The sequence below is a fragment of the Taudactylus pleione genome, unplaced genomic scaffold, assembly GCF_031769625.1.
Source record: "Taudactylus pleione unplaced genomic scaffold, aTauple2 ptg001109l, whole genome shotgun sequence".
NCBI lineage: Eukaryota > Metazoa > Chordata > Amphibia > Anura > Myobatrachidae > Taudactylus > Taudactylus pleione.
In genome coordinates, this window is record NW_028285510.1 from 50,528 (window position 1) to 590,207 (window position 539,680).

The following is a 539,680-nucleotide window of genomic DNA, read 5'->3' on the forward strand; positions in this document are numbered from 1 at the left end:
GCTGATAGCGACATCTCTGTAGATTTATGCTGATAGTGACATCTCTGTAACTTTATGCTGATAGTGACATCTCTGTAGCTTTATGCTGATAGTGACATCTCTGTAGCTTTTTGCTGATTGTGACATCTCTGTATCTTTATGCTGATTGTGACATCTCTGTAGCTTTATGCTGATAGTGACATCTCTGTAGATTTATGCTGATAGTGACATCTCTGTAGCTTTATGCTGATAGCGACATCTCTGTATCATTATATTGATAGTGACATCTCTGTAGATTTATGCTGATAGTGACATCTCTGTAGCTTTAAGCTGATAGTGACATCTCTGTAGCTTTATGCTGATAGTGACATCTCTGTAGCTTTATGCTGATAGTGACAACTCTGTAGCTTTATGATGATAGTGACATCTCTGTAGCTTTATTCTGATAACGACATCTCTGTAGCTTTATGCTGATAGCGACATCTCTGTAGCTTTATGCTGATATTGACATCTCTGTAGCTTTATTCTGATAACGACATCTCTGTAGCTTTATGCTGATAGCGACATCTCTGTAGCTTTATGCTGATAGTGACATCTCTGTAGCTTTATGCAGATAGAGACATCTCTGTAACTTTATGATGATATTGACATCTCTGTAGCTTTATGCAGATAGTGACATCTCTGTAGCTGTATGCTGATAGTGACATCTCTGTAGCTTTATGCTGATAGTGACATCTCTGTAGATTTATGCTGATAGTGACATCTCTGTAGCTTTATGATGATATTGACATCTCTGTAGCTTTATGCAGATAGTGACATCTCTGTAGATTTATGCAGATAGTGACATCTCTGTAGCTTTATGCTGATAGTGACATCTCTGTATCTTTATGCTGATAGTGACATCTCTGTAGCTTAATGCTGATAGTGACACCTCTGCAGCTTTATGCTGATAGTGACATCTCTGTAGCTTTATGATGATAGCGACATCTCTGTAGCTTTATGCTGATAGCGACATCTCTGTAGCTTTATGCTGATAGCGACATCTCTGTAGCTTTATGCTGATAGTGACATCTCTGTAGATTTATGCTGATAGTGACATCTCTGTAGATTTATGCTGATAGCGGCATCTCTGTAACTTTATGCTGATAGCGACATCTCTGTAGCTTTATGCTGATATCGACATCTCTGTAGCTTTATGCTGATAGCGACATCTCTGTAGCTTTATGCTGATAGTGACATCTCTGTAGCTTTATGCTGATAGTGACATCTCTGTAGCTTTATGCTGATAGTGACATCTCTGTAGCTTTATGATGATAGCGACATCTCTGTGGCTTTATGATGATAGCGACATCTCTGTATCTTTATGCTGATAGTGACATCTCTGTAGCTTTATGCTGATAGTGACAACTCTGTAGATTTATGCTGATAGTGACATCTCTGTAGCTTTATGCTGATAGCGACATCTCTGTAGCTTTATGCTGATAGCGACATCTCTGTAGCTTTATGCTGATAGCGACATCTCTGTAGCTTTATGCTGATAGCGGCATCTCTGTAGCTTTATGCTGATAGTGACATCTCTGTAGCTTTATGCTGATAGTGACATCTCTGTAGCTTTATGCTGATAGTGACATCTCTGTAGCGTTATGCTGATAGTGACATCTCTGTAGCTTTATGCTGATAGTGACATCTCTGTAGCTTTATGATGATAGTGACATCTATGTTGCTTTATTCTGATAACGACATCTCTGTAGCTTTATGCTGATAGCGACATCTCTGTAGCTTTATGCTGATAGTGACATCTCTGTAGCTTTATTCTGATAACGACATCTCTGTAGCTTTATGCTGATAGCGACATCTCTGTAGCTTTATGCTGATAGTGACATCTCTGTAGCTTTATGCTGATAGCGACATCTCTGTAGATTTATGCTGATAGTGACATCTCTGTAGCTTTATGATGATATTGACATCTCTGTAGCTTTATACAGATAGTGACATCTCTGTAGATTTATGCAGATAGAGACATCTCTGTAGCTTTATGCTGATAGTGACATCTCTGTAGATTTATGCTGATAGTGACATCTCTGTAGCTTTATGCTGATAGTGGCATCTCTGTAGCTTTATGCTGATAGTGACATCTCTGTAGCTTTATGCTGATAGCGACATCTCTGTAGATTTATGCTGATAGTGACATCTCTGTAACTTTATGCTGATAGTGACATCTCTGTAGCTTTATGCTGATAGTGACATCTCTGTAGCTTTATGCTGATTGTGACATCTCTGTATCTTTATGCTGATTGTGACATCTCTGTAGCTTTATGCTGATAGTGACATCTCTGTAGATTTATGCTGATAGCGACATCTCTGTAGCTTTATGCTGATAGCGACATCTCTGTATCATTATGCTGATAGTGACATCTCTGTAGATTTATGCTGATAGTGACATCTCTGTAGCTTTAAACTGATAGTGACATCTCTGTAGCTTTATGCTGATAGTGACATCTCTGTAGCTTTATGCTGATAGTGACAACTCTGTAGCTTTATGATGATAGTGACATCTCTGTAGCTTTATTCTCATAACGACATCTCTGTAGCTTTATGCTGATAGCGACATCTCTGTAGCTTTATGCTGATAGTGACATCTCTGTAGATTTATGCTGATAGTGACATCTCTGTAACTTTATGCTGATAGTGACATCTCTGTAGCTTTATGCTGATAGTGACATCTCTGTATCTTTATGCTGATTGTGACATCTCTGTAGCTTTATGCTGATAGTGACATCTCTGTAGATTTATGCTGATAGTGACATCTCTGTAGCTTTATGCTGATAGCGACATCTCTGTATCATTATGCTGATAGTGACATCTCTGTAGATTTATGCTGATAGTGACATCTCTGTAGCTTTAAGCTGATAGTGACATCTCTGTAGCTTTATGCTGATAGTGACATCTCTGTAGCTTTATGCTGATAGTGACAACTCTGTAGCTTTATGATGATAGTGACATCTCTGTAGCTTTATTCTGATAACGACATCTCTGTAGCTTTATGCTGATAGCGACATCTCTGTAGCTTTATGCTGATAGTGACATCTCTGTAGCTTTATTCTGATAACGACATCTCTGTAGCTTTATGCTGATAGCGACATCTCTGTAGCTTTATGCTGATAGTGACATCTCTGTAGCTTTATGCAGATAGAGACATCTCTGTAGCGTTATGCTGATAGTGACATCTCTGTAGCTTTATGCTGATAGTGACATCTCTGTAGCTTTATGATGATAGTGACATCTATGTTGCTTTATTCTGATAACGACATCTCTGTAGCTTTATGCTGATAGCGACATCTCTGTAGCTTTATGCTGATAGTGACATCTCTGTAGCTTTATTCTGATAACGACATCTCTGTAGCTTTATGCTGATAGCGACATCTCTGTAGCTTTATGCTGATAGTGACATCTCTGTAGCTTTATGCTGATAGCGACATCTCTGTAGATTTATGCTGATAGTGACATCTCTGTAGCTTTATGATGATATTGACATCTCTGTAGCTTTATACAGATAGTGACATCTCTGTAGATTTATGCAGATAGAGACATCTCTGTAGCTTTATGCTGATAGTGACATCTATGTAGATTTATGCTGATAGTGACATCTCTGTAGCTTTATGCTGATAGTGGCATCTCTGTAGCTTTATGCTGATAGTGACATCTCTGTAGCTTTATGCTGATAGCGACATCTCTGTAGATTTATGCTGATAGTGACATCTCTGTAACTTTATGCTGATAGTGACATCTCTGTAGCTTTATGCTGATAGTGACATCTCTGTAGCTTTATGCTGATTGTGACATCTCTGTATCTTTATGCTGATTGTGACATCTCTGTAGCTTTATGCTGATAGTGACATCTCTGTAGATTTATGCTGATAGCGACATCTCTGTAGCTTTATGCTGATAGCGACATCTCTGTATCATTATGCTGATAGTGACATCTCTGTAGATTTATGCTGATAGTGACATCTCTGTAGCTTTAAACTGATAGTGACATCTCTGTAGCTTTATGCTGATAGTGACATCTCTGTAGCTTTATGCTGATAGTGACAACTCTGTAGCTTTATGATGATAGTGACATCTCTGTAGCTTTATTCTCATAACGACATCTCTGTAGCTTTATGCTGATAGCGACATCTCTGTAGCTTTATGCTGATAGTGACATCTCTGTAGATTTATGCTGATAGTGACATCTCTGTAACTTTATGCTGATAGTGACATCTCTGTAGCTTTATGCTGATAGTGACATCTCTGTATCTTTATGCTGATTGTGACATCTCTGTAGCTTTATGCTGATAGTGACATCTCTGTAGATTTATGCTGATAGTGACATCTCTGTAGCTTTATGCTGATAGCGACATCTCTGTATCATTATGCTGATAGTGACATCTCTGTAAATTTATGCTGATAGTGACATCTCTGTAGCTTTAAGCTGATAGTGACATCTCTGTAGCTTTATGCTGATAGTGACATCTCTGTAGCTTTATGCTGATAGTGACAACTCTGTAGCTTTATGATGATAGTGACATCTCTGTAGCTTTATTCTGATAACGACATCTCTGTAGCTTTATGCTGATAGCGACATCTCTGTAGCTTTATGCTGATAGTGACATCTCTGTAGCTTTATTCTGATAACGACATCTCTGTAGCTTTATGCTGATAGCGACATCTCTGTAGCTTTATGCTGATAGTGACATCTCTGTAGCTTTATGCAGATAGAGACATCTCTGTAACTTTATGATGATATTGACATCTCTGTAGCTTTATGCAGATAGTGACATCTCTGTAGCTGTATGCTGATAGTGACATCTCTGTAGCTTTATGCTGATAGTGACATCTCTCTAGATTTATGCTGATAGTGACATCTCTGTATCTTTATGCTGATAGTGACATCTCTGTAGCTTTATGCTGATAGTGACATCTCTGTAGCTTTATGATGATAGTAACATCTCTATAGATTTAGGCTGATAGTGACATCTCTGTGGCTTTATGCTGATAGTGACATCTCTGTGGATTTATTCTGATAGTGACATCTCTGTAGCTTTATGCTGATAGTGGCATCTCTGTAGCTTTATGCTGATAGTGACATCTCTGTAGCTTTATGCTGATAGTGACATCTCTGTAGCTTTATGCTGATAGTGACAACTCTGTAGCTTTATGATGATAGTGACATCTCTGTAGCTTTATTCTGATAACGACATCTCTGTAGCTTTATGCTGATAGCGACATCTCTGTAGCTTTATGCTGATAGTGACATCTCTGTAGCTTTATTCTGATAACGACATCTCTGTAGCTTTATGCTGATAGCGACATCTCTGTAGCTTTATGCTGATAGTGACATCTCTGTAGCTTTATGCAGATAGAGACATCTCTGTAACTTTATGATGATATTGACATCTCTGTAGCTTTATGCAGATAGTGACATCTCTGTAGCTGTATGCTGATAGTGACATCTCTGTAGCTTTATGCTGATAGTGACATCTCTCTAGATTTATGCTGATAGTGACATCTCTGTATCTTTATGCTGATAGTGACATCTCTGTAGCTTTATGCTGATAGTGACATCTCTGTAGCTTTATGATGATAGTAACATCTCTATAGATTTATGCTGATAGTGACATCTCTGTGGCTTTATGCTGATAGTGACATCTCTGTGGATTTATTCTGATAGTGACATCTCTGTAGCTTTATGCTGATAGTGGCATCTCTGTAGCTTTATACTGATAGTGACATCTCTGTAGCTTTATGCTGATAGTGACATCTCTGTAGCGTTATGCTGATAGTGACATCTCTGTAGCTTTATGCTGATAGCAACATCTCTGTAGCTTTATGCTGATAGTGACATCTGTGTAGCTTTATGCTGATAGTGACATCTCTGTAGATTTATGCTGATAACGGCATCTCTGTATCTTTATGCTGAAAGTGACATCTCTGTAGCTTTATGCTGATAGTGGCATCTCTGTAGCTTTATGCTGATAGTGACATCTCTGTAGCTTTATGCTGATAGCGACATCTCTGTATCTTTATGCTGATAGCGACATCTCTGTAGATTAATGCTGATAGTGACATCTCTGTAACTTTATGCTGATAGTGACATCTCTGTAGCTTTCTGCTGATAGTGACATCTCTGTAGCTTTATGCTGATTGTGACATCTCTGTATCTTTATGCTGATTGTGACATCTCTGTAGCTTTATGCTGATAGTGACATCTCAGGAGATTTTTGCTGATAGTGACATCTCTGTAGCTTTATGATGATAGTGACATCTCTCTAGCTTTATGGTGATAGTGACATCTCTGTATCTTATGCTGATAGTGACATCTCTGTAGATTTATGCTGATAGTGACATCTCTGTAGCTTTAAGCTGATAGTGACATCTCTGTAGCTTTATGCTGATAGTGACATCTCTGTAGATTTATGCTGATAGTGACATCTCTGTAGCTTTATGCTGATAGTGACTTCTCTGTAGATTTATGCTGATAGTGACATCTCTGTGGCTTTATGCTGATAGTGACATCTCTGTAGCTTTATGCTGATAGTGACATCTCTGTAGCTTTATGCTGATAGCGACATCTCTGTGGATTTATGATGATAGCGACATCTCTGTAGCTTTATGCTGATAGTGACATCTCTGTGGATTTATGATGATAGTGACATCTCTGTGGATTTATTCTGATAGTGACATCTCTGTCGCTTTATGCTGATAGTGGCATCTCTGTAGCTTTATGCTGATAGTGACATCTCTGTAGATTTATGCTGATAACGGCATCTCTGTATCTTTATGCTGAAAGTGACATCTCTGTAGCTTTATGCTGATAGTGGCATCTCTGTAGCTTTATGCTGATAGTGACATCTCTGTAGCTTTATGCTGATAGCGACATCTCTGTATCTTTATGCTGATAGCGACATCTCTGTAGATTAATGCTGATAGTGACATCTCTGTAGATTTATGCTGATAACGGCATCTCTGTATCTTTATGCTGATTGTGACATCTCTGTATCTTTATGCTGATTGTGACATCTCTGTAGCTTTATGCTGATAGTGACATCTCAGTAGATTTATGCTGATAGTGGCCCTCATTCAGAGCCGTACGCTCTGAGCAGAGCGCACGCTCTGAATGAGGGCCGGGCTCCATTTTCATGGAGCGTCCTCCTGGATGCTCGTATAGCTGTGGGTCACCACCCACAGGCTATACGAGCGTGCTTTGTGATGGCCGCGATGGTCGAGACCATCGCGACCATCGAAATTGTGGGCCGGAGCCTGCGGTTGAGGTTTTCAACCGCAAGCTCCGGAGTGATTTTGGCTCTATCAGAGCCAAAATCACTCTCACTGACATTACTAGTGATGTCAGTGGGCCGGCTTCTGACGGGAGGCGTTCCCGTGGGAACGCCCCCATCAGGGAGGCACGCCCCCGGCACGCCCACCAAAGGGGGCGTACTGTCAATCAACATTGACAGCACGCCCCCTTTGATCAGACACAACGAGCGAAGGACTTTCCTTCGCTCGTCGTGTCTGGCGCATGCGCACGACGGAGCTCCCTCCGTCGTGCGCATGCTCAGTGCATAACATCGACCCACTTGCGAGCTGACAGCCGCTCGTGAGTGGGTCTGAATCAGGCCCAGTGACATCTCTGTAGCTTTATGATGATAGTGACATCTCTGTAGCTTTATGCTGATAGTGATATCTCTGTATCTTATGCTGATAGTGACATCTCTGTAGATTTATGCTGATAGTGACATCTCAGTAGCTTTAAGCTGATAGTGACATCTCTGTAGCTTTATGCTGATAGTGACATCTTTGTAGATTTATGCTGATAGTGACATCTCAGTAGCTTTAAGCTGATAGTGACATCTCTGTAGCTTTATGCTGATAGTGACATCTCTGTAGCGTTATGCTGATAGTGACATTTCTGTAGCTTTATGATGATATTGACATCTCTGTAGCTTTATGCTGATAGTGACATCTCTGTAGATTTATGCTGATAGTGACATCTCTGTAGCTTTATGCTGATAGTGACTTCTCTGTAGATTTATGCTGATAGTGACATCTCTGTGGCTTTATGCTGATAGTGACATCTCTGTAGCTTTATGCTGATAGTGACATCTCTGTAGCTTTATGCTGATAGCGACATCTCTGTGGATTTATGATGATAGCGACTTCTCTGTAGCTTTATGCTGATAGTGACATCTCTGTGGATTTATGATGATAGTGACATCTCTGTGGATTTATTCTGATAGTGACATCTCTGTCGCTTTATGCTGATAGTGGCATCTCTGTAGCTTTATGCTGATAGTGACATCTCTGTGGATTTATGATGATAGTGACATCTCTGTGGATTTATTCTGATAGCGGCATCTCTGTAGCTTTATGCTGATTGCGACATCTCTGTAGCTTTATGCTGATAGCGACATCTCTGTAGATTTATGCTGATAGTGACATCTCTGAAACTTTATGCTGATAGTGACATCTCTGAAGCTTTATGCTGATGGTGACATCTCTGTAGCTTTATGCTGATAGTGACATCTCTGTAACTTTATGCTGATAGTGGCATCTCTGTAGCTTTATGATGATAGTGGCATCTCTGTAGCTTTATGCTGATAGTGACATCTCTGTAGCTTTATGCTGATAGTGACATCTCTGTAGCTTTATGATGATAGTGACATCTCTGTAGCTTTATACTGATAGTGACATCTCTGTAGCTTTATGCTGATAGTGACATCTCTGTAGCTTCATGATGATAGTGACATCTCTGTAGCTTTATGGTGATAGTGACATCTCTGTAGGTTTATGATGATAGCGACATCTCTGTAGGTTTATGATGATACCGACATCTCTGTAGCTTTATGCTGATAGCGGCATCTCTGTAGGTTTTTGATGATAGTGACATCTCTGCGGCTTTATGCTGATAGTAACATCTCTGTAGCTTTATGCTGATAGTGACATCTCTGTAGCTTTATGCTGATTGTGACATCTCTGAATCTTTGTGCTGATTGTGACATCTCTGTAGCTTTATGCTGATAGTGACATCTCTGTAAATTTATACTGATAGTGACATCTCTGTAGCTTTATGCTGATAGCGACATCTCTGTATCTTTATGCTTATAGTGACATCTCTGTAGATTTATGCTGATAGTGACATCTCTGTAGCTTTAAGCTGATAGTGACATCTCTGTAGCTTTATGCTGATAGTGACATCTCTGTAGCTTTATGCTGATAGTGACATCTCTGTAACTTTATGATGATATTGACATCTCTGTAGCTTTATGCAGATAGTGACATTTCTGTAGCTTTATGCTGATAGTAACATCTCTGTAGCTTTATTCTGATAACGACATCTCTGTAGCTTTCTGCTGATTGCGACATCTCTGTAGCTTTATGCTGATAGTGACATCTCTGTAGCTTTATGCAGATAGAGACATCTCTGTAACTTTATGATGATATTGACATCTCTGTAGCTTTATGCAGATAGTGACATCTCTGTAGCTTTATGCTGATAGTGACATCTCTGTAGATTTATGCTGATAACGGCATCTCTGTATCTTTATGCTGAAAGTGACATCTCTGTAGCGTTATGCTGATAGTGACATCTCTGTAGCTTTAAGCTGATAGCGACATCTCTGTAGCTTTATGCTGATAGTGACACCTCTGTAGCTTTATGCTGATAGTGACATCTCTGTAGATTTATGCTGATAACGGCATCTCTGTATCTTTATGCTGAAAGTGACATCTCTGTAGCTTTAAGCTGATAGTGGCATCTCTGTAGCTTTATGCTGATAGTGACATCTCTGTAGCTTTATGCTGATAGCGACATCTCTGTATCTTTATGCTGATAGCGACATCTCTGTAGATTTATGCTGATAGTGACATCTCTGTAACTTTATGCTGATAGCGACATATCTGTAGCTTTATGCTGATAGTGACATCTCTGTAGCTTTATGCTGATTGTGACATCTCTGTATCTTTATACTGATTGTGACATCTCTGTAGCTTTATGCTGATAGTGACATCTCTGTAGATTTATGCTGATAGTGACATCTCTGTAGCTTTATGATGATAGTGACATCTCTGTAGCTTTATGCTGATAGTGACATCTCTGTAGCTTATGCTGATAGTGACATCTCTGTAGATTTATGCTGATAGTGACATCTCTGTAGCTTTAAACTGATAGTGACATCTCTGTAGCTTTATGCTGATAGTGACATCTCTGTAGCTTTATGCTGATAGCGACATCTCTGTAGCTTTATGATGATAGCGGCATCTCTGTAGCTTTATGCTGATAGCGACATCTCTGTGGATTTATGATGATAGCGACATCTCTGTAGCTTTATGCTGATAGCGGCATCTCTGTAGCTTTATGCTGATAGCGACATCTCTGTAGCTTTATGCTGATAGCGACATCTCTGTAGCTTTTTGCTGATAGCGGCATCTCTGTAGCTTTATGCTGATAGTGACATCTCTGTAGCTTTATGCTGATAGTGACATATCTGTAGTGTAATGCTGATAGTGACATCTCTTTAGCTTTATGCTGATAGTGACATCTCTGTAACTTTATGATGATAGTGACATCTCTTTAGCTTTATGCTGAGAGTGACATCTCTGTAGATTTATGCTGATAGTGACATCTCTGTAGCTTTATGCTGATAGTGACTTCTCTGTAGATTTATGCTGATAGTGACATCTCTGTAGCTTTATGCTGATAGTGACATCTCTGTAGCTTTATGCTGATAGTGACATCTCTGTAGCTTTATGCTGATAGTGACATCTCTGTAGCTTTATGCTGATAGTGACATATCTGTAGCTTTATGCTGATAGTGACATCTCTGTAGCTTTATGCTGATAGTGACATCTCTGTAACTTTATGATGATATTGACATCTCTGTAGCTTTATGCTGATAGTGACATCTCTGTAGATTTATGCTGATAGTGACATCTCTGTAGCTTTATGCTGATAGTGACTTCTTTGTAGATTTATGCTGATAGTGACATCTCTGTAGCTTTATGCTGATAGTGACATCTCTGTATCTTTATGCTGATAGTGACATCTCTGTATCTTTATGCTGATAGTGACATCTCTGTAGCTTTATGCTGATAGTGACATCTCTGTAGCGTTATGCTGATAGTGACATCTCTGTAGCTTTATGCTGATAGCGACATCTCTTTAGCTTTATGCTGATAGTGACATCTGTGTAGCTTTATGCTGATAGTGACATCTCTGTAGATTTATGCTGATAACGGCATCTCTGTATCTTTATGCTGAAAGTGACATCTCTGTATCTTTATGCTGATAGTGGCATCTCTGTAGCTTTATGCTGATAGTGACATCTCTGTAGCTTTATGCTGATAGCGACATCTCTGTATCTTTATGCTGATAGCGACATCTCTGTAGATTAATGCTGATAGTGACATCTCTGTAACTTTATGCTGATTGTGACATCTCTGTTGCTTTATGCTGATAGTGACATCTCTGTAGCTTTATGCTGATTGTGACATCTCTGTAGCTTTATGCTGATTGTGACATCTCTGTATCTTTATGCTGATTGTGACATCTCTGTAGCTTTATGCTGATAGTGACATCTCTGTAGATTTATGCTGATAGTGACATCTCTGTAGCTTTATGATGATAGTGACATCTCTGTAGCTTTATGCTGATAGTGACATCTCTGTATCTTATGCTGATAGTGACATCTCTGTAGATTTATGCTGATAGTGACATCTCTGTAGCTTTAAGCTGATAGTGACATCTCTGTAGCTTTATGCTGATAGTGACATCTCTGTAGCTTTATGCTGATAGTGACATCTCTGTAGCTTTATGATGATAGCGGCATCTCTGTAGCTTTATGCTGATAGCGACATCTCTGTGGATTTATGATGATAGCGACATCTCTTTAGCTTTATGCTGATAGCGGCATCTCTGTAGCTTTATGCTGATAGCGACATCTCTGTAGCTTTATGCTGATAGCGACATCTCTGTAGCTTTATGCTGATAGCGGCATCTCTGTAGCTTTATGCTGATAGTGACATCTCTGTAGCTTTATGCTGATAGTGACATCTCTGTAGCGTTATGCTGATAGTGACATTTCTGTAGCTTTATGCTGATAGTGACATCTCTGTAGCTTTATGATGATATTGACATCTCTGTAGCTTTATGCTGATGGTGACATCTCTGTAGATTTATGCTGATAGTGACATGTCTGTAGCTTTATGCTGATAGTGACATCTCTGTAGCTTTATGCTGATAGTGACATCTCTTTAGCTTTATGCTGATAGCGACATCTCTGTGGATTTATGATGATAGTGACATCTCTGTAGCTTTATGCTGATAGTGACATCTCTGTGGATTTATGATGATAGTGACATCTCTGTGGATTTATTCTGATAGTGACATCTCTGTCGCTTTATGCTGATAGTGGCATCTCTGTAGCTTTATGCTGATAGTGACATCTCTGTGGATTTATGAAGATAGTGACATCTCTGTGGATTTATTCTGATAGTGGCATCTCTGTAGCTTTATGCTGATAGTGACATCTCTGTAGCTTTATGCTGATAGTGACATCTCTGTAGCTTTATGATGATAGTGACATCTCTGTAGCTTTATGCTGATAGTGACATCTCTGTAGCTTTAAGCTGATAGTGACATCTCTGTAGCTTTATGCTGATAGTGACATCTCTGTAGCTTTATGCTGATAGTGACATCTCTGTAGCTTTATGATGATAGCGGCATCTCTGTAGCTTTATGCTGATAGCGACATCTCTGTGGATTTATGATGATAGCGACATCTCTTTAGCTTTATGCTGATAGCGGCATCTCTGTAGCTTTATGCTGATAGCGACATCTCTGTAGCTTTATGCTGATAGCGACATCTCTGTAGCTTTATGCTGATAGCGGCATCTCTGTAGCTTTATGCTGATAGTGACATCTCTGTAGCTTTATGCTGATAGTGACATCTCTGTAGCGTTATGCTGATAGTGACATTTCTGTAGCTTTATGCTGATAGTGACATCTCTGTAGCTTTATGATGATATTGACATCTCTGTAGCTTTATGCTGATGGTGACATCTCTGTAGATTTATGCTGATAGTGACATGTCTGTAGCTTTATGCTGATAGTGACATCTCTGTAGCTTTATGCTGATAGTGACATCTCTTTAGCTTTATGCTGATAGCGACATCTCTGTGGATTTATGATGATAGTGACATCTCTGTAGCTTTATGCTGATAGTGACATCTCTGTGGATTTATGATGATAGTGACATCTCTGTGGATTTATTCTGATAGTGACATCTCTGTCGCTTTATGCTGATAGTGGCATCTCTGTAGCTTTATGCTGATAGTGACATCTCTGTGGATTTATGAAGATAGTGACATCTCTGTGGATTTATTCTGATAGTGGCATCTCTGTAGCTTTATGCTGATAGTGACATCTCTGTAGCTTTATGCTGATAGTGACATCTCTGTAGCTTTATGATGATAGTGACATCTCTGTAGCTTTATGCTGATAGTGACATCTCTGTAGCTTTATGCTGATCGTGACATCTCTGTAGCTTTATGATGATAGTGACATCTCTGTAGCTTTATGCTGATAGCGACATCTCTGTAGGTTTATGATGATAGCGACATCTCTGTAGCTTTATGCTGATAGCGGCATCTCTGTAGGTTTTTGATGATAGTGACATCTCTGTAGCTGTATGCTGATAGTGACATCTCTGTAGCTTTATGCTGATAGTGACATCTCTGTATCTTTATGCTGATATTGATAACTCTGTAGATTTATGATGATAGTGACATCTCTGTAGCTTTATTCTGATAACGACATCTCTGTAGCTTTATGCTGATAGCGACATCTCTGTAGCTTTATGCTGATAGTGACATCTCTGTAGCTTTATTCTGATAACAACATCTCTGTAGCTTTCTGCTGATTGCGACATCTCTGTAGCTTTATGCTGATAGTGACATCTCTGTAGCTTTATGCAGATAGAGACATCTCTGTAACTTTATGATGATATTGACATCTCTGTAGCTTTATGCAGATAGTGACATCTCTGTAGCTTTATGCTGATAGTGACATCTCTGTAGCGTTATGCTGATAGTGACATCTCTGTAGCTTTATGCTGATAGCGACATCTCTGTAGCTTTATGCTGATAGTGACACCTGTGTAGCTTTATGCTGATAGTGACATCTCTGTAGATTTATGCTGATAACGGCATCTCTGTATCTTTATGCTGAAAGTGACATCTCTGTAGCTTTATGGTGATAGTGGCATCTCTGTAGCTTTATGCTGATAGCGACATCTCTTTAGCTTTATGCTGATAGCGACATCTCTGTATCTTTATGCTAATAGCGACATCTCTGTAGATTTATGCTGATAGTGACATCTCTGTAACTTTATGCTGATAGTGATATCTCTGTAGCTTTATGCTGATTGTTACATCTCTGTATCTTTATGCTGATTGTGACATCTCTGTAGCTTTATGCTGATAGTGACATCTCTGTAGATTTATGCTGATAGTGACATCTCTGTAGCTTTATGATGATAGTGACATCTCTGTAGCTTTATGCTGATAGTGACATCTCTGTGGATTTATGATGATAGTGACATCTCTGTGGATTTATTCTGATAGTGACATCTCTGTCGCTTTATGCTGATAGTGGCATCTCTGTAGCTTTATGCTGATAGTGACATCTCTGTGGATTTATGATGATAGTGACATCTCTGTGGATTTATTCTGATAGTGACATCTCTGTAGCTTTATGCTGATAGCGGCATCTCTGTAGCTTTATGCTGATAGCGACATCTCTGTAGCTTTATGCTGATAGCGACATCTCTGTAGATTTATGCTGATAGTGACATCTCTGAAACTTTATGCTGATAGTGACATCTCTGTAGCTTTATGCTGGTAGTGACATCTCTGTAACTTTATGCTGATAGTGACATCTCTGTAGCTTTATGCTGATAGTGACATCTCTGTAGCTTTATGATGATAGTGACATCTATGTAGCTTTATGATGATAGTGACATCTCTGTAGCTTTATGATGATAGTGGCATCTCTGTAGCTTTATGCTGATAGCGACATCTCTGTAACTTTATGCTGATAGCGACATCTCTGTAGCTTTATGCTGATAGCGACATCTCTGTAGCTTTATGCTGATAGTGACATCTCTGTGGATTTATGATGATAGTGACATCTCTGTGGATTTATTCTGATAGCGACATCTCTGTAGCTTTATGCTGAAAGCGGCATCTCTGTAGCTTTATGCTGATAGCGACATCTCTGTAGCTTTATGCTGATAGCGACATCTCTGTAGATTTATGCTGATAGTGACATCTCTGTAACTTTATGCTGATAGTGACATCTCTGTAGGTTTATGCTGATAGTGACATCTCTGTAGCTTTATGCTGATAGTGACATCTCTGTAGCTTTATGCTGATAGTGACATCTCTGTAGCTTTATGCTGATAGTGACATCTCTGTAGCTTTTTGCTGATAGTGACATCTCTGTAGCTTTATGCTGATAGTGACATCTCTGTAGCTTTATGATGATAGTGACATCTCTGTAGCTTTATGATGATAGTGGCATCTCTGTAGCTTTATGCTGATAGTGGCATCTCTGTAGCTTTATGCTGATAGTGACATCTCTGTAGCTTTTTGATGATAGTGACATCTCTGTAGCTTTATGCTGATAGTGACATCTCTGTAGCTTTATGCTGATAGTGACATCTCTGTAGCGTTATGATGATAGTGACATCTCTGTAGCTTTATGATGATAGTGACATCTCTGTAGCTTTATGCTGATAGTGACATCTCTGTAGCTTTATGCTGATAGTGACATCTCTGTAGCTTTATGATGATAGTGACAACTCTGTAGCTTTATGCTGATAGTGACATCTCTGTAGCTTTATGCTGATAGTGACATCTCTGTAGCTTTATGCTGATAGCGACATCTCTGTAGCTTTATGGTGATAGTGACATCTCTGTAGCTTTATGCTGATAGCGACATCTCTGTAGTTTTATGCTGATAGTGACATCTCTTTAGCTTTATGCTGATAGTGACATCTCTGTAGCTTTTTGCTGCTAGCGGCATCTCTGCGGATTTATGCTGATAGCGGCATCTCTGTAGCTTTATGCTGATAGTGACATCTCTGTAGCTTTATGCTGATAGTGACATCTCTGTAGATTTATGCTGATAGTGACATCTCTGTAGCTTTATGATGATAGTGACATCTCTGTAGCTTTATGCTGATAGTGACATCTTTGCGGATTTATGTTGATAGTGGCATTATGCTACTTTATGCCCTTTTGGTCACATTCTGAGGGAACCTAAATGTGGAGACCTCGTAGTTCCTGGTTATACAGAATCAAATGCTATTAGCAAACAATTAAACAATATGGACACAAACCCTCCTTGATAAAGTGCGATTACCGCACAAAACGCATTAGAGGCTATCAGTGGAGACCACAAAGATCAACCTCATACCAAGCGGCGCTGTCCGCACCTTGCACCATCTGCCCGCGGTCCCTGCAAGTGACGCCATCACCATCGGCCAGCCAAGGCCAGTCATACTGGGAAACAATGCTGATAGGAATCATCAGCTCGGAGCACACCGCTGCTGGGACCACACAAACGGGACGAAGGACCTCATTCAGAGCCGGACGCTATTTGCGCTCGCTCGTTCAGAAAAAAGGGGTGGCTATTCAAATGACTTGTTCGCTCTTTGCGGTCTGTTCACGCCTCTAGGTCTGAATGAGCGAACCAAACATGCAGTCGTTTTTTGGAAAACTACACCCCCTGGCCGCTCGCATCCTACGTCATGTCCGCTATTTATTAGATTATTCGAGTACATCGACCAGCGTATGAACTGCTCGCTATTCTTGTGGTTGGTTTTTCTTACCGCAATCTTGCGAGCAGTTCTGACTATAAAATAACCCAGTGACGTGGTCAATGATGCTGCAGTATTAATTATGCACACCCATAAAACGCCCGTTTTGACCTTTAAGCACGCCTGCGTTTGGATCTCCACTCCCCGTTTTCAAGCACCTTCCCCTGTTACCACCCACATACGCTTCCTCCTGTCACTCAAAATAGCAGGCATTCGCTATTTAGCGAACAAACGATTTTCGGCCACACTGGCTGGTTCGCGCATGCGTATTACGATCCGTACGCATGCGCAGTTGTGCCAGCATAGCTCAGAAATGAACGAGCGGCCGCTTACGAGCGGCTCTGAATCAGGCCCTAAGCTGCTTCTTCCACCCACGGATAGAGGTAGGGAATGTTAGCATGTGATCTCCTGAGGTTATTGAAATATACCATACAAGGTCTCCACAAGTTTTTCTCAAAAGAGCTATAAACCACTATATGATTGCTTGTATGTCTTTTTCTATTTTCTTTTGTTTTAACACTTTCTCTGCCATTAGTCTCATTTATTCTTATTTATTTACTTTTATATTTATTTCTAATTTTTTTTTTAATTCATTTTTATTTGTTATTATTTTTATTTTTATTTCTATTTTTTTATTTTATTTATTCACATATTTATTTTATTTTTCAACCAAATATTTTTATTCACATATTCATTTATTAGTACCGCTCTCATTATTAATTTTAAAACAATTAAACAAGAATGGGTTTCAGGAAAAAAATGTCATGGTCACAATTCTACTTCTAGAGTCAGAGTTATATACTTCTTTATATTATCTTTGGGTGCAGCCGAGATGCTACTGTAAAATATGCTACTGCCGTTGGGGCCATCTTGTGTGAATAGACACCTCCTACCAACTTATGTGATCCCCTGCTGTGCCTGAGGATGCAGCATGGGATCTGTCATCTGGGGCTACTCAGGATGGCCGGTGGTTTCTCGCAGCTGAAGGCAGTGACTCTGCATGGAAGGACACAGCCACTGCCTACAGCATGCTCAGATAATGGGGGCAACACAACCACATTACCTGGGACTCTGTCTGTCACCCCATAGATCGGTGCATGTGTAGATCTTCAAACATCGGAGTTGTTCACACTCTGAATCAGACCCACAGATGTATTTATTTATATACCTTTGTGTATCCAGGCATAGTGCTATAATACTTGTGCTGTATATAGGCAGAATAACGCCACATGCATAGAGCTCAAGCTTCTGTCAATGTCTCACTTTGTACAGTATATGTTCTTTATATAGCTACTCTAGCTATAATATGTTACAGTATATCAGCTTTATATAGCTTCCTTAGCTATAATATGTTACAGTATATTAGCTTTATATAGCTTCCTTAGCTATAATATGTTACAGTATATAAGATTTATATAGCTTCCTTAGCTATAATATGTTACAGTATATCAGCTTTATATAGCTTCCTTAGCTATAATATGTTACAGTATATCAGCTTTATATAGCTTCCTTAGCTATAATATGTTACAGTATATCAGCTTTATATAGCTTCCTTAGCTATAATATGTTACAGTATATTAGCTTTATATAGCTTCTCTAGCTATAATATGTTACAGTATATCAGCTTTATATAGCTTCTATAGCTATAATATGTTACAGTATATCAGCTTTATATAGCTTCTCTTGCTATAATATGTTACAGTATATCAGCTATATATAGCTTCTCTAGCTATAATATGTTACAGTATATCAGCTTTATATAGCTTCTCTAGCTATAATATGTTACAGTATATGTTATTTATATAGCTTCTCTAGCTATGTTATGTTACATTATATCAGCTTTATATAGCTTCTCTAGCTATAATATGTTACAGTATATCAGCTTTATATAGCTTCTCTAGCTATAATATGTTACAGTATATCAGCTTTATATAGCTTCTCTAGCTATAATATGTTACAGTATATGTTATTTATATAGCTTCTCTAGCTATGTTATGTTACATTATATCAGCTTTATATAGCTTCTCTAGCTATAATATGTTACAGTATATTAGCTTTATATAGCTTCTCTAGCTATAATATGTTACAGTATATCAGCTTTATATAGCTTCTCTAGCTATAATATGTTACAGTATATCAGCTTTATATAGCTTCTCTTGCTATAATATGTTACAGTATATCAGCTTTATATAGCTTCTCTAGCTATAATATGTTACAGTATATCAGCTTTATATAGCTTCTCTAGCTATAATATGTTACATTATATCAGCTTTATATAGCTTCTCTAGCTATAATATGTTACAGTATATCAGCTTTATATGGCTTCTGTAGCTATAATATGTTACAGTATATCAGCTTTATATAGCTTCTCAAGCTATAATATGTCACAGTATATCAGCTTTATATAGCTTCTCAAGCTATAATATGTCACAGTATATCAGCTTTATATAGCTTCTCAAGCTATAATATGTTACAGTATATCAGCTTTATATAGCTTCTCTAGCTATAATATGTTACAGTATATCAGCTTTATATAGCTTCTCTAGCTATAATATGTCACAGTATATCAGCTTTATATAGCTTCTCAAGCTATAATATGTTACAGTATATCAGCTTTATATAGCTTCTCTAGCTATAATATGTTACAGTATATCAGCTTTATATAGCTTCTCTAGCTATAATATGTTACATTATATCAGCTTTATATAGCTTCCTTAGCTATAATATGTTACAGTATATCAGCTTTATATAGCTTCTCTAGCTATAATATGTTAAAGTATATCAGCTTTATATAGCTTCTCTAGCTATAATATGTTACATTATATCAGCTTTATATAGCTTCCTTAGCTATAATATGTTACAGTATATCAGCTTTATATAGCTTCTCTAGCTATAATATGTTACATTATATCAGCTTTTTATAGCTTCTCTAGCTATAATATGTTACAGTATATCAGCTTTATATAGCTTCCTTAGCTATAATATGTCACAGTATATCAGCTTTATATAGCTTCTCTAGCTATGTTATGTTACATTATATCAGCTTTTTATAGCTTCTCTAGCTATAATATGTTACAGTATATTAGCTTTATATAGCTTCTCTAGCTATAATATGTTACAGTATATCAGCTTTATATAGCTTCTCTAGCTATAATATGTTACAGTATATCAGCTTTATATAGCTTCTCTAGCTATAATATGTTACAGTATATCAGCTTTATATAGCTTCTCTAGCTTTAATATGTTACAGTATATCAGCTTTATATAGCTTCCTTAGCTATAATATGTTACAGTATATCAGCTTTATATAGCTTCCTTAGCTATAATATGTTACAGTATATCAGCTTTATATAGCTACTCTAGCTTTAATATGTTACAGTATATCAGCTTTATATAGCTTCCTTAGCTATAATATGTTACAGTATATCAGCTTTATATAGCTTCTCTAGCTATAATATGTTACAGTATTTCAGCTTTATATAGCTTCTCTAGCTATAATATGTTACAGTATATCAGCTTTATATAGCTTCCTTAGCTATAATATGTTACAGTATATCAGCTTTATATAGCTTCCTTAGCTATAATATGTTACAGTATATCAGCTTTATATAGCTTCCTTAGCTATAATATGTTACAGTATATCAGCTTTATATAGCTTCTCTAGCTATAATATGTTACAGTATATCAGCTTTATATAGCTTCTCTAGCTATAATATGTCACAGTATATCAGCTTTATATAGCTTCTCTAGCTATAATATGTTACAGTATATCAGCTTTATATAGCTTCTCTAGCTATAATATGTTACAGTATATCAGCTTTATATAGCTTCCTTAGCTATAATATGTTACAGGATATCAGCTTTATATTGCTTCTCTAGCTATAATATGTTACAGTATATCAGCTTTATATAGCTTCTCTAGCTATAATATGTTACACTATATCAGCTTTATATAACTTCCTTAGCTATAATATGTTACAGTATATCAGCTTTATATAGCTTCCTTAGCTATAATATGTTACAGTATATCAGCTTTATATAGCTTCTCTAGCTATAATATGTTACAGTATATCAGCTTTATATAGCTTCCTTAGCTATAATATGTTACAGTATATCAGCTTTATATAGCTGCTCTAGCTACAATATGTTACAGTATATCAGCTTTATAAACCTTCTCTAGCTATAATATGTTACAGTATATCAGCTTTATATAGCTTCTCTAGCTATAATATGTCACAGTATATCAGCTTTATATAGCTTCTCTTGCTATAATATGTTACAGTATATCAGCTTTATATAGCTTCTCTAGCTATAATATGTTACAGTATATCAGCTTTATATAGCTTCTCTAGCTATAATATGTTACAGTATATCAGCTTTATATAGCTTCTCTAGCTATAATAATATATTACAGTATATCAGCTTTATATAGCTTCTCTAGCTATAATAATATATTACAGTATATCAGCTTTATATAGCTTCTCTAGCTATAATATGTTACAGTATATCAGCTTTATATAGCTTCTCTAGCTATAATATGTTAATGTATATCAGCTTTATATAGCTTCTCTAGCCATAATAATATATTACAGTATATCAGCTTTATATAGCTTCTCTAGCTATAATAATATATTACAGTATATCAGCTTTATATAGCTTCTTTAGCTATAATATGTTACAGTATATCAGCTTTATATAGCTTCTCTAGCTATAATATGTTACAGTATATGTTATTTATATAGCTTCTCTAGCTATAATATGTTACAGTATATCAGCTTTATATAGCTTCTCTAGCTATAATATGTTACAGTATATCAGCTTTATATACCTTCTCTAGCTATAATATGTTACAGTATATCAGCTTTATACAGCTTCTCTAGCTATAATATGTTACAGTATATCAGCTTTATATAGCTTCTCTAGCTATAATATGTTACAGTATATCAGCTTTATACAGCTTCTCTAGCTATAATATGTTACAGTATATCAGCTTTATATACCTTCTCTAGCTATAATATGTTACAGTATATCAGCTTTATACAGCTTCTCTAGCTATAATATGTTACAGTATATCAGCTTTATATAGCTTCTCTAGCTATAATATGTCACAGTATATCAGCTTTATATAGCTTCTCTAGCTATAATATGTTACAGGATATCAGCTTTATATAGCTTCTCTAGCTATAATATGTTACAGTATATCAGCTTTATATAGCTTCTCTAGCTATAATATGTTACAGTATATCAGCTTTATATAGCTTCTCTAGCTATAATATGTTACAGTATATCAGCTTTATATTGCTTCTCTAGCTATAATATGTTACAGTATATCAGCTTTATACAGCTTCTCTAGCTATAATATGTTACAGTATATCAGCTTTATATAGCTTCCTTAGCTATAATATGTTACAGTATATCAGCTTTATATAGCTTCTCTAGCTATAATATGTTACAGTTTATCAGCTTTATATAGCTTCCTTAGCTATAATATGTTACAGTATATCAGCTTTATATATAGCTTCTCTAGCTATAATATGTCACAGTATATCAGCTTTATATAGCTTCTCTAGCTATAATATGATACAGTATATCAGCTTTATATGGCTTCTCTAGCTATAATATGTTACAGTATATCAGCTTTATATAGCTTCCTTAGCTATAATATGTTACAGTATATCAGCTTTATATAGCTTCCTTAGCTATAATATGTTACAGTATATCAGCTTTATATAGCTTCTCTAGCTATAATAATATATTACAGTATATGTTATTTATATAGCTTCTCTAGCTATAATATGCTACAGTATATCAGCTTTATATAGCTTCTCTTGCTATAATATGTTACAGTATATCAGCTTTATATAGCTTCTCTTGCTATAATATGTTACAGTATATCAGCTTTATATAGCTTCCTTAGCTATAATATGTTACAGTATATCAGCTTTATATAGCTTCCTTAGCTATAATATGTAACAGTATATCAGCTTTATATAGCTTCTCTAGCTATAATATGTTACAGTATATCAGCTTTATATAACTTCCTTAGCTATAATATGTTACATTATATCAGCTTTTTATAGCTTCTCTAGCTATAATATGTTACAGTATATCAGCTTTATATAGCTTCCTTAGCTATAATATGTTACAGTAGATCAGCTTTATATAGCTTCTCTAGCTATAATATGTTACAGTATATCAGCTTTATATAGCTTCTCTTGCTATAATATGTTACAGTATATCAGCTTTATATAACTTCCTTAGCTATAATATGTTACAGTATATCAGCTTTATATAACTTCTCTAGCTATAATATGTTACAGTATATCAGCTTTATATAGCTTCTCTAGCTATAATATGTTACAGTATATCAGCTTTATATAGCTTCTCTAGCTATAATATGTTACAGTATATCAGCTTTATATAGCTTCTCTAGCTATTATATGTTACAGTATATCAGCTTTATATAGCTTCTCTAGCTATAATATGTTACAGTAGATCAGCTATATAGAGCTTCTCTAGCTATAATATGTCACAGTATATCAGCTTTATATAGCTTCTCAAGCTGTAATATGTTACAGTATATCAGCTTTATATAGCTTCCTTAGCTATAATATGTAACAGTATATCAGATTTATATAGCTTCTCTAGCTATAATATGTTACAGTATATTAGCTTTATATAGCTTCCTTAGCTATAATATGTTACAGTATATAAGATTTATATAGCTTCTCTTGCTATAATATGTTACAGTATATCAGCTTTATATAGCTTCTCTAGCTATAATATGTTACAGTATATCAGCTTTATATAGCTTCTCTTGCTATAATATGTTACAGTATATCAGCTTTATATAGCTTCTCTAGCTATAATATGTTACAGTATATCAGCTTAATATAGCTTCTCTAGCTATAATATGTTACAGGATATCAGCTTTATATAGCTTCTCTAGCTATAATATGTTACAGTATATCAGCTTTATATAGCTTCTGTAGCTATAATATGTTACAGTATATCAGCTTTATATAGCTTCTCTAGCTATAATATGTTACAGTATATCAGCTTTATAAAGCTTCTCTAGCTATAATATGTTACAGTATATCAGCTTTATATAGCTTCTCTAGCTATAATATGTTACAGTATATCAGCTTTATATAGCTTCTGTAGCTATAATATGTTACAGTATATCAGCTTTATATAGCTTCTCTAGCTATAATATGTTACAGTATATCAGCTTTATATAGCTTCTGTAGCTATAATATGTTACAGTATATCAGCTTTATATAGCTTCCTTAGCTATAATATGTTACAGTATATCAGCTTTATATAGCTTCTGTAGCTATAATATGTTACAGTATATCAGCTTTATATAGCTTCCTTAGCTATAATATGTAACAGTATATCAGCTTTATATAGCTTCTCTAGCTATAATATGTTACATTATATCAGCTTTATATAGCTTCTCTTGCTATAATATGTTACATTATATCAGCTTTTTATAGCTTCTCTAGCTATAATATGTTACAGTATATCAGCTTTATATAGCTTCCTTAGCTATAATATGTTACAGTAGATCAGCTTTATATAGCTTCTCTAGCTATAATATGTTACAGTATATCAGCTTTATATAGCTTCTCTTGCTATAATATGTTACAGTATATCAGCTTTATATAACTTCCTTAGCTATAATATGTTACAGTATATCAGCTTTATATAACTTCTCTAGCTATAATATGTTACAGTATATCAGCTTTATATAGCTTCTCTAGCTATAATATGTTACAGTATATCAGCTTTATATAGCTTCTCTAGCTATAATATGTTACAGTATATCAGCTTTATATAGCTTCTCTAGCTATTATATGTTACAGTATATCAGCTTTATATAGCTTCTCTAGCTATAATATGTTACAGTAGATCAGCTATATAGAGCTTCTCTAGCTATAATATGTCACAGTATATCAGCTTTATATAGCTTCTCAAGCTGTAATATGTTACAGTATATCAGCTTTATATAGCTTCCTTAGCTATAATATGTAACAGTATATCAGATTTATATAGCTTCTCTAGCTATAATATGTTACAGTATATTAGCTTTATATAGCTTCCTTAGCTATAATATGTTACAGTATATAAGATTTATATAGCTTCTCTTGCTATAATATGTTACAGTATATCAGCTTTATATAGCTTCTCTAGCTATAATATGTTACAGTATATCAGCTTTATATAGCTTCTCTTGCTATAATATGTTACAGTATATCAGCTTTATATAGCTTCTCTAGCTATAATATGTTACAGTATATCAGCTTAATATAGCTTCTCTAGCTATAATATGTTACAGGATATCAGCTTTATATAGCTTCTCTAGCTATAATATGTTACAGTATATCAGCTTTATATAGCTTCTGTAGCTATAATATGTTACAGTATATCAGCTTTATATAGCTTCTCTAGCTATAATATGTTACAGTATATCAGCTTTATAAAGCTTCTCTAGCTATAATATGTTACAGTATATCAGCTTTATATAGCTTCTCTAGCTATAATATGTTACAGTATATCAGCTTTATATAGCTTCTGTAGCTATAATATGTTACAGTATATCAGCTTTATATAGCTTCTCTAGCTATAATATGTTACAGTATATCAGCTTTATATAGCTTCTGTAGCTATAATATGTTACAGTATATCAGCTTTATATAGCTTCCTTAGCTATAATATGTTACAGTATATCAGCTTTATATAGCTTCTGTAGCTATAATATGTTACAGTATATCAGCTTTATATAGCTTCCTTAGCTATAATATGTTACAGTATATCAGCTTTATATAGCTTCTCTAGCTCTAATATGTTACAGTATATCAGCTTTATATAGCTTCTCTAGCTATAATATGTTACAGTATATCAGCTTTATATAGCTTCTCAAGCTGTAATATGTTACAGTATATCAGCTTTATATAGCTTCCTTAGCTATAATATGTAACAGTATATCAGATTTATATAGCTTCTCTAGCTATAATATGTTACAGTATATTAGCTTTATATAGCTTCTCTAGCTATAATATGTTACAGTATATCAGCTTTATATAGCTTCCTTAGCTATAATATGTTACAGTAGATCAGCTTTATATAGCTTCTCTAGCTATAATATGTTACAGTATATCAGCTTTATATAGCTTCTCTAGCTATAATATGTTACAGTATATCAGCTTTATATAGCTTCTCTAGATTTAATATGTTACAGTATATCAGCTTTATATAGCTTCTCTAGCTATAATATGTTACAGTGTATCAGCTTTATATAGCTTCTCTAGCTATAATATGTTACACTATATCAGCTTTATATAGCTTCCTTAGCTATAATATGTTACAGTATATCAGCTTTATATAGCTTCTCTAGATATAATATGTTACAGTATATCAGCTTTATATAGCTTCTCTAGCTATAATATGTTACAGTATATCAGCTTTATATAGCTTCTCTAGCTATAATATGTTACAGTATATCAGCTTTATATAGCTTCTCTAGCTATAATAATATATTACAGTATATGTTATTTATATAGCTTCTCTAGCTATAATATGTTACAGTATATCAGCGTTATATAGCTTCTCTAGCTATAATATGTTACAGTATATCAGCTTTATATAGCTTCTCTAGCTATAATATGTTACAGTATATCAGCTTTATATAGCTTCTCTAGCTATAATATGTTACAGTATATCAGCTTTATATAGCTTCTCTAGCTATAATATGTTACAGTATATGTTCTTTATATAGGTTCTCTAGCTATAATATGTTACAGTATATCAGCTTTATATACCTTCTCTAGCTATAATATGTTACAGTATATCAGCTTTATATAGCTTCTCTAGCTATAATATGTTACAGTATATCAGCTTTATATAGCTTCTCTAGCTATAATATGTTACAGTATATCAGCTTTATAAAGCTTCTCTAGCTATAATATGTCACAGTATATCAGCTTTATATAGCTTCTCTTGCTATAATATGTTACAGTATATCAGCTTTATATAGCTTCTCTAGCTATAATATGTTACAGTATATCAGCTTTATATAGCTTCCTTAGCTATAATATGTTACAGTATATCAGCTTTATATAACTTCCTTAGCTATAATATGTTACAGTATATCAGCTTTATATAGCTTCTCTAGCTATAATATGTTACAGTATATCAGCTTTATATAGCTTCTCTAGCTATAATATGTTACAGTATATCAGCTTTATATAGCTTCTCTAGCTATAATATGTTACAGTATATCAGCTTTATAAAGCTTCTCTAGCTATAATATGTCACAGTATATCAGCTTTATATAGCTTCTCTTGCTATAATATGTTACAGTATATCAGCTTTATATAGCTTCCTTAGCTATAATATGTTACAGTATATGTTCTTTATATAGGTTCTCTAGCTATAATATGTTACAGTATATCAGCTTTATATACCTTCTCTAGCTATAATATGTTACAGTATATCAGCTTTATATAGCTTCTCTAGCTATAATATGTTACAGTATATCAGCTTTATATAGCTTCTCTAGCTATAATATGTTACAGTATATCAGCTTTATAAAGCTTCTCTAGCTATAATATGTCACAGTATATCAGCTTTATATAGCTTCTCTTGCTATAATATGTTACAGTATATCAGCTTTATATGGCTTCTCTAGCTATAATATGTTACAGTATATCAGCTTTATATAGCTTCTCTAGCTATAATATGTTACAGTATATCAGCTTTATATAGCTTCTCTAGCTATAATATGTTACAGTATATCAGCTTTATATAGCTTCTCTTGCTATAATATGTTACAGTATATCAGCTTTATATAGCTTCTCTTGCTATAATATGTTACAGTATATCAGCTTTATATAGCTTCCTTAGCTATAATATGTAACAGTATATCAGCTTTATATAACTTCCTTAGCTATAATATGTTACAGTATATCAGCTTTATATAGCTTCCTTAGCTATAATATGTTACAGTATATCAGATTTATATAGCTTCCTTAGCTATAATATGTTACATTATATCAGCTTTTTATAGCTTCTCTAGCTATAATATGTTACAGTATATCAGCTTTATATAGCTTCTCTTGCTATAATATGTTACAGTATATCAGCTTTATATAGCTTCTATAGCTATAATATGTTACAGTATATCAGCTTTATATAGCTTCTCTTGCTATAATATGTTACAGTATATCAGCTTTATATAGCTTCTATAGCTATAATATGTTACAGTATATCAGCTTTATATAGCTTCTCTTGCTATAATATGTTACAGTATATCAGCTTTATATAACTTCCTTAGCTATAATATGTTACAGTATATCAGCTTTATATAACTTCCTTAGCTATAATATGTTACTGTATATCAGCTTTTTATAGCTTCTCTAGCTATAATATGTTACAGTATATCAGCTTTATATAGCTTCTCTAGCTATAATATGTTACAGTAGATCAGCTTTATATAACTTCCTTAGCTATAATATGTTACAGTATATCAGCTTTATATAACTTCCTTAGCTATAATATGTTACTGTATATCAGCTTTTTATAGCTTCTCTAGCTATAATATGTTACAGTATATCAGCTTTATATAGCTTCTCTAGCTATAATATGTTACAGTATATCAGCTTTATATAGCTTCTCTAGCTATAATATGTTACAGTAGATCAGCTTTATATAGCTTCTCTAGCTATAATATGTTACAGTATATCAGCTTTATATAGCTTCTCTAGCTATAATATGTTACAGTATATCAGCTTTATATAGCTTCTCTAGCTATAATATGTTACAGTATATCAGCTTTATATAGCTTCTCTAGCTATAATATGTCACAGTATATCAGCTTTATATAGCTTCTCAAGCTGTAATATGTTACAGTATATCAGCTTTATATAGCTTCCTTAGCTATAATATGTAACAGTATATCAGATTTATATAGCTTCCTTAGCTATAATATGTTACAGTATATAAGATTTATATAGCTTCTCTAGCTATAATATGTTACAGTATATCAGCTTTATATAGCTTCCTTAGCTATAATATGTTACAGTAGATCAGCTTTATATAGCTTCTCTAGCTATAATATGTTACAGTATATGTTATTTATATAGCTTCTCTAGCTATAATAAGTTACAGTATATCAGATTTATATAGCTTCTCTAGCTATAATATGTTACAGTATATCAGCTTTATATAGCTTCCTTAGCTATAATATGTTACAGTAGATCAGCTTTATATAGCTTCTCTAGCTATAATATGTTACAGTATATCAGCTTTATATAGCTTCTCTAGCTATAATAATATGTTACAGTATATAAGATTTATATAGCTTCTCTAGCTATAATATGTTACAGTATATCAGCTTTATATAGCTTCCTTAGCTATAATATGTTACAGTAGATCAGCTTTATATAGCTTCTCTAGCTATAATATGTTACAGTATATGTTATTTATATAGCTTCTCTAGCTATAATAAGTTACAGTATATCAGATTTATATAGCTTCTCTAGCTATAATATGTTACAGTATATCAGCTTTATATAGCTTCCTTAGCTATAATATGTTACAGTAGATCAGCTTTATATAGCTTCCTTAGCTATAATATGTTACAGTATATCAGCTTTATATAGCTTCCTTAGCTATAATATGTTACAGTATATCAGCTTTATATAGCTTCATTAGCTGTAATATGTTACAGTATATCAGCTTTATATAGCTTCTCTAGCTATAATACGTTACAGTATATCAGCTCTATATAGCTTCTCTTGCTATAATATGTTACAGTATATCAGCTTTATATAGCTTCTCTAGCTATAATATGTTACAGTATATCAGCTTTATATAGCTTCCTTAGCTATAATATGTTACAGTATATCAGCTTTATATAGCTTCTCTAGCTATAATATGTTACAGTATATCAGCTTTATATAGCTTCTCTAGCTATAATATATTACAGTATATCAGCTTTATATAGCTTCTCTAGCTATAATATGTTACAGTATATCAGCTTTATATAGCTTCTCTAGCTATAATATGTTACAGTATATCAGCTTTATATAGCTTCTCTAGCTATAATATGATACAGTATATCAGCTTTATATAACTTCTCTAGCTGTAATATGTTACAGTATATCAGCTTTATATAGCTTCTCTAGCTGTAATATGTTACAGTATATCAGCTTTATATAGCTTCTCTAGCTATAATATGTTACAGTATATCAGCTTTATATAGCTTCTCTAGCTATAATATGTTACAGTATATCAGCTTTATATAGCTTCTCTAGCTATAATATGTTACAGTATATCAGCTTTATATAGCTTCTGTAGCTATAATATGTTACAGTATATCAGCTTTATATAGCTTCTCTACCTATAATATGTTACAGTATATCAGCTTTATATAGCTTCTCTAGCTATAATATGTTACAGTATATCAGCTTTATATAGCTTCTCTACCTATAATATGTTACAGTATATCAGCTTTATATAGCTTCTCTAGCTATAATATGTTACAGTATATCAGCTTTATATAGCTTCCTTAGCTATAATATGTCACAGTATATCAGCTTTATATACCTTCTCTAGCTATAATATGTTACAGTATCTCAGCTTTATATAACTTCCTTAGCTATAATATGTTACAGTATATCAGCTTTATATACCTTCTCTAGCTATAATATGTTATAGTATATCAGCTTTATATAGCTTCTCTAGCTATAATATGTTACAGTATATCAGCTTTATATAGCTTCTCTAGCTATAATATGTTACAGTATATCAGCTTTATATAGCTTCTCTAGCTATAATATGTTACAGTATCTCAGCTTTATATAACTTCCTTAGCTATAATATGTTACAGTATATCAGCTTTATATACCTTCTCTAGCTATAATATGTTATAGTATATCAGCTTTATATTGCTTCTCTAGCTATAATATGTCACAGTATATCAGCTTTATATTGCTTCTCTAGCTATAATATGTTACAGTATATCAGCTTTATATACCTTCTCTAGCTATAATATGTTATAGTATATCAGCTTTATATAGCTTCTCTAGCTATAATATGTCACAGTATATCAGCTTTATATTGCTTCTCTAGCTATAATATGTTACAGTATATCAGCTTTATATAGCTTCTCTTGCTATAATATGTTACAGTATATCAGCTTTATATAGCTTCTCTTGCTATAATATGTTACAGTATATCAGCTTTATATAGCTTCTCTTGCTATAATATGTTACAGTATATCAGCTTTATATAACTTCCTTAGCTATAATATGTTACAGTATATCAGCTTTATATAGCTTCCTTAGCTATAATATGTTACAGTATATCAGCTTTATATAGCTTCTCTAGCTATGTTATGTTACATTATATCAGCTTTTTATAGCTTCTCTAGCTATAATATGTTACAGTATATCAGCTTTATATTGCTTCTCTAGCTATAATATGTTACAGTATATCAGCTTTATATAGCTTCTCTAGCTATGTTATGTTACATTATATCAGCTTTATATAGCTTCCTTAGCTATAATATGTTACAGTAGATCAGCTTTATATAGCTTCTCTAGCTATAATATGTTACATTATATCAGCTTTATATAGCTTCTCTAGCTATAATATGTTACAGTAGATCAGCTTTATATAGCTTCTCTAGCTATAATATGTTACATTATATCAGCTTTATATAGCTTCTCTAGCTATAATATGTTACAGTAGATCAGCTTTATATAGCTTCCTTAGCTATAATATGTTACAGTATATCAGCTTTATATAGCTTCTCTAGCTATAATATGTTACAGTATATCAGCTTTATATAGCTTCTCTAGCTATGTTATGTCACAGTATATCAGCTTTATATAGCTTCTCTAGCTATAATATGTTACAGTATATCAGCTTTATAAAGCTTCTCTAGCTATAATATGTCACAGTATATCAACTTTATATAGCTTCTCTTGCTATAATATGTTACAGTATATCAGCTTTATATAGCTTCTCTAGCTATAATATGTTACAGTATATCAGCTTTATATAGCTTCTCTAGCTATAATATGTTACAGTATATCAGCTTTATATAGCTTCTCTAGCTGTAATATGTTACAGTATATCAGCTTTATATAGCTTCTCTAGCTATAATATGTTACAGTATATCAGCTTTATATAGCTTCTCTAGCTGTAATATGTTACAGTATATCAGCTTTATATAGCTTCTCTACCTATAATATGTTACAGTATATCAGCTTTATATAGCTTCTCTAGCTATAAGATGTTACAGTATATCAGCTTTATATAGCTTCTCTACCTATAATATGTTACAGTATATCTGCTTTATATAGCTTCTCTACCTATAATATGTTACAGTATATCTGCTTTATATAGCTTCTCTAGCTATATGTTACAGTATATCAGCTTTATATAGCTTCTCTAGCTATAATATGTTACAGTATATCAGCTTTATATAGCTTCTCTAGCTATAATATGTTACAGTATATCAGCTTTATATAGCTTCTCTAGCTATAATATGTTACAGTATATCAGCTTTATATAGCTTCTCTTGCTATAATATGTTACAGTATATCAGCTTTATATAGCTTCTCTTGCTATAATATGTTACAGTATATCAGCTTTATATAGCTTCTCTAGCTATAATATGTTACAGTATATCAGCTTTATATAGCTTCTCTAGCTATAATATGTTACAGTATATCAGCTTTATATAACTTCCTTAGCTATAATATGTTACAGTATATCAGCTTTATATAGCTTCTCTTGCTATAATATGTTACAGTATATCAGCTTTATATAGCTTCTCTTGCTATAATATGTTACAGTATATCAGCTTTATATAACTTCCTTAGCTATAATATGTTACAGTATATCAGCTTTATATAACTTCCTTAGATATAATATGTTACAGTATATCAGCTTTATATAGCTTCCTTAGCTATAATATGTTACAGTATATCAGCTTTATATTGCTTCTCTAGCTATAATATGTTACAGTATATCAGCTTTTTAAAGCTTCTCTAGCTATAATATGTTACAGTATATCAGCTTTATATAGCTTCTCTAGCTATAATATGTTACAGTATATCAGCTTTATATAGCTTCTCTAGCTATAATATGTTACAGTAGATCAGCTATATAGAGCTTCTCTAGCTATAATATGTTACAGTAGATCAGCTTTATATAGCTTCCTTAGCTATAATATGTTACAGTATATCAGCTTTATATAGCTTCTCTAGCTATAATATGTCACAGTATATCAGCTTTATATAGCTTCTCAAGCTGTAATATGTTACAGTATATCAGCTTTATATAGCTTCCTTAGCTATAATATGTAACAGTATATCAGATTTATATAGCTTCTCTAGCTATAATATGTTACAGTATATTAGCTTTATATAGCTTCCTTAGCTATAATATGTTACAGTATATAAGATTTATATAGCTTCTCTAGCTATAATATGTTACAGTATATCAGCTTTATATAGCTTCCTTAGCTATAATATGTTACAGTATATCAGCTTTATATAGCTTCTCTAGCTCTAATATGTTACAGTATATCAGCTTTATATAGCTTCTCTAGCTATAATATGTTACAGTATATCAGCTTTATATGGCTTCTCTAGCTATAATATGTTACAGTATATCAGCTTTATATAGCTTCTCTAGCTATAATATGTTACAGTATATCAGCTTTATATAGCTTCTCTAGCTATAATATGTTACACTATATCAGCTTTATATAGCTTCCTTAGCTATAATATGTTACAGTATATCAGCTTTATATAGCTTCCTTAGCTATAATATGTTACAGTATATCAGCTTTATATAGCTTCTCTAGCTATAATATGTTACAGTATATCAGCTTTATATAGCTTCTCTAGCTATAATATGTTACAGTATATCAGCTTTATATAGCTTCTCTAGCTATAATAATATATTACAGTATATGTTATTTATATAGCTTCTCTAGCTATAATATGTTACAGTATATCAGCGTTATATAGCTTCTCTAGCTATAATATGTTACAGTATATCAGCTTTATATAGCTTCTCTAGCTATAATATGTTACTGTATATCAGCTTTATATAGCTTCTCTAGCTATAATATGTTACAGTATATCAGCTTTATATAGCTTCCTTAGCTATAATATGTAACAGTATATCAGATTTATATAGCTTCTCTAGCTATAATATGTTACAGTATATTAGCTTTATATAGCTTCCTTAGCTATAATATGTTACAGTATATAAGATTTATATAGCTTCTCTAGCTATAATATGTTACAGTATATCAGCTTTATATAACTTCCTTAGCTATAATATGTTACAGTATATCAGCTTTATATAGCTTCTCTAGCTATAATATGTTACAGTATATCAGCTTTATATAGCTTCTCTAGCTATAATATGTTACACTATATCAGCTTTATATAGCTTCCTTAGCTATAATATGTTACAGTATATCAGCTTTATATAGCTTCCTTAGCTATAATATGTTACAGTATATCAGCTTTATATAGCTTCTCTAGCTATAATATGTTACAGTATATCGGCTTTATATAGCTTCTCTAGCTATAATATGTTACAGTATATCAGCTTTATATAGCTTCTCTAGCTATAATAATATATTACAGTATATGTTATTTATATAGCTTCTCTAGCTATAATATGTTACAGTATATCAGCTTTATATAGCTTCTCTAGCTATAATATGTTACTGTATATCAGCTTTATATACCTTCTCTAGCTATAATATGTTACAGTATATCAGCTTTATATAGCTTCTCTAGCTACAATATGTTACAGTATATGTTATTTATATAGCTTCTCTAGCTATAATATGTTACAGTATATCAGCGTTATATAGCTTCTCTAGCTATAATATGTTACAGTATATCAGCTTTATATAGCTTCTCTAGCTATAATATGTTACTGTATATCAGCTTTATATACCTTCTCTAGCTATAATATGTTACAGTATATCAGCTTTATATACCTTCTCTAGCTATAATATGTTACAGTATATCAGCTTTATATGGCTTCTCTAGCTACAATATGTTACAGTATATGTTATTTATATAGCTTCTCTAGCTATAATATGTTACAGTATATCAGCGTTATATAGCTTCTCTAGCTATAATATGTTACAGTATATCAGCTTTATATAGCTTCTCTAGCTACAATATGTTACAGTATATGTTATTTATATAGCTTCTCTAGCTATAATATGTTACAGTATATCAGCTTTATATAGCTTCTCTAGCTATAATATGTTACAGTATATCAGCTTTATATAGCTTCTCTAGCTACAATATGTTACAGTATATGTTATTTATATAGCTTCTCTAGCTATAATATGTTACAGTATATCAGCTTTATATTGCTTCTCTAGCTATAATATGTTACAGTATATCAGCTTTATATAGCTTCTCTAGCTATAATATGTTACAGTATATCAGCTTTATATAGCTTCTCTAGCTATAATATGTTACAGTATATCAGCTTTATATAGCTTCTCTAGCTATAATATGTTACAGTATATCAGCTTTATATAGCTTCTCTAGCTATAATATGTCACAGTATATCAGCTTTATATAGCTTCTCTAGCTATAATATGTTACAGTATATCAGCTTTATAAAGCTTCTCTAGCTATAATATGTCACAGTATATCAACTTTATATAGCTTCTCTTGCTATAATATGTTACAGTATATCAGCTTTATATAGCTTCTCTAGCTATAATATGTTACAGTATATCAGCTTTATATAGCTTCTCTAGCTATAATATGTTACAGTATATCAGCTTTATATAGCTTCTCTAGCTATAATATGTTACAGTATATCAGCTTTATATAGCTTCTCTAGCTATAATATGTTACAGTATATCAGCGTTATATAGCTTCTCTAGCTATAATATGTTACAGTATATCAGCTTTATATAGCTTCTCTAGCTATAATATGTTACAGTATATCAGCTTTATATAGCTTCTCTAGCTATAATATGTTACAGTATATCAGCTTTATATAGCTTCTCTAGCTATAATATGTTACAGTATATCAGCTTTATATAGCTTCCTTAGCTATAATATGTTACAGTATATCAGCTTTATATAGCTTCTCTAGCTATAATATGTTACAGTATATCAGCTTTATATAGCTTCTCTAGCTATAATATGTTACAGTATATCAGCTTTATATAGCTTCTCTAGCTATAATATGTTACAGTATATCAGCTTTATATAGCTTCTCTAGCTATAATATGTTACAGTATATCAGCTTTATATAGCTTCTCTAGCTATAATATGCTACAGTATATCAGCTTTATATAGCTTCTCTAGCTATAATATGTTTCAGTATATCAGCTTTATATACCTTCTCTAGCTATAATATGTTACAGTATATCAGCTTTATATAGCTTCTCTAGCTATAATATGTTACAGTATATCAGCTTTATATAGCTTCTCTAGCTATAATATGTTACAGTATATCAGCTTTATATAGCTTCTCTAGCTATAATATGTTACAGTATATCAGCTTTATATAGCTTCTCTAGCTATAATATGTTACAGTATATCAGCTTTATATAGCTTCTCTAGCTATAATATGTTACAGTATATGTTATTTATATAGCTTCTCTAGCTATGATATGTTTCAGTATATCAGCTTTATATAGCTTCTCTAGCTATAATATGTTACAGTATATCAGCTTTATATAGCTTCTCTAGCTATAATATGTTACAGTATATCAGCTTTATATAGCTTCTCTAGCTATAATATGTTACAGTATATGTTATTTATATAGCTTCTCTAGCTATGATATGTTTCAGTATATCAGCTTTATATAGCTTCTCTAGCTATAATATGTTACAGTATATCAGCTTTATATAGCTTCCTTAGCTATAATATGTTACAGTATATCAGCTTTATATAGCTTCCTTAGCTATAATATGTTACAGTATATCAGCTTTATATAGCTTCCTTAGCTATAATATGTTACAGTATATCAGCTTTATATAGCTTCTCTAGCTATAATATGTTACAGTATATCAGCTTTATATAGCTTCTCTTGCTATAATATGTTACAGTATATCAGCTTTATATAGCTTCCTTAGCTATAATATGTTACAGTATATCAGCTTTATATAGCTTCTCTAGCTATAATATGTTACAGTATATCAGCTTTATATAGCTTCTCTAGCTATAATATGTTACAGTATATCAGCTTTATATAGCTTCCTTAGCTATAATATGTTACAGTATATCAGCTTTATATAGCTTCTCTTGCTATAATATGTTACAGTATATCAGCTTTATATAGCTTCTCTAGCTATAATATGTTACAGTATATCAGCTTTATATAGCTTCTCTTGCTATAATATGTTACAGTATATCAGCTTTATATAGCTTCTCTTGCTATAATATGTTACAGTATATCAGCTTTATATAGCTTCTCTTGCTATAATATGTTACAGTATATCAGCTTTATATTGCTTCTCTTGCTATAATATGTTACAGTATATCAGCTTTATATAGCTTCTCTTGCTATAATATGTTACAGTATATCAGCTTTATATAGCTTCTCTTGCTATAATATGTTACAGTATATCAGCTTTATATAGCTTCTCTTGCTATAATATGTTACAGTATATCAGCTTTATATAGCTTCCTTAGCTATAATATGTTACAGTATATCAGCTTTATATAGCTTCTCTTGCTATAATATGTTACAGTATATCAGCTTTATATAGCTTCCTTAGCTATAATATGTTACAGTAGATCAGCTTTATATAGCTTCTCTTGCTATAATATGTTACAGTATATCAGCTTTATATAGCTTCTCTTGCTATAATATGTTACAGTATATCAGCTTTATATAGCTTCTCTAGCTATGTTATGTTACATTATATCAGCTTTTTATAGCTTCTCTAGCTATAATATGTTACAGTATATCAGCTTTATATAACTTCCATAGCTATAATATGTTACAGTATATCAGCTTTATATAGCTTCTCTAGCTATGTTATGTTACATTATATCAGCTTTTTATAGCTTCTCTAGCTATAATATGTTACAGTATATCAGCTTTATATAACTTCCTTAGCTATAATATGTTACAGTATATCAGCTTTATATAGCTTCCTTAGCTATAATATGTTACAGTATATCAGCTTTATATAGCTTCTCTAGCTATAATATGTTACAGTATATCAGCTTTATATAACTTCCTTAGCTATAATATGTTACAGTATATCAGCTTTATATAGCTTCTCTAGCTATAATATGTTACAGTATATCAGCTTTATATAGCTTCTCTAGCTATAATATGTTACAGTATATCAGCTTTATATAGCTTCTCTAGCTATAATATGTTACAGTATATCAGCTTTATATAGCTTCCTTAGCTATAATATGTTACAGTATATCAGCTATATATAGCTTCTCTAGCTATAATATGTTACAGTATATCAGCTATATATAGCTTCTCTAGCTATAATATGTTACAGTATATCAGCTTTATATAGCTTCCTTAGCTATAATATGTTACAGTATATCAGCTTTATATAGCTTCCTTAGCTATAATATGTTACAGTATATCAGCTTTATATAGCTTCTCTAGCTATAATATGTTACAGTAGATCAGCTTTGTATAGCTTCCTTAGCTATAATATGTTACAGTATATCAGCTTTATATAGCTTCTCTAGCTATAATATGTTACAGTATATCAGCTTTATATAGCTTCTCTAGCTATAATATGTTACAGTATATCAGCTTTATATAGCTTCTCTAGCTATAATATGTTACAGTATATCAGCTTTATATAGCTTCTCTAGCTATAATATGTTACAGTGTATCAGCTTTATATAGCTTCTCTAGCTATAATATGTTACAGTATATCAGCTTTATATAGCTTCCTTAGCTATAATATGTTACAGTATATCAGCTTTATATAGCTTCTCTAGCTATAATATGTTACAGTATATCAGCTTTATATAGCTTCTCTAGCTATAATATGTTACAGTATATCAGCTTTATATAGCTTCTCTAGCTATAATATGTTACAGTATATCAGCTTTATATAGCTTCCTTAGCTATAATATGTTACAGTATATCAGCTTTATATAGCTTCTCTAGCTATAATATGTTACAGTGTATCAGCTTTATATAGCTTCCTTAGCTATAATACGTTACAGTATATCAGCTTTATATAGCTTCTCTAGCTATAATATGTTACAGTATATCAGCTTTATATAGCTTCTCTAGCTATAATATGTTACAGTATATCAGCTTTATATAGCTTCTCTAGCTATAATATGTTACAGTATATTAGCTTTATATAGCTTCTCTAGCTATAATATGTTACAGTATATCAGCTTTATATAGCTTCCTTAGCTATAATATGTTACAGTATATCAGCTTTATATAGCTTCTCTAGCTATAATATGTTACAGTATATTAGCTTTATATAGCTTCTCTAGCTATAATATGTTACAGTATATCAGCTTTATATAGCTTCCTTAGCTATAATATGTTACAGTATATCAGCTTTATATAGCTGCTCTAGCTATAATATGTTACAGTATAACAGCTTTATATAGCTTCTCTAGCTATAATATGTTACAGTATATCAGCTTTATATAGCTTCTCTAGCTGTAATATGTTACAGTATATCAGCTTTATATAGCTTCTCTAGCTATAATATGTTACAGTATATCAGCTTTATATAGCTTCTCTAGCTATAATATGTTACAGTATATCAGCTTTATATGGCTTCTCTTGCTATAATATGTTACAGTATATCAGCTTTATATAGCTTCCTTAGCTATAATATGTTACAGTATATCAGCTTTATATAGCTTCCTTAGCTATAATATGTTACAGTATATCAGCTTTATATAGCTTCCTTAGCTATAATATGTTACAGTATATCAGCTTTATATAGCTGCTCTAGCTATAATATGTTACAGTATAACAGCTTTATATAGCTTCTCTAGCTATAATATGTTACAGTATATCAGCTTTATATAGCTTCTCTAGCTATAATATGTTACAGTATATCAGCTTTATATAGCTTCTCTAGCTATAATATGTTACAGTATATCAGCTTTGCCGCTATTCATCACAGTGTTCTGTCCTTGGGTCTTTTTGTAATGACAATAATTGTATTTTATTTGTGTATGTAATGACAACTGTTTAGTAAAACATTGTTTCTAAAGCTGCAACTATTTAACTTGTTCTGTTGCTAGCTCTGTATTTATTTGTATTACACCAAATATATGACTATTATCAATCATTTTTCTAATAGGCAACACAGTTGTCTAGTTAATGTATGGGAAACCGATGGAAGTCAGTGCACAATATCAGTGCACAATAGTTGTAAATGCAGAGTAGTCTCAGGCACTGAACAAAAGGTTTATACATTCCCCATAGCTCACAGAGAAAGGTCAGCAGCATTCGCCTGCACACATCAGCAGTACCTGCTATATAAAAGGGCTGTCACACTGACCCCCATACAGCTCACAGCGTCTGTACCGGACCTCCAGTCAAGATGGTTAAAGTAAGTTACATTTCATGGGACGTTCATGTGCAGTCTGTGTAGGGAGCGGCCGTTTTGCATTGTTTTATGAGTTACATTTTTATTGGTCAACATAACTATTCTGCTCTAATATTGCAGAATTAAATTATAGGGGTAAAAAAAAATTTCATTATTCAATATTGTAGACGTTTTTTTCTGTTACTTTTAAACCTTACACCAACACTTTTGGAAACAAATATGCCAGCAGCGAATGTAAATGGAACTAGAGAAAATAAGAGAGAAAAGAAGCCTACGTTCTGTTTTAGATAATATTGTAGGACAGTCACTAAGTAGTAACAGAGAGAATGGATTGCACGTTTGGCTACTTATTATAAATGATATTACAATATACTCAAACTTAGCATTGATAAAAACTCAATGACATTTCCACAGATCGTCTTCTACGAGGACAAGAACTTCCAGGGCCGCTCCTATGAGTGTAACTCCGACTCCTCTGATTTGTCCGCATACTTCAATCGCTGTAACTCCATCCAAGTGGAGAACGGGAACTGGATCCTGTATGAGCAACCCAACTACAAGGGGCACCAGTACTTCCTCAGGAAAGGAGAGTACCCCGACTTCCAGCAGTGGTTGGGGTACAATGACTCCATCAGATCCTGCCGCCTGACTCCACAGGTAAACAATATGAAATGTACTATGTCTGAATCATTTCCTTTCATAATTTGGTCCCAAATGTCCATTTCATTTGAAGGCTTTATTTGCAGGGTAATATATTAGGATCATTTTGGCAAAGGTTAACCAATGTTGTGCCATAAACAAAAATTTTAATTCTTATCTAAGTTAAACAACTAATTTTCTTTTCCAAAATTTGACTTCTATATTTTCATGGGCTTTTTGTTATGTTTTGTGTTTACATAGCACCGTGGTCCCTTCAGGTTAAGGGTTTATGAGAGAGAAGACTTTAAAGGTCAGATGATGGAGTTCACAGAAGATTGTCCCCATGTCTATGAGCAGTTCCGCTACAATGACATCCAGTCCTGCCATGTACATGACGGCTACTGGATGTTCTATGAGGAGCCCAATTACCGGGGACGTCAGTTCTACCTGAGACCTGGAGAGTATCGGAGATACACTGACTGGGGAGCCACTAGCCCCAGAATTGGCTCCTTCCGGCGAGTTCAGCATTTGTTTTAAAACATGAAAATCTTATATTAAGTTATTTGAAAATTCAAATAAAATTTATACGAATAACAGTATGTATTATGTATCATTATTATTATTATTATTATTATTATTGTTATTATAAGATGTAGTATTATATATGATTAAATATTTAACTGGGTTTCAAATATTCAATGTTTACACACTACTACCTAAAAAATTATTTTAGTTACATTAAAGCTAGAATCTATGTAGAATAATGTGTTAGATGGGTGCACTCACCAGTCATGAATGAAGCAATAAATTATTCAGCAAGTTCTATCAGGCAGGATATAAGCATTATCGTTTTGGTCTTAATATGTCAAGGTCCAAAGAAGATTAATACAATGCTATTTTGGAGCACGTAAAGGTTTCAATGATTTAGGTCCAGGAAGTATCTAAAGAAAAACCACAGGGGGAGAACTAGCACACTCACTATCCACATCATTTGCCCAATTACAAGTGAATAGGGGGATACTCTGAGACAACTCTCAACTGTTACCAAGTGGCATGAAGTAGGTTCTTGTGCCTTTGGGTCTGAGCTCCTATTGGTAATGTGTCTCTATAGGATTCCGAAACAGCAAAGAAATGTTCCCTATGTGACTCTCTGTTCCAAATAGAAACCATTCAAAAAAAGAAAAAAGGCATCAGCAATCTTTTACCCTCTCTGGTGTTCGTTGACTGGCATTAAACACTTCCAAGATAGCCCACTTACGGTTCCAAGGAACATAATTGATCATATTGCCAAATTAAATTCCAAAAAGGAGTTAAAGCGTATTGGTGTCAGGGTGTCAGGGGCTGCATTGGAAGACTCAGTTCCTCTGACCCCGGTGGCCTAACTACAACGGACATAATGAGCAACAATAGAGTTGCTCAGTAGTCCGATGGTTTGGATGATGTCCGATCGATGGTGCACCTTTGTGTGCAACCCATGGGTGTCCCAATAATCAGCCCATCATCGTCCACCTCTCAATCATCCCCTCTGTGTCCAAATTTGTTCTATGACTCCCATCGCATAGCAAATACCCATCGGGACGCGTGTGCAGTGCGGCTCCAACACATGCACAGACTGAAAACATTGGCTTATTGCATCTGACATCGACACTACGTCCACCCCTTGAATCAGGCCCTAAGTCAAAAGCAAATGTTTTACCAAAGTACACTATATGGAAAATTAGAAGATAACTGGGTTTTATATATTCAATAAAGTATTTGCCCACTACAACCTTCAACCTCATATTAGTTACACTTAAGCTACAATGTATGTAGAAAAATATAATATAGTTTTTACTCAACAGAAGACTTTCGGAAATTGTTCTACTACGGATAGATTTTCTTTACAGGAACCTCTGACCTCACCACCCAAATAGCTGTAGGAGATTGGAGACTTTCATTTTCAAAAGGTATCCAAAGTATTTATCCAGAAATCATTGTTACATTAAATTTACTCACAAATTTGTAAAAGAAAAAAGCATTTTAGAAAAACTCAACATATAACATTCACATCAACTATTTTTGATATTATCTGGAAGGAATGGGATTGAAATGCCGGCGGCCGGTTCAAATCCCGACAGCGTCTGCCCGAGGGGAGGAAATCCTGACAGCAGAGGTAAGTAACCTAACCCTCCTCTCTCCCCCCCTTAACCCACTCTTAGGGGTGCCTAACATTAACCTCCCCACTAGTGCCTAAACCTAACCTCCCCCAGGGGTGCCGAAACCTAACCTCCCCTCCCCGCACCCTAAACCTAACCCTCTTGGGGGGTGCCTAACCCTAACCGCCCCCTGGTGGCGCCTAACCCTAACCCACCCTTCCCCTAGCTTAACCCTCACTCTTCCCCTAGCCTAACCCGGCATTCTGCCGACGGGATTGTGAACAGCAGCCTTGCGGCCACCGGTCACATAACTACATACCACCTGGAATGTCCTTATATATTAGGCAAAGTATATTGGACTGTAGTGGTTGCAAACCAAACAACACAGCCTGATTCTGTTGTGGACGGTATTGCACAGCCACAGGGAGGTGCAGGGAGGTGCAGGGAAGCGCAGGGAAGCGCAGGGAAGAGGCTGTGCAATACCAACCAACTAAAATGCAAATGCAGCAGGAGGAGGTGTCTGTAGGAAATAGGCGCCTCCTGTATGTATCTGAGAACCGAGTACAGCGTCTGTAGACACTGCATCGAATCACCATCGCGATGGTCACTGCCCTCGGCCAGTCTGCGTAAGCTGAAGTTTGCTCAGCCTGGCCGTCCGTACCCCTCAGCTGGGTCCAGGAAGTTTACATCGGCCGATGCAAAACCTGTGCTCGGCACACCTACAAAATGGAGGCGTCCTGGTCGCCCAGCCCGAAAGCAGCAGCATGTCAATCCTGCTGCGGTTAAGGGGGAACTGTGAGCAATCAGGCAGGACCCATTCTGCACATGCCAGAGCAGGGCCTGCGCCTACCCAGGAGCATCGGTTTTGGACGTGGACCATCGGGTTTTAACACAGGATTGAAGAATTATTTTTTTTTTTAAATATCATTAGAAATTATATTTTAATAACATAACAAAATGACACAAGAGCGCCCCAAAAAGGGGTCTTCTTTCTTCTCATGTCCTGTTATTTTAATTCTACCTACTTTAAAAAGTTAATTACAGTTGCTGGACAGTAAGAGGGTAGGGTGATGCCAGAGGAGCCCCTAATCTTTCTATTGGGCCTAGTTCTGAGTCAGATGAAAAGGCATCCTTGTCCGCGCCTTTTGCCGGTTGCACATCTGTGACTTAATGAAAATACTGCTTTATCTGGTTTACATGCATGTGTCAGAATGTACAAGTACCGAAACACCCACTTTGAGCACTTTCAGGCGCTACAATCATGCTTGGTTCATCTTTAGACACCATTGGTCGCACCATTAATGCTCCATGCTGCAGTAGGTGCAGATTCTCCATCTGAGCATAGCCTAAAATGTCAGCGAATAAGCTTCTGTATACACAACCTCTTCAGTGACACGCCTTCCCATAACAGGTCCATAAGAGAGACCATCTATGTGCGTCCGCATTGCCACCTACTAGTCACCTCCCTGCCATCACCTAGGAATGCCCAATACGTACATTCTCTATACACTTCTGCGATCATGTGTCCCAATAGTTGCGCAGACAAATAATATGTATATGCTGTGCATCATATACACCTGTGCAGTGGGGAAAAAATAGGTCAACTGTGTCCGAATTCGGCAGTGCGTCCCAGTTAGAATCAGGTCCTATTATGTCTGCTCCTAGCCTATTGAAATGTTATAGAAATTAGGGAGAAGCAATATCACCTACTGGTGCAGATGCTACCAGCAATAACACCTCTATCGCTGTTTTTGAGGGTGTAAAACTTGGGCAGTCACAGTTGTGGAGGACTCTACTGAAATTTTGGCACTTTTTCGGGAAACAGGACGGGACTGACTCTGGAGCTGTCTTTCCATGTTTACAGCCTGAAAATATATTGCTGGTCGCTATAAAACGGCCACAGGGAGTCGCAATCAGACAGACAGGATCATAACTGCATAACTGGAATCAGAAGTAGCAGAAAACTGAATAGATTCTGCTTTCGATGACAGCCCTATATAATAGCCTTCCTGCAAATGTGGAGTTTTCGGTTATGAACATTTCTCTTCTGACACCCAGAACTTAAAGCACCTCCTTTCACATGTTGGTGCTGATCACCCTATTATGGTCACTGGTACATTAGGCAACAGAGTGGCCCAAACTAGAGGTCACTGGTTTCTTCTAATATATGATGTAACTCACCAGCCCAAAACAACTTGCCAGATAGCCAGAACCCTGTAAGAGAATTATGATATATAAATTAGTCAAATCTGCGAGTGCCCTATATAAGAATACTTGTGCTCTCTTCTGTATCTTGTTACAGAACCAATATCATGTCAGACATATCTCAGAATCAGTAGCATTTACGTAAAGCGTTTGGCAAGAGTAACTACAGCCAACACTAAATAAGGCGCACAGATGTGTATTGTATGCCTCTGTTATTTATATAATCTTCTGTCTGTACCTGAAATGTCCTTACCTTAGTGTTGTGTATTTGTGTATTGCGACTCCCACATTGTAAATAAATATTATATATTTCCTGAGACTTTACTGTGTTGTGTATATCTCGGACTTCATTAAATAATTATTTTTGTGAACTGTGCCCTCACACTTCCTTACATGAATATTTACAGGCTCCTCTTTTTTATGTTTTCTTTACAATATGTACAATATAATATAAAAATATAATAGAAAAAGATTTTTAGTCAAACGTTACATTTTATTTAAAGCTAAAAAATATTTTTTTTTTATTACAAAAACACAAACAAATAACTTCAACAACAAAAAAACCAGCAAGATAAACTTGATTAAAACTACAACAACAACAAAAAATATTTTTGGAGCTCACTGAAATCTGATGTACTCCTGCCCAGAGCCTACTGTATTGGATTACGTAGAAGTATCTAAGAATTGCCCAAATATCATGTACTTGACTTTCAGATGGTCAGATTATCACCTTTCCTGCATCTGTGTAGGAGAAGGGGCGGTCTTTTTGTATTACATTTTATAGCAACAATAGAGGTAATTGATTATACTGTATAATGACAGTTAGGAGCTGATTGGTTGTTACTTTATTTCTCTCCACTTTATGACTCTCCAATACTTAATACATCTGCCCCAAAGTACAGAGTCAAATCTAGACTTTTTGGTGCCCTGTGCCACAGAGAACATTGGTGCCCACCCCCCTATTTTTTAAGTAGGGACATAAGATAGTGCACCTAAGAGAGGGCTATGGCCTCATAGGGAAGGGCCAGGGAAGAGATAGGAGAGGCCAGGAGATGCTGGGGATAAATAGGGACATAAGATAGTGCACCTGAGAGAGGGCCATGGCCTCATGGGGAAGGGCCAGGGAAGAGATAGGGGGCCAGGAGATGCTGGGGATAAATAGGGACGTAATATAGTGCACCTTAGAGAGGGCCATGGCCTCATGGGGAAGGGCCAGGGAAGTGATAGGGGAGGCCAGGAGATGCTGGGGAAAAATAGGGACATAATATAGTGCACCTGAGAGAGGGCCATGGCCTCATGGGGAAGGGCCAGGGAAGAGATAGGGGAGGCCAGGAGATGCTGGGGATAAATAGGGACATTGTATAGCGCACCTGAGAGAGGGCCATGGCCTCATGGGGAAGGGCCAGGGAAGAGATAGGGGAGGCCAGGAGATGCTGGGGATAAATAGGGACATAATATAGTGCACCTGAGAGAGGGCCATGGCCTCATGGGGAAGGGCCAGGGAAGAGGTAGGGGAGGCCAGGAGATGCTGGGGATAAATAGGGACATAATATAGTGCACCTGAGAGAGGGCCATGGCCTCATGGGGAAGGGCCAGGGAAGAGGTAGGGGAGGCCAGGAGATGCTGGGGATAAATAGGGACATAATATAGTGCACCTGAGAGAGGGCCATGGCCTCATGGGGAAGGGCCAGGGAAGAGATAGGGGAGGCCAGGAGATGCTGGGGATAAATAGGGACATAATATAGTGCACCTGAGAGAGGGCCATGGCCTCATGGGGAAGGGCCAGGGAAGAGATAGGGGAGGCCAGGAGATGCTGGGGATAAATAGGGACATAATATAGTGCACCTGAGAGAGGGCCATGGCCTCATGGGGAAGGGCCAGGGAAGAGATAGGGGAGGCCAGGAGATGCTGGGGATAAATAGGGACATAATATAGTGCACCTGAGAGAGGGCCATGGCCTCATGGGGAAGGGCCAGGGAAGAGATAGGGGAGGCCAGGAGATGCTGGGGATAAATAGGGACATAATATAGTGCACCTGAGAGAGGGCCATGGCCTCATGGGGAAGGGCCAGGGAAGAGATAGGGGAGGCCAGGAGATGCTGGGGATAAATAGGGACATAATATAGTGCACCTGAGAGAGGGCCATGGCCTCATGGGGAAGGGCCAGGGAAGAGATAGGGGAGGCCAGGAGATGCTGGGGATAAATAGGGACATAATATAGTGCACCTGAGAGAGGGCCATGGCCTCATGGGGAAGGGCCAGGGAAGAGATAGGGGAGGCCAGGAGATTCTGGGGATAAATAGGGACATAATATAGTGCACCTGAGAGAGGGCCATGGCCTCATGGGGAAGGGCCAGGGAAGAGAGAGGGGAGGCCAGGAGATGCTGGGGATAAATAGGGACATAATATAGTGCACCTGAGAGAGGGCCATGGCCTCATGGGGAAGGGCCAGGGAAGAGATAGGGGAGGCCAGGAGATGCTGGGGATAAATAGGGACATAATATAGTGCACCTGAGAGAGGGCCATGGCCTCATGGGGAAGGGCCAGGGAAGAGATAGGGGAGGCCAGGAGATGCTGGGGATAAATAGGGACATAATATAGTGCACCTGAGAGAGGGCCATGGCCTCATGGGGAAGGGCCAGGGAAGAGATAGGGGAGGCCAGGAGATGCTGGGGATAAATAGGGACATAATATAGTGCACCTGAGAGAGGGCCATGGCCTCATGGGGAAGGGCCAGGGAAGAGATAGGGGAGGCCAGGAGATTCTGGGGATAAATAGGGACATAATATAGTGCACCTGAGAGAGGGCCATGGCCTCATGGGGAAGGGCCAGGGAAGAGATAGGAGAGGCCAGGAGATGCTGGGGATAAATAGGGACATAATATAGTGCACCTGAGAGAGGGCCATGGCCTCATGGGGAAGGGCCAGGGAAGAGATAGGGGAGGCCAGGAGATGCTGGGGATAAATAGGGACATAATATAGTGCACCTCAGAGAGGGCCATGGCCTCATGGGGAAGGGCCAGGGAAGAGATAGGGGAGGCCAGGAGATGCTGGGGATAAATAGGGACATAATATAGTGCACCTCAGAGAGGGCCATGGCCTCATGGGGAAGGGCCAGGGAAGAGATAGGGGAGGCCAGGAGATGCTGGGGATAAATAGGGACATAATATAGTGCACCTGAGAGAGGGCCATGGCCTCATGGGGAAGGGCCAGGGAAGAGATAGGGGAGGCCAGGAGATGCTGGGGATAAATAGGGACATAATATAGTGCACCTGAGAGAGGGCCATGGCCTCATGGGGAAGGGCCAGGGAAGAGATAGGGGAGGCCAGGAGATGCTGGGGATAAATAGGGACATAATATAGTGCACCTGAGAGAGGGCCATGGCCTCATGGGGAAGGGCCGGGGAAGAGATAGGGGAGGCCAGGAGATGCTGGGGATAAATAGGGACATAATATAGTGCACCTGAGAGAGGGCCATGGCCTCATGGGGAAGGGCCGGGGAAGAGATAGGGGAGGCCAGGAGATTCTGGAGATAAATAGGGACATAATATAGTGCACCTGAGAGAGGGCCATGGCCTCATGGGGAAGGGCCGGGGAAGAGATAGGGGAGGCCAGGAGATGCTGGGGATAAATAGGGACATAATATAGTGCACCTGAGAGAGGGCCATGGCCTCATGGGGAAGGGCCGGGGAAGAGATAGGGGAGGCCAGGAGATGCTGGGGATAAATAGGGACATAATATAGTGCACCTGAGAGAGGGCCATGGCCTCATGGGGAAGGGCCGGGGAAGAGATAGGGGAGGCCAGGAGATGCTGGGGATAAATAGGGACATAATATAGTGCACCTGAGAGAGGGCCATGGCCTCATGGGGAAGGGCCGGGGAAGAGATAGGGGAGGCCAGGAGATGCTGGGGATAAATAGGGACATAATATCGTGCACCTGAGAGAGGGCCATGGCCTCATGGGGAAGGGCCGGGGAAGAGATAGGGGAGGCCAGGAGATGCTGGGGATAAATAGGGACATAATATAGTGCACCTGAGAGAGGGCCATGGCCTCATGGGGAAGGGCCAGGGAAGAGATAGGGGAGGCCAGGAGATTCTGGGGATAAATAGGGACATAATATAGTGCACCTGAGAGAGGGCCATGGCCTCATGGGGAAGGGCCAGGGAAGAGATAGGGGAGGCCAGGAGATTCTGGGGATAAATAGGGACATAATATAGTGCACCTGAGAGAGGGCCATGGCCTCATGGGGAAGGGCCAGGGAAGAGATAGGGGAGGCCAGGAGATTCTGGGGATAAATAGGGACATAATATAGTGCACCTGAGAGAGGGCCATGGCCTCATGGGGAAGGGCCAGGGAAGAGATAGGGGAGGCCAGGAGATTCTGGGGATAAATAGGGACATAATATAGTGCACCTGAGAGAGGGCCATGGCCTCATGGGGAAGGGCCAGGGAAGAGATAGGGGAGGCCAGGAGATTCTGGGGATAAATAGGGACATAATATAGTGCACCTGAGAGAGGGCCATGGCCTCATGGGGAAGGGCCAGGGAAGAGATAGGGGAGGCCAGGAGATTCTGGGGATAAATAGGGACATAATATAGTGCACCTGAGAGAGGGCCATGGCCTCATGGGGAAGGGCCAGGGAAGAGATAGGGGAGGCCAGGAGATGCTGGGGATAAATAGGGACATAATATAGTGCACCTGAGAGAGGGCCATGGCCTCATGGGGAAGGGCCAGGGAAGAGATAGGGGAGGCCAGGAGATTCTGGGGATAAATAGGGACATAATATAGTGCACCTGAGAGAGGGCCATGGCCTCATGGGGAAGGGCCAGGGAAGAGATAGGGGAGGCCAGGAGATTCTGGGGATAAATAGGGACATAATATAGTGCACCTGAGAGAGGGCCATGGCCTCATGGGGAAGGGCCAGGGAAGAGATAGGGGAGGCCAGGAGATTCTGGGGATAAATAGGGACATAATATAGTGCACCGGAGAGAGGGCCATGGCCTCATGGGGAAGGGCCAGGGAAGAGATAGGGGAGGCCAGGAGATGCTGGGGATAAATAGGGACATAATATAGTGCACCTGAGGGAGGTCCATGGCCTCATGGGGAAGGGCCAGGGAAGAGATAGGGGAGGCCAGGAGATGCTGGGGATAAATAGGGACATAATATAGTGCACCTGAGAGAGGGCCATGGCCTCATGGGGAAGGGCAAGGGAAGAGATAGGGGAGGCCAGGAGATGCTGGGGATAAATAGGGACATAATATAGTGCACCTGAGAGAGGGCCATGGCCTCATGGGGAAGGGCCAGGGAAGAGATAGGGGAGGCCAGGAGATGCTGGGGATAAATAGGGACATAATATAGTGCACCTGAGAGAGGGCCATGGCCTCATGGGGAAGGGCCAGGGAAGAGATAGGGGAGGCCAGGAGATGCTGGGGATAAATAGGGACATAATATAGTGCACCTGAGAGAGGGCCATGGCCTCATGGGGAAGGGCCAGGGAAGAGATAGGGGAGGCCAGGAGATGCTGGGGATAAATAGGGACATAATATAGTGCACCTGAGAGAGGGCCATGGCCTCATGGGGAAGGGCCAGGGAAGAGATAGGGGAGGCCAGGAGATTCTGGGGATAAATAGGGACATAATATAGTGCACCTGAGAGAGAGCCATGGCCTCATGGGGAAGGGCCAGGGAAGAGATAGGGGAGGCCAGGAGATTCTGGGGATAAATCGGGACATAATATAGTGCACCGGAGAGAGGGCCATGGCCTCATGGGGAAGGGCCAGGGAAGAGATAGGGGAGGCCAGGAGATGCTGGGGATAAATAGGGACATAATATAGTGCACCTGAGAGAGGGCCATGGCCTCATAGGGAAGGGCCAGGGAAGAGATAGGGGAGGCCAGGAGATTCTGGGGATAAATAGGGACATAATATAGTGCACCGGAGAGAGGGCCATGGCCTCATTGGGAAGGGCCAGGGAAGAGATAGGGGAGGCCAGGAGATGCTGGGGATAAATAGGGACATAATATAGTGCACCGGAGAGAGGGCCATGGCCTCATGGGGAAGGGCCAGGGAAGAGATAGGGGAGGCCAGGAGATTCTGGGGATCAATAGGGACATAATATAGTGCACCTGAGAGAGGTCCATGGCCTCATGGGGAAGGGCCAGGGAAGAGATAGGGGAGGCCAGGAGATGCTGGGGATAAATAGGGACATAATATAGTGCACCTGAGAGAGGGCCATGGCCTCATGGGGAAGGGCAAGGGAAGAGATAGGGGAGGCCAGGAGATGCTGGGCATAAATAGGGACATAATATAGTGCACCTGAGAGAGGGCCATGGCCTCATGGGGAAGGGCCAGGGAAGAGATAGGGGAGGCCAGGAGATGCTGGGGATAAATAGGGACATAATATAGTGCACCTGAGAGAGGGCCATGTCCTCATGGGGAAGGGCCAGGGAAGAGATAGGGGAGGCCAGGAGATGCTGGGTATAAATAGGGACATAATATAGTGCACCTGACAGAGGGCCATGGCCTCATGGGGAAGGGCCAGGGAAGAGATAGGGGAGGCCAGGAGATGCTGGGGATAAATAGGGACATAATATAGTGCACCTGACAGAGGGCCATGGCCTCATGGGGAAGGGGCAGGGAAGAGATAGGGGAGGCCAGGAGATGCTGGGGATAAATAGGGACATAATATAGTACACCTGACAGAGGGCCATGGCCTCATGGGGAAGGGCCAGGGAAGAGATAGGGGAGGCCAGGAGATTCTGGGGATAAATAGGGACATAATATAGTGCACCTGAGAGAGGTCCATGGCCTCATGGGGAAGGGCCAGGGAAGAGATAGGGGAGGCCAGGAGATGCTGGGGATAAATAGGGACATAATATAGTGCACCTGAGAGAGGGCCATGGCCTCATGGGGAAGGGCCAGGGAAGAGATAGGGGAGGCCAGGAGATGCTGGGGATAAATAGGGACATAATATAGTGCACCTGAGAGAGGGCCATGGCCTCATTGGGAAGGGCCAGGGAAGAGATAGGGGAGGCCAGGAGATGCTGGGGATAAATAGGGACATAATATAGTGCACCTGAGAGAGGGCCATGGCCTAATGGGGAAGGGCCAGGGAAGAGATAGGGGAGGCCAGGAGATGCTGGGGATAAATAGGGACATAATATAGTGCACCTGAGAGAGGGCCATGGCCTCATGGGGAAGGGCCAGGGAAGAGATAGGGGAGGCCAGGAGATGCTGGGGATAAATAGGGACATAATATAGTGCACCTGAGAGAGGGCCATGGCCTCATGGGGAAGGGCCAGGGAAGAGATAGGGGAGGCCAGGAGATGCTGGGGATAAATAGGGAGATAATATAGTGCACCTGAGAGAGGGCCATGGCCTCATGGGGAAGGGCCAGGGAAAAGATAGGGGAGGCCATGAAATGCTGGGGATAAATAGGGACATAATATAGTGCACCTGAGAGAGGGCCATGGCCTCATGGGGAAGGGCCAGGGAAGAGATAGGGGAGGCCAGGAGATGCTGGGGATAAATAGGGACATAATATAGTGCACCTGAGAGAGGGCCATGGCCTCATGGGGAAGGGCCAGGGAAGAGATAGGGGAGGCCAGGAGATTCTGGGGATAAATAGGGACATAATATAGTGCACCTGAGAGAGGGCCATGGCCTCATGGGGAAGGGCCAGGGAAGAGATAGGGGAGGCCAGGAGATGCTGGGGATAAAAGAAGATGAAGCTACAAGTGAGAATGGTAATAAACAGGAAAATTGACAGGCCCAACTAGCGCCCCCTGTCTTGCAGTGCCCTATGCCATGGCACTGGTCGCTCTACCCTAGTTACGGCCCTGCCACTATATCTGTGCAGTTCTGCCACTGTTCATAAAGCATTATTATTTATTTTGAGACTATTCGTTTTCTCTTTTATTCACATACATTTACATTGTCTCTCAGAGTTGCTCAAGTTTAGCTGAACAGGTTTATTTGCTGCAAATGCAACAGACAAAGCACAAAGGCCTATACTGCACAAGGGCCTATACTGCACAAGGGCCTATACTGCACAAGGGCCTATACTGCACAAGGGCCTATACTGCACAAGGGCCTATACTGCACAAGGGCCTATACCACACAAGGGCCTATACTGCACAAGGGCCTATACCACACAAGGGCCTATACCGCACAAGGGCCTATACTGCACAAGGGCCTATACTGCACAAGGGCCTATACCGCACAAGGGCCTATACCACACAAGGGCCTATACCGCACAAGGGCCTATACCGCACAAGGGCCTATACTGCACAAGGGCCTATACTGCACAAGGGCCTATACTGCACAAGGGCCTATACCACACAAAGGCCTATACTGCACAAGGGCCTATACTGCACAAGGGCCTATACTGCACAAGGGCCTATAATGCACAAGGGCCTATACTGCACAAAGGCCTATACTGCACAAGGGCCTATACTGCACAAGGGCCTATATCACACAAGGGCCTATATCACACAAGGGCCTATACTGCACAAAGGCCTATACCACACAAAGGCCTATACTGCACAAGGGCCTATACTGCACAAGGGCCTATAATGCACAAGGGCCTATACCACACAAAGGCCTATATCGCACAAGGGCCTATACTGCACAAGGGCCTATATCACACAAGGGCCTATACCGCACAAGGGCCTATATCGCACAAGGGCCTATAATGCACAAGGGCCTATACTGTACAAGGGCCTATACCACACAAGGGCCTATACCACACAAGGGCCTATACCGCACAAGGGCCTACACCGCACAAGGGCCTATATCGCACAAGGGCCTATAATGCACAAGGGCCTATACTGTACAAGGGCCTATAACGCACAACAGTCTAAGGATTTCTGCTATCACACCTGCCGATAACACGTTCTGCAATCCATGAAAGGTGATGTTCTCAGTAAGCGTACCAATGCAACAGCGGCAAGAGCGAGTAATGACTAGTCACGTACACAGACAATAGGCCTATACATTTTCTATAGTTGACAGAAAAAAATGGCTCAGCTTTCCTTGCGTTGTAACACAAACATCAGCAATAACCCATATATAAAGAACCTTCCACTATGGCTCTGAAACAGATCCCACACTTGCCCGTCAGATCTCCAGCCAGGATGGTTAAGGTAAGCCACATTTATCTCACGGTCACAAAATGGGATGGACTATTAAATCATTATTAAAATATGTTCTTCTATAATTTTTAAAAACTAGGATATTTACTTCAGAAACATGTTTATATACAGTAGCTATTTTAGAAATATATTTTGTCTCCTCACCATTTATAAATAAGTGGGGAGGTAACATGCAGGATCATTTAAAAAAAATGTTTTATGGAAAATTAAAAAAAGTACTTTACGGCATAGATAACAAACGCAAATTACATTATATATTCATTTCAAAACACAATGGACCTTCCACAGATCATCTTCTACGAGGATAAAAATCTCCAAGGTCGCGTCTTTGAGCGTAGCTCTGATTGCTTTGATTTGTCCGCATACTTCAATCGCTGTAACTCCATCCGAGTGGATAAAGGGAACTGGATCCTGTATGAGCAACCCAACTACAGGGGGCACCAGTACTACCTGAGGAAAGGAGAGTACCCCGACTTCCAGCAGTGGTTGGGGTACAATGACTCCATCAGATCCTGCCGCCTGAGTACATTTGGATTTATTATATACTCGTTGCCATTGCAAATTTCTGATAAGTATTTATGTAATGTGAACTCTCTGAAATGTGCTATATAGTTACATTTAAATGTCATTTGATGCATAAATTTAGGTTTGCAATGTGTCCTTCATCTGCTAAATTTTTGTATTCATTTACCCTCCAGCAAATGGTTTTGCTGTAACTGTATCATTAATTTAGCTAAGTTCATCTATTTTGCTTGAATATAGCACAGCGGATCATTCAGACTGAGGGTCTATGAGAAAGAAGACTATAAAGGTCAGATGATGGAGTTTACTGAAGATTGTCCCCATGTCTATGAGCAGTTCCGATCCTGTCACGTGCACGATGGGTACTGGGTGTTCTATGAGGAGCCCAACTACCGGGGGCGCCAGTATTATCTGAGACCAGGAAATTACCAGAGATTCAGCGACTGGGGTGCTGCTAATCACAGAATTGGTTCCTTCAGGCGAATCCAGTATCTGTATTAAACAAAATAAAATGTACATATGAAGCTGTTTCTAACATTAAATAAACTTATTCATCATTATTTAATTTTTTGTCTTATTATTATTATTAACTTTTATTTATATGGCGCCACAAGTGTTCCGCAGCGCCTTACATGGTACATAAACTAATAAGTGAACAAGAAACAAGTAACTTACAGTACATTACAGTGAAGGACAAGGACATTATATACATACAGTAGCTGCAATAGTGATTAAAACACTCACAATAAGCAGCAGGGAGTTGGCAGTCACGTGTTAGGTGCCCTTGTGGGGAGTAAGGAGTAAAAGAAAGTGTAATGAGAAGCACATGAGGGAAGAGGGTCCTGCTCGTGAGAGCTTACATTCTAAGGGGGAGGGGCAGACAGACAGGCGTGACACAGAAGGGGAGGGGCAGACAGACAGGCGTGACACAGAAGGGGAGGGGCAGACAGACAGGCGTGACACAGAAGGGGAGGGGCAGACAGACAGGGGTGACACAGAAGGGGAGGGGCAGACAGACAGGCATGACACAGAAGGGGAGGGGCAGACAGACAGGCATGACACAGAAGGGGAGGGGCAGACAGACAGGGGTGACACAGAAGGGGAGGGGCAGACAGACAGGCGTGACACAGAAGGGGAGGGGCAGACAGACAGGCGTGACACAGAAGGGGAGGGGCAGACAGACAGGCATGACACAGAAGGGGAGGGGCAGACAGACAGGGGTGACACAGAAGGGGAGGGGCAGACAGACAGGCATGACACAGAAGGGGAGGGGCAGACAGACAGGCATGACACAGAAGGGGAGGGGCAGACAGGTGTGACACAGAAGGGGAGGGGCAGACAGACAGGCGTGACACAGAAGGGGAGGGGCAGACAGACAGGCGTGAGACAGAAGGGGAGGGGCAGACAGACAGGCGTGACACAGAAGGGGAGGGGCAGACAGACAGGTGTGACACAGAAGGGGAGGGGCAGACAGACAGGTGTGACACAGAAGGGGAGGGGCAGACAGACAGGCGTGACACAGAAGGGGAAGATAGGGAGGAAAGAGCATGAGGTGGGTTAGGATGAGAGCTGGAAGGCTATGATGAAGTAGTAGTGGGTCTTGTGAGCCCTTTTGAAGATTTGTAGGGAGGTGGAGACTCTGATAGGGAGAGGGAGAGAGTTCCAAAGGTAGGGAGCAGTACGGCTTATTATTATTGTGCATTATTATAACGAAAGTTGCCATGAAAATGACATTAACTACCTAAAAAGATAGAGAGTAACAAATAAAGAAACATTATGACAGATGGGCTGAGTATAAAGTTTATTTTCTGTTGCAGTTCCCAATTACTGACTGTTTAATCTGTGACACCATCATGTAATACAAATATACTTAATGTGTGTGGGTAAGTACCTATTAAGGGCCTTAATCAGAGTAACTTATTTTGCCGATATGAGCGCACTTGGCCGATGTTCTGTGCATGTCTCCTGATTGTTATCGCACCGAGACACGGTACTGAAAGCCATTTTAAGATTATCATGAAAAAGAACATTACTTCTATATACTGTACATGGCAGTGTCACAAGGACATCAAAAATTATCTCTGTCCAAATGTTACCCCAATGGTGACCCTGTGATCAAAAGCACAATATTGATGGAAGTGGTTGATGGAGAATGACATGACTTGTGCAGAGTACCTGGTATAGGGCCAGTCAGACAACAACTGATGATAACATTCCTGTCAGCAAAATACAAGTTCAGATATAGTGGATAAAACAACACAAACACTGGAGCATCAAAACCATTTCCTGGTCTGATGAACCCCAGTTTCTGCTACATAATACAGGGAATACAAATACGATGGTTCTAAACCCGACAGCAGCATCCCGGCAGAGGAGGAAATCCCGATCGCCAAAGGTAAGATTTACTAACCTAATTCTCCCCCCTAACCCTAATTCTCCCCCCCAAATGCCTAACCCTAATCCCCCCTCTAAGTGCCTAAACCTAACCCCCCCTTCCCCGCCACCTAAACCTGTCCCACGGGGGAGTGCCTAACCCTAACCTGCTCCCGGGGGTGCCTAACCCTAACCCCACCTTCCCCTAGCCTAAACCTAACCTCCCTGGGGGGTGTCCCCCCCCCGCGTGGCTGTCCACCCCTGGCGCCCGGCTTACCTTCAATCGGCAAGCCGGGTGTCCCGGCGTAGGTAAAATGACAGGCGTTGGGAGTTTGATGCCTGTCATTTAGCCGTTGCCGAGATTAGACAGTCGGAAAGCCGGCGGTCGGGATTCCGTCCATCAGCTTCCCGACTACTTTCGTAAATACAAATAGCAGGATGGGAATATATGAAACCATTTAAGCAGACTCTTAACAGTGGTAAAGTGTTATTCATTTATTAAAGAGACCTTTATTACAGTGGTATTTATAGACAAATACAGTGATTGGATTTTCACTTACATATCAGGGTATAAATATCCCTAAAACATAATTTTTATGCTTTGCTTTACAAATTAAAGTAGTAAATAAATGTTCAGCCTCTGCTCTCAGATTTGGCAATGTATTAAATAATACTATTAAATTATCCTAAAACTTTATTCACTTTAAAATGCTTTCTGCATAAAACTAGAGCACGCACACAAATAAGCCTCACCATATAACACAAAACAATCACCGGACATACTGTACTGTAGTCAACATAAATTCAAGGCAGAATTACTTTAAGTAACCAAATTTCTTAACTACCGAATACCACTGTGAAATATTTAAATATAACTTGAAACATAGTAGTATCTACATACTGTAAGTTAAGGCTGACACTATATCCCTCTTCGCTGCTCAAACATTTTTGGCAATGTTTTGTGCTGGTCACATTACAATATCAATATCAGTATTTGATTACGCAGAACCCACACAAATGACTCTTTTTCTCAGAATGATTTCATTTCCATAAAATAGCATTCATTTGCTTATTTCTCCTCGCACAACAAAGACAATCTACTGAAAGTGGCCAGAAAACAGTTGTTTAAAGAAATTGCCAGAAAAGGGACTAAAAGCCAATGTGTGTATTTTGGCCCTGATTCAGAGCCGTTTGCTAGAGGCAGTACGCTCGTTGCGTTCCGATGTTGAGTAACCGCGCATGCGTCGGTGTTACACTGCGCATGTGCGTACGGCAGATTGCGAGTTTTTTTTGGTCTCGTTCATCAAATAGCGTACAGGAAGTGACATGTCAAATGTGATTGACAGAACAGGCCGTTTTTGGGCGTTGACGGGGGTGGAGATGGAAAAACGCAGGCGTGGCGAGGCGTTTTTGGGGCGTACATACATTAACAAATGCGAACGTCAAATGTGTTCGTACCAACTCATACGTCACTGGATGATCCTCTTTCCCTTCAAAATGCTCGCACAGCTTAGGGGCTGGATAACTCGACCACAGTGGCGATGGCCTTCTCCTCCGTCCCGGCACTCCACGATGTTGCATCGATTAATCACGGCTTGTCAGAAACTCAATTAGTGTTGGATTGAAAACCGGCTTGGTATGTGTTTGGAAAGCAGTTTTTTTGGATAGCACAAAACCGAACGCAGGTGGAAATCATAGCTACTAATGTCAGGATTACACAATCAATTAGCGTACATTTGTGGGGGTGTATTTTGGCCGCAATGTGTTCGTTTTTGGACTATTGTAACAATAATGTCATCATGTTTAGGTTTGGTCCCTCATTTTGTGTTTGCAAGGTGTTTTTTACTCCTTAGGTAAAGTTTTAAACGTTCCTTAACAAGCACTCTTTTTACAATGTGTAATTTGTGTTTTTGAACGTTGTTGGCTTTTGGGCCAGGATTAAAAGTAACCCATTTTGTCAAGAATTTCAGAATACAAAGTCGTAAATTTCTGGTAAATTTATATGTAACCACCCATAAATAAAAACACATATTGAACTACAACATTTTGGGCACTGTTCCACAATATTTATTAATTGTGCAAACAATAAATTTTGAATAAACGTAAATGTAAAAATTAAAAACAATTCACAAGAAAGGAGAGGGAAGTTTTGGCCAGAAAGGAATATGAGGCAAGCACAGAAGGAGTGTGGGAAAAGTAGCCAATGGTGTCAGCGTTTTTTCGCCCGTTTGGCTGGGGGAGGGAGGGCGCCAGACCGGGTCCGGGATGTCATCGGGCTGGCCTGTCCAGAGGCAGATGTTGTGGCCTCTGGACTAGGCACAGGGCTAGGCACATTTGGAGGATTGGCTGATGTTGTGCCAGAGGTGGAGGATCCTTATGTTCCGGCAGGAAGGGAGGTCGGCTCCACCATGTGCTGGCGAACGAGCTGCTCCAGGGCAGTGGCGATGCGGATGTTGGCCCTGGTATTTTCCGACAGGGCCTGACCAATGGTCACGTTGGCCGCAGCATTTTGCTCCAGGGCCTCAGCCACCCGTACCAGACTGGCGTCCATCCTCTGCAGAATCTCCGTATAGAAATCCGATTTTAAATTGAGTTCTGTGAGGAGGGACACTGCCTGCGAGGGGGATTGCCCTGGACTGGCTTCTGCAGGATCCTCAGCCGGATGTACTGGTTCCTCCCCTGCAGAGCCAGCAGAAATTCTGCGGCCAAGGCTCCCCTCTGGAGCAGACTCATCCGCCTGTGTCTCTGTTGGAAAAATGAGAAAAGACTCACATTAGAATCGACATATTGGCACAATAACATTTCACAGTTGGTGACATCACAACATTTACCTGGGACAACATGAGGAGCCGCAAAGTCTGGCATGTCCGTATCCATGTTGGACACGCCAAACACCTCCACAGGCTGCACACACCCCTGTGCCAGCTCTTCTAAATCTGTAAACTCCAATGACACAGGGGTGGGACCTCCACCTGTCCCCCTTGCATGCCTAGCCTTGTGTGCCATTTTTTGTTTCAGGCGATATTTGAAGTCTTGCCATCTGTGGGTTAAATTGGAACCATTACTTTTTATTTGATTTGGTTGTTGGTTTTAGGGTGGTCAAGTGTTTACTTACCGCCGTTTGACATCCCGGGCTAGACGGACATAATCCCCCACCCTATTGACATCCACGGCTACCTCTTCCCACATTCTCCACTTCTGGCTTGCACTCATATTCCTGTCTGCCTGTGGCAGGATGTCCACACACTTCTGTATCAAAACCTCCATCTCCTTTCTTGTGAATTGTGGCTGCCTTTTCTTTTTGGCAGCTTTGCCCGGATTACTAGGCCCAGCAGCCTCTTCCATGTCATCCTCCTCACCTATTTGGGGTAATTTGAAGAAATCTCAACTTGCCAACTTGCAGAATAATATGTTTATAATTAATCATTGAGTCAAAATGCATGAAATAGTTACCGCGGGACTGTTGTCCATTGTTTTCCTGGTCTGTATCCATGTGTGTTGTTCCAACTCCAAATACACCAGAATTGTGTTTTTGTCTCGTGACGAATTTATACATGCATCCTTATTTTGCGGCCGCATCATTGATTGTGCGTTCCTCTGATCCTTCCTTAATTTGGGCGGGAAACTAAACACTATTTATGGGTTGTGGCGTTTCGACTCGAGGTGGCGTTTATTGAATGTTGGAGGTTACGTTGGTTGGAGTTGATTGTTGGCTGGTTTAGGAGATAGCGTTTATTGAGTTTTTTTCTTGGGGTAGCGGTTTTTCTTGGTTTTCCGTTCCTTTTTTTTCACTTTTGTTTTTTTGGCTCGTTTCCAGTTTTGGTAAGTTTGGTGAATTATAACTTCGGGGAAATTTGTCTCTCATTGTGGTGTTAATTTTTCTAATATGTTTTTTCTGTCATTTCATCTCTCTTAGGTTTTTTTTTGGCTCTGCCCCAAAGACATTTTGGTCTGGTTTCTTAGCTATTAGCTCTTGGTAAGTTCATGTGTTAAATTGTTTAGGGGTTGTTCTTGTTTGTCTGTACGCAACTTTGGTTGGCCTTCCACATGTTACGTTGTTTTTGGCCAAATCGCAATCTGTGATTTTTGTTACTTTTTTTGTCGGCGCTATTGTGCCCTGTATTTGCGAACTAATTAGCGCATTTTTACTACTTACTATAGTGCCCTGTATTTGCGAAATAATTAGCGCATTTTTACTACTTACTATTGTGCCCTGTATTTGCGAAATAATTAGCGCATTTTTACTACTTACTATTGTGCCCTGTATTTGATGTATATTTTTGATGTTATTATTTGCAGTTACAACATATCATGACAATACCCCGGCATGTAAGCATCAATGGATGGTATTTGAAAGCAAAGTTACATATATTTTTTTATTGTTTGTTGTAAAAAGGCTGACCTTCCAATGTTGTCATTTCAAGTTGATTTGGGTCGGATTGTTCTGGCCCTGCTCCCGGAAGCCGACCAACCTCAATCTCGTCCCAGGCGTAGGCATCGTAGGCGTGGAAGGCCCCAGATATTTCGAACACGTGTCACCCTTTTTGGAATGCCAGATGATGAGGTTTTAAGATGATACCGTCTTCCTCCAAAAATCATCATAGACACTCTCTCATTAATAGAGAGTGATCTTGAGCGGCAAATTGACAGTCCTACAGCAATTCCACCACTTACGCAATTAATGGCGGTGTTACATTTCTGTGCCTCAGGATCGTTCCAAACAACGGTGGGAATAGTGGCGGGCATCTCACAATCCTCCTTTTCCCGGATCCTGAGGGCAGTGATGGAGGCACTTTTCAAGCACCTCCATCATTTTATTCAAATGCCTTTGGATATGGGTGCCCTTAGTGTGGCCAAGGCCAATTTTTACCAAATAGCTGGCTTCCCACACATGATAGGGGTTGTGGATGGTACTCACATACCACTTCAGCCTCCAGCACGGCTGGAGGCAATATTTAGAAACCGTAAACACTATCACTCCCTGAATGTAATGGTGGTATGTGATGCCTCCCTCCAGATCCTGTCCCTGAATGCAAAATTACCAGGAAGTGCACATGACTCCTTCGTCATCCGGCAATCAGGGATATGGCACAAATTAACCAACCTACAAGCTGGTGATGGGTGGCTTCTGGGTAAGTGGAGACCTTTAGTACTTTACAATGTTAAGCTACATACAGAGTGAGCCTGATGTTGTCTTTTCGTTTTCACAGGACACAGTGGCTACCCTTGCACGCCCTGGCTGCTCACTCCTTATTTGGCTCCCACACCAGGGCCACAAAGTGAATATAATTCTGCACTTACTGCCACCAGGCAAGTGGTGGAGCACTGTATCGGCCTTTTAAAAGGCCGATTCAGATGCCTCCACCGCTCTGGTGGCGAACTCATGTATTTGCCGGATATGGTTTCGAAAATTGTGGTCCTGTGTGGGATATTTCACAACATCGCCATAAGGAGTGGTGTCCCAATGCAGCCAGAGGATGCCTTACCTGAGGATGGCCCCCCCGAGGTTGGTCGGAGGTCAGTATGTGGGGGGGCCATACGCGATGATGTGGTGGCCAGATTTTTTAGGTAATTATTTGCAAAAAACCAGTGTTGATACCTAATGTGTTTGGGTTTGTTTGAGAGCATCTAATTTTTTGCTAATTTGTTTCTCCCTCTTCTGTTTTTTGACATAATGTTTGGCACTCCAACGTTGACTACTTCCTGCTAACCTTACCAAACCTGTATGTGGATATTTTGTGGCTATATTCTTGAACACTTATTGCCATGCCATATATGTGGAATCATGTAGGCATGGTCCTTCGTCAACCAGTTCTTGATTGTATTTTTTTAATGTTTGTTTTTTGGTATGTGTTGTATTTGAGATTATCACTGTGTGTTTTGTTTGTGAGTGAACACTTTGAATTTTCTGTTAGGTTGTTAATAAATTTTTTTAGAATGAAATGTTGCCCCTTTTTTTGTAACGTTACCACCAAGTGTAACCAGGTTCACACACGTAACATTTGACTAAGGGGTAATCCAGTACTGATGCCATTAGAGCCAAAATGATTCCTTTTTTCAGGGTCCAAACCAACACCAAAAGGAAGCCTGTACAATCCTTTGGCGTGGTTATATTGCCCTAAGCTGCTTGCACACCAACTAGGAACCTGGAAAATGTTGAAATATCTAATTGTGACTACACCAAAAAAGGGAAATCAGATTTGTACTGTTAGGTGTTTCTTGTGGCTGTTTGACCCAAAAATACAACACACACTCTTATTGGCCAAAATGTGAAATCCTTGCATGAACACTCTACTTATGTCAGGGTAAACAATATGTGGTTGGGACAAAACGAATGAGCCAGAACGTAACTTCAAACAAAACAATTTATTTACAGAATGTTGAAAAAAAAAAAAAATACTCCCTAAGGAGGACCGACATACGGTCAAGGACCACCAGCACCCCGATGATTTGGCTGTGCATCTGGGCCACACATCCGGCTAAATTTGCCCGAAGCCTCTGTTCCTCTGTGGGTGAGAAAAAATTGGGGATTAATACAACAATAGTGAAACCACATAAAAAAACAATTGTTAAAAAAAAAAAAAAAACTTTATTACAAAACTGCATTAAAAATCATCACACTAAAATGGTGTAGGGCAAAAATACAAGGCCTATGTCCAAATTCAGACAGGTGTGCTATGTGTATGTTGAAAAAAGCAGTAACAGGTTACGGCAATCGACCAAAACCACTTATTTTTGGGTTAAACACACAAAAAGCCAAAAAATATAAAAAAAAACCAAACAGTTTGTGTCGATAACAACCAGCAACAAAAAACATACCGGAAGACCCAACGCCAGCTACAGAAGGCCCTCCATCGTCCTCCTCGGAGGTGGGTCCATTCCCCAAAGATCGGGGCGGTGTAATGACCGACTCCGGGGAGGGGGTCATTCGAAGAGAGGTGGTTGGAGGAGAGGGGGAATTGGGACGGAGGGGAAGGAGTCCAGAAAAATCTGGCTGAGGGTGTAGGAAGGCTGGGGAGGAGGGGGGAATAGGGGAAGGAGTGGAGTTGGAGTGTTGGCTGGGGGTGGGGGAGAGTGGCCGTGCTCGCCGTCTGGCGGGACGCTGATGGCGTAGTCTTCGCTGGGCCCCTAAAAGATGGAAAACAAATTGTGGTTAGTTCCAACACAAATCCGCAAAAAAAAACTATTTCAAATGCACCCCCAAAACCAAACCAAAAAAAAAAAGACTAGAATGAATAAATATGAAAGACAGGGAAAACATGGCCATGCAGATATGAGGAGAATGAATAAATATGAAAGACAGGGAAAACATGGCCATGCAGATATGAGGAGAATGAATAAATATGAAAGACAGGGAAAACATGGCCATGCAGATATGAGGAGAATGAATAAATATGAAAGACACGGAAAACATGGCCATGCAGTTAGGGCCACAAAGACAAACATGAAAACCACAATCCATTAAACTTACTCGCAGCGATCTGCATGCGAAAGCATGCCAGCAAGCGGGGCGTCCGCCGTTGCAGGTCCGACCACCTGCGCTCCAGCTGCCCGATATGGCGGCGTGAGCCGAAGGAGCGCAGGCGGGCCCGAACCTCCGCGTATGCTGGTGATGGGTGGAGGCTGGCTGGTTATCCGCCGATCCATCACCTCCGTAAGCACCAGCAGCTCGCGCCTGGTGAATGCAGAGGCTCTCATGATGGCAATGGAGTTTTTCTAAAAAATCATTTTTGATAAAGTGCTCAAAAATTTTATGATTGGCTAATGTATTTAGGATATTAACAGGAGCAATTCTATTGGTTAGTGTATGAGTCATGTGTTCGACAGGGCCAGAAATATGAGGAGACTTATGATAGGCTTAATGCAGTGACATGCGTAAGCAAATTAACATAAAAAATAAACTCCATGAAATATGCAGGGCTAAAAACAAATAGACCAATTATTTAATAGGGGTTAACATGTATTTTGACAAATAAAAGCGAATTTTTAAGCCGTACGTATTCTGCGGGCAAACACAAACACGGACATAAATAAAGTTTATTGCATTGTGTAAAAAAAAACAAAAAAACAAATTAAGCTAATTGATATATTGATTGGCATGTTACGATTGAGGGAGGTAGGCAGAATAAACGAGCAGTTAATCGAAATGTCTCAGGCCAACTTCCGGGTAGTACTAGTGCATGCGTTCCCTTCAAACCACTACGGGGATGTACGCTCGCTATTTGGCACGCTCGTTAGTTAGAGGAGGGGTCGCCTGAGTTTGGGGAGGATGTTTTGATGCGAACGAAAATACGAGCGTGTGCCAGAATTTAAATATTTCTTTACGTTCGCCCAACGTACGAACGGCCACTTGCGTCCGGGTCTGAATCAGGCCCTTTATTTCTAATCATCATACTTTGTGGTTCTTGCTTTGAAAGTAGACTCCCATACATCAACGACTGATTGTCACAATTTCCCGATCCCCAGAAGCATGGCAAATCTTGATTGTATCAAAATGTTTTATAATGTTGAATTATACACCCATCAACCATAACGTTAAAACCACCTACCTAATATTATGTAAGTGACACCAAAATAAATTTGTTCTGTCGAGGGCAGGCATTGACTCCACAAAACCTCTGAAGGTGTCCTGCGGTATCTGGCACCAAGAAGTTAGCAGCAGATCCTTTAAGTCCTGTAAGTTGTGAGGTGGGGCCTTCATAGCTTGGACTTTTCCAGCACATCCCACAGATGCTCGATCGGATTGAGATATGGAAAATTTGGAGGCCACAACACATTGAACTCTTTGTCATGTTCCTAAAACCATTTTTGCAGTGTGGCAGGGCGCATTATCCTGCTGAAAGAGGCCACTGCCATCATTGGTGCCCGTGCCATATGGGAGAGCTCTTGGTGTGCAACAATGGTTAGTTAGGTGGTACGTGTCAAAGTAGCATCCATATGAATGGGGTGACATAAGGTTTCCCAGCAAAACATTGCCCCGAGCATCACACTACCTCCGTCGGATTGCCATCTTTCCATAATGCATCCTGGTGTCATCTCTACCCAAGATAAATGATACACATGCAGCGGCTACCCACATGACATAAAAGAAAACGTGACTAAGCAGACCAGGCCACCTTCCATTGCTCCAAGGTCCAGTTCAGATGCTTACTTTCCCATTTTAGGCATTATTGGCTGTGGACAGAGGTTAGCATGGGCACTCTCACCAGTCTGCTGCTACGCAGCCCCATACGCAGCAAGCTGCAGTTCACTGTGTGTTCTGACACCTTTCTATCATAGTCATCATAACTTATTTTTAGCAATTTGTGCTCTTCTGTGGGATAGTACCAGATGGGCTAGACTTTGCTTCCCACATGCATCAGTGAGCCTTGGGTGCCCTTGACCCTGGTTCACCGGTTGTCCTTTCTTGAACCACTTTTGATAGGTACTAACCACGGCATACTGGGAACATCCCACATTACCTGCTGTTTTGGAGATGCTCTGACCCAGTAGACTAGCCATCACAATTTGGTCCTTGTCAAAGTTGCTCAGATCACACTCTGCCATTTTTTCTGCTTCCAACACGCCAACTTCAAGAACTGAGTGTTCACTTGCTGCCTAATATATCTCACCCCTGGCAGGTGCCATTGTAATGAGATAATCAATTTTATTCATTTCAGCTGTCAGTGAATTTAATGTTATATCTGATGGGCGTATGTATCGTTATTGTTTTCATTATATGGTAGTTTCCCATTAACTTATTTATCCCATTTCATTACTTTGTGATGGCTGAAGACGTTTTATTTTTACAGTCTAAAGGAAGGTGTACAAAAGTGGTTTACAGACATGACAGTTATTACAGGTTGAGTCTCCCATATCCAAAATGCTTGGGACCAGAAATATTTTAGATATGGGATTTTTCCATATTTAGGAATATTTCCATATCATAATGAGATTCCTAGGGGATGGGACCCAAATATACACACATAATGCATTTATGTGTCATACACATAGCCTGCAGGTCATTTTATACAATATTTTTAATAATTTTGTTTATCAAACAAAGTTTGTGTACATATATGAAATTTATTTATGTTTCATATACACCTTATACAGCCTGAAGGTAATTTTATACAATAATTTTAATAATTTTGTGCCTTAAAAAAAGTTTGTGTACATTGAACCACCAGAAAGCAAAGCTGTCACTATCTCAGTCATGCTCCAAAAATTCGGAATTTTGGAAAATTTGGATATGGGAGACTCAACCTGTATACTAATTTACAGAATTTTTAATGCAAAAAATAAATCTTGCTTTCAAGAATTTTAGTTAATGTCCTGTGTGCACACATTACCAAAGAGAAAATAATCCTTTAAGCCAAACAGAATAGTAACTCAGGCAGAAAACTGAACAGGTAAGCAGTCTGCTGACACTTCTGCATGGCACTAGCTGGCAGTCACATGTTCGCATCTGATTCACATGAAGAACAAAAGTCTTTTTCTGTGCACTCTGAACATTTACTATCTCTGAATAAAAAGTGTGAAATATCATATTCAGTAAGAGTATATTAATATCCTAGGCTGTGCAATACAGGTTGGGTCTCCCATATCCAAAATGCTTGGGACCAGGGGTATTTTGGATATCAGAATACTCCGTATTTTGGAACATTTGCATACCATAAAGAAATATCTTGGGAATGAGACCACATTTTAAACACAGAATGAATTTATGTTCTATATACACCTTATACACACAGTCTGAAGGTAATTTTATACAATATTTTCAATAATTTTGTGGCTCAAACAAAGTTTGTCTACATACATGAAATTCATTTATGTTTCATATACACCTTATACACCTTATACACAAAGCCTTAGACAAAGTTTGTGTACATTGAACCATCAAAAAGCAAAGGTTTCACTATCTCAGCCATGCTAAAAAAAAGCGGTATTTTGGAATATCCTGTATTCTGGAATATTTGGATATGGGAGACTCAAACTGTATAAAATATAAAAATAACATTGTCAATTACAAAACCAAGAACCTTTCCTTACTGGATAAAAATAAGATCAGTGGTTGATTTAAGAAAAAAACACTACCAGAGTATTTGAATGCAATCAGCTGACTCACACTAAACTCCAGCTACTGAAATATGGACAAGGTTAGTGTGAATTGCCAATATACTTAAATCAGGAGTGTGTAATGCATTATGTGCCAATTGTCACATACAAACACATTGCAATGGGAAACTTTAAATGTCCTGTAATTATAAACTAGAAAATACAAAAATTACTTTGTCACCACTCCAGTCTGCAATTTATGGTAATAAAAATATAGCAAACAGAAGTAGCTAAAGTGTAAGTTTGATGGACAGTTTGATTTAAAAAAATAAAATAAAAGTTTAGTTTTATTTTAAATATATAATGTTATACTGTAGTCTCCTAATATTTAATTGTTTTATACTTTTGGCAAGGCTTGCCATAGAGGGAAACTAGAAACATTTTATTTAGTTTATTTATTAATTTAAAAAAAAAATTATTTATTTATTTATTTCATTTTTATTTTTTTTCCACTCTGCACATTTATTTATTCCCAAGTTAAAATAATGGATGAAATAAATTTTAATGGAGGAGAATGGGATGTATACTTAAATAGAACCTATGACCCGATGCCTAATTGCTGTTTTTTATTTACTTACTATAAAATGTCCTGTGCAAAAAAAATGGGGAGAGAGTACATTACATACTATAGTAAAAATCAAGTTGATAGAAAGCCAGGTTGTTCTATCAGCTTGCATAGTGCTCTCTTCCTGCTATGGTATAGGGATGGCCATTGACCATCGTTGGTTTTGAAACAGTGAATGGACTACTATCGATGTCCAATAGTTTTACTGTCGATGATAGAGGTTCAATGCCTTTTCGCCATTGATGAGGATGTGATTTTGTTTCTCTTAACTGCTGTTGCTGGGCCAGTTCTGCCTTGGAACATTCATCTTGTATCTTGGAGAAGCAAGGGTAACCAATTCTCAGTATTCAGTATATTTTATTACAGGGCAGTGTATCAAAGCTGGCAGTTATAGCTTAGAATCAACAAGATTCAAGCTAAACTATTGTTGATGATCAGTAGCTTTGACAAATTATTATCAGAGCATGTACAGACACAGGTAGTGTACTGGGCATGTGATCTTATTAGCACAGTGTCCAGGGAATACACACACACACACACATATATATATATATATATATATATATATATATATACATTTATAAAATAAAAGTGTATTTCAGTCTGCTTAATGGAGTGAGCCCGGTACTCCGAGCTGTACCTGCACTTTCATATTCATTGCTATATATTTCTGTTGTGTGGTGCGATTTTTTAGCATTCTCTGTACTGCCATACCTTCACTCACAAACCAGTCTCACCTCAGCCATATAAAACAAGAGGTGAGAGTGTCAGCTCAAGTTTTGCTGATGTGACTGACTGTGAATACCTGGCAGAGAAATTGCGATTAAGTTTGAGACTGACTCTGTATAAGGCCCTTTATGCCCACCCATAGCCCCTCTAGATTGCAAGCTTTCAGGAGCAGGGCATCTCCCCCTCTGTATTCTCTAAAAAAACGATGTAATCTTAGCGATGGAATTACCATTTTATACTTATGTTACCTTTTTGGTGCATTTTATACTTATGTAGCCTTTTATGGAGCCTTTTTGGTGCCTTTTATACTTATGTAGCTTTTTATGGAGCCTTTTTGGTGCCAACTAAATAAAATGTAGTAATAAATGATAAAGTTTATGGCATTGTATGTCTGCATTAGTGACTTTATCTGAAATGCTTTGCTGGCAGAAAACACAAGTCTGCTAATTCACTTTTGGAAGTGACCCCGCACCGGACTGAGGTATATCATATTTTTAAACCAACTAATTCTTAAATAAACAAAGGATAATCTATCTCAATATGGTGGGTGGCGATGCTCCCTAGGAAATGTAAGTAACTACATGTAACAAAACAAATTTATCCAAAGAAAGCTAAATTTTTGAAATTCCTGTTGTGGAGCACTCTTTTCTTGAATATTGGATTTAATTTAAATTGTAAAGATACACAAGTCAGTATTTGTTAAACTACATTTGTTTTAAAGAAAGACAGAAAGATGAAATATGTGCAAATGATCATCAATAGTGAAGCTTCCTTTGCTAAATTATCACTACTTCAAGTCTCAGGCCAAGAGCCAACAAACACAGCGGGCCTGATTCAACAAGAATCGCAGTCACTTAAACGCACACAATTGGCCTATTGTCATGTTCTGCGCAAGCGTATGCATCACAGTGTGTGTGTGCGCGAGCTGGCCACTGTGACCGGGACTGTGATCGCAGAGGTTACCCAGACCCATTGTAGAGTGATTGACATGAAGTGCCGTTTGTGGGTGGTGACGGGGGGGTGGTCGGGGGAACGCAGGCGTCCCAATGCTGGGACGGCATTGCAGGGGCATGCATAAATTATCCACTGCAATACCATCCGCAGCCTGAGGCCTCCTAGCATCAGCTAAAGTAAGCAATTCCTGAGTGAGGTCTGACCTACCTTACCTGTGCGCATGGGTCCGATGTTGCACGATGTTACCTATTGTTTCGCTATGTTACCAAAGTATACGGATGTGAGTAAGGGGAAGTGGGCGTCCTTATGTTAGGCTGCGATCTCAATGCGAATGCAAACATTTACATATCACCGCTGATATTAGCAACTGCGTTGTGCACCTCTAAGCAGAATAGCGATCCTTGTAGAATCGGCTCAGTGTTCCATGGCAAGGGGGGTTGCTATATGTGAGAGCCTTGACAAGATCGATTCTGATAATTACCAAAGTCCATGAGTGTTGCGACAAGTCCCAGATATTACTCCATTTTGCGCAATCATGCCTGCAGGCTTCTATTTCCTTACACTCATGCTCAACTTAAATTATAACTTAATGCAAGATTTCTAGTAGCTCCCTAATTTAATTTATTTCTGAAATAATTACACTGATTTCTTGCTGTCTCTGGAACCAGTTATAAGATTTCAAAATTATAAAAAAAAAACAACAAGGTGCCAATACCGTGTAACATTGAAAAACAAACACTGGTTATATCTGTGATTTGTACAGTGTTTTATTTACTATGATGAACCTTTGCGCAGAGGCTTTTACATAGTAAGGGTATTTAACGCCAGGGTCATTGGTAGCACATTCTCTTTTTAAAAGTGAACAAATTGTTATTAGTTAAATAAAAGCATTGATAAAAATGTAACCCTCGAAACAACTGCTTCTAGCAAACATACATTAACAAAGGGCAACACACAAAGAGAGACCAGCGATGAATGAAGCCATACTGCTGGTTTACCTTACTAAACAGAAATTGTGCTTTCTTTGAAGCTCTGCTGAACCCTGCAATGGAGAATGTATATAAAAGCACTATACCAATGCACTTTACCGACACTTAGCACTAATAGCATCTCTCCGTGTACCATGGGAAAGGTAAGAGATACAAGTTTTTGGAAGTTTTTTTAATTTTATTTTTAATGCATTCTCTAGATAAGCTGCCAATTTATTTCTGCACATTCATTGTAGTATCTACATTTCTAACCTATTTGCAGCCAAAATTATTGTGTTCAAAATTATGGAAAACATTTTTATATTGTGTATATTATACTGTATCTAAAGCTTCTTTGGTTCTGGGTCAAATTTTTCACAACTGTACCGAATAAACACCTGTTTGATTTAAATGAGCAGAATATAGTAACAACAAATAGCGTATTTCCCTATACATTCAGAACAAAGTTTTAACATGAACATGAAACAAATATATATATTTTTTAATTATGTTATTACTTACTACTGAGCATAAATTTAAAGAATACAGATCACAAATCTATACAGTGTTAGAGGAGGTGGAAGCTACAGAGTAAATATATACAGTATGCATATAATCAAACAAAATGCATGGATATTTTTTTGAGGTGCGCTAGATTCTAAGCTAATATGTTTTAAACACATTGCCACCCATCACACTCTGCATGACAAAGTAGTCCTCTTTTTAGCTAATGGCAAAAGGTACATTTTGTGCTTTCTTGCTTCTATCCACATGTGCTTAAGATTTAAGCCCTCTCCAAGGACAGTGTCAAGTGGAGAGTCTGATTGGGCAGTACAACTATCAACTGTATCATGTATCCTAAAGCGGGTTCAGGGAGGGTAGAATTCAACCATGGATATGTTTTAAATAATAAATTCATAAAGGATTGTCCCTTGTAAAAATCTAATTCTCGAACACACTGTTGATAACAGGACACACACGTTACAAAAACATATAAGGTGGACATATAGGATATTAACAAGTTGCAACATGATACCTGTTTGACAAAACTAATTTCTGAAAGAACGTATATATTAATTTGGCTCAAAGCTCACTGTGTATCACAAGCTTCTGGTCTTTCATTAATAATGTGTTTCCCTATAATTGCTTTTCTGATGTATACATATAAAGCACATTTATTACATTGTAATTAAATATTTTAAAAACAGTAAAAAAAACAACAGTCTTATATTGTTTAGCCAAGCAATGCTTTGTAATGTCAGGGAAAAATTGTGTATTTTATATTTCAACATGGCAGCGATTATTACTACTGTAAATGATTATCTTCTATTAAAAATGTATGGAAAATTTAAGGGAAATACACTTTATTTATACATTATATAATATATGTTTAATTTAAATATATTTAATTGTCAAACATAATTATATCCAAGGTTAAGGTAAAAGAGACGGCTTTTCATCTTTTGTTGAGTTTTTTAAATACACTACATTTTCTTTATGAAGTAGCATTAAGTCTAAATATTTCTAATCAGAAATGGCATTTAAAAAATGTGAATTAAACTAAATATGAACATGTGTGATATACAGTAAAGCCATTATTTCAAATCATATAAAAAATAAACTGTATCACCTAGGTACATAATTACCTATCCTTATAGAGTACAGGATGGAAGCATCCTCTGAAGTAGATTGTTTTTCAGCAAGCGTAGCAATCTGATATAATGAAGGTGCCAAATATTGCAGAATCTTAATCACAACACTATGATGTTCAAAAATATACAGTAGTGGTACCAGATATGTTAACATTAATGCGTATTTCATTATCCTTTGTTCCATCCACAACAAAAAATTATTTCTCTGGTATGGTGATCTCAACAATACAGAGAGATAGAACAAAAAAATTACTACATACTATAGCTAACTAAAACTTTGAAGTAGAACTTTAAATTGAACTTTAATTATGCATGTGCATGGGCACCTGTGTTTTGTTTTTGATTTTGGCAAAACCATCCTCAAGTGTTTTGGTTCAGTTTTGGTTTTGTATTCCTTTAAAATTTATAAAAACAATTAAAATGATTTAATTTGGACCTGTTTACATGTAATTCCAAAATGCAAGATTTGGTTGTTTGATCCAAGTTTTGAACTTACGGGAAGATCCAAGCCAGGACTCTACACAGAACCCTGAAAGTAATCTGAGCTAAGACTTGGGTTTACTCCGAACTCTAAAGTTCTGGTGTGTTTGGTATATAGCAAAAGTGAGCCGCTCAACTCTGGCTGCCAGCCTGGTCCAGATCATAGCCTAGATTGCTTTATATAAACAACCTATCAAACCTAAACAAAGACTTCTTTTTAGCCTAAATCCCAATTTTTACAACATCATTGTGCATGAGCAATATAACTATATATCAATTTACAAAGTTGGATCCCATGTGCATAAGCAGCTTCCATGTTTACATTAGAGATGAGCCCTTTGGTTTTGCTGAAAACTGAACATACTCAAAGTTTGGGGTTTCCGAATAGAACAAAGTCAGATCTCAGATGTGAAAAACAGATATTGTGTGTTCTTGATTGCATGTAAGTTCCTCACTCATGAGTTCAGGTACCAAAATTGATCAAAATTGACTGGAAATTAATGTTATTGATGGTATTAATGCTATAGGAACAAAGTTACATGATTTTAGCTGTTTTTAACAATTTTTTAAAGAAATTGTAAACCAAAACCAAGTCAAAACACTTGAGGGTGTTTTTTCCAAAATCAAAACCATAACATTGGAGTGTGGTTTCGCCACAATCTAAACTTGTGGGTCCGCGCACATCTCTAATTTACAGTGGGCAAACATCAAATAATATGACCGTCTAAAAGCCCTGGACAAAATAGTGAAAATAATTATAAACATTCTGGAATTATACATTTGTATCCCTCCCATACAATTACCTATATTATTGATAAAAGCCTATTATAGTATTAATGATTAATAAAGCCATAGAGAAAACTAAAACAACTAATAGAAATAAATTTATGGAGTATAAAAATGGGATAATTAGACAAACTAATCATATATTATTTATTAACAGTAATTTGTATAGCACACACATATTCCACATATTCCTAATAATTGGGAACAACTGAATACATATCTCTATGGGGACACAATTAGTGAATTTATTTATTATTTATTAATGGCAACTTAGTAATAAATATTAAAAACAAGCTAATAATTCTATTAAGAGTACAATAAGATATTTAATAAATAGTCAATATTATTTTTAATTAATGATAGAAAATCAAATTGCATAGCACACTTGTGGCACAACAAGTGCCAGCATGCACATGCCTCCATCATTTAGTAATTAATCTGTCCCCAATTATCAACAAATTATTATTTCCCAGTTATTATTTATATAATAATAATATTTTTAATTAAAAATAATAATATTGTCCCCCTAATAATTATAATATATTATATTGTATTCTTAATACAGTAGGAACATTATTATTTTGTGTAATTTATTATGAATTTGCCTCAATAACAAATTCATTATTATTACTATTACTACTATTTGACCTATTTTGCACATGCCATCTAAACTTTTATATTATTTGTGGGCTTCCAGGTATAAATATGAGATGGGATCTGACTGTGTATATGGATATATAGTTATGGAACATGCACACTGATATTGTGCTGTAAAGATTTCAGCACCATATGTTTGGTGTCCAGCATGTCTTATATAGGAAGATGCTAGAGGTGAAAGTAGTTGCATAGTTTTCTTGGCTTCATTTTTGTTACTGTTCTTTAGCCTATCTAGAATATAGGGGTGAATAAAGGAGGAGCAAAGTGTGTACTATGCTATATATAGTTCAGAGTTGACTCAGTTCTTTCCATAAATTTCTTGAAAGTCAGGTTCTGATCTGAAACTGAGGCAAAGGTCATCTTTCATGGACATTTTGGATCTCCCAAGGCAGAAAGTTTATGTTGCCTCATGTTTAGATCTGCCAAACTGAGTCAAATCTGAACCGCTCATCTCTAATATATACTGTACTTATACACACAGATACACACAAATTATGAGAATCGGGATATATTTCACTAAATACTAATAATAAATTTTTTTAAATCACTCTACTACAGATTATCTTCTATGAGGACAAGAACTTCCAGGGCCGCTCCTACGAGTGCAGCTCTGACTGCTCCGACCTATCTTCTTACTTTAGCCGTTGCAACTCCATCCGGGTGGAAAATGGAAACTGGATCCTCTATGAGCAGCCCAACTACAAGGGGTATCAATATTACCTGAGAAGAGGAGAATATCCTGATTTCCAGCAATGGTTGGGCTTCAATGACTCAATCAGATCTTGCCACCTGACAACTCAAGTATGTGACATGATATTATCATAATTTTTGTTATTATAATGTGCTATCTATATAGCATCAGCCGTACAATCAGCAGTTACACATAAACTTTGAACATAACTACCCGATATTGCTCAGTCACTGTTCTAGCACAGATTATATCACTCATATGTATAACTTTTAAAGTACATTCTATCAGGCTTTTCAGTCCTCTAGAAATAGCATTTGATGAAGTGGCTTTAGCTATCCATCACACTCCATGTAGACTTATGTCAACCATGGCCATAGGTGTGTGCAGAGATGGCACAAAAGGGTGCCGCTTTGTCACTTTCTCCTCCGTCATGTCATGGACTACCCCCCCCCCCACTCCCACTGGAATATAGACTATTCACCTGGGCAAGGTGAGTCCAGATGAATAGTGTATGTCCCAGAGGGTGGGGACACAGTTTTGTCCATGACCAAGCAAAAGGGAAAGTGCTGAAGAGGTACCCCCCATGCAGGCTTCTGCACCCACTTTTGACCATGGTATTTTAAATTAATAAGATGTACTCCAAGTGACATCCTCACATATAACACTATCTATCACTCCTATTGAAAGGTTCTGGACACTGCTCATCATCTCTGCTCAATCTTTTAATCCCAAGCAAATATTTAATACATTTAAATCACCTCTTACCCCTACCACACCCAACCCACAAGCTACTATCAGTCCACAGTATCTTGCTTATATCAAGGACAAGATTGATAAGATCCAAAATGAAATGGTATGAACTTCCTCATCCAGCAACCTGCTCAATTCCTTCCCTGAACCCTCTGGCACCTTCTTTTAATTTGCTCCCACAAATTAAGATGAAGTTTCAACACTCTTCTTATCTTCCTACTCTACTAAGATTCCTTTTGTTCCTATACCATCACAAATAAGCAGAGCTCTATCTCCTGTTCTCATCCCAACCTTAACAGAAGTCTGTAAACTCTCTCTCTATACCAGTATCTTTCCATCATTATTCAAGCATGCAGTGATTACTCCTACTCTGGAAAAACATAGGCCCTCATTCAGAGCCGTACGCTCTGAGCAGAGCGCACGCTCTGAATGAGGGCCGTCCTCCATAACTATGGAGCGTCCTCCTGGACGCTCGTATAGCTGTGGGTCACCACCCACAGCCTATACGAGCGTGCAGTTTGATGGCCGCGATGGTCGTGACCATCACGACCATCGAAACTGCGAGCCGGAGCCTGCGGTTGAGGTTTTCAACCGCAAGGCCCGGAGTGATTTTGGCTCTATCAGAGCCAAAATTACTCCCACTGACATCACTAGTGATGTCAGTGGGCCGGCTTCAGACGGTAGGCGTTCCCTTAGGAACGCCCCCGTCAGGGAGGCACGCCCCCGGCACGCCCACCAAAGGGGGCGTGCTGTCAATCAACATCGACAGCACGCCCCCTTTGATCAGATACAACGAGCGACGGAAAGTCCTTTGCTCGTTGCGTCTGGCGCATGCGCACAACGGAGCTCCCTCCTTCGTGCGCATGCTCAGTGCAGAACATCGACCCACTTGCGAGCAGACAGCCGCTCGCGAGTGGATCTGAATCAGGCCCATAATTCCTACCCTATCACTCTCTCTCAAATTAACATCCCATTTCTCATTTCTCATGCCCCTCCAAGCTACTTGAGAGACTTGCCTAAACCCACCTCACACACTTTCTTCACTCACATAACTAATTTAACCCACTTCAGTCAGGCAACACTCCACAGAGACAGCACTGACTAAGGTAGTGCATGATTTGATAACTGCTAAATCTAATAGCCATTACTCATTCTTATTCTTCTGGATCTCTCAGCTGAATTTGACATTGCTACAAACACTACGCTCCCGGGGTCTTCAGAACACAACCATCTCCTGGTTCTCATCCTAATTATCTAATCACTATTTTAGTGTTTATTTCTCTGAATCCACCTTCTCTGCACTTCTTCTATCAGTTGGAGCATTGCAAGGCTCAGTCTTAATCTATATTACATTTTACAAAACAGGAGGAAAAGGTCCAAAGACCAGATCCAAGACTCTATGTTAGAGCACTCTTATAGCTATAAGAGTGCTCTAACATAGAGTCTTGGATCTGGTCTTTGGACCTTTTCCCCTGTTTTGTATTCTGTATCCCCTTACTCTCAGTAACACCACCACAACTTCTATATATTTACAAACATGTGTTGATGGGAACACTGTGGAGATAGCTTCCTCTTTCTTTCAAGCTTTGAGTGATAAATACTAATAATATCATTGAATTCAGACCTGATCTTATGGTGATACTATTACCTGTGCAGTGAGTCTCTTCTCCTTTCCCCTTCCTGTTACTTTATCAGTCTATACTACATTTCTAAGAAAATTTATCAGCTCTTTGGAATTTAAAAATCATCTGTATGCGGATGATACTCAAATCTACCTATCCTCTCCAGGTTTGCCAACTTCTATGTTGGTCTGTGTTACTGAATGTCTTTCTGCCATTTCATCTTGGATGTCACCTCGTCACCTAAAACTTAATCTTTCCAAAACAGAATTATTCATATTTCCACTGGCCAATAGAAGTTACAAACCTGATATCTCTATCACTGTTGATAACTCGACAATCAACCCCACCACACAATCTCGCTCCTTAGGTGTCATCCTTGACTCTGAACTGTCCTTTGTTCCCCACATTCAATCTGTTTCCAAATCCTGTTACATAGTTCTAAAAAAACATATCGAGAATATGCCCATATCTTACATAAGTTACTGCAAAAACTCTAATTCTTACTCTCCTTATCTCCCACGTTGACTATTGCAGTAGTCTCCTTACTGGTCTTCCCCAAAATAGACTTTCACTGCTATAATTCATTTTGAATGCAGCAGCGAGGCTGATCTTCCTCGCTAAATGTTCATCATTTGCGGCTCCGCACTATCAGTTCCTTCATTGGTTACCCGTATTCTACAGATTTCAATATAAAATACTTTTACTTACACTTAAGGCTATTAACCAAACCACATTAGCATATATCTTTTCACTTATCTCAAAATAACTCAGAGCTTGACTACTCCAATCAGCACAAGATATGTGTCTCTCATCCACACTCACCCACACTCATTACCTGCTCTAATTTTTAATTACAGGACTTTTTTGGGCTGCACACACTCTGTGGAATGCCCTCCCATGCACAATAAGACTTTCCTCTAGGATCCAAACCCTCAAATGTGCACTGAAAACTCACCTGTATTCACTAGACCAGAGGTTCCCAAATGTGGTCCTCAAGGCTCCCCAACAGTTAAAGTTTTAGAGATATCCTTGGTTGAGCACAGGTGACTTAGGGCCTGATTCAGACCCACTCGCAAGCGGCTGTCCGCTCGCAAGTGGGTCGATGCTGTGCTCTGCGCATGCGCACGACGGCGGGAGCTCGTGTGTGCGCATGCGCCAGACGCGACGAGCAAAGGACTTTCCTTCGCTCGTTGTGTCTGATCAAAGGGGGCGTGCTGTCGATGTTGATTGACAGCACGCCCCCTTTGGTGGGCATGCCGGGGGCGTGCCTCCCTGACGGGGGCGTTCCCACGGGAACGCCTCCCATCAGAAGCCGGCCCACTGACATCACTAGTGATGTCAGTGGGAGTGATTTTGGCTCTGATAGAGCCAAAATCACTCCGGGGCTTGCGGTTGAAAACCTCAACCGCAGGCTCCGGCTCGCAGTTTTGATGGTCGCGATGGTAAAGACCATCGCGGCCATCAAACTGCACGCTCGTATAGGCTGTGGGTGGTGACCCACAGCTATAAGAGCGTGCAGGAGGACGCTCCATTTTTATGGAGGGCAGCCCTCATTCAGAGCTTGCGCTCTGCTCAGAGCGTACGGCTCTGAATGAGGGCCTTAATTAGTAGCTCAGTCAATTTGATTTAACCACCTGTGCTTAACTATGGATATCTCTAAAACCTTAACTGTTGGGGAGCCTTGAGGACTGTGTTCGGGAACCTCTGCACTAGACAGCACAGTACCTGCATCCATCAAACAGCACAGTACTTGTATACACCAGACAACACAGTACCTGTATGTACCAGACAGCACAGCAACCTGTATCCACCATACAGCACAGCAACCTGTATCCAACAGATAGCACAGCAACCTTTATTCACCAGGCAGCACAGTACCTGCTTCCATTAGACTGCACAGTACCTGTATCCACCAGAAAACACAGCAACCAGACAGCATAGGAATTAGAACAATACTTGAATCTATGAGCATGTATTAAGTGTTTCCTCACCTCTTAGTTTGCTAGCTGATTTTTGGCCAGGCATTTTTATATCTTTTTCATGTCATTATATGTATCTCAATTGCATCATTATCCCTCAAAGTTCAGAGCTGCTTTATTTGTTGGTGCTTTAGAAATAAAATATAATAATATAACAATATAATTTTGTACAATATAACATATATAAAGGTAGCATTTAGCCAGCTATGTTGTGTTAACTGACGTATTTTCTATCACAGCACCGTGGTCCTTTCATCATTAAGGTTTATGAAAAAGAAGATTTCAAAGGTCAAATGATGGAGTTCACTGAAGACTGCCAGTGTGTCTCTGAGAAGTTCCGTTACCATGACATCCACTCCTGCAACGTGCTTGATGGCCACTGGATGTTCTATGAAGAACCCAACTACAAGGGACGTCAGTACTACCTGAAGCCTGGAGAGTACCGGAGATACACTAACTGGGGGGCCAATAACTCCAGGGTTGGATCCTTTAGACGTGTTCAGCAGCTCTATTAATTAATGTAGATGCTCTGTTACCAAATTCCACATTAAAATATCTTCTGTAAGAAATTATTGTTTCATGCATTTTGTTTTTTTTGTTTTTGCATTGTATAAGATCTGGAAGTTAATCATAATCCAAAATCCAAACTGATTAATTAGTGCAGAAATCGCCAATCAGACACATGCACCTTAATAATAAAGAAAGTAGCCAACCTAACAATGTGCATTTTATTACATTATTGTACCTCTATTACTCATTAATGTGCTTATATAGAGCTGGGGTTCTTAACTACTTTCATCCATTACCCAGGTAATGTTACTTCTGAGAGCTGTAGTTGCATCATGTGGTTCTGGTGTTGACTTGATAACGTATTACCTCTTAATTAAATCTATCACTTTAAAAAAAAAAAAATGATAGAAAAATGGTTTCAGCATGTACAGTAGTGACTTGCACCAGATGATGGTAATAAGATGTATGTAATCCTGTTTCTACAAATGCATAAATAATAGAGAAACTGTGCCAACAACACCAAAGAAGGAATAATGAACAGTATTTAGTTAATGATTATTATATTGATCCATCCTAAACTTCCATGTGCAGCAGTGTAACTCCCAAATCGCATAGTGATCCAGGCTTTAATCCATGACCTATATACTAAGACCCACTGATTCAGAAGAACACAGAGAAATATACACTGTGGAATGTTTCAAAATCTGTAATATTTAAAGTAAAAGTCCAGTACAGCTTTATTCCAACATGTGTATGTATGTATGTACAGTATTCCAGCATGTGTATGTATTGCAGCATGTGTATGTATGTACAGTATTCCAGCATGTGTATGTATTGCAGCATGTGTATGTATGTATGTACACTATTCCAGCATGTGTATGTATTGCAGCATGTGTATGTATGTATGTACAGTATTCCAGCATGTGTATGTATTGCAGCATGTGTATGTATGTACAGTATTCCAGCATGTGTATGTATTGCAGCATGTGTATGTATGTATGTATGTACAGTATTCCAGCATGTGTATGTATTGCAGTATGTGTATGTATGTACAGTGGGCCTGATTCAGAGCCGGACGCTCTGACCAGAGCGCTCGCTCTGAATCAGGGCCCTCCTACCTAAAAATGGAGCGACCTCTTGGACGCTCGCATAGCTGTGGGTGACCACCCACAGCTTATGCGAGCGTCCATGATGATGGTCGCTATGGTCAAGACCATCGCGACCATCGGGCTTGCGACGAGACCCTGCTGTAGAGTCTCGTTGCCGCAAGCCCTGGAGTGATTTTGGCTCTATCAGAGCTAAAATCACTCCCACTGACATCACTAGTGATGTCAGTGGGGCCGGACCCAGACAGTAGGCGTTCCCATGGGAACGCCTCCGTCTGGGCACCCACGCCCCCGGCACGCCCACCAAAGGGGGCGTGCTGTCAATCACCATCGACAGCACGCCCCCGTTGGTGCGAGACCCATAATGACGGCTACCCCGTCGTTATTCGGGACTCGCACATGCGCACGACGGAGGTGCCTCCGTCGTGCGCATGCACATTTGGGAAACATCGACCCGCTTGCGAGCGCTCATCGCTCACGAGCGGGTCTGAATGAGACCCACTATTCCAGCATGTGTATGTATTGCAGCATGTGTATGTATGTATGTATGTACAGTATTCCAGCATGTGTATGTATGTACAGTATTCCAGCATGTGTATGTATTGCTGCATGTGTATGTAGGTATGTACAGTATTCCAGCATGTGTATGTATTGCAGTATGTGTATGTATGTATGTATGTATGTATGTATGTACAGTATTCCAGCATGTTTATGTATTGCAGCATGTGTATGTATGTATGTACAGTATTCCAGCATGTGTATGTATTGCAGTATGTGTATGTATGTATGTATGTACAGTATTCCAGCATGTGTATGTATTGCAGCATGTGTATGTATGTATGTACAGTATTGCAGCATGTGTATGTATTGCAGCATGTGTATGTATGTATGTACACTATTCCAGCTTGTGTATGTATTGCAGTATGTGTATGTATGTATGTACAGTATTCCAGCATGTGTCTGTATTGCAGCATGTGTATGTATGTATGTACAGTATTCCAGCATGTGTATGTATATTTCAACAATCACCATCGACAGCACGCTCCCGTTGGTGCGAGACCCATAACGACGGCTACCCCGTCGTTATTCGAGTCTCGCGCATGCGCACGATGGAGGCGCCTTCGTTGTGCGCATGCGCATTTGGGAAACATCGACCCGCTTACGAGCGCTCATCGCTCACGAGCGGGTCTGAATGAGACCCACTATTCCAGCATGTGTATGTATTGCAGCATGTGTATGTATTGCAGCATGTGTATGTATGTATGTACAGTATTCCAGCATGTGTATGTATGTATGAACAGTATTCCAGCATGTGTATGTATTGCAGCATGTGTATGTATTGCAGTATGTGTATGTATGTACAGTATTCCGGAATGTGTATGTATTGCAGCATGTGTATGTATCTATGTACAGTATTCCAGCATGTGTATGTATTGCAGCATGTGTATGTAGGTATGTACAGTATTCCAGCATGTGTATGTATTGCAGTATGTGTATGTTAGGGGTGAGCGGGTTCGGATTTCTGAAATCCGAACCCCCCCGAGCCCCCCCGATCCGAGTCCGATCCGAATCAGGCTCGACTTTTCCCGCCTGACTCGGATCTGAAATCGAGGCAAAACGTCATCATCCCGCCTTCCGAGTCTCGCGGGTTTTGGATCCTATATAAGGTACCCACGTCGGCGCCATTTTCTCACTCGGCTGTGGACAGTGAAGAGGGAGGGTGGGAGTTAGGGCTGTGTAGTGTAGTGTAGTGTAGTGCTGCTGTTGTCCACTACTTCAAAGTCCATAGGGGCTGGCTGTGTTGTGCTGTGCTGCTGTTGTTAATAGGGGCTGTGTCCACTACTTCAAAGTCCATAGGGGCTGGCTGGACTGTGTTGTGCAGTCAGTTCTCCATAGGGGCTGTGTCCACTCCAAAGTCCTGTGCAGTGTCCCAGTCCTAAAGAGGTGCTGTAGTGTTGTCCAGGGGGTGCTCTGTCCAACAGGGGTGCTCCCCCCAAGTGCTAAAAAAATAATATATTTTCTGTGTTTGTGAATTGTGTGCGCAGTAGCCGCACGTGCATCAACAAAGTAGTGCCAAGCGTGCGCCTGTGTCATAAGTAAAGGGCCGGCTGGCTTGACCGTTAAAGGGTGCTGTAACCCCCAAAAGTACACTCCAGTCCAAACCAAAAAAAAATTATTTTCTGTGTTTGTGAATTGTGTGCGCAGTAGCCGCACGTGCATCAACAAAGTAGTGCCAAGCGTGCGCCTGTGTCATAAGTAAAGGGCCGGCTGGCTTGACCGTTAAGGGTGCTGTAACCCCCGAAAGTACACTCCAGTCCAAACCAAAAAAAAAATTATTTTCTGTGTTTGTGAATTGTGTGCGCAGTAGCCGCACGTGCATCAACAAAGTAGTGCCAAGCGTGCGCCTGTGTCATAAGTAAAGGGCCGGCTGGCTTGACCGTTAAGGGTGCTGTAACCCCCGAAAGTACACTCCAGTCCAAACCAAAAAAAAAATTATTTTCTGTGTTTGTGAATTGTGTGCGCAGTAGCCGCACGTGCATCAACAAAGTAGTGCCAAGCGTGCGCCTGTGTCATAAGTAAAGGGCCGGCTGGCTTGACCGTTAAGGGTGCTGTAACCCCCGAAAGTACACTCCAGTCCAAACCAAAAAAAAATTATTTTCTGTGTTTGTGAATTGTGTGCGCAGTAGCCGCACGTGCATCAACAAAGTAGTGCCAAGCGTGCGCCTGTGTCATAAGTAAAGGGCCGGCTGGCTTGACCGTTAAAGGGTGCTGTAACCCCCAAAGTACACTCCAGTCCAAACCAAAAAAAAAAATTATTTTCTGTGTTTGTGAATTGTGTGCGCAGTAGCCGCACGTGCATCAACAAAGTAGTGCCAAGCGTGCGCCTGTGTCATAAGTAAAGGGCCGGCTGGCTTGACCGTTAAAGGGTTCTGTAACCCCCAAAGTACACTCCAAACCAAAAAAATATATATTTTCTGTGTTTGTGACTTGTGTGCACTGTGGCTGCACGTGCATCAACAAAGGAGCAGCGCCAAGCGTGCGCCTGTGTCCCATAAGTAAAGAGCCGGCTGGCTCATTTCTTAAAGGGTGGTGTAACCCACAAAGTGCACTACTCTCCAGCAAAAATAAAAAAATATTTTCTGTGTTTGTGTGCGCTTTAGCCGCACGTATATATATCAATATAACATAAATGGAGGACCAAACTTTCTCTGATAAAAATAAAATAGGGAAAGATCAAGAACCACTTCCTCCTAGTGCTGTTGCTGCTGCTGGGAGTTGTTCATCATCCCAGAGAGGAAGTAGGGAACATCACTACTTTTACTAAACAATTGACCCTCCAACAGTCCCTAGCGATGAGGATGAAGTACGACGACAGCAGTCATCCTGAAGCAAAACGTATAACTGAGGCCTTGACTGCTATGTTGGTGTTAGACGTGCGTCCGGTATCCGACATTAGTGCAGTGGGATTTAGACAATTGATGGAGGTAGTGTGTCCTCGGTTCCAAATCCCGTCTAGATTCCACCTGCATCCTCAAAGCAGCAGCGACAAGCGTGCGTCTGTCTGTTAAAGGGTGGTGACACCCTCAAAGTGTGCTACACAAACAATTAAAATATTGTTCTTTTTTTTCTGTCTTTGTGAAATGTGTGGGCTGTAGCCGCACCTGCATCCTTAAAGCAGCAGCGACAAGCGTGCGTCTGTCTGTTAAAGGGTGGTGACACCCTCAAAGTGTGCTACACAAACAATTAAAATATTGTTCTTTTTTTTTCTGTCTTTGTGAATTGTGTGGGCTGTAGCCGCACTTGCATCCTCAAAGCAGCAGCGACAAGCGTGCGTCTGTCTGTTAAAGGGTGTTGTAACTCTCAAAGTGCTCCAAAAAATCAAAAAAAATTTTTTAATGTGTTTGTGACTTGTGTGCGATGTAGCCACACTTGCATCCTCAAAGCAGCAGCGACAAGCGTGCGTCTGTCTGTTAAAGGGTGGTGACACCCTCAAAGTGTGCTACACAAACAATAAAAATATTCTTTTTTCTGTCTTTGTGAATTGTGTGGGCTGTAGCCGCACCTGCATCCTTAAAGCAGCAGCGACAAGCGTGCGTCTGTCTGTTAAAGGGTGGTGACACCCTCACAGTGTGCTACACAAACAATTAAAATATTGTTCTTTTTTTTTCGGTCTTTGTGAAATGTGTGGGCTGTAGCCGCACCTGCATCCTTAAAGCAGCAGCGACAAGCGTGCGTCTGTCTGTTAAAGGGTGGTGACACCCTCAAAGTGTGCTACACAAACAATTAAAATATTGTTCTTTTTTTTTCTGTCTTTGTGAATTGTGTGGGCTGTAGCCGCACTTGCATCCTCAAAGCAGCAGCGACAAGCGTGCGTCTGTCTGTTAAAGGGTGTTGTAACTCTCAAAGTGCTCCAAAAATCAAAAAAATTTTTTTAATGTGTTTGTGACTTGTATGCGATGTAGCCACACTTGCATCCTCAAAGCAGCAGCGACAAGCGTGCGTCTGTCTGTTAAAGGGTGGTGACACCCTCAAAGTGTGCTCCACAAACAATAAAAATATTCTTTTTTTTTTTCTGTCTTTGTGAATTGTGTGGGCTGTAGCCGCACTTGAATCCTCAAAGCAGCAGCGACAAGCGTGCGTCTGTCTGTTAAAGGATTACATCGGTGACAGCATCCAAGTAGGCATGTCAGACAGTCCGTACCTGTACTGGCAGGAAAAAGAAGCAATTTGGAGGTCCCTGTACAAACTGGCTCTATTTTACCTGAGTTGCCCCCCCTCCAGTGTGTACTCCGAAAGAGTGTTTAGTGCAGCCGGGAACCTTGTTAGCTAAAGGCGTAGGAGGTTGCTTCCACAAAATGTAGAGAAGATGATGTTCATAAAATGAATGATCAACTCTTCCAGGGAGACCAGCCTCCAGAACGTACAGAGGGACCTGTGGTTCCAGCAGGGACGAATTAATACTCTGTGAGGATGAGGATGTACATAACACTGAAGAGGGTGAGGAATCTGTGGATGAGGAGGATGAGGACGACTTCTTGCCTCCGTAGAGCCAGTTTGTGCAGGGACAGATTAATTGCCAGCTTGTTTTGTGGGGGCCCAAACGAACCAATCATTTCAGCCACAGTTGTGTGGCAGACCCTGGCGCTGAAATGATTGGTTTGTTAAAGTGTGCATGTCCTGTTTATACAACATAAGGGTGGGTGGGAGGGCCCAAGGACAATTCCATCTTGCACCTCTTTTTTTTCTTTGCATTATGTACAGTTTGGGGCCTAGTTTTTCAATGCCATCCTTTCTGCCACTGCAGTTTCACGCCTAGATGGGTCACGTGTTTGTGCCGCCCACTCGTGTCGCTTAGCATAGTCATCCAGCTACCTCGGTGCAACCTTTTGGACATAAAAACACTATTGTGAGGTGTGAGGTATTCAGAATAGACTGGAAATGAGTGGAAATTAAGGTTATTGAGGTTAATAATAGCATAGGAGCAGAAAAACCTACAAATTCTGTGATTTTAGCTGTTTTTATGCTTTTTTTCAAAAAAATACAGATCCAAAACACAAAACCCAGAACCCAAAACACGGAAGGGTGGTTTTGGCAAAACCAATCCAGATCCAAAACACGAAGAAAGATCCAGATCCAAAACCAAAACACAAAACACGAAAAGTGGCCGGTGCACACCCCTAGTGTATGTATGTATGTACAGTATTCCAGCATGTGAATGTATTGCAGCATGTGTATGTATGTATGTACAGTATTCCAGCATGTGTATGTACATTTCAACAATCACCATCGACAGCACGCCCCCGTTTGGTGCGAGACCCATAACGACAGCTACCATGTCGTTATTCGGGTCTCGCGCATGTGCATGACGGAGGCGCCTTCGTCGTGCGCATGCGCATTTGGGAAACATCGACCCGCTTGCGAGCGCTCATCGCTCACGAGCGGGTCTGAATGAGACCCACTATTCCAGCATGTGTATGTATTGCAGCATGTGTATGTGTGTATGTACACTATTCCAGCTTGTGTATGTATTGCAGTATGTGTATGTATGTATGTACAGTATTCCAGCATGTGTATGTATTGCAGCATGTGTATGTATGTATGTACAGTATTCCAGCATGTGTATGTATTGCAGCATGTGTATGTATGAATGTACAGTATTCCAGTATGTGTATGTATTGCAGCATGTGTATGTATGTATGTACAGTATTCCAGCATGTGTATGTATTGCAGCATTTGTATGTATGTATGTACAGTATTCCAGCATGTGTATGTATTGCAGCATATGTATGTAAGTATGTACAGTATTCCAGCATGTGTATGTATTGCAGCATGTGTATGTATGTATGTACAGTATTCCAGCATGTGTATGTATTGCAGCATGTGTATGTATGTATGTACAGTATTCCAGCATGTGTATGTATTGCAGCATGTGTATGTATGTATGTACAGTATTCCAGCATGTGTATGTATTGCAGCATGTGTATGTATGTATGTACAGTATTCCAGCATGTGTATGTATTGCAGCATGTGTATGTATGTATGTACAGTATTCCAGCATGTGTATGTATTGCAGCATGTGTATGTATATTTCAACAATCACCATCGACAGTACGCCCCCGTTGGTGCAAGACCCATAACGACGGCTACCCCGTCGTTATTCGGGTCTCGCGCATGTGCAAGACGGAGGCGCCTTCGTCGTGCGCATGCGCATTTGGGAAACATCGACCCGCTTGCGAGTGCTCATCGCTCACGAGCAGGTCTGAATGAGATCCACTATTCCAGCATGTGTATGTATTGCAGCATGTGTATGTATGTATGTACAGTATTCCAGCATGTGTATGTATGTATGTACAGTATTCCAGCATGTGTATGTATTGCAGCATGTGTATGTATTGCAGTATGTGTATGTATGTATGTATGTATGTATGTAGTGTATGTATGTATGTACAGTATTCCAGCATGTGTATGTATTGCAGCATGTGTATGTATGTATGTACAGTATTCCAGCATGTGTATGTATTGCAGCATGTGTATGTATGTATGTACAGTATTCCAGCATGTGTATGTATTGCAGCATGTGTATGTATGTATGTACAGTATTCCAGCATGTGTATGTATATTTCAACATGTGTATGGGAATCGGTACGTAATGCCGCCAGATGTTTTGCCGGCAGACTAAATACCGACGCTGGAAGCATGAACTGTTAGGTTCCTGACTGGGGCTTTTAAGTGCCCTAACCCTACCCTCTCCCCCCCTAACTCTAATCCTCCCTTAGTGGTGCCTAACCCTAACCTCCCCCTGGTGGTGCCTAACCCTAACCTCCCCCCGGTGATTCCTAACCCTAATTCCTCCTTCCTGCACCCTAAACCTAACCCTCCTGGGGTGTGCCTATCCCTAACCTCCGTCCAGTGGCACCTATCCCTAACCCCCTTCCCCTAGCCTAGCCCTAACCCTCCCCGGGGGGTGCCTAACTCTGAGTCCCCCCCTGGAGGTGCCTAAAACTAACCCTTCCCCCCATGGCTAACAGATAACAGTCCCCGCTTACCTTCGTTCAGGATGCCGGGCGGCGGGGATTTTGGTGTCTGGCTGAAGATAGGTATCAGTATCTAGACTATTATCTTTAGTACAGAGGGCTTAATTTATCCTGGTTGCGAACGCTGAGCGCTCGCAACCGGGTCGATGTTTGCCCACTGGGCATGCGCTCGATGGAGCCGGCTCCGTCGTGCGCATGCACGAAACCTGGTACGCTCCGGGTGCTCCGTCGCTCCGGGTCTCGCACCAAGGGGGGCGAGCTGTTGATGGTGATTGACAGTTCGCCCCATTTGGTAGGCGGGCAGGGGGGGAACGCCTGCCATTTGGGGGCGGCCCCCACTGACATCACCAGTGATGTCAGTGGGAGAGCTTCCGGCTCTATTAAAGCCAGAAGCTCTCTGGGGCTTGCGGCCATGAGACCCTACCACAAGGGTCTCGTTGCAAGCCCGATGGTCGCGATGGTCTTGACCATCGCGACCATCAACCTGGCCGCTTGCAATAGCTGTGGGTGGTCACCCACAGCAATGCGAGCGGCCAGGGGCCGAACAAAAAAAAACAAAACGCCCTGATTCAGAGCGAGCACTCGTTCAGAGCATCTGTCTTGACATACCCAATGGTGCGTTTTTAGGCTTCACCATCAGTCATACCGTTGAAATTTGCACCAGCCATATGGCATGTGCAGCTTCTCCATCTCAGTACGGCCTCCTATGTGAGTGGCTTAACATCTCAGTACCCAACCACTATCAGTGACATGCCCACGACACTCCCATAACACGCCCCTAAGGTGGACCATCTCCGTGCCTGCATTAAGCCACCTCCCTGTCTCCGCCCAGGAACGCCCAACATATTTTCAATACATTTCTGAGACCATGCATCTCCCATGGGCCTCAATCTCAACTCCCACTCTGTGCGCAGAGGGTCTGGCACAGTCACAGTGCGACATAGATGCATGCACAGTAGATAAACATCTCTGTATAAGCAATGGGGACCAATGTATTAATGATGGATATAATTGAATTGGGGAGAGGGTGGTCCAAAATGTCTTGCACAGGGTGTTAGTAGACCTAGGGCTGGCCCTGAGGGCCAGATTAAGTTTTGTGGGGGTCCTAAGGTAACTAGTTTGTGGGGGGCCGCTGTATTTTATCGGTTGTGGGGGGCTGCTACCGATAAAATTGTCAACCAGCCCGGCTGCCGTGCTGTAAATCTGGCCCTGGTTAAGGTTCATATACGGTGTGATTATAGGTGAACCGTACACTATTCATGTTCAGTCTCTGCTAAACTTTTGGCTCATTCCACAACTAGCAGTCACGTGAGGCATCGGACATTAGTCATCAGCAATGCCAGGAATTTGAGGACAAAAGCCCCGTGCCGTGCTGTACAAAGAGAGGACTATCAGGATAAAGGGCTTCAGTCAACTGGACAATACTTTTTCCAGAAGCAGAGAAAAATCTTTTGTCTTCCATTTGCTGATGAAGCGATGGAGGACAGTATATAACGACCACTACCTCTCCTATTGTACATCGCTGAGCCTGTCATATCAGCCACAATGGGAAAGGTAAGTACGAATGCAATCTACAGGCAGTTATGATTTACAGACTTGTGGGAACATTTATAGGAAATAAACAATTTTCATTGAATGGTGATGCTTCACGCTAATGTTTTCAATAATAAGTGTAAATCTTCAGAAAGCAGAACCGTAAGACACAAAATGTGCAGTCTGATAAGAGAAAGCCTCTCCAACTCCCTGTACAAGCTCACACTCGCCTTACGCTGTAGGTCACCTTATCACGTTACAGTTATCCCAGGGCTCGCTCACATCAGGATTCAGTATCCAGTATGGTCATTTTCTGTAATAGCTCTGACAGTTATACGCTCTGCTAAACAAAGATTATTTTATGTCTGATATATGTTCAATTCTTATTTTGATGTACAGTAGGTCAGTATTCAGTGATCTGTCAAAAGTCAGGACGTTTACAGTGACATTTGATCAGGTATATTTAAGGTATAATGTGAAACATTAGATTTAGACCTTATACTTGAAAATAGAGAAGAATCTAATTGTATTTGTAGATAAAAAACATAGAAACCTACCTCTTGCTGGTGGACTGTTGATGCAGTCTATATTCTGGATCTATCTAGTACTGTATATATATATATATATATATATATATATATATACACCTTCACCCAGGTGCCCTGCACAGTACAGTAACTCCATCCCACGGTGGCACTCGGTATAATGGACACTTCACAGAACACCGGTGTAACCGACGTTCCCATGCTTTACTGCATTTTCCTCATCGTACAAATATAAATTTTATCTTGGTTTTTGTCTTCCTTGTTGTTGAGTTTTTTGCCAGTAAGAATGAATTTATACCCCTCTTAAATTCAATTGTGATATACTTTATTGTTAATTTGTAACTATTTATTTTATCAATGGAGAAAAGTTTCCAGACCAGTAACCTTTTTCACTGTATATTATTGTGCATTTTGTGCCTTAAAAGAACAACAAATATAAAATACAGCTTGCCTCATATACAAACGAGATACTAATAAAATAATGGGTTGGGCACGAGATGCCAGCGCTCCTGGCGGTCAGAATCCTGATGCCGGCAACCAGACAGGGTTAGGAAACTGACACCTGTAGGTAAGAATCTTAACCCTACCCATAAACCTAATCCACCATGTCTGCTGCCTAAACCTAACCCACTCCCCGCAGCTTAAACCTAGCCTTACCGCAGCAGCTTAAAGCTAACCCTCCCCCAGCAGCTTAAATATAACTCTCCCCCTGCAGCTTAAACCTAACCGTCCCCCCCACTGCCTAAACCTAACCCTCCCCCCACTGCCTAAACGTAACCCTATCTCCCCACTGCCTAAACCTAACCCTCCCCCCTACTGCCTAAACCTAACCCTCCCCCCTACTGCCTAAACCTAACCCTCCCCCCACTGCCTAAACCTAGCCCTATCTCCCCACTGCCTAAACCTAACCCTGCCCCCCACTGCCTAAACCTAACCCTCCCCCCACTGCCTAAACCTAACCCTCCCCCCCACTGCCTAAACATAACCCTCCCCCCACTGCCTAAACCTAACCCTCCCCCCACTGCCTAAACCTAACCCTATCTCCCCACTGCCTAAACCTAACCCTCCCCCCCACTGCCTAAACCTAACCCTCCCCCCACTGCCTAAACCTAACCCTACCTCCCCACAGCCTAAACCTAACCCTCCCCCCCTCTGCCTAAACCTAAACCTATCTCCCCACTGCCTAAACCTAACCCTGCCCCCAATGCCTAAACCTAATCCTATCTCCCACTGCCTAAACCTAACCCTCCCCCCACTGCCTAAACCTAACCCTATCTCCCACTGCCTAAACCTAACCCTATCTCCCACTGCCTAAACCTAACCCTCCCCCCCACTGCCTAAACCTAACCCTATCTCCCCATTGCCTAAACATAACCCTCCCCCCCACTACCTAAACATAACCCTCCCCCCCACTGCCTAAACCTAACCCTCCCCCCCACTACCTAAACCTAACCCTCCCCCCACTGCCTAAACCTAACCCTACCCCCCCACTGCCTAAACCTAACCCTCCCCCCACTGCCTAAATCTAACCCTCCCCCCACTGCCTAAACCTAACCCTACCTCCCCACTGCCTAAACCTAACCCTCCCCCCACTGCCTAAATCTAACCCTCCCCCCACTGCCTAAACCTAACCCTCCCGCCCACTGCCTAAACCTAACCCTCCCCCCACTGCCTAAACCTAACCCTATCTCCCCACTGCCTAAATCTAACCCTCCCCCCACTGCCTAAACCTAACCCTCCCCCCACTGCCTAAACCTAACCCTATCTCCCCACTGCCTAAATCTAACCCTCCCCCCACTGCCTAAACCTAACCCTTCCCCCTCTGCCTAAACCTAACCCTATCTCCCCACTGCCTAAACCTAACCCTGCCCCCCACTGCCTAAACCTAAACCTCCCCCCACTGCCTAAACCTAACCCTGCCCCCCACTGCCTAAACCTAAACCTCCCCCCCCGTGCAACCTAAACGCTAACCCTTCCCCTAGTGTCTAACCCTAACCCCAATGTTAACCATCGGGATGCTGCCATTGCAGGGATACTGACTGGTGTTGGGTTTCCGGTGCCAGTATTCTGAGCATCAGCATCCCAACAGCCGGCATATGAACTACATCCCAAAATAGTAACTAGGTAAAGACAATTTTACTGTTGCAGAATGAAGTGACTACATATGTTAATAATTGTTCAGAACAGCTAAACTACCTGCAGCCGCTGCTCCACAACTGTATTGTAATAAATTATGATAAGAGCAATAGCAAATATATAAATTGCACCTACTGTATGTCCTCTATCTCAAAAAACAATATAGTCATTTTGAATTTCAGTAACTGTCTCCATATATATACAGTACATATATAAATATATATCTATATAGCTATCTATATATATATATATATATATATATATATATACATTAAATATAATTATATATAAATTAGAAGCTGAATAAAGTTATTTTGCTACTTATCTACAGATCACATTCTACGAGGACAAGAATTTCAAGGGCCGCTCCTATGAGTGCAGCAGTGACAACAACGACCTGCACTCTCATTTCACCCGCTGCAACTCCATCAAAGTTGACAATGGCACTTGGATGATTTACGAGCAAACCAACAACAAAGGCCATCAGTATTTTCTTAAAAAAGGAGAATACCCAGACTACCAGCACTGGATGGGATTCAATGACACAATCAGTTCCTGCCACATGATTCCTCAGGTCCGTACCAAAAATATTTCCCACAAAAACTGTGTACCAAAAAGGAATACAGTTAATCAAAACTAACTTATTAGAATTGAATAGTACTTGATATTATTGTTATTATCCATCTATTTCATATTATTGACACTACTTTTAATGTTTGTTTTAAGATAAATAATTAGCTCACTAATACATAGATCTCCGTAAGTAATATTGACATTTGTAACAAGTTTTTACACCCTACAGTATACTGGATCTTTTGTGATCAGACTGTATGAAAAAGAAGACTTCAGGGGACAAATGGTAGAGTTCACGGAAGACTGCCCACACGTCTACAAAGATTTCAACTACCAGGACATCCACTCCTGCAATGTGATGGAAGGTCACTGGATCTTCTATGAGGAACCTAGCTACAGAGGGCGCCAATACTACCTGAGACCTGGAGAGTATCGGAGGTTCAGTGATTGGGGCGCATCAAATCCAAGAGTTGGCTCCATTAGAAGAGTTAAAGATTTTTATTAAACATTTGAACAATCTGTATTTTATTCCAAAAACCTGATAAAATACAGACAGATATGAACTTTCTCCAAATGGTTTTCATTTCTAGAAAAAAATTACTTACATAATATTTTGTGCACTATTACTAGTTTGAGAGGTAGGAATTTTGTCTTCTGTTCAATAAACACTTCCACATTACATACTTTACATATGGTACGCACTTCAGTATGTCATGTGCAAGCAAATCTACAAAACCTTGGCACTTAGCACTAATAAAGTTATCTACATATGAATTGTACCCTAGAATAGTCCACAAATCCCAGTTTCCAATATATAGGGAAATGAACTATGGTAGAGTTGTGTATTACATAGCAGATAATGCTCCAGCAATTGTGCTGATGTCAGTGGAGGGAATTAGGTTTTAGTGAGCAATTCACGTACGGTTAAATATAGATTTATAAATACATGTAATATGATATACAAGCACAGATGTGAAGATAATTGTGTCCTTCAAGTTGCATTTTATCTGTTATCATAAGACCAGCAAGATCAATAAGGGGGTGTATATGTCCTTGTACCATATGTATCATTATTATTGCTGCAGATGGCTATTCTTCTACATCTTGTTCATGACCTCACTTATGTACTAACAATAGGCCTGCACGTGCAATTGTAATTTCACAGAACTGTAATTAGGGACTGTCTGCTTATTTATTTGGACAGCACATTGCAAATGTGGTATAACACAGGGTGATCTGCAAACCTGGTTAGATACAGGGGTGATCAGCACAATGATAAGCGGATATATGAGCCCAAACTGTAGAAATGATTATTTTACATACAGTAGCTTTTCAATCGCACACAACTGCTTCTTCCAATAACTTCAACTAAATCCCTTACATTACATAGGCACAAACAAGCTACAAAGATGTAAGTATGTGCTGGTCTGCAAAACAAAACCAGGGGTCAGTGCCTAAAAAAAGAATACAAAAAAGTACAAACATTACAACAAAGGTATGGAACAGCCTTTTGACAATATAACAGTAGTAAGATGCATGAGGACACATACATTGATGCACAGTGGGTATGACACAATCAATGACGACAATAAAGCCATCATCTTTACGATGGACAATAAAAGCAAAAACACCTGACTCACTAATAAATAGGAGGGACATGTTATAATTTGGGACAAGGAGTTTTATGGAAGTGACAAAATTTTCCCAATAATCCTACCGGACACTAGTTGGATTACAGAAAGAAGTTCATCTGGAGGGAACAGTTTCCATGGATTTGGTGACCTGCTGTATAATTTAAGTCCTTGTGTAACAGGGCAATTGTGTGGTCTACAGCAGGGGTGGAGGTTTTTTCTGCCGGGGGCATTTTGATATATATAATATTATTCACGGGGCCGGGCAGGCAGACGATGTGTCACACGGGGGCAAGGCCAAAATCTCCCGTGATTACAGCAATTCCCAGAGCATCCTGAGGATGCTCCAGGGAGCTGTAAGGGCAGCGGTGTGACCATCTGAAGTGTCATAAGGATGCTCCAGGCGGCACTGCTGCATAGATTCTGGCTGCAGGGTGCCATTCTAGGCGCAGTTAGACAGATGAGGCTAACAGAAAACAGCTCAGAGGGCCAGACTAAATTATTCCAGAAGCCTTATATGGCCCCCGGGCCTGAGGTTCCCCATCCCTGGTCTACAGGGATGCTGAGGCCCATACTTTCAGGTAAGATCAAGTATACATTATGTTAGTGAACTTGGGGCCTGATTCAGAGCCGGACGCTCTGACAGAGCGCTCGCTCTGAATCAGGGCCGGCCCTCTGGTTTTTTTGAGCGGCCTCCTGGCCGCTCGCATAGCTGTGGGTGACCACCCACAGCTATAGCGAGCGGCCATGATGATGGTCGCGATGGTCAAGACCATCGCGACCATGGGCTTGCGACGAGACCCTTGTGGTAGGGTCTCGTTGCAGCAAGCCCAGGAGTGCTTTCGGCTCAAACAGAGCTGAAAGCACTCCCACATCACTTGTGATGTCAGCGAGGCCGGCCCCAGACGGTAGGCGTTCCCATGGGAACGCCTCCATCTGGCCAGCCACACCCCGGCCCGCCCACCAAAGGGGGCATGCTGTCACTCAACATCGACAGCACGCCCCCTTTGGTATGAGACCCGAAACAACGGCTTGTGAGTTCAGCCATATTTGGACTGAAATGAATAGAAGTGCCCATGAAGCAGCATGTTTAGCAGAAGCACTGCACGGATCAGTGTGATCTGAGCAGGCTTCTGTGTGTTACAGTGTAAAGAAAGGGTTAAAATAAATGTGTCTGATAAATAAAAAAAAAAACAGCGTGAACCCCCAAAGTATAACCAGCCCTGGATCTCTGAGACTCTACTAGGACAGGTAAATCTTGGGGAACTCTGATGTGGGGTTCCCCCTATTTTTCTATAACCAGCACCAGGTTGAACCAATGTAATAAAAGTGTTTAAACATTCAGTGAGTGTACTGTAATTTTTTTTTTAAATGTATTCATAGTGGGGGTACAGGAGCCAGCCGTCTGCTGTCACTTGTGGTTCTACAAATGCCATAAGGCTGGCTGGCTGGGAATTGTAGTCCCACTGTGAAGAACAATATTATTACTATATTTAGCCCATTACCACTGCACCCACCACCACATGGGGTGCAGGGGAGAGCCCTGGGCTTTCGGCCCAGCACTGGTTAATCCTAAAAAGGGGGGACCTAGGTGTCTCCCTGCTATAGTGTAAGTCCACTGGATGGTACAGCCCAGTGCTGGTTATAGGAAAATAGGGTGAGTCCCACATGAGTTTTTCCGGTCCCAGAATGGGTTCAGAAGTACAGGACTGGTCATGTTTGGGAAAAAGACTCCACAACATTTTTTACACTTTAGCCCCTTATTTACTGTAAAGCGCACAGAAGCACTGCACAGATCACACTGATCTGGGCAGCGCTTCTGCTGAACATGTTGCTAAGGAGGGGGTCTGTTTAAAATTTCTATTTTGTCCTGAGTTTGCTCCATTTACCATCGTGATAGCAAACATGATTCTTGGTAAATCCCTGTGTGCCTTTCTGTCTATGTAAAGTACTTGCATGTTAGTTTGATGCTGTATTCACTTCTATGTGTGTGTTTGGCCATGTTTTGCAGATAGAATGGTGTTTTTAGTCCCGTATTTGCATTTAGTAAATCTCTGTGTCTGAAAATTTAGGGGAAACTCTCACGGGAATGCAGTCTCGGGCATAAATTTATCTCAAGTGGGTTAACCCGCGACTAATTGCCGGCAGGAATCCCCGCATCGTAGGGAAAGGCTATTCAATTAGATATCATTTTTCCTGTGCCGAGCAATCGTGATTCAGGAGCGGAAACCCACTGATTCCGCGTAAACTGGAGAATCAATGAGTTGTTTCCCCGTACGTGAACCCAATTTTTGAAGCTTTAATAGAGGTGAAGTGTACCCTATTTTTCTTTCAATTTTGCCACTTATACTCACTGTAGATGCAACAAAACACCTCTTAAAATGTACTAGAGATACTCGGCTGCGACTTTGCCCGCACAGGAAATAGTTTTAAAAATGTAATGAACAAAGGCCCTCATTCAGAGCCGTACGCTCTGAGCAGAGCGCACGCTCTGAATGAGGGCCGCCCTCCATGAAAATGGAGCATCCTCCTGGACGCTCGTATAGCTGTGGGTCACCACCCACAGCCTATACGAGCGTGCATTGTGATGGCCGCGATGGTCGTGACCATCGCGACCATCGAAACTGCGAGCCGGAGCCTGCGGTTGAGGTTTTCAACCGCAAGCTCCGGAGGGATTTTGGCTCTATCAGAGCCAAAATCACTCCCACTGACATCACTAGTGATGTCAGTGGGCCGGCTTCTGATGGGAGGCGTTCCCGTGGGAACGCACCCATCAGGGAGGCACGCCCCCGGCACGCCCACCAAAGGGGGCGTGCTGTCAATCCACATCGACAGCACGCCCCCTTTGATCAGACACAACGAGCGAAGGACTTTCCTTCGCTCGTCGCGTCTGGCGCATTCGCACGACGGAGCTCCCTCCGTCGTGCGCATGCTCAGTGCATAACATCGACCCACTTGCGAGCGGACAGCCGCTCGCGAGTGGGTCTGAATCAGGCACAAAGTCACAAATGAAGCACAACAGAACTTGGCTTGAGAATAAGCAGCGGCATTGTAGCATACAGAGTCAGACGCAGTCGCACACAGTTGTACAAATGTTGCACCACAGATTGAGCAGTGTAATCTAGCAATGTAGTTTTGTCTCCCCAGTTGTGTCATTAATTCGAATAGGATGCACATTTGTAGTGAGAAAGACGTTTTGCGAGGTCGAGTTTCCCAGTGCACAAAGAGGGGCTATTTACTGCGACTTGATCATCAGGTCACATCTGTATATATGGATGCTAAATGTAATTTGCTAATCAGTACAGTGTTTACTTGCACTATTAATTACGCAATGGGAAGTGCGCTCTAAAATTGACAATGTACTATTACCACTCATTCACCAAATGGAAAGGCTGTGTAGTGCAAAATGTGTCTGTCATTTTTTGTCAAAAACTATTCTCACTTGAGAGCATTAAACTGTACGATCCCAGATGTTCATTCATTTTTTACCTTGGAAAAATGACCACAAATCTTTTTTTTCTGATTAATTAAATCAAATCAAATTAAATCACTGGGGCACAGTCAGGCCCTAAAATGAGCCTAAAGACAGACAAGTATTTTGCAGTGGGGAAGTCACATTAAGCAGTAGGATTCATAGACCCTTACTGTATAGGCTAGCCTTGTTCTGAGTATTAAACAATGGTAGCATCAGTACTGCACTTATACGTAATGATGATGTGTGCGCGCTGCACCTATATACGTACATTTGTTTTGAGCATTCATTCATTAAAGTTTAGCATGAAGTCTATCAGTCCTTCTTCTTATTGGTCCCAGAAAATGATGGCATCTTGGTCTTCACACCTACAGGAATGACGTATCTCGCAGTTTGATAGTTTCATGGTCACTTTTAGCACGTCCATGCAGTTCAGAGAAATGTTTGCCCCTGACACTATGGATTCCTAGTTGGGAGAGATTTTACAGTACATCCCTGGACTCATGCAGTAGTTATATTTATAATGGGTGCAAGTGGGCATTGCACCCAGGAGCCTGGGACCAGAGGGGCCCTGCACAGCACACCCTGCACCCAAAGTATACTTGCCTCACTCAGGAAAGTGGATCCACTTGCTCCAGAAAGAGAGTATATTCTCCTCTGTGGCGCCATATTCCCTGTGACATCTTAGGGAAGATGGCGCTGCGCAAAAGAGAAAGCAAAGACTTTGGCACTGTCCCGAAGATGTTACTGGTATGATGGCGCCGCGAAGGAGAATGGTCCTGTGCTACGAAGCAAGGTAATGCCGACCGTACACGGTGCAATTTTCTGACAATTTCCCTTGAAATTCTACCCTTGAAATTCTCCATGCGATGTGGTCAAATGGTGTACGATTGATCGTACGATACGATGCATACATGTGTATCGGGATCGTAAACATACAGAAACAACACACGATGTGCACGATTGATCATTACGATTGATCAAAATCGTCTACAACATGCAAAAAATCGCACCATGTATGGGCCGCTTAAGATGCAGGGCAGGGAGGGGGTGCTGGTGAAAGGCGAAGACTGATGCACATGGACCCCTTTGGGCATTATTACACCCCTGGCTAGACTCCATGTAGTGCAGAGGTAATGCCTTGTGATGACATTGATCAACAGGTAAACATTTAAGTGAAGCAAGTCACAGAAAAAACTCTTTCACCATGCTGCTGTACAGGAGCTTGCCAGGGTGGTGAAACAGCAAGAGAGCATCTGAAACTAAGCCAATCAGAGATAGCAACATGCCCTGTTGCTTAGAAGCAGCCTAGTGAGGGGAGGGAGTCTGGGACTGAGCAGGGTCACTTCTAAGGCAGACAGAGAGTGAGAGAAAGCCTCCAATGAACCCATAAAGATGCCCTGATGCAGACACAGTAGTCAGGAAGGAGCACCACAATCAAATTGTAAAAACACTACCATCGGAACAAAAAATCGATGGTTATTAATCATCGGATTCTGTTGTCCATACCTATGCTAAACATGCAGGCAGACTCCGGCCACCACTCCTCTACCGTAAAGTGCTCATCCACATGCCCTCGGTGAACAATAGGCACATCCCATGTAAGTCAGTGTTGTTCGTGGACAGGGGCACAATGGCGAGAAAGCTTAAAGGAAGCCCAGGAAAAACAGGGTATAATGTGCAAAGAAGACATTACTCATCGACATGTTCAGCAGCTGGGGTCTGAGGCTGCAGAAAAATCCACAGGAGCCCCAGCCCTGTGGACATGATGCTGATAATGCCTTTGATAACAGCAATACAAATCTCTCATCCATGATCCTCCAGCGCTTCCCAACACATCCCAGTGGCCGGGCCGTAGTCAGCTGCAGGGCTGCAGCAGTAGGTTGTGGTAACGCTGGTGAGATGCAAGGGGCAGGAGTGAAAAGCAGTGGCTTCTGGTGTGATGTAGGAGACTGTGGTAAGAAGCAGGGGCCTGTGGTGAAATATAGGAGGCTGTTGTGAGATGCAGAGGTCAGGAGTAAGAAGCAGGAGGCTTCTGTGAGATGCAGGGGGCAGGAGTAAGAAGCAGGAGGCTGCTGTGAGATGCAGGGGGCAGGAGTAAGAAGCAGGAGGCTGTTGTGAGATGCAGGGGGCAGGAGTAAGAAGCAGGAGGCTGTTGTGAGATGCAGGGGGCAGGAGTAAGAAGCAGGAGGCTGTTGTGAGATGCAGGGGGCAGGAGTAAGAAGCAGGAGGCTGCTGTGAGATGCAGGGGGCGGGAGTAAGAAGCAGGAGGCTGCTGTGAGATGCAGGGGGTAGGAGTAAGAAGCAGGAGGCTGTTGTGAGGTGCAGGGGGCAGGAGTAAGAAGCAGGAGGCTGTTGTGAGATGCAGGGGGCAGGAGTAAGAAGCAGGAGGCTGTTGTGAGATGCAGGGGGCAGGAGTAAGAAGCAGGGGGCTGTGGATCCATGACTTAGGTTGTTATGAGATGCAAGGGGCTGCGGCAAGATGAAATTGCTCCTGTGTGATCCCGGGGAGGGTTGCTAGTGTATCTAGATAGATAGATAGATAGATAGATAGATAGATAGATAGATAGATAGATAGATAGATAGAGAGATAGATAGAAAGCACTAATCCACGGCACTCACCATTCCTAGATTTGGGGTGCAACATGGTATGTGACCACATTGTTTAAATAGAAATCACAGGGGCTCTGCACTCACCATAATAACTAATAATAATAATAACATAATAAACAGTGGGGTTTTCCTAGGTGCTTTGCAACAGGTGTGCTTGGTAACTGCAAAGTTGCTGTGAGCTTTAAACCTTGATAGCATACCATGAGTTTAACACTAATGTGATGGCTATGTCCATGTTATAATTCTGAGCAATAGAGTAGGGACTTGCAGTAAAGTGGGGTCCCGTGACATATTAAATAACATAATAAACAGTGGGGTTTTAATTGCATTGATCAATTCATGAACTAAAACCCCACTGTTTATTATGTTATTATTAGTTATTATGGTGAGTGCAGAGCCCCTGTGATTTATATATATATATATATATATATATATATATATATATATATATATATATATATACATATATATATAGCATAATGAAGTTTCTTTAATTTTAAAATATAAAAATATAGGCATCCCTTTCATTAAGATAAAACTTTACTTGTCTCTCTTACTACATTAAAATGCAATAACACATTGATAGCACATATCATATTATATATACTGTTCTGATTTTACACATACTCTAGTCTTATTGTATGTAGTTGTGATCAGCATTACATGACCCCACTAGCCTCTCTATATGCAGAGCCGGACAATGGCACTAAATACACAAGACTCACAGCATTGACACACCAATGACACACCAATGATGCACCAATGACACACCAATGGACATACCAATGACACAACAATGGACATACCAATGACACACCAATGGAAAAACCAATGGACATACCAATGGACATACCAATGACACACCAATGACGCACCAATGATGCACCAATGACACACCAATGGAAAAACCAATGGACATACCAATGGACATACCAATGACGCACCAATGACACAACAATTACACACCAATGGACATACCAATGGACATACCAATGACGCACCAATAACGCACCAATGACACACCAATGGACATACCAATGGACATACCAATGACACATCAATGGACATACTACAGCATATCACAAAATGTGACACAATAAAGTTGGGGCATGGCTGGAGACTTGTATTGGGATCTCAACCTCTCCCCCCTGGACTGAGGTGAATGTAGGGTCCAGGGGGGGGGAATTTATCAAAGCCTTGGAGAGAGATATAGAGGAGAAAGATAAAGCACTAACCGATCAGCTCCTGTCATTTTTCAAACACTGTAAAATAAGAGTTAGAAGCTCATTGGTTAGTGCTTCATCTCTCTCCACTTTATTTTTCTCCATGCTTTGATAAATATGCCCTAATGAGTTGGACCCTGGGAGTGATAAAATACTGTATTAACTAAAATTCACTCTACTGACCAAATGTAATTGCCCGGAGGTTGGGGGTTTGCCAAGGTTTTGGTGATTTTACTGAGGTTTTGGGAGTTTGCTGTTGAATAAGTACTAGGTACATGAATACACGCACCAGCATAATGAATTATAACTTTGCGAGAAGAATTATACTGTATGAGATAAAGGCATGAAGATGGGGCATTGCAGTTTTGTTTTTGTGAAAGGCTCTCTAATTGTATACTTATGAATGCATTATGCCCCTTCCTATTGTACTTTTACAGAAAATCTTTTAAACACAAATTTGGGTCAAAGTAATAAAACATCTAAATAAATCACAAAGTAACAAATAAAACAGATGTTTAACAGTCCTAATGTTTGTCACTCTAATAAGGGCATGCATGAAATTATACTGAGCAATATATTAGAAATCAGAGAGGTGGTCTCAACTGTTTCCATTATGTGAATTGTCAAATGAATCTGCACACTCTCCTCCCCATGCTCTGCTGATTGGCCAGAGTGTGTCTTGGAGCAGGGGAAGAGCAGGAAAACACATTCCCCTCCCCTCACTCTGCTGATTGGCCAGAGCACATCATGAAGCAAGAGAGAGATCAAGACAGGAGAGATACTCTGCTCCCCAAGCTCTGCTGATTGGCCAGAGTGTGTCTTGGAGCAGGGGGGAGAGCGGAAAGGCACACTCTCTTCACTTTGCTCTGCTGATTGGTCATTGGGCCTGATTCAAAGCCACTCGCTCTGAATCAGGGCCAGGCTTTTTTTTTTTGGATCGGCCTCTTGGCCACTTGCATAGCTGTGGGTGACCACCCACAGCTATTGCGAGTGGCCATGATGATGGTCGCGATGGTCAAGACAATCATGACCATCGGGCTTGCGACGAGACCCTTGTGGTAGGGTCTCGTGGCCACAAGTCCCAGAGAGATTCCGGCTCTAACAGAGCCGGAATCTCTCCACTGACATCACTCGTGATGTCAGTGGGGCCGCCCCCAAACAGCAGGCATTCTCATGAGAACGCCTCCGTTTGGGCAGCCACCCCCCCGGCCTGCCCAACAAAGGGGGCGAGCTGTCACTCAACATCGACAGCTTGCCCCCTTTGGTGCGAGACCCAGAGCGACGGATTGCCCATGACTAGCCGGGTCTCGCGCATGCGCACCATGGAGCCGGCTCCGTCGTGCGCATGCACTGTGGGCCACCATCGACCCGGTTGCGAGCACTCAGTGCTTGCGACCGGGTCTGAACCAGGCCCATAGTGCATTATGATAGTTCTTACATTCCCAATGTACATTACAGTTTTGCTCTAGTTTCTTTGTGTCTGTTTATGGGTTCATGGAGAATGACATATTAACAGCTGCACATAAGAAACATTCAGTGACAAGAAAGAGCCTTAATACATACACACCTCAGGGTTTCATGAAGCTGCTGAAGGTATCATTAAAGCATCACTGATGACATTGTATTCCTTGTGCATACAATACAATATTAAACCTTTTTGGGTTTCCCATTTTCCACATGGTCTACTGTGAGATACCAAAATGTCTTATACAAATTATTATAAGTATATTATGTATGGCATCAAATGTGTGCATTGCCTATAGGACAGAGTCCAGCACTGGTATTCTTGGGTACTAAAAAGTGGCTCCAACAAACAATCCATGATGCTATCGCTGTCTTGAAAATACAATGCATCCAGAAAGTATTCACAGCGCGTCACTTTTTCCACATTTTGTTATGTTACAGCCTTATTCCAAAATGGAATAAATTCATTTTTCTCCTCAAAATTCTGCACACAATACCCCATAGTGACAATGTGTAAAAAGTTATTTAAAAAATTTTTGCAAATTTAAAAAAAAAAGAAATCACATGTACATAAGTAGTCAAAGCCGTTGCTCAATACTTTGTTGATGCGGCAATTTCAGCCTCAAGTCTTTTTGAATATGATACCACAAGCTTGGCACACATATCTTTGGGCAGTTTCGCCTCTTTGCAGCACCTCTCAAGCTCCATTAGGTTGGATGGGAAGCGTCGGTGCACAGCCATTTTCAGATCTCTCCAGAGATGTTCAATCGATTTTCAAGTCTGGGCTCTGGCTGGGCCACTCAAGGACATTCACTGAGTTGTCCTGAAGCCACTCCTTTGATATCTTGGCTGTGTGCTTAGGGTCGTTGTCCTGCTGAAAGATTAACCGTCACCCCAGTCTGAGGTCAAGAGCGCTCTGGAGCAGGTTTTCATCCAGGATGTCTCTGTACATTGCTGTATTCATCTTTCCCTCTATCCTGACTAGTATCCCAGTACCTGCCGCTGAAAAACATACCCACAGAATTATGCTGCCACCACCATGCTTCACTGTAGGGATAGTATTGGCCTGGTGATGACGGTGCCTGGTTTCCTCCAAACATAATGCCTGGCATTGATGCCAAAGAGTTCAATCTTTGTCTCTCATGGTCTGAGAGTCCTTCAGGTGCATTTTGGCAAACTTCAGGCGGGCTGCCATGTGCTTTTTACTAAGGAGTGGCTTCCGTCTGGCCACTCTACCATACAGGTCTGATTGGTGGATTGCTGCAGAGATGGTTGTCCTTCTGAAAGGTTCTCCTCTCTACACAGAGGAATGCTGTAGCTCTGACAGAGTGACCATCAGGTTCTTGGTCACCTCCCTTAGGGCCCTTCTCCCCCAGATCGCTCATTTTATACGGACAGCCAACTCTAGGAAGAGTCCTGGTGGTTCCGAACTTCTTTCATTTATGGATGATGGAGGCCACTATGCTCATTGGGACCTTCAAAGCAGCAGGTATTTTTCTGTACCCTTCCCCAGATTTGTGAATCGAGACATTCCTGTCTCGGAGGTCTACAGACAATTCCTTGGACTTCATGCTTGGTTTGTGCTCTGACATGCACTGTCAAGTGTGGGATCTTATATAGACAGGAGTATGCCTTTCAAAATCATGTCCAATCAACTGAATTTACCACATGTGGAGTCCAATTAAGCTGTAGGAACATCTCAAGGATGATCAGTGGAAACAGGATGCACCTGAGCTAAATTTTGAGTTTCATGGCAAAGGCTGTGAAATTTTCAAAAATCTCAAAAAAACTTTTTACATGTTGACATTATGGGGTACTGTGTGTAGAATTTTGAGGACAAATATGAATTTATTCCATTTTGAAATAAGGCTGTAACATAACAAAATGTGGAAAAAGTGACGCGCTGTGAATACTTTCCGGATGCACTGTATATTGACTGGAAATGTGTCAAATCACCTGCATACAGGTAGAAGATTCACCATACGACACAGGTTGATGTGTACTTCGGATTTTCTTATCTGTATATTAATACAGTATATCCTCTTTCATTACTATATATTGGAGAGATTATTAGGCTATTTCATAATTAGAAGAACCAAATACTGCTCATCTATTTGAGTGGCACATAATTAGTATCTCTGGTAAACTGATAGCGAGATACTTTGTTGTCATCTTTAAAGTGTACAGTGTGCTACATGTCCACATACATTGGGTGGACATGTAGTCACTCTTATATCCAGTTGTTTGTGCTGCAGTTTACTTAATAAAATTTCAGAAAATGCAATCTTTACATGCAATCATTTTACATTTTAAATCTTTGCCTTCCTATAACTGTAATTCAGTCCGTCTTAAATCAAAATAAATCATTTTAATAAGGGTAATACACTGAATTAAATTTTATTTTACTTTCTCCTCACTTTCCTTCAGTATTTTGGAGGGGAAATCTGCATTGTCTTGTGCACCTAACAGTGCTGATTATGTATTTACTGACACTAGCAATTAAACGTGGGCCCATGATCATTAAAAGCTGAAAGAGAGGTGTAAACAGACTGAACATTCTCGGCCTCAATGTAGGGTGAACAGAGAAATACTATAGATTGTTTGTACTAAGCGAGATTTCTATTGTGTTAGCAATGCAGATCCAGCAATGGTCATGGTATATAAGGATTGCTGTGCGTGTCATTCCACAGTACCAGGCTTTAACAGAGAGATCCAGGAGACATGGGCAAGGTAAAAAATGTTTATTTCAATGTATATTATGCCGTATACTACAATACATATTACATTTCCTGTTATGTACTGTATGCTGATATTTTTATGCTGTCTATAATCATATTACACAGAAGGGTAATATATAAAGGTTTCTGGAAATAAACCATTGATACAAAATGTCAATAAATCAAATAAAATAAAGTTAATATTTCTGTTAAAACAATTAAATGCATCATTATGTGGCACAGTACAGATGCATCTGTACCAAAACATGACTAAGTGTTAATGGACCAAAGCTTCAATTAGTGTTATTAACATATAACATGATTGTGGTGATCTAATAATTGTTATAACAATGTACAGAGAACAAAGAAAAAAAAGGTTTGCAAATAAAAAACAATTGTTAAAAGTCAATAATTCTATTTCATTTGGAATGTATATATATATGTGTGTGTGTGTTACAGCCCATCAATGTTTGATATGTCCACATTTCCTTATTTTGGTTTAATTTCTAATGTAGTTATTATTTTATTGCTGAATATATTAGTATCTGGTTATTTCAGATCATCTTCTACGAGGACAGGAACTTCCAGGGCCGCTCCTATGAGTGCAGCTCTGACTGTTCCGACCTGCACTCATACTTCAACCGCTGCAACTCCATCCGCGTGGAGAATGGGAACTGGATGCTGTATGAACGCCCCAACTACAGTGGGCACCAGTACTTCCTGAGGAGGGGAGAGTACCCTGACTTCCAGCAGTGGCTGGGATTCAATGACTCCATCCGATCTTGCCGCATCATTCCCCAGGTAGTACTTTTGTTTATCTAACCTGAATATAAAAAGTATATTAATGAAAGATCCCACTGTCATATATATATATATATATATATATATATATATAAATATATATATGTATATACAAACATAAACAGCACAGATGGTGTAATGGTTAGCATTACTGCCTCACAGCACTATGGTCATGGGTTCGATTCCCACCATGGTCCTACCTATGTGGAGTTTGTATATTCTACCTGTGCTTTGGTGGGTTTCCTCCAGGTGCTCCGGTTTCCTTCCACACTCCAAAAATATACTGGTAGGTTAATTGGCTCCCAACACAAATTAACCAGAGTGTGTATGTGTGTGTAAGAATGGTGGTAGGGAATATAGAGTGCAAGCTCCACTGGGGCAGGGACTGATGTGACCCCTAGTGTGTATGTGTGTGTACATGTGATAGGGAATATAGAGTGTAAGCTACACTGGGGCAGGGACTGATGTGACTCCTAGTGTGTATGTGTGTACATGTGATAGGGAATATAGGGTGCAAGCTCCACTGGGGCAGGGACTGATGTGACCACTAGTGTGTATGTGTGTACATGTGATAGGGAATATAGAGTGTAAGCTCCACTGGGGCAGGGACTGATGTGAATGGCCAAATATTCTCTGTAAAGTGCTGCAGCATATGTGTGTGCTATATAAATAACTGGTAATAAATAAACTGTATATATATAAAATACAGGCAAGGTCTGGCACTCCCTCTATAGGTATACTTGGGTGCCCGTAAGAAAATAGGAACAGTCTTACTTGAGAGCAGCACTCCTGGCACAAAAAAGACTCCAAACGGCATGTACTAAGTGAATGTTTCAAAGCTTTAATCCAGCTTTTTCATCAGGACACTAAACAACATAAAAACAGTCTTACCTTATATCTACATTCACCAAGTAGCATGCACGGGGCACCCGGGTCAGGACCACTCCCCCGTTGGGTTGCACCGTGTAATGATGTCATCAGCACGGCGGTCACATGTTCCGCACAACCTGATGACGCAACTGTGCTCCCCATCACCAAGGGAACAAATAAACAACAGAAAAGAACAGGGAAAACACCATGCTAAAAGTAACAAAGAGCGCACAATGTCACATTAAATCTATCACATAGTAGACAAACTGCATCCTCAGATATTATTGCCCTTCTAGATCTAATATAACATACACGGTATATAAAATTACTATAAAGATGATCATAGACAATGTGCAAAAACATAAGCGACACTATTGTTATGATACCAACTGACAGCCAATAGAACGCCCTCAAAGAGTTGTACAAATTCAACCATATATTGAGCGTCAAAAGCTGATTTCTAGGCCCAAATCAACTAGTAAATAACTATAAATAATAATATCATGAAATACCACTTATCCAATCAATGGCAACAGATATGAGTCTACTAGATATTGAAATACTAATAAATTCCCTATAAAAAATTTTTTTACATAAAGTAATTGAGACCATGCTGCTCATTGAGTCCCTTGGGAGCAAGGGTCCCCAAATGGTGGATCCAACACGTCGCACATTGCTTCAATCTAAGAGACTGGTTACTGCCCCTGATAGCAACTGGAACAAACAACAAAGTCAATCATCCTATAGCGTAACGATGCTAGTGGATGGGGGATCAAGGCAAAATGTCTTGCAACCGGTTGTTCACTAGTCCCGGTGCTCAAGGCTGCCCGGATGGCTGACCAATGTAATGCCATCCTTTCTTTAAACGATCTTTCGTTTTTCCTATATACGAAAGACTGCAAGGTCATAAAATATGGTACACTACAAACGTATGTCTAATATTGTACAATTTCCCTGAGTGAGGGTGTTAAAAATTATTGCCTGCTATTAAGTAATGGCATGTCATGCAAGTGCATCTAATGCAGCCCAATTTTTTATTAGTACATAATGGCTTATCGGGGGGGTAATGTCTGTTTAACTAGGATATTGCTTAAATTGCGGCCCCATGAATAACAGGGCATAATCCTAGTATTAGATAGATTAAGCTCACTGTCAGATTGTATCATATGCCATAAATCTTTAGCAGCCCTATTAATTTTGGAACTGGCAGTATTAAACTGGTTGGTCCATGGAAGGACAGGAGATAACATCTCTCAATGAATTTCAGGATCATTATTGTTGTTCAGCTAAAATAGGATCCGAAGTGATGCGTTTAATTCTAAGTAATGGTAAAGGGTGACAACTCTTATTATGCAATAAATTGTTGCTATCGGTACTTTTAGGAAATAGACTCGTTGAAATCTTCCCATGATTGATTGAGATCAATACATCTAGATAGTTAATCTGAGTATTACTAATATTAAATGTGTGTTTGACTGGACTGTCGCTAGAATTATGCTAATTAATCACTCTGATTAAGTCATCCTTTGGTCCTCTCCAAAACACAAGGAAGTCATCGATATAGCGAGTATAAAATGCTATTCTATTCGTTATAACTGGGTTGGAGAAAAATATCTCATGTTCAATCATAAATATAAAGATGTTGGTATATGATGGGGCCACATTAGACCCCATTACACAGCCAACCATCTGCAGGTAGAGTCTACCATCGTTAAGAAAGAAAAACTTGTAAGGATCAAATACAATAAATCCAACACTAGTAGTAACTCAGGTCCTGTATACTCAGGATGTTGTGTTAAATACTTCCTAGTAGCTGCCATTCCAATCTCATGTGGAATAATAGTATAGAGGCTGCACACATCTATGCTACATAGCCAAATTTCAGCATTAAATATAGGTAAATCATATAATTTTCTCAGCAAAGAAGATGTATCCAACAAATAATGCGGATGTGATCTAATACATGGCTGCATTAGAGAGTCCAAATAAACAGAGGTCAGTTGAAACAACGCCCCCCCTTGCGGTGATAATACGGTGACCGGTCGGGTCCACCATAGATTTATGGATCTTAGGGATAGAATAAAAGATAGGTACCAAAGGGTACTGCGGTAATAATGCATCATAATGTTTGGTGGAAATAGTTTTATTATTTATGGCATCTCCTAAGATTTTCTTTAAATCTTCTTTATAGGCAATAGTCGGATCTGAGGGCAATAATGGTGGTCGTATCACTTAGTTGTTTAGTGATCCAAATTTTGTAGTTGGCCATGTCCTGAATTACAAGGGCACCCTCTTTGTCCGCTGAGCGGAATACCAATTCAGGATTTTGAGACAATATATGTAATGCCAGTGATTCCTCTTGACTCACATAAGGTCTAATACTGGGGAGTTTAGAGACTTCATCCTGAATATCAATATTAAGTAACCTCATATAGGTCTTGATCGTATGGTTAAATGACTGGGGTTCAAATGTTGAGCGTGGGAGTAAATTGGACAATTGTAATGGAATCTCTGGTACCCCAAGGGTAGGAGTATTTTTGGCAAAGAATTCCTTTCATTTTAATTGTCTCTGAAGTGAGTAATGCTCTATCTGCCATTGTAGAGGGTTAAATGAAACAGAAGGCACAAACTAAAGACCCTTATTTAATTCACTTGACTCAACATCTGTAAGTGGATATGTAGATAGATTCACCACAAGATTCTGTGTGGTAGGGGTGGTTTTTTGTCAAGACCTCTGCCTTTGGGTCTGGCTCCCCCCATCAGGTGTAGGATCTTTTTCTACTTGGCCTTGAGCTCTTGTAAACATCCCTAAAGGGAGTGCCAGGGTACGTTTACCAGACCTGCCATGGGTATTGTCATTATCACTGGCTGATGATTGAAACTCATTGGATGATTCTGTATCAAGATGAAATTTACAATTCCTACGAAAAAGAGCTTCTTCCCCTTCTAAACGTCTGTTAGTAATATTGAATTGATACACCGTATTGGTCTCATAATCAGCGTCAACCTTCATCCTCTTCTCTTTCTTGAATTTGATTAACTCAGTCTTATACTGGTGTAATTGACTCTCAAATTTATCAAGCCATTTTGTATTTGAGTCATTTTCTAAGGTGGACTTATGCAAAAGATCAAAGGTAGTGATTTTCTCTTTAGCAATATTAATTTCTTTAGATGATTGCTCAATGATTAACAGTGTGAGGTCAAATGAGCATTTATTTAGAATAGACACCCAATGTCTACAAAAGTTAGGGTAATTTCTCCCAATTGTGGGGTTATTTTTGACTCTTAAACCCCTTGGAATCTTTTTAGCTCGATAATACTCGCTTAAAGTTAGACCTTGATAAAAAAAAGTAAATTTCTCTTTTTTTCAATTTCAAAAGATCACGATATAACACATCATGTGGGAGGGTGTCCAGTTGTTCAGACAGGTCTGCTTTAAATAAAAATAAAATAGCCTCTGCCTCAGACTCAGAATAACTAAAACCCTCTCCAATTGCATATATAGTTTAGAAAAACCACTTGCTAAATCCTCAACCTCATTGTCAGCCATCATAGAGTGCAGAAATGTTAATGTGCAAAATATAGATTTAAGGTGCAGAATCTAAAGTGCTAGCAGCATCACAGAAAAATAGCAGCTCATATTAAGAGTAGCAGTTTGTATTGAAAAATAGCAATGGTGTGGTTTACTCCTGATGTGTATCACAAAATTTCCACAACAAAAAAGTGCAATATGCTAATAAATACAACATTAGCATGATCCAGAAAACATGGCCATGCAAAGAGCAGCAGAAGTCCAAGTAGATGAAAGTAAATTGTACATTGTACTGATGAAAAAGCTGGATTTAAGCTTTGAAATGTTGACTCCGTTCATGCTGTTTGGAGTCTTTGTCTGTGCCAGGAGTTTTGCTCTCAAGTAAGACTATATATATATATGCATTCAGCAGACATGATAAATAATAATTAAGAGTCCTTTAATCCTATTTTATGGGGCCAACCCCTGTCTTTAGGAACACATGAATAGTACAATAAAGAATGTGCTTGCAATATATATATATCTATGTGTATATACTGTATATTGATAGATGATAGATAGATAAATTACTTTTAATAAGTAAAGGTAGACCTTACAATCAGTAAACTGTTTCTAATTAATATTATTAATAAGTGTCATTGAGCTTAGATTCCCAATTGAACCAAGTTTTATCAATTGCATTATCCAGTAGGTATAGAGATGCAATACTTACTGTATTTAGAATTGAATAAACTTCAATGACATTTCTCCCTAATGTACAATTGGATGTTCACATCAGCAGAGAAGATGACAGGAAGTGGGGGGTAAGTACAATGGGACAGGAGGGGGCTTGGATGGGAGAAGCAGAGCAGCTGCAGGGGCAGAGAGGCTGAGGTAACCTGGCAGGTCCCACGATCCTTTATTTATTGCTACATTATATAATGAATAATCTTTTTTGAATGAAGAAATAAAATACCCATATATTTACTAATAACATATTTGACATTTTCTTACAGCATCGTGGAACTTTTAAGCTCAGGATCTATGAGAGGGAAGAATTCAGAGGCCAGATGATGGAGTTTTCTGAAGACTGTCCACAAGTTCATGAAGAATTTAATTACCATGATATCAACTCTAGCAATGTTCTTGAAGGACACTGGATCTTCTATGAGCAACCCAACTACAGGGGACGTCAGTACTACCTGAGGCCCGGAGAGTACAGGAGATACACTGAGTGGGGAGCAGTCACCCCTAGAGTTGGATCTTTCAGAAGAGTTCAAGAATTATTTTGAAAATACTGTATTTAGTATAAATTGCATGTTAATCAATAAACAAAATCATAATAAAGTATAATAGAAAATACAAAAATGTTTTGGTAATATGTATTTAGTGCAAATAATACATGGGACTTAAAGAATGTGAAAACAATAAAAAGCTGTGTAAAGAAGAATAAACGTTATAAATATGGTACCACATGCTTTTGAACCTCTAGACAGCTTACAATTATTGTAGTTAAGTAATACCTAAAATTATATAAATCAATAATGGCTTAAAATCCTCATACTGTAAGTTAAAATAATATCAAAAACAAATTCACATAGTAAGCCACTACAGTTTAATAGTGAAATGGACAGGGATAATTCTCTTCATAGTATAACAGGCAAACTATTTTGATCACAATGGGGCATGGTCACATCTCTATGCCCCCTTATAGTATCAGAGCCCAAGTTTGACAAATTACTACGAGTGAATCCACTATTTCTGTGTCAAAGGAGGTTGAGAAAATGTTGTCAAGACTTCCAAAGAACTTGAGGACAGTAAGATCACATGGTGTTTGATTAATATCTATTGCTAGCTTGATATAGGTGAAATTTAAACCACAGGAATGTATAAAAAGTAAGCCCTAGTGCCTACTCAAGCCAGAAGTGGAAAAATGTATTTTCTATATGATACAAGAATATACTACTCAGAACAATAGCCACACCAACTCTCCAATTTACCTAAAAGTGACGGTAGAGAGTAGAGACTAGTGCAATATATAAGGCCTATTAACAAGGTTGTGTAGAACATAAATCTGGTGATTCTAAATTCAGCCACAATATTTATGCAGATTCAACCACAGTTTATGCTTTTCACTGTGGTTGATTTATGCTATGCATTTTTCTCAACACCAATACATTCTACAATAGTAATATTGCTTATATTACAGCTAAAAAATTAATATAAGTGATTATGTCTAGGTTTGGGATACCTTATGTGATTTCATCAGATAAAGGAACATCTTGTACTTTGATGGTATGTGCTAAAAAAAAAGGTGCAATCTTATGCTGTGTACACACTGCCTGACATATCGGCCATTCAATAGAATGGCCAATATATCATGGGCACATTGTTGGGTATGTACCAGTGATATGTCTGTGAAAGACATGGTTCACAGAAATATTGCTTTGGCTGTGCAGCACAGCCGATGGCCTGCCTAGTTGTGACGTCGGGCACAGCACATCGGATGGACGATTGGTAAGTGTGTTTGCACTTACCAATTATCAGATAGGACGGCAGATCGGCCACATGGTCAATCCAGCAACCTAGTGTGTACCCAGCTTTAGGAATCCAACACTAGCTACATTCACCATATCACCTAAAGTCTAATGGAAAAGTAAAGAGATACAATAGTATTATTATGAACAAACTTTTAAGGAGCTATAAAGATAGAAATATTTAGTGGTCATGAGCTCTTCCCCTATTGTTGCATGCACTAAGAACAACACTTAGATGATAATTTCCCCTTATGAGATTTTGTTTGGGAAAGTACCTAGTGTTATTTTGTCTCCATCTTTTGACCAATGCTAAGAAAAATATTTGACTGTTAACTATCCTATTTCCTTCAGTAATTGAGTAAAACATATTTAACAAGCTGTGACAGACACATATTATGCTGAAATCAAGCCTGTCCTTCTCTCCAGCCAGAAGACATGATGATGATAAGTAGAGATGACTCCCATGTTTTGATTTTGGTTTTGGATTCATCTTCACGTTTTGGTTTTGCAAAACCACCCCACATGTTTTGATTTTGGATCTGTAGATTTAAAAAAAAGTAACTAAAAACAGCTAAAATTATTTAATTTTGACCTATGTACATGCAATCAAAGTTTTGGACCAGAACCCCTAAATTCGGTTGCTGTCAGTTCTCTGGGAACTGATCCTGCATATTTCTAATGATAATGAATATTCTGTTATCAGAAAAGATAGTAAAGACTAATCCAGCGCTAGTTGACAGGAGATATATAAATGCAAGGTATGTAACAGATCCTAATAGCAAAACATAATCAGCAACTGTAACTAATAACATTTCTGGGTGTTTTATGTAGCTAAAAGTGTATAGAACAGAGAAAAACAGAATAATACTAGCGCTTGCATATATCTGCTATTATGAAGACATGTAATCCCAGTCAACCTTAAAAAGTAAAACTAAACATTTAATAACACCAGCATATATAAATAAACACATAAAAACAAGTAAACAATGTACTTGCAAATTGCTGCAATCAATCTTGCTATATATACTGTATACATATATATATATAATGTAATAATATAAATCCTGTACTTTTATGTACAGTCTAAAAAATAAAAAACACTCAACTGAAAACAGTAAATCTTACTGTCCCATTTCCCACCCCATGTTTTCTTTATATGTATCCATTATATTTTTGTGGATAGGGATTTCTGCTATTATTGTAATAGACTATTGATTTTTGAGATGTTGTAGTTTTTATTATTATTCTCTGTTATTTATATGGTGCCATAAAGTATCCACAGTGTCAAATTAACAATCAACCCCTAGGTATCTCTTGGGAACCTGTTTCCTTCCCCTGGTTTTCTAATGGAAGTTTGTTCTCTCTACCCTGGGTTCTGTCATGCAATTGCATAACATATGAAATAGTAATTACATAGGCTTTTTGAATGCTTCTATTCTCAGTAGGCATGTCTCGTCCTCCTCCTTCCACCATCACATGACTACAGTATGTAGGTGGTCGTGCCTGACCTGCTATGACTCAGTGATCAGGTTACATTTCCCATGGAAGCTGTACAAACCAAAGTTTTCATTTAAGAGACAAATTTTTCACAGTGGTAGATAGTGGCCATCTAAATTGGCCACACCGATCAATGTAATTCATAATTTTGTTACAAAATGTGCTGTCAAATATAAGGAAAACATACTGTAAGTAGAAAACAGAGATTTCATTCTGTGAAGCAAGATTTCTAATTATAATTGCTGTGAGAGAACAAGTTCACTGAAACTTTATCTGTATTACAAATGACAGCTGTAAACAAGCCGGAAAGGCGAAACTATATCGTCGGATGGAAGGTACACATTCTAAGTCCCCGCTGTGCGCACAGCAGGTACTATATATACCAGGCCACTTTATCAACAGAGGTATTAATATTTCCACCTCTCCTTATACAACCGCACTGACGCTGGTTTCAGATGTTGCAGGAGCAGTGTGTGAATGTATATACTATGTCAGGATAACTGAAAAGCCAGTCTTATGCTCTCTCCCGGGTCTATTAATATACATTGAATAGAGTTCCGAGGACTATTCTTGCTGGCATAGTACAGTGTATTTTATCCTTGCATGTAGAGTATAACTCTTAGGTCATCACAAGTGTGTGGAGATTTCAACTTTAATATTTTTTGCAGGACTGTGATATACCTTTAGCTTTTACAGTGTGGTGCTAGATATTTCTTAAGTTTATACCTGGATAAAATGTGAATAGGGGATATACTCCTGCAATTTGTGGAGGTTATATACTATAGCACTTTTCTATGTCCTGTGGAGAACATTACACTGCTATATGTCATTATATCTGTCCTTATGCAATTAGATAAAATTTGAACTGTTGATCACCCATGTATGTGAAGTTAGGGGTTTCCATTTACTCTGAGAACCGTCAGTGACTGATATAACTATATACTATTATACAATTCTCTTTGTTACCTCTGAAAACCCCCTTTTGTTTAGGTTTTTGCTGCAATCAGTATATTATATAATTTAGATTATGATATATGCTCAGAAAACCTATGATACCTGGTATATGAATGTGTACACATTTTATCAGTAAAGTACTATAAATATTTACTCATTATTAGTTATATATGGTTTACAATTGACCTTCAGGGCTCTAATAAAGATTGTTGTTTGAGGACACAAGAATGTTTATTTATCATGTTTTTTACTCTCACAGTTAACACAGATCTTTAGACATGTGGTAGACCTATCTCTTTATTTCGCACTCTCATCGGAACTGGTCTGCAGGAGCCAGACACAGTTTTTCCGACAGCAGAAGCACTCAAAGTGAACTAAGAAAGTCCTCCAATGTACTCTCATCATATCTCATCTGCACAATCATTGGAAGCAAGAGATTTGGAAGCAGATGCATGACTTCATTAGTTCTCTCTTTTCCTAATATCTGCTACTCACTACATTTTTCCTACTACCATAACTGCCACTGAGGTTGTGGAACACTCATTTGTCATCAGATGCTTTTTAACAGATGATAAAAAGTAGAATCTAATTCCTCTGGATGAGCAGTTCTTTTAAACCAGGATTTTCTTTCTATCGAGTCCTGTACGAGAGAGATACGATTGATCCTCAATATACATACTGTATGTATCAAGAATATAGATACCAATGATCAATAGTTTCTTATATATATATGAAACCTGTAGGATCTTATATTATATAATAAATGTATATTACTTTACTGTGGAAAAACTAACTATGCAACATATTTTTTGCCCTTTGACAAATTTTTATGACCACACAGATGACATCTCCAGGGTTGAATGAGCATATAATTAGAAAATGAACAATGAGAATAATGCCCTGGGTTATTGTTGTGATTAATGAGTGATTATGTACAAAAAGATCCTCTTGTGACATATTCTATGTGCTTTAAACTTTGAAAATATAAGTTTACTTTTATGATGTAATATAATAATAAAAATAGTTTTTAACTGATGTAATTAAGTTTGTGCCCCCAGAAAAAAGTTTTGTTTTCTCTCTTGTACAACACTATAATCAAACTCTAGGGGAGCACTGCCAGCTTTATTTGTTGATGGCATTTAGCATATTGAATATATATGATGACTTATCCATAATTATTTATGTTATACAATCTGATACTCTAGCTATAATTGTATTTAATTGCCTGTGCGAAGACACTCTCCCTACACCGACTACATTACAAAGCACAATACAGCTTTTTCCTACCCTTCAAAAAAATATTCCAATCAAAGTAATTGGAACCACAAACTCATTCTTACTCTTTTCATCCCTACTCTTTTAGTGAAATTCATGTGCAGCTTTCAGCTGCCATTTTGTGTGAAATCACATTGAAATTAGTAAATAAGCAGCAATTGATATTTAAAGAAAAATCTACTTTTAATTTAATAAAGGTGTTTAAGTGGATCTACTGTATAGTGACTTTTTTGCTGTTTCCACTCTACCTTAACTCACAAATGACTGCACATCCCCATTAACAGGAGTGTTTCCAAGACTGGCAAGAGGGCATACACCTAAAACGGGATGCAGTTATGAGGCCGGCGGTCGTGATGCCGCTGGTCTCAATACCAACAGGGGAATCCCAGCAAGGGACTTAAGATAGGTGTCGAAATACCAATGCCTTTCTTAATGCCGGTGCCAGAATGCCAAAGGACACCAGCCTGAATGAGGTAAGTCCAGGGCGCCTTTAGCGTTAGCTACGGGGGGAGAGGGTTAGGTTTAGGGAGTGTAGGGGGGTTAGGGTTAGGCACCCCTATGGGGTAGGGTTAGGTTTAGGCACTAATAGGGAGGGTTAGGTTTAGGCATGAAGAGGGGAGACTTAGATTTAGCCACTAATGGAGAAGGTTAGGGTGCGTGGTAGGGAGGGATAGGGTTAGGCTACAAAAAGGTATGCCGCTATCGGTATTCTGACAGGAGGCAACCCGACAGCCCAAATTACATACCGATTCCTCTAAAACTACATGCTCAGTGGATAATTAGGCTTATTTTCATTAAAAAAAAAACAGTTTGAGCTCATTTCTGTGTCCATTCAGAGATAGACATCCATCCTCATTTTATAATTTATTTGTTTTTGAGACAGGGAAATTAGTATGTAAATTATGTTTGGGATATTCTTTCACAGTTGCATAAATCATTTTTCAGGGTGGGAGACAGTTCACAGCCAGAGACTTGTTAATCTTCCTTTGTCCCTTCTCACCATCTCTTTATTATACCCTCATTTATATTCTATGGCAGAGGTTCTCAAACTTGGTCCTCAAGGCACCCTAGAAGTCCAGGTTTTAAGGATGTCCATGCTTGACCACAGGTGATTTACTGTTATTGGTACCTCAGTCAATTTGAGTTACCCACCTGTGCTCAACCATGGATACCTCTAAAACTGAACTGTTGGGGTGCCTTGAGGACCACGTTTGGGAACCTCTGTTCTATGGTATTCATTATCTACATATTTTATTCTAATTATTTTTCAATTGATGTTAATATTCCTTTGATTACTGATTGCTCACCTTAATAAGTTACTACACTGTATCTGAGTGAATAAATATATTATATAAATGTAATTAAATGTCAAAGAAATTCCTTCTGAATGCTTTCATGAGTACAGTATAAGTGATCCTAGACAAGCAATTATGTCTATCTGGCAAACTACACGTACAGTTTTAAGATGAGCAAATTTTGCCATTGCATGCTGAACAGGAAAAAAGGGTCAGCCTTAGAGAGTACAATGATAAAGAACTCAGAATGGTCACAATATTATGGAAAACCCTTCTTCCTCCAGATCCCTTGCAAGGACATCAGTGTTTGGTGCTTCCAATAGGATAAGAACAATCACTGCTGCCAATGACATTCTGCTAATCTGTGAGCAGTTGGTTGATAAATTGGTAGTACAGGTTGAGTCTCCCATATCCAAATATTCCAAACTACGGAATTTTTTTGGCATGACTCAGATAATGAAACCTTTGATTTTTGATGGTACACACAAACTTTGTCTAAGGCACAAATTATTAAAAATATTGTATAAAATTATCTTGAGGCTGTGTGTATAAGGTGTATATGAAACATAAATTTATTTTATTTCTGTACACAAACTTTGTCAGAGCCACAAAATTATTGAAAATATTGTATAAAATTACCTGCAGGCTGTGTGTATAAGGTGTATATAACACATAAATGCATTCAGTGTGTATATTTGGGTCCTGTTTCCAAGATATTTCATTATGGTATGCAATTATTCCAAAATACAGAATATTCCGATAACCAAAATACCCCTGGTCCCAAGTATTTTGGATATTGGAGACTCAACCTGTATAATAGAATAAATAAATATTGAATGCAATGGTGTTCAGCTCTTTGTCAAATGTACCTTAAAATATCTGTTAATATAAACTACCTTCAAATGAGTTACTGCAAAGCCACGAAACGCACAGTAATTCAACATACTCCGTCCAAGGTGTGATAAATATAAAAGTCTGATTCAATTTGCTAAATTTAAATAATGTACAAATTAACTAGCATTAAAAGTTTCGTTATATAAAATAGTTTATAAATACATTGTATAGGCAAACATTTTATGAACACTGAACACACTGGAGACAATGTTGTGATTGTGGTTGTGTACTTTTATTTGTATCACAACCACAATTTCTTTCATGAAGCCTACACAGCCATCCACCTCAGATTGTGAAATGCCTACAAAGTTGCCTCTGGGGCTGATGAGGATCCATATTGTAAAAAAAATATATATTTTCAGAGTTCAAAACCCTCTATATAGCATTGGTTCTACTGGTAAATGAAGAAATACAATGGTAACTGAGGTTGAACAATTGTGGGAACAAATGATTACGGTCTCCAGTTCAGTGAACCAAAGCCATAATAAAATGCCCGTCCAGTGTAAATGTTCACACAAATGGGGTTTTTTCCCTTAACCTCCCTAAGCTATGCTAACTAATTACCTCCCCTCTATACAGCCCACACATAATGTTATATATGTTCTCTTTCTACACTCACACATACCGGCTTTGACCCCCACCATCAATGCTGTGTGACCAGCTCATACAACCCACCAAGAGCCTCTGCAATCTGGCTGGCCCGATATGCAATATGTAGCACTTACCCTGATGTATCACACTCCTATTCCCTATAGAGTATAAGCCTTCGAGCAGGACCCTCTTACCTCTATGCCTGTTATTATGAAGATTTGTTTTACTGTATTACTGTTTTGCTCCCAATTGTAAAGCACAATGGAATATGTTGGTTTTATATAAGTAAATTAAATAAGTTATTATTAATAATGTATGTTCTATTGAAAACTATTGTGAAGCTCCAAGCTCCTTGGTTGTAGTTTGCTATAACCATACTGTTTTATTGATTATTGGTTCCCATTAGGCACGAGCCATAATATTGTCTAGTTTCAGGTTGTATAATGGCTGTTTATGTGAATAGTATGTCAGACTTCTGAAGACTAGTTCAATGAAAACACATATATGTCAATATTACAAAATGCTATCCATGGTCATCCAATGAGTTTACAGTGTATTTGATGTTTTATTTCATTTTTTGGAAAATTTAGATTTTAGTCCAATAAATATCTTTCATCAGCTATTAGTCTTTATTGTATATTTCACTAACAAGCAGTATGAATGTGTTGGGAATTTCCCACACTACATATATCACTTTTCTGTGACTTGCTTCCCAACCCCCATGTATTTATGGGCAGGATAGAAAATGTGTAACTGGTGAATCCATAGGTTCCTTGTATTGTCACTTTTTGTATTCTGTAATTTGTATGCCATGTTTATATTTAACCCATTATTATCCAGTCCTTTGTAATGTGCCTAAGATTACTGCCTCACCTGGTACACTTGTGGGTAGGTTAAACAATCTGTGGATCGGATGTCGTTTGTATATTGTATATTGTATTTTGTACTCTGTATCTCCAAAAAGTGTAATCATATGTCCGTATATTGCTTATCCCACCCATTGTAACCTATGTAGCATTCCCAAGATGGCTGCCTGGTCTGGAACTTTGTGAGTGGGATGAAATATCCACTGAACTCATGAATTTCTGGGAATATTTCATATTTTGTAGTCACCCATTTTAACCATTGCAACGTGCCTAAGTGCTGCCTCCTTTGTAATGTTTGCTGCAAATGTAAAGTACTTTGATTCCATTTAGAAAAATGTGTAATATAAATATTATTATTATTATTATTATTATTATTATTATCCAAAAACCTACAACATACAAGCCACAGTAGCCTTGACTTATGTGAGCTAAGAAGATTACACTTATGTCAAGTAGGTTGTTTTTGTTTTTTCCAAAAATAAAAAAGAGCCGCCTTAATGTCAGGACATTTTATTATGAGTCAGAATTGCTCATATAATGGCATGCAGGTCTTTAGTAAAGATCTTGAACTCTTTTGAAGGAACCAACTCTTGGAGCAGTAGCACCCCAATCAGTGTATCTCCTGTACTCTCCGGGTCTCAGGTAGTACTGACGTCCTTTAAAATTGGACGATTCGTAGAAGATCCAGTGTCCCTCAAGTACGTTGCATGAATTAATGTCACGGTAATTAAACTCTTCATACACCTGGCGGCAGTCCTCAGTATACTCCACCGTGTGTCCCCTAAAGTCTTCTCTCTCATAGATTCTAATTCGAAAAGTGCCACAGTGCTAAAATAAAATGAAAATCACAATATTATTATTAGTAATGTTTTTTTAGGGGGAGGGGCGACTTACAGTTCCACCATCAATTTATTATGTTTGAGAACCCTATATAGTATTTTAAATATCTGTCTCTATTATCAATATTGATAAAATATAGGACATTAAAAGGGAAATAAGTTAAAAAGATCATATGTTATTGAATTAGGATAACAAAAATAAAATGAAAGTTGCATTTAAAAAATTACACATTTTTCTTTTTCCATTTTTTAATAAAATCAGGAAATCATGGTATAGAGGTTAAGGTTTCCATTCTGAATAGGTGTCTACAGCCAATGGAGTTTTAATTAATCTATGTACACTGCATGTACCGTAAGTGTAGTGTCTTCATTGGCACATTTGGGCTGGGGTGTAACTAGGCACAATAGAAAAAGTTTGTATGAGCCCCTATGTACCACCCAATGGTGAAACATGTATATAACATATGTAAATTTAAAAAGGAAGATGGGCCCCCCTCAGCTCTGGGTATATATATATATATATATATATATATATATATATAGATTAGATACTGTAACACACTGTAAGTTGAATAGAAAGTAAATTACCATACTTTTAGCTAATATAAAATTAGATTGGTTCATGGGTGAGCAAGGGTTACAGTTCACATTAGCATGTAAAGCTATGGGACAGAACCCAAAATATGTACCAGCAGCGTACCATTCAGAGTACTATGCTGCTGGGTTCCAGTAAGCTTTACTTTACCAAGCTAAGTGCTCTGCTGACTTCTAAATAATAAGTAGGCAACAATAAAGTGATTAGAACCAAGTACATAATTAATTCCACAGCACATATCCTAACCCCCTGCTCCATGCTCCTTCCTCACTATCTACCCCATCTGTGTCACCCCTGTCTGTCTGCCCTTCCCCTTTAGAATGTAAGCTCTCACGAGCAGGGCCCTCATCCTCACGTGCTTCTCCTCCCCCTACTTATAGTATAATTTACTCCTAACTCCCCACAATAGCACCTAACACCTGGTTGCTCATGTCCTGCTGCTTGTGTTTTGCAGCTGAGTTTATAACCTTGTCCTTGTCCTGCATTGTTTTGTATTACTATTAACTGTTTTTCTTGTGTGCTCATTTATGTACTGTGTAAGGCGCTGCGGAACCTTTGTGGCGCCATATAAATAAAGGATAATAATAATAATAATAATTGTAAATTAAATAACTTGTCCTTTCATCGCTGAGTTTTTAATTCCCTCTGCTATAGATGACATATATTTTCATTAATGTAAAAAAGTAGCTACACACCTGAGGAATAATTCGGCAAGAGCTGATGGAGTCATTGAATCCATTCCAGTGCTGGAAATCAGGATAGTCTCCTCTCTTTAGGAAATATTGATGTCCCTGATTGTTTGCATGCTCATACACCATCCAGTTTCCAGTTTCCACCTTGATGGAGTTGCAGCGACTGAAATGGGATTGAAGATCTTTGCTGTCAGAATTACACTCATAGGAGCGGCCCTGGAAATTCTTGTCCTCGTAGAAGATAATCTAAAGATAAAAAAAAGACAGAATCCATATAGCAAAAAAAAATATAACATCTAAAATAACATGATGAAATGTATGAATTCAGCACACTGACAGAACACTGAGAGCACACTGACAGCACACTGAATGGACACTCATAGAACACTGACAGCACACTGAACGGACACTCATAGAACACTGACAGCACACTGAACGGACACTCATAGAACACTGACAGCACACGGACCGGACACTCATAGAACACTGACAGCACACTGAAAGGACACTCATAGAACACTGACAGCACACGGACCGGACACTCATAGAACACTGACAGCACATGGACCGGACACTCATAGAACACTGACAGGACACTCATAGAACACTGTCATCACACTGACCGGACACTCATAGAACACCGACAGCACACTAATAGCACACTGCAAGCACACTGACAGAACAATGACAGCACACTGAGAGCACACTGACAGAACAATGACAGCACACTGAGAGCACACTGACAGAACACTGACAGCACACTGAGAGCACACTGAGAGAACAATAACAGCACACAGAGCACACTGACAACACTGACAGAACACTGAGAGCACATTGTCAGAACAATGACAGCACACTGAGAGCACACTGACAGAAGAATGACAGCACACTAACTGGACACTCATAGAACACTGACCAGACACTCATAGAACACTGACAGCACACTGACCAGACACTCATAGAACAATGACAGCACACTGACCGGACACTCATAGAACACTGACAGAACACGGACAGCACACTGAGAGCACACTGACTGGACACTCATAGAACACTGACAGCACACTGATCGGACACTCTTAGAACAATGACAGAACACTGACAGCACACTGACTGGACACTCATAGAACACTGACAGAACACTCATAGAACACTAACAGCACACTGAGAGCACACAGACAGGACACTGACAGAATACTCATAGAACAATGACAGAACACGGACAGCACACTGACTGGACACTCATAGAACACTGACAGCACACTGATCGGACACTCTTAGAACAGTGACAGAACACTGACAGCACACTGACTGGACACTCATAGAACACTGACAGAACACTCATAGAACACTGACAGCACACTGAGAGCACACAGACAGGACACTGACAAAATACTCATAGAACACTGACAGCACACTGACAGAACATTCATAGAACACTGACAAATTACTGGTTTTATCACCTGCATAGATGTTAATTAACAGTTTAAAACTGTGACCATTTTAACAAACTGCACTTTTAAAAGATATGGTGAATGTTAGTTAAAAAACATAACGTTTTATTTACTATCCATATCTAAACTAAGTTAATCAATTTAATTAATATATAATATGTATTCCATCATTAAATTATTAGTTTATCACCTTATCCATTATAATATAACATGTATGTCCCACTTCACTATACAGTTTATCCTTCCAGTGTTAATGTAAGAAACTAATTATGTAGGGGTATGTTTACTTAGTGGTGGTTGGCAAATTTGTCCATGGAATATTAAAAGGACAAGTGATGGCTTAGAAACCCACTGTTTAGTAAATACTGTATACCCCAAAATAGGCTGAAGATTACAAAATGACTCAGAAAGAAAACTGTGCATTTATCAACCACGGATAGGGGCTGATTTTGGGAGCAAAGCAAAAAAAAAGCGAGTAACTTTGTACATGGTAAAACCATATCTAATAGCAATGTAAATATAAAGCTGTCCAGTATGTGTGGGCTACATGCAAAAGCAGCCAGTATTTACCCTGCATGCCAAAATAATAAATGTTACTTGTCTTTTTTTTTCTTTCCTCCCAACTCAGAATCAGACCAGTAATGAGAAAGCAGCTATATAAATTTATAATTAATAAATAAATATTTTCTTATTTCATATCATATATTTAATGCAATATCACTAAATAAAATTAGTTAGTTGCTGCATTGCAGATTGTTCCATAATGTACCTTTCCCATTTTGGCTCTACTGTGGTTCCTGGATCTCTGGATTAGAACTGCAAAAACTCGTATTTATATTCACGGCTTTAAGCTGGTCTGCAACTGTTTAACAAAGGACATCTGACCTTTATTCTCAAAAAGGGTGTGCATTGCCCTTTCTCTTTATAGACTGTAGTGCTGGGGATTGTTATTCATTCTATAGTACTATGCTGCTTTGTTTGCTACAGTCTGTAGCCTTTATCTTTTGTTTAGCCATTTTTAGTTAGAAAAACTGCTTTGATCTGAAAAACAAAAATATTTAGCTACATAAAAATGGTGAAATAAACAACCAAAAAGCTTCAGAAGTTTATCATTAGTAAGTGAGAAAATTATTAGAATTAAAATTAAATTTAATTTTGTAAAGCAATTAAAAATCTTTCTTATGCTTTAACATTTCACATTTTTACAAAAGAAATGAGAGCTTATGTTTTCAAAACAGCACTTCAGTATTATTAAATCTAGATGTGTTTTGAATGTTTTGTTCAGAGGAAAAAAAACATAAAACAATTTAAATAAATCCTAACCCTTTGTTGACAATATTCACTCATTACAACTGGTTTCTTAAATGACGAGTAATTCATGTTGGTAGCTAGTAACTAATGGATAGTAAATCCCAAAGTTATAATTTAAATAAGGTGTGGGGTGAAGATGGGATGATAGTAAGCTGATGGCATCAGAGTGGATTCCCAGAAAGAGAACTAACATATTGCAGAATTGCAGAAGAAACAGACTTGTGTTATAACAAAAAGGCACAAGCAGAACATAGAAGTTGGCAAAAAGACAGATAGTCAGTCAGAAGACAATCATATAAAAGAGCAGCTCTTCAGAACTTCTGCAGGCCCACTCATTCAATCATACAGGGGGTGGAACAGTCCTAGCTCAAGAATCAGAACAAAGACAATGATGTCACTCAGATGTGAAGAGCCTCAATTTAAAATGAGAAAGTTTCATTATTAAGTGGTGGGTCCGCACAGAACATAACTACCACTTATACCAGCCAATCAGAAGAAAGGAACAGAAACCCCACAGCCCAGCAGTAAATCTAAAAGAGTTACAAAAAAGGAAAACAAAACATTATCTATAGAGGATCTTTATGCAGGAAGACATATATATATATATATATATATATATATATATATATATAAGAAGGAAGACTGTAACATGGCAAATCTCTCCCCTTATTGTACACATTCACTATTAATTCCCAATATCTGCCTCCACTAAGGTTGTTTCAGGAGCTACTCACTACAAGTAGGAGCCTTTAGTTCTCCCTATGAAAATAGAATTCAAGTCAGTCACAGTAATCATTAACCAAATAACCTGTAAAAACATGTAGTACAGACATGTAGTGGTATTAGACAAAATTCAAAAGCAATGAATTTGATAAGAAACACAGAGACCAAGCTTATTAAATGAAGTTGAATTTGAGAAGATCCTCATAATGCTTAAAGTACATATAAAACAGTTACAAAAGTGACATACAAGATATTCTAATGCGATAGTTTCTTAGAAAACAAAAGGGATCAATAACAAAATGTAAAATTTTGTGGGAGTTGTAAGGATTCTGGAACAATTCCTCAATATTAGATTACCAAAGAATTTAACACTTCTATTCATTTTTCATGATCTTATCCCTATTTTTGTCAGATTGTCCCCCTTTTTGTGACTTATCAGCAGATGGATTAGATTTTATGACCATATATTTCAGACTCAGGAATATTTCAAACATATTATATCTCTGTCCACAAAGACATCAAAGAAAGATAATATTAGGTTCAAATAACACAGCATCTCATTGGGAACAAATAAACAGGAGACATAAACACATTATAAAACTGTCTTCAGAAGTTATATTACACTATTTATTAATCTTTTCTAAAGTGAAACTAACCTGGCTGGAACAGTCTTTTGAATATGATTACAGGCTGTGATGTTCCACATATTCTCACAAAAACCCCAGGTACTTCACTGTTACTCTAGATAAGTATTAGCATAATTATTAGCATATATCTGTTGACCACTTTTTCACCAAACCATAGGTACTTCAGTGTTACTCTAGATAATTATTAGCATGCTTCTTTTGGCCACTTTCTCACCAATCTCTACTGTAAGTATTTCACTGTTACTATGGGTAAATTATGCATTTTATCTTCTGGACTCCTTTGCATACAGAATCAAATGTTTTAAAACTTAATTAATAGACCTCTTTCATTAATATGTAATGTTGCCATTTTCCTAACAGTTACCTTGATAGATATCCACCTGAAGGGTAAAATTAAGGTATGGATTTACACTATACATTTTTGGGTATAATATTTATATACTTAAATAAAGTAAATTAAAATATTTGAAATGAAACATGTATAATACTTTTATTGATTTTATGCTATTGAGGACATTGCTTTGTTTATTTGTTTATTAATACATTTTACATAAGATGTTTATGATGTATTTATTAGTACCTCATTTAACAATTGGGCTCTTTCAGAGGTGGCTGTAAATGAGCTCAGAACAAAGGGAAAAACGGCACATAAACAGTAATCTCAAAATGTGCACAGCTCAAAGAGTAACATTTGCACCAGAGGTATGTTAGGCATAGCATGTGTATACATAATAGGGTAGAATACCATAGAGATATCAGCAGTAGATACAAAAGTCACTTTACCCTATTTGTACACAAACTGATAATGTGATGAAGTGTTATATACACAAGAGAGAATACTTTTATTAATAAATGTAAGTTTCACAAACTATATTAAACAGAATTACAAGTAATAAATACAAATTTAATACAAGCTAAATTAAATACACCCTACTTTCAAAATGCAGTTGAAGTCTTCCCTATAGTAGTCCAAATGGAAATGTCAATTAAGTAATACAAATAGGCGACCATGACTAGCAGCAACGCTAATTAATTAAGTGCAATCAGCCGTAGGAGTTAATTTGCAATCAAAAGCAGCTAGATAGTGAATAAAATAAGAAAACATCACTGCATTCAAAAATCTACTCCAACGAATAGCAGAACATTCCGTAGCAATGTTTAAAAAATATAACAATTTTCAATATTATCATACAAATACAAAAAGATATGCGCAAATTGAAACGTCAAATATAAATAATAAATGCATACAGTACATGCAATTTGGGAATTCATATAAATAAAATCAGAAACCCTCAAATCGAAACTATGTGATATACATGCAACGCTGCTCTTATAGCATGGAATCGTTTTTCTTGATGAAATCAAATGGTTCTGAAAAAGTTGAACTTATCATGTAAAACTTTTTGAAACTACTGTACTTAATTTAATTTCCTTGTTTTCCTTCACCCTGGTGTCAGGCATTATGTATAGCATGCTTGCTGGGAATTCACACTGATTACATGTTTTTCTGATGTACATACAATAATAAGACTTTGTTGCCAAACTTTCAGTTACTGCTTATTGTTAAAACATATTGTTACTATAATATTACTGCAACTGTTTACATTGTGTCACACATTAGAAGCCTTTGTCTGCTGTGCTGTTGATATATTGTTCCAGTATCAGTCTTTATTACCAGAAATGCTTGTTTGTTACTGTATCATGTGCTTGCTGACATCCCTTGCTCTGTCTGTACTAAGCTGAATGTAGTCAGATGCTGCTATTGTCCCCAAATCATTTCTGGAACAGTTTAGAGATCTGACATTTACTAGGTCAGTGAAAATACCACAGTTATAGTTAAGCTTCAGTGCAGCTTAATATACTCTTATAATATCCTGTGCATAGATATCATTTTTTGACCATAATGGTTAATAAATTGGAAATAATAACCATCATAAAAATTAACCCAATAGATGCATCATTTTTGACCTATCAGCCAATCCTTCCCCCTTGTCTTTCCCCAGTCTTCATCGATTGGACCTCATTTAAACTGTGCACTAGATGGGCAGAACCAGAGTCAGACTTGGAGCGTGAAGGGCCCACTGGGGTAATTCAGTGGTAGGGCCCCATTCATAAGGGGTGTGGTCAGCCACCAGAGAGGGTGTGGCCAGCCACCACAGACAGTAGGGCCCACCAGGGATTTCCCCTGCCCTGTGGCCAGTCTGACCTGCTGCAAAAATATAAAGATCACTTCAAAAGTTTGACCCACCTATCACTTTAGAGCCACCTGTTTCCTTAGATAAAGCTTTTAGGAGCAGCCTCATTTATAGCAGGAAATGGCCATTGCAGGGAAGAGGCATTAGCCCTGTCCTTATTACGTGTGACACTCTGTGTGTTTGAAGATTTGTACGTTGGCTAAAGTGCACCTAGAAATCCAATATCATAGGGCTGCTGCAAAGATGAAGTTGTTATACAGACAAGAAATGTCTGTGTACCTCTAGGGAAAATGGAGCCTCTCTCTCTTTATCTCCAAATTGGAATCATGCTTTTGCACCTCTCCACAAAATTGGGTGCAATTAATCCGTCATTTTCATGGATCCCATCGCTTCTATCAGCAGTGAAAAACACGCGTTCCCCAGCAAATGCCACCGTGCTGCACTACAGACTAAAGCTTTGTTGCTGAAAATGTGGTATATGGCACCAAAATAACCACCATTTAGCCCTCAATTAAGTAATGGCCAAAGGAAAGTATCATCTTTATGATGTTTAAAGTTGTCTGTCAATATGGGGGTGAAGATGTGGGACTGCATCTTTAGAGTCTTACTGTCTCCGAGTGATGTTGTTGTAGGTTATGTTTTAACTAAACTATCTCCTAATCGTAATCACAAAGAGTCTAATTTAAATCTACATGTCCAACTCTCAAGTGTAGAAAATTCCTACGCGTGAATACCAAAGTGATTCTGTATCTACAGTTCAGCATTTCTTAGAGTAGCAGCCCCTTCCACCTAAAGATAAGTAATATTAAAATATGAGTAATTTAAGGTGGATGCCCTCAGGATGCCCTCAGGAGATGTGCGCTACGTAGACTTTAATTCATCTCCTGTTACGCTTCTTAATAGGTTTATTTTTTGCAGATAGCAGATGCATGGCATAAAGATACATGGTGATGATTATGATGGAGACACTAGTAGCATTATCTAGTCACTTTTGATTAGCTGTTTGCATATTGACCTCTACTGTTGGTAGCACATCAATCACTAATACCATGCCTATATTATATCTAATTAAGATTATTTTTTTTATTATCATTTCCATTTAGGCTACTGTATGAAAGAAGGTTCCCAGTGGATTTATAAAAAGAGATATGAGATGTTTGTATTTAATCACATTTTATACAGGAAATATAACTGCCACTTGTCAATAACACTGTCACAAGTCACTAATCTCTCTTGTAGAGGATGCAGTCACAGTCATGACACAGTAATAATGTCAACATTGTTGAAATGTTGACATAGAATATGTCTTCATCTGCAGAATGTATCCATGTTCACAATATCCACACCTGAAATGTCAACATGTGAAATGCTGCAAAATGCTGACACTTCGGGGATGGAGGGAGGATTAGGGTTAGACTGTGGGGTGATGGTTAAGGTTAGGTTGTAGGGGAGGGGTCTTAGGGTTAGGCTGTAAGGTGATGGCTAGGGATAGACTGTGGGGGGAGGATTAGGGTTAGGCTGTAAGGTGATGGCTAGGGATAGACTGTGGGGGGAGCATTAGGGTGTAAGGTGATGGTTAGGGTTATGCTGTGGGGGGAGGATTAGGGTTAGGCTGTAAGGTGATGGCTAGGAGTAGACTGTGGGGGAGGATTAGGGTGTAAGGTGATGGTTAGGGTTATGCTGTGGGGGGAGGATTAGGGTTAGGCTGTAAGGTGATGGTTAGGGGTACACTGTGGGGGGAGGATTAGGGTTAGGCTGTAAGGTGATGGTTAGGGGTAGACTGTGGGGGGAGGATTAGGGTTAGGCTGTAAGGTGATGGTTAGGGATAGACTGTGGGGGGAGGATTAGGGTTAGGCTGAAGGTGATGGTTAGGGGTAGACTGTGGGGGGAGGATTAGGGTTAGGCTGTAAGGTGATGGTTAGGGATACACTGTGGGGGGAGGATTAGGGTTAGGCTGTAAGGTGATGGTTAGGGATACACTGTGGGGGGAGGATTAGGGTTAGGCTATAAGGTGATGGTTAGGGGTAGACTGTGGGGGGAGGATTAGGGTTAGGCTGTAAGGTGATGGTTAGGGGTAGACTGTGGGGGGAGGATTAGGGTTAGGCTGTAAGGTGATGGTTAGGGGTAGACTGTGGGGGGAGGATTAGGGTTAGGCTATAAGGTGATGTTTAGGGTTAGGTTTTGGGGGGAGGATTAGGGTTAGGCTATCGGGTGATGGTTAGGGTTAGGCTGTGGGGGGGGATGAGGGTTAGGCTGTAAGGTGATGGTTCTGGGTAGACTGTGGGGGGAGGATTAGGGTTAGGCTGTAAGGTGATGGCTAGGGATAGACTGTGGGGGGAGGATTAGGGTGTAAGGTGATGGTTAGGGTTATGCTGTGGGGGGAGAATTAGGGTTAGGCTGTAAGGTGATGGCTAGGGGTAGACTGTGGGGGGAGGATTAGGGTGTAAGGTGATGGTTAGGGTTATGCTGTGGGGGGAGGATTAGGGTTAGGTTGTAAAGTGATGTTTAGGGTTAGGTTTTGGGAGGCAGGATTAGGGTAAGGCTGTAAAGGTGATGGTTAGGGATACACTGTGGGGGAGGATTAGGGTTAGGCTGTAAGGTGATGTTTAGGGTTAGGTTTTGGGGGGCAGGATTAGGGTAAGGCTGTAAGGTGATGGTTAGGGGTACACTGTGGGGGGAGGATTAGGGTTAGGTTATCGGGTGATGGTTAGGGTTAGGCTGTGGGGGGAGGATTAGGGTTAGGCTATCGGGTGATGGTTAGGGTTAGGCTGTGGGGGGAGGATGAGGGTTAGGCTGTAAGGTGATGGTTAGGGGTAGACTGTGGGGGGAGGATTAGGGTTAGGCTGTAAGGTGATGGCTAGGGGTAGACTGTGGGGGGAGGATTAGGGTGTAAGGTGATGGTTAGGGTTATGCTGTGGGGGGAGGATTAGGGTTAGGCTGTAAGGTGATGGCTAGGGGTAGACTGTGGGGGGAGGATTAGGGTGTAAGGTGATGGTTAGGGTTATGCTGTGGGGGGAGGATTAGGGTTAGGTTGTAAAGTGATGTTTAGGGTTAGGTGTTGGGAGGCAGGATTAGGGTAAGGCTGTAAGGTGATGGTTAGGGATACACTGTGGGGGAGGATTAGGGTTAGGCTGTAAGGTGATGTTTAGGGTTAGGTTTTGGGGGGCAGGATTAGGGTAAGGCTGTAAGGTGATGGTTAGGGGTACACTGTGGGGGGAGGATTAGGGTTAGGCTATCGGGTGATGGTTAGGGTTAGGCTGTGGGGGGAGGATGAGGGTTAGGCTGTAAGGTGATGGTTAGGGTTAGGCTGTGGCGGGAGGATTAGGGTTAGGCTGTAAGGTGATGGTTAGGCTGTGGGGAAAGGATTAAGGTTAAGGGTAGACTGTGGTAGGAGGATTAGGGTTTTGCTGTGGGGTGAGGATTAGGGTTAGGCTGTAAGGGATGGTTAGGGTTAGGCTGTTGGGGGAGGATTAGGGTTAGGCTGTAAGGTGATGGTTAGGGGTAGACTGTGGGGGGAGGATTAGGGTTAGGCTGTGGGGGGAGGTTTAGGGTTAGGCTTTAAAGTGATGGTTAGGGTTAGGCTGTGGGGGGATGATTAGGGTTAGGTTGTAAGATGATGGTTATGCATAGACTGTGGGGGAAGGATTAGGGTTAGGCTGTAAGGTGATGGTTAAAGGAAAACTGTTGGAGGAAGATTAGGGTTAGGCTGTAAGGTGATGGTTAGGGGTAGACTGTGGGGGGAGGATTAGGGTTAGGCTATAAGGTTATGGTTAGGGGTAGACTGTGGGGGGAGGATTAGGGTTAGGCTGTAAGGTGATGGTTAGGGGTAGACTGTGGGGGGAGGATTAGGGTTAGGCTGTGGGGGGAGGATTAGGGTTAGGCTGTAAGGTGATGGTTAGGGGTAGACTGTGGGGGGAGGATTAGGGTTAGGCTGTAAGGTGATGGTTAGGGGTAGACTGTGGGGGGAGGATTAGGGTTAGGCTGTAAGGTGATGGTTAGGGGTAGACTGTGGGGGGAGGATTAGGGTTAGGCTGTGGGGGGAGGATTAGGGTTAGGCTGTAAAGTGATGGTTAGGGGTAGACTGTGGGGGGAGGATTAGGGTTACGCTGTGGGGTGAGGATTAGGGTTAGGCTGTAAGGTGATGGTTAGGGGAAGACTGTGGGGGGAGGATTAGGGTTAGGCTGTAAGGTGATGGTTAGGGGTAGACTGTGGGGGGAGGATTAGGGTTAGGCTGTAAGGTGATGGTTAGGGGTAGACTGTGGGGGGAGGATTAGGGTTAGGCTGTAAGGTGATAGTTAGGGTTAGGCTGTGGTGGGAGGATTAGGGTTAGGCTGTAAGGTGATGGTTAGGGGTAGACTGTGGGGGGAGGATTACGGTTAGGTGATAGTTAGGGTTAGGTTGTGGTGGGAGGATTAGGGTTAGGGTGTAAAGTGATGGTTAGAGTTAGGCTGTGGTGGGAGGATTAAGGTTAGGGTATAAAGTGATGGTTAGGGACGGGTTAGGCTGTGGGGGAGGATTAGGGTCAGACTGTAAAGTGATGGTTAGGTTTAGGCTGTGGGGTGATAGTTATAGTTAGGCTATGGGTGGAGGGTGGGGATTAGGGATAGGGGTTAACGTTCTTATGCTGGCCATACACTTGCACTATTTTGGGCCGATTGCTGGATTTTCGATGAGTCTTTTGATGAATCATGCAGATATCGTGTATTTTTGGATTTGGATATGATCCGATGCATGCTCCCGCAGCTCCTAAAATGGATCGTATGATCAGATGTGCAGCCCATCATATCGTGTGCAGATCGTACCGTTTATTTTGTGCATGCGATGCGTCCATTCAAGTCATTTCAATGACTTTTCCCTGATGAGCGCGTGAGGCACACGATCGATCGTACGACAGATCGTGTGCAATGAAAAACAACATATCGTGCCGCCGGGACTGCCATGGAGCTCCGAAGAATCGTATGTGAATCTTATCTGAAGCTGGTCATGCAGGTGTATGGCCAGCATTAGTGTCAGAACATCTGGAGCAGATAACACCACCAGAGCTGAATGAAGAAATGATGGGACCCACTGTTTTGTTGGTATTCTGGCCATGTCAGCAATTCATCAATGTCGACATGCTAAAGATGCTGACATGCTGCATGACAACATTAGGATCATGTCAACATTGTCTTGTCAACATTATGTATATCGACAAAACATACCAAAGCCATCTTGTGTACAGTACAGTATATGACACTTCATTACATTATATTGTGTATGTATTATATTGGGTTTGCATTTATTACTAACATTTTCAAGCCACATCTCCGCACTTTAGTTTTACTGTACAAAAGTATATGCACTTGTAGAATAATGCAATGTTCTCAGTTGGACTTATCTTGCAAAACATTCAACTTAAATAATAAAAGTAAGACTGTAATTTTGTGGCCATCTGTTTGCGCATAATGTACATTTGCACCACAAGAACACATACAACTCTAAGATCTTCTAGATCTTTCATGCCACTTTAAAGAATATGTCTGTGAGGATACGCTGCAATAAGAGCTATGGATGATAGATGGCAATGCACCGGCAACACTGCAACATATCCAATTAGCCAAAGGGATTACCCCGCAGCTAGTTGTCGGTACTGTTCAATTCAATTAGTGGCCGATATCCCACGCATTAATTAACAGAGAGTGCACTGAGCTCCTGAGTCAGTGGAAAAATACACCTCTGTTAATTAATGCATGTGGAAACCAATTGGCTGCAATCAGTCGCTTATCATGTGTTACAAGAGGTTTTACCGCGTGGGGAAAAGGCTAAATAATTTAATCGCTCCAGGCGTGAAACCCAGTGCTTTTCCCCGCACGGTAAACCCTGTGCCTAATTGAATATGCCCCTAAGACTTTTAAATACCACTTACTGCACTTACCATCAGGTCATGATAATCAAAGCTAAGATCTCCTGAATCTGTATGCAGCCTTTATAAAGCCCTCCCTCCTACCAAGCTTTACTCATGCCTGGCCAGACATGTCTCTGATACAGTATCTCTCAAAGCCATGTGCTTCTCTACTGGTAGCAACCAACACAATGACTATCCGCCATAGCTGCCAGAGCCCTCTTGGTTGGAAATAACCCTCTGATGAAATTGCTGTGTTGGAGAAGCGAAGAAACTCATAAGGGTCTCCTGACTACTCAAACTGGTTCCCAGCTTTAATATCAGGAGCCCCTAAACAGCGTGCTGATAAAGGTGTTTCATAGACATCCTCAACGTCATTATCAAGCAGAATCTGAGTCCATCTGTGGGAAACTGCACAGATCTGCTTTAGTGCATACGATCAAATTACTGAACCTCAGTATAAGCCCGTTGGCATTAAGATACTCATACTGTACCTCCATGAACACCTGGGAATAGACTATTGCAGTTTTGCACATTCCTGCGGGCAGTAAGCCATACTACTTATGCTGGAGTGTCTTCAAACAGCAGAGCCATAACTAGACTTTTTGGTGCCCTGTGCCAGAAAGAGCATTGGCACCACCCTCATTTTTCAAAGGGACATAATGCAGCCAAAAAAGGGCCATGGCTTCATGGGGAAGGGCCAGGGAAGAGATAGGAGAGGCCCGGAGATGCTGGGGATAAATAGGGACATAATATAGTGCACCTGAGAGAGGGCCATGACCTCATGGGGAAGGGCCAGGGAAGAGATAGGGGAGGCCAGGAAATGCTGGGGATAAATAGGGACATAATATAGTGCACCTGAGAGAGGGCCATGGCCTCATGGGGAAGGGCCAGGGAAGAGATAGGGGAGGCCAGGAGATGCTGGGGATAAATAGGGACATAATATAGTGCCCCTGAGAGAGGGCCATGGCCTCATGGGGAAGGGTCAGGGAAGAGATAGGGGAGGCCAGGAGATGCTGGGGATAAATAGGGACATAATATAGTGCACCTGAGAGAGGGCCATGGCCTCATGGGGAAGGGCCAGGGAAGAGATAGGAGAGGCCAGGAGATGCTGGGGATAAATAGGGACATAATATAGTGCACCTGAGAGAGGGCCATGGCCTCATGGGGAAGGGCCAGGGAAGAGATAGGAGAGGCCAGGAGATGCTGGGGATAAATAGGGACATAATATAGGGCACCTGAGAGAGGGCCATGGCCTCATGGGGAAGGGCCAGGGAAGAGATAGGAGAGGCCAGGAGATGCTGGGGATGAAATAAGAGGAAGCTACAAGTGAGAATTATAATAAACATTTGACAGGCCCAAACAGCACCAACTGCCCTGCGATGCTCTGTGCCATGGCACCGGCAGCACTATCCTAGCTACGGCCCTGACAAACAGACTAATGCTTGATGGTATAAGTTTACGGACAGGTAGCCATTTTTGTCTGTTTGTTTTTCCGGTTACATCAGCAGCTCTCAGGTATAGAGCAAGCACCATAGTGCAGTTCTCAGTAATTTGTTTATGGATGCTAAATTCAAGGTCAGCACTTCCACTCATACACCTGGGTGGCTATTTACAATCGCCATGTCATCTGTTAGTAGGTTCCGACAGACTCTTTAAGAATTGGTCTATAAAGACATAGGGGCATATTCATCATCGAAGGCCGTATGGCCTCCGATGATGAAGTATTGAGCTCGCTGCCAGGGATACTTAAGTATCCAACTCGCAGCGGGGGAAACGTGACACCGGAGCAATTCAACATTGCTCCGGTGAGGGGACAGCTGCTCCGAAAAGCAGTTGTTCCCGTGATTAGTATCGCAGCTACTTCTGTAACTGCGTTACGTACCTGCTCCCCATCGACTCTGGTCACGCATGCGCAAAGCTGCCGGGGAGGGAGTGAGGAGGCAGCGGAAAGATCCACTTGGATCCCTCTTCGCATCCCCAGAACTCCTTCCCATAGGAAGGAGCAGGGATCTCTGTCTGAAGATGGCGCTTGTTCTCGGGAGCAAAACTTTGAAAACTATCAGTTTTCGGAGTTAGCTGAATACCGGGGGGGTCCTATCAGACCCCTAATTATAAATGGCCTGGTAACTTAAATATATGTAAACTAGCGTTTTTGCATGGTTACCGGGCCATTTATCGTTTGATGAATAGGCCCCCCAGTGATAAAATCACTTATTCTATGTCAGGGATTGGGAAACAATATACCATGGTTACTTACACTTATTTCTATTCATATTGATGCAAAACTGGGACACATACTGCAGAGGTGATTCCCTTATTTTATTCTTAGATTCTAACATTGCTATATCGTCATCTGTTACCAGTTTGAAGCTACAGTAACTGTGTGTATTTTATTTCATCATTTTATTGTGTTTTATTTTTATAGGTTATATTTAATATACATATTTCATGTCTAGCGCTCTTTAGGCCTGATTCAGCAAGGATCGAAACTGCGATTGCGCACGCAATTGGCCGATTGTCGTATTCTGCGCATGCGTCGCAGTGCATGAACATTCCTCTGCGTTCAGGACTGCGATTGCAGTGACTACGTGATTGACAGGAAGTGCCATTTGGAAGTGGTGACAGGGATGTGGTCGGTGAAATCCAGGCGTGCCAGTGCATTTGAACGCCGTTGCAGGGGCGTACATAAATTATCCACTGCAATGCCATACGCAGTTTGTGTACTCACTGCGTGCGATGAGGTTAGCAATTTCTGTGTAAGGTCAGAGCTTGTGTGCCTGAGGCTCCAATGTTACTGGATATTACATGGTTTTGCAGTCTTGCTAAGTATTACGGATGTAGTGAGACTGCGTGCAAAATCACAGCTGCCACCGCAGTTGTGATCCATACTGAATCAGGCCCTTTGTCTGGATGGTTATTTTGCATCACATATATAGGAATTATTACAATAACTAGAACTTACCAAGATAAGCGATTCCAGACTGCTTTATATTATGGTTGGAAATAGACCTGTTTCTTGCTCAAAAATTGATACACATCAAAGTCTATTTTATACATAGCTATACCTTCCTACCGAATCTCATTAAAAGTGAGAAAACAATCAATTTCTCTTTTAAAAATATGTTAAAGAGACACAGTATTAATTTGACCCTAAATCAATGTATCCGCCTTGATGGAACTCTCAATCTTTCTTCTTTTGAAGATACTGTATGTTAGTTATTGAAGGACATTTTTTGGAAATTTAGGTACTCTCTTTTATAAACTTAGCATATGATCTTTTGTGTAACACAAATGCAGGTGACATATTTCTGTAAATTGAGTGTAGCACCTTGTCCCGGGATGTAGTCGGCATCCTGGCATGCCCGATGCCGACGGTTTGAATACCGGCGCAGAAATCCCGACAGGTCAGGATCCCGGCACTCACCGGCATCCCGAAGGTAAGTATTGGGGTGTTGGTGGGAGGTTAGGGTGTGGGGTTATGGTTAGGCACTAGGGGGAGGGTTAGGCACTGGAGAGGGAGGGTTAGGATTAGGATGCCGGGATTTCTAGTCACTTAGGTACATTAATCATTTATTATTACTTCCTTTTTTCTTACAGATCTGTCCTGATAAGCTGTTCTGAACTGAAGTGGTCTCTGCACCATGTTATCCAGCATGCCTTTATTATTATCGTCTTCCTGGATCAGTCAATCAAAAGCTAAATATACTTTATACAGAAACACTAATGTACCTCATTTTAATGAGGTGGAGAAATTGGAGATGGAACATTTTCGGGGGTCTTTCATTTTACTATATGTGGAGGAACGCTTATGTCCCCGTAGTGGAGATTACCAAGATTAGATCTTTTGCTGGACCTTTAATAGGATCAGTTTTGCTCCTCCATGCAGAAATTTGGCTTAGAAGTACCATTTACACATGCACCCCAAGTGTGATAAAGAGCTTTTCATACAAATATTGTCTGATTCTTAGGGGTAAATTTACTAAGAATCGAGATAGGTCGAGATGACCATCTCGGGTGATTTATTGATTTCTTTCTCTGTTTGCAAATTTACTAAAGGCAAAGGGCCTGATTCAGAGCCGCTCGTAAGCGGCCGCTCGTTCGCACTGAGCGATGTTCACACAACTGCGCATGCGTACGGATTGTATTACGCATGCGTGAACCAGTCAGTGTGGCCGAAACTCGTTTGTTCGCAAAATAGCGAATGTCTGCTATTTTGAGTGACAGGAGGAGGCGTATGTGGGTGGTAACAGGGGAGGGTGCTTGAAAACGGGGAGTGGAATTCTGAACGCAGGCGTGCTTAAAGGTCAAAACGGGCGTTTTGTGTGTGTGCATAATTAATACAGCAGCGTCAGCGACCATGTCACTTATTTTTTTTTTAGTCAGAACTACTCGCAAAATAGCGGTTGAAAAAACCAACCACAAGAATAGCGAGCAGTTCATACGCTGGTCGATGTACTCGATTAATCTAATAAATAGCGGACATAACGTATGATGCGAGCGGCCAGGGGGCGTATTTTGTCAACATTTCGACCGCAAGTTTTGCTCGCTCGTTCAGACTTAGAGGCGTGAACAGACCGCAAAGTGCGAATGGTTCATTTGAATAGCCACCCCTTTTTTTTAAACGAACGACCGCAAATAGCGAGCGGCTCTGAATCAGGCCCAAAGTCAGGTGAGTTAGGGAGAGATTTCTCTCATCTTACTCGTAAAACTCGGGTGAGATAGCAATCTCAAATCAAATCACCATCGGGCCAAATCGGAAGTACTTTTCACCTAAAACATACATCTCTCAAACTTACCAAGAATCGGGATGACAAGCTGGGGTGAGATAGGAGCCAACTCTCTGTCAAAATCACTTTTCAATCTCTCAACCCTCTGATCTGCGAGATGGTCAGAGACATACACAAATCATTGTGATTTGTGTATGTTTATTTATGTAAATGGTTAAGATAGGGTTAATTGAAAAAAAAAATTACGTGAGGTCCCCCTCCAAAAGACTAACCAGCCCCGGACTTGCCAGCCAGTCCTGGCACTTAAAATTACAGGGAAAAAATGTGTAGTTTTCCACTGTAATTTAAGAACCAGCACCAGACAGCAGGGACAGAGCTGGTTTTAAATATAAGGAGAAAAAATATGGCTGGAGGTTACCCTTATATTTAAAACCAGCTCCGGACCCTTTCTAGCGGGGGACTGATGCTACAGCCAGGGGTGCCCTTTTACCAGGCCCCCCCAGCCGTAGCATCAGCCCTGACCGCTAGTCAGCCCAGGCCAGGGATCCCTGGGGAGTTGGGGACCCCTCCAATAAAGGGGTCCCCCTCTCCAGGGCACCCCTAGCCTGGGCTGATAGCCCAGGGCTATCCCCGTCACCCTTTGGCAGTGGGTGGCGGTTGATAGTGTAAGTGTAGTGTATAAAAATATTAGAAAGGGTCCAAAGCTGGTTTTAAATATAGGGGTAAACTCACACCATTTTTTATCTCCTTATATTTAAAACCAGCTCTGTCCCTGCTGCCTGGGGCTGTTTATTAAATTACAGTGGAACCCTACACATTTTTTTCCCTATAATTTTAAGAACCAGGCTGGCTGGCAAGTCCGGGGCTGGTTAGTCTTTTCGGGGGGTACCTCACGTCATTTTTTTTTAAATTAACCCATTTTTTACAGGTACAATACAAGCAGCTTACACATTCTCACTGATATGTGCAGGCTGCTTGCTAGGGAGAGTTGTGCAGAAAGAAATCACTGCAATCTCGGGTGATATAACTCACTCGAGCTTGCTTACAAATCACCTAAGAATCTCAACCTACATCACCATCGGTAAACTCGTTTTGCCTCCAATCGCCTGTTGGTAAATTTGGGGAAAAAAAGGGAAAAAACTCACCTGAGTTCAGGCGATTTATACCGAGGTGAATCACTTTGCAAATCGGGACAATCCCGATTCTTAGTAAATTTACCTCTTAGTCATACGTAAATTTGATTTTTCTGCAACTGGTGAATGTTTTTCAAATGAGTCTGTAGCTAAAAAGTTGCACAGCGCAAGAGTCCCATAATGAGTAAGTAGGGATTGAGAAACACGGCAACAGTAATGTATTGGAAATGTGCTGGGTGTTCCTGGTCGGTGACTAGTAGGTGGCTATGCAGATGCACAGAGGTGGTGTGATCGATGGAAGCGTCTAAATCACAGGTTCTCAAACTCGGTCCTCAGGACGCCAAACAGTGAATGTTCTCCAGGTCTCCTCACAGAATCACAAGTTAAATAATTAACTGCACTTTTCAAAAATGTGTCAGTGAGTAATGAATACACCTGTGCACTTGCCAGGAGACCTGAAAAATGTGAACTGTGTGGGGTCCTGAGGACCGAGTTTGATAACCACTGCTCTAAATGCACCCCATGCAGGAATGCCACATATAGAGATGCACAAAGTGGATGTCGCAGTCCTTGCAGTGTCAGATGCACGCTTGTACACCCGGGGAAGGGCGGATACTAGCATTAGCATAAAGTTGCAGCCCCGAGTACGGCAACAAAACAGTCTCAGCAGCGTGTGGCTCTGAATCAGCCCCATAATTTACACCATTATTAAGAAAAGTCCCTACATCAAGACACTCTATATTATCAATAAAGAAGCTAAACCGAGCTGTAATTAAGCTTTTTTGCTTATTTGATCTGACTTGATAAAAAAATCAGACTGAAAAGAGAAAGGAAAAGTTCCCTTGTTCCCTGGACAGTTCACACCACAAGAAATAATTTATAACCAAGTTAAAAAGCAGATCTCAATGTTGTATATTTAACGTTTGATATAGATTTTTTATATATTTATGTATTGTGTATTGTATATACAGTATATTGTTTATGCTGTGCTTTGGTTATTTGTATTTTACTCTCATACAATATGTGGTAGTGGATGAACTGTGAAAATATATATATTATAAGAGGATGTGCTATCTTATTGCGCAGTTTGTGGGCTGCTAATGTAGGTCTGTTTCCCACCAGTGTTATAAGTTTCACGATGGGAACAGTCCACATTCAAGCTCCACCTAACTTAGGCAAAGACCGATGGCTTTTTGTTCATGTATTTATTAGATACGGCATGTACTGTAACAATACTAGAATAATTACAAATCTTGTATACTGAATCATGTTCCAGGACCATATTTATTAAACTGGCCAGTAGGGAAACCAACCTGGCATCTGGGATCTTAGGATCCCGGACATTTTTGAGCCCCAAAAATATCCAGTATTATAATCATTAAATCACAGGTATTACAGGATTCAAAAATACACTGTAGATCAGGATGGATGTAGTGGAATAATTCTTACCTTCTTGGCTCTGGTCACACTCTCCGGAGTCCCATGAAGCAGTTGCACTCAGTCGCGGATAGGCTGTGAGCGCACTGCAGCGCTGATGCGCTGTGTCTCTGTCCCGGCCGGCTCCACTGAGCATGCGCGGGATCTCGCAAGTATCGCAAGATCCCCGCGTGCAGCCTGGAGCCGGCAGCAGCCGCAGCAGGGAAAGTGCTGTCCCTGCTGTGGGGATAGGCTAGCGCCAGGCTGTAGCTGTCGATAACGACATCTACAGCCGGCCGAACGGTCATGCGGTATGACCGTTCGTACATGGCCCTGCCGCTCGGCGCTGCTATCTACATAGCGCCCCTGTCATTTACGCCCAGACCCCCGATCATACATCGGGGAGAAGCAGTATCAGCGTACATAACGTGCGCCGATACCGCTTCTGGGCTTCGTACATCTACCCCAATGATCCTTATGGCTACATGCATTTTCTGATAAGCATCAGTGTGATTCAATCAACAAGTAGATCTTACTAACTGCTTTGGGGCTCATTTACATTTGGATGTAAGTCAGGTTTATGACACGCCTCTCAGATGTAGCAGTATACGCCTATCACATGTATGACATGCCTCTCAGATGTAGCAGTACACGCCTATCACATGTATGACATGCCTCTCAGATGTAGCAGTACACGCCTATCACATGTATGACACGCCTCTCGGATGTAGCAGTACACGCCTATCACATGTATGACACGCCACTCAGATGTACCAGTACACGCCCACTTTACCGCCGCGCTCATGGGTGCTGCTTTCATAATCTCCCTGAAATGCTCTTTCAAAAGTAGACAAGTATGAAGTGTATATAAATTATCATTGTATACATTTTTTCTGTACCAGTTGAATAGGGGATGCTCGCTGACCATGTATTATTAGTACCCCGGGCAGAATCCTTTTCACACATCCAATAGTGGAGAGAATACACATGCATCAGCTACTGCCAACATCTCTGGGGAAATGGAGCCAAAATGTAACGTCAAAGTGACTAAACATCTAGTGAAAGTGACAGTCCAGCGAGAGACACATCACAGAGAAAGACAGCCGAGGGAATCATCTTACTAAACAGAATCCGGCCGCCTTTTGTTCATGTTTTCTGCAGATGCAGCACAGGAGCTGGCACATATAAAGCCAGGCATCTGAGGAAGCTGCGACTGCGAGAATGGGGAAGGTAAACGCAGTAGTTATTATAATATAATATGCTCATTTTCAGATGCCTTTTGTGTGCTACATTGGACCATTAAAATGAAACGTAGAGTTGTAGCAGTTTCCACTGACCCTGATTACACCTATTTATTAATAATGCAATCAGCCGACTTGTCTGTGTTTCCAGTGCCAGTAATGGGTAATGTGCATCTGATTGTAATAAATTTAAATGCCATATACTACTTGATAAAAAATAAATGCAAATTGAATTACAGCACACGGGAAGTCATCATATTTCGTGGTGTTACGTTACTTTTCTTTTCAATTTTAGATCATTTTCTACGAGGACAGGAACTTTCAGGGTCGTTCCTACGAGTGCAGCAGCGACAACCCTGACCTGCAGCCTCACTTCAACGCCTGTAACTCTATCCGGGTGGAGAATGGCTGCTGGATGTTGTACGAGCGCCCCAACTACATGGGACACCAGTACTTCCTAAAGAGGGGAGAGTACCCCGATTACCAGCAGTGGCAGGGACTCAACGACTCCATCCGATCCTGCCGCTTCATCTCAGAAGTGAGTGGTATACTGATCAGTAACACCATGGGCTATCGGTGACACAGATGATAATACCAAATCTATAATCGTTTATTGAATCAATTCTTTTCAGCAAGGAACATTGCAAGAACATGAGATTTCAGATGCATTGGGCAATGTTTATGCAGATCCTGGACAGACTGGCAGATCGCCCTCATCTTTACTATTCTATAAAACTATATAACATTTAAATACAATGACTGATCTCAAGCACATTTTGCTGTTATTTCATGACTTCCAGAGATGTAGTTCTTATGACGATCGCTGCAAAAGTATTTAATAACTAATTACGAATTTCCAAAGGCATAGTTTTCTGTTATAGGAGTCACTTTACAATCTTCTCCTGGATCTGTTAGAGCCGGCTATTAGATGGGACGCTTTTATAGTTTGCTGCCAGGAGAATTCAGTTTATAAACAATAATAAATAAAATAGCATCTATACATTGTTTTCCTTTTTAAGTTTGCACATTGTAAAACGTAGAGTAGAACTGTATTTCCCTTAGTTCACATTTCTGCTAATGCCACTACAAATCCCTTCCCTGGTGTCCACTCACAGGGGTATATGTACTAAAGTGAGAGTTTTTAGAAGTTGATACAGTATGTTGCCCATAGCAACCAATCAGATTCTAGCTATTATCTTCTACAAGATAGTTAAATGTTAAGTTGAATCTCATTGGTCGCTATGGGCAACATCCCCACTTCTAAAAACTTCTCAGTCCATGTATGGTCTTCTATGTGAGTGGTTCAGGGTCTTTACAGTAGCAACTGCATTCCCTGACACTACCTGCGATCCTCCCATAAGACGCAACATCTCCGTGTGACTTTTTAGCCACCCCTGTAACCTCCCACTCGCTGTTCAGGAAACGCCCCTCATATTTGTGATACCGAGTGTCCAAATCTAAACTGCAACTTTGTACATACAAAATGTGTCTCTTTAGGAGAAGAAATCAATAAAATCTGCTTTAGAAGGTTGAGTTTAGCATCTTTGTAAAATTATGCCTTATCGCAGGGACATGATCACCTATAGAGAAATAAGGGGCGAGATAATGTAGTTGTCCCTGATGTACACTGTATACTAAATAGATTTAAAAAAATAAACCGAATTCTTTTTGTGTTTGTCTTCACAGCAGCTGGGATCTGGAGTCCATAAAATCAGGGTCTACGAACGGGACAGCTGCAAAGGGGAAATGATGGAGTTCTCGGAAGATTGCCCAAACGTGTACGATCGCTTCTGCTCCCATGAAATCCACTCTTGTAATGTGCTTGAGGGTCACTGGATTTTCTACGAGCTCCCCAACTACAGGGGCAAGCAGTATCTCCTGAGACCCGGCGAATATAAGAGGTTCACCGACTGGGGCTCCCTAAGCGCAAAGGTCGGCTCTTTCCGCCGTGTCATGGGGCCTTATTAAACGTCCCAAGTGTTTTCCAAAATTAATAAATGGAGGAGACGCGACTTTATTCTTGGTTATTTATTGTCTTGTGCCCAATAGTACTGCATACAGTATCAGACTAAGATCATATAATAGATCTGAGAAGTTAGTACAAGAAGATATTAGTATTAGAGTCACATTATTGCGTGCTAGACACCGATTTCCCATCTCTAATATTTCTAGTACAATATAAAGGATACTGCACTCACTGCTAGAAATGATCTGGATATTAGAAGTCACGCAACTCCATGACCATGTAAAAGCCCAAAGGCCAAGTAATTTTCTGCAGACCAGAAATTTGAGGGTGTCTTCTAATATTGATTATATTTTACAACAGGGACCATTATTCCTTATAATACACAATGGCCCTCATTCAGAGCCGTACGCTCTGAGCAGAGCGCACGCTCTGAATGAGGGCCGGCCTCCATGAAAATGGAGCGTCCTCCTGGACGCTCGCATAGCTGTGGGTCACCACCCACAGGCTATACGAGCGTGCATTTTGATGGCCGCGATGGTCGTGACCATCGCGACCATCGAAACTGCGAGCCGGAGCCTGCGGTTGAGGTTTTCAACCGCAAGCTCCGGAGTGATTTTGGCTCTATCAGAGCCAAAATCACTCCCACTGACATCACTAGTGATGTCAGTGGGCCGGCTTCTGACGGGAGGCGTTCCCGTGGGAACGCCCCCGTCAGGGAGGCACGCCCCCGGCACGCCTACCAAAGGGGGCGTGCTGTCAATCAACATCGACAGCACGCCCCCTTTGATCAGACACAACGAGCGAAGGACTTTCCTTCGCTCGTCGCATCTGGCGCATGCACACGACGGAGCTCCCTCCGTCGTGCGCATGCTCAGCCCAGAACATCGACCCACTTGCGAGCGGACAGCCGCTCGCGAGTGGGTCTGAATCAGGCCCAATGTTTCCTAATGAACGTGAGCACTCACCAGTCAGAAGGCATGGCATCACAAGAACTCACTATCTATACAAACCTTATTTTAACATCACTTGTGTGTTACAGTATACAGTACACTGTTTTTGCACAGCTAGATGATCACTAGTTGTCAGAACAGTTCCCTTTCATGTTTTAAACTCTCACTCAAGGAGAGATTTAGCAAATCTTGGAGAGTGATAAAGTACAAACCAATCAGCATCTAACTGTCCTGTCACAGGCTGTGCTAGAAAAATGACAGTTAGGAACTGATCGGTTGGTACTTTATCTCGCTCCACTTATCACTCTCTAAGCTTTGATAAATGATCCCCATTAACTCTGCTAAAGGGGGTTTGAGCTAAATAAATAGGCCCCATAAGATATCAAATGTTTACTCCCCATTCACTAGGAAAGAAATAATACAATCAGAATATTGGACCTCATTCAGAGTCGGTCGCGAGCGCTGATGCGCTCGTAACCGACTCGAAAGTTTGGCCTGCGCACGCGCAGCGGCCGCACTGTGCACGCGCAAGCCCCGGAGCAACAGAGAAACTCTGTCGCTCCGGAGCTCGTTACCAAAGGGGCGGCTGTCGATGTTGATCGACAGCTGCCCCCGTTTGGTAGGCGGGCCGGGGGGGTGGTTTCCAAAATGGAGGCATTCCTTTACGAACGCCTACCATTTTGTGGGTGGCCGCACTGACATCATCAGTGATGTCAGTGGGGAGCTTCCTGCTCCATCAGAGCAGAAAGCTCCCTGGGGCTTACGAGTGCCCAGACCCAACCTTAGGGTCTGGTCGTAAGCCCCGATGGTCGCAATGGTGATCACCATCGCGACCATCAACCTGGTCGGTCGTTAAGCTGTGGGTGGTAACCCACAGCTTAGCTTGCGACATGGAGGCGGCCGTTCAGGATGCAAGCGGCCGTCCTGATTCAGTGCGACCGCTTGCAACTAACAACCGCCTCTGAATGAGGTCCATTGTGCTTACTAGATTCAGTTATGCGGAGTTGGACACCGTTGTGCCTAAATTAGTCCAAATGTCAAATTTGACCTTTAAGCACGCCTGCGTTCTGATCTCCACTCCCCCTTTTCAAGCACCTTCCCCTGTTACCACCCACATATGCCTCATTCTGTCACTCAAATTAGCAGGCACTCGCTATATAGCGAACAAACGATTTTTGGCCGCACTGACTGGTTCGCGCATGCGTACTAAAAACCGTACGCATCCGCAGATGTGCAAATATCGCTCGGAACGAGCGTACTGCCGCTTACGAGCGGCTCTGAATGAGGGCCTTTGTTTTGACAAGACACACAAAAGGCCCACGTAACATTGTCCATGAGTAAAACAGTCGCCACTTAGGTCAACTCCAGCCACGTTAAGTGTCTGTTCCTTTGCTTTACTTATTTTCATGTCAAAGCAGACTCATACCGGGCTGAGCGGGAACATCACGCTGGAGAGGTAGAACTTCATGGTGGAGGAGTGGTGGCTGGAGTCCGCATGTAGGTTCATCGTAGGGTTGGACATCGGAATCCGATGGTTACTAACCATTGATATTTTTTGTTTCCATGGTAGTGTTTTTATTATTTGATGGAGGCGGTCCGATGTTTGCCGCCACCAAATGGAAATCATTTGATGGTGTTCCAATCGTTGTTTTTGTTTTTTTCAATTCTTGATAGCTATGCCTTCTCTGGCTCCTTCGTGGCTCCTGTGTCTGCATCAGGGCATCTTCATGGGTTCATTGGAGGCTGTCTCTTACTCAGACATGACCCTGCTGAGTTTCTGATTCCCTCTCCTCTCTAGGTTGCTATCTCTGAATGACTCTCACTGTCTCTTGCTGTGCACCCTGGCCAGTCCTATACAGCAGCTTGATGCAAGATTTTATCGACTTTGTTTCACTAAAATCATGACTGCTTGGCTTCCTTTTATCACAGATGAATGGTTCATACACCTAAACCTTCCTCGACCAATGCTGTATAGAAAAGTGAAAACCTAATCAAAATCTGTCTAGTAGTTCAAGAGATTAGCCTGAATAAACAGACAGACCCTTAAACTGAGGATTCTATAGGGTGAAGAACAGAGCCTTGTGGGACCCCAACAGGTAGTGGGTGCGGAGGCATGGATAGTTTAATAGCTTGGAAATAAAAAAGGAAAGAACTGTTCCTTGAAGTCCAATGGAGAAATGGTTGTGCAGGAGAAGAGGGTGATTAACGGTGGCATTTTTGAGATGAGAATTTTTTTTAAAGAGGATGGAAATGTCCCAATGGATAGAGATAGGTGCATGATGTGAGCTACAGTGGGGCACAGAGGGGTAGGAGTGGAAAAATATCAAGCGGGCAAGATTGAGATGATGAGATGAAGGCAGAGGTTTTCTCCTCAGCCACTGAAGAGTAGCAAATGAGGGTGCATTGATGAGTGTAAGAGAAGATTTGTGTGTGGGATTGGACATGAGGGAAAAATAGGTGACAGAACTGTGAGAAAGAAGAGGGAAGACGCATCTGTGGTCAGAGAAGCAAGCTAGACATAATAAAGAGGCATTGAGGATTAGAAGATTGGGTGGATGTTGGTAAAGTAAGTTTGAGAGATAAGAGATTTACAGTAAGATGAAATAATAGATTTGCGGTGGAGGAAGTCAGTTTGGGAGGAGATTTCCTACAGTGGTGCTCAGCAACTTGGGAATCACTTTCGCAGGTGCTTTTAGGAAGAGCAGGTGACTGCGTTATCCTTTGGGCATAACAGTCTGTCTGTGGTTACTTATTATCACTAGAAGTTCTGTTTCCCCAAAGCTGTGCATCATCCTGGATGCTTGTGGTCATTCACATGCTCTCCGCTCATCTCACACTGTGTGCTTATTGGCGCTAGCTATTTATTTATTTTTTTTAATCATTTTATTGAAGCACGACATATTGACACAGTTGTAATGTACAAATCATATCAAATATCAGACATGAATATAAGATTGAAAATACAAACAAATGAAATGCCATCAATATAATATATTATATATAGGGTTGTATCCATACTAGACAGAAGCAACACTGAAAACAAAAAAATAGTTTAAATAATTATACCCGAGGTAATAACCAGAGCCACAGTATCAATATTGCAGTGTCAACACGTCTATGCTCCATCCAGTTTTCTTACTTTTCCTAACCAAATAAATGGGGCCATCTCTGGGTTGGATACCAGAGAGAGCCAAACATAATATTAACAAACAATAAAGTAGATAATTGAACGTATGCTCTTCAGTCAGTAGGTACTTAAGTGCCAGACAAAACCAATTTATGTAAATGAAGTACAATAGAGATAATTTGTAGAGCAGAGAGCAATACATTGAGATCAAAGGATCGTTGGAGGAACCGTGTTAAGATTGATTACTAGTAGGCAGATCAATAGAATAAAGTATTTACACAGTATTCATGTCACAAAGCCAATGGTGCTCAGAAATAATGATGAAATGTAGAATGGGAGGCTTGGGGTAACCGGAGGGCTAAGCATCAAAAGGTATGCAGGAACAAGACCAACGTGGGAAGGCAATGAGAAGTAGCTAGTTTTAAAGCGAATCATGGAAAAGTTGGTGTTATCCCAATTATCAAAGAACTTCACCGTTACAAGCAAGGGAATATCTGCAACTCCCTAACCATCAGGACCCAGGCAAAAACCATTGTCAAAATGGGGAAATTGACTGTCAGCCTCTACATCTAGGGCAGAAGATAACTTCACACCAGGAGATCCCATGGGCTCTATGAGGTTAAAGGTAGCCTTGTTTTGCTGAGAATGGGGAATATCAACCTCGGCAGTCAGGGAAGAAGGGATTTTAGCCAGTTGAACACAAACTTCCTGGGGGAGAGTGGCCGGAACTCCCAAACTGCCCGAACTATCAGCAATTATGGTTACAAAATTTGCTGAAGATTCCATTTTGGAGAGAGAGGCATTTAGTTTAAAATCTAGTTTCTCCAAACAATTATCAATGTGGGATAAAAGGACATGAGCAATGGCTTCTGCCAACTCAATGACAGACAAAGAGTGAATCGAAAACATTATTACATACAGTATGGTTTAGTTAAAGTACCTTTGGTGATATTTTCACATAAGAAAATTCTGAACAATATGTCTGGAAATGGTGCACAGTTCCAGAAACCTTCAATACAAGCTGTATAGTAATATTAGTGGACCACCAATGGAGGATAGCATTATGCTGCAGTGGACTTTAACAGTGCAATCTCTTAGTAAAACATACAAACTTAGCATACAATCTAAATAGTGAATTACCCTAAATGAGAGAAGACTAAAACACAACTCTGATAACTCCAGATACAGAATATATTGGCATTATCTCCTTTATCCTGAAGTGTCTCTGTTTCTGACAATCTTATTCGTACCCACTACTATAAGTACACAGTCTGTGAGTGAAAGAGTGAGCACCTTGTTGAAGAAGAAAAAGACAGAAATATGGGAATAATAGTTAAGGAAATAGCAGGACAAAGGCTGGGGGACAAAGGCTGGCGGACAAAGGAGAAACACAAGGGTTAAAGCCAAAAATAGGGTACATAGAAAAAAATATATATATATTAATGACACACAAGGGAGAAACGCAGGGGTTTTGGTATCCAATGAGGGGACCTGGATCGCCGGGCAGTGTCTGAAGAATAGGCACCAGTTCCAACTGCAGTCTCAACCCCCTGCCTAGCCGTTTGAGGGTGGCAGAAAAGGTTTAGTTAAGTATGTGATACTTTCCAACAGTGGATAACACGGCCCGGTGCAGACACGAGGAGGTTGAGAAGACACAGCAGGGAGACTGATGTGATCCGGATAGAAGTCTCCTAGTCGGTGGGTAGCGTGTGGAGAGCTGCAGAGCCAGAGGTTCATGTGCTATTTACAGCAGCAGCAGTAGTGGAGGCGCCAGGCAGCACAACTTGCAGTAGAGGTGCCCAGAAGGGTGGCCCCGTCGGTGGCCGGGCACGCAGTGAGATCTAGGTAATGAACCGGAAAAGTGCAGCTTCCACCTCCACTTCCCGGACACCGCGCCAACTCCCGCCAGAAATCTCCAGTCCGCGGCTGGCAGGTAAGTTTCGGTGAAGGGGATAGGCGTGCAGTTACTAGAACTCCCACAGGGTATGGCACAGTATCAGAGGGAGTTGAGCAGATCTCCAGATCACCGCCACCGATGACCCGACGAGAGGCTCTGGACACACAGCCCACACCCAGGGCACATGCACCGCTAAGCAAAGGGAGCGTTTACAGGTAGCGGCGCCTCCGTATGTAATCCTCTACAGGCTAGGACTTCCAGCAGCGTGTGGGGTAGATGATACGCGAACACAGGCCAGTTTTCCACTGCCACATTAATTATTCTATGCGGGTGTAGCTCGTCAAGAAGGCTAGCAGTCCCGGCGATGTAACTCCGGGGAAGGCAGGAATGGCTGTCACAGCAGGAGAGTCTTCTCCCAACTTTTCGCGCCCAAGATGGTGGAGGGCGGTCATATACGCCTGAACTTTTCAGGCTTGACTCCGGTGGATAGATGTCAGCTCCAGACCCAATACCTGAAACAAGCCACTCTCCAGTATAGTGGCACTGCAATAAGCGACTTTGGAAATGTGAAGTCGGGTGAAGAAGCCCAGATTTGGGTCAGTTGTAGTATGTAAGGCTGGAGCCCAAGTAAAATGTGGCCACTCTGGGTGGCCCGCCCACCGGAAGTCGGCGCTAGCTATTTATAAAGAAGCTTTCAGTGAGAGATCCTTGTGGCTGTACAGTTTTTCTCTAGTGTTGCCATGCTCATCTGATGCTCACCATGTCATTTGTCATTCCTCTTATCTTGAGCACTGCTTGTGACTTCTGACTCTGCTATTGAGAAAGCCACTTGAACCAACCTGCATTTGTGAGTCTTAGAACATGGGCCAAGCTCTAATTGTGACTTTGATTCTACTCTACTTTTATAGCTCCGGTCTTTTTACAGACTCCATTATTTTGGTTATATTAGAGTGCTGCATCGTAGATGCGGGACTATTGTTAGTAATATGTCCTTTGCTTGCCACATGGTAAGCTATTCCATTATCATGTACAGGATCATATGTTATTACAGTGTAAAATGTCAGATGTGTTGTTTGCATTAGAAAGGGTCATCCTAAATACAATCAAATGACTTAAGATTAGATTACCAGGCCAAAGCAAGCAGTTCTGTTATTGGAATCTAGCTCTTGGTTATCTATCCACAGGTTTTCTAAAGCTGGGTACACACTGGCCGATATATTGGCCTATCAATATATCTGGTGCCCGAAGGCCAGTGTGTACCAGCGATATGTCTGTGAACGACGTCTGCAGACCACCCGTACACATGCAGCGGCAGCTGCGGGGAGGGGGGCAGACATGTCCCCGACCGGCCCCTCGGGCAGAAGGACCCGCGGCTGCCTGGAAGATGGTGGCCATTCAGTGTGTATGAACGACCATCTTGTACAGATATATCTGCAGATCACTCGACCTGCAGATATATCTGTTCAGTGTGTACCTAGCATAACGGTGAGGGATTACATTTGTGTGATATCAGCTACAGCTCTATTCAAACCAAATAAGAGTAATGGGACCCATACATCTGCAATGTATTTCCCAAATTCCCCATTCTGCCGATGCCGAGGTTGGGGAATCGGGGAAATCCATCATGTTGGAAATCCTTGATTCACCGATCCTGACCAAAAAATGATTGGGACCAGCGAGTCAGGGATTTTTATCATGCTGTTTGATCATTGATGGCCGCCAATTAACAAATCAGTTCAGTGATCGGCAGAATAGGAAATCGGGGCTCTAGATGGATGGTCTGCATTAGAATTTATGTATTTAAACATATTGCATCGCTTTGTATCCAAGTCTAGCAACATGATATAATCCCCCTAACCGGGGCTGTGGGTAATATTCTGGGCCACGTGAGATGCTGTAAACAGGAATAAGGCTGACCCCAGCCGGCAGCACGGGCTATTCTGAGAGTATAAGAAGGGGTAATACACAGCAGTACATTTTCTTCATGGTACAAAGAAATCCAGGTTCCATTGGTTTATAGTGTGAGCCAATTCCCCAGGCTGGGAGACATTGCACTACAGCTGCTATTCATAATGGGTCACATCCAGTACGCTGGCTGTCCCAGCTGCCCAGCCAAGATATTTAACCACAGCCCAAGATGTCCACTCTGGAGGAATTAGCAGTAACAATTGAGGCACTGCTTTGGGGACTAGGTAGGTAAGAGACACCTTCCTGGCTTATAATTAGGAGAATTATTACATTGTGTGTATTATTACAATAGAAAAGGGCATATTGCCGTTATACCGATTTGTTTGCCTGAGTATTTCTGTATCCCATCTCCTCAATTTCAGATTTCTGCATAGATATAGCTATTTACAGGGGCACATATGGGGGTAGTTGTATATGTACTACAAATAAATTGTTTAAAAGAACAAAGAGCGCAATAAATACTAGAATTAATTTAGATTTTCAATTATATGCATTCTATAAATTTTGTATAAAAACACATAATACATACAAAGAGAAAAAAAAACAACATAAAAGATACTAAGGACCTTATTCAGAGGCAGCCGTACGGTCTACGACCGCACGGCTGCCTCGATGTTTGGCCAGTGCGCATGCGCACGAGGGAGCCGGCTCCCTCGTGCGCATGCGTGAGACCCGCTACGACTGACAGCGCCGGTCATAGCGGGTCTCTTTCGAAAAGGGGGCGAGCTGTCGATGTTGATTGACAGCTCGCCCCGTTTGGAAGGCGGGCCGGGGGGGTGGCAGCCCAAACGGAGGCGTTCCCATGGGAACGTCTACCATTTTGGGGAGGCCCCACTGACATCACTAGTGATGTCAGTGGAGAGCTTCCGGCTCTGACAGAGCCAGAAGCTCTCCGGGGCTTACGACAAGTGAGACCCTACCCTAGGGTCTCGTCGTAAGCCCCGATGGTCGTGATGGTCACTGACGCGTTTCTCCACTGTTGGGGTTTAGCGGTTTCTTCAGAAACACAAGATGTATATACACAAGTGTCTCCTTGCTGATATTTATAGGGCTCTCAGCCAATGGCGAGTTCTCAGTCATCAACACACCTGTGTTGAGAGTTTATTATCTTCCTTGGTTACAACTCTATACTTTGATGTTAGATACATATATATATGAATAAAATAACTACCATTCATTATGTATTAACATATATAAAAACACTCGATACATATTATTCAACATCTCTTTATATTAAAGATAAAAATAAACTTACTACAAGGCTGGAATACCTAGTCTACCAATTACCCGCCTCCGCCCCACTCCCATTCACTAATTAGAAGCCTAAAATAAGTATTCCATCTTTGACCTCCCTCCATTATATACTAAAGAAACAGGGCTGCAAAATGAATATCATTTGTCCTGTTACAAATCAAGTTTTTGGAAACTCCCCTCTAATGTACTTGCCCCATAACACCTCGTCACATGGTTATTATTACTATTTATTATCATCATTTATTTATATGGCGCCACAAGTGTTCCACAGCACCTTAGAAAGTATATAGGCAAATAGGTTCACTTACAGTGACTTACAGTACAATACAATACAGGACATGGAGAATATACATTGCTACATTCGCGACCATAACACCCAGATAAGCAACAGAGCAAAACAACCAAGTGTTAGGTGCCCTAGTGGGGAGTAAGGAGAAGCACAAGAGGGTAGAGGGCCCTAAGATGAGTGCTGGAAGGCTTTGATGAAATAGTGGGTCTTGAGAGCCCATTTAAAGGATTGTAAAGAGGTGGAGAGTCTGATGGGAAGAGGGAGAATGGCCCTGATTCAGAGCCAGATGCTCGGACAGAGCGCTCGTTCTGAATCAGGGCCGGGCTATTTTTTTTTGGGACCGGCCTCCTGGCAGCTCGCATAGCTGTGGGTGACCACCCACAGCTATTGTGAGTGGCCATGATGATGGTCGCGATGGTCAAGACCATCACGACCATCGGGCTTGCGACAAGACCCTTGTGGTAGGGTCTCATGGCCGCAAGCCCCAGAGAGCTTTCAGCTCAAATTGAGGTGGAAGCTCTCCACTGACATCACTTGTGATGTCAGTGGGGCCGCCCCCAAACGGTAGGCATTCTCATGGGAACACCTCCGTTTGGCCGGCCACACCCCCGGCCCGCCTACCAAAGGGGGTGAGCTGTCACTCACCATCGACAGCTTGCCCCCTTTGTTGCGAGACCTGGACTGACGGAGCAACCATCGCTATCCGGGGCTTGCGCATGTGCATGACAGAGCCGGCTCCATCGTGCACATGCCCAGTGGGCCACCATCAACCCAGTTGCGAGCGCTCAGCGCTTGCGACCAGGTCTGAATCAGGCCCAGAGTTCCAAAGGTGGGGAGCAGCGTGGGCAAAATCTTGGAGGCAGGAGTGGTAGGAAGTAATCAATTGGCATGAGAGGCGGCGTGCATTGTTGAAAGAAGAGGGCAGACAGGAGAGTGAAGGGAGATGAGATCTGAGGTGTAAATGGGAGAGGAATGGGTGAGGGCTTTGTAAGTGAGTGAGAGAACCTTAAATTGGGTTCTGAAAGGGAAGGGGAGCAAGTGGAGAGCTTGTAGGAGAGGGGAGGCAGATGCAGAGCATTTTGAGAGGAAGATGAGCCAAGCAGCTGCTTTGATGACAGACTGGAGAGGAGTTGGGGAGGCTAGATAGGAGGAGGTTACAGTAGTCCAATCTGGAGATGACCAATGAGTGTATGAGGGTTTTAGTGGCATCCTGGGTGAGAAAGGGTCTAATCTTGGAAATATTTTTAAGATGAAAATGACAGGACTGCAAAAGATTCTGGATATGTGGTTTGAAGGAGAGGGAGGAGTCCAGGATAACTCCAGAACAGCGCACTTTGGGGTTAGAGGAGATAGTTGTGCCATCAATTGATAAAGAAATGGTGGGAAATGTGGTTATATTGGGGGGTGGGAAAATAATCAGCTCAGTCTTAGACATTTTAAGTTTAAGAAATCGCTGGGACATCCAGGAAGAGATGGCAGAGAGACAGTTGGAGATACGAGTGAGTAGAGAGGGGGAGAGGTCAGGGGAGGAAAGGTAGATCTGAGTATCATCAGCATAGAGATAATATTGGAGGTCAAAAGAGCTGATGAGTTCACCTAGTGAGGATGTATAAAGTATGAAAAGGAGAGGTCCAAGAACAGAACCTTGGGGAACACCTACTGTAAGAGGCTGTGGGGGAGAAGAGGAGTCATGAGATGAGACAGAGAAGGATCGGTCAGAGAGGTAGGAGGATAGCCAGAAGAGGGCAGTGTCACGTAGACCAAGGGAGTGAAGGATTTGCAGTAGGAGAGGGTGGTCCACAGTGTTGAAAGCAGCAGAGAGGTCAAGGGGAATGAGTAAAGAGTAGTGGCCCTTGAATTTAGCAGCAAGGAGGTCATTGCTGACTTTTGTGAGGGCAGTTTCAGTGGAGTGGAGAGAATGGAAGCCAGACTGAAGAGGGTCAAGGAGGGAGTGGGAGGAAAGAAAGGTGGTAAGGTGGTTGTAAACAACATGCTCAAGGAGCTTGGAGGCAAAAGGGAGGAGAGAGATGGGACTGTAGTTGGAGAGAGTGTTAGAAATCAAGGGTAGGTTTTTTAAGAATGGGGGAGACAAGGGCATGTTTGAATGCAGCCAGAACATTGCCCAATTATAGGGAGAGATTATGGGAGTAGGCAGAAGGAGAGAGGTAGCGGATGAGACATGAAGGGATAGGGTCAAGGGGGGAGATGGAAGGGGGGGGAGGACCGGATGAGGGACATGACTTCCTCTTCAGATACAGGGGAGAAAAATGTTAGAGTCAGTAAAATGGATGGGGAGGGGTGATCCGGGAAAGGAGGAGGTGGAGAGCTGGGGGACTGGTGGGATATGATGTCCTGACGTATGGAGTCAATTTTAGTTGTAAAGTAGGTAGCAAAGTCAAGGGCAGAGAGCTAGTAGGGGATGCAAGGAGGGGGTGGGCAGAGGAGGGAGTTGAAGGTGGTGAAGAGATGCTGGGGATTTGAGGACTGAGAGGAGATTTGGTTCTTGAAATATAACTGTTTAGAGAGGGAAAGGGCATCACTGTAGGATGAGAGCATACATTTGAAATGGAGAAAATCTGCCTTAGATCGTTATCTTCTCCACTGTCACTTGGCAGTTTGTGAACACTTTTGCAGATATCTGGTGCATTTGGAATGCCAGCGTTGAGGTGTGAATCTGCTAGGGTGAATAGTGATCGCCGGAGCAAGAGAGTCCAGAGCAGAAGTAAGGAAGGTATTGTATAGGGAAGTGGCTTGTTCAGGGCAGGAAAGAGAGAGGATAGGGGAGAGAAGTTAGTCAAGCTGGGAAGAAACAGAAATGGTGTCAATAGCCTCAATGTTACGCTTAGTGATGGTGGCCTTAGGAGGTAGAGGAAGGGAAGGAGAGAGGGATAGGTTAAAAGAGAGAAGGTGATGTTCAGAGAGGGGAAATGGGGAATTAGAGTAATCAGAAATATCACAACGGTGAGTGAAGAACAGGTCAAGTGAATGCCCACTCACGTGGGAAGGTGAGGAGGTCCATTGAGAGAGACCAAATGAAGATGTGAGGGTAAGGAGTTTGGAGGCAGAGGCTTCTGTGAGGATATCAATAGGAATATTGAAGTCACCTAGGATAATAGAGGGAAGGTCAGAGGAGAGAAAGTGAGGGAGCCAGGAAGCAAAGTTGTCAATGAATTTGGAAGGAGGGCCAGCGGGACGGTAAATGACAGCTACTCTAAGGTGTACTGGTTGAAAGAGGCGTATGGCATGAACCTCAAATGTAGAGAATGTAAGGTATGGTTTAGAGGGTAGGAGTTGGTAGGAGTAACCAGGGGATAGAAGGACCCCTACACCACTACCATGGTGACCCCCAGGCCGAGGGGTGTGGGAGAAGATGAGGCCCCCAGAAGAGAGAGCAGCAGGGGAAGTGGTGTCAGAGGGTGAAATCCAGGTTTCAGTAATGGCTGGAGATGCAAGTTTCTTGAGATGAAAAGGTCATAGATGGGAACGAGTTTATTACATACTGATCTGGCATTCCAGAGGGCACAAGAGAAAGGGACTGTGTTTGTGGGAGAGATGTGAATGAGACTATCAGGATTACTGTAACGGGAAGGTGAGTTTAATTTGGGTGACTGAGATGAATGTAGTGGAGAGATTGTGCGGGGACCAGCGCTGGGAAGGGAACCTGTAGATGGTTGGCAGGGAGGGAGTTTAATATGATGGGGGTGGGGTGACATGGAGCAGAGGTTTGGAGGAGGGATTACCAGTGGGGTAGTAAGACATAGGAGGGGTAGAAGAGAATGAAAGTGGAGTAATGGGAGAGGAGAGGTAGGACGGCAGACAGAGGAGGGGAGATAAAGGAAGTAGGAGGTGGAGGAGACAATGGGGAAATGATAAAGTGGAAAAAGGGGGCAGAGCAGAGGATTAGGTAGACACTAAGTGGAGGGGGAACTAGAAGAACACATGGTCATGGTGTGGATGAGATGAATAGGGGAGGAAAACTAGATGTAGGAATAAAGGGCCTGATTCAGAGCCGCTCGTAAGCGGCCGCTCGTTCGCTCCGAGTGATGTTCGCACATCTGCGCATGTGTATGGGTCGTAATGCGCATGCGCCAACCAGTCATTGCGGTCGGAAATCGTGCGCTCGTAAAACAGCGAGGGCCTGCTAATTTGAGTGACAGAATGAGGCGTTTGTGGGTGGTAACAGGGGAAGGTGCTTGAAAACGGGGTAGTGGAGATCCGAACGCAGGCGTGCCAAATGGTCAAAACGGGCGTTTAATGGGTGTGCATAATTAACAAAGCAGCGTCATCGACCACGTCACTTGGTTGTCTTTTAGCCTGAACTGCTCGCAGTGATTGCGGGAAGTAAAACCTACCACAAGCACTGCGAGCAGTTCAGACACCTTTCGATGTACTCGATTAATCTAATAAATAGCGGAGATGACGTATGATGCGAACGGCCAAGGGGCGTCTTTACAAAATAGCGAGTGCATGTTTTGGACGCTCGCTCAGACATAGAGGCGTCAACAGACCGCAAAGAGCGGGCGCTCAATTGAAATATCTGGCCCCTTTTTCTGAACGAGCGTCCGCAAATAGCGTCCGGCTCTGAATGAGGTCCAAAGTATGAATGTGAGAGAAAGTACAGGAGATTAGCAGAGAATCAAGTAAAAGTACAGTGGAGGAAAAGGTACCTGCACAATTACCAAACTATTATTAATGAGCAGAGAAAAAGAGGAGATTTAATGGAGAAGAAAATGGAATATTAAAGTAAACTGAATAATACAAATTTTACACCTAAATTCCGGGTCTGACCCGGAGTTGGAACAGGCTTCCAATCCGGATCAGACCCGGAATTTAGCCGGCGCCGAACCAGGACATTCCCGAGTCGGCGCCGTTAACACCGGAGTCGGGTCTGCATAGACCCGTCTTTTCTAGCATTGAAGTGGACGCTTGGAGATGACGTCATCTCCAAGCACCACTGAAGCTGGACCAATCGGCCGGCATGTGGCGCGCTCCAGGTCATCGTGACCCGGAGCGCGCCGTTCACACTGCAGGGTTTCACGGGTTACTCCCGTGTTAAACCCTGCAAGTTACCTGGGTTGGATTGTCGGGTCACTCGACCCGGCAATCCAACCCTCTCCCCTTTTACACCAAGGAGCTACCAGGGTTATCCCTGCAATAACCCTGGTTTTAAGTAACTCCGGTGTAAAAGGGGTATTAGAAGACAGATGACAGGCTAGGAAAAGAAAAAAGGTAGGAAGATACTAAGAAATAAACTGAAATTGGCATGTGCTATGAGGTGTTTGTGAAATGAGAGTCAGTACAAATATTAGCAAGTAAAGTGTAAGTTCTTATAGTGAGCAAATAGTGGCCCTGATTCAGTGGCTCGCTCTGAATCAGGGCGTTTTTTTTTTTTTAATAGTGCGGTTTTTTGGCCGCTCGCATAGCTGTGGGTTACCACCAACAGCTTATGCGAGCGTCCATGATGATGGTCGCGATGGTCAAGACCATCGTGACCATCGGGCTTGCGACGAGACCCTTGTGGCAGTGTCTCGTTGCAGCAAGCCCTGGAGTGCTTTTGGCTCTATCTATCAGAGCCAAAAGCACTCCCATTGACATCACTTGTGATGTCAGTGGGGCCGGCCCCAGACGGTAGGCGTTCCCATGGGAACGCTTCAGTCTGGGCAGCAACGCTCCCGGCACGCCCACCAAAGGGGGCGTGCTGTCACTCACCATCGAAAGCACGCCCCCTTTGGTGCGAGACCCATAGCGACAGCTTGGCCGTCGTTATTCGGGTCTCGCACATGCGCACGACGGAGCCGCCTCCGTCGTGCGCATGCGCACTTGGCCAACATCGACCCGCTTGCGAGCGCTCAGCGCTCACGAGCGGGTCTGAATTAGGCCCAGAGTCCAGTGATGAATGTCCAGGTTGTGCAGTTGCTTGTAGTGTAGATATTGTGAACTTACATTTCTTGATTATATTTTGTCCATATGTTCTTGTGTTTGAATGGTTTGAAGTTAGAGTGATGTCCTTCTGTTTAATGCCGGTATAATGCCGGCTTTGGTAAGAAATGTGAAGTGCACTTATAATAATTATGCCCTAGACAGCCCGAAGGCCTGCAGCGTTTCAATGAAACTTAAATAGTGATTGCTGCCATGTGTATGCAATGATTCCAATCAACCCCCAATACCCTCCCACTAATATGGCTAGCAATACATTTCCTAACACAAAAAAACAAGGAATACCACAAAGCTAATAATAACTAGGTCTAGTTATCTATTCACTGTGCAAATAGTTCGAAATTAGATGTTACCTGCCAAATAATTGGTTGTTTCATTATTTTATAAGGAAATGTTATTGTGTAACAAAGCTGGATGTGATTAATGCTATATACAATGGAAGCTGTTCCATTGATAGTGAGACCCAGCAACTTCTGTGCTGACTGATACTGTGCACCAGGAGCTCCATCATCACAACAATGAATGTAATCCCGGTGCTCACATAACAGAACGACAGTGATAAAGTACAAAGAACTTTCAATCACAATCAAAATAAAATAGGAAAAACAAAAAGCAGCTGATTAACTGGAGCAAATTAAAACGTCATCTCTTTTAGTTAGCTATACTACTGCATTAGGGCCTGATTCAGCTGGGATCGCAGTTGCTTATGCGCACGCAATCAAGCCGTTTGTTGTGTTCTGCGCATGCATCGCAGGGCACGTGTGCGAACCAGCCATTACGATCAAGACTGCCATCGCAGTAACTACTCAGACCCAGTGCACAGTGATTGACAGAAGGTGCCGTTTGTGGGTGGTGACGCGGGTGTGGTCAGCCGAACAGAGGCGTGCCAGTGTGTTTCAACGCTATTATGGGCATCCATAAATTATCCACTGCAATGGCCTGCGCAGCCTGAGACCTCATAGTGTGCGCTGAAGTAAGCAACTCCTGAGTGAGATCTGACCTGCCTTAGCTGTGTGTATATACTCTATTGTACCGATATGTTCTTGCTAACCATTACGGATGTAGGTAACGTGGGCGTCCTTATTTAGTGGTGCAGCAGCTTTGTAATTGCTATGGATTAGCATACTATCGCAGTTGAAATGCGTGTGTACGCTATATTGCAATCCATAGTGAATTCAGGGCCTAATTCAGACCCGCTTGCGAGCGCTGAGCGCTCGCAAGCGGGTCGATGTTGCCCAAGTGCGCATGCGCACAATGGAGGCTGCTCCGTCGTGCGCATGCGCGAGACCCGGATAGCGATGGGGAAGCCGTCGCTCCAGGTCTTGCACCAAAGGGGGCGTGGCTGGTCAGACGGAGGCGTTCCCATGGGAACGCCTACCTTCTGGGTCCGGCCCCACTGACATCACTAGTGATGTCAGTGGGAGTGTTTTTGGCTCTGATAGAGCCAAAAGCACTCCGGGCTTGCGGCAGACGAGACCCTACCACAAGGGTCTTGTCGCAAGCCCGATGGTCGCGATGGTCAAGCGTCCATCTTTTTGGATGCTCGCATAGCTATGCGAGCGGCCAGGAGGCCACTCCAATTTCAGCTAGGACGGCCCTGATTCAGAGCGAGCACTCTTGTCAGAGCGTCCGGCTCTGAATCAGGCCCTCAGGCCCTTAGTGATTAGTAGAAAGAGATATATAAGAGACGATAAGTATTCTGTTACAGCTGAGGAGCTCATTCCAGTACAAATACAATGGGAATGGTAAGAGCACAAAGTGTCTTTGCAAGTCTCATACACTAGTGTCATAGGGGTAATACAGTCTAGGGCCGGAATAAGAACCACATGGGCCTGGGGCTGAAAATCATCAAGGTCCTATATACTGAGAAGGGGAGGAGCTGTTACCAATTTTGTGTGGGTGTGACCAGTGTCATGTGGGTGTGACCAGTGCTGTGTGGTTGTGACCAGTGCTGTGTGGGTGTGACCAGTGTCGTGTGGGTGTGACCAGTGCTGTGTGGGTGTGACCAGCGCCGTGTGGGTGTGACCAGTGCCGTGTGGGTGTGACCAGTGCTGTGTGGGTGTGACCAGTGTCATGTGGATGTGACCAGTGATGTGTGGATGTGACCAGTGATGTGTGAGTGTGACCAGTGCCGTGTGGGTGTGACCAGTGATGTGTGGGTGTGACCAGCGCCGTGTGGATGTGACCAGTGATGTGTGGGTGTGACTAGTGCTGTGTGGTTGTGACCAGTGCTGTGTGGATGTGACCAGTGATGTGTGGGTGTGACCAGTGCTGTGTGGATGTGACCAGTGATGTGTGGGTGTGACCAGTGCCATGTGGGCAAGTAAAGCCCCTACACTATCAGCCCCAATGTCTCCCCAAATATGCAACAGTATAAAATAAAATGTAATACCTGTGATTCACGGTAGACCGTTTAGCCAGCTGGGCAGCTGTGCACCATACTGCCATGATGATAGGCAGGGTAGTCATCATATTTTGTGGGGTCCAGCACAAACTAAACATGTAGGGCCACCGAAGCATAGGCACACAATGAGGGGCAGGCAGAGGTACACATGGGGGTGCAGGCAGAAACACACATGGGTAGGGGCAGAGACACACATGGGTAGGGGTAGAGACACACATGGGTAGGGGTAGAGACACACATGGGTAGGGGTAGAGGCAAACATGGAAGTATGGGCAAAGGTATATATGAGGGACAGGCAGAGGCAGATATTGGGGTGATGAAACACGAGGAGGGGGGATAGAAAGAGAAGGGTAAGTATATCAAACTGTAGCCAGAGCAACAACCAGCAGCAGAGAGGGGGAAGTGTTGGGGGGGCTGTCCATACTCACCAGGGCCCGGCAGCAGTGACTTCTGCATGGCAGGCAGCCTAGCAGCAAATCAGATTGGCTGCCTTTCATTACATTGTGGCTGAGTCTGCTCTGCGGTCTATGTATGGTAACCATGGGAGCTCTTCACAGCCTGATTCTGCATGGATCGCTATTGCAATCGCAGCTCCTTAATCGCGCACAGTGCCACTGAGAAAATATGCTAATGTCTACCACCGCTCAGCCAGCATAGAGATGCCCACTACTGCTATCTCACATCTGTAATACCTCACAGTCCTGTGTATACATCAGTAACATCAGCCACAGCTCAGCCAGCATAGAGACGCCCACTACTGCTATCTCACATCTGTAATACCTCACAGTCCTGTGTATATATCTGTAACATCAGCCACAGCTCAGCCAGCATAGAGACACACACTACTGCTATCTCACATCTGTAATACCTCACAGTCCTGTGTATACATCTGTAACATCAGTCACAGCTCAGCCAGCATAGAGACACCCACTACTGCATTCTCACATCTTTAATACCTCACAGTCCTGTGTATACATCTGTAACATCAGTCACAGCTCAGCCAGCATAGAGTTGCCCACTACTGCTTTCTCACATCTGTAATACCTCACAGTCCTGTGTATACATCTGTAACATCAGCCACAGCTCAGCCAGCATAGAGACACCTACTACTGCTTTCTCACATCTGTAGTACCTCACAGTCCTGTGTATACATCTGTAACATCAGCCACGGCACAGCCAGCATAGAGACACCCACTACTCCTATCTCACAACTGTAATACCTCATAGTCCTGTATATACATCTGTAACATCAGTCACAGCTCAGCCAGCATAGAGACGCCCACTACTCCTATCTCACATCTGTAATACCTCATAGTCCTGTATATACATCTGTAACATCAGCCACAGCACAGCCAGCATAGAGATGCCCACTACTCCTAGCTCACATCTGTAATACTTCATAGTCCTGTATATACATCTGTAACATTGGCCACAGCTCAGCCAGCATAGAGACGCCCACTACTGCTTTCTCACATCTGAAATACCTCACAGTCCGGTGTATACATCTGTAACATCAGCGACAGCACAGCCAGCATAGAGATGCCTACTACTGCTTTCTCACATCTGTAATGCCTCACAGTCCTGTGTATACATCAGTAACATCAGCCACAGCTCAGCCAGCATAGAGACACCCACTACTGCTATCTCACATCTGTAATACCTCACAGTCCTGTGTATACATCTGTAACATCAGCCACAGCTCAGCCAGCATAGAGACGCCCACTACTGCTATCTCACATCTGTAATACCTCACAGTCCTGTGTATACATCTGTAACATCAGCCACAGCTCAGCCAGCATAGAGACGCCCACTACTGCTATCTCACATCTGTAATACCTCACAGTCCTGTGTATACATCTGTAACATCAGCCACAGCTCAGCCAGCATAGAGACGCCCACTACTGCTATCTCACATCTGTAATACCTCACAGTCCTGTGTATACATCTGTAACATCAGCCACAGCTCAGCCAGCATAGAGACACCCACTACTGCTATCTCACATCTGTAATACCTCAGTCCTGTGTATACATCAGTAACATCAGCCACAGCTCAGCCAGCATAGAGACGCCCACTACTGCTATCTCACATCTGTAATACCTCACAGTCCTGTATATACATCTGTAACATCAGCCACAGCTCAGCCAGCATAGACGCCCACTACTGCTATCTCACATCTGTAATACCTCACAGTCCTGTGTATACATCTGTAACATCAGCCACAGCACAGCCAGCATAGAGACACCCACTACTGCCTTCTCACATCTGTAATACCTCACAGTCCTGTGTATACATCTGTAACATCAGCCACAGCTCAGCCAGCATAGAGACGCCCACTACTGCTTTCTCACATCTGTAATACCTCACAGTCCTGTGTATACATCTGTAACATCAGCCACGGCACAGCCAGCATAGAGACACCCACTACTCCTATCTCACAACTGTAATACCTCATAGTCCTGTATATACATCTGTAACATCAGTCACAGCTCAGCCAGCATAGAGACGCCCACTACTCCTATCTCACATCTGTAATACCTCATAGTCCTGTATATACATCTGTAACATCAGCCACAGCACAGCCAGCATAGAGATGCCCACTACTCCTAGCTCACATCTGTAATACTTCATAGTCCTGTATATACATCTGTAACATTGGCCACAGCTCAGCCAGCATAGAGACGCCCACTACTGCTTTCTCACATCTGAAATACCTCACAGTCCGGTGTATACATCTGTAACATCAGCGACAGCACAGCCAGCATAGAGATGCCTACTACTGCTTTCTCACATCTGTAATGCCTCACAGTCCTGTGTATACATCAGTAACATCAGCCACAGCTCAGCCAGCATAGAGACACCCACTACTGCTATCTCACATCTGTAATACCTCACAGTCCTGTGTATACATCTGTAACATCAGCCACAGCTCAGCCAGCATAGAGACGCCCACTACTGCTATCTCACATCTGTAATACCTCACAGTCCTGTGTATACATCTGTAACATCAGCCACAGCTCAGCCAGCATAGAGACGCCCACTACTGCTATCTCACATCTGTAATACCTCACAGTCCTGTGTATACATCTGTAACATCAGCCACAGCTCAGCCAGCATAGAGACGCCCACTACTGCTATCTCACATCTGTAATACCTCACAGTCCTGTGTATACATCTGTAACATCAGCCACAGCTCAGCCAGCATAGAGACACCAACTACTGCTATCTCACATCTGTAATACCTCAGTCCTGTGTATACATCAGTAACATCAGCCACAGCTCAGCCAGCATAGAGACGCCCACTACTGCTATCTCACATCTGTAATACCTCACAGTCCTGTATATACATCTGTAACATCAGCCACAGCTCAGCCAGCATAGACGCCCACTACTGCTATCTCACATCTGTAATACCTCACAGTCCTGTGTATACATCTGTAACATCAGCCACAGCACAGCCAGCATAGAGACACCCACTACTGCCTTCTCACATCTGTAATACCTCACAGTCCTGTGTATACATCTGTAACATCAGCCACAGCTCAGCCAGCATAGAGACGCCCACTACTGCTTTCTCACATCTGTAATACCTCACAGTCCTGTGTATACATCTGTAACATCAGCCACGGCACAGCCAGCATAGAGACACCCACTACTCCTATCTCACAACTGTAATACCTCATAGTCCTGTATATACATCTGTAACATCAGTCACAGCTCAGCCAGCATAGAGACTCCCACTACTCCTATCTCACATCTGTAATACCTCATAGTCCTGTATATACATCTGTAACATCAGCCACAGCACAGCCAGCATAGAGATGCCCACTACTCCTAGCTCACATCTGTAATAATTCATAGTCCTGTATATACATCTGTAACATTGGCCACAGCTCAGCCAGCATAGAGACGCCCACTACTGCTTTCTCACATCTGAAATACCTCACAGTCCGGTGTATACATCTGTAACATCAGCGACAGCACAGCCAGCATAGAGATGCCTACTACTGCTTTCTCACATCTGTAATGCCTCACAGTCCTGTGTATACATCAGTAACATCAGCCACAGCTCAGCCAGCATAGAGACACCCACTACTGCTATCTCACATCTGTAATACCTCACAGTCCTGTGTATACATCTGTAACATCAGCCACAGCTCAGCCAGCATAGAGACGCCCACTACTGCTATCTCACATCTGTAATACCTCACAGTCCTGTGTATACATCTGTAACATCAGCCACAGCTCAGCCAGCATAGAGACGCCCACTACTGCTATCTCACATCTGTAATACCTCACAGTCCTGTGTATACATCTGTAACATCAGCCACAGCTCAGCCAGCATAGAGACGCCCACTACTGCTATCTCACATCTGTAATACCTCACAGTCCTGTGTATACATCTGTAACATCAGCCACAGCTCAGCCAGCATAGAGACACCCACTACTGCTATCTCACATCTGTAATACCTCAGTCCTGTGTATACATCAGTAACATCAGCCACAGCTCAGCCAGCATAGAGACGCCCACTACTGCTATCTCACATCTGTAATACCTCACAGTCCTGTATATACATCTGTAACATCAGCCACAGCTCAGCCAGCATAGACGCCCACTACTGCTATCTCACATCTGTAATACCTCACAGTCCTGTGTATACATCTGTAACATCAGCCACAGCACAGCCAGCATAGAGACACCCACTACTGCCTTCTCACATCTGTAATACCTCACAGTCCTGTGTATACATCTGTAACATCAGCCACAGCTCAGCCAGCATAGAGACGCCCACTACTGCTTTCTCACATCTGTAATACCTCACAGTCCTGTGTATACATCTGTAACATCAGCCACGGCACAGCCAGCATAGAGACACCCACTACTCCTATCTCACAACTGTAATACCTCATAGTCCTGTATATACATCTGTAACATCAGTCACAGCTCAGCCAGCATAGAGACGCCCACTACTCCTATCTCACATCTGTAATACCTCATAGTCCTGTATATACATCTGTAACATCAGCCACAGCACAGCCAGCATAGAGATGCCCACTACTCCTAGCTCACATCTGTAATACTTCATAGTCCTGTATATACATCTGTAACATTGGCCACAGCTCAGCCAGCATAGAGACGCCCACTACTGCTTTCTCACATCTGAAATACCTCACAGTCCGGTGTATACATCTGTAACATCAGCGACAGCACAGCCAGCATAGAGATGCCTACTACTGCTTTCTCACATCTGTAATGCCTCACAGTTCTGTGTATACATCAGTAACATCAGCCACAGCTCAGCCAGCATAGAGACACCCACTACTGCTATCTCACATCTGTAATACCTCACAGTCCTGTGTATACATCTGTAACATCAGCCACAGCTCAGCCAGCATAGAGACACCCACTACTGCTATCTCACATCTGTAATACCTCAGTCCTGTGTATACATCAGTAACATCAGCCACAGCTCAGCCAGCATAGAGACGCCCACTACTGCTATCTCACATCTGTAATACCTCACAGTCCTGTATATACATCTGTAACATCAGCCACAGCTCAGCCAGCATAGACGCCCACTACTGCTATCTCACATCTGTAATAACTCACAGTCCTGTGTATACATCTGTAACATCAGCCACAGCACAGCCAGCATAGAGACACCCACTACTGCCTTCTCACATCTGTAATACCTCACAGTCCTGTGTATACATCTGTAACATCAGCCACAGCTCAGCCAGCATAGAGACGCCCACTACTGCTTTCTCACATCTGTAATACCTCACAGTCCTGTGTATACATCTGTAACATCAGCCACGGCACAGCCAGCATAGAGACACCCACTACTCCTATCTCACAACTGTAATACCTCATAGTCCTGTATATACATCTGTAACATCAGTCACAGCTCAGCCAGCATAGAGACGCCCACTACTCCTATCTCACATCTGTAATACCTCATAGTCCTGTATATACATCTGTAACATCAGCCACAGCACAGCCAGCATAGAGATGCCCACTACTCCTAGCTCACATCTGTAATACTTCATAGTCCTGTATATACATCTGTAACATCGGCCACAGCTCAGCCAGCATAGAGACGCCCACTACTGCTTTCTCACATCTGAAATACCTCACAGTCCGGTGTATACATCTGTAACATCAGCGACAGCACAGCCAGCATAGAGATGCCTACTACTGCTTTCTCACATCTGTAATGCCTCACAGTCCTGTGTATACATCAGTAACATCAGCCACAGCTCAGCCAGCATAGAGACACCCACTACTGCTATCTCACATCTGTAATACCTCACAGTCCTGTGTATACATCTGTAACATCAGCCACAGCTCAGCCAGCATAGAGACGCCCACTACTGCTATCTCACATCTGTAATACCTCACAGTCCTGTGTATACATCTGTAACATCAGCCACAGCTCAGCCAGCATAGAGACGCCCACTACTGCTATCTCACATCTGTAATACCTCACAGTCCTGTGTATACATCTGTAACATCAGCCACAGCTCAGCCAGCATAGAGACGCCCACTACTGCTATCTCACATCTGTAATACCTCACAGTCCTGTGTATACATCTGTAACATCAGCCACAGCTCAGCCAGCATAGAGACACCCACTACTGCTATCTCACATCTGTAATACCTCAGTCCTGTGTATACATCAGTAACATCAGCCACAGCTCAGCCAGCATAGAGACGCCCACTACTGCTATCTCACATCTGTAATACCTCACAGTCATGTATATACATCTGTAACATCAGCCACAGCTCAGCCAGCATAGACGCCCACTACTGCTATCTCACATCTGTAATACCTCACAGTCCTGTGTATACATCTGTAACATCAGCCACAGCACAGCCAGCATAGAGACACCCACTACTGCCTTCTCACATCTGTAATACCTCACAGTCCTGTGTATACATCTGTAACATCAGCCACAGCTCAGCCAGCATAGAGACGCCCACTACTGCTTTCTCACATCTGTAATACCTCACAGTCCTGTGTATACATCTGTAACATCAGCCACGGCACAGCCAGCATAGAGACACCCACTACTCCTATCTCACAACTGTAATACCTCATAGTCCTGTATATACATCTGTAACATCAGTCACAGCTCAGCCAGCATAGAGACGCCCACTACTCCTATCTCACATCTGTAATACCTCATAGTCCTGTATATACATCTGTAACATCAGCCACAGCACAGCCAGCATAGAGATGCCCACTACTCCTAGCTCACATCTGTTATACTTCATAGTCCTGTATATACATCTGTAACATCGGCCACAGCTCAGCCAACATAGAGACGCCCACTACTGCTTTCTCACATCTGAAATACCTCACAGTCCGGTGTATACATCTGTAACATCAGCGACAGCACAGCCAGCATAGAGATGCCTACTACTGCTTTCTCACATCTGTAATGCCTCACAGTCCTGTGTATACATCAGTAACATCAGCCACAGCTCAGCCAGCATAGAGACACCCACTACTGCTATCTCACATCTGTAATACCTCACAGTCCTGTGTATACATCTGTAACATCAGCCACAGCTCAGCCAGCATAGAGACGCCCACTACTGCTATCTCACATCTGTAATACCTCACAGTCCTGTGTATACATCTGTAACATCAGCCACAGCTCAGCCAGCATAGAGACGCCCACTACTGCTTTCTCACATCTGTAATACCTCACAGTCCTGTGTATACATCTGTAACATCAGCCACGGCACAGCCAGCATAGAGACGCCCACTACTCCTATCTCACAGCTGTAATACCTCATAGTCCTGTATATACATCTGTAACATCAGTCACAGCTCAGCCAGCATAGAGACACCCACTACTGCTCTCTCACATCTGTAATACCTCACAGTCCTGTGTATACATCTGTAACATCAGCCACAGCTCAGCCAGCATAGAGACGCCCACTACTGCTATCTCACATCTGTAATACCTCACAGTCCTGTATATACATCAGTAACATCAGCCACAGCACAGCCAGCATAGAGACGCCCACTACTGCTATCTCACATCTGTAATACCTCACAGTCCTGTGTATACATCTCTAATATCAGTCACAGCTCAGCCAGCATAGAGACACCCACTACTGCTTTCTCACATCTGTAATACCTCACAGTCCTGTGTATACATCTGTAACATCAGCCACAGCACAGCCAGCATAGAGACGCCCACTACAGCTATCTCACATCTGTAATACCCCACAGTCCTGTGTATACATCTGTAACATCAGCCACAGCTCAGCCAGCTTAGAGACACCCACTACTGCTATCTCACATCTGTAATACCTCACAGTCCTGTGTATACATCTGTAACATCAGCCACAGCTCAGCCAGCATAAAGACGCCTACTACTGCTTTCTCACATCTGTAATGCCTCACAGTCCTGTGTATACATCAGTAACATCAGCCACAGCTCAGCCAGCATAGAGACACCCACTACTGCTATCTCACATCTGTAATACCTCACAGTCCTGTGTATACATCTGTAACATCAGTCACAGCTCAGCCAGCATAGAGACATCCACTACTGCTATCTCACATCTATAATACCTCACAGTCCTGTGTATACATCGGTAACATCAGCCACAGCACAGCCAGCATAAAGGCGCCCACTACTGCTATCTCACAACTGTAATACCCCACAGTCCTGTGTATACATCTGTAACATCAGCCACAGCTCAGCCAGCATAGAGACACCCACTAATGCTATCTCACATCTGTAATACCTCACAGTCTTGTGTATACATCTGTAACATCAGCCACAGCTCAGCCAGCATAGAGACGCCTACTACTGCTTTCTCACATCTGTAATGCCTCACAGTCCTGTGTATACATCAGTAACATCAGCCACAGCTCAGCCAGCATAGAGACACCCACTACTGCTATCTCACATCTGTAATACCTCACAGTCCTGTGTATACATCTGTAACATCAGCCACAGCTCAGCCAGCATAGACATGCCCACTACAACCATCTCACATCTGTAATACCTCACAGTCCTGTGTATACATCTGTAACATCAGCCACAGCTCAGCCAGCATAGAGACACCCATTACTGCTATCTCACATCTGTAATACCTCACAGTCCTGTATATACATCAGTAACATCAGCCACAGCACAGCCAGCATAGAGACACCCACTACTGCTATCTCACATCTGTAATACCTCACAGTCCTGTGTATACATCTGAAACATCAGTCACAGCTCAGCCAGCATAGAGACACCCACTACTGCTATCTCACATCTGTAAAACATCACAGTCCTGTGTATACATCTGTAACATCAGCCACAGCACTGCCAGCATAGAGACGCCCACTACTGCTATTTCACATCTGTAATACGCCACAGTCCGGTGTATACATCTGTAACATCAGCCACAGCTCAGCCAGCATAGAGACACCCACTACTGCTTTCTCACATCTTTAATACCTCACAGTCCTGTGTATACATCTGTAACATCAGTCACAGCTCAGCCAGCATAGAGTTGCCCACTACTGCTTTCTCACATCTGTAATACCTCACAGTCCTGTGTATACATCTGTAACATCAGCCACAGCTCAGCCAGCATAGAGATGCCCACTACTGCTATCTCACATCTGTAATACCTCACAGTCCTGTGTATACATCTGTAATATCAGCCACAGCACAGCCAGCTTAGAGACGCCCACTACTGCTTTCTCACATCTGTAATACCTCACAGTCCTGTGTACACATCTGTAACATCAGTCACAGCTGAGCCAGCATAGAGACACCCACTAGTGCTATCTCACATCTGTAATACCTCCCAGTCCTGTGTATACATCTGTAACATCAGTCACAGCTCAGCCAGCATAGAGACGCCCACTACGGCTTTCTCACATCTGTAATATCTCACAGTCCTGTATATACATCTGTAACATCATCCACAGCTGAGCCAGCATAGAGACACCCACTACTGCTTTCTCACATCTTTAATACCTCACAGTCCTGTGTATACATTTGTAACATCAGTCACAGCGCAGCCAGCATAGAGATGCCCACTACTGCTTTCTCACATCTGTAATACCTCACAGTCCTGTGTATACATCTGTAACATCAGCCACAGCACAGCCAGCATAGAGACGCCCACTACTGCTATCTCACATCTGTAATACCTCACAGTCCTGTGTATACATCTCTAACATCAGTCACAGCTCAGCCAGCATAGAGACACCCACTACTGCTATCTCGCATCTGTAATACCTCACAGTCCTGTGTATACATCTGTAACATCAGCCACAGCTCAGCCAGCATAGAGACGCCTACTACTGCTTTCTCACATCTGTAATGCCTCACAGTCCTGTGTATACATCAGTAACATCAGCCACAGCTCAGCCAGCATAGAGACACCCACTACTGCTATCTCACATCTGTAATACCTCACAGTCCTGTGTATACATCTGTAACATCAGCCACAGCTCAGCCAGCATAGAGATGCCCACTACAACCATCTCACATCTGTAATACCTCACAGTCCTGTGTATACATCTGTAACATCAGCCACAGCTCAGCCAGCATAAAGATGCCCACTACTGCTTTCTCACATCTGTAATACCTCACAGTCCTGTGTATACATCTGTAACATCAGCCACAGCTCAGCCAGCATAGAGACACCCATTACTGCTATCTCACATCTGTAATACCTCACAGTCCTGTGTATACATCTGTAACATCAGCCACAGCTCAGCCAGCATAGAGATGCCCACTACTGCTATCTCACATCTGTAATACCTCACAGTCCTGTATATACATCAGTAACATCAGCCACAGCACAGCCAGCATAGAGACGCCCACTACTGCTATCTCACATCTGTAATACCTCACAGTCCTGTGTATACATCTGTAACATCAGTCACAGCTCAGCCAGCATAGAGACACCCACTACTGCTATCTCACATCTGTAAAACATCACAGTCCTGTGTATACATCTGTAACATCAGCCACAGCACAGCCAGCATAGAGACGCCCACTACTGCTATCTCACATCTGTAATACCCCACAGTCCTGTGTATACATCTGTAACATCAGCCACAGCTCAGCCAGCATAGAGACACCCACTACTGCATTCTCACATCTTTAATACCTCACAGTCCTGTGTATACATCTGTAACATCAGTCACAGCTCAGCCAGCATAGAGTTGCCCACTACTGCTTTCTCACATCTGTAATACCTCACAGTCCTGTGTATACATCTGTAACATCAGCCACAGCTCAGCCAGCATAGAGACACCTACTACTGCTTTCTCACATCTGTAGTACCTCACAGTCCTGTGTATACATCTGTAACATCAGCCACAGCTCAGCCAGCTTAGAGACGCCCACTACTGCTTTCTCACATCTGTAATACCTCACAGTCCTGTGTATATGTCTGTAACATCAGCTACAGCTCTGCCAGCATAGAGACACCCACTACTGCTTTCTCACATCCATAATACCTCACAGTCCTGTGTATACATCAGTAACATCAGCCACAGCTCAGCCAGCATAGAGACGCCCACTACTGCTATCTCACATCTGTAATACCTCACGTCCTTTGTATACTTCTGTAACATCAGCCACACCTCAAGCAGCATAGAGACACCCACTACTGCTATCTCACATCTGTAATACCTCACAGTCCTGTGTATACATCAGTAACATCAGCCACAGCTCAGCCAGCATAGAGACACCCACTACTGCTATCTCACATCTGTAATACCTCACAGTCCTGTGTACACATCTGTAACATCAGTCACAGCTGAGCCAGCATAGAGACACCCACTAGTGCTATCTCACATCTGTAATACCTCACAGTCCTGTGTATACATCTGTAACATCAGCCACAGCACAGCCAGCATAGAGACGCCCACTACTGCTATCTCATATCTGTAATACCTCACAGTGCAGTGTATACATCTGTAACATCAGCCACAGCTCAGCCAGCATAGAGACACCCACTACTGCTATCTCACATCTGTAATACCTCACAGTCCTGTGTATACATCTGTAACATCAGCCACAGCACAGCCAGCATAGAGACGCCCACTACTGCTATCTCACATCTGTAATACCCCACAGTCCTGTGTATACATCTGTAACATCAGCCACAGCTCAGCCAGCATAGAGACACCCACTACTGCTTTCTCACATCTGTAATACCTCACAGTCCTGTGTATACATCTGTAACATCAGCCACAGCTCAGCCAGCATAGAGACGCCCACTACTGCTATCTCACATCTGTAATACCTCACAGTCCAGTATATACATCTGTAACATCAGCCACAGATCAGCCAGCAGAGAGACACCCACTACTGCTATCTCACATCTGTAATACCTCACAGTCCTGTGTATACATCTGTAACATCAGCCACAGCTCAGCCAGCTTAGAGACGCCCACTACTGCTTTCTCACATCTGTAATACCTCACAGTCCTGTGTATATGTCTGTAACATCAGCTACAGCTCAGCCAGCATAGAGACACCCACTACTGCTTTCTCACATCCATAATACCTCACAGTCCTGTGTATACATCAGTAACATCAGCCACAGCTCAGCCAGCATAGAGACGCCCACTACTGCTATCTCACATCTGTAATACCTCACGTCCTTTGTATACTTCTGTAACATCAGCCACAGCTCAGGCAGCATAGAGACACCCACTACTGCTATCTCACATCTGTAATACCTCACAGTCCTGTGTACACATCTGTAACATCAGTCACAGCTGAGCTAGCATAGAGACACCCACTAGTGCTATCTCACATCTGTAATACCTCCCAGTCCTGTGTATACATCTGTAACATCAGTCACAGCTCAGCCAGCATAGAGACACCCACTACTGCTATCTCACACCTGTAATACCTCACAGTCCTGTGTATACATCTGTAACATCAGCCACTGCTCAGCCAGCATAGAGACACCCACTACTGCTATCTCACATCTGTAATACCTCACAGTCCTGTGTATACATCTGTAACATCAGCCACAGCTCAGCCAGCATAGAGACACCCACTACTGCTATCTCACATCTGTAATACCCCACAGTCCTGTGTATACATCTGTAGCATCAGCCACAGCTCAGCCAGCATAGAGACACCCACTACTGCTATCTCACATCTGTAATACCTCACAGTCCTGTGTATACATCAGTAACATCAGCCACAGCACAGCCAGCATAGAGACACCCACTACTGCTTTCTCACATCTGTAATACCTCACAGTCCTGTGTATACATCTGTAACATCAGCCACAGCACAGCCAGCATAGAGACGCCCACTACTGCTATCTCATATCTGTAATACCTCACAGTGCTGTGTATACATCTGTAACATCAGCCACAGCAATGCCAGCATAGAGACACACACTACTGATATCTCACATCCATAATACCTCACAGTCCTGTGTATACATCTGTAACATCAGCCACAGCACAGCCAGCATAGAGACTCCCTCTACTGCTATCTCACATCTGTAATACCTCACAGTCCGGTGTATACATCAGTAGCATCAGCCACAGCACAGCCAGCATAGAGACTCCCACTACTCCTAGCTCACATCTGTAATACCTCACAGTCCTGTGTATACATCAGTAACATCAGCCACAGCGCAGCCAGCATAGAGACTCCCACTACTGCTATCTCACATCTGTAATACCTCACAGTCTTGTGTATACATCTGTAACATCAGCCACAGCTCAGCCAGCATAGAGACGCCCACTACTGCTATCTCACATCTGTAATACCTCACAGTCATGTGTATACATCAGTAACATCAGTCAAAGCGCAGCCAGCATAGAGACTCCCACTACTGCTATCTCACATCTGTAATACCTCACAGTCTTGTATATACATCTGTAACATCAGCGACAGCTCAGCCAGAATAGAGACACCAACTACTGCTATCTCACATCTGTAATACCTCACAGTCCTGTGTATACATCTGTAACATCAGCCACTACTCAGCCAGCATAGAGACACCCACTACTGCTATCTCACATCTGTAATACCTCACAGTCCTGTGTATACATCTGTAACATCAGCCACAGCCCAGCCAGCATAGAGACGCCCACTAGTGCTATCTCACATCTGTAATACCTCACAGTCCTGTATATACATCAGTAACATCAGCCACAGCACAGCCAGCATAGAGACGCCCACTACTGCTATCTCACATCTGTAATACCTCACAGTCCTGTGTATACATCTGTAACATCAGTCACAGCTCAGCCAGCATAGAGACACGCACTACTGCTATCTCACATCCATAATACCTCACAGTCCTGCGTATACATCAGTATCATCAGCCACAGCACAGCCAGCATAGAGACACCCACTACTGCTATCTCACATCTTTAATACCTCACAGTCCTGTGTATACATCTGTAACATCAGTCACAGCTCAGCCAGCATAGAGACACCCACTACTGCTTTCTCACATCTGTAGTACCTCACAGTCCTGTGTATACATCTGTAATATCAGCCACAGCACAGCCATCATAGACACCCACTACTGCTATCTCACATCTGTAATACCTCACAGTCCTGTGTATACATCAGTAACATCAGCCACAGCACAGCCAGCATAGAGACACCCACTACTGCTATCTCACATCTGTAATACCTCACAGTCCTGTGTATACATCAGTAACATCAGCCACAGCACAGCCAGCATAGAGACACCCACTACTGCTATCTCACATCTGTAATACCTCACAGTCCTGTGTATACATCTGTAACCCGTCGCGCACAATTGCAGCAGCACTGACCTGTCTCAGAAATTACAAGTCTCATCTCTTGCAGCGAGTTCTCACGCTGCGTAAGATGTCACAGTGGCTAATTTATCCACGCCCATGTAACAAAGTTTAAACGGACAGGCAAACCTGCGCTTCTCCGACCACTCCCCCATAACCACCCCCAAACGCTCACGGCCTGTCACTCACTCTGCGATGGCTTTCTACGTGCGTGCATGATTGCTGTGCAATCACAATGCAATCCTGCGCATGCGCACTGTGGTGCATACCCATGCACAGTACGCAGCAATCAGCCATTTGCGTACGCGGTTGCAATTGCGATCCGTGCTGAATCAGGTCCTAAGAGTCTTCCTGCTCAGCCCCGAAGTACAGTTGTCAGAGCAGACTTAGAGCTCCACTGTAATAATGACAGGCAGTAATATGATTTGCTGCGTTGATACCGGTCATGCAGAAGTCACTGCTGGTGGGCCCTAGTGAGTATGGACGCCGTCGGAATATTCCCCGACCACTGGTTGAAAAAAAACAAAAAAATACCAAAGGTTCCCAAGAACTGTTCCGGACCCATTACACACGCACTCCCTGCACCCCCTGATGATGGGCCTATTTTTATGTTGAGGCCTGGAGATGTAGTCCCACCCCATTGTTCATCTGGCCCTGATACAGTGGATTTCCAGAAGTCTAAGATACCCATAAATCAGTCTAGCATCTTAATTCTGTATGACTTCCATAGCTATAATAAATAGAAATATGTACAGTATACACCTTCACTGGAGGCGCATATAACTATGTATTGTGTGTTCATGGACCAGTGACTACAATGTGGTGACGTTGGTTGCAGGGCTACACCTTGACACACTTCTGGCAATGCTACTTGTGGATGCGTTAATGTGCATTTTCCTCCTGATTGTCTTCTTTGAGAAGAATATTAGACATAAACTACAAAATTAGATTTGTCATTGCAATCTAGCATGTTATAGGCATCGGCAACCCAGGGCACTAGGGCCACAAGTTGACACTCAAGGATTTGATCTTTTGAGTGGTACTTGTGGTGTCTGTCCCTCTCCTATGACGTGCTCTATGCTGCCTCTCTCCTCCTCCATCTCCTTCCCAGACTGAGGAGGCTTTTTCGGCATGTTAGACCCTCTCGGAAAACCTGTGGCCCTCATACCCACCAAAGCCTGGGCCTCTGGTCAGCTAGCCCTGCCACAGTTAGTGCTGCTCACAGCTGGCATACTAAAGCCTCTCCAGACAAGAGAATCCTGCATACCCAGTCCTCTAGTGAGTTATCCCTGCCACAATTAGTCTGCTATGCAATTAGTCTGCTATGCAGTCGTTATGTCTCATATTTATTTATCAACATTCACAATGTCGACACCAGGAGGTCGACATGGAAAATACCAACATTTATTAGAGTTAGAGTTACTGTTAGGGTTAGTGTTAGCGTTGTGTAGGGATAGTGATAGCAATGTTAGTGTCAGTGTTACTGTTAGTGTAAGGGTTACCACTAGGGTTAGGGTTAGCGATAGTGTCAGGATTAAGTTAGGTATAGCCTTAGGTCAGGGTTAAAATTAATCTTAGGGTTACCACTAGGGCTAGCATTACCATTAAGGTTAGCGTTACTATTAGGGTTAGGGTTACCATTAGGCTTAAGGTTAGCATTACCATCAGAGTTAGAGTTAGCTTTAGACATACCATTAGGGTTAGTGTTAGGGTTAGCATTAGGGTTACCATTAGGGTTGCCATTAGGGTTAGTGTTAGGGTTAGCATTAGGGTTACAGTTAGGATTACCATTATGGTTAGTGTTAATGTTAGGATTAAGGTTAGGATTAGGGTTAATGTTAGGATTCTGAATCGGGTCAATGTTAGGATTAGGGCTAGGAGTTTTTAGGGCTAAGGTTAGTGTTAATGTTAGAATTAGGGTTAGAGCTAGATCTTGTGTTAATGTTAGAGTTAATTTTACGTTTAGGGTTAGGATTAGTGTTAGTGTTATAGTTAGGATTAGGGTTAGTGTTATTGTTAGGATTAGGGTTAGGATTAGTGTTAGGATTAGGGTTAATGTTAATGTTAGGGTTAGTGTTAGGATTAGGGTTAATGTTAGGGTTATTGTTAGGATTAGGGTTAGTGTTATTGTTAGGATTAGTGTTAATGTTAGGGTTACCATTAGTTTAGGGTTAGGGTTAGAGATAATGTTCGCATTAGTTTAGGGTTAGTTTTAGAGTTAATGTTAGCATTAGTTTAGGGTTAGGGTTAGAGTTATTGTTAGGATTAGGGTTAGTGTTATTGTTAGGATTAGGGTTTGTGTTATTGTTAAGATTAGGGTTAGTGTTAATGTTAGGATTAGGGTTAGTATTATTGTTAAGGTTAGTGTTATTGTTAGGATTAGGGTTAGTGTTAATGTTAGGGTTATTGTTAGGATTAGTGTTAGGATTAGGGTTAGTGTTAGGGTTAGGATTAGGGTTAGTGTTAATGTTAGGGTTAGGGTTAGTGTTAGGATTAGTGTTAGTGTTATTGTTAGGATTATTGTTAGGATTAGGGTTAGTGTTAATGTTAGGGTTACCATTAGTTTAGGGTTAGGGTTAGAGTTAATGTTAGCATTAGTTTAGGGTTAGTGTTAGAGTTAATGTTAGCATTGGTTTAGGGTTAGGGTTAGAGTTATTGTTAGGATTAGGGTTAGTGTTATTGTTAAGATTAGAGTTAGTGTTAATGTTAGGATTAGGGTTAGTATTATTGTTAGGGTTAGTGTTATTGTTAGGATTAGGGTTAGTGTTAATGTTAGGATTAGCATTTATGGTAGAGTTAGGGTTACCATTAGTTTAGGGTTAGGGTTAGAGTTAATGTTAGCATTAGTTTAGGTTTAGGGTTAGAGTTAATGTTAGCATTAGTTTAGGGTTAGGGTTAGAGTTAATGTTAGCATTAGGTTAGGGTTGGGGTCAGAGTTAGGTTAGGGTTAGCATTAATTGTAGGGTTAGCATTAGGTTAGGGTTAGCAACGATGACCCAATTCAGTGTCATCAAGTCAGAGAAGGAGGAATTCTTGAGACTTGTCTGCTCTGCCCAGAGTCTGGGCGAGACATTCGAGAGTAGGTAAAAAGAGGGCAATTTCCACCTTGGTAACACCAGGCTGCACTGCAGGTGGGGCAGATGTAACATGTGCAGAGAGATAGAGATATGGGAGGGTGGTGTCTTAGTTTAGGTTTTTTCTTGTAGCTGGACCCTTAACGTCATTGTACTTTTGTTCTAGGTCAACAGATTATGTCATTCCCAATGGAGTGTTTTGCATATCTGACAATCAGGGGACCCTAAGAAAGAGATCTCACTTGGGTTGCACACATCTGCTCAAGAGCAAACTTTATCATGCACTATATGTATTTTTTTAACTATAACATGAGGTCCAACAATCATGGTAGGCTTAGGGTATCAATGTCCCTCACAACAATTATGGAGGTTTCTTGGTACCGATGTCGCTACCCAACAATCATGGCGGGCTCACGGTACTAATGTTCGTCACCAACAGGCTCAAGGTTCCATTGTTCCTTACCAACAATCCAAACAAGCCATTGGTACTGTGGCAGGCTCATGGTACCAATGTCTCTCATCTACAGTCTCACAGTACCAATGTCCCTTACCAGCAATCAATGCGGCCTCATGGTACCAGCGTACACTCCAAGGACCTCATTCAGACTCGCTCGCAAGCACTGAGCGCTCGCAAGTGGGACGATGTTTAGGCCCTGCACATGTGCAGCGGCCGCACTGCGCGTTCGCAAGCCCCGGAGCAAGAGAGAAATTATCTCATTCTGGAGCTCACTACAAAAGGGGTGGCTGTCGATGTTGATCGACAGCTTGCCCCGTTTTGTAGGCGTGGCGGGGGGTGGTTTTGTGGGAGGCCGCACTGACATCAGCAGTGATGTCAGTGGGGAGCTTCCTGCTCAATCAGAGCAGGAAGCTCCCTGGGGCTTGCGGTTGCCGAGACCCAACCCTAGGGTCTCGTCGCAAGCCCTGATGGTCGCGATGGTCTTGACCATCGAGACCATCAACCTGGTCGGTCGCTAAAGCTGTGGGTGGTAGCCCACAGCTTAGCTAGCAACCAGGAGGCCGCACTTCAAAAGACAAGCGGCCGCCCACATTCAGAGCGACCGCTCGCATTTTGAGAGCGCCTCTGAATGAGGGCCTAAGTCCTGTCCAGCTCCAGTGTCTATTACAGTGTTTACTCTTATGCTCCTTCCTGCTATTCTGCCCAGCTGCATACACGCCCACACGCATCTTTTGGGGGGTGTCAGGCTGATTCCCTCATATCTCCCAGTACTTTTCGCCTGTTTAAGTTTCGCCGGGACGCGTTTTTGTGTCCTTTGGGATCGAATACGGGGATAAGCGGGGACACGCGCGATACTTTTTCGCATGCAAAACCAGCGAGATTGACGCAAAGTCCGGCATGCGAAAAGTATGGGACTTTTCGCTTCTAATTGAATACGGCCCTTTGTGTGCTCCTGACAATACGCTGGTTTCTCAGGTATCGATTAATCAACATTATGTTGAACAATAGTTGTTGTACAGATGACACTGCAGGAATGCAGAGGAAAATAAAACAGGCTGCCTGAGTGTGTGGTTTTGTTGTGTTACAATCCCATGACGGGAACAGTTGCTGACTCCGATGTACATTCTAGTTTAATTAAGTCATTGTCATGCAAAGTCCATTGTTAGCAATGACTATAAATTGGGAGCTCTGCTTCTCTCCACACCACTTCCCTAACACCCAAGATGGAAAAGGTAATATGATTAATCACATCGTGTGTCTGTATAGTAGTCAGGTATTAGCTCTGTAGTCTGCTGTCTATAAAAGGAAGTAAATATATTTGTTTTGTCATTTTGTTAATTGTGTTTGTTTCTACACCAAATTACAGACACAGAAATGTGTAAATCTCCCCTGTCTGAGTTTAGTGATAGAGGTGTTTACACTTCACTCCTTTCCTGTTTTAGAAAAATTAATATACATTTGAAAATACTAATACTGAACATACCCCTGCAAATATTAGATAGAGTAAAACAGTATACAGCAGTGGTTCCCAAACTGTGTGCCGTGGCACCCTGGTGTGCCTCAGGGCCAGTGGCGGAACTAAGTCAGGGCCGCAGGGGCTCGTGCCCTGGGTGCCGTGGGACCGGGGGGATGCCGCCGGCTACGGTACAGGCCCGTCCTAGTTAGCCAGTGTAGTGCTGACTGCAGTGAGAGCGATAGCACTGCACATTTGCTCACACATCACACGTGCACGGCAGCGATAAGTGTGTTTTAGCAGCCAAGGACAGTCAGACATACTCTCATTAGCTGCTGCTGCGCCCACTGCAAGAGCCGGGCTGGAGCTCACTCATGAGCTCTGTCTTCTGGCTCCTGCAGTGGGTGATGGGAGAGAGATGTCATGACGTCTCTCCCATAATGCAGAGCGCACCAGCCCGGGGAGGACTGAGGTGCAGACGGCAGTGGTAGCATGAGCCGGAGCTGGAGTAGGGATTCAGGTAAGTGTTTTGTTTTTTTTAAATTACTTGTGTGTCTTACTCTACTGGGGACTACTACTGGGGGCACTGCATCGGGGGGGACCTCTACTGTGGGCACTACTGGGGGAGCACCTCTACTAGGAACTACTACTGTGGAGGGGCACTACTGGGGGGACCTCTACTGGGGGCACTACTGGGGGGGACTACTACTGGGGGCACTGCATATGGGGGGACTACTACTGGGGCACTATATAAAGGGCACTGCATAGGGGGGAACCACTACTGGCGGCACTGCATAGGGGGGGACTACTACTGGGGGCACTATATAAAGGACACTGCATAGCGGGGACCACTACTGGGGACACTGCATAGGGGGGCACTACTACTGGGGGCACTATATAAGGGGCACTGCATAGGGGGGACCACAACTGGGGGTACTTTATAAGGGGCACTACTGGGTACAAACAGAAGCACAAACCTGTCCACAGCCCCATAACTGATCCTCAGAATGACAGATAAGCACAATTTACTTAATTTGATATTTTCAAAATTTCTTAATAAGAAATGTTTGGCCCAGGGGTGCCGTGAAAAATATGCTGATACTCTAGGGCGCCGTGATTGAAGAAAGTTTGGGAACCCCTGCCCCTGGTATAGTGTATCAGTTTTGTTCCTTCCAGTATGATTGTTGGTTCCTTCGAGCAAATTTTAGTCACAGCACCAATTATTTAAAAGTCAACTCAATATTGCATGTATCTAATCCCATATTGACTGGTACTGTACTTATATCTGCAAATGTGTTGTTGTTTTTTTAAATACTATTTTAACTTGAGTTTGGGCTTCAATAACGTCCTCTGCAACAAATTCATCATTTGTGGAATATTTCCCAGATCGTTTTCTACGAGGACCGGAACTTCCAGGGCCGATCACATGAGTGCAGCAGCGACAGCTCAGAGCTGAATTCTTACTTCAGCCGCTGCAACTCCATCCGCGTGGAGAATGGGAACTGGATGATCTACGAGCGCCCCAATTACACCGGGCAGCAGTACTTTGTAAAGAGGGGCGAGTACCCTGACTGTCAGCACTGGTCCGGCCTGAGTGACTCCATCAGGTCCTGCCGTGTAATCCCCCAGGTAAGACGACTTCCCTAGGGGATATTTCTGCCTATAAACAACATAATTGCCAATGTGATACAAAGCACAATTCAATCATAGCATTATTTGTGTTTAATGAATAGCATAAGGCTATAGATTGTGTTTTACTTACTGATAGTTCTCTTAGTGCTGTTTGATCCACAGTTGTCTGCCATCAACTATAATATGTTTTATGTTTTTTACTATGCCCGTTCCCTACCTATACCAAAAATAAAAACATTGTCATAGATGATTTAGCAGTATAAAATATACCTACAGATAATAAGAACAACCCAATAATTGATATTTACCTCTGATAATCAGCTTTCTGTGTCAATGTCATTTTTAATAACAACACAAAAAACAAATAGGAAAATTGTGCAAACTCCAACACGCGTTTCACATCTGGGTTCACGTTGGTGTACAGGAGGATAATTACTGGAACACGGCTGAGCATTAGATGTATCTGCAGCACAAAGTGTTTCAGCATTCCCCAGGGTGTCCTTGTGCAGGAACTGTTTAAATAGAAAAGAGCTTCACCGAAAAGTAGCAAATTTGAGCATTGACATAAACCCTTAGCGGATGGTGATGATGGTCTCAGGCTTCTGTCATACATAAAATATACCCTTAGTTACCTTAGTACGGAATCAATATGTAATGCTGGCTGTTGGGATGGCTCCTGTCAGAATACCGACCACGGCATCCCGATGGTTGATATGTATACTTACCCTCCCTCCACCCCCCCCAACCCTAACCTTCCCTTCTTGTAGCCTAACCCTAACCCTCCCTGTTAGTGCCTAAACCTAACCCTCCCTCATTTGTTGCTAACCCCCCCAGTGGTGCCTAACCCTACCCTCCCCCTGGGGGTGCCTAACCCTACCCTCCCCCCAAAAAAACCTAACCCTAAACCCGCTATGCTCCCTAAACTTAACCTTCCCCCCACGGCTGACGCTAAGGGCGCCCCAGACTTACCTCATTCGGGCTTGCAGATTTCCCTGTAAGTATTGAGACCGGCGGCATCGTTATAGATAGCAAAGTATTAATTATGGTGGCAGATAAAGTACAGGCAGAACCTGAGCTGACAATAAGGAAGTGGGATATCGATGCAACGTTCACAGTCATTGCGGTTTGCACCCCCAATGCAACTATCACACATGTTGAGGGAAAAGGAGTTAGAAGGGAAAGGCTAACCAGTGGCCCAATGGAACCAATGCAAATATTACATGTATTGGGTGTAAAAGAGGGGTTACTGATGGTTAGGCAACAGCCCACCAGTCATAAGTGCCTATCATCTCCCCATATAATGCCTAGTTTATCCCACCGGGAATGGTGATGTCACTGACCCCCAGCAGGTGATATAAGCCATAACTGGTAGTTATGCACCAGTCAGCTACTGGTCAACCACATTTCCTGACGGGAGAACTTGTACAAACCAAATAACAAGACAAAATCATTAGATAAGAAGTCAGGAAAATCATCAACAAAAAAGTCTCTGTCAGGACTAGATATTACAATTCCCAACCACCCCCATACTACTTACCCACTGGCACAGGCAACCTCCCATACTACTTACCCACTGTCACAAGCAACCTTCCATACTACTTACCCACTGGCACAAGCAACCTTCCATACTACTTACCCACTGGCACAAGCAACCTTCCATACTACTTACCCACTGGCACAAGCAACCTTCCATACTACTTACCCACTGGCACAAGCAACCTCCATACTACTTACCCACTGGCACGAGCAAGCGCCCATAACCTATTAATCAATGTACACCCCCCTGTAATGCCACCCAGGCTTATGAGCAGGTGAAATAAGGCTCCTAACAAGCTGGCGCCCAGGATTGTGGGGTGAAATGTAATAGATCACATAACCAACCTAATATTTCCCATTTCTCAGCGTTTAGCTATGTGTTATGTAGTAACATGTAGTTATACGATGGCAACACTTTGTTTTCCGGCTGGACCAGCAGACTCAGACTGGGCAGCAACCTGCAAACACTCAGTCACCTGTCTGGCGATCACCAGACAATAACTACTAAGGGCAGGGACATATCCATAATGGCCGCAGGGTGTGCGATGCACATGGGCCCAGACCGCACACCCTGCACCCATTTCTTCAATCCTTACCTCTCCGAAGTCCTGTGTCGGCAGCCCCAGCACTGCGCAAATCACTGGTAAAATGGCTCGGTGGCCATTTTGTGCTACGTTTTGCACATGCGCAGTTGGGAAGCGACCGCCAAGCCATTTCCCTTAAGACATGCACATGTGCAATAGACTCCGGCAACTGCGGAAGTGTCCTAGCGCTCACTAATGCGCTGCAGTGCGGTGTCCGATAGAGAGGAGGTGGCCCTGATGTAGGGGTGGAACATGGTCCCCATCCTCTCTTACTATGACTAAGGAGCCACAGCATTGTATATGAGGACTCTCCTCTACCAGTGATTGAGTTTATTGAGGCCAGAATGGGAGTGATATTCCCCTATCCCCCCCTATCCCTCCCCAATACCCCCCTATCCCCCTTATCCCCGACTATCCCCCCTATCCCCCCCTATCTCTCCCTATCCCCCCTACCCCTCCTATCCCCCCTATCCCCCCTATCTCCCTTATTCCCCCTATCTCTCCTATGCCCCCTATCCCCGCTATCCCCCCATCCCCTTATGCCCCCTATCCCCCCTATCTCCCCTATGCCCCCTATCTCCCCTATGCCCCCCTATCCCTGCTGTCCCCCTATGCCCCCTATCCCCCCTATCTCCCCCTATCTCCCCCATGCCCCCTATCTCCCCTATGCCCCCTATCCCCCCTCTCCCCTAACTCCCCTATGCCCTGAACCCCCCATCTCCCCTATCTCCCCTATGCCCCCTATCACCCGTATCCTCCCTATGCCCCCTATCCTCCGTATCTCCCCTACCCCCCTATGCCCCCTATCTCCCATATCCCTGCAATTCTTAATGTTTTCTGGTGATAAAACAAGGTCAGGGGCTGTACCATTTTTTTAAAACTGTGGAAGCCAGGATGATAGAGATAGAACACACATACACACATACTGTACATACACATACATACATACATACATACACACACATACATACATACATACATACATACACATACATACATACACACACATACATACATACATACATACACACACACATACATACATACACATACATACACACACTTATACACACACATACATACATACATACACACATACATACATACATACATACATACACATACATACACACACATAAATACACACATACATACATATACACACACATATACACATACATATACACACACACAAACATACACACATACATACACACACACATATACACATGTACACATACATACATACACTTACATACACACACATATACACATACACACACACAAACATACACACATACACACACACATACATACACACACATCCATACACACATACATACATACATACATACATACATACATACACACACATACATACACACACATACATACACACACACACATACATATACACACACATATACACATACATACATATACACATACACACATATACACACACAAACATACACACATACACATAGATACATACACATACATACATACATACATACACATACATACACACACTTACATACACACACACATACACACACAAACATACACACACACATACATACACACACATACATACACACACATATGTACACATACACACACTTACATATACACATGCACACACACACACACATATATACATACATACACACACATATAAACACACATACACACAACCAATTACAATTTCTCGCTCTGGTAATGAGAATCATTTGCAGTGTTGGTGATGTTAGAATAAAGTCTGATATCTGTGTAATTTGTGTCTCTGTACTAGCACCACGGCTCCTTCAGAATTAGGATCTACGAGAGGGAGGACTTCAGAGGCCAGATGATGGAGTTCACTGAAGACTGCCCATATGTGAACGAAGAGTTTAATTATCACGACATCCACTCCTGCAACATCCTTGATGGACACTGGATCTTCTTCGAGCAACCCAACTACAGGGGGCGCCAGTATTACCTGAGACCCGGGGAATACAGAAGATTTACAGACTGGGGGGCCATGAACGCCAGGGTCGGCTCCTTTAGGCGCATCACTGATTTGTACTAAAATGTTGAAAGTTCTTCCTGTGCTTAAATTAATTACAATATACCTAATACATTAATTTTATCCCTGGTGTGAAATTGTGCGTTCTTACTATACATGCACAAACATGAGAACATATCGTGCTAACTTTAAATTACTTTCTAATTTTCAAAACAAAACACTTACTCCTATGGAGATACTCGGGTGCTAAACAAGGTCACGACAGGTCAACTGGACAAACCTCTACTCAAGGGGATCCCAGATAAGGATCTGCAATAGAATTATGGTCACAGTTGCTGGGTATTAACATAATATCCACACAGTCTAGATCAGGGGGTGGGGAACCTTTTTTCTGCCGAGGGCCATTTTGATATATAGAATATTATTCGTGGGCCTGGTGCAGGCCACGCCCCCTCTGTTTGATGTCACACAGGGGTGGGGCCACAATCGGCGGTGATTACAGAATGCTCCGGGGAGCTGTAAGGGTAGCGTTGTGACCCAGGCGGCACTGCTGCATAGATTCTGGCTCCAGGGTGTCATCCCAGGCTCCCTGCTAGCCAGATGAGGCTAGCAGAAAAAAGCTCAGAGGGCCAGACCAAATGATTACTGAGGTTCCCCATCCCTGGTCTAGATCCATTGGCAAATGCAGGGGGGGTTCCATCTGCCTGAAAAACCCCCTCCCCAGCCCACACCATGACCACAGTAGAAATAATAATATAATAGATTGTTGCTAGTGCTGCATGTTCTTCTCAGTATCACAAATGAAATACTTAGCACCACATGTGGATCTTTTAACATGTATCATCCAGTAATAAATAACCTGTGCACCAACTAGAAGACCTGGAAAACATGTACTGTTAGAGATGCACTGCTATAGAGTCCAATATGTACATATACAGCATGTCCAGGGCAGTGCTAGGTTCTTCTGCTGCTCCTCCAGGCTCCCAGACTTGCTCCCATGCTCTGGAATGGTGTCCACATCTAAAATAAATACGTTCAGCTCAGGCAGGATGGTCCTTATGGCTGCATCTAATGGCTTACTGTGATCACTGGTCCTGTACATGCTGGAATTATTACACACAATACACTTTGTATGACGCTTAGTAAAGCTGGTTAAGTACTAATTCTGCCCTCTTCATGAACTGGCCACACTCACTCTAAAATTAAGCATTTGGAAACCCCCCTCTGAAAATCCTGTGTTTGCCACTGAGATGTATTCAACAAACAACAGTTCACTCAGTTAAGTTGGGTTTAACCAAAACGTTATAAACAGCTATCACACATAAAAGGGAACATGTTAAATAAATTCTTTGCCTTTCTTCATTGCAATGTAAAAGCATCTGAGCAAAGCTCAGCACAAGAATATACAGTATTCTGAATTTTCTGTATTCTGCATCTACAGTAAAAATCATTATAAATGAACTGGTGACTATTAGGGCTAAAGTTAATGTGGGTTATTATAAATCCCGATGGTTTTGCAGCAGTTTTGTGGCAGTGTTGTATTCCGATAATTAACTCAGGCCAAAACTTGATGTAGTTACCATCCCGCGGAAGTATTAGGAGCAGGGTTAGATTTAGGGTCAAAAACTAGGCGGAGAGTTAGGGTTAGGCTGCGAAGGGAGGGAGGGTTAGGTTGGGGGAATGGTGGGTTAGAGTCAGGGGGAGGGTTAGGGTTAGGCTGCGGTAATGGTGGGTTAGGGTCAGGGTAGGGTTAGGATTAGGCTACGGTAATGGTGGGTTAGGGTTAGGGGAGAGTTAGGGTTAGTTTGCGGGAATGGTGGGTTAGGGCAGGGGAAGGGTTAGGGTTAGGCTGCGGGAATGGTGGGTTAGGGGAAGGGTTAGGGTTAGGCTGCGGGAATGGTGGGTTAGGGGAGAGTTAGGGTTAGTTTGCGGGAATGGTGGGTTAGGGGGAGGGTTAGGGTTAGGCTGCGGGAATGGTGGGTTAGGGGGAGAGTTAGGGTTAGGTTACTTACCTCCAGGCTTTGGGATTCTGACTGTCGTGATGCCGCTGTCTGTATTCTGACCGCCGGCATCCTGGCCCTGGGATCCCGTACCCAACCCAGCCAAAACAGTTCCATAACTATAAAGAAAGCACACAACCGAATACAATCGAATTTCAAAGCACCATTGATGTTTTAGAACATGGAATGAACAGAGTATAATAAAAACTTCGGATTTATCAAACAGTGTTTTTGAAAACCAACATAAAAAAACTGCCAGCAAACCCGCCCAAAAAAATTACTAGGCAAAAATTATATAAAGCACCAGTAAATGAATATGAATAGAATAGCCTTTAATCCACAGTGTTTTCAATAAAATAAAAGCCATCTAGCCACAATAACATCCATATCGTGTGCACTTACACCTACTCCATACTACGTGTAGGAGATCCATCTCAGTTTGGCAATCTCTTTCATACTCATGACACAGAATAGCAAGTATCCCTGACTACAAGCCCATAGCACACCGTCAGAATGATGCACATGCGTGCGTTCGCATTGTTGGCGCACAACTGTCACTCAGAAATGCCCATTCAGCTGCTGAGATGCTTACGCCTCTGAAGCGCTTGTAAGTTCACAAAGACATGGATGCAATTTGCTGAATACGGCTACATTAGGACTTGCATTGGATTCAGGAAGAGGCCCTAAATCATCACAATCCTGCACCCTCTGTACAGCTGTTTTGAAATTATCCAAAATATCGAAGCAGTATTATCCTTTAAGGTACTCACATCCTGAGCATTCTTTTCAATAGAAAACAATCAATATATTTCTACTCTTTTGTGCAGAGTCCTTTGTTCATCTCTCTATCAATTACAACAAAGTACAGAGACTTCTCTAATGGTGGATTCCAGTGGGGATGATATTAACCCTGATGAGGGTGAGGATGAGGATGATAATAACATCTTCCAACTGTGACTATAATTAACAACACTGTAAACTGCATTAAGCCCACTGATAGCTAGGTTTGTGAGGGCCCAAACAAGCCAAGCACTTCAGCCACAAAAGTGTCAGTCCCTGTTGCTGAAGTGTTTGATTTGTTAAACTGTGCAACTGTCCTTTTTGATATCATAAGGGTGGGTAAAGGGCCAAAAGATAATTCCATCGTACACAACTTATAGGCCCCTGCAGCTTCTCCACAGATACAGAATAGTATCATCAAATCATATAATTAATTAGAATTTACCTAAGTTGTTACTCTGCCTTGAATACTGAGGGCCTGATTCAGCCAGGATAACAACTGCGATTACGCATGTAATAGGCCAATTGATGCGTTCTGCGCATGCGTATGCATCGCAGTGCGCGTGCATGAACCAGCCACTGCGATCGGGAATGCGATCGCAGTGACTACGCAGACCAATTGCAGAGTGATTGACAGGAAGTATCATTTGTGGGAGGTGACAGGGTGTCGGCAAAACGCAGGTGTGCCAGTACGTTTGAACGTCGTTGCAGGGGCGTGCATAAATTATTCACTGCAATGCCATACGCAGCTTGGGCTTTCACTGCGTGCGCTGAGGTTAGCAATTCCTGAGTACAGTCAGAGCTTGTGCAAGTGTGCATGAGGCTGCGATGGTACTCAATGTTACCGATGGTTTCGCAGTCTTGCTAAACATTACGGATGTGTATAAGGTAAGGTGGGCAAACTTATGTTGTGCTGCGATGGCATAGTGATCACAAAGATATATCGGTCATCTGAAAAGATATATCGGTCTTCTGCTGGTGTGTATGGGCGATCCGCCAATAGCCCATACACTTGCTGTGGCACCCCGCAGTGATTGACAATTCAATTTGGCGGGCAATTTAAATCGCCCACCCATTTGAGCTGTTAAGCCCTGCACAAAGGCAGACGAATTGGTAAGTGTGTATAAACTTGCCATTCATCAGATAAGATGATGGGCTGGCCAAACGGATTTAGTTATGGTAGAGGTGTCAATAATTTTGGGAAATTCTTTTAAGTCTGACCAGATGTCATAATGGTGTTTCACTCTGGTGCACTGAGTTGACTCCCCATTGCCAGCGGGTCTCCTCATAACCAGTGGGTCTTTTCTGACAGCAGCATTTGCAGGAAAAACTGAAGCATTTTGTCATGTTATGTGTCACTTGAGCTGACAACTTGCTTGCAAGGAGCTCTTTGCATCTCTTGATCTGTGTCAGTTGGAAGAAAAGACATTATGTATGGCTTAAACCAAGGATCAAGTAAGGTTACCAAAGTGTAGTGATCCAATTGCAAGATGTTGCAAACCCTTTGGTTCTGGTGAAAGGAATAAAGAACTTGATGTACAAGTCCTACATACTTAGCAGAATCTTTTCACTTCATCTCCTCTTTCAGTTTCTCTAGCTGCTTTTCCAGTAGTTTAAATAACAGACTCACCTGACTGAGACTGGCAGTGTCTGAACTCGCTTCATTAGTGAGTAGATACTATTTTAAATGGTTTCAGTATCTTGCATAAAATGGAGAGTATTCTTCACTGCACTAGAGTAAGGTACATTCCCCCTTCTCTCCCTTTTTCATGACTTGTGTAGGTTTGGATAACATTTTTGCTATTCCTCCAGTTGCTAAAGCATATAAAGGATGGAATTCCACCTGGTTACTACCTCTTGCTCCAGTTGGTGGAATGGCAAATTGAACTGTAATCTTTTACATGCGGTTGCTAAATGCTGTAAATGCCCAGCTATTTTACTGGCCACTGACAGCATCTCCTGCATGTACCTGTCATTTTTACCATCGCTTACACTGGAAGGAAAACATACTATGTAATTTCTTTTGCAGTCATTTTGTTTTTTACACGAACACTTTAAAAAAAATTCAGGCACTAGGAAGAGTCTCCTTTGTGAGAATTGTTTTGGGAAGCAGATTATGGGAGCGACACCACCACACACAGAACAGTAATATACGCTGCATCACTCATCAAAACACACAAAATAATTTTTACATTCAATTAGAAAAGACTGCAGGAAAAAAACTCAAAACAAAAAGGTCTTTTTGGGGTGCAGCAGCGTCCAACATAGTAGAGTATTTTTGGACAAATAAACAATATAATATACTGTAGTGATAGATTTCCTAGAGAAAAAATATGTGAAAGTTCAGTTTATAAACAAAAATAAACCCAATCAATAGCACAACATACAGACAGTAGTCTGTTTGTTTGCACTGCAGTGTTAGTGTGCAGTCAGCGTGTTAGTGTGCACTCAGTGTGTTAGTGTGCACTGCAGTGTGTTAATGTGCAGTCAGTGTGTTAGTGTGCACTCAGTGTGTTAGTGTGCAGTCAGTGTTAATGTGCAGTCAGTGTGTTAGTGTGCACTCAGTGTGTTAGTGTGCAGTCAGTGTGTTAGTGTGCAGTTAGTGTGTTAGTGTGCACTCAGTGTGTTAGTGTGCAGTCAGTGTGTGTGAGACAAACAAAACAAACACATTGACAATGAGTATGCCTCAGTCACCTTATCCCTTTCCACTAGGTACCTACTCCAGCTCATACTTGCCGACAATCAGCTCTTGCCGACAATCCCTTCTGGGAGGGAGCTGATTGTCGGCTAACAGCAGGGGGCTTGTCCGGATTGTTAGGACACATTGGGGGCGTAGCGTGGGGCGGGGCCACGCGATCATGTAATTGTGGCCCCGTCCCCTCTTCACAATGCCATTATTTTTGGCATTATGAAGCAGGGGGCGGGGCCACGATGATGCAATTCAGCGTGAATCGCGTCACCGCCCCCCCACTGTGGGGATTTCTAGTTTATTCTGGGGGGAGGTCGGGAGGGTTGGTGGATGCTGGGAGGCTTGTCTACAATTCCGGGGGGCTGGGAGCAGCACCCGATATTTGGGAGGCTCCCTGCTCCAGCTGCTACTTAAAAATTATTTACCCCCCTACCTACTCCTCCTAGTCCTAATGGCGCCCTGATGGCGAGCTAATGACGTTTTTGTATTACAGTGCTCCAGATCACAGGCCCACACCTACTCCTATGTGAAATGGCGCCTGATGACGGGGGAGTGACTTTTATATACATTCCAAAACACGCAAGATCTAACACCAGGAAGATGACGCTTTGCCTCGTTTTGGGATCTGACCTTTTACCTGAGCTGCTTCTCTTAATCACTCAGATCCCCTAAGTTCCAGGGAAAACAAACCTCTTATCTCTAATAAAAACATCCTCATTTACTGCACCTTAACGATCTTTCAATTATATGTTGTGCATTACATTCAGTTGCTTACTCCTTACATTTACAATATTTACTGGAAAACAGACATGTCCCTATTTTATTTATAATAATTTGAAGCTGTAAATGTGCCGTCTCTCAATATTCCTCTTGTCACTAGTTTTACCAGCGATCACGTGCACCAAAGAATCCGCTGACCGGCTGCCATTCCGCTGTCCGGATTAATCAGCTTCACTCATGGAAAAGGCAAATTCAGCAAATAACAAAGTGATTAAATAAACGATGCGAAAGTGACTGAAGATTCATTCATCTGTTGCTCCAAATAAATAATAAAAAAAAGGTTCACAGTATAAATTGACAATGTGCTGCGCCGACCGCGGATTTACTGAACAGAGTATTTAAAGGACATAAAATAAATCCCCTACTGGCAACAGCAGAGTCCATCGTTGTGTGTTGGCTTCAGGATGGGAAAGGTAACAACAGACTGTTACTTTACATAGTACTTGCATGTAGCATTATTATTAGTAGTAGTAGTATTAGTATTATTAAATGTAAGTTGTATAAACTGTATAACCTTCTAGCATACAAGAAGCTTTATTTATACAATTCGGCATAGGACACGGCGTACTCATCCGTGACATTTGCCCAATTACAATACAAGTTTCTGTGTTTTATATTAATGACAGAGGTGACGGGGTTAGAGGTCGTGCGATTTACTTTGCAGATGTAAGACCTGGTAGCACTTTTGCAGTAAGTTTACTGTATTTCTCACATAACAGTTCTCAGTGGGACAAGTTATAAATAGTCGTTGAGTATTAATCTACTTATACAGTTCACACTGTGTTGGCTCCATCTTAAAACTTGCTAAGAGCAAAACAGGGACTGGACAATATAACACATGAAGACCGTCCTGTTGGCAGAAGTTAGTAGGAGTCTCATTGATGTGGCTCAGAGAGTGACTTAGCTAATGTGCTAAGTGTAGGCACACAGTGGACTATATGAAAGTCCCGGGATTGTGAAATGCGTCAGAATTTGTAGCTGTGAAGATACTACGGAAAATCCACAAAAGTTACTTAAGAATTTTTTTTTACTCATTCAGACTGGATGTTGTTAGTTTTATAGAAGTTTATAGCTATGAATTTATTCCTCTACAGCTCAGATTATTGGTAGTTACTGACAGAGCTGCTGTATGTTCATCACACCTGATATATTAATAATGTGCTCATTGAGAATTAGGACGACGCAGAGGTTTGGGTTTAATTTGAAGCTGCCTTAAACATTTCCACACCTGCACAGGGAATCCAGACTTTACATGTTAATTCCTTCAAGTTTCATACTGGTGGAAATGTTTAGTATATTCAAAATATACTAAACCTTTGAAAATGATCCAGTAAGTTCAACACACCAACATTTGCAGCTGGGATTCCACACGCTCAGCCCACAGCCCCCTCCTGAGATGAAGCACCAGGCAGACACAGCACATTGATTACAGTGAGCTGTGGGTAAATAATAACTCCATAATTCCTTTGTTTTTATGAATCAAACACTTAATCCTTCAAATGTTATTTTCCCTTAGTCTTTGAACACATTAAGGGGCAAATGAGTAAAACTATTCTGGCTTTAGGACTTTACTTAGTTTATATAATATGTTTGTAACTCTGCAAGAAGACCACATCATTAGCTCCCTTACACTGCGGAGCTTTCTCATCAGTAGAACCCCCAGTAGTGGCCCTTTAATGCCTCCTGATTCATTACTTGGGGGTCTATTTACTAAGCCTTAGATGGAGATAAATTCGACGAAGATAAGGTACCAGCCAACCAGCTCCTAAATGTCATTTTTCAAACACAGCCTATGACATGGCAGTTAGGAGCTGATTGGCTTGTACTTTATCTCCGTTCACTCTGTCTTCATCCAAGGCTTAGTATATAGTTAGGGCCTCACTTATCATTGAGCTTTATCACTCAAAACGAGTGATAAAACTCGCTGTGTATGATAATGGTGCTCTAGCCAATCAGCTCCCAACTGTCATCTGTTAGAAAAATTACAGTTGGGAGCTGATTGGCTGGAGCACCATTTATCATACACAGTGAGTTTTATCACTCGTTTTGAGTGATATAACTTGTTGATAAATGGGGGCCATAGTTTGGTAACCTGACTGGACAATCTAAGACTGAGTGAATGGCTGTCACTTTGCCTCTATGGGCCGTTTTCAAATAGATGTGAAAAGCCCTAGATCCGCGATTGTGATTTTTTGCGTGTCGGAAACCTATCTCCGTATTCAATTCCAAATACTTTTCGTGTACGTGGAAAGTGTATGCAATGTAATACGCAAAAAAAGATTTGCCTCTGAATATCAGGAGAAAAGAAGTGCATTTTTTTTTTATTTTGAGGTACAAAGGTGGGGAAACCACTCAGAACCCTTGGGACAGGCCCCCAAAGGACAACTGCATAAAAAAAATCCCTAAAAAAAAAGTGAGGAACACCCCAAAAAAGTAATTTCTTTTTTGGGGGCAAAAAAGTACAAAGTGCAAGCATAAAACGTACTATAAATTAAACAATCTCAGAATAAATGTAGCATGAGAAGAAACAAAACAAGCCTTTCTGACATGTTCATTCTTTAAGAACACGAACACAGAACTTTATCGAATAAAAATATTTATAGCAAATTGACATATAAACATAGGGCCTGATTCTGATTCGACACAACCGTGGTCATCCTTATGTTTTTTGCCACAGATGCAGCTGCAAATTTATGCTAATGCCACTACAAAGCCTCCCCCTGGTATACGAATGTGCAAGGACTGAGATGCCCACTGCCAGCATCAGTAGATGCTAAAATTCAACTTGGTGTGTCTTTTGACAAAACATTATTCCCACCATTGAAACTAGTACCAGCCTTATGATAGAAGCCTCTGACGTGAGTGATTGAGCATTTCTGTATGCAACTGCTTTTCCCGACACACCTGTTACATGCTTATAAGTTGCTAGTGCTACCTCTCCGTGCGTCTTTTTAACCATTCCCCTTTACGACCAAGGAACACCCCATACACTGCCTATACAGTTCTGCTACCATGCATCCAAATCTGTACTGCGTCTCTGTAAGATCACCATCAGAACGCAAACTAGGGGTGACTCAGAGGCATGCGCAGATGAAAAACATCGCTCCACTGAGTGCGACATTGCCGCGACCTCCGAACCAGAATCAGGCCCACAATGTGTAAATGCAAAACAAATTTCAAATGAACGGAAACAAAACACAGAAACTGCAGAACTACACTCACGTAATCTCTATTGCGATCTCCGGTTTTATTTGGGGCCCAGAAAAATTCTACAATATTTTGAAAAAAAATGTAAATCTTTTTTTTAAACTTATCCAGAGCCCATGCTGTTATAATAACATGTTATAAAACCAACATAGTGCCTCTATTAATTGCTCTCAATAATAGGCTGTTACTCCCTTTTAGTTAATAATGCCACTAAACCTGGAATCATTGTTTTGCACATATACATATGAAACATTATTTAGTTATACTGGCTCCTCTGAAAAATTCCTTGGGGAATGTTCATATCAATAACATGTTATTTTTTTACTTACTCTGAGGTTGCAAATATGTACAGGAGTCGGGATGCAGTCAGGAAGCCGACAGTTGAAATGCCGACTGCCAGCTTCCCAACTGTCTAATCCCAGCAGGGGTCTAATGACAGGCATCGAGATTCCGATACCTATCATTTTACCTATGCCGGGAGCCCGACGCCTGGCATACCAATTGAAGGTAAGGCGGATGCTGGGAGGGACTTAGGGTTAGGCACCCCCCTGGGAGGTTAGGGTTAGGCTAGGGGAAGGGGGGTTAGGGTTAAGCACCCCCGGGGGGAGGTTAGGGTCAGGCACCCCCCCTGGAAGGATTGGGTTTAGGCAGCGGGGAAGGGGGGAGGTTAGGCTTAGGCACTTAGTGGGGGGTTAGAGTTAGGCACTAGGGAGGGAGGTTAGGGTTAGGCACCCCTAAAGGAGGGTTAGGATTTAGGGGGGTTAGGTTAATTAGTACTTACCCTTAGTGCAGTCGGGATCTTCACTGGTGCCGGGCTTGCAGCGACGGGATTTGACATAGGTCCGGCGGTATTTCATACCGATCCCCAGGAGTCTTAACTAATGTTTATTATTGGAAGCATATTTTGATCAGTTATGATACATTTAGCACTGGTTTTGATGAAGTTTTGGTTATTGCATGTTAGTGTTGCTCAATCCTACAATGATCATACTTGGATTATCCTGAATGCAGTATATGCAGAATATGCTCTTTTTGTTGCAGATCATCTTCTTTGAGGACAAAAACTTCCAGGGTCGTTCCTATGAGTGCAGCTCCGACTCCTCTGATCTTCACGCCAATGTCGGTCAGTGCAACTCCATCCGGGTGGAGAATGGCTGCTGGATGATCTACGAGTGCCCTAATTTTATGGGATATCAGTATTATTTGAAGAAGGGGGACTATGCTGATTACCAGCGGTGGATGGGTTTCAACGACTGCATCAGATCGTGCCGCATGATTTTGCCAGTAAGTGCCCAGAATCCAGGTCCTTTCTGCATCACTCTGCTTATGTACAAAGGGCCTGATTCACCACGGAACACAACTGCGATTACGCACGCAGTCTGACTGCGATAATATGCTAATCCTTTGTGATCGCTATGCCATCGCAGCACCATATGAGGATGCCACCTTACCTTACACACATCCGTATTTAGCAAGACTGCGAAACCATCAGTAACATCGAGTACAATCAACCCGTACTCATCGTACGCCTAACTTCATCGCAAGCACTTGAGCTGCGTAGGGCATCGCAGTGGATAATTTATGCACGCCCCTGTAACGGCTTTCAAATGCACTGGCACGCCTGCGTTTCGCTGACCACCCTGCCCCCTCACCACCCACAAATGGCACTTCCTGTCAATCACTCTGCGATGGGTTTGTGTAGTCTCTGCGATCGCAGTCCCGATCGCAGTGGCTAGTTCGCGCACGCACACAGCGATGCACAACACTACACATGCAACAATCGGCCGATTGCATGTGTAATTGCGATTGCAATCTGTAGTGAATTAGGTCCATAGACTTCTATAAATACAGATCACCAAACAAGCAGTAATGTTTCAAATGACCCTGTAACAACAGATGGTGTCAAAAAACTGCAACAGTATCATATCATCCAATAGGGCATTTACGTGAGGCAGACAGAGGGCATCTATCACCTGCCAGCATAGAATACTGATGTGGGCACCTATTAAGTCAGGGAGCAGCAGGCTTCTGCATCTGCATAAAGAAATGTAATAGAGGTAACACAACCCTCCTTTATCACAGAAACACATTTTAGGCAAAATTATCGCTTGGAAATTCCCTGCGCAAGATGAACGGCCTGCAGGAACAGTTACTGTAACTACTGTACACTATGTAGACAAAAGTGATTGGACAGTGACAGTAAATAGATCAGTGAGATGTTAGTGACGTCAGTACTGTGTAGGTCACCACGTGCAGTGATTACTGGAGACACCCCTCTTGGCAAACTGGCCACAAGTCCCTGGACAGCAGCAGGCGGTATGTGTTACCATTCCGCCTTATGTACAGTGGGCCTGATTCAGACCCGCTCGCGAGCGGATAGCACTCGCAAGCGGGTCGATGGTGGGGTACAGGCCGCTCGCAAAAGCTGTGGGTGTTAGCGAGCGGCTAGGAGGCCGCATCCAAAAAAAAAATGTCTTGATTCAAAGCGAGCGCTCTTCAAGAGCATCCGGCTCTGAATCAGGCCCAGTGACCAACTGTGAATGCTGAAGAAGGTCGAGTTGACCTAGAATGCACCCATCGCTCCAGTTCATCCCAGAGGTTCTCATTGGGGGTAAGATCTGGACTCTGAGCTGACCAGTCCTTCCGGGTAACTGAATATTCTGTATACCAGTCCAGCGTCACCCTAGAAACAGGACAGGTGGCATTGTCGTCCTGATAAAAACATTCATTATTTCCGTAGAACCTGCCACCATGTAGGGAGCACAGAGTTATCGAGAACAATCTCTATACTCCTCAGAGTTAATGTGACCATGCGTTACAGCTCGTGGACCCATGCCGAACTAGCTGAAACGCTGGGGAGTCCAATCATGTTTGTCTACATAGTGTATCAATTGGTGATTTACTTAACCACGGTTTTCTAATTGTTTTTAATGATGGGCACTAGATACAATTGATGCATTATCTAATGAAATGGAGAAATGTGTGATTTCACATGCAGCTAAATTGTTACTCCTACATGTCTCACCTTACAATCCTCCCTCTTACTATGACATTAAACACACAGGAGAGTTGGACGTGCGCTGATTTGCAGAACACATGATATGTACTTTTGTTATACAGTATGTGAAATGGTTTTACATATGCTCAGAAAACAAGAGCTAGCAAATATGGGTGCACCTATCATTATTTGGTGACGAGGTAGAACTGTGGTGGGAAGAGGCCCAGGGAGGGCGAATACGGCCCACGCAGACCTGCAAGTATTTGCAAATGTGCCTGTTTGGAGGCGACTCCTCTGTACCTGCTATAAGGAGGCGCAGTATGCGCCAGTGATGAGAAGATGTCAGCAAATAGCCACCAGTGCTACCTATGCAGAAACATACGTATCCTGGGTGTACGCTACCGGCCTGATACAGAGCTGCTCACAATTCAAACGCAATGATGATGATCACGTAGTGGAGCGATTATTGGTTACTGAAAATCTCTATGACGCATTACACAAAATGCACGCTCAACAATTCTACTGCGAATAGGGCAGACGGTATCAGAAATGGGGCATTTTAAGAGAGGAGGGGTCCTATGTGCAGCCACTGTGCGGAGCCCCCCCTCCTCTGCGGCAGGCATTAGACTCTTGCTCATGCACCATAGAAAGAGATCGTCATAGCGCTGGACAAGCTATGCGTAGAGGGACGATGATTGCAAGAGCGCATGGATTGACCACTCTTTCCGTGAAATGAGAGAGTAACAGGGTGGCGACCATCCGGACGCACGGAACTGTTCTGTCTAGTGGGGGTGTAATGGGAGTGTTGCAACTTCCGTGCTAATATGGTAGCGTACAGATGGTAATAGGACAAATGCATGTGACGGATCTTTTCCATGCAGAATGGGGTGGGTGATGAGTATATTGTGTGGTTATCAGCTCTGGAATGAACTGACAGCTCTTTAGAATGTTGCACGCATTAAATCACCATTTTCCCGTTACAGCACCGAGGCTCCCAACAGATCAAGGTCTATGAGAAAGAGGACTTCAAGGGGCAAACGATGGAATTCTCTGACAATTGTTCCAATGTCCACGAACAGTTCCGGTATAATGACATCCACTCCTGCCATGTCATTCAGGGGAACTGGATCTTCTACGAGGAGCCCAACTACAAAGGAAGGCAATATCTCTTGAAGCCAGGAGAGTACAGAAGGTTCAGTGATTGGGGCGCAGTGAATGGCAGGGTTGGGTCATTCCGGCCCATCTTGGAAAGCTACTAATGCCATGAAGGAACGCTTTAATAAATGTATCAGTTCATACACAATCTTGACGCATTATTTTAATTCATTAGGTTTTTTTCAAGTAACTTAAAATTCTAAGATAAAGAGGCGAATACAAATTAAATCAAGACCAAGTCCAATAATCTGTTAATCAAGGTCATACATTTCAAATGTAACTAAGAATCCCCTATTAAGCAGTGTTTTATTATCCTGTTTGCTGTATTTTGGCAGTGGCACCATAACATCCAATGAGCCTCTTGTTCTTTAACACTATTTTTATAGAATCCAGCTTCTTGAATCTGGTTTGTCGGGATTAGTTACTTTGGGTTTCTCAGAACTTTTTTAGCCTGTTCTTTTAAACATAATTATTTGGCTGCCAATGACCTGCAGCGCCTTACAAGGTACATTGGGCCTCATTCAGAGGCGGTCGGAGGATGCAAGCGGTCGCTCAGAAACTGGGCGGCCACTTGCATCCTGACCACCCGCCTCTGTTGCGTTCGCTCTAACGACCGCTCCGGTGATGGTCATCAGGGCTTATGACGAGACCCTAGGGTAGGGTCTCCCTTGTTGTAAGCCCCGGAGAGCTTTCGGCTCTGTCTGAGCCGGAAGCTCTCCACTGACATCACTAGTGATGTCAGTGGGGCCTCCCCCAAACGGTAGGCGTTCCGTTTGGGCTGCCACCCCCCCCCGGCCCGCCTTCCAAACGGGGCGAGCTGTCAATCAACATCGACAGCTCGCCCCCTTTGGATCGAGACCCGCTACGACCGGCACTGTCGGTCGTAGCGGGTCTCACGCATGCACACGACGGCGCCGGCGCCGTCATGCGCATGCTCTGTGGGGGGCCATCGACCCGGTCCGAGCGCATCGGCGCTAACGACCGGGTCTGAATGACCCCCATAGAGCCTGATTCAGACCCGCTCGCAAGCGCTATGTGCTCACAAGAGGATCGATGGCTGGGCAGTGCGCACACGCCACGTGCGCACTGCACGTGCGCAAGCCCCGGAGCAAGAGAGAAATTCTCTCGCTCCAGGGCTCGCTACAAATGGGGCTGATGTTGATCAACAGCTCGCCTCATTTTTTAGGCGGGGAGGGGGGGGTGGAAGGCCAAATGGAGGCGTTCCCGATGGAACGCCTGCCATTTGGGGGTGGCCCTACTGACATCACGAGTGATGTCAGTAGTAAGCTTCTTGCTCTATTAGAGCTGGAAGCTCACTGGGGCTTGCGGCAGATGAGACCCTACCACAAGGGTCTCGTTGCAAGCCCCGATGGTCGCTGTGGGTGGTGGGTGGGTGGATAAAGCTGTGGGTGGTCATCCACAGCTTAGCGAGCGGCCAGGAGGCTGGACACAAAAAAACACGCCCTTCAGACCTGCGAGCTTCCTCCGGCATCGAGCGGGTCTGCATCAGGGCCATAGAGCCTGATTCAGCAAGGATCGCAGACGCAAATTCAAGCGCACCTGGCTGATGTTTGTGTTCTGTATATATATCACAGTGCTTGTGTGCGAACCGGCCGCTGTGATCGGGAAGCGTTCGCAATGAGCACGCGGTCCCCTCATAAAGTGATTGAGAGGAAGTGGCCGTTAGTGGTTGGTGAAGGGGGGGGTGGTCAGAGAAATGCTGGCCTGCCTGTGCGTTTGGACGCCGTTACAGGGGCGTGCATAATTAATCCCCGGCGACGGCTTACGCAGCCTGAGTACTAGATACCGACAGGAAGTTTAGCAATTTCTGAGTGAGGTCTGGTCAACGACATTTGTGCGTATGGTTCCGATGGTTCTCGATGTTGCCGATGTTTTCGCTGTCTTGCAAGGTATTGTGGCTGTAAGTAATGGTAAGGGGGCGGCATTATGTAGTGCTGGGCATCTGCATTTTGTGCTGTGGCGGCATTGCAATTGCATTCATTAGCATATTTTCCCAGCGGCCTGGTGCGTGCGTAGGCAGACTTGCGTTCCTTGCTGAATCAGGCCCATAGACAGAAACAGTATGAACAAATCAAGAAAAAAGTCACTTACAGTACAGAACATTGCAGGACGTGGATATGACTTATAAACATGGCTGAGAGGAAGCAATGTCCAAGATTTTGGTTACAATATCTGTTGTTGGAAATTTTCACAGCTGTTCCTAAATGACCTCTAAATTATTCATTTTCTCCTGTGACCAAATGGTATAATTTCTGACTCAGGCGCATACATTGAATCACCTGTGCATGATTGGGAAAATCCCTGAAACATAATCAGACAGGAATTAATGAAGGGTTACTGTAGCATGCATTCTGAATTTTTAACACTAGATGGTGATATTACACTGCCATTTATATAGTGCAGCACTGGACTGTACACATCTCCTGTGTGGTCCACATGTATTTATTTATTTATTAAAGATAACTCAGATTATTATTATTATTATTATCCTTTATTTATATGGCGCCACAAGTGTTCCGCAGCACCTTATATAGTACATAAAACTAGTAAGTGAACAAGAAACAAGTAACTTACAGTACATTACAGTGCAGGACAAGGACACGATTTATATACATTGCTGCAATAGCGATTAAAGCACTCACAACAAGCAGCAGGGAGTTGGCAGTCAGGTGTTAGGTGCCCTTATGGGGAGTAAGGAGTAGAAGAAAATGTAAAGAGGAGCACATGAGGGAAGAGGGCCCTGCTCGAGAGAACTTACATTCTAAAGAAGTTTCATGTTTCCTTCTGCTCATTTTAAATGAATACAAAGAGCAAAGCATAAAACAAAACAAAAAATCTACTTTGCGGCAATGCACAGGGCCGGTGCACAAACATTTATTATTTTTTTACGTGCAGGGTAAATACTGGCAGCTTTTGCATGTAGCCCACAAATGCTGGACAGTTTTATTTTTACACTGCAATTTAGAACAACGCGTCGACCTAGCGATGGTCCAATGCGATGTAGTGATATATTGTATCAGCGTACACACTACACGTTGCGCTGTACAATGACACTATGGGCCTGATTCAGAGCCGGACGCAATTAGCGCTCGCTAGTCCAGAAAATAGGGGTGGCTATTCAAATCAACCATTCGCTCTTTGCGGTCTGTTCACGCCTCTAGGTCTGAACGAGCGAACCAAACTTGCGGTCGTTTTTTTAAAAAATACGCCCCCGTGGCCGCTCGCATCCTACGTCATGTCCGCTATTTATTAGATTAATCGAGTACATATGAGCTGCTCGCTATTCTTGTGGTTGGTTTTTGCTACCACAATTTTGCGAGCAGTTCTGGCTATAAAATAACCCAGTGACGTGGTCAGTGACGCTGCTGTATTAATTATGCACACCCATAAAACGCCCGTTTTGACCTTTAAGCACGCCTGCGTTCTGATCTCCACTCCCGGTTTTCAAGCACCTTCCCCCGTTACCACCCACATGCGCCTCCTCCTGTCACTCAAATTATCAGGCATTCGCTATTTTGCGAGCACATGAATTTCGACCGCACTGACTGCGTATAACGATCCGTACGCATGCGCAGTTGGGCAAACATCGCTCAGAGCGAACGAGCGGCCGCTTTCGAGCAGCTCTGAATCAGGCCCTATATCTTTACAGGGGTATTGTTACTGCACAGCATCGGATGCAGCATCGTCTCATCGGACGTGCCGCTGAACAGGTTTGGAAGAGACGACCAGACAATTTATCAGTGATGAATCGGTGGCACATACTATACGATGATCGTGTATTGTTATTGTGTACCCAGCTTTAATCTCTCTGCACATCTTACATCTGAACCACCTGTAGTGCCGCCTGGTTCTACCAAGGTACAAAGGCTCTGATTCAGATGTGAACACAAAGCCGATATTTACACAATTGAGCGATTATTGTTTTACTAAGCATGTGGCAACGAGCCCAGGTACCTTAGCGATGCTGCTCGCAGGGAGGATTTGACAGTCAGGGACCATTTGGGGGCAATTACGGGAAGCGGCAGCAAAGACACAGGGGTGCCGCGGTGTCTCAGCATACTACTGCGATCCCGTACGCAGAAAACATGGCGCCAGCATCTCAGTTCAGGCGCCCATTCTGCGTGACCATATATTTACTCAGATAGCTGGTAATTTATTTATCTGTGGCCGCGTACTGGTCAGCCGTTGCTTGGATTTGCGATGGCCGCGGTGAGTGTTTCCATACATATCCCGGCGGCTAAAGCATTAGCGCATTTACACACAGCAGCTGCGTATGGGAACGGAACTGAGATTGCTTTAGAGCCCATATGTGAATCAGGCCCAAAGTTACCTGCGATTTTTTACTTTATTCCCGACTCATAATCCGCCCATAATACGCAATTACAGGGATCAATGCCGCTTCCAGTTATTGTAATCATTGGAAAAAAAATACCATCTTATATTAGAATAAAACCGCATTATGATATTTTTTATTTTCCACTCAATGTAAAGAATAAATGTAATTTCAGGTATTTCACATTGGTGAGTTTTACACATAAAATGCTTCAGTATATTGTTCAGGGTATAAACAAAGACGATTCAGTTGGACAGTGATTATTTCATGTACATTGGGGAGACTACAGACATTACGTATTTCACGTACATTGGGGAGACTACAGACATTACGTATTTCACGTACATTGGGGAGACTACAGACATTACGTATTTCATGTACATTGAGGAGACTACAGACATTACGTATTTTATGTACATTGGGGAGACTACAGACATTACGTATTTCATGTACATTGGGGAGACTACAGACATTACGTATTTCACGTACATTGGGGAGACTACAGACATTATGTATTTTATGTACATTGGGGAGACTACAGACATTACGTATTTCACGTACATTGGGGAGACTACAGACATTACGTATTTCACGTACATTGGGGAGACTACAGACATTACGTATTTCATGTACATTGGGGAGACTACAGACATTACGTATTTCATGTACATTGGGGAGACTACAGACATTACGTATTTCATGTACATTGGGGAGACTACAGACCTTACGTATTTCATGTACATTGGGGAGACTACAGACCTTACGTATTTCATGTACATTGGGGAGACTACAGACATTACGTATTTCATGTACATTGGGGAGACTTCTATTAAATAAAGCAGAGATTACGTATTTCATGTGCTGTACAGTAATTGTATCACATAAACTAATAGCACAAATAATATAATGTCACATAGTGTAAATAATCTTGGGAAATTACTTTAGGGCCTATTTATTATTAAATACAGCTGTTTTCGGGGGTATCCACAAATATTAATCATCCCCGGCTGTACAATGGAGGGATCGCAGTAGGGATCTCTGATATCTGACATGGTTCCTCCATTTGCATTCACAGATGCATCCCCATGGGAGCTTGGCCCTGAAAGGAAATGGCCATCTCCAGATGGTGTTACCCTATAGTAGCCTATGGGCTACAATTTTGCAAATCTTTACAGAGGATCCCTCTCCTGACGGCCCCCGGTGATGCATGCGCTGTCTGGGCATACGCAGTGTGTGCTGGGCACCCGTACCAGGAAGCAGTGTCATAGTTTTATGCTATCACACTGCTTCCATCTCTTCGCTGGGATGGGCTCTTATCGGACTCTGGGCCTGATTCAGAGCTGAACGCTCTGACCAGAGCGCTCGCTCTGAATCAGGGCCCTCCTACCTTTTTTTGGAGCGTCCTCATGGATGCTCGCATAGCTGTGGGTTACCACCCACAGCTATAGCGAGCATCCATGATGATGGTCGCGATGGTCTTGACCATCGCGACCATCGGGCTTGCGACGGAGACCCTGCGGTAGGGTCTCGCTGCCGCAAGCCCTGCAGTGATTTTGGCTCTATCAGAGCCCAAATCACTCCCACTGACATCACTAGTGATGTCAGTGGGGCCGGCGTCAGACGGTAGGCGTTCTCCGTCTGGCAGGCACGCCCCTGGCACGCCCACCAAAGGGGGCGTGCTGTCAATCAACATCGACAGCACGCCCCCTTTGGTGCGAGACCCGGAGCGATGGAGAGCCCGTCGCTCGCCGGGTCTCGCGCATGCGCACGACGGAGCTCTCTCCACCGTGCGCATGCGCAGTGGGGGAACATCGACCCGCTTGCGAGCGTACTGCCGCTCACGAGCGGGTCTGAATGACCCCCTCTGTCTCCTGGCAAGAGCTCTCGTCTCCTTCATGTGCCCCTCCCCCCAATGGTTGCCAATTCGAGGGCGAAGGGACAGACCTAGTGGAGAAGCGTGGAACTTGATAAGTATGAGAGCAGGATGGGGCTGTACAGGGGCCTGGTGCTTGGCGGATGAAGGATGGAGTGGAGTATGAGGGTGACAGACTGGATGGAGAAAAATGGAGGTGGTGGAGGATGGTAGGAAGCAGGGGGGATGGCAGAGGTCAGGGCGAGCACCAGTCGCATTCAGAGGGGGGGGGTAGTGCAGATTGAGGAACTCAGCATATGGGCCACTTGGGCTGGGTCCCTTTACTAGTGTTTCACTAAACATATCTGTAGGGTAACCTAAGCTGTGCCTCCCCTCCCCCTTCCATCTAGATGCAGAACCTGAGCGACATGCCTGCAACTTTCCCATCATATACAGCATCTGTCTGCGTCTGTCTGCGTCTGTCTGCGTCTATTTGGCCGCCCCGCTGTTACCTCCTAGTCGTCACCCAGTAATGCCCCATACACTGTACAGTGCACACGTCCAAAGCGGTGCTGCACCTCTTACGAATACCATTGGGACACATGCGCAGTGCCACTCAGTAAATGAAGTAGGAGTAGTTCCAGGGGCGTATTAAGAGAGGAGGAGGCCCGTGTTCACTCCCCGTCCGGTGCCCCCTCCTTTCTCCCAGGCTGCCGTCAGCCTGTGCAGTTCACCAGGAAAATAGTGCGGCAGCCATTTTTCCGGTTATCTCCTACTGCACATGTGCAAAACATCGGAAAAATGGCCACGGCGGCCATTTTCCTGGCGTTTTCAGCAGCGCTACTCTGTGGGACAAAAAAAAGTATGGGTGCAGGGTAACTAGACTTTTTGGTGCCCTGTGCCAGAAAGAGCATTGGCGCCCCCCCCATTTTTCAAATAGGGGCATAAGACAAAGAAAAAGTTCCCAGAAAAAGTTCCATGGCCTCATGGGGAAGGGCCGGGGAAGAGATAGAGGAGGCCAGGAGATGCTGGGGATAAAAGGAGAGGAAGTTACAAGTGAGAATGATAATAAACAGAAATTTCACATACCCGAACAGCGCCCCCTGCCCTGCGGTGCCCTGTGCTACCCTAGTTATGGCCCAGCGGTACGGGCACACCCTGCACCCATTATAAATATGCCCCTGAGTAGTTCCAAATGCAACAAAACAGTTAAAAAATTCTGTTTCCTCTGATATAACATATCTGGAACCAGGGCCATACCTAGGGGTGTGTGACCGGTGCGGACGCACAGAGCACAGTGCTCTGTGGGTGCAGGGCCGGATCTAAGGGTGTTCGACCAGTGTGGATGAACAGGGGCACCACCCAAAGAGGGTGCACCCCTCCCCAACATCCCGATTTCAGCGGGACAGTACTGTCCCACTGTTCCGTGGCCCGTGGGTGGTCAAATTGGGAGGTTAGGGACCCCTACCGCCACAGCAGAGGGCTGGGGGAAGCCCAGCTAGTGAGGCTCCCTCCAGCCTGACGTTATTTGGAGGCGTGCCATGCGGGCATGCCCCCAAATAACGTCATGCAGGGGGCGTGGACTATGGTAATTAGGTCATGCCCCCATTTGCGATGTTGGGGCGCACTGTAGAGAGCCGGCACAGGGTGCATGGAAGCCTGGACCCAGCCCTGTGTGGGCGGCACCATCACCACCCCACGGCCCCGGCTTCTGGTTGCAGTGTTACTGGTTTGGCACCCTGCAGCTAGCATCGCTTCGGCAGTGCTGCCAGTACCGTCCAATGGACTTTACAGGCAGGGACCCTGCCCTAATTACAGCTGCCCGGAGCGTCTTGAAGATGTCCCAGGCACTGCTGCAGCTTCAGGTGTTGGTGGGGGGTGGGGGGTGGTCGGGCGAATGCAGGCGTGCCAGTACATTTCAATGGCGTTGCAGGGGCATGCATAAATTATCCACTGCGATGAATGCCCTATGCAGCCTGAGGCCTGATAGCGTATGTGGGTGTTTTCTGAGTAAGGTCAGGGCTTGTGTAAGTGTGCGTGAGGCTTCGATGGTACTCCATGTTACCGATGTTTTCGCAGTCTTGCTAAACATTACATGTGTAAGGTAAAGTAGGCATCCTTATGTTGTGCTGAGATTGCATTGCGATCGCAATGGATTAGCTTACTATCGCAGTTGAACTGTGTGCATACGCAATATTGCATTCCGTAGTGAAACAGGCCCTCTGTCTGGAACTGTGAAGAATCAGAAAATCCAGGCAATCCCTGAAATAGTAGCAATCTCCCTGACTCCCTGAAATAGTAGCAATCTTCCTGACTCCCTGAAATAGAAGCAGTCTCCCTGACTCCCTGACATAGTAGCAATCTCCCTGACTCCCTGACATAGTAGAAATCTCCCTGACTCCCTGACATAGTAGCAATCTCCCTGACTCCCTGACATAGAGGCAATCTCCCTGACTCCCTGACATAGTAGCAATCTCCCTGACTCCCTGACATAGTAGCAATCTCCCTGACTCCCTGAAATAGTAGCAATCTCCCTGACTCCCTGAAATAGAAGCAGTTTCCCTGACTCCCTGAAATAGAGGCAATCTCCCTGACTCCCTGACATAGTAGCAATCTCCCTGACATAGTAGCAATCTCCTGACTCCCTGAAATAGAAGCAATCTCCCTGACTCCCTGAAATAGTAGCAATCTCCATGACTCCCTGAAATAGTAGCAATCTTCCTGACTCCCTGAAATAGCAGCAATCTTCCTGACTCCCTGACATAGTAGCAATGTCCCTGACTCCCTGAAATAGTAGCAATCTCCCTAACTCCCTGAAATAGTAGCAATCTCCCTGACTCCCTGAAATAGTAGCAATCTCCCTGACTCCTTGAAATAGAAGCAATCTCCCTGACTTCCTGACATAGAAGCAATCTCCCTGACTCCCTGACATAGTAGCAATCTCCCTGACTCCCTGAAATAGAAGCAGTCTCCCTGACTCCCTGACATAGTAGCAATCTCCATGACTCCCTGAAATAGAAGCAGTCTCCCTGACTCCCTGAAATAGTAGCAATCTCCCTGACTCGCTGAAATAGTAGCAATCTCCCTGACTCCCTGACATCGAAGCAATCTCCCTGACTCCCTGAAATAGAAGCAATCTCCCTGAAGAGTCTAGATATATACATTCAAATGGGATCATTAGTATCATTTCCCTGATTGGGTATAAGGCACAATGGGCCTTATTCAGACCCGGTCGCAAGCGCTGAACGCTCGCAACCCGGGTCGATGTTTGCCACTGGGCATGCGCACATCGGAGCCGGCTCCGACGTGCGCATGCGCGAGACCCGGCTAGCGACGGGCGCTCCGTTGCTACGGGTCTCGCACCAAAAGGGGCGGGCAGGGGGGGGTGGTCGGCCAAATGGAGGCATTCCCGACGGAACGCTTGCCGTTTGGGGGCGGCCCCACTGACATCAGCAGTGATGTCAGTGGGGAGCTTCCTGCTCGATCAGAGCAGGAAGCTCCCTGGGGCTTGCGGTTGCCGAGACCCAACCTTAGGGTCTCGTCACAAGCCCCGATGGTCGCGATGGTCTTGACCATCGCGACCATCACCCTGGTCAGTCGCTAAGCTGTGGTTGGTAACCCACAGCTTAGCTAGTGACCAGGAGGCCGCACTAAAATAAAAGAAGCGGCCACCCTCATTCAGAGAGAGTGATCGCTTCTTGCGACCGTCTCTGAATGAGGGCCAATGATCCCTATGGCTACATGCATTTTCTGAAAAGTATCGTGTCCCGATGGACTACCAATGATGGTCGCAGTGAGGATTTGGACACAGAATGGTTTTCAGACCATGAGTATTTGTGGGAGGTAACAGAGGGTGGCGAAGCAAACACAGGCATGTTGCAACCATTTTGGGGGGTGCCAGAGACTGTGGGGGTCATTCAGACCCGGTCGTTAGCGCCGATACGCTTTTACCGGGTCGATGGCCCCCCACAGAGCATGCGCACGACGGCGCCAGCAGCGTCGTGCACATGCGTGAGACCCACTACGACCGACAGCGCCGGTCGTAGCGGGTCTCGATCCAAAGGGAGCGAGCTGTCGATGTTGATTGACAGCTCGCCCCGTTCGGAAGGCCGGGGGGGTGGCAGCCCAAACGGAGGCGTTCCCATGGGAACGCTTACCGTTTGGGGGCGGCCCCACTGACATCACTAGTGATGTCAGTGGAGAGCTTCCGGCTCAGACAGAGCCAGAAGCTCTCCGGGGCTTACGACAAGGGAGACCCTACCCTAGGGTCTCGTCGTAAGCCCCGATGGTCGCGATGGTCTCTGACCATCGCGACCATCACCGAAGCGGTCATTAGAGCTGTGGGTGTTAACCAACAGCCTAACGACCGCAACAGAGGCGGGTGGTCAGGATGCAAGTGGCCGCCCAGTTTCTGAGCGACCGCTTGCATTCTCCGACCGCCTCTGAATGAGGCCCTGTGTCTCATCATCGCGTCTGTGCATGCAGTTACAATGGTGTCGGCAGCCGACTCCTGACGGAAATTCTGAGCAACCATAGGGTTGCTGAGGGGAATCATGGAATGACCGATAGTGCGTCTTTGTAGGCAAGTAACGGACCGGAGACGCCACCGATGGACATCTCTGTACAAATCCCGCCGGCTGTGACATTTGCATATTTTCGCAGATCCCTGCACCCATTATAGAGACACCTCTGGATGGAGGTTAGTCCACACATTGAATAGCTTAACCAGTGATTGGTTTATTAACTAACAACAGAGTGTGAGACAACACAGGGTTAATGCAGCGTAACTCCGGTACATGCAGTATGAGGCAGATCCCGCCAGAAACGGGTTAACAGATAATGGCTGCTTTTGTTTAGAAAGGCGGCCTCCTGGCCGCTCGCTAAGCTGTGGGTTACCACCCACAGCTTTAGCGAGTGACCAGGTGATGGTGGCAATGGTCGAGACCATCTCGACCATCGGGGGTTGCGACGAGACCCTTGCGGTAGGATCTCGTCTACCGCAAGCCACAGGTAGCTTCCTGCTCCAACAGAGCAGGAAGCACCCTACTGACATTACTGGTGATGTCAGTAGGGCCGCCTACAAACGGCAGGCGTTCCTTCCGGAACGCCTCCGTTTTTCCGGCCACCCCCCCACCCCGCCTACAAAACGGGGCGAGCTGTCGATCAATATTGACAGCCGCCCCTTTTGTAGCGAGCCCCGGAGCGAGTGAATTTGTCACTCGCTCCGGGGCTTGCGCACGCGCACTGCGAGCACTGTGCGTGTGCAGGCCCTCACCATCGACCTGCTTGCGAGCATGTAGTGCTTGTGAGCGGGTCTGAATGAGGGCCAATATGCGCTGTGTCTGGACTTTGCACAACGATAATAGATGCAGTTTTCAGTTTTAGGAGTTTGTTGAATACCAAAGGGTTCTACCAAACCCCTCAAGATGAATGGCCAGATAACTTACATATGTGGAAACTAGCATTTCCGCATGGTTACCGGGCCATTTATTGTTTAATGAATAGGCCCCTCACTCTTGAAGTCAGCAGGACAGCAGGCAGGGGTGAGGCAGAGGCAGGCAGGGGTGAGGCAGAGGCAGGTCCATTACACAAGCCGGGGTCTGGTACATGAGAATTCCAGTAGACAGGCATGGGTGTGGCAGAGGCAGGTCCATTACACAAGCCGAGGTCTGGTATACGGGAATTCCAGCAGACAGGCAGGGGTGTGGCAGAGGCAGGTCCGTTACACAAGCCGGGGTCTGGTACACGAGAATTCCAGTAGGCAGGCAGGGGTGTGGCAGAGGCAGGTCCATTACACAAGCCGAGGTCTGGTATACGGGAATTCCAGCAGACAGGCAGGGGTGTGGCAGAGGCAGGTCCATTACACAAGCCGAGGTCTGGTACACGGGAATTCCAGCAGACAGGCAGGGGTGTGGCAGAGGCAGGTCCATTACACAAGCCGGGGTCTGGTACACGAGAATTCCAGTAGGCAGGCAGGGGTGAGGCAGAGGCAGGTCCATTACACAAGACGGGGTCTGGTACACGGGAATTCCAGTAGGCAGGCAGGGGTGTGGCAGAGGCAGGTCCATTACACAAGCCGGGGTCTGGTACACGGGAATTCCAGCAGACAGGCAGGGGTGTGGCAGAGGCAGGTCCATTACACAAGCCGGGGTCTGGTACATGGGAATTCCAGTAGGCAGGCAGGGGTGTGACAGAGGCAGGTCCATTACACAAGACGGGGTCTGGTACACGGGAATTCCAGCAGGCAGTCAGGGGTGTGGCAGAGGCAGGTCCATTACACAAGCCGGGGTCTGGTACATGGGAATTCCAGCAGACAGTCAGGGGTGTGGCAGAGGCAGGTCCATTACACAAGACGGGGTCTGGTACACGGGAATTCCAGCAGGCAGTCAGGGGTGTGGCAGAGGCAGGACCATTACACAAGCCGGGGTCTGGTACATGGGAATTCCAGTAGGCAGGCAGGGGTGTGGCAGAGGCAGGTCCATTACACAAGCCGGGGTCTGGTACACGAGAATTCCAGTAGGCAGGCAGGGGTGAGGCAGAGGCACGTCCATTACACAAGCCGGGGTCTGGTACATGGGAATTCCAGTAGGCAGTCAGGGGTGTGGCAGAGGCAGGTCCATTACACAAGACGGGGTCTGGTACACGGGAATTCCAGCAGGCAGTCAGGGGTGTGGTAGAGGCAGGTCCATTACACAAGACGGGGTCTGGTACACGGGAATTCCAGCAGACAGGCAGGGGTGAGGCAGAGGCAGGTCCATTACACAAGCCGAGGTCTGGTACACGGGAATTCCAGTAGGCAGGCAGGGGTGTGGCAGAGGCAGGTCCATTACACAAGCCGAGGTCTGGTACATGGGAATTCCAGTAGGCAGTCAGGGGTGTGCCAGAGGCAGGTCCATAACACAAGCCGGGGTTTGATACAAGGGGTTTAGACAGAGACCAGTCCTGAAACATTAGTCAGGTTGGTATACGTGAGTGGGTCAAGCAAGCGGGTGGTCAGGGATGAAAGCCAAAGGTAAAGCCGGTAAGAGCGAGTTGCAGCACTATTCTCAGACCAGCCGTTCTCTGGATCTGGTGGTCTTGCGGTATGCAGTCGGGAAGCCGGCGGACTTAATCCCGACAGGCGGCTTCCCGACTGCTTTATCCTGGCGAGGGATAAATGACAAGCATCTAAATCTAGACTCTTGTCATTTTACAGATGCCGGGAGACTGGCGCCCGTTATCCCGATCGAAGTGATGCTGGGCGCCGAGCGCAGACAGCTGCGGGGGGTAGGGTTAGGTTTAGGGCTCCCAAGGGGGACTTAGGGTTAGGCACTCCCTCGGGAGGTTAGGGTTAGGCTAGGGGAAGGGAGGGTTAGGGTTAGACACCCCTGGGGGGACTTAGGTTTAGGCGGCGGTGAAGGGGGGGTTAGGTTTAGGCGGCGGTGAAGGGGGGGTTAGGTTTAGGCACTTAGAGGGGGGATAGGGTTAGGCACTGGGGGGAAGTTTGCACCCCTAAGGAGGGTTGGGGGGGTTAGGTTAGTGAATACTTACTTTCGGGACGATCGGGATTTTCACCCATCTCGGGCAGCCGCTGTCAGGATTCCATACCGATTCTGTGCTTGCAGATCGCTCCTTCCACCAGACATCCTCGGGCTGATGCACTTTGTATTTACTCTCGGCTGCCAGGATCATCCATTTTTTACCAAGACCCTGGACCACCCTCCTAGTACCTTTGTGTATTTCGGCACTTGGATGTTTCAGTGCCTTTTCCAGTGCTTTGGAGACAAAATCTCTTGGTGACAGTAAATCATACGGAATAAATTCCTTTATGACATTAATGAGCCTCACAAGGTCCTTCGTCTCCAAGAAGATGGTTCGTTTGTTTTACAGAGTACAATAATAGTTTGTTTAGCAGTTGTTTGTTTTGCTAGATTGCTGTACAGGGACTCATTATTCTGGAGATCCCCCAGCACCTGCCCTCCAGCTTGCAGGTGTTACACCCCAGCTGGAGTAAGCAGGCGTGGATACAGGCAATGACAGATGGGCGTTGGTGCTAGGCATCTCGGTCATTATTGCCATAAGCTGCTCCTTTATTACGGAGCCGATACTGCTGCCTGGGTAGTGCCTTGTACCGTGTTATCAACTCCATCAGCAGGTGTAGAGTGCTCAGCTGGACTTCTTTGCTGGGATGGTTAATGTATCCCAATATATGGAGCAGTATATCGTCATTTCAATGGCAGCTTATCTTGTGGTCTACTGTATCTGCCCTGCGGCTATCAATGCCGGCAACAGTGCCACAGGCTCCTTCTTCATTGGGCTGAGAAGAGCCTTGATGATGGTATTAAAGCATTTCCTGGCCTCTTTTGGTGATGATCTAATGACATTGATGACGCACTGTACGGATATTAGGCGGACGACATCATTGCAGTCATTCAGCGCAGCCAATATGTCAGTAATAATGAGTAGAGATGAGCGGGTCCGGTTCTCAGAGAATCTGACCCATGATCCGAGTCCGGCTCGGGTTTTCCTGCCAAACGCAGATCCCAAAATGAGGCAAAACATCATCATCCCAATGTCGGATTCTTGTGGGTTTTGGATACTATCAAGGTACCCGGTCATTGGCGCCATTTCACTCCGGCTGTGAAGAGTGAAGTGAGCAGACGTGCTGTGTCTATCCAGGGCTGCTGTGTCTATCCAGGGGTGCTGTGTCTGTCCAGGGGTGCTGTGTCTGTCCAGGGTGCTGTGTCTGTCCAAGGGTGCTGTGTCTGTCATGGGGAGCTGTGTCTGTCCAGGGGTGCTGTGTCTATCCAGGGGAGCTGTGTCTGTCCAGAGGCGCTGTGTCTGTCCAGGGTCAGTGGCTACTGTGTCCATATAGGGCAAGGGCTGCTGTGTCCATCCAGGGATACATAGTGTATTGTGTGTCATAATACCAGCATATACAGGACCAGTGATCACAGTAACCCATTATATGTGTCATACATAGTGTATTGTGTGTCATAATTCCAGCATATACAGGACCAGTGATCACAGTAAGCCATTATATGTGTCATACATAGTGTATTGTGTGTTATAATTCCAGCATATACAGGACCAGTGATCACAGTAACCCATTATATGTGTCATACATAGTGTATTGTGTGTCATAATTCCAGCATATACAGGATCAGCGATCACAGTAACCCATTATATGTGTCATACATAGTGTATTGTGTGTTATAATTCCAGCATATACAGGACCAGCGATCACAGTAACCCATTATATGTGTCATACATAGTGTATTGTGTGTCATAATTCCAGCATATACAGGACCAGTGATCACAGTAACCCATTATATGTGTCATACATAGTGTATTGTGTGTTATAATTCCAGCATACACAGGACCAGTGATCACAGTAACCCATTATATGTGTCATACATAGTGTATTGTGTGTCATAATTCCAGCATATAGAGGACCAGTGATCACAGTAACCCATTATATGTGTAATACATAGTGTATTGTGTGTCATAATTCCAGCATATACCAGACCAGTGATCACAGTAACCCATTATATATGTCATATATAATGTATTGTGTGTCATAATTCCAGCATATACAGGGCCAGTGATCACAGTAACCCATTATATACCTCATACATAGTGTATTGTGTGTCATAATTCCAGCATATACAGGACCAGTGATCACAGTAACCCATTATATGTGTCATATATAATGTATTGTGTGACATAATTCCAGCATATACAGGACCAGTGATCACAGTAACCCATTATATGTGTCATACATAGTGTATTGTGTGTCATAATTCCAGCATATACAGGACCAGCAATCACAGTAACCCATTATATGTGTCATATATAGTGTATTGTGTGTCATAATTCCAGCATATACAGGACCAGTGATCACAGTAACCCATTATATGTGTCATATATAATGTATTGTGTGTCATAATTCCAGCATATACAGGACCAGTGATCACAGTAACCCATTATATGTGTCATACATAGTGTATTGTGTGTCATAATTCCAGCATATACAGGACCAGCGATCACAGTAACCATTATATGTGTCATACATAGTGTATTGTGTGTCATAATTCCAGCATATACAGGACCAGTGATCACAGTAACCCATTATATGTGTCATATATAGTGTATTGTGTGTCATAATTCCAGCATATACAGGACCAGTGATCACAGTAACCCATTACATGTGTCATACATAGTGTATTGTGTGTCATAATTCCAGCATATACAGGACCAGCGATCACAGTAACCCATTATATGTGTCATACATAGTGTATTGTGTGTCATAATTCCAGCATATACAGGACCAGTGATCACAGTAACCCATTATATGTGTCATACATAGTGTATTGTGTGTCATAATTCCAGCATATACAGGGCCAGTGATCACAGTAACCCATTATATACCTCATACATAGTGTATTGTGTGTCATAATTCCAGCATATACCGGACCAGTGATCACAGTAACCCATTATATGTGTCATATATAATGTATTGTGTGTCATAATTCCAGCATATACAGGACCAGTGATCACAGTAACCCATTATATGTGTCATACATAGTGTATTGTGTGTCATAATTCCAGCATATACAGGACCAGCAATCACAGTAACCCATTATATGTGTCATATATAGTGTATTGTGTGTCATAACTCCAGCATATACAGTACCAGCGATCACAGTAACCCATTATATGTGTCATACATAGTGTATTGTGTGTCATAATTCCAGCATATACAGGACCAGTGATCACAGTAACCCATTATATGTGTCATACATAGTGTATTGTGTGTCATAATTCCAGCATATACAGGACCAGCGATCACAGTAACCCATTATATGTGTCATACATAGTGTATTGTGTGTAATAATTCCAGCTTATACAGGACCAGTGATCACAGTAACCCATTATATGTGTCATACATAGTGTATTGTGTGTCTTATATCCAGCATATACAGGACCAGCGATCACAGTAACCCATTATATGTGTCATACATAGTGTATTGTGTGTCATAATTCCAGCATATACAGGACCAGTGATCACAGTAACCCATTATATGTGTCATACATAGTGTATTGTGTGTCATAATTCCAGCATATACAGGACCAGTGATCACAGTAACCCATTATATTTGTCATATATAGTGTATTGTGTGTCATAATTCCAGCATATACAGGACCAGTGATCACAGTAACCCATTACATGTGTCATACATAGTGTATTGTGTGTCATAATTCCAGCATATACAGGACCAGTGATCACAGTAACCCATTATATGTGTCATACATAGTGTATTGTGTGTCATAATTCCAGCATATACAGGACCAGAGATCACAGTAACCCATTATATGTGTCATACATAGGATATTGTGTGTCATAATTCCAGCATATACAGGACCAGTGATCACAGTAACCCATTATATGTGTCATACATAGTGTATTGTGTGTCATAATTCCAGCATATACAGGGCCAGTGATCACAGTAACCCATTATAGGTGTCATACATAGTGTATTGTGTGTCATAATTCCAGCATATACAGGACCAGTGATCACAGTAACCCATTATATGTGTCATACATAGTGTATTGTGTGTCATAATTCCAGCATATACAGGACCAGCGATCACAGTAACCCATTATATGTGTCATACATAGTGTATTGTGTGTCATATATCCAGCATATACAGGACCAGTGATCACAGTAACCCATTATATGTGTCATACATAGTGTATTGTGTGTCATAATTCCAGCATATACAGGACCAGTGATCACAGTAACCATTATATGTGTCATACATAGTGTATTGTGTGTCATAATTCCAGCATATACAGGACCAGTGATCACAGTAACCCATTATATGTGTCATACATAGTGTATTGTGTGTCATAATTCCAGCATATACAGGACCAGCGATCACAGTAACCCATTATATGTGTCATACATAGTGTATTGTGTGTCATATATCCAGCATATACAGGACCAGTGATCACAGTAACCCATTATATGTGTCATACATAGTGTAATTTGTGTCATAACTCCAGCATACACAGGACCAGCGATCACAGTAACCCATTATATGTGTCATACATAGTGTATTGTGTGTCATAATTCCAGCATATACAGGACCAGCGATCACAGTAACCCATTATATGTGTCATACATAGTGTATTGTGTGTCATAATTCCAGCATATACAGGACCAGTGATCACAGTAACCCATTATATGTGTCATACATAGTGTATTGTGTGTCACAATTCCAGCATATACAGGACCAGTGATCACAGTAACCCATTATATATGTCATACATAGTGTACTGTGTGTCATAATTCCAACATATACAGGACCAGTGATCACAGTAAGCCATTATATACCTCATACATAGTGTACTGTGTGTCATAATTCCAACATATACAGGACCAGTGATCACAGTAACCCATTATATGTGTCATACATAGTGTATTGTGTGTCATAATTTCAGCATATACAGGACCAGCGATCACAGTAAGCCATTATATACCTCATACATAGTGTATTGTGTGTCATAATTCCAGCATATACAGGACCAGCAATCACAGTAAGCCATTATATGTGTCATACATAGTGTATTGTGTGTCATAATTCCAGCATATACAGGACCAGTGATCACAGTAACCCATTATATATGTCATACATAGTGTACTGTGTGTCATAATTCCAACATATACAGGACCAGTGATCACAGTAACCCATTATATGTGTCATACATAGTGTACTGTGTGTCATAATTCCAGCATATACAGGGCCAGTAATCACAGTAACCATTATATGTGTCATACATAGTGTATTGTGTGTCATAATACCAGCATATACAGGACCAGTGATCACAGTAACCCATTATATGTGTCATACATAGTGTATTGTGTTATAATTCCAGCATATACAGGACCAGTGATCACAGTAACCCATTATATGTGTCATACATAGTGTATTGTGTGTCATAATTCCAGCATATACAGGACCAGTGATCACAGTAACCCATTATATGTGTCATACATAGTGTATTGTGTGTCACAATTCCAGCATATACAGGACCAGTGATCACAGTAACCCATTATATATGTCATACATAGTGTACTGTGTGTCATAATTCCAACATATACAGGACCAGTGATCACAGTAAGCCATTATATACCTCATACATAGTGTACTGTGTGTCATAATTCCAACATATACAGGACCAGTGATCACAGTAACCCATTATATGTGTCATACATAGTGTATTGTGTGTCATAATTTCAGCATATACAGGACCAGCGATCACAGTAAGCCATTATATACCTCATACATAGTGTATTGTGTGTCATAATTCCAGCATATACAGGACCAGCGATCACAGTAACCCATTATATGTGTCATACATAGTGTATTGTGTGTGATAATTCCAGCATATACAGGACCAGTGATCACAGTAACCCATTATATGTGTCATACATAGTGTATTGTGTGTCATAATTCCAGCATATACAGGACCAGTGATCACAGTAACCCATTATATGTGTCATACATAGTGTACTGTGTGTCATAATTCCAGCATATACAGGGCCAGTAATCACAGTAACCATTATATGTGTCATACATAGTGTATTGTGTGTCATAATACCAGCATATACAGGACCAGTGATCACAGTAACCCATTATATGTGTCATACATAGTGTATTGTGTTATAATTCCAGCATATACAGGACCAGTGATCACAGTAACCCATTATATGTGTCATACATAGTGTATTGTGTGTCATAATTCCAGCATATACAGGACCAGCGATCACAGTAAGCCATTAGATGCGGCAGTAGGGCCATCCTGCCTGAGCTGAATGTTTTTAGTTTAGATGTGTCACCATTCCAGAGCATGGGAGCAAGACCGGGAGTCTGGGGGAGCAGCAGAAGAACCTAGCACTGCCCTGGACATATATGTATATATTGGGATCTATAGCAGTGCATCCCTAACAGTACATGTTTTCCAAATCCCCTAATTGGTGCACAGGTGTATTTATTACTGGCTGATACATGTTAAAAGATCCACAGGTTGTGCTATTTATTTCATTTATAATACTGATGCAGCGCTAGTACAATTCCTTTATATTACTATTTCTATTGTGGTCATGGTGTGGGCTGGGGAGGGGGGTTTCCAGGCAGATGGAAACCCCTCCTGCGTTTGCCTATGCACCTGGGCATACTGTAAGACCAGAAAAGCCGCGTCTTGGGTATGGAATTATTTTAACCCAAATCCTGACAACAGTTGTGAAGGCATCTGTACCATTTGTGAAGGCAAAGTTAGCAGAGGAAAGGACGGTAACCATCTAGGCACCTCCTCCCTGTTACGTCATTTGCAGCGAGTTCATGCAATTTTTTTAACAAAATTATAATAATGTGTAAATGAATAACAAGCCGTCCAGTATCAGCTACCTGCAGTTTGGACCATAACATGCAATCTCCACCACCAACACCCTCATCATCAACCCCCTCCTTAATAATTGAAGGTGGTCTTTCCAAAAAAGTTTTGTGGGGGCCCAAACCAACCAAGAAGTTCAGCCACGAAAGTGTCTGTCCTATTGACTAAGGTGCTTGGTTTGTTATACTGTGCCTGTCCTTTCTAATATCCCACAGAGGAGTGGGTGGGAGAACACAAATCCATCTTGCACCTCTTTCCTTTACATTTGGCACAATTTGGGGCATTGCCGACTGACATTATTATAGTTTATTAAACTGCCATCCAGTCTGCCACTGCACAGGCACAGGAGAATGACACCTGGAATTAGTACACAGAAGCTGTACTAAGTACATATGCTGGTTATCCAGATGCAGGCACAGGCACAGGAGAATGACACCTGGAATCAGTACACAGAAGCTGTACTAAGTACATATGCTGGTTATCCAGACACAGGCACAGGAGAATGACACCTGGAATTAGTACACAGATGCTGTACTAAGTACATATGCTGGTTATCCAGATGCAGGCACAGGCACAGGAGAATGACACCTGGAATCAGTACACTGAAGCTGTACTAAGTACATATGCTGGTTATCCAGACACAGGCACAGGAGAATGACACTTGGAATTAGTACACAGAAGCTGTACTAAGTACATATGCTGGTTATCCAGACACAGGCACAGGAGAATGACACTTGGAATTAGTACACAGAAGCTGTACTAAGTACATATGCTGGTTATCCAGATGCAGGCACAGGAGAATGACACCTGGAATCAGTACACAGATGCTGTACTAAGTACACATGCTGGTGATCCAGACGCAGGCACAGGAGAATGACACCTGGAATCAGTACACAGATGCTGTACTAAGTACACATGCTGGTGATCCAGACGCAGACACAGGCACAGGAGAATGACACTTGGAATTAGTACACAGATGCTGTACTGAGTACACACGCTGGTGATTCCGACGCAGGCACAGGGAATTTATAACTAGAGTTTCAGCAGATACACAGGTGCTGAATTAGTTACCCTGCAGTTTCACCACAGAGACAGGTGCTGACATATACACAGGAGAACTAGACACTGATTAGTGCTGGAGTTTCATCACAGAGACAAGTACTGAAGAAATCACTGGAGGAGTCTGATCCTGAGAAGCACTGGAAGGAGTCACTGGAAATAAATAGTATAAAGCTAGGAAAGAATCCAGACACTAGGATATAACACTGGTAGGAATGAACGTGGAAGCTGGAAAGCTGCAACAGCTAGAATTCACTGGGAGTAGCAAAGTTGAACAGCAGCTTCCTGTTCCTGGAGTCAGACTAAATACCCTTAAGTAGTTGGTCATTGGATCAGAAGATCAGCTGACTGACCGCAGGACTATCATTGGGAGAGACTAGTCAGGTGATACGGACCAACATGGTTACGCCCATGCCCGCCACCACGGGAACCAGGATGCATGCACAGAAGCCCTAGCAGACCCCAGGGAGAATACTTAGCCCACCACTCACTTCCACCCCCAGCGACTGAACACCTAAGCTCAAGGACGCCGGTGCAGCGGTGAGTATTAGCTGATCCCAGGCTGCATCCTGACACATGGAACCAGTGACAATACTGGTAGTGCAGTCTATCCATTCACTAGGAACCAGTGACGATACTGGGAGTCCAGTCTATCCATTCACTAGGAACCAGTGACATCACTGAGAATGCAACCTATCCATTAGTTGGGAACCAGTGGCATCACTAGGAGTGCAGTCTATCCATTCACTAGGAACCAGTGACATCACTGAGAATGCAGCCTATCCGTTACCTAGGAACCAGTGACATCACTGAGAATGCAGCCTATCTGTTATCTAGGAACCAGTGACATTACTGAGAATGCAGTCTATCCATTCACTAGGAACCAGTGACATCACTGAGAATGCAGCCTATCCGTTACCTAGGAACCAGTGACATCACTGAGAATGCAGCCTATCCATTTGGTAGGAACCAGTGACATCACTAAGAAGGAAACCTATCCATTTGCTAGGAACCCTTGACATCACCAAGAATGCAGCCTATCCAGTCACTAGGAACCTGTGACATAACTAAGAATGCAGCCTATCCATTCCCTAGGAACCAGTGACATCACTAACAATGCAGCCTATCCAGTCACTAAGAACCAGTGACATCACTGAGAATTCAGCCTATCCAGTTTCTAGGGACCAGTGATATTACTGAGAGTGCAGCCTATCCAATCACTAGGAGCCAGTGACATCACTGAGAATGCAGCCTATCCAATCACTAGGAGCCAGTGACATTACTGAGAATGCAGCCTATCCAGTCACTAGAAGCCAGTGACATCACTGAGAATGCAGCCTATCCAGTCACTAAGAACCAGTGACATCACTGAAAATTCAGCCTATCCAGTTTCTAGGGACCAGTGATATTACAGAGAGTGCAGCCTATCCAATCACTAGGAGCCAGTGACATCACTGAGAACGCTGCCTATCCAATCACTAGGAGCCAGTGACATCACTGAGAATGCAGCCTATCCAATCACTAGGAGCCAGTGACATCACTGAGAATGCAGCCTATCCAATCACTAGGAACTAGTGACATCCCTGGGATTGTAGCCTGTCCATAGACTATAACCAGTGATATAACTGGGAATGAAGTCTGGCCTATATTATGTCATTCTATATTTTAAAGGTTATTTAAAGTACTGTAAGAATCATATTTTTTGGTGTAAATGAAAGTGTTATAGGCGATGTTACTCTGGGGCCCATTTATCAAAATGTATTTGAGGTGAAATCCCCCAAAACACCCATTTTCGGAGGTTACCTCAAATACTAAGTATCCCCCGGATGTATGAAGGAGGGACCACAGCTGGTATCTCTACCTCCTGTGACCCCTCCATTGCCGCTGGCAGCCCCTCCCCCATAGGTTTCTATGGGGGATGCGATGCTGCCAAATTTACCAATATCCAGAATGCGATGAATTCCAGATATTGGCTCCCACAGCTAACGCCATCTGAAGGTGGCGTTAGCCGCTGTGGGCTACAATGCGCACTATTAGCCGACGGAGGGATCCGCCGGAACCCTCCCCGGCTATGGCGGATGTGCATGTGCAGTCCATGGGACTGAGCATGTGCCCCACACACTGTACCAGCCAGGCCGCTCGCCTGGAGACATCGCAGGGATGGGATCCTTTCGGAGCCTGTGTCCCTGCATGTCCCGGATCATAAATCCGGCCGAAGAGATCGCTTTTTGCAATGCGTACAGGGGCGTTACTGGCATGCCCTGATCGCGTTGCAAAAGCGATCAATGATAAATGGGCCCCTCTGTGCCCAAAAATCAGATCCATGATAATAGTTTTTGACAACTGTGAAAAAAATATATATTTTCCAGGGGTGCAAATGCAAAAATGCTTTGCATGGAAGGAAAACCCTGCACGTTTTTGCACGCTGCGCACACAAACACACACACACACACAAACAAACACACACAACACACACACACACACAAACACACACACACCGGCCAGCTCTGTTTTTGCACCGCAGTTTACAGTTGAGTTAGGCCGACCTTAAGACTCTATCAGGTTGTGTATTGTACACATCTCCCCTCCGTCCCCCCCACCAAGCTGCACAACAGTAGAAACTGGACAAACAGTTCCACGGGCAGAGATAAAAGGAGATGGTCTCTGTAAATAGAGGCTGTGATTTACCAAGGCTTTGTCATGCTGATATGTAAAAATGGTAGTGTAGCAGGCACACTTCTGAAAGGGAAGGCTCATTAAATCAAACACTAATTTAGTAATCAGTAGAATAAAGGTACTCTTGAAAGCTGAAAGATGTGGAGATATACTGTAACAAAGAGTGACACAAGATTGCACACGTCCAGGTGTCTAAATGTATCTCTACCTCTCAGTTCAGCTTTTAGTTTCCTTTCTTCTTTGATAATTATGCCGGCAATCCTACCAAATGCGCCTGCAGGAATAATATACACGGCATGAAAAAAAGGAAAAAAAATATTTTTTATTAGTACACAGTTCTAAACCAGGCAAATAAAAAATCGAAATATACTTTTTGGCGAATTGCTCTTAAAAGCACATTTAAAGATAATGTGCAGCGTTCCCCTGTAAAAGCATTAGTGAAGGCAAATAAATAGCAATCATGGGGAATTGATCTTCGTGAAAAAAAAAGAATAATAAAATATATATATATTTATATTTTGTATCTGGAGAGGAAGTCATGGCCTTCCCCCGGTCCCCCCCCCCACTTCCATCTCCCCCTTCACCCTATCCCTTCCCACCTCCTCAGCTACCTCTCTCCCTTTGCCTGTTCCCATCTTGCCCACCTCCTCAATCTCTCCCTCTCATCTGGTAATGGGCCTGATTCAGAGCTGAACGCTCTGACCAGAGCGCTAGCTCTGAATCAGGGCCCTTCTACCTTTTTTTGGAGCGTCCTCATGGACGCTCGCATAGCTATAGGTTACCACCCACAGCTATAGCGAGCGTCCATGATGATGGTCGCGATGGTCTTGACCATCGCGACCATCGGGCTTGCGACAGAGACCCTGCAGTAGGGTCTCCCTGCCTCAAGCCCTGGACTGATTTTGGCTCTATCAGAGCCAAAATCACTCCCACTGACATCACTAGTGATGTCAGTGGGGCCGGCTTCAGACGGTAGGCGTTCCCATGGGAACGCCTCCGTCAGGCAGGCATGCTGTCAATCAACATCAACAGCATGCCCCCTTTGGTGCGAGACCCGGAGCGACAGCTTGGCTGATGCAGTCCGGGTCTCGCGCATGAGCACGACGGAGCTCCCTCCTTCGTACGCATGCACAGTGGGGCAACATCGACACGTTTGCGAGCGTCCTTTGCTCGCGAACGGGTCTGAATGACCCCCACTGTCCCTTCTGCATTCAAGTATGCCCTTGTCTCCCCCATTCTTAAAAAACTACCTACCCTTGATCCTAACACTCTCTCCAACTACCGACCCATCTCTCTCCTCTCTTTTGCCTCCAAACTACCAAACTACTCAGGAAGCACGGCCCGGGTAAATAGTATCCTTCCTCCCCCCCATCTTGGTGCCCCTGCATGTGTTATATACATTTTTCACCATTGTGTGGTACATAGGGGCGCTTACAAACTTTTGCTATGGGGCCTTCAAATATCTAGTTACCCCCCCCCCCCCTAGCTACCAAGCTCCCCCGACAAGCCTGGGCCTGGGTAATTAGTAACTGCCCCTCCCATTTTTGCGCCCCTGGTCATGAGTAGTACCATATGAACCTCAGGTTTGAAAACACTAATCTATTTGGGGAGATGTATCAACTATCAAGCAGGGAAAAGCATGGGAGAAGTTTCTCATAGCAACCAATCACCTATCATTTTATAGAAAGTACTTGATAAATTATACCTCAAAGCTGTTTGGTTGCTATGAACAACTTCTCCACTGGTTCACTTCTCCACGCTTTTCACCTCGCCATACATCTCCTCCATTTGATCTTTAATGACTGTCCATCCTGGCGTTCCCAGTTTGCAAAGTAATATGATATAGCTTCCTCTCTCCTTGGGCTCTATTTATTAACATTATTTTTACTAAAATAAAGTGAAAAAGGGTGTTTTCACACCCTTTTCACATTATTTTAGTTTCACCTGTAGTTATTAAAGGGCAATTGGAGTAGAATTAGTAAAATTCTACTCCAACCCCCATTATCACTTATCTTTAGTAAAGCAGATCGCATTTCCCATAATTGTAATGGGAAATGTGATCCGACCATAGTTACTAAAAATAAATTGTAAAAAAATACCGGGGGAAGCCCTGTGATAATAACGCCACCTGGAGGTGGCGTTATCCAGGGTCTCCCCCGGTTACCGGGCTCCCACTCTGCTCTAACGGGGAGAGCAGAGGCGGGAGCCGGTACCAGTAATCAGCTATGTGGCCTAAGCAGACCGCAAGCTGATTGCTGTAAAAAAAAGAAAAAAAATTAAACATTTTTTTTTTTACTTACCTGAATCCAGGGACCGGTGATCGGGCCTCCGGTGATGGCTCCTCTCCGGTCAGCTGGTCTCCCATAGTGCACTGGGGCCCGGTCATCAGGTGATCGGGCCCCAGTGCAGTATGGGAGATCACCTGATCGGGAAGCCCGGAGAAGATCACCGGAGGCCAGGAGGATGCAGGTAAGTGTAATGAAGGGAGGGGGGGTCGCTGGGGGTCCGCGATCGTGGGGGGCGGGGCTTAGCGCTGGGGGGCAAGGCTTAGCGTCGGTGGGGGGTAGTAGCGGTGGTCGGTCGGCGCATGCGCGGGCTCTTAGTCGCTGTATTCTTTCCAAAAATACCGCGACTAGAGTGCGGATGGGATCCGCAGGGACAGAGCTTTATCGCAAGCTCTGTCCCTGCAAGGGATTTATAGTAAATCCCTGTGATATTGCCTGAATTCGCAATGCGAATTCACTCAGTAATATCACACTACAATCCGCATTCAATATGCGGATTGTAGTAAATAGAGCCCCTTGTATAGGAAAGGCATGGCTACGTTTACCATTTCCAGCAGTCTCAGAACCTTTCTACAGGATGGCATCTGCGGATATACTTCATCAACAATAGCTGCCACATTTGTAGAAGTAGTACGTTATATATAATTGGAAGCCAAGATAATGCAGACCAAGCACTAGCTGATCTGATTGGTTAGAAGATGCTAAGGGGTCTATTTACTAAGCAGTGTTAGGAGACAGAGTGAAAATTGATAATAAAGTGATAAGGTGCCAGCCAATCAGCTCCCAACTGTCATTTTTCAAACACAGCCTGTGAGATGACAGTTGGGAGCTGATTGGCTGGCACCTTATCACTTTCTTATCACTTTTCACTCTGTCTCCTAACACTGCTTAGTAAATAGACCCGTAAATATTGATACAATGTACAAACTTAATCGATACAGTTTATGAATTACGTATGTATCATGGTACTCAATTGCAGCCTTTTCTAACCAATTGATGCACAAAAGTTTTCTCATTGGTCCAAATGAAATATATTCTTTAAAAAAAAGTTCACCGTATACATTTGTTTCATGTGTTCTATGTATTTTTTTTTTTTTTTGCTTTTTGTGGAATTTGCTGTTAAAAAGAAAAAAATAAATAAAATTTATTTTTCAACTGGATTCAGGAGACTCTCAGTATATGAGACACTGAAGTTCATAGAAACTTAAAAAAAAACTTTTCAAAAAGATTTTTCTCCAGTTGCACAGTCCTGGACATTTCATGGATCTAATTAATACAAAATGATTTAAAATTATAGTAATTCAAATCACATCCTCTACTCCACAGGTTCTCAAATTCGGTCCTCAGGACCCCAAACAGTGCATGTTTTCCAGGTCTCCTCACAGAATCACAAAGCTCCACCTGTGGATCTCTTAATATGTGTCAGTGAGTAATGAAAACATCTGTACACCAACTAGGTGACCTGGACATTGTGAATTTTGCGGGATCCTGAGGACCGAGTTTGAGAACCACTGGTCTACTCTTGTTATACCCAGGTGTATTATGAGATGGTGACAGTGTACCTGAACTCTATTTTACCTGGTGAACTGAATTCTCGTACCTGGTCCAGGTTCTTTCCACGTTTCAGAGATGTAAGAAAGATCAGGCCAAACAAAGGGTCATTCAGGGCCTGATTCAGACCCACTCGCGAGCGGCTGTCCGCTCGCAAGTGGGTCGATGTTGTGCACTGCGCATGCGCACGACGGCGGGAGCTCCATCGTGCGCATGCACCAGACGCGACGAGCGAAGGACTTTCCTTCGCTCGTTGTGTCTGATCAAAGGGGTCATGCTGTCGATGTTGATTGACAGCACGCCCCCTTTGGTGGGCGTGCCGGGGGCGTACCTCCCTGATGGGGGCGTTCCCAAGGGAACGCCTACCGTCAGAAGCCAGCCCACTGACATCACTAGTGATGTCAGTGGGAGTGATTTTGGCTCTGATAGAGCCAAAATCACTCCGGGCCTTGCGGTTGAAAACCTCAACGCAGGCTCCGGCTCGCAGTTTCGATGGTCGTGATGGTCACGACCATCGCGGCCATCAAACTGCACGCTCGTATAAGCTGTGGGTGGTGACCCACAGCTATACAAGCGTCCAGGAGGACGCTCCATAATTATGGAGGGCAGCCCTCAGTCAGAGCGTGTGCTCTGCTCAGAGCGTACGGCTCTGAATGAGGGCCTCAGTCTCCTCCGCAGAGGGGCGATTTATTAGAGATAACTTCAGTTTTGTGAATTTGAGAACTGGCCACCAAACACCAGCTGCTTATAATATTCTGATAAAAATAATCTGGTTTATATAAAAAAAACACTCAGTAATATAATATGAAAATACAGTAATACATTAACTTCAAATACGGTAAACATCGGATACGTATTCGCTTCTCTGTCAATACTGTAAACATACAATAATTCAGTACTTTGTATACTCTACAACAAACAGTTATGAACATGAACAATACTACAGTGTCATATATAATTAAGTGCAAAATAACGTTTCCCTATAAACCCTACGGTCTCAAAAGATTGTCAATAAACTTCCGCATACTTGCCTACCCTCCCGATTTGGTCGGGAGCCTCCCGAAAATCGGGTGCCGCTCCCGACCTCCCGGGAAGGCAGTCAATCCTCTTGGCCCTGGCGATGTGCCCGCACCCCCCGCGCTTTTAAGTACAAACACGGGCAGCAGGGGGGCCGGTGATGCGATTCGCGCTGAATCGCGTCATCGTGGCTCCGCCCCCGGCTGCACAATGCCATTAATCACGGCATTGTGAAGAGGGGGCGGAGCCACGAAGACGCGATTATGATGTCACGTCCCCATGCTCCGCCTCCAATGTTGTGTCATGTGCCGGGCCCCGCCCCCTTTGGCCGCATCACGCCCCCAGCCCTGTAAGGCCGACAGCTCCACCCCGGAAGGAGAGAGCTAAATGTCGGCAAGCATGAACTACCGTGCTTCTCATTAGTGCGCCCAGGAATAGAGGGCCTGATTCAGAGCTGGACGCTATTTGCGGTCGTTCGTTCTGAAAAAAGGGGTGGCTATTCAAATGAACCGTTCGCTCTTTGTGGTCTGTTCACGCCTCTATGTCTGAATGAGCGAACAAAACTTGCGATCGGTTTTTTGGAAACTACGCCCCCTGGCCGCTCGCATCCTATGTCATGTCCGCTATTTATTAGATTAATCGAGTACATCGGCCAGGGTATGAACTGCTCGCTATTCTTGTGGTTGGTTTTTCCTACCGCAATCTTGCGAGCAGTTCTGACTATAAAATAACCCAGTGACGTGGTCAATGACGCTGCTGTATTAATTATGCACACCCATAAAACGCCGGTTTTGACCTTTAAGCACGCCTGCGTTCTGATCTCAACTCCCCGTTTTCAAGCACCTTCCCCCGTTACCACCCACATACGCCTCCTCCTGTCACTCAAATTACCAGGCACTCGCTATTTAGCGAACAAACGATTTTCGGCTGCACTGACTGGTTTGCGCATGCGTATTACGATCCGTACGCATGCGCAGTTGGGCAAACATCGCTCGGAACGAACGAGCGGCCGCTTACAAGCGGCTCTGAATCAGGCCCAGTGTCCCTAATCTTCACTGATCAGCATGTTGGAGCTCATTATTAAGAATACCCAGGTATTAAATTGTACTTGAAATGGTTATAGTCTTTGCAGAAAATCCACTTCCTATAAGATCAGCCCCTATACTTGTGCAATGTGCACTACTTCACCTGACATGTATTACAATGCAAAGGGGACCTGTCCAGATGCCCGCACCTGACTATCAGCATGTAGCACGTGACCTGCACAGCCTCTCCTCTCTTTGGTGCTGTAGTAAGTTCAGTGAAACTAAGCACTCCTCCTCACAGCCATTGTTACCCCAATCAGCTGCTGATCCCCATTCTCTGTGCCCTCAGTCATGGCACAGTGCCCCACACACACACACTCCTGCCAGCTGCTTCTCTACATCGACACACACAACACGGCTCCTGTCACGCTCCACATGGCTGCTTCTAGGGATGGCTAACGGCCATCGTTGATTCACAATCATCGATGGTTTTTGGCCGATGTCGAATTTTGTTCCCATTGATGGTGGAGAACCAGATGTTTTCCCTCCAACGATGGAAGAACATAACAAAATAGTTTTTTTTGTTTGATTTTTTCAAGCTGCCGGGATATGGAGCAGAGCTACGCCCCCCCAACACGTGCAAAACCACGCAATCCGGTTCTGATTGGCCCACAGGCCATAGAACAGGGATGACCATTGGTTGGTGAAGCCATCGATGGTCATCCATTGCATAGTTGGTTACCATCAATGGCCACTTTCTATTTTGCCATCGATGGTAACCATCAATGGTAACTATTCTGTATTAATAGGCTGGATCGAAAATCCAATTCAACAAGATAATTAAGTGTAGAATTTAAAATATATTCATATCAATGTTAAAAGCAAGAAGAAACAAACATATTCCTTAGTGCAAACATACTGCATAGAAATATTAGAAACTAGTTGTTGCTCGCGGCTTCGCGCACGAGGATATCGCTTCTGCCAAAATGTATTTTTATTTGAGGTGTTCTAGTTGTATAACCCTGCATAGGGGTCCTGTCGCCTGATTGGCCACGTGACCAGCAGCGCTATACAGACTGGTGGTAGCAGAGCATTCACCCCTCACACCAATGTCACTGTGTGCCCTGTGCACAGACTGCTATGTAACCTATCCTATTCACCCACCACTCACACCAATGTCACTGTGTGCCCTGTGCACAGACTGCTATGTAACCTCTCCTATTCACCCACCACTCACACCTATATCACTGTGTGCCCTGTGCACAGACTGCTATGTAACCTCTCCTATTCACCCACCACTCACACCAATGTCACTGTGTGCCCTGTGCACAGACTGCTATGTAACCTCTCCTATTCACCCACCACTCACACCTATGTCACTGTGTGCCCTGTGCACAGACTGCTATGTAACCTCTCCTATTCACCCACCACTCACACCAATGTCACTGTGTGCCCTGTGCACAGACTGCTATGTAACCTATCCTATTCACCCACCACTCACACCAATGTCACTGTGTGCCCTGTGCACAGACTGCTATGTAACCTCTCCTATTCACCCACCACTCACACCAATGTCACTGTGTGCCCTGTGCACAGACTGCTATGTAACCTCTCCTATTCACCCACCTCTCACACCAATGTCACTGTGTGCCCTGTGCACAGGCTGCTATGTAACCTCTCCTATTCCCCCACCTCTCACACCAATGTCACTGTGTGCCCTGTGCACAGACTGCTATGTAACTTCTCCTATTCCCCCACCTCTCACACCAATGTCACTGTGTGCCCTGTGCACAGACTGCTATGTAACTTCTCCTATTCACCCACCACTCACACCAATGTCACTGTGTGCCCTGTGCACAGACTGATATGTAACCTCTCCTATTCACCCACCACTCACACCAATGTCACTGTGTGCCCTGTGCACAGACTGCTATGTAACCTCTCCTATTCACCCACCACTCACACCAATGTCACTGTGTGCCCTGTGCACAGACTGCTATGTAACCTCTCCTATTCCCCCACCTCTCACACCAATGTCACTGTGTGCCCTGTGCACAGACTGCTATGTAACTTCTCCTATTCACCCACCTCTCACTCCAATGTCACTGTGTGCCCTGTGCACAGACTGCTATGTAACCTATCCTATTCACCCACCACTCACACCAATGTCACTGTGTGCCCTGTGCACAGACTGCTATGTAACCTCTCCTATTCACCCACCACTCACACCAATGTCACTGTGTGCCCTGTGCACAGACTGCTATGTAACCTCTCCTATTCACCCACCACTCACACCAATGTCACTGTGTGCCCTGTGCACAGACTGCTATGTAACCTCTCCTATTCACCCACATCTCACACCAATGTCACTGTGTGCCCTGTGCACAGACTGCTATGTAACCTCTCCTATCCACCCACCACTCACACCAATGTCACGGTGTGCCCTGTGCACAGACTGCTATGTAACCTATCCTATTCCCCCACCTCTCACACCAATGTCACTGTGTGCCCTGTGCACAGACTGCTATGTAACCTATCCTATTCCCCCACCACTCACACCAAAGTCACTGTGTGCCCTGTGCACAGACCGCTATGTAACCTCTCCTATTCACCCACCACTCACACCTATGTCACTGTGTGCCCTGTGCACAGACCGCTTTGTAACCTCTCCTATTCACCCACCACTTACACCTATGTCACTGTGTGCCCTGTGCACAGACCGCTTTGTAACCTCTCCTATTCACCCACCACTCACACCAATGTCACTGTGTGCCCTGTGCACAGACCGCTATGTAACCTCTCCTATTCACCCACCACTCACACCAATGTTACTGTGTGCCCTGTGCACAGACTGCTATGTAACCTCTCCTATTCACCCACCACTCACACCAATGTTACTGTGTGCCCTGTGCACAGACTGCTATGTAACCTCTCCTATTCATCCACCTCTCACACCAATGTCACTGTGTGCCCTGTGCACAGACTGCTATGTAACCTCTCCTATTCACCCACATCTCACACCAATGTCACGGTGTGCCCTGTGCACAGACTGCTATGTAACCTCTCCTATTCACCCACCACTCACACCAATGTCACGGTGTGCCCTGTGCACAGACTGCTATGTAACCTATCCTATTCCCCCACCTCTCACACCAATGTCACTGTGTGCCCTGTGCACAGACTGCTATGTAACCTATCCTATTCACCCACCACTCACACCAAAGTCACTGTGTGCCCTGTGCACAGACCGCTATGTAACCTCTCCTATTCACCCACCACTCACACCTATGTCACTGTGTGCCCTGTGCACAGACCGCTTTGTAACCTCTCCTATTCACCCACCACTCACACCAATGTCACTGTGTGCCCTGTGCACAGACTGCTATGTAACCTCACCTATTCACCCACCACTCACACCAATGTTACTGTGTGCCCTGTGCACAGACTGCTATGTAACCTCTCCTATTCACCCACCACTCACACCAATGTTACTGTGTGCCCTGTGCACAGACTGCTATGTAACCTCTCCTATTCACCCACCACTCACACCAATGTCACTGTGTGCCCTGTGCACACACTGCTATGTAGCCTCTCCTAATCACCCACCACTCACACCAATGTCACTGTGTGCCCTGTGCACAGACTGCTATGTAACCTCTCCTATTCACCCACTACTCACACCAATGTCACTGTGTGCCCTGTGCACAGACTGCTATGTAACCTCTCCTATTCACCCACCACTCACACCTATGTCACTGTGTGCTCTGTGCACAGACTGCTATGTAACCTCTCCTATTCACCCACCACTCACACCAATATCACTGTGTGCCCTGGGCACAGACTGCTATGTAACCTCTCCTTTTCATCCACCTCTCACACCAATGTCACTGTGTGCCCAGTGCACAGGCTGCTATGTAACCTCTCCTATTCATCCACCTCTCACACCAATGTCACTGTGTGCCCTGTGCACAGGCTGCTATGTAGCCTCTCCTATTCACCCACCTCTCACACCAATGTCACTGTGTGCCCTGTGCTCAGACCGCTATGTAACCTCTCCTATTCACCCACCACTCACACCAATGTCACTGTGTGCCCTGTGCTCAGACCGCTATGTAACCTCTCCTATTCACCCACCACTCACACCTATGTCACTGTGTGCCCTGTGCACAGACCGCTATGTAACCTCTCCTATTCACCCACCACTCACACCAATGTCACTGTGTGCCCTGTGCACAGACTGCTATGTAACCTTTCCTATTCACCCACCACTCACACCAATGTCACTGTGTGCCCTGTCCACAGGCTGCTATGTAACCTCTCCTATTCACCCACCACTCACACCAATGTCACTGTGTGCCCTGTGCACAGACCGCTATGTAACCTCTCCTACTCACCCACCACTCACACCAATGTCACTGTGTGCCCTGTGCATACACTGCTATGTAACCTCTCCTACTCACCCACCATTCACACCAATGTCACTGTGTGCCATGTCCACAGGCTGCTATGTAACCTCTCCTATTCACCCACCACTGTCACCAATGTCACTGTGTGCCCTGTGCACAGACTGCTATGTAACCTCTCCTATTCACCCACCACTCACACCAATGTCACTGTGTGCCCTGTGCACAGACTGCTATGTAACCTCTCTTATTCACCCACCACTCACACCAATGTCACTGTGTGCCCTGTGCACAGACTTCTATGTAACCTATCCTATTCACCCACCTCTCACACCAATGTCACTGTGTGCCCTGTGCACAGACCGCTATGTAACCTTTCCTATTCACCCACCACTCACACCAATGTCACTGTGTGGCCTGTGCACAGACTGCTATGTAACCTATCCTATTCACCCACCTCTCACACCAATGTCACTGTGTGCCCTGTGCACAGACCGCTATGTAACCTATCCTATTCACCCACCACTCTCACCAAGGTCACTGTGTGCACAGACCGCTATGAGTCTGAAATATAGGTGAAAATTAGGTTATGCTTAATTTACGGAATCGGTATGCAATACCGGCTGTCGAGATGCCTCCTGTCAGCATACCGACAGCGCCATCCCGATGGTTGGGATCCCGACAGGAATTGGGTAAGTATACTTACCCTCCTCCCACCCTAACCGTCCCTTCTGGGAGCCTAACCCTAACCCTCCCCGTTAGTTCCTGAACCTAAGTCCCACTCCTTCATGCCTAAACCTAACCCTCCCCCCTTAGTGCCTAAACCTAACCCCCCCAGTAGTACCTGACCCTAACCCTCCCCCCTAGGGGTGCCTAACCCTAACCTCCCCCTTCCCGCACAGCTAAGAGGACGGTCGCCCCAGGACTTACCTCGTACGGGCATCCGTCCATCTGCTTTCCGGCGTTGGGATTAAGATAGGTGTTGGCATTTCGACGCCTATCTTAACACCCTTGTCGGGATATCAGCATCGACTTTTAGACCGGCGGCTGCGCTGACTACATCCCTTCATTTACAGTATCTGAGAAAAAAAAAAGTTAAAATAAAATACAGTAACTGCAATTCAAACTGGTTTATCTCCTTCCGAATAAAGAGATATTGGGCAAAATTTACTAAGTGGCGGTTTCTATTCTATTCTAAACCCCGGGGGTTTTGTGGTGGTTTTGCAGCGGTTTCTAAATGACAGCCCTGTTCTATTCTATTCTAAAATGTGTTTTGATGGCAGTTTAGAATAGAATAGAACAGGACTGTCATTTAGAAACCGCTGCAAAACCACCACCAAACCCCCGGGGTTTAGAATAGAATAGAACAGGACTGTAATTTAGAAACCGCTGCAAAACCGCCACCAAACCGCCGGAGTTTAGAATAGAATAGAAACCGCTGCTTAGTAAATTTTGCCCATTGGGTCTCATTCTGAGGGACGCAGTGGAGAATTTTGTTCTAAATCGCATTGCGCATGAATCCAGATAGCGTGCGGAGTTACGATTGAGGCGCATGGTAGATGCACGGTCTCAGAAACGTTTTGAAAATGAACTGGGCGCTCACGGGCGCTAACGGGGTGATGGCTTAGCGCACGCACAGAGATGGTCCATCTTATGGGCATGTTATGGCCTTATGGGAGTGTTGCGGTCGTATGGCAGATCATTGCTGCATACACAGACGCAGAATCGCTCACATAGGAAGCCATAGGGGCTGGTGCAAGTGTTAATGGTGCAACTGAGGGTCTAAAAACGCACCAAGCAGTATTTCAGGGTATGCGTCTCAGTCCTTACACATTCAGCCACCAGAGAAGGGGTTTGCATCGGCATTTGCATGAAGTTGCAGTCGTGCGACCGCCAATGTGGAAATGGCAAATTAGAAAATGATCTATATTTACTGTATATATAGATCCTTAAGAAATGTCTAATATCAGGTTGCACAGATTTTCGTTAGACAGAAGTCAAAGTTGCAATGCGGTAACTTTTGGCTCTGCTTTCACTTCCCAAAAAGCCACCATATAAACATAAGCCTTGTTCAGGGCTATTATCGTCCCCCATTTCCCACAGACCCCATTAGCAGGCCTTATTAAGCCAGCTTAGACAAAGAGCAAAGATGCCCTTGTTAATATAGAGTCTCTGATAATTGCTGAGCCCGCCCGCCTCTATCGCGATCCTGAATAGGCTCTGAATAATGTTTCTTTTGCCGAGGTTGCAGACAATGGCCAAGCAGACTGCTCTGAGCAATGCCAGTCCCATTAGCGAGGCGAAAGAATGTGTTTCAATGTATGTGCTTCCATGTTTACAAACGCATTGTATGCATGGGGGGCAGAACTCTGCGCTATGCGCTTATTTCTATGTCCGGGGCTATAATACGTCCCTTTTTACTTCATCTTCCCATGAACAGAATGTAATGCCTTTCTTATACGGGAATGCTGCTGAAATACCATTTCATTAACAATCTGTTTAAGAAATGCTCATAGTAAGTGGCTTGAGAAAAACCCTAATTGCTTGCTCTTGTATTGTGTCGGAAATATCTTCTTGGGTCTTCTAGGGACAGAAATTGTGCTGTGAATGTCAAATTTTAGGAGGTAGGTTACTGATTTTCACCAATATTCTCATACCGGGGGAGGTGTATCAAACCTTCTATAAACAACAAATTGAGAAGTTACCAGTGACGTGCGGGAGGTAAATGGCTGGGGAGGCACTGGCAGTGACGTGCGGTGAGGTAAATGGCTGGGGAGGCACTAGCAGTGACGTGCGGTGAGGTAAATGGCTGGGAAGGCACTGGCAGTGACGTGTGGTGAGGTAAATGGCTGGGAAGGCACTGGCAGTGATGTGCGGTGAGGTAAATGGCTGGGGAGGCACTGGCAGTGATGTGCAGTGAGGTAAATGGCTGGGGAGGCATTGGCAGTGATGTGCGGTGAGGTAAGTGGCTGGGGAGGCACTGGCAGTGACGTGCAGTGAGGTAAATGGCTGGGGAGGCATTGGCAGTGACGTGCGGTGAGGTAAATGGCTAGGGAGGCACTGGCAGTGACGTGCGGTGAGGTAAATGGCTGGGGAGGCACTGGCAGTGATGTGCGGTGAGGTAAATGGCTGGGGAGGCACTGGCAGTGACGTGTGGTGAGGTAAATGGCTGGGGAGGCACTGGCAGTGATGTGCGGTGAGGTAAATGGCTGGGGAGGCACTGGCAGTGACGTGTGGTGAGGTAAATGGCTTGGGAGGCACTGGCTAGTGTCAGAGCCACTGTTACAGATATATATATATGAACCTGAGGGTACATGTGGGCATTATACACAGGTGCAGCAGTATATAGTGCTGGTAATTTAGTGAGTTTTGATCAGGGATGTGCGGAAAAGTAAACAGGGGATGCAGTGCCTCACCCCCCATACACTTTTTACTCCAGAGTTTTGACTATAAAAATGATTAGAATAAAACAAAGAAGATATTTATAATATTTTTTTCAATTTTTTCTATTCATTTGTACAGTCAAAACTTTGGAGTATACCTAAGTATGACAGTAGAGGCTCTGCCCCACCTGACCGCACATCACTGGAAGTTACCCATAGCAACCAATCAGCTCCTAGCTATGACGTATTTAGGCCCTGATTCAGAGCCGGACACTCTGACAGAGCGCTCGCTCTGAATCAGGGCCGGGCTATTTTTTTTGGAGCTGCCTCCTGGCCGCTCGCATAGCTGTGGGTGACCACCCACATCTATTGCGAGCGGCCATGATGAAGGTCGCGATGGTCTTGACCATCGCGACCATCGGGCTTGCAACGAGACCCTTGTGGTAGGGTCTCATGGCCGCAAGCCCCAGAGAGCTTTCGGCTCAAATTGAGCCGGAAGCTCTCCACTGACATCACTTGTGATGTCAGTGTGGCCGTCCTCAAACGGTAGGCGTTCTCATGGGAACGCCTCCGTTTGGGCAGCCACTCCCCCGGCCCGCCCACCAAAGGGGGTGAGCTGTCACTCAACATCGACAGCTCGCCCCCTTTGGTACGAGACCTGGAGAGACGGATTGCCCATCGCTAGCCAGGTCTTACGCATGCGCACGATGGAGCCGGCTCCGTTGTGCGCATGCGCTGTGGGCCACCATTGACCCCGTTGCAAGCGCTCAGCTGAATCAGGTCTGAATCAGGCCCTTCGTACATTCAATAAAATGATAATTAGGCTCTAATTGGTTGTGGTTGTAAGGGTAGAACCTGCACTTGTCCTCTTTAGAAGTTTTGATTCATCTACCCCTTAATAAATACTATACCTGAGGTGGCTCACAAATTTATTTTTCACCAATCGAATCACAGGGAACCCCCCTCTATACAATTATTCAAAGCCAAAATGATTCATGTGTCCCACAATGACTAGTTGGAGGCCTCACTACAAAAGGAAGAACGCAGTGAAAAAAAAATTCAAATTTGGGAGGGGTTCATAGATTCCTTATCAGGGGACTTAAAAAATTGCATAAATATTTCCACTCCACGCAATGGTACGAGACCAGATCGTCACTCGAAGACGCACCAATTAATATGCAGATGACAGCTACCTATGTCTAACTTGGCTGGAGTGCCAGCCACGGCTATCGATATTGATTTTGATTTGAATGTGTCTCTCTCTACGCTGTTGGTCCTAGCTTTACTTACTTATACCTATTTTATTTTCTAATTGTATGTTGCAACTTGTAACATGGTTGAAATATCATTGCTGTATTTTTTGTTTTCCTTTCCCGACTTTACATTGGAAAATGTACAAAAAAATACCATACAGATTTAGGGTCCCATTTATCAATGCACCATACTCATACATGCCTACTCTCCGAGTCGCTGGAGGCTCACGATTTTTCGGGTAACCCCCTCGCATCCCTGAAATAGTAGGCAAATCTCCCTCATCCCGCCCACTTCCTAGGATGGGGAGATTTTCAGAGATGTTTGCGGGTCAGTATGGAGGGGGTGTGGCTAAATGGCACGAATCGCGTCATCTAGCCCCGCCCCCTCCTCACGGACCCGCAAATCGCGGGGTTTCCTGATAAGGGTGGGAGGGGGCAATGCTAGCTATTGTCTGGGCCTAGCCCCCGAAGATGAAAGAAGCAGGTCCTCTCCAGCTGCTCCTGGAATGCTGCCCGGTAAAGTCGGTAAGTATGACCATATTAGCACCCAAGATCGCATTACAGGATGTGATCATACAGTACTGCCCAGAAGTATAAATTTTCACCCGCAGGGACAGGGGCTCTGAAAGGAAGTGGTCCCTGCAATGTGCCAGGAGTGAAGTGACCGTGTGCCGGGGATCCTGCGCATGCGCTGTCTACAGGCCACGCATGCGCCGCGCCCATTGCCGGGGGAGGTTTCTGTTTTTTTATTGATACAGTTGTCCTTTGCGGGGGCTGTCTGAAGGGTCCTGAGTGGTTTCCCCACCTTTGCACCCCAAAATAAAAAATTTGCACTTCTTCTCACCTGCTATTCAGAGGCGAATCTTTTTCGCTTATTACATTGCATTGACTTTCCGCGTAGGCGAAAACCGTCTGGAATTGAATACGGCGATAAGTACAGTGATCGGCGATACTTTTTTGTGGAAAACAGCTTTTCTCGTCTATTTGAATACGGACCATAATTGGACTTTTATACAAGTGTGTACAGACTAGTGAACAAACAGCACATATAGCACCGTTGGGCGCTTCTCAAACATTTGTTTTTCAGATTTTCCCAAGCATTTCTAATAACTGGTGCGTTCTGAGGGCCGTATTCAGATGTGTACGCAAATGCCCTCGTAGGTGCAATGTTTTATGGATCGCAATTGTTAAAATATGCTAGTGACACACTCGCCACCCAGTGCTTAGAGATACCCACTGATAGCATCTCACATCCATCGCTCACAATCAAAACCGGAAACATGGAAGGCAGATCAGGCGGCCATCAGCCTCCAGAGTAAAGATGGCCACACACTAGACCAACTTATATCCAACCAGCCAACTTGTTGATTAGTTGGAATGAAAATCTGGTAACGTATGGGAGTAAATGATGATCAGCAATTTGCTCCTAAATGCCAGAAAACAGATGAAAATGATAGATCAGACAAGTTTATTAAATGTTTGATCTAAACTATTTGTTCAAACAACAGTTTTGGTCCATTTTCCGACGTTTGGGAGCAAATTGCTGATTGTCATTTACTCCCATATCTTACCAGATTTTAATTCCAACCAATCAAATAGTTGACTGGTTGGACAGATAATCTGTAGATGTGTGGCCAGTTTAAGTCTAAGCTTCCGCAGACACAACGGGTCTCCAGACACACAGAGGGCTCACCTGCTACCAGCAAGAACCCAGTGGCTAATTTTTATGGCGAAAACATGCTAACGACTTAGCAAATGTCTTACGAACAGAGAAACCTCACATCCGCCGCTTGCGTACAAAATACGAAACATCGGGAACATTGAACATCTGAGCACTCTATTCTGTCTTATGCTGGCCATACACTAGCGCGTTTTCGGGCCAATTGCCAGATTTTAGACGTGTCGCACGATGAATCGTTTGGAAATCGTGTAGTACTTAGGTTGGATACGATACGATGCGCGCTCCCGCCGCTGTTCTATCATATCGTATGACAGGATGTGCAGCCCATATTATCTATCGTAATTGTATGCTGATCGCGTGAGAAAAAAACACCAAATCGTGCGGTCGGGAGCTGCCGGGGAGTTCAAGGGAAATCGTAAGATGAATCGCATCGAACCACATGGTCAGGGCCGGATTAAAGACAGGGTGACAGGGGCGGTTGTCAGGGGCCCCCACACACTGTCCCAGGCCCCTGGGCACATCCAGATGAACGTTTTTTTTTTTTTATGGAGCCGCCTGACACGGCCCGCAATTAAGCCCCACCCCTCCTGGCATTTGGCCCCACCCTCTTTTTAAAAAAAACTGCAAATCACGCTGGTCTGAATGGCTTATGGGCTGGGGATGTAATGTGAGCACCTCCAATATACCAGTGTTTGTGCATGGCTTATGGGGTGTGGCTGCAATGTGAGCACCCCTAATGTACCTGTGTCTGTGCATGCCTTATGGGGTGGACTGTAATGTGAGGACCCCTAATGTACCTGTGCAAGGCTTATGGGGAGGGGGTGTAATGTGAGAACCCCTAATGTACCTGTGTCTGTGCATGCCTTATGGGGTGGACTGTAATGTGAGGACCCCTAATGTACCTGTGCAAGGCTTATGGGGAGGGGGTGTAATGTGAGAACCCCTAATGTACCTGTGTCTGTGCATGCATTATGGGGTGTGGGTGTAATGTGAGCATCCTCAATATACCTGTGTCTGTGCATGCCTTATGGCCTTATGGGGTGGGCTGTAATGTGAGGACCCCTAAAGAGGTAAGCAGGTGTGTGCGTGTGCTTTGTTGATTGCAAAAGGAGGTAACACGGTCCCGCAAGTGCCACTGTCCCCAGGACTTGAGTCAGCCCCAGAGAGGGAGTTAGCTGCCGTCTGATGCTAGGTGCCCACAGTAGCAGCAATGTTTTATTGTTAGGGGCACCCACATGTCTGTTGCCCAGGGGCCCCCACAGACCTTAATCCAGCCCTGTACATGGTGCTAGTGTATGACCACAATTAGAATGTCAGTTTAATGTATCATATTGCAACCTATTATTGTTCTGTTTCTCGGTTTAATGTGCACAAGGTCTCTTGGTTATTTTAAAAATTATTTAATCATTTGCTTTTATGTTTTTTTTTCCCAGCATAACTGCAATAGTTATTAGACGATCAGAATGTGCAAACACCAGCATCCAAGATATTAACCATACTTTCACCTATCTACACAGGACACATTTCCTTATAGCGTCTCCCATATACAGTAAATATGAAATCCTACAGAGCTAGATGTGTTCATCTCTCCCTGTACATGTCTTAGGACTGAAAAAACAAACAAACCCTCAGGCTGTGGAACTATTTTTAGCAGCCTTGTTGCACAGGGGACAGAGAAGATTGCAGGACCAGGCTGGCAGAGTGTAAACAGGGAAGCAGAGCAGGATGAATAGGACATCACTGGCAGGGTCCTGGGGATGGTAACAATGTACCTGGGCTGCTGCTGGCTTGCTGCTCAGACATGCATGCACACAGGTATGTAGTCATCATCCATGCATGCACACAGGTATGTAGTCATCATCCATGCATGCACACAGGTATGTAGTTATCATCCATGCATGTAGTCATCATCCATGCATTAATGACATTATGCCAACCAAATGCCATGCATAGTCTGCTGTGTGTCCTTCTCTGCCAAATGCATGACTCTCACAATGTCTGTGTGTGTTATATATTGCAGTATAGAAGGATAAGGCATATTCCTGTATATAACATTGATATATCTGAATATGGAAAGGTTGTTCGTGTTGCCAGTGAGCTGTGAGATGCTGTAAGACCTGTGCCCAGCAATACTGTGCCTTGCCAGCGGCTGGCAGATGTGTGTGCATGCTTGGCAGGTGAGCATCAGGCATTGGATACAGCTTTGTCCCCTCGTGGTTACATGTGTGCCGTGCAGCCGAGGCCATTTAAAGGTTAACTCCTTGCTGATGATCTCATCGCAGGAGGAAAAGTGCAGAATCACATTAAAAGGCTGCTGGGCGGTGGAAGGACGGTATCATGTCTCCCCGCGCCTCTGTCTGCGTCTACAGTGACAGATCGCCTCTCTGGGTGTGCAGTCTGCTCTGCCTGCAGCGTGACGCCGGTAACCCTTTCACTGCCAGTTGTTGCACTAAGCGATGTTACAGCTTGTACTATGTATACAAGCTGGTGCAGAATATTACACCACAAGCCTGGATTTCACAAAATACGGTATTGAAAGGAACGCCGCAGCAACTGTCTAATTTTCAGGGATAGGTTGGGGTGGGGGGGGGTGCGCCTGTTGCTGCCACAGTTACCAGCGGCTGTGTGAGTGTTTACTGTACCTGGTTTATTCTTAGCCACCCTAATGCAGTATTTTTATTTTTTAATAGGCTAAATAACTGAAAGCTCATTGCGTTACTAAACGCTTTGGGGCCTTTTCATCATTGCTAAAAATTCTCTGGAGGTAATTAGGTTTAGAACTCGCATGGACTTCTACCTAATTACTGGAGTAATTCATCATTCCTCCTCTCCATAAGTATCTATTCCGAAAAGCTGTCATTTTTGCGATGACAGCTTTTCGGGAAATAGATACTTTTCCCTATATACTCTAACTTACCGCAGCTGTAATCAGTGCTGCGCATCCGCAGCACTGCCTACAGCTGCGGTAATTCTGTTTGGCACGCCTGCGTTCGGATCTCCACTCCCCCGTTTTCAAGCACCTTCCCCTGTTACCACCCACAAACGGTACATTCTGTCGATCAAATTAGCAGCCCCTCGCTGTTTTACGAGCGCACGATTTCCGACCGCAATGACTGGTTGGCGCATGCGCATTACGACCCATACGCATGCGCAGTTGTGCGAACATCGCTCAGAGCGAACGAGCGGCCGCTTACGAGCGGCTCTGAATCAGGCCCTCAGTACGCAGCAGGCTCACAAAATCGGCATGCAACGATTGGCCGGAGTGTGGGAAAACTGTTCTGAACGGCTGTTTGTTTTTTGACGCCTCTGGGCCAATTCGTTCATTCTGGTTGTCCCTTTTCCCTAGATTTAACCAGCCCATGTTACCTATTTTGGTTGGGGGGAGGGGGGGTGTATGTAGTTTTTATTTATTATAGATACAATAGTTATCATTATTAACTTGATGATGATGTTGCTTTACCTTCACACTGGCTACATTGAGGTATGCTTACAGCAGAATCGTCATTTTAAAATACATTTTTCAATGGATTAAAGAGTGCGGGGAATTATTTAACAATTTATATACAGTATAGTGATGTTTTGATCAAAAATCACTCTTTAGTAGATCTCCCCCTTCAGTATTTCAGCAGACCCTACAATGCTAATTGAAGGGGTGAGAAGATGCATGGAAATCTGGGCCTGATTCAGACCTGGTCGCAAGTGCTGAGCGCTCGCAACCGGGTCGATGGTGGCCCAGAGCGCATGCGCGAGACCCGGATAGCGACGGGCAATCCGTTGCTCCGGGTCTCGCACCAAAGGGGGCGTGCTGTCGATGTTGAGTGACAGTACGCCCCCTTTGGTGGGCGGGCCGGGGGGTGGCTGCCCAGACGGAGGCGTTCCCATGAGAACGCCTACCGCTTGGGGCCTCCCTCACTGACATCACAAGTGATGTCAGTGGTGAGATTCCGTCTCTGTTAGAGCCGAAATCTCTCTGGGGCTTGCGGCAACCAGACCCTACCACAAGGGTCTCGTCGCAAGCCCGATGGTCACGATGGTCTGGACCATCGCGACCATCATCCTGGCCGCTCGCTATAGCTGTGGGTGGTCACCCACAGCTATGCGAGCGGCCAAGAGGCCGTTCTGAAAAAAAAAAAAGACCGGCCCCTGATTCAGAGCGAGCGCTCTGTCAGAGCGACCGTCTCTGAATCAGGGCCTCTGTTGGGCCACAAGTTTGTAGAGCTCTGTTACAAGCCCATCTGAGCCTGGTGCCTTATTAGTGGGGGCTTTTAAACGGCTGCTGGCCCTTTTTCAGAATTGTCTTTACCTGTTACTCATCTATTATGCTTAGGATAACTTTGCCCATCCCCTGATTCTTCACGCATCAACAAGCAGCAATGAAGGGTGTCTAGGCCCCTGTCGGGCTGCTGCGTGCAGCCATACAAAGCTCAGCTTCCTGGCAGATGCTGTCAGAGGTAATTGAGCGAAGAATCGAGGCCCAATGACAGGAAACAAACATTTTCTAGCTTGTGTTCTTTTCTCATCTATTGTTCTCTAGAAACTATCTATGTTGTCATTCGACTTATTAGCCCTTGTCTGCTATATTCCTCCCATAACCGCAAAAGCCGCGTAATTCCAAGAAACTTTTAAAAGTTTTTAACCACAGTTTAATTAGTTTAGTTGCAGATTTGCCGCCATAGAAAGTGCTCCGCGCATTTGTTCATTTACCGGATGACCAGATGGTTTTCGTATTGGTATTTCTTTTGATCAACGCTGTTTTCAATATCTAATGGTCCTTTCCCAAAGGTAGCATTGAAAGGTGCACGTGCAAACCGCATAAGAAAGCATATAAACCCCATGCAATTGCGCCTGCTTACAATAAAGCCGTTGATTGTCACTGGACATATTTGCATATGTTTGATACAGTAACATACACACAAATTAGTTGCGCTGGGAATAGTAGTTTCAACGGGTAATTAAATATGCACACTCATATAGTCGGCCATACACTCGGACGGTGTCATGGTCATTATTACTACCTCACAGCACTAAGGTCGTTGGTTCGATTCCCACGACTGTGGAGTTTGTATATTCTCCCCGTGCCTGCGTGGGTTTCCTCCGGGAGCTCCGGTTTCCTCCCACACTCTAAAGATATACTGATAGGCTAATTGGCTCCCAACAAAAATGGACCCTAGTGTGTAAGTGTGTGAGCATGTGGTAGGGAATATAGATTGTAAGCTCCACTGGGGCAGGGACAGATGTGAATGGCCAAATATACTCTGTAAAGCGCTGCGGAATATGTGTGCGTTATATAAATAACTGGTAATAAATAAATAAATATACTCAGTGGTTGATTCATTTAGCCGTGAGGTGACCCACTCCGCACTTGCGGCTTTGCGGTAGCTCCAAACTTGTGGCTTTTGGTTCCGCAGACCCATAGGAGAGTCCAGGGTGAGATTGGTGTGCGAGAGGGGTGAGTTTCTACTTCTCGCTTCGCAACGAATTGAATCGACGCCCATGTGTAAATAAAATACATACCTCTTTATTTATGAACCCATTCAGTAAAAAAATAAATTAAGTTTTATTACAGAAAAAAAAATAAAATAAATGAAGTCCTGGTTAAACAAACCAGAGCAGCAAAGGGAATGTAAAACCTTGTTCAATAATGCAAAGACTAACTAGCGTTGGCTCTAGCCCCCTGCACCTGTCACAACCCGTGCAGTTCCTCTCTCCTGCCTGGGGTGTCGCTGTCTTCTCTGGTGCTTCTAGCACACTCTGGTCTGTATCTCAGCAGTTTGTTGCATTAGCAGAGTGTGCTAGAAGCACCAGAGCAGAGAGTGACACCCCAGGCAGGAAAGAGGAGCTGCACGGCTGCAGGGTGCTACAATGAAGACTAAATAACTACACTTCCCAAGTAATGAAAAAGTCCCAGTGGGGAAAAGCAACATATGTTACTGGATATAGGGCATGATTCAGCTTCGATCGCAGTTGCTAATACGCACACAATCGGCCGATTGTAGGCGTACTGTGTATGCATCGCAGTGTGGTGGCGCAAACCGGCCACTGCGATCGGAGTGATTACACATAGAGTGCAATGAAGTTACCAATTCCTGAGTAAGGTCAGAGCCTGTGTAAGTGTGTGTGAGGATGTGATGGTACTCCATGTTACTGATGGTATCTCAGTCTTGTGTATTCACTGTGTGTGATGAGGTTAGTAATTCCTGAGTAAGGTCAGAGCCTGTGTAAGTGTGTGTGAGGCTGTGATGGTACTCCATGTTACTGATGGTATCTCAGTCTTGTGTAATCACTGTGTGTGATGAGGTTAGTAATTCCTGAGTAAGGTCAGAGCCTGTGTAAGTGTGTGTGAGGATGTGATGGTACTCCATGTTACTGATGGTGTCTCAGTATTGTGTAATCACTGTGTGTGATGAGGTTAGTAATTCCTGAGTAAGGTCAGAGCCTGTGTAAGTGTGTGTGAGGATGTGATGGTACTCCATGTTACTGATGGTCTCTCAGTCTTGTGTAGTCACTGTGTGTGATGAGGTTAGTAATTCCTGAGTAAGGTCAGAGCCTGTGTAAGTGTGTGTGAGGATGTGATGGTACTCCATGTTACTGATGGTGTCTCAGTCTTGTGTAATCACTGTGTGTGATGAGGTTAGTAATTCCTGAGTAAGGTCAGAGCCTGTGTAAGTGTGTGTGAGGCTGTGATGGTACTCCATGTTACTGATGGTATCTCAGTCTTGTATAATCACTGTGTGTGATGAGGTTAGTAATTCCTGAGTAAGGTCAGAGCTGTGTAAGTGTGTGTGAGGATGTGATGGTACTCCATGTTACTGATGGTGTCTCAGTATTGTGTAATCACTGTGTGTGATGAGGTTAGTAATTCCTGAGTAAGGTCAGAGCCTGTGTAAGTGTGTGTGAGGCTGTGATGGTACTCCATGTTACTGATGGTCTCTCAGTCTTGTATAATCACTGTGTGTGATGAGGTTAGTAATTCCTGAGTAAGGTCAGGGCCTGTGTAAGTGTGTGTGAGGATGTGATGGTACTCCATGTTACTGATGGTATCTCAGTCTTGTGTAATCACTGTGTGTGATGAGGTTAGTAATTCCTGAGTAAGGTCAGAGCCTGTGTAAGTATGTGTGAGGCTGTGATGGTACTCCATGTTACTGATGGTGTCTCAGTCTTGTGTAATCACTGTGTGTGATGAGGTTAGTAATTCCTGAGTAAGGTCAGAGCCTGTGTAAGTATGTGTGAGGCTGTGATGGTACTCCATGTTACTGATGGTGTCTCAGTCTTGTGTAATCACTGTGTGTGATGAGGTTAGTAATTCCTGAGTAAGGTCAGAGCCTGTGTAAGTGTGTGTGAGGATGTGATGGTACTCCATGTTACTGATGGTGTCTCAGTATTGTGTAATCACTGTGTGTGATGAGGTTAGTAATTCCTGAGTAAGGTCAGAGCCTGTGTAAGTGTGTGTGAGGCTGTGATGGTACTCCATGTTACTGATGGTCTCTCAGTCTTGTATAATCACTGTGTGTGATGAGGTTAGTAATTCCTGAGTAAGGTCAGGGCCTGTGTAAGTGTGTGTGAGGATGTGATGGTACTCCATGTTACTGATGGTATCTCAGTCTTGTGTAATCACTGTGTGTGATGAGGTTAGTAATTCCTGAGTAAGGTCAGAGCCTGTGTAAGTATGTGTGAGGCTGTGATGGTACTCCATGTTACTGATGGTGTCTCAGTCTTGTGTAATCACTGTGTGTGATGAGGTTAGTAATTCCTGAGTAAGGTCAGAGCCTGTGTAAGTGTGTGTGAGGCTGTGATGGTACTCCATGTTACTGATGGTATCTCAGTCTTGTATAATCACTGTGTGTGATGAGGTTAGTAATTCCTGAGTAAGGTCAGAGCTGTGTAAGTGTGTGTGAGGATGTGATGGTACTCCATGTTACTGATGGTCTCTCAGTCTTGTATAATCACTGTGTGTGATGAGGTTAGTAATTCCTGAGTAAGGTCAGGGCCTGTGTAAGTGTGTGTGAGGATGTGATGGTACTCCATGTTACTGATGGTATCTCAGTCTTGTATAATCACTGTGTGTGATGAGGTTAGTAATTCCTGAGTAAGGTCAGAGCCTGTGTAAGTGTGTGTGAGGATGTGATGGTACTCCATGTTACTGATGGTATCTCAGTCTTGTATAATCACTGTGTGTGATGAGGTTAGTAATTCCTGAGTAAGGTCAGAGCTGTGTAAGTGTGTGTGAGGATGTGATGGTACTCCATGTTACTGATGGTCTCTCAGTCTTGTATAATCACTGTGTGTGATGAGGTTAGTAATTCCTGAGTAAGGTCAGGGCCTGTGTAAGTGTGTGTGAGGATGTGATGGTACTCCATGTTACTGATGGTATCTCAGTCTTGTATAATCACTGTGTGTGATGAGGTTAGTAATTCCTGAGTAAGGTCAGAGCCTGTGTAAGTGTGTGTGAGGATGTGATGGTACTCCATGTTACTGATGGTATCTCAGTCTTGTGTAATCACTGTGTGTGATGAGGTTAGTAATTCCTGAGTAAGGTCAGAGCCTGTGTAAGTGTGTGTGAGGCTGTGATGGTACTCCATGTTACTGATGGTCTCTCAGTCTTGTATAATCACTGTGTGTGATGAGGTTAGTAATTCCTGAGTAAGGTCAGGGCCTGTGTAAGTGTGTGTGAGGATGTGATGGTACTCCATGTTACTGATGGTATCTCAGTCTTGTGTAATCACTGTGTGTGATGAGGTCAGTAATTCCTGAGTAAGGTCAGAGCCTGTGTAAGTGTGTGTGAGGCTGTGATGGTACTCCATGTTACTGATGGTGTCTCAGTCTTGTGTAATCACTGTGTGCGATGAGGTTAGTAATTCCTGAGTATGGTCAGAGCCTGTGTAAGTGTGTGTGAGGATGTGATGGTACTCCATGTTACTGATGGTCTCTCAGTCTTGTGTATTCACTGTGTGTGATGAGGTTAGTAATTCCTGAGTAAGGTCAGAGCCTGTGTAAGTGTGTGTGAGGCTGTGATGGTACTCCATGTTACTGATGGTATCTCAGTCTTGTGTAATCACTGCGTGTGATGAGGTTAGTAATTCCTGAGTAAGGTCAGAGCCTGTGTAAGTGTGTGTGAGGCTGTGATGGTACTCCATGTTACTGATGGTGTCTCAGTCTTGTGTAATCACTGTGTGTGATGAGGTTAGTAATTCCTGAGTAAGGTCAGAGCCTGTGTAAGTGTGTGTGAGGCTGTGATGGTACTCCATGTTACTGATGGTGTCTCAGTCTTGTGTAATCACTGTGTGTGATGAGGTTAGTAATTCCTGAGTAAGGTCAGAGCCTGTGTAAGTGTGTGTGAGGCTGTCATGGTACTCCATGTTACCGATGGTTTCTCAGTCTTGCTAAACATTACAGATGTGTGTAAGGTGGGTCTGTATGTAGTGCAGCGGCAGCATAGCGATCGCAATGAATTAGCATACTATCGCAGTTGAACTGCGTGTGTAATTGCTATTGCAATCGGTAGTGAATCGGTCGCATAATCAGCTGAATTTATCAGTGGTAGCATGTCAGATAATTAGTGGGATGTATTTGTATTGTATATAGATCCTTGTAGCGATTTCCCAAACGCCATGTGGATACACGAGCCATACGGCCATAAATGATCCCACAGAACCTCTGAACATCAATGTAAATTGTCTTTAGCACAATCTGTGTTCTGTTAAGGGGGGTATCCACTAGACGATAAAGTTGAACGATAATGATAAAATTGTTCGATAATCGTTTGAACATCGTTTGCAAATCGTGCAGTAATTGTTTCTAACGATGTACGATGCGCGCTCCCTCTGGTCGTTTGATCGTCTCCTCCATCGACTGAACATGCAGGTCAATTTCATTTGATTACTTACAAATCGTTTACACATCGTTCACGCTGAACGATCAAATGATGAACCACTATCTGCCCACTATAGCTGAAAGCTCTCAATCACAGATTGAAACAACATAGTCTATCGTTAGATCTTTTGCAAATCGTTTGCAAATTGTTCAGAGTGGAAGATCAAATTTCAAGGGAAACTTCAAGGGAAAATCGTTAAGAGGTTGGACAGGGATAAAATCGTCTAGTGGATGCCCCCCATTAGTGTAGCAACACAGGTGGTGATGAGGGATTGAAAGTCTCGCAATCAAAGTTACAATAGAATATCCACTTTTCCGCGTAGCTATATTAAATCTTTGTTGATAATGAGAAATGCCATGATGAGTTATATCCGTTATATCCGTTAGCTTTCTCCGGGCGCGGTAATCTGTAGCTGCTCCGATATGAGAAACCAGAGTGTTAGTTGCTTAATTCTGATGCCACTTGAATCCAGGCCACAGCCCGGACAATACACTGCAACATTCAATATTCGCCAACGTGCTGGCAGGGCTGGAACTGATTTCATGTTCTGACGGTAGAGCCATGGCACTGTAGCTCGACCTGTTTTAGTGTGACCAGCAAAGCCTGGCATGTCCTGGTGATGCTTTCCGCCCATTATGGCATATGCAGTACCTCCATAGGCTGCGAGCAGAACCTGCCATCGGTAGTTGATGCGCGGGAGGCTTGAATCTGCCCCTTGTAGTTTCTCTGCTTTAGCAGTAACCAGTGCAGACTATAGAAATAGAGCTGTGTACTCATTTGGTCGTCAGTCACACAGCTGTCAACATATGAAGGCTGAATGGGAAGGATTGTACACTACAGAGTGCAGAGGGGTATCCCAAAGCCTCTCTGCTCACCACATGATGTGTCATATGACTGTGTTGACCAATATTAGTCCATAAGACTGCAGATTTATAAATAATTAACAGACCCCTGAAAATGGAAACCAAGGAAAAATGGTAAATGCCAACATTCTTTTTATAGCCTGCCTCAGTGGGGAAAAAATAAAATAAATATTTTTTTCATGGGAATTGTTGCTTTAAATGATTTATATATTGAAATGAGAACTGCCAAAAGCCTCATTCATCAGTTAATTAATTAGAGAAAAAAAAAATTATTTGCGTTCCAGTGGGATCATCTTCCTGTAATACACGGGAATTCTTAATGTGTCACCAAAGCGAGATCTTCTTCATTTGTAAACCAGAGGGAAATGTTATTAATTTGTGATACAGTTGGGAAATGTTCTTTATTTGCTACTTAATGGGATCTTCTTTTTGTTGTACTCCATGGATAGTATAAGCTATGGGTCTAGCATGTGAGATGCACCCACCCACAGGAGCATGGCATAGCACCCAGCAACTGGGACTATAGCACTCACTGTTAGGATGGCGGGACAGTCCCATAATATCTGCATCTGTAGCAGGATGTATGTAGATGCCATATTGTAACAGACAAAAATGAAAGTGCTACAACTTTATTTAGTACATTTATCTTGTAAATAACACAGAAATACAATCAATTTTTTGCTATAGAGATAGATGAACGAAGAACTTAATTCTGACATAACATTAGGTTATCTTATACACCTACATTCCGCAGCACTTATCCTAACCCCCTGCTCCTTCCTCACTATCTACCCCATCTGTGTCGCCCCTGTCTGTCTGCCCCTCCCCTTTAGAATGTAAGCTCTCCGAGCAGGACCCTCATCCCTCACGTGCTTCTCCTCCCCCTACTGATGGTATCTTTTACTCCTAACTCCCCAATGGGCACCTAACACTTGGTTGCTGACGGCCTGGTGCTTGTGTTATGCAGCTAAGTGTATACACCGTGTCCTTGTCCTGCATTGTTTTATACAGCTAATAACATTTTTTTTCTTGTGTGCTCATTTATGTACTGTGTAAGGCGCTGCGGAACCTTTGTGGCGCCATATAAGTAAAGGATAATAATAATGACACAAATGAGTATGTATGCATAGAATAGAATGGGCTTTATTTTTGCACGTGGTTGTGTGGTGGTTTTGCATTGCATATAAATACACATACATTCTGCACAAGCAGAGCTGCCAAGAGCCAGCCCAGGTGAAGGGAGGCATGCCGGGCCCAGGACCAGGGAGGGGGTGTGGCCAATCGGGGAGGTGTGGCCAACACCCTTCTTTGGAAAAAAAAAAGACTATGTTTGCGGCTGCAGACAGCGTGACAGTGGCCACGCCCCGTTAGGAAAAAAAAAGAGCCTCTCAGCCAAGCGCATATCCAGGGGGGGGGGGGTGTGATCGCTCCCCCCCCCCCCCCCGCCCCCGGATATGCGCTTTGCTGAGGGGCGACTTTGTACGTATAGTGTTCCCGCTTGGCTGCGGGAAATGGCAGGGCGCCAGGGGGCCCAGCCGGGAGTCTCTGCTGCGTGCCAAAAAAGGGTGTTTGACCGGGCGGAGGGGTGTGTCTTTGGGACATGCCTCTGATTTGTCACGCCTGTGGTCGTGCCCAGCACTTACGGATGTGCTAGGCTTCCCCCAAGTTCTCTCCTCTCCGGAGGCTCAGGCGTCTCACACCACATTGAGTATAGATGCTAGGTGTATGAGTAGCATTCACGTCTGGGACCGGAGCGGGGCAGTTCGCCTGGAGTAAAAATGGGCCCTATTGTGCCCGAAAAAGGGGCGTAGTCACTCAAAAAAAGGGGGGTGTCCTGAAGACATGCCCCCTTCTCTACACTGTTGGGGGCGTGCCCAGCACTCATGGAGATGCTGGAGAGCCCCAAAGCTCTCCCTGCAGAGTGAAAGGATGCTGTACATCTATTCCCTGCAGCCCCTGGGTGGAGGAGGCAGGGGCACTCAGCACACCCGGCAGGACGCCGGCGGGGTGTCACCATAAAAGCAGGATGCATTTTATAGTTTTAAAATCTGGCAGGGCGCGACACCCTGCTAAAACAGCCTAGCGGGAACACTACATGAGAAGACGTATACTCTACACAAGAAGGAGAATGGTGGAAACTAAACTATTAGTTACAGTAGCCCCCCAAATAATTGCTGAGATGTTGCCAAACGTGGAAACTCCCATTCCTTATGTCATATTACACACAACACATGGCAAATCGTCATTTGTCGTTCAGGCTCGTATTGCAGTCACTCTGTTCATTCCCTTATTGGGAGAGAGTGTCATTCATTAGCGGGAAGCCATTGTATTGTTCAAAGGCATCCAAAGCCACAATGTGCGTTCCCAACAGGATTCCAGGCAGCGTTCTTGCTTGCTGCTGAGGTTTGTAGCCGGCTGCTCTGTGAAATCTCTCTGGCCTTTGGAGAACAAGCTGTTAGTGGGGGCTTGTTCCTTTTTGTTCCTGTAACAAAGGCGGCTAGGTATGGTCCTGTGAGCTTCCGTCAGTGCTCCCTATTCTGCTATTACTCATTAACAGCGTTGGCCTTTTTCACCCTCTCTGCACAGGACAAATCATTTCTGTAAATAGAATCCCCTTAATACACTGTATAGCGATAACATATATGTCAACAGGACAGAGGATGGGGAACGCAGGAGACTGTAATGAAATGCAACTTTTGAAGCCCTTTGTGTTTACAGATATCTGTAAACCGTCTTTGCCTGGATGGATCAATGGTTGGTGGTCTTCTGGACATTTCCTCTGTGGTGAAGAGTTACCAGCTGTCACTATAGCGCCTATTTATCCTTATATATTTGAAGCATATGCCCCTAAAATGGAATCAGTATGAATTGCCGCCGGACTTAGGTTCAAATCCCGACGCCGGAAGTGAAGACTCCGACAGGATAAGTAAATTAACTAGCCCTACCCCCCCCCCCCCAACACTCTTCTAGGGGTGCCTAACCCCAATCTCCACCCCCTAGCGTAATGCTCCCCGGGGGGTGCGTAACTCTAAGTCCCCCCCGGGAGCCCCTGACCTAACCCTCCCCCCGCGCAGCTGTTCGCGTCCACCACCTGTCTTACCTTCGTTCGGTATGCCGGGCGTCGGGCTCCCAGCATAGGGATCATGATAGGTGTCGAAATCCCGACTTCCTATCATAAGACCCCTGCCGGGATTTGACAGTCGGGAAGCCAGTGGTCGGCATTTCATACCCCTAAAACACCTGTTTTTGGGGGGACACCAGCAAATGTTTAGTATCCCCCTGTTCTACTTCTTCCCAACAGTATACGGATTACGGATATGAAAGATGCGTATTTTATGCCAGGTATGACCCAATCGAAGAGCTTAGAAACAACATACTTTAATCTATTGTTTTTCTCTCCAAGGGTGTGGATGCATCAATGCGGATATTACAGTCAAACCTCTGAAAATGGCGTTTTCGGGGGTTTGGTCGCTTACCCCATATGCACCAATCTCCGGCATGTGATACAACTTTAGATGGCATTGCCCAATAGTAGCCTATGAGCTACTATTCCTCCCAGCACTGCCCGTGGCGCGTGCATTACTTGTTACATGCACAGAAGGATTTCTATGGCAAAGAATAGCTCTTACCAATGGGACTTCTCCGTTGTGGTTCTTACAAGCATACAGTGTTAAGAAATGCGGTTATGCTTGTAATGCGTGGCGGGATGCATTGCATTCAAAATGTGACGCGTCATGTATTCCGCCCCATTTATTACTTTAACTTGGTTCTCTGTCTCCAAAGGTTTTCTGGTAGGTCCTCCTTGCTCCTCTCTTGCACCATGTTAGTTTGTCCATTTTCACGCTGTTTTCACATTGTATAATGCCACCACTGCGTTTTTCAACCACTGTGCCGTGGCACACTAGTGTGCCGTGAGGTCAGCACAGTCAGAGTTGACTTTACTTGTACTGCTGGCCCGGGCAGAGCTGGGCTCTTCTGGGAGGCTCCGGCACACCCAGACCGTGACCTATGGAGACTTGGCAGTGTGACTTATGGCCATGTATGCCACGGTGCATGCCCGCCTGCACACTGCTCCCAGCTCTGCACTGTGGGCCTGATTCAGAGCCCGACGCTATTTGCGGACTGTCGTTCCCAAAAAGGGGCCGGCTATTTAAATTGAGCGCTCGCTCATTGCGGTTTGTTGACGCCTCTATGTCTGAGCGAGCGAACGAAAAATGCGCTCGCTATTTTGTAAAGACGCCCCGTTGCCTTTCGCATCACACGTCATCTCCGTTATTTTATTTGATTAATCGAGTACATCGAAAGGCATCTGAACTGCTCGCAGTGCTTGTGGTAGGATTTACTTACCGCTATCACTGCGAGCAGTTCAGGCTAAAAGACAACCAAGTGACGTGGGCGATGACGCTCCTTTCCTAATTATGCACTCCCATTAAACGCCCTTTTTACCGTTAGGCATGCCTGTGTTCGGATCTCCACTCCCCCGTTTTCAAGCACCTTCCCCTGTTACCACCCACAAACGCCTCATCCTGTCACTGAAATTAGCAGCCCCTCGCTGTTTTGCGAGCGCTCGATTTCCGACCGCAATGACTGGTTTGCGCATTAAGACCCATACGCATGCGCAGTTGTGCGAACATCGCTCAGAGCGAACGAGCGGCCGCTTACGAGCGGCTCTGAATCAGGCCCTGTTTACTCTGAGTGTGACTGAGCAACACCAGCTGATGAGGGACAGGGACGACAGTGACCCTTCTCAGCTGGTTATTTTCATTTTCTGTGGGGGCCAATATGATTTTTGTTTGTGTTGTTTTATCTGTGGGGAGCAATGTGTTTATTTTTTTCTGTGGGGCCAATGTGTGTGTTTTGTTCTTTTTCCTGTGGGGGGCCAATGTGTGAGTGTTTTTTCGCGTGGGGGACTGATGGTGTGCCTTAGAAATTTTAAAATGTTGTTCGGTGTGCCATAGCAACCAATCAGATTCTAGGTATTATCTTCTAGAAGGTGCTAGTTAAATGTTAAGTAGAATCTGATTGGTTGCTATGGGCAACATCACTTTTAAAACTCACTTCTAAAAACTCTCACTTTAGTAAATTTACCCCTAACTGTCATGTATCTAGAACAGTCTATGAAATGACAGTTGGAAGCTGATTGGTGGCTTCGGGAAACTTCTCCACCTTATCTCTCTCTAAGGTTTGATACATCTCCCCCTTAATGCGGTAGGTTTTCTAGTTTTCAAAATAGTATGACTTGTTGGGCTGCCATATTACTTCCACGCTTTGTAAAGTGTTTCATTTAAGACGGCGAAAACTTTTTGGAGCCCCTGAGCAAGCGCAGCGCAAAAGCCACTCCGTGTACAAGAGACACTCAAATTTCTCAAAGATGCAGATGAAACGCAACAGAAATCGGCATGAGAAAAAGCAGCGGCCGCTCGCATCGGAGCCCTTATTTCACAGATTCAGACTCGGCCGCACACAGATGTACAAATGTCGCACAAGCAATGCAGTTTTGTCCCTTCCAGTTTTTTTTTTTGCAAATAAGATGCATATTTTGAGTGAGACACACAGGAACTGGCGCACCGAGTCTGGCTATTTGGCGCAACTGAATCAACAGAAAGGAAACAATGGGCCTGATTCAGACCCGCTCGCAAGCGGGTCGATGTTGTGCACTGCGCATGCGCACGACGGCGGGAGCTCCATTGTGCGCATGCGCCTTCGCTCGTTGTGTCTGATCAAAGGGGGCGTGCTGTTGATGTTGATTGACAGCACGCCCCCTTTGGTGGGCGTGCCTGGGGCGTGCCTCCCTGACGGGGGCGTTCCCAAGGGAACGCCTACCGTCAGAAGCCGGCCCACTGACATCACTAGTGATGTCAGTGGGAGTGATTTTGGCTCTGATAGAGCCAAAATCACTCCGGGCCTTGCGGTTGAAAACCTCAACCGCAGGCACCGGCTCGCAGTTTCGATGGTCGCGATGGTCACGACCATCGCGGCCATCAAACTGCATGCTCGTTTAGGCTGTGGGTGGTGACCCACAGCTATACGAGCGTCCAGGAGGACGCTCCAGAATTATGGAGGGCGGCCCTCATTCAGAGCGTGCGCTCTGCTCAGAGCGTACGGCTCTGAATGAGGGCCAATGTTTCATGACTGAGCCACAAAGTACTGGAAAATCAGTGCTAATCTTAATGTAGGATTAATAGAAATCTATTTGCTCATTGGTAGAGGTGCCATCAGTTTTGCTTAAGTTTACCCACACAAATGAAGTTTATTTATTAGGTGCTCACATTGATGATCTTCAATCTATACTTGTATACTAAATTATGTATTTGTTATTATAGTTATAGCATACGACTGTGAAAATGAATTATAAGGAACTTATGTCAAGCCATGTCATTATATGTTTATATTTTTCCAACAGAATTTCAATGGAAGAATGTTCATCTCTTCACTTTCTACGACTGATATAACAATGTCCATAGTTCATTGATGAGATTAGTTATGAAGCAGCATTGATTAAAAAGCCATCAAGCCATGGAGGCATTGGAAGTGGATGATATTAGCCCAGCACTAGAGGTCACAGAAGACTTCTTCAATTCATTTGATAACCTAGAGAATGCTGGCCATCAGTCTGAAGTCTTCGGCATCCATGAAGTTCCAGAACTCTTGGCAAATGACATATCCGATAAAATCAAGCAGCAAGCCGATGGTCAAAACGCCAACACGTCCCAACACAGCATCATCTGGGAAAGGTGCAAAAGTAGTCTCTTTGATGCCAAAGCCAAGAATGGTTTTCATGCCAAAGAACAGCTCTCATCTGCTAGAAGAACGTTTCACGATGCACCCTTGTTAGCTGGAGAGGAGAAGGACTCTTCTGTATTTAACCTTTTTAGTGCATGTCATCGTAGACGTGACCGGCCTCGTTCAGTCAATGACTCCGTGGCCCTCAATGAAGAAATTCCAAAACGTAAGCAAGGGCACAACAGATCACGCTCAGATGTATGTCACATAGACTGGACAAATGTCCGGAAACCAGCCCCATTGCAGCGGTCATCAAGCCAAGGGGTTCACTTCGCCAGAGACATCGAAGGAAATACTGGTATGTGTTTGTCTGTTATTTGAATGATCTTCGTACAAGTGCTGACTTTTAATTAATTGTATTGAATCAGGAGATAAAAACAAGAGGCATAACAAATCATATTTTACATTTTTTTTTTGCTGTTTTCTCAGCAATCTCATTAATTACACCTAAAAATAGATGCTTATGACCTGTTGGGTTCTAAAAAGTGTTAATTAATTGAGTAAAGATGAGTCCACATACATCTATACGCCTTGCGTTACAAATCGCGCTACACATAACGCGGAAGCTCCATGTGATTATGTAGCACCAAGCTTATATTGTGTGACATTTTATTTCTGTAATTCAGTACTTCCGTGAAAAGTAGGGACCTAATGGTGCTAATTCAAAGTGATGCACAAGTTTGTTTTGTGGACAGATCTCTTGATACTTAACACTGCACATGCTCAATAGCAAAACATACTCAATTTAGAGCAACTACAGGAAATCCATAGCAGTATTCTTCCCGGGGGCATTTGCGCTTGCAGCTGAGTGTGTTTAACTGAGCTGCAACTACAGTCGGTCGTGAGTGTGCAAACGGAATTGCGGGCGATTCTGTGATGAGCGTACACAAGGATCTGTCTGATTTCAGTTGGATATCTTGCACCAGCTATAGGGCTGATACAAATGTGCGCTGTTAGTACTACTCACAATGGTACACCCTCACACCTACCCTACTCCCTATACTACTCACAATGGTACACCCTCACACCTACCCTACTCCCTATACTACTCACAATGGTACACCCTCACACCTACCCTACTCCTTATACTACCCACAATGGTACACCCTCAAACCTACCTACTCCCTATACTACTCATACTGGTACACCCTCACACCTACCCTACTGCCTATACTACTCACACTGGTACACCCTCACACCTACCCTACTCCCTATACTACTCACACTGGTACACCCTCACATCTACCCTACTCCCTATACTACTCACAATGGTACACCCTCACACCTACCCTACTCCCTATACTACTCACAATGCTACACCCTCACAGCTACCCTACTCCCTATACTACTCACAATGCTACACCCTCCCAGCTACCCTACTCCCTATACTACTCACACCTACCCTACTCCCTATACTACTCAAAATGGTACACCCTCACACCTACCCTACTCCCTATACTACCCACAATGCTACACCCTCACAGCTACCCTACTCCCTATACTACTCACACTGGTACACCCTCACACCTACCCTACTCCTTATACTACCCACAATGGTACACCCTCACACCTACCCTACTCCCTATACTACTCATACTGGTACACCCTCACACCTACCCTACTCCCTCTACTACTCACACTGGTACACCCTCACACCTACCCTACTCCCTATACTACTCACACGGGTACACCCTCACAGCTACCCTACTCCCTATACTACTCACACTGGTACATCCTCACACCTGCTCTACTCCCTATACTACTCACACTGGTACACCCTCACACCTACCCTACTCCCTATACTACTCACACTGGTACACCCTCACACCTACCCTTCTCCTACCTATACTGCTCACACTGGTACACCCTCACACCTACCTTACTCCTACCTATACTGCTCACACTGGTACACCCTCACACCTACCCTACTCCCACCTGTACTACTCACACTGGTACACCCTCACACCTGCCCTACTCCTACCTATACTACTCACATTGGTACACCCTCACACCTACCCTACTCCCACCTATCCTGGGGCCGGAGACTCTGCAGTGTGTGCTGTCTGAGCTGTGAGGAGGTTGTGTGGAGGAGAGCTCTAGCTGCTGCAGGTGTGTCCCGTGTCTGCAGGGAGACTCTCTGCTTGCTTCCCCAGGGGGATGGATCCTCCTGGGGGAGAGTGCTCCCGACGTTCAGCCCGTGGCTCGGGCTCTAAAGCAAAAGCCAAAGCAAAGACTCCTGGTGTCCGGATAACTAGTGCGGCAGGCCAGTCCGGATCATCAGGAAGCAGCATGAGTGACAGTGGAGGCAATATCATCAGCCCGGCTTCTGTGCAGTTGGAACCACAGCTAGTTCCCCCTATGTCTGAGGGTGCTCCCCTATGTGATGGAACAAAGGGTCGAGCAGTGCTGGAAGCTACCTACCCTGTCGGTGTGGCCCCAGTGAAGAAACTGGAGCCACTGTCGGATTCCCACAAACTCTCCCTGGGCGCTCCCCTGTGTGATGTAACACAGGGTGGAGTGACAGCAGCTACTGTCTGCCCAGGGGGTAGTGAAGTATGTGGGGGGGTGAAGCCCCTTGATGCCTTGGAGAATGTTCCTGGATCCCCTGGTGATACTGGGGATGAAGAGGAAGATGAGGAGGAGGAGGAGGAATCATTTGATAGCTTCTCTATTGAGGAATTACAAAGAGAGGCAAAGCGTATACAGACCAGAATTAATGATAAGAAGAAAAAAAGGAATACCTGCTATAAATGGGAGAAACCAGTGTTAAAAGAAGTGATTGTAACCCTTTCTGTAACTCTGGGAAGGGTTAAAAGTAAATTGCAAGAAAAGCGCTTGGAAAAAAAGGAAAAGCAGATGCAAGCAGCAGTGAAAGGGTTACCAGTTCATGCAAAGGTCCAATCAAGGCCGACACCCATGGAGACAGGTGTTATCAGTGTACCTGGTGATTGCAGCAGCAGCACCCCACAGCCTGTCTGTGTAACTGAAAGTGAAACAAACCTACCAGCTGATGTCCAGGCAGAGTGTATGCAGCTGGAGGCAGCAGCAGTAACGGAGTCTAATACAGCTGAAGATGCAGTAAATATGGAGGATAAAGTTATGTCAGAGGTGTCTGGTGCTGTGATTGCTGATTCCCAGGAGAAGTTCGTTGCAGGGGACACAGTGGAGATGTCTTGCGAGGTGGAGGATGTTGCGGAAAAGGGCGCTTTCGGTGAGCCGGCTGTCCTGCAGGTGAGTAACAGTGTGCTGGGTGCTGGGGGTAGGGCAGGTAAGAAGTGGCCGGTGACGGCTGAGCCTGACAGTGCCCGGCATGAACTATTTCCACCTGTAGTGATGGCAGATGGCGGAGCCAGGAACACAGAGGGCGCGGTGTTCCAGGCTCAAATGGAGGTTATGTCGGAATTAAGGCTTGAGGAAGCTTTACAGAAAAGTGGCACTGAGGGGGAATCTCCAGGTGAATCTGCAGTGGCAGGTGAATTACCTGTTGCTGGGGAGGCTCTGGGCATTGTACCCGGAGACGTGCAGGGCGAGAAGGTTATAGGTACAAGGAGGTTGCCGCATGGTACTGGTTTAGGAGGGCGCATAAAGGAAAGACAATTTGCACAAGGAATGCCTGCATTAGAAAAGACTGGGCTGCCGGAGGAGCAGATTAAAATAATAGAAACTGTTTATGGAGATAAAATGCTTGTACCAGCCAGGGCTGCAGAGGCTGCCAAAATTATTTGTGATGATGTAAGAAGGAGAGAGGGTGGGGGGAGTGTGGTAACAAACGTATCGGACAAACAGACTGTTCCGGGAAGTATATCGTATGCTAAAATGGTGACAAGATCTAATGCTTTCAATATGAATGTGAATAATGCTGGTCCACAAATGCCGGGTGCAGCAGGCCAGGTTGGAAAAAGGAGAAATTTAATCCAGTTCCGATGGGCAGGAGAGGGGGAAGTTCCTACAAAGGAGACTTTCTTAAAGATGATTTTTGGTCTGGGGTTTAAACCCTCAGATTTATATGCTTGCATACACCCGGTCAAATCTGCAGAATTTGATTTGAGTTTTTTACCCTACCAGGGACTACAAGTGTTCTGGACAAAATGGCAGGCATGTAAAATGTCAAAACCATATGATATGTACAGAGTAAATTTGGTTACAAAGCATGATAAAGTGAAGGTGCATATTCTAGTGAGGAATGAGTCCATTCCTGTCCAAGATATTGCGTACTGGTTGTCCAGATATTGTGATATACAGTCTGACCTAAGCAAATCTGGATATACAATGGGGGTATGGGGGGGAGCTTGGGAGGCCCTGGTAAAGCTGCGTCATTCTGACAGAGGATTCATCCATGTACCGTCCGCTGCATACATTGGCAGGGATCGAGTACAATGCTTCTACCAGGGTCAACCAAGAACCTGCTTTAAGTGCGGGGATTTCAGGCATCTGAGCAGCGAATGTAATGTGATAAAATGTTCATTGTGTAATAAGATTGGTCATGTATCCAGAGAATGTGGGGTGGTCAAATGTAATTTATGCGGGGAAGAAGGCCACCCGTATAGTAGGTGTCCTCGGGCCAGCCATAATAGTGGGCAGGAGGTTAGGCCAGAACCAAGAAGGGAGGAGGAGGTGGTGAGACAAAAAGAACCACTAGGTGTAGATGAACATGGAAAGCAGGTGCAAGGGAAACAGGTAGAGGAGGCACCTTTTCAGGAGGTAAGGAGAGGAAATAAGAAAAAGAGGAAAGGTGAAGATGTGCAAGTTGTGCTAAGCAACAAATTTGATGTATTTTCCTCTGATGAGGAGGAAGTAATGAGGAGTGGGGGTGAATTGATTTTGGTAACAGGGAAGGATAAGAAGCAAGCAAGGAAAGTGACAAAGAAAGTTAATAAAATTGAAGGGGGGGAGGAAAGGAATAAAAGGAGGAGAAAGAGATCAGATCAGGAGGAAGGTGATGGGGAGGGATTAGAGTGTGACCCTGCTGGAACTCAGCTGGAAGAGGAAAATATGTGCAGTTTAGGGAGTGTGGTGGAGGAAGTGACGGTGATAGAGGAGACCCAGGGTATGGAGGAGGATAGGGTGGCTCAAGGTGTGTCCCAAGGCTCCTGTGTAGGGCCGAGTCAGGTACAGGTACCTTGTACTGAGCATCAGGTTATCAAGTTTGTACCCAAACCTCCTGATCCTGGGCCTTCTCGTACGGGGGAGAAGGTCCCTGTAGATTGTCAGGGAGTGAGGGAAGAAGGGGTAGTGACAGTTGTCGCTATGGAAGAGAAGGCTGGCCAGAGTAGGGTTAGCTTGTAGTTTTGTGGTGGATTTGGTGCTGGGAATTGTGCAAGGTAAAAGTAAGCAAGGTCTTGCATTTAATAATCTATACATCATGGATCCCCAACCTATACGATGTGCCACGATTAATGTGGCTTCCGTAGTTTCTGAACGTGCTCGTGTAATGGCCTTTGATTTTTTCAACACGGTTGAGGTTGATTTTTTGTTTTTGCAGGAGACTAGGATTAGTAAATTGGATCTCCTCCACAAAGCGAAGCGTGAGTGGAGGAGGGGTCCTTCTTACTGGTCTCTTGCGGCCGAGCCGTACGGTGGGGTGGCAGTGCTTTTTACTGACATGGTAACTGTGTACAAGGTTATAGAGTTGCAAGCAGGTAGATGTATGATTTTGGATATCAACATGAAGGGACAGGACCTTAGGTTAATCAATATTTATGGTCCTCAGTCACAGTGGGATAGGAAATGTCTCTTCATGGAGATAAAACCTTTTCTTTTTACGGCCCAGCAAGTAATCTTTGGTGGTGATTTTAATACCATAATTAGGCCAAAAGATAGGGGAGGCTCAAAGAAAACTCTGGGCTATGACTCCAATTTTTTAGTTAGCATGATTAGACAGGCGGGTCTGGTAGATGTGCATATTCGGCATTTCCCAGACCTCACAGGTTTCACCTTTTTTAGTGGTAGTCATAGATCTAGAATAGATAGGTTTTTTGTTAAGGAATCTTCAAAGACCTCATCTTTAGGGGTGAGGTTAGTGGAGTTTTCCGATCACGCTTTTCTCTCAGTGACTTTGAATGCCTCAGAAACCCCTCAGAAAGGGCGGGGCCTGTGGCGATTGAACTCAGAGCTTCTGGAAGAAGAGAGCGTTAGACAATCCTTTAGGGTCTTCTTTCAATCTCAGGAGACACTTTTGGAGGCGGGTTGGAGTAGATCTGAGTGGTGGGAGGTGATTAAAAAGAGAATCCGGAAGTTTTTCCGTGGGTCTATTGCTAAAAAAAACTTGTTAAGCCGTAACATCTACCATAGCCTGAGAAAGAAATTGGATCTCTTGATCTCTGAGGAGGGAGATAGTGGGGAAATCTCCCGGGTGAAGGCTCGGATGAAGGAGTTTCAGTACAACCGACTGGCATCCTTGGTTCTGGAGAGGGATTATGGAACATACCACTCGCCAGATCCCTACCAGAGCTGTAGGAGATCAGTTGATGCCAAAGAGATCAGGGGACTGAAGGATGGACAGGGTGTTCTTCATATTGATAAGAAGGGCATTCTGGAAGTGATTGAGTCCTATTATTCAGATCTTTTATCTGAGCATTCACTCATCAGGGAGAGGATGGAGGAATTTCTGAGGAGGACACCAGGTTTGGGTTCTCAGGTTGTTTCTTCTGAATCTTTGGAGAGTGATATAACGGCAGAGGAAGTTAAGATAGCGATAGAGGGGTTAAACTCCAAAAAATCTCCAGGACCGGATGGTTTAACATCTGAATTCTATAAGACCTTTTCAGACCTCTTAATTCCTCGCCTTGTGGAAGTATTTAATGAGAGCCTGGATGAGGGAGTATTCCCTCCTTCCATGAGGTTATCTGCCCTTATACTACTGTCTAAAGGAAAGGATCCGTCCCATATTGAGAACTGGCGCCCCATAGCCCTTCTTAATACAGACAGGAAGATTTTGGCAAAGGTACTGTTCAATAGGCTATCGGAATTTTCTGAGCTGTTGCTTTCCCCCTCTCAGCACTGTACGGTGAAGGGCCGTAGCACCTTTAGTGCTGTCCTAGGTGTCCGGGAGGTCGTTGAGCGGTGCAGGGCTGAGAAGTGTGGAAAGTATTTACTGGCATTGGATCAATCTAAGGCTTTTGATCGGGTAAACCATGAGTACCTTTGGGCCCTACTGAAAAGGTATGGTCTTCCAGAGCGGGTGGTGAATTGGCTGCAGGCTATTTATCGTCAGGCCGAGAGCTTCCCACTTGTAAATGGTTGGGTGGGTCCCACTTTTGGGGTAGGCTCTGGTGTTCGTCAGGGATGCCCCCTGAGCCCCCTCCTATATGTTTTTGCGATTGACCCCTTCGTCAGAAGGGTAGAGAGCGGAACTGTGAGTGGGGTGCAGCTGAGCCCAGAGTTTCCGCTAAAGGTGGTGGCCTACGCCGATGATGTCACGGTGGTTCTCTCCTCACGGATAGAGGCCCGTGATGTGGAACATCTTATCTGTGAATACTCTGAAGCCTCGTGCTCCAGGGTAAACCATGAAAAGTGTGAAGTTTTCTGGATGGGGGAGGAGGGTGATGAATTTTGCCTTCCGGACAGCTTCCCTCGGGCCAGTCAGCAGATTAGAATTCTAGGCATAACATTTGACCATGGTGACTATGCCTCCCTAAATTGGGATAAGAAGCTGGAAGATGCTACCAAGAAGGTAGAGAGCTGGAAGAGATGGAAGTTATCTCTGAGGGAAAGGGTTGACTTGTGTAAGACTTACTTGATTCCGATTTTTTTATATGTCAGTTATGTGTGTTTTTTGCCTCAATCTATGTGGTCCAGATTGAATTCCTTGTTTTTCCTTCTTTTGTGGGGAAACGGGGTCAATATTGTCAGGAGAAACATCACCTACAGACCGAGGAAAGACGGGGGTTTAAGTATGGTAAACCCCGTTGTTTTTTTTGTAACAGCCTTTTCAAAATTTAATCTTGGGAGTTTGATTTTAGATGCTCCCCCTCGGTGGGTAGAGGGATTTAGATTCTGGATGTTCCCCTTCCTCAGGTTGTGGCTAGAGGGTGGCCAGGTGAAAAGCTTTCGGATTCGGTGTGGTTACCTCCCGATCTACGTCATCCAGAGTTTGAAAGTGATGAGGCGTTTTGGCATGGTGGTGAGTGAAGTCAAAAACTTCTCTAGAAGGGAGTTGGAGAGAAGAATTTTGCAGACTCACTTCCATGACCAGCTGTCCCTGAGGGACTGTCCGAATGATGTCGCTTCGGCCGGGTTAGCTCTGTTAAATTCACAGAGGATACCGCAGAAGTTTAGAGACATTGCTTGGCTCTCTTTTCACGGAAGACTTTATGTTGGGGAGAATCTCAGGTGGAAGAGTGTCAATGATCGTGGTTGCCCACGGGAGGAGTGTCCAGGGGTGGTGGAGACGATGGACCACTTTCTGCTTGAGTGTCCCTTTAATGTAAAGGTTTATGAGGAGGTGTCAAAAGCCATTGGTATTCCGTGCCTTTCGGGGCTTAGTTACCCTGAGTGGGTTTATGGGGTAGTCAGAAGATACGGTGGATTTAATTTAGTCACGATTTATTTAGTTAGTTTAGCAGTTAGATTTCACACGTGGAGCGCACGGTGTCAGGTGTCCATAAGGAAAAAGGTCCTCCCCTATAGGAATGTGGTGGGTTTGATTCTTCAAGAGGTGAGAAGGATGATGGATCTGGATAGGGAGGGGTTGGATGCTGTCGGCTGGTCTCGTCGGTGGAGCCAGTTGAAACCCCCTTGAGTGGGTGGCAAACAGTCTCTCTGAATTCCAGCTTTGGGTTTTCTTTTCTCTTTTTTCACTCCCTTGTAGATGGTTTTTTGAAGTATTTTGTTTTATTTATGGAAAGGTTTGCATACACCTGTAGGTGTTGGTGATGGGTAATATAGTTTAGGGTTTGATGTATGATTTAGATAGTTTCCTTTTACTTCAAGTGGTTTCTAAATCCTTGCTTAGTTTTCCCTTGCAGGTGGTGGATTGTATATAGGTAGTAGGGTAGATAAGTGTTTGTATTAGTATAGGAAAAGTATAATATGAAGTAATATATTTTTTTTTTTTTTGCCTTTTTTATTAAGTTTTTTATTTTATGTAATTATTTATTTACATTTTATGTATTTATTATTATTATACTTGTTGCAAGTTTTAATAAAACGAAGCATGACCTATACTACTCACACTGGTACACCCTCACACCTTCCCTACTCCTACCTATACTACTCACACTGGTACACCCTCACACCTACCCTACTCCTACCTATACTACTCACACTGGTACACCCTCACACCTACCCTACTTCTACCTATACTACTCACACTGGTTCACCCTCACACCTACCCTACTCCTACCTATACTACTCACACTGGTACACCCTCACACCTACCCTACTCCTACCTATACTACTCACACTGGTACACCCTCACACCTACCCTACTCCCTATACTACTCACACTGGTACACCCTCACACCTACCCTACTCCCTATACTACTCACACTGGTACACCCTCACACCTACCCTACTCCCTATACTACTCACACTGGTACACCCTCACACCTACCCTACTCCCTATACTACTCACACTGGTACACCCTCACACCTACCCTACTCCCTATACTACTCACACTGGTACACCCTCACACCTACCCTACTCCTACCTATACTACTCACACTGGTACACCATCACACCTACCCTACTCCCTATACTACTCACACTAGTACACCCTCACACCTACCCTACTCCTACCTATACTACTCACACTGTTACACCCTCACACCTACCCTACTCCTACCTATACTACTCACACTGGTACACCCTCACACCTACCCTACTCCCTATACTACTCACACTGGTACATCCTCACACCTACCCTACTCCCTATACTACTCACACTGGTACACCCTCACACCTACCCTACTCCTACCTATACTACTCACACTGTTACATCCTCCCACCTACCCTACTCCTACCTATACTACTCACACTGGTACTCCCTCACACCTACCCTACTCCCTATACTACTCACACTGGTACACCCTCACACCTTCCCTACTCCCTATACTACTCACACTGGTACACCCTCACACCTACCCTACTCCCTATTCTACTCACACTGGTACACCCTCACACCTACCCTACTCCCTATACTGCTCACAATGGTACACCCTCACAGCTACCCTACTCCCTATACTACTCACACTGGTACATCCTCACACTTACCCTACTCCCTATACTACTCACACTGGTATACCCTCACACCTACCCTACTCCCTATACTACTCACACTGGTACACCCTCACACCTACACTACTCCCACCTATGCTACTCACACTGGTACACCCTCACACCTACCCTACTCCCACCTATACTACTCACACTGGTACATCCTCACACCTACCCTACTCCCACCTATACTACTCACACTGGTACATCCTCACACCTATACTACTCACACTGGTACATCCTCACACCTACCCTACTCCCACCTATACTACTCACACTGGTACACCCTCACACCTACCCTACTCCCACCTACCCTATTCCCACCTATTCTGGGGGCGGAGACTCTGCAGTGTGTGCTGTCTGAGCTGTGAGGAGGTTGTGTGGAGGAGAGCTCTAGCTGCTGCAGGTGTGTCCCGTGTCTGCAGGGAGACTCCCTGCTGGCTTCCCCAGGGGGATGGATCCTCCTGGGGGAGAGTGCTCCCGACGTTCAGCCCGTGGCTCGGGCTCTAAAGCAAAAGCCAAAGCAAAGACTCCTGGTGTCCGGATAACTAGTGCTGCAGGCCAGTCCGGATCATCAGGAAGCAGCATGAGTGACAGTGGAGGCAATATCATCAGCCCGGCTTCTGTGCAGTTGGAACCACAGCTAGTTCCCCCTATGTCTGAGGGTGCTCCCCTATGTGATGGAATAAAGGGTCGAGCAGTGCTGGAAGCTACCTACCCTGTCGGTGTGCCCCTAGTGAAGAAACTGGAGCTACAGTCGGATTCCCACAAACTCTCCCTGGGTGCTCCCCTGTGTGATGTAACACAGGGTGGAGTGACAGCAGCTACTGTCTGCCCAGGGGGTAGTGAAGTATGTGGGGGGTGAAGCCCCTTGATGCCTTGGAGAATGTTCCTGGATCCCCTGGTGATACTGGGGATGAAGAGGAAGATGAGGAGGGGGAGGAATCATTTGATAGCTTCTCTATTGAGGAATTACAAAGAGAGGCAAAGCGTATACAGACCAGAATTAATGATAAGAAGAAAAAAAGGAATACCTGCTATAAATGGGAGAAACCAGTGTTAAAATAAGTGATTGAAACCCTCTCTGTAACTCTGGGAAGGGTTAAAAGTAAATTGCAAGAAAAGCGCTTGGAAAAAAAGGAAAAGCAGATGCAAGCAGCAGTGAAAGGGTTACCAGTTCATGCAAAGGTCCAATCAAGGCCGACACCCATGGTGACAGGTGTTATCAGTGTACCTGGTGATTGCAGCAGCAGCAGCATCTCACAGCCTATTTCTGCAACTGAAAGTGAAACAAACCTACCAGCTGATGTCCAGGCAGAGAGTATGCAGCTGGAGGCAGCAGCAGTAGATGAGTGTAATACAGCTGAAGATGCAGCAAATATGGAGGATAAAGTTATGACAGAGGTAGTGGTGTCTGGTGCTGTGATTGCTGATTCCCAGGAGAAGTCCGTGGCAGGGGACACAGTGGAGATGTCTTGCGAGCCTGAGGTGGAGGATGTTGCGGAAAAGGGCGCTTTCGGTGAGCCGGCTGTCCTGCAGGTAAGAAGTGGCCGGTGACGGCTGAGCCTGACAGTGCCCGGCATGAACTATTTCCACCTGTAGTGATGGCAGATGGCGGAGCCAGGAACACAGAGGGCGCGGTGTTCCAGGCTCAAATGGAGGTTGTTATGGCGGAATTAAGGCTTGAGGAAGCTTTACAGAAAAGTGGCACTGAAGGGGGATCTCCAGGTGAATCTGCAGTGGCAGGTGAATTACCTGTTGCTGGGGAGGCTCTGGGCATTGTACCCGGAGACGTGCAGGGTGAGAAGGTTATAGGTACAAGGAGGTTGCCGCATGGTACTGGTTTAGGAGGGCGCATAAAGGAAAGACAATTTGCACAAGGAATGCCTGCATTAGAAGAGACTGGGCTGCCGGAGGAGCAGATTAAAATAATAGAAACTGTTTATGGAGATAAAATGCTTGTACCAGCCAGGGCTGCAGAGGCAGCTAAAATAATTTGTGATGATGTAAGAAGGAGAGAGGGTGGGGGGAGTGTGGTAACAAACGTATCGGACAAACAAACTGTTCCTGGAAGTATATCGTATGCTAAAATGGTGACAAGATCTAATGTTTTCAATATGAATGTGAATAATGCTGGTCCACAAATGCCGGGTGCAGCAGGCCACGTTGGAAAAAGGAGAAATTTAATCCAGTTCCGGTGGGCAGGAGAGGGGGAAGTTCCTACAAAGGAGACTTTCTTAAAAATGATTTTTGGTCTGGGGTTTAAACCCTCAGATTTATATGCTTGCATACACCCGGTCAAATCTGCAGAATTTGATTTGAGTTTTTTATCCTACCAGGGACTACAAGTGTTCTGGACAAAATGGCAGGCATGTAAAATGTCAAAACCATATGATATGTACAGAGTAAATTTGGTTACAAAGCATGATAAAGTGAAGGTGCATATTCTAGTGAGGAATGAGTCCATTCCTGTCCAAGATATTGCGTACTGGTTGTCCAGATATTGTGATATACAGTCTGACCTAAGCAAATCTGGATATACGATGGGGGTATGGGGGGGAGCTTGGGAGGCCCTGGTAAAGCTGCGTCATTCTGACAGAGGATTCATCCATGTACCGTCCGCTGCGTACATTGGCAGGGATCGAGTACAATGCTTCTACCAGGGTCAACCAAGAACCTGCTTTAAGTGCGGGGATTTCAGGCATCTGAGCAGCGAATGTAACGTGATAAAATGTTCATTGTGTAATAAGATCGGCCATGTATCCAAAGAATGTGGGGTGGTCAAATGTAATTTATGCGGGGAAGAAGGCCACCCGTATAGCAGGTGTCCTCGGGCCAGCCATAATAGTGGGCAGGAGGTTAGGCCAGAACCAAGAAGGGAGGAGGAGGTGGTGAGACAAAAAGAACCACTAGGTGTAGATGAACATGGAAAGCAGGTGCAAGGGAAACAGGTAGAGGAGGGACCTTTTCAGGAGGTAAGGAGAGGAAATAAGAATAAGAGGAAAGGTGAAGATGTGCAAGTTGTGCTAAGCAACAAATTTGATGTATTTTCCTCTGATGAGGAGGAAGTAATGAGGAGTGGGGGTGAATTGATTTTGGTAACAGGGAAGGATAAGAAGCAAGCAAGGAAAGTGACAAAGAAAGTTAATAAAATTAAAGGGGGGGAGGAAAGGAATAAAAGGAGGAGAAAGAGATCAGATCAGGAGGAAGGTGATGGGGAGGGATTAGAGTGTGACCCTGCTGGAACTCAGCTGGAAGAGGAAAATATGTGCAGTTTAGGGAGTGTGGTGGAGGAAGTGACGGTGATAGAGGAGACCCAGGGTATGGAGGAGGATAGGGTGGCTCAAGGTGTGTCCCAAGGCTCCTGTGTAGGGCCGAGTCAGGTACAAGTACCTGGTACTGAGCATCAGGTTATCAAGTTTGTACCCAAACCTCCTGATCCTGGGCCTTCTCGTACGGGAGAGAAGGTCCCTGTAGATTGTCAGGGAGTGAGGGAAGAAGGGGTAGTGACAGTTGTCGCTATGGAAGAGAAGGCTGGCCCGAGTAGGGTTAGCTTGTAGTTTTGTGGTGGATTTGGTGCTGGGAATTGTGCAAGGTAAAAGTAAGCAAGGTCTTGCATTTAATAATCTATACATCATGGATCCCCAACCCATACGATGTGCCACGATTAATGTGGCTTCCGTAGTTTCTGAATGTGCTCGTATAATGGCCTTTGATTTTTTCAACACGGTTGAGGTTGATTTTTTGTTTTTGCAGGAGACTAGGATTAGTAAGTTGGATCTCCTCCACAAAGCGAAGCGTGAGTGGAGGAGGGGTCCTTCTTACTGGTCTCTTGCGGCCGAGCCGTACGGTGGGGTGGCAGTGCTTTTTACTGACATGGTAACTGTGTACAAGGTTATAGAGTTGCAAGCAGGTAGATGTATGATTTTGGATATCAACATGAAGGGACAGGACCTTAGGTTAATTAATATTTATGGTCCTCAGTCATAGTGGGATAGGAAATGTCTCTTCATGGAGATAAAACCTTTTCTTTTTACGGCCCTTTGGTCTTTGGTGGTGATTTTAATACCATAATTAGGCCAAAAGATAGGGGAGGCTCAAAGAAAACTCTGGGCTATGACTCCAATTTTTTAGTTAGCATGATTAGACAGGCGGGTCTGGTAGATGTGCATATTCGGCATTTCCCAGACCTCACAGGTTTCACCTTTTTTAGTGGTAGTCATAGATCTAGAATAGATAGGTTTTTTGTTAAGGAATCTTCAAAGACCTCATCTTTAGGGGTGAGGTTAGTGGAGTTTTCCGATCACGCTTTTCTCTCAGTGACTTTGAATGCCTCAGAAACCCCTCAGAAAGGGCGGGGCCTGTGGCGATTGAACTCAGAGCTTCTGGAAGAAGAGAGCGTTAGACAATCCTTTAGGGTCTTCTTTCAATCTCAGGAGACACTTTTGGAGGCGGGTTGGAGTAGATCTGAGTGGTGGGAGGTGATTAAAAAGAGAATCCGGAAGTTTTTCTGTGGGTCTATTGCTAAAAAAAACTTGTTAAGACGTAACATCTACCATAGCCTGAGAAAGAAATTGGATCTCTTGATCTCTGAGGAGGGAGATAGTGGGGAAATCTCCCGGGTGAAGGCTCGGATGAAGGAGTTTCAGTACAACCGACTGGCATCCTTGGTTCTGGAGAGGGATTATGGAACATACCACTCGCCAGATCCCTACCAGAGCTGTAGGAGGTCAGTTGATGCCAAAGAGATCAGGGGACTGAAGGATGGACAGGGTGTTCTTCATATTGATAAGAAGGGCATTCTGGAAGTGATTGAGTCCTATTATTCAGATCTTTTATCTGAGCATTCACTCATCAGGGAGAGGATGGAGGAATTTCTGAGGAGGACACCAGGTTTGGGTTCTCAGGTTGTTTCTTCTGAATCTTTGGAGAGTGATATAACGGCAGAGGAAGTTAAGATAGCGATAGAGGGGTTAAACTCCAAAAAATCTCCAGGACCGGATGGTTTAACATCTGAATTCTATAAGACCTTTTCAGACCTCTTAATTCCTCGCCTTGTGGAAGTATTTAATGAGAGCCTGGATGAGGGAGTATTCCCTCCTTCCATGAGGTTATCTGCCCTTATACTACTGTCTAAAGGAAAGGATCCGTCCCGTATTGAGAACTGGCGCCCCATAGCCCTTCTTAATACAGACAGGAAGATTTTGGCAAAGGTACTGTTCAATAGGCTATCGGAATTTTCTGAGCTGTTGCTTTCCCCCTCTCAGCACTGTACGGTGAAGGGCCGTAGCACCTTTAGTGCTGTCCTAGGTGTCCGGGAGGTCATTGAGCGGTGCAGGGCTGAGAAGTGTGGAAAGTATTTACTGGCATTGGATCAATCTAAGGCTTTTGATCGGGTAAACCATGAGTACCTTTGGGCCCTACTGAAAAGGTATGGTCTTCCAGAGCGGGTGGTGAATTGGCTGCAGGCTATTTATCGTCAGGCCGAGAGCTTCCCACTTGTAAATGGTTGGGTGGGTCCCACTTTTGGGGTAGGCTCTGGTGTTCGTCAGGGATGCCCCCTGAGCCCCCTCCTATATGTTTTTGCGATTGACCCCTTCGTCAGAAGGGTAGAGAGCGGAACTGTGGGTGGGGTGCAGCTGAGCCCAGAGTTTCCGCTAAAGGTGGTGGCCTACGCCGATGATGTCACGGTGGTTCTCTCCTCATGGATAGAGGCCCGTGATGTGGAACATCTTATCTGTGAATACTCTGAAGCCTCGTGCTCCAGGGTAAACCATGAAAAGTGTGAAGTTTTCTGGATGGGGGAGGAGGGTGATGAATTTTGCCTTCCGGACAGCTTCCCTCGGGCCAGTCAGCAGATTAGAATTCTAGGCATAACATTTGACCATGGTGACTATGCCTCCCTAAATTGGGATAAGAAGCTGGAAGATGCTACCAAGAAGGTAGAGAGCTGGAAGAGATGGAAGTTATCTCTGAGGGAAAGGGTTGACTTGTGTAAGACTTACTTGATTCCGATTTTTTTATATGTCAGTTATGTGTGTTTTTTGCCTCAATCTATGTGGTCCAGATTGAATTCCTTGTTTTTCCTTCTTTTGTGGGGAAACGGGGTCAATATTGTCAGGAGAAACATCACCTACAGACCGAGGAAAGACGGGGGTTTAAGTATGGTAAACCCCGTTGTTTTTTTTGTAACAGCCTTTTTAAAATTTAATCTTGGGAGTTTGATTTTAGATGCTCCCCCTCGGTGGGTAGAGGGATTTAGATTCTGGATGTTCCCCTTCCTCAGGTTGTGGCTAGAGGGTGGCCAGGTGAAAAGCTTTCGGATTCGGTGTGGTTACCTCCCGATCTACGTCATCCAGAGTTTGAAAGCGATGAGGCGTTTTGGCATGGTGGTGAGTGAAGTCAAAAACTTCTCTAGAAGGGAGTTGGAGAGAAGAATTTTGCAGACTCACTTCCATGACCAGCTGTCCCTGAGGGACTGTCCGAATGATGTCGATTCGGCCGGGTTAGCTCTGTTAAATTCACAGAGGATACCGCAGAAGTTTAGAGACATTGCTTGGCTCTCTTTTCACGGAAGACTTTATGTTGGGGAGAATCTCAGGTGGAAGAGTGTCAATGATCGTGGTTGCCCACGGGAGGAGTGTCCAGGGGTGGTGGAGACGATGGACCACTTTCTGCTTGAGTGTCCCTTTAATGTAAAGGTTTATGAGGAGGTGTCAAAAGCCATTGGTATTCCGTGCCTTTCGGGGCTTAGTTACCCTGAGTGGGTTTATGGGGTAGTCAGAAGATACGGTGGATTTAATTTAGTCACGATTTATTTAGTTAGTTTAGCAGTTGGATTTCACACGTGGAGCGCACGGTGTCAGGTGTCCATAAGGAAAAAGGTCCTCCCCTATAGGAATGTGGTGGGTTTGATTCTTCAAGAGGTGAGAAGAATGATGGATATGGATAGGGAGGGGTTGGATGCTGTCGGCTGGTCTCGTCGGTGGGGCCAGTTGAAACCCCCTTGAGTGGGTGGCAAACAGTCTCTCTGAATTCCAGCTTTGGGTTTTCTTTTCTCTTTTTTCACTCCCTTGTAGATGGTTTTTTGAAGTATTTTGTTTTATTTATGGAAAGGTTTGCATACATCTGCCTGTAGGTGTTGGTGATGGGTAATATAGTTTAGGGTTTGATGTATGATTTAGATAGTTTCCTTTTAGTTGAAGTGGTTTCTAAATCCTTGCTTAGTTTTCCCTTGCAGGTGGTGGATTGTATATAGGTGTTAGGGTAGATAAGTGTTTGTATTAGTATAGGAAAAGTATAATATGAAGTAATATTATGTATTTTTTTTGCCTTTTTTATTAAGTTTTTGATTTTATGTAATTATTTATTTACATTTTATGTATTTATTATTATTATACTTGTTGCAAGTTTTAATAAAACGAAGCATGACCTATACTACTCACACTGGTACACCCTCACACCTTCCCTACTCCTACCTATACTACTCACACTGGTACACCCTCACACCTTCCCTACTCCTACCTATACTACTCACACTGGTACACCCTCACACCTACCCTACTCCTACCTATACTACTCACACTGGTACACCCTCACACCTACCCTACTCCTACCTATACTACTCACACTGGTACACCCTCACACCTACCCTACTCCTACCTATACTACTCACACTGGTACACCCTCACACCTATCCTACTCCCTATACTACTCACACTGGTACACCCTCACACCTACCCTACTCCCTATACTACTCACACTGGTACACCCTCACACCTACCCTACTCCCTATACTACTCACACTGGTACACCCTCACACCTACCCTACTCCCTATTCTACTCACACTGGTACACCCTCACACCTACCCTACTCCCTATACTGCTCACAATGGTACACCCTCACACCTACCCTACTCCTACCTATACTACTCACACTGTTACATCCTCCCACCTACCCTACTCCTACCTATACTACTCACACTGGTACACCCTCACACCTCCCCTACTCCTACCTATACTACTCACACTGGTACACCCTCACACCTCCCCTACTCCTACCTATACTACTCACACTGGTACACCCTCACACCTACCCTACTCCTACTCCCACCTATACTGCTCACACTAGTACACCCTCACACCTACCCTACTCCTACCTATACTATTCACACTGGTACACCCTCACACCTACCCTACTCCTACCTATACTACTCACACTGGTACACCCTCACACCTATACTACTCACACTGGTACACCCTCACACCTACCCTACTCCTACCTATACTACTCACACTGGTACACCCTCACACCTACCCTACTACTACCTATACTACTCACACTGGTACACCCTCACACCTACCCTACTCCCACCTATACTACTCACACTGGTACACCATCACACCTACCCTTCTGCCTATACTACTCACACTGGTACACCCTCACACCTACCCTACTCCCACCTATACTACTCACACTGATACATCCTCACACCTCCCCTACTCCTACCTATACTACTCACACTGGTACACCCTCACACCTTCCCTACTCCCACCTATACTACTCACACTGGTACACCCTCACACCTACCCTACTACTATCTATACTAGTCACACTGGTACACCCTCACACCTACTCTACTCCCACCTATACTACTCACACTGGTACATCCTCACATCTACCCTACTACTACCTATACTACTCACACTGGTACACCCTCACACCTACCCTACTCCCTATACTACTCACACTGGTACACCCTCACACCTACCCTACTCCCACCTATACTACTCACACCTATACTACTCACACTGGTACACCCTCACACCTACCCTACTCCCTATACTACTCACACTGGTACATCCTCACATCTACCCTACTCCTACCTATACTAGTCACACTGCTACACCCTCACACCTACCCTACTCCCACCTATACTACTCACACTGGTACATCCTCACATCTACCCTACTACTACCTATACTGGTCACACTGGTACACCCTCACACCTCCCCTACTCCTACCTATACTACTCACACTGGTACACCCTCACACCTACCCTACTCCTACTCCTACTCCCACCTATACTGCTCACACTGGTACACCCTCACACCTACCCTACTCCCACCTATACTACTCACACTGGTACATCCTCACATCTACCCTACTACTACCTATACTAGTCACACTGGTACACCCTCACACCTACCCTACTCCTACCTATACTGCTCACACTGGTACACCCTCACACCTCCCCTACTCCTACCTATACTACTCACACTGGTACACCCTCACACCTACCCTACTCCTACTCCCACCTATTCTGCTCACACTGGTACACCCTCACACCTACCCTACTCCCACCTATACTACTCACACTGGTACATCCTCACATCTACCCTACTACTACCTATACTAGTCACACTGGTACACCCTCACACCTACCCTACTCCCACAGGTACACCTCAAAAAATAGCATTTTGTCAAATAAAACTGTCTGTTTCAGGGTCTGTTGATATTTCTGCTCTTTAGTGCACCCTTTGTTTTCCTATCTAAATTCAAGCTTTTATCGCTCAGTGATTTGAGCTCACAGACAATATAAAGCCCAGTATTAACAATTCCATCCAGCTGACTAACATTTCACATATTAACATTGCCACAGCACACATATTTACTTACTCAGATTATGTGTGAATACACAGGTCCTGTTTCCTAGTCTCTGTATCATTTGCAGATCACATCACAGTGTATGTCGTTTGCTGAGACATTTTTTGCCCAGATAAGAAGAAGAAGAATTTCTGTCTCCTGCCAGACTGATATATAAAGTGCAAAGGCCATCATGGGTGTAACTGGGCGTCATTGGGACACATAGGCTATTGTAGTGCCGGCAGTAGTGGTCCCCCCTATGGAGTGCCCCCAGTAGTGGTTTCCCCATGCAGTGCCCCCAATATAGTACCCCTTATACAGTGCCCCCAGTAGTCCCCCACCTATGCAGTGCCCTTTATATAGTGCCCCCAGTAGTAACCCTCCCTTTGCAGTGGTCCCCCTGATGCAGTGCTCCTAGTAGTAGTCTCCCCCCAGCAGTGCCCCCATTAGTAATCCCCCCAGTAGCAGCCCTCCCCCAGCAGTGCCTCTAGTAGTAGTCCCCCCCAGCAGTGTCCCCGGCAGTAATCTCTCCCTATGCAGTGCCCCCGGTAGTGGTCCCACCAGTGCCCCCAGTAGTAGTAGTCCCCCCAGCAGTGCCCCCAGTAGCAGTCCCCCCCAGCAGTGCCCCTAGTAGTAGCCCCCCCATGTAGTGCCCCCAGTAGTAATCCCCCTCTAAGCAGTGTCCCCCACCAACGTGCAGTGCCCCTAGTAGTACACCCAGCAGTGTCCCTAGTAGTAATCCCCCTCCATGCAGTGTCCCCCAGTAGTGGTCCCACCAGCAGCTCCCCAAGTAGTGCCGTCAGCATTGCCCTTAGTAGTAGTCCCCCCCCCCTCAGCATTGCCCTTAGTAGTAGTCGTCGTCCCCCCCAGCAGTGCCCTTAGTAGTAGTGGTAGTAGTAGTCCCCCCCCCCAGCAGTGCCCTTAGTAGTAGTAGTAGTAGTGGTAGTAGTAGTCCCCCCTCCCCCCCAGCAGTGCCCTTAGTAGTAGTAGTAGTGGTAGTAGTAGTCCCCCCCCCCAGCAGTACACTTAGTGGTAGTCGTCACCCCACCCCCCACCCCCGGCCAGACACACACACACGAAGAAAACAATAAACTCCACTTGCCTTACTCCCTGCTCCGGCATCTGCTCCTTAGTCCGGCGTCCTCCCCCAGTCTGACTGGCTCTCATCCGCTGCTAATACAAACACACAGCTGCCGGCGGCTGTGTGTTTGTTATACTAATAGTGTAGCGCGGGCTGCACTTATGTGCGGTCCACACTACTGCACATAAGTATTGGAAGATCTGATATACACACCGCTCCTTCTATTACACTGGGGAACAGTTAATCTGTTGCCAGGGATTTAAGAGTCGATTTTGATTAATTTTGTGCTCCTGATCATGAATATGCCATGCTTATTTTTCAATTGGCTCTAGGTTTTGAGACATGCATATGTCTTTAATATTTATGGAAAATTAAATTAAACAATGTTAAAAATAGTTAAAAAGATATTTTTTTTTATTGATTAAATTTGAATCGTAAAATGTTATAAAAAGAAGCAGGATAATTACATACATAAGTGTTAGGAAGCTATGAGAACCAGGATTTTATTTTGTATTCTTGTTGCGGGCAGTCCCTTTGCAGACTCCAACAGTAATCGGCCATCATGTGACGATCCCACCTTCCTTGATATCTTCTTTCCATTACCTGAATATCCTGGTGGAACCGTTCACCCTGTTCTTCGCTTAGATCTCCTAGATTGGACGGGAAGTGATCTAAATGGCTGTACAAACAATGTACTTTAATACTCATGTTGGCATCTACTTTCGCAAAACATTTTAGCATGTTGTGGACTAATTCATAATAGTTTTCTGCCTTGTGATTGCCTAAAAAAATTTGAATGACAGACACATAACTCAGCCATGCTTCAGATTCGGTTTCAGTCATAGATGTGGTAAAATTTGGATCCTTCACCAGTTTCCGTATCTGTGGGCCGTCAAAAAATCCTGCCTTTAATTTTTCAATACTAAGAGATGGAAATGTTCGACAAATATACGTGAAACAATCGCCTGACTTGTACAATGCTTTTACAAATTGTTTCATTAATCCCAGTTTGATATGAAGAGGCGGCAGTATGATTTTTTCCTCTCAAAGGCTCATGAATGACGTTTGCTTCTCCTACAGTTATAACTTCTCTTGGAGGCCATACGGTTTGCTGCTTTGTTTTTGTTTTGTACGACTATCCCATAAGCATATGTAAGAAGGATACTTAGTATATCCACTTTGCTGCCCAAAAAGAAAGTTTACCATTTTTAAATCGATACAAACAGACCACCGATGCTGAGAATAAGCAATTTTTTTTAAGACTAACTTGATATTTTCATACTGTTCTCGATAGGAATCAACACAAATTTATTCCCATTGTGCAGTAATACGCATTTTAAGCTCCTTTTAGAACTATCCAAAAAGAGCCGCCAGTCTTCTGCTCGATATTCAGGTAAGCCCGTCATCTGGAGAAGTTCCGGAATATTGTTGCAATACACAAGATTGTTATCTTGGCTGAAGAACTGCAGCATTACTTGCTCTCTATATCGATACAACGTTATAGTAACATCCGGCTCAGGACAGAGCTTTTCTTGAAGTTGGTTGCTAAAAGCTCAGCTCCTTTAATCGATAAATTCAAGTCACGAATTAAATCGTTTAGTTCCTTTTGAGAAACTTTGTTTGGAGTAGAGGAACTTTCTTCAAACTCACTTTCATCTGTGTTGTCACTTCCACTGGATGAAATTAACATTTTCACATCATCACATTCAACTTCGCACAAAGAACTGAATGACGGTACAGGTAAATCTTCCCTATGTGGTATCGGTTGTGTTGCAGAATTCATACTTGGGTATTCCCATTTGCGTTTCTTAAATCGATTCATACCCTTCACATTTACAGCACAAAAATAGCAGTCACTCAAGTGATCTTTTGGCTCACACCTCATCATAGGTACGCCGAAATTAAGTCCTTTTCGATCACCTTTAGTCCAATTGCGGAGTGATTCCACGCAGGTTTTACAAACTTTGTGAGGCACCCAAATCTTGTCTTACTGGCTTATGTGACATCCAAAATAAGCCTGATACGCTTGCTTTACGAATACAGTTATATTTTTTCTTTCTTTTGCAACACTATATTTGCCACAAATATAACAGAAAACATCAGGGTTATTAGTGCACCGTCTGCGAGAAGAACAAATTTTTACCGAGGACGTACTGAACAAAACAAGCAACAACGGGGGGAAATTGGTTGTGGTGCGACAGAGAGAGGGTGGAACAAAGGAAGAGGATGTGGGCTAACTGCGTCATTCGGTCCTCTCCGTTGATCCTCTCTGTATGCTGGGAGGAGGCGTGTCTGTGGTCTGAGGATGTCCCAGCAGTGCATTGCTCCTCTCTGTATGATAGGAGGAGGCGTGGCAGTGGTCTGAGGATGCCCCAGCAGTGCATTGCTCCTCTCTGTATGCTGGGAGGAGGCGTGGCTGTGGTGTGAGGATGTCCCAGCAGTGCATTGCTCCTCTCTGTATGCTGGGAGGAGGCGTGGCTGTGGTGTGAGGATGCCCCAGCAGTGCATTGCTCCTCTCTGTATGCTGGGAGGAGGCGTGGCTGTGGTCTGAGGATGTCCCAGCAGTGCATTGCTCCTCTCTGTATGCTGGGAGGAGGCGTGGCTGTGGTCTGAGGATGTCCCAGCAGTGCATTGCTCCTCTCTGTATGATAGGAGGAGGCGTGGCTGTGGTCTGAGGATGTCCCAGCAGTGCAGATCCTCTCTGTATGCTGGGAGGAGGCGTGTCTGTGGTCTGAGGATGTCCCAGCAGTGCATTGCTCCTCTCTGTATGCTGGGAGGAGGCGTGGCTGTGGTCTGAGGATGTCCCAGCAGTGCAGATCCTCTCTGTATGCTGGGAGGAGGCGTGGCTGTGGTTTGAGGATGTCCCAGCAGTGCATTGCTCCTCTCTGTATGCTGGGAGGAGGCGTGGCTGTGGTTTGAGGATGTCCCAGCAGTGCAGATCCTCTCTGTATGCTGGGAGGAGGCGTGGCTGTGGTCTGAGGATGTCCCAGCAGTGCATTGCTCCTCTCTGTATGCTGGGAGGAGGCGTGGCTGTGGTGTGAGGATGTCCCAGCAGTGCAGATCCTCTCTGTATGCTGGGAGGAGGCGTGGCTGTGGTCTGAGGATGTCCCAGCAGTGCATTGCTCCTCTCTGTATGCTGGGAGGAGGCGTGGCTGTGGTCTGAGGATGTCCCAGCAGTGCATTGCTCCTCTCTGTATGCTGGGAGGAGGCGTGGCTGTGGTCTGAGGATGTCCCAGCAGTGCATTGCTCCTCTCTGTATGCTGGGAGGAGGCGTGGCTGTGGTCTGAGGATGTCCCAGCAGTGCATTGCTCCTCTCTGTATGCTGGGAGGAGGCGTGGCTGTGGTCTGAGGATGTCCCAGCAGTGCATTGCTCCTCTCTGTATGATAGGAGGAGGCGTGGCAGTGGTCTGAGGATGTCCCAGCAGTGCATTGCTCCTCTCTGTATGCTGGGAGGAGGCGTGGCTGTGGTCTGAGGATGTCCCAGCAGTGCATTGCTCCTCTCTGTATGCTGGGAGGAGGCGTGGCTGTGGTCTGAGGATGCCCCAGCAGTGCATTGCTCCTCTCTGTATGCTGGGAGGAGGCGTGGCTGTGGTCTGAGGATGTCCCAGCAGTGCATTGCTCCTCTCTGTATGCTGGGAGGAGGCGTGGCTGTGGTCTGAGGATGCCCCAGCAGTGCATTGCTCCTCTCTGTATGCTGGGAGGAGGCGTGGCTGTGGTCTGAGGATGCCCCAGCAGTGCATTGCTCCTCTCTGTATGCTGGGAGGAGGCGTGGCTGTGGTCTGAGGATGTCCCAGCAGTGCATTGCTCCTCTCTGTATGCTGGGAGGAGGCGTGGCTGTGGTCTGAGGATGTCCCAGCAGTGCATTGCTCCTCTCTGTATGCTGGGAGGAGGCGTGGCTGTGGTCTGAGGATGTCCCAGCATGCTCAGCATCGCGCTGCTACATCTGCTCCCAGCGTTAGTGAGGAGATATGAATGTGTTACATGTCTCAAACGTGACTACCAGCTACGTTCTCACAAATAAAACAAATTCTTGTTACTGTTGAAAAAGGGTAGTTGTTAAAAAAGCTAAACTAAGTCGATTCTGTTAAGTAAAGCCGCCTAGACTAGTAAGTACTTCACATGGAGAAAATAACTGAGTTTTATAATTTTTCATTAATTTGAAAACTGGAGCCAATTCTGCTATAGCGAAGATCTAATGCAAAAATAGGACCTGCGAGTATATATTTTATTGTTCCCCAGTGTTATTGTTCCAAGTTTATATTAGATTAATATGTTATATTAATGATAAAATGTAAAAATGTAGATATGTTTTATGCATTACAGCTACTAGACCCATTTGCAACATACAGGAAAGTAACAAATGAACGGCCACAAATGTTCAGTCACGTGTTACAGTGTAGTTACAGTCGTCTCTCTGAGCTGCCTTACGGCAGATGGATGCGCTCAGATAATGTCATATTGTGTATTTTTTGCCTTTAGTCTGCTGTACAGTTACAGAGTGCAGTACGGGTCCTTTCTCTGGGAGACCGGCTTCTATTTTAGCAATGACCTTAAAATATAAATGACATCAGGCTTTATTTTATTAATGGCGGATAAAATATGACTTTTACAAATCTCTCACCGCAAGATAAAATCAATGTAATACTATTATAGCGAGCAGTAATAATGTATAATTTGTTTCTGCAAAGTGCTTTCAGATATCCTCCTAAAAAGCTCTACGTGACTTATTATTGTAATTGCAAATCTGTTCATTTCTAAATGATCTTTACACAATATACAGCTGATCTGCTTTCAAACACATGGTAACAGCAGCCGTCCTTCCTTTATTAGGTGTAATTATTACTTGGCATGAATATAGTGAGTCTCATATGGATTGTATGTACAGTAATAGGGAGCGCTAATGAGATTATAGAGTTCTTACCGTATTTTCTGGTATAAACGTGAATTAGGACAAAAAAGTAAATGAATTTAAAATCCGTCAGAAATGTTGCACTAATTTTAACATGCGGCACACGTCCCCGGCCATAAATACTGCACCACAAGAAAAACTGCCCCTCTTCTCTAAATGCCCCATCTGTGGGTTGCCCTACAGCAGGCCTGGCCAACCTGGGGCTTTCCAGCTGTTGTTAAACTACAAGTCCCAGCATGCACTGCCTCAGTTTTGCTATTAGGGAATGTTAAAACTGTGACAGGGCATGCTGGGATGTGTAGTTTCACAACAGCTGAGAGCCACAGGTTGGCCAGGCCTGCCCTACAGTACTAGAACAGAGCAGTATTGATATTGATCTATATGGAACGTAAAGCTGAAAGTCATACGCTGGGAGCACTGGATGTACCGTACTTTTATTCTCCAGGATACACTGATTGAGACAGCGCTGCCTTCATTTTCATATTCAGTGCTATTGAATAACCTTTGATAAATTTGCATTATCAAGCTATATTGAGATACAAAACCTGGAAATTCAGAAAACCTAATCTGCATACGGGCCCTGATTCAGAGTGAGCGCTCTTTCAGAGCGCTTTTTTTTTTTATTGGAGCCGGCCTCCTGGCCGCTCGCTAAGCTGTGGATGACCACCCACAGCTTTTACGAGCGGCCAGGTGATGGTCGCAATGGTCTCGACCATCGCGACCATCTGGCCTGCAACGAGACCCTTGTGGTATGGTCTCGTCTGCCGCAAGCCCCAGTGAGCTTCCGGCTCTAATAGAGTCGGAAGCTCACTATTGACATCACTCGTGATGTCAGTGGGGCCGCCCCCAAACGGCAAGCGTTCCTTCGGGAACGCCTCCGTTTGCACAGCCACCCCCCCCCCCCTCCCTGCCTACAAAACGGGGTGAGAAGTCAATCAATATCGACAGCCACCCCGTCTTGTAGTGAGCCCAGGAGCGACGGAGCTGCTGTCGCTTGCGCATACCGGAGCCGGCGTGCGCATGCGTAGTAGGGGACCTTCGTCACGCTTGCGAGCGCTGTGCGCTCTTGAGGGGGTCTGAATCAGGCCCACAGTCCATGCATAGATACGTGCGTACAATATTGGACTGTTCAATTTCAAAGGTGGTTATTATTATGCAGTATACACAAATATAAAGGACAGTGTTGCAGACATGATATTCTGATATACATGATATTCTGTGGTGGTGTGTGAAATTCTACAATAGAAACTGCATTACACACATGAAATATACAGTAAAACATGTAAAATCGCAAAACAATAATGATTTCTGCCAGCAATAGAAATTGTCGAGTTTTTATGGACTTCCACGAGTCAGAAACCCAACGCGCCACCTCTTCTAACGTGGCTTTCTGCATCTTGCCTCCTTTCCGCAATGTGTGAGATCCATTCTTCATCCAATCTTCCCGCTTTGTGAACAGCAAAATGTAGCTGTTAAAGTATTTTCGTTTAACCCACCAGGACTTATCGCTAAAGATGGGAAAAACTTTCTCACGCACATATTCCACAGAGGTTAGTAAGTGTGAGCGCATCGAGGAACTGATTCAGTTTTGGGTCGAAATTGCTAATACGCACGCAATCGAGCGATTGTTGATTCTGCGCATGCATTGCAGTGCGCAAACTAGCTATTCAGATCGGGACTGCAATTGCAAAGGCTAAGCAGACCCCTCGCAGAGTGATTGACAAGAAGCACCGTTTGTGGGTGGTGACAGGGGGTAGTTGGGGAAACGCAGGGGTACCAATGCGTTCGAATGCCGTTGCAGAGGCGTGCATAAATTATCCTCTGCGATAGCCTACACAGCTTGAAGTCTCAAAGCGTGCGTGGAAGTTAGCAATTTCTGAGTAAGGTCAGGGCTTGTGCAAGTGTGTGCGAGGCTGCGATGGTACTCCATTGTACCGATGGTTTCGCTATTCTGCTAAGCATTACGGATTTTAAAGTGGGCGTCCTTATGTTGTGCTGAGTTTACATTGCGATCGCAATGGATTAGCTTATTATCGCAATTGAACTGCGTGCGCACGCAATATTGTAGTAGTGAATCAGGCCCCGAGTCCCTGATCAAAAATTGGGGCTGGATTAAAAGAGCCTTTTCCTTTTGTGCTAGATGTCATGAAGCCGCTCTATCATAATAGCTTTGCACATAATTACAATGTTTTTTGGAAAGTCGCCCTTTACGAGAGTTTGACACTTGAATATAAGCATTGGCTTTAAGTTTGTCGCTATTTGAGGCACTAGCGCGTGCAAGAAGTTTTTTCTTTTCTGTGTTTAACTTTTCACGTTGACAGTCATTTTCGGTGGAAAGTCAAAAGAAAGTGGATCTTTGACCATATTGGTAATTTAAGGTCAGAATTTTGTTTCTGCCCGATGATTGATTGGTAACTTATTTAAATAACTTTTTATTTCCTTTCAGTCTGGCGGAAGTTGTTCTCGTACCAAGAGATAAATTTGTTTCCTTCTCCTAAAACTTTGATGCCAGTTGGAACCACCTTAGAAATTGTCCAGTTCCATCTGCGCGCTGAAGAGGTGGGTGCTGTTAGCCCCTTAGTCTAGCGCAGATCCAGGGAGTGGGCTTGATCTCCTTGCTCCCACTGCAGCCCACCACACAGCAGTGGGTACTGGGTGTCACAGGCCGCACTGGAGTGCTGCGGGCGGTCCGGACTTGCCTGTCCGGGTGCACTGGTGGGGTCTGTCTGGCGGGGGTGCAAGCTGCCGGGGGTTAGCGAGGTGTGCGGGCAGATCACTGAGAGGCAGCACTGGGTCTCTGGCGCAGTGCAGATGTGGTAGCTGGGAGTCTGTACTGATGCTGCCGGTCCTGAGCGTTGCCATCTTGGATCTGGTCACATGTCAGGAGTGAACCAATCCACTCTGCATCATTCACAGTCAACTCTGACAGCCAATCCAGCTCAAGCCTTGGGTATTTAAGGACAGTCTGGGAGTTACTAGGTTGCCGGTGCAACGTCTTACACAGCAAGTCTGTGTGTCTAGTTCTCTGCTCCTTAGCTATATTCACTTTCCAGTGTTCCAGTTTGCAGTACTGGTTGGAGATTACTTCTGCTTCCTGCCTCGCTTAATAGTTCCACTGCCGGTTGGACTGTCCTTCTCAGTTCCGGCGTCCGATATCTCCACCTGCGCATTGTTACAGAGCCAGTGTTCCCAGCCAGCACCGGTACAAGGTTCCTGCACTCCAGCTCCTCCAGGAGTCGTGCTCTGTTTACCCCAAAGGGGTTAATCTATCTCCTTGTTCTTGGTCTCCGTCCTCCGCTTCCTCCTGCAAAGACAGAGACCTTCATGAATAAATACCCTCTTCGTCCAGCTTCATTCCAATATCAGGAAACTGCTCGCAAGGACTCCCCTGCACCCAGTCCGGGTCCACCATCGGTTTTGGGCGTGACACTGAACTGCTGACAGGTAGGATGGAGGTACAGCGGCATCGGACCCAGGCTCCCGCCATGCCTGTGAAAGGCAGCGCCTGGCCGACCAAAGCAGAGTCCTCGGCAGCGGAAGCCCTACAGCGCTGGAAATCCCGATCGTCGATAGGTAAGTATTGACTAACCTAACCCCCTAACCCTAACCCTCCTTAGGGGTGCCTAACCTTAACTTCTCCCCACAAGTGCCTAACCCTAATCCCTCCTCTAAGTGCCTAACCCTAACCCCCCCCTTCCCCGCTGCCTAAACCTAAGTCCCCCGGGGGGGCGCCTAACCCTAAGTCCCATCCGGGGGTGCCTAACCCTCCCTCCCCCTAGCCTAACCCTCCCGGGGGGGTGCCTAACTCTAAGTCCCCCCGGGTGCCCTAAACCTAATTTCTCATTCACTGTCTCCCTCTACCCTGTATTTCTCATTCACTGTCTCCCTCTACCCTGTATTTCTCATTCACCAGTCTCCCTCTACCCTGTATTTTTCATTCACCAGTCTCCCTCTACCCTGTATTTCTCATTCACCAGTCTCCCTCTACCCTGTATTTCTCATTCACCAGTCTCCCTCTACCCTGTATTACTCATTCACTGTCTCCCTCTACCCTGTATTTCTCATTCAACAGTCTCCCTCTACCCTGTATTTCTCATTCACCAGTCTCCCTCTACCCTGTATAACTCATTCACTGTCTCTTATTACCCTGTATTTCTCATTCACCAGTCTCCCTCTACCCTGTATTTCTCATTCACTGTCTCCCTCTACCCTGTATTTCTCATTCACTGTCTCCCTCTACCCTGTATTTCTCATTCACCAGTCTCCCTCTACCCGGTATTTCTCATTCACCAGTCTCCCTCTACCCGGTATTTCTCATTCACCAGTCTCCCTCTACCCGGTATTTCTCATTCACCAGTCTCCCTCTACCCGGTATTACTCATTCACCAGTCTCCCTCTACCCTGTATTTCTCATTCACTGTCTCCCTCTACCCTGTATTTCTCATTCACCAGTCTCCCTCTACCCTGTATTGCTCATTCACCAGTCTCCCTCTACCCTGTATTTCTCATTCACTGTCTCCCTCTACCCTGTATTTCTCATTCACTGTCTCCATCTACCCTGTATTTCTCATTCACTGTCTCCTATTACCCTGTGTTTCTCATTCACTGTCTCCATCTACCCTGTATTTCTCATTCACTGTCTCCTATTACCCTGTATTTCTCATTCACTGTCTCCTCTACCCTGTATTTCTCATTCACCAGTCTCCCTCTGCCCGGTATTTCTCATTCACTGTCTCCTATTACCCTGTATTTCTCATTCACTGTCTCCTATTACCCTGTATTTCTCATTCACCAGTCTCCCTCTACCCTGTATTTCTCATTCACTGTCTCCCTCTACCCTGTATTTCTCATTCACTGTCTCCCTCTACCCTGTATTTCTCATTCACTGTCTCCTATTACCCTGTATTTCTCATTCACTGTCTCCTATTACCCTGTATTTCTCATTCACTGTCTCCTATTACCCTGGATTTCTCATTCACTGTCTCCCTCTACCCTGGATTTCTCATTCACCAGTCTCCCTCTACCCTGTATTTCTCATTCACTGTCTCCTATTACCCTGTATTTCTCATTCACTGTCTCCTATTACCCTGGATTTCTCATTCACTGTCTCCTATTACCCTGGATTTCTCATTCACTGTCTCCCTCTACCCTGTATTTCTCATTCACCAGTCTCCCTCTACCCTGTATTTCTCATTCACTGTCTCCTATTACCGTGTATTTCTCATTCACTGTCTCCTATCACCCTGTATTTCTCATTCACTGTCTCCTATCACCCTGTATTTCTCATTCACTGTCTCCTATCACCCTGTATTTCTCATTCACTGTCTCCTATCACCCTGTATTTCTCATTCACTGTCTCCTATCACCCTGTATTTCTCATTCACTGTCTCCCTCTACCCTGTATTTCTCATTCACTGTCTCCCTCTACCCTGTATTTCTCATTCACTGTCTCCCTCTACCCTGTATTTCTCATTCACCAGTCTCCATCTACCCTGTATTTCTCATTCACTGTCTCCTATTACCCGGTATTTCTCATTCACTGTCTCCATCTACCCTGTATTCTCATTCACTGTCTCCTATTACCCTGTATTTCTCATTCACTGTCTCCTATTACCCTGTATTTCTCATTCACCAGTCTCCCTCTAACCTGTATTTCTCATTCACTGTCTCCCTCTACCCTGTATTTCTCATTCACCAGTCTCCCTCTACCCTGTATTTCTCATTCACTGTCTCCCTCTACCCTGTATTTCTCATTCACTGTCTCCCTCTACCCTGTATTTCTCATTCACCAGTCTCCCTCTACCCTGTATTTCTCATTCACCAGTCTCCCTCTACCCTGTATTTCTCATTCACTGTCTCCTATTACCCTGTATTTCTCATTCACCAGTCTCCCTCTAACCTGTATTTCTCATTCACTGTCTCCTCTACCCTGTATTTCTCATTCACTGTCTCCCTCTACCCTGTATTTCTCATTCACCAGTCTCCCTCTACCCTGTATTTCTCATTCACCAGTCTCCCTCTACCCTGTATTTCTCATTCACCAGTCTCCCTCTACCCTGTATTTCTCATTCACTGTCTCCTCTACCCTGTATTTCTCATTCACCAGTCTCCCTCTACCCTGTTTTTCTCATTCACTGTCTCCTATTACCCTGTATTTCTCATTCACCAGTCTCCCTCTACCCTGTATTTCTCATTCACTGTCTCCCTCTACCCTGTATTTCTCATTCACTGTCTCCCTCTACCCTGTATTTCTCATTCACTGTCTCCCTCTACCCTGTATTTCTCATTCACCAGTCTCCCTCTACCCTGTATTTCTCATTCACCAGTCTCCCTCTACCCTGTATTTCTCATTCACTGTCTCCTATTACCCTGTATTTCTCATTCACCAGTCTCCCTCTAACCTGTATTTCTCATTCACTGTCTCCTCTACCCTGTATTTCTCATTCACTGTCTCCCTCTACCCTGTATTTCTCATTCACCAGTCTCCCTCTACCCTGTATTTCTCATTCACTGTCTCCTATTACCCTGTATTTCTCATTCACCAGTCTCCCTCTAACCTGTATTTCTCATTCACTGTCTCCTCTGCCCTGTATTTCTCATTCACTGTCTCCCTCTACCCTGTATTTCTCATTCACTGTCTCCCTCTACCCTGTTTTTCTCATTCACTGTCTCCTATTACCCTGTATTTCTCATTCACCAGTCTCCCTCTAACCTGTATTTCTCATTCACTGTCTCCTCTGCCCTGTATTTCTCATTCACTGTCTCCCTCTACCCTGTATTTCTCATTCACTGTCTCCCTCTACCCTGTATTTCTCATTCACCAGTCTCCCTCTACCCTGTATTTCTCATTCACCAGTCTCCCTCTACCCTGTATTTCTCATTCACCAGTCTCCCTCTACCCTGTATTTCTCATTCACCAGTCTCCCTCTACCCGGTATTTCTCATTCACTGTCTCCCTCTACCCGGTATTTCTCATTCACTGTCTCCTCTACCCTGTATTACTCATTCACCAGTCTCCCTCTACCCTGTATTACTCATTCACCAGTCTCCCTCTACCCTGTATTACTCATTCACCAGTCTCCCTCTACCCTGTATTACTCATTCACTGTCTCCTATTACCCTGTATTTCTCATTCACTGACTGCTATTACCCTGTATTTCTCATTCACTGTCTCCTATTACCCTGTATTTCTCATTCACCAGTCTCCCTCTACCCTGTATTTCTCATTCACCAGTCTCCCTCTACCCTGTATTTCTCATTCACTGTCTCCTATCACCCTGTATTTCTCATTCATTGTCTCCTATTACCCTGTATTTCTCATTCACCAGTCTCCCTCTACCCTGTATTTCTCATTCACTGTCTCCCTCTACCCGGTATTTCTCATTCACTGTCTCCTATTACCCTGTATTTCTCATTCATTGTCTCCTATTACCCGGTATTTCTCATTCACTGTCTCCCTCTACCCGGTATTTCTCATTCACTGTCTCCTATTACCCGGTATTTCTCATTCACTGTCTCCTATTACCCTGTATTTCTCATTCATTGTCTCCTATTACCCTGTATTTCTCATTCACTGTCTCCCTCTACCCTGTATTTCTCATTCACTGTCTCCCTCTAACCTGTATTTCTCATTCACTGTCTCCTATTACCCTGTATTTCTCATTCACTGTCTGCTATTACCCTGTATTTCTCATTCACTGTCTCCCTCTACCCGGTATTTCTCATTCACCAGTCTCCCTATACCCGGTATTTCTCATTCACTGTCTCCCTCTACCCTGTATTTCTCATTCACTGTCTCCATCTACCCTGTATTTCTCATTCACTGTCTCCTATTACCCTGTATTTCTCATTCACTGTCTCCCTCTACCCTGTATTTCTCATTCACTGTCTCCTATTACCCTGTATTTCTCATTCACTGTCTCCATCTACCCTGTATTTCTCATTCACTGTCTCCTATTACCCTGTATTTCTCATTCACTGTCTCCTATCACCCTGTATTTCTCATTCACTGTCTCCCTCTACCCTGTATTTCTCATTCACTGTCTCCCTCTACCCTGTATTTCTCATTCACTGTCTCCTATTACCCTGTATTTCTCATTCACTGTCTGCTATTACCCTGTATTTCTCATTCACCAGTCTCCCTCTGCCCGGTATTTCTCATTCACTGTCTCCTATTACCCTGTATTTCTCATTCACTGTCTGCTATTACCCTGTATTTCTCATTCACCAGTCTCCCTCTGCCCGGTATTTCTCATTCACTGTCTCCTATTACCCTGTATTTCATTCTCCTCACCAGACTTCATCTGCAATTTATTCTCCCTCACCTGTAATTCACTCAACTGTTATTCGTACTCCTCCCCACTTTTTATTTGGGGATGACTGTGACTGGTGTCACATAGGCATACCGTACATTGATAGGCTGTGAACACTTACATAGTGACGATGACATTGCCAAAGTGCTTATTGCCCACCCCAACTCTAGAGATTATTGTGTGTGAAAATCCCAGGAGAGCAGCAGTTTCAGTGGTGGTCAAACCGCCTGGCACCACCAATCATTCAACGGCCAAAGTCCCTTAGTTCACATTACTGCCCCATTCTGCTGTTTGGTCTGAACAACAACTGAACCTCTTAACCGTCTCTGGATGCATTTATGCCTTGAGTTGCTGCCACGTGATTGCCTGATCTAGATATTTGCATTACCGAGCAGGAGTATGTAATAAATGTGTACAGGGTCATTCCTTCTATGTAGTCCTGAGTAAAGGACGTTGAGCGGTGAGACGTATCTTGTTGCTAAAGCATGATGTACTGTAATATCGGTATATCTTTCTACATTTAGTTTATAAGGCATCGATATAGAAACCAATGAGTGCCACATTTGTTTCTTAGGGATTGCTTTGACCTAGTGTAAATGTCATTTATTTGGCATACAAAGGTTAGACTTTTTATATTAGAAACTAGACATCTGGTCGCATAAATGAGTTATCGTAGAACCGTTCTCTAAAGCACTTGTACAAATAAGAGGAGACCAGATATGTAATAGGAAGAATCAACTTTCAACTTAACAGTGGCTCCCCCTGGGGCTTTATACATTTGTTTATTACCCACTTCTGTTGTTTCATCTGCCCTCTAACGCATGTATTTTCAGTGGAGTACATTGTAAAAGCTGATGCTAGATATTAGGTCATTTACTGCTATTAGGATTCTTTTGTTCCCTTTTAATTCAATTTCGCCATTGGGGGAACGAAATTAAATGGACGGATAATGGCATTTTTGCCGAGACTGGACAGAAAATTGAGCTCGGCGCAGTGATTGGATCTTCCGCGCAGCTTCCATCCCTACCCGCATTCTAAGAGATTTTCAGTTATTTATTTATTTTTTTTACATTTAATTGACCTCCCCACTTCAGAGAAAATGGAGTCACCAGGTTTACGTCGGAACAGAATCCTGAGGACTCCTTGTATTTGTGCTGAGAAGATCCAAGCAAACCCGGACGTATAGAGCCTGCGTGCGGGAGCGAGGGCTCATTGGGTGCAGAAATAGACGTCTCGCAGGAAGACTGGAAATGTCATCTGTGCAAAGAAGAGAGAATATGATTGTAGCACAGATTCGCCAGCCCTCTTATTGGATTAGCAGGAAAAAAAATGGTCACAAAATGCATAACCATTATGTGTACTTTGCAGGGATTAGTGTGAGTTTCAAAGAAAAGTAATGGCTCTTACTGGGGGGGGAGGTCTCTCTAATGTATAATAAATGTTATAGCAAAGAAACAAATCTAGTACTTTAGATGTCTGATTTCTCTGGACGGAGAACCTGAGAAAAATACTCTTCTTCTTTTATAGCTATCTTACTATAAAACAAAAGTGGCAATGGGTCTAATTAAGGTCTGGTAGTAGCATAATAAGCACCTAATTTCATCATGATTCATTTCTAAAAGCTTAAATATTAGCTTAAATTAATGTTAATTTTTTTAAAAGCTTAAATATTAGAATATAAATAGTTATGTACATGGCTTGTCAGAGAGGATGTGAACATGTATGTACAGATATGATATGTAGACAGGCCTGACTTAGAGTTTGACGCACGTCAGCCGCCGATGTGAGGATTAACCCCATCAGGTCTCCATGAACATATGAATCCTGGGGTCTCCTAACCATGAAACCAAATTATGAGTCGCTACACATTATACTTGTCGACATCCAGAGCAAGTCTCTCCCCGGGAGGGGGCAGCCAGTTTAGCACAGGGGGGGGCGGTTCGGGGGGTATGGTGCTGCACAGTAGGCGGTTTGTGGGCGTGGCATAGGAGGCGGTGCCGGGGCGTGGTGGTGTCACTGTGGTCACACCCTCCACTTTGCAATACCGATATTGCCGTCTTTGTACAGAGGGCAGCGTGGCTACTATGATCAGATTCAGCGAGAATCGCATCATCTGTCCTTCTGACCGCCCGCTTTTCTCGTTAAGTGGGCGACTGGGGGCGAGAGGCGGCCAACTCCGGGAGACTTGCCCAATTTTCAGGGCGGCTTTGAGTGCGACTCAATTTTCGGGAGCCTCTTAACTGTTCCGGGAGGGTAGGCAAGTACGCTACACATTGAGCAAGTATTTTCCATGGACCCACCTTCCTCTGCCAAAACCATTGTCTGGAAATTCACTCACTATTAGCATGACTTCACCAATCTATCTATAATCAATGACACTTTTATAGCGACGTTCCAAGTCACATGACTGCACCGCTACATTAAGATGCATATATATATATATATATATATATATATATATATTAGACAGTATAATAAGCAGTATAACAGCCAGTGGCGGAACTAGCGAACGGTGGACCCAGGTGCAAAAATATGCTTTGGGTCCCCCTCCCCGTCACCACTACTGAAAAGAAAAAGTGTGGACACAAAAGATTAATTCTCTTGTATTTATTACACTATGGGCCGTATTCAATTAGTGGTGAAAACGGACGTTTTTCGGCAAAAAAACAGCGATATTTTCACCAAAAAAAACAGGCGAAAACGCAATTGGCGAAAAAAAACTGGAGAAAAGACCAGGTGAAAAAAAAATGCAAAATCCCTATTTTTGGCTAAAAATGTGGGGAATTATTTCAGAACCCTTTGGACACCCCCCCTAATGGTAAATTACCCCCCAAAAATTTGTAAGTTGCGCACTTTGGCGAAAAACGCCCGTGCAATTTTGGGCAAAAAAAAAAAAAACTTTGGAAATGGTTTTAATGTATTGGGTCTGATTTTTCGGGTGGGCGGTATGGATGTGTGAAGTGTTTTAAAAATCGCACGCGGTCGCAGCAGGCTGTTTTTTTACGTTTTTTAAAATTGCGTTTTTACGATACGAAAATATACTTGCACCCTTTTTAATGTATCCCCAATTTACGTGGAACAGGCATTTCCTGGGAAAAAAAATTGCTGTGTATCATTTGAAACTTATTACAATTTTTTTTCACCCAAAATTGTGCGGTGGTTTTGCTACAAAGTGCACAACTTACGAAAAAAGTTTTGGGTCATTTATCATTACGGGGGGTCTCCAAAGGGTCCTGAAAGAAATCACATTTTTAGCCAAAAATGGGGATTTTGCATTTTTTTTTTTTTTTGCATGGTCTGGGATGGAGAAAAACTTTTTGTCTCCATTTTTTTTTCCGCCAATTGCGTTTTCGCCTGTTTTTTTGCGAAAATATCGCTATTTTTTGGCAAAAACGGGCGTTTTCGCCATTGGTGAAGGAAACGGGCGTTTTCACTGCTAATTGAATACGGCCCTATATGTGACAGCTGTAGGGCCTGATTTAGGGATGTACGCACACCCGATGGTTTGCATACATCTCAAAAGGTCACCCCAATTTTGTAGGCGTGCCGAGGTCAGGGACGCAGATTTTCTGGCACCGACTGAGCATCTTTCTGCCAGACGTTGGACTAAACGATGTCCCTTAATATACAGCATAAAGTGCGTATTACTGCTTACTCTGACGTCAGTGAGACTAGCGTAATAGCTCTACAGGAGCTGATTTGCAGAGACCCATGATGGCTATTGCACGGTGCATCTACATAGGTAACAATATCCGTTTTAATACTGGGGTTCCCAGCGAATATCCATCACTGCCATGGTATCAATTGACAACCATGTTGCCTAATTCAGTTGTGACAACATTGTTACCTGCCATCTAAAGACCCCTACACACACTACAAGATATTGCTAACGATTCGGCCGATTCCGAAGCATCGGAACGACAAACCGTTCAGATGTTGCAATGTGTATGCACTACATCGTGTACTGTGCGCTCCCATGGGGTCGTCAGTCGGATCACCTGATCTTTTGTACATGCAGTAAAATCAGGCCATGCAGCTGACGATCCCATGCAGCGCTATGAGCCGAGGCCGGTATATCTGGCGGTCGGGCACCGGATCGTCTAGTGTGTATGGATCGTCCAGCGTGTACGGACCGCCCAATATGTCGGCGCTGGGGTTGTGGGTTGCAACACTGGGTACAGACTTATTTATCCCAATTTTCTTTTATGACCTGTTAAATAAACAAGTGGGTATATAAATTTATGCTATAAATGTTTATTGAAGCCAACAAGTCTATAATTGTTATATACACTATATTAATGCTTTGTCACTTGTCATATGTCTAATAGACTAAAGTATCTATTCCTATCTTACACAGATACATTAAGATGATGATGATGTCTCTATAATTCACTCTGTTAAATAATGTTACAATAGGAACTCATGACTCCCCACAGAATCAGTTATACATAGTATCAGTGAATTTTATTGCACTGTGATGGTGTTTATGTCAGTTAATTTGGAGACATATGTTGACCAATAGTGTTTTTAATTATTTTTAATTTTCTATCACCTTTGACACTTGCTCTTTCCTTCACAAATTGATTTTAAACTATTTTGTTACTTTAATTCTTTTAATACATATTAAAAAGGTTTTTTTTTTAATAAATAAATGTGGTTACCCCAGAGTGTTCTGTTTTCAGAACACTTTCTCTTTGTGTGCTTTTGACTTTATCATTCTGTCAGCAGCACACTTTCATTGTCTTGCTCTTCATCTGTTTGGTTGTCTGTTCGATTTTTGACCCTGTTTGTTTTGTAACTATTCTTGTCTGCTGCCTGCCCTGACCTCAGCCTGTTTATTGATTATCTTCTCCTCCACCTGTCCTGAACAATAGTTTGTTTTCCCTGCCATTCTGTTTGCATTCCACACTATGGACTGCACCAAAATATTCTGCCTCAGTTACCATTTCTTAAACATGCATTATTTGCACCAGACCTGTGTAACCGTGTATCAGTGACCATATACAGCTGGCAAGTAGAGGCTGCTATAGGTGATGACCGGACCTTAAGTTCTGTAGGTTTATTATATAACTAGTGACCTATATTACAGGAGGCCTCCAGCTCTGGCAGAAATATAGGGCCATATTCAATTAGGCTGCGAAAACCCGTTATCGGCGATACTTTATCGCCAATGATGTCATTTTCGCCTTTTTCACTTTTCCCCATATTCAATTTCAAAGACTTTGCGCAGGTGCGAAAAGTCTTTGTCAAAAACCAGGGATAACTTTTCACCATAGAATAGGTGGCGAAAAAAAGTGCACAATTGGGGTTTTGGGGTACAAACTAAAAAAAAGTACCCTGCACAAGGGGATTGTCCCCCAAAGGTATTCTGGGTCAAAAAATTTTGAAAAAAAGTTCCACAGGACACCCCAAAAAAAGTGCTTTCGTTTTGGGGGCGAAAAATAAAAAAGTTAGGGGACAAACTTCTAAACTAGCGAAATAGACTCAGGGGTGTCCCCGAGTATGCGGCAGGTGTATTTTTTTGGTTGCGACAGTTGGATTTTTAACGATTTTTAAAAGTTCACTCTAGGGACTTAAAAATATGCTTGCACCCATTTTCATGTACCCCAAATTTGATGGGACTAGTTATTTTTCCCAAAAAAATGTTGTTAAATGCTATTCTTCACCACTTTATTAAAGACGCATAAAAACACCTGTAGAGACCGTTTAAAAACCCCAAATACCTTTAGCAGGTCTTTTCGGGGGTACCCATAGTGATCCCCCATGTTAGTGCATCTTTTGGGGGGTGACAGGCTGATTTCCCTAAAAAGTGACAGGACTTTTCGCTACTTACCTTTCTGCCGGGTCCCATTTTCGCCTATTTGAAATACAATACGGGGATACGTGGGCACGCGCCCGATACTTTTTCACTTTCAAAACCTCCGATGAGGCAACAGACTTTTTGCCTCAAATTGAATATGGCCCATAGTCTTAGGGAGAAAATTGTCCATAGGACAACTACTTGACAAATATGTGCTCTATGGGGTGGTGACATCCCCTAATGATTTCCAGAAAGCATGCAGGAGACACATAGAAAGACAGAGACCAAGGGGGAACGTTACTAAAGGGCGATGTGTTAATAGTTTTAAAACCAATAGATTTATTTGAAAGCAAAACTGCCACAAAACCACATTTCTTTCAAATCCTCACTTTATACAGCCGCATCCCGATTTTTCACTTGTAAAGAGTAGGAACCACCACATTTATCAAGCGGCCGGATAACCCATTAAACAAAAGAGATGGTTCTGCAATGGCCATGCTTTCTGAGTTATCTTCCGAAACAGCAGATGAGGCTCAATACATTGTGAGCGTTATCATTGCGTATTGGAACAAGAGGACAAAGGGCCTGATTCAGACCCGCTCGCGAGCGGGTCGATGTTGCCCAAATGCGCATGCGCACGACGGAGGCGCCTCCGTCGTGCGCATGCGCGAGACCCGAATAACGATGGGGAAGCCGTCGTTATGGGTCTCGCACCAAAGGGGGCGTGCTGTCGATGGTGAGTGACAGCACGCCCCCTTTGGTGGGCGTGCCGGGGGCGTGGCTGCCCAGACGGAGGCGTTCCCATGGGAACGCCTACCGTCTGGGTCCGTCCCACTGACATCACTAGTGATGTCAATGGGAGTGCTTTTGGCTCTGATAGAGCCAAAATCACTCCAGGGCTTGCGGTCAACGAGACCCTACCGCAAGGGTCTCGTCGCAAGCCTGATGGTCGCGATGGTCTTGACCATCGCGACCATCATCATGGACGCTCGCATAAGCTGTGGGTGGTAACCCACAGCTATGCGAGCGTCTAAGAGGCCGCTTCGCAAAACAAAAACAAAAACGCCCTGATTCAGAGCGGGCGCTCGTTCAGAGCGTCCGGCTCTGAATTAGGCCCAAAATCCATTAATAATGATTGTACAAGTTCATGATTCCTTAATGAATATACTAAACTTTAAAATTATTGTTTCAAACTATATTAACAGAGCAATATTAATTATTTATTAAAATTATATTTATGACTGGGGCAACAATTATTATTTTATCATGTGGGCTCCATTTATAGAGGCCTCAAATCATTGTTTCCCATAATTAAAATAGACAAAGACTTCAGTATGTGGCGTCATGCTAATATGAGAACTAACACGCGGGATTCTTTTTTTTTTTTTTTTTTTTTAAATAATAATTTTCCTTTTTTTATGTTTAAAATGTTAAACGTTTTGAATAATATGCCCTTTTTTTTGGTTTTCTAGAGTGCGTGCTGCCAAATATTCTGAAGAAGGGATTCCTGGAAACTCGGAAAACTCAAGAGCCCTTTTGGAGGGGTTGCTATGCTGAGATCACTGCGTATCGCCTGCACGTCTACACTACCGATAGCAGCGGGAACCATAGTGCCATCGCTGCTTATCCTCTTGCTGATATTGAAAGCATCACGATCACTGGAGGCCACGAGACCAAGCAGCTAGATGTCTTAATGTCGGACAACCGGCAACTGCAACTGAAGGCGGATTCCGCGTGGGAGGTCTTGGACTGGGGACAGAAATTATGGGAAGGGGTGCGGGCACTGACTTTAGTTCCAAGGAACGTGAAGAATCAGCATGAGGTCATAACCAGATCTGCTAATACAGGGGACAGTAACGTGGACTATCTGGAAAACCACAAGGCTAATGAACTTTCAAGGGCCATAAGCTTAGCCAATGGGTATCACCAAAATGTATTAAAAACGGGGACTCTTTATCGGTTAACAATGCAAAACAACTGGAAAGCTTTCACATTTGTCCTTTCCAACTCCCACCTTACGGCGTATGAGCTCGGCTGTCCCGACGAGGATTCTTTGCTCAGCTACGGCATCGAGCTGTGTCTGTCTGTCCAGATGGACGCCCTCGATGGGTTCGACTCCTGTTTCCAAGTCATTTTTTCTCAAGATGTTCTGCGGCTTCGAACGGAAACCTACCAGAAAGCCCAAGAATGGATGGAGGCTATAATCTCTGCTGCCAACGCTGCTAGAAAGGCCGACCAGAGCTTGCTGGTGCCTCTTAGAAACAAGTCCAAAGAACGTCCATCGCTGAGGGAACTGCAGAAGAACAAGCGGCAGTCTGTGACCACAAGCTTCCTGGGTATCCTGACAACGCTGGCTCTGGAGAGAGGACTCACGGCTCAGAGTTTCAAGTGTGCAGGTGAGAATTCCTATTCTACCATATAGCTATCAGGTCTCCATAGTTAGGAAGAAAATGCAGCATTCGGCTCCAAAAGTTAGAAGCCAGAATATTTCTTTGGTACCATACGCAAAAAATTTGCATGACTTTTTCAGGTCATGCGCGGTATTACGGCATAAATGTCACCAAATCCGGTATAACTGTGTGTGAGAAATGAGATACAGTAAAAGGCCGTGCACTTACAACCAGTCTGTATTGTAAATTAAATACTAAAGATAGAAATACCATATAGTATTAGATATGCCAAAAATATAATTCATGTATTAAAAAAATCACACGTGTGTATATATGTGTGTGTGTGTGTATGTATATATATATATATATATATATATATAATATGTGTGTGTGTGTGTACAATTAAGTATACATGAAAGCATTCATAAATAGCATTATAGAAATATCAATTATACTCTCAGCGTATTTTTTTTGCCAGGTTGTGATAATTGTCTCCCCAACTTTTTATTCATTAATTACGGGGATCAAAAACTTCTTTTTGGCTGAATAGTTACCATCTTATCATTCTGCACTGCAAGCACAACAATTGCAGAAACGCTCTGATGTACTTGGATTGCAGTTCCTATGTTTGCATTTATTACCCATCTAGAAATTTGATATATAGATATATAGAGCAGCGCCTCCTATTGGATGAGGTGGGCTGCAGCCGCCTGTGCTGCACCACAGTCCGGAGAGGAGGAGACAGTCCTGGGCCTGGATCTGGCAGGCGCCGGGACTGGCTTGCGCAAAGCACTGGCTTCTAGAGACTGCATCAGCTGCAGCCCCAGAAGCCGGTTAGGACTGGCCGATAGGCAGAGGAGCAGCTTCCCAATGGAAGCACACACTCTGCTAATTACAGCCCAGACTGGCAGTCCCAGGGGGAGAGAACACCTCCCCCTCGGGCTGCCTGTACTGTGTGTGATTGGCAGGTAGCACATCCAATGGGAAGTCACATATACCAGTATGTTTGCTTTTTCACTGCAAGTTTTGTAGCTCTTGGAGGTTTTTCCTATACGACTCTCCTATAACTCAGTGTTCCATTTCAAAAATCAGTCATTGGTGCTGTTTTATGTAGCCGCCTTCCTCAAAGTCAGGTTTGCTTGCTGCTTGTGCCCAGGATCTCCTAATCTGAGCCAGTCAGTCACCCAGCCCGAGGAGCAGTCTGGCTCATTCAGGCCTCTGGTTGGTGCCTCATTGTGAGGTTCTGTGCTATGTCACTTGCCTGCAGCCGTAATCTCCGCATCCTGGCAGCTTCTGTTACAGTGTATTGGTCTGGTACACCTGTAAAGCTCTAGCAACCTGTATATAACCAATGGAACCTCAGAGACTAATGTGCCGAAGTGACTGAAATCTTCGTTACAGCATGAACACATTTTGGCCCTCATTCAGAGGCGCTCGCAAGAAGCCAGCGCTCGTTCTGAATGAGGACGGCCACTTCTATTTTTTTAGTGCGGCCTCCTGGTCGCTAGCTAAGCTGTGGGTTACCTTAGCGACCAACCAGGATGATGGTCGCGATGGTCAAGACCATCGCGGCTTGCGACGAGACCCTAAGGTTGGGTCTCAGCAGCCGCAAGCCTCAGGGGGCTTCCTGCTCTGATCGAGCATGAAGCTCCCCACTGACATCACTGCTGATGTCAGTGCGGCTGCCCACAAAATGGTGGGGGTTCCTTAAGAAACTCTTCCGTTTGTGAAACCACCCCCCCCGCCACGCCTACAAAACGGGCCGAGCTGTCTATCAACATCGACAGCCGGCCCTTTTGTAGAGAGTTCCTCTCTCGCTCCGGGGCTTGCGCACGCGCAGTGCGGCCGCTGCGTGTGCGCAGGACCAAAACATCGACCCGGTTGCGAGCACGCAGCACTTGCGACCGGGTCTGAATGAGGTCCATTGTCTGCGCCAGAGCTGAGGTCTTGGACACAGTACGATTGTCAGTGATGGAGTGTTCATGGTTTGGTAATGGAGGGTGGGTATCGACTCAAACGCAGGCATGTGGCGACCGCTTTGGGGCCATGTCAGTGACTGCAAATGCCTACGCAGTGATTAAGGCACCAGGCGACTTACTTCTGAGAGAGAGAATAGGGTTGCTCAGAGCATCGATGGTGCAGCTGATAGTACATCTGAGTACGCAAACGGTGGACTTGTGTCGCCGCTAGTGGACGTTTCTCTACATCAGCAACTGCATCATTTGCATATTTTTGCACACCTGCTGCTTACAGGATTGCAGCCTCGACGGGATTTGCGTCCACCTCTGAATCAAGCCCAGGGTGTCGCTGTCGGCTCGTGTGTTTTTACATGTAAGCGAGTCCAGAGCTCCCGTCTTTCAAATCCGCCATTTCTCTTTGGATGCAAATAAGCTGTAGATGACGGCAATATTGCGGTGGAAGGGTGCAGTTACTGTTACACCGCCACACACCAATGCGTTGTAACGGTGAATTTTATGAACTGGTTATGCTGGGTACACACTTAGCGATATATTGCTTGTTCTATCGACGAGCGATATAGCACCAGTACATTGGCGGGTACATTGGTATACACCCAATATGTCTGTGGATGGCGTTGTTCCTCTGACATATCAGGTCGGCCCTGCAGCAAAGCCAGTGGCTGTGTGGGTATGCACTCGGGATGCCGACGGTATAAATGCTGACCGTCGGCGTCCCGACTGTCTAAGCCCGGCAAGGGTCTAATAACAGGCGTCGAAATTTCCTGTCGGGATTAGAAACGCTGGTCTTCCAGCGTCGGCATTAGAACCCCCGGGCATGCGTCTGGTGGTAAATCATATCGATCCCGGCTGTGTGTACGGACGACTCACCGACTACCCGTACACTGGCTGCAGGGACCACCCACAATGACATCGCAACTGGGCAGGCAAATTTAAATATTCTACACAAAGCCTGAAGGTCATTTTATACAATATTTTTAATAAATTTGTGCATCAAAGTTTGTGTACATTGAAACATCAGAAAACAAGGGTATCACTATCTAAAGTTGCGTACACACTAGGCGATCAGGAAAGACAGTACAATTACGACATTGTAATCGTACCGTCGTTCCTGATCCCCTGTAGTGTCTGCACTGAACGATCAGTCAGTCAGTGCAGGCACTGTCCATCATTCCTGAACATGCCAATCTGTCGTTATCGGCAGATTGTGCTCCATGTTCAGGCGATGGACAATGTCGGAAACGACCAGCGGGAGTGCGCGTCGCTGGTTGTTTCCGACATAATAGTGTACGATTACTGAGCGATTGCACGATTACGATATCGTAATCGTGCAGTCGCTCAGTAATATCGTCCAGTGTGTACCCACCATTAGTTTTGCTAAACAAAAATCTGTATTTCGGAATATTCCGTATTTTGGAATATTTGGATATGGGAGACTCAACCTGTGTGTTTTTATGGATATGTAAGTATCCAGACCCCCGTCTCAGTTTTTATACAATACTCAAGTACTGTATCAAATCAATATGCACTATTAATAAACTTAATATTGATTTCCATTTCTTGCTCTGTGATCCTTCCACTACACAATACCACTTACCCACTCACCACCTCAATGTGATACCTAAGGTAGCACTAGGGCAACACATTGTGCATACATAGAAGGCTGGTTACCTCTAACCCCAGCAGCTTCCAAACACAGGCAACCGCCAATTTAGTGCATTGGCACGCCATCCTTTTTCTCAAAGTACAGATGCTGCACAGTTATGTCTGTAAGATGCATAAATACAGGTGTTACACCAATAATGGGGTTTATCAAACTAAAATTTCCATATAAGAAATGTAAACAGCACTAAAAGTAGCGTGTCAAGATGGAGGATAACTTTAAGGAATGTATTGTATAACATCAAATTGAATGAATGCAGCAGTATGAGTTATTACATACACAAAATGATGTCTGTCTCTCAGCAACTAGCGTCTGTTAGAGTGGAAGTGGAAGATTAGGGCAGCACAGATGGTGTAGTGGTTAGCATTACTGCCTCACAGCACTGTGGTCATGGGTTCAATTTCCACCATGGCCCTACCTGTGCGGACGCAGGCCTAGACACAGTGTTGGGTGAAAGCTGTGTCCAGCGTAGTCTATTTAAAAAAAACATTCTTCGACAGTTGCCCTAAAAGACATAACACCTATTGAAGCATGGACAAAGAGAAAACTGAGTGTAAATTATCTCAGAACTTTTGGAAGTATTGCTTACATGCATGTACCAAAGGAGAGAAGACTCAAGTTGGATTAAAAATGAGTAAAGTGCATCATGTTTGGCTATTGCCATAAAAGTCAAGGTTACATATTATGAAAGTCTAAAGATGTCATATTCAAAGATTCAATACAAATTGTAGAAAAGCTGGAAGTTAATCTGCAGAACGAGTTTGTGTCACTGGACATGCCAGCAGCTGGACATACGTCTACACCAGAGACTACCAGCATGGAGGTTCAACCACAGAAAAGATCTTCTGCAAGGTCAAGTTGGCAAACCACCTAAGAGGTATGATGAGGAATTTGCAAACATTGCAGTCAGTGAACATCAGGATATCAAGCTTTGATTGAATGTTTGTGCAACATGAAAAAGCTTGTAGCGAGGGGAGGGGGAGGTGTTGAAATTGGAGTGTGGTGCAGTGCAGACATCATACTGCTGTTCATCCTCTAGGGAAGCTTCATTCCCTCAACCAACATGACCGCCAACCTAAGTACTGCGCATTGTCACTGTGTAAGAGCGACTCAGTGGTACATGGTTGTGTACCATTTAGTTACAGTGAGACCTGGTACTATCCGCTATCCAGATGCTGTTGCAGCATCCTGCTTCCATCATACAGTCATCAGCTGGTGAGCTGCACGACACCCCACTCCACACAAGCTCCACTCCATCTTGAGTATGTATAACAGTGAGTACGGCTGTACGCTGTGTAACATCGATAAACCAAGCAACTGGGTTGTTCGTAGTTTTGAGGCCTCCTCTAGTGTGTACATGAACTCTGCTAAATCCTCAAGCCTGTACACACACAATTGCAACAGGGCCCACGACCTCAGTGCTGTGAGGCAGTAATGCTAACCATTACACCAACTATGCTGCTCATATCCTGATGATGATTTGCACAGAGAAAGTAATCTAATCTTTACAAAGTATTGGTGCTGAAAGTTTAAGATATTCTCTGGGTTTGGAGTTCAAGTCCGTATCCCCTCTTTTATTGCAGTTAAACCTATATGGTGCACACTGGCCATAATCCATGGTAGGAACCGAAGACTTAATTTCTCATCCCTCTGGGTGGGAGGGGCAGACAGTTGTTGGGGAGAGAGGGGCTTCGCTACACATTCTTCAGTTATTTAGGGCAAATTCCAGTAATTATAGTCATTGTGTCCTGCCTGAATGGTGCCTGAATACAGATGAAGCCAGTTCTAATTGAGACCTTACAGGAGGTACAAATCCTTCCTTTGTCTGGCCTGACAAATTAGTGCCAGAAAGTGGCAAGGTCCGAATGGGAATCAAACACACGAAGCACAAAGATGGAACTTAAAGCTACAGTAATAACCCTCTCTTGTCTTGTCGGAGGGAGTAACGAGTGAAGACCAGCGCTTGTTGAAGTTTCTTTTTTTGTTCCAAATTCCCTTGACATGTCAGCGGCTCAGGACTGCCTTATTTATTTAGTTAAAGTGATTAAATTGTAATAGCCCAGGACAGCCCATTGTCTTTTTCTTTTCCTTAATCCCAGCTCCAGAGACTCCAGCTGTCTCCATTAATTGATTGACAATGGCCTGCCGTTAAGGAAACATGTTGGTTGGGCCAAATTTCTTCCTCATGCACTTTAAGCTGAATTAGGCTGCACTCTTTTCTCTTTGTCCACATCAGCGCCGCGACAAGGGCTGAGAAAAGCAAACAAGTCATATGAGCACGGCGGCCTGAGTGAATGGGCCTGGAGAGACCGGCCTAGCAGAAGACAGTTTGAAGTGTGTCTGGGTTTCTTTGGGAGCGTTGTATTCACTATCCGGCCCCTTACATGGTTTTCACGGTGTTACACATGGGAGATGAAGCAAGAACACAGCGGCATACATCCCTGGTATGCAAAGCGCGTCTCTCCTAATTCACATGCACGCATCCAAAGAAAGTCAGTGTGTCCGTAAAAAAAAAATATATATACAAATGTACGGATTGCTGAAATTGGGCCATCTTTTTCCTTATTATACCACCTAAATGATATTAGGCCTGATTTAGAGCCGCTCGTAAGCGGCCGCTCGTTCGCTCTGAGCGATGTTTGCCCAACTGCGCATGCGTACGGATCGTTATACGCATGCGAGAACCAGTCAGTGCGGACGAAATTCATGTGCTCGCAAAATAGCGAATGCCTGTTAATTTGAGTGACAGGATGAGGCGTATGTGGGTGGTAACAGGGGAAGGTGCTTGAAAACGGGGAGTGGAGATCAGAACGCAGGCGTGCTTAAAGGTCAAAACGGGTGTTTTATGGGTGTGCATAATTAATACAGCAACGTCATTGACCACGTCACTGGGTTATTTTTTAGCCAGAACTGCTCACAAAATTGTGGTAGCAAAAACCAACCACAAGAATAGCGAGCAGCTCATACCCTGTTCGATGTACTCGATTAATCTAATAAATAGCGGACATGACGTAGGATGCGAGCGGCCAGGGGGCGTAGTTTCCCAAAAAACGACCGCAAGTTTTGTTCGCTCGTTCAGACCTAGAGGCGTGAACAGACCGCAAACAGCGAACGGTTCATTTGAATAGCCACCCCTATTTTCTGGACGAGCGAGCGCAAATAGCGACCGGCTCTGAATCAGGCCCTTTGTACACAAAATCATGTAATTTTTGAAATCCAAAACCCGGAACTCCGATCTAAAATCCAAACTCCGACCCGCTGGAAGATCAGAACCGCCTCTCGGATTTGTCCGGATTCACGAAATTCGTGTGGATTTGGATTTCTGGAGAACCGAACCGCCCATCTCTAGTTGCAGCTGTATAATACATAACCACAGTACACAATGTTACTTCTACTGTGCTATTAGATTTCCCCCCAACTTATTACACATATCCATAGATGTACAGTGTGAGTGAATGTAAGAAGTTTGTCATTTAATTTATGCATAACTGGTCCTCATCTCCTGCAATTAATAGATTACAGTGATAAGAGGTCTGTTTACCAATGGGGCCCTAAAAAGTACAATATTTTATGGCTGCGTATCACAGCAATAAAAAAATCACTTTACGCAGACTTACGAAAACAAATGTTGCCAGGAGCCTGTCCTGGTGAAGAGTGTATTTATAATATGTGATGACTTCAAGGTTCTGCCCCAGCCTGTCACAATGAAGAGTGTATAGTAATGGGATGGCTTCAAGGGATTGCCCCAGCCTGTCCTGGTGAGGAGTGTATAGTATGTGATGGCTTCCAGGTTCTGCCCCAGCCTGTCCTGGTGAGGAGTGTATAGTAATGTGATGGCTTCCAGGTTCTGCCCCAGCCTCTCCTGGTGAAGAATGTATAGTAATGTGATGGCTTCCAGGTTCTGCCACAGCATGCCCTGGTGAAGAGTGTATAGTAATGTGATGGCTTCCAGGTTCTACCCGAGCCTCTCCTGGTGAAGACTGTATAGTATTGTGATGGCTTACAGGTTCTTCCCCAGCCTGTCCTGGTGAAGACTGTATAGTATGTGATGGCTTCCAGGTTCTGCTCCATCCTGTCCTGGTGAAGAGTGTATAGTATGTGATGGCTTCCAGGTTCTGCCCCAGCCTGTCCTGGTGAGGAGTGTATAGCATGTGATGGCTTCCAGGTTCTTCCCCAGTCTGTCCTGGTGAAGACTGTATAGTAATGTGATAGCTTCCAGGTTCTGCCTCAGCCTCTCCTGGTGAAGACTGTATAGTAATGTGATGGCTTCCAGGTTCTTCCCCAGCCTGTCCTGGTGAAGAGTGTACAGTAATGTGATGGCTTCCTGGTTCTGCCCCAACCTATCCTGGTGACTAGTGTACAGCCATGGCCAAAAGTTTTCAGAAAGACACAAGTATTGGTGTTCACATACTGAAGTAAAATTACAAGCATTTCATAAGTGTCAAATGCTTTTATTGACAATTACATTAAGTTTATGCAAAAAGTCAATAGCCCTGGCATGCTGTCAATCAAATTCTGGGCCACATACTGATTGATGACCGCCCATTCTTGCCTAATCAATGCTTGGAGTTTGTCGGAATTTGTGGGTTTTTGTTTGTCCACCCGCCTCTTGAGGATTGACCGCAAGTTCTCAATGGGATTAAGGTCTGGGGAGTTTCCTGGCCATGGACTCAATATATCGATATTTTGTTCCCCAAGCCACTTAGTTGTCACTTTTGCCTTATGGCAAGGTGCTCCATCATGCTGGAAAAGGCATTGTTCCTCACCAAACTGTTCTTGGATGGTTGGGAGAAGTTGCTCTTGGAGGATGTTTTGGTACTATTCTTCATGGTTGTGTTCTTAGGCAAAATTGTGAGTGAGCCCACTCCCATGGCTGAGAAGCTACCCCACACATGAATGGTCTCAGGATGCTTTACTGTTGCCTAAGAACACAGCCATGAATAAAGAATGGTACCAAAACATCCTCCAAGAGCAACTTCTCCCAACCATCCAAGAACAGTTTGGTGATGAACAATGTCTTTTCCAGCATGATGGAGCACCTTGCCATAAGGCAAAAGTAATAACTAAGTGGCTCAGGGAACAAAACATCGACATTTTGAGTCCATGGCCAGGAAACTCCCCAGACCTTAATCCCATTGAGAGCTTGTGGTCAATCCTCAAGAGGCGGGTGGAGAAACAAAAACCCACAAATTCTGACATACTCCAAGCATTGATTAGGCAAGAATGGGCGGCCATCAATCAGTATGTGGCCCAGAAGGTGAGTGACAGCTGCCAGGGTGAATTGCAGAGGTCTTGAAAAAGAAGGGTCAGCACTGCAAATATTGACTCTGCATAAACCTAATGTAATTGTCAATAAAAGCCTCTGACACTTATGAAATGCTTGTAATTTTACTTCAGTATGTGAACACCAATACTTGTGTCATTGACTAGTCACCAGGACAGGCTGGTAATGGACAGTAATGTTGGACTGTTGTATGCTCCTGTGCTGACCTGAATAACGGATTTGTGCTGTTAAACCTGACATCTCAGTATTAATGAAATCGTCCGCGGCATTTGCAAAAAGACGCAGAGGTGGCTGCCGTAAAATACAATGCCGATTCTGCGTGCAATTCGGAAATTAGCTCCTTAATTGGACGCAAGCAGCCAATGTTTTCAGTGTATGCATTGCACATGTGTCTTGTCCCGATGGTCACTACCTGGAGGAATGCAAGACATTTGTACGCAGAGAGGCAATTTCAGTGGGTGTTCTCGGCTGTTAACGGGGGGGGGACTAGCCAGACGCAGGCATGTTGCAGTCGGCGACTGCATATATTTCCGCAGTTGCACTGATTTCGGCAGCCATGTTCACACGGACAGTCTGCACATCCGTAAGGCTGACGCAATGTCTGATAGTGTATCTTTGTACGCACAGCAGCTGATTAGCGCTGCAGCCAGTTGGTGTCTCTGTATTTTTAGGGAAGGCCATCAACCATCAATAATCATTGAGGGTTAACTACCAACGCGCAATGGTTTTTCCATCGATGGCAGAGATCTAATGGTTCCCTGCCATCGATGGCAGACTAGGATCCGATGGTTCCCCTGCCTCCCCTGGTACGGACCTTAGCCGCTCCCCCTGGTGACCTGCTATGCTTGACCTCAATTTGGATTGGCCCGTGGGCTGCCCTGCCCCCCAGCAGTGGTGGCCATCGAGGGGTGCACACCATTGATGGTTCACCATTTATGGTTTTGTGCCATTGACGGTATTTACTGATAGTGACCATCGATGGACTGCCAACCGATTGCCATCCCTACTGTACGAATCTCATTAGCTGCTGCCTTAGCGTAAGCCACAGTCGTACTGCAGAAAATGACGCATTCATGGCTGCATTAGGGTGCACCTCTGTATCAGGCCGTGTGTGAGAAAACACGTGTGTTTGTGTGTGTGTGTCCTGGTATTCTCGGGGTTAATTTTGGCGTAAAGTCTCTGACTAGTTTGCCACAAGGAATAGAGGGCCTGATTCAGAGCCGCTCGTAAGCGGCCGCTCGTTCGCTCTGAGCGATGTTCGCACAACTGCGCATGCGTATGGGCTGTAATACGCATGCGCGAACCAGTCATTGCGATCGGAAATTGTGTGCTCGCAAAATAGCGAGTGCCTGCTAATTTGAGTGACAGAATGAGGCGTTTGTGGGTGGTAACAGGGGAAGGTGCTTGAAAACGGGGAGTGGAGAACCGAACGCAGGCGTGCCAAACGGTCAAAACGGGCGTTTTAAGGGTGTGCATAATTAACAAAGCAGCATCATCGGCCACGTCACTTGGTTCTCTTTTAGCCTGAACTGTTCGCATGATTGCGGTAGGAAAATCCAACCAAAAGCACTGCGAGCAGTTCATACGCCTTTCGATGTACTCGATTAATCTAATAAATAGCGGAGATGACGTAGGATGCGAGCGGCCAGGGGGCGGTTTTTTTACAAAATAGTGAGCGCATGTTTCGTTCGCTCGTTCAGACATAAAGGCGTCAACAGACCGCAAAGAGTGAGCGCTCAATTTAAATATCCGGCCCCTTTTTCTGAACGAGCGAGCGCAAATAGCGTCCGGCTCTGAATCAGGCCCAGATTTCGCAGAGACTACAGTAACTAACGTGTGATGTTCATAGTGCTATTGTCCCAGCTAATATCCCCTCAGTGTTTCAGGTTTCCCCATATACAGCAGACAAAACGGTTGAAAGCTCCTGCCGCCAGCTTCCTGAGACGCATTACGCTGGGTGGAGCTGATTTTGTATTTATAATGGGGACGAACAAAGCATAAATGAGCAACACTGAAAACACACCTGCACATCAAAGGCCTCGTACTAATGGCTGACTTCACTTAAAGGCCAATGTCGCTCTGAGGTTACACGCAAGTCACCATGTTCTGTGTCCTACATACATGTCAGCGTGGACACGTCACACCAGATTCTCATACTGTTATCTACAAGCTGTGTAGAACCCCCACCCCCTTTGTTTTGTTTTTTAAGTGAATATATTGTCTTTTTAAACAAAATTGAATGTTCAGCTGGATCCACAAAGAGACCGTGACGTGGCCTTCCCGTACAACACGCGGCATTGCGTCACACGGGGCTTATTATGCCTTGCACTCACTCCCCGGGCATTACCCTTTATAGATTGTTACTGTAACAAAATAAACCCACCATATTCTGTGTGTCGCACTTGTTGATACATTTCACCAAAGGTTTTTCATTGGTCTGTTTCTAAAATCACTTGTCGTCATTGTCACATTGTAGTATAGAGCTGAGCAGTCTCGTATCAATGTGAGTTTATTGCATCACTGAAAATAATTTGCTTATGTTTGAATGTGACCAAGAATCCGTCAGTTAGCAAATACTGTAGGGTCTTAAACGCATCCCTGCGCCGCAGGGGTAATACGTACGGTTACGTGACTCTTCTTGTCCTCAGGGTTATTTTGCAGTGTTAGTATAAAAGGAAAATAACGGGGTAGTAGCGCTGATCTTGATTCCACAAAAAAATGACATAAAAGATGAAGAAATTCTTATCTGCACATGCAGGTTCTCCTTCGTTTTTAAGGTCCTCGTTTATATATAGTTTGTCGTACCATGCAAATAAAAATAATATAACGTGTAGTTCCTTCTATACAGTTATTTGTTATGGTACGTCACGTGAAAAAATAATCATGGGCTCACCCCCAACTCACAGAGGTTAGAGTTGTTGCACCCTTGTCTTTAAATTCTATTGCTGGGTAAAATGTTACCCCCGCACATACAGTGGATGGGTGTCCTCACGGACCTAACTTACGTGGAGGAAATATATCATCAAGCTTTAAAGGTTTCCTTTCTTATTCCAGACAGGAAGTTTTTGCGACAATAATTGTAGTATTTCCAATTAAATTACCATGTGAATAGCGTACCCGTACTCACACATCATCAGATGGCTCCAATCACATCAAGGTATCTTTGCCCTTCTTCCAGCAAAATACTCAGTTTTATCATTAGTATAACAAAAGTAAATTTTATTAGACACAAATACTAAAAAAATGTCTCTGTCCCCCAATAATGAGGGTGATATTCCTGTGTTAGGGTCTGAGGTCTTGCAAGCCCGAGTGGACTTCCTGCTCTAATAGAGCAGGAAGTCCACTACTGACATCACGAGTGATGTCAGTAGGGCCGCCCACAAACGGCAGGCGTTCCTTCGGGAACGCCTCAGTTTCTGCAGCCACCCCCCCTACCCGCCTACAAAACGGGGCGAGCTGTCGATCAACTTCGACAGCCGTCCCGTTTTGTTGCGAGCCCCGGAGCGAGTGAAGGTCTCACTCACTATGGGGCTCGCGCACACGTCACCATCGACCCGCTTGCGAGCGGGTCTGAATCAGGCCCTCAGTTTATATTTTAGGTTTTATTTTGTTTTTATTACTGGGGTCAAGTCCAGACTGAGCTAAACCCCCAGCACCTACAGCGTATGAATGTGCAGCGATAGAACTGTATAACGCCCAATGTTGTCTTGAAATATATTGTGGCGGTTGATGGATATATACTTATTGATCAGCCCAATAAAACCAAAATTAAAACATCAAGGGCAGTGTCTATCATCAAACGCTGGGAACTAAGAAGGAAAACAAGGAGTATTTTTAGGGTGGATCTTGAACTTAAAACAGAAAACTTTGTACTTTCAAAGCTGCTCTCCTGATCCCTCCCTCCCCCAAATAAACCCCCTAATTGACATCCAGTCCTGTGATGCTAGCATTAGCTTTCTAACCTCACTTTGAAGCGCCTGATATCAAAGCCAGCCGGCATCTTTCCGAATGCTGTGTACGGGCACACCACTATTATGACCCAAGCAGATATAATCTGGTAGAGAGGAGTAAGCGAAAGGTGGACCAGAATTACAATGAGTTTTGGGAATGAATGGCAGCCTCTGCAGTACTGCATGGCATAGGCTAAGCTTCTTCTTGTGTTTAAGACAATTCGTCAGTCTTAGGGGGGGGGAATTCAATTAGCAGCGGGACTTACTGTGGGCTTTTGCTCCGGGTTTAAGTCCCCGGAGCTATTCATTTATATCCTGCAGTAAGCCCTGCAGCTAACGCGCAGTACGGCATAGATTACGGATGCCCGGGGCTATGAAATTGCAGCGTGCAGTAATCCCATGACCAGCCCCGAGGGTGCCCTTAGCGCAGATTTCTGTTCACACCCTCCAGAGTTGTGAACAGAGGGCCTGATTCAGGCCCGGTCGCGAGCGCTGAGCGCTCGCAACCAGGTCGGTGGTGGCCCACAGCGGATGCGCACGACAGAACCGGCTCCGTCGTCCGCATGCGTGAGACCCGGCTAGCGACGGACACTCCGTCTCGCAACAAGGGGGGCAAGCTGTCGATGTTGAGTGGCGGGCCGGGGGGGTGGCTGCCCAAACGGAGGCGTTCCCATGAGAACGCCTGTCGTTTGGTGGCGGCCCCACTGACATTACGAGTGATGTCAGTGGAGAGATTCCGGCTCTGTCAGAGCGACCCGGTCTGAATCAGGCCCAGAGATCCGCATTAAGGCTAGGTGACTTGTATCCCAGCCGACCTTACGCCCGATGGAAGGATATGTCCGGTGGCCGTACGCCCTGCGAGATCCGATGCACGACCACGGAACCCTTCCATTCCGCATTCACATGCATGCTGCCAACAGACGTGCAGCACATTTGACGGGATGACCTCACTGACGACGAGCGTGCTAAGCCTTGGAGAGAGAGAAAGTGGACGGAGATAAAGTACCAACCAATTAGCTCCTGTCATGTTACAGGCTGTGTTTGAAATATGGGCGCTGATTGGTTGGTGCGTTTATCTTATCTCTCTCCAAGGCTTTTAGTGCATATACCCCTAGAAGGCGCAATGGAGTGTACACACTATGCAACGTGAACGATATGTTGTTCCAGTTTGCCTGAAAACTACCTATCGTGTAATATATTGCCCGATGTGTACCCAGCCTAAGTGTACCCTCAGGGCTTACCACGGGCAGTAAGTGAATAGCTCCAGGCTCTTAACCTGGGAGGTAAAAGCCTTGCGCTGAGTCCCGCAGCTGATTCCCCCTTACGCTGGGCCGGACCTTTGTGTGTGCATGTAAATGTGTCGTCATTTCAGCGATGTGAGCTTCTCGATTCACACACTTTACACTACGTGGCCAAAAGTCTGTGGACACCTCCCCTAATTAGTGTGTTTGGCCATTTCAGCCAAACCAATTTTTACCAGGGGCATAAGATCAAGCAGCCTTGCAGTTTCCAGAGACACACACAAGTGATATAATGGGTCGTGCTGACGAGCTTAGTGACTTTCAATGTGGCGCTGTTACAGGATGCCACCTCTAAAACCTGTGCTAGCAGTGCGTCTGAATACCTTGCCCGCGTACTCAGTACATCCAGCTGTGCACCTGAACACCTTGCCCGCGTACTCAGTACATCCTCCTTTGCCATCGATCTTCCGATACCTTGCCTGTATACTCAGTACATCCTCCTGTGCCATCGGTCGTCTGATTCCTTGTCCGCATACTCAGTACTACATCCTCGTACAGTGTCCTCGCTAGTGCTTCTTCTGAAGTACACCCTCCTGGGCCTCATCGGTGTTCTAACCTCCATTTCCCAGGTGTATCGGATACCTGACCAAAGGGCTGCGACCTGCTTGCTGGGTGCAGCTTAAACCCATATCCTGCTTGGAGGGGTCACTGGTGAACACCTCCAGCACATTAGACATTTGGTCAGATCTCGCCAACATCCGATACTTGTGGATGAGGGGGTCATACATCCCGGCCCCTCGCCTCCCGATTCCTTCCACAACGCCGGACCTCAGCTTTCGTGTCATTCGTGACAACCCTTGTGCATCAAAGTTCTTAGAGAGCTCTGCACTGCGGCACAGTCTTCTCTCTCTACTATACATGCCGGGTTCTAGGACTCAGAGGGAGCCACCACCTCCAACCTGATGATGCCACCGCTTGGCTACTGCTCATGTGCAGCTGGCGCCATCTTCATATACAAGTGTCACATGTCTGCTGGCGCGTCCTAGTCACATCGCATTGCCACTTAGATGCATTTTCAGTTAAAAAAAGATGCAAAAAAGACGCCAGGCGCTAGCAGAGGCTTGGCGACTCACACACGCCAGGCAAGTCGCGCTGCGTGGCGTATTGAGGCTAGATGTATGAGGACACCTCTGTATATATACATACATTTGTATGCATACATTATTATTATTATCCTTTATTTATATGGCGCTACAAGTGTTCCGCAGCGCCTTACATAGTACATACAACTAATAAGTGAACAAGAAACAAGTAACTTACAGTGCAGGACAAGGACACGACTTATATACATTGCCGCAATAGCGATTATAACACAATAAGCAGCAGGGAGTTGGCAGAGACGTGTTAGGTGCCCTTGTGGGGAGTGAGGAGTAGAAGAAAATACATATATACACAGTCCAAATAGAGATGGCACTTTAAATAATGTAACAAAGAATTGAAGTGGGTGGGCAGCAGAAGACCACACCGGGTCCTCTCTGTCAGCTAAGAACAAGAAAAATGTTCTCTATCGCGTTCACTGTTGTAACATGCAGACATAGTATTAGGGACGGCATCTGGCATAAACACTTCAGGATGACGTTGGTGTAATATTTCGAGGACTGTTTTATTAGCACACATTAGGCCCATATTCATCCCACTTGAGTACTGTTGCTGTCCATGTGCATAACTCTACGGCACCAGCCTACTCCTCATCTAGTGGCTCCTTCCGGCAGGAGAATGCACCGTGGGGCACGGCACAGGTCATCTCACACTGGTTCCACGTTAGACAACGAGGGTTATTGTGAAACTGCAGAAGTACAAAATGGCTATTGTATATTCTGTTGACATTATAATGTCAACACGGTCGTAATGTTTGATAAAATGCTGACATGATTAGAATATTGACTAACTGTTCCTAGTGGTCTAATGTTGACTTACCTGGCATGTCGGGTCCAGTGGCTCCAGCGGTGTGTTACGGATCTGGTGTACGCTGTGCAGCTTCCAGCGATGAGTATTGCTATTCCTAACCCTCCCCCTACTGCCTAAACCTCACCTCTCGCAGCCTAAGCCTCCCCCTAGTGCTTAACCCTCCCCGTAGTGCCTAGCCCTCCCCTCCTGTAGCCTAACCTCCCCTCACCCTTGTGCCTAACCCTCCCATCCCATAGCCTAACCTTCCCTCCCCCTTGTGCCTAACCCTTCCCTCCCGTAGTCTAACCCTCCCCGCCCCCTTGTGCCTAACCCTCCCCTTCGCCTTGTGTATAACCCTCCCCTCCCGTAACCTAACCGTCCCTTCCCCCTTGTGCCTAACCCTCCCCTCCGCCTTGTGTATAACCCTCCCCTCCCGTAACCTAACCGTCCCTTCCCCCTTGTGCCTAACCCTCCCCAACCGTAGCCTATCCCTTTGTAAATAACATAACCATATGATCCTACAGCCTAACCATAACCCTACCTAGTGCCTAACCCTCCCCCTAGTGCCTAACATAACCATCTGCTCCAACACTCTATCCCTCCCTAGTGCCTAACCCTAACACTTCCATAACATAGCCTAACCCTCCCCCTAGTGTCTAACGTAACCATCTGCTCCAACAGCCTAACCCTCACCCTCCCTAGTGCCTAACCGTCCCGTAGCCGAATCCCTAACCCTCTGTATAGTGCCTAACCCTCCCCCCCCTTCCACCTGGTTCTTGTAGAATATCAACATTATGACTACTGCCCATAGAAACCTGCAGCGCAAATTGTGACGTCTATTTCTGGTCGGTAATCACAATTTTCCTTAGAAAGGTGAGATGTCTGGTGTACTGCAGGGTTTCCCCGCTGAATATAAATGAACAGCATATACAGGGAGGGACATTGCCTGCATTGCAGGAGGGCGCACATCCTTCTTCTCCTGCAATATGACTCCATATTCCGCTCACGTCCTATAATTTTATTCTCCATCTCTGCTGCTTCCTCACCAACTATAGGTGCAGACTGATCTCTTGGGCTGTTGCCAAATACAGGAAGAGGTTGTGCGCCTGTATGTTTACCGGGAAGTAACTGCACTTTTGCAGATAAAGAATCATCGTGAATCACGCGTTTTGCAATTTATGGATGACCCTTTGTGTCCAGCTTATCAAATATCTGGACCTTTACTTTCTTAAAAATGTTATTTTGGCAGGACTCCTTTCCTACAACTTATTAAATAAATCTGACAATGTACTTAGAGGTTTATTTTATTAAACTCTTTGACGTGCTCCACTTAACTTTTATCTTCTATTTACACCAAGATACATTGATCGGAGGTTTCTGCCGCTCCCTTATGGCCCAACAAGGAGTAGGTGCTTAGAGGTTTCCGCCATGCAAGCAAAAACAGAGGAGAGCTTCTCCGTAAGGTCGCACACTGGGCCTGATTCAGAGCCGGACGCTATTTGCGCTCGCTCGTTCTGAAAAAGGGGCCGGCTATTTAAATTGAGCGCTCGCTCTTTGCGGTCTGTTGACGCCTCTATGTCTGAGCGAGCGAACGATACATGCGCTCGCTATTTTGTAAAGACGCCTCCTGGTCGCTCGCATCCTACGTCATCTCCGCTATTTATTTGATTAATCAAGTACATCGAAAGGCGTCTGAACTGCTCGCAGTGCTTGTGGTAGGATTTTCCTACCGCAATCATGCGAACAGTTCAGGCTAAGAAACAACCAAGTGACGTGTTCGATGATGCTGCTTTGTTAATAATGCACACCCTTAAAACGCCCGTTTTGACCTTTTGGCACGCCTGCGTTCATATCTCCACTCCCCGTTTTCAAGCACCTTCCCCTGTTACCACCCACAAACGCCTCATCCTGTCATTCAAATTAGCAGGCACTCGCTATTTTGCGAGCGCTCGATTTCCGACCGCACTGACTGGTTGGCGCATGCGCATTACGACCCATACGCATGCGCAGTTGTGCGAACATCGCTCGGAGCGAACCAGCGGCCGCTTACGAGCGGCTCTGAATCAGGCCCACAGCTTAGAGAGTAGTCACTACTACTCTTTATTACTAAGAGGTAGAGGAGTTTATAAATAAATTGTTTGGCATTTACAGATCCTTTAATTCTATCGTTAAACTTTTAAGCACATTTTGTTCAAGTGTAACATTCCCTCCCCTATGGCAGAATATATGCCCATTGTATCTGTGACAGAGCTTGGATATATTTTAATCCATTGCCGTTAACCAATTACAGAATTTACAGAGTTAACGTTTTCCATATTTCACTCGCCGCATTGTCGCTTATCATGGAGGCAAGGCCAGATAGCCGAGGTTAGCGCTGAGGAATATGGGACCAAGGGTACAGCTGTCAGTGTCCATGCTAAATGGAGTAAGCCACAGATGTAGGGGATACGCAAGATGTGTCCTTGTGTGACAATGCCAGGCTGGGTTATTTTAATAAAATAGGAAAAGCAGTTTTCGGAAAGTCTGGGTCCTGCATGAGTCCCTCAGTGATATTTATGCATTGTTCCTGTTACATTCTCTATATAAGAGCTGCCATAGTAACAGACCCTACCAGCATGGGGAAGAAAGAGCAGGCTCTCCACCAGGCATGGGGGAAGGGTCACCCTTTTTGTTTTTCATCTTCTCTAATCTACAGATAAGAGAATGGTGTACCTGCCATCCTATACTCGCCTGCATCGTCAGGTCATTGGGTATTGCGTGTACCTGCCATCCTATACTCGCCTGCATCGTCAGGTCATTGGGTATTGCGTGTACCTGCCATCCTATACTCGCCTGCATAGTCAGGTCATTGGGTATTGCGTGTACCTGCCATCCTATACTCGCCTGCATAGTCAGGTCATTGGGTATTGCGTGTACCTGCCATCCTATACTCGCCTGCATAGTCAGGTCATTGGGTATTGCGTGTACCTGCCATCCTATACTCGCCTGCATCGTCAGGTCATTGGGTATTGCGTGTACCTGCCATCCTATACTCGCCTGCATCGTCAGGTCATTGGGTATTGCGTGTACCTGCCTCCTATACTCGCCTGCATAGTCAGGTCATTGGGTATTGCGTGTACCTGCCATCCTATACTGACCTGCATAGTCAGGTCATTGGGTATTGCGTGTACCTGCCATCCTATACTCGCCTGCATAGTCAGGTCATTGGGTATTGCGTGTACCTGCCATCCTATACTCGCCTGCATAGTCAGGTCATTGGGTATTGCGTGTACCTGCCATCCTATACTCGCCTGCATAGTCAGGTCATTGGGTATTGCGTGTACCTGCCATCCTATACTCGCCTGCATAGTCAGGTCATTGGGTATTGCGTGTACCTGCCATCCTATACTCGTCTGCATAGTCAGGTCATTGGGTATTGCGTGTACCTGCCATCCTATACTCGCCTGCATCGTCAGGTCATTGGGTATTGCGTGTACCTGCCATCCTATACTCGCCTGCATCGTCAGGTCATTGGGTATTGCGTGTACCTGCCATCCTATACTCGCCTGCATCGTCAGGTCATTGGGTATTGCGTGTACCTGCCATCCTATACTCGCCTGCATCGTCAGGTCATTGGGTATTGCGTGTACCTGCCATCCTATACTCGCCTGCATCGTCAGGTCATTGGGTATTGCGTGTACCTGCCATCCTATACTCGCCTGCATAGTCAGGTCATTGGGTATTGCGTGTACCTGCCATCCAATACTCGCCTGCATCGTCAGGTCATTGGGTATTGCGTGTACCTGCCATCCTATACTCGCCTGCATAGTCAGGTCATTGGGTATTGCGTGTACCTGCCATCCTATACTCGCCTGCATAGTCAGGTCATTGGGTATGGCGTGTACCTGCCATCCTATACTCGCCTGCATCATCAGGTCATTGGGTATTGCATGTACCTGCCATCCTATACTCGCCTGCATAGTCAGGTCATTGGGTATTGCTGCCGGATTCATACAAATCTATCTGACCAAATCTTTAGAACTTGGGGCTGCCCCAGGTAGGGATCGTTCTCTTCACTAGCTGTCCTGGATCATCATCGCTTGTACACAGAAGCCCACCGAGAGATGGGAGTTAATCCTGAGTCAGACGCAGACTTGTATTTTCCCGCAGTCACGTCTGCGTCTTTATACTAATGCCGCTAGAAAGCTCTTCCCTGGTGCGTCCGAATGTGAAAGGAGACCCGCGGTGTCTATAGAAACTGTATTACCGTCTGGTGCGTCTTTACATACCACCATTGATCACACCAACGAAACTGGCACCAGCCTTATGGCAGGTGCGGTTTCTGCTTCCGAGTATGGCCTCCTAGGTGAGCCTTTGTGCATCAGTGTACACAAACGCTTTCAGTGGTGCGCCTGCGTTACGCCTCTAACACTCCCATAAGACACGGCATCTCTGTGCAGCTTTTTAGCCACCCCCTGCTACCTCCCGGCAGTGGCAGATATTACCTAGGGGCTGCAGGACTGCACAGTAAAATCCGCCCACGCAGGGATTGCCCAGCAGCGGCAGTGACTTCCCATTGGACATGCTACTTACTAATCACACAAAGGGCAGGCAGTCCCGTGGGGGGGGGTGTTGTCTCCCCCTGGCACTGACAGTCCAGACTGCGATAGCAGAGAGCGGAGCGCTACTCACGGGTAGCCGCTCCCCTGCTATCGCTGCAGCCCTTACCAGCGTCTAGGGGCTACAGCTGATGCAGTCCCTAGAAGCCGGCCACTTGCTGATTTGCGCGCATGTGCGGGATTGCGACCTTTGCGTGCACACAATGACAGATCCCCTGGCCAGACAGATAAGGCGCCAACGCCCCAGTCACCGGCCAGGAACGTTCCACACATTTTTGCTAATGCGCATCTAAACCTGTACAGCAAACGCTGTTTTATTAAATATTATGCTTCCATTTTCTATACTCGGGCTAGGCCCTGTGGAGCTGATTCAGACCCGCTCGCTAGGATGCGTTCGCTCGTAGCTGGGCGATTGTCGCTTTCTGCGCATGCGTACGCATCGCAGTTCGTGTGTGCGAACCAGTGTGAGAGATCGGAAAGCGTTCGCTCGCCGTGCATAGACACCCCAGCAGAGTGAGTGACAGGAGAAGCCGTTTGTGGGTGGTGACAGGGGCAGGCCACTAGAAACGGGGGAGTGGAGGTGCGAACGCAGGTGTGCCTGAGCGTCTCAACGCCGTTCTCAGTGGCGTGCATAATTAACAGGCAGCGTCACTGTACACGTCACCTGGTTGAATTTCACACTGAAGTGATCGCAGTGCTTGCGGTAGGGTATGGTCAACCTCAAGCACTGCATTCGCATCTGATGTTACCCGATGTACCGATGGTTGCATACACTTCCTGGAGATGACGTGCGCAAGGCGAATGGCTGGTGGGCGTCTGCTTACACAAAGTGATCGCACGCCAAGACATAGTGGGTGTGCTAATGCCTTGCCGTGCGATTGCCTGTCTTGCTGGGCTTGCGCTGGATTTGCATACTCTAGGTGCGAGGAAATGACTGAGCTCCTGTGTTCATTCTGACATCAAATGCAAATGCTCTTGTTCCTCTCGCCCTCCAAACTGACCCTCTTTGGGTTTTACGTATAGATCTGGATGGGTACAAACCTCAATAAGCTCCAATAAGTGTCTGTGGTTCCCTAAGTCAGGGGAATCAGGCCCCATATATATATATATATATATATATATATATACTGTATGTGTGTGTATATGTATGTATGTATATATATATATATATATATATATATATATATATATATATACATATATTTTCTACTGCCCAGACTTATTCACCACGATAACATTTACATAGCTGCAAACGGGCTGTCACAGGTTATCATCATTTCTTTACTTTATGCCAGCAGAGGTCCCTCTAGCTGTGTATGTATACATTTAGTGTACACTGTGAGTGTACATGCAGAGCACTAAGTGTACTGTATTATAGAGTGTGAGGCTATTAGATGTTACTGAGGAGTACAAGGCCAAGGACATAGAGGGGCTTCTAATACGTGACAATCATTGCTACAGTATATATTATTTATAAGCTTGTATTATACTGTACAATAACACTACTCCTGTATAACAGAGGTAGGCTGCAGTATATAACTCGCCTGCAGCTCGCCTCCCTCCTAACACCACGTCTGTTTTTGTGTCCTTGAACTTAATGTCACACAAAAAAACACACACACAGGGACACACACACACACATTGTCACACACACAGGGTCACACACACACACAGGGTCACACACACACAGGACGCACACACAGGGTCACACACACACAGGGACACACACACACACACAGGGTCACACACACACAGGGACACACACACACAGGGTCACACACACACAGGGACACACACACTCAGGGTCACACACACTCAGGGTCACACACACAGGGTCACATACACACAGGGTCACACACACAGGGACACACACACACAGGGACACACACACAGGGTGTACACACACACAGGGTCACACACACACGGGTCACACACACACAGGGTCACACACACACAGGGACACACACACACACAGGGACACACACACACAGGGACACACACACACAGGGTGTACACACACAGGGACACACACACAGGGTCACACACACACACACACAGGGTCACACACACACAGGGTCACACACACACAGGACACACACACAGGGTCACACACACACAGGGACACACACACACAGGGACACACACACACAGGGACACACACACACACAGGGTCACACACACAGGGTCACACACACACAGGGTCACACACACACAGGGTCACACACACACAGGGACACACACACACACAGGGTCACACACACAGGGTCACACACACACAGGGACACACATAATTACTGTCACGACCAGGGGTGACAGGCTGCTGAGATCGCGGCGCTTACCGCTCTGGGCGCTGTGGCATGGTGTTTCCAGCAGAGGTGCAGGTTCCTGGAGAATAGCGCTGGGTGCTGTGAGTCTCCGCAGACCAAGGGCTTCCATCTGGAGGCAGGTGAGAGGGGCTGAGACTGGCAGAGCTTCCATGCTGTGACCACTGGGCGCAGCCATCTTGGATTTGGGTCACATGTCGTTTCTGGCCAGTCAGGTTCAGTCTGGGCTGGGGAGGCTAGCAACCAATCCTGCACTACCTGAGGGTACTAAAGTGCTGTCCAGAGGCTCTTTAGTTGCCAGTGCAACGTCTATCACAGCGTATGCTGTGAGCTAGTTCTCTGTGCTCCTTTGCTCATTTGCTCATTTAAAGTGTCAGTACCAGTGTGTTTCTGCAGACTCCCCTCTCAGCCTTGGTGCAGTTTGCTCCTGTTACTACCTGTCTCCTGATCCCGTCTACCTGCTATACCCAGCCTACCCCGGGTCTCTAAGTTCCGCCAGTGTCTCGCAGCCTAGTTCTGATCCCGTTGCGTGCCACTGCTTCATGAGTCATACCCCCCTAAGGCCGGCTGCCTTCAAGTACCAGCAAACAAGTCCTCATTCCTCATCCGACTCCACTCCGGGTCCAAGCGCACGCCAAGCCGTGACAGTTTGCACTGGCCAGATGGATTCGGCCAGTGGACAGGATCTGAGCGCTGAATTGCTCCAGGGTATCGCCAGTCGCCTAGAGGGACTAGAGGCGTCTCAGCGCCAAATGGCTCAGTTCCTGCAGGAAATGTCTCTTCGCCAGGATACGCTGCAAGCTTCCCTGGTTACTGTTAATTTGCCTGCCGCCACCAACCAGCCAGCAGCTCCAGCTGTCCCTGGTCCACCTGCACCATCTCATTTGCACCTTCCGACCCCCAATAAGTTTGACGGGAACCCCAAGTTGTGCCGAGGGTTTCTCAACCAGTGTGACGTCCACTTCACACTACAGCCTGCGAACTTTCCTTCTCCAAAATCCAAAGTGGCATATATAGTGTCTCTACTGACCGGTTCTGCCCTGGACTGGGTTTCGCCTCTCTGGGAGAGGTCCGACCCGTTACTAGACAACTACTCTGGATTCCTCACGTCCTTCCGGAGGATTTTCGACGAGCCCGGCAGAACAACCTCCGCGACGACGGAAATCCTGCGACTTCGCCAAGGGAACCGACCAGTCAGTCAGTATATCATTCAATTTCAAACGCTGGCTTCGGAACTAAAATGGAATGAAGAAGCCCTGACTTCCACCTTTTGGAATGGATTGACAGATCGCATAAAAGATGACCTCGCCACTCGTGATCCGCCGGCTACCCTCAATGAGCTTATCTCAATAAAGTGGATTTGCGGTACAGAGAATGCCAGAGTGAAAAAACTAGGGGAGATCGCTTTAGGTTCCGGCCGACCACTACTCCAACCCTCCCTCCGTCTGAACCTGCGGGTGACGAACCCATGCAGATTAACCGGGCCTGCCTCATGGTAGAAGAACGGCAAAGACGCCAACGAGAAAATCTATGCATGTACTGTGGGGAGACCGGTCATATGGTTGCAGCCTGCCCACGTCGTCCGGGAAACTCCTGATCCTAATCTGTGCTGGAGACACCAGGTTAGGAGTGATGTCTCCGTCTCCGTCAAAAAATGAATCTACCCTCTCCATTACTTTTGAGATCTCCACTGGTTCTAAAACTGTTCTTTCTCTCCTCGATTCAGGGGCCGCTGAAAATTTTATCACCGCTGAACTTGTCCAGAGGCTCCGGCTTCCTGTCTCCTCTCTCGACCACACCATCACTCTATCTGCTGTAGATGGCACTCAGATTACCAACGGAATCGTCTCTCAACGTACCCTTCCTGTGCCAGTTCGTATCGGAGCTCTCCACACTGAAGCTATCCGATTCCTAGTAATTCCCAAAGCCTCCCATGAGGTCATCCTTGGATACCCCTGGTTACGCAAGCACTCCCCCAATATTGATTGGGGCACCATGCAGATCTTGTCCTGGGGAGAAACTTGTCAAGTATCCTGCCTTCCTCAAATCAAACCCGTCAAAGGTAGTTACATTGCAACCACTACTCCAATTCCCTACCAGTATCGCTCCTTCTCCGATGTCTTCTGTAAGACCGGAGCCGATATTCTGCCTCCTCATCGGGAGTGGGACTGTCCTATTGAGTTGATTCCTGGCAAAACTCCTCCGCGAGGTCGTACTTACCCACTCTCCCTACCCGAGACTGAAGCCATGTCAGCATACATCCAGGAGAACCTGCAAAAGGGGTTCATTCGACCATCCTCCTGACCGGCAGGGGCAGGATTCTTTTTTGTGTCTAAGAAGGATGGAGGCCTGCGTCCTTGCATCGATTACAGGGGCTTAAATGATATAACCATCAGAAATCGCTACCCGATACCCCTCATTACCGAACTTTTCGATCGAGTAAAAGGTGCTACTATTTTTACCAAGCTGGATTTAAGAGGGGCCTACAATCTCATTAGGATACGAGCCGGGGACGAATGGAAAACAGCATTCAATACTCGAGACGGGCATTTTGAATACCTAGTAATGCCTTTTGGTCTCTGTAATGCTCCTGCTGTGTTCCAAAACTTTGTGAATGAGATCTTTCGGGACTTACTATATATCTCTGTGGTAGTATACCTCGACGATATTCTGATATTCTCCTCCAACATTGTCAGACATCGATCCCAAGTCAAGGAGGTGTTAACTCGCCTACGAAATAACCACCTGTACTGCAAAGCTGAAAAATGCGTATTTGAAGTTCCCTCAGTTCCCTTTTTAGGTTACATCGTTTCAGGTGCCGGCCTTGAAATGGATCCCCAGAAAGTTCAGGCAATATTGGACTGGTCTCGTCCGAATTCTTTGAAGGCAGTACAAAGATTTTTGGGCTTCGCAAATTATTATCGAAGGTTTATCAAAGGATTTTCCACTCTCATGGCACCCATTTCCGCCCTAACTTGCAAGGGGGCAAACCCATCCCGATGGCCTTCAGAGGCTGAAACTGCCTTTCAACTCTTAAAGCAAGCCTTCATTTCCGCCCCCGTGCTGAGACAACCCAACATTAACTACCCATTCTTTCTTGAGGTAGACGCCTCTTCTGAAGCGGTAGGGGCAGTACTATCCCAGAAACTCGAGGATAGCAAGTTTCATCCCTGTGGCTTCTTCTCAAAGAAATTTTCCCAAGCAGAAAAGAATTATCCCATTGGAGAGCAGGAATTATTGGCTGTGAAACTAGCTTTTGAAGAGTGGCGTTATCTTCTTGAGGGCGCGATGTATCCCATCACCGTTTATACAGATCATCGGAATCTCCTATACCTAAAAAATATTCAGTGCCTGAGTTCCCGCCTGGCTCGATGGTCAATATTCTTTTCTCGTTTCAATTTTACTTTAACTTTTCGCCCAAGCTCACTAAATCAAAAAGCAGATGCTCTCTCTCGATCACTCTCCTCCGACGCATCTTCCGAAAGTCATAAGGAAACTCCAGTTCTAGACTCCAGAGTATTCACTACCACTTGCATTCAACCTCCTCCCGGGAAGACATTTGTGGCCTCAGATATGCGCAAGCAGCTTTTGAAGTGGGCTCATACCTCTCGTTTTGCCGGACACCCGGGCATACGCAAGACCTTGGAATTCCTGCAACGATCATACTGGTGGCCTGCTATGAAGTCGGAAATTGAAGCTTTTATCGCCTCCTGTCCACAGTGTGCTCAACATAAAACATCCAGACAGGTTCCTGCCGGCACACTCCTACCTCTGTCAGTACCAACCCATCCTTGGACACACCTTTCCATGGACTTTGTAACGGATCTACCTGTTTCCAATGGGTTTACCACCATCTGGGTAGTAGTGGATCGTTTCTCCAAAATGGTTCATTTCGTTCCCCTCAAGAAGTTGCCGTCTGCTCCAGAGTTGGCTCAGTTATTCGTCGACAACATCTTCCGTCTCCATGGACTTCCAACTGAGATTGTTTCTGATAGAGGGATACAGTTCGTAGCCAGATTTTGGAGAGCTATATGTTCTATCTTTCAAATCAAACTGAATTTTTCAACAGCTTACCATCCTCAGTCTAACGGGTCTACAGAGAGGGTCAATCAAGACCTTGAGACTTTCTTAAGAATTCACATGTCTTCATCACAAGACAACTGGGCGGACACCTTACCCTGGGCCGAATTTGCCCATAACAGCTCCTATCATTCATCTACGGGGCAAACCTCATTCTTTGTAGTTTTTGGACTGTATCCCAGAGTACCAGAGTTTCAAGAATTGCCAGTCTTCGATGTACCAGCAGTGACCTCCACCCTACAGAAATTCTCTCAGATTTGTACTCAGGTCCATTCCTCCTTACAAAAAGAGCGGTGCCCAACCTAAAAACAGGTGACTTAGTATGGCTATCCACTCGTAATCTTCGCCTTAAAGTGCCGTCTATGAAATTTGCTCCTCGTTTCATCGGTCCTTTTCCCATCGTTCAAGTGATCAATCCAGTAGCCTATAAATTAAAACTTCCGTCCTACCTCAAAATACCAAGTTCCTTTCATATTTCCCTGCTGAAACCTCTCATCCTGAATCGCTTTCGCAAGACTCTGCCACGCTCCCCCAAAGTCTTGACTGAGAGGGGTGTAGAGTTCGAGATCAAACAGGTCCTGGACTCTCGTTTTCGTTATGGGCAACTCCAATATCTACTGGATTGGAAAGGTTACGGTCCCGAAGAACGTTGCTGGGTGAAAGCTGAGGATGTCCTGGTAAACCCAAGAAGTGTCCAGAGGCCACGCCTAAAGGAGGGGGTACTGTCACGACCAGGGGTGACAGGCTGCTGAGATCGCGGCGCTTACCGCTCCGGGCGCTGTGTCATGGTGTTTCCAGCAGAGGTGCAGGTTCCTGGAGAATAGCGCTGGGTGCTGTGAGTCTCCGCAGACCAAGGGCTTCCATCTGGAGGCAGGTGAGAGGGGCTGAGACTGGCAGAGCTTCCATGCTGTGACCACTGGGCGCGGCCATCTTGGATTTGGGTCACATGTCGTTTCTGGCCAATCAGGTTCAGTCTGGGCTGGGGAGGCTAGCAACCAATCCTGCACTACCTGAGGGTACTAAAGGGCTGTCCAGAGGCTCTTTAGTTGCCAGTGCAACGTCTATCACAGCGCATGCTGTGAGCTAGTTCTCTGTGCTCCTTTGCTCATTTAAAGTGTCAGTCCAGTGTGTTTCTGCAGACTCCCCTCTCAGCCTTGGTGCAGTTTGCTCCTGTTACTACCTGTCTCCTGATCCCGTCTACCTGCTATACCAAGCCTACCCCGGGTCTCTAAGTTCTGCCAGTGTCTCGCAGCCTGGTTCTGATCCCGTCGCGTGCCACTGCTTCATGAGTCATACTCCCCTAAGGCCGGCTGCCTTCAAGTACCAGCAAACAAGTCCTCATTCCTCATCCGACTCCACTCCGGGTCCAAGCGCACGCCAAGCCGTGACAATTACTCAATGCTCTACTGCCAGTTTATACATTTATTTCAAGTTCAATGACTTTGGACAAAATAAATGATTTATTTATTTGTAACATTCGCTATTTCTTTTTGTTGTACTGTATATGTTATATATATATATATATATATATATATATATATATGTGTGTGTGTGTGTTTAATAAAAGTAGGAACAAGCCGTTGCCTCGTTGGTGAAATAGCAGCAGTATGTAGCAGTATGGTATTCAGAAAGTCTGTCCTTTCAGCCAGAATGTACTATAGTAAGTGACCACCTCTGTTACACTACATATATCTACATCTTCAGTCCCTCCAACTTGTCTTCTTTAGAACGTTTGTCAGCACCAGGGCTGGTTCCTCCAGGGGTGCTGTGGTATAATGTGATTTGGTATCATTTCCATGACCTGGGCAGTTGTATCTGGAAATATGACAAGCTCAGGTACAGTAGGACTTGTTTTATATAGAACGCCTTTCAGGGCTTAAGGTATTGTGGGAAGTATCCGTACTGGTGTTTTTTACTAATCATATTGTAATTGTATATCAGGAGCGATCGGTCGCACCCAAAGTGACCGAGAATATGCAAAACGAGCGCTCAGTCACAAAGCACATCGTAAACACGGAAACACCCACAACAATGAAAGGACACCTCCTATCTCTACGGCCTAATTCAGAGTCGGTCGCAGGTGGCACCCTACGTCAGCACGATTAACACCTGTTACATTGTTAATTGCCTACAAACAACGGTCGAGGCAGAAACCATCGCCAGCACTCGCAGTGCTTAAGGTAGAACCTGGGCCCTTTTATACGTAATTATCGTGCTGTTAATGCCTTCACATAAACAGTTTCTTATTGGTTGCCTAATCTGAATCCAGCCTCATAGCGTTGTGTCAAACTTTACAGCACAACTGTTATCCCCCTTTCTCGCCATGATGATTTTCTCTCTCTCCCCCTTTCTGTTTCATCCCCTCTTCCCCTGTCTCTCTCTTTTTCCCCCTCTCTCTCTCCCCTCTCTCCCTCTCTCTCCCTCCCCCCATCTCTCTCTCTCTCCCTCTCCTCCCTCTCTCTCTCCCTCTCTCTCTCTCCCTCTCTCTCACCCTCTCTCTCCTTCTCTCTCACCCTCTCTCCCTCTCTCTCACCCTCTCTCCCTCTCTCTCTCTCTCCCTCTCTCTCCCCCCTCTCTCTCTCTCTCTCTCTCTCTCTCTCTCTCTCCCTCTCCTCCCCCTCTCTCTCTCTCTCCCTCTCCTCCCCCTCTCTCTCTCTCCCCCTCTCTCTCTCTCCCCCTCTCTCTCTCTCCCCCCCTCTCTCTCTCTCTCTCTCTCTCTCTCTCTCTCTCCCCCTCTCCCCCCCTCTCCCTCTCCCCCCCTCTCCCTCTCCCCCCTCTCTCTCTCCCCCCCCCCTCTATCTCTCTCTCTCTCTCTCCCCCTCTTAGAGTCCCTGAGGCTCCGGTTGTCCGGCCTAGGCCCTAGACTGGATGTCTGTCTCCAGTCACTGTTACCAGTTACCCCTGGGTGGGTAGCATTGTTGGCAGTAGCGGACATCCGGCTCCACTGCCAAAGTCCTAAATGGAGAGCCTGCCAAAATTCTTACCATATATGGCATTTCTGTGCACAAATAACTATCATAGCTTGGAAATTTCCCTACAGAGCTGTTTAGAAAGAAAATACGATTATACATAGGATCGATTCTGCCTTTTTAGGCTAATAAATACTAGTCCCAACTTGTTTTGCTAATAGGTGTTATTTGTCTGATGCCAATCAGATGCCTTTGGGTATCTGAGTATTTAAGCCTCTAGCTGCGATACCAAGACTGGTCTTCAGATTAATGACCGATAGACCAGTATGGTTCTTCTTGTCTGTCACTGGGCTGATTTCGGATATCGGATGGATCCCGGATGCCATTTTTCTTTTCCCAGTACAGTCTCCTTTTAACAACAAGTATTAGACGGTGCTTTGATCACTCTTTGCAGGTGGCAATACTGCCTTCCCCTGCCATGGTTTGCCCCTAAGTATGTACATTATTACTGGTCCCATTTTACCCTAGATGTTCAATCCATCTGCAATTATTACTGGTTAATTATGTGCAGTATTCAGAGAATACCTGACGCAAGCATCCGGCAGGCTGTTAATTGACTCTTGATGACCGTGACTCCTCTCTAGCATTTTTTAACCATCCTTCCATCTCAGGGGGTCATTCAGACCCGCTCGCGAGCAAATGACGCTCGCAAGCGGGTCGATGTTTGCCTGAATGCGCATGCGCACGCGGAGGGAGCTCCGTCGTGCGCATGCGCGAGACCCGGCGAGCGACGAGAAATACATCGCTCGGGGTCTCGCACCAAAGAGGTTGTGCTGTCGATGGTGAGTGACAGCACGCCTCCTTTGGTGGGCGTGCCGGGGGCGTGGCGGCCAGACGGAGGTGTTCCCATGGGAACGCCTACTGTCTGAGTCCGGCCCCACTGACATCAGTAATGATGTCAGTGGGAGTGACTTGGCTCTGATAGAGCCAAAACCACTCCTGGGCTTGCGGCAGCGAGACCCTACCGCAGGGTCTCATCGCAAGCCCGATGTTCGCGATGGTCAAAGACCATCGGGACCATCTTTTTGGCCGCTCACATATGCTGTGGGTGGTCACCCACAGCTATGCGAGCGGCCAGGAGGCTGCTCCATTTTCATGGAGGAGGGCCCTGATTCAGAGCGAGCACTCTGGTCAGAGTGTCCGGCTCTGAATCAGGCCCTCAGACTCTGATGGTTATTTACTAATGTCACTGAGATACGGAAAGGTATATATCAGCTGTGACAAGGTCACTGGCATAGTGGTGGAAGGCAGATATATTTGCCCCAGGTTCCTGACCTATGTATTTTAAAAACACCAGGAAAATGTTTGGTTGTTGTTATCAGGTTTGCTTGCTTTTTTGCAAAACTGGAAAAGGGTTCCTGGGGTTTATGAATGGAGAGAGAGGGTGGGCTCCATTCGTTTAGGCTCAGTTCGGGTCTTTGGGCTGTTAGCCTCACAGAAGGCTTTTTAGGGCTTTCAATTGTATGTGTGTGTTTTAGAGGCTGTTAGGCTGATCATTGGGAGAGACACTGCCTGGGGAAAAGGAGAGTCTATGGCAGGGGTTCCCAACCACGGTCCTCAAGGCACACTAACAGTCCAGGTTTTGAGGATAGCCATACTGGAGCACAGGTGACTTAATTAGTACCTCAGTTATTTTGATTTAACCATCTGTGCTCAAACCTGGATATCACCAAAACCAGGACTGTTAGTGTGCCTTGAGGACCGAGGTTGGGAATCACTGGTCTATAGTGTCTCTGTGAGAGAAAACAGGCTGCTGAATGAAACCAAGGGCCTGATTCAGAGCCGCTCGTAAGTGGCCGCTCGTTCGCTCCAAGCAATGTTCGCACAACTGCGCATGCGTATGGGTCGTAATGCGCATGCGCCAACCAGTCATTGCGGTCGGAAATCGAGCGCTCGCAAAATAGCGAGTGCATGCTAATTTGAGTGACAGGATGAGGCGTTTGTGGGTGGTAACAGGGGAAGGTGCTTGAAAACGGGGAGTGGAGATCCGAACCCAGGCGTGCCAAACGGTCAAAACGGGCGTTTTAAGGGTGTGCATAATTAACAAAGCGGCGTCATCGACCACGTCACTTGGTTGTCTCTTAGCCTGAACTGTTCGCATGATTGCGGTAGGAAAATCCAACCACAAGCACTGCGAGCAGTTCAGACGCCTTTCGATGTACTTGATTAATCAAATAAATAGCGGAGATGACGTAGGATGCGAGCGGCCAGGGGGCGTCTTTACAAAATAGCGAGCGCATGTTTCGTTCGCTCGCTCAGACATAGAGGTGTCAACAGACCGCAAAGAGCGAGCGCTCAATTTAAATAGCCGGCCCCTTTTTCTGAACGAGCGAGCGCAAATAGCATCCGGCTCTGAATCAGGCCCCAAGTGAATTGTGCCTGGTAAAACTTATTTTATTAGTGAGCGAGGACCATTCTGTGTTTAGTTAGTGCTGGACGGCAAGGTGTTTATTTTTGTAATTTGTTTTTGTTTTTTTGCTGCCTAATAAAACTGGCCGAGGTCAGTTGCACCAGACCAACGGACTTTGGACCTCATTCAGACCCGCTCGCAAGCGGGTCGATGTTTAGGCCCTGCGCACACGCAGCGGCCGCACTGCACGTGTGCAACCCCCTGAACGAGAGAGAAATTCTCTCGCTCCGGAGCTCACTACAAAAGGGGCGGCTGTCGATGTTGATCGACAGCTTGCCCCGTTTTGTAGGCGTGGCAGGGGGGTGGTTACACAAACGGAGGCGCCTGCCGTTTTGTGGGCGGCCGCACTGACATCAGTAGTGATGTCAGTGGGGAGCTTACTGCTCAATCAGAGCAGAAAGCTCCCTGGGGCTTACGGTTTCCGACACCCAACCTTAGGGTCTCGTCGCAAGTCCCGATGGTTGCAATGGTCTTGACCATCGCGACCATCAACCTGGTTGGTCGCTAAAGCTGTGGGTGGTAACCCACAACTTAGCTAGTGCCACCTGCCCAAGTCCTAAGCCAAGCGGCCGCCCTCATTAAGAGCAACCGCTCGTATTTTGCGAGCGCCTCTGAATGAGGGCCCTTGTGTGATCTCTCAGCTGTTGCGCAGTACCATGAGATGATACCGGTTCCCCTACTCTGTTACACAGCATTAAATTAAGTAGCGCACATCAGCCATTTGCTTGCATTGGCACGTATTAAAGCTGGCTGCTGGGGTTGCCCAATAATCGCCTGTTTTATAGGAAATTCAGTATACCATGTGATAAATTGTATCTTTATTTCTAATCTTTTTTAGAACGTATTTTGTTCTTTGATAAAGTAACGGTTAGTTGACTTTCTATTGTTGTTGCCTATTTAGTTTAACGCACTTTGATGTCTGAGGGATCGTCCGCCTCTGATGAAATCACCGACCCTCCATTCATAATGCAAACACTTATGTCCAACCCTTTTATGTCTTCCCATTGTTACAGGTTGTCAGAGGCCAATAGGTCTTTCCAGCGGGAAAGCCAAAGTGTGCAGTTACAGCGGGTGGTACTATTGCAGCGCCTGTCACGTGGACGACCACGCCGTTATCCCTGCTCGCCTCGTTCACAACTGGGACACATCTAAACACAAGGTATGGCGATCTCCATGTACAGTAATGCGGCACGCTAGTTACCATAACAACTGAATAACTAATAAATGCAGATTACTTCTATTTCTGTAGCCTTTCCTCGGACTTCAACGTAGACGACACCGGTGTCACTGACCATAAAATTATCACAGATGACATTAAAGCTCTAATGTACAGGCCCAAAAAGCGCTATAATCGGGCACTATCTTATGTATACGATTAATAACGATAAGAAAGATATTGGACTTAAAAGAGAAGGCCAACCCAAGAATCCCACAAAGTGCCATTACCAGGAGCCCCCAGGATACACTGCTTGTTCCTGTAGCTGGGCAGACACTTGATACTTGCACATATCATATCATTGAATGGAAGACTCATGTACAGCATTGCAATTGGCATTTAAAATATATATAATAATCTATTCCATGTGCAGTGCTGTGCCTATCAAATAATATTCAGATTGTGTTACGATAAGAGTGTAAGCTTTTCAACATGCCCTTAACTGTGGAAAAGTAAATCTAGGTCACAAAAGTGTGTTAAATTGTAATATGTGATGATAATTTGCATGTAGTCATATGTAGTATATTATGTATTGCAAGTATAGTGAGTAAGTTCCTGAGTATGCTTCACTTCTCCCATCTGCCCAGCTATGGCTGGTAACGCCTGGTCTATGCAGCACTGTATTGCCCAATAGTAAGTCCCTGAGTATGCTTTGCTTCTCCCATCTGCCCAGCTATGGCTGGTAACACCTGGTCTATGCAGCACTGTATTGCCCTTTAGTAAGTCCCTGAGTATGCTTCGCTTCTCCCATCAGCCCAGCTATGGCTGGTAACGCCTGGTCTATGCAGCACTGTATTGCCCTTTAGTAAGTCCCTGAGTATGCTTTGTTTCTCCCATCTGCCCAGCTGTGGCTGGTAACACCTGGTCTATGCAGCACTGTATTGCCCAATAGTAAGTCCCTGAGTATGCTTCACTTCTCCCATCTGCCCAGCTGTGGCTGGTAACGCCTGGTCTATGCAGCACTGTATTGCCCTATAGTGGCTAAGTCCCTGTGTATGCTTTGCTTGGCTGGTAACACCTGGTCTATGCAGCACTATATTGCCCAATAGTAAGTCCCTGAGTATGCTTTGCCTCTCCTGTCTGCCAGCTACGGCTGGTAACACCTGGTCTATGCAGCACTGTATTGTCCTATAGTGGCTAAGTCCCTGAGTATGCTTTGCTTGGCTGGTAACACCTGGTCTATGCAGCACTGTATTGCCCTATAGTGGCTATGTCCCTGAGTATGCTTTGCTTGGCTGGTAACACCTGGTCTATGCAGCACTGTATTGCCCTATAGTGGCTATGTCCCTGAGTATGCTTTGCTTGGCTGGTAACACCTGGTCTATGCAGCACTGTATTGCCCTATAGTGGCTATGTCCCTGAGTATGCTTTGCTTGGCTGGTAACACCTGGTCTATGCAGCACTGTATTGCCCTATAGTGGCTATGTTCCTGAGCATGCTTCGCTTCCCCCGTCAGCCCAGCTATGGCGATAACACCGGGCCTATGCAGCACTGTATTGTCCTATAGTTGCTCCTTCAGCTTACCCTATGCCTCTCATGTCCCCACAAGGCAACTAATGCAAGCACTAGTGGATCTATCAGTACATGTGGGTAGCCATCTTGTCCTGTAGGGAGATGCTCCACATGAGGTGTCTCCCGTGAGATCATGGCAGGTCCTGACTCGAGTTGAACTAGCCGGTTTACTTCCAATATGAAGGACTCTTTTGCTTCGGCTCAGGTCTTCTGTCCGAGAAGACAGGCATGTACTCGTGTGACATCAGATGGAGCTTGTGGCAGGTCTAATCTGCTCTCAGTAGTAAATGTTGGAATGTTTACTGGTCAGTCCCCTCTCTGTGCAGTCTTCTATAAATAAAGCAATGAGGTTGAGTCTTCTGCAGAAACTTTCACTTCAGATGTGAGCTACCAAGTAAGGGACTGGGCATATAGGAGCAGTGTGGTGCAATGGGTCCTTTAGCGCCCCCCCAATATTTGGACCGCCCCAGCCACTAACTTTGTATATTCATAGCAATTTTCATTCATATGGGGGTGGGTGGGGGGGGTTATCTAACTCTTCAATAACCATCAATTAAGTTTCGGCTGCATCTCCTCCTCTTTGATTACCACCTCTCCCTCCCACCTCTAATACCTCTGCATCACTTCTCCCCATCTATGGATCCCTCTACCCAACTTGACTGTTCCCCAACCATTACTCAACAAGAAGTCTCTCTGCCCACTTCTCTGCCATAGTCTATCCTACCCTACCTTTCCTCTGAGACTGCTGTCTCCACAAACTCCACCTCCTTCATCTACTTTTGCCCCTTACGTCATAATCTGCCTAATTTGCCCCCTCCTTCTAGAGTGTAAGATCTCTCGAGCAGGGCCCCTCTCGCCTTCTGTCTCATATCTGCACCTCCTTTGTCTTCGACCTTCAGTATGTACGGATTGGAAGTGTCCATTCTGTCATGGTTTTAATGTCGGAACGTATGAAGAACCCTCTCCTTGTAGGCAGCATGTGGTAAACGCCCCTGATCAGAGTCCCTGTGACTGATGAAACCCTGTCTGAGTGGTCTAGGCTATTGATAATAAGCGGAACGGCCTGTACATGCTTTCTGATGCATAATGTACCTGGCAGTCAGAGAGGGAAGTCGCTGTCTGTCTGTGACAATGAACGAGCCTCATATTCTCCTGCAAGCACAAGAGAATCCGGCTGCATCTGATCCGCACAACAAATTGGCTTCTGTTTCATGGGTCCTTTATAGTAGCCTAATGAAGCCTGATTAAGGGATGTGAAAACATTGCAATACCCACATTACCTTTAAAATGGACTGAAATGAAGAGCAATTACTTCTAGTACCTGTACCATCTTTTCCTGCATTGCCTGTCTAGCCTGATGATGGACTGAGCTAGCGGCTTTGGCACCCACTGTCTATTATGTTAGTCCTTGAATGTAACATTTTGCCATTTGTTAAATGCCAAAAAGTCCTCACTCCATGGGAAACAACTGTTTTTGCTGCTTTTCAAAGGGCTACGGCCAGTGATGGTGATCGGCGAGTATCAGCAGCGATAGTCATGTCCTGCCATAACTTTGCATGGGCATGTTAGCTAGTGTATACTTAAACAAGGACAGGGATGGTACATAGAGCCGGACGCTCTGACCAGAGCGCTCGCTCTGAATCACGGCCGTCAATCCTTCATTTTGGAGCGGCCTCCTGGCCGCTCGCATAGCTGTGGATGACCACCCACAGCTATAGCGAGCGGCCAAAATGATGGTCGTGATGGTCAAGACCATCGCGACCATCAGGCTTGCGACGAGACCCTTGCGGTTGTGCCTCCGTCTGGGCAGCCAGGCCCCCGGCACGCCCGCCAAAGGGGGCGTGCTGTCAATCACCATCAACAGCACGCCCCCTTTGGTGCGAGACCCTTAACGACGGCTTGGCCATCGTTATTCGGGTCTCGCGCATGCGCACGACGGAGCCGCCTCCGTCGTGCGCATGTGCACTTGGGCAACATCGACCCGCTTGGGAGCGCTCAGCGCTCGCGAGCGGGTCTGAATCGGGCCCATAGTTCCGTCCCTGCCTTCTGATCTCTGCCGCCAGCTCAGGAGGTTGATAGTGGTGATCGATAGAGAGACAATGAAGCATTATTCCCAGCGCTGTCAGCGATGGGTTGATGGATAATGGTCGCCTGCGCATAAGCATTGTGTTTCAAACCGGCAGGGACTTGGAAAAGCCTGCATGGCTTTGTTGAAGCCGAAGAGGCTTCTGCTTGGTCCCCGTTGCCAGCAATGGAGACCAACCGCTGAATACAGGTAGGAGATCTTATCCTATTTAGCGAGCGATAATGGGGTTATGGCTCAGTCTTGAATGTAGCCTATGTCTTGACTCCCATTGTGAATTAAAAAGTAGGCACTGAATTTATAAACAGGTGAAGAGATATTAGCTGTGCTATACGGTATTTTCAAGGCAGCGGTTGCTTGGTTTTGCTGTCGCTGTTCAATTTGTACAGATGGTTACAAAATAGGGGAAAAAAAACAATGTTGGGTTCCGTCTTCTTTTAGTGTCACCAGCATTATGCGTTAGCAGCCGAGGCTGGAACCGTAGAGGGAAGAGCCGCAGTGTTGGAGCCACCCACCGTGATTCTAAGCTGCCCTAGGCCAATGGGCACCAGGGCTGGATTCCTTGGGGATCGAGCCCACAAAAAACACTCTGCCCCTCTCCTTTAGGGTTACCCAGCCCTAGTGCTGATAGCACTAGGGCTCTTTCTGCACCCATGATGCGGTAGGTGTGGGGTAAATTTAGGGACACTTTATAGATTAATAGAGGAACATTCTTCAGGACCCCTATGGAGATAGGAATGTATCAAACAAGGACTGAAGAGAGGTTTCGGGTTGTGGTGTTTTTGTTTTTATTAAATAGGTGTTTTAAGTTTTTTGCTCGACTGGATGTCAGGGCATGCTGGTAGTTGCTGTCCAAGTGCCAGCATGCCAGGGCAGCAATTTAGGGCACCAGATCATGCTTGTGCCTGTAGTGTACTACGGACAAATTGTAATTTTTCCATCTTTTATGGCAATTACCCAACACCCACCGACACAGGTGCGGGAAACGTATCTTTCATGTTTTATTATATTTATATGTAGAACTGAAAGCCTAAGTCACTGAGCATGCATTAGCCGGCTAACCTGGGCACTCATGCACATGAGTTTGGATGTAGGCTTGGCGAGAGGTTGAGTCTACTCTTGCCATTCCTGGTCAGCATCCTGCCGCGGAGATATTTTATTAGTCTACTGGAATAAACAGCAACAAAGTACTATTCTTATAGTCACTGTTTAGTCAAAAGGCAGAAAACTACGTCTTTTATTCAGGATCAAGACGTTATTCTCATAAAGATTTTATACTCACAGCCACAAAGCCATATCTGCCCCGCTCTCCTCTCTGCCCATCCCTGCCCTCCTCTCTGTTGTTACCACCTACTCTGTCTTGCGCCAACCCCCGCCCCTTCCCTCGCTCTTTTCTGTTACACCCCACGCCCCCGTTGCTTTGTCTAACACCCCCCCCTTCCGAGCTGCCATACTTACCTCGGTGGCCGATCCTCCTCTCCAAAGTGTGTCCCGTCCCATTGGGTCGCACACCAAGGCTTCCACTGTATGTACACTGAGGAGATGGAACAGACCTTCTACTAAATATAGTAGTTTTATATATATATATATATATATATATATATATATATACACATATATATATACTGTATTTATGGGCATACAGTCAATATACCGACGTACAGAATGCTGGCGCTTAGAATAGGGTTAGGGTTAGCACTAAGGAAGGAAGTTAGGTTTAGGCACTAGGGGGGAGGTCAGGTTTAGGCACAGGGAAAGGGAGGGTTTAGGGGTAAGGAGAGGGGGAGGGTTAGGATATATATATAATATAAATATATATATATATATATATATTTATATATATTAGGGGTGTGCACCGGCCACTTTTCGTGTTTTGCATCTTTATTCGTGTTTTGGATCTGGATTGGTTTTGCCAAAACCACCCTTCCGTGTTTTGGGTTTTGGATGTGTATTTTTTTTTGAAAAAAGCATAAAAACAGCTAAAATCACAAAATTAGTTTTTTTGTTCCTATGCTATTATTAACCTCAATAACATTAATTTCCACTCATTTCCAGTCTATTCTGAACACCTCACACCTCACAATGTTGTTTTTAGGGCAAAGGGTTGCACCGAGGTAGCTGGATGACTATGCTAAGCGACACGAGTGGGCAGCACAAACACGTGGCCCATCTAGGAGTGACACTGCAGCGGCAGACAGGATGGCAGTTTGAAAAACTAGGTCCCAAACAGTACATAATGCAAAGAAAAAAAAGAGGTGCAAGATGGAATTGTCCTTGGGCCCTTCCACCCACCCTTATGTTGTATAAACAGGACATGCACACTTTAACTAACCAATCGTTTCAGCGCCAAGGTCTGCCACTCGACTGTGGCTGAAATGATTGGTTCGTTTGGGCCCCCACAAAACAAGCTGGCAATTAATCTGTCCCTGCACAAACTGACTCTACGGAGGCAAGATGTCGTCCTCATCCTCCTCATCTACCGATTCCTCACCCTCTTCAGTGTTGTGTACATCCTCATCCTCACAGAGTATTAATTCGTCCCCGCTGGAATCCACCACCACAGGTCCCTCTGTACTTTCTGGAGGCTGGTCTCCCTGGAAGAATTGATCATTCATTTTGATGAACATCATCTTCTCCACATTTTGTGGAGGCAACCTCCTGCGCCTTTCGCTGACAAGGTTCCCGGCTGCACTAAACACTCTTTTGGAGTACACACTGGAGGGGGGACAACTCAGCTAAAATAGAGCCAGTTTGTACAGGGGCCTCAAAATTGCCTCTTTTTCCTGCCAGTACAGGTATGGACTGTCTGACATGCCTACTTGGATGTTGTCACCTATGTAATTCTCCACCATTCTGTCAATGGTGACCGTATCATATGCAGTAATAGTAGACATGTCAGAAATTGTTGGCAGGTTTTTCAGTCCGGACCAGATGTCCAAACTTGGCCCTGTCTGCCCTGCATCACCTCCAGGGGGTTGCTTAGGATACCTAAGTTGTTTCCTGGCAGCCCCAGTTGCGGGAGAAAATGAAGAAGGAGCTGTTGATGTGTCACTTTCCGCTTCAGCTGACAGTGTTTTCACCAGCAGGTCTTTCAACCTCTGCAGGCTTGTGTCCGCCGGAAAGCGAGACATCACGTAGGCTTTAAACCTGGGATTGAGCACGGTGGCCAAAATGTAGTGGTCTGATTTCAACAGATTGACCACCCTCGAATCCTGGCAAAGCGAATGAAGGGCTTCATCCACAAGTCCCACATACCAAGCGGAATCGCTCCATCTTAGCTCCTCCTTCACTTTCTCCAGCTGCTTCTGCAAAAGCCTGATGAGGGGAATGACCTGCTTCAAGCTGGCAGTGTCTGAACTGACTTCACGTGTGGCAAGTTCGAAGGGCTGGAGAACCTTGCACAACACAGAAATCATTCTCCACTGCGCTTTAGTCAGGTGCATACCCCTTCCTTTGCCTATGTCATAGGTGGATGTATAGGCTTGAATGTCCTTTTGCTGCTGCTCCTTCCTCTGAAGCATATAGAGGGTTGAGTTCCACCGCATCACAACCTCTTGCTTCAGGTGATGGGGGGGGGTAGGTTCATGAGTGTTCGCTGGTGCTCCAGTCTTCGGTACGCAGTCGCTGAATGGCGAAAGTGGCCAGAAAGTTTTTGGGCCACCCAAAGCGTCTCCTGCACGCCCCTGTCGTTTTTCAGAAAATTCTGCACCACCAAATTTATTGTATGAGCAAAACATGGGACATGCTGGAATTTGCCTAGATGTAATGCCTGCACAATATTGGTGGCGTTGTCAGATATCACAAATCCCCAGGAGAGTCTAAGTGGGGTAAGCCACTGGGCGATGATTTCCCTCAGTTTCTCTAAGAGGTTGTCGGCGGTGTGCCTCTTAATGAAACCGGTGATACACAGCATAGCCTGCTTTGGAATGAGCTGGAGTTCCTGAGATACTGCTACTGGTGACGCTGCTGTTGTTGCTGCGTAAGGTGATACATCTACCCAGTGGGCTGTCACAGTCATATAGTCCTTAGTCTGCCCTGTTCCACTTGTCCACATGTCCATGGTTAAGTGAACATTGGGTACAACCTCATTTTTTAGGACACGGAGGACACTTTTTCTGACGTCTCTGTACATTCTCGGTATCGCCTGCCTAGTGAAGTGGAATCTAGACGGGATTTGGTACCGGGGACGCACTACCTCCATCAATTGACTAAATCCCTCTCCACCAATGGTGGATACCGGACACACGTCTAACACTAACATAGCAGTCAAGGCCAGTTATACGTTTTGCTTCAGGATGACTGCTGTTGTACTTCATCCTCCTCGCTAAGGACTGTTGGGTGGTCAATTGCTTAGTAAAAGAAGTAGTGGTGTTCCTACTTCCTCTCTGGGATGATGAACGACTCCCAGCAGCAACAGCGGCAACGTAGCAATGCAGGATCCTCCGGAGGATTCCCGGACAGGAGAGTCAGTCATGCCAGTGACATGGCCTGCAGGACTACTTCTGATCCTGACTAAGGAGGAAATTGACGAGGAAGGAGTTGACGGTGTGGTTTGCAGGCGCTTGGATACAACAGGACAAAAGGATTTTAGTGTTCCTGGACTGCTTACGGTCTTAGCCACAGTTTCTGAACTTGACAGTAACTTTTTATGAACGCGCTGCAGGTGACATATAAGCGAGGATGTTCCTAGGTGGTTAACGTCCCTACCCCTACTTATTCCACCTTTTACATACGGTACATATAGCAAGACAGTTGTTGTTCGGATTTGGATAGAAATATTTCTAGACCAAAGAGGTGGAATGTTTGGTCTTCTGCCCAGGCATGACCGTGATGGTATTTAACATCCCACGGACAACAACTGTCTCCCCCGGTGCCTGATTTAAACTAACCACATCACCATCAGAATCCTCCTCGTCAACTTTGTCCTCAGCGCCAGTTACACCAATATCCTCATCCTGTTGTACTTCAACAGTGACCTCTTCAATTTGAATATCAGCAAGTGGACTGTGGGTGCTCCTTCCAGCACTTACAGAGGGCATGCAAATGGTGGAAGGAGCCGCCTCTTCACGTCCAGTGTTGGGAAGGACAGGCATCGCAACCGTCGCCACACTTGGACTGTCCATGGGGATTTGTGATATCTTAGAATTAGAACGCACAGTTGTTTGCTGTGCTTTTGCCAGCTTAATTTGTTTAATTTTTCTAGCGGGAGGAGGGCTTCCATCGTCATGTGAAGCTGAACCACTAGTCATGAACATGGGGAGGACCGTAGCCGTTCCTTGCCACTCCGTGTTGTAAATGGCATATTGGCAAGTTTACGTTTCTCCTCAGATGATTTAAATGTTTTTTTTAAGGTAATTTTCCTGAACTTTGCCATTTGGGATGTTATATGCCCTCTACTGTGACATTGGGCATCGGCCTTGGCAGACGACGTTGATGGCATTTCATCGTCTATGTCATGACTAGTGGCAGCAGCTTCAGCACTAGCAGGAAGTGGTTCTTGATCTTTCCCTATTTTATTTTTATCGGACAAATTTTTGTCCTCCATTCATGTGATATTGATATACGTGCGGCTAAGGCGCACGCAAACACAGAAAAATATTTATTTTTAATTTTATTCTGGAACTTTGGGGGTTACACCACCCTTCAACAGACGAGCCAGCCGGCCCTTGACTTATGACACAGGCGCATATCGACGCTTCTACTTTGTTGATGCACGTGCGGCTACAGCACACACAAACAGAAAAAAAAGAATTTGTTTTTTTTGCACTTGGGGGGAGCACCCCTGATGGACAGAGCATCCCCTGGACAACACTACACCCCTTTAGGACTACAGCCTTTATGGGACACTGCACAACACAGCCCAGCCAGCCCCTATGGACTTTGGAGTTATGGACAACAGCAGCCCCAGCACAGCAAACCCCCACCCTCCCTCTTCACTGTCCACAGCCGAAGTGAAAAATGGATCTTTTATAGAATCCAAAACCTGCGACAATCCGACAGAGGGATGATGACGTTTTGCCTCGATTTCAGATCCGAGCCAGGCGGGAAAACTTGAACCTGATTCGGATCCGGCTCGGATCGGCGCGGGGGGGGTTCGGATCTCAGAAATCCGAGCCCGCTCATCCCTAATAAAAAAATAAATATATATATAATATTAGCACTCAGCATCACACCTTCGCTGTCTTCCTGGTGGGAAATAAAAAACAGAAAAAGTTAACAAAAAAGTTGCATTTCACCAGGGCCTCCCTCCGTGTTTGAGGTCCTCCTAGAATGTCAGAGGTTTTCCAAAAACTGCATGCGGTCTGACTTATACTGCACGCTATGTAGGTGAGTACTAAATGGTGACTTGAGGTTTAGCATCTAAACCATTGAATAACAAATCTGGTAATTTGGTTAGGGAAATATCGCCGTTGATATACAATTATACATTGTTTGTAAACCCACTAGAAAAATCACCCTTTTAATAAATTTCCCCCTTGGATGCTGTTTGCTCGCTTTTTAATTTTTTTTTTTTTCCCAATTCTGTTGTATCTTATTCATAAATCCCTGTAAAAACTCCTCCTGAGACCACTTAATAGGAAAAGTTTGTGTAACCATATGGCTGCCTTTATTTTATCTTTCTGGAAATAAAATGCATTGATTTTTGTGAAGTTTTTAATGCACTTTCCAGCCCTAATTAGGGGTTATTTGTGATCAAGCTGAACTCGCCCGTACAATACGTCCAAAGAAGATGACATTTAAAAACTAAAAAAAAAATATATATATATATATTATCCTTTCTGCTACAATTTGCCTTCCTGAAATAGCTCAATTTAGCTCTGTCTCGGTGTAAACATGGACTTAAGGACCTGGAAGCCTAATGGCATTGCTCAATATATCATTTTCCATCATTCTGCTCTCAAGTGTCATAGACAAAATTTCCCCCCTGCTTAAGAATAGAATACATTAGCGCCAGCTATTTCATCTTCCTCCTGCTCTATTTCAGAGGATAAATAATAGCAGCAAAATTAGTTCAGTGCTTTCTGGTAATTAATCCGCCCATAGCGCAGTTTGGCCTGAGTGCTATGTATCATTTCTGTGCTTCAATACTTGACCATTCTTGTTTATAGCAACTAAAATCTCATTTGGTAAAACCATGTATTATTTTCTGGGTATATTCACCAGTCCGTAGGGCTTCATCCCATACATTAAGGGGTTAAAGTCTGCCATGGGCTATCTGCAGCGTTTCTCCCACCGGTAATAGAACGCTGATGTACATGTACTGCCTCGGTAAATCATTTTTTTATTTTATTTTAACTAGACGACATGTGAAGTGTTATTTCATTGTAAAGGCAGTCTTAGGTGTCTACGATGGTTACTATTCCTTTCTCCATTCGCCCCCCGACAGATTAAGGGCTCATTTATTAACTTTATTTTGACTAAAATAAAGTGATAAAGGCTGTTTTGTGTTTTCACACCCTTTTCACATTATTTTAGTATCACCTATAGTTATTACAGGGCAATTGGAGTAGAATTCGTAAAATTCTACTCCAACCCCTAATTATCACTTATTTTTAGTAATCAGATCACATTTCCCATAACTGTAATGGGAATTGTGATCCGACCAAAGTTACTAAAAATAAAATGTGAAAAAATATTGGAGAAAGCCCTGTGGTAATAATAACGTCACCTGGAGGTGGCGTTATCCAGGGTCTCCCCCGGTTATCGGACTCCTACTGTGCTCTAACGGGCAGAGCAGATCCCCGGAGCCGGCCCCGGTGATCAGCTGTGTGGTCTAAACAGACCCAACGCTGATCTCTGCTACACACACCACACGGTGATCACTGCTACACACACCACACGCTGATCACTGCTACACACACCACACGCTGATCACTGCTACACACACCACACGCTGATCACTGCTACACACACCACACGCTGATCACTGCTACACACACCACACGCTGATCACTGCTACACACACCACACGCTGATCACTGCTACACACACCACACGCTGATCACTGCTACACACACCACACGCTGATCACTGCTACACACACCACACGCTGATCACTGCTACACACCACACGCTGATCACTGCTACACACACCACACGCTGATCACTGCTACACACACCACACGCTGATCACTGCTACACCCACCACACGCTGATCACTGCTACACACACCACACGCTGATCACTGCTACACAGACCACACGCTGATCACTGCTACACACACCACACGCTGATCACTGCTACACACACCACACGCTGATCACTGCTACACACACCACACGCTGATCACTGCTACACAGACCACACGCTGATCACTGCTACACACACCACACGCTGATCACTGCTACACACACCACACGCTGATCACTTCTACACACACACCACACGCTGATCACTTCTACACAGACCACACGCTGATCACTGCTACACACACCACACGCTGATCACTTCTACACACACCACACGCTGATCACTGCTACACAGACCACACGCTGATCACTGCTACACACACCACACGCTGATCACTGCTACACAGACCACACGCTGATCACTGCTACACACACCACACGCTGATCACTGCTACACACACAACACGCTGATCACTGCTACACAGACCACACGCTGATCACTGCTACACACACCACACGCTGATCACTGCTACACCCACCACACGCTGATCACTGCTACACACCCACCACACGCTGATCACTGCTACACACACCACACGCTGATCACTGCTACACACACCACACGCTGATCACTGCTACACACACCACACGCTGATCACTGCTACACACACCACACGCTGATCACTACTACACACACCACACGCTGATCACTGCTACACACACCACACGCTGATCACTGCTACACACACCACACGCTGATACACTGCTACACACACCACACGCTGATCACTGCTACACACACCACACGCTGATCACTGCTACACCCACCACACGCTGATCACTGCTACACACACACCACACGCTGATCACTGCTACACACACCACACGCTGATCACTGCTACACACACCACACGCTGATCACTGCTACACCCACCACACGCTGATCACTGCTACACACACCACACGCTGATCACTGCTACACACACCGCACGCTGATCACTGCTACACACACCGCACGCTGATCACTGCTACACACACCGCACGCTGATCACTGCTACACCCACCACACGCTGATCTCTGCTACACACACCGCACGCTGATCACTGCTACACCCACCACACGCTGATCACTGCTACACAGACCACACGCTGATCACTGCTACACACACCACACGCTGATCACTGCTACACACACCACACGCTGATCACTGCTACACACACCACACGCTGATCTCTGCTACACACACCACACGCTGATCACTGCTACACACACCACACGCTGATCACTGCTACACACACCACACGCTGATCACTGCTACACACACCACACGCTGATCACTGCTACACACACCACACGCTGATCACTGCTACACACACCACACGCTGATCACTGCTACACACACCACACGCTGATCACTGCTACACACACCACACGCTGATCACTGCTACACAGACCACACGCTGATCACTGCTACACACACCACACGCTGATCACTGCTACACACACCACACGCTGATCACTGCTACACACACCACACGCTGATCACTGCTACACCCACCACACGCTGATCACTGCTACACACACCACACGCTGATCACTGCTACACACACCACACGCTGATCACTGCTACACACACCACACGCTGATCACTGCTACACACACCACACGCTGATCACTGCTACACACACCACACGCTGATCACTGCTACACACACCACACGCTGATCACTGCTACACAGACCACACGCTGATCACTGCTACACACACCAGACGCTGATCACTGCTACACCCACCACACGCTGATCACTGCTACACACACCACACGCTGATCACTGCTACACAGACCACACGCTGATCACTGCTACACCCACCACACGCTGATCACTGCTACACACATCACACGCTGATCACTGCTACACACACCACACGCTGATCACTGCTACACACACACCACACGCTGATCACTGCTACACACATCACACGCTGATCACTGCTACACACACCACACGCTGATCACTGCTACACACACACCACACGCTGATCACTGCTACACACACCACACGCTGATCACTGCTACACACACCACACGCTGATAACTGCTACACCCACCACACGCTGATCACTGCTACACAGACCACACGCTGATCACTGCTACACACACCACACGCTGATAACTGCTACACCCACCACACGCTGATCACTGCTACACACACCACACGCTGATCACTGCTACACACACCACACGCTGATCACTGCTACACAGACCACACGCTGATCACTGCTACACAGACCACACGCTGATAACTGCTACACCCACCACACGCTGATCACTGCTACACACACACCACACGCAGATACACTGCAAAAAAAAAAAAAATTTTTACTTACCTGACTCCACGGACCGGTGATCAGGCCTCCGGTGATGACTCCCCTCCGATTAGCTGGCCTCCCATGCTGCACTGCGGCCCGGTAATCAGGTGATCGGGTCCCAGTGCAGTATGGGATATCACCTGACTGGAGACATGGAGGACATCACCGGAGGCCCGGATCATGCAGGTAAGTGTAATTAAGAGAGGGGTTCGCGATTGTGGGGGCGGGGCTTAGCACCGGGGGAGGGGCTTAGCGCCGAGGGGGGGGGTTGCAGCGGCGGCCGGTCGGCGAATGCCCGGGCACTTTGTCATGGTATTTTTTCCGAAAATACCGTGACTAGTGTGTGGAGGTGATTCGCATGGACAGAGCTTTCTCGCAAGCTCTGTCCCTGCAAGGGATTTGTAGTAAATCCCTGTGATATTGTCACAATGCGAATTCAGTCGTTAATATCACACTACAATCTGCATTCAATATGCGGATTGTAGTAAATAGAGCCCTAAGTCACAGATGTGACTATTGCTTCAGTTGCGCCTTCTCTGTGACCCAGGTCCCGGGCGACTCGGCGGACTAAGCCGTCTTTTTTGCTTAAAATGTGCGTCTTATTGGCATAAATAAAACAACTGGAAGTGACAAAATGACATTGCTGGATTACACTGATCAATGTGATGTGCGACATTTGTACATCTGTGTGCACTGAGGGGCTGATTCGCTGTGCCAATTTATGCAAGAGCCGGAAGTAAAAAGACGCCAACTGATGAGTTCCCTGATCTGGTGCTGCGTCCGGAGACATAGCCATCCCATCAACTGTGTGACCATCGGACACCTGAGCATCCCTCCCTCAGGTTACACAGGATGCCCAGTGAAAGCTCGTTTTCGGGGTCAGTGACGCTGTGTCCAAGGACACAGCCTTTGGCTTCGGCACGCCCCATTTTCTGTCACGCTGCCCGCAAACACCAGCGGCGGGCCAATCGTGCTGCACCATTTGGGGCGCAGAGAATAATGTTGCAGACTCAGATCTCCACTAGCGCACTGCAGCTCCTGAATCAGCCGCGAAGTCTGAATCTGTGTAATAAGGTCTCCAATGCGAGCGCCCGCAGCTTTTTCTCACGCCGGGTTCCGTTGCGCTTCACCTGCAACTTTGTACATCTGTAAAAGCAATTCCTGGTTAAAGTTGCAGCCTAGCGTCTCTAGTACATTGTTGAGCGGCTTTTCGCTGAGCCTGCGATGCGACCAAGACGCAAGCAAAGAAAAATACAGCATATTACTTGTCTCAAGGCGTCTAAGTCGCATTAGGCATCGCATGGCTTACAGACGCTTAGGTGTATGATAACACATAAGTACATACAAAACTGTGGTCACGCGAGTTGTGATCCTGTAGATCTATTTAAGCAGTATCATCGTTGAGTCTCGCCGCACACGTAGCTGACCAATCAGAACATTTGTGGGAGGGTGCACACTCAGTAGCTGATGTCAGCAGTGATATTATAGCATGTGTTACCGTCTAATTTAGACTGTGCCATCAGCCCAAGCACTGTCATGTGACACCTGTATACCTGTGTGCTCCTGAGTCTGTATATAGGAGACTGCGCTGAGTAATGTGATATGTGACACCTGTATATCTGTGTGCTCCTGAGTCTGTATATAGGAGACTGCTCTGAGTAATGTGATATGTGACACCTGTATATCTGTGTGCTCCTGAGTCTGTATATGGGAGACTGCGCTGAGTAATGTGATATGTGACACCTGTATACCTGTGTGCTCCTGAGTCTGTATATAGGAGGCTGCGCTGAGTAATGTGATATGTGACACCTGTATATCTGTGTGCTCCTGAGTCTGTATATGGGAGACTGCGCTGAGTAATGTGATATGTGACACCTGTATACCTGTGTGCTCCTGAGTCTGTATATGGGAGACTGTGCTGAGTAATGTGATATGTGACACCTGTATATCTGTGTGCTCCTGAGTCTGTATATGGGAGACTGTGCTGAGTAATGTGATATGTGACACCTGTATACCTGTGTGCTCCTGAGTCTGTATATAGGAGACTGCGCTGAGTAATGTGATATGTGACACCTGTATATCTGTGTGCTCCTGAGTCTGTATATAGGAGACTGCGCTGAGTAATGTGATATGTGACACCTGTATATCTGTGTGCTCCTGAGTCTGTATATGGGAGACTGTGCTGAGTAATCTGATATGTGACACCTGTATATCTGTGTGCTCCTGAGTCTGTATATGGAGACTGCGCTGAGTAATGTGATAGGTGACACCTGTATATCTGTGTGCTCCTGAGTCTGTATATGGAGACTGCGCTGAGTCTGTATATGTGACACCTGTATGCTCCTGAATCTGTATATGGGAGACTGTGCTGAGTAATGTGATATGTGACACCTGTATATCTGTGTGCTCCTGAGTCTGTATATGGGAGACTGCGCTGTGTAATGTGATATGTGACACCTGTATATATGTGTGCTCCTGAGTCTGTATATAGGAGACTGCGCTGAGTCTGTATATGTGACACCTGTATACCTGTGTGCTCCTGAATCTGTATATGGGAGACTGTGCTGAGTAATGTGATATGTGACATATGTATATCTGTGTACTCCTGAGTCTGTATATGGGAGACTGCGCTGAGTAATGTGATAAGTGACACCTGTATATCTGTGTGCTCCTGAGTCTGTATATGGGAGACTGCGCTGTGTAATGTGATATGTGACACCTGTATATCTGTGTGCTCCTGAGTCTGTATATGGGAGACTGCGCTGAGTAATGTGATATGTGACACCTGTATATCTGTGTGCTCCTGAGTCTGTATATGGGAGACTGCGCTGAGTAACGTGATATGTGACACCTGTATATCTGTGTGCTCCTGAGTCTGTATATGGGAGACTGCGTTGAGTAATGTGATATGTGACACCTGTATATCTGTGTGCTCCTGAGTCTGTATATGGGAGACTGTGCTGAGTAATGTGATATGTGACACCTGTATATCTGTGTGCTCCTGAGTCTGTATATAGGAGACTGCTCTGAGTAATGTGATATGTGACACCTGTATATCTGTGTGCTCCTGAGTCTGTATATGGGAGACTGTGCTGAGTAATGTGATATGTGACACCTGTATATCTGTGTGCTCCTGAGTCTGTATATAGGAGACTGCTCTGAGTAATGTGATATGTGACACCTGTATATCTGTGTACTCCTGAGTCTGTATATGGGAGACTGTGCTGAGTAATGTGATAAGTGACACCTGTATATCTGTGTGCTCCTGAGTCTGTATATAGGAGACTGCGCTGAGTAATGTGATATGTGACACCTGTATATCTGTGTGCTCCTGAGTCTGTATATGGGAGACTGCGCTGAGTAATGTGATATGTGACACCTGTATATCTGTGTGCTCCTGAGTCTGTATATAGGAGACTGCGCTGAGTCTGTATATGTGACACCTGTATGCTCCTGAATCTGTATATGGGAGACTGTGCTGAGTAATGTGATATGTGACACCTGTATATCTGTGTGCTCCTGAGTCTGTATATGGGAGACTGCGCTGTGTAATGTGATATGTGACACCTGTATATATGTGTGCTCCTGAGTCTGTATATAGGAGACTGCGCTGAGTCTGTATATGTGACACCTGTATACCTGTGTGCTCCTGAATCTGTATATGGGAGACTGTGCTGAGTAATGTGATATGTGACACCTGTATATCTGTGTACTCCTGAGTCTGTATATGGGAGACTGCGCTGAGTAATGTGATAAGTGACACCTGTATATCTGTGTGCTCCTGAGTCTGTATATGGGAGACTGCGCTGTGTAATGTGATATGTGACACCTGTATATCTGTGTGCTCCTGAGTCTGTATATGGGAGACTGCGCTGAGTAATGTGATATGTGACACCTGTATATCTGTGTGCTCCTGAGTCTGTATATGGGAGACTGCGCTGAGTAATGTGATATGTGACACCTGTATATCTGTGTGCTCCTGAGTCTGTATATGGGAGACTGCGTTGAGTAATGTGATATGTGACACCTGTATATCTGTGTGCTCCTGAGTCTGTATATGGGAGACTGTGCTGAGTAATGTGATATGTGACACCTGTATATCTGTGTGCTCCTGAGTCTGTATATAGGAGACTGCGCTGAGTAATGTGATATGTGACACCTGTATATCTGTGTGCTCCTGAGTCTGTATGTGGGAGACTGCGCTGAGTAATGTGATATGTGACACCTGTATATCTGTGTGCTCCTGAGTCTGTATATGGGAGACTGTGCTGAGTAATGTGATGTGTGACACCTGTATATCTGTGTGCTCCTGAGTCTGTATATGGGAGACTGCGCCGAGTAATGTGATATGTGACACCTGTATATCTGTGTGCTCCTGAGTCTGTATATGGGAGACTGCGCCGAGTAATGTGATATGTGACATCTGTATATCTGTGTGCTCCTGAGTCTGTATATGGGAGACTGCGCTGAGTAATGTGATATGTGACATCTGTATATCTGTGTGCTCCTGAGTCTGTATTTGGGAGACTGCGCTGAGTAATGTGATATGTGACATCTGTATATCTGTGTGCTCCTTAGTCTGTATATGGGAGACTGCGCTGAGTAATGGGATATGTGACACCTGTATATCTGTGTGCTCCTGAGTCTGTATATAGGAGACTGCGCTGAGTAATGGGATATGTGACACCTGTATATCTGTGTGCTCCTGAGTCTGTATATAGGAGACTGCGCTGAGTAATGTGATATGTGACACCTGTATATCTGTGTGCTCCTGAGTCTGTATATGGGAGACTGCGCTGAGTAATGTGATATGTGACACCTGTATATCTGTGTGCTCCTGAGTCTTTATATAGGAGACTGCGCTGAGTAATGTGATATGTGACACCTGTATATCTGTGTGCTCCTGAGTCTGTATATAGGAGACTGCGCTGAGTAATGTGATATGTGACACCTGTATACCTGTGTGCTCCTGAGTCTGTATATAGTAGACTGCGCTGAGTAATGTGATATGTGACACCTGTATATCTGTGTGCTCCTGAGTCTGTATATAGGAGACTGCGCTGAGTAATGTGATATGTGACACCTGTATATCTGTGTGCTCCTGAGTCTGTATATAGGAGACTGTGCTGAGTAATGTGATATGTGACACCTGTATATCTGTGTGCTCCTGAGTCTGTATATGGAGACTGCGCTGAGTAATGTGATAGGTGACACCTATATATCTGTGTGCTCCTGTGTCTGTATATAGGAGACTGTGCTGAGTAATGTGATATGTGAAACCTGTATATCTGTGTGCTCCTGAGTCTGTATATAGGAGACTGCGCTGAGTCTGTATATGTGACACCTGTATACCTGTGTGCTCCTGAATCTGTATATGGGAGACTGTGCTGAGTAATGTGATATGTGACACCTGTATATCTGTGTGCTCCTGAGTCTGTATATGGGAGACTGTGCAGTGTAATGTGATATGTGACACCTGTATATATGTGTGCTCCTGAGTCTGTATATAGGAGACTGCGCTGAGTCTGTATATGTGACACCTGTATACCTGTGTGCTCCTGAATCTGTATATGGGAGACTGCGCTGAGTAATGTGATATGTGACACCTGTATATCTGTGTGCTCCTGAGTCTGTATATGGGAGACTGCGCTGAGTAATGTGATATGTGACACCTGTATATCTGTGTGCTCCTGAGTCTGTATATAGGAGACTGCACTGAGTAATGTGATATGTTACACCTGTATATATGTGTGCTCCTGAGTCTGTATATAGGAGACTGCGCTGAGTCTGTATATGTGACACCTGTATACCTGTGTGCTCCTGAATCTGTATATGGGAGACTGTGCTGAGTAATGTGATATGTGACACCTGTATATCTGTGTACTCCTGAGTCTCTATATGGGAGACTGCGCTGAGTAATGTGATAAGTGACACCTGTATATCTGTGTGCTCCTGAGTCTGTATTTGGCAGACTGTGCTGAGTAATGTGATATGTGACACCTGTATACCTGTGTGCTCCTGAGTCTGTATATGGGAGACTGTGCTGAGTAATCTGATATGTGACACCTGTATATCTGTGTGCTCCTGAGTCTGTATATGGAGACTGCGCTGAGTAATGTGATAGGTGACACCTGTATATCTGTGTGCTCCTGTGTCTGTATATAGGAGACTGTGCTGAGTAATGTGATATGTGACACCTGTATATCTGTGTGCTCCTGAGTCTGTATATAGGAGACTGCGCTGAGTCTGTATATGTGACACCTGTATGCTCCTGAATCTGTATATGGGAGACTGTGCTGAGTAATGTGATATATGACACCTGTATATCTGTGTGCTCCTGAGTCTGTATATGGGAGACTGCGCTGTGTAATGTGATATGTGACACCTGTATATATGTGTGCTCCTGAGTCTGTATATAGGAGACTGCGCTGAGTCTGTATATGTGACACCTGTATACCTGTGTGCTCCTGAATCTGTATATGGGAGACTGTGCTGAGTAATGTGATATGTGACACCTGTATATCTGTGTACTCCTGAGTCTGTATATGGGAGACTGCGCTGAGTAATGTGATAAGTGACACCTGTATATCTGTGTGCTCCTGAGTCTGTATATGGGAGACTGCGCTGTGTAATGTGATATGTGACACCTGTATATCTGTGTGCTCCTGAGTCTGTATATGGGAGACTGCGCTGAGTAATGTGATATGTGACACCTGTATATCTGTGTGCTCCTGAGTCTGTATATGGGAGACTGCGCTGAGTAATGTGATATGTGACACCTGTATATCTGTGTGCTCCTGAGTCTGTATATGGAGACTGCGCTGAGTAATGTGATATGTGACACCTGTATATCTGTGCGCTCCTGAGTCTGTATATAGGAGACTGCGTTGAGTAATGTGATATGTGACACCTGTATATCTGTGTGCTCCTGAGTCTGTATATGGGAGACTGTGCTGAGTAATGTGATATGTGACACCTGTATATCTGTGTGTTCCTGAGTCTGTATATGGGAGACTGTGCTGAGTAATGTGATATGTGACACCTGTATATCTGTGTGCTCCTGAGTCTGTATATAGGAGACTGCTCTGAGTAATGTGATATGTGACACCTGTATATCTGTGTGCTCCTGAGTCTGTATATGGGAGACTGCGCTGAGTAATGTGATATGTGACACCTGTATACCTGTGTGCTCCTGAGTCTGTATATAGGAGGCTGCGCTGAGTAATGTGATATGTGACACCTGTATATCTGTGTGCTCCTGAGTCTGTATATGGGAGACTGTGCTGAGTAATGTGATATGTGACACCTGTATATCTGTGTGCTCCTGAGTCTGTATATGGGAGACTGTGCTGAGTAATGTGATATGTGACACCTGTATACCTGTGTGCTCCTGAGTCTGTATATGGGAGACTGTGCTGAGTAATCTGATATGTGACACCTGTATATCTGTGTGCTCCTGAGTCTGTATATGGGAGACTGTGCTGAGTAATGTGATATGTGACACCTGTATATCTGTGTGCTCCTGAGTCTGTATATAGGAGACTGCGCTGAGTAATGTGATATGTGACACCTGTATATCTGTGTGCTCCTGAGTCTGTATATGGAGACTGCGCTGAGTCTGTATATGTGACACCTGTATGCTCCTGAATCTGTATATGGGAGACTGTGCTGAGTAATGTGATATGTGACACCTGTATATCTGTGTGCTCCTGAGTCTGTATATGGGAGACTGCGCTGTGTAATGTGATATGTGACACCTGTATATATGTGTGCTCCTGAGTCTGTATATAGGAGACTGCGCTGAGTCTGTATATGTGACACCTGTATACCTGTGTGCTCCTGAATCTGTATATGGGAGACTGTGCTGAGTAATGTGATATGTGACATATGTATATCTGTGTACTCCTGAGTCTGTATATGGGAGACTGCGCTGAGTAATGTGATAAGTGACACCTGTACATCTGTGTGCTCCTGAGTCTGTATATGGGAGACTGCGCTGTGTAATGTGATATGTGACACCTGTATATCTGTGTGCTCCTGAGTCTGTATATGGGAGACTGCGCTGAGTAATGTGATATGTGACACCTGTATATCTGTGTGCTCCTGAGTCTGTATATGGGAGACTGCGCTGAGTAATGTGATATGTGACACCTGTATATCTGTGTGCTCCTGAGTCTGTATATGGGAGACTGCGTTGAGTAATGTGATATGTGACACCTGTATATCTGTGTGCTCCTGAGTCTGTATATGGGAGACTGCGCTGAGTAATGTGATATGTGACACCTGTATATCTGTGTGCTCCTGAGTCTGTATATGGGAGACTGTGCTGAGTAATGTGATATGTGACACCTGTATATCTGTGTGCTCCTAAGTCTGTATATAGGAGACTGCTCTGAGTAATGTGATATGTGACACCTGTATATCTGTGTGCTCCTGAGTCTGTATATGGGAGACTGCGCTGAGTAATGTGATATGTGACACCTGTATATCTGTGTGCTCCTGAGTCTGTATATGGGAGACTGCGCTGAGTAATGTGATAAGTGACACCTGTATACCTGTGTACTCCTGAGTCTGTATATGGGAGACTGCGCTGAGTAAGAGTCTGTATATGGGAGACTGCGCTGAGTAATGTGATATATGACACCTGTATATCTGTGTGCTCCTGAGTCTGTATATGGGAGACTGCGCTGAGTAATGTGATATATGACACCTTTATATCTGTGTGCTCCTGAGTATGTATATGGGAGACTGTGCTGAGTAATGTGATATATGACACCTGTATATCTGTGTGCTCCTGAGTCTGTATATGGGAGTCTGTGCTGAGTAATGTGATGTGTGACACCAGTATATCTGTGTGCTCCTGAGTCTGTATATGGGAGACTGTGCTGAGTAATGTGATATGTGACACCTGTATATCTGTGTGCTCCTGAGTCTGTATATAGGAGACTGTGCTGAGTAATGTTATATGTGACACCTGTATATCTGTGTGCTCCTGAGTCTGTATATGGGAGACTGCGCTGAGTAATGTGATATGTGACCCCTGTATATCTGTGTGCTCCTGAGTCTGTATATGGGAGACTGTGCTGAGTAATGTGATATGTGACACCTGTATATCTGTGTGCTCCTGAGTCTGTATATGGGAGACTGTGCTGAGTAATGTGATATGTGACACCTGTATATCTGTGTGCATTTCAGTCTGTAAATGAAGCACAACGGAACTTTGCGTGGAGAAAAGCTGCGGCCGCTACATTGTAGCACTTCATATACAGATTCAGAGACTCAGGTGCATACATATATACAGGTGTCGCATATCAAATTAATCAGCAGAGTCTGCTGGTGCATCCTAGTCACATCACTTTGCCATTAAGATGTGTTTTCGGCAAAAAAATACACCCGGCACGCCCAGAGGGGCTTTTTATTGAGAATGCAGCAAAGATGTATAGAGACACATCTGTATAATAATTGATGGTTGAAATGACAAATAGTGAAGAGAAGAAATAGATTAAAAAATAAAATAAAAACCAACTTATTTAGACCGACGTAGGAAGAAACTACTACTTTCCTACGCTCCCAGAACCTACTACTTTCCTACTCTCCCAGAAACTACTACTTTCCTACTATCTCAGAACCTATCACTTTCCTACTCTCCCAGAACCTGTTGCTTTCCGACTCTCCCAGAACCTACTACTTTCCTACTCTTTCACAACCTACTTTCCTACTCTTTCACAACCTACTTTCCTACTCTCTCACAACCTACTTTCCTACTCTTCCACAACCTACTACTTTCCTACTCTCCCACAACCTACTACTTTCCTACTCTCTCACAGCCTAATACTTTCCTTCTCTCACAACCTACTGCTTTCCGACTCTCCCACAACCTACTACTTTCCTACTCTGCCACAGCCTACTACATTCCTACTCTCCCACAACCTACAACTTTCCTACTATCTCAGAACCTACTACTTTCCTACTAACCCACAACCTACTACTTTCCTACTCTCCCACAACCTACAACTTTCCTACTATCTCAGAACCTACTACTTTCCTACTAACCCACAACCTACTACTTTCCTACTCTCCCACAACCTACAACTTTCCTATTATCTCAGAACCTACTACTTTCCTACTAACCCACAACCTACTACTTTCCTACTCTCCCACAACCTACTACTTTCCTACTCTCCCACAACCTACTACTTTCCTACTCTTTCACAACCTACTACTTTCCGACTCTCCCACAACCTACTACTTTCCGACTCTCTCACAAGCTACTACTTTCCTACTCTCTCAGAACCTACTACTTTCCTACTCTCCCACAACCTACTACTTTCCAACTCTCCCACAACCTACTACTTTCCGACTCTCCCACAACCTACTACTTTCCTACTCTCCCACAACCTACTACTTTCCGACTCTCTCACAACCTACTACTTTCCTACTCTCTCAGAACCTACTACTTTCCTACTCTCCCACAACCTACTACTTTCCGACTCTCCCACAACCTACTACTTTCCGACTCTCTCACAACCTACTACTTTCCTACTCTCTCAGAACCTACTACTTTCCTACTCTCCCACAACCTACTACTTTCCGACTCTCCCACAACCTACTACTTTCCGACTCTCCCACAACCTACTACTTTCTGACTCTCTCACAACCTACTACTTTCCGACTCTCTCACAACCTACTACTTTCCTACTCTCTCAAAACCTACTACTTTCCTACTCTCTCACAGCCTACTACTTTCCCCCAACCTACTACTTTCCTACTATCCCAGAACCTACTACTTTCCTACTCTCCCACAACCGACTACTTTCCTACTCTCCCACAACCGACTACTTTCCTACTCTCCCACAACTACTACTTTCCTACTCTCCCACAACCTTCTACTTTCCGACTCTCCCACAACCTTCTACTTTCCGACTCTCCCACAACCTACTACTTTCCGACTCTCCCACAACCTACTACTTTCCGACTCTCTCAGAACCTACTACTTTCCTACTCTCTCAGAACCTACTACTTTCCGACTCTCCCACAACCTACTACTTTCCGACTCTCTCAAAATCTACTACTTTCCTACTCTCTCACAACCTACTACTTTCCTACTTTCCCACAACCTATTACTTTCCTACTATCCCAGAACCTACTACTTTCCGACTCTCCCACAACCTACTACTTTCCTACTCTCCCACAACCTACTACTTTCCTACTCTCCCACAACCTACTACTTTCCTACTCTCTCAGAACCTACTACTTTCCTACTCTCTCAGAACCTACTACTTTCCTACTCTCTCAGAACCTACTACTTTCCTACTGTCCCACAACCTACTACTTTCCTTCTATCCCAGAACCTACTACTTTCCTACTCTCCCACAACCTACTACTTTCCTACTCCCTGGAATGTCCAGGAGACTTCTAGCAGGGCCATTCTCATGCGATCCATTGTAAATTGTGTCACTGTGTCTTTACACCCCCCTTGCAAACTCCTGGGACTTGCGGCATTTTACAACTGTAACGGTGCAATTCACAGTATCACGCCTACCTGCAGATGCCCCAGGGGCCTCCCTTCCAGGATCACCCGGTTGGGAGTCCTACAAAGGCGACAACTATGAGAAGCACAAATGGGAATGCCTGTGATACTGGAGAATGACTCCAATCCTAGAGAAGTTTTTGGTTTTGTTCTATGGTTATCGCAAACAGCATAAATCCATCAGAACTGCACAAGTGTTGGTGATCAGCACCCCTTACAGTCCCTGCGCTCGGTCCCTGACAGTGTCGCCATCCATCGCTTGTATTGCAGGAGAAAAGTACATTGCAAAATGGTCAACAGTGCCCGACAAGCAAATATTCCCACTTCCCCCTGCTGTAGGACACGTCTTTTTATATGCGTCCGAGTTCTCAATAGATGGTTACCATGCAGCTCATTTAGAAGACTGCAAAATGTTTCAATAGTAAACTTTAGTATTATATGTATATATAGTTGGTTAATATATCTAAAATGAGCAATTAATTCAACCTATGCGAGTGTCGGTCACCCCTTTTAGCAACGCTCTTTCACAAGGGAACATTGTTTTTGTTCAGCTGTTGAGCATAGGCAATCTGCCTGTGATACGGTATCAGAGTTCAACAATAATATTAGAATCTTTTCAGACAGGAGTAGAAAGCGGCTATTATGTGCAGCATTCTGTGCCGTGAGGCAGGTGCGCTGCGTGACAATATGTACTTCCCGGCTGCCAGATTAAGAAGGGTATTTAATCAGCATAACATGTACAAAAGAAACAAAGGCAGACGTCGGATTTCAAGAAAAGCCGAACGCACTGCACCACAAAGTGACCTCTTCATGTATTTATATTTCAGGTATCCAAGCAGGCAAAAGAGTTCCTGGAGTACGTGCACGAGGAGCCGCTGATTGACTTGCAGCAGGAAAACCCTTTGCTCTACCGGCATGTGGACGCATTGGCGCAAGTGGTGCGTCTGAGACAGCAGCTAAAGTCGCTCCGAGCTTACCTGTTCAGCTGCCGGGCAGTAGTGGCCGAGGACCTACGTAGGAGGTGGGTGGTCAATGTCACGGCCCCTAAGTGAGAATAACCCTTCGCAGTCTGTTTAGCAAACCCTTTTTTTCCCCTGAATAGCATATATGGAAATGGCAGTTTTCCGTGTGATATAAATATTGGGGTTATTTAAAAGTAGTCTAACTCAGGAGTAGAAGGGTGTCACCATGTTCCCCAGCACTGGCACTTCTCGGAGCCACTGCCCCGGAAAGAGCTGCTTGATAAATAAGAACAAAAGATAATTGTTATTGCACGATATCGAGCCATAGGAAATAATAGTTGAATAAAGAATTGCTGAGACTTCCAATCGGAGGTCATGGTTTTTCATGGATGTACTGTGTATGCTGCCTGGACTGTCCCAAGTCAGACATTTGCACTGGGAGCCCTTCCCTCCAGCCAATCGCTGCCCCTGCTACAGTGTCGATATTGGCCCGAATATTTTGGGACAACATCGACACAATGATATTGCTCCCACCCCCAAACTCTCCACTGTCTCACAGGAGCAGTTTCCACAGAGGAGCAGGTGGGGGATAAGCAGTATGAAAATCTGGGAAGATTTGTATATACAGTATAGGGTGCATATAAGTATAACCACTATATATATATATATATATTATGCATTTTTGCAAATCTGTGTAATACTGCTGGTAACACTGGCAGTGTAATTACAGAACGACGGGTGGAGCTTCAGCCAGCTGCAGGGACTGATTGGACGAGAGCCATCTGTCCCTGCAGTTTTCTGCAGAAATAAGAATTTTCCTCGTATAACGCCATTCTCAGATGGCGTTACTGTATATAAGGTAAGCCTTTAAGGATTTTTAAAAGAAATGATGTTACCGGTATAGCAGAAAACGTTAAATGCTGTAGAGAGCTTTGGCTTCCTCTGTACAGTGCGATGTTGTAGGGGCCAGACATTAGCGGTAAAGATAATTGCGTTATCTACTCCGGTAACCCGTTCCTGCATAGTTGTGATACATAACTCATGTGGAAACATTAGTTGCTTGCTGAATAGAGCCCAAGGTGTCTATTTACTAAGCAGTGTTAGGAGACAGTGAAAAGTGGTAAGAAAGTGATAAGGTGCCAGCCAATCAGCTCCTAACTGTCATCTCACAGGCTGTGTTTGAAAAATGACACTTGGGAGCTGATTGGCTGGCACCTTATCACTTTCTTATCACTTTTCACTCTGGGCCTGATTCAGACCCGCAACTGGTCGATGTTGCCCAAGTGCGCATGCACGAGACCCGAATAACGACGACCAAGCCGTCGTTATGGGTCTCGCCCCAAAGGGGGCGTGCTGTCGATGGTGATTGACAGCACGCCCCCTTTATTGGGCGTGCCGGGGGCGTCGCTGCCCAGACAGAGGCGTTCCCATGGGAATGCCTACTGTCTGGGGCCGGCCCCACTGACATCACTAGTGATGTCAGTGGGAGTGCTCTCGGCTCTGATAGAGCCAAAAGCACTCCAGGGCTTGCGGCAGCGAGACCCTACCGCAAGGGTCTCGTCGCAAGCCCGGTGGTCGCGATGTTCTTGACCATCGCGACCATCATTTTGGCCGCTCGCTATAGCTGTGGGTGGTCACCCACAGCTATGCGAGCGGCCAGGAGGCCGCTCCAAAAAGGAGGAGGGACGGCCCTGATTCAGGGCGAGCGCTCTGTCAGAGCCACCGGCTCTGAATCAGGGCCTCTGTCTCCTAACACTGCTTAGTGAATAGACCCCCGAAGCTCCAAATAGCTAAATTGCTCCAGACCACGAATGATGGGGACTGCTTTATCCTGCTTCACTTTGGTATCTCGTGCATGGTAAATAAATCATCACACGATCTAAGGGGCCAATAAATCATCACACGATCTAAGGGGCCGACGAGCTTGATCAATAGGCCTCTTAGCATAACAGTACGCTTGTTACTTAACTGACCCACCAACAGTTTGGCATCACCCCCTTGCTTTGCACACGCCCCTGTGCTGTATAATGACCGTGCGAGCGGTATAATGTAAGCATGATTTATTATATAAAGGTAGCAGAAATAAATGCTACATCTAGTTGGGTCCCAGGACATTGCTCGCTGTGTAATCAGATGTTTTCTCCAGCGCAGGCTGAGAATAGATGGTAACATCGTCAAACACACTGTGTACTCCTTTTCAGCACCTCACTCCTAGCCAAGTGTGGGACTCCGGGTATATCGCACAGACACTAACCACACAACCTGCTATTTACATGCTTCACTACATACAAATAGCACCTCATGTGTGGTCCGGACGCCTGGCCTGCAGCAAGCCTTCAGCATGACAGCAAGACATTGTCATTGCCAGGATGTTGTTTTATACCCTGGAGGCGAGCAGAGAGCAGCTACAGTGGGTTATCCTGCAGCATCGCAGATCAGGACGTCGCACAATTAGGAAAAGGGACCAGTGTGCATTAATGTCTGTCCTGTGTATTGTGCAAATCAAATAAAATGACTTTAGTAATATAGTTCTGTTTCATTTATCCCTTCTTGTACTAAATGAGATTTCAGAATTAAAGTGACCAGTAGCGCCTTTTCCTGCATGACTAAACTGCATTGATACAGAGCTATCCCACCCAACATGGCTGGTAACGCTCCCTTAGCCTTGCTCCAGAGCGCAGAGACCCGACAGAATATATAGACAATATTGCTATAATGCTGCGGCGTGACAACGTACTAATGTACTGCAACGCTTTTCACAATTTTCTGCTTTAATCATTATCAAATTTAGCGCAAGACGCTTCTGATATGATATATATATATATATATATATATATATATATGCGGCTTTCTTACCAGTCTCCATATTTCAAAGGCTTCGTGACAGACCGTGAGCTGTATCCGGCACGGCGTACTTTTATTAGTATAATTAATGTTACATTATTCACTATTTCTATTAGGTATCATTATGGAAGCCTTTATGCGTTCTCGTACGGATCGCACTCCAGATCTCAGTGTCTGAATAGAGAGAAAAGAATAATCTCTGCCTTTGTTGCACTTTTCCCTACTTGTTCGCCTAAGACTCCGGAACATCGGCACGAAGGGTGTTCCCCCTGTATTAGAACAGGTGCTGGAGGTTATAGACGTAAATCATATGTCTAAACAAAGGGGTATTTCTGTAACAACAGCACAGTGTAACCTTGTAGAATAATGTAACCTATGTGAAGTAGGAGAGCTTTTAAAGATACTATGAAAATATGAATTCCTAGTTGAGGCTAAATTTAGCGCTGTCCCTCCTGCAGAGTTCTCATCGCCCTTTTGCAGACCACACTCTTGCCTGTGTCTGATGACTCTGAATACACAGCCCGTAAGCATGACCAATGGAAGTCCGGTGACAATCTTATAAACAAAGCAGAACCCTCTGTTAATATTGCTGTCGGGGAACTAAAAGGCCCAGTGATTAATGATATTGGGACACTTCTGCCTTCACTATTGTTATTTTTCTGCTCTCAGCCTTATTAGGAGAACTCTGTGCTGCTTTAGATGTTGCCTATATTTATATTAAATAAATCCTAATATATATTCTGCACCGCCATTGGACTGCGTACATTTAATGCAGGAAAAGTGTCTGCAAAATGCGTCTATAGAGAACATAAACCATTATAATAAACACATTTATAATCGGGCAATATAGTGTTGATAGCTCTTCGAAAATGATGACGCATAATGTAATTCAAGAGCGACTAAACCTGACAATATCTATGAAAGACTGTATGACGGATCTGAGTAATATACATGAAATAACGAAATAGTCCCACTGAGGTTTTCGCTTTCACCCCTCTGTAATAGGCTTAGAGAGAGGTACCTCTTTAACAAGGCAGACAGGCAGTGACTGACACCTTTGTAGACTTGCTATACATATGTGCACTGAGGGTTTTATTACTCGGGGCAATTATCCCGCGGCAGCTTACTGGACTCAGGGCCTCATTCAGAGGCGGTAGGAGGATGCAAGGGGTCGCTCAGAAACTGGGCGGCCGCTTGCATCCTGACCGCCCGCCTCTGTTTCGGTCGTTAGGCTGTGGGTTTACACCCACAGCTCTAACGACCGCTAGGGTGATGGTCAGAAACCATCGCGACCATCGGGGCTTACGACGAGACCCTAGGGTAGGGTCTCACTTGTTGTAAGCCCCAGAGAGCTTCTGGCTCTGTCAGAGCCGGAAGCTCTCCACTGACATCACTAGTGATGTCAGTGGGACCTCCCCCAAACGGTAGGCGTTCCCATGGGAACGCCTCCGTTTGGGCTGCCAGCCCCCCGGCCCGCCTTCCAAGTGGGGCGAGCTGTCAACATCGACAGCTCGCCCCCTTTGGAAAGAGACCTGCTACGACCGGCGCTGTCGGTCGTAGCGGGTCTCACGTATGCGCACGAAGGAGCCGGCTCCCTCGTGCGCATGCGCACTTGACAAACATCGATGCGGCCGTGCGGTCATAGACCATACGGCCGCCCCTGAATGAAGGCCTCAGTCTCTGCCTTGTGACCTGTATCAGATTGTTAGAAAAATGTCCTGTAGATATAGAAAGAGCGATACCTGTCTTCAAAGGACTCTATATTATAACAGAGCTAGAACAAATTGTATTACCATGGTATACAGTCGGGAAACCGGTTGCCTTAATACCGACAGCCGGCTTCCCGGCTGCTTTATCCCAGCGTGGGATAAATGACCAGCGTCTATATCTAGACGCCTGTCATTTTCCCGATGTCGGGAGACCGGCGCCCGGCATCCCGATCGAAGGGGGGGTTAGGGTTAGGCACCCCCGGGGGGAGGTTAGGGTTAGGCACCCCTCCGGGGGACTTAGATTTAGGCAGCGGGGAAGGGGGGAGTTAGGGTTAGGCACTTGGGTGGGAGGTTAGGGTTAGGCACCCTTAAGGAGGGTTAGGGGGTTAGGTTAGTTTATACTTACCGTAGGGACGATCAGGATTTCCTGCCTGTCGGGCTTCTGCTGCCGGGCTCTGCTGACCTGTCGGGCTGCCGCTGCTGGGAATCAAACTCCCGGCCATGCGGCAGCCGGGATTCCATACCGATTCCATTACCATCATGGTTCATATGTTATCATTTACATTTTTAGTGACCCTTTAATACATTTGAATAAGGGGATACTTTTCCTGCTTAGTGTAGAAACACATATTTAGAAAGGGTTATAGTTAGGCTACATGAGAGGAGGGTTAGGGGCTACAGGAGGGGAGGGTTGGGGTTACCACTAAGGTGAGGATAAGGGTTTGGCTGCGGGAGGAGAGGGTTAGGGTTAAAATACAGGAGGTTAGGGTTAATCTATTGGGTGGAGTCCTAGAGTTAGGCTGTGGGAGGGGGAGGTTAGGGTTAGGCACTAGGGGGAGGGTTAGGCTGTGGGAGGGGGAGGTTAGGGTTAGACACTAAGGGGAGGATTAGGCTGTGGGGGGAGGTTAGGGTTAGACACTAGGGGGAGGGTTAGGCTGTGGGAGGGGAAAATTAGGGTTAGGCACAAGGGGGAGGGTTAGGCTGTGGGAGGGGGGGTTAGACACTAGGGGAGGGTTAGGCTGTGGGAGGGGTGTTAGGCACTAGGGGGAGGGATAGGCTGTGGGAGGGGAAAACTAGGGTTAGGCACTAGGGGGAGGGTTAGGCTGTGGGAGGGGAAAATTAGGGTTAGGCACTAGGGGTGGGTTAGGCACTAGGGGAGGGTTAGGCTGTGGGAGGGGAGGGTTAGGCACTAGGGGAGGGTTAGGCTGTGGAGGGGGAGGTTAGGGCTAGGCACTAGGGGAGGGTTAGGCTGTGGAGGGGGAGGTTAGGGCTAGGCACTAGGGGAGGGTTAGGCTGTGGGGGGGAGGTTAGGGTTAGGGAGGGTTAGGCTGTGGGAGGGGAAAATTAGGGTTAGGCACTAGCGGGGAGGGTTAGGCTGTGGGAGGGGGAAAATTAGGGTTAGGCACTAGGGGGTGGGTTAGGCACTAGAGGAGGGTTAGGCTGTGGGGGGGAGGGTTAGGCAGTGGGGGGGGAGGTTAGGGTTAGACACTAGGGGAGAGGGTTAGGCTGTGGGGGGGAGGGTTAGGGCTAGGCACTAGGGGGAGGGTTAGGCACTAGGGGGAGGGTTAGGCTAAGGGGGGGGAGGTTAGGGCTAGGCACTAGGGGGAGGGTTAGGCTGTGGGGGGGGAGGGTTAGGGCTAGGCACTAGGGGGAGGGTTAGGCACTAGGGGGGAGGGTTAGGCTAGTGTGGGGAGGTTAGGGCTAGGCACTAGGGGGAGGGTTAGGCACTAGGGGGAGGGTTAGGCACTAGCGGGAGGGTTAGGCTGTGGGAGGGAGGTTAGGGTAAGACACTAGCGGGAGGGTTAGGCTGTGGGGGGGGAGGTTAGGGTAAGACATTAGCGGGAGGGTTAGGCTGTGAGGTGGAGGTTAGGGGTAGGCACTAGGGGGAGGGTTAGGCTGTGGGAGGGGAGGTTAGGGCTAGGCACTAGGGGGAGGGTTAGGCTAGGGGGGGGAGGTTAGGGCTAGGCACTAGGGGGAGGGTTAGGCTGTGTGGGGGGAGGGTTAGGGCTAGGCACTAGGGGGAGGGTTAGGCACTAGGGGGAGGGTTAGGCTAGGGGGGGAGGTTAGGGCTAGGCACTAGGGGGAGGGTTAGGCACTAGGGGGAGGGTTAGGCACTAGCGGGAGGGTTAGGCTGTGGGAGGGAGGTTAGGGTAAGACACTAGCGGGAGGGTTAGGCTGTGGGGGGGGAGGTTAGGGTAAGACATTAGCGGGAGGGTTAGGCTGTGAGGTGGAGGTTAGGGGTAGGCACTAGGGGGAGGGTTAGGCTGTGGGAGGGGAGGTTAGGGCTAGGCACTAGGGGGAGGGTTAGGCTGTGGGAGGGGGAGGTTAGGGTTAGGCACTAGGGGGAGGGTTAGGCTGTGGGGGGGAGGTTAGGGTTAGACACTAGCGGGAGGGTTAGGCTGTGGGGGGGAGGTTAGGGTTAGACACTAGGGGGAGGGTTAGGCTGTGGGGGGAGGTTAGGGTTAGACACTAGGGGGAGGGTTAGGCTGTGGGGGGGAGGTTAGGCTGTGGGGGGGAGGTTAGGGTAAGATACTAGGGGGAGGGTTAGGCTGTGGGGGGAGGTTAGGGTTAGACACTAGGGGGAGGGTTAGGCTGTGGGGGGGAGGTTAGGGTTAGACACTAGGGGGAGGGTTAGGCTGTGGGGGGGGAGGTTAGGGTTAGACACTAGGGGGAGGGTTAGGCTGTGGGGGGGAGGTTAGGGTTAGACACTAGGGGGAGGGTTAGGCACTAGGGGAGGGTTAGGCTGTGGGGGGAGGTTAGGGTTAGACACTAGGGGGAGGGTTAGGCTATGGGGGGGAGTTTAGGGTTAGACACTAGGGGAGGGTTGGGGCTAGAATTAGAAATACTCACTGCTGGTAGTCCTCTTCATGTCACAGTCGTACCCGCTGTACCAGGTAAGTCACCAGGGATTTGGTCAGTGTCGACAAGCCAAACATGTACACATTACGACAATGTCAACATTAGGAATGTGGACATGATGAATGTTGACAAAATATACCACACCCATTGAAATAGTAAAGGTACAAAGGGCAGGTTTTACTAACGCTAAAATGAGATCAAATCCCCGAAGAGTGGTATTTTGTAAGGTTTGGCCGCATTTCCCATATGTACGAAGCTCTGGACAGCAAAACTTTGTGAAGCTTGTGCCAGATACAAAACGCTATCTATATATACGGCGCCTAATATTAGTCTATGGGCTTCCTTCCCTTACATTCCCTGGAGGGATCCAATAGGCTCGCTCCCAGGGTACCCCATGGCTCGCGCATGTGTAGAAAGGACTCCCGGGTCATAAACCCGGAATACCTCTGATCGCAAAGGACAGCTCTTATCGGAAGAGTGATTGTAATCGCAATTGTACGTGCATAACAGCGGGATGTATCGTTTCCATAATGCGATGCTTGGTACATATCCCGCCCAAAATCATTACTATGAAAGTTTGGAGAAAGTTCAATGTGTATTTTTATTTTTTAAACTATTTTGTCATCTAGATACAGGACAGTTATACGTACATTATGTTGTTTTTTTGTTTTTTTTAATGGGCTAAGCAGAAAGGTAGTCTGTATAAGAGGCACTGCATAGGGGGTATCACTACTGGGGGCCTGCATAAGGGCGACCGCTACTGGGGGGACTACTACTGGGGGCATTATATAAGGGGCACTGCATAGGGGGGACTACTACTGGGGGCACAGCAGGGGGCACCGCATAATGGGGACCACTACTGGGGGCACTGCGGAGGGGGGCAGTTATGGGACATAATTAAAATTGGAGGAGGGGGCAGTTATGAGTCATAATTGTGTGAGGAGGGGGAAGAGTTTAAATACCGCAGTATAGCTTAGTGGCCCTCGGCTTCATTGAATTTTTTCATGTGGCCCACACTGCCTTAAAGGTTTAAGAGCCCTGGGCTACAGTATAAGAAAGAGGGATTTACTTACAACAGTGAAATATGAGCCTGATTCAGAGTTGGGAATAGAGTAAAGCTGGCCACACATCTAAAGATTATCTGTCCAACCAGCCAACTAGTTGATTGGTTGGAGTGAAAATCTGGTAAGGAATACAATCAGCAATTTGCTCCCAAACGCTGGAAAATTGACAAAAACTATTGTTTGAACAAATAGTTTAGATCAAACATTTAACAAACTTGTCTGAACGTCCATTTTCATCTGTTTTCTGGCATTTAGGAGCAAATTGCTGATCATCAGTTACTCCCATACGTTACCAGATTTTCATTCCAACCAATCAACAAGTTGGCTGGTTGGATGTAAGTTGGTCTAGTGTGTGGCCAGCTTTACTCTATACCTGGACAAACCATGTTGCAATTTAAGGGGTGCAAATACATGCATTACTTTTGCATGCAGGGTAAATACTGGCTGCTTCTGTATGTAGCCCACAGATGCTGGACAGCTTTATTTTTACACTGCACTTTATATTACAGTTTGGATACGTCCGTCCCAAATCTAAATCTCTCTGCACATTTACAATATCTGCCCCCGCCTAGAGTGCAACATGGTGTTACCAAGATGAATAGTTACTGGCTCTATCTTACTCTATTTCCAAATCTGAATCAGGCCCAATGTGTGCACTGGGTGGATCTGCCTGTGCCCTCATTTGCCTCCGTTGTGGCTGTACATGAAGTTATTTTATAGGAACGCTACTGGCTGCAGGCACACCTGGTGCTCGCATTGCATTGCATTGGGCATTACAAGGCGTAGCATGATTATAATATGTTTCTACTGTATTTTAAATACTCTCCGAAAATAAATCTAAAGTTATACCTTATATGTATTGATAACACAGACTCAGTTTTGCATCCAGCATACAAAACACGGGCTGTGGTCTAGACAGAGTCACCCTGTTAAAAAAATAAATAAAAGCGCAGATTCCCATACAGCTGACAGCGATACAGATTAATGGGCCTCAATAAATCTGTGCCCTCGTCCGTCCGGGGTTTCATGGCAGCGGTCTGGCTTATAAGTGGTGATGGCTGTTTTGGCAGAGGTGTTATCTCCGCCTCGAATGATGCCATTAGCAGTTCCACAGTGTTGTAAACTTAGTAGCAACTATTTGAGGCATGTAATTCAACTGGGGCTGATTGAATTCCCAAAAAGCGTAAAAGCCTCAATGTCTTCAATAGTCTCCCCCCCCCTGACACATCCCAGATGGCCCGGGCGCCCTTAGGTAAAGTCCCAGGAATCTATATAATGGAACACTTATTTACAATATCCTCCGAGATAGATATATTGGGGGAAGCGTGCTGTAAACATTTTAAATCACTGGTTTCAACAAGTAAACTATAAGTTAGACAGTTTATTAAGCCCCGCAGACAAGCGTCCAAAACATGGCTCCTCCTGAGAGAATGCGCAGCGCTAGCGCTGCTGATTACCAAATGCAGGGCGCGTCCATTTTCTGTCTTACCTTAGATTGGACCCACAACCAGCAAGAGTTATATATACTAGCATACGGGTAACTCTGAACAGCGCAGCCACTCAGACACATATGTTTATTCATCTACTTTGTACTAGACCGAGGTTTCTCTGTCTGTGGTTTGGGAGTCCCCAAAACAGACCAAAAGGTTACTTCATTCTGTGAGGCTTAAACCGGAATAACAGTGTACAGTATTGGTAGATGATTAAATATACATCTATGCCGAGCAGGAACTAGAAATGTAGCGCTTGGAACTAGAAGTACATTTGATGTCTCACAAACCCCCCCGTTTATAACCAAATTAGGATAAGGTTTTTGGTTCCCCCCCCCCCCCCTTCAGCTTAGTGAGGGATTTGCGTTGATTCTGAGTCGTGGAGCAAAACAGGTGCAAAATGGTTTGTTCCGGGTGCAAAGTTTACTTTATATACTCAATAAATAAATAGATATACATAGATGATATATATCTCTCTCATTATATATACACACACAAGTTACATTGTGGCTGATCACACTACAAATGCGTGCACGCATATGCTACGCAATGGTGCACACTACGATTGCACCATGCATTCCTATGGAGGCGCATACACAGTGCGCTTATCCACTCGCCGGGACGTGTCTTGCGCTAGGCGTGGTGCGATTCGCTGGGCATATCTGTATACAGGTTGAGTCTCCCATATCCAAAATGCTTGGGACCAGGGGTATTTTGGATAACTTAATATTCCATATTTTGGAATATTTTTATATCGTAATGAAATATCTTGGGAATATTACCCCAATATACACACAGAATGCATTTATGTGTTATATACACCTTATACACACAGCCTGCTGGTAATTTTATACAATATTTTCAATAATTTTGTGGCTCAAGCAACGTTTGTGTACATACATGAAATTCATTTATATGTCATATACACCTTATACACACAGCCTGAAGGTCATTTTATACTATAATTTTTATAATTTGTGCCTTAGACAAAGTGTGTGTACATTGAACCATCAAAAATCAAAAGGTTTCATTATCTCAGTCATGACAAAATTATTCCGTATTTCGGAATATTTGGATATGGAAGACTCAACCTGTGTATATATATATATATATATATATATATATATATATATATATATATATATATATATATATATATAATACTGTGCAAAAGTTTTAGGCAGGTGAGGAAAAAATGCTGCAAAGTAAGAATGCTTTCAAAAATAGAAGTGTTAATAGTTTATTTATATCAATTAACAAAATGCAAAGTGAATGAACAGAAGACAAACATAAATCCAATCAATATTTGGTGTGACCTCCCTTTGCCTTCAAGACAGCATCAATTCTTCTGGGTACACTTGCACACAGTTTTTGAAGGAACTCGGCAGGGAGAACTTAGCACAGATTGTATGTGGATGTAGGCTTGCTCAAATCCTTCTGTCGCTCCATGTAATCCCAGACAGACCCGATGATGGTGAGATCAGGGCTCTGTGGGGGCCATATCATCACTTCCAGGACTCCTTGTTCTTCTTTACGCTGAAGATAGTTCTTAATGACATTGGCTGTATGTTTGGGGTCGTTGTCCTGCCGCTATATAAATTCGGAGCCAATCAGACGCCTCCCTGATGGTATTGCATGCTGGATATGTACCTGCCACGCGCATAAATCCATAATCTATCCCTAAGTGATGGAGAAGGCACCAATCAGCATCTGAGGAACATTCAATCAGCCAATCAGAAGCTGCTCCCTAGTGCTATTGTGTGTATGCACCTGCTCCTTATTACTTGCGGATCCGGTAATATAACTTTCCCTTTATACAGTACATCTTGTTGCTGATCTGCTGTACTTGCAATGATACACACGCGCCCTTACAGCAGTCAGAATACATGACAACGCCCCTACCTTCCACCATCTTGCGTTTCAAGGCGCAGGTTGGGTCACGAAAAGATCACTCCACTCTGCTTAGGCGCATTTGCGCCCGTCTAATTTGTGGGCATGTGCAGAGCAACTCCCCACGCAAGATACGCTACACAGACTGGCGCAGGTCACCCAGCATCGACCCCTGAGACTCCAGCCTTCTCTGTTCCCCCTTTTCATTCACTTCTTACAGTCTCTGTATGTAAATAATCACATTAGTAATTCCAGACCTGTGACAATAAACTGGACTTGGAAATAAAACACTGCTCAGGCAGAGTTTGTATAGAGAGCTCGGCTGAGGGCAAATCATTTCTTCTCACAATCAAATTATGCCCAGAGAAGTACAGCTAAATCTAATCATATGCACACAGATGTAGCATGGCTTTAAATTGTCTGCATGGTCTGTGTCCAAATGGTCGCCCCTGTAAGAGTCTGGCAAGCCTGGCTCAGCAATATATTCACTGTAATGTTTAGATATGGATCTTACAAAGACATTGATTAATGCCTGTGACAGGCTCTGCCTCTGCACTTATCTCTGCCAGAATGAGAGCAAGAGCCACAAGGAAATGATGGAACTTTGCCTGCGACTTAAAGGGATACTAGACTAATATTACATCCTGCAGAATAAAGCAGTTACTCCCAAGCCTACATGCAGAAGGTACTGTAGTTCTTCCCATTTTATGCCATATTTACTTTACATCCGTTATGTTACACAGTATTTATTACGTTATTTATATAGCGCACACATATTCCGCAGCGCTTTACAGAGAATATTTTGGCCATTCACATCAGTCCCTGCCCCAGTGGAGCTTACAATCTAAGGCCCTCATTCAGAGCCGTACGCTCTGAGCAGAGCGCACGCTCTGAATGAGGGCTGTCCTCCATAACTATGGAGCGTCCTCCTGGACGCTCGTATAGCTGTGGGTCACCACCCACAGCCTATACGAGCGTGCAGTTTGATGGCCGCGATGGTCTTGACCGCAAGGCCCGGAGTGATTTTGGCTCTATCAGAGCCAAAATCACTCCCACTGACATCACTAGTGATGTCAGTGGGGCCGGCTTCTGACGGTAGGCGTTAGGGAACGCCGTCAGGGAGGCACGCACCCCAAAGGGGGCGTGCTGTCAATCAACATCGACAGCACGCCCCCTTTGATCAGACACAACGAGCGAAGGAAAGTCCTTCGCTCTTCGCATGCGCATGACGGAGCTCCCTCAGTGCAGAACATCGACCCACTTGCGAGCGGACAGCCGCTCGCGAGTGGGTCTGAATCAGGCCCTATATTCCCTATCACATGCTGACACACATACACACTAGGGTTAATTTTGTTTTGGGAGCCAATTAACCTACCAGTATATTTTTGGAGTGTGGGAGGAACTGGAGTACTTGGAGGAAACTCACGCAAGCACAGGGAGAGTGTACAAACGCCACACAGTTAGGGCCGTGGTGGGAATCGAACCCATGACCTCAGTGCTGTGAGGCAGTAATGCTAACCATTACACCGTCTGTGCTGCCACAGTAGTGATGGCCATCGGTGGGGAGTCCATAGATGGGTACCATCGTCTTTGGTGAACTATCGATGGTTTGCAACCCACGGTGGCCACCCGCTGTGGGGGAGAACGGCGAGTAAAAAAACCAGGACGAGGCTTCGTGATGCAGGCTAAGCTCTGTCCCGTCCGTCCCGCTCCCACATGTTCATCGATGGCTAAGAACCATTGGCTCTTAGCCATCGATGGTAGAAATATTCAACATCGGTCATAAACCATGAATGATTTCGAATCCGCGATGGTCGATGGCCATCCCTATTATGCAGTGTGGAGGGTGATCTGTGCAAGGTTTTCGTGCTTATCAACGCGTTCTACAAAGGATTTATTGAAAGCATTGAGAGTACGAACAAGGAAGTAGGAAAGCAAGATGCACGTTTTTTCTCTAACCGCGCAATTCTGTTTTTCGTGTGTTTGTTAAATGCTGCATTGTCTTGTAGAGTATATAAGCGCATTAATCACATGAATTCAGATATTGAATTAAATACGAACTGCCTGATTCGGACATATCCCCCGGCCGCCTTCCCGTCTGACCGCGGCAGCCCCTCTTACTTAGGCTGATCACTCCGCACGCGCTTGCTGATTTCCGTCCATGTGCATACGCCTGGTTTGCGCAGTCGCCAATTTCCTGCATGGTCGGTTGTGCAGATATTTGTGCGGTTCCCATTTCCACCTGTGTCCGTCTCAGGATCGGGCCCTGTGCGCCAGTATTGGAAGCGTTACACTGTAAATTAATATATTTTAAGCCAATACACAATGTATGGTGGTGCGGGAACTGATGCTATATTGAGCCACGTTAGGTCAGGCCTCTACATTCAGAAAGTGAGGGTGGCTACATTGTCTCTGCGTGCCATGCTCACCTGGCATCTAGCGTGGCACCATGCCATTTCACTCCTCTCATCTGTAGGGTTCTCCCTTACTTTGCTCTGTGTTCCCAAGTACAACTTTGCTCTACCAGTCATAATATAACTAGCAGAAGTGATTGGCACCACCTGTGTGTAACAGAGGGGGTCATTCAGGACGCTTGCAAGCGGGTCGATGTTGCCCCACTGCGCATGCGCGAGACCCGGTTAGCGACAGGCTCTCCGTCGCCCCGGGTCTCGCACCAAAGGGGGCGTGCAGTCGATGTTGATTGACAGCATGCCCCCTTTGGTGGGCGTGCCGGGGGCGTGGCTGCCAGACGGAGGCGTTCCCATGGGAACGCCTACCGTCTGAAGCCGGCCCCACTGACATCACTAGTGATGTCAGTGGGAGTGATTTTGGCTCTGATAGAGCCAAAATCACTCCAGGGCTTGCGGCAGCGAGACCCTACCGCAGGGTCTCCGTCGCAAGCCCGATAGTCGCGATGGTCTTGACCATCGCGACCATCATCATGGACGCTCGCATAAGCTGTGGGTGGTCACCCACAGCTATGCGAGCGTCCAGGAGGATGCTCCATTTTCATGGAGGAGGGCCCTGATTCATAGCGAGCGCTCTGGTCAGAGCGTTCGGCTCTGAATCAGGCCCAGAGACCCCGCTGCCCATTGCAGGTCACACACTTAGCTGACAGGAGAACCCATATGGGCCTCCAGACTTTAGGTTGACAATGGCCAGAACCAGAAGGCCGTGGGAGGACAGTAGCTACATGCCCGCTGTCCGGGATCGGTCAGAATGTCGACATTAACATTTTGTCAACATACAGAAGTGTCAACTGACAAAATGTAGACAGATCATTTTAATGCTGAAGTTAGGGTTAGGCTAAAATAGTGAAAAAAATGTTATGTCGACATTTTCAGTGACGGCACACACAATGTCGACATAACTGAACATTTCAACATTCTGACTCACCATTCAAATCATGTCAACATTCTGGTGTCGACAGTCCGACTGTTGGCATTCTATAATGGGTGCAGGGGAACACAGGCCCCTGGGTCCATGGGGGCTCTGCACCGCACACCCTGCACCCATAGAATTACTTACCTCTCCGGATTCCCACTCGGCGCGGGGGTCCAGCGCTGTTTTAAAAACGACTGGAAAATGTCCGTGACAGCCATTTTCCCGTCGTTTGCGCATGCGCAGTACAGGGAACATGGCCACCGCGGCCATTTGCCTGGTGACCTGTGCATACACTATAGACTCTGGGCACACTTTAGTGCCCAGAGTATATAACTCCGGTGCTGGTCACGCACAGCTCAGTGCGCTGCTGGCCACCGGGCGGAGAGGAGGGGGCACGTGTCGTAGACTGCACACTGGCCCCCTCCTCTCTAGAAACGCCCCTGGGTGAGCCTGTCGATAGGATAAACCTGGTAAATTTTTGGATTGTCTCGTAGATTTGACAGGTCCTAAGTGGAACCAGGTGACTGGCTAAATCAGGGATGGGGAACCTCAGGCCCGGGGGCCATATAAGGCCCCCGGTATCATTTGGTCTGGCCCTCTGAGCTGTTTTCTGCTAGCCTCATCTGGCTATCAGGGTGTCTAGAATAGCACCCTGCAGCCAGAATCTATGCAGCAGTGCCACCAGGAGCGTCCTTAGGATGCATCAGACGGTCACACCGCTGCCCGTACAGCTCAGGGCATTACTGTAATCACTGACGATTGTGGCCCCGCCTCCCGTGTTACATCACACAGAGATGGCGTGGCCTGCACCGGGCCCGTAAATAAATGTTACAGTATATATATCAAAATGGCCCTCGGCAGAAAAAACGTTCACCAACCCTGGGCTAAATGATAAAGGAAGAGAAACTGCAAAAACTACACTTATGGCGACTACAAGCATGGCGATATCGCCTTACGCATATACTATTACAACAATGCGTGATGGAAGTCCCATCGTTATTATTATTGGACACATTGAGAAGTGTGGTTCGCAATAAGCCTTTGCGTTGGTCATCTTCTTATCACACAGAAGGTCTCATTGACGCGGGAAGGGTTCCGACCTCATGTTTGGCCTTATTGGACCTCGGTCCTCTCATATGACCATTGAGCCGACCGAGATCCATGACCAGTACATACGTGGCAGTCACAAAGCTGGAAACATTCATCTGTTCAAGATCAGACCAGAGACTTGCCAAAGAAATAGTCAAATGATAAGGGAGCTGTCTGGGGAATTCCCTGGCACGGGAGATGGTGATGGCTGATTCACTCATTGAGCTTTAAAAATTATTGGATTCATTCATTTATTCTAAGTAGTGGTGTCAAAAATCTAGCTGTGAAATTAGACACTTGTCTGACAAGTCCGGGAAATGAATCATATTTATTGGTTCACAAAGGAATTTGTTTTTCTCCCCGTGGGGTAAATTGGCGGCTGCAGAGGGATCTGTCTGGTATTAAACTAAATCAACACATTTAGGGGGGTTTTTTTTATATAAAGTTTGTACTTGAAGCATTTTGATATTTTGTGACTTTATGAACTATACTGTGTTTCATCTTTCATGACACTGTAGCCATTGGTTGGGAATATTGTATCATAGTTTGTAGCATGTTCTTAGCCTGGCCTGTCCACAGTCTTCATTCAGTTTATTTTTTTGTAGCTTTCTTCTCTGCTTTTCAGCCATGTCCTGGGACAGGTAGCGTTGTTTTATATGCAGCAGCTGGGTGCGACACAGAAGCTTCTTTTCTGCAGACTGTTGTGCCTGTTGCAGGGGCCACAGCAAAGCTGGGCCTTACTCCACGGCAGTAATTCCAAACCACTATGGCAATCAAATATATCATGCTGAAAAGCACAGAAGAGGAATTGACAAATAGTATATTTGGTAAGAGTGGCAGGAGGACGTGTACAAATTCATAAATTTAAGTTATCGGCATGTGGAAAACCCCTATAAGTTGGGCATAAAGAATGAAAGACTAGGAATTATTTTAGAATGTTATTGTTATATAAGAAGAACAATTGAGGAAACTGTTATGGACAAATAAAATAACTCCTATAGAATACAGGACCTCATTCAGAGGTGCTCGCAAAAAGTGAGCGCTTGCTCTGAAACAGGGAGGCCGCTTTGTTTTTTAGCCTCTCCTCTTGGCCGCTCGCTAAGCTGTGGGTGACCACCCACAGCTTTTGCGAGTGGCCAGGTGATGGTCGCGATTATCGCGACCATCGGGCTTGCGACAAAACCCTTGTGGTAGGGTCTCGTCTGCCGCAAGCCCCAGTGAGCTTCCTGCTCAAATAGAGCAGGAAGTTCACTACTGACATCACGAGTGATGTCAGTAGGGCCGCCCACAAACGGCAGCGGTTTGACCAGCCACCCCCCTCCCCGCCTACAAAACAGGGCGAGCTGTCGATCAACATCGACAGCCGCCCCGTTTGTAGCGTGCCCCGGAGCAAGTGAATTTCTCACTCGTCACAGGGCTTGCGCAGGCGCGCGGCACGCGCCCCACCATCGACCCGCTTGCGAGCGGGTCTGAATGAGGTCCACAGTCTAGTACGTGAGCCTAATAGATATCTGTGACGAGTACAGAACACTACGTTCATGCGAACTCAGTAAAGATGCACTTCAACACTCTCTCCACATGGAGGCCGGCATAGAGCTGGTGGCCAAGGCTCTGTAAGATCTCTGATACATACTTGCCTACACTCCCGGAAAGTCGAGGGAGGCTCCCGGTTTTCGCGTAGCCAACCGCACCAGTGGGCAGGATGGGGAGATTTTACAGGGAATTTGTGGGTCTTTAGGAAGGGGGTGGGACTAAAATGTTGCAAATGGTGCCATTTAGCCCAGCCCCCTCTTCGCGGTCAAACTAAACGCAACTTTTCCCGGGAAGGGGCGTGGCCTAATGACATCCATAGTCCGGCCACCGAACCTGCCAGCAGCAGCTCCTCTCCGAGCTGCTCCCGGAGAGGAGTTTTCAAAAGTGGGTAAGTATGCGCTGATAGAGCATTGATCACCATGACGTGGCTTTGTAGTCGCCGGTCTGCCCTCCCCCCAACATAAATTTCTTGTTTTTTTTCTTTTCAGAATCTTTCCCCGCGAATATCTTTTCCAGCAAATTCACCTGTACGCCCTTGCGGACCTTCAACAGGTATTTTGTTTATATTTTATGTAAGAGTTACAGTATATATTGTATACACAGTGGTGCCGAGAGGAGGAGGGAGCGAGTACTAATTACCCGGGCTTCGGCTTGTTGGAGTGACTCGGCGTGGCAAACGCACTGTTTGGCGTGATTTGAGTAAAGCTGTGTTTGGACACATCTGTGCACGGATTGTTCCAGGCAGTATGTTTATTTCGACCTAAAGTAAAGCTCTTAAAGTAAATTTTCAAACTCACGCTTCATTGTTTGCAGATTTTTCTTTCTTTCTTTTTGTTTAAATGAAAACTGAAAAATGCTGCTTGCATAAGTATTCAACCCCTGCGGACTAGCAGTAGGTAGAACCACCTTTTGCTGCAGTAACAGCATTAAGGGCTTCCTTTATCACAAGTGATAAAACTCGCTGCGTATGATAACGGTGCTCCACCAGTCAGCTCCCAACTGTCACCTGTGTGAAAAGTGACAGTTGGGTACTGATTGGCTGGAGCCTCATTTATCAATGAGTAATAACACTCGTTAATAAATGGGGCCCTGAGTCTGTTGAGGTAAGTTCGTTTTGCGTTATTTCCCTGTACTTCGCACCATCCATCTTCAATTGTCACAAGATGCCCAGTCCTTGGGGAGGAAAACCAGCCCCCCAACATGATACTGCCACCCCGATACTTCACTGTTGGGATAGTGCTTGCTGAGGAATGGGCAGTGTTACTGTAGGTGTGCGCCATCATAGCAATTTGAATGGAGAATAAAAAGCAGTGGCCACAAAACCTTATCCCCACATTGTAGCTGGGTCCTGGATATTTTCTGGCAAACGCCAGATGTGCTACATGAGGTTTTCCTCAGTATTGGCCTCTTTCTCGCCACCCTCCCATACAGGACAGCTGTGTGTGCGGAGCCCTTGCTATGGCTGACTGGTGCGCCTTCACTCCAGTCTCAGCCAGCGAGCTCTGTAGCTCCTGCACAGCGCAAGTTGTGGCCTCTCTGCCGTCTCCTTCGTGCGCCAATGCTGAGCATTGGGGGACGGCCATGTCTATGCAGTGCCTGGGGTGGTATGATGCAACTTCCATTTCCTCACAATTGATCCAACCCTGCTTACTGGTGGTAGTCAGACCCGGGGACATGACTTTGTAACCTTTTCCTATCTTGTGCATGTCTATAACTTTATCTTTTCATTTTCTTAGAATGTAGTTTTCCTTCATAGTCACAGTGTGACCAATATGTCATTGGAATTAGGGGTTGATGATGACTGACTGATAGCAAAATGTTACTTAGATTGTAGCTTTCACGAGCAGGGACCACTTTTCCTTCCCTCTCTTATTCTTTCATCTCACCTCCAACAATGGCACCAAACCTTTGGGTTTGGCCGTCCTGCTGCTGATTTGGGTACTATGGGCCTGATTCAGAGCCGCTCGTTCGCTCCGAGCGATGTTTGCCCAACTGCGCATGCGTACGGATCGTTATACGCATGCGCGAACCAGTCAGTGCGGTCGAAATTCATGTGCTCGCAAAATAGCGAATGCCTGATAATTTGAGTGACAGGAGGAGGCGTATGTGGGTGGTAACGGGGGAAGGTGCTTGAAAACGGGGAGTGGAGATCTGAACGCAGGCGTGCTTAAAGGTCAAAACGGGCGTTTTATGGGTGTGCATAATTAAAACAGCAGCGTCATTGACCACGTCACTGGGTTATTTTATAGCTATAACTGCTCGCAAGATTGTGGTAGCAAAAACCAACCCCAAGAATAGCGAGCAGTTCATACGCTGGTCGATGTACTCGATTAATATAATAAATAGCGGACATGACGTAGGATGCGAGCGGCCAGGGGGAGTATTTATCCAAAAAACAACCGCAAGTTATGTTCGCTCGTTCAGACCTAGAGGCGTGAACAGACCGCAAAGAGTGAACGGTTCATTTGAATTGCCACCCCTATTTTCTGGACGAGCGAGCGCTAATTGCGTCCGGCTCTGAATCAGGCCCTATGACTGCTGCAGCAATGTTTATATACCTTGTTCTTGTCCTGCAATGTTTTGTACTGTAAAGCTGGGTACACACTACACGATGTGTGTGCCCAGCGATCCGACACACGACCCGGCTGCCGACGGGCTGACATATACGGCGGTCTATGCGCACTGGGCGATCCGATGCCCGACCACCCGATATGACTGCCCCCCCACCTAGCGCAGCATGGGATGGTCTTATGTGCAACATGCTGGACATAAGATCAGGCGATGAGGCTGACAACCCCACGGGAGCGCGCTCTGCACGATGTACTGCATACACACTGCAAATTATTAACGATTTGTCGTTCGATGTGTCGGAATCCGCCAACTCGTTAAAGATATCGTGTAGTGTGTACCCAGCATACGCCACGTTTGTTTGGTTTTTATCGTTCCTGCTGTTCCTGTTTATGTACGTATGTAATACCCCTTGTGGTGCCATATAAATAAGGAATAATAATAATTTACGCAAATAGGCAGGTGACCAACTTGTTGTCAATAATGTTGACATCCAAGTCCAAGTAGTGAATTTCCTGTTTGTCGCATGTAAAGGAGATTTAACAGGGGTGTTGGCTGCATTGCGATGGGTGATGACTTAGAGAGTGATTCAGATGATCCAGACTATAGAAGGAAGAGAGATCATCAATGTATCTCCTATTAAATATTATTTTCCCATTGATTGGCATTATCCAAGAAAATTATTTCCTCCTCCGCTATAAACATAAGGCTGTTTGCGATCGGTGGGACCACACTAGACCACTTTGTACAGACTTTTAATTGGAGATAGTACTTGCCATCATAGAATAAATAATTCCGCTTTAGAGTGAGTTTAAGAAGACTCATAAAGAACTCCACAACGGGACCGACATATAAGGGATTATCAGTTGTGAGTTTTCTTGCTGCTTCCAATCCTAAAGAGTGGCAAATGCAAGTATATAGATGGCTGACATCCACGGCACTCAATATATCTGCTGCCAGGAGTTCCTGGGTGAAGGTGCCGGTATTTAACCGGGTAAGTGGTCCTTTTTATTCTTGATGAAAGTGTTGGATAAATACTGAAATGTTGGTTCCACTAGCAACGTGTATTTGTATTGTTTTTTGTACGAGTGCCGTCAGTGTCCTTTGTATTTGTCTAGCAATTTATTCTTCCAGATGTTAGGAAGCCACCAACCATTACATAATATAATGGGCAAGTGACATATACAGTATATCAGCACAAAGGCCCTCATTCAGACCCACTCGCGAGCGGCTGTCCGCTCGCAAGTGGGTCGATGGTCCCCACTGCGCATGCGCACGACGGAGGGAGCTCCGTCGTGCGCATGCGCGAGACCCAACGACCGAAGGACTTTCCTTCGCTCGGAGTGTCTCATCAAAGGGGGCGTGCTGTCGATGGTGACTGACAGCACGCCCCCTTTGGTGGGCGTGCCTGCCAGACGTAGGCGTTCCCAAGGGAACGCCTACCGTCTGTAGCCGGCCCCACTGACATCACTAGTGATGTCAGTGGGAGTGATTTTGGCTCTGACAGGCTTTTGCTCGCAGTTTCGATGGTCGCAATGGTCAAGACCATCGCGACCATCATCTTGCACGCACGTATATGCTGTGGGTGGTGACCCACAGCTATACGAGCGTCCAGGAGGACGCTCCATATTAATGGAGGTGGGCCCTGATTCAGAGCGAGCGCTCTGGTCAGAGCGTCCGGCTCTGAATCAGGGCCAAAGTCTTCTTTATTAAGTTAAGTCCGCAGAGCGCCGCTTATTGGGATGATTTCATTATTGGTCAGTGTGCAGCACGGCAATCACTACTCTATAAGGAAAGTGCCGGCTGTATGGACATGTGTGTATATATACATATACAGTGTGTGTGTGTATGTATGTGTGTATATATACATATACATAGGGGTATTCAATATGGGAGTGAAAACTCAGTTTTTGCGTTAATATCGCACCTATGACATCATTATCGCAGGTTTTAGTTTTACACCGTATTCAATTTCAAAGACTTTTCACAGGTTCGAAATTGAATAGGTGTCGAAAAAAAGTTCAGAATTGGGGTTTAGGGGTGCAGGCTTAAAAAAAATAGCCTGCACCCCTGGGAATGACATTTAAAAAAGAACTGTCAAAAAAAGTTTTAAAAAAATAGGGACACCCCAAAAAATTAATTTAAAAATTGGGGTGAAAAAAAAAAATGGGAAAAATAGTTTAAGAATAGGGAAATAGGTTCAGGGCTATTATGCAAATATGCGGCAGGTGTATTATAGAATAGAATTATAGCGGCAGGTGCACAAATGCAGAATTTTTTAAAACTTACTTTAGGGACATCAAAATATGCTAGTACCCATTTTCATGTACCCCAAATTTGATGGGACCACTTAAAAAAACCAAAAAAATAACCTAAGTGCTCTTCTGCATCACTTCTTCAATGTCAGGAAAAAACACCTGCTGCGGCTATTTAAATCCCTGACTTTCATTTACAGGCTAAAATTGGGGTACCCATAGTGATCCCCCATGTTTTTACAACTTTAGGGGGGGTCTTACAATTTTTTTAAGGAAAATTTCGTAACTTTACGCAAATCCCACTTCGCAGGCTCCCGTTTTCGTTAGTTTCATATTGAATACGGGGATAAGCGGGCGCGCGCCCGATACTTTATCCCAGGTAAAAGCTCCGATATGAAATGTAAACTTCGACAGCGAAGTTTACGTTCCATATTGAATTCCCCTCACAGTGTGTGTGTGTGTATATAGTATTTACATCAACTTTTCAGTTATTTTAATTACTTTCGTCAGGTTATTAAAGTAACTGAAACTTTGATGTAAATTCGGCGGTGTCTCCTGCGCTTTTTCATTACTTCAAACAAGTCCTGTGAGTGCCGCACCCTGACAGCTACACTGTAGTAATTTGGAAGGTTACAAGAGAGTTACCTACTTTACTAGAAGCAGAGATCTCTGCCCCAAATTCGGGAGTCTCTGGGAGAGTGGGTAAGTGTGACTAAGGGCCATATTCAATTAGGTAGCGAAAACCCGTTATCGGCGATACTTTATCGTCATTTTCGCTATTCAATTTGGATGACTTTTTGCAGGTGCAGAAGTCAGAGGTTTGAACCCAGTGAAAAGGTATCCCCATAGAATAGGTGGTGAGAACAAGAGCAGAATTGGGGTTTTGGGGTGCAGACTTCTAAAAACAACCGTGCACCCCTTGGACAGGCTCCTAAAGGTATTCTGTGTCAAAATAATAAAAAAAATATATCACAGGACACCCCAAAAAAGGTACTTTCATTTTGGGGGCGACAAAAAATAAATTGGGGGACACACTTTTAAACTAGCGAAATAGACTCCAGGGGCGTCCCCAAGTATGCCCCCCGGTGTTTTTGTTATTGCAGGTGTTTGCGGCAGGTGGATATTTCATGATTTTTACAAGTTCACTTTAGCCATTTAAAAATATGCTTGCACCCATTTTCATGTACCCCAAATTTGAAGGGACTAGTTTTTTTTTTTTTTAAAGTTGCTAAACGCTATTCTTTACCACTATCTTAAAGGCACAAAAAAACACCTATCGAGACCATTTAAAAACTCCAAATACCTTTAGCAGTGTAATTCGAGGGTAACCATAGTGATCCCCTCATCTCAGATCATCTTTTGGGGGGTGTCAGGCTGATTTCCCCAAAAATGACAGGACTTTTAACAGATTACCTTTTCGCCGGGTTCCATTTTCACCGATTCCAAATTGAATACCGGGATACGCGGGGACGTGCACGACAACTTTTTACCTGCAAAATCTCCGATGACGGTGAAAAGTTCGGCAACTGATTTTTTGCCTCAAATTGAATACGGGCCTATATCTGACAGTCCCAAAGGTTTTTTTTTTTACATTTCAACTTCCATGTATTTGATAATAACACAGTTGGAAGAACCGCGGCCAGGAAATTCTGCGCTTTCACCATTTGGCGTCTACTCAGGGAGCAAGTTTCACGGTTACATTTATACCTTGAAATTGAAGTTTAATTAAACTGAATTAAAAGTTGCGTTATAAGTTGCACCTTTTTTTTGTCAATTGGTGTCAGTTTGCCAACCGCGTTCGCTCCCTGAAAATCACCGCAAAGCGGCGTACAGCGCCAATGTGAAAGAAAAAAAACACAAGAACATCATTTATGCATTAGTGTGGACTCCCAGCCACCAACAACAAAACCTTCTCATCAATTCTGTATTCATTTCAGTGTTAAATTGTGGAGCCGGAGACATTTTGGCTGTAATAACGCAAATGCAAAAAGAAAGTGTTACATACGGAGATCAGGTATTACTCTATCTAGCTGTGTATGTGGCCGCTCTGCTCTGCTACATTTATCCAGGGTCACAGATGAATAAGGGTATTCAATATGGAGCGAAAACTCAGTTTCTGCAATGTTTTCGCTCAGATGACGTAATTTTCGGCGCTTTTACTTTTACACTGTATTCAATTTGAAAACTTTTCGCCGGTGCGAAAAGTATATTGCATTCGACCAAGGAATGGGTGGCGAAAAAAAGTGCAGAATTGGGGCTTTGGGGTGCAACATTTCGGAAACCACCCTGCAACCTTCAGACAGTCCCCAAAGGTAAACTGTGTCAACAAATGTAACAAAAAAATACCTCAGAAGACCCCAAAAGAAGCACTTTCATTTTGGGGGTGAACAAAAAAATTGGGGGGTACAAAGTTAAAAACTAGCAAACTACAATCTAGGGGGGTCCCCCAGTATGCCACAGGTGTTTTTTTCATTGCAGGTGTTTGCGGCAGGTGGATTTTTCACGTTTTTTAAAACTTCACTTTAGCAACTTTTAAATATGCTCACCCCCATTTTCAAGTACCCCAAATTTGCTGGGACTACTTATTTTCTGCCAAAAATACTTCTAAATACTATTCTTCACCACCTTCCCAAATCCCCAAAATAGCAGCTATCGAGCCCGTTTAAAGACCCCAAAAACCTCCAGCAGGGCTAATCGGGGGTATCCAGAGTGATCCCCCATGTCAGAGCACCTTTTTGGGGGTGGGAACGCCTACCGTCGATGGGAACGCCTACCGTCTGAAGCCGGCCCCACTGACATCACTAGTGATGTCAGTGGGAGTGATTTTGGCTCTGGTAGAGCCAAAATCACTCCTGGGCTTGCGGCATCGAGACCCTACCGCAGGGTCTCGTCGCAAGCCCGATGGTCAAAGACCATCGCGACCATCTTTTTGGCCGCTCGCATATGCTGTGGGTGGTCACCCACTGCTATGCGAGCGGCCAGGAGGCCGCTCCATTTTCAGGTAGGAGGGCCCTGATTCAGAGCCAGCGCTCTGGTCAGAGCGTTCAGCTCTGAATCAGGCCCTATGTTCTAAGCCTTGGAGAGAGCGAAAGTAATTGGAGATAATGGCCCACATTCAGACCCACTCGCAAGTGGGTCGATGGTGGGACACTACGCACCGCGTGCGTGCGCAAGCCCCGTAGCAAGTGAGAAATTCACTCGCTCCGGGGCTCGCTACAAACGGGGCGGCTGTCGATGTTGGTCGACAGCTCGCCCCCTTCTGTAGGCGGGGAGGGGGGTGGCTGGACAAACGGAGGCGTTCCTGAAGGAACGCCTGCCGTTTGTGGGCTGCCCTACTGACATCACTCGTGATGTCAGTATTCAGCTTCCTGCTCTATTTGTGCAGGAAGCTCACTGGGACTTGCGACAGACGAGACCCTACCTCAAGGGTCTCGTCGCAAACCCGATGGTTGCGATAATCGCGACCATCATCTGGCTGCTCGCAAAAGCTGTGGGTGGCCACCCACAGCTTAGCGAGCGGCCAGGAGGCCGGTTTAAACAAAAGAAGCGGCCGCCCTCATTCAGAGCGAGCGCTCGCTTTTTCCAAGCGCCTCTGAAAGAGTTCCAAAGTACCAACCTCTCAGCTCCTGTCATTTTTCAAACACAGTCTATAAAGTGACAGGAGCTGAGTGGTTGGTACTTTATCTCTCTCCAAGGCGTAGACCACTTTACCGCTCCACCACACCTTGATACATCTCCCGCAGAGTAGGTATTTATGTGATATGTGCATCACTAGAACGCCATACGGGAAACAAGTAACAACACACTTTTATTTTAAAAGTAAAACCCTGAGTCTGTCTGGAGATCATTAGGAACGTCCCTGTACCGGGATAATGCATACAGCTGCTTTGTACCGCCAGCGCTGTGCAGCAGGACGCTCGGACAATAGAGCTGCAGATGTGAATACTCCATGTAAGCACAGTTGCTCCTTTACCAACAAAGCCCTGTATTACCAGGTGATGCTGCTCCGCTGGTCTCGCACGTCACTGGCAGATTGGAAGCTCCCAGCACGACTCCAGTTTCCCAGCGAGACAGCTTGGCCCATGCAAAAAAAAAATGGGACCGGCGCAGCCCTGTGTTCACACCGGCTACATCAGAGACATGACCCAAGTTCAGAGAGGAGGCCAAGCCAAAGATGCATTGGCAGCCTACCCTTCCAGTCCCCCATCCCCACCCCCCCCTGTTCCTTGCTCTCCATTGTTCCGAGCTCTTAGCAGGCATGATAACTAATTAGACGCTTTCAGATTTAACAAGCAGAAAGACAAAGGGTGACAGCTCCTGTATACTGCCCCGCTAGTGATGGTTGTATCCCACTCACCAAGCTTGTTTGTGGCTTTACAATCCTCCGAGGGTAATGGGCTGTGAGGCAGGATTGAAGCTTGTATTAAAACAGCACTAAATCACCGTTAGCTGCTTGATCCTTGGCAATGTGGCCAAATTAATGAGTTGGACAGAAGGAGATTAAATTGTTATTAAATATTTATTAACCGTTATTTGCAACATATTACAGTTTATTTAAATAAATAAATAAATAAATAAATCTAAATTGTAAAATGTTATCCGGTGTAATAAAATAATAATATTTACTTTGGCTGCTGGTACGTGGCGTGTTCTGTGGTCACCGGCTACTCATACAGGACTATTTTTGTAAGGGAGAAAGGCCCACCTGTTATCGCTGCGTATAGAGTTTCTCCCTATATATTTAGGGCTCTCACCATGCTGGCTTTCTCCACCAATACCTTCCAGCATGGGGAAGCCCATATAACAAGAAGAGCGGAAGTCTATTTATTTATTTTATTTATTACCACTTATTTATATAGCGCACACATAGGGCCTGATTCACAGCCGGACGCTCTGACAGAGCGCTCGCTCTGAATCAGGGCCGGGTTTTTTTTTTTTTTTGGAGCGGCCTCCTGGCCGCTTGCATAGATGTGGGTGACCACTCACAGCTATAGCGAGCAGCCATGATGAAGGTCGCGAAGGTCATCATCATCGGGCTTGCGACGAGACCCTTGTGGTAGGGTCTCGTTCATCGCAAGCTCCAGAGAGCTTTCGGCTCTAACAGCCGGAAGCTGTCCACTGACATCACTTCTCATGGGAACGCCTCCGTTTGGGCAGCCACCCCCCCCCCCCGGCCCGCCCACCAAAGGGGGCGAGCTGTCGCTCAACATCGACAGCTCGTCTCCGTTGGTGCGAGACCCGACGCGACGGAGTGCCCGTCGCTAGCCGGGTCTCGCGCATGCGCACGACGGAGTCGGCTCCATCGTGCGCATGCGCTGTGGGCCACCATCGACCCGGTTGCGAGCGCTCAGCGCTTGCGACCAGGTCTGAATCAGGCCCATATTCCGCAGTGCTCGTTTTGCATATTCTCGATCAGTTTGGGTGCGACCGATCGCTCCCGAGCGACTGCCTCTGAATAAGGTCCTATATTCCTTACCACATGCGCACACACATACACACTAGGGTTAATTTGTGTTGGGAGCCAATTAACCTACCAGTATATTTTTTTTTGGAGTGTAGGAGGAAACCCACGCAAGCACAGGGAAAATATACAAACTCCACACAGAAAGGGTCATAGTGGGTAACGAACCCAGGACCTCAGTGCTGTGAGGCAGTAATGCTAACCATTACACCATCTGTGCTGCCCTGTCCATGATCAACACCACAAAACCCGCACTGATAAACCAACTATAGAAAATAATCACTATACAGTACTAACAAATTTGTCCAAATCTCAGAGTTCACTTAGTTAAAAAATAATGTAATATTTAATATATTCACATGGTTTTTAATTATAATAAACAATTAACCAATAAACATAATTCACAGTGTTATAAACTTAATTCATTAGGAGCAACTCTTGCCCTGGGTTCAAAAGCACATAAAAAGAACCATCTAAACAAAGGGTCTTTAATGTAGTCTGAATTGCGCTTTAAATGAATATTATTCTAGCAGTCCAGGATAATTCTAAAGTCTTGTAAATTTACAGGACACTTTAGGACTCTAATCTGGACTCCAAATGATTAACAGTCCCTCCAAACATAACAGTTCCAATGGTAAGGTTATGTAGATCACGTCTCTGTAGTCTTGCAGGTTATTAGGAACCCCTGTCAGGCTCCTCTGTCAGGAGGGCAAACACCCCTTTGATGCCAAGAGGTTGTCAATATCATTGCATGCAGTAATAGTTTCCTCATTTAGGGGCAGATGTACTAAGCTCTGGAGAGTGAAAACTACCAACCAATCAGCTCCTAAGTGTCATTTTTTTAAACACAGGGCGGGATTTACTAAGCATCGCGCCTTTCTTCGGATATATACCGCAGTTGATGACCACGATATGTACCTAGAAATGCGATGTACATTGAAAAGGACAGCGCTCCCAGTAAGAGCTGTATTTTCGGGGGTTTTACCGCATTTTCAACTTTAGTACATCCCGCCCATAGCCTGTAACATGACAGGAGCTGATTGGCTGGTACTTTATCTCTGTCCAATTTATCACTTTCCAGAGCTTAGTACATCTCCCCCTTAGAGGAGTCAGTGCTGCTTTAACTGTAGGATTCCAGTGAGTCTGACACCACAGAAGCACAGGGCTGAGACATGAGACCATTCTCCCTGTGAGTCCAGGAGGAATGTTGGCGTTCAGGCTGTTTTCTTCCCCGTCCCTGCAAAATGCTCTAGAAACTCTAAACCACACTGTTTATTGCTCTCATTGCTTCCATGGCCCACATTTCAGATTTCTCTGCACTTTCCACACTTTGGGGTTTCCCATAAACTACCATGCTTCTGCAAATTACAGCTTAGTCCCAGCTTGGCTTTGCACTGGTGTATTTTTAGGGGGGGGGGGGTTCTGGCGTAATCATCTATTTCCAGCAGTTAAGATAATTATAGTGACTTTTTGTCCTAGATTGGAATTATGATGTTTGTTTCTTGTGTCACAAAAGTCTTCGAAACTACATTTACCACGGAGGACGTCTGCTACACTGTTACTAGCATGGAGCTATTTCTTGTCAGCCTGTCAGTAATAACGATCAGCGTCATTGTACATTACACCACCTACTGTGAATCATAAGGATATTAGAATACTAGAAGGAATGCCATGTACGTATGAAAGCATCAGGTCACAACGCTGTTATACAGGACACAAAACTCTTCTGTCACCTATAGATTCCCCAGTGTTCCCCATATTATATACCTTGTGTACAGGGGGACCGGGGCCAGCTGTTGAGGGGGCAAATATCCTCCTTTGCATACATCTATTTCTTTTTTTGGAGGGGATATGGCCACTCCTCCCAGATTTGGCCCCAGTACTCGGGCCCCATTGGGCTCTTAACGGCCCTGATTGTGTAAAGTAGTTTTTGGTAAAGAAATTTAAACATTTTCATATTTTTTTTACTTTCTATTTGGTTGTGCTCTGATACGCTTACTTGTTTGTTTATTATACATGTGTTAGTGTTCATTCTAGCACCCTGCACCCGTGCAGTTCCTCTTTCCTGCCTGGGGAGTCACTCTATGCTCTGGTGCTTCTAGCACACTGTAGCAAACTGCTGAGATACAGGCCAGAGTGTGCTAGAAGCACCAGAGCAGAGTGCGAGACCCCAGGCAGGAAAGCGGAACTACACGGTGCGTGACAGGTGCAGGGTGCTAGAATGAACACTAATGTACAGTATGCAGGTGTGGGATCTCAGCCAAATCACATTTATTGTTTCATTATTTTGCCTGGTGGACTTGCTCGGAGGCAGCCTTCTATACTAGCTGGGTACCTCTGTAGGTAAATCATCCTAACATGTAACTGGTTGAAGCAAATCTACATTGTTGTGTAACAGCCCAATCACAGTAGGCATTACCAAAGAATGTGGTGTCCCACCTGATTTTTTCCATTACCAGCTAGGGTTGGTGGCACTATAGCAGGGGGAATGTATGACATGGAGTCCCCCACCATAATGTCAACCAGCCCTGGGCCAGTCAGTGCGGGGCCAAAAAATGTGGGTCTTATTCCTAGATGTGGGGTTAATAATTTGTATTAAAAAAATTGATTTAATAATCACCTTTGCTGCTGCACTAAAGGTCCCAGCTAGCCCTATCATGCCCAATTTCAGGGCATGCTGGCACTTGGAGAACAATAAGTGTCAGCAAGCCCAGGCAGACAGGGCCTGTTGGCACCTGTAGTTCACCAGTATAGAAAGTATTACAATATACGCAGGAGGAGGACAACATTATAAAAAATATTTTATTAGATTAAAATACCCCGAGACCCCTAATTCACCCATTTGTTACTCTATTCCTTAGAGAAGGGTCCTATTCGGGTTCATGTAGCATCCACGAACTTTGCAAAAAAACACGCAAATAAATGACACAATGTGTCTCTTAACCTGGAAGCGACAGGTCCCTTGTATGATGGCATCATCAGGAGGGGCCAGTCCCAAACATTGCAGAACCCCAGCAGGAAAGATGCATTGTTGGCTTCTCTAGCAAATGTGGGCAAATTTATTTAAATTCATATTGCCATTTACTGGAATAAGGGATTGGCATAATAGTTTTGAACGCCATTACAGGGCATGCATAAATTAGCCACTGCGATGCCATACTCAGCTTGGGCTTTCATTGCGTGTGATGAGGTTAGCAATTTCTGAGTAAGGTCAGAGCTGTGTAAGTGTACGTCAGGCTGCGATGGTTCTCCATGTTACTGATGGTTTCGCAGTCTTGCTAAGTATTACGGATATGTGTAAGGTAAGGGGGGCGTCCTTCTGTTAGGCTGCGTATGGCATTGCAATTGTAATCATTAGCATATCTTCGCTGTGAGACTGCGTGCGTAATCGCTGTTGCGGCCTTAAATGCGAATAACACATTCAAACTGAGGGGGGGTTACTAATGTATGGGGGGATGCAGTTAGGAGACCGGCAGATGGGATGCCGCCAGTCAAAATCCCAACATTGCAAGTCCGACACGGGGCTAAAGATAGGCGTCAATATTTAATCTAAACAGACGACATTCCGAATGAGGTAAGTCGTGGGGGGGGGGGTTATGTTTAGGCAGCATATCGGGGATAGGGCTAGGATTGGGGGGGTAGGGTTAGGCACCACTTGGGGAGGGTTAATTTTAGGCACTAACGGGTAGGGTTAGGCTACAAGAAGTTAGGGTTAGGGGGAGAAGAGGGGAGGGTTAGTATACTTACCCGACCCCTGTTGGGATGCGCCACTCTCTGTATTTTGACAGGAGGCATCCCAACTGCCAATATCTCATACCCATTCCTGTATGGGGCCCAGAATGACATGGGAGGCTGCGTCTGCTTGTGAATTTGAAGCCGGGCTCGCCATCACCGGCCAGACCCACAATCAGACTGTGATCATTGGTGCTGGCAGAGCTGGATGGATGTGGGGACAGGGGGGTTGCCTCTCTCAGGGGGCCGTTGGGCCTGGCATGGGGAGGTGTGAGGAGCATGCAAGAGGAATGTGGGGGGGCCTGATGGCGTATGGGGAAATTTGGGGTGGTCTGAGGGAAATGTCAGTACCATTGGAATGGAGGTGTCATATCAATCTACACCTCTGTGTTCATGGGGCCGGTGGAAGAGGGGGGACCAGGCTGTATAATTTTTACTGGGCCCCACAGTTTCCTGCTAATAAGTCTGCCCCCTGAATCCTAGTCACTTACTGCAGTCACGGTTTATTTCTACTTCAGGGTCCATAGGGTTCCACAGGATACCTTGGGGTATAGGTGTGACGTCAGTCGCAGGGCACCAAAGAGTTAAGCTTTCAGCCTCCCAGGATGCACTAGGTCCCCCTCCTATACCCCGCCCCCAGGCCAAGGCACCTTAGTTTAGTTTGGTGCCCGGCCGGAGTCGGGTGCACCTGTTGGAGTGGGGGCTAGAAGAGCCCCTGAAGCTTATTCTTCATGCAGCTGTGGCTGCACAACTGGATGAACAGCATGGACAGTCAGTCCTGACGTCCATGCTGTCTTCCCTACACCCCGCCGGTACCAGAACGCCGGTACTGATCCGGGGATGCTGGTGGGCGTCTGGGGTCACAGCTAGCGGTGACCCCAGATGCTCCGGACCATGGCCGGATTCAAGGGGGACAGAGGTAAGCAGCGGGGTCCCGCGGTGGGTCCCCGCTGATCACATGGTCCTAAGTCCCCAGGCAGGGGGCTCCCTGGGGACTGGCTGCAGCGTGGAGCCAGGCGACCAACCTGCGCTTCCACTACCCCCTGGGACAGCGGACCGCAGCAGAGCGGTAGCGCTGCGGCGTCCCAGGGGTTAAATGCATGCCAGGGGAGCGCGCCTTCCCTGTCTCACAGCCGGCGCCTCCCCCGCTGCACACAGCCCTCTCTGCACTGTGCTGACTGGTCCTGTGTCAGCGCTCCTCCCCCAGGCCAGCTTCTCTCTGCTCCTCGGCGGCCATCTTCTCTGCAACGCATGGTGAACGCTGCTGGAAGTCTGGAAGGAAGCATCGTGGTCTGGGTCCCCCCGCATACCTCTCCTCCGCTGTGGCTCAGGTCTGTGTATGCAGCGCTGTGTCCTACCAGGCCCTGTGTCTGTGTAGTTGAGTGATCAGCGCTGTTAGTGCAGGAATTGTTATTTCTCTGCATTGTATGTGACTGTGCTAGCGCTGCCTGTAACTATTCTTCACTAAACTGTCAGCTTTATTACTGTCCCTGTTCTTTCTGCTAAAGCCCTTGCGGTGCGGTGCTGCAGGGTGGTCTCTCGCCTATTTAATACTTAATTGGTGAGAGAGGTCACATACGTGGTGCCATCATGTCTGAAAGTGATTTTCCCCTCCGGCTACAGTGTACCACGTGCAAAGTACCGTTAGCGGAGGGGGAGGGTAGCGCGGAGGGCCTTTGCCGGCAGTGTTGTCCATGGCGCGGCCTATTACGGTTACAGCACCGGTACAGGAGCCGCCCTGGGCTTGTTTCGCTCAGGCGTTAACAGCTTTAGTGGGCCAGTTAGCTCCGCAGCCCGCGTTTACTCCGATGGGTTTGTCCCAGCAGTCTGTGGTGTCGTCACCCATGCAGGGGTTCCCACGACAATTGGTGGTACCCCACAGTCTCCCTATTTCCCCGCTCCCGGGTTCTCAGGAGCCAGCGTGGGTTAACTCCCTGACGAGTTCTTTACAGCACTTGTCGGATGTATTGCAAGGGGAGTCTGTGATGCGGCCTCATAAAAGGCCGGTGGCGTCTCTGTCCGCTCCTTATGAGGATGACGAAGGGACGTCTGATGATGGGGAGATTCTGGATCCTTACGATCAGGAACCTTTCCATACTAAGGACGCTGATGCTAAGTCCAAAGTATATATTCCTGGACTTATTCGGGCGGTCCGCACAGCCTTGGTGATTGAGGACGAAGTTCCCCCAGCGGCTAAATCTAAGTATGCCTTTTTCAAAGATGTGAAGGGCGATGCCACAGTCTTTCCTCTTTCGGGTCAGTTGGTGGACCATTTAGAGGAGGCGTGGAAACAACCTGGCAAAAGATACCAGCCGCAGAGACGCCTGGCGGTGGCTTATCCGTTCGCGGATAATTATTTTGCTAAGTGTGAATCCCCTCCACAGGTGGATTCTCACGTGACCCGTCTTGTCCGTAGTGCCACATTGCCGATGCCATCCATGTCCTCCCTTAAGGATGCTACGGACCGCAAGGTAGAAATCTGCCTGAAGTCCGCTTATTCCCTTGCAGGGGGGGCAGCACGGCCGGCTATGGCCATTTGCTGGGTTGCCAGAGCGATGGAGCGCTGGGCGGATTCATTAGAGGCTTCTTTTGAATCCGACTGTCCGGCCGAACAAGCGGAGTTGATTGGCAATCTCCGTGATTCGGCCACCTACATCAACGAGGCGGCTCTAGACATTAGTACTCTGGTGTCTAGAATTTCTTCAGCAGCGGTAGCTGCTCGTCGCACCTTGTGGCTGCGATCCTGGAAGGCGGACGCAGATCCAAGAAAGGTCTGGAAGCGTTGCCGTTTACCGGAGAAGTTCTCTTCGGTCCGGATCTGGATAAGATTGTGGCCACGCTGGCGGCAGCCAAATCTGCTTGTCTCCCGTCGGCCGCTGCTCCTTCTGGTTCTGGACCATCGTCCTTTCGGTCATCTAGGGCCCAGGGCAGGCCCAAACCACAGTCGTTTCCTCGACAGGCTGGCCCTAAGAAATCGGGCAAGCCCCGGAAACAGGCATGGAGTACCAGACGTCCGGCCCCCAAGCCAGATGACAAGCCTGCGGCCTGACGGTCCGGGTCTCCCCTTGGGGCATCCCAGGGTGGGAGGCCGCCTGCTGCAGTTCTCCCGGTGTTGGTCGTTCACTACGACAGACACTTGGGTTCTGGAGGTGGTCTCTCACGGGTACGCCCTCTCCTTCCGGCACAGACCCCCGGCTCGATTCTTCACCACGGGTCTACCATCAGACCGGAACAAGGCTACGGAGCTGCGGAAGGTATTGCACACTATGCTCCAGGCTGGAGTTATAGTGCCTGTTCCATTCTCCCAGAGGGGCCAGGGTTTCTATTCAAATCTATTTTTGGTACAGAAACCCAATGGGTCATATCGTCCGATTCTCAACCTCAAAGCACTCAACAAGTCTTTGCGGGTCCCGAAGTTTCGGATGGAGACCCTACGGTCCATCATTCTAGCGCTGGAACCTGGGGACTACATGGTGTCATTGGACATACAGGACGCTATGGCGGTCATGGCGGCTTCTCTGCGGCTGCAAGGAGTCCGCATGTTGCCGTACTTGGATGACCTGTTATTGGTGGCAGGATCTCCAGAGCTCCTGTTACACCACTTGGACCTGACCATTGCACTGCTGCAACGGCACGGCTGGCTAATTAACTGGCAGAAGTCCACTCTAATCCCGTCTCGGAGGATTCTGCATCTTGGAGCCTTATTGGACTCGGGACAGCAAAGGATCTTCGTGACGGAGGACAAGATCTCTGCTTTACAGTCAAGGGTGCGCAGTTGTCTGCACAGCCGCCGGGTGTCCTTACACTCGGCGATGAGGTTACTGGGCTCCATGGTGTCGGTGTTCGACATGGTGGAATACGCCCAGTTTCACTCTAGACCTCTGCAGCACCTGATCCTGTCCAAGTGGAACGGGCTGCCTCAGTCTCTGAAGTTCCAGACGATTGTGCTCACCCCGGAGGTTCGCCTGTCCCTTGCGTGGTGGTTAAAGATGACCCACCTCAACAAGGGACGTCCGTTCTGGGTTCCAAATTGGGTCCTGTTGACAACGGACGCCAGTCTTCGAGGCTGGGGAGCAGTTTCGGGTCCACACTTGTTCCAGGGCAGGTGGACACCGACAGAAGCGGAGCTTCCAATAAATATCTTGGAACTCCGTGCGGTCTTCAATGCTCTCCTGCAGGCACAGCGGTTTCTCCAGGGTCACCCGGTGCAGGTCCAGTCGGACAATGCTACCACCGTGGCCTACATAAACAGGCAAGGAGGAACTCGCAGTCGGGCGGCTCTCGTTGAGGTCTCTCGGATCCTGGTTTGGGCGGAGCGCAATCTTCCGGCCATATCAGCGGTCTTCATCCCGGGAGTGCTAAATTGGGAGGCGGACTTTCTAAGTCGCCAGGACGTTCATCCAGGGGAATGGTCCCTGCACCCGGACGTTTTTCAACTACTGGTGGACAGGTGGGGTCTTCCAGAAATCGACCTCATGGCGTCCCGGCACAACAACAAGTTGCCGGTGTACGGGTCTCGCACAAGAGACGAAGGGGCGTCTCTGGTGGATGCTCTGTCCGTCCGGTGGACGTTCAGGTTCGCATACCTGTTCCCTCCGGTCTCCCTTCTTCCACGGGTAATCCGGAAATTCAAACAGGAAGGAGGGACGCTCCTGTTGATAGCTCCCGCGTGGCCCAGACGGCACTGGTTCTCAGACCTTCAGGGTCTGTCCGTGGACAGTCCTCTGCGGTTGCCGCTACGACCGGACCTTCTGTCTCAGGGTCCTTGTCTTCACCCGGACCTGACTCGGCTGTCTTTGGCGGCGTGGCTGTTGAGATGGCCATGCTGAGGTCCTGGGGGTTTGCCAGCTCTATGCTGTGTACCATGTTACGAGCTCGGAAACCGTCTTCCGCGAGGATATACCATCGCGTGTGGCATACGTTCTTCCAGTGGTGTCGACCGAGAGGTTATGCACCGCGGGAGTTTCGTCTGTCTCGGATTCTCGCCTTGCTGCAAGCGGGACTAGATCATGGGCTTCGCCTTGCTTCTTTGAAGGTACAGGTTTCGGCCCTATCTGTCTGGTTTCACCGTAGGATTGCTACAATCCCGGATGTGCGCACCTTTATGCAAGGTGTTCTCCGTATTCAGCCGCCCTTTGTTCCACCTGTGGCGCCTTGGGATTTGGCTGTGGTCCTGAGGACTCTCCAAGGACCGCCGTTTGAACCACTGGGCTCAGTGGATATTAAATGGCTAACAGCTAAGACTGTTTTCCTTCTGGCCGTTGCTTCAGCCAGACGTGTTTCTGAGTTAGGGGCTCTTTCTTGTAGACCCCCTTTCTTGGTTTTTTTCATGGGAACAGGGCAGTGCTCCGCACTCGGCCCGAGTTTCTCCCCAAAGTTGTTTCCCAGTTTCAGGTTAACGAGGAAATAGTGGTTCCGGCCTTTAACTCACCGGGTCTTTCCGTGGGTGAGGCCTCTTTGGATGTTGTGCGGGCCTTAAGGACTTATGTGGACCGCACTTCTTTGTTTAGGAAGTCGGACGCTTTGTTGTCCTCTATGGCTTCTGTAAAAAGGGTTGGCCTGCTTCAAAGCAAACTTTGGCAGCCTGGATCCGTATGGCTATTTCTGAAGCTTATCTTCATGAAGGCCTACCGGTCCCTCCTTCTCTGAAGGCTCATTCCACTAGGTCTGTGGGTCCTTCGTGGGCAGCTTGACGTGGTGCCTCGGCAGTTCAGATCTGCAAGGCTGCTACGTGGTCTTCTGTCCATACCTTCGTGAGGTATTACAGGTTTGACACCTTCGCCTCTCAGGATGCTTCCTTCGGGCGGCGGATTCTCCTTTCTGCACAGGAGCGTCCCCACCCTTAAAGGATACTGCTTTGGGACATCCCCAAGGTATCCTGTGGATACCCTATGGACCCTGAAGTAGAAAATATGAGATATGGTAAGAACTTACCCTTGTTATCTCTATTTCTACGAAGTCCATAGGGTTCCACAGGACTCCCGCCCTGTCGCACCTGTGCTGCAGATGGGCTTTGCTCTGGTCACCGGTTTTCCGTCTCCCTCTGGTGAGAATGTGATTCTTGTATGTGTCCAGATCTTTGTTCTCTCTCTTCCTTCTCCTCCTCCGGCCTATGGCTTGGTAACTAACTGAGGTGCCTTGGCCTGGGGGCGGGGTATAGGAGGGGGACCTAGTGCATCCTGGGAGGCTGAAAGCTTAACTCTTTGGTGCCCTGCGACTGACGTCACACCTATACCCCAAGGTATCCTGTGGAACCCTATGGACTTCGTAGAAATAGAGATAACAAGGGTAAGTTCTTACCATATCTCATATTATTATGTCACTGCTGATCATTGAATCACCTATTGTATTTACATGTCTATACGGGATTCCCGCGCCTGGGATTCTGACCGCCGACGGCATTGTTTGCGCCGGGATCGCGTACCTAACTCACATATCACTCCCACTGCTACCTGGTGTATTTTCTGTTACTGGATTGCATACCAGTCGCTCTCTGTCTCCTGTATGTAGATATTATATATGTACCTAAAGACCAGGATTTTCTTTCATTAAAAAAACCAAGGGGTCCATTTACCAAGTCTTGCATGGAGATAAAGTACCAGCCAACCAGCTCCTAACTGTCATTTTTCAAACACAGCCTGTGAGATGGCAGTTAGGAGCTGATTGGCTGGTACTTTGGGCCTGATTCAGATAATAGAGCAGGAAGTTCACTGCTGACATCACGTGTGATGTCAGTAGGGCCGCCTCCAAACGGCAGGCGTTCCTTCTGGAACGCATCCGCTTGGCCAGCCACCCCCCCGACCCGCCTACAAAACGGTGCGAGCTGTCGATCCGCCCCGTTTTGCTGCAAGCCCCGAGCGAGTGAAGTTATCACTCGCTCCGGGGCTCGCATGCACAGTGCCCGCGCATCGACCCGCTTGCGAGCGCTATGCGCTCGCGAGCGGGTCTGAATCAGGCCCTTTATCTCCATTTACTTTATTTCCATCCAAGGCTTAGCGAGTAGACCCCCAAAACCTCTCCAATACCCTTTAAGCATTTTGCGCAGTAACGTTTTGCGTTTCCTCTACCTTACGTTCTGTGTCTGGATGCCAGTCTTCTTCCATTGTAAAAGTGCATCACAGGGTATTAAATTGCTCATCCCCCTTTTGCCCTGATGCCTTCGGATGAGCATTTGTAAAGTTGTTTCTGGCAACTAAACTCCTTGATTTGGCTTACCGCATGAAAGGGAAGAAAATAAATACAGCTTTGTGATCGATTCCCTTTAATTCTTTATTATGTCCCATATTGGTTTGTTTTTCTAAGTGCTGCTAGGGTTAAGCGGTTGCTATATGCCGTCACCCAGCCAAGGTAATGCAGCTGTGCACAGACACTTTGATACATTTTGTGACGCTCCCACTTGTGCTGGTCTCCTACTATTGTGAACCTTGGGAACCACCGTGGAGCTGGCACCTGAATGAGATACAAAGGATGAAAGGCAACGGCACGATTAGCATGTGTCTATACAGTCTATTGATCTCTTCCTCTGATGTCAATGTTTTTCAGAGCAATTAATAGATGTTTACATGAATGGGGAACATTTTACACACATGGTCACATTGAATATCTGGCCGTCCGGCTTCCTTAGATGTCTCTGGAGTGGGGTTTGACCCAAGACTGGAACTTGTACTTGGAGCTCTTCTTCTAATTTATGTGCGGTTGCCTCGAGCTGACGATGAAGTAGTCACATTGATGCAGTAATGTATGTGATCGCCAGAGAGATTGCTGGAAAAAAGTGTGGTCTTGATTCAGACCCGCTGACTAGGATGCGTTCGCTCGTAGCTGGGCGATTTTCGCTATCCGCGCATGCGCGAACCAGTGCGATAGATCGGGAAGCATTCGCTCGCTACGCCTAGACAGCCCAGCAGAGTGAGTGACAGGAGAGGCCGTTTGTGGGTGGTGACGGGGGCTGGCCATTAAAAACGGGGGAGTGGAGGTGCGAACGCAGGTGTGCCTGAGCGTCTCAACGCCGTTTCAGAGGCGTGCATAATTTCGAGACAGCGTCATAGTCCACGTCACCTGGCTGGTTTTTACACTGAAGTGCTCGCAGTGCTTGCGGTAGGGTATCGTCAGCCTCAAGCGCTGCGATCGCATCTGATGGTACCCGATGTACCAATGGATGCATACACTTTCTGGAGATAACGTGCGCAAGTGGGCGTCTTAAGACAGGCTGTTGGGCATTTGCGTACACAAAGCGATCGCACGCCAAGACATAGTGGGCATGCTCATGCCTTGCCGTGCGATCGCCATTTGCATACGCTGGGTGCGAGCGTACGCATCTAACGATCGGGTCTGAATCAGGTCCTGTATGTTTTGACATGTTTCCAGTTATCATTAATCCATTGCCATAAATTCTATTCACAGCTATAACATAAGAAATATATCGCTGTCATTCTGTCTTTTATATAGCACCATAGCACAGATTATTGAATTTCAAAAATATTAAAAAAGTTATGGACTTAAATGGTGCTAGCATCGTGATTTCAGCGGCTGCGTAGAGGCACGGTTTAGTGGTAATAGCCATTAGTTGTGATACTTGTTCCAAGTTGGTGAAAATTGAGATGGTTTTGCAAATTAGCACAGTATGGCCTATCCGAATATTCTCCTGGTTCCGTGTTTGCCCATCTCCCGTGGCTGTTTTTTATAGTTTGTTTTCATATCGCCTCCTGACAGATGTGCAAACCTCACCCCCCCCCCTACTTTACCCAATTCTTACTTATAGCAATATGTGTCCCTTGCAAATAAATACTTTCTATATGATGACTGTTACACCCCACATGCTGGTGCCCCTGGTCTCTCCTGTACGGCTTCGTCTGGATTAATGAATCGCATGCTAAGGACAAGTAACAAACGGAGGGCATCTACAGATATGCCCAGCTATAGTGTAGCCGATGGCGCAGTATAGCGCACCGTAGCATATGAAGGCACGGGGAATCGCATGGCGTTTGTGGTGCGATCAGCCACAATGTAACTGGGTGCATCTGTACAAGCCTCTGACAGCATAAACATGTTATGGAGTTCACACCAGCGCAATCTCCATGGTAGGGAAACGGGAACAATGGATTAAATAATAATATCAGTTATGTGCAGTAAACAATTTTAGCTAATTCCCCCTGTTCTCGTTTGGTAGGGATCCTTTAATCAGCGCAGTGGTTAGGCCAGCTACAGCTGGCAAAGGCGGGCCTGATGGGCAAGTAGGCAGCAAATCCACCTGGTAATGCCGGTGGCAGGATAAGCAATATGGCGAGGAGGTTGGGTACAGACGCGGCCTGCGCAGAATGGGCCTTCTTTCTGGAGAGCAGAGGATGAAGGTCCCAGAGTAGGGGGAACCAACAAAGGTACGCCATCCTAAAGTCGACATTCAGGCAGTAGACACGGGAATGTTAACATGACCTGAATATCGACATTCAACATGCTGACAATGGCATAAGTGTCGACAATAACAGAATGATTTTTTTATGTTTACAGACTTTTTAAAATGACACTATTTTTATTTTAATGGTTTCCAAGCAAGCACATTGGCGTTTATATTTTATCTACGCCATGCTCTTGGTTGCTGTGGTGCCATCGTGGCTGAGTATCCCAGGAACCACAACGGTTATAGGCCCTCTCCTTGGGTTCCAGGAAGGGAAATAATTTCTTTATTCATTCAGTCATCAATTTTTAGATTTAAATAAATAAAATATGCAGTAGACAGCTATCTTCTAGGTCAGGCCTGGCCAACCCGTGTCTCTCCAGCTGTTGTGAAACTACAGATCTGTCCTCACTCATCTTTGCTGCAGTCGCTCCAAACAGTCCGCCTGGACTGTCGACTGCAGATAAGATGAGTGCGCCTAGCACGTGAGATGACTCTGTTAGCGTCTTTTTTTTTTTTTGCCGCAAATGCATCTAGGTTGCAATGCGATGCAACTAGGATGCACCGGAGACTGCACTGGTTAATTTGATATGCGACACTTTTATATCTGTGTCTCAGAGACTGAAAACAAAGTGAAATTTCCCTAATAAAGTAAATCTTGAATGTGTAAAAGACGGAACGTACCAGCCGAGTCCTAAAGCACCCCGCTAAAAAGGCTATCGCCACACTTTACACTTCATCTTGTCCCTCAAGAGTAACCTTGTATTTGCACATGAGTGCATCCCTAGACGTCTACAGTCTCTAAAGTGACCCTATATCAACCCTACGCCTCCTATTAGGGGGATCGGTATGTAATACCGCCGTCCGCATGGCCGGCAGTTCGAATCCCGGCAGCGTGAGGCCGACAGAGGAAGAGATCCCGGCAGCGGCAGCCTAACAGCGCTGGAAATCCTGACCGTCCCCAGGTAAGTACTAACTAACCTAACCTACCCCCCTAACCCTCCCTTAGCGGTGCCTAACCTCCCTCCCAAGTGCCTAACCCTAATCCCCCCTCTAAGTGCCTAAACCTAACCCCCCCCTTCCCCGCTGCCTAAAACTAAGTCCCCCGGGGGGGTGCCTAACCCTAAGTCCCCCCGGGAGCCCTAAACCTAACCCTCCCCACCCGCGGCTGTCCGCTCGCGGCGCCCGGCATCCCTTCGATCGGGATGCCTCGTGCCGGTCTCCTGGCGTAGGGGTAATGACAGGCGTCTAGATTGTCATGTAACCCTAACCGGTATTGAGGAGTCGGGAAGCCGGCGGTCGGTGTTGCGGCCGCCGGCTTCCTAAACGTATACCCTATTAGGATATATTTAGAATGTGCATTTGCGGACATTTCGCTGCGTCAGCCGGTTTACTAGGTTATGGAAATGTGAGGTTCTGCCCGTCCATGTTGATTATCGTCCCATCTTCATGCAGATGCCCGTCCACTGTTTTTCCGTCCACAGTCGTACACCCACCTCATGCTGGGTGCAAAGAGATCCGTCAAAACAGGCGTTCCGTCTCCGTACGCATGCTCCAGACGAGCGTGGAAGCCAGCCTACACGCTCACTCCCACCAGACGAATAGTTCTTTGCAATTATATTGTTGCCATCCACCCATTTTGCGAAAAGAGTGGTCCGTCAACTGGTGGACTAATCCACCCACGCTTGCAATCTCCGTCCGTATGTGTGTGTATGCAAGGCCCGGCGCATGTGCAGTTGGCAATTTTGCTTTCTACGGTGCATGCGTAGTTTGCAGGTACCCGTAGGATCCACCTGCGTCCGCCATGTTCAGCATTAGCACGCTTTGCATTTTCAGAAATGATCTTCAGTGTCATCCTGTCAGTTCTCTGTGTCTAAGGCGCGCTCATTGCCGTACTGTGAAAGGGCCAGTGTGACACAAACTAAGTTGAACATCTAATGCAACACACAGAGCATAACGACGCCCATAGACGCTTTCCATCACAGTTGACCTGCGCTGATGTGAACCATTGGCCTTGGGATCGCAGGTCATGTCACGGTAGGAATGATGGAGTCTTCTCCTGCTGGGGTCACTTTGTCAGGGGTAACGATAAGAGATTTGTATGGACACAAGATGTTACTAAATTAGGACAGTTTGGCTGTTTTGTGCTCTGGGAATATTCCCTATTTCTGCCCCATTAGAGTGTTGTGTTGTGTTTGAAGTTCGTGCATGTTCCCGACGGTCTTTTCTCTCCATCTTGCAGGAACAGGTACCAGTTGCACTTTATATCAGAGGATAATTATATCATGCAAAACTAATAAAGTACCTACACTGATTTAAAAACAATGTAAAATTCGATGTCAGGCAGCAGAGCACTGAGACACAGTGGGAACAGTAACCAGTTAGCAGCCCATGAAGAGCAGCAATCTGTAATATGGTTATAAATATTATTATAGCAAATTGCTCAGCGTAGAACAGCACAGATCATGCATAAAAATCACACTACGTATTTATGGGACGGATGCAGAATTAGCCACAATCGCACCGCAAATCGCTACTGCTGTAAAATGCGCTCACTAAAAATTCTGCGATTGCACACATATTACATCAGGCGTTTGTCGCATTCACTTACTCGTGTAATATGCGTTCTCGATGAGAAAAAACTTCTCTCAGACCTCAGAAACGCCTCTGATCTCGTGTACCAGAATAAATTGCTAAAATATGCGCTCAAAAACATTTTTTTTGCGCACAACGAAGAAAACGCAATTCAGCATCACAGTTTATTGGCAATTGGCTTATCACAAGTGTGCTGACAGGAGGGTACAGTTCTACCCTAACATTACCCCCCCCCCCCCCGCCTTCCCCGTACCCCAAGGACAGCAATGAGAGAGACTAAATGAGTGAAGGGGCTGGGGGGACATGGAGATAGAGATGAAAGAGAATGTTGGGGGGTGAGGGGGACAGAGATGAAAGATGGGGGGAGGTGAGGGGGACAGATGTGAGACATGGAGACGGGGAAGTGAGGGGGCTAGAAATGAGAAAAAGGGAAATGGGGGAGCCGAGATGATAGATAGGAAGATGGGAGGGATGACTGAGACAAAGGCGAGAGACGGGGATGTGAGGGGCGACAGAAATGGGAGAAGGGGGAGTGGAGGTCACAGATGGGAGGTAGGAGGGGTGATGGGGACAGAGATGAGACACAGGGGGAAGGGATTGGAAGAAGAAGGCACAGATGGGAGATGGGTGGTGACGGGGACAGAGATGGGAGACTGGGGAGGATAGGGTGACAGAGATGGGAGAGTGGAGGGAGAATAGGGTGACAGATGGGAGACTGGGGGGGAGGATAGGGTGACAGAGATGGGAGACTGGGGGGAGGATAGGGTGACAGAGATGGGAGATGGGTGGTGACGGGGACAGAGATGGGAGACATGGGGAGGATAGGGTGACAGAGATGGGAGACTGGGGGGGGGATAGGGTGACAGAGATGGGAGACTGGGGGGAGGATAGGGTAACAGATGGGAGACTGGGGGGAGGATAGGGTGACAGAGATGGGAGACTGGGGGGGGATAGGGTGACAGAGATGGGAGACGGGGGGGAGGATAGGGTGACAGAGATGGGAGACTGGGGGGAGGCTAGGGTGACAGAGATGGGAGGCTGGGGCAGGATAGGGTGACAGAGATGGGAGACTGGGGGGAGGATAGGGTGACAGAGATGGGAGACTGGGGGGAGGATAGGGTGACAGATGGGAGATGGGTGGTGACGGGGACAGAGATGGGAGACTGGGGGAGGATAGGGTGACAGAGATGGGAGACTGGGGGGAGGATAGGGTGACAGAGATGGGAGACTGGGGGGAGGATGGGGTGACAGAGATGGGAGACTGGGGGGAGGATAGGGTGACAGAGATGGGAGACTGGGGGGAGGATAGGGTGACAGAGATGGGAGACCTGGGGAGGATAGGGTGACAGAGATGGGAGACTGGGGGGGGATAGGGTGACAGAGATGGGAGACTGGGGGAGGATAAGGTGACAGAGATGGGAGACCTGGGGAGGATAGGGTGACAGAGATGGGAGACTGGGGGGGGATAGGGTGACAGAGATGGGAGACTGGGGGGAGGATAGGGTAACAGATGGGAGACTGGGGGGAGGATAGGGTAACAGATGGGAGACTGGGGGGAGGATAGGGTGACAGAGATGGGAGACTGGGGGGGGATAGGGTGACAGAGATGGGAGGCTGGGGCAGGATAGGGTGACAGAGATGGGAGACTGGGGGGAGGATAGGGTGACAGAGATGGGAGACTGGGGGGAGGATAGGGTGATAGATGGGAGATGGGTGGTGACGGGGACAGAGATGGGAGACTGGGGAGGATAGGGTGACAGAAATGGGAGACTGGGGGGAGGATAGGGTGACAGAGATGGGAGGCTGGGGGAGGATAGGGTGACCGAGATGGGAGACTGGGGGGAGGATAGGGTGACAGAGATGGGAGACTGGGGGGAGGATAGGGTGACAGAGATGGGAGACTGGGGGAGGATAGGGTGACAGAGATGGGAGACTGGGGGGAGGATAGGGTGACAGAGATGGGAGACTGGGGGAGGATAGGGTGACAGAGATGGGAGACTGAGGGAGGATAGGGTGACAGAGATGGGAGACTGGGGGGAGGATAGGGTGACAGAGATGGGAGACTGGGGGGGGATTGTGTGACAGAGATGGGAGACTGGATGGATGCAGGGGACAGAGATTAGGAGAGGGGGGCACAGATGGGAGACAGGAGGGGTGAGGGGAACAGAGATGGGAGATACGTGGGGAGGTGAAGGTGACAGAGAGAAGGAGGGATAGGGGGATAGAGATAAGAGATGGGGGTGTGAAGGGGACAGATAAGATACAGGGAGATGAGGGTGTGAGGGGGACAGATAAGATACAGGGAGATGGGGTGTGAGGGGGACAGGTAATATACAGGGAGATGGGGGTGTGAGGGGACAGATAAGATACAGGAGATGGGGGTGTGAGGGGGACAGATAAGATACAGGGAGATGGGGGTGTGAGGAGGACAGATAAGATACAGGGAGATGGGGGTGTGAGGGGGACAGATAATATACAGGGAGATGGGGTGTGAGGGGGACAGATAATATACAGGGAGATGGGGGTGTGAGGGGACAGATAAGATACAGGAGATGGGGGTGTGAGGGGGACAGATAATATAAAAGGAGATGGGGATGTGAGGGGGACAGATAATATACAAGGAGATGGGGTGTGAGGAGGACAGATAAGATACAGGGAGATGGGGGTGTGAGGGGGGACAGATAAGATACAGGGAGATGGGGTGTGAGGGGGACAGATAAGATACAGGGAGATGAGGGTGTGAGGGGGGACATAATATGCAGGCAGATGGGGTGTGAGGGGGGACAGATAAGATACAGGAGATGGGGATGTGAGGGGGACAGATAATATAAAGGGAGATGAGGGTGTGAGGGGGACAGATAATATACAGGGAGATGGGGGTGTCAGGGGGACAGATAATATACAGGGAGATGGGGTGTGAGGAGGACAGATAAGATACAGGGAGATGGGGTGTGAGGTGGATAGATAAGATACAGAGAGATGGGGTGTGAGGGGGACAGATAAGATACAGGGAGATGGGGGTGTGAGGGGGACAGATACGATACAGGGAGATGGGGGTGTGAGGGGGACAGATAAGATACAGGGAGATGGGGGTGTGAGGGGGACAGATAAGATACAGGGAGATGGGGGTGTGAGGGGGACAGATAAGATACAGGGAGATGGGGGTGTGAGGGGGACAGATAAGATACAGGGAGATGGGGGTGTGAAGGGGACAGATAATCTACAGGGAGATGAGGGTGTGAGAGGGACAGATAATATACAGGGAGATGTGGTGTGAGGGGGGACAGATAAGATACAGAGAGATGGGGGTGTGAGGGGGATAGATAATATACAGGGAGATGGGGGTGTGAGGGGACAGATAAGATACAGGAGATGGTGGTGTGAGGGGGACAGATAAGATACAGGGAGATGTGGTGTGAGGGGGGACAGATAATATACAGGGAGATGGGGGTGTGAGGGGGATAGATAATATACAGGGAGATGGGGGTGTGAGGGGACAGATAAGATACAGGAGATGGTGGTGTGAGGGGGACAGATAAGATACAGGGAGATGGGGGTGTGAGGGGGACAGATAAGATACAGGGAGATGGGGGTGTGAGGGGGACAGATAAGATACAGGGAGATGGGGGTGTGAGGGGGACAGATAAGATACAGGGAGATGGGGGTGTGAGGGGGACAGATAAGATACAGGGAGATGGGGTTGTGAGGGGGACAGATGAGATACAGGGAGATGGGGGTGTGAGGGGGACAGATAATATACAGGGAGATGGGGGTGCGAGGGGGACAGATAATATACAGGGAGATACAGGGATATGGGGGTGTGAGGGGGACAGATAAGATACAGGGAGATGGGGGTGTGAGGGGGACAGATAATATACAGGGAGATGGGGGTGTGAGGGGGACAGATAAGATACAGGGAGATGGGGGTGTGAGGGGGGACAGATAATATACAGGGAGATGTGGGTGTGAGGGGGGACAGATACTATACAGGGAGATGGGGGTGTGAGGGGGACAGATAAGATACAGAAGATGGGGGTGTGAGGGGAACAGATAAGATACAGGAGATGGGGGTGTGAGGGGGACAGATAAGATACAGGGAGATGGGGTGTGAGGGGGACAGATAATATACGGGGAGATGGGGGTGTGAGGGGGACAGATAAGATACAGAGAGATGGGGGTGTGAAGGGACAGATAATATACAGGGAGATGGGGTGTGAGGAGGACAAATAAGATACAGGGAGATGGGGGTGTGAGGGGGACAGATAATATACAGGGAGATTGGGGTGTGAGGGGAACAGATACTATACAGGGAGATTGGGGTGTGAGGGGGACAGATAATATACAGGGAGATGGGGGTGTGAGGGGGACAGATAATATACAGGGAGATGGGGGTGTGAGGAGGACAGATAGGATACAGGGAGATGGGGGTGTGAGGGGGACAGATAAGATACAGGGAGATGAGGGTGTGAGGAGGACAGATAATATACAGGGAGATGGGGGTGTGAGGAGGACAGATAATATACAGGGAGATGGGGGTGTGAGGAGGACAGATAAGATACAGGGAGATGGGGGTGTGAGGGGGACAGATAAGATACAGGGAGATGGGGTGTGAGGGGGGACAGATAATATACAGGGAGATGGGGGTGTGAGGGGGACAGATAAGATACAGGGAAATGAGGGTGTGAGGGGGACAGATAATATACAGAGAGATGGGGGTGTGAAGTTACAGATAATATACAGGGAGATGGGGTGTGAGGGGGACAAATAAGATACAGGGAGATGGGGGTGTGAGGGGGACAGATAATATACAGGGAGATGGGGGTGTGAGGGGGACAGATAATATACAGGGAGATGGGGGTGTGAGGGGGACAGATAATATACAGGGAGATGGGGGTGTGAGGGGGACAGATAAGATACAGGAGATGGTGGTGTGAGGGGGACAGATAAGATACAGGGAGATGGGGGTGTGAGGGGGACAGATAAGATACAGGGAGATGGGGGTGTGAGGGGGACAGATAAGATACAGGGAGATGGGGGTGTGAGGGGGACAGATAAGATACAGGGAGATGGGGGTGTGAGAGGGACAGATAAGATACAGGGAGATGGGGTTGTGAGGGGGACAGATGAGATACAGGGAGATGGGGGTGTGAGGGGGACAGATAATATACAGGGAGATGGGGGTGCGAGGGGGACAGATAATATACAGGGAGATACAGGGATATGGGGGTGTGAGGGGGACAGATAAGATACAGGGAGATGGGGGTGTGAGGGGGACAGATAATATACAGGGAGATGGGGGTGTGAGGGGGACAGATAAGATACAGGGAGATGGGGGTGTGAGGGGGGACAGATAATATACAGAGAGATGGGGGTGTGAAGTTACAGATAATATACAGGGAGATGGGGTGTGAGGGGGGACAGATAATATACAGGGAGATGGGGGTGTGAGGGGGACAGATAAGATACAGGGAAATGAGGGTGTGAGGGGGACAGATAATATACAGAGAGATGGGGGTGTGAAGTTACAGATAATATACAGGGAGATGGGGTGTGAGGGGGACAAATAAGATACAGGGAGATGGGGGTGTGAGGGGGACAGATAAGATACAGGGAGATGGGGGTGTGAGGGGGACAGATAAGATACAGGAGATGGTGGTGTGAGGGGGACAGATAAGATACAGGGAGATGGGGGTGTGAGGGGGACAGATAAGATACAGGGAGATGGGGGTGTGAGGGGGACAGATAAGATACAGGGAGATGGGGGTGTGAGGGGGACAGATAAGATACAGGGAGATGGGGGTGTGAGAGGGACAGATAAGATACAGGGAGATGGGGTTGTGAGGGGGACAGATGAGATACAGGGAGATGGGGGTGTGAGGGGGACAGATAATATACAGGGAGATGGGGGTGTGAGGGGGACAGATAAGATACAGGAGATGGTGGTGTGAGGGGGACAGATAAGATACAGGGAGATGGGGGTGTGAGGGGGACAGATAAGATACAGGGAGATGGGGGTGTGAGGGGGACAGATAAGATACAGGGAGATGGGGGTGTGAGGGGGACAGATAAGATACAGGGAGATGGGGGTGTGAGAGGGACAGATAAGATACAGGGAGATGGGGTTGTGATGGGGACAGATGAGATACAGGGAGATGGGGGTGTGAGGGGGACAGATAATATACAGGGAGATGGGGGTGCGAGGGGGACAGATAATATACAGGGAGATACAGGGATATGGGGGTGTGAGGGGGACAGATAAGATACAGGGAGATGGGGGTGTGAGGGGGACAGATAATATACAGGGAGATGGGGGTGTGAGGGGGACAGATAAGATACAGGGAGATGGGGGTGTGAGGGGGGACAGATAATATACAGGGAGATGTGGGTGTGAGGGGGGACAGATACTATACAGGGAGATGGGGGTGTGAGGGGGACAGATAAGATACAGAAGATGGGGGTGTGAGGGGGACAGATAAAATACAGGGAGATGGGGGTGTGAGGGGAACAGATAAGATACAGGAGATGGGGGTGTGAGGGGGACAGATAAGATACAGGGAGATGGGGGTGTGAGGGGGACAGATAATATACGGGGAGATGGGGGTGTGAGGGGGACAGATAAGATACAGAGAGATGGGGGTGTGAAGGGACAGATAATATACAGGGAGATGGGGTGTGAGGAGGACAAATAAGATACAGGGAGATGGGGGTGTGAGGGGGACAGATAATATACAGGGAGATTGGGGTGTGAGGGGAACAGATACTATACAGGGAGATTGGGGTGTGAGGGGGACAGATAATATACAGGGAGATGGGGGTGTGAGGGGGACAGATAATATACAGGGAGATGGGGGTGTGAGGAGGACAGATAGGATACAGGGAGATGGGGGTGTGAGGGGGACAGATAAGATACAGGGAGATGAGGGTGTGAGGAGGACAGATAATATACAGGGAGATAGGGGTGTGAGGAGGACAGATAAGATACAGGGAGATTGGGGTGTGAGGGGGACAGATAAGATACAGGGAGATGGGGGTGTGAGGGGGACAGATAAGATGCAGGGAGATGGGGTGTGAGGGGGGACAGATAATATACAGGGAGATGGGGGTGTGAGGGGGACAGATAAGATACAGGGAAATGAGGGTGTGAGGGGGACAGATAATATACAGAGAGATGGGGGTGTGAAGTTACAGATAATATACAGGGAGATGGGGTGTGAGGGGGACAAATAAGATACAGGGAGATGGGGGTGTGAGGGGGACAGATAATATACAGGGAGATGGGGGTGTGAGGGGGACAGATAATATACAGGGAGATGGGGGTGTGAGGGGGACAGATAAGATACAGGGAGATGGGGGTGTGAGGGGGACAGATAATATACAGGGAGATGGGGGTGTGAGGGGGACAGATAATATACAGGGAGGTGGGGGTGTGAGGGGGACAGATAGGATACAGGGAGATGAGGGTGTGAGGGGGACAGATAATATACAGGGAGATGGGGGTGTGAGGGGGACAGATAAGATACAGGGAGAAGAGGGTGTGAGGGGGACAGATAATATATAGGGAGATGGGGTGTGAGGTGGACAGATAGGATACAGGGAGATGAGGGTGTGAGGGGGACAGATAATATACAGGGAGATGGGGGTGTGAGGGGGGACAGATAAGATACAGGGAGATGGGGGTGTGAGGGGGACAGATAAGATACAGGGAGATGAGGTGTGAGGGGGACAGATAATATACAGGGAGATGGGGGTGTGAGGGGGACAGATAATATACAGGGAGATGGGGGTCTGAGGGGGACAGATAAGATACAGGGAGATGGGGGGTGTGAGGGGGACAGATAGGATACAGGGAGATGGGGTGTGAGGGGGGACAGATAATATACAGGGAGATGGGGGTGTGAGGGGGACAGATAATATACAGGGAGATGGGGGTCTGAGGGGGACAGATAAGATACAGGGAGATGGGGGGTGTGAGGGGAACAGATAATATACAGGGAGATGGGGGTGTGAGGGGGACAGATAAGATACAGGGAGATGAGGGTGTGAGGGGGACAGATAAGATACAGGGAGATGGGGGGTGTGAGGGGAACAGATAATATACAGGGAGATGTGGGTGTGAGGGGGACAGATAAGATACAGGGAGATGGGGTGTGAGGGGGGACAGAGATGAGGAACGGGAGAAAAAAACTCTGCAATGGTGGACACTATAATCAGCAACCTTATGTATGTGTGTGTGTGTGTGTGTGTGTGTATATATATATATATATATATATATATATACACTATGGCCCTGAGCGCTTGCTCTGAATCAGGGCCGTACCTCCTCTTTTTTGGAGCGGCCTCCTGGCCGCTCGCATAGCTGTGGGTGACCACCCACAGCTATAGCTAGCGGCCAAAATGATGGTCGCGATGGTCAAGACCATCGGGCTTGCGACGACACCCCTGCGGTAGGGTCTCGCTGCCGCAAGCCCTGGAGTGCTTTTGGCTCGATCAGCGCTAAAAGCACTCCCACTGACATCACTAGTGATGTCAGTGGTGCCAGCCCCAGACGGTTGGCGTTCCCATGGGAACGCCTCCATCTGGGCAGCCACGCCCCCGGCACACCCACCAAAGGGGCGTACTGTCAATCACCATCGACAGCACGCCCCCTTTGGTGCGAGACCCATAACGACGGCTTGGCCGTCGTTATTCAGGTCTCGCGCATGCGCACGACGGAGCCGCCTCCGCATGCGCACTTGGGCAACATCGACCCGCTTGCGAACACTCAGCGCTCGCGAGCGGGTCTGAATCAGGCCCTGTATACACACACGCACACATATATATATATATATATATATATATACACACGCACACATATATATATATATATATACACACACACACACACATATATATATACACACACTCATATATATATATATATATATATATATACACACACACACACATATATATACACACACACACACACGCACACATATATATATATATATATATATATATATATATATACACACGCACACACGCAGTATTCACCACTGCTCCACGGCACTGATCTCTAGACAAAGGTGCTTCTCTTACACTCTCATGTGATCCTATGTTATCCTAAAGGCCCCTACACACTACACGATCTCTTTAATGATTTGGCCGATTCCAACGCATCGGAACAACAAATCAGTAAAGTATGTGTAGTGTGTACGCAGTACATGGTGTAATGGGTGCTACCGTTTGGTCGTCGGCCTCATCGCCTGATCTTATGCGCAGCATGTAAGATTGGGCGATGCGGCTGGCGATCCTAAGCAGCGCTATGCGGGGTGACCGGAATATAAGGCACTCGGGCACCAGATCGCCCAGTGTGTACAGACCGCCCGATATGTCGGCGCTGGGAGCGTCGGCGACATCGCTGGGTACACACATCGTTTCGTGTGTACTCAGCGTAGTAAAGAAATACAAATTAGCTGTTTGGGATATCTAGGAAAAGCGTAAGATACTCACCACATGTACAATAACTTTCATTCATAGACTTGTCTCAGTAGCGAGATAGACCTGCGCTGATCTGATGAATAGTCAGCAATAGCTAATACAGAACATCATTGTGTCATTCATACCGGCAGGGATCTGCTGACAGTAACCCTGTGTGGTGACACATATAATACGGGCATTATTATAACAGTGGTGCTCTCCTTATTTATACCCCCGTCATTGCTGGCGGCTTTTATTTGTTTGTTTTGCAAATGTCCCCGACTGGGAGAAATAATGTGAGAGCTGCCAGGTTTCATTTGATCCTATACAGATCCTTATACACAGATAGAGGGATATAAAGTTACTGTATAACGTTCCACGAGCCGCCTCCCGCACAGTCTCTATGTTGTTCTGTTGCAGCTATGGAGATCCCGGGTATAATAAATGTGCTGGTGAATCGGCAGATCCACAATTATGTCACCTAGTTTGTAGATTGCACAAAGTACATGGAAGACTTCTTGCGCCATTTACGTAAGTGGAACAGTGTGTCTTTTCCATAAACGTCGGTATCCTATTTGTGGGAGTTATTACTTTCAGTCATGGTGCTGGCACCACGGGGACACCCCGAGCATGTAACCTGGAAGCCACTGGGAAAACTGTGTATCAGCCTATATGTGTCCTGCTTCTACCTGGTGTTCCTGGGACCTGGTAACTTATATTATAGTGTGGATTACTTCATTTCTATACGCTGGATATTGGGGCAGATTCAAGTAAGGGTGAGGTTCCGTATTTACTTAAGCCCAAGGTGTGCGTGTGCTCCAATCAGTGCAGTGTGAAGAAACTGGGCTGGGGGCTTGGGTCTTCAAACCCTCTCCAAAAAGAGAAGGGACCCGTTTCTTCCCATCCACTCGGAGCCAAAAACCCCATCGAGGGGAAAGATGAATCTTCGAAACCCCTGCACCAGAGCTATGGGGTCCCTTTAACATACCCAACCCCTGGAACCTAAAATGCCCCATAGGGGACATAGATTTCCGGGTTTCCCTCCGCCCAAAGGCTCGGGGGTCGCCCCATTCTCCCCAGGGCTGGCCAAAGCTTCCTCTAGGGAAATGGATACATCAGCTAGAGATTACTTAGGGAGCGGACGGCCCATAAGGGTCTACACCCAAACCCCCACCAATGTGAAAATACAAACACACACAAAGCATAAAAAGTTGTGGTGCAATAAATACATAAGCCCCAGCCTTTCAGTTGGGAATATAGTGTTACTACACATGTCCCCTACCCATTATGTCCCTTTGGAAGGCCTGCGGGCTCTATCACTTCTGGATGTGTGACATCAGGGCATGCATCAGGAGACACGTAAAAAACTCTGGAGCTCATTCAGACCCGCTCGCAAGATGCCGCCGCTCGCTGGCAAAAAGGGGCCTGATATTTAAATTAAATGCTCGCACTGCGTGGCATAAGGACACCCTCTATGTCTTAGCGAGCTAGGGCACTGAGCGCTTGCAAGTGTATAAAGACGCCTCCTTTCCCCTCACAACACACGTGATCTCCTGGAATTGTAGGATTAATCGGTAACATCGAGAGCCATCGGAGCCGTTTGCAGCCTTTGAAGCAGCCTTTCCCTGCCGCATGCACTGCGATCAGTTCTGGATGCAATACATGCAGGTGACGTGTACAACGACGCTACATTGCTAATTATGCACGCCCTTTAAACGGCGTTTTGCCTGAATTCGCACATCCACTCCCCCGTTCACAAGCACCTTGGGCGTGTTTTTCCTAATCGGTGACATTCAGAAGTATATATGTAATAGAGGATATTGCACTAGGCTGCCGCAACCGGACCACACAACATAAATGCCAGTCGCCCATGGCTGCTTTACTATTGGTGGCTGATAATTTAGCTGCCATACAGTAACCTCGGGCAAGCAGCTACTGCGCAATAGTTATTCCTCTGCCTCGGGCATCAGATGTTGCCCATGCCTCTTACATTGTAAGCCCCTGTGCTATCTCTACATTCTGTTTTCCTTTATGTTATTCATTTGTATAATGATCTGATCAATGTACAGCACTAGGTAATCTGGCGACACCTAAGTAAAGAAGAATAATAATAAAACACGTACAGAGGAAGGGTATCCGGTCATTAGGTCTACAGTAAATAGGTAGACAATGTTTGGGTAGACAAAACTAGCTAGACGGGCAATAGGTCAACTAGGTCTGAAGGTCGACACACTCAAGGTCGACTAGTGATAAGGTCGACACACAAATGGTCGACACGTTTGTCTTTGTTATGGTTAGGCACTAGAATGGACTTACCCCGACGGTTAGGGTTAGGCACCAGGAGAGAGGGTTAGGGTTAGGCACCAGGAGAGAGGGTTAGGGTTAGGGATAGGCATCAAGGGGAGGGTTAGGTACCAAGAGAGAGGGTTCGGGTTAGGCACCAAGGGGAGAGTTAGGCACCAGGAGAGAGGGTTAGGGATAGGCATCAAGGGGAGGGTTAGGGTGATTAGGGCTAGGAAAAAAAAAAAACATGTTGACTATTTGAGTGTCGACCTAATGACCCTGTCAACCTTCAGACCCTGTTGACCTATTGACTATCTAACTAGTATTGTCTACCCAAACATTGTCTACCTTTTTACTGTAGACCTAATGATCCACACCCCAGATGAAGATCACAATGAGCAAAGCTGATTTCCTACCCAGACAGATGGATTCTGGTTGGCGTTTGATGTGTGACAATGGGGCCATGTGCTCTTACATAATGCTGAGGTTATCCAATATTGCAGATGATTCATGATTCACCTACCAAATCTGTGGCTGTGTGTGACCCGCTGTGTGTGACCCGCTGTGGCTGTGTGTGACCCGCTGTGGCTGTGTGTGACCTGCTGTGTGTGACTCGCTGTGGCTGTGTGTGACCCGCTGTGGCTGTGTGTGACCCGCTGTGGCTGTGTGTGACCCGCTGTATCTGTGTGTGACCCGCTGTATCTGTGTGTGACCCGCTGTATCTGTGTGTGACCCGCTGTATCTGTGTGTGACCCGCTATGGCTGTGTGTGACCCGCTGTATCTGTGTGTGACCCGCTGTGACTGTGTGTGACCTGCTGTGTGTGACCCGCTGTGGCTGTGTGTGACCCGCTGTGGCTGTGTGTGACCCGCTATATCTGTATGTGACCCGCTATGGCTGTGTGTGACCCACTGTATCTGTGTGTGACTCGCTGTGGCTGTGTGTGACCCGCTGTGGCTGTGTGTGACCCGCTGTGGCTGTGTGTGACCCGCTGTGACTGTGTGTGACCCGCTGTGGCTGTGTGTGACCCGCTGTATCTGTGTGACCCGTTGTGGCTGTGTGTGACCCGCTATGGCTGTGTGTGACCCACGGTCTCTGTGTGTGACCCGCTATGGCTGTGTGTGACCCGCTGTATCTGTGTGTGACCCGCTGTATCTGTGTGTGACCCGCTGTGGCTGTGTGTGACCCGCTGTGGCTGTGTGTGACCCGCTGTATCTGTGTGACTCGCTGTGGCTGTGTGTGACCCGCTGTATCTGTGTGTGACTCGCTGTGGCTGTGTGTGACCCGCTGTGGCTGTGTGTGACCCGCTGTGGCTGTGTGTGATCCGCTGTGGCTGTGTGTGATCCGCTGTGGCTGTGTGTGATCCGCTGTGGCTGTGTGTGACCTGCTGTGGCTGTCTGTGACCTGCTGTGGCTGTGTGTGACCCGCTGTGGCTGTGTGTGACCCGCTGTATCTGTGTGACTCGCTGTGGCTGTGTGTGACCCGCTGTATCTGTGTGTGACTCACTGTGGCTGTGTGTGACTCGCTGTGGCTGTGTGTGACCCGCTATGGCTGTGTGTGACCCACTGTCTCTGTGTGTAACCCACTGTATCTGTGTGTGACCCGCTGTGGCTGTGTGTGACCCGCTGTATCTGTGTGTGACTCGCTATATCTGTGTGACCCGCTGTGGCTGTGTGTGACCCGCTATGGCTGTGTGTGACCCGCTGTGGCTGTGTGTGACCCGCTATGGCTGTGTGTGACCCGCTGTATCTGTGTGTGACCCGCTGTGGCTGTGTGTGACCTGCTGTGGCTGTGTGTGACCCGCTGTATCTGTGTGTGACCCGCTGTGGCTGTGTGTGACCCGCTGTATCTGTGTGTGACCCGCTGTATCTGTGTGTGACCCGCTGTATCTGTGTGACCCGCTGTGGCTGTGTGTGACCCGCTGTGGCTGTGTGTGACCCGCTGTATCTGTGTGTGACCCGCTGTGGCTGTGTGTGACCCGCTGTATCTCTGTGACCCGCTGTGGCTGTGTGTGACCCACTGTATCTGTGTGTGACCCGCTGTGTCTGTGTGTGACCCGCTGTGTCTGTGTGTGACCCGCTGTGTCTGTGTGTGACCCGCTGTATCTGTGTGTGACTCGCTGTGGCTGTGTGTGATCCGCTGTGTCTGTGTGTGACTCGCTGTGGCTGTGTGTGACCCGCTGTATCTGTGTGTGACCCGCTGTGGCTGTGTGTGACCCACTGTATCTGTGTGTGACCCGCTGTGGCTGTGTGTGACCCACTGTATCTGTGTGTGACTCGCTGTGGCTGTGTGTGACCCGCTGTATCTGTGTGTGACTCGCTGTGGCTGTGTGTGACCCGCTGTGGCTGTGTGTGACCCGCTGTGGCTGTGTGTGACCCGCTGTGACTGTGTGTGACCCGCTGTGACTGTGTGTGACCCGCTGTGACTGTGTGTGACTCGCTGTGTGTGACCCGCTGTGGCTGTGTGTGACCCGCTGTATCTGTGTGTGACCCGCTGTGGCTGTGTGTGACCCGCTGTATCTGTGTGTGACCCGCTGTGGCTGTGTGTGACCCGCTGTAACTGTGTGTGACCCGCTGTGGCTGTGTGTGACCCGCTGTGGCTGTGTGTGACCCGCTGTGGCTGTGTGTGACCCGCTGTATCTGTGTGTGACCCGCTGTATCTGTGTGTGACCCGCTGTGGCTGTGTGTGACCCGCTGTGGCTGTGTGTGACCTCTGTGGCTGTTTGTGACCCGCTGTATCTGTGTGACCCGCTGTATCTGTGTGTGACCCGCTGTGGCTGTGTGTGACCCGCTGTGGCTGTGTGTGACCCGCTGTATCTGTGTGTGACCCGCTGTATCTGTGTGTGACCCGCTGTAGCTGTGTGTGACCCGCTGTATCTGTGTGTGACGCGCTGTGGCTGTGTGTGACCCGATGTATCTGTGTGTGACCCGCTATGGCTGTGTGTGACCCGCTATGGCTGTGTGTGACCCGCTGTATCTGTGTGTGACCCGCTGTATCTGTGTGTGACCCGCTGTGGCTGTGTGTGACCCGCTGTATCTGTGTGTGACCCGCTGTGGCTGTGTGTGACCCGCTGTATCTGTGTGTGACGCGCTGTGGCTGTGTGTGACCCGCTGTATCTGTGTGTGACTCGCTGTGGCTGTGTATGACTCGCTGTGGCTGTGTGTGACCCGCTATGGCTGTGTGTGACCCGCTGTGGCTGTGTGTGACCCGCTGTGGCTGTGTGTGACCCGCTGTGGCTGTGTGTGACCCGGTGTGGCTGTGTGTGACCCGCTGTGGCTGTGTGTGACCCGCTGTGGCTGTGTGTGACCCGCTGTATCTGTGTGTGACCCGCTGTATCTGTCTGTGACCCGCTGTGGCTGTCTGTGACCCGCTGTGGCTGTCTGTGACCCGCTATATCTGTGTGTGACCCGCTGTGGCTGTGTGTGACCCGCTGTATCTGTGTGACCCGCTGTATCTGTGTGACCCGCTGTGGCAGTGTGTGACCCGCTGTTGCTGTGTGTGACCCGCTGTGGCTGTGTGTGACCCGCTGTGGCTGTGTGTGACCCGCTGTGGCTGTGTGTGACCCGCTGTATCTGTGTGTGACCCGCTGTATCTGTGTGTGACCCGCTGTGGCTGTGTGTGACGCGCTGTGGCTGTGTGTGATGCGCTGTGGCTGTGTGTGACCCGCTGTGGCTGTGTGTGACCCGCTGTATCTTTGTGTGACCCGCTGTGGCTGTGTGTGACTCGCTGTGGCTGTGTGTGACTCGCTGTGGCTGTGTGTGACCCGCTGTATCTGTGTGTGACTCGCTGTGGCTGTGTGTGACTCGCTGTGGCTGTGTGTGACCCGCTGTATCTGTGTGTGACTCGCTGTGGCTGTGTGTGACCCGCTGTATCTGTGTGTGACCCGCTGTGGCTGTGTGTGACCCGCTGTGGCTGTGTGTGACCCGCAGTGGCTGTGTGTGACCCGCTGTGGCAGTGTGTGACCCGCTGTATCTGTGTGTGACCCGCTGTATCTGTGTGTGACCCGCTGTGGCTGTGTGTGACCCGCTGTATCTGTGTGTGACCCGCTGTATCTGTGTGTGACCCGCTGTATCTGTGTGTGACCCGCTGTGGCTGTGTGTGATCCGCTGTATCTGTGTGTGACTCGGTGTGGCTGTGTGTGACCCGCTGTATCTTTGTGTGACCCGCTGTGGCTGTGTGTGACTCGCTGTGGCTGTGTGTGACTCGCTGTGGCTGTGTGTGACCCGCTGTATCTGTGTGTGACTCGCTGTGGCTGTGTGTGACCCGCTGTATCTGTGTGTGACCCGCTGTATCTGTGTGTGACCCGCTTTGGCTGTGTGTGACCCGCTGTGGCTGTGTGTGACCCGCTGTGGCTGTGTATGACCCGCTGTGGCTGTGTGTGAACCGCTGTAACTGTGTGTGAGCCGCTGTGGCTGTGTGTGATCCGCTGTGGCTGTGTGTGACCCGCAGTGGCTGTGTGTGACCCGCTGTGGCTGTGTTTGTCCTGCTGTATCTGGGTGTGACCCGTTGTATCTGTGTGTGACCCGCTGTGGCTGTGTGTGACCCGCTGTGGCTGTGTGTGGCTGTTTGTGACCCGCTGTATCTGTGTGACCCGCTGTATCTGTGTGACCCGCTGTATCTGTGTGTGACCCGCTGTGGCTGTGTGTGACTCGCTGTGGCTGTGTGTGACCCGCTGTATCTGTGTGTGACCCGCTGTATCTGTGTGTGACCCGCTGGATCTGTGTGTGACCCGCTGTGTGTGACCCACTGTATCTGTGTGTGACCCGCTGTGTGTGACCCGCTGTATCTGTGTGTGACCCGCTATGGCTGTGTGTGACCCGCTGTATCTGTGTGTGACCCACTGTGGCTGTGTGTGACCCGCTGTGGCTGTGTGTGACCCGCTGTATCTGTGTGTGACCCGCTGTGGCTGTGTGTGACCCGCTGTATCTGTGTGTGACCCGCTATATCTGTGTGTGTCCCGCTGTGGCTGTGTGTGACCCGCTGTGGCTGTGTGTGACCCGCTTTGGCTGTGTGTGACCCGCTGTGGCTGTGTGTGACCCGCTGTATCTGTGTGTGACCCGCTGTATCTGTGTGTGACCCGCTGTGGCTGTGTGTGACCCACTGTGGCTGTGTGTGACCCGCTGTATCTGTGTGTGACCCGCTGTGGCTGTGTGTGACCCGCTGTATCTGTGTGACCCGCTGTGGCTGTGTGTGACCCACTGTATCTGTGTGTGACCCGCTGTGGCTGTGTGTGATCCGCTGTGTCTGTGTGTGACCCGCTGTGTCTGTGTGTGACCCGCTGTATCTGTGTGTGACTCGCTGTGGCTGTGTGTGACCCGCTGTATCTGTGTGTGACTCGCTGTGGCTGTGTGTGATCCGCTGTATCTGTGTGTGACTCGCTGTGGCTGTGTGTGACCCGCTGTATCTGTGTGTGACCCGCTGTGGCTGTGTGTGACCCGCTGTATCTGTGTGTGATCCGCTGTGGCTGTGTGTGACCCGCTGTGGCTGTGTGTGACCCGCTGTATCTGTGTGTGACCCGCTGTATCTTTGTGTGACCCGCTCTATCTGTGTGTGACCCGCTCTATCTGTGTGTGACCCGCTCTATCTGTGTGTGACCCGCTGTGGCTGTGTGTGACCCGCTGTGGCTGTGTGTGACCTCTGTGGCTGTTTTTGACCCGCTGTATCTGTGTGACCCGCTGTATCTGTGTGTGACCCGCTGTGGCTGTGTGTGACCCGCTGTATCTGTGTGTGACGCGCTCTGGCTCTGTGTGACCCGATGTATCTGTGTGTGACTCGCTGTGGCTGTGTATGACCCACTATGGCTGTGTGTGACTCGCTGTGGCTGTGTGTGACTCGCTGTGGCTGTGTGTGACCCGCTGTATCTGTGTGTGACTCGCTGTGTGTGACCCGCTGTGGCTGTGTGTGACCCGCTGTATCTGTGTGTGACCCGCTGTGGCTGTGTGTGCCCCACTGTATCTGTGTGTGACCCGCTGTATCTGTGTGTGACCCGCTGTGGCTGTGTGTGACCCGCTGTATCTGTGTGACCCGCTGTATCTGTGTGACCCGCTGTATCTGTGTGACCCGCTGTTTCTGTGTGTGACCCGCTGTGGCTGTGTGTGACCCACTGTATCTGTGTGACCCGCTGTATCTGTGTGTGACGCGCTGTGGCTGTGTGTGACCCGCTGTATCTGTGTATGACTCGCTGTGGCTGTGTGTGACCCGCTGTGGCTGTGTGTGACCCGCTATGGCTGTGTGTGACCCACTGTATCTGTGTGTGACCCGCTGTGGCTGTGTGTTACCCGCTGTGGCTGTGTGTGACCCGCAGTGGCTGTGTGTGACCCGCTGTAGCTGTGTGTGACCCGCTGTGGCTGTGTGTGACCCGCTGTGGCTGTGTGTGACCTGCAGTGGCTGTGTGTGACCCGCTGTATCTGTGTGTGACCCGCTTTGGCTGTGTGTGACCCGCTGTGGCTGTGTGTGACCCGATGTGGCTGTGTGTGACCCGCTGTGGCTGTGTGTGAACCGCTGTATCTGTGTGTGACCCGCTGTGGCTGTGTGTGACACGCTGTGGCTGTGTGTGACCCACTGTATCTGTGTGACCCGCTGTGGCTGTGTGTGACCCGCTGTATCTGTGTGTGACGCGCTGTGGCTGTGTGTGACCCGCTGTATCTGTGTGTGACCCGCTGTGGCTGTGTGTGACCCGCTGTGGCTGTGTGTGACCCGCTATGGCTGTGTGTGACCCGCTATGGCTGAGTGTGACCCACTGTATCTGTGTGTGACCCGCTGTGGCTGTGTGTGACCCGCTGTGGCTGTGTGTGACCCGCAGTGGCTGTCTGTGACCCGCTGTAGCTGTGTATGACCCGCTGTGGCTGTGTGTGACCCGCTGTGGCTGTGTGTGACCCGCAGTGGCTGTGTGTGACCCGCTGTATCTGTGTGTGACCCGCTGTGGCTGTGTGTGACCCGCTGTGGCTGTGTGTGACCCACTGTGGCTGTGTGTGACCCGCTGTGGCTGTGTGTGAACCGCTGTATCTGTGTGTGAGCCGCTGTGGCTGTGTGTGATCCGCTGTATCTGTGTGTGATCCGCTGTATCTGTGTCTGACCCGCTGTATCTGTGTGTGACCCGCTGTGGCTGTGTGTGACCCGCTGTGGCTGTGTTTGTCCCGCTGTATCTGGGTGTGACCCGTTGTATCTGTGTGTGACCCGCTGTGGCTGGGTGTGACCCGCTGTGGCTGTGTGTGGCTGTTTGTGACCCGCTGTATCTGTGTGACCCGCTGTATCTGTGTGACCCGCTGTATCTGTGTGTGACCCGCTGTGGCTGTGTGTGACCCGCTTTGGCTGTGTGTGACCCGCTGTGGCTGTGTGTGACCCGCTGTATCTGTGTGTGACCCGCTGTATCTGTGTGTGACCCGCTGTGGCTGTGTGTGACCCGCTGTGGCTGTGTGTGACCCGCTGTGGCTGTGTGTGACCCGCTGTGGCTGTGTGTGACCCGCTGTATCTGTGTGTGACCCGCTGTGGCTGTGTGTGACCCACTGTATCTGTGTGTGACCCGCTGTGGCTGTGTGTGATCCGCTGTGTCTGTGTGTGACCCGCTGTGTCTGTGTGTGACCCGCTGTATCTGTGTGTGACTCGCTGTGGCTGTGTGTGATCCGCTGTGTCTGTGTGTGACTCGCTGTGTCTGTGTGTGACCCGCTGTATCTGTGTGTGACTCGCTGTGGCTGTGTGTGACCCGCTGTATCTGTGTGTGACCCGCTGTGGCTGTGTGTGACCCGCTGTGGCTGTGTGTGACCCGCTGTGGCTGTGTGTGACCCGCTGTGGCTGTGTGTGACCCGCTGTATCTGTGTGTGACCCGCTGTATCTGTGTGTGACCCGCTGTATCTTTGTGTGACCCGCTCTATCTGTGTGTGACCCGCTCTATCTGTGTGTGACCCGCTGTGGCTGTGTGTGACCCGCTGTGGCTGTGTGTGACCTCTGTGGCTGTTTGTGACCCGCTGTATCTGTGTGACCCGCTGTATCTGTGTGTGACCTGCTGTGGCTGTGTGTGACCCGCTGTATCTGTGTGCGACCTGCTGTAGCTGTGTGTGACCCGCTGTATCTGTGTGTGACGCGCTCTGGCTCTGTGTGACCCGATGTATCTGTGTGTGACTCGCTGTGGCTGTGTATGACCCGCTATGGCTGTGTGTGACCCACTGTTTCTGTGTGTGACTCGCTGTGGCTGTGTGTGACCCGCTGTATCTGTGTGTGACTCGCTGTGTGTGACCCGCTGTGGCTGTGTGTGACCCGCTGTATCTGTGTGTGACCCGCTGTGGCTGTGTGTGCCCCACTGTATCTGTGTGTGACCCGCTGTATCTGTGTGTGACCCGCTGTGGCTGTGTGTGACCCGCTGTATCTGTGTGTGACCCGCTGTATCTGTGTGACCCGCTGTATCTGTGTGACCCGCTGTTTCTGTGTGTGACCCGCTGTGGCTGTGTGTGACCCGCTGTGGCTGTGTGTGACCCACTGTATCTGTGTGACCCGCTGTGGCTGTGTGTGACCCGCTGTATCTGTGTGTGACGCGCTGTGGCTGTGTGTGACCCGCTGTATCTGTGTATGACTCGCTGTGGCTGTGTGTGACCCGCTGTGGCTGTGTGTGACCCGCTATGGCTGTGTGTGACCCACTGTATCTGTGTGTGACCCGCTGTGGCTGTGTGTGACCCGCTGTGGCTGTGTGTGACCCGCAGTGGCTGTGTGTGACCCGCTGTAGCTGTGTGTGACCCGCTGTGGCTGTGTGTGACCCGCTGTGGCTGTGTGTGACCCGCTGTGGCTGTGTGTGACCCGCAGTGGCTGTGTGTGACCCGCTGTATCTGTGTGTGACCCGCTTTGGCTGTGTGTGACCCACTGTGGCTGTGTGTGACCCGCTGTGGCTGTGTGTGAACCGCTGTATCTGTGTGTGAGCTGCTGTGGCTGTGTGTGACCCGCTGTATCTGTGTGTGACCCGCTGTATCTGTGTGTGACCCGCTGTGGCTGTGTGTGACCCGCTGTGGCTGTGTTTGTCCCGCTGTATCTGGGTGTGACCCGTTGTATCTGTGTGTGACCCACTGTGGCTGTGTGTGACCCGCTGTGGCTGTGTGTGGCTGTTTGTGACCCGCTGTATCTGTGTGACCCGCTGTATCTGTGTGTGACCCGCTGTATCTGTGTGTGACTCGCTGTGGCTGTGTGTGACCCGCTGTATCTGTGTGTGACCCGCTGTGTGTGACCCGCTGTATCTGTGTGTGACCCGCTGTGGCTGTGTGTGACCCGCTGTGTGTGACCCGCTGTATCTGTGTGTGACCCGCTATGGCTGTGTGTGACCCGCTGTATCTGTGTGTGACCCGCTGTGTCTGTGTGTGACCCGCTGTGGCTGTATGTGACCCGCTGTGGCTGTGTGTGACCCGCTGTGGCTGTGTGTGACCCGCTGTATCTGTGTGTGACCCGCTGTGGCTGTGTGTGACCCGCTGTGGCTGTGTGTGACCCGCTGTGGCTGTGTGTGACCCGCTATGGCTGTGTGTGACTCGCTGTATCTGTGTGTGACTCGCTGTGGTTGTGTGTGACCCGCTGTGGCTGTGTGTGACCCGCTGTATCTGTGTGCGACCCGCTGTGGCTGTGTGTGACCCGCTGTAGCTGTGTGTGACCCGCTGTATCTGTGTGTGACCCGCTGTATCTGTGTGTGACCCGCTGTGGCTGTGTGTGACCCGCTGTGGCTGTGTGTGACCTCTGTGGCTGTTTGTGACCCGCTGTATCTGTGTACCCGCTGTATCTGTGTGTGACCCGCTGTGGCTGTGTGTGACCCGCTGTATCTGTGTGTGACCCGCTGTGGCTGTGTGTGACCCGCTGTGGCTGTGTGTGACCCGCTGTATCTGTGTGTGACCCGCTGTATCTGTGTGTGACCCGCTGTATCTGTGTGTGACCCGCTGTGGCTGTGTGTGACCCGCTGTGGCTGTGTGTGACCCGCTGTATCTGTGTGTGACCCGCTGTATCTGTGTGTGACCCGCTGTGTGTGACCCGCTGTATCTGTGTGTGACCAGCTGTATCTGTGTGTGACCCGCTGTGGCTGTGTGTAACCCACTCTATCTGTGTGTGACTCGCTGTGGCTGTGTGTGACCCGCTGTGGCTGTGTGTGACCCGCTGTGTCTGTGTGTGACCCGCTGTATCTGTGTGTGACCCGCTGTGGCTGTTTGTGACTCGCTGTATCTGTGTGTGACCCGCTGTATCTGTGTGTGACACGCTGTGGCTGTGTGTGACCCGCTGTGGCTGTGTGTGACCCGCTGTATCTTTGTGTGACCCGCTGTATCTGTGTGTGACCCGCTGTATCTGTGTGTGACCCGCTGTGGCTGTGTGTGACCCGCTGTGGCTGTGTGTGACCCGCTGTATCTGTGTGTGACCCGCTGTATCTGTGTGTGACCCGCTGTGGCTGTGTGTGACCCGCTGTGGCTGTGTGTGACCCGCTGTATCTGTGTGTGACCCGCTGTATCTGTGTGTGACCCGCTGTGTGTGACCCGCTGTGTGTGACCCGCTGTATCTGTGTGTGACCCGCTGTGGCTGTGTGTGACCCGCTGTATCTGTGTGTGACTCGCTGTGGCTGTGTGTGACCCGCTGTGGCTGTGTGTGACCCGCAGTATCTGTGTGTGACCCGCTGTATCTGTGTGTGACCCGCTGTATCTGTGTGTGACCCGCTGTATCTGTGTGTGACCCGCTGTGGCTGTGTGTGACCCGCTGTGGCTGTGTGTGACCCGCTGTGGCTGTGTGTGACCTGCTGTGGCTGTGTGTGACCCGCTGTATCTGTGTGTGACCCGCTGTGGCTGTTTGTGACCCGCTGTGGCTGTTTGTGACTCGCTGTATCTGTGTGTGACCCGCTGTATCTGTGTGTGACCCGCTGTGGCTGTGTGTGACCCGCTGTGTGTGACCCGCTGTATCTGTGTGTGACCCGCTATGGCTGTGTGTGACCCGCTGTATCTGTGTGTGACCCGCTGTGTCTGTGTGTGACCCGCTGTGGCTGTATGTGACCCGCTGTGGCTGTGTGTGACCCGCTGTGGCTGTGTGTGACCCGCTGTATCTGTGTGTGACCCGCTGTATCTGTGTGTGACCCGCTGTGGCTGTGTGTGACCCGCTGTGGCTGTGTGTGACCCGCTGTGGCTGTGTGTGACCCGCTATGGCTGTGTGTGACTCGCTGTATCTGTGTGTGACCCGCTGTGGTTGTGTGTGACCCGCTGTGGCTGTGTGTGACCCGCTGTATCTGTGTGCGACCCGCTGTGGCTGTGTGTGACCCGCTGTAGCTGTGTGTGACCCGCTGTATCTGTGTGTGACCCGCTGTATCTGTGTGTGACCCGCTGTGGCTGTGTGTGACCCGCTGTGGCTGTGTGTGACCTCTGTGGCTGTTTGTGACCCGCTGTATCTGTGTACCCGCTGTATCTGTGTGTGACTCGCTGTGGCTGTGTGTGACCCGCTGTGGCTGTGTGTGACCAGCTGTATCTGTGTGTGACCCGCTGTGGCTGTGTGTGACCCGCTGTGGCTGTGTGTAACCCACTCTATCTGTGTGTGACTCGCTGTGGCTGTGTGTGACCCGCTGTGGCTGTGTGTGACCCGCTGTGTCTGTGTGTGACCCGCTGTATCTGTGTGTGACCCGCTGTGGCTGTTTGTGACTCGCTGTATCTGTGTGTGACCCGCTGTATCTGTGTGTGACACGCTGTGGCTGTGTGTGACCCGCTGTGGCTGTGTGTGACCCGCTGTATCTTTGTGTGACCCGCTGTATCTGTGTGTGACCCGCTGTATCTGTGTGTGACCCGCTGTGGCTGTGTGTGACCCGCTGTGGCTGTGTGTGACCCGCTGTATCTGTGTGTGACCCGCTGTATCTGTGTGTGACCCGCTGTGGCTGTGTGTGACCCGCTGTGGCTGTTTGTGACCCGCTGTGGCTGTTTGTGACTCGCTGTATCTGTGTGTGACCCGCTGTATCTGTGTGTGACCCGCTGTGGCTGTGTGTGACCCGCTGTGGCTGTGTGTGACCCGCTGTATCTGTGTGTGACCCTCTGTATCTGTGTGTGACCCGCTGTATCTGTGTGTGACCCGCTGTATCTGTGTGTGACCCGCTGTTTGTGACCCGCTGTATCTGTGTACCCGCTGTATCTGTGTGTGACCCGCTGTGGCTGTGTGTGACCCGCTGTATCTGTGTGTGACCCGCTGTGGCTGTGTGTGACCCGCTGTGGCTGTGTGTGACCCGCTGTATCTGTGTGTGACCCGCTGTATCTGTGTGTGACCCGCTGTATCTGTGTGTGACTCGCTGTGGCTGTGTGTGACCCGCTGTGGCTGTGTGTGACCCGCTGTATCTGTGTGTGACCCGCTGTATCTGTGTGTGACCCGCTGTGTGTGACCCGCTGTATCTGTGTGTGACCAGCTGTATCTGTGTGTGACCCGCTGTGGCTGTGTGTAACCCATTCTATCTGTGTGTGACTCGCTGTGGCTGTGTGTGACCCGCTGTGGCTGTGTGTGACCCGCTGTGTCTGTGTGTGACCCGCTGTGTCTGTGTGTGACCCGCTGTGGCTGTTTGTGACTCGCTGTATCTGTGTGTGACCCGCTGTATCTGTGTGTGACCCGCTGTGGCTGTGTGTGACCCGCTGTATCTTTGTGTGACCCGCTGTATCTGTGTGTGACCCGCTGTATCTGTGTGTGACCCGCTGTGGCTGTGTGTGACCCGCTGTGGCTGTGTGTGACCCGCTGTATCTGTGTGTGACCCGCTGTATCTGTGTGTGACCCGCTGTGGCTGTGTGTGACCCGCTGTGGCTGTGTGTGACCCGCTGTATCTGTGTGTGACCCGCTGTATCTGTGTGTGACCCGCTGTATCTGTGTGTGACCCGCTGTGTGTGACCCGCTGTGTGTGACCCGCTGTATCTGTGTGTGACCCGCTGTGGCTGTGTGTGACCCGCTGTATCTGTGTGTGACTCGCTGTGGCTGTGTGTGACCCGCTGTGGCTATGTGTGACCCGCAGTATCTGTGTGTGACCCGCTGTATCTGTGTGTGACCCGCTGTATCTGTGTGTGACCCGCTGTATCTGTGTGTGACCCGCTGTGGCTGTGTGTGACCCGCTGTGGCTGTGTGTGACCCGCTGTGGCTGTGTGTGACCCGCTGTGGCTGTGTGTGACCTGCTGTGGCTGTGTGTGACCCGCTGTATCTGTGTGTGACCCGCTGTGGCTGTTTGTGACTCGCTGTATCTGTGTGTGACCCGCTGTATCTGTGTGTGACCCGCTGTATCTGTGTGTGACCCGCTGTGGCTGTGTGTGACCCGCTGTGTGTGACCCGCTGTATCTGTGTGTGACCCGCTATGGCTGTGTGTGACCCGCTGTATCTGTGTGTGACCCGCTGTGTCTGTGTGTGACCCGCTGTGGCTGTATGTGACCCGCTGTGGCTGTGTGTGACCCGCTGTGGCTGTGTGTGACCCGCTGTATCTGTGTGTGACCCGCTGTATCTGTGTGTGACCCGCTGTGGCTGTGTGTGACCCGCTGTGGCTGTGTGTGACCCGCTGTGGCTGTGTGTGACCCGCTATGGCTGTGTGTGACTCGCTGTATCTGTGTGTGACTCGCTGTGGTTGTGTGTGACCCGCTGTGGCTGTGTGTGACCCGCTGTATCTGTGTGCGACCCGCTGTGGCTGTGTGTGACCCGCTGTAGCTGTGTGTGACCCGCTGTATCTGTGTGTGACCCGCTGTATCTGTGTGTCACCCGCTGTGGCTGTGTGTGACCCGCTGTGGCTGTGTGTGACCTCTGTGGCTGTTTGTGACCCGCTGTATCTGTGTACCCGCTGTATCTGTGTGTGACCCGCTGTGGCTGTGTGTGACCCGCTGTATCTGTGTGTGACCCGCTGTGGCTGTGTGTGACCCGCTGTGGCTGTGTGTGACCCGCTGTATCTGTGTGTGACCCGCTGTATCTGTGTGTGACCCGCTGTATCTGTGTGTGACTCGCTGTGGCTGTGTGTGACCCGCTGTGGCTGTGTGTGACCAGCTGTATCTGTGTGTGACCCGCTGTGGCTGTGTGTGACCCGCTGTGGCTGTGTGTAACCCACTCTATCTGTGTGTGACTCGCTGTGGCTGTGTGTGACCCGCTGTGGCTGTGTGTGACCCGCTGTGTCTGTGTGTGACCCGCTGTATCTGTGTGTGACCCGCTGTGGCTGTTTGTGACTCGCTGTATCTGTGTGTGACCCGCTGTATCTGTGTGTGACACGCTGTGGCTGTGTGTGACCCGCTGTGGCTGTGTGTGACCCGCTGTATCTTTGTGTGACCCGCTGTATCTGTGTGTGACCCGCTGTATCTGTGTGTGACCCGCTGTGGCTGTGTGTGACCCGCTGTGGCTGTGTGTGACCCGCTGTATCTGTGTGTGACCCGCTGTATCTGTGTGTGACCCGCTGTGGCTGTGTGTGACCCGCTGTGGCTGTTTGTGACCCGCTGTGGCTGTTTGTGACTCGCTGTATCTGTGTGTGACCCGCTGTATCTGTGTGTGACCCGCTGTGGCTGTGTGTGACCCGCTGTGGCTGTGTGTGACCCGCTGTATCTGTGTGTGACCCTCTGTATCTGTGTGTGACCCGCTGTATCTGTGTGTGACCCGCTGTATCTGTGTGTGACCCGCTGTGTGTGACCCGCTGTGTGTGACCCGCTGTGTGTGACCCGCTGTGTGTGACCCGCTGTATCTGTGTGTGACCCGCTGTGGCTGTGTGTGACCCGCTGTATCTGTGTGTGACTCGCTGTGGCTGTGTGTGACCCGCTGTATCTGTGTGTGACCTGCTGTGGCTGTGTGTGACCCGCAGTATCTGTGTGTGACCCGCTATGGCTGTGTGTGACCCGCTGTATCTGTGTGTGACCCGCTGTGGCTGTGTGTGACCCGCTGTATCTGTGTGTGACCCGCTGTATCTGTGTGTGACCCGCTGTATCTGTGTGTGACTCGCTGTGGCTGTGTGTGACCCGCTGTGGCTGTGTGTGACCCGCTGTATCTGTGTGTGACCCGCTGTATCTGTGTGTGACCCGCTGTGTGTGACCCGCTGTATCTGTGTGTGACCAGCTGTATCTGTGTGTGACCCGCTGTGGCTGTGTGTAACCCACTCTATCTGTGTGTGACTCGCTGTGGCTGTGTGTGACCCGCTGTGGCTGTGTGTGACCCGCTGTGTCTGTGTGTGACCCGCTGTATCTGTGTGTGACCCGCTGTGGCTGTTTGTGACTCGCTGTATCTGTGTGTGACCCGCTGTGGCTGTGTGTGACCCGCTGTGGCTGTGTGTGACCCGCTGTATCTTTGTGTGACCCGCTGTATCTGTGTGTGACCCGCTGTATCTGTGTGTGACACGCTGTGGCTGTGTGTGACCCGCTGTGGCTGTGTGTGACCCGCTGTATCTGTGTGTGACCCGCTGTATCTGTGTGTGACCCGCTGTGGCTGTGTGTGACCCGCTGTGGCTTTGTGTGACCCGCTGTATCTGTGTGTGACCCGCTGTATCTGTGTGTGACCCGCTGTATCTGTGTGTGACCCGCTGTGTGTGACCCGCTGTGTGTGACCCGCTGTATCTGTGTGTGACCCGCTGTGGCTGTGTGTGACCCGCTGTATCTGTGTGTGACTCGCTGTGGCTGTGTGTGACCCGCTGTGGCTGTGTGTGACCCGCAGTATCTGTGTGTGACCCGCTGTATCTGTGTGTGACCCGCTGTATCTGTGTGTGACCCGCTGTGGCTGTGTGTGACCCGCTGTGGCTGTGTGTGACCCGCTGTGGCTGTGTGTGACCTGCTGTGGCTGTGTGTGACCCGCTGTATCTGTGTGTGACCCGCTGTGGCTGTTTGTGACCCGCTGTGGCTGTTTGTGACTCGCTGTATCTGTGTGTGACCCGCTGTATCTGTGTGTGACACGCTGTGGCTGTGTGTGACCCGCTGTGGCTGTGTGTGACCCGCTGTGGCTGTGTGTGACCCGCTGTATCTGTGTGTGACCCTCTGTATCTGTGTGTGACCCGCTGTATCTGTGTGTGACCCGCTGTATCTGTGTGTGACCCGCTGTGTGTGACCCGCTGTGTGTGACCCGCTGTGTGTGACCCGCTGTATCTGTGTGTGACCCGCTGTGGCTGTGTGTGACCCGCTGTATCTGTGTGTGACTCGCTGTGGCTGTGTGTGACCCGCTGTATCTGTGTGTGACCTGCTGTGGCTGTGTGTGACCCGCAGTATCTGTGTGTGACCCGCTATGGCTGTGTGTGACCCGCTGTATCTGTGTGTGACCCGCTGTGGCTGTGTGTGACCCGCTGTATCTGTGTGTGACCCGCTGTGGCTGTGTGTGACCCGCTGCCAGAGGGAACGTGGCACAATGATGTCGGTTGCTGTCAGGGATTGTAATACAAGCTCATAATTTAGGGCATGTATTCTCTTTCTCAGGTAGCACAGCTGCACTAGCATTTTTCACTTCTGTTCTTGCAGGGTTTAGCCTTGGAGATAGATAAAGTGGACAGAGATAAAGTACTAACCAATCAGCTACTAACTGTCATTTTTCACACAAAAGCAGACTGTAACATGACAGGAGCTGATTGGTTGGTACTTTATCCCAGGCCACTATCTGCATGGAGTTCACTATTGTTCCCACAGAAGTACTGGAATAAAAGTATTTGAGGGTTGGGTACGGGATGCATGCGCTCGGGATCCCGGGGGTCAGAATCCTTACACCAGCACCCCAACAAGGTTAGGGTACCGATACCTGTTGGTAAGTATCCTAACCCTTCTTCCCCACACTCTAAACCTAACCCTCCTCCCCTAGTGCCTAACCCTCCTCCCCTAGTGCCTAACCTAATCACCCCCCTTTAGTGCCTAACCCTCCTCCCCTAGTGCCTAACCTAACCCTCCTCCCCTAGTACCTAACCCTCCTCCCCTAGTACCTAACCCTCCTCCCCAGTGCCTAACCTAATCACCCCCCTTTAGTGCCTAACCCTTCTCCCCTAGTGCCTAACCTAATCACCCCCCTTTAGTGCCTAACCCTCCTCCCCAGTGCCTAACCTAAACACCCCCCTTTAGTGCCTAACCCTCCTCCACTAGTGCCTAACCTAATCACCCCCCTTTAGTGCCTAACCCTCCTCCCCTAGTGCCTAACCTAATCACCCCCCTTTAAGTGCCTAACCCTCCTCCCCTAGAGCCTAACCTAATCACCCCCCTTTAGTGCCTAACCCTCCTCCCCTAGTGCCTAACCTAATCACCCCCCTTTAGTGCCTAACCCTCCTCCCCTAGTGCCTAACCTAATCACCCCCCTTTAGTACCTAACCCTCCTCCCCTAGTGCCTAACCTAATCACCCCCCTTTAGTGCCCAACCCTCCTCCCCTAGTGCCTAACCTAATCACCCCCCTTTAGTGCCTAACCCTCCTCCCCTAGTGCCTAACCCTAACTACATATAGATATAGGGCCTGATTTAGCAGCGGTCGCAACTGCGATTATGCACGCAATTGGCCGACTATAGTGTTCTGCGCATGCGTATTTATCTCAATGCGCGAACACTCCAAAGCGATATGGACTTGTGACTACACAGACCCATGGTAGAGTGATTGATAGGAAGTACCGTTTAAGGGCAGTGACGGGGGAGTGGTCGGTGAAACGCAGGCGTGCATATATTAGCCACTGTGATGCCCTACGCAGCCCGAGCTCCCACTGCGTGCGATGAAGTTATCAGTATCTGAGTAAGGCAAGTGTGCATGGGACTCCGATGTTACCGATGTTTTCGCAAGGTAAGGTGGGCGTCCTTATGTTGTGCTGCAGAGGATTAGCATATGTTCGCAGTGAGACTGCGTGCATAATCGCTTTTGCGGTTTGTACTGAATCATGCCCATAGTTACACATTACAATGTGATAAACCTGCCTAGTTCCTCTGGACGTGGGTTTCCCTTTAGTTACTGCCGTGTAACCGTGGGGGGAAATGAGTGGCTACATTATGAGAGAAAGATTAGTAGCCCAGCTGGAAAGTCGTCGTTACATTCTGACAGACAGCACTGAGGATAATGCATTCACGAGGGAAACATAGATCTCGGCTGTCTGCAGATGGGAAACGGTAGCCAAACCCCAGTATAAACAATGTGACTGCCAGAGGGAATTAGGTTCCTCTTCCCGCAGTGATAGGGCCCTGTCTAACAGCGTTATTATTACTATTATCCCTTTATATATAAAGCACCCACATATTAGCAGCGCAGTACAAGACACCAATAACATGAGGCAGAAGGTAACAAGGGCTCTCACAGTTGATGTAAGGTTTGCAGATATTACAATTGTCCCGTCACCTGCGCGTCCTTACGTGTTGGGGTAGGAAAGTGACAGATTAACATAGAACCAATGACAAGGGCTTATGTCCCTTGTGCACTTATCATTAGGGAATATTGTAACGCTCTGTATACTGTAGTATGTATCCATTAGCATTTACTATTCTATTAGTTCTCAGTGGTCTTACTTTACATTCTGGGGTCAGGAAATAAAGACATAAAGTGTTTGTGGTGTCACTGCTTCTCCTTGTTGTGCTCTAAACTGGCATCTTTTACGTGTCCGATTGCAAGCTCTGCAGGCATATTCTTGCACCTGGGCCCACAACTCTCTATTTCCGCCACTGGTCCAACACAACGTTTGATCCGCCCTACTGTCTAATACATTGACATTTGCTTCACCCTACTGTGTAACACATTGAAGTTTGCTCTACCTTACTGTCTAAAACATTGACCTGTCTAACGTGCTGACCTTTGCTCTGCTCTACTGTCTAACACGACGTTTGCTCTGCCCTACTGTCTAACACGACGTTTGCTCTGCCCTACTGTCTAACACGACGTTTGCTCTGTCCTACTGTCTAACACGACGTTTGCTCTGCCCTACTGTCTAACACGACGTTTGCTGTGCCCTACTGTCTAACACGACGTTTGCTCTGCCCTACTGTCTAACACGACGTTTGCTCTGCCCTACTGTCTAACACGACGTTTGCTCTGCCCTGCTGTCTAACACGACGTTTGCTCTGCCCTGCTGTCTAACACGACGTTTGCTCTGCCCTGCTGTCTAACACGACGTTTGCTCTGCCCTACTGTCTAACACGTTGACCTGTCTAACATGCTGACGTGTGCTCTGCCCTACTGTGTAATGCGTTGATGTTTGCCCTTCTTTACTGTCTAACATGTTGATGTTTGCTCTGCCCTAGACTCTGCCCTACTGTCTAATGCATTGAAGTTTCCTCTTCCCTACTGTCTAAGGCGTTGATGTCTGCTCTGCCATACTGTCTTAATGTGTTGATGTCTGCACTGCCATACTGTCTAACATGCTGACGTTGCTGTTTTACTGTGTAACGCAGTGATGATTACTCTACCCTACATTCTACCACGATGACGTTTGCTCTGCCTTAGAGGTATATTTACTAAAGTGCGGGTATTTAGAAGTGGAGATGTTGCCCATAGCAACCAATCAGATTCTAGCTATTATCTTCTAGAAGGTGCTAGATAAATGATTAGTAGAATCTGGTTGGTTGCTATGGGCAACATCTCCACTTCTGAAAACCCTCCCCTTAGTAATTATACTCTTACTATGCATCTTGTTTGCTGTTTGCGGATTGTGTATCCTGATGATGTTTGCATTGACCCCTTTGTACAGTGCTGCGTCTTATAATACAATAAGGTTCCGTGTCTCCTGCGTTACAGAGCACAATTCAGGCATCTCCTAATATCCCCTCTCTGTTATTTGCACAGGTTGTTGAAGGCAAGTTGTCCCCTTTCCTCACCAAGGTGATTAAGTTTGCCACCTCCCATGTGTACAGCTGCAGCCTCTGCAGCCAAAAGGGCTTCATCTGCGAGATCTGCAACAACGGGGAGATCCTGTATCCCTTCGAGGAGAACTCCACCAGCAGGTAACTTGCTCTTTCTGCAACGTTTCTCCACCGCAGCAATAAACCATTCCTACCGCCCTCTTCTGTAGCTGTGTGACTAATACCCCCCTCTTCTGTAGCTGTGTGACTAATACCCCCCTCTTCTGTAGCTGTGTGACTAATACCCCCCTCTTCTGTAGCTGTGTGACTAATGCCCCCCTCTTCTGTAGCTGTGTGACCAATACCCCCCTCTTCTGTAGCTGTGTGACTAATACCCTCTCTTTTGTAGCTGTGTGACTAATACCTCCCTCTTCTGTAGCTGTGTGACTAATACCCCCCTCTTCTGTAGCTGTGTGACTAATACCCCCCTCTTCTGTAGCTGTGTGACCAATACCCCCCTCTTCTGTAGCTGTGTGACTAATGCCCCCCTCTTCTGTAGCTGTGTGACTAATGCCCCCCTCTTCTGTAGCTGTGTGACTAATGCCCCCCTCTTCTGTAGCTGTGTGACTAATACCCCCCTCTTCTGTAGATGTGTGACCAATACCCCCCTCCTCTGTAGCTGTGTGACTAATGCCCCCTCTTCTGTAGCTGTGTGACTAATACCCCCCTCTCCTGTAGCTGTGTGACTAATACCCCCCTCTTCTGTAGCTGTGTGACTAAAACCCCCCTCTTCTGTAGCTGTGTGACTAATACCCCCCTCTCCTGTAGCTGTGTGACTAATACCCCCCCTTCTGGAGCTGTGTGACTAATACCCCCTCTCCTGTAGCTGTGTGACTAATACCCCCCCTCTTCTGTAGCTGTGTGACTAATACCCCCCCTCTTCTGTAGCTGTGTGACTAATACCCCCCTCTTCTGTAGCTGTGTGACTAATACCCCCCTCTTCTGTAGCTGTGTGACTAATACCCCTCTCTTCTGTAGCTGTGTGACTAATACCCCCCTCTTCTGTAGCTGTGTGACTAATACCCCCCTCTTCTGTAGCTGTGTGACTAATACCCCCCTCTTCTGTAGCTGTGTGACTAATACCCCTCTCTTCTGTAGCTGTGTGACTAATACCCCCCTCTTCTGTAGCTGTGTGACTAATACCCCCCTCTTCTGTAGCTGTGTGACTAATACCCCTCTCTTCTGTAGCTGTGTGACTAATACCCCCTCTTCTGTAGCTGTGTGACTAATACCCCTCTCTTCTGTAGCTGTGTGACTAATACCCCCTCTTCTGTAGCTGTGTGACTAATACCCCCCTCTTCTGTAGCTGTGTGACTACTACCCCCCTTCTGTAGCTGTGAGACTAATACCCCCTCTTCTGTAGCTGTGTGACTAATATCCCCCTCTTCTGTAGCTGTGTGACTAATACCCCCCTCTTCTGTAGCTGTGTGACTAATACCCCCTCTTCTGTAGCTGTGTGACTAATACCCCCTCTTCTGTAGCTGTGTGACTAATACCCCCCTCTTCTGTAGCTGTGTGACTAATACCCCCCTCTTCTGTAACTGTGTGACTAATACCCCCCTCTTCTGTAGCTGTGTGACTAACACCCCCCTCTTCTGTAGCTGTGTGACTAATACCCCCTCTTCTGTAGCTGTGTGACTAATACCCCCCTCTTCTGTAGCTGTGTGACTAATACCCCCCTCTTCTGTAGCTGTGTGACTAATACCCCCCTCTTCTGTAGCTGTGTGACTAATACCCCCCTCTTCTGTAGCTGTGTGACTAATACCCCCCTCTCCTGTAGCTGTGTGACTAATACCCCCCTCTTCTGTAGCTGTGTGACTAATACCCCCCTCTTCTGTAGCTGTGTGACTAACTTGCATTGGTTACATAAAAGTGTCCGAGCTTTGTTACATATTTTGCTAGTTTATCTATTACTGTTGATCATGGTAACACTTATGTGAGGTACAGGCTGCTTCTAGCCCAGGACACTTCAAAGTTGATCATATATGAACATCTGTGAGAGGCATATACAGGCCCGGGCTACTTTACTGTATTTCCTATGTAGGTGTCTGCATTATGTTAGCCATAAGCACCAGTGTAGACCCCCAGCTCTGAGTCATTATTATTATTATTATTATTACTCAGAGCTATTTATATAACACCAGCACATTGCGCTTTACAATTGGGAACACAGTAATAAGATGTGACTGGGTAACAGCAGACAGAGGGGAAGGAGGGCCCTGCTCACAAGCTCACAATCTATAGGGAAATAGGAATTTGATACAGGGGGATACGTGCTGTATATAGAAAGTGCTTAGTGGTCTGTAATCCTACTATCCCACTCCCGGGACCTGTGGGAGGCTCATGATTTTTCGGGTAACCCGCGTACCCCCGGTACTTCTCTCGCATTCTGTTCACTTCCTAGTGAAGTCGGCAGGACAGGGAGAATCTTTTTGGGATTCTGCGTTCCCAGAGGAGGGGGAGGGGCCTGATAACGTGATTCTATGATAATCGCGTACTTTGACCCCACCCCCTATTTAAATATGCACAGTTCCCGCCATTTTTCTGCAAGGGAGAGGGGGCTAATGGCGCGAATAAACCTGCCCTGCCCCCATTGCCACCTGCCTGCATCTCGTCTCCGGGCTTCTCTCAGAGATGCCATTATTAAAGTAGGCAAGTAATGTCCGTAAGATCGATTCATACAGTGTTGGCCTGGAATCAGAGGCTTGTCCGGGTGTGGAAGAATACATGCCATACCCCTTTTACACCAGAGTTAAAACCAGGGTTATTGCTGGGTCTACCCAGGTTGCAACTCAGTGTAGAAGGGTCCCTGAAAAATAACCCGGGACAAGTGACCCAGCAATCCAACCCAGATAACTACCAGGGTCGGACCCAGGATCGACCTGGGTAATTGTGAAGTGTAAACGGCGCAACCCAGGTTATCCAACCCGGGTCATGCCTAAAATGACCTGATTGGTGGCTGTGGAGCAGTTACCTCCCACTTTTTATGACCTTACAAGTTTAGTAGGGCAGACCCAGTTCAGTGTGAACGGGGCTGACCTGAGAATAAACAGTGTCTGACCTGTTTTGGAACCATGTCTGGAAACCCTGGTCGGACCCGTTTTTTTGGTGGAAAAGAGGTATTAGTTTTGTGTGAACTGTACAGAGAGGAGTAGAGTCATTTAGGGAGGATAAGTGGGTAGTACTTGAAGAATCAAACTGTGCATTAAAAACCTTTTTCCTCAAAGTGAACCTTGACATTTTTGTTCTATACAAAGACACACAGCCTATTGACCAGAGGCGTATTTATGCCGGAGGGGGCTAGAGCGGCTGCCCCCTTCCCCCTCTGTGCAGTGGGCCATCTCCCTAAGGTTTTCTGGCTGTGCCATCTTTAGTGTGATCATTTCAGTGCCAGACACCATCTTTCTGCGCCGTATACCATTCATTGTGACCCAGGGGCAATACACACAGTATAGACACGCCAGTAATAAATTACACCTGGGCCACTTGGGTATAAAATAATCGATGTGAGCAATTTGGTCACGTTCTATAAAATATTTATTAAAACTAATTTGACGTTGAAGACAACATGATCTCATTGGGTCCCTTGGAGATGCATTTCCACTCACGTTTTTTCCTGGATATACGTACTCAGCGACACTTATTGTATCGATATGTATATAATATTAATTGGTGCGCTTAGGGAAGTGAACAAGTTAAACTTCTGTATCATTTTCTGACCCAAGAATAACTTCCCTTGAGTAATAGAAAGACTTTAATAGGAACATTGCTTTTAAAGTAAGCTTGGCCCGTCTGTTCAGCCTTATGACTAGAAATGTCAGGCCGTAATGTAAACATGACATACAACTGCTCCATAAAAAGGATGATAGAAAGGCTGCACGTGGAAAGCTGAGCATCTGTTATTGTTTTAGTCACATATAATAATTGGAAATGGAAGATTACTATAGATCGCGCTCCTACTTTATCCAAACACTTCCCTGTAATACAACCCAACCCTGCAGTAACGTGCCAAAGTATCCCAGCCAGTGAAACCGGGCCTAGCAGCCACTGCAACTTCATTAGGGTCCCGAAACAGCAGAAACCGCAATCCCTCTAATACAGCAGAGACAACAATCTCTCTAACACAGCAGAAACCGCAATCCCTCTAATACAGCAGAGACAACAATCCCTCTAATACAGCAGAGACAACAATCCCTCTAATACAGCAGAGACAACAATCTCTCTAATACAGCAGAAACAACAATCCCTCTAATACAGCAGAAACAGCAATCCCTCTAACACAGCAGAAACCGCAATCCCTCTAACACAGCAGAGACAACAATCCCTCTAATACAGCAGAAACAACAATCCCTCTAATACAGCAGAAACAGCAATCCCTCTAATACAGAAGAGACAACAATCCCTCTAACACAGCAGAAACCGCAATCTCTCTAATACAGCAGAAACAGCAATCCCTCTAACACAGCAGAAACCGCAATCCCTCTAATACAGCAGAGACAACAATCCCTCTAATACAGCAGAAACAACAATCCCTCTAATACAGCAGAAACAGCAATCCCTCTAATACAGAAGAGACAACAATCCCTCTAATACAGCAGAAACAGCAATCTCTCTAATACAGCAGAAACAGCAATCTCTCTAATACAGCAGAAACAACAATCCCTCTAATACAGCAGTAACAGCAATCCCTCTAATACAGCAGTAACAGCAATCTCTCTAATACAGCAGTAACAGCAATCTCTCTAACACAGCAGTAACAGCAATCCCTCTAATACAGCAGAAACAGCAATCCCTCTAATACAGCAGAGACAACAATCCCTCTAATACAGCAGAGACAACAATCCCTCTAATACAGCAGAAACAGCAATCTCTCTAATACAGCAGAAACAGCAATCCCTCTAATACAGCAGAAACACCAATCCCTCTAATACAGCAGAGACAGCAATCTCTCTAATACAGCAGTAACAGCAATCCCTCTAATACAGCAGAAACAACAATCCCTCTAATACAGCAGAAACAGCAATCTCTCTAATACAGCAGAAACAGCAATCCCTCTAATACAGCAGAAACAACAATCCCTCTAATACAGCAGAAACAACAATCCCTCTAATACAGCAGAGACAACAATCCCTCTAATACAGCAGAGACAACAATCCCTCTAATACAGCAGAAACAACAATCCCTCTAATACAGCAGAAACCACAATCCCTCTAATACAGCAGTGACAGCAATCTCTCTAATACAGCAGAAACAGCAATCTCTCTAATACAGCAGAAACAGCAATCCCTCTAATACAGCAGAGACAACAATCCCTCTAATACAGCAGAAACAACAATCCCTCTAATACAGCAGAAACAACAATCCCTCTAATACAGCAGTGACAGCAATCTCTCTAATACAGCAGAAACAGCAATCCCTCTAATACAGCAGAAACAGCAATCCCTCTAATACAGCAGAAACAACAATCCCTCTAATACAGAAGAGACAACAATCCCTCTAATACAGCAGAAACAGCAATCTCTCTAATACAGCAGTAACAACAATCCCTCTAATACAGCAGAAACAACAATCCCTCTAATACAGCAGTAACAGCAATCCCTCTAATACAGCAGAAACAACAATCCCTCTAATACAGCAGAAACAGCAATCCCTCTAATACAGCAGAAACAACAATCCCTCTAATACAGCAGAAACAGCAATCCCTCTAACACAGCAGAAACAGCAATCCCTCTAATACAGCAGAAACAACAATCCCTCTAATACAGCAGAAACAACAATCTCTCTAATACAGCAGAAACAGCAATCCCTCTAATACAGCAGAAACAGCAATCCCTCTAATACAGCAGAAACCACAATCCCTCTAACACAGCAGAAACAGCAATCCCTCTAACACAGCAGAAACAGCAATCCCTCTAATACAGCAGAAACAGCAATCCCTCTAATACAGCAGAAACAGCAATCCCTCTAATACAGAAGAGACAACAATCCCTCTAATACAGCAGAAACAGCAATCTCTCTAATACAGCAGTAACAACAATCCCTCTAATACAGCAGAAACAACAATCCCTCTAATACAGCAGTAACAGCAATCCCTCTAACACAGCAGTGACAACAATCCCTCTAATACAGCAGAAACAACAATCCCTCTAATACAGCAGAAACAGCAATCCCTCTAACACAGCAGAAACAGCAATCCCTCTAATACAGCAGACAACAATCCCTCTAATACAGCAGAAACAGCAATCCCTCTAATACAGCAGAAACAACAATCCCTCTAATACAGCAGAAACAACAATCCCTCTAATACAGCAGAAACAACAATCCCTCTAATACAGCAGAAACAGCAATCCCTCTAATACAGCAGAAACAGCAATCCCTCTAATACAGCAGAAACAACAATCCCTCTAATACAGCAGAAACAGCAATCCCTCTAATACAGCAGAAACAGCAATCCCTCTAATACAGCAGAAACAGCAATCCCTCTAATACAGCAGAAACAGCAATCCCTCTAATACAGCAGAAACAGCAATCCCTCTAATACAGCAGAGACAACAATCCCTCTAATACAGCAGAAACAGCAATCCCTCTAATACAGCAGAAACAGCAATCCCTCTAACACAGCAGAAACAGCAATCCCTCTAATACAGCAGAAACAACAATCCCTCTAATACAGCAGAAACAACAATCCCTCTAATACAGCAGAAACAACAATCCCTCTAATACAGCAGAAACAACAATCCCTCTAACACAGCAGAAACAGCAATCCCTCTAATACAGCAGAAACAGCAATCCCTCTAACACAGCAGAAACAACAATCCCTCTAATACAGCAGAAACAGCAATCCCTCTAATACAGCAGAGACAACAATCCCTCTAATACAGCAGAAACAGCAATCCCTCTAATACAGCAGAAACAACAATCCCTCTAACACAGCAGAAACAGCAATCCCTCTAATACAGCAGAGACAACAATCCCTCTAATACAGCAGAAACAGCAATCCCTCTAATACAGCAGAAACAACAATCCCTCTAACACAGCAGAAACAGCAATCCCTCTAATACAGCAGAAACAACAATCCCTCTAATACAGCAGAAACAACAATCCCTCTAATACAGCAGAAACAGCAATCCCTCTAATACAGCAGAAACAGCAATCCCTCTAATACAGCAGTGACAGCAATCCCTCTAATACAGCAGAAACAGCAATCCCTCTAATACAGCAGAAACAACAATCCCTCTAATACAGCAGAAACAACAATCCCTCTAATACAGCAGAAACAACAATCTCTCTAATACAGCAGAAACAGCAATCCCTCTAACACAGCAGAAACAGCAATCCCTCTAATACAGCAGAAACAGCAATCCCTCTAACACAGCAGAAACAACAATCCCTCTAATACAGCAGAAACAGCAATCCCTCTAATACAGCAGAAACAGCAATCCCTCTAATACAGCAGTGACAGCAATCCCTCTAATACAGCAGAAACAGCAATCCCTCTAATACAGCAGAAACAACAATCCCTCTAATACAGCAGAAACAACAATCCCTCTAATACAGCAGAAACAACAATCTCTCTAATACAGCAGAAACAACAATCCCTCTAATACAGCAGAAACAACAATCCCTCTAATACAGCAGAAACCACAATCTCTCTAATACAGCAGAGACAACAATCCCTCTAATACAGCAGTAACAACAATCCATCCCGGGTATAATAAAACAAGTTTCTACAACATGCACATAAAGAACATAATATATTCTGATCATTGAAGAAACCCCCGTCATTGGTGCAATCTCAGTCAGTTAATCACAAGTTGTCCGCGAGTGCTATCCACATCATAATTATCATCATCAGACCATTTGACCACACTCAAATGATATGTGCTAGGTGTTTGCATTTGTGCATATACACCCTTATTTTAGTTGGCAGAATGACTCTTCCCTACCCCATCCCACCTGTCTGGTCTCCTGGGCTGGCAACAGAAATCTTGGGTCCCGGGACACTCATACCTCTCTGGTCTCTCAGCCTCATTCCCCCTGTTTCTCTCAGCCTCATCTCTCCTGCCTCACTCAGCCTCATCCCTCCTGCATCTCTCAGGCTCATCCCCTGCGTCTCTCAGTCTTATCCACTCCTGCATCTCTCAGGCTCATCCACTCCTGCATCTCTCAGGCTCACCCCCTGCATCTCTCAGGCTCATCCACTCCTGCATCTCTCAGGCTCAGTCCCCTGCATCTCTCAGGCTCAGTCCTCTGCATCTCTCCAGCTCATACCCCCTGCATCTCTCAAGCTCATTCCCCCTGCATCTCTCAAGCTCATTCCCTCCTGCATCTCTCAGCCTCACCCCCTGCATCTCTCAGTCTTATCCACTCCTGCATCTCTCAGTCTTATCCACTCCTGCATCTCTCAGGCTCATTCCCCCTGCATGTCTCAGGCTCATTCCCCCTGCATCTCTCAGGCTCATTCCCCCTGCATCTCTCAGGCTCATTCCCCCTGCATCTCTCCGGCTCATTCCCCCTGCATCTCTCCGGCTCATTCCCCCTGCATCTCTCCGGCTCATTCCCCCTGCATCTCTCCGGCTCATTCCCCCTGCATCTCTCCGGCTCATTCCCCCTGCATCTCTCAGTCTCATCCAATCCTGCATCTCTCCGGCTCATTCCCCTGCATCTCTCCGGCTCATCCCCCTGCATCTCTCCTGCTCATCCCCCTGCATCTCTCCGGCTCATCCCCCTGCATCTCTCAGGCTCATTCCCCCTGCATCTCTCAGGCTCATTCCCCCTGCATCTCTCAGGCTCATTCCCCCTGCATCTCTCAGGCTCATCCCCCTGCATCTCTCAGGCTCATTCCCCTGCATCTCTCCGGCTCATTCCCCCTGCATCTCTCCGGCTCATTCCCCCTGCATCTCTCCGGCTCATTCCCCCTGCATCTCTCAGGCTCATTCCCCTGCATCTCTCAGGCTCATTCCCCTGCATCTCTCAGGCTCATTCCCCTGCATCTCTCAGGCTCATTCCCCTGCATCTCTCAGTCTCATCCATTCCTGCATCTCTCAGTCTCATCCATTCCTGCATCTCTCAGTCTCATCCATTCCTGCATCTCTCAGTCTCATCCACTCCTGCATCTCTCAGTCTCATCCACTCCTGCATCTCTCCGGCTTATCCCCCTGCATCTCTCCGGCTCATCCCCCTGCATCTCTCAGGCTCATTCCCCCTGCATCTCTCAGGCTCATTCCCCCTGCATCTCTCAGGCTCATTCCCCCTGCATCTCTCAGGCTCATTCCCCCTGCATCTCTCAGGCTCATTCCCCCTGCATCTCTCAGGCTCATTCCCCCTGCATCTCTCAGGCTCATTCCCCCTGCATCTCTCAGGCTCATTCCCCCTGCATCTCTCAGGCTCATTCCCCCTGCATCTCTCAGGCTCATTCCCCCTGCATCTCTCAGGCTCATTCCCCCTGCATCTCTCAGGCTCATTCCCCCTGCATCTCTCAGGCTCATTCCCCCTGCATCTCTCAGGCTCATTCCCCCTGCATCTCTCAGCCTCATCTCTCCTGCCTCTCTCAGACTCATTCCCCCTGCCTCTCTCAGGCTCATTCCCCCTGCCTCTCTCAGGCTCATTCCCCCTGCCTCTCTCAGGCTCATTCCCCCCTGTGTCTATCAGCCTCACCCCCCTGCGTCTCTCAGTCTCATCCACTCCTGCATCTCTCAGCCTCACCCCCCCCCCTGTGTCTCTCAGCCTCACCCCCCTGCATCTCTCAGCCTCACCCCCCTCCTGCATCTCACATCCTGGCCCTGCATCTCTAAAAATCATCCCCCTTTCAGCCACATCCCCCCTAGAGTCTCTGAGCCACAACGCCCCCCAACCATGTCTTGCAGTTCCTTCCTACTGGGTCTTTCTGGCACATCCCCGTGTCTCTCCAGCATATCCCCTATGTCTCTACATCCAGCCCCCCCCCCCACGCAACCCCCGTCCGCTCCTTGTCTCTCTCCATCTCTAGACCATACTTACCTTCTGCTGCTCCTGTGCCGTACAGTGGCGCAATGTCATGACTTCACCCACGCTGCACCCACAAAAAAACTTTATTGTACCAGCCGCCAAGCTCCATCTTCGTGCATGTGCAATGTTAACTACTGCAGTGGCACAGGCAAGAGGGGCAGATGAACTGGATTGCCAAGATTCCTGATGGGTCCCTTGAAAATCTCATGCCCCTCTGTCGGCAGGCCTGCCAGGCACAGGTATAGCCGGTATACCAAAATCATGCATCTCTGAACAGATGCATTTGCATGCATTCACTCTTCTTATCATACCCAGAGTGATTGCACTTAAGATGTACTGCACAAATTACTCTGCATGTACCTTTATGCATGCGCCATGTGTCTGACACGTGCGCTGTCTACCAATCATCAGTCGACTGCGTAAATATCGGCTTTGCGTACATTTTGGAATCAGGTCCACAGATTAAAGTGTCACTATCAGGATCACTGGACACTGCGGAAGCAGCTCAGGATACAAAAATATTCATACTAAATAAACTGACTTTTACTGAGTTCAGCATGAAAATTCCGCTATCACAAGGATATATGCTGTACAGGTGCAGCTTACTACAGTATATAAGACCAGTTCTAGCTGCATGATATTTAAAACCAATTACAATGCTTAGCATACTTTATAGTGCAATAAACTAAACAACTAATGCTGCCCTTACAACCTTTGGGCTGGGCTGCCTAGGGGAAGCTTGAACCCAGATACAGCAACTTCTTGGCCTCGCGCCAGCAGCCTGCCTACCCCAGAACCACCTGTGATACACAGACATGATCACCTGTATATTACAGTCAGGACACATGCCCTCACACGTACCTATAGAGGACACACCCAGCCTCCTGATGTCTCCCCCTCTGCTTTGACTCTTGACATCTGAACCCCCATCTTGTGACTACTCAGCAGCTATGAGCAATCAGTCTGGGCCGCATGGACCTCTGACACCGCGAGACACCACAGGTATGCTCACCTGAGATCAGAACGCTGGGAATTCTCTTTACTTCTAACAGTACATTGCTTTGAAAGTCAGTTCCTATTGGCCAGTGACTGGAGCAGCCCCGCCCAGGCCCCCCGAGGCTACATGTAGGCAGCAGATTAATGAAAACACCAATTAAATGTCACATAACGGAGCTCGGCCGCCACAAGCGATCAGTACGACCTACATGCGCAGTGTCTGCCTATGACTGGAGTAGATGCAAATTATTTCAAAGCAAAGTTATCATCGGACGCCTGGTTTATGGTGGTGGGAAAACAGCACAATTGCAGAATATTACATGAATGCTGTATTGGGTGAATGAGACGTCCATGGCTTATGGAAAACATTGGCAGCAGGCTCATAAAGACCATTCAACAACCACATGGGCCTCTGTAGATGGGGTAATCTATACACCGCTCCCTTCATGGGTGTATTTGTAATGGGTGCAGGCTGTCCCATGCTATAAACCAGCGGCAGGGAACAGGGGTAAATTACCCCACATGGGGTAAAAATTAAATTCCTGGGGGTAATGTACGGACAGCCGGGCATGCATATGAATCATTCTAGAATGATTCATATGCATGCCCGGCTGTGCCGCAGGGAGGCTGTAAGCCGGACGCCCGCTGTGATGTTATTACCAGCGGGCGCCTGGCTCCTTCCCTGCAGCACCGCGTTAGCCGGAGGCTGGAGTTCTCTTCTGAACTTCAGCTTCCGCCTCTCTCCATGCGCACTATGATGTCTTTCCCATAGTTCCGAGGAGCAGCCGGGCGGACAGGACGGCGGCGGATGCAGGAGCAGGAATTAAGGTAAGTGGGTTTTTGGGTTTTTTTTTTTCTACAAGCGGCACTACAGGGGCATTATATAGGGGCACTACTACAGGGGCATTATATAGGGGCACTACTACAGGGGCATTATATAGGGGCACTACTACAGGGGCATTATATGGGGGCACTACTACAGGGGCATTATATGGGGGCACTACTACAGGGGCATTATATGGGAGCACTACTACAGGGGCATTATATGGGAGCACTACTACACGGGCATTATATAGGGGCATAACTATGGGGGCATTACTACAGGGGAATTATATGGGGGCACTACTATATGATTTCCTTCCTTTCAAATCAAGGGGGTAATGTCGGCGTATCTAAATATATTTTGGGGTAAAAGGTAAAAAAGTTCCCTGACCCCTGCTATAAACGCTCCGTCCATAGTCTACATACTTATCTATGCTGACGCAACTGTATTCTTCGGGGAAATGGTGCCTGCGTGAGGGAGGGTGGGGTCACATGGAGACTGCATACGGTCCCCCTCCTCTCTTAAATTGCCCCTGCCTCACATCAGGAAAGGTGCTGCTACATGGGGTGGAGATGATCGCTCGGTACCATTACGTAACCAATAGCAATGACCCTGCCTCTTCTAAGGGACTCGCTAATTGCAGGGACATAGGGCCCAATTCAGACCCGCTCGCTAGGCTGCATCCGCACCCAGCCGTCAGGGGCAGAGAGTGCAAATTCTGCGATTGCACGGCATGGCTTCGGGACGCCCACTATGTCTTAGCGAGCGGCAGCAGTGTGATCGCATGCCGGTCTACTGACGCCCACTTTCCCTTCGCAACACACATCATGTCCTGGAAGTGTATTTAACAATCGGTAACATCGAACACCATCGGAGGCATACGCAGTGCTTAAGGTTGACCCTACCGCAAGCACTGCGAGTGCTTCAGTCAAAATACAGCCAGGTGACGTGTACAATGACGCTCCACTTTAATTATGCACGCCCAAAGAATGCCGTTTTGACGCTCAGACACGCCTGCGTTCACACATCCACTCCCCCGTTTTCTCGGTCCTTCCCCTGCCACCACCCACGAACGGCGCATTCTGTCACTCATAGCAGCAGGCTGTCTGCGCAGATAGAAAAAAATCATCCGGCTGCGTGCGAATGCAGCCTAGCGAGCGGGTCTGAATCAGGCCCACGGTCCTCACGACACTGCGATACCACCCACGCTGTCCTTTGTGCCCGCGCTTTGCACTCCTATGCTGGCAAATATCCAGCTCCGGGTGTGTTAAGGGATTCCGTGAACTGTAACCTGGCGGATATACCGCCTTAAGCTCTCGTTGGATTTGCTTTATGTTTATTCCGCCTGTACTGTAGGCTGGAATTGCTGGAAATGAATGTGCAGTTTCTTACCCTGTATTACGTTGCATTACGCTTGCCCAGTCATCGCAACACTGGAACTTGTGCTTTTCCCCACTCCTGCCCTTTGATGATATTCTTTCCTTGGCTTTCCATGCTGCCATCATGTTAGACTCCGGCGTTCATGAAACATTAGCAAGTTGTGCTGCCTGGGTCATTAAAGCTCCTGCCAAATGCCCCCCCAACAACCATCTCTACGAGTCGCTGAGGTCTTCTATTGCAGGAATGCTGTCTATATTTGTTGGCAGCTAATGGGTGCACAGTCTGCAGTGTATCTATGGTATCTATACATGACTCTGACTGTACTCGGTTGTTATCAGGTCTGGATAAACCATCATGTTACCTAGGCACCAGCCTGGGGCCCGGGGTGCCTTCCACCCCGCCACTCTTACCAGTGGGCAGCAGAAGGACACGTAGGTCGCCCAACAGGTGATCTACATTATACTAATCCTCTGCTTCCCAGGACCAGCCACCATTATATTGCACCCCTGATCAGTGGTCCAGCATCCCCACATGCCACCATATACCACTACACGTGCCACCATATACCACCCCACGTGTCACCATATACCACCCCACGTGTCACCATATACCACTACACGTGCCACCATATACCACCCCACGTGTCACCATATACCACCCCACGTGCTACTCGGACCATGATCAATATTATGTCCCCAATCACGCCTATTAAATTTAATCTGTTTCATTGTAAGATCTCTATGTGAGTATTTTATATTACAGAAGTATTTTTTATGTGTTACATCGGATATGATTGAACTTACTGGAACCTACACTGACCCAGATGGGCCACTGGTCATTACTAGAGGCTCTGGCGCTACTAATGTCCAGGTACATTAAGGGGCAGATTCCGTTAAGTTTATATCAGATGTAACATAATTAGGGGTCTATGTACTAAGCAGTGACAGAGTGATAAGTTTCCCAACTGTCATTTTTCAAACACAGCCTGTGAGATGACAGTTGGGAGCTGATTGGCTGGCACTTATCACAGACTTATCACCTTTCACTCTGTCACTTATCACTGCTTAGTACATAGACCCCTTAATCTTGTTACATATTCACTGAGTGGGCAAATTATTATGACCACCTGGGTTAGTACTTTCTTGGCCAACTTATGCCCTTAATACATCCTTCTGATCCTTGTAGGCATGGGTTCTTCTAACTGCCGGTATGTTTTGCGGGAAATATCAGCCCAAATGCGATGAACTGCGCCTTCTAGTCCGTAAAGGTTTGATGGTGGCGCCGTAGCAGAACTACTTGTCAGCTCTCCTGTCCAGGCTTCCGTGCTGTCCTCACCCTACTACCATCTGCATGGTGTAATTGGAAACATGATACATCAGCCCACGTGATCCATTTCCAATCCTTTACTGTCCTGTCTCCTGTATTCCTGAGCAAACTCGGAGGCATTTCACCTTGTCTGCAGCAGATAGCAATGGCGTACCGACAGGCCACTGCTGGTGTAGCTCATGCCATGTGATGAGTGGCGTGCTGTTCTGTGAGAGGCCATCTGACTCTATTGCCCATCTGTGGGACTGAACAAATCTGCCCACTCTCTGTTCCGCTCGAGCATCCAGTAGTTGCTTATGACCACAGGCTCAGACCCAGTTTCTTGTCTGTTAATCCAACCTGTGTACACTGTGTACCAACTGCCACTCTTGCACAATTCACCAGTACAGCTGCTTTGCTAATGCTCGCAGCAGCGATCGCCAACAATCATTCCATGTTCAAGGTCCATCAGATCACATTGTATACCCATTATTTCATGAGTGATACACGTCATTAGTCTCTGCATACCCTTACCTATCCTTTACACTTCACTTTTCTTATTATAGCGGTGCCTTGGGGTGGCTTAGCTGAGCTAGTTTGGGGGTGTCCTGCGCTCTGGATTTGAACCCTAGTATGTTAGGGACCTACCTTTACAGAGGTTACCCGGATGTGGTGGGTAGGCCCATAACATTGGCCAAGATTATGCCAAAAACCTCTATTTACTGCAAAATGTATTTATTTACATATAATCAGTTAATTTGGAGTTGTGCACTTGTATTCTTTTTGTGTATATATCAATTGTCTCCACAGGTAGCACCTCCAATTTTATATATATACGGAAAGCATAGAAACTGGGCACACCCTGAACACATTATATATATATATATATATATATATATATATATATATATAACTGTTACATTTAGTGTAATATTCATTATAGCTGTATTGCTTTTTTCACTTTGTACATTTTAATTTTTTTTTTAGTAGCATACATTACCAGATATATGGCTGCTGGCAGTGAGCAACGTCAAATGATTATCTGGATAACCAAAGAGCTGTTTTGACATTCAAGGATTGAGAAGATATTACAGCCAGGGGCATTGCTCTAAATGAGTTATGCTAAGGTTGCTTCTTCCTCTGTCTTAGCTAATACAGGTTGAGTCTCCCATATCCAAAATGCTTGGGACCAGGGGTATTTTGGATATCGGAATATTCCGTAATTTGGAATATTTGCATAAGATAATGAAATATCTTGGGAATGGGACCCCAATATACACACAGAATGCATTTATGTGTTATATACACCTTATACACACAGCCTGAAGGTCATTTTATATTATATTTTTAATATTGTGCATCAAAAAAAGTTTGTGTACATACATGAAATTCATTTATATTTCATATACACCTTATACACACAGCCTGAAGGTTGTTTTCTACAATATTTTTAATAATTTGTGCTTTAAACAAAGTTTGTGTACATTGAGCCATCAGAAAGCAAAGGTTTCACTTTCTCAGTCATGCTAAAAATATTCCGTATTTTGGAATATATGGATATGGGAGTCTCAACCTGTAATGTATAAAACAAGTACATTGGTCTAAATGGGTAAATTGGTCTGAACGATAACGATCGTTTGAGCGTTCAGTCGTTTGCAAATCGTTTGCAAAAGTGTCTAAAACGACCAGCGATACGCGCGCCCGCTGGTCGTTTAGACATCTATCATCTTTCCAACATGCTGGTCAGCCTGACGATATTGTCAGGTTCAGCTTGTTTCCAGATGATTGATGACCCTGCACTGAGCGTTTGCTCGTTCAGTGCAGGCTCATCGCACGACTGACAAACGACTGAACCATTGCAATGTCGTAATCGTGCCGTCGTTTTCAGATCTTCTAGTGGATACCCCCCTTAAGAGGTAGTAATCACACAGATCATTACCGTAAGTTAATCATTGGGGGGGGGGTGATTGTGAGTTGGCTCAAGGCAAAAAAAAGCGAATGAGTAACTTTGAGCCAGGGCAAACCATGTTGTACTGTGGTGCAGACTGATGGATAGACGGTAACTAGGTAGACAATCAATAGACAGTGAATGGTTGACAGGGACAAAATGTTGACATGCAAATAGTTGACACCGAAAAGGTTGACACATTTTCTTTTATTTTAGCCCTAAACCTCCCGCTAATGCCTAACCCTGTCTGTCCTCTTCCGCAGCCAAACCCGAACTCTCAACCAAGTGCCTAACCCTAAACATCATGAAAACCAGATGTTGACATTTTGTGTTGACCATTTACATGCCGACCCTTTGATTACGTCGACCATTTATCGATCGACCTTTTGACCTGTCTACCTTTTTACCCTCTTGACCTAAATCCCTGTCTACATTCTGGTGTCTTACCTTGTGTGTCTAGTTACCCTCTAGCTACAGTAACACCCGGATACCCTGGCACTGCAAGGTGGCAATTACATTTAGTATTTTGCATGCAGAGTAAATACTGGCTGCTCCTCCATGTAGCCCAGAAGTGCTGGACAGCTTTATTCTTATTTTGGGTACACACCTACAGTAAACGACCGGCAATCGTGCCGTGGTTCAAGGCGTTCTGCCTTCACCCTGGACATTGCATGATTGCCGGTACACACTGCACGCTCTAATGAATGACGGAACGATTACTTGTTCTGTCCCTCGTTAATGGTGCCGCATGCGATATCATGTGATTAGCTGTGCCACGACACGATAACGCATGCGTCCGCCGGAGCGCGCAAATCGGGCATACACACTGCACTATATGGCCGGTTTGACGTTCCGATTTGGCTAAATCGCCCAGATCGGGCCGATATCGTGCAGGTGTGTACCCAGCCTTACACTGCAATTTAGATTTCAGCTTGGACATAAATTCCTCCCAAATCTGAATTTCTCTGCACAGCTTCCATCTCCCCCACTTGCAGTGCAGCAGGGTTCTGCCAAGGTGCAAAGTTATATACGGCGGCCAATCTGAGTGGCCATAGACTCAGTCAGGGAGTCGATGTTTGCCTAATCTGCATCGGATGCTGCGTACGTGTACCGATTTGTGGACAGCTGCGATGGATCAGGTGGGGGTCTCAGTACAGGTCCCGGCCGCTGTTCCATTAGCCTATTTCGTACATTCTCAGCTGCTTCAGCATCAGCGTACATCTCATAGCGCACAGGCCCTGATTCAGAGCCAGACGCTCTGACAGAGCGCTCGCTCTGAATCAGGGCCGTCCTTAATTTTTAGAGCGGCCTCCTGGCCGCTCGTATAGGTGTGGGTTACCACCCACAGCTATAGCGAGCAGCCTGGAAGATGGTCGCGATCGGGCTTGCGACGAGACCCTTGTGGTAGGGTCCCGTTGCCGCAAGCCCTGGAGTGCTTTTGGCTCTATCAGAGTCGAGAGCACTCCCACTGACATCACTTGTGATGTCACTCCCACTGACATCACTTGTGACGTCAGTGGGGCCGGCCCCAGACGGTAGGCGTTCCCATGGGAATGCCTCCGTCTGGGCAGCCACGCCCCCGGCACGCCCACCAAAGGGGGCGTGCTGTCACTCACCATTGACAGCACGCCCCCTTTGGTACGAGACCCGGAGCGACGGCTTGCCCGTCGCTATCCGGGACTCCCGCATGCGCACGACGGAGCCGGCTCCGTCATGCGCACTGGGCCAACACTGACCCGCTTGCGAGCGCTCAGCGCTCGCGAGCGGGTCTGAATCAGGCCCACAACAGTCCTGATTTTCAGGTATCTACGTGATCAGATCTGCTTCTGCGTTTAGCCTCCTCCTCCGCTGTAATCCCGGGCACTTCTCAATGTAAACTCCCAGCGTTGGTCTGAAATTAAAAACTCCTCTGCCTGACAGTTGTCCCATTAATACTCAGTGGTACTATAGCTCCACCTTACTTACTGACGACCTTATATATATATATATATATATATATATATATATATATATATATATATATATATATATATATATATGAGATCCCCAAAACACTAGAGATCATTTACTAACAAGACAAAGTATATGACACAGTCTATTTTCATAGACTTTGTCAGGTGCTAAATACAGTATGTGCACTGAACCACATGAACCAATCAGATCACGGCTTTCTTGTATAACTCGCATTAGACAGATACAATCTCATTTCTAATTGGTTGCTGTGGCTCAATGATTCCCCTAATTGCAATGTTAATAAAGTAAGCCCCACTGTCTTCTCTTGTCAGCGCCCTCACCTTGAGAGGTAACTAATTTTCAGTTCATCAGAAAGTGCCCATCTTCCCTAACCATGTCTGATCACGGATAAAGGGATCCCGCACTGACTGACTGAAGTGTTTATTGTGTTCCCATTTGAGAAATGATTAGCAGACCAAGGAATTCTGTAACAGGTAAACACTAAAGTTCATTCAACTTCTTAAACAATTTGTGGACCCATAAATTATCTGAGCTGCCAGCGGGGAAGTTACCCGTCCTTCACTTGATTTCTGGAGACTGGTTAAGCTCACACAAATGTCCTTTGTCTGGCAATAAATGTCATTACTCACTGTCCGTTCACTTTGCTGCCAAAACATGTTTATTTGTCTGACTACAGCTTTGTCCCTGTTAAAAATAATAATTTTTTTTTTCCACTGCTGGAACTGGGGCCTTTTAATACAAATAAATGTCTCCTTCCGTAGTCTTCAATCAAAGTTATCATTATCAAATGAAAGGGTGGGATGTATCCATTGAGGCCGCCTGGAACACCGTCATTATCAGCTGCATGGTATATACAGTACGTTTCAGCTCTCCACCAGATACTGGTAACGTGGCATATGGGAAAATCGTTCTGCTTTAGCTATGGATTGCACAATTACGCAGAATGTTACTCTTATCATATGCAAGAGGAGGGTGATGATTTTTTGACCTAGGTTGCCGTAAAATCCAGTTATTCTCCCCTCCATTATTTTATCCTCCAGATACCTGTGGTGTGTACAATATGAGGATTGTAACCGTCCATAGTCACTACAACTTGGCACCATAGTTGTCCACCATGGATGGGTAGAAACCATCAATGGTTTACTAACGATGGCCGATGGTTTGCCATGGATTGGGAGTTCCAATGTTTAAACAAAAAAACATCACTTTGTATTGCTCGCCTCCGGTCGTTTGCGCATGCGCAGACTTGTACCGACAATGGTATAACCATTGGTGGTTGTCCCCCGATGGTTAAAAACATTGAACATCGATTGGTTACCCCGTCGTTGGACAACCCTAGCCTACACTCCCTGAATGTCCGGGAGACTCCCGACTGTCGTACTCCCAAAAGAATAGACTGTCCTCCCTGATCCGCCCGCTTCCAATGTCCGGTAGCTGGATAACATGATACATGCACTCCCCCTCCCCCACACCGCACCATGTTGAGCAGGGGGGGGGTGCAGTCGCGGCGTTCACCATTCCAATCTACACTCCAAGCACCTCCCCCAGCTGACCGAGATCTCCCGGTGTGTATGTTTGGCACCTTTTGCTGTGTGTTGCCAGAATAGCCTTGTTATAATGGTGGCTGGAGATGATCTAGTGAGCCTTGTGACACAATATTAATTTAGTGTGTTTGTCAGTGAGGTGTGATGGTTTAGTTGCAAGGATATTGTGTACAAGATTGTGTAATTGCCACACTGAAAGGTTAAAGATGGCATTGAGCGTGACTCTCCTTTCATGTGTTAGCAATGTTAGGTTCTAAGGGCCTGATTCAGAGCCGCTCGTAAGTGGCAGCTCGTTCGCTCCGAGCGATGTTTGCCCAACTGCGCATGCGTACGGATCGTTATACGCATGCGCGAACCAGTCAGTGCGGCCGAAATTCATGTGCTCGCAAAATAGCGAATGCCTGATAATTTGAGTGACAGGAGGAGGCGTATGTGGGTGGTAACAGGGGAAGGTGCTTGAAAACGGGGAGTGGAGATCCGATCGCAGGCGTGCTTAAAGGTCAAAACGGGCGTTTTAGGGGTGTGCATAATTAATACAGCAGCGTCATTGACCACGTCACTGGGTTATTTTATAGCCAGAACTGCTCGCAAAATTGTGGTAGCTAAAACCAACCACAAGAATAGCGAGCAGTTCATACCCTGGTCGATGTACTCGATTAATCTAATAAATAGCGGACATGACGTAGGATGCGAGCGGACAGGGGGCGTAGTTTCCCAAAAAACGACCGCAAGTTTTGTTCGCTCGTTCAGACCTAGAGGAGTGAACAGACCGCAAACAGCGAACGGTTCATTTGAATAGCCACCCCTATTTTCTGGACGAGCGAGCGCAAATAGCGACCGGCTCTGAATCAGGCCCTATGTTATTAGGAAGTTGCATCGGCCACCTGCCTGTTCTTGCTCATAGTGTCAGACCTTTGGGATAGCCGCTGTATGTGCAGTAACTTACCCGACCACTAGGTTATTACACATCAATGACACATGCAGTAGTATGTGTATTCTATAGAAGTAGATAAAGGGATTATAGGGAAAAGATGATGAACAACTTTATACATTCTACATACAACTACATTTTCATATACTTTACCATTTAAAATGTAATCCCTTAATTTGCTAAACCACTGCTGTGGGGGTGATTCAAAGGTGGGGCGCAGCTGTAATCGTGCTGCGACTTTTGCCGCAGACACTACTGCGTCTTTTTTTGCTAATGCCACATCCATTGGGTGTCCAATTGAGACGACCCACCAGCTGAGGCTCAAATCCGCCGATGACACTTCTATTGGCGCACCATCAGACATTGCACCTGCCAATGTTAGGCGCAGAATGTCCAAGAGACCTTGGCCGTCTTTGTCAGTACAACTGTGTCTTTAGAAGCCGTTACTGACACCGCGATGCCCGCCACTGTTAGCGTTACCATCCAGAAATGCCCTTAGAAATTGCACGAATCTCAATGTACTGTAAGTTCAGTCTGCATCTCCTGGCGGTAAACATCAGGGCGCATGCGCGGAGAAGAACCGCATCCAATGCTTTACCTGCGTCCACCTCTGAAACTCATCCAATGTTTTACCTGCGTCCACCTGTGAAACTCATCCGATACTTGACCTGCGTCCACCTCTGAATCACCCCCCCCTGTAGGTGTTACATAGAAAGACATATTACAGCTATTTACTATACTTGAACTATTCCATCATGTTTAGATGATTACAGAAACATTACAGATGCCATAAAAAAAATGTTCTCAAATTATAAAACAATCATGGCGGTTTTACTTCAACATTGTAGTGACCCTGCGCTACTCCTGGTGATTTCTGTGTGTGTGTGTGTCAGCTTTCTTATACCGAAAACGTTCTAGACTAAAGTAAACACATGCCGACCTGTTTCATTAACCACATTTCTGCTTTGTCTCAGCCGCCCAGATAAACGACACAAGAATAACACAAAGGACGACATTTTTTTACTCAAAAGCTCCCAGCAAAGTAAAAGAAAGGGATTGTGAGCTTAGCCCAGAATGTAATATTTGTCCTGTGCTGACAGAAATTGTTCTGAAGACACATTACAAGCTGAAAACACATTTTTTTTATAAAAAGTATCCTATATAGTCGTGTACAACAGTGACTTGCACTGTGCTGAGCAATACTGGAGCCAATCGCCTGCACACTTAGGGGGTCATTCAGACCCACTCGCGAGCGGCAGTACGCTCGCAAGTGGGTCGATGTTCCCCACTGCGCATGCGCATGACGGAGGGAGCTCCGTCGTGCGCATGCGCGAGACCCGGGGAGCGACGGGCTTCCCATCGCTCCGGGTCTCGCACCAAAGGGGGCGTGCTGTCGATGTTGATTGACAGCACGCCCCCTTTGGTGGGCGTGCCGGGGGCATGCCTGCCAGAGGGGCGTTCACATGGGAACGCCTACCGTCTGAAGCCGGCCCCACTGACATCACTAGTGATGTCAGTGGGAGTGATTTTGGCTCTGATAGAGCCAAAATCACTCCAGGGCTTGTGGCAGGGAGACCCTACCGCAGGGTCTCTCCGTCGCAAGCCCGATGGTCGCGATGGTCAAGACCATCGCGACCATCTTTTTGGCCGCTCGCATATGCTGTGGGTGGTCACCCACAGCTATGCGAGCGGCCAGGAGGCCGCTCCATTTTCATGGAGGAGGGCCCTGATTCAGAGCGAGCGCTCTGGTCAGAGCGTCCGGCTCTGAATCAGGCCCTTAGGTCGATTTTCCGTCCTGCTAACTTAACGCTAATGCCAGTATCTTCCCGTCTATGCCAGATATTTGTCAATCTCGATGCGGGTTGCCGGCTGCGCCCCCTGTTTTTCCATCTGCAGCTGTCATCATTAGTATTGACACTTATACCCACTCCATGCTGAATGCAAAAGATCCGTCTGAAGCTTGCGACTCATTTCTGTCCGCACCCTGCTAACGGGCATTGAAGTTGGCCTAGACGCTAGCGACACTCGTGGCACTCCCACAAGACCATTTAGTTCTGTGCGATCGTTTGGTTGCCACACAAAATTGATAATTTCAGGAAGAGGTTGCTCTATCGACAGAGAAAGCGATCTCCACCCATATGCATGGAACGGTGCGTGCACTGTCAGCGATTGCGCTCTACGGCGCAGTTTGCAGATGTCCCCTACTAAGACTCCGACCCTTAGAGCCCTATGTACTAATGTAGGCAGAGCCCTGAGCACCCCAGTACTGCGTTTATGTCTGTATGTTTCTTACCTACAAGACAGCTCTGTCCCTCTCAGGGATTGAGATGCACACCTGATACCTAATAATGATAAATATCATTACCATATGTAATTAAGCTATAGGCATGGGCGTAGCGTATAGGGGGTGCCATTGCTGTGGGACCCAGAGGCTTAGGGGGCTCATATAGTTGTCTACCAAGTTTTTGAAATTGCCTGCTAAGAAATTAGTCTGGCCCATTTCCCAGGCCTGAACAGGAGGACTCATCAGTGGTGATCTCTGTCTCTCCCTCTCAGTAACGCTCCACACTGATATGATCCATCTCCCACGCTCCTGTCTCTCACAGACACACATGAGCTAGTCAGTAAGTCCGGCACTGTCGGAGAGGAGGCTTCTCTTTGTTTACAGCCTTTGTGAAGCTGGGGGGGCAGGAACTGAGCTCCGAGATTAGGACTGTCACAGAAAGGGAATGTGTGTCTAAATTAAGAAGATCTCCACTCAACGTGGAATGTCCTTCATTAGGAAGTACATTCCCTCAGGTAGCAGCTGCACTGTGTGGCATAATGTGAACTGGAAGCACTGTGTGACATAATGTGACCTGGAAGCACTGTGTGACATAATGTAACCTGGAAGCACTGTGTGACATAATGTGACCTGGAAGCACTGTGTGACATAATGTGACCTGGAAACACTGTGTGACATAATGTAACCTGGAAGCACTGTGTGACATAATGTGACCTGGAAGCACTGTGTGACATAATGTGAACTGGAAGCACTGTGTGACATAATTTAACTGGAAGCACTGTGTGACATAATTTAACTGGAAGCACTGTGTGACATAATGTGACCTGGAAGCACTGTGTGACATAATGTGACCTGGAAGAACTGTGTGACATAATGTGACCTGGAAGAACTGTGTGACATAATGTGAACTGGAGACACTGTGTGACATAATGTGAACTGGAAGCACTGTGTGGCATAATGTTAACTAAAGTCACTGTGTGGCATAATGTGAACTGGAAACCCTGTGTGGCATAATGTGAGCTGGAGAAACTGTGTGGCATAATGTGAGCTGGAGAAACTGTGTGGCATAATGTGAACTGGAAGCACTGTGTGGCATAATGTGAACTGGAAGCACTGTGTGGCCTAATGTGAGCTGGAGACCATGTGTGGCCTAATGTGAGCTGGAGACACTGTGCGGCATAATGAGAACTGGATACACTGTGTGGCATAATGAGACTGGATACACTGTGTGGCATAATGTGAACTGGAGTCACTGTGTGGTATAATGTGAGCTGGAGACACTGTGGCATAATGTGAACTGGAGACACGGTGTGGCATAATGTGAACTGGAGACATAGTGTGGTATAATGTGAGCTGGAGACACTGGGCCTGATTCAGACCCGGTTGCAAGCGCTGAGCGCTCGCAACCGGGTCGATGGTGGCCCAGAGCGCATGCGCATGGCGGAACCGGCTCAGTTGTGCGTATGCGCAAGACCCGGTTAGCGACGGGCAATCCGTTGCTCTGGGTCTCGCACCAAAGGGGGCGTGCTGTCGATGTTGAGTGACAGCACGCCCCCTTTGGTGGGCAGGCCGGGGGAGTGGCTGCCCTGACAGAGGCGTTCCCATGAGAATATGCCCTTCTGCTCCACGGGAGGTTTCTGTCCACCCTGAGCTCGTCTTAGGACACCTGCGTTATGGTTTGACAGGTGTTTCACAAGTGATGTCAGTGGGAGAGCTTTCGGCTCTGTATGAGCCGAAAGCTCTCTGGGGCTTGCGGCCACGAGACCCTACCACAAGGGTCTCGTGGCAACCCACAGCAATGCGAGCGGCCTGGAGGCCGCTCCATAAAAAAAAAACAACGCCCTGATTCAGAGCGAGCGCTCTTTCAGAATGTCCGGCTCTGAATCAGGGCCACTGTGTGGTATAATGTGAACTAGAGTCACTGTGTAGCATAATACTAACCCTCCGCTACCACAGCCTAACCCTAATCCTCCGCTACCACAGCCTAATACTAACCCTCCGCTGCTGCTGCCTAATCTTAACCCTCTGGTCCCTGTCAACGTTTCACGTGTCAACATGTTTAATGATGACATTTCAACACTGTAGACATCATAACTGTTGACAGGGGCACAGTTGCGATTAAAACTCAGATATGTTTTGGAAACGCACGGAGAATGGGAGGTGGCGATTCAGGTGCACTGAGATGCCCCGCCTTATGGGCGTGGTATGGGAGTGTCGCAGGTGTGTTGCTGAAGTGGTTGCCAACTCTGATGCCTAATCACTCATATCGGAGGCCATACTTTCACAGAGAATCTGCATCTAGCGTGGTACTGGCGCAAGTTTCCATGGCGCATCCGAATGGTAGCGTCTAGACGCGCCAAGGCAGGATTCTTTCCTCTAAAGGCGCTCAAAGTGGACGCCTCAGTCCTTGCACAGTCATACGGACGGATGTACATCAGGGAAGGGCTCTGTCGCATGCATTTGCACAAAGTCGCAAACGTACGACTGCCAAAGGACGCCAAACACGGACGCGGCTGCATCACTGTGTTGAACAGTACAATTTTCACAATTTCAGCCATCTTTACCTATGGGCATAAGGTAACGATCATATTTTAGGATGGGAAGAAATGTTCCTGGCTTTATGAACTTACATAGTGAAGAGATGATTAATGCTTCCTCTCGGCGCGTTACCCAATACTCAGAGAGCCCTGCTAGAGTGGAGAGCCTGTTGTGCAAACAGCATTATTGCCTTGGTCTCATCCAGCTTGTCAGCGGCAGAGAATGTTTCAGCCGTGTCTGTTTGCAGTTCTTCTGTAAGCTATGAGAGATGGTCCAGGCGCAGACAGCTCATTTTTCATGTATTGTTGGGTGGGTGGTGGGAGATGAGCTTGGGACGCATTACATTGTAGCCCCACTGAATGGGGTAGTCTGTTACCTGGCCACGTCTTTGCAGGGCCTTTATTTGTGTCAGACCTTAAGCAAACAGAATACGGGGCTCAGGCACTCACCTGGGGCTCAGCACACACACATGACATACCCCTGTGCTCACTTAATCAGTATGACACATTCTTTTGTTGCTAAATGGTTCCAAACCAAACAGAATCAGCACAGCTAATTAGCGGCTTTCAGAAACCCCGGCCTAGTTATCCTGTCACATCCTGCCCAGCGATAAAACAAGAAAATGAGCTTCTAAGCTATAAATGCCAGTCAGATACCTGGTCACGGGAGGAGCCGGGCCTTGGAATAAGGCCAGGGAGTTACGAAACGACGGCAGACCTGAGCTGACTGCTGGAAAATCACACGTCACTGTAGTTCTGCAGGGATACGACTGAACTCTCCAGGTGCTACAAGCAGAAATGTAGTGAGAGCTGCCATGCAAAGATGGCTTCCTAAGAGGCCCAAAAAAATTATGTGGTGCTCACAACTATGCCCATGGATCATGGTGCAACTCAAATAATGTTACCGAAACTGCACATTAATACTGGCACATAACTAGTTAAAAAAAAAATCTGTTTGGTTCTGATCTTTTTTGCGGTTCAGAATTTGGATTTTAATGAAAAATTTTGGGTTTTGGATGGCATAAATGACATGATTTTAGCTGTTTTTTAAAACTTTTTATCTATTTTTTATTAAAAAAAAATGAAAATCCAGAACCAAATCCAAAACACTTGGTGGTTTTGCAAAACCAAATCCAGATCAAAAACTTTGAAGGAGATGCAGATTCAAAACCAAAACACGTGGTGGGTTGGCGCACATCCCTAGGTAGGGCGGGGCCAAGGCTGAAGTCACCCGACGTACACAAACAGTATGCCCAGTCTGTTATACTAGTATATTGTAAATAAATTAGAGATGAGCCGTTCCAATTTGACTTTGATCTTGCTGATGTGTGTGAAAGATGACGTGTCTCGTTCTAAATTGGGAAAACTTGATGGGAAGATCCCAGTCAGTCAATCAGTGTGTGTGTCTCTCTCTCTCTCTCTCTCTCTCTCTCTCTCTCTGTCTCTCTCTCTCCTCCCCCACCAATCGAAACCATACTTGCCTACTTTTGAAAACTAGTTTCATGGAGATTCCAGACAGCATCGTCGAGGTGCCTCCGCCCAAAGGGCGTGTCCAGATCCGCCCAAGGGGTGTGTCTACCTCCACCAATGAGCGGTTTTCTATTGCCACTCAGGGGTGTGTCCTGCTGTGGAAGGTGAAAACGACATTCTAGTGGGAAACAGGCATCACTGGCAGGAGAGGAGTGAGTATGACTTTGGGTGGACTATAGGGACAGTAGCAACAGTGCACCATTGGTAGTCTCTTGTAAAAGAGTGGGCTTTCTAACAGTGGATGTGTGTGAGTTTGTGAGGAGGGGGTCGGTGTGAGGCTGGGGCTGTGTTGACTGACTGGGGACCTACAGACTGTCTGTCATTCCAGAGAGCTGTCCACTGAGACTTGCATGATAAGCCAAGCCAATCCTTATCTCACCAGCCTTGCTTCCACCAAATAATCAGCAAACAATCAATGTAACTAAGCTCTGACTCTGAGTCATGATTTAATAAACAAAAATCCTTACTTACATTTATTTTTTAACTAGGGTGGGATAGTGGATAGGTCACTTGGGCCAGGTGCCGGGAGGAAGGAGAGGCCATTGTTGCCGGTCACTGTCATCTGGCTCCGGGGAAGGCAGTACGACTACGCGCTGGGGCTGGGCTAGGCAGCCACCACTACCCACAACCCCGCGGTGGCCGGCCCATAGTATTAAGTGTAATGGCGTCTCACGAGCCCGGGCACAGTCCCCGTCACATCCAACTCGCGCATGCGCAGTCAGGAATTTGGACGGGGCAGTGGAGAAACCGGGGAATTGTCCTTACTTTCAGGGGTAGCGGGAGTCCCCAGCTTATAGCGGCAGGCTCCCGCGGAATGCTGGAGGGTAGGAAGGTATGAAACCACCTAGCATACAAGCGCACACGCACTAGTGTTCATTTTTGAGATGTCCACCCAACACACATCAGCCTACTTTCTGCTCCCAGGACAGGAAATCAGTCCTATTTTGCTTGGCACATAAAGAAGTAATAATAATTATTGTAGAATAAGTATTTTGGCAGCTGAAATATTTCATCTTGTTGTAGCCTAACGCAGCGGGAGCCAGCTGACTTTACCCCTGAAGGTGGGAGAACTTTCTCCCCTCGCCTGGTAATCGTGTAGTAAACACCTAGTGAACTTAGGTAGCATCCTATTCTTCCCCTTTTATTGGTGTGGTTACTATATAACTTATATTGCATACATGCTTTGCTCTCACCACCCTGAATTGTGTGACCTGAATTACTCTGTAATCTCTTCAGCCTTCATAGTACATTTCCACCTAGCAAGTAAAACTATACAAGTCTATTTTGTTAGACTTTACTCCTTCCATTTTCCCGGGGCCTGGTTTTTGGCGGGACGCTGCAGGTTAATCGCCAGCTCACTGCCGAATATCGACGTTTATTGGCCCTTAACAGAATGCAATAAACTTGTCAAACATTAATTAAAAGTGTGAGAAGGGTGGGTCATGGCTTTGTCCCAGAAGGACTGTGACCTATAACAAAGTTTACGACGTGTGAATGCAATTTCAGGGACAATTTGGTCCAACCAGGACCAGTTCTGTGATATTAAATGTGTTGACTCCACACTCGCCTTTCATGAAGCTGTTGCTTGTCCGGCACACAGGGTAACAAATGTTGGTATACAGGGTTAGTGAGAGATAAGTATGTAGGCATATGAGGTCAGTGCCGTCATGGTGTGTTAGGGTCTGAGAATCGGGGCTGGCTCTAGGAGTGTTCGACCTGTGCAGTCGCACAGGGGGGCCACCCATAGAGGGCGCACCCCTCCCCAACATCCCGATTTCAGCAGGACAGTATTGTCCCGCTGTTCCACCCGTGGATCGAAGTGGCACGCGGGTGGTCAAATCGGGAGGTTGGTGAACCCCGCCCCCGCCGCAGCTGTGCGGCGGTGCCGGACCCCGGAGACTCTGAATGGATGCTGCACGCACGCACGCGACATCCATTCAGTGACGAGAGAGGGGCTGGGGGAAGCCCAGGTAGTGGGGCTCCCCCCAGCCTGACGTTATTTGGAGGCGGGCATGCCTCCTAATAACGTCACGTAGGCGCGTGGCCTATGGTAATTAGGCAACATCCACATTTTTGGTCGCGAAGATAGGGCGCACTGGAGAGGGCCGGCACAGGGTGCTCAGACCCCTGGAGCTGGCCCTGCTAAGAATATAGGGGGTGACTCAAGGTCCGACACTATTGTTATCCCAGCTTCTACCAAAGAAGCAGCTGCGATAGCACTATTATGGCAATGCAGCAGCCATGGATGCAGCATCGGAACATCTGCGTGATCCTCTGCCAGCTGAATGGCCATGGGGGATACTTTCCTACACTCCCAGAAGTCGCAGTAGGCTCCCGGTTTTTCGGCCCCGCACACCCGAAAGTGTAGGCAGATCTGCCTCATCTTTCCCACTTCCTAGTGAAGTGGGCAGGATGGGGAGATTTTACTAGGAATTCATGGGTCCGTCAGGAGGGGCGGGGCTAAAATGATGCAAAGTGTGACATTTAGCCCCGCCCTCTCATCACAGACCCGCAAATCCCGTTTTTTTCCTGTGGTGGTGGCGTGGCCTAATATCCGGCCCCGCCTCCCGAATGTTTGCAGAATCTCCTCTTTTCCGGGCTGCTCTGGGGGAAGAGTTCTGAAAAGTGGGCAAGTATGGGGTCACTCACACCGGCAAACCCGGTTGCTCAAAAGAGGCCAGAAAATCTCCGTCAGGTCACGGCCTCTTCCCTCCCCCCCAATGGCGGCGTCAAACCTCCGTTTTGGGGAAACGGACGCAGTCGCCGTCCCCTACCCGCCCAGAAACGGCAGCCTACTGTCAATCACTGAGCATGCAGGACCCGTCTTGTGTAGGCGCAGAACGTCACAATCGGAGATGTGCGCTAACCATCAGCTCAGTGCACGTCTCTGAATTAGCCCCATTTATCATCAGCAGTCAACCTGCTTCCATTAATTATCAGTGTGGGCACAGTGGAGAACTTATTTATATTTGTGGAGGGTAAAAGTAATCCATAGGGGGTGGAGTCAGGAGTCAGGAAGCCAGCAGTCGAAATGCTGACCACAGGCTTCCCGACAGAGAAAGCCCGGCATGGGACTAATGATAGGCGTCTAACTTCCGATGCCTACCCGCCACCCACCGGGAGGGTTAGGTTTAGGGTGCGGGGAGGTTAGGCTTAGGCACTAGGGGGGGAGGATAGGGTTAGGCACCACTAAGGGAGGGTTAGGGGGTGGAGAGGGGTAGGGATAGGGTTAAGACTTACTCTGTATGGATTTCCATGTCTGCCGGCCTTCCGGCGTCGGTATTTCATCCGCCGGGCTTAGGTCCAGCGGTATAACAGATTCCATCCATAGGCAGCCAACAAGGATGGGTCTTCGGTTTATATAGAAATTACCTGAGTAGTAGAGGTTTCCGGGGTCTTCTGCTGAGAGTGTCTAGAAATTTGAATTAAAATGTGATATTTCGTAAAGGGCCCGTCCCTGCGTACTTCTGTAATCGCAGCAGGAAGACATGTTTATAATTATTGCTGGCATTGCAGTATAGCTCAGAGACCGCTGGAAATGAGAAGCTATGTGATTGGTCCACAATACAAATGAGAGTGCAAGAAAAGTATAACACCTTTAAGCTGCGCCATCACCTGGCAGTGCCGTGAGATCTCAGCCGTCCCAGGCCGGGGCTGTACGAATAGCCCGGGGAAGTGTGCGCTGATAGCCACTCCTGGAGCTGTTGCCGGGGACAACCACGGATACTTGTAAAAAACAGTCAGATATAATTAATTTGGACCACTCACTATGCACTGACTGGCCAGAACAAACGTACCAAGGCACGTTTGTAGAAAACACCTACAGGCTGGCAATGTTGGCATTATGTGCTCAGCAGGTTATATACAATCGCTTGTGATTTGAGATGTATTTTGGTTGCAGGGAGATATAGCTTGGTAACAGCACGTATGTACTGTGTTGTGACAAACATGCCCCAAGGAATTGTCTTCACGTGTTACAATCTATTTTCACATGTCTGTAACATCCGCTCTGAATGTCAGAACTCTGAATCTGCTGCGTATATAAAATAGTATAAGGATAAGGGATATTGTGTTCCGCCCTCACCTGCCCCAGGTTAATAAGTGCCAAGATCCGTGACTTGTGCTCCTTGTCTGGGTGTTTTTATTTTGCAATTCTTCACCTTTTATCTGGTATTTCCGTTCCTGAGTGCAGACCTTTGGATAGACCCAGCAGGTGCATCCAGACAGCCCGGCCATGTTCTAGGAGTCAGTTGCTGTAAAGTCTGATGATAAGAGGCAGAGGTATCGGCCAAGAGGGAGGGTGCGTCAGGCCCCAGAACACAGACCTGATTCTGCTATCACGGCCATTAGTCATTCTGCCCTCACCTATTTGCTGCACAGCTGCATTCATGTCAATACAAATCACTAGTGTGGCAAATGACTGTGATAAAGGCCTGATTGATACCGTTTTAACGCTGTATTTTTACATGTTTACACCTACCCATTAATTAACCCGCTTAACTATCTCTTCCTGCAAATATCTCAAGGCAAGGAAAGGGGGCAGCTATTTGGCGAGCACTTTCATTCCTAAAGAGATTTATTACTAACCTTTATACGCCATGCAGCTACTCACCCCATCATTCACTTTGGCTTGGTTATGGCAGCGAGGCCTTTCCAAGGCCCAGAACATAGAGAGGAGACTAAATATACTCATAGTGCTGCGTTGTAGCCCTGACATTTCAGCGCTTCCAATGGCAAGATGTGTCCTTGCGCGTTCTCAGTCCTGTGTTAACCAGACCACGCAGCAGAACGCATTGACCAGTGGTGTTCCGGCTCTGTACATAGGGCCTGATTCAGCAAGGATCGCAGTTGCTTATATGCACGCAGTCAGATGATTATTCCGCACTGCACATGCGTAAGCATTGCAGTGCGCGAACCGGACGCTGCGATTGGGACTTGCGATCACAGTGACCACGCAGACCCATGGCAGAGTGATTGACGGGAAGTGCCGTTTGTGGGTGGTGACGGGGGGTGGTCGGGCACACACAGGCGTGCCAGTGCATTTCAATGCCATTGCAGGGACGTGCATATTTTGGCCACTGCGATACCATACACAGCCTGAGGCCTCATAACGTGCGCAGAAGTCAGCAATTCCTGAGTGAGGTCTGACCTGCCTTACCTGTGCGTATGGGTCCAATGTTACTCGATGGGCGAGACACTGAGATGAGTGCAGTCATTGGGTGAGACACTGAGATGAGTGCAGTCATTGGGTGAGACACAGAGATGAGTGCAGCCATTGGGTAAGACATCGAGATGAGTGCAGCCATTGTGTGTGACACTGAGATGAGCGCAGTCATTGGGTGTGACACTGAGATGAGTGCAGTCATTGGGTGTGACACTGAGATAAGTGCAGCCATTGGGCGAGGCACTGAGATGAGTGCAGTCATTGAGCAAGCCACTGGGCGAGGCACTGAGATGAGTGCAGCCATTATGCGAGGTACTGAGATGAGTGCAGTCATTGGGTGAGACACTGAGATGAGTGCAGTCATTGGGTGTGACACTGAACTGAGTGCAGTCATTGGGTGAGACACTGAGATGAGTGCAGTCATTGGGTGTGACACTGAGATGAGTGCAGTCATTGGGTGTGACACTGAGATGAGTGCAGTCATTGGGTGAGACACTGAGATGGGTGCAGTCATTGGGTGAGACACTGAGATGAGTGCAGTCATTGGGTGAGACATCGAGATGAGTGCAGTCATTGTGTGTGACACTGAGATGAGTGCAGTCATTGGGTGTGACACTGAGATAAGTGCAGCCATTGGGCGAGGCACTGAGATGAGTGCAGTCATTGAGCAAGCCACTGGGCGAGGCACTGAGATGAGTGCAGCCATTATGCGAGGTACTGAGATGAGTGCAGTCATTGGGTGAGACACTGAGATGAGTGCAGTCATTGGGTGTGACACTGAACTGAGTGCAGCCATTGGGCGGTGCACTGAGATGAATGCAGCCATTGGGCGAGGCATTGAGATTAGTGCAGTCATTGAGCGAGCCACTGAGATGAGTGCAGCCATTGGGCGAGGCACTGAGATGGGTGCAGCCATTGGGCGAGGCACTGAGATGGGTGCAGCCATTGGGCGAGGCACTGAGATGGGTGCAGTCATTGGGCGAGGCACTGAGATGGGTGCAGTCATTGGGTGTGACACTGAACTGAGTGCAGCCATTGGGCGGTGCACTGAGATGAATGCAGCCATTGGGCGAGGCATTGAGATTAGTGCAGTCATTGAGCGAGCCACTGAGATGAGTGCAGCCATTGGGCGAGGCACTGAGATGGGTGCAGCCATTGGGCGAGGCACTGAGATGGGTGCAGCCATTGGGCGAGGCACTGAGATGGGTGCAGTCATTGGGCGAGGCACTGAGATGGGTGCAGTCATTGGGCAAGACACTGAGATGAGCGCAGTCATTGGGTGAGACACTGAGATGAGTGCAGTCATTGGGCGAAGCACTGAGATGGGTGCAGCCATTGGGCGAGGCACTGAGATGGGTGCAGTCATTGGGTGAGACACTGAGATGAGTGCAGTCATTGGGAGAGGCACTGAGATGAGTGCAGTCATTGGGAGAGGCACTGAGATGGGTGCAGTCATTGGGTGAGACACTGAGATGAGTGCAGTCATTGGGAGAGGCACTGAGATGAGTGCAGTCATTGGGAGAGGCACTGAGATGGGCGCAGTCATTGGGCGAGGCACTAAGATGAGTGCAGTCAGGAAGGCTGAGCTATAGAAGCTAGAGTTGGAGCAGAGACGATGGGGTCATGGTAGGTCCAAGGTGAATTCCACTGGGAGAGATCAAAAGAGCCAAAGAAATGGATAATTTGAAACCACCTAGTATAAGATTTGGTGAATGAAAGGATAGAAGATATGTGGTCCATGCATAAAAGAACTGGTAGACATTACCCAGGAACAATGACAGCAATGCTTTATTTGAGCAAACTTACAATATTTATGGTGTGGACTTCAAAGGAAGAGGAAGTGAGGAATAGTTTTGTGGCTATAACTCATAAGGTGCAGAAGGAGAAAGTAGGGTGTCTACTGCACTACTGTACCTTTTCCAGCTCCTGGCTGTGGATATGTGGAAGAGTCCATGTAGTCGAGAACTGCAGATGACTTGGTGTCAGTGGAGATAAGCCAGGGTTCTGTAATGACTAGGAATAAGAAAGATTTTAATCTTTGCATAAGTTGGGCAATAAGGTGACCAAGTGATATTTGAGGAGAAGAATAGTGGAACTGCGTAAGAGAAAGGGAGAAGGCAAGTTGAGTATGAACGTGGGTGGAGTCATGTGACAGATGTGGGTGTAAATGGATTAAGTAGAGTAGCTAAGACACTGGGCAGGAGCAGTATAGCCAGGTAGTCCAGGGTAGTGCACATGGTGGAGGCCCCTTTTGCTCTCCCCATTCTGGAATAATCACATAGGCTACCTCTGGGCTATGCGGTCTAAATAAAGTCAAACAACAATGACCATTTGGTGGGTCCAATAGATACTTGAACCAACCTAGTTTCTAGGTGCGATGACACTGACACGTGAACAACAACTCAGAGGCTGCAGTAATGTAAAATCAGGGGTTGGATCCCAGTTGGCCAATGACCATTGATGGTACTCTGCCACCGATGGCAGAGAGGCAGCAGTTATTTTGCTTTCTTTCTCCGGTGCAAAATGCACAGAACTTAGCCTTGCCCCAATCATGGTCCTCTGTCCTGCCCCCTTCATTGATTGGCTTACTATGTCACAGAACAGGAATGTCCATCGATGGCACCATCAATGGAGACGATAGAAGGTTAATCCTCCGATAACCATCCCTAATACATAGCCAGATCAGGGGCAATACGAAATTAGAAAAAGCCAGAGGGCAACGTCCAGGAACTCAAACAACCAGCAACAGCTCGACTATGAGTGCAAGCAGAATTATCAGGCACAGGTGCTGTCATGTTCCAGCCTTCTATACCCGCAGGTTGTACGGAATGCTCTGTAGCAATAAATGATGCTAAAGTATATTCAGAGCAGAGGTTTAGATAAGCATCTCATCCCGTGGCTCTCTCGGTAGGATCACTGCTCCTGAGTTCACAAAACCTTAGATGGAGTCCTTCAGAGAACATTATAGTACTTATTCCTGTGCGATCATTACAGAAACTCCACAGCAATAATGGGTAATTTTCCACTAATCTGTGGGGGTTAGGGCATGGAATTAAAACTAATAAGAGGTTCAACTGAACTCTGGGCCTGAGTCAGAGCCGCTCGTAAGCGGCCGCTCGTTCGTTCCGAGCGATGTTTGCACAACTGCGCATGCGTACGGATTGTAATACACATGTGCGAACCAGTCAGTGCGGCCGAAAATCGTTTGTTCGCTAAATAGCGAGTGCCTGCTATTTTGAGTGACAGTTGGAGGCGTATGTGGGTGGTAACAGGGGAAGATGCTTGAAAACGGGGAGTGGAGATCAGAACGCAGGCGTGCTTAAAGGTCAAAACGGGCGTTTTAAGGGTGTGCATAATTAATACAGCAGCGTCATTGACCACGTCACTGGGTTATTTTATAGTCAGAACTGCTCGCAAGATTGTGGTAGGAAAAACCAACCACAAGAATAGCGAGCAGTTCATACGCTGGTCGATGTACTCGATTAATTAATAAATAGCGGACATGACGTAGGATGCGAGCAGACAGGGGGCGTAGTTTCCCAAAAAACGACCGCAAGTTTTGTTCGCTCGTTCAGACCTAGCGGCGTGAACAGACTGCAAAGAGCGGACGGTTCATTTGAATAGCCACCCCTTTTTTCTGAACGAGCGAGCGCAAATAGCGTCCGGCTCTGAATCAGGCCCTCTGTCCTCCGCCCTCCAAGCTGGTCTCTTATGTCATCTTTTGTATTCTATAGAATAATGTACCCACTACTGTAAATGAATATACTGTGTAAGGCTACTAGAGGTTAGAAAAAAAGACCTATGATCTTATAAAAGTGCTTCACTACAGGTCGTGGAGCTCTCAGGTGACTTCTAATCATGATATATTGTAGGTTACGTTATTCCTTATAATGAAGTCGTCCTCATTGAAGCGATCAGAGCTCACGGTTTATACAGGTTATTTACATACGTTTGTTTACTATATCAGAACTGAAAAACTCAGTGCTCCCCCTCAGTGTGCTCCTCTGTCCACGGAGGACACTCTGGGCCTAATTCAGCAGTGGGGCGCTGCTGCGTCTGCTCGTGCGTCTGTTGGCGGAGTCACGACCTCGATAATATGCAAATGCTAGTATCAGCCGTCCCCTGGTGCCGTAGCCGGCGTCTGAACGAGCCAGCCCTGAAACGCCGCACTTTCAGCGTCCCTGTAACGCACCGGTGATTGTTAACACACCACAATCAGCGCACCATCCCTATCTGCAGCGACGCAACAGCATGACGCAAGTGTCTGAACATGGCGGCTGTGCGTCTGAGAACGCTGCTTACGCTGACACGCCCGCCAGTAAGAGGATCTTTCGGCGCACACTCTGTGTAGCACATGCACCGTAGCGGGTCTCAGGACTCTTTGCTCATGCTGCAAATAACATCGACTTTGCGTTTGAATTACGTGTGCGCCGCTGAATCAGGCCCCCTATCACCGCTGCATGCAAACACACAAAAAAAAACAGTCCAAATATTATCATTATTGCTCCTTTATACAACTTTCAATAACGTTTTTTATTTCAGGTGTGAAAATTGTGGAGCCGTCTTCCACACCGACTGCAAAGTGAAAACCGTCCCGTGCCCCCGGTGTGTGCGCAAGGAGCTACAGAAGAAGCAGAAGTCCTTCTGGAAGCGGCTGAACGTGGATGACAGCCTGGAGGAACCCTGCAATATGTTTGAGCTGTCCTACCAGAGTACATGACCACGGACTGGGTATAGCTCCCGACCAGTGCTCTCGCTTTCCCTGCCCGATGGCTGCATAACTAGCCAACGTCCCTACTACTAGAAATAATAGCTGGTACCTACTAAGACGTCCCCGACATGCTCACTTATATTATCTTCCTCTAATCAATGCTGATAATTGACCCTATGGTACCTTGTGTTGTTACAGCTCTAGAACAAGGGAACATGCCATAACCGAAGTCATCCCGATATTACTGCATGCACTATATACGTCAGACAGTGGGAGTCCTTTATAACGGACAGGTACAATGTTCCCAGTTGTGAACACTGCGTTGCACATACAAACATGGATGATTACGCCATGCATAGAACCTGCCCAGTGTCGCTACTATTCTGGGATTTTGTCACGTGTGCTGCTTTGGGAACCGAACTTTTATGCTGCTTAAATGTCTCAGTTCATGTATATACTTGCCTTGCACATACAATATACTGGTTGTGCAAACAAAACAAAAATATGTACCACGCCCGCCATACAGCCAATAACCCCTTGGTATTATTGGGAATATCACTATATGCCATATTCACTTTCGTGGCCGCCATCTTGGTTGCAAGACCGGTGAAACCCCCACAAAGAAAGCGCGGTAACATTGCGCTACATGAGCAGTAGCCATCGCCAATGACTCGCTGGTCCCCATTGGAGAGAAGTCACTTACCTGGGTTTTCATATTTACTGCTATACAGGGTTTTTGGAACAATTGTATTTATTGGCTCTGTCTAGTTGTTACTGGTCATCTTATTTATTACTGAACCTCTGTAGGAGAGAGATGGACCAACGTCGGTACTCCTGCTGAATCTGATCTGCATTTCACATCACCCTCATTAAGTGCCACAAACCTGCAAGACTTTAATAAAAACCTGTAGTGCTACAAAGTAGTTTCCGTGTTTGTTCCCTAAAGTGCTGTCACATCCTGCAGAGCATCCAGCCTGATGGTGTTTGTCAGGTTTCAGGTGTTTTGGATGGATAGCGTCGCAGGTGTCGCCCGTGTTCCCTCTTCTCCTCTATAACCGTCAAGGAGAAGGTGTCTTTGTCCAAGAACAATGCGTGGTCGTCTTGTGGTGGTGTTTTTCTTTGCAGAGAAGCGAATCAAGAGGCAGCTTTGTACCACGCGTCAGCGCAGAGCATTTATACAGCCGTGTCAGCGCAGAGCACTTATAATGACATTAGTATGACTTCATTCTGCCTCTGTACAAAGGCTGGAGCTCCGGGGTGGCAGAGAGCTCAGAACGTCGCTGTATATTGGTGCTTCGTGCAATCGCAGGGTCTTAAAGAGACCGCAGACACTACAAAGCCTGGTATTTCAGTGCACGTGCTCCTTTATTCTAGTGCATAGATCAAAGCCTTATAATGATTATCCTGTTACTCTCCGGCTTTTATTTTGTGCTGCGTTGATTAAAGATAACATGGAGGCCAAGCAATCATGTGTCCTACACTAAGCCGGGTGTAATGGTCCTGTACTTAGGACCTCCATTAGAAAGTAATCTGTCCTATTGTTATTTATTATTTATTAACAGTTAGTTATTTAATGCACACGTACCCCTCAGTGCTGTACAGATCATTTTTAGTTGTTGACATCCGTCCTTGCACCTGTGGAGCTTACACTCTATATTCCCTATCACAAGTACACACACATTCACTACGCTTATTTTTTTTATCTGAATCCAATTGTCCTAACAGTATGTTTTTCGCATTGTGTGAGGAAACCCCACACAAACATGGGGAGAACGTACAAACGCTCCACAGATAGGGCCTTAGGGGGTCATTCAGACCCACTCGCGAGCGGCAGTACGCTCACAAGTGGGTCGATGTTCCCCACTGCACATGCGCACGACGGAGGGAGCTCCGTCGTGCGCATGCGCGAGACCCGGGGAGCAACGGGCTTTCCATCGCTCCGGGTCTCGCACCAAACCGATGTTGATTGACAGCACACCCCCTTTGGTGGGCGTGCCGGGGGCGTGGCGGCCAGACGGAGGCGTTCCCATGGGAACGCCTACCGTCTGAAGCCGGCCCCACTGACATCACTAGTGATGTCAGTGGGAGTGATTTTGGCTCTGATAGAGCCAAAATCACTCTAGGGCTTGTGGCAGGGAGACCCTACCGCAGGGTCTCCGTCGCAAGTCTGATGGTCGCGATGGTCAAGACCATCGCGACCATCTTTTTGGACGCTCGCATATGCTGTGGGTGGTCACTCGCAGCTATACGAGCGGCCAGGGGGCCGCTCCATTTTCATGGAGGAGGGCCCTGATTCAGAGCGAGCGCTCTGGTCAGAGCGTCCGGCTCTGAATCAGGCCCTTAGTGGAAATTGAACCCAAGACCTCAATGCTGTGAGGTAGTAATACCAACCACGCCACTAACCTTACTGATTATTTTCGTAATTAAACTCCCCTACCCCGCCAACTAGCAGGACACCTCCTATGGCCGAACTCCCTGGTTTTGGAGAATCCGCCTCCCATGATGCTTTGGGGCTCACATCTCATTGCAAAATAAGAAAACAAATATTCACATATTCCATAATTTATTGTCCAAAAATAAATGACGTTTAGAGCATCCCAGACAACACAAGTGATGGGGCATTTGTGGTCATGTGAGTCCTCATCCTGGCGCTGAAGGTTTAGGGTTTTTTTTTCTTAAATACAGAATCCTTCACCTCTTATGACTGGTATGTACGTGTACAATACAAACATGTAGATTTCGCTTGGCAAAGTTAACAGGAATGTTAAGCATTAAAGTCAATTAATACATTGTAGAAGTGAACTAATGACCACATTACGTATGTTGTTTTATGCCTTTGTAGGATATACCATGGAAAGTATGAATTATATATTGTTTAGCAATCAGTACACAGGGTCGTGTTATCTGAATTTCAGATTGAATTTACCTCCTGGATGCACGTCTCCTCACAATTCATCACCTGAAACACAACATTTTGCCAACACTTTCTGTACTAGAGATCCCAGAAAAGCTTGAAGAGGATTATGGGCCTGTTTCAGAGCTGAACGCTCTGACCAGAGCGCTCGATCTGAATCAGGGCCCTCCTACCTTTTTTTGGAGCGTCCTCATGGACACTCGCATAGCTGTGGGTGACCACCCACAGCTATAGCGAGCGTCCATGATGATGGTCGCGATGGTCTTGACCATCGCGACCATCGGGCTTGCGACGGAGACCCTGCGGTAGGGTCTTGCTTCCGCAAGCCCTGGAGTGATTTTGTCTCTATCAGAGCCAAAATCACTCCCACTGACATCACTACTGATGTCAGTGGGGCCGGCTTGACACGGTAGGCGTTCCCATGGGAACACCTCCATCTGGCCGCCACGCCCCCAGCACGCCCGCCAAAGGGGGCGTGCTGTCAATCAACATCGACAGCACGCCCCCTTTGGTGCGAGACCTGGAGCGATGGAGAGCCCGTTGCTCGCCGGGACTCGCGCATGCGCACGACGGAGCTCCCTCCGTCGTGCGCATGCGCAGTGGGGGAACATCGACCCGCTTGCGAGCGTACTGCCGCTCACGAGCGGGTCTGAATGACCCCCTATGCTGGAAAATGTGATCATGCTTAGGCATCCCTAAACACTGAGATTATGTATAAGACGGCCACTTCTCCTCCGCATTATCGCTGCCTTAGTGACAATGCACCTTTCTGCTTCAAACTCTTAAACAGATGAATGGATCTTCCCTAAATTCGGGACGAGGTTTAACTATTCTAAATGTCAGTGTTGGCGTTTAAATAAAAGCATTACATCCCTGAACTGTAGAATGCCTGGTATTTATGTGGTTTCATTGTCCGTAGGAACTATGGGGTCTATTTACTAAGCTGTGTTAGGAGATAAAGTGAACGGTGATAAGGTACCAGCCAATCAGCTCCAAACTGCCATGTCACAGGCTGTGTTTGAAAAATTGCAGTTAGGAGCTGATTGGCTGGTACCTTATCACCATTCACTTTATCTCCTAACACAGCTTAGAAAATAGACCCCTATATCTTTCATATGAAACGTGAATACAGTGGAGGCCAGTTATGAAGTGCACCAGAAAATGCCTCGGTGTGCCATCTGTGCAGCTAGTTGAACCGCCAAGCACATTTCAAGGTATATGTCTGCCCCCTGCAAACTAGACATCTAGGTGCAGTGTTTCCACTCCCAGAAATGTTATTTATTTTTTAAATTACTGTGCAATTTGCACCCGATTGGTAAATTTCCATTTCAGCATTTTGTCTTTAATTTTTTTTTTAAATGCCACCAGTGATCCCCTTGGACCTCTCTGCTCACGTTGGGGACTAACACCTTCTCCACTCTACTGGGATGAGGAAGGTGTCACCTACACTACCGCTTTGGCCAATTGTATAGATACACAGGAGATGTCTGGCACTAGAGAACTTATAACATGCAATAAATCATTATCTCTGACCTCTGCATGTGTTACCCCATGTCTAATAGGGGGGATGTAGTCAAGAAGCCGGCGGCTTCCTGACTGTGAAATCCCGGCATGGGACTAATGATAGGCGTCTAAACACCGACGCCTATTATCAGCCCCACGCCAAATCCTGACGCCCGGCATACCGATCGTAGGTAAGCCTGGCATCGGGACCTGTTAGCCGCGGGGTGTGGGGGTTAGGTTTAGGGACTCCTGAGGGGGACCTAGGGTTAGGCTTCCCCTCCCGAGAGGGTTAGCATTAGACTAGGGGAAGGGAGGATTAGGGTCAAGCACCCCTGGGGGGAGGTTAGGGTTAGGCACCCCTTCGAGAGAGTTAGGTTTAGGGATGGGGGCTTAGGATTAGGCACCCCTGGGAGGAGGTTAGGGTTAGGTACTAGGGGGGAAGGTTAGGAACCCCTAAGGGAGGGTTATGGGGGTGAAGGGGAGGGTTAGGGTACTTACCAGTCGCTGTCGGGATCTTCATCTGCCGGACTTCTGGCATCGGTATTTCATCCGCCGGGCTTAGGTCTGGCGGTATGTCGGACCGATTCCCTAATAGGGATGTATATCATGCCCTCTCTTCTGTGTAAGGGTAAATGTACAGTGCTCCCATAATATCTTAGGTAGAATATCTCGTAGACCAGCACAGAGTAACGAGTTATTACGCTGGGGATACTCAGGACATCGTACTCTGAATTCAAATATCAAAATACTTTCTCTAGTACTTATTAAGAAGTCTGCCCCTTCCTGTCGATCACTGGTACTGAATCCAATTACTTATACAGTATATATATTTCATAATCTCCGTCCTCTCATTCTTTATGTGACTAAGAGGATTAACGGCGCCATGTTCAGCAATTTGCTCATTTTTCTTTTAGACTTCTGACCGTTTTCTTGTTTTTCAAACATTTCGATAAACTTTAATAAAGAATAACCTTCAAATACTGAGATACACGTATCGTGTGACCAATCGGATTCCTTCTAAGTGATTGAGCTGAAGGGGAAGACTCGTCTTCTTAATAAATAGCAAATGAATTATTCTGAAATTTGAATTCTCACCTGTGTTCCTCATGGTGATAACTCGCTATTCTTTCCTGTTCTATGAGCTGGATGGATGGGATCCAGTCACACGGTCGACATTTGCATGAAAACATGTCAGCAGGCACCATGTCGATATCCTTAGAATGTCAACATGTCCGTAATCTCGCCATCTGAAATGTCTACGTTAAGATAATTACAAGGGAAAAAGTGGTGAGAAGGGATATCACCGCCCAAGTCAAGAATGACCCAAATAGGTACTACTATAGAATATGGAAGCTATATCCACTGACTCCCATCATATTAGTACTCTAGAAATATGCTGGGATTGTGGCGCTATAGAGGAAACCGCAACTGAAAGAAAACGAGGGAGATCTAAAAGACCAAAAAGAACTCTATAATAGGAGCACTCTTATAGCAAGAGTTAAGGTACATACACACACACAACGATTTTTTTAACGATATCGTTCAATCGTTGAAATAATCGTTCACTTTCTGAGTGAAAACGATGAACGATTAACGTTCATGCGCATTCACGTTTGTAGTTCAGTCAGACTGACCAACTCAACGATTTTCATTAAGTTAATATGCAAAAATCGTTTTTTGGAGTTCAAAAAAATCGTTCATTACATTTAGTAAATGAACGATTTTAGTAAATGATTTTCGTTCATTTTTCCCTTGAAAAAATGAACGAAAATAGTTTACTAAAATCGTTCATTAACTAAATCGTTGTCTGTGTATGCAGCTTTACAAGTTATATAAAACCAAACTTTTATTATCAACTACATAAATACTAAAAAAGACTTAAGCTGCATACACACACACCGATTTTGTTACCAACGATTTCTGAACGATTTTCTGTCAGATTATCTGTCAGATTTTTTAAAAGTGTAATGAACGATTTTTTTGAACTACAAACGATTTTTGCATATTCCCTTAATGAAAATCGTTGAGTTGGTCAGTCTGACTGAACTACAAACGTGAACGCGCAGGAATGATAACCGTTCATCTTGTTAACTCAGAAAGTGAACGATTTTTTCAACGATTGAAAGATAAACGATATCGATTATCGTTCAATAAATCGTTGTGTGCGTATGCACCTTTACTAATTAAAACAATATAGGGGTATAGGTAGGTGCTAACAAGTGAGTGTAAGAGGACAGTTGAATATAATCCTAAGGTCCTTTTTGCCGCAGTAGCATCTGCGTCTTCCTGCTAATGCCGCTAGAAAGCCCCTCCCTGGTGTAGGTCCCTGGTGTAGGTCCCTGTGCCCTAATAAGGAAGGATTGATGCGCCTACTGTCCACTTCAATCACACCATAGAAACTTGTACCAGCTCTATGGCAGGGGGTAGCTATTCCATCCAATTATGGCCTCCTTTGTAAGCGGTTCAGTGTTTTCGTAAGCATCTGCTTTTCGCGTCACGTCCCCGTCACTCCCATAAGACGCAGCATCTTCGTGCATCTTTGTAAGCACCCCCCCATTACCGCCCCCTCGCATTTCTGCCACTGTGTGTCCAAATCTAGGTACGAAATTCGGAGGCATGCACGTACGAAAAATCGCTCTGCAGCGTCCGATATCAGAATCAGGCCTATTGTGCACATCTCTCAGGTAATGATAGATCTCCATCAATACTACTTTGTATTAGTTTCATCCAGGGCCGTCTAGCAGCATTGTAGGCCCTGGGCAAAGCAATGCACTGGGCTCCGACCCACCCATTCATGGGAATAATCATGTCAATAAAAATAAACCTTTAGATTTCATGGTACTTTCAACAAAATCAATGTTTAAACAAAACAAACATGCTATAAAGTGTGGATTATGTACGTACTCCACCTCCCTCTTCTCCAGCTCGCAGTGCAGTTCCTGCTCTGCACTGCAGCTGTGATTAAAGTATGGGGGGCCCCTTGAGAAAGTGGGTGGGAGGGAACGTGCCCCTCTATTATCTGTGCAGGGCCGGCTCTACCTTTAGGCAGCTGTCTAAGGCGCTGATATCTGCGGGGAGCCACTGAGTCTAACGCAATAATTAAGCATATCTCTGAGAGAGAACTCCTTGTACTTAATGTAGAAGGCGGCAGAGGAACTTATCAAATGCCATCTCCACACTTTCATCTAAGGGCCTGAGAAGTGGACATTGGTGGTGGTGTGTGGAGAGGGGGGGACAGTAAGCTGACGTTTTGCCTAGGGTGCCGGGAAGCCTTGCACCGGCACTGACTGTGTGGCTGCTGGCTAGGAGTCAGATAGAGAATGCAGCTGGCCGCTATGATCGTGTATAATTCACAATCAGAGCGGCCGGGGAGCATCTTTCTCCTTCTCAGCCGGCTGCCCAATGCACAGAGTGAGTGGCCATGTAGATGCCCACAGCCTGCCCCTGTTGAAGGCCCCTAGTTTTGTGGGCTGCCCAATCGCCAATATGTTAAGATGACCCTGGTTTCAGCCCAGTATAAATCAGATTGATACTAGGGAATCCATTGAATGTTCAGCGTGTATCTTTTACACAGAGCCCAACATCCATTCCTCACGAGCAAACCACAAACTAGCGGACAAAAGCCTCGTAACGTCCAGCGACCAACCAAAGGGCCAGACATTGACTCTCTCTCCTTCATTATTATGAAGCTTCTTATTCCTATATTTAAGCCTCTGCATTGCTACATCCATATTAAATACAGCAAGATGTGTTATTATCCGCTCAGTCTGAATATTCTTTAACATAAACGCAAGAAGCCGTTGACAGCTCCTCGCTGCAGTTTACACATAATTATATGCGATGGGACGCGCCAGCAGCCATTTCTGCAGGGAAGCCAAGAGCCATTAGCCAAACTTTCCCTATATTTTGTGGTCTTAAAGGACTAAAATAAGGAATGCACAACAGAAATAACTGCTAAAACGATATGGGCTGTGCTCTCTTACCATAAAATATGCTTTTATAGCCTGAAATGCCTGACACAGCGCTCCTACCAGCCGTAATGAATGGGGAGATGGGTTTGGGCATCGTGCTCTGGCAGAAAGTTTATTCAGTCTCCGTTTAAACCCCCGTAGACATGTAGATCACGTTTTATTTGTACAGGGACGTAAACACTTAAAACTAATAAAAATACAGTTTACTTACTTTTTGCAATATTGTCATTTGTCAAAGTGGTTTTTTATAGCAAGGTCATTAACTTGGCATAAGAATTAATGTGTGTAGTCTGGCCTAATGCACCCTTTAATTAATTTAAAAAAATAAAAAAAAACCTGTAACTAATTGAAAACATCACAATGAGCAAAAAGAAAATGCGATGTTTCTGTCCTGTGTTCTGCTAACCCTAAATATTGTAGCCTAGCACCCACCCACCCCTCACCCTGTCATTGCCTGCTGCCCGAATACAGCATACAGCAGGTTATAGGTATGTTAGAGGAAGACTCAGTACTTCTACCAGTACAATACACTGTTTGATTTGCAAGAGGGCGACACCCGAGTACATTCATGGTCCTGCTCCACCAGGTAACTCACCCTCTAAGTGCATATAGTCTGGTACCGGACCCGTAGAGGATGGGATGGGGCCCTCAGTCAGTGGGGCCCATCTCATACTTGCCTACTATCCAAGAACCTGCAGGAGGCTCCTAGTGAAGTGGGCAAAATGGGGAGAATTGTTGCAGCAGTCCGTGGGCAGGGGGCGTGGCCTACTGATGCGATTCTGTGAGGGGTGGGGCTTAATGACACTGCCAGTTTGGGCCCGCCCCCATCGCCTATTACCTGCATCTCTTTTCCGGGCAACTTCTAGAGAAGGAAAATCTATATGTCGGCAAGTCTGGCCCATCTGGGATTTCCCCTGTATCCCTGTTGGCCAGTACGACCTTGGCTGATAACTTTTTATGTTTTGGTATAATATTTGATTGTTATAGCTACAGTAGATCCAAAAACAGGAAGAAATCAGTGAAATCAGAAGGGAATACAATAAGTATCTGCTGTATAAATGTACATCTTGTATAAACTGTAGGTGAGTGCCGACACAACTTCTCTCATAGAGAACAAGCAGTGAATAACAGTATGTAATAAGTAGCAATAGCAATTGGTTAAAGGCAGGAGCTCTGCAATGAGCATAACTCACAAATTTGGGGCCCAAGGAATATATATTAGTAACACTTCTCAATGGGCCCAATGTTCATTAGAGAGTCCCGACTTTCAAAAGAGACAGACAGACAGACAGACAGGCACTGGACGATATATTGTTTGAATAATCGACAGACAATAAATAGTCCAGACTGACGGCCGATGTGTACACACAATGGGAGTCATTCAGACCCGGTCGTTAGCGCCGATGCGCTCGGACCGGGTCGATGGCCCCCACAGAGCATGCGCACGCCGGCGCCGTCGTGCACATGCGTGAGACTCGCTACGACCGACAGCGCCGGTCACAGCGGGTCTCGATCCAAAGGGGGCGAGCTGTCGATGTTGATTGACAGCTCGCCCCGTTTGGAAGGGGGCCGGGGGGGTGGCAGCCCAAACGGGGGCGTTCCCATGGGAACGCCTACCGTTTGGGGGCGGCCCCACTGACATCACTAGTGATGTCAGTGGAGAGCTTCCGGCTCAGACAGAGCCGAAAGCTCTCCGGGGCTTACGACAAGGGAGACCCTACCCTAGGGTCTCGTCGTAAGCCCCGATGGCCATCACCTTAGGCGGTCGTAAGGATGTGGGTGTTAACCCACAGCCTTACCACCGCAAAGGAGGACGTCTTGAAAATTCAAGAGGTCCTCCCCTCATTCAGACCGACCGCACGCTCTGTACCGGCTTTGAATGAGGTCCAATATATCTGTAAACCACATCATTCACACATACTGTATAATGCTTCGGACGTGCTGCATGGTATATACAACATCTATAAGATCTATCGTTAAAGATGTCCGCAGACCCCCATGTTTTGGTTATGGTTCTAAATCATCGTCGTAGTTTGATTTTGGCCAAACCGCCCTCAAGTGTTTTGGTTTTGGATTGCTTTAAAAATGCATAAAAACAGCTAAAATCATGTAACTTGGACCTGTTTTTGTTCCTGTAGTATTATTATTACTACCAATAACATTAATTTCCAATCAATTTTGACCAGCTCACCTCAGAAATCACAAGAGAGGAACATAAATGCAAAACACCAAAATTAAATACAGCAAAACAGAACGGCTCATCTCTATATATCGTGCACATCTGCCTGATCCATATGCTGGCCAGCAGGAACCAGACAATGACATCACAACTGGTTCCTGCAGCCAGACCTATTGGGTGGCTGATTGGTAAGTGTGTATGCACAGCCGTGTACTTACAAATCGGTCGGTCAGCCGGTAGATCCGTCAACCAAGTGTGTACCCCACATATGTCCTCAAAGGGTGATTTTCTAACTAGCAACAGCAGTCTCAAAACAGCTTCAGATATATGCCCACAGAGGATAGAGGACAAAGGCCCTGATTCAGAGCCGGTCGCTATTTGCGGTCGTTCGTTCCAAAAAAAGGGGTGGCTATTCAAATGAACCGTTCGCTCTTTGCGGTCTGTTCACACCTCTATGTCTGAACGAGCGAACAAAACTTGCGGTCGTTTTTTGTAAAAATACGCCCCCTGGCCGCTCGCATCCTACGTCATGTCCGCTATTTATTACATTAATCGAGTACATCGACCAGCGTATGAACTGCTCGCTATTCTTGTGGTTGGTTTTTGCTACCACAATTTTGCGAGCAGTTCTGGCTATAAAATAACCCAGTGACGTGGTCAATGACGCTGCTGATTTCATTATGCACACCCATAAAACGCCCGTTTTGACCTTTAAGCACGCCTGCGTTCTGATCTCCACTCCCCGTTTTCAAACACCTTCCCCTGTTACCACCCACATACGCCTCCTCCTGTCACTCAAATTATCAGGCATTCGCTATTTTGCGAGCACATGAATTTCGACCGCACTGACTGGTTCGCGCATGCGTATAACGATCCATACGCATGCGCAGTTGGGCAAACATCGCTCGGAGCGAACGAGCGGCCGCTTACGAGTGGCTCTGAATCAGGCCCAAAGGCCCTTATTCAGCAGCACTGCTGAATGCAGATTCTCGACTGTGCATGTGCAGTACGGGTCCTGCGTGATCGCGCGTAGATCGGTATCAGACTGTCAGTAATTGACAGTTTGTGGGCGGGGGAGGGGGACGTCGGCTTCAGTTTCCCAAAACGGAGGTGTGTCGCCGCCGTTGCGTTTCGTAACATCTGCCGGCTAAGTGACCCATGGGGTCATGGCCGCCGCAGATGAGAGAATGGCCACACCTACGACACCTTGACGCACGCCTTAACTTTGTCAGTTCGAGTTCCCCTCAGTACTGCTAGCAGAGTCTGCCAGAAGTCTCCATCTAGCAGCATGGTGACACCCCCCATCACTTCCTCATTGCCCCAGATGTCTTTGAGGGTTCTGCTCAGTTGCTACAAATCCACCTTGTGCACCATGGTACTCTCATCCCGGACAAGGAGCTTACAGTCCTTACAGTGTTAAGTCCTTAGCAGTGGCGGCTCCAGAGGTGTGGCTGCGCACAGTCCAGTATTCAAATAGGGATACCACACCAACTGCCACCCCAAATGCTGTCAAACATCGCAGGGCAGGCAGTTGGTGTGTCTCCCCTATTTGAATATGAGCTTACAGTCACGCAGCACTTGGGCCATATTGCTTTGTCACCCAATCACCGCGGTCATGATGAAACATTTTACCCCTTTTCAGCCCCTTAGGAGTCGAATTTCGAAAAATCTCTGCTTAGTGGGTGTTTAGGTCATGGAATTAATATACTCCCCAAATTTCTTGCTTCTAGGTCCAGGGGTTTGGGCTTGGAGTCGATGAGCCAGTGAGTCAGTACATTTGTTTTTATATATTAAGATATTACTGGGAAAGCCCAGTGGTAACCGCCTTAGTTATGGAGGATATTATGGAGATAATGAGTCCGTAATTTGAAGGCATTTGTAAAAGAGGTCTGCTAAATATGGTGGAACAACCACATTGTGACAGCAGTCTGAAAAATGTCCGTTAATATCCTCTACCAAGAAGTGTAGGACATCACAGTTCCACCATTGCGCGTCCATAGGACCCAAAGAGTAGTATTGTGGCGAATATGTCATGTCCAATGCAAGCGTATATCAGTTGATCTTGTTATATGTTGGTTGTGACCGTAACATTTTTGAACTGTGCACTCTGGGCTACCTGTAAGGGTTCCACCACATCGACATCCTCAAGGCTGGCCTCTAGGCATGTTGGGTGTAAACAAAGCATGGAGAAGTAAATAATGAAATAACACCAGTCAGTGATTGAGGTCCCCTCAAGATGCGCGGGGACCTCAATCATGTGGCTGCAAACAACTGTCACAGTTTCCAGACCACCCAGCAGATCACATGTTCCAGGTCACCCAGCAGGTGCACAAGAAGAGTTCAACTGTCATATTTCCAGAGCACAATGGTGATGCATTGTAAATGGTGGGCGGATGTTTTTGCCACATAACTTCGAAACTAAGCAACCAATTACAACTCCAATATTTTTCTGCAAATCTATGGACCAAGACCTTTAATTTGGTATTTGATGTGCCCTGCTCAGACAATGGCATCGTAGAAAAATGTCACTCTTAAAAGTCGCCCTTCTGCTATTAATGCATATATAGATGTATAATTCGGGTAATGTGGGATTAGCATTTACTGACAAGCCCCATCTCAATGCTTTCTCTACACTACCTCTAACCCATTGTGGGGCAGTTGTATACGCACTTGTATCCTGACATAGGTCTGGCGCAGATGCTACTGTTTCTGAGCTGGAGATGCGTTCCGCATATGCACTTATATATATATACGCTTTCTCAGTGATCCAACTTCAGGAGATAAATGGTATAAAAATTGTCTGCCAGGAAAATGACTCTGTGGGGTAAATTTACTAAAGTGAGAGTTTTTTGGAGTAGAGATGTTGCCCACAGCAACCAATCAGATTGTAGCTATTATCTCCTAGAAGGTGCTAGATAAATGTTAAGTAGAATCTGGTTGCTATGGGCAACATCACTTCTAAAAACTCTCACTTTAGTAAATATACCTCTGTAACTCCCATAAAATGATAAGACACAAGTTAAAACTGATATTACAAAAAAGATGACATCACAAACGGAATTATTATATTACATATTTCATGGTTATATACTGTATACTGATCAAAAATAATACTTAATAGTACATCGCTATTCCTAAACAAACTCTAAGGGTAAATCTAATAACACTTAAAAATCAATTGTAAAAAAATCGAAATGCGTGATTAAGCCCCTGAAACACGACGTCAATGATTGATCGATTTAGATAGATTTTTTATTGATTTAGATCGATTTTTAATCGCTTAAAATCGACCTTCAGTAAATTTACCTCTCAATTAGCCGCGAAAAGTCGAGTACTTTTCGCATGCCGGACTTTTCGCCGTCATTGCTGGTTTTCCATGCGAAAAAGTATAGCGTGCGTCTCCGGATATGACCGTATTCACTTAGAAAGCGGCGAAAACGTCACCTGGCGAATTAGGAACCAGCGAAAAGTCCTGTCAAAACTCGGGAAAACTGTCTGTACCCCCCGAAAAGCTACACTAACATAGGGGATCACCATAGGGGTGTTCTAGTAACCCTATTAAAGCTACTCTGGGTTTTTTTCTCCAAAAACTTGCTATTAGCGTATTTGCATAAGTGGTGAAGAATGGCATTAAGTTATATTTTTTCATCAAAATAACTAGTCCCAGCACATTTGGGGTACATGAAAATGGGGGCTAGCATATTTTGAAATTGCTAATATGAAGTTTTAAAAAATTTAAAAAATCCACCTTCTGCAAGCACCTACGATCTTAAAAACACCTGGGGCATACTTGGGGACCCCCCTGGAGTCTATTTCGCTAGTTTTTAAGTTTGTCCCCCAACTTTGGTATTTTTTGCCCCCAAAATGAAGTACTTTTTTGGGGGGTTCTTAAGTTTTGTTTTTTTTGACACAGTTTACCTTTCGGGGCCTGTCCCAAGGGTGCAGGGTGGTTCCCGCAAGTTTGCACCCCAAAACCCCAATTCTGCACTTTTTTTTAAACGGCTTTTCGCACCTAGTTGAATATGCCCCTAAGACTCAGTGGGGTAGATGTATTAACGTGCCGCTATAACGCTTCCTGCTTCGCCTCTTTACCAAGGCGAAGCAGGAAGCACTACCGATGAGATGTGTGAACATCTCATCGGTCGGAGAGGGGGAGCGTTAACTCCCCCTCCGGCGCTACCTGCTAGAGACCGCAACGCATCAGCCTAGTGCTAATGCGCTGTGTGGCAGTCCCGGACGGCTCCACTGAGCATGCGCGGGATCTCACAAGTATCGTGAGATCCCCGCGTGTAGCCTGGATCTGGCAGACGCCGCGGAAGGGACAGCGCTGTCCCTGCTGTGGGGATAGGGCAGCGCCAGGCTGTAGCGACCGATAGTGACAGCTACAGTGGGCCGAATGGTCAGGCGATCTGACCGTTCATACATGGCCCAGGCTATCAGAGCTGCTGTCTTGTAGATAGCATAGTGCCCCTGTCATTTACTGGCCAAGCCCCCGATCATATATTGGGGAGAAGCGGTATCAGCGCTCATAACGTGCGCTGATACCGCTTCTGAGCTTCATACATCTCCCCCAGTGATCTGTACACACTAAGGGGTAAATTTACTAAAGTGAGAGTTTTTAGAAGTGGGGATGTTGCCCATAACAACCAATCACATTGTAGCTATTATCTTGTAGAAGGTGCTAATTGGTTGCTATGGGCAACATGTCCACTTCTAAAAACTCTCACTTTAGTAAATTTACCCCTAATACTTTCTTACAGCTGTATTATATATTACTAATGCTGCCCGTACTATTCAGCCATACTCGTACTATTCAGCCATACTCGTACTATTCAGCCATACTCGTACTATTCAGTAAGGTTCCCATAGAGATAATGTATTTGTTTGCACAGTAAATCTCTGAGGAGTTTCAATCAATTAAGTATCGTATTTGAATAGAACTAATTTGCATACAAGTCAAATAAAATCAAAGTGCATTTCGTTGATCTTTTAAGAGATTAGAGTCTTGAGGAGGAGGCCCGTGTATCGTGTCACGTGTGTGTTCTCTGGCAGTTGTAAAGCTGGCGTGTAATCTGGAGATCACCAATAGTAACATATTTACTCATTGCTACTGCAGTAAAATACTAATTGTTGTGCACTTTTAAGGTATTTTGAGTGTCTGTTTTTGAAAACAAAGTACACAGGTACATTCAGAGACTGCATCAGACTGTCAGGAAAACAAAGTACACAGATACATTCAGAGACTGCAGCAGACTGTCAGGAAAACAAAGTACACAGATACATTCAGAGACTGCAGCAGACTGTCAGGAAAACAAAGTGCACAGATACATTCAGAGACTGCATCAGACTGTCAGGAAAACAAAGTACACCGATACATTCAGAGACTGCAGCAGACTGTCAGGAAAACAAAGTACACAGATACATTCAGAGACTGCATCAGACTGTCAGGAAAACAAAGTACACAGATACATTCAGAGACTGCATCAGACTGTCAGGAAAACAAAGTACACCGATACATTCAGAGACTGCATCAGACTGTCAGGAAAACAAAGTACACAGATACATTCAGAGACTGCATCAGACTGTCAGGAAAACAAAGTACACAGATACATTCAGAGACTGCAGCAGACTGTCAGGAAAACAAAGTACACAGATACATTCAGAGACTGCAGCAGACTGTCAGGAAAACAAAGTACACAGATACATTCAGAGACTGCAGCAGACTGTCAGGAAAACAAAGTACACAGATACATTCAGAGACTGCAGCAGACTGTCAGGAAAACAAAGTACACAGATACGTTCAGAGACTGCAGCAGACTGTCAGGAAAACAAAGTACACAGATACATTCAGAGACTGCATCAGACTGTCAGGAAAACAAAGTACACAGATACGTTCAGAGACTGCAGCAGACTGTCAGGAAAAACAAAGTACACAGATACGTTCAGAGACTGCAGCAGACTGTCTGGAAAACAAAGTACACAGATACATTCAGAGACTGCATCAGACTGTCAGGAAAACAAAGTACACAGATACATTCAGAGACTGCAGCAGACTGTCAGGAAAACAAAGTACACAGATACATTCAGAGACTGCATCAGACTGTCAGGAAAACAAAGTACACAGATACATTCAGAGACTGCAGCAGACTGTCAGGAAAACAAAGTACACAGATACATTCAGAGACTGCAGCAGACTGTCAGGAAAACAAAGTACACAGATACATTCAGAGACTGCAGCAGACTGTCAGGAAAACAAAGTACACAGATACATTCAGAGACTGCATCAGACTGTCAGGAAAACAAAGTACACCGATACATTCAGAGACTGCAGCAGACTGTCAGGAAAACAAAGTACACAGATACATTCAGAGACTGCATCAGACTGTCAGGAAAACAAAGTACACAGATACATTCAGAGACTGCAGCAGACTGTCAGGAAAACAAAGTACACAGATACATTCAGAGACTGCAGCAGACTGTCAGGAAAACAAAGTACACAGATACGTTCAGAGACTGCAGCAGACTGTCAGGAAAACAAAGTACACAGATACGTTCAGAGACTGCAGCAGACTGTCAGGAAAACAAAGTACACAGATACGTTCAGAGACTGCAGCAGACTGTCAGGAAAACAAAGTACACAGATACATTCAGAGACTGCATCAGACTGTCAGGAAAACAAAGTACACAGATACGTTCAGAGACTGCAGCAGACTGTCAGGAAAACAAAGTACACAGATACATTCAGAGACTGCAGCAGACTGTCAGGAAAACAAAGTACACAGATACATTCAGAGACTGCAGCAGACAGTCAGGAAAACAAAGTACACAGATACATTCAGAGACTGCATCAGACTGTCAGGAAAACAAAGTACACAGATACATTCAGAGACTGCAGCAGACTGTCAGGAAAACAAAGTACACAGATACATTCAGAGACTGCAGCAGACTGTCAGGAAAACAAAGTACACAGATACATTCAGAGACTGCAGCAGACTGTCAGGAAAACAAAGTACACAGATACATTCAGAGACTGCAGCAGACTGTCAGGAAAACAAAGTACACCGATACATTCAGAGACTGCAGCAGACTGTCAGGAAAACAAAGTACACAGATACATTCAGAGACTGCATCAGACTGTCAGGAAAACAAAGTACACAGATACATTCAGAGACTGCATCAGACTGTCAGGAAAACAAAGTACACCGATACATTCAGAGACTGCAGCAGACTGTCAGGAAAACAAAGTACACAGATACATTCAGAGACTGCATCAGACTGTCAGGAAAACAAAGTACACAGATACATTCAGAGACTGCATCAGACTGTCAGGAAAACAAAGTACACAGATACATTCAGAGACTGCATCAGACTGTCAGGAAAACAAAGTACACCGATACATTCAGAGACTGCAGCAGACAGTCAGGAAAACAAAGTACACAGATACATTCAGAGACTGCATCAGACTGTCAGGAAAACAAAGTACACAGATACATTCAGAGACTGCAGCAGACTGTCAGGAAAACAAAGTACACAGATACATTCAGAGACTGCAGCAGACTGTCAGGAAAACAAAGTACACAGATACATTCAGAGACTGCATCAGACTGTCAGGAAAACAAAGTACACAGATACATTCAGAGACTGCATCAGACTGTCAGGAAAACAAAGTACACAGATACATTCAGAGACTGCAGCAGACTGTCAGGAAAACAAAGTACACAGATACATTCAGAGACTGCATCAGACTGTCAGGAAAACAAAGTACACAGATACATTCAGAGACTGCAGCAGACTGTCAGGAAAACAAAGTACACAGATACATTCAGAGACTGCAGCAGACTGTCAGGAAAACAAAGTACACAGATACGTTCAGAGACTGCAGCAGACTGTCAGGAAAACAAAGTACACAGATACATTCAGAGACTGCATCAGACTGTCAGGAAAACAAAGTACACAGATACGTTCAGAGACTGCAGCAGACTGTCAGGAAAACAAAGTACACAGATACGTTCAGAGACTGCAGCAGACTGTCAGGAAAACAAAGTACACAGATACATTCAGAGACTGCATCAGACTGTCAGGAAAACAAAGTACACAGATACATTCAGAGACTGCAGCAGACTGTCAGGAAAACAAAGTACACAGATACATTCAGAGACTGCATCAGACTGTCAGGAAAACAAAGTACACAGATACATTCAGAGACTGCAGCAGACTGTCAGGAAAACAAAGTACACAGATACATTCAGAGACTGCAGCAGACTGTCAGGAAAACAAAGTACACAGATACATTCAGAGACTGCATCAGACTGTCAGGAAAACAAAGTACACAGATACATTCAGAGACTGCATCAGACTGTCAGGAAAACAAAGTACACAGATACATTCAGAGACTGCATCAGACTGTCAGGAAAACAAAGTACACAGATACATTCAGAGACTGCATCAGACTGTCAGGAAAACAAAGTACACAGATACATTCAGAGACTGCATCAGACTGTCAGGAAAACAAAGTACACCGATACATTCAGAGACTGCAGCAGACTGTCAGGAAACCAAAGTACACAGATACATTCAGAGACTGCAGCAGACTGTCAGGAAAACAAAGTACACAGATACGTTCAGAGACTGCAGCAGACTGTCAGGAAAACAAAGTACACAGATACGTTCAGAGACTGCATCAGACTGTCAGGAAAACAAAGTACACAGATACGTTCAGAGACTGCAGCAGACTGACAGGAAAACAAAGTACACAGATACATTCAGAGACTGCATCAGACTGTCAGGAAAACAAAGCACACAGATACATTCAGAGACTGCATCAGACTGTCAGGAAAACAAAGTACACCGATACATTCAGAGACTGCATCAGACTGTCAGGAAAACAAAGTACACAGATGCATTCAGAGACTGCAGCAGACTGTCAGGAAAACAAAGTACACAGATAAATTCAGAGACTGCAGCAGACTGTCAGGAAAACAAAGTAAACCGATACGTTCAGAGACTGCATCAGACTGTCAGGAAAACAAAGTACACCGATACATTCAGAGACTGCAGCAGACTGTCAGGAAAACAAAGTACACCGATACATTCAGAGACTGCAGCAGACTGTCAGGAAAACAAAGTACACACATACATTCAGAGACTGCAGCAGACTGTCAGGAAAACAAAGTACACAGATACATTCAGAGACTGCAGCAGACTGTCAGGAAAACAAAGTACACAGATACATTCAGAGACTGCAGCAGACTGTCAGGAAAACAAAGTACACAGATACATTCAGAGACTGCATCAGACTGTCAGGAAAACAAAGTACACCGATACATTCAGAGACTGCAGCAGACTGTCAGGAAAACAAAGTACACAGATACATTCAGAGACTGCAGCAGACTGTCAGGAAAACAAAGTACACAGATACATTCAGAGACTGCATCAGACTGTCAGGAAAACAAAGTACACAGATACATTCAGAGACTGCATCAGACTGTCAGGAAAACAAAGTACACCGATACATTCAGAGACTGCATCAGACTGTCAGGAAAACAAAGTACACCGATACATTCAGAGACTGCAGCAGACTGTCAGGAAAACAAAGTACACAGATACATTCAGAGACTGCATCAGACTGTCAGGAAAACAAAGTACACAGATACATTCAGAGACTGCAGCAGACTATCAGGAAAACAAAGTACACAGATACATTCAGAGACTGCATCAGACTGTCAGGAAAACAAAGTGCACCGATACATTCAGAGACTGCATCAGACTGTCAGGAAAACAAAGTACACCGATACATTCAGAGACTGCATCAGACTGTCAGGAAACCAAAGTACACAGATACATTCAGAGACTGCAGCAGACTGTCAGGAAAACAAACTACACAGATACGTTCAGAGACTGCAGCAGACTGTCAGGAAAACAAAGTACACCGATACATTCAGAGACTGCAGCAGACTGTCAGGAAAACAAAGTACACAGATACATTCAGAGACTGCATCAGACTGTCAGGAAAACAAAGTACACAGATACATTCAGAGACTGCATCAGACTGTCAGGAAAACAAAGTACACAGATACATTCAGAGACTGCAGCAGACTGTCAGGAAAACAAAGTAGACAGATACGTTCAGAGACTGCATCAGACTGTCAGGAAAACAAAGTACACAGATACATTCAGAGACTGCATCAGACTGTCAGGAAAACAAAGTACACCGATACATTCAGAGACTGCATCAGACTGTCAGGAAACCAAAGTACACAGATACGTTCAGAGACTGCAGCAGACTGTCAGGAAAACAAAGTACACAGATACGTTCAGAGACTGCATCAGACTGTCAGGAAAACAAAGTACACAGATACATTCAGAGACTGCAGCAGACTGTCAGGAAAACAAAGTACACAGATACGTTCAGAGACTGCAGCAGACTGTCAGGAAAACAAAGTACACCGATACATTCAGAGACTGCATCAGACTGTCAGGAAAACAAAGTACACAGATACATTCAGAGACTGCAGCAGACTGTCAGGAAAACAAAGTACACCGATACATTCAGAGACTGCATCAGACTGTCAGGAAAACAAAGTACACAGAAACATTCAGAGACTGCAGCAGACTGTCAGGAAAACAAAGTACACCCATACATTCAGAGACTGCAGCAGACTGTCAGGAAAACAAAGTACACCGATACATTCAGAGACTGCATCAGACTGTCAGGAGAACAAAGTAAACAGATACGTTCAGAGACTGCATCAGACTGTCAGGAAAACAAAGTACACAGATACATTCAGAGACTGCAGCAGACTGTCAGGAAAACAAAGTACACCGATACATTCAGAGACTGCAGCAGACTGTCAGGAAAACAAAGTACACACATACATTCAGAGACTGCAGCAGACTGTCAGGAAAACAAAGTACACAGATACATTCAGAGACTGCAGCAGACTGTCAGGAAAACAAAGTACACAGATACATTCAGAGACTGCAGCAGACTGTCAGGAAAACAAAGTACACAGATACATTCAGAGACTGCATCAGACTGTCAGGAAAACAAAGTACACCGATACATTCAGAGACTGCAGCAGACTGTCAGGAAAACAAAGTACACAGATACATTCAGAGACTGCAGCAGACTGTCAGGAAAACAAAGTACACAGATACATTCAGAGACTGCATCAGACTGTCAGGAAAACAAAGTACACAGATACATTCAGAGACTGCATCAGACTGTCAGGAAAACAAAGTACACCGATACATTCAGAGACTGCATCAGACTGTCAGGAAAACAAAGTACACCGATACATTCAGAGACTGCAGCAGACTGTCAGGAAAACAAAGTACACAGATACATTCAGAGACTGCATCAGACTGTCAGGAAAACAAAGTACACAGATACATTCAGAGACTGCAGCAGACTATCAGGAAAACAAAGTACACAGATACATTCAGAGACTGCATCAGACTGTCAGGAAAACAAAGTGCACCGATACATTCAGAGACTGCATCAGACTGTCAGGAAAACAAAGTACACCGATACATTCAGAGACTGCATCAGACTGTCAGGAAACCAAAGTACACAGATACATTCAGAGACTGCAGCAGACTGTCAGGAAAACAAACTACACAGATACGTTCAGAGACTGCAGCAGACTGTCAGGAAAACAAAGTACACCGATACATTCAGAGACTGCAGCAGACTGTCAGGAAAACAAAGTACACAGATACATTCAGAGACTGCATCAGACTGTCAGGAAAACAAAGTACACAGATACATTCAGAGACTGCATCAGACTGTCAGGAAAACAAAGTACACAGATACATTCAGAGACTGCAGCAGACTGTCAGGAAAACAAAGTAGACAGATACGTTCAGAGACTGCATCAGACTGTCAGGAAAACAAAGTACACAGATACATTCAGAGACTGCATCAGACTGTCAGGAAAACAAAGTACACCGATACATTCAGAGACTGCATCAGACTGTCAGGAAACCAAAGTACACAGATACGTTCAGAGACTGCAGCAGACTGTCAGGAAAACAAAGTACACAGATACGTTCAGAGACTGCATCAGACTGTCAGGAAAACAAAGTACACAGATACATTCAGAGACTGCAGCAGACTGTCAGGAAAACAAAGTACACAGATACGTTCAGAGACTGCAGCAGACTGTCAGGAAAACAAAGTACACCGATACATTCAGAGACTGCATCAGACTGTCAGGAAAACAAAGTACACAGATACATTCAGAGACTGCAGCAGACTGTCAGGAAAACAAAGTACACCGATACATTCAGAGACTGCATCAGACTGTCAGGAAAACAAAGTACACAGAAACATTCAGAGACTGCAGCAGACTGTCAGGAAAACAAAGTACACCCATACATTCAGAGACTGCAGCAGACTGTCAGGAAAACAAAGTACACCGATACATTCAGAGACTGCATCAGACTGTCAGGAGAACAAAGTAAACAGATACGTTCAGAGACTGCATCAGACTGTCAGGAAAACAAAGTACACAGATACATTCAGAGACTGCAGCAGACTGTCAGGAAAACAAAGTACACCGATACATTCAGAGACTGCATCAGACTGTCAGGAAAACAAAGTACACAGATACATTCAGAGCCTGCAGCAGACTGTCAGGAAAACAAAGTACACAGATACATTCAGAGACTGCAGCAGACTGTCAGGAAAACAAAGTACACAGATACATTCAGAGACTGCAGCAGACTGTCAGGAAAACAAAGTACACCGATACATTCAGAGACTGCATCAGACTGTCAGGAAAACAAAGTACACAGATACATTCAGAGACTGCAGCAGACTGTCAGGAAAACAAAGTACACCGATACATTCAGAGACTGCATCAGACTGTCAGGAAAACAAAGTACACAGATACATTCAGAGACTGCAGCAGACTGTCAGGAAAACAAAGTACACCGATACATTCAGAGACTGCAGCAGACTGTCAGGAAAATAAAGTACACCGATACATTCAGAGACTGCAGCAGACTGTCAGGAAAACAAAGTACACAGATACATTCAGAGACTGCAGCAGACTGTCAGGAAAACAAAGTACACAGATACGTTCAGAGACTGCATCAGACTATCAGGAAAACAAAGTACACCGATACGTTCAGAGACTGCATCAGACTGTCAGGAAAACAAAGTACACCGATACATTCAGAGACTGCATCAGACTGTCAGGAAAACAAAGTACACCGATACATTCAGAGACTGCATCAGACTGTCAGGAAAACAAAGTACACAGATACGTTCAGAGACTGCATCAGACTGTCAGGAAAACAAAGTACACAGATACGTTCAGAGACTGCAGCAGACTGTCAGGAAAACAAAGTACACAGATACATTCAGAGCCTGCAGCAGACTGTCAGGAAAACAAAGTACACAGATACATTCAGAGACTGCAGCAGACTGTCAGGAAAACAAAGTACACAGATATATTCAGAGACTGCAGCAGACTGTCAGGAAAACAAAGTACACCGATACATTCAGAGACTGCATCAGACTGTCAGGAAAACAAAGTACACAGATACATTCAGAGACTGCAGCAGACTGTCAGGAAAACAAAGTACACCGATACATTCAGAGACTGCATCAGACTGTCAGGAAAACAAAGTACACAGATACATTCAGAGACTGCAGCAGACTGTCAGGAAAACAAAGTACACCGATACATTCAGAGACTGCAGCAGACTGTCAGGAAAATAAAGTACACCGATACATTCAGAGACTGCAGCAGACTGTCAGGAAAACAAAGTACACAGATACATTCAGAGACTGCAGCAGACTGTCAGGAAAACAAAGTACACAGATACGTTCAGAGACTGCATCAGACTATCAGGAAAACAAAGTACACCGATACGTTCAGAGACTGCATCAGACTGTCAGGAAAACAAAGTACACCGATACATTCAGAGACTGCATCAGACTGTCAGGAAAACAAAGTACACCGATACATTCAGAGACTGCATCAGACTGTCAGGAAAACAAAGTACACAGATACGTTCAGAGACTGCATCAGACTGTCAGGAAAACAAAGTACACAGATACGTTCAGAGACTGCAGCAGACTGTCAGGAAAACAAAGTACACAGATACATTCAGAGACTGCAGCAGACTGTCAGGAAAACAAAGTACACAGATACATTCAGAGACTGCATCAGACTGTAAGGAAAACAAAGTACACAGATACATTCAGAGACTGCAGCAGACTGTCAGGAAAACAAAGTACACCGATACATTCAGAGACTGCAGCAGACTGTCAGGAAAACAAAGTACACCGATACATTCAGAGACTGCAGCAGACTGTCAGGAAAACAAAGTACACAGATACGTTCAGAGACTGCAGCAGACTGTCAGGAAAACAAAGTACACCGATACATTCAGAGACTGCAGCAGACTGTCAGGAAAACAGAGTACACAGATACATTCAGAGACTGCATCAGACTGTAAGGAAAACAAAGTACACAGATACATTCAGTGACTGCATCAGACTGTCAGGAAAACAAAGTACACAGATACATTCAGAGACTGCAGCAGACTGTCAGGAAAACAAAGTACACCGATACATTCAGAGACTGCAGCAGACTGTCAGGAAAACAAAGTACACCGATACATTCAGAGACTGCATCAGACTGTCAGGAAAACAAAGTACACCGATACATTCAGAGACTGCAGCAGACTGTCAGGAAAACAAAGTACACCGATACATTCAGAGACTGCATCAGACTGTCAGGAAAACAAAGTACACCGATACATTCAGAGACTGCATCAGACTGTCAGGAAAACAAAGTACACCGATACATTCAGAGACTGCATCAGACTGTCAGGAAAACAAAGTACACCGATACGTTCAGAGACTGCATCAGACTGTCAGGAAAACAAAGTACACCGATACATTCAGAGACTGCAGCAGACTGTCAGGAAAACAAAGTACACCGATACATTCAGAGACTGCAGCAGACTGTCAGGAAAACAAAGTACACCGATACATTCAGAGACTGCAGCAGACTGTCAGGAAAACAAAGTACACCGATACATTCAGAGACTGCATCAGACTGTCAGGAAAACAAAGTACACCGATACATTCAGAGACTGCAGCAGACTGTCAGGAAAACAAAGTACACCGATACATTCAGAGACTGCAGCAGACTGTCAGGAAAACAAAGTACACCGATACATTCAGAGACTGCAGCAGACTGTCAGGAAAACAAAGTACACCGATACATTCAGAGACTGCAGCAGACTGTCAGGAAAACAAAGTACACCGATACATTCAGAGACTGCAGCAGACTGTCAGGAAAACAAAGTACACAGATACGTTCAGAGACTGCATCAGACTATCAGGAAAACAAAGTACACCGATACGTTCAGAGACTGCATCAGACTGTCAGGAAAACAAAGTACACCGATACATTCAGAGACTGCATCAGACTGTCAGGAAAACAAAGTACACCGATACATTCAGAGACTGCATCAGACTGTCAGGAAAACAAAGTACACAGATACGTTCAGAGACTGCATCAGATTGTCAGGAATACAAAGTACACAGATACGTTCAGAGACTGCAGCAGACTGTCAGGAAAACAAAGTACACCGATACATTCAGAGACTGCAGCAGACTGTCAGGAAAACAAAGTACACAGATACATTCAGAGACTGCATCAGACTGTAAGGAAAACAAAGTACACAGATACATTCAGTGACTGCATCAGACTGTCAGGAAAACAAAGTACACAGATACATTCAGAGACTGCAGCAGACTGTCAGGAAAACAAAGTACACCGATACATTCAGAGACTGCAGCAGACTGTCAGGAAAACAAAGTACACCGATACATTCAGAGACTGCATCAGACTGTCAGGAAAACAAAGTACACCGATACATTCAGAGACTGCAGCAGACTGTCAGGAAAACAAAGTACACCGATACATTCAGAGACTGCATCAGACTGTCAGGAAAACAAAGTACACCGATACATTCAGAGACTGCATCAGACTGTCAGGAAAACAAAGTACACCGATACATTCAGAGACTGCATCAGACTGTCAGGAAAACAAAGTACACCGATACGTTCAGAGACTGCATCAGACTGTCAGGAAAACAAAGTACACCGATACATTCAGAGACTGCAGCAGACTGTCAGGAAAACAAAGTACACCGATACATTCAGAGACTGCAGCAGACTGTCAGGAAAACAAAGTACACAGATACATTCAGAGACTGCATCAGACTGTAAGGAAAACAAAGTACACAGATACATTCAGTGACTGCATCAGACTGTCAGGAAAACAAAGTACACAGATACATTCAGAGACTGCAGCAGACTGTCAGGAAAACAAAGTACACCGATACATTCAGAGACTGCAGCAGACTGTCAGGAAAACAAAGTACACCGATACATTCAGAGACTGCAGCAGACTGTCAGGAAAACAAAGTACACCGATACATTCAGAGACTGCATCAGACTGTCAGGAAAACAAAGTACACAGATACGTTCAGAGACTGCATCAGACTGTCAGGAAAACAAAGTACACAGATACATTCAGAGACTGCAGCAGACTGTCAGGAAAACAAAGTACACCGATACATTCAGAGACTGCATCAGACTGTCAGGAAAACAAAGTACACAGATACATTCAGAGACTGCATCAGACTGTCAGGAAAACAAAGTGCACAGATACATTCAGAGACTGCAGCAGACTGTCAGGAAAACAAAGTACACAGATACATTCAGAGACTGCAGCAGACTGTCAGGAAAACAAAGTACACCGATACATTCAGAGACTGCATCAGACTGTCAGGAAACCAAAGTACACAGATACATTCAGAGACTGCAGCAGACTGTCAGGAAGACAAAGTACACAGATACGTTCAGAGACTGCAGCAGACTGTCAGGAAAACAAAGTACACAGATACGTTCAGAGACTGCATCAGACTGTCAGGAAAACAAAGTACACAGATACGTTCAGAGACTGCAGCAGACTGTCAGGAAAACAAAGTACACAGATACATTCAGAGACTGCATCAGACTGTCAGGAAAACAAAGCACACAGATACATTCAGAGACTGCATCAGACTGTCAGGAAAACAAAGTACACAGATACATTCAGAGACTGCAGCAGACTGTCAGGAAAACAAAGTACACAGATACATTCAGAGACTGCAGCAGACTGTCAGGAAAACAAAGTAAACCGATACGTTCAGAGACTGCATCAGATTGTCAGGAAAACAAAGTACACCGATACATTCAGAGACTGCAGCAGACTGTCAGGAAAACAAAGTACACCGATACATTCAGAGACTGCAGCAGACTGTCAGGAAAACAAAGTACACAGATACATTCAGAGACTGCAGCAGACTGTCAGGAAAACAAAGTAAACCGATACGTTCAGAGACTGCAGCAGACTGTCAGGAAAACAAAGTACACAAATACATTCAGAGACTGCATCAGACTGTCAGGAAAACAAAGTACACAGATACGTTCAGAGACTGCATCAGACTGTCAGGAAAACAAAGTACACAGATACATTCAGAGACTGCAGCAGACTGTCAGGAAAACAAAGTACACAGATACATTCAGAGACTGCAGCAGACTGTCAGGAAAACAAAGTACACAGATACGTTCAGAGACTGCATCAGACTGTCAGGAAAACAAAGTACACCAATACATTCAGAGACTGCAGCAGACTGTCAGGAAAACAAAGTACACCGATACATTCAGAGACTGCATCAGACTGTCAGGAAAACAAAGTACACCGATACATTCAGAGACTGCATCAGACTGTCAGGAAAACAAAGTGCACAGATACGTTCAGAGACTGCATCAGACTGTCAGGAAAACAAAGTACACAGATACGTTCAGAGACTGCAGCAGACTGTCAGGAAAACAAAGTACACAGATACATTCAGAGACTGCAGCAGACTGTCAGGAAAACAAAGTACACCGATACATTCAGAGACTGCAGCAGACTGTCAGGAAAACAAAGTACACCGATACATTCAGAGACTGCATCAGACTGTCAGGAAAACAAAGTACACAGACACGTTCAGAGACTGCATCAGACTGTCAGGAAAACAAAGTACACAGATACATTCAGAGACTGCAGCAGACTGTCAGGAAAACAAAGTACACCGATACATTCAGAGACTGCATCAGACTGTCAGGAAAACAAAGTACACAGATACATTCAGAGACTGCATCAGACTGTCAGGAAAACAAAGTACACAGATACATTCAGAGACTGCAGCAGACTGTCAGGAAAACAAAGTACACAGATACATTCAGAGACTGCAGCAGACTGTCAGGAAAACAAAGTACACAGATACATTCAGAGACTGCATCAGACTGTCAGGAAAACAAAGTACACAGATACATTCAGAGACTGCAGCAGACTGTCAGGAAAACAAAGTACACCGATACATTCAGAGACTGCATCAGACTGTCAGGAAAACAAAGTACACAGAAACATTCAGAGACTGCAGCAGACTGTCAGGAAAACAAAGTACACCGATACATTCAGAGACTGCAGCAGACTGTCAGGAAAACAAAGTACACCGATACATTCAGAGACTGCATCAGACTGTCAGGAAAACAAAGTACACAGATACGTTCAGAGACTGCATCAGACTGTCAGGAAAACAAAGTACACAGATACATTCAGAGACTGCAGCAGACTGTCAGGAAAACAAAGTACACCGATACATTCAGAGACTGCATCAGACTGTCAGGAAAACAAAGTACACAGATACATTCAGAGACTGCATCAGACTGTCAGGAAAACAAAGTACACAGATACATTCAGAGACTGCAGCAGACTGTCAGGAAAACAAAGTACACAGATACATTCAGAGACTGCAGCAGACTGTCAGGAAAACAAAGTACACCGATACATTCAGAGACTGCATCAGACTGTCAGGAAAACAAAGTACACAGATACATTCAGAGACTGCAGCAGACTGTCAGGAAAACAAAGTACACCGATACATTCAGAGACTGCATCAGACTGTCAGGAAAACAAAGTACACAGATACATTCAGAGACTGCAGCAGACTGTCAGGAAAACAAAGTACACCGATAAATTCAGAGACTGCAGCAGACTGTCAGGAAAATAAAGTACACCGATACATTCAGAGACTGCAGCAGACTGTCAGGAAAACAAAGTACACAGATACATTCAGAGACTGCAGCAGACTGTCAGGAAAACAAAGTACACAGATACGTTCAGAGACTGCATCAGACTATCAGGAAAACAAAGTACACCGATACGTTCAGAGACTGCATCAGACTGTCAGGAAAACAAAGTACACCGATACATTCAGAGACTGCATCAGACTGTCAGGAAAACAAAGTACACCGATACATTCAGAGACTGCATCAGACTGTCAGGAAAACAAAGTACACAGATACGTTCAGAGACTGCATCAGACTGTCAGGAAAACAAAGTACACAGATACGTTCAGAGACTGCAGCAGACTGTCAGGAAAACAAAGTACACCGATACATTCAGAGACTGCAGCAGACTGTCAGGAAAACAAAGTACACAGATACATTCAGAGACTGCATCAGACTGTAAGGAAAACAAAGTACACAGATACATTCAGTGACTGCATCAGACTGTCAGGAAAACAAAGTACACAGATACATTCAGAGACTGCAGCAGACTGTCAGAAAACAAAGTACACAGATACATTCAGAGACTGCATCAGACTGTCAGGAAAACAAAGTACACAGATACATTCAGAGACTGCAGCAGACTGTCAGGAAAACAAAGTACACAGATACATTCAGAGACTGCAGCAGACTGTCAGGAAAACAAAGTACACCGATACATTCAGAGACTGCATCAGACTGTCAGGAAAACAAAGTACACAGATACATTCAGAGACTGCAGCAGACTGTCAGGAAAACAAAGTACACCGATACATTCAGAGACTGCATCAGACTGTCAGGAAAACAAAGTACACAGATACATTCAGAGACTGCAGCAGACTGTCAGGAAAACAAAGTACACCGATACATTCAGAGACTGCAGCAGACTGTCAGGAAAATAAAGTACACAGATACATTCAGAGACTGCATCAGACTGTCAGGAAAACAAAGTACACAGATACGTTCAGAGACTGCAGCAGACTGTCAGGAAAACAAAGTACACAGATACATTCAGAGACTGCATCAGACTGTCAGGAAAACAAAGTACACAGATACATTCAGAGACTGCAGCAGTCTGTCAGTTAAACAAAGTACACAGATACATTCAGAGACTGCATCAGACTGTCAGGAAAACAAAGTACACCGATACAGTCAGAGACTGCAGCAGACTGTCAGGAAAACAAAGTACACAGATACATTCAGAGACTGCAGCAGACTGTCAGGAAAACAAAGTACACAGATACATTCAGAGACTGCATCAGACTGTAAGGAAAACAAAGTACACAGATACATTCAGTGACTGCATCAGACTGTCAGGAAAACAAAGTACACAGATACATTCAGAGACTGCATCAGACTGTCAGGAAAATAAAGTACACCGATACATTCAGAGACTGCAACAGACTGTCAGGAAAACAAAGTACACAGATACATTCAGAGACTGCAGCAGACTGTCAGGAAAACAAAGTACACAGATACGTTCAGAGACTGCATCAGACTGTCAGGAAAACAAAGTACACCGATACATTCAGAGACTGCAGCAGACTGTCAGGAAAACAAAGTACACCGATACATTCAGAGACTGCATCAGACTGTCAGGAAAACAAAGTACACAGATACGTTCAGAGACTGCATCAGACTGTCAGGAAAACAAAGTACACAGATACATTCAGAGACTGCAGCAGACTGTCAGGAAAACAAAGTACACCGATACATTCAGAGACTGCATCAGACTGTCAGGAAAACAAAGTACACAGATAAATTCAGAGACTGCATCAGACTGTCAGGAAAACAAAGTACACAGATACATTCAGAGACTGCAGCAGACTGTCAGGAAAACAAAGTACACAGATACATTCAGAGACTGCAGCAGACTGTCAGGAAAACAAAGTACACCGATACATTCAGAGACTGCATCAGACTGTCAGGAAAACAAAGTACACAGATACATTCAGAGACTGCAGCAGACTGTCAGGAAAACAAAGTACACCGATACATTCAGAGACTGCATCAGACTGTCAGGAAAACAAAGTACACAGATACATTCAGAGACTGCAGCAGACTGTCAGGAAAACAAAGTACACCGATACATTCAGAGACTGCAGCAGACTGTCAGGAAAACAAAGTACACAGATACATTCAGAGACTGCATCAGACTGTCAGGAAAACAAAGTACACAGATACGTTCAGAGACTGCAGCAGACTGTCAGGAAAACAAAGTACACAGATACATTCAGAGACTGCATCAGACTGTCAGGAAAACAAAGTACACAGATACATTCAGAGACTGCAGCAGTCTGTCAGTTAAACAAAGTACACAGATACATTCAGAGACTGCATCAGACTGTCAGGAAAACAAAGTACACCGATACATTCAGAGACTGCAGCAGACTGTCAGGAAAACAAAGTACACAGATACATTCAGAGACTGCAGCAGACTGTCAGGAAAACAAAGTACACAGATACATTCAGAGACTGCATCAGACTGTAAGGAAAACAAAGTACACAGATACATTCAGTGACTGCATCAGACTGTCAGGAAAACAAAGTACACAGATACATTCAGTGACTGCATCAGACTGTCAGGAAAACAAAGTACACAGATACATTCAGAGACTGCATCAGACTGTCAGGAAAATAAAGTACACCGATACATTCAGAGACTGCAACAGACTGTCAGGAAAACAAAGTACACAGATACATTCAGAGACTGCAGCAGACTGTCAGGAAAACAAAGTACACAGATACGTTCAGAGACTGCATCAGACTGTCAGGAAAACAAAGTACACAGATACGTTCAGAGACTGCATCAGACTGTCAGGAAAACAAAGTACACAGATACATTCAGAGACTGCATCAGACTGTCAGGAAAACAAAGTACACAGATACGTTCAGAGACTGCATCAGACTGTCAGGAAAACAAAGTACACAGATACTTTCAGAGACTGCATCAGACTGTCAGGAAAACAAAGTACACAGATACGTTCAGAGACTGCATCAGACTGTCAGGAAAACAAAGTACACAGATACATTCAGAGACTGCAGCAGACTGTCAGGAAAACAAAGTACACCGATACATTCAGAGACTGCATCAGACAGTCAGGAAAACAAAGTACACCGATACATTCAGAGACTGCATCAGACTGTCAGGAAAACAAAGTACACAGATACATTCAGAGACTGCAGCAGACTGTCAGGAAAACAAAGTACACAGATACATTCAGAGACTGCATCAGACTGTCAGGAAAACAAAGTACACAGATACATTCACAGACTGCAGCAGACTGTCAGGAAAACAAAGTACACAGATACATTCAGAGACTGCAGCAGACTGTCAGGAAAACAAAGTACACCGATACATTCAGAGACTGAATCAGACTGTCAGGAAAACAAAGTACACAGATACATTCAGAGACTGCTGCAGACTGTCAGGAAAACAAAGTACACCGATACATTCAGAGACTGCATCAGACTGTCAGGAAAACAAAGTACACAGATACATTCAGAGACTGCAGCAGACTGTCAGGAAAACAAAGTGCACAGATACATTCAGAGACTGCAGCAGACTGTCAGGAAAACAAAGTACACCGATACGTTCAGAGACTGCAGCAGACTGTCAGGAAAACAAAGTACACAGATACATTCAGAGACTGCAGCAGACTGTCAGGAAAACAAAGTACACAGATACGTTCAGAGACTGCATCAGACTGTCAGGAAAACAAAGTACACAGATACGTTCAGAGACTGCATCAGACTGTCAGGAAAACAAAGTACACAGATACGTTCAGAGACTGCATCAGACTGTCAGGAAAACAAAGTACACAGATACATTCAGAGACTGCATCAGACTGTCAGGAAAACAAAGTACACCGATACATTCAGAGACTGCATCAGACTGTCAGGAAAACAAAGTACACCGATACTTTCAGAGACTGCAGCAGACTGTCAGGAAAACAAAGTACACAGATACATTCAGAGACTGCATCAGACTGTCAGGAAAACAAAGTACACAGATACATTCAGAGACTGCAGCAGACTGTCAGGAAAACAAAGTACACCGATACATTCAGAGACTGCAGCAGACTGTCAGGAAAACAAAGTACACCGATACATTCAGAGACTGCAGCAGACTGTCAGGAAAACAAAGTACACCGATACATTCAGAGACTGCATCAGACTGTCAGGAAAACAAAGTACACCGATACATTCAGAGACTGCATCAGACTGTCAGGAAAACAAAGTACACCGATACATTCAGAGACTGCATCAGACTGTCAGGAAAACAAAGTACACCGATACATTCAGAGACTGCAGCAGACTGTCAGGAAAGCAAAGTACACAGATACGTTCAGAGACTGCATCAGACTGTCAGGAAAACAAAGTACACAGATACATTCAGAGACTGCAGCAGACTGTCAGGAAAACAAAGTACACCGATACATTCAGAGACTGCAGCAGACTGTCAGGAAAACAAAGTACACAGATACATTCAGAGACTGCATCAGACTGTCAGGAAAACAAAGTACACAGATACATTCAGAGACTGCAGCAGACTGTCAGGAAAACAAAGTACACCGATACATTCAGAGACTGCAGCAGACTGTCAGGAAAACAAAGTACACCGATACATTCAGAGACTGCATCAGACTGTCAGGAAAACAAAGTACACAGATACATTCAGAGACTGCAGCAGACTGTCAGGAAAACAAAGTACACAGATACATTCAGAGACTGCAGCAGACTGTCAGGAAAACAAAGTACACCGATACGTTCAGAGACTGCAGCAGACTGTCAGGAAAACAAAGTACACAGATACATTCAGAGACTGCAGCAGACTGTCAGGAAAACAAAGTACACAGATACGTTCAGAGACTGCATCAGACTGTCAGGAAAACAAAGTACACCGATACGTTCAGAGACTGCATCAGACTGTCAGGAAAAAAAAGTACACCGATACATTCAGAGACTGCATCAGACTGTCAGGAAAACAAAGTACACCGATACATTCAGAGACTGCAGCAGACTGTCAGGAAAACAAAGTACACCGATACATTCAGAGACTGCAGCAGACTGTCAGGAAAACAAAGTACACAGATACATTCAGAGACTGCATCAGACTTTCAGGAAAACAAAGTACACAGATACATTCAGAGACTGCAGCAGACTGTCAGGAAAACAAAGTACACCGATACATTCAGAGACTGCAGCAGACTGTCAGGAAAACAAAGTACACAGATACATTCAGAGACTGCAGCAGACTGTCAGGAAAACAAAGTACACCGATACATTCAGAGACTGCATCAGACTGTCAGGAAAACAAAGTACACAGATACGTTCAGAGACTGCATCAGACTGTCAGGAATACAAAGTACACCGATACGTTCAGAGACTGCATCAGACTGTCAGGAAAACAAAGTACACAGATACATTCAGAGACTGCAGCAGACTGTCAGGAAAACAAAGTACACCGATACATTCAGAGACTGCATCAGACTGTCAGGAAAACAAAGTACACAGATACGTTCAGAGACTGCATCAGACTGTCAGGAAAACAAAGTACACCGATACATTCAGAGACTGCAGCAGACTGTCAGAAAAAAAAAAAGTACACCGATACGTTCAGAGACTGCATCAGACTGTCAGGAAAACAAAGTACACCGATACATTCAGAGACTGCAGCAGACTGTCAGGAAAACAAAGTACACCGATACATTCAGAGACTGCAGCAGACTGTCAGGAAAACAAAGTACACCGATACATTCAGAGACTGCATCAGACTGTCAGGAAAACAAAGTACACAGATCCATTCAGAGACTGCAGCAGACTGTCAGGAAAACAAAGTAAACCGATACATTCAGAGACTGCATCAGACTGTCAGGAAAACAAAGTAAACCGATACGTTCAGAGACTGCATCAGACTGTCAGGAAAACAAAGTACACAGATACATTCAGAGACTGCAGCAGACTGTCAGGAAAACAAAGTACACAGATACGTTCAGAGACTGCATCAGACTGTCAGGAAAACAAAGTACACTGAAACATTCAGAGACTGCATCAGACTGTCAGGAAAACAAAGTACACCGATACATTCAGAGACTGCATCAGACTGTCAGGAAAACAAAGTACACAGATACGTTCAGAGACTGCATCAGACTGTCAGGAAAACAAAGTACACAGATACATTCAGAGACTGCAGCAGACTGTCAGGAAAACAAAGTACACAGATACATTCAGAGACTGCATCAGACTGTCAGGAAAACAAAGTACACAGATACATTCAGAGACTGCAGCAGACTGTCAGGAAAACAAAGTACACAGATACATTCAGAGACTGCATCAGACTGTCAGGAAAACAAAGTACACAGATACATTCAGAGACTGCAGCAGACTGTCAGGAAAACAAAGTAAACCGATACGTTCAGAGACTGCAGCAGACTGTCAGGAAAACAAAGTACACAGATACATTCAGAGACTGCAGCAGACTGTCAGGAAAACAAAGTAAACCGATACGTTCAGAGACTGCATCAGACTGTCAGGAAAACAAAGTACACCGATACATTCAGAGACTGCATCAGACTGTCAGGAAAACAAAGTAAACCGATACGTTCAGAGACTGCATCAGACTGTCAGGAAAACAAAGTACACAGATACATTCAGAGACTGCAGCAGACTGTCAGGAAAACAAAGTAAACCGATACGTTCAGAGACTGCATCAGACTGTCAGGAAAACAAAGTACACTGATACATTCAGAGACTGCATCAGACAGTCAGGAAAACAAAGTACACCGATACATTCAGAGACTGCATCAGTCTGTCAGGAAAACAAAGTACACAGATACGTTCAGAGACTGCATCAGACTGTCAGGAAAACAAAGTACACAGATACATTCAGAGACTGCAGCAGACTGTCAGGAAAACAAAGTACACAGATACATTCAGAGACTGCAGCAGACTGTCAGGAAAACAAACTACACAGATACGTTCAGAGACTGCATCAGACTGTCAGGAAAACAAAGTACACAGATACATTCAGAGACTGCAGCAGACTGTCAGGAAAACAAAGTACACAGATACGTTCAGAGACTGCATCAGACTGTCAGGAAAACAAAGTACACAGATACTTTCAGAGACTGCATCAGACTGTCAGGAAAACAAAGTACACAGATACGTTCAGAGACTGCATCAGACTGTCAGGAAAACAAAGTACACAGATACATTCAGAGACTGCAGCAGACTGTCAGGAAAACAAAGTACACCGATACATTCAGAGACTGCATCAGACTGTCAGGAAAACAAAGTACACCGATACATTCAGAGACTGCATCAGACTGTCAGGAAAACAAAGTACACAGATACATTCAGAGACTGCAGCAGACTGTCAGGAAAACAAAGTACACAGATACATTCAGAGACTGCATCAGACTGTCAGGAAAACAAAGTACACAGATACATTCACAGACTGCAGCAGACTGTCAGGAAAACAAAGTACACAGATACATTCAGAGACTGCAGCAGACTGTCAGGAAAACAAAGTACACCGATACATTCAGAGACTGAATCAGACTGTCAGGAAAACAAAGTACACAGATACATTCAGAGACTGCTGCAGACTGTCAGGAAAACAAAGTACACCGATACATTCAGAGACTGCATCAGACTGTCAGGAAAACAAAGTACACAGATACATTCAGAGACTGCAGCAGACTGTCAGGAAAACAAAGTGCACAGATACATTCAGAGACTGCAGCAGACTGTCAGGAAAACAAAGTACACCGATACGTTCAGAGACTGCAGCAGACTGTCAGGAAAACAAAGTACACAGATACATTCAGAGACTGCAGCAGACTGTCAGGAAAACAAAGTACACAGATACGTTCAGAGACTGCATCAGACTGTCAGGAAAACAAAGTACACAGATACGTTCAGAGACTGCATCAGACTGTCAGGAAAACAAAGTACACAGATACGTTCAGAGACTGCATCAGACTGTCAGGAAAACAAAGTACACAGATACATTCAGAGACTGCATCAGACTGTCAGGAAAACAAAGTACACCGATACATTCAGAGACTGCATCAGACTGTCAGGAAAACAAAGTACACCGATACTTTCAGAGACTGCAGCAGACTGTCAGGAAAACAAAGTACACAGATACATTCAGAGACTGCATCAGACTGTCAGGAAAACAAAGTACACAGATACATTCAGAGACTGCAGCAGACTGTCAGGAAAACAAAGTACACCGATACATTCAGAGACTGCAGCAGACTGTCAGGAAAACAAAGTACACCGATACATTCAGAGACTGCAGCAGACTGTCAGGAAAACAAAGTACACCGATACATTCAGAGACTGCATCAGACTGTCAGGAAAACAAAGTACACCGATACATTCAGAGACTGCATCAGACTGTCAGGAAAACAAAGTACACCGATACATTCAGAGACTGCATCAGACTGTCAGGAAAACAAAGTACACCGATACATTCAGAGACTGCAGCAGACTGTCAGGAAAGCAAAGTACACAGATACGTTCAGAGACTGCATCAGACTGTCAGGAAAACAAAGTACACAGATACATTCAGAGACTGCAGCAGACTGTCAGGAAAACAAAGTACACCGATACATTCAGAGACTGCAGCAGACTGTCAGGAAAACAAAGTACACAGATACATTCAGAGACTGCATCAGACTGTCAGGAAAACAAAGTACACAGATACATTCAGAGACTGCAGCAGACTGTCAGGAAAACAAAGTACACCGATACATTCAGAGACTGCAGCAGACTGTCAGGAAAACAAAGTACACCGATACATTCAGAGACTGCATCAGACTGTCAGGAAAACAAAGTACACAGATACATTCAGAGACTGCAGCAGACTGTCAGGAAAACAAAGTACACAGATACATTCAGAGACTGCAGCAGACTGTCAGGAAAACAAAGTACACCGATACGTTCAGAGACTGCAGCAGACTGTCAGGAAAACAAAGTACACAGATACATTCAGAGACTGCAGCAGACTGTCAGGAAAACAAAGTACACAGATACGTTCAGAGACTGCATCAGACTGTCAGGAAAACAAAGTACACCGATACGTTCAGAGACTGCATCAGACTGTCAGGAAAAAAAAGTACACCGATACATTCAGAGACTGCATCAGACTGTCAGGAAAACAAAGTACACCGATACATTCAGAGACTGCAGCAGACTGTCAGGAAAACAAAGTACACCGATACATTCAGAGACTGCAGCAGACTGTCAGGAAAACAAAGTACACAGATACATTCAGAGACTGCATCAGACTTTCAGGAAAACAAAGTACACAGATACATTCAGAGACTGCAGCAGACTGTCAGGAAAACAAAGTACACCGATACATTCAGAGACTGCAGCAGACTGTCAGGAAAACAAAGTACACAGATACATTCAGAGACTGCAGCAGACTGTCAGGAAAACAAAGTACACCGATACATTCAGAGACTGCATCAGACTGTCAGGAAAACAAAGTACACAGATACGTTCAGAGACTGCATCAGACTGTCAGGAATACAAAGTACACCGATACGTTCAGAGACTGCATCAGACTGTCAGGAAAACAAAGTACACAGATACATTCAGAGACTGCAGCAGACTGTCAGGAAAACAAAGTACACCGATACATTCAGAGACTGCATCAGACTGTCAGGAAAACAAAGTACACAGATACGTTCAGAGACTGCATCAGACTGTCAGGAAAACAAAGTACACCGATACATTCAGAGACTGCAGCAGACTGTCAGAAAAAAAAAAAGTACACCGATACGTTCAGAGACTGCATCAGACTGTCAGGAAAACAAAGTACACCGATACATTCAGAGACTGCAGCAGACTGTCAGGAAAACAAAGTACACCGATACATTCAGAGACTGCAGCAGACTGTCAGGAAAACAAAGTACACCGATACATTCAGAGACTGCATCAGACTGTCAGGAAAACAAAGTACACAGATCCATTCAGAGACTGCAGCAGACTGTCAGGAAAACAAAGTAAACCGATACATTCAGAGACTGCATCAGACTGTCAGGAAAACAAAGTAAACCGATACGTTCAGAGACTGCATCAGACTGTCAGGAAAACAAAGTACACAGATACATTCAGAGACTGCAGCAGACTGTCAGGAAAACAAAGTACACAGATACGTTCAGAGACTGCATCAGACTGTCAGGAAAACAAAGTACACTGAAACATTCAGAGACTGCATCAGACTGTCAGGAAAACAAAGTACACCGATACATTCAGAGACTGCATCAGACTGTCAGGAAAACAAAGTACACAGATACGTTCAGAGACTGCATCAGACTGTCAGGAAAACAAAGTACACAGATACATTCAGAGACTGCAGCAGACTGTCAGGAAAACAAAGTACACAGATACATTCAGAGACTGCATCAGACTGTCAGGAAAACAAAGTACACAGATACATTCAGAGACTGCAGCAGACTGTCAGGAAAACAAAGTACACAGATACATTCAGAGACTGCATCAGACTGTCAGGAAAACAAAGTACACAGATACATTCAGAGACTGCAGCAGACTGTCAGGAAAACAAAGTAAACCGATACGTTCAGAGACTGCAGCAGACTGTCAGGAAAACAAAGTACACAGATACATTCAGAGACTGCAGCAGACTGTCAGGAAAACAAAGTAAACCGATACGTTCAGAGACTGCATCAGACTGTCAGGAAAACAAAGTACACCGATACATTCAGAGACTGCATCAGACTGTCAGGAAAACAAAGTAAACCGATACGTTCAGAGACTGCATCAGACTGTCAGGAAAACAAAGTACACAGATACATTCAGAGACTGCAGCAGACTGTCAGGAAAACAAAGTAAACCGATACGTTCAGAGACTGCATCAGACTGTCAGGAAAACAAAGTACACTGATACATTCAGAGACTGCATCAGACAGTCAGGAAAACAAAGTACACCGATACATTCAGAGACTGCATCAGTCTGTCAGGAAAACAAAGTACACAGATACGTTCAGAGACTGCATCAGACTGTCAGGAAAACAAAGTACACAGATACATTCAGAGACTGCAGCAGACTGTCAGGAAAACAAAGTACACAGATACATTCAGAGACTGCAGCAGACTGTCAGGAAAACAAACTACACAGATACGTTCAGAGACTGCATCAGACTGTCAGGAAAACAAAGTACACAGATACATTCAGAGACTGCAGCAGACTGTCAGGAAAACAAAGTACACAGATACATTCAGAGACTGCATCAGACTGTCAGGAAAACAAAGTGCACAGATACATTCAGAGACTGCAGCAGACTGTCAGGAAAACAAAGTACACCGATACATTCAGAGACTGCAGCAGACTGTCAGGAAAACAAAGTACACCGATACATTCAGAGACTGCATCAGACTGTCAGGAAAACAAAGTACACAGATACGTTCAGAGACTGCATCAGACTGTCAGGAAAACAAAGTACACAGATACATTCAGAGACTGCAGCAGACTGTCAGGAAAACAAAGTACACAGATACATTCAGAGACTGCAGCAGACTGTCAGGAAAACAAAGTACACAGATACGTTCAGAGACTGCATCAGACTGTCAGGAAAACAAAGTACAACGATGCATTCAGAGACTGCATCAGACTGTCAGGAAAACAAAGTACACCGATACATTCAGAGACTGCATCAGACTGTCAGGAAAACAAAGTACACAGATACGTTCAGAGACTGCATCAGACTGTCAGGAAAACAAAGTACACAGATACATTCAGAGACTGCAGCAGACTCTCAGGAAAACAAAGTACACCGATACGTTCAGAGACTGCAGCAGACTGTCAGGAAAACAATGTACACCGATACGTTCAGAGACTGCATCAGACTGTCAGGAAAACAAAGTACACAGATACGTTCAGAGACTGCATCAGACTGTGAGGAAAACAAAGTACACAGATACATTCAGAGACTGCAGCAGACTGTCAGGAAAACAAAGTACACCGATACATTCAGAGACTGCATCAGACTGTCAGGAAAACAAAGTACACAGATACATTCAGAGACTGCATCAGACTGTCAGGAAAACAAAGTACACAGATACATTCAGAGACTGCAGCAGACTGTCAGGAAAACAAAGTACACAGATACATTCAGAGACTGCAGCAGACTGTCAGGAAAACAAAGTACACAGATACATTCAGAGACTGCAGCAGACTGTCAGGAAAACAAAGTACACCGATACATTCAGAGACTGCATCAGACTGTCAGGAAAACAAAGTACACAGATACATTCAGAGACTGCAGCAGACTGTCAGGAAAACAAAGTACACCGATACATTCAGAGACTGCATCAGACTGTCAGGAAAACAAAGTACACAGATACATTCAAAGACTGCAGCAGACTGTCAGGAAAACAAAGTACACCGATACATTCAGAGACTGCAGCAGACTGTCAGGAAAACAAAGTGCACCGATACATTCAGAGACTGCAGCAGACTGTCAGGAAATAAAGTACACAGATACATTCAGAGACTGCATCAGACTGTCAGGAAAACAAAGTAAACCGATACGTTCAGAGACTGCAGCAGACTGTCAGGAAAACAAAGTACACAGATACATTCAGAGACTGCAGCAGACTGTCAGGAAAACAAAGTACACAGATACATTCAGAGACTGCATCAGACTGTCAGGAAAACAAAGTGCACAGATACATTCAGAGACTGCAGCAGACTGTCAGGAAAACAAAGTACACCGATACATTCAGAGACTGCAGCAGACTGTCAGGAAAACAAAGTACACCGATACATTCAGAGACTGCATCAGACTGTCAGGAAAACAAAGTACACAGATACGTTCAGAGACTGCATCAGACTGTCAGGAAAACAAAGTACACAGATACATTCAGAGACTGCAGCAGACTGTCAGGAAAACAAAGTACACAGATACATTCAGAGACTGCAGCAGACTGTCAGGAAAACAAAGTACACAGATACGTTCAGAGACTGCATCAGACTGTCAGGAAAACAAAGTACAACGATGCATTCAGAGACTGCATCAGACTGTCAGGAAAACAAAGTACACCGATACATTCAGAGACTGCATCAGACTGTCAGGAAAACAAAGTACACAGATACGTTCAGAGACTGCATCAGACTGTCAGGAAAACAAAGTACACAGATACATTCAGAGACTGCAGCAGACTCTCAGGAAAACAAAGTACACCGATACGTTCAGAGACTGCAGCAGACTGTCAGGAAAACAATGTACACCGATACGTTCAGAGACTGCATCAGACTGTCAGGAAAACAAAGTACACAGATACGTTCAGAGACTGCATCAGACTGTGAGGAAAACAAAGTACACAGATACATTCAGAGACTGCAGCAGACTGTCAGGAAAACAAAGTACACCGATACATTCAGAGACTGCATCAGACTGTCAGGAAAACAAAGTACACAGATACATTCAGAGACTGCATCAGACTGTCAGGAAAACAAAGTACACAGATACATTCAGAGACTGCAGCAGACTGTCAGGAAAACAAAGTACACAGATACATTCAGAGACTGCAGCAGACTGTCAGGAAAACAAAGTACACAGATACATTCAGAGACTGCAGCAGACTGTCAGGAAAACAAAGTACACCGATACATTCAGAGACTGCATCAGACTGTCAGGAAAACAAAGTACACAGATACATTCAGAGACTGCAGCAGACTGTCAGGAAAACAAAGTACACCGATACATTCAGAGACTGCATCAGACTGTCAGGAAAACAAAGTACACAGATACATTCAAAGACTGCAGCAGACTGTCAGGAAAACAAAGTACACCGATACATTCAGAGACTGCAGCAGACTGTCAGGAAAACAAAGTGCACCGATACATTCAGAGACTGCAGCAGACTGTCAGGAAATAAAGTACACAGATACATTCAGAGACTGCATCAGACTGTCAGGAAAACAAAGTAAACCGATACGTTCAGAGACTGCAGCAGACTGTCAGGAAAACAAAGTACACAGATACATTCAGAGACTGCAGCAGACTGTCAGGAAAACAAAGTACACCGATACATTCAGAGACTGCAGCAGACTGTCAGGAAAACAAAGTACACCGATACATTCAGAGACTGCATCAGACTGTCAGGAAAACAAAGTACACAGATACATTCAGAGACTGCATCAGACTGTCAGGAAAACAAAGTACACCGATACATTCAGAGACTGCAGCAGACTGTCAGGAAAACAAAGTACACCGATACATTCAGAGACTGCATCAGACTGTCAGGAAAACAAAGTACACCGATACATTCAGAGACTGCATCAGACTGTCAGGAAAACAAAGTACACCGATACATTCAGAGACTGCATCAGACTGTCTGGAATACAAAGTACACAGATACGTTCAGAGACTGCATCAGACTGTCAGGAAAACAAAGTACACAGATACGTTCAGAGACTGCAGCAGACTGTCAGTAAAAAAAAGTACACAGATACTTTCAGAGACTGCATCAGACTGTCAGGAAAACAAAGTACACAGATACATTCAGAGACTGCATCAGACTGTCAGGAAAACAAAGTACACAGATACATTCAGAGACTGCAGCAGACTGTCAGGAAAACAAAGTACACCGATACATTCAGAGACTGCAGCAGACTGTCAGGAAAACAAAGTACACCGATACATTCAGAGACTGCATCAGACTGTCTGGAATACAAAGTACACAGATACGTTCAGAGACTGCATCAGACTGTCAGGAAAACAAAGTACACAGATACGTTCAGAGACTGCAGCAGACTGTCAGTAAAAAAAAGTACACAGATACTTTCAGAGACTGCATCAGACTGTCAGGAAAACAAAGTACACAGATACGTTCAGAGACTGCATCAGACTGTCAGGAAAACAAAGTACACAGATACATTCAGAGACTGCAGCAGACTGTCAGGAAAACAAAGTACACCGATACATTCAGAGACTGCATCAGACTGTCAGGAAAACAAAGTACACCGATACATTCAGAGACTGCAGCAGACTGTCAGGAAAACAAAGTACACCGATACATTCAGAGACTGCATCAGACTGTCAGGAAAACAAAGTACACAGATACATTCAGAGACTGCAGCAGACTGTCAGGAAAACAAAGTACACAGATACATTCAGAGACTGCATCAGACTGTCAGGAAAACAAAGTACACAGATACATTCACAGACTGCAGCAGACTGTCAGGAAAACAAAGTACACAGATACATTCAGAGACTGCAGCAGACTGTCAGGAAAACAAAGTACACCGATACATTCAGAGACTGCTGCAGACTGTCAGGAAAACAAAGTACACCGATACATTCAGAGACTGCATCAGACTGTCAGGAAAACAAAGTACACAGATACATTCAGAGACTGCAGCAGACTGTCAGGAAAACAAAGTACACAGATACATTCAGAGACTGCAGCAGACTGTCAGGAAAACAAAGTACACCGATACGTTCAGAGACTGCAGCAGACTGTCAGGAAAACAAAGTACACAGATACATTCAGAGACTGCAGCAGACTGTCAGGAAAACAAAGTACACAGATACATTCAGAGACTGCATCAGACTGTCAGGAAAACAAAGTACACAGATACATTCAGAGACTGCAGCAGACTGTCAGGAAAACAAAGTACACCGATACATTCAGTGACTGCATCAGACTGTCAGGAAAACAAAGTACACAGATACATTCAGAGACTGCAGCAGACTGTCAGGAAAACAAAGTACACCGATACATTCAGAGACTGCAGCAGACTGTCAGGAAAACAAAGTACACCGATACATTCAGAGACTGCATCAGACTGTCAGGAAAACAAAGTACACCGATACATTCAGAGACTGCAGCAGACTGTCAGGAAAACAAAGTACACCGATACATTCAGAGACTGCATCAGACTGTCAGGAAAACAAAGTACACCGATACATTCAGAGACTGCATCAGACTGTCAGGAAAACAAAGTACACCGATACATTCAGAGACTGCATCAGACTGTCAGGAAAACAAAGTACACAGATACGTTCACAGACTGCTGCAGACTGTCAGGAAAACAAAGTACACAGATACATTCAGAGACTGCAGCAGACTGTCAGGAAAACAAAGTACACCGATACATTCAGAGACTGCATCAGACTGTCAGGAAAACAAAGTACACAGATACATTCAGAGACTGCTGCAGACTGTCAGGAAAACAAAGTACACCAATACATTCAGAGACTGCATCAGACTGTCAGAAAAACAAAGTACACAGATACATTCAGAGACTGCAGCAGACTGTCAGGAAAACAAAGTACACAGATACATTCAGAGACTGCAGCAGACTGTCAGGAAAACAAAGTACACCGATACGTTCAGAGACTGCAGCCGACTGTCAGGAAAACAAAGTACACCGATACATTCAGAGACTGCAGCAGACTGTCAGGAAAACAAAGTACACCGATACATTCAGAGACTGCATCAGACTGTCAGGAAAACAAAGTACACCGATACATTCAGAGACTGCAGCAGACTGTCAGGAAAACAAAGTACACCGATACATTCAGAGACTGCATCAGACTGTCAGGAAAACAAAGTACACCGATACATTCAGAGACTGCATCAGACTGTCAGGAAAACAAAGTACACCGATACATTCAGAGACTGCATCAGACTGTCTGGAAAACAAAGTACACAGATACGTTCAGAGACTGCATCAGACTGTCAGGAAAACAAAGTACACAGATACGTTCAGAGACTGCAGCAGACTGTCAGGAAAACAAAGTACACAGATACTTTCAGAGACTGCATCAGACTGTCAGGAAAACAAAGTACACAGATACGTTCAGAGACTGCATCAGACTGTCAGGAAAACAAAGTACACAGATACATTCAGAGACTGCAGCAGACTGTCAGGAAAACAAAGTACACCGATACATTCAGAGACTGCATCAGACTGTCAGGAAAACAAAGTACACCGATACATTCAGAGACTGCAGCAGACTGTCAGGAAAACAAAGTACACCGATACATTCAGAGACTGCATCAGACTGTCAGGAAAACAAAGTACACAGATACATTCAGAGACTGCAGCAGACTGTCAGGAAAACAAAGTACACAGATACATTCAGAGACTGCATCAGACTGTCAGGAAAACAAAGTACACAGATACATTCACAGACTGCAGCAGACTGTCAGGAAAACAAAGTACACAGATACATTCAGAGACTGCAGCAGACTGTCAGGAAAACAAAGTACACCGATACATTCAGAGACTGCATCAGACTGTCAGGAAAACAAAGTACACAGATACATTCAGAGACTGCTGCAGACTGTCAGGAAAACAAAGTACACCGATACATTCAGAGACTGCATCAGACTGTCAGGAAAACAAAGTACACAGATACATTCAGAGACTGCAGCAGACTGTCAGGAAAACAAAGTACACAGATACATTCAGAGACTGCAGCAGACTGTCAGGAAAACAAAGTACACCGATACGTTCAGAGACTGCAGCAGACTGTCAGGAAAACAAAGTACACAGATACATTCAGAGACTGCAGCAGACTGTCAGGAAAACAAAGTACACAGATACATTCAGAGACTGCATCAGACTGTCAGGAAAACAAAGTACACAGATACATTCAGAGACTGCAGCAGACTGTCAGGAAAACAAAGTACACCGATACATTCAGAGACTGCAGCAGACTGTCAGGAAAACAAAGTACACCGATACATTCAGAGACTGCAGCAGACTGTCAGGAAAACAAAGTACACAGATACATTCAGAGACTGCATCAGACTGTCAGGAAAACAAAGTAAACCGATACGTTCAGAGACTGCATCAGACTGTCAGGAAAACAAAGTACACAGATACATTCAGAGACTGCATCAGACTGTCAGGAAAACAAAGTACACAGATACGTTCAGAGACTGCAGCAGACTGTCAGGAAAACAAAGTACACAGATACGTTCAGAGACTGCATCAGACTGTCAGGAAAACAAAGTACACAGATACGTTCAGAGACTGCAGCAGACTGTCAGGAAAACAAAGTACACCGATACATTCAGAGACTGCAGCAGACTGTCTGGAAAACAAAGTACACAGATACATTCAGAGACTGCATCAGACTGTAAGGAAAACAAAGTACACAGATACATTCAGTGACTGCATCAGACTGTCAGGAAAACAAAGTACACAGATACATTCAGAGACTGCAGCAGACTGTCAGGAAAACAAAGTACACCGATACATTCAGAGACTGCATCAGACTGTCAGGAATACAAAGTACACCGATACATTCAGAGACTGCAGCAGACTGTCAGGAAAACAAAGTACACCGATACATTCAGAGACTGCATCAGACTGTCAGGAAAACAAAGTACACCGATACATTCAGAGACTGCATCAGACTGTCAGGAAAACAAAGTACACCGATACGTTCAGAGACTGCATCAGACTGTCAGGAAAACAAAGTACACAGATACGTTCAGAGACTGCATCAGACTGTCAGGAAAACAAAGTACACAGATACATTCAGAGACTGCAGCAGACTGTCAGGAAAACAAAGTACACAGATACTTTCAGAGACTGCATCAGACTGTCAGGAAAACAAAGTACACAGATACGTTCAGAGACTGCATCAGACTGTCAGGAAAACAAAGTACACAGATACATTCAGAGACTGCAGCAGACTGTCAGGAAAACAAAGTACACCGATACATTCAGAGACTGCATCAGACTGTCAGGAAAACAAAGTACACAGATACATTCAGAGACTGCATCAGACTGTCAGGAAAACAAAGTACACCGATACATTCAGAGACTGCAGCAGACTGTCAGGAAAACAAAGTACACCGATACATTCAGAGACTGCATCAGACTGTCAGGAAAACAAAGTACACAGATACATTCAGAGACTGCAGCAGACTGTCAGGAAAACAAAGTACACAGATACATTCAGAGACTGCATCAGACTGTCAGGAAAACAAAGTACACAGATACATTCACAGACTGCAGCAGACTGTCAGGAAAACAAAGTACACAGATACATTCAGAGACTGCAGCAGACTGTCAGGAAAACAAAGTACACCGATACATTCAGAGACTGCATCAGACTGTCAGGAAAACAAAGTACACAGATACATTCAGAGACTGCTGCAGACTGTCAGGAAAACAAAGTACACCGATACATTCAGAGACTGCATCAGACTGTCAGGAAAACAAAGTACACAGATACATTCAGAGACTGCAGCAGACTGTCAGGAAAACAAAGTACACAGATACATTCAGAGACTGCAGCAGACTGTCAGGAAAACAAAGTACACCAATACGTTCAGAGACTGCAGCAGACTGTCAGGAAAACAAAGTACACAGATACATTCAGAGACTGCAGCAGACTGTCAGGAGAACAAAGTACACAGATACATTCAGAGACTGCATCAGACTGTCAGGAAAACAAAGTACACAGATACATTCAGAGACTGCAGCAGACTGTCAGGAAAACAAAGTACACCGATACATTCAGAGACTGCAGCAGACTGTCAGGAAAACAAAGTACACCGATACATTCAGAGACTGCAGCAGACTGTCAGGAAAACAAAGTACACAGATACATTCAGAGACTGCATCAGACTGTCAGGAAAACAAAGTACACAGATACATTCAGAGACTGCATCAGACTGTCAGGAAAACAAAGTAAACCGATACGTTCAGAGACTGCATCAGACTGTCAGGAAAACAAAGTACACAGATACATTCAGAGACTGCATCAGACTGTCAGGAAAACAAAGTACACAGATACGTTCAGAGACTGCAGCAGACTGTCAGGAAAACAAAGTACACCGATACATTCAGAGACTGCAGCAGACTGTCAGGAAAACAAAGTACACAGATACATTCAGAGACTGCATCAGACTGTCAGGAAAACAAAGTAAACCGATACGTTCAGAGACTGCATCAGACTGTCAGGAAAACAAAGTACACAGATACATTCAGAGACTGCATCAGACTGTCAGGAAAACAAAGTACACAGATACGTTCAGAGACTGCAGCAGACTGTCAGGAAAACAAAGTACACAGATACGTTCAGAGACTGCAGCAGACTGTCAGGAAAACAAAGTACAAAGATACATTCAGAGACTGCATCAGACTGTAAGGAAAACAAAGTACACAGATACATTCAGTGACTGCATCAGACTGTCAGGAAAACAAAGTACACCGATACATTCAGAGACTGCAGCAGACTGTCAGGAAAACAAAGTACACCGATACATTCAGAGACTGCAGCAGACTGTCAGGAAAACAAAGTACACCGATACATTCAGAGACTGCATCAGACTGTCAGGAAAACAAAGTACACCGATACATTCAGAGACTGCAGCAGACTGTCAGGAAAACAAAGTACACCGATACATTCAGAGACTGCATCAGACTGTCAGGAAAACAAAGTACACCGATACATTCAGAGACTGCATCAGACTGTCAGGAAAACAAAGTACACCGATACGTTCAGAGACTGCATCAGACTGTCAGGAAAACAAAGTACACAGATACGTTCAGAGACTGCATCAGACTGTCAGGAAAACAAAGTACACAGATACATTCAGAGACTGCAGCAGACTGTCAGGAAAACAAAGTACACAGATACTTTCAGAGACTGCATCAGACTGTCAGGAAAACAAAGTACACAGATACGTTCAGAGACTGCATCAGACTGTCAGGAAAACAAAGTACACAGATACATTCAGAGACTGCAGCAGACTGTCAGGAAAACAAAGTACACCGATACATTCAGAGACTGCATCAGACTGTCAGGAAAACAAAGTACACAGATACATTCAGAGACTGCATCATACTGTCAGGAAAACAAAGTACACCGATACATTCAGAGACTGCAGCAGACTGTCAGGAAAACAAAGTACACCGATACATTCAGAGACTGCATCAGACTGTCAGGAAAACAAAGTACACCGATACATTCAGAGACTGCAGCAGACTGTCAGGAAAACAAAGTACACAGATACATTCAGAGACTGCATCAGACTGTCAGGAAAACAAAGTACACAGATACATTCAGAGACTTCAGCAGACTGTCAGGAAAACAAAGTACACCGATACATTCAGAGACTGCATCAGACTGTCAGGAAAACAAAGTACACAGATACATTCAGAGACTGCTGCAGACTGTCAGGAAAACAAAGTACACAGATACATTCAGAGACTGCAGCAGACTGTCAGGAAAACAAAGTACACAGATACGTTCAGAGACTGCATCAGACTGTCAGGAAAACAAAGTACACAGATACGTTCAGAGACTGCAGCAGACTGTCAGGAAAACAAAGTACACAGATACATTCAGAGACTGCATCAGACTGTCAGGAAAACAAAGTACACAGATACATTCAGAGACTGCAGCAGACTGTCAGGAAAACAAAGTACACCGATACATTCAGAGACTGCATCAGACTGTCAGGAAAACAAAGTAAACCGATACGTTCAGAGACTGCATCAGACTGTCAGGAAAACAAAGTACACAGATACATTCAGAGACAGCATCAGACTGTCAGGAAAACAAAGTACACAGATACGTTCAGAGACTGCAGCAGACTGTCAGGAAAACAAAGTACACAGATACGTTCAGAGACTGCATCAGACTGTCAGGAAAACACAGTACACAGATACGTTCAGAGACTGCAGCAGACTGTCAGGAAAACAAAGTACACCGATACATTCAGAGACTGCAGCAGACTGTCAGGAAAACAAAGTACACAGATACATTCAGAGACTGCATCAGACTGTAAGGAAAACAAAGTACACAGATACATTCAGTGACTGCATCAGACTGTCAGGAAAACAAAGTACACAGATACATTCAGAGACTGCAGCAGACTGTCAGGAAAACAAATTACACTGATACATTCAGAGACTGCAGCAGACTGTCAGGAAAACAAAGTACACCGATACATTCAGAGACTGCATCAGACTGTCAGGAAAACAAAGTACACCGATACATTCAGAGACTGCAGCAGACTGTCAGGAAAACAAAGTACACCGATACATTCAGAGACTGCATCAGACTGTCAGGAAAACAAAGTACACCGATACATTCAGAGACTGCATCAGACTGTCAGGAAAACAAAGTACACCGATACGTTCAGAGACTGCATCAGACTGTCAGGAAAACAAAGTACACAGATACGTTCAGAGACTGCATCAGACTGTCAGGAAAACAAAGTACACAGATACGTTCAGAGACTGCAGCAGACTGTCAGGAAAACAAAGTACACAGATACTTTCAGAGACTGCATCAGACTGTCAGGAAAACAAAGTACACAGATACGTTCAGAGACTGCATCAGACTGTCAGGAAAACAAAGTACACAGATACATTCAGAGACTGCAGCAGACTGTCAGGAAAACAAAGTACACCGATACATTCAGAGACTGCATCAGACTGTCAGGAAAACAAAGTACACAGATACATTCAGAGACTGCATCAGACTGTCAGGAAAATAAAGTACACCGATACATTCAGAGACTGCAGCAGACTGTCAGGAAAACAAAGTACACCGATACATTCAGAGACTGCATCAGACTGTCAGGAAAACAAAGTACACAGATACATTCAGAGACTGCAGCAGACTGTCAGGAAAACAAAGTACACAGATACATTCAGAGACTGCATCAGACTGTCAGGAAAACAAAGTACACAGATACATTCACAGACTGCATCAGACTGTCAGGAAAACAAAGTACACAGATACGTTCAGAGACTGCATCAGACTGTCAGGAAAACAAAGTACACCGATACATTCAGAGACTGCAGCAGACTGTCAGGAAAACAAAGTACACCGATACATTCAGAGACTGCATCAGACTGTCAGGAAAACAAAGTACACCGATACATTCAGAGACTGCATCAGACTGTCAGGAAAACAAAGTACACAGATACATTCAGAGACTGCAGCAGACTGTCTGGAAAACAAAGTACACAGATACATTCAGAGACTGCAGCAGACTGTCAGGAAAACAAAGTACACCGATACATTCAGAGACTGCAGCAGACTGTCAGGAAAACAAAGTACACAGATACATTCAGAGACTGCATCAGACTGTCAGGAAAACAAAGTAAACCGATACGTTCAGAGACTGCAGCAGACTGTCAGGAAAACAAAGTACACAGATACGTTCAGAGACTGCATCAGACTGTCAGGAAAACAAAGTACACAGATACGTTCAGAGACTGCAGCAGACTGTCAGGAAAACAAAGTACACCGATACATTCAGAGACTGCAGCAGACTGTCAGGAAAACAAAGTACACAGATACATTCAGAGACTGCATCAGACTGTAAGGAAAACAAAGTACACAGATACATTCAGTGACTGCATCAGACTGTCAGGAAAACAAAGTACACAGATACATTCAGAGACTGCAGCAGACTGTCAGGAAAACAAAGTACACCGATACATTCAGAGACTGCAGCAGACTGTCAGGAAAACAAAGTACACCGATACATTCAGAGACTGCATCAGACTGTCAGGAAAACAAAGTACACCGATACATTCAGAGACTGCAGCAGAATGTCAGGAAAACAAAGTACACCGATACATTCAGAGACTGCATCAGACTGTCAGGAAAACAAAGTACACCGATACATTCAGAGACTGCATCAGACTGTCAGGAAAACAAAGTACACCGATACATTCAGAGACTGCATCAGACTGTCAGGAAAACAAAGTACACAGATACGTTCAGAGACTGCATCAGACTGTCAGGAAAACAAAGTACACAGATACATTCAGAGACTGCAGCAGACTGTCAGGAAAACAAAGTACACAGATACTTTCAGAGACTGCATCAGACTGTCAGGAAAACAAAGTACACAGATACGTTCAGAGACTGCATCAGACTGTCAGGAAAACAAAGTACACAGATACATTCAGAGACTGCAGCAGACTGTCAGGAAAACAAAGTACACCGATACATTCAGAGACTGCATCAGACTGTCAGGAAAACAAAGTACACAGATACATTCAGAGACTGCATCAGACTGTCAGGAAAACAAAGTACACCGATACATTCAGAGACTGCAGCAGACTGTCAGGAAAACAAAGTACACCGATACATTCAGAGACTGCATCAGACTGTCAGGAAAACAAAGTACACAGATACATTCAGAGACTGCAGCAGACTGTCAGGAAAACAAAGTACACAGATACATTCAGATACTGCATCAGACTGTCAGGAAAACAAAGTACACAGATACATTCACAGACTGCAGCAGACTGTCAGGAAAACAAAGTACACAGATACATTCAGCGACTGCAGCAGACTGTCAGGAAAACAAAGTACACCGATACATTCAGAGACTGCATCAGACTGTCAGGAAAACAAAGTACACAGATACATTCAGAGACTGCTGCAGACTGTGAGGAAAACAAAGTACACCGATACATTCAGAGACTGCATCAGACTGTCAGGAAAACAAAGTACACAGATACATTCAGAGACTGCAGCAGACTGTCAGGAAAACAAAGTACACAGATACATTCAGAGACTGCAGCAGACTGTCAGGAAAACAAAGTACACCGATACGTTCAGAGACTGCAGCAGACTGTCAGGAAAACAAAGTACACAGATACGTTCAGAGACTGCATCAGACTGTCAGGAAAACAAAGTACACAGATACATTCAGAGACTGCAGCAGACTGTCAGGAAAACAAAGTACACAGATACTTTCAGAGACTGCATCAGACTGTCAGGAAAACAAAGTACACAGATACGTTCAGAGACTGCATCAGACTGTCAGGAAAACAAAGTACACAGATACATTCAGAGACTGCAGCAGACTGTCAGGAAAACAAAGTACACCGATACATTCAGAGACTGCATCAGACTGTCAGGAAAACAAAGTACACAGATACATTCAGAGACTGCATCAGACTGTCAGGAAAACAAAGTACACCGATACATTCAGAGACTGCAGCAGACTGTCAGGAAAACAAAGTACACCGATACATTCAGAGACTGCATCAGACTGTCAGGAAAACAAAGTACACAGATACATTCAGAGACTGCAGCAGACTGTCAGGAAAACAAAGTACACAGATACATTCAGAGACTGCATCAGACTGTCAGGAAAACAAAGTACACCGATACATTCAGAGACTGCAGCAGACTGTCAGGAAAACAAAGTACACAGATACATTCAGAGACTGCATCAGACTGTCAGGAAAACAAAGTACACAGATACATTCAGAGACTTCAGCAGACTGTCAGGAAAACAAAGTACACCGATACATTCAGAGACTGCATCAGACTGTCAGGAAAACAAAGTACACAGATACATTCAGAGACTGCTGCAGACTGTCAGGAAAACAAAGTACACAGATACATTCAGAGACTGCAGCAGACTGTCAGGAAAACAAAGTACACAGATACGTTCAGAGACTGCATCAGACTGTCAGGAAAACAAAGTACACAGATACGTTCAGAGACTGCAGCAGACTGTCAGGAAAACAAAGTACACAGATACATTCAGAGACTGCATCAGACTGTCAGGAAAACAAAGTACACAGATACATTCAGAGACTGCAGCAGACTGTCAGGAAAACAAAGTACACCGATACATTCAGAGACTGCATCAGACTGTCAGGAAAACAAAGTAAACCGATACGTTCAGAGACTGCATCAGACTGTCAGGAAAACAAAGTACACAGATACATTCAGAGACAGCATCAGACTGTCAGGAAAACAAAGTACACAGATACGTTCAGAGACTGCAGCAGACTGTCAGGAAAACAAAGTACACAGATACGTTCAGAGACTGCATCAGACTGTCAGGAAAACACAGTACACAGATACGTTCAGAGACTGCAGCAGACTGTCAGGAAAACAAAGTACACCGATACATTCAGAGACTGCAGCAGACTGTCAGGAAAACAAAGTACACAGATACATTCAGAGACTGCATCAGACTGTAAGGAAAACAAAGTACACAGATACATTCAGTGACTGCATCAGACTGTCAGGAAAACAAAGTACACAGATACATTCAGAGACTGCAGCAGACTGTCAGGAAAACAAATTACACTGATACATTCAGAGACTGCAGCAGACTGTCAGGAAAACAAAGTACACCGATACATTCAGAGACTGCATCAGACTGTCAGGAAAACAAAGTACACCGATACATTCAGAGACTGCAGCAGACTGTCAGGAAAACAAAGTACACCGATACATTCAGAGACTGCATCAGACTGTCAGGAAAACAAAGTACACCGATACATTCAGAGACTGCATCAGACTGTCAGGAAAACAAAGTACACCGATACGTTCAGAGACTGCATCAGACTGTCAGGAAAACAAAGTACACAGATACGTTCAGAGACTGCATCAGACTGTCAGGAAAACAAAGTACACAGATACGTTCAGAGACTGCAGCAGACTGTCAGGAAAACAAAGTACACAGATACTTTCAGAGACTGCATCAGACTGTCAGGAAAACAAAGTACACAGATACGTTCAGAGACTGCATCAGACTGTCAGGAAAACAAAGTACACAGATACATTCAGAGACTGCAGCAGACTGTCAGGAAAACAAAGTACACCGATACATTCAGAGACTGCATCAGACTGTCAGGAAAACAAAGTACACAGATACATTCAGAGACTGCATCAGACTGTCAGGAAAATAAAGTACACCGATACATTCAGAGACTGCAGCAGACTGTCAGGAAAACAAAGTACACCGATACATTCAGAGACTGCATCAGACTGTCAGGAAAACAAAGTACACAGATACATTCAGAGACTGCAGCAGACTGTCAGGAAAACAAAGTACACAGATACATTCAGAGACTGCATCAGACTGTCAGGAAAACAAAGTACACAGATACATTCACAGACTGCATCAGACTGTCAGGAAAACAAAGTACACAGATACGTTCAGAGACTGCATCAGACTGTCAGGAAAACAAAGTACACCGATACATTCAGAGACTGCAGCAGACTGTCAGGAAAACAAAGTACACCGATACATTCAGAGACTGCATCAGACTGTCAGGAAAACAAAGTACACCGATACATTCAGAGACTGCATCAGACTGTCAGGAAAACAAAGTACACAGATACATTCAGAGACTGCAGCAGACTGTCTGGAAAACAAAGTACACAGATACATTCAGAGACTGCAGCAGACTGTCAGGAAAACAAAGTACACCGATACATTCAGAGACTGCAGCAGACTGTCAGGAAAACAAAGTACACAGATACATTCAGAGACTGCATCAGACTGTCAGGAAAACAAAGTAAACCGATACGTTCAGAGACTGCAGCAGACTGTCAGGAAAACAAAGTACACAGATACGTTCAGAGACTGCATCAGACTGTCAGGAAAACAAAGTACACAGATACGTTCAGAGACTGCAGCAGACTGTCAGGAAAACAAAGTACACCGATACATTCAGAGACTGCAGCAGACTGTCAGGAAAACAAAGTACACAGATACATTCAGAGACTGCATCAGACTGTAAGGAAAACAAAGTACACAGATACATTCAGTGACTGCATCAGACTGTCAGGAAAACAAAGTACACAGATACATTCAGAGACTGCAGCAGACTGTCAGGAAAACAAAGTACACCGATACATTCAGAGACTGCAGCAGACTGTCAGGAAAACAAAGTACACCGATACATTCAGAGACTGCATCAGACTGTCAGGAAAACAAAGTACACCGATACATTCAGAGACTGCAGCAGAATGTCAGGAAAACAAAGTACACCGATACATTCAGAGACTGCATCAGACTGTCAGGAAAACAAAGTACACCGATACATTCAGAGACTGCATCAGACTGTCAGGAAAACAAAGTACACCGATACATTCAGAGACTGCATCAGACTGTCAGGAAAACAAAGTACACAGATACGTTCAGAGACTGCATCAGACTGTCAGGAAAACAAAGTACACAGATACATTCAGAGACTGCAGCAGACTGTCAGGAAAACAAAGTACACAGATACTTTCAGAGACTGCATCAGACTGTCAGGAAAACAAAGTACACAGATACGTTCAGAGACTGCATCAGACTGTCAGGAAAACAAAGTACACAGATACATTCAGAGACTGCAGCAGACTGTCAGGAAAACAAAGTACACCGATACATTCAGAGACTGCATCAGACTGTCAGGAAAACAAAGTACACAGATACATTCAGAGACTGCATCAGACTGTCAGGAAAACAAAGTACACCGATACATTCAGAGACTGCAGCAGACTGTCAGGAAAACAAAGTACACCGATACATTCAGAGACTGCATCAGACTGTCAGGAAAACAAAGTACACAGATACATTCAGAGACTGCAGCAGACTGTCAGGAAAACAAAGTACACAGATACATTCAGATACTGCATCAGACTGTCAGGAAAACAAAGTACACAGATACATTCACAGACTGCAGCAGACTGTCAGGAAAACAAAGTACACAGATACATTCAGCGACTGCAGCAGACTGTCAGGAAAACAAAGTACACCGATACATTCAGAGACTGCATCAGACTGTCAGGAAAACAAAGTACACAGATACATTCAGAGACTGCTGCAGACTGTGAGGAAAACAAAGTACACCGATACATTCAGAGACTGCATCAGACTGTCAGGAAAACAAAGTACACAGATACATTCAGAGACTGCAGCAGACTGTCAGGAAAACAAAGTACACAGATACATTCAGAGACTGCAGCAGACTGTCAGGAAAACAAAGTACACCGATACGTTCAGAGACTGCAGCAGACTGTCAGGAAAACAAAGTACACAGATACGTTCAGAGACTGCATCAGACTGTCAGGAAAACAAAGTACACAGATACATTCAGAGACTGCAGCAGACTGTCAGGAAAACAAAGTACACAGATACTTTCAGAGACTGCATCAGACTGTCAGGAAAACAAAGTACACAGATACGTTCAGAGACTGCATCAGACTGTCAGGAAAACAAAGTACACAGATACATTCAGAGACTGCAGCAGACTGTCAGGAAAACAAAGTACACCGATACATTCAGAGACTGCATCAGACTGTCAGGAAAACAAAGTACACAGATACATTCAGAGACTGCATCAGACTGTCAGGAAAACAAAGTACACCGATACATTCAGAGACTGCAGCAGACTGTCAGGAAAACAAAGTACACCGATACATTCAGAGACTGCATCAGACTGTCAGGAAAACAAAGTACACAGATACATTCAGAGACTGCAGCAGACTGTCAGGAAAACAAAGTACACAGATACATTCAGAGACTGCATCAGACTGTCAGGAAAACAAAGTACACAGATACATTCACAGACTGCAGCAGACTGTCAGGAAAACAAAGTACACAGATACATTCAGCGACTGCAGCAGACTGTCAGGAAAACAAAGTACACCGATACATTCAGAGACTGCATCAGACTGTCAGGAAAACAAAGTACACAGATACATTCAGAGACTGCTGCAGACTGTCAGGAAAACAAAGTACACCGATACATTCAGAGACTGCATCAGACTGTCAGGAAAACAAACTACACAGATACATTCAGAGACTGCAGCAGACTGTCAGGAAAACAAAGTACACAGATACATTCAGAGACTGCAGCAGACTGTCAGGAAAACAAAGTACACCGATACGTTCAGAGACTGCAGCAGACTGTCAGGAAAACAAAGTACACAGATACATTCAGAGACTGCAGCAGACTGTCAGGAAAACAAAGTACACAGATACATTCAGAGACTGCATCAGACTGTCAGGAAAACAAAGTACACAGATACATTCAGAGACTGCAGCAGACTGTCAGGAAAACAAAGTACACAGATACATTCAGAGACTGCAGCAGACTGTCAGGAAAACAAAGTAAACCGATACGTTCAGAGACTGCAGCAGACTGTCAGGAAAACAAAGTACACAGATACATTCAGAGACTGCAGCAGACTGTCAGGAAAACAAAGTAAACCGATACGTTCAGAGACTGCATCAGACTGTCAGGAAAACAAAGTACACCGATACATTCAGAGACTGCAGCAGACTGTCAGGAAAACAAAGTACACCGATACATTCAGAGACTGCAGCAGACTGTCAGGAAAACAAAGTACACAGATACATTCAGAGACTGCAGCAGACTGTCAGGAAAACAAAGTAAACCAATACGTTCAGAGACTGCATCAGACTGTCAGGAAAACAAAGTACACAGATACATTCAGAGACTGCAGCAGACTGTCAGGAAAACAAAGTAAACCGATACGTTCAGAGACTGCATCAGACTGTCAGGAAAACAAAGTACACTGATACATTCAGAGACTGCATCAGACTGTCAGGAAAACAAAGTACACTGATACATTCAGAGACTGCATCAGACTGTCAGGAAAACAAAGTACACAGATACGTTCAGAGACTGCATCAGACTGTCAGGAAAACAAAGTACACCGATACATTCAGAGACTGCAGCAGACTGTCAGGAAAACAAAGTACACCGATACATTCAGAGACTGCATCAGACTGTCAGGAAAACAAAGTACACAGATACGTTCAGAGACTGCATCAGACTGTCAGGAAAACAAAGTACACCGATACATTCAGAGACTGCAGCAGACTGTCAGGAAAACAAAATACACCGATACATTCAGAGACTGCATCAGACTGTCAGGAAAACAAAGTACACAGATACATTCAGAGACTGCATCAGACTGTCAGGAAAACAAAGTACACCGATACATTCAGAGACTGCATCAGACTGTCAGGAAAACAAAGTACACAGATACATTCAGAGACTGCAGCAGACTGTCAGGAAAACAAAGTACACCGATACATTCAGAGACTGCAGCAGACTGTCAGGAAAACAAAGTACACCGATACATTCAGAGACTGCAGCAGACTGTCAGGAAAACAAAGTACACCGATACATTCAGAGACTGCATCAGACTGTCAGGAAAACAAAGTACACCGATACGTTCAGAGACTGCATCAGACTGTCAGGAAAACAAAGTACACAGATACGTTCAGAGACTGCATCAGACTGTCAGGAAAACAAAGTACACAGATACGTTCAGAGACTGCAGCAGACTGTCAGGAAAACAAAGTACACAGATACTTTCAGAGACTGCATCAGACTGTCAGGAAAACAAAGTACACAGATACGTTCAGAGACTGCATCAGACTGTCAGGAAAACAAAGTACACAGATACATTCAGAGACTGCAGCAGACTGTCAGGAAAACAAAGTACACCGATACATTCAGAGACTGCATCAGACTGTCAGGAAAACAAAGTACACAGATACATTCAGAGACTGCATCAGACTGTCAGGAAAATAAAGTACACCGATACATTCAGAGACTGCAGCAGACTGTCAGGAAAACAAAGTACACCGATACATTCAGAGACTGCATCAGACTGTCAGGAAAACAAAGTACACAGATACATTCAGAGACTGCAGCAGACTGTCAGGAAAACAAAGTACACAGATACATTCAGAGACTGCATCAGACTGTCAGGAAAACAAAGTACACAGATACATTCAGAGACTGCATCAGACTGTCAGGAAAACAAAGTACACAGATACGTTCAGAGACTGCATCAGACTGTCAGGAAAACAAAGTACACCGATACATTCAGAGACTGCAGCAGACTGTCAGGAAAACAAAGTACACCGATACATTCAGAGACTGCATCAGACTGTCAGGAAAACAAAGTACACCGATACATTCAGAGACTGCATCAGACTGTCAGGAAAACAAAGTACACAGATACATTCAGAGACTGCAGCAGACTGTCTGGAAAACAAAGTACACAGATACATTCAGAGACTGCAGCAGACTGTCAGGAAAAACAAAGTACACCGATACATTCAGAGACTGCAGCAGACTGTCAGGAAAACAAAGTACACAGATACATTCAGAGACTGCATCAGACTGTCAGGAAAACAAAGTAAACCGATACGTTCAGAGACTGCAGCAG

The 539,680-nt window shown here is 45.3% G+C and overlaps 9 protein-coding genes and 2 pseudogenes across 12 annotated transcripts; 10 read left to right on the forward strand and 1 right to left on the reverse strand.

Moving 5' to 3' along the window:
• Window positions 1–40,441: 40,441 nt before the first annotated feature.
• On the forward strand, window positions 40,442–41,733 carry LOC148453694 (gamma-crystallin 1-like). Of its 2 annotated transcripts, XM_088461846.1 has the most exons (3): window positions 40,442–40,501; window positions 40,913–41,155; window positions 41,399–41,733. In XM_088461846.1, the coding sequence occupies exons 1-3, from the start codon at window positions 40,493–40,495 to the stop codon at window positions 41,672–41,674; spliced, it is 528 nt and encodes a 175-aa protein (XP_088317972.1). In that variant the 5' UTR covers window positions 40,442–40,492; the 3' UTR covers window positions 41,675–41,733. The 2 variants fall into 2 exon arrangements, with proteins under 2 accessions (XP_088317972.1, XP_088317971.1); XM_088461845.1 differs by lacking the exon at window positions 40,442–40,501 and having other exon boundaries at window positions 40,883–41,155.
• Window positions 41,734–54,897: 13,164 nt separating this feature from the next.
• On the forward strand, window positions 54,898–55,647 carry LOC148453695 (gamma-crystallin-3-like; annotated as a pseudogene).
• A 16,271-nt stretch (window positions 55,648–71,918) lies between these two features.
• On the forward strand, window positions 71,919–81,018 carry LOC148453696 (gamma-crystallin-3-like). Its single transcript, XM_088461841.1, has 3 exons — window positions 71,919–71,996; window positions 75,966–76,208; window positions 80,689–81,018. The coding sequence occupies exons 1-3, from the start codon at window positions 71,919–71,921 to the stop codon at window positions 80,962–80,964; spliced, it is 597 nt and encodes a 198-aa protein (XP_088317967.1). The 3' UTR covers window positions 80,965–81,018.
• Window positions 81,019–91,052: 10,034 nt separating this feature from the next.
• On the forward strand, window positions 91,053–94,950 carry LOC148453697 (gamma-crystallin M2-like). The gene is made up of 3 exons (XM_088461839.1): window positions 91,053–91,154; window positions 94,146–94,388; window positions 94,617–94,950. Exons 1-3 carry the CDS (start codon window positions 91,146–91,148, stop codon window positions 94,890–94,892), a joined length of 528 nt encoding a protein of 175 aa, XP_088317965.1. The 5' UTR covers window positions 91,053–91,145; the 3' UTR covers window positions 94,893–94,950.
• Window positions 94,951–107,474: 12,524 nt separating this feature from the next.
• On the forward strand, window positions 107,475–114,057 carry LOC148453698 (gamma-crystallin 1). Its single transcript, XM_088461842.1, has 3 exons — window positions 107,475–107,520; window positions 108,066–108,308; window positions 113,706–114,057. The coding sequence occupies exons 1-3, from the start codon at window positions 107,512–107,514 to the stop codon at window positions 113,979–113,981; spliced, it is 528 nt and encodes a 175-aa protein (XP_088317968.1). The 5' UTR covers window positions 107,475–107,511; the 3' UTR covers window positions 113,982–114,057.
• A 9,035-nt stretch (window positions 114,058–123,092) lies between these two features.
• Window positions 123,093–127,052, reverse strand: LOC148453699 (gamma-crystallin-3-like). The gene is made up of 3 exons (XM_088461844.1): window positions 126,948–127,052; window positions 124,728–124,970; window positions 123,093–123,426 (listed from the first exon to the last, which is right to left on the reverse strand). Exons 1-3 carry the CDS (start codon window positions 126,954–126,956, stop codon window positions 123,151–123,153), a joined length of 528 nt encoding a protein of 175 aa, XP_088317970.1. The 5' UTR covers window positions 126,957–127,052; the 3' UTR covers window positions 123,093–123,150.
• An 18,317-nt stretch (window positions 127,053–145,369) lies between these two features.
• Window positions 145,370–147,467, forward strand: LOC148453700 (gamma-crystallin M1-2). The gene is made up of 3 exons (XM_088461834.1): window positions 145,370–145,444; window positions 145,751–145,993; window positions 147,142–147,467. The coding sequence occupies exons 1-3, from the start codon at window positions 145,436–145,438 to the stop codon at window positions 147,421–147,423; spliced, it is 534 nt and encodes a 177-aa protein (XP_088317960.1). The 5' UTR covers window positions 145,370–145,435; the 3' UTR covers window positions 147,424–147,467.
• Window positions 147,468–184,775: 37,308 nt separating this feature from the next.
• LOC148453701 (gamma-crystallin 1-like) lies at window positions 184,776–190,904 on the forward strand. Its single transcript, XM_088461840.1, has 3 exons — window positions 184,776–184,800; window positions 186,408–186,650; window positions 190,569–190,904. The coding sequence occupies exons 1-3, from the start codon at window positions 184,792–184,794 to the stop codon at window positions 190,842–190,844; spliced, it is 528 nt and encodes a 175-aa protein (XP_088317966.1). The 5' UTR covers window positions 184,776–184,791; the 3' UTR covers window positions 190,845–190,904.
• Window positions 190,905–197,300: 6,396 nt separating this feature from the next.
• On the forward strand, window positions 197,301–204,524 carry LOC148453702 (gamma-crystallin M2-like). The gene is made up of 3 exons (XM_088461835.1): window positions 197,301–197,443; window positions 201,279–201,521; window positions 204,219–204,524. The coding sequence occupies exons 1-3, from the start codon at window positions 197,435–197,437 to the stop codon at window positions 204,492–204,494; spliced, it is 528 nt and encodes a 175-aa protein (XP_088317961.1). The 5' UTR covers window positions 197,301–197,434; the 3' UTR covers window positions 204,495–204,524.
• A 42,518-nt stretch (window positions 204,525–247,042) lies between these two features.
• Window positions 247,043–478,859, forward strand: PLEKHM3 (pleckstrin homology domain containing M3). Of its 3 annotated transcripts, none has more exons than XM_088461836.1 (8): window positions 247,043–247,184; window positions 262,507–263,184; window positions 304,323–305,246; window positions 338,696–338,841; window positions 365,349–365,542; window positions 383,834–383,897; window positions 440,770–440,927; window positions 477,771–478,859. In XM_088461836.1, exons 2-8 carry the CDS (start codon window positions 262,620–262,622, stop codon window positions 477,946–477,948), a joined length of 2,229 nt encoding a protein of 742 aa, XP_088317962.1. In that variant the 5' UTR covers window positions 247,043–247,184; window positions 262,507–262,619; the 3' UTR covers window positions 477,949–478,859. The 3 variants fall into 3 exon arrangements, with proteins under 3 accessions (XP_088317962.1, XP_088317964.1, XP_088317963.1); XM_088461837.1 differs by lacking the exon at window positions 247,043–247,184 and adding an exon at window positions 247,224–247,246; XM_088461838.1 differs by lacking the exons at window positions 383,834–383,897; window positions 440,770–440,927; window positions 477,771–478,859 and adding an exon at window positions 367,685–367,978.
• LOC148453704 (uncharacterized) lies at window positions 265,971–291,324 on the forward strand (annotated as a pseudogene).
• Window positions 478,860–539,680: the final 60,821 nt, after the last annotated feature.

What these genes read in the sequence shown, in the direction of transcription:
- LOC148453694 (XM_088461845.1), top strand. Translation starts at nt 40,898, where the DNA reads ATGACATTTCCACAGATCGTCTTCTACGAGGACAAGAACTTCCAGGGC. An exon ending in CCTGCCGCCTGACTCCACAG is followed by an intron (nt 41,156 to 41,398) that starts GTAAACAATATG and finishes GTGTTTACATAG; the next exon opens with CACCGTGGTCCCTTCAGGTT.
- LOC148453696 (XM_088461841.1), top strand. Translation starts at nt 71,919, where the DNA reads ATGTATATAAAAGCACTATACCAATGCACTTTACCGACACTTAGCACT. An exon ending in CTCCGTGTACCATGGGAAAG is followed by an intron (nt 71,997 to 75,965) that starts GTAAGAGATACA and finishes ACTCTACTACAG; the next exon opens with ATTATCTTCTATGAGGACAA. An exon ending in CTTGCCACCTGACAACTCAA is followed by an intron (nt 76,209 to 80,688) that starts GTATGTGACATG and finishes TTTCTATCACAG; the next exon opens with CACCGTGGTCCTTTCATCAT.
- LOC148453697 (XM_088461839.1), top strand. An exon ending in CCTGCCACATGATTCCTCAG is followed by an intron (nt 94,389 to 94,616) that starts GTCCGTACCAAA and finishes TACACCCTACAG; the next exon opens with TATACTGGATCTTTTGTGAT.
- LOC148453698 (XM_088461842.1), top strand. An exon ending in CTTGCCGCATCATTCCCCAG is followed by an intron (nt 108,309 to 113,705) that starts GTAGTACTTTTG and finishes ATTTTCTTACAG; the next exon opens with CATCGTGGAACTTTTAAGCT.
- LOC148453699 (XM_088461844.1), bottom strand. An exon ending in CTTGCCGAATTATTCCTCAG is followed by an intron (nt 123,427 to 124,727) that starts GTGTGTAGCTAC and finishes ATTTTATTTTAG; the next exon opens with CACTGTGGCACTTTTCGAAT.
- LOC148453700 (XM_088461834.1), top strand. An exon ending in CCTGCCGCTTCATCTCAGAA is followed by an intron (nt 145,994 to 147,141) that starts GTGAGTGGTATA and finishes TTGTCTTCACAG; the next exon opens with CAGCTGGGATCTGGAGTCCA.
- LOC148453701 (XM_088461840.1), top strand. An exon ending in CCTGCCGTGTAATCCCCCAG is followed by an intron (nt 186,651 to 190,568) that starts GTAAGACGACTT and finishes TCTCTGTACTAG; the next exon opens with CACCACGGCTCCTTCAGAAT.
- LOC148453702 (XM_088461835.1), top strand. An exon ending in CGTGCCGCATGATTTTGCCA is followed by an intron (nt 201,522 to 204,218) that starts GTAAGTGCCCAG and finishes TTCCCGTTACAG; the next exon opens with CACCGAGGCTCCCAACAGAT.
- PLEKHM3 (XM_088461836.1), top strand. Translation starts at nt 262,620, where the DNA reads ATGGAGGCATTGGAAGTGGATGATATTAGCCCAGCACTAGAGGTCACA. An exon ending in GGGACACATCTAAACACAAG is followed by an intron (nt 338,842 to 365,348) that starts GTATGGCGATCT and finishes TTTATATTTCAG; the next exon opens with GTATCCAAGCAGGCAAAAGA. An exon ending in GAGGAGAACTCCACCAGCAG is followed by an intron (nt 440,928 to 477,770) that starts GTAACTTGCTCT and finishes TTTTTATTTCAG; the next exon opens with GTGTGAAAATTGTGGAGCCG.